Source organism: Diplotaxodon limnothrissa, linkage group LG10, assembly GCF_057381915.1.
Source record: "Diplotaxodon limnothrissa isolate DT_005_m linkage group LG10, D_limnothrissa_male_GT1.1, whole genome shotgun sequence".
Lineage (NCBI taxonomy): Eukaryota > Metazoa > Chordata > Actinopteri > Cichliformes > Cichlidae > Diplotaxodon > Diplotaxodon limnothrissa.
Window position 1 is genome coordinate 28,976,470 of NC_140605.1, and position 485,007 is coordinate 29,461,476.

Sequence of the window (485,007 nt, forward strand, 5' to 3'; positions counted from 1 at the left end):
CTGCAGGGTATTGAATCATGGCCCGCACTTTGTTTTTCTTGCAAATAAAATGGTTACATTTTTAACAGTTCCATCCACTTTGTGGAATGTCCAAGGACGGTGAATTTAGGTGTGGCAAATATGGAAATTAGTATTAGGGGGGGGGGGTTATATTATGTGTCTATGACAGTGATAAGGAAAGCAGCTACCATCTGATATTTGCATTCAGATAAGCTGTATGACCCTTTACATTGTGCTCAAACTGAATTCCTTTTTTTCCTTTTGAGATATCCTAAGCTGCCCTCATTCCCGGACCCTCCATGCTAGTATTCAAATATGCAATAAACAATGCTCTGTTTCTCTATTTATTACACATTTCTTTACCATGTTGACCTGAAGCCAACATTAGGACCCACTATTAGGAAATAATGATAAAACCTGCTCAACTAAATAGGTTTTAACAAAGAAAAAGGCACTTTAATAGAGGATATTATATTAAAAAGATATGTATTAGAGAGTACATTAATGGGTTTTTGCTCAAAATTGATTAAAAAAAATACCAGAGTTAGAAGAAAACACCAATTATATCCCCTTATTCATATACAGACGAGCTCATTGTCAAAATAAAAGCAAAAATATATATAGAAAAAAACACATACAGGAAAAGCTTACTGTTCTGTGCTCAGTAACACAGAAAAGCACATCTTTAAATCGCTTTTTCACAGGACTGAATAACAAATTTAAAAAGAAAAAGCGCCACCACTGTTTGCACTAGTTAAACACACAGAAATAAAGGATTAGATAAAATCTCAATGCCAGACACTCTACAAGCAGCTATCAGACACTACCTGACAGAGCTGAGCGAAGTCAGGTTAACTGACTTTAAAGAGAGTGTTTACTTGACAGCTGATAGCAGTATCTGAGACTGATGACCTCAGATGAGAGGTGGACAGATACAGAGACAGAGTCACCGGTGTTAATTCATTGGCGGAAGGTTTTCTCTCTATCTCTCTTTCTAAGCCCCATGGCTCTTTAACCTCTTTTAATTTGCTGTTGAAGGATTTTCATCATTTACATAACCCCTTATTTCCAATGGCAGAAGGCTGCTTTCAGCAGCAACAAATTACTGACGAGCTGCTGAGCACAGAGGACAATTTAAATGCCACACATGGCTTTACTCAGTCGCTCAGCCGAGGGCGAATACTACACCCGTCTCTTACTTATCTGATAATTTAGCTCTATCTGCTGACAAGTGCTCCATAACACATCCGTCACACAAACTTGGTGATGATATAACACTTGCACTGCCCCCAAGTGGAGAAACAAAAAATTGAATGCCTGCTTACGCAACTACTGATTTTGTTGTATGACTACTTTCGCTAAAGGAGGTAGTTCGTCTATGTGCTATAACACATACACAACAGCTGCAAAGGCATTAATATCTATATTTAAGTTAAGCTGAAAACACAAGCCGCAATTTTAATAAAACACTGTTAAATTCCAAGTTGTTAAATTTACCGTAAATGCTGCGAAAAGAATGACCTTCAAAATAAAAGCCTAGTGGGGTTTGTGTTGCGATATTACCGCTTCCGCTAGGGGAAACACGCAGGTCACGCCTTTTATTTTGAAAGTCTCCACGGGTAGTTGACGTCTGTTTGCCGTTAGCTCAACACTGGTGCTGCTACTGGTGCTGCTGCTGCTGAGCCTTGGCGGAGTATGTGTGAGTGTGTGAGTATGTGCGAGTGTGTGCTGATGGTGGACTGTTCCCGGTGAAAGACGCCGAACCCGGCCGCGTGAAAAATGCCTCACAGCCGCGTGTAAACGGTCGAAGCTCGCGGAGGGGAGAGAGAGAGTCAGGTGTCCCGGCGGCTAGAGAGGAAAATATGAGCAGGATGTTGCAAGTTTTAGCGTGTGGCGCCGTAGTTTTCCCCGGTCTCTTCTTCGCCTTCAGGAAGATCTTACCGTGTGTGTTCAAACACTGGAGCGATGCCGACGTGGTACTGGTCAGCGAGAGGTAACCCAGCTTAAACTCACCACTTTACACAACACAAACTCACTAACTAGCGCCCGGTGCTAGCTTACTCCCCGCTCTGTAGCTACGGACATTTTCCCTCATCCCGTTAGCTCCTTGGTGTGCTGTATTTTTTTCCATACATGACGGAAACTTATTTATGTTGAGTAGCCAGTGTGGTCATTTTAAGCGAAATATATTTTTCTATTTATTTCTACATTTTTGTTGTGCTCCTTTTTCTGCAAATTGGGCTCAATAATCACGAAGAGTATTTGTAACGGTGATTTGCAGATACAGCAAATCCAAACTATGGGTCCCCTGTAGGAAAATACCACAGCAGGCTTTAAAAAGAGTCTTTGTAAGCATGATGCGCCAAGTGCTTTGTTATTTGTTTGCATGATTGCGAAATCGATGATATGTGCTTAAAAAGGTGCACTAACATGCATTCAATTGTGGTCCGAAGTTTACATGTACTTATCATGGCATGATTGTCATGGGGCTTTTAACGAGTTTTTTGAATAGTTCTTTTTCCAACGTGGAATGGTTTTACAGCATACATCTTTAAGGACTTTAAAAAACAAGAATTGGTTGCACAACTTTGAATCTATTTTGGATTTTCTCCAATACACACACACACACACACACACACACACACACAAAAGTATCCATACAGGTTTAAATATTATATACATACATTTACTTACACCTTTTAATAAGTGAAGGTTTACAGTGTTAAATTGACAAGATCATGGTCTGTTTACTTGTTAATGATCACTATTCACTACAGCTAGCAGTTTCCCTTTGCAAAGGAAAAAAAAGATTTGTTTGACAGTACTTATTGGACTGACCAATACTCAGAATAGTGAGAAAGGCCAAACTATCACCCTCAGCTGATAGGAAATTGGCTAGGATGTTCAGGGACAACCCAGGAACCACCAGGGCTCAAGGCTGCCGTGAACTGGAAACTTCTGGAACAGCAGTGTCCTATACTGAAATGAGTTTTACATCGCTGTTAAGTGACCGGGTACTGAGCAAAAATGAAGCCCCTGCCGCAAAATCGACGCCTTCAAGCTTGACTAAAGTTTGCAGCTACTCACATGGACAAGCCAAATGTCATCCATCCAGTCTCTTTGGCATATTCGTATTGGGGTCACGGGCAAGTGAAATGGCTTCTGGAGAAAAACTTTATCCATCCATCCATCCATTCACTTCCGCTTATCCTTTTCAGGGGGGCGCTGGAGCCTATCCCAGCTGTCATAGGGCGAGAGGCAGGGTACACCCTGGACAGGTCGCCAGTCTGTCGCAGGGCCAACACACAGGGACAGACAACCATTCACACTCACATTCATTTGCACATTCACACCTAGTGACAATTTTTTGGGTTATCCAATTAACCTATCCCACAAGCTGCATGTCTTTGGACGGTGGGAGGAAGCCAGAGTACCCGGAGGGAACCCACGCAGAAACGGGGAGAACATGCAAACTCCACACAGAAAGACCCCGGCCTGATGGTGGAATTGAACTCAGGACCTTCTTGCTGTGCGGCAACAGTGCTAACCACCGTGCCACCGTGCTTCGAAAAAAAAACAAAAAACTTTATGATCAAATGAAATAAAGATTTAGCTACAATGACAGCAAGTATGTTTAGAGGAGTAATGGGCCATTATGCTTGCTCTGTCCTGTGTGTCACTCACCAGATTTGACATCACATCCTGTGGCGCTATGGCTGGTCATGCACATCTCAATTTTTTTAACATGGTGCGTTGTGCTGTGGGTGCCACAACTGTGGAGTTGACGTCACGCCGCAATGTATTGTGGGAGTGCGGCGCCATTTTCCGGCTCCACAAATCAAAACAAACACACTGTGTTGGAACAACGACGACAAGAAACATGCTTAAAAGCAGCTCAAAAGAAAACAGACGGTATAGAGACCAATTGCGTCCAGAGGTGAAGCAGCGGTACTTGAAAAAAATAGAGTGCACCGCAAATGTGGACCTATATGAAATACGGCAGTGGAGTAAAGACCCAGACAACTTACCGCCACTGTCCTACCCCGATATCTTCACTTATCTTGTTAACCCTAACCCTAACCCTCACGTTCGGATTTCGGAGTGCCCCCTGTGTAACGTTGGTACCCAGTCTGGATTTGTTTGATCCATTTCATAGGCAGGCTTCCCTACAGTTGTGCGAAATAATTAGCGAATCGTTACATAGCACGTATGTCTGCACAGTCACTCAATTCTATGTTTGTTCGCAATTTCTATAACCTCCGAGAGCCCCAACAATAATATTATTAAGCTATAAAGAGTGATATGTACATATATAGAACTTACCGGAGTGAAAATGTCTGGAGCACACCAACAGATATCTGGAGATGGAAGCGAACTGGATAACAGCTCGTCTCACGGCTGCTATCCAGGCTAGATGCCTTCGTTTTGTAAGGTCCACCATATAAGCTCCCTCATGTTGCTTCCAGGTTGGGAAAGAATAAAAAGACAAACCCTTTTTAAGCTTATTCCAGCGATCGAACATTGCAGCCGACCACACAGCAAGTACGAATCCTGGCTGTTGTGTGTGCCTTCGGTCCTTTTTCGCTTGTGCTTTGTTTGGACCCGGAAAATGGCGGATCAGGCCAAAATCCTGTCCACGCCCACCCCCGTGACATCACGCTCCAAAGCCCTGTACTGGGGCCTTAAAGGTGACGCATTCCAGCCTAGGAACACTAACATCTGTCAATCACGGTAGCGGTGGTAGCATCATGCTTTGGGGCTGTTTTGCTGCCAGTGGTACTGGTAATAATGTAATAATAATGACGGAGGTTTATCTACAAATTCTTCAATGTCACCTCAAACCAACTGCTAGACAGTTGAAACTTGGACACAGTTGGGTTTTCCAATAGGACAATGATCCCAAACACGTATCAAAAATGGTTTGGGATAGATAAAGGAGGTGAACATGAAGCTGCTAGAATAGCCTTCCCAAAGATAAACCTCAGCCCTAATGAAAATCTGTGGACTATGCCTAAAAGCCGGGTCAGTGCCAGGAAACCAATCAATTTAAATCAACTCCCAATTCTTCCAAAAAGAGGGATCAAATATTTAGCCAGAATTATACCAGAATCTTGTTGATGCCTACCAAAAACATCTGGTTGATGTGCACCTTCCTAAGGTGACATTTAACCATGTGGGGATGTATGTATACTTTTGACCCTGTGTGGATTAGAGAAAATCCAAAATTAATTCAGACTTGTTCACCCAGCTTTTGTTTTCTAAAGTCCCTAAAGATGTATGCTGTGCAGTCATTGCACCCTGGAAAAAGTAGCGTTCAAGGAAATCATTAAAAGCTCAAATTTATCATGAATTTCATCCCCATAATGATTGCATGTTAGCTTTTGACCAGAGCATATATAAAATGGTCCTAACTACAGTGTGACTGTAATATCCGCTGATCGATGAGATGAGTTTCTTTTTGCTCAATACAGAAAGCTGTCCACTATGCAGCAATTAGAAAAAAGGTTTCTCCATACATAATACATCTCTCTGAAGAAAATAATTTGTTATACTATTTGTTACATTACTTTTGCCTTACAAGGATTTATGCTTCTGTCTCAAGTCACTGGTGTAGATACGCAAACCCATGGAAACCCTACGACATAACCTACACTATGCACTTCGCTGGAGATGTAACTACATGTAGCTTGGCAGCCCACAACTAGCGCTGTCAAGTCCTCCTAAACATTTGTCTACTTTTTTTGCTGCAGTTTGCTAATTTATCAGTGAAAGAATAATTATTTTTACCTCAATGTAAGGAATAATAATCATAGATGTCAAAATGATTGTATCTTGTCCTATTTAATCTCAACAAGTCCTAAAAACAGTCAGTGATCACGGTCTTCCTCTCTTGGTTTTTATTACCGCTATTCGTTTTAAAGCTCCGTTTTTAAAACCATACGTAGTAACTACAGCCCAGCTCATGCAGCAGTAAATTAATGACTAACCTCGTATTGTGGATCGATTATCTCAGTTGTTCTCCTGACTGAAGTTTGGTCTGTTTATAACATCCTGCCATGCGATTTCTTTTGTCCCTAACCATCTGGAACCCTCAACTTAACTTTTGAGTGGAAAAACGTTAGTGTTCATCCTCTAGCTTCACTGTGTTTATGTTATGCTAACATTGCTGTGTCGCTAGCGATCATGTACCACATCATTATATACCAGCTAGCCCAACTTCAGTAACCCTACAAACGTCACTGCTGTTTACTTCCCTGACTTCATTTATATATCGGAAGTAGAGCAGGGCGATATGGCCAAAAATATTTATCACGATATATATTTGAAAATTTGCGATAACGATATAACCGACGATATAATTGATGCGAGACAAAATACAACTCCACAACATTACTAGCGCAAAAAGACAACCTTCCATTTATTTTCATTTAAACAAGAAGCTGGTTTTTATGTACATTAAAGCTTTATAAAAATGTAACAGTGCAAATGCAAATTCCTTGCTGAAAGTTTAACCAAAAGGCATTTCCAGTAGAAATGGGCTGACATATCCTGAGCATAACCATGTATAATATCCACTGAAGTTAAAAAGAGGTGCTTTGCAACATTAAACTGCAGTGTGCATTACGCATTTTTCGGACCATAAGGTGCACGGGATTATAAGGCACATTAAGCGAAACAAAGCAGTCAGATAAATCAAACTTTATTAAACTCATTCTTCTTGCTTCCTCCACTTCTGTACCATTGATTCATTAATGTTGAATTCTCTGGCAGCTGCTCTATTCCCATGTTGCTGCAGTATATTAATGACTAACCTCGTATTGTGGATGGATTATCTCAGTTGTTCTCCTGACTGAAGTTTGGTCCGTTTACAGCATCCTGCCATGCGATTGCATTTGTCTCTAACCATGAAGAACCTTCACGTTAACTTTTATAAGTGGAAAAGTGTTAGTGTTCGTCCTCCAGCTTCACTGTTTATGTTATGCTAACATAGCTGTGTCGCTAGCGATCACGTAGCACATCATTATATACCAGCTAGCCCAACTTCAGTAACCCTGCAAACGTCGCTGCTGTTTAGTTTCCTGTCTTCATTTATGTTGGAAGTGATAGCAGAGGTGTACGTTTGATTTTTTTCAGAAATCTCTCAGTCAGAACATGCAATATCATGCTTAGGTAACTAGCGAAACTAGCGAGCTAACTTCCGCTAGCTTCCTGCTAACTTCTAACTCCGTTAAATGTAATAACTTTTGTTTTCATGGATGCCTGGAAGTTAAACTTTATAGTTACACCTGGTAAAGCAGCAATGCTGATCGTTTTATTAAAGATGAAAGAATTTAGACAGTTTTTAACTCTAAGTGATGCTGCAGTGTTGTTTGACCTGAAGAATACGGAGTTTAGGACCCAGATTACTCCCAGATTTAAGAGCATCTTAGTCCGACAAATATGACAATAACAACGGCTGCTTACATGTTCTGCAAAAAAATGTGCTTTGTTGTGTATCTGATGGACAAACACCAAACCAGTTCCACATCACTGAAGTTGCACCATTTTTACAAACCAATTCTGGTTCATCTGTTTCACTCAACAATCGGCCATGTGCGTATGAAAACAAAGGCACTGCGCATGCGCGTTTTACTCCCATTCTATCGCGATATTTCATTTTCCTATCGTTGCCTAACATTATACCGGTATTACCGTGAACGGTATAATATGGCCCAGCCCTAATCGGAAGTGTTAGCAGGGCTGTACGTCTTAATTTTTTTTCAGGAATCTCTGTCATGGTATATTATATTGAGATGGAAACTAGCGAGCTAACTCCCTGCTAACTTCTAACTCTGTTAAATTTAATAAATTCTGTTTTCATGGATGCCTGGTAACTTAATTTTTACACCTGGTAAAGCAGCCAACATATTATTACAGATTGAAGAATTTAGACGGTTTTTCAACTCTCAGTGATGCCGCATTGTTCGTTTGACTTTGGGACCTGCAGCAGAGTTTGGGTCCAAACATGACTAATAACATCAGACTTTAAGACCGGATAGTGCTATTTTATGCAGCATATGCAACAGAATAGGTTAGACCAGTGGTCCCAAACCCCCAGGCCACGGACTGTTACCATAGCGACCAGAGAACATTAAGTGGCAGAGCGGAGAATGTTACTCTCAATTTTGTTGGCGCATTTCAGGAGGACGCCACTAAAAAAGTTACACAGTGAATTTGCATTTATTATTATATTTACAAAATACAACCGTTTTTGTCTCGGTCGTATCATTTTATTTTGTTGTATCCACTCTGCCATAGCTCGGCTACAGACTCAGCACCCGAGTGCCTTTATTGTGATCTCGGGTGACTTCAACCATGTATCACTGGACAATACACTACCAACATTCAAACAATATGTGGACTGTCCCACCAGGGGAGAGAAAACTTTAGACTTACTGTATGCTAACGTCAAGGATGCATACAGCTCCTCCTCCCTCCCCCCACTTGGTAGGTCAGATCATAACCTGATTCACCTCACCCCCCGCTATGTGCCAATTGTGAGGAGGGAACCTGTGACCACCAGGACTGTTAGGAGGTGGTCAGAGGAGGCAATAGCGGAACTACAGGGCTGTTTCGAGGTGACCGACTGGGAAACACTCTGTGAGCCTCACGCCGAGGACATCAATGGGCTTACTGAGTGTATCACAGACTACATAACTTTCTGCACCGACTCCATTGTTCCAGCTCAGACTGTTCATTGTTACCCAAATAACAAGCCGTGGGTGACTAAGGACATCAAAGCCCTCCTCAACAACAAGAAGAGGGCTTTCAGAAGGGGCAACAAAGAGGAGGTGAGGAAGATCCAGGTGTTACTAAAGGACAAGATCAGAGAGGCTAAGGACAATTACAGGAGGAAGCTGGAGTGGAAACTCCAGCAGAACAGCATGAGAGAGGTGTGGAGGGGCATGAAGACCATCACTGGATTCAGGCCAACCAACAGCAGGGGAGCTGAGGGAGGTGAGAATAGAGCCGACGAGTTGAATCTGTTTTTCAATAGATTCGACACCACAGTGTCTGCTCCCACCCCCACAACCTCACCTGCAGTCAGCCTGGAATCCAGAGCCACACCACTGTGCCAGCCTCTCTCTTCACATGTTGCCTCCTGTGAGATTCCTGACACCCCTCCCCCACCCATCACCTTCACTCAATACCAGGTTGAGATGCAAATGAGGAGACTTCACTCAGGCAAGTCTGCTGGACCAGACGGAGTGAGTCCCCTTGTCCTCAAGGCCTGTGCCCCCCAGCTGTGTGGAGTCTTTCATAAACTGTTTATGCTGAGTCTGAGTCTGCAGAGGGTCCCGGTGATGTGGAAGACATCATGCCTCGTCCCTGTACCAAAGACGCCTCGTCCCAGTGGCCCCCAGGATTACAGGCCCGTGGCACTGACCTCCCACATCATGAAGACCTTGGAAAGGCTCATCCTGGACCAGCTGCGACCCATAGTAAGACCACATCTGGATCCCCTTCAGTTCGCTTATCAGCCTCGTCTCGGAACAGAGGACGCCATCATCTACCTGCTCAATCGTGTCTACACCCATCTGGACCAGCCGGCGAGCACTGTGAGGGTCATGTTTTTTGACTTTTCCAGTGCTTTCAACACCATCAGGCCGACCCTCCTGGGTGATAAGTTAGCAGCGATGCAGGTGGATGCTTCTCTGGTGTCCTGGATTGTTGATTACCTGACAGGAAGACCACAATATGTACGTCTCCCACAGTGTGTGTCTGACAAGGTGATTAGCAACACAGGGGCACCACAGGGAACTGTCCTCTCCCCCTTCCTCTTCACCCTCTACACCACAGACTTCAGCCACTGCACAGAGACCTGCCATCTTCAGAAGTTTTCTGATGACTCTGCGGTGGTTGGATGCATCAGCAGGGATGATGAGACAGAGTACCGGGCTGTGGTCGACTCCTTTGTCACGTGGTGTGAGCAGAATCATCTGCAGCTCAACGTGGCAAAGACCAAGGAACTGATCGTGGACTTCAGGAAGACCAGGAAACACTTGACCCCTGTTTCAATCCAGGGGGTCAGTGTTGACATTGTGGAGGACTATAAATACCTTGGAGTACACATTGACAATAAACTGGACTGGGCTAAAAACACCACAGCACTTTACAGGAAGGGCCAGAGTCGTCTCTATTTTTTGAGGCGACTGAGGTCCTTCAACATCTGCCAGAAAATGCTGAGGATTTTCTATGAGTCTGTTGTGGCCAGTGCGATCCTCTATGCTGTTGCATGCTGGGGGAGCAGGCTGAGGGTCGCAGATGCCAACAGACTTAATAAACTGATCCGTAAGGCCAGCAATGTTGTGGGGATGGAGCTGGACTCCCTCAAGGTGGTGTCGGAGAGGCGGATGCTGTCCAAGATAAAGACAATGTTGGATAACACCTCCCACCCACTCCATGACATGCTGGTCAGTCACAGGAGCTCGTTCAGTGAGAGACTGAGATTACCGAAAAGCACCACTGAACGACACAGGAAATCATTCCTGCCTGTGGCCATCTCCCTGTACAACGCATCCACTTAACACACTGTTTGCTGCTACAGCTACACATGTTTCTTTTCCAAATATTTATTTATAAGTGACTTATGTATGTATGTATGTATGTATATATATGTATATATTGTACTATTCTTAGTTAGCATATTGTCTGTCTTGTCTTAATGTTGGTTTATAATGGAGCACTGTAACAAAAAATAATTTCCCCCAGGGATCAATAAAGTATTCTGATTCTGATTCTGATTATCTGTGACACCTTAAAGACCGGTCCGTGGTGCAAAAAAGGTTGAGGACCACTGTGTTAGACAGTATTCATAGACTGTTTATAAATACTAGATTTAGCTTCTGGGTCTAAAAAGTGACTTTAGTTTTTACCTCTATTTAATTAAATTAAAATGCTTTTTCACTTCTTTTTGGTTTAGTTTTTATAATAACTCTGGTTTAAAATGCTTAGCTTGAGTCTTCAAAAACATTTCAGTTGCCACATCCATCTTTCATATACAGTCTAGCTTTTAAATGGCATCTAGTTTCTTAAAAACAATAGCGCAGTTTTCAAATTAAAAAATAAAAAATTGGGGGGAGTAGAAAACAATCCTTAATTACATCAGTTTCCCATTCATTACACCTTAGAATAATGCTTATCTACTGATATCAGCCAACCACAACTATGCAGCGTCAGTTCAGTTCTAGTACTTTCACTCCAATAAGTAGTCACAGAGAAATCCCAGGAAGTTACATTTTTTATTAGAGTTGAACAAGCCACGTGAATGAACGATAAAATCATTACATTAGAAACGTTTTTAACTTTGGATCTCATTAGTATTAATTATAAATGTGTTTGGGGGGGGGGGCATCAGTGTGACTTGCTCACATTTGCACAGTTCAGTTCAGCGCTCATTTGTAAGCTGTCACTCTAGCTAATCCTCTTCTGAGCTCTGGTCAGGGCCGACTGCTGAGTTAGCTATGCACTGAAATACACCGAAGCCTACTGCCGAATAACGCTTCTGCTAATTTACAAATGCTCAGCTATCGGAAAACATCGTTCTTACAAGCCACAGTGCCTGCAGGCTGTCAGACTGCTCGCCCTCAACCACTAAACTGGCCTTTAATGTCTACATCTTCTGCCTGTACCATGCTTTGTATCACAGGCTTCCAAGTAGCATAAATTGGACACCTGAAGGATTTGTGTGTGTTAACACAAAACAGTTAGCTTTATTTTAACTGTAAATACAAGTTAATGGAATAAGTGTGGAAGATATGATCATCTCGGCATCGGGGTGATTTTAGAGCTCAGCGGGGACTCCAGTTCCTTCTGTTGTTTACCTCCAGCTTCTCGCTTTCCCTCTCATCTCTGTTAGCTGATTTAACACATGCGGGGCTGAACTTTTCGTGACATTACTGGACAAAGAGATGGATCAAACATTTGCTGACTATGACCTACAATCAGACATGAGCTTTAATATGCCACTTTTCCCATATGTCCTGTGCAAAAAGGTGCAGGTAAAACTCCTGTTGTGTGCTGCAAGGCACATGCCCATGGGGTGTATATACACATGGACATGTTCCCGTAGGATGTAACTTTTTTTCTCTAGTTGAAGCATTTTAACTCACCTAAGTCTCAGTCACACTAGAGAAAAAATGGCAAATAATGAAACCTCAAGACTAGAAGAAAATCAGCGGTTGCCTGGTTATTGAATTGAATTTTTGCTCTCAGCAACTGATTGCAGCACCATCAACCTCTCGGTGGCAACTTTTGGTTACACATGTTGCCTGTTTCTGCACAACTGGGGTCTTACCTGTCTAGACTGGAGTCACTCTTGGATAGATTTGTGAAGGTTTGCAAATGTATGAATTCAGACAGATAGGCAGCACATTACAGTTGGAGTCAGTCTGCGCCAATCAACACAACCCATATGCGCCCCCATTTATTTCTCCAAGGGAGGATACAATATAATTAAGCACACAAACTTGAGTTACTAAGGCTTGTGGCAAGCTGTTTACTGGAATTTAATGCCAAACAACAAGTCTTATTTTGCCCCTGCAATATGTGTGATAGTTGTCACTAGGAGTTTATTTGGAAAGAGAGGGGGAGATGTTATCAGAACAAGTGCATACCTGTAATGTCTAGATTTGGCACAGTGCTTAAATGTTTGCATATCAAGTGGCTGACCAAAATGACCGTCAAGCCACCAGGAAATGTGCTGCTCTCCTGGCTCAAACTCAAGATTTCCCATATACGCAGCCAGTGACATTCCAGCATCCATTTATACAATCAAGGGGTTCTGATGGAAGAGTGGGAGAGTTCCTTCTTGCCATGAAATGCACTTTACCCTGTTTGCTTTTTTTGGTTCTGCTGTCACTTTCTTTTGCTCTGCTGCAGTGCCCATGGACCTACACATTACGTAGCCCATTTACTAGAGGAACAAAAACACCACTTCTTGCTGTCAGACACTGTGTGTGTGTGGGGGAGAGAGAGAGAGAGAGCACGAGACGGAACACGAAAGAGCAAGTAGTCCATGTGTAACAAAACAGTCAGTGCGAAGACCTGGTAACACTGAAAGGGAAGCTGAGGTGGTTCGCTGGCCTGACACAGTAGGGAAGAAAAGACAACATTACCGAACAAGGCAACAAAGAATTCTTCCCCTTTTTCCCCACTGCACGCTCCTCACCCCGTCGAACTCAACTTTTCAGCTGCAGGGGGGAGAGAGGGGGTTATTGGCGGACACACAATGAATTGGCTGTATGAACTGAGTCTTGTGACAGAGTATGAGACCATACAGCCTTAGAAGGCCGTAAAGCCGGTGTGAGGGGATTGAGTTTGTGGGGGAAAGAGAGAAGGCGGCCTGTTAAGTTTTCCTAGCTCAGACCTGTGGTTTTTGTACTTGCGTGTCACATGGCTATTGTTCACTTGCTGATGCCGGTATCATTGCTGTGGTCCCCCGCCGTAAACCTTGGTTTGAGCTGACTACAGGTTCAAGCAGGAAACCACAAATACTCTTTGTTTCTCAGCACTGCCATTTGTGAGTGCACTGTTTAAAAAAAAAAAAAGAAAAAAAAAAGGAAAGAAAGCAGTCTTTTGACCTTTGAAACTAGCCTGAGTATGTCTGAGTGCAAACTGTAATCACTTACTCACTCAGACTAAGAGAGTTTGGTGCTTTGTGGCCAGTGTTGGGAAGGTTACTTTTAAAATGTATTCCAATACAGAATACATGCCCCAAAATGTATTCTGTAACGTATTCCATTACGTTACTCAATGACAGTAACGTATTCTGAATACTTTGGATTACTTAATATATTATCATGCTTTTTACAACAACATGAATGTACTATTGCTGTGATTTATTACTATTACTGAAGGTCTGCGACTCCGAACTGTAGTAAAGGGACCTCTGACTAATACGTCCCTGTCGGCTCGTAGCCGAAAAATAGCTTTACTTTGTTGTGTGGGTCAACTTTTCTTGCGAGAGACAGAGAGAGGCGTTGAAAGACTGCTCCAACGGAACTTATTGTTTTCGGAGGAAAACACGAACACGGTGTACAGTCGAGTCTTAATAGCTTACTTACAACTGGGCTCGTCAGGCACTCTTCTTGGCTGAAGTGGTTATTATTATATTTACATGCTTCCAGCTCCCGTTTTTCCTCGATGACAACTCGTACCTTTCCACTCCCCTTTTTCTCCCTCCTCGCGCTCACAGACCCATAACGTGTATGGCAGTCCATTCTCCCTGCAACACGGACTACACTGCCCATGATGCTACATTCTTTAGAGCTATGCTTGTAGCATTCTGCCTGTTAGCTTAGCACAACAACAACGAAAAGGCGCTCTCTCACCCAGGAAACACACAGTCGCAGAGAGAGAGAGAGAGAGAGAGAGAGAGAGAGAGAGAGACCGTCGCCCTGTAACCATGGCAACCATAACGCTGCCGCCTGGAACAACAGAACGTAGCTGTCAAACAAAACCCAAACAGTCCTCACCCGCGACAATATGAAACAGGAAAGTACCGCAGTGTAATCCATTTATTTCAACAAAGTAACTGTATTCTGAATACCACCTTTTTAAACGGTAACTGTAACGGAATACAGTTACTCATATTTTGTATTTTAAATAGGTAACGGCGGTACATGTATTCCCTTACTCCCCAACACTGTTTGTGGCTGTATGTGTAATACCTTGGTGGATCTATGGGAACTCGCTATCAATTCACGTTAAAAGGTGTGCTATCATCATAATCATGACCCCAAAAAAATGCACGAATGGCATTTTTTGCTTCCCTTTTCAACTTCATCCACTTAACACAAATGACGTAGCTTCTGAAAAGTACTCTTTTTAAAGGCAACCAGAGATGATACTTGTGGATGCAGAAAAGTCCTGTAGAAGTCTATGGATAAAAAGGCCCTTGACTTTGACCTCTGTTAACACTTTTCTGATGATGTGACTCATTCTGAGGAACTGTTTCTGATCCTATACATTACTAAGTCGACTAGCATAAGGTTGCTATTGCACAAATGTTCAAATGGGAGTAGAAGGTTCTGTGGATGGCTTACTGGCAAAGAGCTAATTAATAAACCAAGACTCAGCCAGTTCATTTCAGTACTAACAAATCTTATCTACCCAAAGCATCAGGTTTAGAAATTAGTAGTAAACTAATGGAACAGTGTAAGTGCAGGTTTCAGCGTTTCTCTCCAGAAATAGCAAAGTGTTTTTGAGAGGAAAAGGAGAATCGATATATTTCTGATATAAGGGCGAACTCTTCTGTTTGAAGTTGCTGGGGAGCTGTCTGGATAAATCTGACAGTTCTGGTGAGGTTCAGGATTCATGCAGCAACATATTAATAACTAGCCTTATGTTATTACTGAGCTCATCTCAGACTTTCTGTTGGCCCATTATGAAAGCGTTAGCAGGGACTTTTATAGAGTAACAACAGTTTGTCCCTCATCTTACAGTTTGTATTAACCTAAGCTTAATTCTGTAGCTGGACACAATGCAGAAGATATTTTTGTCAACTACTCCACCTTAAACCATTCGAGTATTATTGTCAGTAACTGCTTTTTTCCCCTCACAGAAATACTTTGGACAGAACCAGTATATCATCTTAAGATGTCAACTTGTTAGCCTTAAACTACTAACTTCTAAATCAGATAGACTTTGTAAATCCCATTTTTCATGCATGCCTTTATGTTAAACTTTATTGTAACACCTGGGAGAACAGCCATGGCTTGATGGTTTTAGTGTTTGTTTGCCTTTGGAAACTGAAGGAGTTTATGAGAAACCAATAAGCTTGGTTAAACAGTCAGCTGACTTATATCTTAACGGATAAATAATTAAATTAGTCAATAAATCTTAGTAAACTCTATAACACTGCATTAGTAAAGACTAGATCTTTGCCATACCTCAATATAATTACTGTTAATATATGTACATGTGATTAATCTTTGCTGGAAAATTGAAAATGAAAAGTCCATAGCCAAGAATTTGTGCAGTGTTAAGTACCCCAGTTCTCAAGAAATATGTAATCATTTTCCTTGGTAGTTCGCTCAAGCCTCTCATCTATTATTTACAAGGGCTAAGTAATTATCCCACTTGTAGCTTCACAAGATATTCAATTTAAGGAGGTCCAGTTAGAGACGATTTCAACAACTGGGTGTCAAATAAAAGTGCAGTTCAACAGTATTTCAGTGTTATTAATTTTCGCAATGATGTGAAGGATACTTTAATAATATTAAAACCATAAATAAAAAAAAATAAAAAAAATAATAGTAAAATGTTCTTTTTCCTTAAGTACATTTCACATGCACATAGGGGTGGGCAATAGAAACGATATAAATTTGGCCAACGATAGAGATTTTGACTATACCGCTCTATCGCGATAGCGCATGTTGATGATTAGGGCTGCCACAAACGATTATTTTGATAGTCGACTAGTCACCGATTATTTTTGCGATTAGTCGACTAATCAGATCATCATCCATTGGACATACAGCTTATTGCACCAGCAGCATCTGCTCTTATATAACTATCATTAGCTTACAGCTTTAAGTGTTTAAGGTATGTGCTAACTAAAAATAAAGACAAGATGATAGTTTATTAAATTTTAATGAAATCTGCAGATTGTTGTGGTTTAATAAACTCCTTGCTATCTAAAATATAACAGGACACCGGAGTAAATTCTTGAGCATCTCACACTTCTGATAATCAGCTGTCTGCTTGACGTTTATTCAGCTGTGTAAAAACTTTAATCTCAGCCAAACCGATTTACTCAGGAACAAATAAAATACTAAAAAAAGCCAAACAATAACATTTTGAAGTTAGCTAAGTGACTTATATATATATTTAACCTGAGTAGCGAAAGACGGCGGTCGGTTTGAAAATGATTTGCCGGGAGTCCGGTGTTCTCACGGCTCTAGTTAGCCTAGCCTAGCCTCCGGCTAGCTATCGAGCTAGTGGGTAACAGACGTCTCTGAAAACGTCGGAGCACTTTTGAAAATATGTGGTGTCTTGATAAACTGAGCAGATATTTGAGGTTTACACAGCTACATTCTCGCCTGAAAATATGTTAAACATTTATTTTGTGACCCAGAAAGAATAATAAGAGTAAAACCAACTAGCTGCCACCATTGTTGGAAACTGAGCTGGGCCGCGCTATGAATTCTGGGACACAGCTTCTTCTTCTTCGGGGTTTAACGGCAGTTGGCATCCTTGTACATGCAGTGCTGCCATCTTCTGTTTCAGTCTGTTATTACACTCTTAAATCCTGCTACTTATTCCTGCGTCTTTCAGGATCTTACAAAGCTTCAAACGACACGTCGACTATTAAATCAGTCGTCGACGATTTTGATAGTCGACGTAATCGTGACTAGTCGACTAATCGTGGCAGCCCTATTGATGATGTCATCAAGCTGCGCCTGTTTTGGTCGAAAGCATCGCAGCGGCTACAACCATTATCATCTGCAAATTATGCCAGGCGACAGTCATAGCAAAGAGATGAAGCACTTTTGAAATATGGGGAAAGCCAAAAACTGCGCTTCCTCCACTTCCGTAACGTTGATTCATTAATGTTGAATTCTCTCGCAGCTAGGGCTGCTTGATTATGGCAAAAATGATAATCACAATTATTTTCACTGAAATAGAGATCTCGATTATTTGACGATATTTATTTAACCCTTTAAGACCTACCATAGAACCAAGTCCGCCAGAGCTTATATTATTTTTTTTACATGCTGTAGTGCCATTTTTGGGAGCATTTCAAGTTGCTATACATCAATACAACTGTTATAGCCCATATTTTAATAATATGTATGCATTAAGTCCATAGTAACTACATCAATTGCAAAAAAGTGCAATAAACTACAAAAAAATTAAAAATCGTTTTTGTTTTTTTTACATATATTTCTACTTGGAAAAATTTAAGAGGTTTATCCCTCAAAACTTTAAATACCAAAAAAATTGCAAAAAATTGTTTACAACAACAGGAAATTTATTTTGAGTGTCTTCATAGTTTTATTTTGGAGATACAGCAATTTTTATATACACTGCAGGAAAAACGAAAAACAATCCTGTGATGCAAATTTGCAAAGAAAACAGCATGTGCATCAAAATAAACTACTTCCAGCAGTGCAATTCGAGTTCTAAGCATCACAGAAACTATTCAGAAAAGTCAAACATGACTTATAAAAACACCAGTATAGGCTTTTAAGGCCTACAAGTAAAACTATATTTTCCGCGAAAATGACGTCACTTCCGGTTTCGGGCAGGAAATGGCGGACATGCGATAGTTCGTGTTGAAGTTTTTTTTCAATGTGGGAAGTGTTATGAACAGCTGGTCAGATCGGCAAAGCGTGTTTCTGGAATATTATGTTTTTGTTCCTGAAAGCCCTTTTATGCAATTTTTGCAAAGCTTTATGTGGAAGGAAACCGTGACCTAGGACAAGCTGATGGCATAAGATGTAAGTACAACTCCTCCGGTTTCATATGCAAAACAAATTATTGCGCTAGCTTACACGGTTCCGGTTCTACAGGGATTTAAAAATAGTTACGCAAAACGGAGCGTGCTGCTCTGTCCGGCTTTAAAGGGTTAACAATAACAATGTATTGAATAATGACTTTAAAAAAAAAAAAAAAATAGTGTGCAAATACTGATAACAGTGCAAATGTTTGCGATATAAGAAATAAATGAAAAATGTAAACATCTATGTTTAGTGAACTTTGCAGTGTTGCTCTGTGGTGCAGCTACGACACCATAGCAAAGTTTACACACTGTCTACTTGATCCACGTCTGACTCCGGCGAACCCATAATGTTTCCACACCACTGAAGTTTTTTTTTACCTCTCTTTTCAACCAATAGCAGTCACTCTCCTCTCCAAATAACTTCTGCTTAGCTTTCCGAGCTTCCCTCGGGTCCTCTTAATTGTTGTGACGGGTGTTCGAAATGCAGAGAGGTGCGCTCGATTTGCCACACGGAGCAGCGCGAGAGTAAAGCACGAGGGAGGTGCTAATAATCGGCTCAGTCATTTTTGATGATCGTTGAAAGCCCAGATCATAATCGTGATTAAAATGAGATTAATTGAGCAGCCCTTCTCGCAGCTGTTCTATTCCCATATTGTTGCAGTATATTAATAACTAACCTTGTATTGTGGATGAATAATCTCAGTTGTTCTCCTGACTGAAGTTTGCCCCGTGTATAGCATCCTGCTATGCGATTGCATTTGTCCCTAACCACCAGAATCCCTCACATTAACTTTTATCGAGTGGAAAAAAAGTTGGCATTCATCCTCCAGCTTCACTGTGCTAATGTTATGCTAACATAGCTGTGTCGCTAGCAATCACGTAGCACAACATTACATACCAGGTAGTCCAACTTCAGTAACCCTGCAAACGCCACTGCTGTTTAGTTTCCTGTCTTCATTTATGTTGGAAGTGGTAGCAGAGCTGTACGTTTTACTTGGTTTCAAAAATCTCTCTGTCAGAACATGGTATGTCATGTTTAGGTGTAAACTAGCGAGCTAACCTCCTGTTAACTTCTAACTCCGTTAAATTTAATAAATTCTGTTTTCATGGATGCATGGATGTTAAACTTAATTGTTACACCTGGTAAAGCAGCAACGCTGATCATTTTATTAAAGAAAGAATTTAGACCGTTTTTAACTCTTTGTGTTCATTTGACTTTGACCTGAAGCAGACTGAGTTTTGGACCCAGATTACTCCGCGAAGCTCCTCACTATGGCAGCCGTAATGCTCTGACAATCCATCAAAACATTTTTTAACAGATTTCTGCACGCCAAAATCGGTTCGAGGTCAGTAAGCACAACCAGAATTCATACATAAGGCGCACTCTCGATTTTTGAGAAAATTAAAGGATTTTAAGTGTGCCTTATAGTGTGGAAAATATGTTATACAGAAGAAAACAATATATCGCGATATATATCGTTACCGCACGTGCTTCAAATTATACCGCGATATGAATTTTAGGCCATATCGCTCAGCCCTACATGCACACCATCTCAGCTTCTTTTTTCCCTTATTTAGCTGCTTTATTATTTATTTATTTGGACTTTTGCGTCTCGTATTGTTTGCACCTGCTGTAAATACATGATTTGATCAGCTGGAAAACTCATAACATGGGTTATGTAACTGTAACAAGTTACAGTTCATGTGTTTCCTGTGTACATACTGTCTGTTGGGTGGTGGGGGGAAAACATAGGCAGACAAAACACACATAGCCTGGTAGTATGTGTTTGTCTCCTGATGAGTAGGTGGAGATGAAAAACAGACCCATTGGGAAAATCAGTCAACAATACGCTGTGTTAGATGGGCGGCTGTCTGTCATGGCCGCAGTGACTGCTGGGGAATAAAGGACATGTTTTGTCATTTCAAAGCAGCTTAGTGTCAGTGCTGCCAAGTTGGAGAGCATCCAGGGAACGAGCTTCTCTGAGCAAAAGTCATTCATAGTTTGAAAAAAAAACAAAAAAACAACCCACACACAAAAATTTAATTGGTGAAATAATCCAGCTTTCTGTTTAAATTAGACAAAATAAATCTGTTGAACCAAGAGAAAAAAATCTATTTCTCTGTGATTGTTCACTCATCAAGGTCACAACATCACAGCCACTATTTATTAAAAATAATTTTGTAATGAAGTTGCTATAAACGTAAGCAAATAATTATAAAACACAAGTCAGATCTCAGTGTAGGAGTTACTTGTTTCATAGGTGCGAGGCCGGTGAATGTTGTGCATGCCTTTCTCCACTCCACTCCAAGTGACACTTCAAATAAAGATGTACCAAGTTCTCCTATGTCACAGGTCTGTTTATAGATGAGGAAAGTTGAAGCCAAGTACTGCTAATCCCATCACGGTACACTGATCTTAAGCGGCTCACCTGAAGCAGCACTTGTGTAAAACTGACCTGTATTTGTTGGGCTTTGCCCTGTCCTAGAGCTATTAATCACATTGAAAACACGCATAATTTGACTTGGCTTGGATTGAAGTAATTTGTTAAATTTTCTTGTAGCATTCAGTTTTACCAGCTCAGATCTGAGTGAATTTTATTTGACCCAATAATTTCCCACATGGCATCACAAAAAACTAAGCCAACGCCTGCCTTTTTTATTTTGAGTTTATTCATAATTGTAGCAAAGATCAAACTTTAAAACTAGATGATGATAATAACAGGGAGTGTAGTAACACAAATGTTAACTTTTGTATTACACTGGTGTAATCTTCTAAGCAAAGTGCGTATAGAAACAAGTCTTGGCACTAGGCAGTCATCTTGGCAGCACCTCTGGGCAGTTCTTTAGGTAATTAGTGTTGAGCCCCGGGAGAGACATAACTTCATTTTCAGTGGTAACCAATTAAATCTCAAAACCATTTCACAAGTATGCTGAAATTTCCCCAGAATAAGTTTTTGAAACTTTTTATCCATGTAGGTTTTACTTAATGACACTGCTGCTTTTTGGCTTCATTAGTGGCTCAATCCAGACGGCTGACGCAATCAAGCTCTGTAGCCAACAGGACTGAACAGTTGCTATAGTAATACACCTTATCCAATAGTTGGTGAAGAAATTCCATAAGCATACTTCCATGTATCTTTGCTATGATAACATATAGATATGTCTGCTGCCACACATGTGAAACTGTCACCTGTTGATTGGCTGTTTAAGATCAGAATTATCACCATATCTGCTGTTATGAAACTGTTATTAGACATATCAGGCAGTATCTTTGGCATTGTGTCTGTACAAGGGTTTTGTTTGAAAAACTATGGCTGTGTCTGACTTCCTGACCTCCTTACCTGCTCTGCAGCTTGACTTGGGTTTTGTTAAAGACAAACACAGTGCCAATTTAAGTGTCATGAATGCCCTTCTGAAACACACCGCCGTGTGAAGTTGCAAGCATTGGCTTGGCTTGAGTGGATGTGATGATCTCTGGCTTTGATGCAGGCCTGGTGTATTTCTGGGGTCAAGGAGGGTCCACTAAGTAAGCAGTTCACAGCAAGTTGGGGTTACAGGGTTACACAGAAAACTGGAGCCTGGAAGGTCCGCCAGCAACTAACCGTCAGCTAGAAAGCTTCCTGTGTGTACACAATTGTTCTGGTGGTCCTCCTTCTGGGCAAGGGATGAAACCTCACCAAAAATGTAATAAAAATATTTTGGCTAGCACCAACAGGATAATGCATAACCCTCGTAATGTAGTCATGCATAAACTATATGCAGACCTCACTTGTGCTTCATCAACCCCAAAGGCCCCTGGTGACTCACAAAAACCCCTGGGCTCAGCTGTGTGTTAATATATTGGCAGGTTAACAATTGCCTATTAGTGCTAAAAACAAAGTGCAGCTGAACTGATGGCTATGTTGATCATAAACCAAGGAATTAAAGTTTTGGACTAACAGGGCCAGCAGAACAACATTAAGATACTTCAAAGAAGTTTTGTTTTCCTTCTGGGGTGCTGGCCATATTGAGATTAAACAGATTTCTAAAGGCACAATCGGGACAATAAATATCTGAACATATATTACTTTTATCAGCTTCACTGAAGTTTCTATTACATGTTATAGCCATCCAGTGCATAAGTAACGATGTTCTCCCTTTTTGCAGGCTGGTGTCCTCTATCCATGCTGCCATGGCAACCACAGCAGGAGCTGTTGTCGTGTCATCGTGCTGCGGCAACGTCATTAATGACAGGTGAGACTTCATGTAAATAACCCCTTTAGTGAAACATTGGTTATCACTGGTAACACATGAAAGCAGCAGCTATGCTTCCTGGGCCTCCCTTTGGTGGGATCTGTTATTCCAAAGACTCGGGCCTCAATTTTGATTCACTGACTCAAACATAAATGTTAGTCACAGCCTGCTAACAGTGAACAAAGTTGCTTAATCTGTCTTAGAAGCTACACAATCTCGGCGTGCTTGTGAGGTGAAAATGCGAATAATCACTCGGCCCTAACACAGTTCGCTGAAGTCTTTGACATAACATTCGTGCTGTTAATTCTTCACGTTCTTCACACACACAAACAGTCTAAAGTGTGAACTTGCATACTCCACTATTAAAATAAATTGATCGACACGCTCCTCCTCGCTTTATTCAGAGACCTGTTTGTCTCCTCTTCTCCTGCGGTTACTGTTCCTTGTCCTGTCAATTCTAGATTGTATTAGGTAGTATTTTTCCTTTTGGCCCACTTAACTTATAGGTGCTTTTAAGTTTTTGTTTTTTTTTCGCAGCCGTTTTTAGTTAATCTGTGGCTGCCTGCTCACTTGACTGTTAGCGATACAACATCCTATCATTAACATAACCTTAGCTGCTGAGATTTCTTCTTCCTGTTTTTAGGTCAAAGATATAAAGTCCATTATTTGGGTGTTTTAGTGTAACTGGGAAACTGCAAGCTTGTCATCCAGGAAATAGAAGCAGCATTGCTGTCCTGAGGGTTAAGCAGAAATGTTAAGAGGACTTTTTGTTGCATCCCATCTGAGTGATAGCTCTTACCTTTAACGGCTCTGCTCATTCAGCAAAGCGTCTGAAGACTAAATGCGCTAATCTGTGATGTCGGAGGGGTTGTTGCACCAGAGCCTCATCAGCACATATTTAAATGGTTTTATTTTATTGGGAATTGGTTATAAATCAGAAGATCTGGTACCTACGCTGCGATTATAGCATGAAACACTCCCCCTGCTGCTGAATATGATGCAAGCAGTCATGTAATGTTAAAGATTTTCAGACTAACTTCCTTTGTGATTGATAGGTCAGTATCTTTCCTTGGGCAGCAGTCTGCCCGTTTCTCTTATTGAACCAGCTGCTTTCATGCTGCCTCCACATCAGCCAGCTGGCAATGAGTTACTGTTAGCGTTAGCACTGGCCACTCTGTGCAGCTGAGGAAAGTGTGACGCTAGGTTAATGCCAGCCTATTAATCCTTCACTGAGTCAGCGACCAGACCCTGGCAGTCCCAGTTTCAGACTGCTAATCTCTTGCGCCCCCCCACTCCAAATCACCCACAGAGCTTAATTCCTCCACAACGCTGCTCAGTTCTGCTGTCCTGTGACGTGCGCTCAACCCGGGGGCTTATACTCCAGAGTTAGACCCACAAATACTCTAATTCTCCATCGCAACCTGTCCCTTCTTTTAGCCTTTAGTGGTTAAGTTGCAGAAATGGTGGTGTTCACTGTATAAACTGCAGTAGAACCACTAAAGTAGCTCAAACGCACCTGATTCGCCAGACTCTAACATTAGCTCCAAATAAAGTGGTTAATATGATCTGGCAAACACTGTGTATCTAATTACTTGTGCTTTTTCCCTCATTTAACAATATTTTCTATACTTTATATTTGAGAGACAAACAAAATTAGGAATGCACTGAGCTATAGGGCTGCCTTGAAAGCCATTTCTTTGTTGTAATCTATAATAAACAAAGCTTCATTTAGTGGTGCAAATGAGAAGGCCAGTGCTTTTCTTGTTGTTATTGCTGAAACAGTCTGAGCAGTCCTGCATACCGCCACCAAGGCTGGAGATGACCACCACTCTAAAAATGAGTAAAGACACAAAATGTTTAATTATGCCCTATCTTGGAATGGTAAAGATTCCTTCCAAGAATTCTTGGATCCAGGCCTGAATTCAGATCAGCTCACAAAGTTAATAATTTCTAAGCTCCGTCAAACCAGAGCCATTGTAGAAGTTTAACATGTATGTGTCCATATCTGTTTAAATAATCGTGCTAATAAGCAGGTAGGCAAACAGAGCATAAGAACAAAAATAACATAAGCACCTGAGGACGGTGAAATTCTTATTTATCTTCTATTATTATGCGAGTTACACCAATGAGAACCTATACAGCAAGAGACCAGGCAGTTCTGTTTTATGTATGTCTGGGGGACTAGTGCTTTCTTTTGTGTTATTTAATACAGAAAGTACATACATTACAGAATCAGCTCATGTAGCCTTCCTTCCTCCCTAAGCTGTTTGTTGTGCCTTACTGTTCTTAATCTCCATCCACTGACCTTAAAAGCTAGAGAAGCCAGTGAGAGGTCAGGGGTCAGTAGCTCAGCTTTACCCTGCAGCTTCACTCCTTTCTGTCCACATAATTAACCATCACAGTAATCAGTGCTCATTAGGCTACTGGAGCTATCCAAGCTGTTGATTTTACTGTACTTACACAAGCTTGTCTTAAAGCTTTCCGATGCTTTGCACAGGACAGAGGGTGGTTAAAAAAAGTGCAGGTTTTTATTTAAATCTACTGAAAGTAAATGTCTTGTTTTGTTTTTTTTACATGTTTTTTTCTAGGACTGTGCTGTGATAGTGCCTAGGCCTCCTTCTGTTCTATATTCACTGCCCACTGTAAAGGTTAAACCCAGCATTAGCAAGGTGTACCCAATAGAGCAGAAACGTTCCTCAAAGATGTTGGTCCATAATGAAATGATAACATCACACAGTTGCTGCAGATTTGTCAGATGCACTTCTAGGATGTGACTCTACTATTCCACCACACCCTAAAAGTGCTCTATTGGATTCAGATCTGGAAACTGTGGAGGCCATTTGATTACAATAAACTCAATGGCATGTTCAAGACACCAGTTTGAGATCATTTGAGCTTTGTGACACAGCATCTGATTTTGCTGGAAGCAGCTGGATTTCCTGGATTTTGCTGGAAAATTAGTGTGTTGTGGTTGTAAATGGATGGGACATGGTCAGCAGCAATACTCAGCTGGGCTGTGGTGTTAAAACAGTGCACAATTGGTACTAAGGGGCCCAAAGTCTTCCAAGTAAATATCCCCCGCACCATTGCACCAATAACTACACCACAAAGTCAGTTAAATCACCTTTCGTTCCTACTCCATTTGGATCAACTAGGATTTTCCTTTAGGTAGTAGTATCTGTTACTGGGCACTTTTTTTTTTTTTTTGGTACCTACTCGACTGGGATTCCAAGCTCCCTGAGTTAACGCCGCATTTCTATAACAACCCCACCCACATTGAGGTGGCACTCAATTGTAATTACTGAAACTGAGCTGAGTCGAATCTGGTCTTTAAGTCTGACGTCATTAGCCGTTTCCGGGTCCAAACTCCACTTCAGGTCCCAAAGTCAAACGAACACTGACATCACTGAAAGTTAAAAACGGTCTAAATTCTTTCATCTTTAATAAAATGATCAGTGTGGCTGCTCAACTGGGTAATTACGTTTAACATCCAGGCATCCATGAAAACAGAATTTATGAAATTTAATGGGGTTAGAAGTTAGCAGGAAGTTAGCTTGCTAGTTTCCACCCAAACATAATATACTACGTTCTGACTTGGGGATTTCTGAAAAAATTGAAATATACAGCTCTGCTATCACTTCCAACATAAATGAAGACAGGAAACTAAACAGCAGTGACATTTGTAGGGTTGCTACGTGGTGGCTAGCTACATAGCTATGGTTAGCATAATGCAGTATAAACACACTTGAGGATGAACTCTGACTTTATTCCACTTGATAAAAGTTAATGCGAGGGTTCCCGAAGGTTAGGGACAAAAGCAATCGCATGGCAGGATGCTGTAAACGGACCAAACTTCAGTCAGGAGAACAACTGAGATAATCCATCCATAATACGAGGTTAGTCATTAATATACTGCTGCATGGGCTGGGCTGTACTTACATTGTAAGGTTTTAAAACTTGAGCTTTAAAATGAACAGTGATAATAAAAACCAAGAGAGGCCGACAGTGATCACTGCCCTTTTTAGGACTTGTTGAGATTAAATAGGACAAGATACAAAGCATTAAAACATGTTAAAAACACAACAGCCTTAATAAACATAGAGTAGTTTGGTCCCAGAAACAGGGTTCATATGTCATCACTTAAATATCGGATAGAGTCAAGTTGAATTGGTGTGAGTGGAAAAGAGCCATAAATGTGCTGAACTGCAGCCATGATATTTGTGTAAATGAGCAGCTAAATGGGTGCTCCTAACAAAGTGACCTGTGAATGTAAGACTGGTAAATGATTAATATGGTTTTATAGTTCTGGTAAAGATTTTTTCATGATTTTTATATAAATAAATCAAACATACACGGGTCATTCCATAAAAAACATTTAAAGCCTTCCACCTGACTCCCTTAGGATCAGGCAAGATTTTTTTTGTTGAATTTTATAAAGCCAAGCAAAGTTTTACTTTTATATTCTGAATATTTTCCACATTACAGACTCTCAGACTGCAAAGGCACGAGTCTGTATTTGACTTTTTTTTTTTTTTTTAATATACCTCAGTTTCTATAGCTTCTTAAGCAAACTGTGCAGTCATATAACATTTTCAGGTCTGAAAAACACACTTAAGATTTAAACTTTAAAATCTAGCCATATCAGTTTAATACCCGTTACAAACAAAAGTAAAATTAATGTACTTGTTCAGCACTTTTTTTTTTATTTCACTAGCCTGTGTCATGTAAAATTATAGTTTCAGTGGCAAAACTTCCTCAGTTTTGTGTCTATGTTGTAGAGAAATGGAGACAGACACTGATACCCTGGATGTTTAATGTGTTTTCAGATCATTCACTGGAGAAAATGTCAAAAAACTCACTCTGTGTAAACTTTCAGGTATCATATCACCATGTAAAATAGGCAATTGGTCAAAACGAGTTGCATCTCATGAAAGGTCTTTTTTTTTTTTTTTTTTTTTTTTTTTTTTTTTAACCCGCATTGTGATAGCAGGCTCAACTTCTTAATAATGAGTATTCAATTATTTGAACATCATGGTCATCCATTTTCGATAGAGGCATTCCTGTGGGTGATTCTGCTGTTAGTTGTAGACACTGATAACAATTTTATTTTGTCTTCCTCAGGCACTGGCTGGCCACCTACTTTGTCATCTGGTACGGTGTCCCCTACATGACGTACGACATCTTTGCCATGTACCTCAGTCACTACTACCGCTTCCACATCAAAGGGCATGAGGACTACAAGCGGCATTCACTGAGGACCATAAACTCCTTTGTCCGTAAGGAGTTCCTGCTGGTCCTGCATCACATCGCTCTGCTCACCATCCTGCTGCCTGTCACACTGGTGAGGAGGGCTGATGGGGAAAAATTAGGGAGGGGCTGAGATGGCATTTAGTACCACAGATAAATAATTAAGATAACTAATACATGCAAGTACTATTAGTGATAGACTGCTATATTTGTATATGTGATAATTTAAGGAATATACAATTAGCTTAGGAATATATATAATTAGCTCTTTTCCAACACAATGCTACCTCAAAGAGAAGCCAAACTTACAAGACACACCTGGATTCATATCTGTGAGAAATAGCCCCTCAGTATCATCTGTTAACACTTCTTTTGCTTGTAGACCCATTTGATAGCATATCACAGCACCTGAACCTAGCATGGGGTCTGTAGTTTTTGTGTTTTGCAGAAAGCCCCACTTGTATGTAGCTTGCCTCTATCAACAAAGAGTCTCACTGCCTCTGGTTCAGATTGAACGTTTGGTAGGCCATGTATCTGTCAGAATGGGTGTGTATTCTTTTTTTTTTTTTTTTTAAACAAGAGCCTCTTTAGCTTCCTCATCACCATGTTAAGTCACTGCATTGGTTAGTGACACCGTGGGCATTTATATTTGGCGCTTGAGGTGTGCTGCACGAGCTTGCAACTTTTCCAGAGCACACTACTCAGAAAAACCTCTACATTGGTGCTGTGATTGTGATGGTGTTCCTTTTCAGACAGTGACAATGGCTAGCATAACCAGGTCAGTAGCATTGTGCAGTGGACTTTTGACATCCCTGGTCCAGCTGAAGCCATAAAACTATTAGCTTTTCCATAAATTACACTGATAGTTCTTTAAGTGCTGGGCATCTGCACTGGTGTCTTCTTCACCCTGAGTCAGGGCCTCTGCTGTGTGCTAATATAGTAAGTTCAAATTTCACTCATTAACTTCTGTGCAGGTGCACTAATAATGAATGTTTGACACAACATCCTGATCCACCTGAAATGTGCGCCAGTTTGCACCTCAATTGCAAACTGAAGCACAAACCACCTGGGAGGGAAACATGAGAAGGGCATGAAAGGCTGGAACTCACCATTTAGCAGACTGACCTTTCAAAGTAAGAGCGAGGACATTGTTCAGTAGTAAAGTCTCAGAGGGGTTAAACAAGTACAATTAAAACATGCAAAAAATGAGTGGTCAGAGATACGTTGCCTGTGAGTGGACTTTTTAAAGGAAAAATGGCATTTAACATATAATGACTTTATTCTTTTCCTGGTATTTTCCATAATAGAACATTTAATTCCTTATTGATGTAGGGAAATGGGCCATATTCAGTGATTTGAGGAATCCAGCTCTAAATTATTAATAAATCACAGAACTCATGTTATGTTTCTGTGAATTTAATGATGTTAAATGTGTTGTACTTTCAGTCAGGCATTAGTTTATTTCAGTGTAGCACTAGATTCATCTTAAAGGGGGTTAGTATTCTCTTTCAGTCTTCTTTAATAAGTGTTCACTGCCAGTAATACTTTATTACTGAGTACTCTAATGTTGTGCAGTGGTTTCAAATCAATTCTTGCCTTAAGCTGCATTATCTCCTAATGATTACTTAAGTGGTGGCAAAAAATAGATTTCATTCTGCATGTCCTTTTTTTTTTTTTTTCAAACCTCAGTTGAAATAAATGGACAATAAATGGACTTCTGCTTGGAATTAAGAGGAAAAATGCACTTCATAATTACAAAAAATTGCTTTGGAAAGTGGTTTGCAGTTATATCAAAGACGTGCGTCATCATGCTAATCCACCTCCACATAACATCTGTTATCTCACTGCTTTGTTAATGTACAGTAAACACTAGCTCAGAACTGCTGCACATGCTTTTAAGGCTGTTTGTTGCTTATGGAGTCAAGCAGACGTATAAACAAATTTTCAACACAACATTTTCATACTTAACCAAACATCTGTGTCTTTTTGAATTCCCCGTAGTGGCGTCTGAAAGCATCATTATCAGTAAAGCTGTGATGCAGAGTGCTTTACTTCCTCTTTAGAAGGACCAAGGAAACCACAGAAACAATGATGGTGTCAGTTCTGTTACAAATAGGTGGCTTAAACTAATTAAGAGTCCTTTCACAGGCCGTACTGAGTCAGTACTGAACAGCTTTTTATGTGACACAACAAAATGGAAATAATTGTAAAGAGTTACTGAAGCTGTTCCTAGATGCCTTTTGGGGAGTAAAAGATGTTGCTAATATTGAAGTTGGTAATGTTGAAGTTAAAGTTAAGTATAGTGGTGACTGTTGTGAGTGAATAGTATGTAAACCCAAATCTACAAAGCTAAGTCTGGGTGCAATATAGTCTGGTGAAAGGGTGGAGTGCCAAGTTATAAGTTAACACAAGCAAATATTGTTAGCCGGCTGCACCCATAAACTAATTTGTATTGCTATATTATACTGTGTGCAACTTCTTACATCTTACAGTTGGATAACTACCACCCATGTCACCACAACAAAAACTAAAACTAAAGACCTTTGCACACCGGACATGTAAAATCTGTGAAAAAGTTTCTCACTTTAAAAGTAATTTTTGAGACTCCCCTAATCTTAATACATTTTTGTGACATTTTTCTAATCCACATCTGACCAATCAGACTGCATTTGGGAACAAGTCCGCTATAGCTCAAAACCTGCACCAGTAGGGACTATACAATGAGATGGAAATGGTAGAATAATGCTGTTTTACCTCAGACACACAGCTAGATGCTGCTCCGGGTCGATCAACTCTATGAAATGAGTTCTCTCCCTACTCACATGTGTTCTCACCTCTGCCAACAAGAGCTCAAACTGCCCCACTGACATCCTTCACCTTAAAACGCAATAAAAAGCATAAATAAGTAAGAAATACAAAACTAAATCAACTCTATTCATGAGCATTCTTTCCTAAACTCTACTACTTGAATAAACTCTTTGATCCATTCAGAGGATGCAGACCAGTTTCAATGTAGAACAAGTGCTTTTCCAGTGGGAATATGTAGCTGGGAAAGAAAGAACACCCAGCTAGTGATTATTGATTACTTTCTTTGAACAAATGCAAGCAATGTATTATTTGTCCTTTGCATCCTTGAATTGTGAGCGTTTCAAAGTGGTGACGTGGAATAGGAACGAAGGGTCTATTTTCTGTTGAAATATGAGTGTAAGGAGAACAATGGCAGCCAGGCAAAAATCTCTGTGCCATTTAAAAATACCGAGGCCTGTAAGACATATATAAACTGAATATATAGTGAATTATGGGTTATTGGAGGAAGCTGGCAGCTGACCAGAGGCTTTCAATGCAGTTGTGACTGGCAAACTTCTGAACTTTTAAACTTGAGTCCACTTTTCAACAGCCTGAATTGGTCAAAAGATAAGATAATATAAGACGTTATGAGCCCACGGCAGGAAAATTTGTGATCACTATACAAGTAGTCTTCGGGAATACGTCCTGGCTTCCTGAAGGATTATTTGGATGTTTCTGCCTTTTTCTCCATTGTCCGTCAACATGATCCCACACTGCTGCAGTAATTTTGAGGTCTGGGCTCTGGGGGAACCAATCCATGACGGGTAGTGTTCCACTGCGTGTTTGTCTATTTGCTTTTACTCCATTTGCAGTGTGTTGTCAGACTGAGAAATGAAGCAGCTGCCACTGTTTTGTAATTTCCAGGTAGTGCTGCATGGTGCATCAGATTTTGCCAGTACTTTTCCTTTTTCATAAATCCGTCCATTTTGAGAAAATCCTCAACACCACTGGCTCAAATGCAACCACAAACCATGGTAGAACCTCCTGTTTTACAGATGGCTGTAGACACTAACGTCTCTCCTGACGTCCTCCAAAAATTTCACATTTAGATCCTTCACTCCACAAGACCTGTTGTCATGGCTGCAGTTTTTTCCGCCTGACACTTCTTCTTTTTAGCTCTTTGGGAATCACCTTGATGCTTTAAAAATGCTTTTTATATCTGTGAAACTGTTTAATCGCATTTTTTCAAACTATGAAACTAGTTAGTTCATTGCTTAGTTGACTGTTATGTGTGGACATATCACTGATTCAGTCCTTGAATTAGGTGCTTTTTTTGTGATCAAATGATTTGGATGTCAGTGTTCAATGGCGTGATAAACAAAATAAAAAATAAACACATTGCTCTGTTACTCGGTCTTTTATAAGGACTGAGTGGGGAAAAAAGCAGCCAATGTCCAAAGAAAATAACTATTCTTTAAGACCACTTTAAAAATGACAAGATAGCCTGACTACTACAAAATATAATGAAATGATGAATGAGATTCGACCCCACTCTGTCACTGGAAGTTTAAAAATTATTTGCAAAGTATAAGGAAACATTCCTGTTATTTCTGACCATTTAATAAACAAAATTAGGAATTTTGTTGGAATAAATGTCAAGGATTGTTTTTTTGTTTTCTTTTTCTGTATAAACATTTGAATTATGTTGCGCAGGCTCTTTCTCCAGACTCCAGAGTTTACAGAACATGTAACATTGCCACTCTCTTTTCCAAGTAGTATCCCAGGTTAGCAGGCCAGGTGCAGTGGAAACCCAAGCCTTTGTTTACAGTGGCTACATGAGATCACATTACCTTACATTATTCAGCTCCAGCTGCAGTCATCCTCCCGCTTCTCTAAACTCTACTCACCTCCCTTTTTGTTTCTCCGGTTCCCTCACTCATCAGCACCATGCTACTTGGGCCTGCACATGTAATACGTGAGCTGGTAGAGTTTTCTCAGCAGGCTGAGTGCAGGAGGAAGAAGAGCATTTCATTTAGGTGTACCAGTTTAAGTGTCTAGTTTTTGTGTGTTATGGCTACTGGCCTGGCATGGTTAGCCTGTACTGTTCTTGTTTTGACAGGTTATGACATGTCATGCATGAAAGCTATTGCATCAGCAAAAATGGCAGTGTGATAATATCGGTGTGTAAAGACTTTACTAGGGTGGCCATGGAGGTATATCACAATTAGTAGTTTTTTCATCTGTTTAACATAATAATGCCATCTGCATTTTATTTACTAATGAGCAGTTTCCTTGCTTCTGTTCCGAAGGGACAACCACCTCTAACCAGCAAGCCCTGGCCCTTCCTGTCTAGTTTCTTTATCAACAGGCAGACAGATGGTGGTGGTAGTTCCTCTTCTTCTCTGGATATTCGCTGTGAGCTTCACGAGTAGTGTAAAGTGTGTCAAATTTATTATGGAAAGCCTGTTGTGAACCTTAGTGCTTGGTACATGTTTGGTTGTTACAGAGCTCTCCCATAAGGTTCTGCCCAGAATCTAGTGAGTGATAAAGTCTCAGGTACCACTTAACAAGCAGCCTGCTTTGTGCTGTCCTCCAGATAAGAACACTATTGTCAAGCAGCCCGATGGTACTCGGGAGTCATGGAGACAAAGAAATTTGTGTCAAACTTTTTGAACTCTAAAATAGTGGAGATGAAAATGGAAAGGCTAAAAAAAATCTTCAATGCTTTGCAGCTACATGCTAGTCACTGTTAACCAGAAAATTCTGTTTGTTGTTACTGGAAACTAAACTCTTTCTCTTCTTATTCACACTATAACCAGGGTTTGCCTCTTATTTGTATTTAATTTTATTTAACTTAATAACAGTACAGTACTCTGTTTTTGGTAACCATTGTCCCTGATGTAAATATGTAAAAATTGTGTACGTTTCTGTTTTGTGTCTTGTGTACTGTTTGTTTGTATTTGTCTTTCTTGCTGCTGTTACACCCAAATTTCCCCTTGTGGGACAATGAAAGGATTATTCTATTCTATTCTATTCTATTCTATTCTATTCTTTTCTTTTCTGTTTGTACTGCACTTCCTGGAAACATTTGTAGAACCAGGAAACTTATCAGGTTACAGACAAGCTAACTCGCTGTAACGTAAAGGTTTACCTCCTACTTCTGAAACAGCTGGACTCAGTTTCTTAGACGTTCTCATCAAAATTAACATTATAGGAAGCCTACGTTCAGATGCAATTTTGGTTTTGAATCCAGTCCATCCCTGATTTATCTACTGAGATCAGGACAACTGTTTGGCAGTTATTAAATGTCTCTATTACATTTCGGAATAAGGATGTGAGTACCAAGAAGCACTTCTAGACTGTCGTAGTTTGCCATCATTATACTGTAGCCCTATATTTAAGCATGTAGGTTGATGTTGATGATGGTGCATTGTGTTGCAGGTGTAGTCATACAGCTTCTCTTGTTTCAAGTGCATTCACACACTCAGGCGCTTGTATGTTGTATGAAATTGTAGCAGGCACAATTATATCCTTTATAGCCAGTAGCTGTGTGAAAACTAGAGGCAGTGGATTTAGCAAGATGACGTTTTCAAAATGTTATCTACCAGTTAACTCCATACAAAGTGCAGTAAATAAGAGTTTCTCATCCTTGGCAGGAAGATTGTTCCAGGCATGTCTGAGAACTTTCACAAAGAAAGTCTCACTATCTCACTGTCTTTGTAACGCTAGAATCAAAGTCAATGTATCAGATTTGACTAGTGATTCCATACATGCAAATTTTGTCTCTCTTGGCATTAATATTAAAGTTATTTTAAATGATGCTGCCCGGATGAGTGCCTGGAGGTTTTACTGAGATGGTTGACACATGGAAAGATTTTTGTTCTAGAAGGACTTTGCCCCGAACTGATGGTGTAATTTTGAAATCCGGACTATGGGAGCCAGACCACCTGTTGGAGGGCTTTTTGTCTTATTTCTGGTTGAATACAGTTTCTCATTTGTGACTAGTTCGAGTAATACTGTGTAACCTATAAGAATCTACACATCAAAAGGATATAGCACTTTAGGCAAAAAAGTTTTTTTTTTTAGCATTACAGGCCTGGTGTTTGAGGGGGAAATACAGGCACAGTAATGTTGAAAGTGGCATGTTGCATAAAGTTAACACACTTATGTCCACAGCCGCTGGGGTGGGATGAGGTAGCCAGGTAGTTTGGTAGGTGTGGTGTAAGGTTCCCCTCTGTGGTCTCTGTCATTGTTTTGTGGCCAGATGGCAAAGCCACTTCTGGAGCTGCTCATGCTTTATTTATTAACGGCACACAGAAAGCTGGGCTACCAGAGAGTGCTTGTCTTTTGTCTGGAGTCTCTTTATCCATCTAAACTGACTCATCTACTCTAGGGTGGCAGCCCCAACCACACGGGACTGTGCTGGTGGTCAGTATTTGAAAGCTTTGTTCATTTGTTATGTACAGAACATTACTTCCTCCCCTCCCTTTTTGGCCATCTTGAAATTGTGGTAGAGTAACATATGAACCGCTGGGGTTGTGGGATTGTACTAAAAAAATGGAGGAGGGTGCGATAATATTATCAGTTAAAAGGGTTTTCCTTTAGCCTCTTTAGTATGTAAGCTTTGAATTTTAACCTTAGACAGTTTAACCGGTTCAAAGTCACTTGCCGGGCTGGCTGCCCTCTCTTTGTTAATGAAAGCCCTAAATGAGGAAGGGGGAAAGTAAACTGATGACTACCGTGCCAGCCAGCATTGTTCTGCAGGTGTAAAAAATAAATAAATAAATAAATAAAACTGCATGACTGTTCTGGATATTCTTCAGCTACCTCTCTAGAAAGTACTAACGCGCCACCATCTCAAACCACACTACTGTGGTAGTCTTTGCTTGCCTTGGACATGTAGTTTGTTATATAATATTACTTGATAAATAATTTTTAAAAAGTGTGGTTTTACCTTCTCTCACTAATGGGTCTAATTGTTTAGGAAACACTTAAAGCACATGCTGCACCTCATAGTGGGACACGCTGTTATTATTAACAACCAAACCCAATATCTGTTATTGTAGGATCTTTACTGTACAGTATAAGGTGACTTGTTGTGATTTAGTGCTATATAAATTCAACTGAATTGAACTGAATTGAACAAGGGTCTTCCCATTAGACCCATTAGACCTGTTGCTGCACCTGCACCGTCACTCTACAGTCTAGTTTTAGTTTTATTATTGTTTTTCAGGGATCATGCACAAAAACATTCACCTGATTTAGCTTTTAGCTTATGTACTTCTGCACTTCCTGGACAGGTACACACAGGGTTAAATAGGCTATAAAACAGAAGTATATATCCAAGATATAAGATAAAAGTCAAGTGATATAATCAAATACACATACACAACCTAAAACCTCTCAACCTTACCTACACCCACAAAAAACATACACATTGTAAAACCTTGCTATGTTAAAGCATCCTCCCATTTAATACTATGGAAGAAGTTCAGGATTGTCATTATATTATTATTTTGTAATTATGCAGCTTTCCAGTAGCTACAGAATTTCAGGCACCTATGATAAACCTGGGTTTAAATTCAAACTCATTTTTGGCACATGCTGACTTTTAGCACTTTACACACAACAGCCCAAATCACAAAGTGCTTTTGCACCATGAACTGTGAGGAATTAGGTGAAGAAATAATGAATCCAGTCAGTTTTCTCTTCCTGGAGCTTTTGGCTGTTTATCTAACAGCAGCACTTGAAGGCTAGGGTGATTACAGTGAGCCATTTGGGGATTTAGGTCTGTCTCAGGTGCACCAAGCCTTTAAAGAGCTGCTGCTGAGCGATAACTAAAGAAAGATTGTTTAAATCTGGTCAGAGCCTTCCTGCTATAACAGATCCATGCTGATCTAGCGTCCTTCCGTAACGGACTGAAAAATACTAAAAACACTAAATAAAGAGAATATAAAATGAAAAATGTATAAAAATTATTATAGAAAGATACAGAAGCAGTGCTAAGACTATTTTTAGTAAAATAACAGAGGAAAAATTATTACTTATAAACAAATATTTTATGGTAATTAAGAGGAACATGAGGGTGGCTGAAAGCAGCTCCAGTCCAGCTGTATGAGTCAGTGTAAACACATGATTAAAGTCTGATATTTTCCTTGTCTTTTCAAGCATTTTTCCGCTGAGACTGTTCGAGAAGGTGTGTGTGTGTGTGTGTGTGTGTGTGTGTTTTCCATGCTTGCGCTTGTTTGCTCAGTCTGTGTGTGCTCTGTCTGCTCCTCAGTTCTTCAGAAAGGACCAGGGGGATTTCTTCATCGGCTGCTTGTTTCTAACAGAACTCAGCACGCCCTTCGTGTCCCTGGGGAAGATACTTATTCAGGTGAGATGGCACATGCACATGAGCATTCACCTGAAACAAACTCTGAAGTCCTTTTCGTGGTAAATACGTATGTCTGTAGATATCATAGAGATGCAGATCTTTTGCTGTGTAGTAGCGGAGCAAACAAAGTTGTAAAATTATTTGCCAAACTTCTACTTCTGAGCAGGTTAGCAGCTGCAAATAGGCTCGGGCCTGCCCAGCTTTGCATTGCTGCAAGGAGTGCATTAATCCAGGGGCCAAACACAGCGCAGTTTTAAATAAAGTGAGCCAGACCAGTGAAGCTATTACTTTTTCTTTTTTTTTCTCTTTTTGAAGACACCCTGGGATGTCTTAAGAGAAATAAGTATAATTTTTAAGTACACATCTCAGTTTTTCTATGTTATAAACAAATATTACTGTAGAAATTTAAGAAACCCACAAGCACAGCTGATTAGGCTCATATTGTAAGAAATAAAGTACTATTTTATATTATATTAATAACAGAAATTCTGAGTAAAAAAGAGAACAGTGAAAAAGAAACGTTTCTGTTATGAAATTAAATACTAAGAACTCTTTTTTTTTTTTTCTATCTTACTTGGTTGCTTTGGCATAAGGCACAGGCCACAGATGATGTCTTTGTAGGTAAAAATACAGTTAAAGACTTTATGCCCTCCTTCTTTGACATATGGCAATAATTTGACAACTATCAAGTGGTAAAACAAACACCAGTTTACTGGTTAGTATAAACCTTTAAAAGTGGTTGCTAACACATAGACTAACATTATTATCTTTGGAGACGTGTGATTATTTGGCACTAAACTCCCTTTGACAAAAACCCCAAACTCTTCAACGGGAAAATCCATCCTCTGACAACAAAAAGAAGAACGCTTTGAATTTGCTGTGCAGTTTGAAGTAATGTTAAAATTCACACACAAAACTCACCAGTTACAAAAATATAAAAAAACATGAATGAACTCCATTGTTCACAGTAATTTAGAGAAGTAGACCAAAAGCAAGGTTTGTTGTTTGTCTTCTATTGTCTGGTTCACACAGGCCTAAAGACCAGTCAGGGACCCTCTCGATGCTCATAATCACCAGACACTTTGGTCATAGTTTGCATGAAGTATGCTAACTTGTCTGCAAACACTTGCCAACCTCCTAAGTGCCCGCACCTTTTGAAATGTGTTTATTTTGAAGGCCAGCAATCTGTTTCCAGTTTGCAGTTTGAACTTTTTCAACTTGCCCTATAGCTCGGTGGTTAGTTCACAAGTGTTTGTAGGCAAGTTATGGCTATACATATCATGCTTACTACGGGTCACCGTGAGAGTCTAATTTGACCTCGCAACAGCCAGCAACCACTTATGGAACATAAATTTCCCTCAGCAAGTGGAGGTTATATTTTATTTTATTTTTTATTGCAGTTTTTTAATTGTGATTTGTCTTCGATATTATTATAATTGTTTTTCTTCTGAATATAACCAAGCAGAAAGACTTTTGTGTGTAGTGGAATTTGTTTGAAGAGAATCTTTCACAGGTCACTCTAACATCTTCCCAGAATGTTTTAATCATTGTACCAAACACAGTCAACAGTGCTGAACAAAAATATGCATATTTAATAAGTATAAGGAGGAGAAAAGTGGAAGAATTCAAACACAGACAGTGGGCCATCGGATTCAGGCTTGAATAAAAACAAATGAAAACATGGTTTAACTAATAATTAGCTGCGGTTGAAGACAAAGGTCAGTGGTGATGGAGGAGACAGCCAGTCTGTCCCCGCTGGCCACTCATAACCGAATGAGTAAGGTTAATAATCAAAAGAAATAATGACCAGAAGGCACACAGTTGTAACATGCCACTCTTGAGTGAGTGATTTGTACTTGTGTACTTTTACAAAACGCAATCCTGTGGAGAAACCGTTTTTTTTTTAGTTTTTTTTTTAACTCAACTCATTCTTCTTGCTTCCTCCACGTCCGTAACATTGATTCATTAATGTTGAATTCTCTCGCAGCTGCTCTATTCCCATGTTGTTCCAGTATATTAATGACTAACCTGTATCGTGAATGGATTATCTCAGTTGTTCTCCTGACTGAAGTTTGGTCCGTTTACAGCATCCTGCCATGTGATAGCATTTGTCCCTAACCATCAGAAACCCCCTGTTAACTTTTATCGAGTGGAAAAACGTTAGCGTTCATCCTCCAGCTTCACTGTGTTTATGTTATGCTAACATAGCTGTGTAGCTAGCGATCACGTAGCACATCATTATATACCAGCTAGTACAACTTCAGTAACCCTACAAACGTCACTGCTGTTTAGTTTTCTGTCTTCATTTATGTTGAAAGTGATAGCAGAGTTGTACGTTTAATTTTTTAATTTTTTCAGAAATCTCTCAGTCAGAACATGCTATATCATGTTTAGGTGTGAACTAGCGAGCTAACTTCCTGTTAACTTCTAACTCTGTTAAATTGAATAAATTCTGTTTTCATGGATGCCTGGATGTTAAACTAATTGTTACACCTGGTAAAGCAGCAAAACTGATCATTTTATTACAGATGAAAGAGTTTAGACAGTTTTTAAACTCTCAGTGATGTCGCAGTGTTCCTTTGACTTTGGGACCTGAAGCGGACGGAGTTTTGGACCCAGATTACTCCGTGAGGCTCCTGACTACGGTAGCCGTAATGCTCAGACACCATCAAGAGGTGCGGCTTCGTAGCCTACCAAAGTCTGATAGATTTTTGAGCGCCGTGTACCACATAAAATCGGTTCGAGGTCTGTAAGCACAACCAGAATTCATACATAAGGCGCACCGGATTATAAAGCGCACTGTCGATTTTGAGGAAATTAAAGGATTTTAAGTGGCTTAAAAACAGAATAGCAAATATTAGATGACACTAGATCCCTAATTCAGTGTGCATAACAACCTCAAACATACACAGAAAAGGTTCCCCAACATTTTCAGATCGCTGTTATTCTGAAGAAATCTCTGTGTGCAACAGACAAAGTCACAAGTCAGCATTGGGTACCTGTGATCTTCAGGCTTTCAGGCAGAAATGCATTAAATGCAAACATGATTCTGTCATGGAAATCACTACATGGGCTCAGAAATCATTGACCATGAACACAATCTGCTATAAAATCCACAAATGGTACGTTTTCCCAGCTGAAATATTTCAAATTTTTTCTATGTTGTATTGTAAATAAAATCTGAGTGAATGATATTTGCATCCGAATTTAAACAGCATCCAGCTGTCCATGAATTAGCGTTGTTTTTCAGATAAATATTTATTCATCACTGTATTTTTTATACACTTAGACACACATAAATGTACGGTATATACAGTTTGATATGAACTTAAGCAAAACAGCCTTAGCTCTCTTAACCAAAACAAAGCCATTCATCTTTTCTCCAAACTGTTCCTGCACAGGTGATCTGCAGAGCACTGCAGCAGCAAAAACCCAAGTATCTCCATTTCATTTGGGATGTTGCTTGTCACTGTTCTATCAATAATTAAGCTGCATGGCTCACCAAAAAAACCCACATCAGTCAGCAGCATTCAGGCACCGCTTGCTCTCCCTGCCCCTGAATTGATCTGTTTCAGCTAATGTTCATTAGTTTCGCCATGCAAAGAGCTCTATAGCCTACACTTTAGTAAAAGGGCCCAGTGTCTTACAAACCATCCTTTCTAAGAATAGAAGAGCCTTACTGTGTAGCTCAGTGAAACCAGTGGACCGTGGACTCTCAGGTCTTTGCTGACATCTGGTGTCGGTGAGCAAAAAGAGCAGAGCAATTCTTCACTGCTGACCACTTTTAGACTTAGTCAGCACTAACAGAAACCGCACCAGACAGTTTTACTGCTCTCATCAGCAGTGCTGACTGCTGTTGTGTGGAAAAGGGAACATCCAGTCTTTCAAATTAAAGATGAGAAGATCCCAGATCATATGATTTTTGTTGTTGGATGTTATGGCCCTGTTTTCCTGTCTCAGTTTTCCTATCCCTTTGACTGAGAAAAATAATTATGGGATTTGGTGGGGTTTTGTTTTTTTTGTTTTTTTTTGACAAAATGTAGTAACCTTCTCAACTACAAGTTAAGCTTTAACTTAACTTTAAGCAAGCAGCAGAAATGGAAAATATACAATAATAAAGTTTTCCTTATTTTATTTGCTTACTTCAATAATGGATGAAATGTATCAAAAGAATTAAGCAGCAGAATAATAAATTAAAACTACTAAGTAGATACTGTGGCTTAATTAAAAGTATAGTATATAATGTCTATAAAGCAAGCTCAGTCATTAGCATGGCTGAAGAGTGATAGGTTTAAGCTACAAACCTATTTGCTGGAACGTTCAAGATAATTTAATTACACAGCAAAGCAAGACACGAGTAGGCAAAGTTCTTTATGTTTCTCGTGCACGGGAGAGAACTGGGCAAACGCCGTTCCTTCGCTCGACCCCAGTTGCTCTCATCTGCTCCCCCATAACACTGCTCTTTTATTGTATTTATTTTACATGAATATGCATAGGTTCATTAACATACGACGTCTACATACAAACAAAGAGTACCTTGCCTGTGTGTTGTGTGTGTGTGAGTGTGGGGTCAGAGTGTGACCCCATAAACAACTTCGCTAACCCTGCTGGTTTGGAAGTCCAACAGTTCATCTAAACAAAAGGCACTTAGACTAAAACTGACATAGCTACGTTTATCCTACCATAAAACAATAAGAGAAGGTAGACCTCTCCCATGCTCCCAGGATGTGGGCGTGAATGCCAGAGCACTCTGGAATGCACACCAAGCCTTTGCAGACTATTAAGGATCACACATATCACTACACAATCGATTATACACCTCTAAGCATATATGGTTAAATATTTCTAAGCATAAATGACAATAAGCAATACAAATCGAACAAAGAGTTTTTAAGTTCTCTGCTTTCAGGTCCTCTGCCAGACTGTTAACACCGTTTCAGTGTATTAGGGTACAAAAGTGAAGCATGAAATCCCACAAATAATTAATATGCATCACACCAAAATGCTGTTAATGTTACTGAGTAAAAAGTGTTGCATTGTTCAACTACAGTAACCTACTTGTGCACAGTTTGAAGCAACTTTTCTGGAGTCTCTCCCAGCTGTCCAAGGGCGAGAGGCATTTGCAGATGTAAGACATATTTTAATAGACTGTTAACATGACCCCTACTCTACACCCCTACAAAGATTTATCAGAATCCATTCAAAGCTACCACTTTTACAGGCAGAGTACCGAACATCCACCTGAAACCTAACCTCCTTGGGGGAGGCCATAAAAGCCACTGATATAGTCAGTTAAGTAGCTCCAAGCTGCTGTCGCTTTGCTGTTACCTTCCTCCATGTTACGTTAGCCCTCCCTGCTAATGACTGCTGCTGATGTGTGATAATAATAATAATGGATTGGATTTATATAGCACTTTTCAAGGCACCCAAAGCGCTTTACAATTCCACTGTTCATTCACACACTGGTGGAGGCAGCTACCCTGGGATAGACTGACAGAAGTGAGGCTGCCATATCGCGCCATCGGCCCCTCTGGCCAACACCAGCAGGTGGCCGCCTGCGAAGTCATAAAGCGACTGAAATGAACGGATCAGGTGTGGATCAGCTCGTTGTCACTAAGCTTTGTGAGTCAGGATCAGACCGCCACATCAGATCAGTGCGTCTCCAGTTAGAAATGCCTGTTAACCTGACATGCATGTCTTTGGACTGTGGGAGGAAGTTGGGGTAATCTCTAATAGATCTCTGGCCTCACATTGGAGTACAGGTCTGCTTTTTACAGACCCAAATGTATATGTGTGGATGAGTCATCAAAAACAGTTGTAGTTTGGTAAATGTGTTTTCGCTGTGCTCTCTGAACGCATCTCTTCATCTGCAATTCCCTTTTTTCTCTTTTCTCTCCTCCAGCTCAGCCTCCAGGACTCCTGGCTGCACAAGCTCAATGGCGGGATGGTCCTCTTCACCTTCTTCATGTGCCGCATCGCCCTCTTCCCGTTCATGTACTGGATGTACGGCCGTCACTACAGCATCCCTCTCTACAGCGTGCCCTTCCACCTGCCGCTGTCTGCCAACCTGGGCAACTCGTGCATCTTGGCGCCGCAGGTCTACTGGTTCGTCCTGCTGTGCCGAAAGGGCTACCGTCTTTACCAGCGCAGCCGCAGCCCAGCCTCGTCTCCCACGGCCGACACCGCCGCTGTCACTGACAGTTCAAAAGATGATTGATACACGGACCACGACCGCTTGCTCTAGCCACACACTCAGCTACTAACACTCAGCCCAACCATCGTACTGTAGTACACCAGGACTGCCTGCTCTCGTTCCACAACTCCCGGGCATTTTCCGCACACTTCAACCAACTCCTCTGCCTACGTGGACCTCTCCACCTCCAATCTAACTCTACTACTGAAGTTTAGTGATTTTAATTTTTTTGGGATGTGACTCTGACCTGGATCTCGCTGAAGTGCTTCACTGTGTCTGAATACATTTACAGCACTGAAAAAAGAAGGAAAAAAAAAAGATCATGTTTGCTGCACTGCAAGTGAAATGTGGAGCAAACGTACCAGAAACTAAAGAGGAGATACGATCCTTACTCCTACTGTTTACAGCTGCTGATTGGAAAGTCCTGTTACAGTGTATGTTTGTGGGTGTTATGGCTGGTTTTCATTTAAGAGTAACATGTCAGATAGTTGGATTTCTTTTCAGATCATTTTATTTGTCACGCTGGTGACAAGGATTGGGGCCTGTGGTGGGCGGCATGGAAGTTCAGGCAGTATTAGCAGAGATAGGAAATGAGGAATACGCGTCACCAAGCAGTTACATCGTTACCTGGTTAATGTGATAGCCTCTGACTTTTCACCAGTTTCTCATAGTGCACGCAATTACCTACACTCTTATTTTCATCAGTGTTTCCACCCTTAATTTTCAGGTTTATAGTTTTCCATTATCTGTAGGGAACTATTTTTGACACCATGATTGATTAAGAAATGGCCTCTCTCACACAGGGTTTTTTTTTTTATAAAGAAAACAGTAATATTGTAATGTCTTGCCCTGAAATAATTTTTTCTTAGGTGTGAAGTTCAGCTCCTAGGCAGATAAAATTTTAAAAAAAAATCATACCTGGTTTAAATTTGGTCGAGGTCATCTTCTCATGGAGTTTTTCCTAAATTTAAATTCTGGATACTTCTACTTGTTCCTCCTCGATGTGTGGTGGCTCTCCTGCAGTGGATCCAAACTGTAACTGCTTAACTTTTGTTTTGTATTCTCAGTTAAAATGGGGAGCATCGACCACATAAGTGACGCCAGCACTAAAGTACCACACCGTCTTTAATTGGCCACCAGGAGACGACTTTTCTGGGTGCAGAAAGACTTGGAGGGAGGGATTAGCCCTCACCTCACTTTCTCTTCGACCGCAATGCTTTCCTGACGACTTTATGGGCTCAAGCGCTAGTTTCAGGGTCAAATTTTATAGTCAATCTAAGGGCCTGAAAGAAGGATTATCCAGGATGTGATCACTTGCTCCGCCGCTCTCTCATCACATCTGGTTTTAAAATACCAAGATTGCGACAGCAGGAGCTCTCAGCTTGTAGCTTGATAATTTTGTGACGCGAGGGTTGGCTGTGGGGGGTGAAAAGGGGTAGACGGGAGAGGAAGTAAAACAGGAAATAACCAAATGAGAGGTAAACAAGAACTTTAAAAAAAATGGGTTCAAACTAAGGATCCTTTTGGGACATTTTTCCCTTGTTGCTACACATCCTGCTCTTCTCACCAGTTATGATTCTTGACACAAAAGTTGGATCAATTCAAAAGAAAACCTGACGTTTGTTCACCTTGAGGTTGACGGTAAGGTGTGAGTGGACAGGAAAGGACTTCCAGTGAGTGATTAAAAAAAAAAAAAAAAAATAGAAACAAGCCCCAACCGAGGTGAACAGTAAGATTAGACCAGTGAACTTTATGCCAGGTATGGTTTCTTTGGGGGGTGGGGGCTTCTGTTCAATGCTTCTGTTTTTTGCCTCTAAACGTCACTCAGTCCAGTCTGATGGCGTGATGTGGAAGGTACCATGAGGCCCGGTGAAGGTCAAGCGGCTCCCAGCTGAACTCAGGGGCAAGGTCAGAGTGATAAATGGAGGGGTGTGGCTCATGGGGCCAAACAAACCACAAATAATCAAACAAATACTTCAGATTATTTATATGCACTTGTGTATCAGGGGTTGCACTCATCACATAGGGGTTTTTAGAGTTACATTAACTATCACTTAAATTAAATATATATCTTGACTAGAATAGAGAGGATCATTTTATTGTGCAAAATTCCAGTTATTATGAAAGAAATGAAACTTCTTACGAATTAATCAAATCAGAAAACAAAGAATTCTGCGTATTATGCATTAAATGTCCTTTTTTTGTTTCCTGTAAATTCAGTCTATGCAAAACAAATGTTGGTGCATGTATAACTGAACTAACATCAGGTCATATCAAGCTCACCCATCCCTCATATGATGTGCTCTTTGCACAGTTTTCTAGGAATCTGTGTTTATCTCTGCTCTACATTTCAGTCTTATTACTGAGTCTTAGTTTTAATTTTTTTATTTATTTATAATTGCGTAACGATTAAAAATAACTTCATATTCATTGTTAGTTTGTTTTAGTGCACATGGACACATTAGAGCTGAATCAAAACTCACTAAAAATCCATTTAAATGGAACGTCGCGCAGCTTACAGCTAACAGGCATGAAGCAAACCGCCTTATGTTAATCCAGAGTTTTTGTGTCTTTGCTTAAAAATCTAGATTGTTGTCTCCCTCTTTTTGGCAGCTTCCGCCAAGCTGTTGTATAAATGATAAAACATAATGTAACAGTAGTACAAGTTGGAGCACAGAAAGCTTCTGAACTCTTTTGCCCAGATTATTGATGGGATCAAAGTGACTGCTCGTGTTAGAAACACATTCTGCATGACAGCTCAAATATTTTCCCTCCGTGAGTCTGATCATCACAACTTGTTGTGAAGGGGGGAGTTAAAGAAGAAGCCTGTTAGCTGAGCAGCAGTTTGGGTAAGAGGAGGCGAGCCGGGCAGCTGAATGATGGGCTTGTTTGTCGAGGTTGGCTGGAGTGCGTCAGGGTGCTTTTGTTACTGCAAACATTCCTCGCTCTTTGTGTTGCTTTTCTGCATCTTTCAGCTGAATTTCTCCCACTTTCTCTTTTGATGATTCTAATAGTATTAAAGGAATTACGATATCAGTTTATCAGCTGTTTTTTTTTTTTTTTTTTGTACATACATGTAGAGGGTTTAAACATTCTCCAAATCCCAAAAAAATCAGATCCATCCCCAGTTAAGGCAGTGAGTCTGGGCTACCTTAACTCTATGCAAGTAAAACCGCGCTTCTCAGCATGTATTTACACACAAGGTGTTTATATTCATGCTAAAGACAGAACTACAGTTCAGAATTGTGAATGTTTTTATCCCAGATTCAGGTTTCAGAACTTTACAACTCTCACGCACAAAAAAATGGAGTGCATCTAGTCTCTTACACTGCAAGGAGGTGTTAATAATAGGATGTTGTTGTTTCAGCACCCTACGCTGAAGAAGACGCGTCTCAGTGGACTATCTTCTTCCCCACTTAAATGTCCTCAGTGTCTGGTCTGCTTCTGGGATGACCTCTGAGATTGAGATTAATAAACTGGGCTTGAGTCTAACAGCTGGTTTAAAGTCTCCACTTTCACTGCAGTTATAATCAATAAGTTCCACTCTACTTAAAGTTACTGTCCCACTGTTTCTGCTCCTTTCATTTATTTTAACTCAGCCCCATCTCTTGGTTTTCTGTGAAGCTAGCGGAGCAGAATGAGCCCTCACCTCTTCTCTGCCGCCCTCTGCTGTCAGGCCCATCCATTGCTTGTCCACTCTGAAGGCTGTGCAGTTGAGATTAAATATCTCAAGTCTTCAGCCAGCGTGACCTCACCCTCCGCGAAATGTAGCGGAAAAAACTGACAGGTACATTTGTTTTCTTGTGTTTGGAGGAGGGGACGGAACAGAAAGAATTTGCTGTGGGAAAGTGTGTGCTTTTTTTTGTTTGTTTGGGGTTTTTGTGTGATACCCTAAAGTTGAGCCTGTCTTCATAGCTTGCATAAATGCCATCTTGTTGACTTTTTCCTAAGAGGACTTTTAGAAGATTGTTCTGAAGCTTTTTTTTTTGGCCTGGATTTGGCCTCTCTGCTAACAGGATGTTGAAGTTTAGTGGCTTCACTAATAAAATTCAGTCTTAGTTTTGAAAGCGTGGGAAAGATGTTTTAAAATGTTAAAAAATTAAAATATATAAACATTCCAGTATCCTTATATAAAACTGACCCCAATTTCAAAACCTCAAATCCTTTAACCGTTTTTCATCCCCTATTGGCTCATTTATTTTTGTTTTTTCATAGCCAGGTGACAACAAGCCACATTACTTTCATTGCTTGAGAGCATCACTGCCACATGAAATCATGAGTAGTTTAAATGCATATCTTTCTACATCTATCACTAAGTACGCTCTGATTATAGAAGACCATGAATTCATCCTCTTTGCTCAGGGTTTGATGAACTTGTTAGGAAACCGTGTGTGTAATGTCGAGGTTTACTGTAAGATGACGAAGCTATGAGACTGATTCTGAAGAGGATCACAGTGTGCTGTTTATTTCTATGTGATATTTTTCAAAGCATCAGTTTTCCTTTCAGATTTTTCTCATATTTATGCCTCCTGACATGGCTTGTGATAGTTCAGCTTCTAAGGGTTGGTAAACCAAAGACTGATTGCAGTAACTATAGTCAGATTCTTTTCAGTCTTGTCTTAATGGCTTAAAGTTACCCACATGTCACCCCAACTAAAAACCTAACTAACCTCCCATTTTGTCGTCCTCTCTATAAGCTCACCAACACTGGGTTGTACTGGAGGAAAGCCTCTGCGTTCACACAAAGTGGACAGAAGTTTGGGATCAGTTTGTTAATTAAGGGAAAAGCTAATTTTTAGCTCCATAGTTTTATTCATGGGCTCCACCATAGTAGCTTTGCATGATTCACGGTTCAAAATCATCCTTGTTCTGTAACATTCAAGGGTAAATTTAAAAAAAAAAAATGTCTGAACGACATTTAACATGAGCACCATTGTTATGACAGAAAATCAGGAAAAGCACAATTGACCCCCATTAGTCATAAATTATTAATTATGTTTAATAGATGCCTCCCACCAGGTGCAATCTGCTTGAAATCAAAGTGGTTATCCCCGAGTTAAGGGTATTGCATGCCTAACCTCTGGGCAAAATTCAGTGCAATCACCAGGCATTGCTTTAATAATTCTACTTCAGTGTAACTGCAAGGTTTTTATCATTTTAATCTCCTTAATAATTACATAAGCAAGACGTTTCTGTTCATCAAACTAGACACTGATGTACTTGTCCTCTTGCTTTCCCACAACTTTTTCACTGTTTCTGTTCTGTTCAAGGCAGCTTTTTTCAGCTTTTCTGTTTTATACAAACTGTGAATCAATTGACTCTTGAGGTGTTTCAGAAGAAAGCTATTTCTCTTTGGCTGTTTTGCGACTGCAGCCTAAAGATTCTCAACAAAGGTACTTTGTTTCAAAGACAAAAGCATTTTGAAGTGACCCTAGACCTTTTGGGAGCAATGTGCTTTATCTTTTTAGCACAGTGGCTGAAAAGTCATTGCTAATGTTATGTTTGGACGCATTAATACGAAAATCATATTAACTTCTTATATGTAAGGTTGTATTTTAACCTTGGAACACCTGTTCTATGGTTAAACTGGGAATATGGTCATTTAATCCACCTTTGAACAACACTGGATCCATTGGACCAGGCTAATGCTAGCATAGGCTAACACTCGTCTAAGCTAGTGGTAGCATAGGCTAATACCAGTATAGTGCGTTCTATTGTCTTGGAAGTCTGAGCTGGGAGTGATGTCATTTCCAGTAGTAAAGTCATAACAGCAAGAAAAAAAAAGGATTTGTGTTGCTCCTTGGTAAGGTAGAATCATGCTTCAATAGCAATACAGGGAAATGTACCACTGCTGTACTTGCATGCATACAGTTTGAGCAGTGCTCTGCATATGATTTATTTAGTGGCAGTGCACATTAAAAGTTTAATAGTTTTATCACTTTTTACATTCCCCTGGATAAAGTCAGCCCTGTTGGGGCTGCTCAGACTTTTCAAGTTGATAATGTGATGTCAGGGTGCTGTGGCCAGCTGAAAATTCTGACTTCTAATTTTAAAGTACAATGGAATGCACTATAAGCTGGTGGCAGCAGATGGTAAGCATGATTTCAAGTTAATATACACAAACACTGCTATAAAATAATGCTAGCATAAGCCGTTGTATGCTAGGGGTAGCATAGCTTAACACTAGCATAGGCTAATGCTTTTTTAAAGTAATGCTAGCATAAACCACTATAAGCTAGTAATAGCATAGGCAAATACTGGCTTAGGCTAATGTTCTTATGCTAGCATAAGCCAGTGTTGATAAAAGCTAACAAAGTCCTACATAATGCTGAGTAATAGCTGCCTTTTTCTTTTTTTTTTTTTAAATGTTGTTGTTAGAGACAGAATACTCCATGTTAATCATTTAACATACACAACAGTGCTATAATATTGAGTGGCTGTAGACTGTGAGTGATTGAAGCTTCAAGTTAGCCCTTAAATGTCTTTTCGCAAACTGTTAAGTTTCCATGCTAATAATTTAGCTTTGGCTACTAATTTGTTATTTAAAGAGATAATTTAGCGGCCAATTTCTATGTTACTGTCATGTTTATGTTATTTAAAGGTCAAAGTTGTGGATTCTTGAAATACAAATGAGGACAGTGGGGTCTCTTCAGGTCTTGTGACAGAGGATGTGGTAGTTTGCTGCTTTCTTTAGTCTCACATATCCATATATCAGGTTTAAACCTTCTGTTTCTGACTGGAGCTGGAGGAGGTTTAAAATAAACTGTTGGTTTAAAAGCTACGATGGGTTTTTAAATTCTAACCAAATATTCTCGTCAATTTAGATGAAGATTATGTGTGCTGGATTTGGGAGTAAATTTAACATTAGAAAACAATATTTTGCTGTTTCTTCTGATGAGATGTCAATAAAATATATTTAACCATAAAGATACTGAACGGGTTAGAATATTGAGCACTGCAAAAAGGAAAACTGTGTTGCTGGTACTGATTTTGATCTGTGGACAGTGAACCAAACCTGGTCTCCAGTGCCTTGTGAAAAATCTATTTGTGACACCCATAAAAACTCAGTTAAAAAAAGAGCTAAGATGGCAGGCAGTGTTTACAGGTTGTGGCTGTATTTGTCATGTTTGTTGTTGTCATCCTCAAAGAGAAATTATATTTCAGTTTTTTTTGGTCTTCACAGCAATCATTAAGACATATCTAATAGAAGCAAGATTTCAGAAGGTATAAAGTTGGCCTGTGATGCTCGTCTGTATTTCTATTCTTATGTTTTTCTCAAGTTACTTTGCATGATTCAGGGTTCAAAATAATTAGTATATGCTGTATACTTGGCTCTTGAGCAGTGATACTTCCTGCCCCTTAAAATGAACTTTTCCCCTCCCACAAGTGGGTGGGGCTTCTTTACTTACCATATTAGGGATGTCCACCAATGAGATCATACACAGCCAGGTGTGGAAAAAAAACATTTTAAAACCAAATGTTTAAAGCAAAACTGATCCTGTTATACATAATTATTCAAACTTTGATCATGTTAAGAGCAAAGAAAATAGATGACAGAAAATATGGAAGAGCATACTTTAAACAATCTGAAACAAACCACCACACGTATATAGACATGTCTTCAGTACACTTTATTTGATCCTGCTGAAATTATGGCATTTATGTAATAAATATTCTAATATTTTGCATTTTATAGTATTTCATTAGTACTTGAACCATTCAAATGTCTCTCATAGGCTTAAGTTTGTTTGCAGTGTTTTCATCGATTTAGCGAGATGTGTCTGTTTTAGAAGTTTGGATTGAAATCTTTCTGTCCATATCACTGGCCCTTCCTGATTGACTTAAATGCAGCACTTTCACAACCTTTAACACTTCCTGCCCTGCATTATTTTTGATAACATTCTAATTTTTCATACATGTATATCAGGATTGATGTATCTGTCCTTTCTTTTTTGTAGTGTGACCGTTCGTTTTTTTGTTTTTTGGGGGGGGGGGGGGTTGAGGACATTTCCTATCTGAAAATGAGACTGGAGTGTTTTATGAGATAATATGAGGAGTCATGTATTGTTGCAGCTTGTGAATTCAGAGCACCCCTTTAAAATTCAATAAATTTGATTTGGTAGACTGTTTTGAACAAGTCTCTGCTTTATTTTTTTATTTATTGGACATTACTTCTGCCCATTCTTGGTTATGTTGTTGTAGTGTAAAATTATGGCCACCCAGAGGTGCTGCTGGCTCAAGCTGAGCTGCTGGAGTTGCACTGTAGAGGCTACATTAAGGCATTAAAGCTGGACTTCTTTAAAATAAAGCATATTTTATATGCTTCTTTACATGTGGGGGCTATGGAGATTAAGTTACATTTAAAGTCATTTACCACTGTTAAGAAATCAAAGATATTTTAACAGAATACCATAAGAAATTGCCCTTTTTTATATAAGTAATTTTAAATGATTTTGGGACATTTTCTAAAATGAGTTTAATTTGAAGTTTACTGTGACATAAAATCTGCATCTATGGAACTGTGGGTAAAATATGATTTATTTATTTTTTATTTTAGTTGTTGAGTTTGAACTTAAATTAGGCTTAAAAAAAATTACGTATTTTTTTTTGGTTAGAAATTGATCGCACTTACTGTTTCTGTCACAGATTTTGATTCAGGAGTCTTTTAGTTCTTTTTCGTATACTGTTTCTGATATCTGAAGGGATGGCAAACAAAAAGATGAAGTTTGAGGTAGTATGAGGTTGTATTTGTACAGGCTGGATCAGCCCATAAATTCCACCGATGAAGACAAATAAAAACAAAAACAGTCAATTACATACAATATAATAATAATAATAAAAAAAAAAAAAAAAACACAGTTCAAAGTGCAGTAATGTGCATATTTATTTCTCTTCTTTCTAAAAACAACTGATATTACACCACCAGAAAATGTCATTTACACTAATGAAGCTATCAGTGGAAGGACAGTGTGACAGTTATATTTGATATTTTTTGCCAACATAGCATAAAAACTGCAGAACGCTCAAATGTCAGAAAGACAGGTTTAGTCTGAGCAAGTTGTTTACACAGAAAAAGTCACAAAATTCAAAAAGCTATTTTAGCGTAGGCAAAAAAACCCTGATGAGTTTCTAGCTGTAAGCTCATGCTGTTTAAGGGATATTGCTTATTGTGACTAAACATTTTAAAAAAATGTTGCATTTATCTCATATCAGCTACATTATACAATATATAAGCATAAATTATAAAATTACTTGTGACTTATCCTTTCATTTTTCATTTACTGTAAAGTAACTATGATTTCATAAAGCTTAAAAATGTACCAATGAGGACCGTGATCACCCCCACCAGCACCGCCAACCCCCCCAGAGACAAAACACTTGAACAATTCTGGCCCCTCCTCCTGTTTCATGTTTTCCCGTCCCCTTTATGTCCCAAAATAAACACACAAACCTGTTGCTCCCAATCTGAAGAGGCACATTTTAGCTCATACACCACGCTGGGCAGCAGGGCCAGCGGGGAGGGTAAAACGTCCAGGAAAATTCAGTAGTAGATGCCCTGCCACGGAGGAGGGTGGCAGAAAATCATTTGCCACTTCAACTGAATTCCTTTGAAAGGTTAATTTGATCATCTCCTACGCGCACTGAGAAAACGATCTGCCCGTGCAGCACATAATCTCTTTTTCCAAGATGTCATTGTGCACGAGTTTTCCATGACTTATAAATAACAACTCTCTGCTCTTGCTTTGGCCAGATGAGAGGGAAGAGTAAGAGAACACGCATGTTGAGAGAAATCCTCCATGGAGCTTGATGGGACTTCAGTGAGTTGCGGTCAAAGGAGTCTGTCTGCGACCTCCTTTTGAAACGTCCTGTGACTTTACTGGAAAAACTTTAATGGAAAACGTCGGATGTCCTTGAAACACTTTTAGAAGGAGTGAGAAGAGAGTGCAGACTTATTTGATTGGTTTAATTTGAGGGGATAGGGTAGAAGTTGAAGGTTTGCTTTAGAGATTTTTGCTGAGGCCCCGTTTCTGGATTGAAACTAAGGGGCGTTGAGGGTTGCTGAAGAAACCATGGATGAAGCTACAGAGCGGGGTCAGGAGGCAGTGATGAACGAGGCTCTCGTTCACTTCGAGGCCACGCTAGAAGCCGCTGTAAGGGAGGTGCACGTGGACGTTAGTGCTTTCAAGCATCGCATTGAGCAGAGGATTGAGGAAATGTGCATTTCCAATGGACCTTTGGCTGAGGCAGTTACCAGACTCCAGGAGGAGAACCTGCAGCTCAGGGCCAAGCTGGAGGCCCTCAGCCACCTGGTGGAGGGTCTCTCAGGGGTGAAGACTGAGGCGAAAGGGAAGAGCAAGGAGCAAAGACTAGAGAACGGCCATATACAAATTCAATCCAAGAGCCAGGAGGAGCAGAAGGGTCTGTTTAACTCTGAAAACAACCAGCCGGGTCAGGCCACGTCCTACGAAGCGTCTGGGCTCAGTGGAGGATCGAGCCAAGCTGCTACCCCAGCCCCTCCTCCATGGAGAGCAAAGAGAAATGCTGAGATTAATGTGAGTATTCAGCCTGTATTTCCACTGAATAAAGAAATACGTAGTAGAATATGTCCAACCCTGTAAGATCAGTAATTAGCAGTGGCAGTGGTCTCAGATGATTAAAAAGAACAACATGAGGGAACCACAGAAGACTTTAGGGGTACGTTTGTGAGTGTGAAGACTTCAAAAACATAAAATCAAAAAGCCTGATGCTTTTTTCTTTAATCTACTTATTGTTTACACATCCAGATAAACTTTGTCATATAGCGTAGCCAGGATTTCAAGGATAGTTCTCTTTTCTCTCTCTCCACATAGACTGTTTACCTGCATGCTACAGCCTGCATCACTTGTCACCCTGCTGACAGGTGATTAGGTGACTCCAGTCGCAAATTAAGACGCTTCTAGAACCAAGAAATGTGTCCCTAGCCTAAAGGTTCTTCACATTCATACAGGTTATAGAGCAGCAACAATTGTAGTATCTCCACCAACAAGGTTGGGTGATGGGTTCTGTTATCTGTTTGTTAGCTGGACAACTCATCTCCATGTGTGTGGAAATTCACCAGAGGTGGAGTGTGACCCTTTGGGGTTGACCTCCAAAGTTAATTTTTTTTTTTTTTTTCAGGAATATTAACCTTGACACACAAACACACATACATCAAATTAAAATAAGAAAAACTGGCAAAGACAAACTGAAAAACCCCCAATCTGCTTTTGTATTTTAAGGCTGTAGTAAAATAACCATCTGAAATGCGATTATATGCCACCTGCCTTCACAAATGACAGCTTTTAGTGTTGGAGGGCACCGACGAACTCAACGACAGGCACGCCTGACCCCGTCCAGCATCGCTGTTAAGCAAACTCTCTCCACATGAATGCTCTGAGCTCCTTCCAAAATTCTTTTTGCATTGCTGCAACATCCCTCTTAACTGGATGCTTCTTAACAGAAATCACATTTGTGTACAATCATTTTATGCAGCCATGACTGCATCATGAAAACTGCTCCTTTCCAGGTGTTGAAAACAAATAACCCTTAAAAGAACAGATGAAGTAAGCCTACCTGATCTCTGTTCATGAAGAGGACACAGCTGAGGGATCTATAGTAAGCCCTCTACACTGTAAAGAGGACAGAGGTCTAGTGGTTATCACTGATTATATACTAAGGTGTCTTTAAGGGGGAAAGAGTTCAATTAATCCTGGTTTATCTTATACAGGGCTTTGGTGTAGCCATTGAATTGATCCTGTTGAATTAAGCTTTCTTCTGATTGGCTGTCCCTCACAAACAAAAGATTAGAAAAGCTGGAGCCAGAGTTGTGTATCTGGGATGACCATATTAGGACATCCATCGTCACTGATATCACAGAGAGCCAAGAGTAGAAAAAAACAGCCTGAAATTGAGTATTTGGAGCAGATTGAAGCCTGAGCTTTTCACTCACAGGGGTTACATTTACATTCACTGATCTCAGTATTTAAAACTTTATTACTATATGTATAAACACATATGACAGAAGTTTAGAAAAAGCATAATAAGTTCATGTTAATAGTCCAGTAATAACAGAGTAATACCATTCAGTTTAATTTAAGCACTAATGAGATTCTGTGTAATCATCCTTTTTGAAACTAACCCCACCACAAACACACACACTTACCCTCTCCCCCACCCCCCATTCTCAGCCTTCTCATCCTCATGACCCGCTTTTATAAGAGCAGGTCCTCCAAAGGGCAAGTGTATTTTTGGCTTTGCGATTCAAAAGAGAGCTGCAGCTCTTCTGAGCTTCTGCATGCTCACCAACAACTGCAACTTTCTAGCACACATAAGCACCAGCAAACATGCAAGCAAGAGAATCACGCTGAAGTGATCGCTTGATGCACAATCAAGGGCGAAGCGGATTTAATGAAAAGGGCACAAATAAGAACGGCACGCTGCACGACACGCTTCCAACGGCGGCCTCGGTGCACGTACGAGGGGGGATTGTTCGATATAACTCACATGCACACTCTGATGACAGGTGTATAAATAAATCCACATCCTCTAACCACTCAGGAACCTTGTTTCCCCGCCAGTCCAAGTCTCAGATCTCCTAATGGAAAGTTGAATTGCATCTATATCCCTGTCGGATAAACTCTCCCCCAGCACAAACCCTGAGAGAGACAACCAGCTGTCCCGCCAAAGTGCTCGCCCTGCCAGCATTTCTGTTTGCTGAGGTCACCTGGTCTTTTCCCAAACATTGATCCCCCACTAGTCTAACACACAGCAGTTCACCCCCCCCCCCCCCCCCCCCCAAGTTTTTAAATGATCTCACATGATTCTTTACTCCATCATTTTCAACTTTAACAAAGAGACTGTATATAAAAGATGGAAGTAACTAACGGTAAATCACTCACTGTGTTCTGGATATGGATATGCAGACTTACCGCATTTTTGGGGGGCTGTTATGTGGAATTTTTTTACCAGAAGTGGCAGCAGTCAATAACAAAGTGTCAGTGTCAATAAAGGTGGCCACGCCCCTAATGTTAAGCCTCATTATTCAAAGAAAATCCCCCCCAGTAAAGTTAGCTAAAATTAGCTATAAACATCAAACCCTTCTTTTGCACCAGACTATTTATTTCTGATGTAAAGAGATTGATGGGGTTTCACTTCCTTTTGGAGGCAACCCCAAGTGGCCACTAGAGGACCTGCAGTTTTCAGCCTCTTTCAACTTAGTCTTCTTTTTTCAGCCTCAGAGATGGCTTCTTAACTTGCTTGATCTGCCGTCACTCTTCATATTATCCAGGATAAACAGTTAGTAGGACTGGATAAAATAAATCTGGCTCCATGGACGCTCGGATGAGAGACTGTACTCGAAAACAGTGGCTGTCATTCAAGTAGTTATTGTTTATTGCCAGAGCCACATGCCTTAAGATGTAGTGTCTTTAGTGACCAGCAGGAAATCTCTGCTGTCAACACCAGATGTTCATACTCAACTTCAACTTCTTAAATAATACCTATAAACACCCGGCAGACTGGAAACAACACGACTGGAAGATATCTGAAGAATCTAAACACACACTTAATAAATACTTTTTAAAATGCTTTGCATGAGTTTTCTATGAATCAGCTTGTTAGTAACTCTCACTGCACGTTGAAAATGAAGTGACTGATACATGGAACTAAAGAGAACATCAAAAGGTTATTAAACCAAAACAATGAGGTTAAAGAAGTTAAAATGCTATATAGAGCTGAGTGGAACTCCAGAAGGGAGTTATAATCTATCGTTAAGAAAAGTGCATTAGCTTGATTGCTTGCATCCATTCATCCATCTTGTTAATTTTTCTAGAGCTAGGTTTTCAGGGGGCTGGAGCCCATCCCACTTGAGACTGTTTGAGAGGTGTAGTGCACTCTGGACAGGTCACCAGTCCATCACAGGGCTAACACAGAGACAGACAGATATTCATGCTCACATCCACACCTTCAGCTAATTCAGGTAAATCACTGGGCTCGGGGAGGAAGCCAGAGCACCCCCTGCAAACTTGAGCCCAAGCTGACCAGGAGGTTTGAACCTATAATTTTATTTTCTTTGTTGTAAGGGATAGCCACCACTGTGTTTGTGTGTTGGTATCTAACCAAAGCATGTTTCTAAGAAGGAGGTTGTTGGGTGTAAACCCATTTAGAGGTTGCAGATACTATCGAGGGTCAGATGGAGTCAGACATCAGCTACTGTGGAGCCTTCAGATGATCATGGTGCTAATCTCCCTCTCGATGACAGACTGGATATATACGCTGTGCTATGAGCACTGCTCGTCTCTGGAAAGCAAAAGGCTCCGGGGTGGGAGGTGGACTGAATACAGGCCAAAGCTTTGTGCTGATATACTTAGGTGCTGTTGAAGCTGCTCAACCTAACTCTCGTTTCCAAAGCATCCATTTGGGGCTATATTGGGACGTAAGAAGAGTGCAGCGGAAACTCTTGCAAAGGGGCTGATTGCAAAATCTAAAATAGCCTCTCAGTGGGAACACGGGTTTGTTGGCCACAGCTGTCATTAAAGGAGAAGCTGTCAGCCGTTAACAGCTGAAGATCACACATCCAGAGAAGTGAGCACAGACACGCACACACACAAACAAGTTTGCGATGAGTCATAAAGGTCTAAAATTAATTTTAGCTGTGCACAACAAAAGCAAACTGTGAGAGGTCCAGTGAATAAAGTTACCAACGCAAATGTATAAACACAATATAAACACTGTATATGTTGCATAACTTGTTTAACATGCAAATGATCGACTCATTTGCTCCTCATCCCACCCCCTCATGCTTTCCAAAATGCTAATGTCCAATATCTCCACTCTTACAAACACAGCCACATGAAGCAACGATGATTTTATTGGACGTTCCCTCAAAGTGATCATTGAACCCTGAAAATGCTTTAATCATCAAAAAATCCTCAGTAATGATAATGTTAGTTTATAATTGTTCATCGAAATAAAAGAAGTGGGTGTTTTGACTTCTTTGCCTCACCTAAACAGGGAACTGAAGCAAGAGGGGAGAAGAATATCGCTCATGTAGCCACCACCGCGCAAGAGAAACAGGAAGGTAGGCAGCTTCACCTGCACATCCAGACATTTTACTCTTCAAGCTGGTTTCATTGTTGGGTTCGTGTTCTCTGCAGACCCTGATGTAACCCAGACTGCAGAAGCTGCTCCTCAGTCCCACCGAGCTCTGACCGCCATCACCAAACCGACCTCAGAGTCTTCATCTGTGGAAACGCCCAGCAGGCCCGGTCAGTTCATGTCCTTTATGGTTGGATTTACAGAAAGACATTTAAAGTGATCTTCAGCTCAAACTTGAGCTTTTATGTTTCATCTGCTACACTGACGTTGAATAATACCAGGGAACAAAGTAAATGCATGCAAGTCTAAAAAACCCGAAATGATATCCACAAAACCAAATATTTTTCTGTATTTTGCTTGCAGTGTTTTGTATATACCTCACAGAATCCAAAATATCCCATTTTAAAATGCATTTCCTCTCACTGGTTATACTTATTCCATCTTATTTCATGCCATAAAACCCAGATGTTGTTTGCGCTTGCAGATATTTATATTGGCATTAAAATTGAGCTGTAAAACTGTGCACTGCAGTGGATTGTATTTACAGTTGTGATCAGAAGTTTATGTACACTAATCTTGGGGAAGAAAGTCATGGTAATTTGTGTTTTTTAGTGCTGTTTCTTTTTTATCTGTTCTTTTATTTATACATACATGCTCACTAATATTTGGTTAAATGCACGTTGCTTTTGATATCCATCAAGCTTCTTTACATTCACGACTGAATATTTGACCCCTCTTTTTGGTAAAATTCATTTAAATTGGTTGATTTCCCACGATCGACTTTGTCTTTAAGCATAGTCCACAAATGTTCAATAGGTTGAGGTTGATCTTTGGCGAGGCCATTCAAGGAACTCAATCTTAGCTAACCAGCTCTAATGTGTGCTTGGGATCATTGTCTTGTTGGAACACTCAGTTTCAACTATACAGCTGTTTATTTGAGGTGAAGTTGAATTATTTTGAGGTAGTTTTGCTTTTTTCTTATTCCATCCACTGTTTATAATGTACCAGTGCCTCTGGCAGCAAAATAGCCCCAGAGCATGATGCTACCACCACCATGCTTGAAAGTTGGTACGGTATTCTTAGGTTTGTAAACTTCACCCTTTCTTTGTCATTGTGGCCAGATAGCTTAATCTTTGCCTCATCTGACCATAAAACGTTTCTTCAGAAGTCAGTTGGCTTTTTGACGTGGGCAGCTGCAGATTTGGGTCAAGCTTGAAGGAATCGTTTTTGGAGCAGAGGCTTCTTTCTCTGCACCGTTTCACTGTGGACAGAGGTGCTGGTATTCCAACAGTTTCATGTTCATGGCAGGCTTGAGCCTTGGTGGTTCCTGGCTTGTTCATGAACATCCTAACCAATTTCCTCTCTCTCGGCACATTGGTGGGACATCCATATAATTTATATAGAATTTTTGAACTAATAACCTTGGAATCTGCAGTTGTTTAGAAATTAATCAAAGAGACCTTCCCAGCTTGTGTAAATCTACAATTCTCCTTCTTCGATCTTCACTGAGTTTCTTGGATTTTCGTCTTGTTTTGAGTATGAGATGAGTGCTATCAAACAAATCCTTAGCATGGCATGGCAACTGTAAATGCACAATTTTTGTTTTTTTTTCAGTGTCAAAAGCCAACTCTGAAGTTCCATGTGGGGAACCTGTCTAATATTGTAGACTAGACAATTTACCTTACAGTAAAAAGCACCTTGAGACGACTGCTGTTGTGAACCGAACACTACTGACAACAACAACAAACTACAACAAAAGCCATCACTTCCATTTGGACTTTGGATTATTTCTTTTTCAGATGCTGATGAACCCCAGCCTCATCTTCCGGTGACGGCCATGACAACTAGAGCCAGTTCAGAGGCAGCTAAACCCACTCAGTCTGCAGCACCTAAAGCAGCAGGCGAAGCCGGAGAATATCCTTTTATAAGAGGTCAGTTAGTTTCTCTTTATGATTATTTGTTAGGATGCTAACCTTCAGGACATGGACACACCTTATAATACAAAAAGTATCAGGTCAGGGCGCCTGGAGGAATTTAGTCCTCAATTAAATATGAAAATGTCTATGCATAAGTGGCCTTGATTTTAAATACAGAGAGCAGAAGTTCACCTGTCATTCAAGATATACAATTTAGCTGATACCATGAAATATATGAAGTGCAAAATAAACACATGAAGTCATTTTTAGTTCTTTAGTTTTAATTCATTGACGAGGTGGCGTCTTTTTTCACGGTCCGTAGGTATTCAGCAAACTCCTGGATCAATTTAACTTTCTGTTGGTTACAAAATCCACCTTTTTTTTTAGCTTAGTTATGATTTCATCAGCGAAAACAAACTCACCTACGACAAAGTGAGGAAAACAGAGTGAGGCAGCATCCGTGTCAGCAGTATCAGACGATCTTTGCACCCCTATACTGTGACAGAGAGGTGCAGTACTTTCAACAAATCCATTCTTTTTTTTCTTGGCTCGACAAAACCTAAAGTCACACTAAGAGACAACGGGTACGCTTTCTGTTCCAGGCTCTGAGCGCTCTATGTGTAATTTCATCGTTCATGTGCTCAAAATTGGCCTGCTGAGTGTTGCCTACTTCAGTCAGACACATCATCAGAGGAGCAGGGGATAAAGATACCCAAAAAAGATTTTAAAAATAAGAATGAGACAGCAAAGGGTGATGGAGAGAGAAGAACAGCAAGAGAGCAGCACTGCAGAATACCTTTAATCTTTTGATCTATTTATTCTACTCTCACTGCTGCCATTTATTTCTAACAGGACAGCTGTTTAGAGGTAATCATTCAATTTAACACTGAAAGCTACTCAGTGTGTATTGCTCTAGCTGCTAGAGCAATACACGCTGCTAGCTATTACCTTTGGATACTTCATGCTAGAGTCTAGCATGAAGTATCCAAAGGTAATAGCTAGCATTAGCACAAAACTTAATTAAATAATTGACAAAAAATAGTTTCCCCCTTTTTATGATGGTATGCCAACAAACATGCTGATGTTTCCACCTTGTTACGTTCGTTAGAGCTTGAAGCGAAATATAAGCGAAATAACATCAGTGCCAGTTTGCGCTGCTGTAGCTTAACCACACGACTTCCTTTTATTTAGATAGTAAATTATAGATCATCAGGTAAATCCAATCCAATGCAATCCAATCCAATTTTATTTATAAAGCACTTTAAAATACCCAGCACAGGACCAAAGTGCTGTACAGAAAATAAGTTAAAAACAATAGAATAACAGAAAACAGCAAAAATAAATAAATAAAACACCTAATACATGAAAAATTAAAACAGCCCTATATTAAAAAACAAGATAGAGCAACATAGATTCAACTAAAATAAAACTAAAACTAAAACCAACATCTCACACGGTGTCAGGGGTCAGGGTAAAGAGGTGGGTTCTCAGGAGTGATTTAAAAACAGGCAGAGAGGAGGCCTGTCTAATCTCTAAAGGGAGATTGTTCCACAGTTTTGGAGCTGCTACAGCAAAAGCAGGATCTCCTCTAAGTTTACGCTCAGTCCTGGGTACATTCAGGAACAGCTGTAGTAAAAAATGTTCCTGCAGCAGAGAATCTGTATCACACTTACAGCATGCAAAATATGAAAAGGATCATCAAAAATGTGGTGCTTACAGATGATTTCACACAGAAACTCTGAACATATTTTAACACAGCCAGCTCCGACACTGTAAAAAAAAGTTTGTTAAAAAACTTTAAAATGGCAGCAGAAATAAACTGTAAAATCCAAAACAGTAGATCTCCGTAGTAGAAACAGTTAGTGGCTGTAAATTAAGAAACAAGACATCATTTTAATTTTTACCGTCATAATATGTAGACATATTTTTACTGTGAACATATTTTTTTCGCTAACATTTTCCTGCATATGCTACAATGTCACAAGTAAGAGTTAGTTTTTGTCTGAATTACATATTTTACAATTATGTCTAAAACATTTCTACAGAAAGAAGATGTCATGTTTGTTAAATCATTTTGATTTCAAGGTAACATATTTGTATTAAAACTTTAGCAATTAGTTTATTAATTAGCTGATTGACAAACATTTATTCAGCAACTATTTTGATTAACAGTTTCAGTTGCTTTCAGAGGGAAAAATGCAAAACACTGCTTTTAAGATTAGAATGAAAACTTTCCTCTTTAAAGCTTGTGGTCAGGCCTGGATCAGGGCTCTGTGTGGGTTCAGGAAAACCTAGTCTTGACTTTTTTTTCCATTGTGAACCCAACAGTGGAGAAGTGTCTTTAAGTGTTTTACACTTTAGGTTTTTTAGTGATTTAGGTTCTTTCCTGTTTTAATGCTGTATCATCTCCATCTGTGCAGGTGGAGCGAAGGAACAAAGGCCCCAGGCATCCCAGGATCAGTCAGCCTCTGTGTCTCAGACTCTCCCCCATCTTCCTCTCACAGTGTTAACCAAAAGCAGCTCTGACACTCCTGCTTCATCTAAATCTGATCCCAAAGCGGTTTCAGCGCCAAACCCTTCGATGCCAGAGTCACCGACGATAAAGCGCTGCGAATATCCATTTAGACGTGGTGCGTGCACTGCCGAAGTATCAGCAACGGTGTTTTGTTTGGCCCCCTATTTTTAAAACACGCTTTATTTCATCTCCTCTTTAGACACCAGTGAAGCCAAGCCCCACTCGCCTCTCTCTGCCATGACCAAACCCAACACGGAGTCTTCTTCGTCTGCTTTAACGGTTCAGTCTTCAAGCCTTTCAGCTTCACAGGACGCTGCAGTGAAACCTGGAGAGTATCCCTTTAAACGTGGTGAGTCTGACCGAGGCCGTCTGCTTCTCATCTGTTCCTATTTCCATTATTTTTACAGTTATTATTACCTGTTATTTATTTTTATGTTGTATCTTCCTTTAACTCTTGACTCTTGTTTTCAATTTAGTGCCAGTACTTAAGACACCCAGCCCCAGTTTAAAGAGAAGTGTGAGCTTCCCTCAGTCTGCAGGTAAAGCTTCTTCAGGCCTATTAAAACAGATAAAAGAAGCTTGTGAGTTCTCTCTGGTTATGCCTACTCATCACTTGTTGCCACCCCCCCCCCCCCCTTTTTTTTTTACAGAAAAATTACTTCCCTCCAAATCAATCATAAAATCTGGCTTCTCACCTAATTTGGAGAAGTAAGTTTTGATCAACAGCCCTGATTAATCTGAATGGCTGCTTCAGTCAAACTTCATCCAACTCCATCCTGATGTTTCGTGTTGTTGTCCGCTGTTTCTCCACAGGAGAGCGAACAAGCCAGTGGGGGGCGACTTTAAGCAGGACGTGATGAAGTCCCAAACGCTTCCACGCTCCAATGGCGCTCAAGCAAAGCGATCCTTGTTTGAGAGGATGAACTCAGAGCCTATAAAGTAACAGAATACAAAATAAGTTCTGCTTTTTCACCTTTTGTCACTCTTTATTCTGCCATAAAATAAGCTGTGTTTGTCTCCAACAGGCCAAAAGACTCGAAGCCTAAACTGAAGCGGTCTCAGAGCTTTGGCGTGTCCAGTGCCAGTGGTATAAAACAGATCCTCTTGGAGTGGTGTCGCTCCAAAACCATTGGCTATCAGGTATGACAAGCTGGATATACATTTCTGTTCTCTTCCAGTTAGTAGCTCTAAAACTAATTTTTCTATCATTATTTTTAAAACTTGAACATTTGAATAGCTTCATTGTTTGTGACAGCTGGGGGGAAAAATAAAGGTATAAAACTACCATTCTGCTCCAGTACTGTATCTGATGGTTATTTCCACAGACTGTATATAAAGGATGGGTGTAGTCACCATGATGTCACCCACTGGTTTCTGGACGACAGACATCTAAAAGATAGATGGAAAAGATGGATCTGTGGAAATGCCTTGAACCTGCATTCTTTTTAACAGCCACCAGGGGGAGATAAGTTTTAGTCTCACTGAGGTTGTTCCAGAGTTGCCCGCCATATCCTCCTGAGAACCAGCCGATTCATTTATGTCCTCTGTAATGGACATTTGTTTTTGGTCTATATCTTTTGACTTATTTGAGCTATCCTAATAAGTCCTGATCGAATAAATAGAAGACATCCTGGTCTTTCCATTGATATCTCTTGTGTTTGGGTGGACTCTTAGCTCCAAAGAGGAAGGAAATCACAAAGTTCAATGGGAAGCCCTTTTTTTTTTTTTAGATGTGATACAATCACTGGTGCTGTGGAAAAATGTGTATATTCCCTGATAGGTTGACAATATTTCCTGGAGGTTTCTGGCTCTCACTGGGTGAAACTAGGTTCAAAGAAGGTCTTTCACAAAAATCTTCCTAGTGGTTGTATTAATTGCGACCAGATTGCCCCTGATGTCTTTAGTTTTTTTGTGTTTGTCTGCAAATACTTACTAACAAGTAGCTGAGCAATAGTAAAACTTGAAATAGTGCAATGCAAACCGTAAATCAAGAAGGTTCACCTTCAAAATAAAAGTTTCACTTTAGTGCTGCGACCAACATGTTTCAAAAGGTGGAGCTTTTACTTGGAAGGCAAATTGTCTGCGTTTTTGGTCTGTGTTGCACTTTTTCAAGTTTCACTACAGCTTGGAGTGTAGCTAGACGGTGTTTTAGAGACGTCCATCACTTCCATTGAAACTATGACTGCAGTCATTTTTGCCAGCCAGTTGGAGAATACATACCTTTCGCTAGCAACAGGAGTTTCCAGATGGTTGGGGGCTAATCTATAGATCTGTGTGACAGAGGCTTTGGCAATCATTTTTGCATCAACCTCCGCCTATCACTTAGTTGGTTGGCAATTTTTCTTGTCACTTGGTCTTACACTGTCACTGTGAGTTTTACAATGGTGGACAAGTTAACGTCACATGGTTAGTGGTCACATATCTGCAAAACATCAGTTAAAGACAGTAAAGACACTGCTTTCAGCACTGATCTGAAAACACCAATCTCAAGGCGTCAGAATGGGATCTGGCAAACCAGTGGTTGACCTCTGGCTGCTGCACTCTGGACTCATTCGATTTGCCAACATGAAGTCTTTTTCAGGTTGCGTGCTAAGTTATCAGCTACCGCTAGAAAGCTTGGTTAATAAGCTGTATCCATAAAGAGGTTCATAGCAAAGCAAAGATTGAACTTTATGGACGGGCGGTCTTCACCTCTTGAGCTTTCTGGCTGGTAATTTCATCAGGAAGAGATACTGTGTATTAGTGAATATTGCCAGCTTTGCTCTGAGTGAATAAATAAATGAAAAAGAAACACATGACTGTTTTTCTCTCAGAACATAGACATTCAGAACTTCTCGTCCAGCTGGAGCGATGGGATGGCCTTCTGCGCCCTGGTCCATTCCTTCTTCCCTCTGGAGTTTGACTACAACTCTCTGGACTCTTCAAACCGCAAACACAACTTGGAGCTGGCCTTCACCACCGCAGAGTAAGCTGGCTCGAAGAGCCACTGAGTGACTGTGCAGTGTGATAAAAGGTCTGTTTTAGGTGGAATAATAAATTGCTGAAGCCAGGAGAGGTGACACTCTTGCAACAAAAAACTAAATTTACCAGGTTTAACCCTGTAACGTCAAGTGTATCGTGTTTGATGCATGAATTTATGAGAACGTTACATCATCAGTGTAATTTTTAACTCTAACCTACTTTGGTTTGTTTAAGATTTAAAAACTGTGAGGAATAAATTGCCCAAGTGGTTGGCTATAGCAATTATTACAAAAATTAAAACTAATATATGCATTCTGATACTTACAGAAGGCTTGATAAACAAAATTACAATTTTCTGCCAATTCAGTTCAGGTTTTACTGGATTAAAATAATTAAGGGAAAAAAGTTTGATATATTTGGAAATATAAAGTCATAAATTTGTGAGAAAACACAAGGGAGATTGGAATTTTAAAGCCTTACATGTGAGAAGTAAATTCAAAGAGTCTCAGTGAATATTGGACTTTCCCCCCCATAAATGTATAACCTTATTCTCAATGAATATCACTCTAAAAATGATTTCTGGATTACAGTTTTTCCATCCATCCATCCATCCATTCGCTTCCGCTTATCCTTTTCAGGGTCGCGGGAGCCAATCCCAGCTGTCATAGGGCGAGAGGCGGGGTACACCCTGGACAGGTCGCCAGTCTGTCGCAGGGCCAACACACAGGGACAGACAACCATTCACACTCACATTCACTCGCACATTCACACCTAGTGGCAATTTGGATTATCCAATTAACCTATCCCCACAAGCTGCATGTCTTTGGACGGTGGGAGGAAGCCGGAGTACCCGGAGAGAACCCACGCAGACACGGGGAGAACATGCAAACTCCACACAGAAAGACCCCGGCCTGATGGTGGAATTGAACTCAGGACCTTCCTGCTGTGCGGCAACAGTGCTAACCACCGTGCCACCGTGCTGCCATTACAGTTTTTATCATCTAAAAATCCTCCAGGATATAGTTCTTAAATTAATCATGTTAAACCCAGAGATTACACGTTTTAATTTTTCACAAAAATGCTTTTTAAAAAAAATTTATATGTATTTTTTTTTTAAATTTGACTTATTTCATTTACGTAGCATGGCTCCAATAGGAAATCATAGCGGTGATTGCTTTGTTTTGCTAATGTTTTCAAACACAGTGCTAATTGCTAAGTGTCTAATTTGTCAGTTAATAATGATTCAAACACAGGCAGGTTCATACTGAGCACCAGTGACAGGAAAGAGTCTGGAGACAGACGGCGGGGTCAGTGGGACAAGTTGGGATGGAGGCAGATGATGTAGCGAGCCCTAAAAGAGAGCAGCTGAAAGAAGAAGATAAATGTATCAGTTTAAGCACTAAAAGGACATTCATGGTTTTGGTTAAAATGTAACCTTTTCCACTTATTTTGTGGGCTTGTTTCCTTGGTTACCATAGTGAAGCATCCTCTCTCAAGAATCCCACTAGTACTTCCTGTTTCAACATCACTTTCAGCATTAGCATGACTGTTACAAGAAAAAGAAGGGAAAATTTAATACCCAAACAAATAGATTAATCTTTCATCACTAATTGATAGTTTAGTCATGAAATTAATAATAATTGATAAATCATTAACTTTGTTTGTGTAGTGAAGATCACCCTTTGAATAACAGCACTGTCAAAGGTGTGGCCACTGGAGATTTATTCATTACATTTATTAACTCTTTAAAAAAATTACATGAGAGGGTTCTTTTGTTTGCTTACATCCTAAACAACTTTGAACTATGTAAACATGACACTGGCAACAACAGCCACTAGTTTACTCCTATTTTACGTTGCATTGATTTGCTCATAAAACATAATAATCTACAGTCGTACACATTTGGATGTGCTTTAAAAAAAAGAGCGGCTGTTTTAGTTTTTGTTCATATGCAAATACATTTATTGCTTATTGAACTGCTTTCTGTTTTATTCACCTTTATTTCTGTTTCAGAGAGCAGGCTGACTGTCTGCGTCTGATCGAGGTGGACGACATGCTGGAGATGGGGGACAAGCCAGACCCCATGTGTGTGTTTACATACGTCCAGTCTCTCTACAACCACCTGAAGAAGTTTGAATAACTCTTGAATCAGAGCACGTCCCGAAGCCTACATGGCGCTGACCACGGTGTGCTGTGAACACTTTGAGCCTAAAGTGAAGCAAGCTAACAGGAAATCTCAGTTGTCTGTGGCCAATCACAAATATGTTCATCAGTTTTATACTGTGTGTGTGTACCTGTACTCACCTGCTTCCCACAGTTTCTTCAGCATTTATAGTGGATTTCTTAAAATATAGTTTCCTGTGGCTGTTTCACATCAAATAAGGACACAAACATCACATGTAATAAAAGGAAGCGTTGTCTGCAAATGAGCAATGTCGTTTTCTTATTATTATTCTTACTTTAGACCCGGAAGTAGGATTCGTCGCGTCATCACTGAACAACCGGATAGGCTGCACACTGGCTAATGTGCATGTGGGGTGTAACTTACTGTAAATATACTGTAAATATTGCGATTATCAAGAATCCCCCCCCCCCCCCCCCCCTTTTTGGCACACTAACATGTTTCAGATCATCAAAGAAATTTTATTGATAGACAAAGATAACTTGAATTAATCCAAAAAAAAGCTATGGAAACCTACCTGTCCCTATGTGAAAAAGTAATTTCCCCTAAACCTAATAACTGGTTGTGCCACCCTTCACTAAGAACTGCTTTTGTAACCTCCTGGATGAGTCATTGATTATGTTGGCTACTCCTTGGAAGATTCACCACTGTTCCAAGTTTTCTCCATTTGTATATAATGGCTCTCAATTTGTTTCGCTGGAGTCTCAAAGCCTTGGAAATGGATTTGTAACCCTTTCTAAATTGGTGATGTCCCTAACTTTGCCAGACAGGTTCTGTTTAAGTCAAGTCTTGATTCAATAGATGTGGCAGTAATCAGGCCTGGGTGTAGGTGGTAAAACTGACGGAGGTTAATTCATTATTTAATTTGTGATTTAAAATACGGGAAGAAATTAAGCATCAGACTAACTAACCTGAGAAAAAGGCTAATGAGATTTAAGATCTTTATTAATATTTTGTTTTCCTTCTTATAGAGGCATACTTATTTGGTGCAAGTCCATTCAAGGACGGTATTAATATATAAACAAAAGTTTATATTAAGTTTATTTTGATCTCTTAAAGAATGCTAAAAACAAACAAACAAACCAACAACTAACAAACCCAAAAGATGTATTTTACGATTTTCACAATGTTAACGCTTTTTAATTTCTGTGGTGCCTTTGTTGTTTCAACATAAACTTACGGTCGGTGAGCGATGCTTGGCTTCCAGTCATGTCAAGGATTTAAAATTTGTACATTTGTGAGCTAAGACAAAGACGACATAATCAGTAAAAAAAAACACATGCAAACTAATATAAACAGAAGGCATCCGCATTAAATGTAGCCGTAATTTAAACGGAGATGAAAGCTCGTTTGGTAGATTTCCAATCTTTTAATGGGCTTGAACGCACCGCTTCCCATTGACCGGGCATCCCTTCCGGTAGATGAGGTCAACTTTTCCCTAGATCCGCCATTTCAGCCTTGGAGTTTCTTGTTGCACGATAGTTATGATTTTTTTTAGTTATTTTAAACAACAAAAAGTAGATCATTTGGATTTGTGGTGCAGAATTCGTTCCGCCGAAATAAACCCCTTGATATTACGCTTAGACGTTACGAAAATCGTGCCGTTGTGACGTTTTTCCAGCGGGAGTGTTAGTCAACCAAAGTTTTTGTATGAGTTGCGGATAGGGAGAGGCGAAGGGGAAAGGCCTCAAGCCTTGGAAGGGATTTCACAGCCATGGCCGGTAATTTTGATGCCGAAGACCGTGCAAGCTGGTATTGGGGGAGACTGAGCCGCCAGGAGGCGGTTTCTCTTTTACAGGGACAGAGACATGGTGTTTTCCTCGTGAGGGACTCGATAACCATCCCCGGAGACTACGTGCTCTCCGTGTCGGAGAACTCCAGAGTGTCCCATTATATCGTCAACAGTATCAGCAACAACAGACAATCTGGATCAGGTAACGTTGGTCTACTTCTCACTTTAACTGAACTTGACCCTCTTCGTGTTCCCTTGGCTCTAACATAAGGAGTACTTTCATTTTAAACCTGCTTTGCTAGGATTTAGCTCACTCGCTCTTCAAGCAGCGCCAGACTCCCTTTCGGAATTGTCTAATTGATCAAGATTGTAGTAGATCCACAAATATATCCTGGTTTTACCAAATAAATTTACAACCTTTTCGCGTTTTGGAGGCTTCTTTTTTAAGTCGGCGTATATGTAATAACAAAAATCACCACTCTGTTCAACAAAACGTTATACATGTGGTTTACACACCTCTCTACCGCCCACTCGATCCCCAAGCCACGCCAGACTCCCCTTAGGAATTGTCCAATTTTAAAAAAATCAGAGTAACTCCACAAGCACTCAAATCTTACCATTAGAGATTTACACATTTATTTATTTTAGTGTTTTTGAAGCTCAGTTTTAAAATCATTATTCATATAATAATGAAATCTTGGATGCAAAACAAAACTTTGTAGGTATGCTGTACACATCTCTTTCCGCAAACCAGCCAGACTACCTTTAGGAATTGTCCTATTTAACAGATTTGACTAAATCCAAAATGTTTTCCCCCTATTTACCCTATAAATCTACATCTTTCTGGGTTTTTAAAACTATTTTAAAAAGTCGGCATGTATGTAATAAATCTCCACTATCCGCCCACAAACTCCTCAGGCAACATTGAACTCCTTTCTGGAATTGTCTAATTAACATTACTTCCCTAAAGCCACTAACATATATGTACAGTAACATGCAGGTTTATAACTTTCCGTGATTATTAAAGCTGTCTTTTAAAACTGGTATATAGTTTTACTAAGTTCTGTGAGTCAGTGTTGCTTTTAACTGAAAAATGAAGGTGAGTAGTATTATTGAATCTAATCCCCATGTGTGGTTGATGGAGGTTTCTTTAAAGGATAGTAGAGCTGGGCGATAAACATAACGATATGTATCGCGATATAACTTTTACTCGATAGAGAAATTAAACTATCGCGATAGACTTCGCCGCTCTTGTCCTCTTTAAAAAAAAAAAAAAAAAAAAAAAAAAAGGTCAGCCAAGCCAATCCAAATTAAGTAGCGCAGAGCCGAACCAATCACAGCCGCAGCGTCACGTCGCGTGACTTGTTACGTACAGCACAAGTGCCAAGCCGCACGTGTGTTTGTTTGGGAAGCAGCCAGCGGGTAATGGAGCCAGCGCGTAATGGAGGAAATGAGTGTGCCGACTAGAAAAATCAACCGAGCGTGACCGAAGAGAAAACAGATGATGGTTCCAACGCCGGAGAGATTGTCGAACGGAAGAGCCATAGAAGTTCCGTAGTGTGAAGGTATTTCGGCTATTTCAAGTCTGACAAAAAACAGAGTAGCGTGCACTGTAAATTGTGCCGAAAGCAAGTCTGGAAATACAATAAACTGGTGCATGCGTCACACTGTGCGCCACGTTATTTCTACAATACTGTTACTGTTAATTCTACTCTCTGCAGTGTTTAAATGCTTACATATACACACAGTTACTGTCCCTCCACACATACGACTCGGTTCTGCTTCTATGCCCCAGCTTTGTTTACTTTTTCCCACCGAGGCTTCTAGACTTCTGATTGGCCAACATTTCTGCACGGTTAGGAATCTAGCGCCACCTGCTGCTTTGGCATGTTCATAGCAGCGTTTTCCTTCATTTCTGCCTTTATGTGTGGACGGGATTATTTTTTAAAACGAAAACGGAAAATCTCAGTTTTCAAAAATACCCGTGTACGCGTGGACGTAGCCTCAGTCTCTGACTGGAAGCGCTAATTCGTCATTCGGCTTTTGTCAGACTAAAGTAACTGTTAAAACTGTTTGAAAAGCTAAACTATACAACAAGGAGAGATTGAGAATTTCCTTTTAGTTCTCAGTTTATTTGATATTGACAAAAGTTAGTCAGTTTTGTCTGTTCTTCTGTAAAACAAACTAAGATTTATTTTTAGAATTAATATTTTGTTTCTAAGTGGAATTGACAATTTAGTCTGTTTTGTTTGTTCTATTTTGAAACTTAAACGCTTTAGCGGCTGCCTTTTGTGTAGTTTGTAATATTTGCCTTTATTTATCTGAAAAAGTCTCATGTTCCTTAAGTACATCTACCCTGTTGAACTTATTATGGGAAATAAATATTTAAATAAAAACAAGCTGCTGATTATTTCACATTTTACTTGTAAGCAACGGCACATTTAAATCTTACAAATATAGTTATTTGGCTTATATCGTGATATATCATTATCGCCTGAAATGAAAAAAACATATCGTGATATGAAAAAATCTCATATCGCCCAGCTCTAAAGGATAGTAAACAACCGCATTTTAGTCATTCAGCCGCTGTTTTTGTTAAGGGTAATATATTTTTTTGGCGGTGTTTTGTCCCTGTTTAGCAGCAGGACTACCCTTCAGCAGGTAAAGAGGTAAGGTGAGCTGGTGTGAGCAACTGTTATTACTGCTGTTGCTGCTGCTGCTGCTGCAGAGGTTGAATGAACTGGGGAAGTTCCGCTGTCACAACGGGGGGGATGACTGGTCAGATTGGTGCTTCAGGAATGTCTGTGATCAGGCCCTATTGCGCACACACACACCCGTACTTGCAGGTTTTGCCGTTGTGCTTGAGGCTCTTAATGGCTGTTGCACAATCCTCGTCCTTTCTGAACTTCCCTGTGTCTTGTTTCCCAGTAGTAAATCAGGGGATGGCCTCATAGATGGTAAAAGAGACTGTACGCAAAATGATTCTCCTCATAGTTGTCACATTTATTTTGAAATGACAAACAAGTGCTTAATTCAGCTGTGGTGCTGTTTGAGTCAGGACAGTTGAACTCAAAGTGACACAGTGTCATAATTTAGTCATTCCTGAATCCACGCCCTGCAGAAACTTGCTCTGCTGCTCTTCTCTTCTGTCGTTTATCTGGCTGTACCAAGCCCTCGTGGAAGTTAGTAAATCAGTGAGAAGTAGGCTAGATACTGTTTGCCTTTATTGATGCATTATCAATTTTATTATCCCTCAAAAATCAATCTGCTCAGGTCTAATGTGTCAGTTAGTTACATGACAAATTTTCCCACAGGCACCAACAGCACAAACACAGTGGGCAGCTCCACTTCAGTGGGTGTTTCTCTAACACCACCAAGTTTGTACTTGTGTGCTTGCTCAGTACACTATTTGGCAAATGTTCTTGAGAATTCAGACTACTGAGGATGGGAGGGAAGACAGTCATTCTGCAGTTACGATCACAATACAGTATCATCTGTTACGTTCCCCTGGGGGGGGGTCTAGGCGGTGAGGGGGAAGTAACAAAAGTGACCGGGTCAGAAAAAGGAGTCAAGGAGGCGAAACAGTTTAAATAAAACAGTTTTATTGAAGTAAGTCAACTAAAAGAGACGGACAAGCCGTTATCACCATAAAACACCAACAAAACACAAACAAAACTCAGGCGTTGGTCAAATAAAGCAAAAAGTCAAAAGGAAAGCGCAGCTCACTAGCTGGAAACCACACTACACAGCTCACTAGCTGGACAACACACTACACAGCTCACTAGCTGGACAACACACTACACAGCTCACTAGCTGGACAACACACTACACAGCTCACTAGCTGGACAACACACTACACAGCTCACTAGCTGGACAACACACTACACAGCTCACTAGCTGGACAACACACTACACAGCTCACTAGCTGGAAACTACCGCAAACACTCAGCTCACTAGCTGTACCCACACAAAATGGCACTCTGGCCCAGAGCTCACCCTGCTCTGGGCTTAAATACCCTTAATTGCTGATGGGAGTCAGCTGTACAGGAGGGAAAGGTGGCACCTCAGGCAGGAGGTAGTGGGACACGCCCACACAGGCACCCTCAGGAGAGAGAGAGGCCCTGCTAGGGCCGTAACACATCACTGTTAATGTTGCATGTCGATCTAAAGGAACCTACCTGCCTTTGGTCTTATTCATATCTGTTATTAGTTGTCTTCTAATATCAAGAGATTTATATAACTGCTTATTAAGTTATATTAGGTAACATTGATCACATGACTTTTTGCACACTTTCATTTTCTCTTTCACTAAAATGGTTATGTGTGCACAGCTTAACGTGTTTATTAAAGAAAAAACAAACAGGCTAGGTGGCAAAATTATTATTATTTTATTATGAAATAGGGGTTTGTCCTAATTTTTTTTTATTTTTCAGCAAGCTAATAAAGTCTCATTTCTTCCACCAGGATTGGCTCCTTCTCGGTTTCGGATTGGGGATCAGGAGTTTGATGGGCTGCCGGCTCTGCTGGAGTTCTACAAGATCCACTACCTGGACACCACAACGCTCATAGAGCCTGTGAACAGAGGCAGGCAGTCAGGCCTCATCAGCCCCCCCGCTGTCGGACCTCCCCAGCAGACCGAGGAAGGCGAGTATGTCCGGGCACTGTTTGACTTCCCTGGCAACGACTATGAGGACCTCCCCTTCCGCAGGGGGGACATCTTGCGCGTGCTGGAGAAACCAGAGGAGCAGTGGTGGCACGCCAAGAACCAGGAGGGCCGAGTCGGGATGATCCCTGTGCCTTATGTGGAAAGGTTCCGACCCTCTTCGCCCACTGCAGCCAGTCTTAGTCCGGTACCCGCAGGGACCGGACAAGGCGGCCATGTTGGCGGGGTAATGGGCAGCACAGATGGAACAGGTTCTCCTCAGGCCACCGCTCTGGGGGAACCGGGCCCGTATGCTCAGCCTGTGGTCAACACTCAGCTCCCAAACCTACAGAACGGGCCGGTCTATGCCCGGGCAATTCAGAAGCGGGTGCCCAACGCTTACGACAAGACGGCGCTGGCTCTGGAGGTACTAATCTTATCACCAGTTACTTTCCTCTTGTTTATTGTGAATCACTCTTCCCCCCTTTATTTTCCACTTTCAAAAGGGTCCGAGCCGAGGCGGCGTAGATTGTCCCGATTGTTATAATGGCTTACTCATGCATGTGAGCACGCACACTGTGTCTTTATAAATGCAGGCTGACAGCGAGCATGAGGACATTCAGAGTGGAGACATAGATCCTTTACAGTGGCCTCTCTTCATGCACACACTGCAGCCCAATGGGTTAATGTGAAAGTTGCATTGAACATTCATTACCACTGAGGTCCAGTGGAGCACAACGCTTTTAAGTTGCTTTGTGGTGATGTACTGAATAGTACATTCTACAGTAATCTGGACTCAGTGTCTCCACATTGCACACGTTTGCCGTTTGGCCAACTAAACTTTTAGCTTTTCCATTTATTATTTTTTCAGCTCTGATATCAGGGTTGGGTGATTTGCTCCATAGTCCAGTCATCCTGTTACCTGTGTTGGATTGCTAATTGTCAACAGCATCCGTGCTAGGCGGCAGAGGTTATCCACCCTCCATAATGCGCAGTGTTTGGCCCAAACATGCTTATCTACCTTCCTCGTATAGGTGTACTGTATGGCCAGTTTGGGTTGTTTTCTTATGTGTAGATCTCACCTGTCTCTCACACACAGCTCAGTTTTTCACTGACAAGTATACCTGGTGGGGAAGAGTCAAGGAGAAGATATGAGAGCATCTCCAGCTTAAACGAGTCCAACAGTCAGAAATATCCTGCTGTTTTCTCTCCTTTGACTATGATGGATGGTGTTTCTGCAGGTGTGAACCTGTGTGTGCACGCCCAGACACGTCTGTGTTGGAAATGGTCGTTGTATATGGAGATGCAATGTGAAACTGTAGTGAAGCACATCGCCGTGCATGTTGACCATAATCGGCGTTGTCCATCGATGGAACTATAGTTGATGTGCTCCATTGAGCTGTAGCAGTGGGTTACAATCTGATTACATTAGTCTGTGATTCGGAATATGAACAGTTTAATGAAATTGCAGCTAGTTAAACAGCAATACTGCAACCGCCGGACAGTAAAAGTATTTCCAGGATTTCTTTTTATATGCAGGAGAAAAGATGTGAAGCTTCTGAGGAGTGATTCTGATTTATAGCACGAAGCTGCAAGAATGTGACAGTAAGGCTACGTTCACACTGCAGGCGAAAGCGCATCAAATCCGATTTTTTTTGACCCTATGCAACCCATATCCGATCATGGTATGACAGTGTGAACAGCACAAATCCGATATTTTCACATTCGATCTGGGTCACTTTCGTATGTGGTGCTGAATCCGATACATATCCGATGTTTTAGAAAGCGACTGCTGTTTGAACGGTCAAGTCGCATTAAATCCGTCTTTTACGTCACTGACACAAGACAGACGCCAATTATCCAGAAGACCGAGAAGACATCGCGAACGCTTCCTGGCCATCAAGTGTAGATGTTAGTGAAACTGTTGGGAAGACAACGTGAACATTTTATTTGTACTGTATAATCTGCAGATTCTGACAGAAATCTGCAGCTATCCTTTGAAGCACCGCTCCTCTAAAACAGCAATAAGGATCATTATTAGGTTATCTACATTATTATGTAAATGACAAAATAACTTAAAGCAAAAATTGGGAAACGTAAAGTCCAAAGTCTTTATATTAAGGGCCATCAGTCAAACAGTACTGTTTGGTCTGGGTCTAAACAGAGCGCGCTGTGTGTGACGTCTTCTTTTGCGCATGCGGGCTGCTTTTAACGTTCACACTAGAGCGCGTTTGCTGTCGCATTTTTTTTTTGTAGTGTGAACAAGCAGACAAAAAAATCGGATTTGATCAAAAAATCGGAATTGAGCATCAAGACCTGCAGTGTGAACGTAGCCTTAAGTGCAAACTGCTCTGGCCAGAAACAACAACCCACCACAGCGAGCATGATGGCAGGTCTGCAAAGCCAAATGCTGTGACGACCTGATAACGTCCTTTAATCTAAGGCAGGGCCGGTAACTGGATTTTAATTTCATTACGATTGTTTCCAGCAATTATGGAACTAAAAAACAAACAAACAAACAGGGATTTAAAAATATGAATCTTTTTGCATTTATTTTCCTTACAATGCTTCTGATTTCTTGTTTGCGTGTGGTATTAACGCCTTTTGGCTTTGCAGCGCTGCGTTTTCAGTCGTTTGTAAATGCTGAGTGCGAGCCAAGACCATACAGACCTACTATATATAGGAGGTAACACTCACAGGTTTTCTGTAAGTAAAATCTGAGGAAGGTTTATTAAGAGCCGCCTCTGTTTCCAGATCACTGAGGATCTCTCCCTCTGTCTGTGTTTGGCGGCTTGTGGCCGTTGGTAGTTTGCTTTGATTTGCTGTGCAAGCTCATTCCCACCCAGGCCTCTGTTCTCTGGCGGTTTCCCTTGAGACTCTGGCTTTATGGTGAAAAACACTCATTAGTCTGGACCCAAAACTCCTCAGTGGGTGACTTTGTGTCCCTCACCACCCAAACGAAAGATCTTCTGCGTGTCCTCATTACTCTGACAGCAGTATGAAAGGTTTAGTGTTACACTGTAAACTGGGAAGTTCACAGGATGGAATAAGCAGTGTAAGAATTTACTTTCTACAAGGAGTAAATAAGTAATTTGTGAGTGTTTAAAAGGTAAAAACTTACATGTTTGGTAACAGCCCCAACACTGGCTGGAACTGATTTAACAGGAAAAAATAATTAACAGTAATGATGCGTAGTTCCAAAAGAAAGAAAAAAGACAGCTAAAGTAAATTTAATCTGCTTGGCGCATCCAGTCTTTGGATGAACTGCTGTCAGCAGAGCCCCCTGCTTAAAATCCACTGTTTATTTGACTCTCATCGGTAAGGACAGAAGCCACTGCAGTGTTTGAATTATCACAAGTGGAAGATGGTGTGAGGTAAAGCAGACGAGATGGCATTGCACTGTTTTATAAATGTCTGCTGTTATTAAAGTGGTTGGCAGAAATTTTGCAGCCAGTATCCAAATATAGACTATTTGTGCATTTAATAAAGACTGAGGCTGGATTATTGGGGTGATACTAATTTCTAAGGAGTAAAAAGAAAACCTTTTATTAATGTATTAGCTGATATTGAATTAACTTTCATAGTATTTTGAAGGCCAATATACCCAAATCTATATCTAATTTATGAAAAATGTGAATTGCATCTGGTGTCCATTTCCAGCTTCTGTGTCCACTAAAATGACCTTCATGGGATAAATATGTCACTCACACTAGGAAGGAAAAATTCAGCCAAACACGAACACAGCATCTCGTTGAGTAAATGAAGCGGATCAAACCGGCCGGATCTGATTATCAGATGAAAGCTGACGAATGTGGAAGTCCTGTAATTTGGCCTGTATGGTTTCTCTGCTCTACAGCTGTAAAATGAAGATGGGTCAATCAATGTCACATCAATGCATTTCTTTCTGCGGGCTTTGATAGAAATCAGACGCTGAGCTTGTATTGATAACTTTGACTTGCATGTGTCAGAGTTTATTTAGAGCGTGAAGAGGACGTGTAAGGATTGCAGAATATGCCTGACTTTTCTTTTTATTATTTAACAGGTGGGGGACACCGTAAAAGTGACCAAGATCAACGTGAACGGCCAATGGGAGGGTGAATGCAAAGGCAAACGAGGCCACTTTCCTTTCACCCACGTTCGGTTGTTGGAACAGTACTATCCAGACGACGAGAGCTGAGAAGCGCAGGCTCCCGTCACCTCCAGCACATCCCCTCGCTTTCAGTTTCGTCATGCTGGAATAGAAGAAGATTTCTGCAAGCACACACTATATGAAACTCTGAGCTAAACTGGTCAGTGTTTCCTGCCCACCCCAACATGTGATGTGTTGGCTGATCTTGTCTAATGTCTTTTTGATGAACCCCAGTCATATTAAGAATTCACCCTGTGGTCGGACTGATATCGGTTTGCCTGCATTGTGAAACATCACTGCAGACACACTGAAGTACATGGCAGCATGTATTGGTTCACCCAGGATGACACTGGAAGGTCCGTTAACGGTTTGACGAGAAAGGCCTTTATTTAACCCTTTTGAGGCAACCAAGAAACAAACAAGTCAAGAACTTGCTAAACTTTTTTGTATAATCATAGTTTAAAAGATATAAGAACAATAGGATTTTGCTTTAGCGTGCTTACACACCTAAAGTTTTCACTCAGGTTGGGGGAAACATGGGGTTTTTATCTTAACCAAAATCTGCAGTCGTACTCAGGTGCAGGTTTTCCAATTTAAAGTAACTAATATTTAATTTTAATACAAATCCAAAAGTTAAACCACTGTTTAAATACATGTGATCAGATAAACTGTCACAGTAATGTCCTGATCAATCTTTGTATCCAATCTCTATAATTATGCAAGAATGGAGTAGCCAAAGTAGTTGGTATGAGTGAGTTTGTTGTGCTTATGCAACAGTTTTTCCTTAAAACGTAAACTTTTTAATCGTTTTTAATCTTATTTTCACCCGTTGGGCACAGTTTATATAATATCAGGCCCAGCCAATAACCTTAACACATTTCTTTATTAGACTAGCTAATGATGACGTCTGCCTGTAACCACAGCTGTTACTGTCCAGTCTTTTTAACACAGAGCCCCCAAAGTCCACTAATGTGAGGTTTGTCTTTTTGAGCAAGGACGTATCTTCACTCTGGTGGACTTCAGCTCTGTGTACTTGTAGTAAATTTGTGTAAACTGGAAATGTCAGAGCCAAAATACAGGTATCAAAGGCCCCCCCCCCCCGCTCAGAGGGCGTTGATGCTACACAAGTGTACTGATTCTGAGCATGTTGATCAAACACAGCTAAACCTGTTAATACCTCCTATTTAACAGAGGTATTGAATAGAAAACGTATTAAAGACGGCACAGGTGACCGATATCAGTCAAACCCCGGTTTACATGCTTCCATCCCAGTATTGAAATCATCACATCACACAGCAGAGTCATCCTCCTCCTCTCCGTTGTATCCGTGCATCTCCAGCCACTACCTTTCACTGACACCTGCAGGAGGGAAATGGAGATAAAACGGGAGATAAAACACTGCGGCTCTCACAGATGTGTGTGTCTGTGAGAGATTTTTTTGTTTGCTTGTGCTAGACTGTGAACCTCAGAGTGAAACCAACAAAGACTTTACCTGATGACTGTCCTGTGGAGACAGCGTCACCACTTTACCACACCCTACACTACAAACCAAGTCCTCTTTTTTTGTTGTTGATGTACAAAAAGTGGAAAATAATATTATAGAATTAACTCTATATACATGCACACCTTACATGCTAAATACTGTAAACGTTTCCCCTCTTTATGCTGATTTTCTCTTACTTTGTATGGCCAGAGAGTGTACACCTTTTTTATTTTTCTCTTTTAAGACGCAGAAATGCGAAAGAACAAAACGAGCACCCTGTCACAGAGGAAGGAACAATCCCGTGAGGCTGCTTTATTAAAGGATGCAAGGAGAAAGGTTGAGGGATTTTATTTTTGTCATCCTGGTGGGCTGATACGACAGTCATTCGGAGACGCTTTTAAGATAAAATCCACCACCTAAAAAAAGTATTACTGCTAAAACGGACATGTTTTTTCATGTTGTTTCTCGTGCCATAAGGGTGCCATGGATGGCATTTGCTGTAACTTTGTTTGTCATCTTGAGCACACAAAGCTTTTATAAACATTCACAGTCCTGCTGGCACCGTGGCATTATAAATAGAAAGCTGAAACTCATCTGTTACTAAGGACATGTTTGTTCTCAGAAACGAGGAGAGGAATCAGCAACTTGGGATTTTTTTTTTTTTTTTTTTTTTTTTGTAAATTTTGTCGTTAGTACAGACTTGACAATGGTTGTGAAATGTGGTGAGTGGCATTGAAACTGATAAAACACTGTGTGTGTGTGTGTGTGAGTGTGTGAGGGAGGGAGGGGGGGAAGAGTCTTAAATTGGGGGTGTGATTGGTTGCACCCTGTATTTTTACCAGGTCAGAAACTCATTTATCATCTTTGTCAGGATGCATTCAAAGATTGAGTTGCTGGCAGTGCTTACTGAAACAGGAACCCCTGCTGCACATAGATTTTTTTGTTTTGTTTTGTTTTTCTTGGTCACGAGGGAGGGTCCGCATCCTCCGCGGACCTGCCTTATATTTGTTCTTGGAAAAGATGAGAAGTTAAATTGGGAAGTGACTGGCTTGAAGTTGAAGTCTCGAGGACACACCCAGAATTGCATGTTATTTTTCTGGTTCTCCAAAATTAAGAAGTTCAGACCTGCCCTGGAGCTAAAGCGATAAATGATGCCTACGTGTCCCTCCTATGGTTATTAGGGGACGGAGGATGAGAAGATGTTCACCTCACACCTCGCAGTACAGATCTGGGGTTCTCAAACTCTGTGGGAGGGGAAAAGTTAACACCCCACAGTTTGAATTTGTCAGTAATGTGGAAGAGTGGTCCAAAAAAGAATTTTTATCTCAATGGAGATGGTCCAGTGCAACTAACAGATTCCCTAAAATACACACAGAACTATTTTTCATCTTGTTGCCCACACCTGTGCAGTTTGAGAACCACTTATGTCGACCCCAGTGTTAGCGACACCTGCCTTCTCTCAGATATTATGGAACTAAACTCGCCACGTCGCTCTCAGAGCATCCAAAAACAGACACGTGCAGATGTTCCAGTGTCAGGGTAGTGTGCTCGATGTGGAAACGGTAACTGTTACACTTTCACCTGTGAATAAACCTCTTCCTACATAAATGCATTCCCCCAGGAGGTAACTGCCCCCTACCGTCCAAATGTGTGCAGTAAGGGGGGGGCAAAAGAAATGCTTAAAAAAATAAAGAAACGCTGACCTTAAATTTGGGGAAATGAGGGGACAGATCAGTTGAGTAATTGGAGGTAAACATTTGTCTGCTTTTTTTCCCCCGCTTTTCCCTTTCACTCTTTTTTTTGTGTGTAACTGTATGACAGCAGTATCTGTAAGCTAGTTACTTGCATACCTATCTTAAAGGTTGTAACTTGTCAGATTTTTAATATTTTTTTTTGTTAGTTTAGTAGCTAGTAGCCAGAAAGGGTTTGTTTATTTCACTTTAGTTTTGAAAGTATTTAGTTAGTTTGGTTTTTATTGGTTTCACGGGTAGTTTTAGTCATTAGTCTTTAACTGGCTGTCTTAATCTTTAATTTATTATTATACAGGGGTGTGGTTAATGTTGAGAAATATGACCAAATAGAGCAAAAATGAAATCTTCTCTATGTTAGTTATTGTTTGCTTTATTTTTTCTTATTGTATTTCACACACTTTTTTTTTTTTTTTTTTTTTTTAAATAAGAAACCAAAAAAGAAAAAAAACTTTCACCACCTCCTTCTGCACAGGCTTGTGTGGTTGGGCAGAAAGGAAAAAGTAGTGCCCTACATGAAGCTTCTCACAACAATTTGTTGGGGATTTATTTGTTTTATTTTATTTTCTCTGTGTGTGTGGTTAACAAATGATTATGATTCTTGGAAGGAGATGTCGCTATGTGCTTTTCATATGAATTTCTGTGCGCTTGGAGCTTCACAGGGCGAGTCCAGTTTAGTTTCTATTCAAGAGAAGGCAGACGTCTCCAAAACATGATGCAAGAAGGTGAATCAGAACTTTAAAAATACCGGTAATAAATCTATAATAATGATGCCATCACAGGCACGTTTAGTGATAAAACCTACGGGGGTCCTTAAAGTGCTTTAAATGATCGCAGCTGTGTGTTGGTGGGGAGGTTGGACACAATTTTCAAACACATTTAAGAGCGCAGAAGCTGTGTTGAGTTTACGTTGTGTGTAATTTTCCTTCATATTTCTTTTGTTGAGATTCAGATTTATGGAAAATATTTTTGTACACCATTAATGTCATGTTTTATAACCGTATACAGTATGTACAGCCCCGTTTGTGCTGCATTAATAAATCCATGCAATATTTCCACGTCCCAAAGGAGACATTTTTGAGTGCTTTGTGTGGAACGTGACACAAATGAAACCTGCTGCTGCTGTCTTGGTGATTGTGGGGTGAAATGGAAAGCTTCTTTTAAAAACAAATATAAAATCTGGTGTGAAATGGTGATTTTTATTTTTCAAACGGTCGTTTGTGATTCCTTTTCTGGTTTACTGCTGATTTTTGGGATGTTCACCTCACTGTTACTCAGTTCTGCCACATTAGTTAAAGACCGATCACCTACAAACATGCACCTTATCTAGTGGTGATTTCAGAACAAGCAAAAATTGTATTTCTTTTCAGGAGATTGTACAATGAGTCAAAATCTTTTATTTTGAAGTCAAAATTAGCTTTTTATCTTCTGTAGTGTGTAATCTATCAATGTATCCTAGTCAATAAATATACACCTAATTGTCAGGGTGCACTTTATCGGTGTGTGAAATTATTCCCTTTATCTACATTCAGGGTTTATAAATGCTAAGTTTACTGTATGCACATTCTACAGAAAAGGTTTGGCTTTAGCTTTAGTTTTCATTACACAACAATACAAACAGACTTGGACAAGTGGAAGAGGATGGATGGTGGGAATAATACAAACATTTGGGACTCAGTCACAAAGACATCCCAGTATCAATAAATACTGGGACTCAAGCCTCCTGTTGCTGGTTATGAAGACAAAAATTTAACATTAAAACAGTAATTTCTAGTGTATATCAGTTTATCTTTGGTTTAGTACATTGTATTATTTAAGGTTAGGCTTCATTTAAAAAAAAAAAAAAAAATCCTTTCACATTCTTTCAGATAACTAAAATATGTCTCGACATTTAGCTTTAGTTCAGTTTTACTAACTTATGATCCTCTTGGTAAAGTAATTATTAATATAGTTATTTGGAAAATAATAAAAAAAATAAAGTGCTTCTTTGTGCTTTCTTAACATGTTAGATTGCAAATTCAACTGCACTCTTCAATGAAGAGTGTAAGTGAATTATTAAGGCGTTAACATTAAGGTGTTGGAGGGTTTTGAATTTACTTAATTTACTTAGAGGACAGTTTATTTTGAGACTTGGTTCTTTTTGTATTTTTCAGTTTTTTTATTTTTTTATTTTTCTATTTTATTTCTAAATGTATTTCATAAGTTTTTTATCTTATGTTTTAAATTATTTTTAACTGTATTTCATTACTTTTTCATTTATTTTTTTTTTTTCTTTAGCTTATTTTTAATTTTATTTATATTCCGGACCTTTTTAACTTATTCGTGTATATTCTTTGTTTTTTTTTTAGTGACCTTAATTTTTTATATAACGTGAAGTTTTTTAATTTCAGTTTTATTTAAATTTATTTACGTGACTTTTTTATTCATTCACGCACTTCTTTTTTTTTTTTTTTTTAAATCACTACCTTTATTATTGATTTTATTTGAATATATTTTATTGACTTGGCTGGAGGCTGTAGGCGTGGATGAGTCCGCTGCGTGGATTTCCCGGATGGAGCAGCGGCGCCATCTTTACGCCAGTGCTACCGGTGGCTCTTCGGTTCAGCGAAGCGACAGTGCTGTTGCTGATCCACCACCAGGAATCGCAGAGCAGCCGATAATCCTCCCTTTCCACTGGGACGCCACGAAAAGCCCCAGTATCCGAGCACCATGGCGGACAGAGAGAACTTAGTATACCAGGCTAAACTCGCCGAACAAGCGGAGAGATATGACGGTAAGGCTGCGGACAGATATCGGTGGTTGCAGACCGCCTGGCCCCTCTTTCCCCCTCTGTCTCCCTGCGCAGGGGGTTTGGAGACGCAGGTGAAGCAGTTCACATGGATTTGTTGGGTGAGACGAGACAAAATGGCGGAGGTTTCCCCAGCCGAATGAAACAATATACGTTTAAATGTAGTTTTCAGCTCATGAGGAAGGCGCAGCCAGCGTGCTGGAAAGCGTGTCCCGCGGTGTGCACTGCTGCCAGCGAACATTTGTGTTAGTTACGCGGTGCTAAGCGGTTCTTCTTAGTTAGCGAGCTATTAAACGGCTAACTAGCTGGCTAGCCTTTCTTCAGCCCCGTCACGCCGAACTCCATTCAGAAAAACCACGACGAATGCCCATACCCCTACAAACACGACCTGCAGCTCCGCTGACGCTGATCTTTCTGATCAATAACGAGTGGAAAAATCCCCAGAAAACGGCTCCAGTTATTGCTTACAAATCGGCCCCACAAAGGGTTTCAAGAGAAGCCCGTGTGGCAGTGAGTCTAATGGAAAACGTGCACGTAATTAAGCTCTTAAAATCACGTTTGAGGAATTTCTGTGCGGATCAACTTTTTTCTTCTTCTCTGAGGGGCTTCTCAATTTGCGCCGTAGCTGGCAAACTACAAGGTGTTTTTCAGCCTGGTCATTATAAGATGTTAGTCTTGTACCTAAACTGTAATCTTGATCAGAAGTCCAGATGAGCCAGTACCTGAAGAGTTTTAGTTTGCCTTTAGTGCCTTTCAGTAATCTCAAATAAAAAAAATATATTAGTAAATGTACACAGTCATGAGGCAAGGAAATCTTATTAGTATTGCCTGCCTTGCAGTTCCTTAGTTAAATTCCTCTTTCTAGAAACTGCATATTGCCATGCAACAAGTAAAATAAGCCAAAGCAGCCACCACAAACATGACACATTTCATTCTTCAATTAGAACAGTAATTTACTCAAAGTTGTTTAAATAGAACTAATATTAAGCACAGAGGCGGTCTGTTTGTGCTGTTTTTGCCACCGTTTATAAATAAAGCTAACATTTGGTCTGTTGCTGCTAGTGTATAAACTCCATGTTGTGGCACAAATGAGTCAAGTTTTCAAGTGAAAACAGCTGTTAGCATTGAGTTATCCTCACCTGATTCCCTGCATAGACTGCATCAAAAAGATGTAAATATAGTGACATCACCCATTGGCATCTGAGGTCCTATTTTGAAGGCTTTCGCCATCGCGGTTTAAAAACGAATCGGATGTAACGAGGGGGGGGGGGGGGTGCTTCTTTACTGGCAAAGTAGCTCGCTAATTGTTAGCCTTAACAATGAGCATAATGATCTTTACAAGCCCTTGAGCCCATAAACTGAGCAGGAACGTATTTGCGGCGAATTTCTCATGAACATCAATAGTACCGGAAGTCTTTTTGTAGCTCAGCTGTCGCTGTCTGGTGGTGCAGATTTACTGCAGCAGACATTGCCTTTGTTTCCAATGTGGAAGCTACGTCCATGTTTAAAACCATCTGTTTCCTTGTTACTGTGTTTTGGCAGAGCTGCAAAGCAAGTCTCCTTTTAAATAAACTGACGGCAGGGCTCCTCAATTAGTTATTGTGGAGTCTTTCCACACTTTTGACGGAGCCGCTTCCAACAGGCTGTAAGTTAGCATTACCCAGCATGCCCTAGTTTACTCTTCAGATTATAGTGCCATGATGTTTGCCCTTTTTAAGAGTGCTAGCAGAGGATGTTTAATTCTTGCGTCATATGACTAAAACCGTGTGGAAGACAGATGCTCAGTTTGTCGATCTGCATCGCTCCCGGTGGTCAGTATAGAAACCACAGCTGGCTCCTTGGCTGTTCTCCAGTTTATCAGTATTTGAAAGATTCGTGTCATGCGTGGAATTATGACCAGCATACCGCCCAGCCCTGGTGTAAAATGGCCTACCTCCTGCTGTGTGCAGGAGTTTATGCGTGAAAGCATCGCTGATGTGTTAAACTGTGCACTTTCCACACTCTCTGATCTCCGTGTCTGGTTCAGAGTGTGAAAACGAACCTCTTTCTCAACAAAAAGTCACATTTCCCAAGTTTGTCTGCAGCTGCTGGTATTAATTGCAGCCATTTGGTTCAGAGTGTCTGCCTCTTTTTTTGTAGATGGGGCACAGAAATTTCCCTGCCGTCAATATAGCTTTGCATTTAATCATGCATTTTATGGGTTAATCATTGTGCAAACAAACACGCCAGTGTCTGTGTTTGTGCTATTTTTAGGCTGGTCTTTCTTTCTGGGGTGCTGCTGCTTATAAAAAGCTTCCAGCTGAAGTAATTGAGGAAGAGAAACAAAGGCAAAAAGGAATAAAACATCACAGAAACAGGTTGCTGCAGTACAGGCAAAAGCAAGCTTTTCCTGCATGTAGCTGGAAAGTAACAATTTCAAACAAGCAGAAATACGATAATGGCTAATGCATATTGGATTTGGCACTTACGCAGTGCTTTTCTACTATAATTAATGCTTCATAGAAGTATTTCTCCTATGCCTAAGTGCTTTTAACCTAACATTTCCACACACTCACCCTCTGATGGTTGTATCAAGGGCAACTCGGGGTTCAATATATTGCCACAAGAATACTTCAACATGCAGACTGGAAGAGTCACTCACCCAGTGCTGTTGAAATGTCGACAGCACCCCCTGCGCCCGGTGTTTGGAAATCAATGATTGGACAAGAGCCTTCCTCTCTTCTGATCCACTTTTCGGCTACTGTGGAGATCTCCAGGCCTCTCGTTGAACATGTTGGTACCTGCAGAATTCCTTTGGTAGAGGTCGTGGACGTAGCTTCTGGGTCACAAAGCCGAAGCAGAAATCTGCGTTCGTTTTGTGCTCAGTCACTCATTTGACAGCATACTGAATAAAAAAATTAAATCAATTTTGTATATTTTGTAAATTTAGCACTATGGTAGAAACGGCTGAGAGCGGACCAGCGGGCATCCTTACGTGATGGACTTAATGGGCTGTGTCGAGCCCATGTAGTTTTGGTTCACAACCAAAATCCTAGTTGGCGGTGGAGTTTCTCTTTTCTAGTCAGTTTGAAAATTGGGTGTAGAAGAAGTAGTAGCCAGAAATGCACTAGAGGAAACGACAATACTGAACTGCCGGGTTAATGCGAGCTGTGGTTTCTAAGGAGGTGCACAGCACGATGTGGCTTACACTTTCAGAAAGTTTGTGGTTATGATGTACCCACGGTGTAGATTCAAAGCAGATGTAGAACAGCCCTCACGTTAAATACATCTCCTATAAATTTCATTTTTTCCAAAGTTGAATACCTGAGCATTTAAGTAAATGAATAACAGTGTTACATAATTGAGATCACTGATAAAAAAAATGAGTTTTTTAGTATTCAAACAGAGATGCATGTCACTTTTACTTACCTACATCTTTACTATGATAGGGAGTAGCTTTGTCTGCCACTGCACAGCTAAAAAAGGTCGTGAACGTCTATTGTGCTTGTGCAGATTCCTTTTAATGACTTGGTGTCCAAATACAGCCTGTGGAGGCTTCACTTGAAAAATGCTTTAAAAGCACGAGGGGCTCACTGATTTGCTCTGAGAGCAGGCCGAGGTGGAGCAGCATGTTGAGTCCTCCTGGTTTGTAAACCAGCTCATTGCTCCTGCTGACTGTATATGATCATACGTCACAAACTGGATGATTGGCACTTGTATTTTCCCTCCAGCGCTGGGCTGGGTGACAAGGCAAGAAATTACATCCAAATTAGATGTTTTAATGTGGTGTGTGGCTTGTTTTAACCACTTTTTGTCTTTCATCCTGCCATCTTTGATGCTTCTTATGTAAGTTATTACATGCTAGAATAAAGGTATTTCTTTTTAAGTTGAAACAGATCCAGTTAATTTTCGGTGTTTGTGTTCTTGATTAAAGAGGCTCCCCGTTGCCTCGGGGAAGAAGCTCGTTGTGCTGACGAATTACTCCTGAGATAAGTGCCAATCGTTTTGTTTTGCTGCCATGAATCAAACATGAGATGTTTTAACGTACTGAAGATGATTTGGCTCAGCCCTCTGGTTTAATGTTCTGGCTCAGTTTCCATCGCCTCCCCGAAGGTGTCCACGATGGTAAATGTCTACATTAGAGGAGTTTATAATTGGTCAGCATCCCGGGCGCTCCATTAATAAATCACTGAAGATGACAGAAACCTTTCAGGACTGAGCTAATGGCATGAAGATGTGTTTGCTTTTAATTTAAAAACAATGAATGTTAATAACGGTAATGAAGACTCAGTGCTGAATATTAAAGCAGAAATATTTTCACATTTACCTTTTCTGTTGTTTAACCCAGCAGAAAATTTCTCTTTAGAATTCCAATCAGATGTAATGAAATTTATGCAAATTTCCTATTTTTGATCTTGAAATCTGCAATCAGTAAATTTAATACTTCAGCTCAAATATTGGAGTATTAGCTCCTTCAGCAACCCCTCCTTTAAACCTCCTTAATTCTCCTAGAGTGGCTTTGCATGATTCACATTTCAAAATAATCTTTATTTGTGTTAAATTAGGCCTCAGTGGAGCCTCTTGACTGTCTAAAAGAGGGGTGGGGGAACTTCAGACCTCAAGGGCCGGTGTCCTGCAGGTTTTAGATCTTGTCCTGGGTCAACACACCTGAATCAAATGATTAGTTCATTACCAGGCCTCTGGAGAACTTCGAGACATGTTGAGGAGGTAATTTAGCCATTTAAATCAGCTGTGATTGGATCAAGGTCACATCTAAAACCTGCAGGACACCGGCCCTTGAGGCCTGGAGTTCCCCACCCCGGGTCTAAAACAAGAGGGCTCCCCTATCCCCACCCTTCAGAAAGCATTTTTCTGATTGGATCCCCTCTCCTATGTGGGTGAAGCTTCAAACAGCCTGAAACTGAGTTTAAAGTTTTAAAAGAAAAATCATGGTAGTTCCAACATTGCTCCCCTCGTCCTGTGGATAATTCACCCGACATTCAGCCGTTTGTTTCTATTTTGCTTCTTTCAGAAATGGTGGAGTCGATGAAGAACGTGGCGAGTATGGACGTGGAGCTGACGGTGGAGGAGAGGAACCTTCTCTCTGTAGCGTACAAGAACGTAATCGGAGCCAGGAGAGCCTCCTGGAGGATAATCAGCAGCCTCGAACAGAAAGAAGAAAACAAAGGAGGCGAAGACAAACTAAAGATGATCCGAGAATACAGGAAAACGGTCAGACGCAGTTTAAACCCACATCTGATGCTGTCCTTGTTTTTCATTCTGATTCTGCTCTTACCACACGTGAAGTGATTGTATTTTTTTCTTCTTGCCACTACTTCACAGAGTGATTTAAAAAAACAAACCCTCAGGACTGAGGTAGCACTGGTTAGACATTAGTACCTGCACAGTTATTTCATGGAGATGAGAGCTCTCCTCCAGGAAATGGTTTCACAGCCCAAAATGATGAGGCTGGTGGCAGCCACGAAATAACTCTAAATTGCATTTTTTCCCAATTATGCTCCAGAGAAACTCCCAGTAACAGCAGAATTCAGAGAACGCCCACTGTGGGACTAACTGCATGCTGACTCTGGAGTTAAATCCCCTAAGCTCTATGCTACAGCTGCAAAACTTGATTATTTTATTAATAAAGTATTCTGTCGTATCCATCCAGTAATCCTATGAGAAATACTTTTCTTAATAATCATAATAAATATTCAAGAGATAAAAAAACAAACAAACAGGTCTTTCAAAATGAACTGCAATGTTTTAAATATCAGTCAAATAAAAAGCTCAGCTCATTCCTTTTAAATAATCACCAGCACAGTAAAGTCAAATAGACCTACAACCTACACTAAGACATAAAGTTAACCAGCCTTTACTCTTCTTTCTTACATTAGCATGAGGCAAAAAAAAAAGAGTTCAGTTTCATCTCCTGGATGAGGTCAATTTGGGATGTGGGGTGTGTGTGCTTAAATGTACTAGTGAGTAAGAATATGGGCCTGTAAGCCTGTAGAAAATAAAGAGCGACGTATAGAAAAGTGAGCATATCAGCACTCTCAGAACTGAAGTTTCCTGCTGCAGACGTTCTGATGGTGTAGATGTTAATAGTAATTCAGTGTCCATGTTAACGGCTACAGGTCAGCGGCTCAGTTTTACTGCCGTGCAAAAAAAAAAAAAAAAAGACTTAGAAAAGTACTTTCAAATATTAATACAGTTTATTTAATTAATATATTTTGTGTTGATTCGAATCTAACTCTGAAGCCTTGAATTGCAGGTCTATTTTTAGTTGCAAATGTGGGTGAAGCGCTTGCGCTTACATGGTGACAGCTGAGCGCTACAGAGTTGTGGATTAAACGAAGCATCGAAGCAAATGCATTATATTTAGGTTTTTTAGAATTATGTTATTCAACTTTCTCTGGTCTCCACTATATTTATCATTATTTTATACAAAAAGCTTTTTTCACCTTTTTGTTTTGTTTGCTGTTTTGTTAATGGACCTCAAAATGAGCTTCATAGATGTCAAATATTCATTTGTTAAAATGTGTCTCATAACCTAAAAATAAAAAAGATAAAGGAGAGAGGTCTGTTGTAAGTAGCCTTCATATACTATATAATGAAGGCTTTTATTGTGAAAAGCCAGGAAGAAGCCCTGTTTGCTTAAGTGGAGACCAGACCAGGTCCCTGGTCCAGGTAATAAGTTAACCATCAATGGGAAGCATTTCTTTATTTCTTTGTGGCATTGTTTACTGCTTATTTGTTACTATGGAAAAGGCACAACAAGTTGGAAAAAGTTTTTATAGCATTAGCTAGCACAAGAGTGGCTGTCAAACACTGTCAGGTTAGTGCTGTCTAATTGAACACGCCAATATCTGCAAAGGTCTCAAAGCACACAGAGTGAGTAGGAACATGGTGTACTAACAGAATCATCTGTGTTTTGTTCTGCAGGTTGAGAAAGAGCTGAAATCAATCTGCAATGACATTCTGGATGTACTGGACAAGCATCTCATCTTAGCTGCTACCACGGGAGAATCTAAGGTTTTCTACTATAAAATGTAGGTATCCAGTTCATATCTGAAATTGTACTAACAAAATGAGGAAAGTGGTGTGGTCGCCCAGATTATTACAAATTATGGGACATTCTGAGTTTTTTTAATGTATGTTTGTTGTGGGTTGTGATGCCTTGCATAACTAGACTAAAATTTTAATCACAAATGACAGTCTGATATTTATTATTTAGTATTTTTCTCCGTTTCTGTGGCCTTATTTAGAGGAGCACAGCCCTGTCCCATTTAGAATAAACCATTAAAGGTTGAGGTGAAGCTGAAGTCTGGAGGCTGTGGGGTAAAAATCATGCACTGTGCAGAAACTGGCCTGTCAGAAAAATTGGATGCATTTTTAAGCTCCATCTCCCGCGATGAAATGGTACACGGTACCTCTCTTAAATTTAAAAAGTAGATGATTGAAGGAAAATCACAAACTTGGGAGTAAACGAAGCTTGTTTCAGGAGTGTTTTGCTTACTCTGTTTAGTTGCCCTCTAAAAGATGCTTCTCTGATTAGAATTGTGCCCTAGTTAAGGGGATTAGGCGCCGGTCTAACTGTACTTATATGATCCTAATGTGGTCTTTGTTCATTTTTATTAAAAAAAAACTTTTTCCATGATAAGTATTAACCAATACCCCTGATTTATTTTGAACAGTTAAAAGTGGCTTTACCCTTCAGACTGCCCATATGTTCTTCATGGCCTTTGTGTTTGCCCCACTCAGGAAGGGAGATTACCACAGGTACCTGGCAGAGTTTGCCACAGGCAACGACAGGAAGGAGGCAGCCGAGAACAGTTTGGTAGCGTACAAAGCTGCGAGCGACATCGCCATGATCGAACTCCCATCAACGCACCCCATCCGTCTGGGACTGGCCCTTAACTTTTCTGTTTTCTATTATGAAATCCTCAACTCGCCGGACCGTGCTTGCAGGTGAGTGCACGAGATAGTTGTTTTTGATGTGTGTGGGGGGGGTGCACGAAAACAACAAAACAAGTTTGACGTCTACAAGCAGGACTTCCTGTGGCGTCTTTGATGGGGCTACGGGGGTTTTACATCACGTGAGGCTTCAAGATTGTTAGTGAACTGAAAGGAAACTACAAACTAAAAAAAAAAGGTGTGAAAGTAAAAGCAGTTTGTGGATGTCATCTTATGCTTTTTAATGGAATGATTTATTGAAAGAAATTTAAAATTTAAGTCAATTTTGTGCTGTTCAGTAGTTTATTTATTTCTTACTTTTGTGGTAGGCTGAAAAAAGAAGACTTGGATAATATAAGCAGCTTGGACTCTCGGTCTCTCATTACTGCCTTTCATTACTCATTACAAAGAGGAGCATCGTTTAGGAGTTGAGCCATCCAGGGTGCCAGATGAAATGATTCATGAACTGGCTATTCAACCACATTGACTTTATTTTGACTCGTCTCACAGCGTAGCTTATTGGCAAAGGACTACAGTTTTCCAGTTTGAAAAAAAGATCACACTGGCACCAGCCGGTCATTTGTTTGGGTATCTCACCAGGCTGCTTCCTGGATATCTTCCAGGTTGGCCATGGGAAGAGCCTCCAGGGAACATTTGGGAGTATATCTAGATAAGTTGGAGAAGGTGAGCAGGGTTTAGCTTGCTGCACTTGCAACCTGGACCCAGATAAGGAGCAGAAAATGAATAATGGCACACATAAATATTCAGAATGGTCCATGGATTAAGAAAAATAATTAGATTTTGGACACCAGATGTGATGGATGAATGGTGGATCCGACTGTCACACTTCCACATTTGCTTCACTTTTGATATGTCTGTGCTTCCACTGTGTGAAGTGAATCCTCAGCTCCTCTGTGTTGGTTCGTATCTTCTCTGCTGACAGGTTGGCGAAGGAAGCATTTGACAATGCCATTGCAGAACTGGATACCCTGAGTGAGGAAAGCTATAAGGACTCTACGCTTATCATGCAGTTGCTACGTGACAACTTGACACTATGGACCTCAGATGTGCAGGGAGATGGTGAGAGAACCATGACTTTACTGTTCAGGCTTAGTATTTCTGCTTTCTTTGTTTGCCCCTTTTTTATTTCTGCCTCTTTTATGGTCAAAAATCTAGCAAACAGGTTTCGTCCGGCCTTTCCTCTGAGTTCTGTGGTTTCTACACTGCTCCAAAAAATTACTGGATAACTATATTGATATGGGCATGGTAATGTGTTAGGATGCTACATCATTTGACAGAAATGAAAGCCTTTAACATACAGAGAGCTAAATTCAAAGATGGCAGGCTAGTGCATTCTGCCAGAATTTCACTGCAGCAATGCAAAAATGGTACTATGGTAGTTTTTATTGCACCCACGTGCTTGCATGCCTGCCTGACAACCTCGGGGCATTCTCCTTAAGAGATGGTGTCCACCGGGATCTCCCAGATCTGGACCAGGGCATCACTGAGTTCCTGGGCGGTCTGAGGTCTGGCAGCATTGGAAGGACCAAAACAAAATGTTGTTCTATTGGCGGATGCTGGGGCCAATCAGTGGTGTAAAGAGCCTGCGTGCATACTCTCACTACATGAGGCCGGGCATCATCATGCACCAGGAGGAACCAGGACCCACTGCACCAGCGTAGGGTCTGACAAACCTTCAGGCAATAGCACGTATTGATGTACCATCCTGGAGGAGTTGGACTACCTGTGCAACCTCTGTAAGATCTAGGTATCGGTTCATGCTACCAGTAGTGACAGTGACCCTATCCAAACATAAAACTAGAGAAAAATCAGCCAGAGAAGATGAGAATTTTAAAGGTGGAGGCGTCTGGCATTTTTTTCCCTTAACCACCCCCTCTGCTTCTTAACTGACTAGATCAGTATCCCCCAAGTTTAGCTGACTTGGTGCTAAACTCTGATTAAAAAGTGTTTAATTTTTTGAGCAGTGTATAAAATCACTCCCTCCTTTCAGGGTCGATACTCACGAACTCTTTTAACTTCTCTCCCCTGTAGATTCTTAAGGACAGCCCTCCTCCTTCTCTCTTCTCTGTTTTTAAAGGTCTATTTTGTAAGTCATTCCTCTTGTCTTGGGCTTTTTTCCACCTCAAGCCGTTAGTCTTGCCTCACCACCCTAACATCCCTCACTAACTTACTCACAGCACCAAGTCCAGTGTTTTTAGGGGTACAGAGCGGTAATTTGTCGCATTGTGTTGCTAACCTCTTCCACTTTTTTCATCACTATGTTTGATTGTCTATGTTTGATTTGTCTTCCGCAAGTCAAAAAAAAACTTAGATAAAAGGCTGAAATACCTCCCAGTAAACGGCCGACGTCCCGAATCTGCTTCTTGGCCTAGTCAGATTTTCAGTATAACTATTCATCAAATGAAGTAAAACACATTCACATCGGAGTTGTAACAATTTAAACTACTTTAAATGGCAGTTTTGTGTTTTTAACCTTTCATAAAGTAATATTTAGGTGCTTAATAATATTACAAAAGTATATCCAGACTGTCTTTGAGACCAGTTTGACACATCAGGGGTGGCTCTAGCTCAGGAGGTAGCTGGTCAACTACTAAAACGCTTTGAATAGCACTGTATAAGAACCAGACCATTTACTTTAAATGTCTTAATGAGAAAGATGAAGCGTCACTATGCCAAGGCTTTTAAGTATCATAGTGAGGTGCAGTTACACAAAGTAACCAAATCTAGCTATAAAATGTAGCTTATTTGTCCCTTTGCTCAATATTTTAATTCTTATCCTCTACAAGAATGGCTTTGCATGGTTACACAACCTTGTGGTTTCAAACAAGCCACCTTTATTCTGATTGGTTGCCCCTCTCAAACTCTCAATGGCATCATGCAGAGCCAAGAGTAGAAAAAACTGCGGGAAACAGTGTTTAGAGCAGTCTGAAACCTGAGCCTTGTGCATGTGCTCCTCTCATCATGTGAGCCATGTTTAATATGAGCCTCCACCACTGTGACTTTGCATAATTGATAGAAAATATTGGAAAAGTGTAACAGGTCCCCTTCAAAATTATTGTTATTGGACGATTATCTCCATGATCAGTTATTCTAAGTGAACCAGGCGACTTCAGTTTTTATAATGTTAATTTTCCAGCTTTTAAGCTTTGCACCCTAAATGCTGGTGTCAGTCTCACAGTTGTGGGCTTGTGAATCTGAAATGTAGAAACACAACCCACCTTCCTCCTGTGACCATACAAATGACTCCATCTTCTAATTTAACCATAAGGATTTGCGGACACTCTGCTTCTTCACAAATGCACGTCGGTGTGACTGAATCCTGCACACTGGGGCATCACAGCAGATCACATGTGTGTGGGTCGGTGTTTGGAAACCTGTGAACGCAGCCTCGCGGAAGTGTGACATAACGGAGGAACTGCAGTGGCAGCATGTGAGGCTGCTGCTCCGTGTCCTGCAGTGCTCTCACATCACAGTTAGCCGCGGTGCTAATGAGCACCGTTACGCTTTCTATTTTAATCATGACAGATTCTCAGGCCTTTGTTATTTGTGCCTCTCAATGCTTCATTACACGGATGGCTGTGCGGTCTCTATGGTAACCTTTCTAAGCAACCAGTTGCACAGGTTCACAAAGCATTTCGCCCTTGTTAGTAAGTCTGCACACAGCTCCTCCTTACTGGCCTGCACGTTGACGGTCACTGGTGAAAGTTGCAGTTTGTATGTAAATGTTTGGGTTATTTTTAGCATCTGAGCGTCTCCCGCTTATTACAATGATGGTCGTTTAAACTTAAATCAGTTTAATCAGGGACATAAGTATTTAAAATTAGATAAATTTATCACATTACAGCTGCAGACAGATTACACATGTTGCCTTATTTAAATGCATGGCTGGCTTTGTTGGACTGTATCTAAAAGATGTCTGTAGTCTCTGGGTCTATGCATAAGTGCCTCAAAGCTGCATTCTTTCTAATAGCCACCAGAGGGGGCAGTGGCAAACTACTTCACCATTAGAAACTGACCTTTACAATGTTTAGAACACAGGCGTCGAACTCCAGGCCTCGAGGGCTGGTGTCCTGCAGGTTTTAGATGTGTCCTTGATCCAACACAGCTGATCTAAATGGCTAAATCACCTCCTCAACATATCTTGAAGTTCTCCAGAGGCCTGGTAATGAACTAATCATTGGATTCACATGTGTTGACCCAGGGTGTTATCTAAAACCTGCAGGACACCGGCCCTCAAGGCCTGGAGTTCGACACCGCTGGTTTAGAAGAACACAAACATTATGTCAGAAAAATACGTTTGTGTGATTCTTTAAAATATACTCCTCCTAAAGAGGAAAACTCCTGTAAAGGCATATGCACAAAGTTCAGCCACAGATATTCCTGTTTCCAGCTTTCAGTCAGAAAACGACAAATAGCAGCTGGTTATAAACTAACATTATACCGACTAATGTTTGGCTTAAGTATCCTAAAAATCACACTTTCAAACTGATAAATAATTAAAGGAAATCCTCAGGTTTTACGAGAGTTTAATCACGTACTGGTCGAGTTTGACAAGATTAAAAAAAAACAAAAACAAAAAACCTTTAGAAACAGCTGCAGCTCTTACCAAGAGGAATAATTCATCACCTCAGATTTAGCTTCACTGACTCATCGACTCGTTTCGGACTCGTTACACAAAGATTGATGGCATCCTCCACAGCAAATGTACGTGGATAATTCACACTGGGCATGTTGACAGCTGAGGTAAACAGCAGGCTGACAGCTTACACTCACTGCGGATGACCAGGGGATATATTGGAAAATATTACACAAAACACCCGTGGGAGCGTTTTTTTTGTTTATCCCCATTCCTGGTTTGCTGATATTATTTAAATATTTTAAAGTGTGTACAAAAATGTTTTCATACACAAACATGCCAGCCACCTGCAGGTGTTTTTATTCTACGAAGCTCGAGCTGTTGGGTCTTGAAGCCCTGCTGTTTTCAACACCTCTTAATTTCATTAACCTCAAACGCTTCATTCAATGTGACAGTAGGCTACTGACAGCAAAGAGCGGTAAAAATGGGTTACTTCACAGGTGAGATCATACCTGTGTGCTGTTGAAACACTGTCACAGAACAGCAGCTGGCCAGTCTGCTTGCCCCACAGGACACAGGTTATGTCAAACCCTGTTTAATCTTCTTAATTTCACTCCATTTGGACCATAAAGGGCTTTTAAATTAGTGCCGTCATCGTACTTACTGCTCTTTATACAGCTGTTACGTACTTTTATGTGAGTATTTGATCATTTTCTGATTTACAGGCAGTTTTCCAACCATGGATGAAGCCTAAAAATTCAATATTTTAAGGTCCAGGCTAAATCCGTGACTGGCAAACCGTCCTGTAGTTTAGATATCCATGCTTCACTTCACGCTGCTCGTCACCGGTGATGCTTTTGAAATGTCTTTAAGTGTATAGCAGCAGCCCAGTGACTGTTGGTGCTTTTTGTCTCCATCTCAGGTGAAGAACAGAACAAAGAAGCACTGCAAGATGCGGAGGACGAGGCCCAGTGAGACCGAACAACACAAGACAAGCTCTCCTCCTCTTCCTCCCCCTCCTTCTCTCTTAACTCCCTCCTCCCAGCACTGTCTCCTGTCCCCAGCCACAGTGTTCAGCTGGGTTTACTCTGCAGCCCACTCCTACTCTACAATCCCCTCCATTTCCACCCTCCTGCCCCACCTTTTTCTCCTCGTATGCACGCCATCTCCCTCGTTTTTCCCACCCTGGGGGTTTTCACTTCGTTTTATTACTTTTTCTTTTTTTTGCACGCCTGTACCCCCTTTAAGGTTCACGTCCTCTTGCACAGTTTTTATTTTGCTTTATTTTGCTGTTATCATCTGTTGCCAAGTACGCTTGCCTGTATTTGTAACACGTGCAAGAGTTTATTTAAAGACGATACTTTGCTGTTTTCCGGTGTATGTGCGCGCGTGTGTTGATGATCAGTATCTTGTCCGTGCTTCGTCAGTTGTCACATTGAGGAAACACAGCAGTGATGGGAGGTTTAAAAGGGATGTGTTAAAGCTTTTTGGAAGAACTAAGTGCCCTCGTTACATTTTCTTTTTTGTGGTTACTACACCTGCTTCTTCAACACATGTTCATTTTCTTTCTTTCTTTTTTTGTTAAATTACGAAACGTCCCCCACCTCCGAGCATCGCTCTGACCTCTCTCCTTGTCCACTCTTTGGACCAAGTTTTGTGCTGCGAGGCTGTAGCGCTTTCGCTAATGGCAGATAGTTAGGTAATGGCTTTTTAACAGACAAAATGTGCATCAGTGTGAGCGTGGGAGGGGATTGCTCAACACTCTTTGATTGTAACGTAATGCAGTTTTGCATTGGCACTATATAAAAACAGTTTGGGAAATAGAGGCCTGCTGTATCTTTACTCCCCTGACTCTTTCAGGTTTTCTTCTGTCCCTTCCCTCTCCTCATCCTCCTCTTCTTCCTACTCCTTCTGTTCAGTATGTGTAAAGTGAATCTGATTTGTACTACTGGATATTCTCACCGGAGCCACAAGTACCATCTGTATTCTTACTGAAACACAGCATGGAATTAACATTAAACTTCAAATTGAAAATCATGTCTCTTTCTTTTTTATTTATTTCAATTTAAAATCCATGAAATTAGGAAAAGAAATTGTCGTTGTGTTGATCAGAGGGTATCTGACCTGCAGAGTGAGAGGATATCCTTGGATCACAGTCATGGGGGCGCTGTAGGACCGGCACTTAGCTTTAACCTACAGTTAGGACTGTAAGCTTTCAGACAATGACACACTTATTTGTAGTTTTGTGTCTGTGCATCACAGTGGATTTAAACAGCGAGTGATTACAGTTCAGACTTTCATCAGGAATTAAAGGCCATGTTTATACACACAATTCTTGAGATATTGTATTAAAGTGCAATTTCAACAGCAAGTCTCAGTTTGCTCAGTTCTAGCCAATAAAGAATCTAAGAAACAGTTCAGGTAGCTCGTTACCCAGACGGTCCTGGAACTATAGAGCAGATGGTTTTTAATTCACAAAGTTTTTTTTGTTTTTTTTTTTTTCAAATCTTTTTTTTTTTTTAAAGGTTTTGTCCAAAAATTATAGTTGGTCATGAAAAGTCAGTAACTTTTGTCATTTGTTTATTTGATGGTTAATTTGGTGTAGCATGAATGGCTGTGAGTGAGGAAAGCTGTAAAACCTGCAGTTAAAGGGTCAAATCCAGCCCACAGAGTCTGTGCCGGGCCAGTTCTGGGTCCCCCGGCCTTGTGTTTAACACCAATGTAATAGACCATCAGCCGACAGCCAGTTAAATAGCCAGCTGGGTCTCGTTTCATTATTTCATGGCAAATTAAGCATGCATTATTGTTTCCTGGCAACACATGCCTAAACATGTCAGCCTCCAACAAAGCACAGCACTGAAACTGTTGCTGCTGTGGAAACGACAAACGTGTTTCACCGATTCAGGAACAAGTGGAACGTAGATGCTTTTCATAAAGGTTTCAATTTTTTGGTCATTTGTCATCACATAATTCCTGTAATATTACATTTTAAATTCCTAATGTTCCTAATATTTCAAAAGTTCATACTGAGAAAATCAGAGACAATATTTTATCCCAAATTTATGATGGTTTTTACAGAAACTCTCCACTCAATGGGAGTTGGATGAAAATGTGTTCTTTGTCATATTCAAGTTTTAATATCTGTGAATCCAGTCCACCTAATTTGGACAGTTTTAAAGAATATTATGAATATTGTATATATTATGTATGTGTTATGGAAGAAAAGCTAGGAAAATATCCAAAAACCACAAAGGACCTGGAATTTTGCCCAGTTTCTTTTAAGTGTATATTATTCCTGGTGTTTTCCGCCCCATAAATCTGAGGTGGCGTGAAACTGACATGGAACGACGCCTCAGTCCTGGTGATGTTACTTTGCTGGGCATCTATACTCACACTTATTTTGATGGGCTAATGAGTGTCAGCTGATAGCAACATTGTACATTTTGATTACAGAGATATTAATTGCAGGTAAGTAAGGATTTCCCACACTGGCTTCAGCTGTCATACATGGAGTGAAATAACATTTTTAATCAGCAGAGGGCAGTGATGGGAATCTCTAACATCTCACTTTGATTCAGCATCTGTATCCTCACTTTTTTACCTTCACCTTTAATAAAAAGTGGATTTTGTCAGGTCAAAACAAGCATAAAGCAAAAGACATCTTTGTTTGGACCTACAACAGACACCAGGCTCATGTGCGGTGTGGTTTCAACCTTTCCCTGATGTAATGCCTGGTCTTTATAGTCATGCTGTATTAAAATATGAGGCTTACATATGAGTTAAGTTACAGAACACGCATTTAAGAAAAGGTCTTCTACAGTGAATCATAAAACAGATCAAACATCCAGCGTTACCCGTGGATTTTTCGGCTGTTGTTTTGTTGTTGAAATGATGAATTATTTCATGTTACTAATGCTCAAAAGTTATACAAAAAAAGCTGTACAAAAACTAGATTTTGGCTTAAGATCAGTATCCAGTCAATATCTCCCTGTGACAGTTAACCTTAACACCGTGATTCAATTCAGCTTATATATTTAGTATTAATGTTGACTTTTTTTTTTAATGTACTTTAAACAAAATCGAGATGTAGGCATGTGTTATTGCGCTCATAGCAGCTGTTATTTTGTTGTTGTTTTCAGAAATATGTGGACCTCACAGGATGGCAATTACAAATATGATTTATTAGAATATGTAGATACTTTAGATTCAACGTAGTATCAAATGTTTGAAATCAGCTCAGTATTACTCTGATGGGGAATATTTTTCTGCACAATAATTATTTTCAGTGTTTCTAATCTATGCACAATTTTTTAATAATACAGCTTTTTTGTGCAGTGAGCCGCTTTCATAGTTTTTTATTCCTTTTTTTGCTAAAAGAATGGTTCTAAAAAACATACTCCATCATACCTTATTGGCCGAGAATAGTAAATCGTTTTTGGTAATACAGTAGATATTAATTAACCCTTTAAAACGGTTGGAGCAGGCACGCTCTGTTTTGCGTAACTATTTTTAAATCCCGGTAGCTCTGCAACCACTTAAGCTAGCGCAAAAAATTGTTTTGCATATGAAACCGGAGGAGTTGTACTTACATCTTATGCCATCAGCTTGTCCTCGGTCACGGTTTCCTTCCACATAAAGCTTTGCAAAAACTGCATAAAAAGCACTTGCAGCAACAAAAACATAATATTCCAGAAACACGCTTTGCCGACCCGATCAGCTGTTCGTAACACTTCCTATGGCGAACTTTCGCACATCCGCCATTAGTTGGCTGAAACCGGACGTGACGTCATTTTCGCGGAAATGTAGGTTTTGTTTTTTTTTTACCATCAGGTAAAAAAACCTAGACTAGACTGGTGTTTTTAAAAGTTATCTTTGACTTTATGACTTTCTGTGTCGTTTCTGGGATGCTTAGGACTCAGTCCTGGAAATAATTTATTTTGATGCACATGCTGCTTTTTTGCAAATTTGCACTATAATATTTATTTTTGTTTTTCCTGCAGTATATAAAAATTGGTGTATTTCAAAAATAAAAGACACTCAAAATAAATTTCCTGTGGTGGGAAACTATTTTGTGCAACTTTTTTTGTATTTACAGTTTTGAGGGATAAGCCTCTTAAATTTCTCTAACTAGAAACATACGTTAAAAAAAACAAACGATTTTCAATTTTTTTTGTAGTTTATGTAATTACTATGCACTTAATGCATACATATTATTCAAATTTGGGCTATAATGGTTGTATTGATGTATAGCAACTTGAAATGCTCCCAAAAATGGCACCACAGCATGTAAAAATATAATATACGCTCTGGCGGACTCGGTTCTATGGTAGGTCTTAAAGGGTTAACTATACAAGTAATATTTTAATCTAAATGTGGCTGGGCTCGTTCAAATATTGATAGTAATGATACCAACGGTGGTGTTGGTGTTGGGTTGATAGTAGCACGATAGTATTAATACTTTCTTTCTGTCCTCTAAGACTGTTTTAAATAAATAAATTTTGGGGAAATATATATTTTTTTTATATATTTAGCTCAAAGCACTTGAGAGACAGACACATTTACATTCCAGGTCTCCTAAAAACTTCGTTTCAAAATACATGAAAAGCTGAAACGTGGTGTGGTCATTAAAATGCATTCAGGATTTGCAGACTGATGATGATTCATCTCAGAAAACCCTCTTCGACATAAGCTGCCTTTATAGGTTAATAGTATCTGTGCAATTTTTGGCCCTGTATTTACTTTGTATTGGGTCGACACCAAAATTTGCACTACCGCACACCACTGTAACAACTGAGAGCACAAAAAAGCAAATATATTCCCCAATATTCTAACGTTTCCTTAAACGTTTCCTTAAAGGACCTTGCGCCTTACGCCGCGGCGTAAGGCATCAGCAAGAAACCCAATAATGTCTTTATACAAAGCAGCTGTAACCTCCTGAGACCCTGTGTCCTCGCATAGTGGACATTTCTCTGCCTTATAATTTGATCTGATCGATAAAGCTGTTTGAACCATTTTTGTTAGCTCTATAAAACCCAAGTCCCCGTGTAAGGACAAACTTGAAAAAAACTAGCTTCTGTTTAAAGATGAAGGTTTGTTTTTGAGCGCTCCCTTCCATCCTCTTCTGTCACACCAACCTTTGCATGTCGTCCTTCACAATATCCACGAAGGGTCTTCCTCTTTTCCTCCCGCTTGGCATCTCCATCTTTATCCTCCTTTCTTTGATATTTCCACTCCTCGGCTTGGATCTCTAACTTATCAGGACCAACTGAGGTCAGACATCTAGGAGAAATTAAATGGGTGTCCCAGACAGATTCCAAACAGATTAAAAATGCTGGACCAGAAGCCAATAAAATGGCACCACTGTGAAATTGAGAAAAAGTCTAACTTGTTAAAACCTGCATGAACCACCCAATACCCAGATGTGGTCAGTTGAATGGTTTTTAAAACACAGGGGAACAACATCTGGTCAACACAAACATCTGATTCCACAGTTAAAGGTGCATGGATCTGAGAAAAAACACAAATCACATCACACTTTGTAATTTCTTTTTCTTTGTTTTTTTTTTACTTAAAAAAGATCAAAATAAAGATGTACAGCTGGAACCAAAATAAGACGCCGTACTACACTTCAGCTCTAAAGACAGATGGCAGAACAAGAAGGCATGGCGGCCTGGACTGCGTCAGCTGGTTTGTCCGCTCCACACAGGGCTACAGCAGATGAGCGAACCAGGAATCGGCGAAAACCAGCCCAGCCGTCGCTGATGGGGAGGGAGGGAGGGAGGGACAAGGTGGCTGGTGCTGCTGAAGATGTGGCGTCTTTCATATCCAATCGCAGATTGTCCACTTCCGGGAGAGACTAGGACACTTTGAGACCGAAGCAAATACATTTCTGCTACAGGGTGTCCAGCCTCCCCCGGAGGATCCACAGTGATTCAAATAAGGAAGGGCTCTAATCACTGCTCGACATACAAACGGCGGCTTCGTAAGCTGGGGTTTGACGTCTTACTGGCGATAAACACTTCAAATAACATACAGCGAGAGTAATGGCATCGTCCGATTTTTGTCACGTCTCCGCAAACATAATGGTCTAGAAAGGACTACCCAGATAGCACTTGACTGTCGACATTTAAAACCGGGAGACAGACGTTTAATTCTTTTACGTTTCTGAGTACAAAAAATAGACCAAAGAATGAAAAAAATAGTTATATTCTGAGTGCAGAGGCTTGATTTATGAAGCTCTACTCATGAGCGACTCTCTGGGTCTATGCCTGCACAGTGAGGGTTGTGGTTTAAGGATTGGGGGTGGCACTAGTTAACATTCATCATTGAATATATTTATTAATTTCCAACAGGTATCAGAATATTTGGGCAGTCGATACCCCTTCACATTAAAAGTTTGAATAGTCCTATATAATGAAGTTAAGTATTCAACACATTTTGCCTTCCATACATCTCATTTTTCACTTTTTCATCTTTTTTTCATTATTGCGATGAATAAAATCTTTTTAAAGATGATTTACCAAAAAAAAGTTCTGTTCACTACAATATCTGCTATATACATCTGTTTAAAAAGCAAGCACAGTCATCCCTATGTACAGCTAAAGATTTCATTGTGTTGTTGTTCACGGAATATACATATTTATTATTTTCACAGTTTTCTATGTTTGCTCTTATATTCAGTATCAACAGACTTCATTTGTTCTTATGAATACAAATGTTTTTCAGCGCACTGAGCTGTCAACCCTCCCGTGTTGATATCCGGTGATGTCTCTTGAACGCTGCTCGTGTCTATGTAGCAAATACGGTTCAGAAACAATCTTGATTGTGGTTCAGTTTTGTTTTCTTCTCTTTTTTTTGACGATTCACAGCAATCCAAAAAAGTTCTGAGTTTCAAGTTTACAGTTTTCTGGTCTTCCTCTTCATCACGTATCATGATATTTTTCATTTCCTCTCTTCTTCCTCTTCTGTCACTGGAGCTATAAAACACAGTGGATTTTCCACAAGCGTACGCTTCCCAGTTTAAAAGAAAAAAAAAAAGAGACAGTTCTGCCTCAAGTTTCCACAGATTTCGGAGAGAAGTCATCGAGCCACTAGCCTCTAACCAGCGGGGGTTTGTTGTCGGTCCAGTCACGCCCACTGGAGGAGACTCGTCAGCTGTGTGAATGCGTTGTGGTTACTTTGTGTTTGTGGGCGGTGTGATTGTTGGTCTTTATTGGTTGGTGGTGGTGTTATTGGAATAAGGCACTTGAGAGGTTTTTGGTTTTCACGGGAGCTCAGAGGAGACCAGGGCGAGGCCGGAGCTCTGGCGGATGGGAGGCCCAGCGTGGACCGCCTTGGGACAGTCAGGCGTCAGCACCCGTCCGTTCTCCCCAACGCTGCCGGTGATGGACAGACGGGCCTTGTTCCTCATAGCTTCTGTAAATGTTAGCTGGGGAGACAAGAGATGAAGAGAGAGGTTTGTGTGTGGAGCAGGTGGAGATGAGAAAAAAATGGAGCATTGCAAATTGGAGTTTTAGGCTGTTGGAGTTTTAAATAAAACCTGAAATTGCTTATTATCATCGTACCTTCTTAGAGGTAGTCTAGAAACCATTCACTTCCCTCAAAAAGTTTTGATTAAGTCTTTAAAATGAAAAGAAAAACATCTTGTATATTCTGCTTATTGCAGAATATACAGTATAATAAACACGCAGTCAGAATAAATTTTTTTAAGTTTTTTTGCCAAACTTATCGAGTGAGCTTTGTATGGAAGCCCGTTTCCGCCACTAAATAAAAACAAAAAAGCTAGTATCCATAACTCAAAATTTCGAGTTACTTTTCTCAAAATTTCGAGTTAGCTCTGCCAATCAAAAATATACGTGAATGAGGTCGCTTTCTTGTTACCTGGAAGCATATGGCGCAGAGGAACGTGCACTCAAAAACGTATCCCAACAAATTGGCGCTTTCGCGAGTATGTTTGCTGATAGTAACACCATGTGATTCAGTTAATAACACAGGGATTTCATCATTTGTGAAGCCAGGCTGAAAACACTCAGCAATCTGTGCATTCACGACTGGATGTAATACCGGTAGCTTAGCTGTAGCATTTGTAGCTGAGGGCTTCAGCTTCCGGGTAACAAGGAAATGACGTCATTCACGTAGATTACTGATTGGCAGCGCTAACTCGAAATTTCGAGTTGCTTTTCTCAAAATTTTGAGTTAATAAATCGAAATTTCAAGTTAATAACTCGGAATTTTGAGAAAATAACTCGAAATTTTGAGTTATGGATCCATTTTTTTTTTTTTAGTGGCGGAAATGGGCTTCCATAGCTTTGAACCAAACAGTACTTTGATGTGTCTTTAAACAACACTGCAGCCCCCCGGTGGCCAGTGATGGTACTCCAGGTGGGCAAAGAGAAGTAAGGTAAAATATACAGTTTGCTGTCAGAAGTGCTGGGCCACCTACGAAACCGGCTCAGCCATGGAAACCTGTGCTATGAAGCTCCTGGTGCACACTCTCTGTGCTGATGTTAATGCCGGATAAAGGATGAACTCTCTTTTTAATAAAAAATGTTTCTAGGTGTTTATTTTTTAACATTAAAAAATAAATGTATTTGAATAACTTTATGTGACCCCGCTCTGTAATTTTACATGGTCTGCCAATCCAGTGGCTGAGTCACTGTGGTCCTTGAACACTTCCTATTTTTAGTAATTACACTTAAGGAGTAGACCATGGAATATCTAGGTGGAAGGAAAACTCAGTGACGTTTAGAAAATTTTACAAATGTTTGGAAGGGCAATACAATACTATACAATACAATAACTTAATAAGGTAATAAACAAGAATTTTAAAATCACAATAGAATAAAGTGAAATAAGTATAAACTGGGATGAGATCCATGGGGTCATCTACAATAAATAAATAAAAACCAGTTAACTGAAATTTGTAATTCTCATTTTAAAATGTAAATAGAAATTTTACTTTTAATCTTTTATTTTTACAGATGTTAATAAATTTAGACCACCTGTCATAGATCTGACAGATGGTGGTCTAATAAATATGTACGGTGTACTGTATTGTATAATTATAGTATAAGGTAACATAGTAAACACCGTTTGGCGTGGTTCTAGTAATTTAGTTGTAAAATGCTAGGAAATACTTATATTTCAAATAGATATTATAAAAAGAAACAATTTTAAAGTTAATTACTTAGTAATATTTCTCTTATGACCAATATTTGTTAATGAACTTTTAAAAGTAAAGTAATAATTTGTAAATTTGTGATGAAAGGTGTGAGTGGACCACAGAGGTGGAATACAGCAGTTATAGGAGTGGCTACATTAATTCTTCTCCACCAACAAACCTCTCACTTATAACAAATACCAAACACTAAAACTCCAACATGCAAAAAACTTCTAGAACGGGCCCACTGTATACCATAACTATACACTTAAATATATGTATATATATATATAAATGTATGTAAACACAGTAATGTAGCAACCACCTTTCACAGCCATTCAGAACAGTAGCAGCCCCATACTACATGTAAATCCATTAGCACCAGCAGTGTTACACAGTGAGTGATAGTTGCAGCCAGTGGGACAGGGAAGCTGACTAAGCAACAGTCAAGCTAATGAAGAGTTTGTGCTGAAGTGCTGATGGGGGACACATAACCACGTAGGACAGATATACATCGAGCGAGGAGAGCTATCTGAAAGTCTAATGGTCAGGGACCTGGGGGAAATATCCAGAGTTCACATCAATAAAGTCCAGCTTGAGAGGTGGTGTCACTTGTGTTAACCTCAGCTTAAATATGGCTTTAGTAGATACACTTCCTACATGCTCTGAGATGATTTTTTTTTGTTATGTAGTGGCTTCATATTCATCAGAGGATCAGAGTGGACGTCTGATGCACGAATGCTCTGCAGTTTAGATGAAATCCCCTCACAAGTGTAGACATGTGTGTACAAGTAAGACATTGGTCCTCATTTATCATGACTTTCCTCCCTGTTATAATTGTGATAGGCTGAGCGTAGACTGTGTATAAAAGATGCACATAGCTGCCATTACTCATAAATTATTGAGGGTTTGGTTGAGAAGCCTCCACATGAGTGTTTTCAGAGAAACTGAGGGAGTCTCATACAGCAGCCTGCTTTTTCCTCCTTCTTGATGCTAATGGTAGCATAATTTTCCAAATAAGCATCATGTTGGGTTCAGTAAGGCTTAAAACTAGCAACTGGGATAGTAAATTCATCAGGACAGTGTAAACAAAGGAAACGAAGGGAAATTTCTCAGACTTCCATACAGTGGTGTTCCTGAGAGTCGCCCCCTGCTGGACATAATAAGAAAGTTTTACTTTAACCAGAAAGGTACTCCATCATTTATACACAGTCTAAGGAGCTGTGCGTAAAAGCACTATGACCACAGCTGCTGCAGACCTTCACAGTAAGGCTCGGATTTTAAAAGCTGTTCAGCTTTTTACTCTAAAAAACATTAGAAATATCTTCTACACATCTGTATCTAGATTTCTATTCCAATGAAACTACCCAAGCTTACATTATATAATATTATAACATTATAATATTAGTTTCTAGTGATATATTTAGAAAAAGGTTGTCATTAATGACATTTATCATGTACTTTGAGCATTATCGATGAATATCTTGTTCAGTATAAGCAGTGTTTGTTGGATTTTGGCAGGAAAACAGCTCAATAAATTAGGACCAACATCTGCAGCCACACAAGCTGCGAAGCAGCGCAGTCGACGTCATGTCTGAAGATGACTCATGGCTTCCTGTCACACTGAGAAAAAAGCTTGAACGCAGACCAGGACGTCACATGACCACATAGTGAGCGGATAGGACAGAAATGTGGGAAGCAGTTTGCCACTGGTCACGACAGTCACTCAGCATGTTGAAGCTAGCAGCGGGGGTGTGATTGGTTTCACTTACAGTCTCTGTGCAGGGAGCTAGTGAGGGGGGGAGAAAAGGCCTGGGAGGACCTTCTACGAAAACCCCATCTACATCTTATCAGCTTCCCCATCGCTGCCATAACCATTGAAAACCTCACTAAACTCGGCTAAGTTGTGGATGGTGGGGCTGGGCCGGGGACTCTGGCTTTGGCTAGGCTCGGGGCTATTGCGGGGGCTGCCTGTCTGGCAGGGGTAGCAGTGACGGTGAGATTGGTGGTATTGGGGGTGTTGGGACTGGGATTGGGACTGGGCCTCCACCTTCATTCTTTTGGCCTCGTTGCGTGACTTGTAGCAGAATTCGATGAGGGCCACCAGCATGGCCAGGCCCAGGCCCCCGACGAGGATGTAGAAGACCCCCGCCACGTTGCTCAGGCTGAGGGCCTGGGAGGACTTGTCCTGTAGCCGGCGGGGAGAGGAACACAAGGGTTAGAGATCGTTTTGGCAGATCAGTCAACACTTAAACACATAAAACAGCGTAAAAGGAAAAAAAAAACGTACAAATTTACACACAAAACTGATCAAACATAATTTTTTCACTACACTACCTCTAACCTTCGTCTGTAGCCATGTTATCAAATATCTCCAACTTTCTCCATATCAGTTAGCGTGCTTTTGTCACATATCCCCTTTGCTGTGTAGTGCTGTAAATACAGTCCATATAAATTTGGGTAATGACAGCCTTTTTTGTAGCTTTGCCACTGTGCATCACTACATCCATTTGAAATGAAACATCAATCATGATGTGATTAATGACTGAAGTGTAGACTTTCAGTTTATATTCCAGGGTTTTAAAAAAAACTTTGCATTAACCGTTTAGGAATTACAGACATTTTTACACACACGTCCCTCATATGGACCGACTAACATAATTCTAAATGAACATTTTTTGAAGGACATCACCGAATGCTGTGTTTCCTGATAGGTTTTTAGTGCAGCTACTTCTTCTGTCCGGTCTTCCTCCCCTCACCTACAATCGGTGATGGCAGACGGCCGCCCCTCCCTGCGTCTGGTTCTGCCGGAGGTTTCTTCCTGTTACAAGGTAGTTTTTCCTTCCCACTGTCGCCAAGTCCTTGGTCATGGGGGGTTAATTTCATTGTAGCAGCTTTTTCTGTATTATTGTTGGGTCTTTATATAAAGTGCCTTTAGGTGACTGCTGTTGTGATTTGAAGCTTTATAAATAAATTTTTAAGAATAAGATTTTCTTTTAAAGCTGTGCAGGCCGTTTTAGAGGTTTTCCTTGTATCATTCAGGTTTGCGATAAATAATTCGTTTTACTAAATTAACAAATGCTAAACCTGAGATTTCCTCCATTTTTGTTTCGCTTTAGTTTGTTTTCCAAGTTCATAAAATCTTTTCAACAATTTAATTTTCTTATTTAACTATATCACGTAGTTTTAGTTTTTCAGTTTAACTATAATTACCCTGGATAATTTACTTCAGTTGTTTGTTGTGGTTTTTCAGGCCTTTTATGAGTTTATTACTCTGTGAATTAAGAATGAACGAGGTAAAGGATCTTGAGTAGATTCCAGCAAAGATTCCATTAGTCCAGGCAAGTCAACAAAGGAACGGGCCTCACCGGGCCAACTGTCTGTCAATCAACAGTACATTATGAGCCTGTTAAAATGAGAAACTGAGTATTTTTTTAAAAATGGCTTTAACTCCTAAAAAGTTAATCCAATACTTTTGTTTAATCCCTTGAATTAAAGCTGAAAGTCTGCACTTCAGTCACATTCTGATTATTTGAGGTAGGAGACAAAGTTACAAAAAGTGTGTCATTGTCCAAATACTCACGGGCCCGTGGTTTTCTTTGCAGCTACGCTAATGTGAGCTTTCGGGTTTCTTCCAACCGTTTAACCCCTCGTTTATTCAAATGTATGCAGCTGATCGCTCATGCTCCCAACCTGCCATTTATCTCCTCTTAATAAATCACCTACATCCTTAAGGTGCGTTGGCTCAACACGAACGAATGGCTGTCATGCTCGGTCTCATTTGCAGGTGATAGCGTGTGTCCTGCACTGCAATTTTCTGATTAAGACTGATGTGGATCGTACATGCTGATTTGTTACAACGTGGCCACTCTCTCCATGCTCCAGTGCATCAGCAACATGGATCACTGTCAAAGTGTGCGGCTACAGCTGAGGCATACAGTACCACTGACAACTAGTGTGACATACAGTAAAGTCTCAAGATGCCCTCAACCATCTCAGGTGACAGTCAACTGTGTGTGTGAGCCTTCATCTGCAGTTGCATCACATCGCTTAGCTGCTGTAAAAACGCCGAGCCATGCCTCGTGTCTGTCATGCTGTATCCTCCAGGCTACACCTTGAGTCTCTACCTGCGTGTCTGTTATGTGTCTTATCGGCCAGCCTGCTGTAATAACAGAACTGCCAGCGCTATAAAAGTGTGCATAGAGACAAAGAGAGGAGGGGAGGCTCCCAGGCTGGTGGAGACTGACCTTACTTCCAGAGTCCTTGGGTCCACACTCCCCTTTATCGTACCACCATTTGTTTTTCAGTTTGTCTAAGACTCCTGCTTCACTCAGTTTCAATACGGCAAGGTTTACGGGCGTTCTTCATATCACGGGGGGCAGGGAAGGGTGGGGTGGGGAAAATAACATAAATAACATCATAGGACATGTTATTTTATGTTATTCAATCAGAAGAAGCCCAACAAGAGCAGCTCAGTACTCTTCAGTACAAAGTGACGAAGCCAGTAAGGGGCCCCACTTATGCTACGTGTCTCTTTGCTCATTTATGTGTTTTAAAGGGTCGGGTTTATCGGGGGATGTTAAAGGGGGAAGGGGCAGAGCTAACAGACACATATACGTGGAGCCCCGGCTGCATCGCTTTTCTGGAACGGGCACATACTGCCGGGACCTTTGTCAGAATAACCCTGGAGGCTAGTACTGTCAAACCAAAACTATTGGCTCTTTTACCCTCACTAAAACATCCCAAACCGGGCTACAATCATATTCCAAAATACTTATTTTGGTGTTAATTTATAATTATAATAGACCGCTACATAAACAGTACGGCAAATATTTCTGCTTCCACAGTACTCGCTCTCCACTCTAGATTAGAAGTCGCAGTTTCCAAATCTTCTGCGTAACTGTAGAGATCGACCCGGCAGATGCTCCTGTTACCAACAAAAACACATCTCTCTTTTTTTTTTTTACCCACATCAAGGTCACATGGGCATAGCGTCATAGCGGCTAACCTTCTCGCCACCGCCTCCGCTGCCACACTCTCCTTTGTCGTACCACCACTTGTTTTTCAATTTGTCCAACAGGCCTTGTTCATTGAGTTTTAACACTGCCAGGTTTACTGCACTTCTTGAAAACGATAAAACATATTTGGTGAGAGGGCGTGAGTATGCTGTCCAATTTGGGAGGGAAGGAAGAGAGGGGGGAGAGGAAAGGGAGGAGTAGCAGTAAGAGAGGGACAAGGGTGGAAAAGTGCATTAATCCCATTCGAGAACCCAAACACACCCTGAGTCAAAATCTCTCTCCCTCAAAGTGAAATGATATCAATAAATAAGCTCCTTATGTTACAGTAATGTAGTCTATTTGTTTTTAGCCAAGCCATTTTAATTAATTAGCATGAGCTAGCAAGCTAGAGCTCATAAAACCTCTAGATGTGTAAGATTGCACTTTAATCAGACACTCATGTTTCCCAGAGAATAATTTGGTACTCATGTGAGTATTGGCCCCACTTTTACCTTTACCACCATAATCTAGAAAAAAGTTCAATTAGCAATTCCCAGACAACTCTTTGTTGTAGCATTAGCATTAGCATACCCTAGCCAGCTAGAGCTAAAAATATATATATTTTTTAAAAACTTTCTATAAAGTTTAATTTTTTTTTAATATTGCAAACAGATGCCACATGTGAGTAAAAGTTCCAGTATAATACAAATCTAAAAGGGTACAAGATGATTAATTATATAATTAATTATATAAATGAGAAAAAAAGAAAAAATATCCAGAACACAAGTTGTGGGCTACACTAGCAACATGCTGCTAAGCAAAAATATTTAACCTATCCTAGCTCTGAAAATTTCAGTCTATTTTGAATTTTAACATGAATTTCTCTAGTGTTGTCAACTGAGACCACTGCTAATCTAGATCTGATTAATATGATACATTTTATATGTTCTACATCTTAAAGACATTTTATAATTATTCAGATAAATGGGATTTAAATTAACAGGATTTGCAATCTCAGTTTAATGGTAAAAAGTATTTTCCTTTGTTTTAAACAGGCATAATACCTTTAATTAATTTTAATCAGACATGGTGACTGAATTATACGTATGGTAGATAATCCTTTTGTACACTGTTTCTTAATACAAAAATGAAAAAATATATAAAACAAGTAATCACTGGTACAAAAGCGTGCTACATTTTGGCACTTAAATTGTTGGCCATCAGCATTGCCAGCAAAATAAAAAATAAAAATCTGGCACCAGTTAGTTAGTTAGTTAGCTCTAGACCTATAAATAATTTAGACCTGATTACACATGCATATAGTATAGGTATGGCTGCCAATTCAAAGCTCACAGGATTGCTGAGCATTAAGCTGCTCTGGAAAATCATGATTGGCATGAAAAAAATGTCCATGAAAAGCTTTCTTTAAATAAGTGCGTGTAGCAATTTCATGGCTTCTTTTTAAGGCTGCTATAGTGATATCTGATGACAGGGCAGCAAAATTGTGAAGGAGAGAGAGATTTGCTCCAGCATGCATTTTGATCCTTTTAATTTATTTGTAATATTTCGAACAAAAATAAATAGAAGCAGTCAGAAACAAAAGGCAACAGAGCTCATATCCCAGTTTGGAGCCATATGAAATCACAGCCTTGACCAGCAATGTTGCCAGCTCTTGATGTCGCTGGTGTGTTTCCTCGCTGATATCCGGAAAAGTGACTGACAGAAGATGATAATCCTCAAAACAACAAAACAGAGGCCTGGGAGGGAGGACTACCCTGATCTGTTAGGCACTCTTCCTGGTCAAAGCAGTGGCTGAAAACTGGCACCAGCCTGGCTGCAAACAAATGATAGAAACCCTACTTTAGGTTTTGTGACCAGAGGAATTTACAGAAAACAACTACGGGAACAAAAGATATTTTAGATCATCAAAGGCAGAGCTTTTAAAAACTCAATTTCTGCATTTACGTGTGGACAAGGTCACCTTTTTCATATCAGACTGGGTGCTGTGCCACTGTTTGGAGGCTTTCGATTGGCCAAAATCTCTCTATAGTTGGGGTTATATTGCCATCTGTTGCTTTGGCATGCCCTTGACATTAATCTTTTTTGTCAAATTCAAATGGAAAAAAGTCCAGTTTTCAGTAATATCCATATATTTGCGGACATAGACTTAAACTATGTTGACGAAAAAGCCCCAGAGCAGGCGGTCTGGAGTTCAAATCGCTAACAGGGCACAAAGCTTTGTTTGATATTCTTACTGTTCTCTCTCAGTTCTGCTCTAATATGTAAGAGGACAAGATTAAACAGTTACTGAATGCAAACAATAGTTTGCTAGAAAGTCAAATCTTGCATATAAACCAAACATGAAGCAAATTTTTTCTGCTGCATGCATATACGAGATGAACTGATGTCAAATTATCCTGAGTGAATAGAAGTTAAACAATTTTAATTTAGGTATAAAATACACCTCATAAAAAAACAAATAAAGGACCCCCCCCCCCCCTCAAAAAAAAAAAAAAGACATCAGCTGGATTTTACCCACAGGACACATGACATGAATTAAGAATAAGTAGAAAGATCTAAAAATGTGAGGGAGGTGAGGTATAGGAGAATTAAACTTTCACAATATTGGAGTCTATGTATACGAATTGGCAAAAATTTTAACTCTTTTGTGGGTTCAAACAGCAGTTATCTACTGCTAATAATTGATAGCAAAGCTCTAAAACGGGTTATTTCAGTACTATTGCTTAAAGTGCTCTCCCTGGTTTTCAAATATGTGTTCTTATACCTCCACAGGAATAAATTAAAGTGAATGCAATTTCATTCACACCCCTGTGCAGTTTTGCCTTTAGTATATTTATCCTTTCCCCTCAGTGAGACCTTGCTGGAGGGCTTTGATCGATGAGTGTGTGGATTGAAATTGCAACTCCCCACTGTAATGCCACTGTATTCTGTGGCAGGTCTGTAAATTCCACTATGAGCGGGAGGCTGTGACAGAGTCTGGCAGAGTTACCCAGAGCTGAGCTTTCAAATGGCTCCCAAAGCACTATTTCAGTCACTTAGTTGAAAATAAAGAACCAGTCAACCGTGAAGGAACACTGAAGTAGCATTAGCTAAATATCTCAGAGCAATTACATTTTGTATATAAAATGCAGATTATCTTCTAAATGAGACATTTTCAGATGAGAGCTTCCAGAGCATGCCATTCCAACATGTCTTTGCCCAAACAGCAAGCACAAGCACATACATTTACCTGTTGTGGAGAGCTGTAAAGACAAAAAAAGTGAATAAAAACCACCCACAATGAAGCCCCACATGCATGCAACAAACACAGATGTCACTAAGCGGCTACTTGTGCCCTCAAACAAACACATAAAACGCCCCACCCACCAACACTAAGCAGTATGTGGAGGCAGATAGAGATAGAAAAGGCGGCACACCAGGGAAGGTGGAATACCATAACAACACGTAGAACATATTGTTACACTATTCCACCCACCTTAACTGTGAACCCTTGGGTGTGGCTACTCCATAGCCCTTGGAGTCCAAGTTGCCCCCGACTTTCATTGTGTCGCAGGGCTTGCGCTGCTCTGTGTACTCATTCATAGTGGACTCCAACAGGAAGGCGTATTTTCCTTTGGACTTGCGGACCCGCGCCACACCCTCGGCCGTGGTCTTGGTGAAGACTGTGGGCTCAGCAGACTTCATGTATCCCCACATCTTCTCATAAACAGCAATTTTGGACCGCTGTGGGGTTTGGAAGGGTTTGGAGGTTCAAAGGTAGATGATGTGTGAGTGACAGAGAAAGCATGTCCACATACAATACAAAATAGAGAAAACATGGAGCATCAGTTCAACAATTTACATTTTGTTTATCAGCTTTGAAACATTTTACTGCAAAAAAGTCAAATAACAATACCGGCAGTTGTATAGACCAATGGTTCCCAACCCTTTTCAACTGGTATACTCTAAAGCCCTGTCAGATGGAACCAGCCACCAACACTTCTCATATTCAAGCGTGTTCATATAAACTCATTTTAAACTGAATTCTTGACTACTTTCAGTGGCAGTTTAGCCTTGTTATCATCTTTCCCAGCCCCCAGTGTCTTTGGTACTCTTTTGTATCCTGTTGGGTCTGAAGTCTTTACTATAAATAAATAAGATGGTTCAAGGCAATCCTTCCTGAATACCACACTCACAGATAAAGAAACAGTAGTTCCAGCTATACCAACAACAAATAATTAGGTGCCGTTATTCCCATGATCTACGTCTCTGAGGGGAGTACGATTTTAAAATGAAATATTATTACTCTTAATGCAAAATTCTAACTGTTAAAAAACTTTTAGCTAAATAATTTTAACTGCTAGCCACACTCTTAACTAATGATTTACAGTTTTAGTACAGCGTGATAAACAGCTAGCAGCCCATTTCATATCTTTAATCATATTCTTAAGAACAAACAGAACTGTTAGCTAACTTTTATAACTGCTTCTAGTGAACATTATCACTGATGATCAATGATGATGATGATCTATTGTTTATATTTTCGCAAACTGTTCTCAAAGCTAGGTAATAATTAGCTAACATAATTAGCTAACAAATTTCCAACTTTTTACTCTCATTTCTAAGTAAATTTTTTTAGCTGCGTTTATTATGCTTATATTTTTGTCTACATACGTTATTAAAACCCAAACTAATAGCCACCATTTTAATTTATTTAATATTTACTATTTATAATTTACCTTGTTATTTTATCTGTTTATCTAGTATATCTAGTAAACCATTTCAATTGCTAGCCATGCTTTTAGCTAGCTATTTCAACTTATAATAATAATAGTAATATAAAAATAATTTCCAGCTTTTATTTAGGTGCCCATTTTAAAAATGTTTTTGTGACTTTTTTGTTTATCTACAATGGTGGCTAACAAACACTACAAATTTCAGTTAATGTTCTACTCGTTTAGCTTTTAGCTTGCTATTTCAACCGTTAATCAAAACTTTTATCAACAGTCTAATTGGTAACTTGGTATTCCCCCGGATAAGCTGGAGGAGGTGGCTGGGGAGAGGGAGGGAGGTCTGGGCCTCTTTGCTTAGGCTGCTGCCCCCGCGACCCGGCCCCGGACAAAGTGGATGAGGATGGATGGATGGATGGATGGATAATTGGTAACTATACTATCCAGCTCTTTAGTTATAATTTTAACCAGCTAGGTCTTTAATTTTCTTTGCAATCTAATTGAAATTCTAACAGCACCTTTATTTAATGATTTATTAGACAATACATATTTATATTTTAGTTTACCATCTCAAATATTAATCTAATATAGTTATGGGTGTGAATACTTTTTTACAGAATTTTAGCTATAAATTTCAAGTACAAGCCACATAGTCAATTATTTACAATTTTTAGCCACAATTCTAGTTTATTATTTCATCCGTTCATCCAAAATTGGAAAACTAAAAAAGCTTGTTTACTTTCAGCCAACATTTTGAACTGCTCGCTGAGCAGCTGAAAGGCAACTAATACCTTTAAATGCTGTCATACTTTTTTTCATTTATGAAAACTTAATTTTAAATGTCTTTATTTTATTTCCAATTTCAGTCTTATTTCTAATGCTTTAACCAACTTATGGGGTGGCTGCAGCTCAGGAGGTGGAGCAGGTCATCTGCTAATCGGAAGGTTGGTGGTTCCCTGGCTCCCCCTAGTCTGCATGGGCAAGATATTAACCCCAATTTGCTCTCCGATGCATCCATCGGAGTGTGAATGTATGTGAATGTTAGTGTGCACTTAAAAGCATAGAAGACAGTACTTGTGTGAATGTGTTTTATAGAGCGCTTTGAGTACTCTGGGAGAGTAGAAAAGTCCATTTACTTTCAACTTTTCTACTCAAACAAGTTTGGGTCTACTCAGTCATTACATTGACTGTAATTTCAGTTCCCAAGCTTGTCTTCCTAGCAGAAATACCTCCTGGTTGGGAATCACTGGAGTAACATACCTTGACAAGGTATAATAGGGACTAGAAGAAAACAATATTTTGATGAGTCTTTGCTTTTGAGCGTGTGTGAGTGTCAAAGATTGTAGGCCTTCACAGGGTCCCATACCTGTCTGAAAGTAGGTCACTAACTCTGGTAACACCAACTCACCCTGAAGAACTCTTTGGTTGAGCCAGAGTCTAATGTGCCATAGGCAATGTCGGTCTGTTTGGCCAGATCCTCTGCACTCTCAATGGGAGAAACCATCCTCTCCACAGTGAGAAAGGCGGCCAGGTTGGCCGTGTAGGACGAGATGATGATGAGAGTGAAGAACCACCACACTCCTCCTACGATTCGTCCCGATAACGATCTTAAAGATAGAAAGGAGGGAGGACGAAGAATAGCGCAGGAACAGATTGGATGGATTATGGCGAGGACGGGCAGGATGAAAATAAGAGGGAAGGAAAGTTGCAAGAAAGTAGAGCAGGAGAATGATAATTGGAGGTCAAATTAGGATAAAAAAAGGGAAAAGAGTGAGATAAAAAGACAGAAGACAGTCAGTGGTATAACAATAGTGAAAGATTAGACAGAATGAGATATGAGTAAAGCATGGAACCAACAATGCTAATGTAATACCACAAGGTGGAGCTCTGACAACACTCAAAGCTGCCAGAGCTTTATTTACCTCTCATTAATGCCTCACAAAAAATACAAAATAAAAAATCCCACATGCTTCTGTTGACCAGCTTTGATAAAGAGAAAGGTACAGGCTACTTTTGTCCCTTCTTACCCAACCCCTCTTTTTGTTTACTGGCAGGATGAGAAGAGCTGCAGGTCCCCCGGCCGGCATAGCGGCGGCAGCACTGCTCTTTTCTTGTTTTTTCACTCGGGGCAGACAGATAGCTCGCTGCTCAGGAGCAGCGGAAGGTCGTGAGGAGAATCTTAAACCATAAATGCTGCATTGAGGAGAACAAACAAGATCTCCCCTCGGTGCAAATCAAACAGCAGCGGATACAAAACCCTCAGGCCTCCGTGTCAGATGGAGAGAGAGAGAGATGGGGATATGAGGAAGGGAGGAGACAGGCATCTGCAACAGTCAGTGTGTTCTTGGCTGGTATTTCACTGTGTCTTATTGCGATCTGGCTATATTCCATTGCTCCCAATACACAAAAGCCACAGTATACAAATAGATAGCATCCTTTCCCTCGACTGACTCCACATACTGTAGGCACCTAATGAGAAACCCTCTTCTAATGTTCCCTTATGGCCCGTCTGAAAGAAGCGTGACTATCAGCACTGCTAAGAAACCTTCTGAACAAACACTTTGTGCTTCTACTCGACGAGTTCTGCAGAGCCGTCACCCCGACCAAAGAATCACTGAGGAAACCTCCATTTTCTCAGTCTGAACGGATGAAAGTGCCTGTAGCAGCTAAGGCAGCTTCCAATTGAGAAGTGCTGCAGTGGAGCATGTCTCCTCCACACACACACACATACACACAGAGGAGTCTTTGCCCATGAAATAGACTTATTGACGTATTAGCTCTGGATTTGAATACAAATGACTTCCGTCTCTTCGTCTCCTCTCTCCTTGGGAGTATATTTGAGCACGGAGTATTTAACTGTAAAATAACGCCTTAAGAGGTGGAGGGCGTGCATGAAGATGCATCGGTGAGTCCTATCCTCTCATGTCTATCGTCTCCTTTTATTTTCTTTCCCCAGCCGCTAAAATCCCTTCGTTCCCTGTGTCAGAGCCTCTCCATTTTCCCCGTCCTTGCTTTATTTATATAGAATCAGCAGTGGATTGTGGGAGAGTAATAATGGGAGCAGAGGAGAGTCTCTTTGCCATCCCTTCCGACTGTCTGTGCTGTGTGTTTGCTGGCTGATACCGCTGACTTTGATCCACTGTGACACACTGCTGTGTCTTGATGGGCCTGCAGTAAACAGAGGGAGTGGGGGAGTGGGGTGAGAAAAGCCCTGCGCTGGGAGTCTGGGTAATTTTCAGGTCACGTTAGCGCTTCCGGTGGTTTCTTTTTTGCTCTATTGTCCTTTAAGCGATGCTAGAATCCAGGTGACACATTAAAAATTATATAGAAGCGTTTCAAAATAAGCACTCTCACCTTCCCATCACCTCTAATAAGATGCGTGATGCAGTTTACACAAGTGTTCATTTTTACTCCATATTTTGATTTGTGGGCTCCACGTAATTCATAGATCAAAATAATTCGGATTAACTGTGTAAAACATCAGTTGTAACTCCTCCTCTTTTATGATAACTGCCTTCTGATTGGTTCACCCTAGTAAACCACAAGTGGGCGGGTATATCCTCTTTCTCTGACATCATGCAGATTCAAGAGTTGAAAATCATGCATTTTTTTTCATATGGATTTCTCTAACCTCATTTTTCACTGCTTACCACACTATATGGACAGAATTACTGTGGGGCATCTCACAGGTATATCAAATCAGACACTAGCCATGCCTTAACAAACCTTTCTGAAAGAATGAGTCCTAAATAGATCAAGAAGTCGAGCGTGGTGCTGTAATAAATTGCTCCCCTCGTGACAGACCACGTAACATCATAGAGCGGGGTCTCGGAGTCCTGAAAAAGTGTCTAAAAGTCACCAACACTGCTCACTCACTAACTCCACCCTTCCAAATCTCCACTGTCATTAACATCAGCATAAATACTGTGCACCGAGAGCTTCATGGCATGAATTTCCACATGTGAATTTCCAGATTTTTAGGTGGACACCAGATGAAAAGTCACTACTAACCACTCTATTTCTTGCGTGCATTGTTTTTGTTTTAGTTAATACTAATTCATTTATTCGTAGCAGCCTTATTTACATGGCATTTATTGCAGCACATCCCAGTTTCCGATATAAATCAAAATATCATGTTTGTAGTATTTGTCAACAACTAACCTCAGTAATTTACTCCAGCAGCTGAGCAATGTTGATGTTAAACACCACACAAACAATATTAAATAGTGCTGCTGTTTGGGACCATTTCCTGCAGTGGATTAATATTAAATTTGGTGCCCTGAGTGTTTACAGTAACAGGACAGCGTATGTGAGAAAATGAACTGTAATGTCCGTGTTTATCATCATAATGAAGGAACCTAGTGCGATGGTGTGGCTCATTGATTTGTTTTTAATAGTTATTGGACACCAGCGCCTGCTTTACTCGGTTGGTTGAGTGTCCCAGTCCAATTTATAATGGTTTACAGACCTTTGCACCATCTGCATGTGAATTAGTTTGTGTATACAGGAGCTTCTGTACATACAAGGCAAATAAAAAGCCAGAAAACTGAAACCTTGTCAAATTAACTTCCTCAGGAATTGAGATTAATGAAAAAGGCCAAAAGCGCTATACTGTTTGCAGTTAGTGAAAGAAGAGTGTGTTCATTACAAGGGAAGGTTGCAAAGAAGGAAAAGTGCTTGAAAAACCTTGGAGAGAACTTGACTGTAATGATGTATGAGTTCGGTGGAGGAAACAAGATAGCTAGATGAGGGAAGTATTAGAAAAAGAAAGCGGAGACAAAAAAGAAATTGGCTCCAGTGTTGAAACAAAGAGTGTCTGGCAAGCCCTGGATATAAAGAATACTAAAAGAGAACAATCTCAACAATTTTAGATTAAGTTTTAGTTTTTACAATTTATGTAACGAATCTTCATATTGATGAACATCGAAAATCTAAGATCAAGTTACAAATTTACCCCAGAAAGCACTCCTCTTTCATATTCACCCCGAAAATCGAGTACTGTGTGTTTTTCTCAATCCCACTGACTGTAATTTCAAATAATCTAAATCTCACGAAGCATGCGAATGCTTCAAGACATCAAGAATACATCTGATGAAATCCTGTGGTTGTAAAAAGAAGAAGAAGAAGAAGGTGACTTGAGTTTAAATATTTTAGACACTGTAGCTTCAAAGGGCCGTTGGAACAAGCAGCATATAGAATAAACTGTACTGAGTCTGTCACTCTCCGTGGAACAACTTTCATTTTCTCAATCTAAAGCCACAGAATGAGACGTTTGAAGGGGAAAATGAGATCGTGGCGCTTAAGTAAAAAAAATGCAAAGATAATAAAAGCAACATGAAAGCAAAGCAAATCTCTTATCAGGATTAGATATGGTACGTTCTCTGTTACTATCACTGACCATCTGATGCATTCCCCACTTTGCTCTTTTACCTCCTTTGATGTGGGGAAAAATAAGATGAAAAACTTCTGTCAGATTTGATGTGTGATTTGAGGATTTCTGCAGCATGTGTGGTTAAGAGGAAGAAACAGAAGAGGAGGTGAAGTAAAAGCTGTGGAGGGATGGGGACAGTTGTGACCTTGAGCAAAGCCTAAATAAATGGGGAGGTGCTAGTTTGCTCCCAGGGTGACACCTGGAGGTGAGATCATGGTACTTGACTTATTCGTAGCAGACAAATTGTCACTCTTGTGCTCTGTCTCTGCTCCCATGTTCTGTCCTCGGCTAAATCTCTAACATAATTTTGCAAAATAAAATCTCGTCACTAATTAACGCCAGGTCATATTACCTGTACTGCAGAGGCTCACAGCCCTATTGCTCATCCTTTGCAGGTGACGAATGTACTGAAGGCTATGCTCCTAACTAATACAGGCCTGAAATGCTCCAAAAATACATCTGGGCCAGCTGTGGCTCAGGGGATAGAGAGGGTCATGTAGTAGCTACTGGATCGATCCCGAGCTCCTCTAGTCTGCATGTCAAAGTGACCTCAGGTAAGATATTCAACTCCAAACGATGCCCACCATGCATGCATCACAGTATGCAACAACAGCTGCGGCAGGGTTTCTATCTCTACAAGTAGCTAGAAATGAACCACTACTGCTACTTGAATGCAACATGTAGTTAGATATCTAGGAAGGAGCATGTCAGGTTACGGCTTAAGTTACAGCACAGGGTTCTTAAAGGTTAGTGGTTACACCTGCAGTGTAGTAGAGCTCATACTTTAGCCTCTGGGAACTGTGGAATATCTCGGCTTCCAGTATAACCAGGATATCTTACTATCTGGGTTTAGGCTTTACCAGTCATTGTTTATGAATGTTAATTATTTTTAAAACCTAAATTGTCATAACAGCCAGTGAACCTCAGTGAAAACAACCGTTCTTTTGCTCTCCAAATGGACTGTTTATGCGAACAAAGCCTGCTCAGATAGGCAACAAATCAACTTTAGATGAAACCGGTACATCTCTCTTGCAGACACCTTAATATTCAGGTGCAAGACTCTGTTTCTAGACACTAACAATTAATTAACACTGATAGCATAAGCATAACAATTCCAACACATTTTTCTAATTAAAAGCCTCCCTGAGAGTGGGTATCATGTTTGAATCACTCCAAGCCAACTGCTAGACTAAAATATATAAATTATTTATACTAGTATAAAGTGGAAAAAAGAGCGCATCATTACACACACACACACACACACACACACACACACACACACACACACACACACACACACACACACACACACACACACGCACGCACACGCATCCATAATAAGGCTATAAAATGCTTTACTACTCAGTTTCAGCACTGTTATATTTGAGCGCTTTCTTACTACAAGCCTCATTTACCCACATGTCAGGCGAAAACCTGGAGTTCAGTATCACCCCCAAGCAAACTTCAACATGCAGTTTGGAAGAGCCAGGTATGGAGCCACTAAACAGTAGACTTAGTAGATGATTAGCAGATGACCCACTCTACCTAACTGAGCCACAGCTAGTCTAAAAGTGAAAGATATTTGAAGAAATATGACCAAAACAAGCAGCTGCAGATAATTAGCAGATAAAACCAGATGTAAAATATCAGAATAGTAAAGGAAAGATTAAAAACAGTTGAACTCGTCACTAAAATATAAAATGAAATATATAAAAATAACAGAAATTTGTAGGAAATGCAAACCTAACAAACTGTTTACATTAACTAAACTATCACGTAGTACAGATAACAAAGGGTCCATGTTTTAATTGTAAATTAATCCTCTGGCATTTCTGATCTGCTCTCATTAAGATGGTGATGTGCTGCCACACGTAACTAAGATATTACAAACCTTCAGCATTATCTCCTGGGGAAATATAATCTGTGGGATTTTAAATACCCGACACTGGATCGCTCTGTGATGTCAACCTTGAAGAAAGCCTGGTCGTATCGCAGGTGGATGTTTTGTTTTCTGTTTGTCATTTTAAATGCCATATATGAAATCTTACACCTGTCTAGCTGTAAAAAAGAATACATATATTGTGGTTTATATCACCTACTTAGTTGTATAGACTCTATGGATATTAGGAGCTATTAAATCATTTTAATGATGCCTTTACAACCTTCTTAAATCGCTGTCTTTTCTCAAATATTTGCTTTTGTCCTGAGACACTTTTTAATCTCATGAGGCTTTTAAAATGTATTGAACTACAACCATCTGAAGAGGATTAAAATTCCACTTTAGCTGAATTTTAGTACCAGAAAGGTCATGAGGAAAAGAAATTGAAGCATTTGGTGAAAAAAATGATCTCAAAAGGAAACCATTAAGCTCCAAATCTGTATCCAAAGTTCAAAACATACTTTAATTGTGCGGGGGTTAGCATAGTCGACTCACACCTAACCTTGTCAGTTTGATCTGTGATTATTAAACTGGCTACAGGTGTGGCTGTCTGTGTCTATGTAAACTGGTGACCAATCTAGGTGCACTTCCAGTCTGACACAGGCTGCTTTAGCTCACCTCCCTTTAAAGCCACAGTCTCTTTAATGGAAAACAGTGGATGGAGACCACAACACGATTACAATTATGTGAAATAATGTGTGAAATGAACTTTCACTCTGGCTGCTTCAAAGAAGGCGACCAGGTCTGCAGCCAGGCGCCGCCTTCAAAAACAACAATAAGATGGACTCAGATGGGGATTGAATGGGGTCAAGTTGTTTCAATTACATGCAATTTGTTTGTGATAATACAGGTATTAACTGTGATAAGTTGCATCTACATGCACAGAAATTCCCATTAAACAGGAATTGACATTAAGTATTTACATTCAGAGTCCAGCTTATCTCAGACATTCCTCCACAAATAGAAACATTGTTGCTGCATTGTTGCTTTTGCTGCATTTAACCTAAAATGACAAAGTCACACAGCAACCTTTTATATAGAAATGGAAGCATAACACAACCAAGTTGTCAACCAGTTGAGTCATCTATTTTAAAGAGTGTGCCGCAGACAAGTTGAGCTCATTAGCACAGACTGACTCTGATTTATTGCAAACTGTCTGTTTATAGATGAGATTGCAGTTACCGTATTTCCCGGACTACAAAGCGCACCTGAATATTAGCCGCACAAGCTAAAATCAGGGGAAAATCCTGTTTTGTACATACATTAGCCGCACCTGACTAAAAGCCGCAGGTGTTTCAATGTTGACTTATCATATGTAAGAGAATATGCACAAAGGGAATTGTCAGGAAAGAGATGGCTGTTTGGAGACATCACTTGTATTAATATTTTGAAAAACAAGTTATGGGTACATATTTGCACATGTAGTACATAACAGTAGCCTACAGCACACCAGAAAAATAGATTCGGACTACCTTTTAGGCTCAGGTGCAGTGACACGGCTTTAACAAGAAGAAAAGTCAGTCATTCACCACCATCTTTCTCTTCTTCCTGCGCACTAAAACCACCAAAGTCCTCTCCTCCAGTGTCGGATACAAATAGGCTCAGGATGGCTTCGTCATCCACTCTTAGCTCCTTTCCTTCGTTGTCACTTTCAAAACCAAAGAAATCCTCGTTGTCAGTGTCAGAGTCGAACACCCTCTGAAGGGCCGTGGCGGTGTCCTCCTCTCCATCATGCAGCAGTCCAGCCCTTCAAAATCCGTTGGTGATCGTGGATGCTTTCACACTTTTCCACGCTGTCAGAATCCACCGGTGGAGTTGAGCATAACTTGCTTTTCGCAAGTTTATCGCCGCTCATCATCCACGCCTCCCGCTGAACGCGTACCGCTACTTTGAAGTTTGTTTTTCGCGCTACTTCGTACGGCACTACGTTGCCTGGCGGACGGACATGTGACTAACATACCACTCTTGAACCCCGATCCTTCCGCCAGGCAACGTAGTGCCGTACAACAGCGGAACACACAAAACAAATCGTCTTACGATATGACAAAAATCATGGACAATCCATAGAAAAGCCGCACCTGACTAAAAGCCGCTGGGTTCAAAGCTTGTGCAAAAAGTAGCGGCTTATAGCCCGACAATTACGGTATTTGCCTGTCTGTCTGAGAGTGATTGCAGTCTGTAAAAGCTGGATTGCAATTGTTTGGAGACAGGCTGCCTCCCACAAGGCAAACTTTGCAATCACCTTTCAATCAAAACTTTGTTCTGACAGCAAAATAATAAATAAAAATCAGTGCAATCACCTAGTTACCAATATTATTTCCTAGTGAGGAGGTTGCCGTCCTATTCTTACTTGACTTCCTTCTGATTGGCTGCCCCTCAAAAGTCAGGTAAATGAGGCTTCTGTGGTCACATCCAGAGCTCTGTGTGTGGAATAACCACATTAGGATATCAGCTTCCCCCCCAAAGTATTTCAGTCTGAAGCCTGAACTTTCGGCTCACAGATGATGTCTAATTATTTAAAACTTGAGCAATATTTAATATAAACTCCCACCATTGTAACAGTATATACATTACAGAATGTAAGAAAGAGCACAATAGCCCCCCTTTAAGGAAACAAATGCACATTTTAATTGTAACTGGACAGGTTTTTACCAAAATATCAAAGCGGGAAACATTAATACCATTTTACCTTGAAGCTAAAGATGACGACTACACAGATGCACATGCAGCATCCAGCATAGCCCAAAATTGGCTAAATTAGTGCAACAAATCAACCTCATAGACGGATAAGCACTGCTGACAGGAGCAATAAGCAATGCAGCAAAACAGCACTGTGTTAGCTAGATAACAAAGCTAATTGGTATTGAACTAATAGAATAATGAAAATCTTGGATATAGACCACTTGAAAGTCAGATTTTTCCCCTTTTTCAAACGCAGCTTCTGCTTCTGGCCTAAATTCACAACTCAAATTAAAAGTTACGCCTCATCTATAGCCATCAGGAAATCTGCCATCAGTATGCACGCAGTCTGAGCTAATCAGGACTAATCAAGCCAATCACAGCATTCTCATTAGCTCGCCGGTGATTCAGCAATGATGACTCAGCAGAAGAGATAGAGATAATCCATCTGAAGCAATGAGACAGAAGTGACTGCAAACACCTGGAACAATTACACCGGAGATGCAGACGGCTGCCTGGATGTTTATATTGACATTTTATGAGTTGCGATGTGACATCCTGCATTCTCAAGAGGAAGCACCAAAATAACTGCAGTTCTATCCAAGTGGGATTTGCAGTCAATTAAAACCACTATCATGTCGCCATTTCGTTTAAGCTCCCTTCTTCTCCTGTTTCCACAGAGACATTACCATTGGAGACCAGGATATTAATCACTGAATTAATTATTACGGGCTGCCTCGAGGGAGCAGAAGGGGGTATTAACCCTTATTAAGAGAGGAAGAGCGAGAAAGAGGAAGACATTCAGTGCCATTTCAACTTCTGCCTTTCGTGGAGGAGCTGCGCCATGAATCAAACTGTCGACACTAACAGTAGGTGGATTACATCCAAGAGTCACAGCTAAAAATACCACATGTAAGGTAAAAGCCAAGACCACCACGCTGGATGGACACATACAAGTCATGGGCTTTGGGTGTAGTCGTTAATCTGTTAGCCATTCAAGCATAAAATAAAAGGCACCTAACTCGAGGGGTGAACCAAAGTTGTGACTACACATAACAGACAATTTGACAAGGCACTATCTTTAAGCACTTTGTCTACAGCCTGTGGCAAAAAAACACATATTTCGTTCCCATTTGTTTAGCTGAATCTATACAAAATGTCAAAAGTAAAAGTTTGAATGGCATAAAGCTATGAGCAGAAAATATGGCATATCTCAGCACTGTGTGCTGTGTGTCCTTTAAAAAAAATTGAGGAAACTGGACAAGTGGAGGAAGGAAAAATTAGATGAACAGTATGTGAAGGTCTTTAAGAAGTAGCTCAAACAGCCACCTCCTCCAGTTCCTCTGGTGGGATACCACTGAATTCCCAACAGCTGACCTCGTAGGTGCCCAAAAGGTATCTTGGTCTGGTGCCCAAACCCCCTGAACAGGCAGCTCTACTCTGAATCCCTCCCAGCCTCTTTTTCTCCTTCTCCTTTTATGTCATCTTTACCTCTTAAGGAAAGTAAAAAAAAAAAACCAACCCCAAAAACAAGCAGAACTTTGTAAAGGGTTAAACATGGGGATGCTTCCCTTGCAAGTTATCTAGCTTATCTAATTGGCTTGAAAGGTTATGGTAAGACGACTTGGAGAAATGATGGCTCCTAAATCGGCACATTACTTTGTGATAACCATTAGTCTGAGTGCTTTTAGCAAGTCTTGCTACTAATTGAGTGGACGTTGTAACTTTAATATAAGGATTTATTAGTAAGTATCCATCAGTTTTTGTCAATTAATTAAGCAAAATTACATGTTTTAAATTTCCTGTTCTTTCTCAGTGGGTTTTATTAGTTGATGGCTATTTGTGCTGGTAAAATATCCAACTTTAAATGAGAAATAAACATGCTGAGAGCCTAATGCAGTTTTGGTCTCTGCTTTGCATTAGATGTGAATGTGGTAGTTTTTGTAGGGTGTTTTTTTTATTAGTCAAGAATATATGTAAATATATGAGTTATTAGAACTAAATAAAGAAATAATATGAGTTATTAATGTTTCTTCACAAGAAGTCTGTGTCCTAAGTGAAATTCTAGCCTGTGATGTGCCCAATCTGTCTCGGGTGACTTTTAAGCTAGCAAACGTGACATTTGGCAGTGCCCTCATTGTTTTGACACACTAAACAAAGCAAATGACTAGACTACATGCTTGGCTGCCACACTACACAAGACAGCACACCAAACACGCTAAATGTCAGGATTCTCTCACATCTCAAAACTTGCTATCGCTCACTCGCTCTTTTGACGTGTCACTCCCAAAGCTTTCCCCTCTTCCTAAACAACCAAATGCCACGTGCTGGGATATCTTTTTTTGATTGGTCGACATGTTACATTTTTCCACCAACAAGAATGTCATGTTTTTTTTCTTGTTTTTTGGGAGGTTGTTTTCCTCGCAAGCACCACTGTCATCCCAGGTTGGCTAAGTAATCGCTAACCTTGATCCTGCTGCTGGGGTTCCTTCAGGTCTTTATCTTTGTAACAGATGAGTCCACCATTGGCAGCATCAGCTTTGTTTTTACTGTTTGGTTCTGCACTAAACGGGGTGATAGTATTCAGGAAAGAGCATCTTGTATATTTTTGAAAATCCAAACTCTGGTTTTACATGGCCTATCAACACAATTGGAAAAACTAGTATATAGTTTTTCTTGTTGCTATGTCATCCTAAATTGGTCATGTGATTTGGACACACCGGTGCATCGGTTGCCCCTCAAATGGTTAAAATCAGTCTATATAGATGTCTACAACACAAGGCACAAAATTATATTACACGAACAAGTAGGCGATATACATCCATCTTTTATATACAGTCTGTTGTCTAGCTTATTTATTTGCTCAACAAATAGGCGAATATAGTGATTTGGGACATTACTTGAGCTAATTAAGCCTTATGAATGTGAACAATGTCACAGCTGGGTTCACCAGGTTCAAATGACCCATTTATGGCAATTGCATTCATTTGTATGTGTGAAAATCATTTTCCAGTGGGGGGCCCAGTATCTGTCTCCCGTGTTGCTTGTATTGCTTTGGACAGAGCTGTGGGGTTTTCTCTAATGAAAACCGACACAATGTGACCCCCAGTCAATCAACGCGGATGTGACCAAAATTAACCTTTGCAAAACTTGCGCTGAACCGGCTACCCCAAACAGTTTGAAGCAACAAACACTGCAGATTAGGTCTACAGTTTATGGGGTTCTTATGTAATCTGGTCTGCAGTGAATGAACGTTTAGACTCTGCATGCAGACTGGATTTCCACCGCTCGGCCAGCTCCTGACTGCACGGCCCTCACTCGAAATTCATCCCACTTTCACCTTTGGCCTTGTCACTTCCTGTATGCCATATAATATCTTCTGTGTGACGGGATTTGCATGTCAGGAAAGGCTCCCGGGGTTTGGGATTCTGCGCTGATGGACTGGGAGAAACCCCCGTGGGACTGGCAGTGATGGGTGGAAATGCAACGAGAACACAGAGGGTTGAAATGCAGACTTTTCATTCTGATGTCAACATTGTTATGCAGCTCTAAAGTCCTTATCTGCAGTATGCAGGCGGAGATGTGGCAGACTGGAGTGGCTATGGCGGTGAGTGCGGGGTGGTCTGCACACATGTGAACAAAGCAATCGTACTCTTTAAATGAAGGTGCTTAATCAGAGTCACAGGCCCACTATAGCCTCCTCTATAGGTTGCTTACGTGACTGGGCCGGGCTATAATGTACCTCAGGATCCTCCATCTTGTTCTCCTCTGCTGTGGGGGAGGCTGAAAGATACAGGCTGGTTTGGTCCTCCTTCCATCTCCTAAAATCTTACTAACTCTATTACACTATAAGATCCATAAGGGCTTAAAAGAGATAAAAGAAGTGTTAACTGAAGAACTTAAAATAACTATAGGAGCAGTAGCTTAAAATAACCAATCTGCTGGAACTTTAAGCATGACAAAGCCTTTCAAACTGCAAAGAAAGGCTTTACAGAAAATGAGAAACCACTAAGAATTATGGGCCTTGGCAGCATATAAGCTTAAGAATGCCAGGGTGTGCTGACAGAGAGGAAGCCTGATCTTTGATTGGGGAAAAAACAAAGATCTCCAGTTCTCTACCCTTCCAAAGTACACCATGCATACTGGACACCAATTGGCTGGTAGAAAGCCTCAGGGAGGCTGGGTTTCGGGGGTCTCGTAATTTGGACAAAGGGAAGAGAAGACACAGACACGTAATGAAACACGCAGGCTTTCGGACAGCTGCTTCAAAAACAGAAACGCGGTCGCTAATGTAACCGGAGCTCAAATGCACAAACACAAGTGCAAAGTCACAACTGTCGGCGCTTGACAGACACCAAGACAGCCTAATTCCCGTACAAGCAGACAACACAGCGTATGCGAGTCAGGCAGTGAAGAACAATAAGGCTGGGGAAGAGAGAGAGACGGAGGAAATCAATACTCGCTGAGACTTTCTCTGTCCCACACAAACACACCACAAACAAAGACACACAAACAAGCAAGAGTGATTTCACTGTGCACACACAGCATGAGGAGCACATACTGCATACAGTGCAATTAACACAGTTCATCCTTAACCCCTCTATATTATTCTTACCAACTATATCGCCATGCAAACTACCTCCGATATACAGGATATTCTGTGCAGTTACTTACATAATGAAAATACGCTACAGTTATTTAATAGGGTACAACTTATTGTGAGCGGCAGATGAAAACCTCAAAATTATAACTTTTGTAGAAACCACAGAAAAAGTTTTCCTTTAAAGAAAATAGTTCATTATTTTGGGAAGCTTGCTTTTCTTTTTTTTGCCAGCTCGAGAGACGCGTGTCAACCTGACATCTTGTGAGGTAAGTAAGCAGCTTATCTTCTTTTTCTCCAAACAAAAAGACTGGAAACAAATGGAACAATTAACATTGTCTGAGGCATAATGGCCAAATAAATGGATGCCAACAAAATGTACTTAAGTCAGTCTAATTGTTTTCTAAATCTTGCTAATTAAAATATATACCTTTTTTAGCCAAGCTCTGTGAATGGAATGAAATCCATCCACATGTGTTGGCCTGGACAGATTATAATTTAAGAGGCCCCTCAGGCACTCATCCCATAGAGGACCAAAATACCCAGACTGAAAGAAAAAAAAGATGTTGACTTTTTTCATCATTTTGTGCCTCTTTTCTTTGTGTGTTTAATTTGAGTCATATTGCAAATTCTTGTCATTTTTGCTCCTTGTGGCCATTATTTTGCTCTAAATTTTGGTCTCTTTTGTATTTCTTTGTTGCCATTTTTCATTTCCATCTCCACTTCTTTTCATTTCATTTTGTGTGTTCTTCCGGGAAATGGATAGTGTTTCTGGGATGAGATCAGAAGCCCCTGGGCTCGTGCCCAGCAGGCACATTAATCTGTCTATAACTATTGGATAAAATTTTGTGCAGACTTTCATATATCCAAAGTCATAAGAGAGCCAAGGACGTGATCTCCAGTCTTCCACTAGTTTCAGGAACTTTTATTGGTGTTTCTGAGAAAGTGAATACTGCTCCTGGAGTCTGCTCTCCACTGTTATAGTTTTCCTAAGAAAAGACTTATGTTATCTAAACTTTGTTCATATTAATAAACTCACCTCAACACGATTTTGATTTTGTGTTTTTCTTCGTATACAGTGGGGGCAATAATTATATGATATATTATTGTCGTAGTTCCATTTTAACAGAGACACACAGACTATAAAACAAAACCCCAACACCCTCATGGGAAGAAAGGTAGTGGAGCAGCCCAATCACAGGAATTAATATTAATCTTGTTAATGATCTGAAGGCAGTGAGGACCACAGTCGCTAATAAGTTATAAGCAGCAGAAGGCACACAAACAAGCCCGTCTTAAGTTAGAATCTACGTGATTCTGAGACGGGCTGGTGAAAGTACTGTGATCAGATGAAACCAAACTCAGGCTCTTTAGTATCAACTTGAGTTGCCGTGATCGGAGGAAGAGAAATGCTGAGTATGACCCAAAGAACACCATCCCCACAGTCAAGCACAGAGGAGGAGACATTTAGCTTTGGGGCTGTTTTTCTATTAATGGGAAAGGACAACTTTAGTTATTATGATTTGGCACTGTATAAATAAAACTGAACTGAATTGGACGGGGCCATGCACTGTAAAATCTTGGACAATAACCTCCTTTTCTCTGCCATAACACTGAAGATGACCTAAAAACCTAAAAACCTACCACCAAGGCAATAAATGAGTGTCTAAAGAAGAAGTGGCCTAGCTGTTCTCCAGACCTCAATCCTATAGAAAATCTGTGGAGGGAGCTGAAACTTCAAGTTGCCAAGCAGCAGCCAAGAAACCGGAAGGATTTAGAAAGCTTCCGTAAAAGAGGAGTAGGCCATGAATCCCTCCTGAAATGTGTGCAAACCTGGTGACCAACTACACGAAATTTCTTACCGCCAACAAAAGCTTCTCCGTGAAAAGTCTTTTTTCTGGATTTTTGTTTGAAATTGTCTCTCTCCAGTAAAATGAAACTACCTTAAAAAATCAGCAGAGGACCAAATAATTATTTGCCCCATTGTAGCTATAACCTCTGAAGTCCAACAGTTTCTGTGGTAGCGTCTCTGTTAGGCTGTTCGAGGCATCTGCAACAAATCCATCCTTCAGAAAATTAGTCATGCTATTGTGTTTGGTCCTCCCTCTGGGTCTTATAGGAAACTGTGTCTTTTAAAGGCTGCAAAACCAGACGCACCGTTTCCCCACATACTACCGTCCTGTGTGAGGCAGACAGCCTACTCTGTCCCTACTCTGTATATTTATCACATTTGTTTGTGTAGTTGCACATGTCAGATGGTTTCAGACATTTTTCTCTTACTTCTGGGCATTTATGTTTTCAATCAAATGTCTTAACAACTTAAATTTAGTCTAGACATCTATCACTCCCTCAGGATGAACTGTAATAAGTTTTCTGAATTACTTTTGCCCAATATTTTGGTTTATGACCAAAAGCCACTGAAACTAATGATATTCCCCATAAGCTGCACACGCTCACAGAGCTGCTGGCCCGACAGACTCTTGTTCTTGTTTAAACCTTATACAAACAAAGACATAAACACAACTGCTATTGTTTATGCCGCTAGGCACAGTCACTGTGTGCCGTTTCGTTAAGTACTTAGTGGACAAACAAACTGCTTTTCATCAAGACAGAGTTACAAACCCCACAAAGGACGATAATTCATGAACTTTATGGATGTTGGTAGGTGTTAATTTGAACTCTTAGACTAGAAGTTAACAGTGGTTTACACTCACCAGCAACTTCATTGGGTATATCTGTTTAACTGCTCGTTATCATAAATATATAATTCCTGCGTTCCTTTCTTGTAAGGAACGCAGGAAAGAATCTCTGAATGCACAGCGCATTAAAACTGGAAGCAGATGGGCTACAGCAGCAGAAGGTCGCAGCTGCCATCTAAGAACAAGAAACTGAGGCTAGAATTTGCATTTAGTTTCAGATGCTACCGAACACAACATTATGTTCATTTGGTCAATTACCGTTCTAGTTAGAGTAAAATAGACAATCAAACCAGGTATATTTTATATTTTGGCATAAACAACATGAAAGCACATATCCCTCCTGCCTAGTTCGGGCTGCTGGTGGTGTAATGGTGTGGCCAATATATTCTTGGCACACTTCGGGGCCGTCAGTACCAACTGAGCATTGTTTAAACACCACAGCCTACCTGAGTATTGTTGTTGACCATGCCTACTGCTTTATGACCACAGTGTACCATTCTTCTGATGGCTGTTTCCAGCCAAATAATGTGCCAGTGTCAGTGAACTCATTGTACTGAAACGGCCTCCACAGTCAACAGATCTCAATTCACTAAGGCACCTTTGGGATTCTCATCATGTGTTGTAGAGCTCAAAAATCTGCAGTAACTTTGTGATGCTACTACGTCAACATGGACCAAAATATTTGGGGAATGTTTCCGGCACCTTGCTGAATCTGTGCTACGAAGACTTAAAGCTGAAGGCAAACTGGGATCCAGGATGTGCCTAATAAAATGGGCAGTGAGTGTGTATCAAGAAAAGGAGGCAAAAATAAATTCTTCCCAAAAGGTTGAACTATTTCCTTAAGATCATTTTTATGTTCCTTAGTAACACAAAACAACATTATTTAATCATTTGTGCTGACAAACTGTCTGGACTTGTTTTTTAAAAGTACTAAATGATGAGGTTTTCATATCCATGACATAAATATTTACATAGTATAGAAGTAAATAAAGATTTTATTTAAAAAAAAAGAAAAAATCACGCTCATGCCAACTATCATTTCCAAATCATGTTCCATCCTGTTTAATACACACGCCCACACTTTTAAAATGAGCTACATTTGAAAAAGACTGACTGCTGTTCTTCAGCGGCAGCGATGTGTTAAACGTGATTAAAAACACGAGGCCCGAACAACATATTAATGTGTTCTTTCCCCCCCCTTCGTCTGTCACAGACTACTGCTCGTCACGGCAGGGTGTCGAGACTCGTTCGGTTTTCATTTGTGTCAATCAAACATGTTTGAATTAATGATGACGGTCCTAACTGGATTGACAGGCGAGGGATTTAAGTACGCTACGCTCACACAGAGTCATCTGTACAGTACGATCATCCACGCTCACACAGACCCAATCCAATCTGACGTGAAGGCACATTGTGATTATAATTGGCCTAGAGGTCGTGTAATGTGCCTGTATCCTGAGTAAAAAAAAATAATGTACTGTAGAGTTTGGAGCAAACAAAATACTTGTAAAAATTGACGAGATGCTGTCTTACCTGGGGGAGATGTCACAGCCCTGCTGCATGAAGGCGCCCAGGGAGAACCAGAGGGAGTTGAAGATGCCAAACTCATTGGGGGGCTGGTCGCTTGGCGGACCGTCGGTGCCCTCTTCGGGCTCCTCGGTGTGCCATTCGTACGGGCTGAAGCGGCTGACCAGGAAGAGCACCACGCTCACGCCGATATAGGCAAACACGATGCACATCCAGATCTCGTAGGCCAACGGGTCCAGGAAGGAGAACACCCCTGGTTTCGATTTTTGGGGCTTTTTGATCATGATGGAAATGCCCAGCGACATGAAGGGCTTGGAGAAATCAATCACCTCCTCCCGGACCAACGTGATGGTCAAAGGGGCCACAGCGATTTCCGCTTTCTGTAGGAGGCGAGATAAAGCGGAATTTGATTAGCCTCCCTGAACCCAAATGATGACAGATAAGCAAATGCAAATGATGGATCATCTTTCTGAGCCCGGCCATGCAACAATCAAACACCACTTAGTCACAGATGCATCCCAAAGGGCAATAGCTAGCCAACCCTCAGACAACAAAAAACAGTTTCTTCTTCCTACTCAGATGGTGTCATTCTTATTCATGACATTGTTCACGTAATGAATTTCTCCCTTGGCTGAACAAATCTCTGAGCGATCAAGTTGAAGATGGCAGCCGAACACATCTCGGAGTGATCAAGTTAAGACAGAGAGAGAAGGGAAAGAAATTGAAAAGGAAATTCTGAAATCCTCTCTAATGCTCAAAGGCTTAGCTCAAACTCCAGGGGAATGAGTAGGGAGGATAAAATAATATGTCAGAGAAATATGCTTACAGCACAGCAAGGCAAAAAAAGGGGAAACGGCCACCTCGGAGGTCTGCAGCTGTGGAAAAAGTGCATACCGACTTGCTGAAAATCCACAAACCAGATTACAGTTAGTGACTTAGCAACACTTGTGACCTTGTCTGCCCAGCAGGGAAGCAAAGGGCTTAATATCAGCAAGAATTTAAAGTTTTATTATGACCATCGCGCACTTAAGGAGGTAGGAAAGGAGAAAAGAGGGAGGGCGGAAAGAAAATGAAAGAGATTTAAGTTCTTTCATCCTCAGCAAAATGCACTAAGATGACAGCCTCAGGGCATTTAGTGTGCACTAAAATACAAGGCAGGGTTAAAAGGAGGCAGGGGCTTTTGTGGTAGAACGGATCTTTTCTGTTCAGAGCAGAGGGAGAAATGAATGGCCTCTAACCAATGCCTTAGAGGGAAGAAGTGCTGACACTTGGCATGTCCTCAGAAGTCACATGATAACAGTAGAATAAGCTGCCAGCTTTGCAAACACACATGATAGCTACAAAAAACCCAGTTTGTTTAGAAATCTATTAGAAAATAGTCTCACTTCCAGCTTAATTTATGACTTCACTAAAAACTTTACTAATGAATTCTGTGAACTTGTTGGCTCAAAGGCTACTGAATACATCACCATGTTCATTTGGTGGATTATGCTTCTAGTTAAGAGTAAAACAAAAAATAAAACCAGTTATATTTTAGGGTTTTTGATTAAGTTGCAGCTCTTGTCGGCAGAGATGGGAACGAAAGAAATCATTTCACAGAGTCAACTGATCAGAAGCAGCATCTTGTTGTGTATCTGAGGTAAAATAGTATTTTACCATTTCCATATCAGTACTGGTGTGTGTTTTGAGCTACGAGCGCAGTTGGTGCCAAATGCATTGACCCATTTATTCTCATGGGAAATATCTGAAAAACCCAACTTGATCTGAAAAAAATAAAAGCCACAAATTCATTCAGCGAAATTACGCAATTAGTGTGAATGGTTGCATTAAGAATCGGTGAGTCTAAAGAATTTACTGAATGCAAAAAATATTTGCATGAATTTTATACGTCCAGTGTGTAAAGTCCATAAGGCATAAACGAGTAACAATGAGGCATTAAGGTCTTAAGGTCAGCCGCTTCAGGGGGACAAGGAACTGCCTTCTGCTCACAGGTATAACAACCAGGAACAAAAAAGTTAAAGACAAAAGATTCATCGGAGTGAAAAGAAGGAACACAATGTTTGCTGACAAGTTGGTTATTTAGGATCCGTCCATCCAGTTTTCTCCCACTTATCCTTTTCAGGGTTGCAGGTGTGCTGGACACAATCCCGGCTGTCACAGGGTGAGGGATGGGGTAGGACAGAAACAACCAATCGCAATCCGTAGCTAGTTTAGAATCACCAGCTAGCCTAACATGCATGTCTTTGGACTGTGGGAGAAAGCCAGAGTATCTGGAGTGAGCCCACACAGGCACAGGGAGAAGCCACATCACTGTGCCACAAGGTATAAGCTTCCTGATTTAAACCTCCTGGTTCGTAGGGGGCTTTCTGTGGGGAGTTTGCACATTAAGCCTTTGCTTGGATGGGTTCTCTTTACCTACTCTGGCTTTCTCACACATGTATCTCTGTACTTGTTAGATGAATTGGTTACTCTAAACTGGCCACAAGTTTGGTTGTGAGTGTGTGTTGTTGTCTGTCTCTCTGTGTTGGCCCAAAGGACTGGCAACCTCTCCATGGTGTATCATCACCTCTCAAGCCACGTGGGAGAAGCTCCAGCCTCCTTTGCAACCCCGAACTGGATAAGCGGTTAAGTAAATGAATGGATGGATAGTTAACAATGGCTGGTGGACAAAAGAGGAAGTCTTGGCCTGGATATCTGTTATCCACTATTCCAGATGTCCTAGCTACAACAGAAGCCCTGAAATGTTGGCCACCAGACCAGCGATAGGTTTCCAGATTGCTTTGTGAATGACAAGTCCTCAGTGTGCTCGATTCTCAGCCAGCTTTGCTCCTCACTTATGACAGCTGGTTCAAAAAAAAAAATACAAGATGCTTCAAATTCTTCAGTCAAAGCCTCAAAATGCAAACATATGGATGAATGACATCACATTGGCTGAAATTCTTTGTTGCAGTCTCACTGCAACAACTTTGACCTTAAAGTCATACTGCGATGCTAAAAATGCAGCTTTTACTTCTGGTTATGTTTCCACTGACGTAGTACACGAACACAATTTCTGTTGTGGGATTAAAAGGGTCCAAATGGCTCAAAATTGTGTGATGCCAGCTGTACTTGGCCAAAGCAGCACGTCGGCACTTAAATCTTCCTGTTAAGGGATTTACATTAAAGTAATGTCGCTCAGCATGTCTTCCCATCAAAGCAATTCTACTGGGCAGGCTGCGTTTCTGCTCTCAGTTAGTTAAAGAGATGAAAATAGCAGAGAACAGAGCTGCACTTTTTGTTCCTGCACTTTTGACCAACCTGGTTAGTCTTTACACCAAAAGTGCACTGTACTGCTTGATCAGTCCTGACACATCCCGAACTGTGCCTCTGCTTACGCTCGCCGCAGTCGACTTCACAGTGAGTCACTGCAGCACCAAAGAGGCGCAGGCGAGAAAAATGCCACTTTGTGAAAATGCCACTTAACTCATCACAAAAAAAAAAAAAGATTTGGTTTTTGACTGTACATTTTAAACAAAATGCTTTTGCTGCTCGTGAAAGTATCAAAAGGATCTTTTTTTGTTCTGGGAAAAATGAATTTTATAGCTTTTTCTCAGCAGATGAAGGGAAAATAATCATAGTGTCAGACAGAAAGTACAATATCACACATTTATTGAATAGAAAAGCATGAGTGAGACCTCAGCTGTACTTATGTCCTTTTTATCTTCACTTGTTATTGGTTTCTATATGTTTCCTCCTAGTGAAATGTGTTTTTCGCCTTAAAAACATTCAAGTAAAAAACCACAAGCAGGCCCTGAAATTGCTCTATCACTCCTCATGCACATCCTTGCATCTTTTTTGATCCCACATCAAGGTGAGAAGCAGAAAGACACCTCGTTCTCAAATCAAATGTCCTCAGAGATTCTTTAACAAGCTCCACACCTGTGTTTCTCCTCCAAAAGCTCTGCTCTAATGCTCCCCTAATTCCCCTCATCCTGCTAGCATTAACCAGAGACTGTTCGCGATTTCATTTCATATGGGCTTAATTATGGCCACAACAAACAGAAACAGTGCTTCAGACGGAGCTCTCTGCAGGTCAAGAAAAACCGCTCCTGTAGGAAAAGCTTCTGCAAAGGCAAAATTCTGCATGAAAAAGACATATAGAGCGTTTTATGATTTAAGGAATCTATTTAACCCTACGATAGACAGGTCTGTTATTTATCTTAGCTGGGCAGAAAATAAGCTTTTACATATAATCTCTCTGTTCCGTGTTTGCTAATCTGCTGTTAATTTACCCTTTGTTGATGCCGTTTGATGTTAACCCTTTATCACACAAGTATCATACAGGCTGCCTGGACTTATTTTATACGTTCGTCTGTAAAATTGTCTTCTCTTGTTTCTAGAACAAACGGTAATGGAACTAGAGTAATTTAAAGAGCCCGTGTAAAATGGCCAGGCAGTTAAAAAGGGACTTAATATAAAAGCACTTTCTGGATTGTGTACTACTATTTTAAAGCTTTATGTTTGGGATTTGGTCATTTCAATATTAAAATTTTTGGAGCCAGAAGATTCAATATTTGGTGGAGAAGGTAAAATGGTCCAATATGGTGCTAATGTTAGCAAGCTGGGTTAGCAAGTTGCTTCCATAGACTGTACAGAAGCAGGTAGCTGCTAATTAGCACTAACATGTAAATATAGCAATGATAATAATGGCCTTTGACTGCTGTGGTCACAGACCTGGTTTCCATCCTCAGAGCGACCATTTCAAAGGCAACAAGATCGCAAATTCATGTGGCACAGCTGTTTTGGTTTCCGTGGTCTCCAACTACAGTTTTCCCTACTGTGACTGTAGCGTAAGGCGATACCTAGCAAACAGCTAACAGTAAGTAGAAGCTGACACACCCATTATTAATTGGGTAAGTTAAAAGAAAAAAATTTCTATTTGCTTAGTTGTAGCTCTAGAGATTTTTTTTAAAAATCAAATTAAAAAAATGCTTTTTAATGTACTAATATTAGCCATTTTAATATAGGAGTCTGCATGTATTGACGGTGTTGAATGCAGCCTCAAGGAGCTCCAGCCCTGGCAGTTACTGCATAATATGAACTTAATACATACTAGTAATACTAATATGAGCTTACAAAATTTAAATAGTTTAATTTATCAATATAATTTTTTTTTATCATTCAGCCTTTAAAATATAGACTTTTTTCATGTCATACTCATCAAAGATTTACAACAGCAGCTTTAGTTTGTTTTATGTATCTTTTCTTTCATCGACTTTTGGTTTGAGGTTTAATGATGTAGATTTTGATCAATAATTTCAGTTTTCAGCTTTCAAGATCAGAGTCTTTTTCTCTCTCTCAGAAACCAAGCTTTTGTACAAATGTATTGTTAGTACAAAAAGATCTGGAGGAGGCACCATATTCTCTGTAAATACCATCTTGACTTCTATTGACAGCATAAAATTGAAGCTTCAGTGAAATGAGTCATAAAAAAACTTAAAAAAACAACAAAGATAATTTCCGTCAAAAAAGATTGAAAACAAAAGTTCTTACCCCGTACACCAGCTCCCCGACCATGCCGTTCCAGATCTTCGTCTCTGGGTCCCTGGCGCCGTACTTTCCGTCGGGGACGATGGAGATCTTGTACTTGATGCCGATGTGTTTGGCGATCTCTGAAGCCAGATCCACGCAGTAACCCTCGTACTGGTCGTTGCCCTCATACATCTCCCAGTTCTTCTTAAGCATCACGTAGGGTCCCTCCTACACAAGGGACCATAACCAGTGAACCAAACCATCAGACAGACAGACACGCAGACATGAGGGTTTGTGCAGTGACACACAAATAGAGAGCACTGAACTGTAGCTCATCAATACCATGATGGATTAAGGTACTTGTGGAGCAACGGCTTGATGAGGTGCCTGTTTGGTTTGCATATAGGGCATGCAGATGATAAAACGCACAATTCTTACTGATTAAATTTTGGAGGTAGTAACAAATCCTAGAAACACTGAAATGGCAGAGACAGACTGCTGAATGTTAACAATGCATTCTTATAAGTATTGACAGAAGAATCTGATTTTCAGGCCTGACGACAAATGAAACAAACAAACAAGAGGAGCCTACGACTAGATACTTCCACAAACGTGGATCATTTCCTCCACACCATGCATGAATTGAATCCTGGATCCAGAAGGATCTGAATCCGGATTACTCTCATGATCTCTCCTAATTTTCTCAATTTCAGCTTAATACACTTATTATACACAAGATGGACTGTGAAATGTTTTACTTTTTGCTTTCTCTTGCAATGGTAAAGAATCTGTTCTACTAGATCAAGTCCAAATCTTGGGCCAAGCTCCACTGCTGGTAAAGTGTTCATGCAAAGCAATCCAAAATAAGCCTGCTAACAAACAAACAAAGCAGCGAAATCTCATAACCCCGTCACTGTTTGTAATTGTTGCCTGGGGCAAGAAGAACGAGAAGACCTGAATGAGTCGTGTCTTTCAGGCAAAAAAGCGACCCCTGTTGGTCAATTTTGGGCACTGCACTTAGAGCTCAGATTATGTGGAAAGAGGGAGAATACACACAGTGTAAGCTTTCATCTTGAATATTTTTGACCTCATGAAGGTTGTAAATTTCTAAAATGCTCAAACAACACAATGTATTTGAATTTTCTGGGGTGGCGCACCAAAGTCTGGAAGCAGCTTACTAAGTATTTGTTTACAGAAAAGAAACCCTTTAAATAAAAAGGACTCTTAGTACATAAATTAAATTTTCTTCAGTCTTAAACACTGAAACCATTAAATTTGTTTTAAATGTATACATGCAGTTATTTATTTAGACTAAAGCACATTTTCAGACCTAACCGAGCGATCAGCATTCTTGAGCTGTAATGAGAAACGGTAAATAGCTGCATTTATGTAGCACTTTAACCTGAATCGATCTCATGGACCCACTCACCAACACACTCAGCTGCCATGGGAGGTGCTTCTCTGACTACTGGGAGCAATTTGGGGTTCAGTGCCTTACTCAAGGACACTTCAGCATGCGGTTAGGAAGCGTCGGGGATCAAACCGCCAACCCTGTGATTAGTCAACGACCTGAGCTACTTCCCGAGGCACAGAAGGTGAAACGAGGCTAAATTAGTGCATTATCCCTGGTGCTCACAGCATTTCTGCTTCAAGTTTTAAAAACAGGAAAAGCTGCGTATTTCCTGTTTAAAGTTTAACATTCAGTTCTTCAACAATGAGCAAGGTTAGTTTAAGACTACAAGCTCATGTTATGACTATTAATCAATCAGATGATGAGATAACAACAACCATGAACCTCTGCAGTCGTAAGAAAGTTTAACTGTCTTTTTTAGTTGTTTGTGATTTGAGCAGAGCATACACAGCATATAAGATTTACGTTGTCACAGTAAAAATCACACATTAATGGGAAGTCCAGGTAAGAAGCCTCACCATCTTTGAAACTGGGAGAAACAAAGAGTATAGTCATCCTTTTTAACAGCTGGAATGACTTAAATTCACAAAAAGGACTCAATGTTTTTATTCAAGATGAGCAGGAAAATATTTACAGAGATCACGGCACAGAAACATTTTCCCATAGACTTCTATATGACTGGAAATCTTTTTGCAACCCCCTGGTGGCCATCAAAAGGAATGCAGGTTTAAGGCCCTTTTTAGACCTGAAAGCCATGTACATTTTTTTTAATCATCCATGTGATAGAATCCTGATCGGCTTTCACAACACAACATCAATGACTTTCATTACAATGTAAAAAAAGAAATATTACATCACAATTAAAGATAATAATCTATAAATGGAACAAAGATTTATATAATTTCTCTATTTTTGTGAGCAGTTTTCATACGTCAGCTACAGGAGAGAAAGATCAGGTCTGAACAACTTTCTACTTTTATAAACTACGGCATCTAAACAGAATCTCCTTAAACTAAAGGACAGCTCACTGACACGTGGGTGACGTCGAACTGGATACTTTTGACTTTTTAGTCACGTGAAATCACCAGAAAATCAGTGCGAAGGAGGTGGGAGGAGAAAGACCATAACTTGTGTTCACACAGACAGCACTGACATGCTATAGCTAAAAAGTCTGAGTCTAAAGAATTACAGAGAATTTGTAAAAACAGCTATAGTCACTGCACTCCTTGCTTTGCCTAGTGCCTTAAGCCTGCATTCTTTTCAGTGGTCAGCAGGGGGCGACTAGTCTGGCTGTAAAAAGAGTTACAGTTGTATAGAAATCTATTGGAGAAAAATTCCTCGGTTCCCTTGGCCTACGACTTCAGTAATCGCTTTCTTGGTGGGTTTATGGTCTTAGTCTCTAGTCTTAAGTCCTGGTGAATACAACGTGATGTTATTTTCATAAATTAAACATTCGGTGTCCCTCAGTTTCACAGTCAGATGCACCTTGAGATGTCTCAGTTCAAAAAGCCGTCACAGTAGCTATGATATTCATAGACTATCTGTTCTTAATATGTGGCACACACCATCATTTAGGCAGGCAAAGCATTTGTATAGATGCATGTCACAGAGACAGAAAACATGACTAAGCAAAAAAAAGGTAGAGGAGGGGTACAGACATGGAACAGAAAGGAGCAGAGAAATTAGATGCAGTCAGACTGAATAACTTAATGCCACCACTTAAATAATCGGGGTGGCTACATCAGTCTACACTGTGACCAGAGGAAGGTTGTATATCATTAGATTTCTTGTTCCTCGGAAAGTGATCTAAATGTCAGCCGTGCATGCTTTCTGAACTCATATTTCCAAACAAATTACTTTTGTCATGGATGGCAGCATATTGCATATTGAGAATGGGAGCAATTTATTCTTGAGATGTGTTTGCTTGACATTGCCGCCGGCCAAAGCAAGGTAAACCAAAGACTCGATGGCAGGGAGAGAATGCAAATGCCCGGCTGAGCCTACGGCACAGCAAAGATGTTACTGTACAACATAATGATGGCACGATGTACTAAAATACAGTGAAGGACGCTTGTAGTGGGTTACAAGGTTCCATAACTCATTAATAATATTAACATGAATCATTTGCCAAGCCTTTTAACAAATTATCAATAACTAATTATTAACATTTTCCCACAACTATAAAGCATCAATCATACTCTGTATCTGCATATCAAATTCCCTTGTCCGTCTTTATGTTTGTGCATTATTTATGTAACATGTCAAAGAAAAAGATTACACATAACACTAGCCTCACATTATGCTGACTGCCTCAGAAAATAATCAGCATCCTACCCTGGGTTTGCTGTGTGTGACAGACCTCATAATAACTGCATTAAATGCAAAATTGATAAGCACAAAATGAAGCAAAACTGTAGTTTTACAGCCTGGAGATCAATTTGTGTATGAAGGACTTAAATAAATACCTTCTGCTACTACCCGAAAGCTACACTAGCTGATGCCAGCTGAAAAAAATGGAGCTCAATAATCACTAATATCGACAAATAACCAGCTCCCCGAAGTTCAAACACAAGCCCTAACAGTCTTCATTTAAAGGTAAAAAAACAAACTGTAGCTTTGGAAAGTATTTTGATATTGACATCATTAGCAAAGAAGCAAGCTAAAGTTAGTCAAACTGTCACTTTCATTGTGGTTCAGATCAGTGAAAGCGCCACTTCCTGCCAGTGTAAATGAGTTTAACTGCTCATTTAATCCCTCAGGTGTCCTAATGTAGGAAAAGAAAGGTAGCTCACTGAGCTAAAAACGTTGCTGTGGATTCTTATTACTTAATTACTTAATGTATGAATGTCCATGGGAGAGGTCTTTGTCAGGAGGAAAAGCTGCAAAGCTAATAAAAACATAGTTAAAAGTCACATTTATGTCCTCTTCATCACAAAGTAATCTAGATATCCTGATATCCTTCAGTATCCAGGGACTCGGTTCGTGCATGTATAGAGAGAATTATTAGACAGGAATTAGGCAGGAATTCAGGTAAAAAGAGAGAACACACTTTGAATGCTCTTGAAAACACCTTTTCCCCACATTCATCTCTGTGCAGCAGTACAGTGGGTGCCAGTACAGCTAGTAAGAAATAGCTCTTGTTGCAGTTTTAATTAGATTTTTTTTATTATGGTAAATTCCTGTTTTTTATTTTATTTTGCAACTTCCAGCTTGTCAGGACATGGAGTCCAAAGGACATCTGAATAATGTCAGATTTATGCATTATATACAGGTTTTACTAGCTCAGGGTACAACTAATCGACAGAGTAACAGTTCATTCAAACAGGCTTTCATGCTTTTTCCTTTACCACGCGACAGGAGACTGAATATTTGCTGTGATAACACTATAGTACTGTACCACAGACAGTTTGTGAAATCCCGAGGATGAGTGCTTTCGCCACCACCATCCTAGTGTTTTGAAAGTTGTCAGCTAACTCCTCTATCTATTTAGACCTGCAGGTCTGTCTTTTGTACTGTCTGAGAGGTAGAACAGTATTTAGCAAATGACACAAAATCCCCAAGAACTACACAAAGATTAACACTGATAATCATTTTATTACCAGTTTTAACAACATTGTCAAAAAAGTTTAACTGAGCTTAGCGTTTGGTCTGGCCGGTCAGCTAGCAATCAAATTACCTCAACAGCCAACCCCAGCAGCTGATAGCTCACATAAAGTTTAGTCTTTAAGCTTATTCGGCCTGCATGGTGCTTCTGCAAGCCACTTTGCAACCCACCTCCATCCCAGGGTTTCTGGTGTTGTTGGAAAACATCCCTGTTGTGGTCCGGATGGACATCTCTACTTTAAATGTCCTCTTTGAGGACCTTGGTAGTCTTGATGACCTACAGGAATCAGGAATTCTTGTGCTGGCTCTTAAATGGAACTCATGTCACACTTTTAATGAATCGCAAGCGTTTTATTGATGATGACTTAATCTGCGAGTTGATCTCTGCCAGTGTTTTTGGATTTATATCAGAGGGAAATCGGCTCTAATCCATATGATTTATGATAGCGGGGTGTATGACAGTGCTGGCAGCCAGAGGAGCAGAGGGAGTCAGTGTTTCTGGCACAAGAACAGAGCAGTACTTCAGAGGTCTTCACAGTAAAGGCCAGCATGGCTGACAGGCTGGTCAATAATCACAACCGCACGGCTTCACTCACTGCCTAATGAGACTAATTACACATGCCATTAGAACACACACACACTCTCACACACACACATACCACAGGGCCAACTGCATGTCACAAATCCATACGTACACCCACACACACACACACACACAGTCTACATTAGTAAAATCTGGCCATTTGGCTTTGTGTGTGAGTGTTTTGTACGTTACGCAGGACAAACAATCTGCTGCACATTCTGTTTGATTATGAGCAATAACAGAATGATGGCCCATTGTCCAAAAACCTGACCGCAAAAACCAAACTGTGTGACGCTCTCACACACATTATTACTTCTCCATGAGTGACTCATGTCGGGGTTTAGTCATCAGCAGCCATTAGACGCTCTAATCACACTTTATTTGACTGAGTGTACGACACTGAAAAGAGGAGCACATTTGAAGCGCACACAGAGAATATACTGTGAATCTCCATTTTGCTTTTGTTCACAGCAGAGGCGTTTGGGTGCTACAGTCAAGGGTTTTGGATCTGAAAGCTTCAGCCACTCTAAGCCAAAGTTTGCGATTCCCAACAGTAAAGCAAAAATATAATTAGAAATGTAAAACGTGGTTGAAAAGACAACATTCGTCTATAAATCACAAATTTACTATTTATAAGGTTTAAGAAACGTGCCCTTCATTCCCACAATCACACAGAGTGACTCACTCAAGAACATTTTTGCATTCTTATCCTCAACCTCTCATTTATTTTCATCTAGTTTACTTTAGTCAGATCTAGAAAAAAACTTTTTAACTGATAAAATAGTTTGCAAATTGTTTGCTTCAGCTTGATGAATGTTGTAATTTGAATACAGGCAGAATTCATTTCCCCTAATTGTCGTATAAGGCTACGTGCTCTGATCCATTTCTGGGTAATTTTCATCAGCATAAATGTTGACAATGAAGAACCTGCAGCTTAAAGTATGCCTGTCAGAAATTTTCTCCACTGTCAACATCTTTGTCTAATGTACCCACTCTCCCTCCTGTGCACATGTCCAAATCAGCCTTGCTTCTCTAACTTTGTCTCCAAACTGGTCAGCCTGAGCTGCTCATTTCTAATCTTGTGCATTTTGGTCACTGCCAATGAAAATGTGAGCATCTTCAGCTCGACCTCCAGTCTTTTTGTCAGTGCCACCATCTCCAAACCATACTCACTACCATCCGTTTCACTTTTGCTGCTATCCTTCCATCACAAATCACCCCTGACACTCATCTCCACCGGCTCCATCCTGCCTGCCTTCTTCTTTACCTCTCTTGTCCACTATCTGTTGATTTGAATTGTTGAGCCCAGATATCTGCTTTCTAAATACTCTGGCTGCCCCCCACAATTGTCCACAGGTGACTGGCCGAAGGTTCCCTCAATGCCTGGAAAAAAATCAGCATAAAGAGCTTGAAGATGTTCAAATGACAACAGAATTGAATTAAATTTCAGACCAAAATACTCAGAGAAACTCTGATGTTAGAGACCTATGAAATTCATTTAATTGAACATTTATTAGCATTATTTCCAGTCTTATTTGGTCCACTAGAAATTCTTTTAATGCTCAGAAGTACTCAATTCTTTTAAAAAGAACAGACCAAAGTACATGACAGCAATTAATGCATCAGTTAACAGAACAATAAATAATCAGAATAAGGGAGGATTTAAAGGCAGAAATAATTTAAAGACGAAGGTGATTCCAGAGTTTTAGAGCTGCAACTGTAAGAGCCATTCAGGAATTTGGTATTACTAAATGTTACTGATTAATTCACCTAAGATTATGACATGTGACGATAAAAAAGATCTGACTCATAACCTGAAACAAACCAAATGAAGCTATACACTGAATGATGATGATGTTTCTGCAGCAGCATTTTGAACCTACTGCAGTCTTTTACTCAGTCCAGCATATACAAAGTTGGAGTAATCCAGTCTGGAAATTAATCTGCTAAATTTGGGGTTGACACCCCGAAATTTGAATGAGACCGGGTTGTAGGTGCGTTATCAACAGGGATTTTAAGCACCACAGTGAAGCCTAACAGCAAAACCATTTCCGAAACATTTCACCGCTGTTGCAGGACTTCTATGTAGTTCCTGCCCTTTGGCAGGTTGATACTGTGCCAAGATGTGTAATGAGGGAGTTTTAAGCCAAGGCACACAACATCAAATCTCACAGCCTTTTTACTGCCCATATAATCACAATCAAACGTCGTCCTTGTCCACGGGAGCTTTTCTGAATATGCATCAAACTCTGGGCAGCTGAAGCCAAAGACTTCACAGGGTTTTTAGCTATCTCTTAAAGCTTTAGGCTCACGACAAAGAGAACTAAACACCACTTTGAAAACAGTATGACCTTGTGTTGTGACAAGACATAAAAACTCTCCACAGCTTCTATACTTTAAAGGGCACGGTCTGGATTATAACAGATTAGACTGTAGCCATGCTAATCTGGGAGCTCAGCTTTGATGTACTAAAAAAATCTGAAAGTTGTTTTCTCTTTTTAAGATGCTACAGCACCACAAGTGGACTGCAGCGAGTATCTGGCATTAAATATGTGGATTACTGGCAAGTGAAGGTGAAGTATTTTTTGCACTTGTTGACTGTCATGTCATTTTTATTTATGAGAAAGCCTTTCTTATAAAATCATATAACTTTGTGGAGAAGAAACAACAGAAATATGGCCTCAGGATAGGTTCAGGTCTGAAGAATGGGGGCACCTGGTGGACCCGCTTGAATTATGTGAAAGCAAGGGCAGAGTTAAGCCCTCAGCTTTGGGCCAAAAGCAGCCGTCAAATCTGACAAACAAGAAGGAACACAACACACAGCTAAACTGTGCACAGAAAAAAATTAAGAAGACAAAACAAGCGGCAAAAAAAAAGGTAAAAACCAATCAATATCATGGATTCTCCAACTGTGGTTTGGTTTAGTGTGTGCTTGTCATTTTTTGTGTTGTTTAAATACAGACAACTCTTAAAGGTTTAAGATAAGAGAAGAGCCATTAAACGGTTTCTGGGATTTTATTTTATTTAAATGTGGTGGCATGGCTGTTTCCAGACCAAACCAACAATGACTTTGTGAGAAAGATGGCTGCCCTGTAACATGTGGCCACCACATGAAAGAACATGATTCAACCATTTAAGGAACAGAATCCAGTCTGGGTAGGATCTTAAAGATTTTTTATTCTGCTGATGGGTCAAACAATGTCTCACACATTCTTGATTTTAAGATAAAAAGTTAAATTTCATTGTTTCACATCTAGAATTAGCACAAGAGCTTTGAATGCAAGTTAATTTATTGAAAATTGAATAGTTTTATTTACAATGATGCATTAAGGAAGACTACACCAAACCCTCTTGTCCCTCCCTAAATTTTTCATATTTTTTTCCATGAGGGGACTGGTGCCACCCCATGCCCCCCCTTTTGCCATGCCCCAGTCTCCAGGTTTCTGGGGTAGAGGAGCTATCCGCCTTTAAATATAAGTGAGATCATAAAACTTATTTCAGGCTTAGGCCAGGGAGCAGCTAGTGTAGGCCTGATAATCAGCAAGCATATTCCACGACATGTTAAACTGCTACTTTGCAAAGGGTTCTTAAAACGCATTAAGACACAGATGGATGTAATATAAAACTTGGACGCTTCATTAAGTTTATGCTAAGCAAACATTACTCTCACAAACACGCAGAACAAACATTAAAAGCGGGAATGAAAGGCAGCCGTCACAATGTAACTATATTATCATGCTGCACAAAAGCATGATGGATATGAACTGGGATGATTATGAGAGCATTAGTCTTTCTAAGCTGTTTTAAGGCTTACAGGAAGCCCTCGGAGTGTGTAATGTACTGTACGGTAGAGCAGGTAGTAGGAGAAGGTGACAGGTTTAGACAACATGTATATTTATACACTGCCACTTCCTTACTTTACGCTTCAGGCTCTGGAGATCTTTGCAAAACACTACAATCGCAAACTGGGGTGATTCTCGAGCTGTGATTGGCCACACAGACACACCAAGCATGACAATGCGTGACACTACCACACACACACATTAGCAGGTGTAGTTGGAGCTTGTTTATGCTAGAAATCAGATGCTGTGATGGTAGGAGTGGGGGGATCCATTTAGGCCTCAATGGGTGTCCATCCATGAGGGCGTCCGTAAAAAACAGAAAAGAAAAGAGGACTGTCTTTTCCCCCTCCATTTGCATTTTATTATCCTCTCGAGGGACTCCATTATGGCTCTGAGCGGCTCCATTTCTTGTTCAGATTTCTGAAACAGGGTATCCATTAACACAGCTGCTGTGTCTCTCCTCTCGCCCAGTGTCTTTAGGGCTTCATTTTGGCTCAGGCTGCTGTGTCCATCACTCTGCCATTAAGGGCTTTCATATCCTGCTTGCGTCCAACTGGGGATCAGTTTCTTAAAATGGGGTTCCTCATCAGGGGCTGAAAAGAGGGAGGATTTTGCTGAGCTGTGACTCTCCATTCCCACTTCCTTACCTTCCTTCCTTCCTCCCCTCAGATGCTACATTTACATCTGGCTGCTTTACTCTATTCAGCCACCGCAGAGTCGCTGCTACAGCTTGAGATTCGCATGCCATGCAAAGGCAATTCAGTGTGTGTGAAATGCTTTTGTAGATGTATGGCACTGCTTTATAAAATGCAATAAAAATAAAAAACCCTCAATAACGGCAGCTGTTTATGATGTTTATTGGTGCAATAAAGGAAAATCTAACTGACGGCAGTTAGTCCTGCAGCTGTGTTATGTTTTATTGAAATTTCTGTTGAAGTAATAAAAATAAATCCCCTTTCCTTAAGAGTTTTTTTAAAAATAGAAAATTATGTAACTAAGCAGACTTATCTCTGAAATCTGGTCACTCGTAGCGCAGAATTTAAAGGTTTTTAGGGTTATAAAAGTGCCAAATTGTGAGCACTGAACTTGAATATGTGCCCTTGCCAATTTCATCTGGCTGCTGCTTAAAATTTTACCACTAAAGATGCCCTTTAATATATTAAAACATGTAACAAAAAAAGTACATCAGAAAAACAAACCAGAAACACTTTGCAAGCAAAAAGTGCAGCCGACCGTCATGTTTTTCGTATCAGTGTCGGAGATTTGTGATGTATGATGTGTATCCACTAAATCTGACACTCCTGGCTCTGCATATGAATCAGTGTAATCTGCAGAGGCACTTGTTAATAACACTTCCTGGCATTACAAATTACTTTGAATATTACTGCATGCATGAGTGTGCACGTTGGTTGAGGACATGCTGGTCTCTTACCATGATTGTAGTGACTACAACGGTTCGATTTTCCATGCCAGAAGTGTCATTTGGAAGCAGCGGAGAGTCCTGGATCAGCACCAGTTTGTCTGCGTCGTTCCAGTAGCCAATCTGTAGTGAAAACAAAAACATGAGATCAAGCTCCGAAGCGTGCGTAGATTCATAATAATATGCTATATAATCCACATGGTCGGGTGGGTGTATGTATTATGTATTATGATGATGCAATCCCTAATACCGTGGGAGCTATTTTACTTGATGCAAGTGGATGTAACTGGAGAGGAAAGCTTTGTTTTTACTGCAGCGTGAAGCTTAATTTATGCAGCTCAGTGTTGGCGTTACAAGTAATTTGTTCAAATAGTGGACACTTTTCTATCATACTGTAGGCACCCTGATAGTGATCATATTATATTATTTCCCATTTATTAATTATCACTTTTATACTGTTAAATTGTTGGATACTGTTGGATGTTTCAAACAATGGGATCAGGATTTAAGTAAAAATAATCCAGATGAGCCAAAAACTCTAACAGCTCGCTTTGCATGTTTCCTGGCATGTGTATGGTTTCCCTTATATGGTTTCAGACATGAGCCAAAGCTGAGATCAGGAGGTGTGGTTTACAAGCACTACTTGGGGAAGCCCAGCAAAGGGCAACCAATCAGAATAAAGTGTGCTTTTAGGGAGGTGTGGCTTAAAGAACGGCATGTATCATTGGGCTAATATAACAGTCAAACGTAGTACACACATATTGTGATATAAAACAAGAAGCAACATACACTGTGTGACATATAAAGGAAAAATCATTATTATTTTTTGGAGTAATTCATAATGTGCATGGGCTCTATAGAGAGAAAAATGTAGAGTAATATTAACTTAATGAATGATTTTTATAAATGTTGACTTTTATAAATGTTTTAACACTTCAGTTTTTTATAAAATAGAGGATGAAAAGGCACCATTAAATACAAAAATACAAGGATAAAGTTAAAAGTGACAAAATCGCAACTCCGTGATTCCTTTACTTTCTGTTGATGCTTTGAAATGTATCTCTTGCTGTTGTGCAGACTGTGACGGCTCATGTTTCACATACGGTGTAAGTGACCTACATATGTCTCTGTGCACACGAGGCAAGAGGCTCAAGATGATGAAAGCTGATGAATCCAGAGCTTGGAAAACACTTTTAAGAATACCTTGGGTTGAGATTCCCAGGACCGGGTACCTTTATACTAAAGTTGGCAAGAGTAAGGCTGCAACTATTTGAGCTATTAATACAAGAGTACAACAGTATTTTTAAGTATTTTTCCCCAGGCACAGCTGTGAAACTTGGTACAATGTCTATTACTAATTGCTAATGACATCTTCTCCTGACAGGAGGTGCTGTTTAAAAAAAGCACATTAAACTTTTTTTCAATTAACTTCCAGGTTTTAGTTATTTAGTCCAACTATACGTCACAAATACATAAAGTATCATCATATCACGCTGAGGAAAGCCAGTTAAAGACAGTAAGCAGTACCATTTGGCCTTAGATTAATATACTTCACACAAGATGCCAGTTTCAAGATCAATGTGGTGTAATATCATGCTCAGCTGACTTTACTGTCTTCATCCTTCATCCAGAAGTCCTTCAGGGGCAAACTGACTGAGCAAAATTGACAGATAGGTTTGCTGTGGCTGTAATATCATAAAATTCTTTCAGTGGAGCATTTTCAGCGGGGCGAAGGCATTTAATTTGCTGCAATCCTGATCTTTGTGCACATATTTATTTCAATTTATGGTAAAAAAAAAAAAGGCCTTTATTACTTAAAGGAAACCACAAACAGCAGGCACCAGGTAATAATTCAACATGTAGATAGCCGTCGATTGCTCTGAAGTAATCATTCTCGACTTTTAAAAAAATTGCAATAACTGCTAATTCAGCACAGAAATAGACACATGGTTCGCTCTTTTGTTCTCTAGATGAGAGTGGCATTTCTGTACTTTGAGACACGTCTCACATAGCTATGTTTAGTCATGATTTTTATTTTAATCTGATCTAAGCTACTGATGGTGGTATGGACTCACAATTCATAATCATATTTGCAGGTGGGAGTAAAAATGACCTGCTGCTGATGAAAAAGGACCCTCCCCTGTCAGAGGCATGGTTGGTTCCCTGTAGACATGAATTCTTCTGGTGCTTTTATGTTTTTATTGGGGCAGGGACAAATTTTGGACAAATTTTTTCCACGCCCTGAAGTCGACCCTTATGAGCAGCTACAAGTGAGTCATAGTGTAGGTGCTGGGAATAAGCTGTGATTGGCTGATCCCTCCAGTGTGCTGAGGCATCAGGATGATTGAGGGCCACGGAAAATGTAGGAGAGAGGCTGTGACCCACACATGCACACACACACATATATAGACCGTGTCCTGACGGGACCCTCGCCACGGCGAAGGAAGACAGGCCAAAGCAGCTTTTGATTGATGGGGACTCCTCTCTGCCTCTCCTCCCCCTCCCCTCCACCTTGATTGCTTTCTATTTCATTTCATCCTTTTGGCATCACTCTCACAAGTGCCCTCTCTCTCTCTTTCCCCCCATTTCCCTTGAATTTCATCTACAGACATCCATCCATCCTCTCAAACCAGCAAGCAAAAGATGCTGCAGCTTCCCCGCCACCACAATTTACTTATGATAATAGAGAGCAGCACACTACATGTCGTATCATCCCACTCGCCCAGATACTTCACATGAAGGCAGTCTGCACGAATCTACAATGATTTATGGATGAATGAAGAAGGTTTCCGATTTAGTTATAATTAAGCATGCACGCCCACCAGAGCACGGGTCTTTGAAAATTATACGACATCATGTTTAGGAATAAAGTTGCTCGCTGGAAACCTGCAAAATCTGTAACCTGTTGAGCTACATACAAGACCTGTTATGACATGCTGTCAGGCACATCATTCAGAGAGCCAGATAAATAACACGCATGGCAGAGTAAACTGTCTAACCTTAAAACAAATTCTTAACGTCACAGTGCAGTTTTAATCTAAAAGAATCCCCTGCCTTTATAAAATCCTGACCACATTGTGGTTAAGCAGCTGATTACACACGCTGGGCTGTCAGGCAGGGTTCCCTCATGGGATCATAAACATTTTCCAACCACTAATTTGGTGAATCCTGCAGCGTTGGATGAAAAGACTGATTTTTACGTCTCCTCAGAAGGTAGCAACAGATCACGTGTCACTGGGATAACACTGTCAGATTACTAAAAAGGAAATGTATATCGTATAGATACATATGTGACAACTTTAAAAATACTAATCAATAAATCAAACGGGACTATTTTTTTTTTCATGATAACCAGTGATATGAACTACAGTACTGTCTTTATTTTGCTACTAATTGTAAATGCTAAATATGCATACCTGTATTTAATTTGCATTAAATTCAAATATATAATTTCAAATTTCAAATAAAGTTGCTTTCACACAGGACGTGGCTGCAAATTATTTATTTCTGTTTTTGGCTTTCTGCTGTTATTTATTACAGCAAAGTGGGAGTCTGGAGGGGACTTTAGCCTTTGCTATTTGGGTCGCCAGCTTAAAAAGGTGAGCCATAGCTGCTCCCCCATCCTGTGCTGTGTCCACACAATAGCCAAAGCACAGGATGCTGCTCGGGAGATCTTTCAGACACTGCAGGAGTGACATTTGTTGAACTTTGACAGCTCTGTGCTGTGAAGACTGCCAGCGTGACCAATAGAAAAGAGGCATGTAGCTGACAGCACTCAAGGAAGGAAAATGGAGCAAAAGTTAATGTTGTGTGCCTTCCTTCCCTGAATTATTCAAAACAAGTTTGTGTGAGCGAGGCTTTCGGTTTACCGGGTGATCTATGCTCCCATAGATTCATGGCCACAAGCTGTGGGTAGCAAAATGAGATCATGGAAAAAAGGGGTGGAAATGAGCTTCCTTCCAAAGGGTGGCTGGGCTCATCTGTACTAGGGAATTATACTTCAGTGGGAAACCTCAATGAAACCCTACAGCGTAACCTCCCTAGAAACGCAACAAGACATTGTAATTTCTGTGCAATTTCTCGCTACTTTGTTGCTTTGATGTTTTAATTATAACCATCATCTCAATAAAAGAAAAGACAATCATAGCATCAATATAAGGACTCAGATGACAGCAAATACCTGGATGGCGACTGATGAAACTATTGGAAATGACATTAGGGAATGTCAAAAGAAGTGGAAAAATGTGAAGGACTAAAGTGTTTGACCCTGAAAAAAAACCTCATCACAAGAAAGAGCCAAAAAAGTTTCTGTTGGACGGCGCTGGCTATAAAACGCATGGACACAACCACAGGGTAACTAACATGTAATGCACCAGAAGAAGCATAAATGCTGGCCTCAGTGTCGGCAACTTATGTAGGTTACATCATATCTTCTACAAAGGTCCCCACAGAAGTCTAAATCAGGCCTTAGAGACAGTATGAGAAGCTTGGTCATCTGGGAGGTGCTCAGAGTGGAGCTGTTACTCCTCCACATGGAAAGGCGCCAGCTGAGGTGGTTCGAGGGTGCTTCTTAGGAGCCTCATAGATGAGGATTTTCAGGCATTTCCAACCCAGAGACAGAGCTAGAACACAGTGGAGAGATTGTGTCTCTCAGCTGGATTGGGAACGTCCCATCAGAAGAGCTGGAGCTGCTTAGATTGCAGCAACTAGGTCTAGGACCTGTATTAGCAGCACAAAATGGATTGAAGTTTGAGTTTATATTGGGACCACATGGGGTGTATGATGATTTCATAGTCGTGTAGCTTGTTGTAGGTCTGCAAACAAACTGGATTTCATAAGTCAAATGTGTGATCATCACCGTTAGCCAAATATTTATCCACAGCACAAATGAAAGCAGTGTGGTGTGATGCTTTACCCGTCTGGGTCCATTATTCTTCAGTTCAAACACGTCCATAGTGTAGTTGACCCTGCGGCCATAGTGGTCAAACTGGACATTACCTGTTAGTCCCTGCAGCCGGACCTGCACACAGAGGGGGACGAAGACATGTACACACCAGGACATGATATAGTTCCACATAAGCAAATATTGTTTTAGTACACAAAACTGTTGGAAGAAAAGTGCAGCAGGCTGTATCAAGGGATGACACTGCATGCTGCATGATTTGAAGAGTCTGGGAGATTTTATTTAATAAGCAGATGTTCACTACTCCTTTGAGCTTATTGTTGATTTAACCAAGCCAGCCAGCTCTGTCTTCTGAGCATCAGCTGAAACACACTTTCAACTGGTTTGAGGGCGTTTAAAGAATAGTTCAATATTTTGGGAAATACGCTTTTCAGAGAGTGAAGCTTTTCTTAATATACTTCTTTGTGCTCTAAGGGGCTCCGCTGTATCTAAAAGTGCAACTGCATGTTGAGGCAACGATCGTGAAGATCAGAGAGCGTCTCCTTTTCAATAACAGACATTCGAGCAGAGGCTCACAGCCACCCGGGCTCTCCATTAAAGGTTTGAACAAAGAGGAAGTAGTGAAAAACCTTTGCCGATTACCTCCACTTATGCTGCGTCTCACCTGTTTTAGAGTGCGCTCCATATCGATGCCCTGGTTCCACGGGGCGGCAGGGTTAGCGAGGCAGTCGCCGGCGTTCCCCCGTCTTGAAATGTCCACCTTTTGCCTGCGCAGGTTCCTGAAGGCCTCGGCCATCACCATCACACCATCGTATGTCAGCGCCGAGGTGTACTGCGAGACGAGAAGGGGCGATCAGAGATGTTATCCTGCGTTCAGGGGTAGGATGACTCCAGGCCTCAAGGGCCGGTGTCCTGCAGATTTTAGATGTGTCCTCAACACATCTGGTAATGAACAAATCATTTGAGTGAGGTGTGTTGACCCAGGGTGATGCCTCAAACTTGCAGGGCACGGGCCCTTGAGGCCTGGAGTTCCCCACCCCTGCTGTATGTGGTCAATGATGGAAAATGTGTCTATAAAAGAACAACTTAACATCGAATAAAAGCTCTTCAGGATGAAGCAGACTGTATTGAAAGGAAATAAAACCCAGCAGGGACAGATGCCGTGGTTTGTAAATTACAGTCTTTGTAGCCCGAGGCGACCCCGCTGCTCTGCCCGTTTTGGGTAGTGCTGGGGGACGCACACCAGGAAAAGGTATGAGGCCAATTAAATACTGATTTAGCTAGACAGGCAAAATGTTCTGCAATATTTGCTGGTCAGATGTTTTTAAAAACAATCTGCGTAAGGTCGCCTCCGAGAGCGTGCTGACTTTCTGCAGGGCCAAGCAGCACGCGGTAACAGCCTGGCTGTTAGAGCGAGGCAGCAGTTTTACTCTGCTCATTATTTTCTAGATATAGAAAAGGAGGAGAGCACATTCCCCACAGTATAAACCTCCCAATTTCCCCTAATCTGTCTTTGACCTGAAGACTCTGCCTCTGCTTCTGATTATTTGGGTCTACAAAAAAAAAAAAAAGAAAAGCACTCGCCTCTCTCTCTCATGAGCAATACATTTCCCTAAAACTCACCTCTGGCAGGGCAGAAAAGTAATTGAGTGAATGAGGAATAGGCAGGAAGACGCAGAGTGGGTGGGTGGGTGAGTGAGGGGGGATAGAAAGGGGAAAAGGAGAGCGTTTTGTCCAGCCGGGAAGCAGTCTGGCATTAATTATCCCGAGTAGCAGGAGTTCATTAACTTTGCCTCCGGCAGGGGGTGAATCCTATTCATTAGCCCACTGCTCACGGTGACATTATGGCTCTCTGCAGAGAGTCTGCTGCACTCCATCCCCCTGTTACTCTTTGACAAGCTGCCCCAAGTAACACACACAAACAATCACGGAGTGGGATAAACTCACTAACAGTCACCGCAGCTATCGGCTTCTTCTCATCTTCATCCTCACTGCGAATGCTGCCAGGAACTTCGTTATTTATTTTTTTTGCAGCTGTGTGCTCACAACCAGACAGACACCAGAACAAATTGAATTCCTTAAGAAATGTTGGTAAGTCAGAGGTCTTTAACCAGGCCAGATGAAGAAAAGTCTACATAATGTTTGCAATCTGAGGTTAGACACTCTTTCTTGGTTTAGAGAAAGAAAATCCTCTGGCCTTACTGAAGATTTAAAGATAATCTGTCTCGGGCATAAAAGACGAGATGTCAGGTTATTCGAGTCCTGACTCGAGTATTTCAATGATTGCCTTTTTAGTTTTTGGAAAACTGTGCATCACAAACAAAGGGTGTAACTCACCAAGAAACCAAAAGCACTGCACGTGTAAACTCAATGACTTACACCTTTTATTACTGTGTATTTTAATCTACACAGGGCCATAATTTACAAAATTAAGATCCTGCTGTATTAATTAAGAAGCCACTGAAACCAGGGGTAGCTCTGACCGAGAAAACATACGTAAACAGCAGAAACATGTGAAACAGAAGCTTTTTGTCTCCAGCTGAAATTATACCCTGCATAGTAAATCTTTCCAACTCTGATTATTTACAAAATGAACATATTGTTTTATTCAACAAGACCTGAAACTGGTGTTTGGGAACATAAAATCATGAGGAAATGGTTTAATGTCGTTATTATGCTAACAGTAATGTCACTTTCTCATAGATTTCTATGCAATCGCACTTCTTTCTGTCACTGGAGAAGTCGCCCCCTACTGGCAATAACAAAATAAAATTGCAGGTTTTCGCTTGAAGTTTTTACAGGACCCTCTGCAGACTGCAGTCCCATAAAAACTAAACACATCCCATGACTCAGCAGGTTGTAGTAACTTAATAACTTAAAGTCATTATTTTCTTGATGACTCTATTTCTGATAGATGGTCTTACATTTGAATCTAGAATACTAGAGGAGTTCATGTTGCAGTGCAAGGTGCCCCAGTCCTGTGACTGCAAAACAAAATCAAGACATCAGCCCTCTACCAACATGTGATGGTATGAGGTGTTGTCCTGTGTACTGTGATTAAATATCTCCATTTTGGTCTCACGTGTCCATTGTTCTGGACTTCTCGTGGTTTGTCAGATGCAACTTTGAAAACCTTTGCTGCCGTTGTCTTTTTAGAGAAAAGAAACTTTCTCCTGATATCCCTTCCAAACTAGCCACACTTGTTCAGTCTTGGCTCTAATTGTGCTTTCATGAACTTGAACATTTGATATGCTAACTGAGGTCTGCAGAGTCTGAGATGTAGCTCTTTTTCCCCTCCTTTCTTTTATTGAGCATTGCACAGTCTGACCTTGGGCTGAATTTGATGGAATCACCACTCTTGGGAAGATTTTGGCATCTGAATGCTTCATACCAGCAAAGTGGCAAAATGTCTGCTTTTATAGATCCGGTCATATTTGCTGATGATCAGTTCATCAAGAGACTTTCATTAAGAGCATTTGCTACTTACACTTTTAATTGCTATGGAAGCAGTAAGCCTGTACTTAGTTTTTCACTGGGCTGTATAAAATCCTATCTGGATCTTTTTGCCTATAAATCTGCAATTTCAAGCTCTGGAGTTATCATTTTGATATCCAATCACAATGCAGGAAGACCTGAGAAAATCACATGGGTTAAAAACAGAAGAAACAAATACTATCATCTAGCAATGATATCTGTTTCTGGCATTATCATTTTATGAAAAAGAAGCAACATCATGTCTTTTGTCCTGCCTCCTCCCCCAACCGGTTACAGTAGATTGCTGCTCCTCCCCCAGTCTGGTTCTGCCGGAGGTTTCTTCCTGTTAAAAGGGAGTTTTTCCTTGCCACTGTCACCGAGTGGTTGCTCATAGGGGATTTCCTGTGTTTTATTGTAGGGTCTTTACCTTACAATATAAAGAATATAAATGAACTGAACTGAAATTGAACTAGTGACTATGATTTAATGCATTTATAAAAAAGCATACCATCAGATTTATATTCAGATTCCTCCTAATAAACCAAAACAGCAGCTTCACTGAGAGATACGGAGTAAGTTAATGCACTGAAAGGCTGTTTGTGTTTGCCGCTGCAGGTTAAAATAAGACTGTGTATTAATGCCAGGCGTAAATGAGGTATAACATCTCCAGTGTTGTCCTTGTCATGCCAAGCTCACTGTAATACACTGAATAAGAATATCCCATTTACTACCTGACGACTCCTGGAACTTTTAAACGCCAAGTCTTACATCTGTCTTTGCAAAGTGAGTAAACATGCCAGGAGGAGGCCTAACTCACTGTCCTGTTAATATATTAGCAGAAAGAAGGGCTAGCTATGACTCAGGCTGTGGACAACTTAGTGGGGAGCAGAGTAATTTAGGCTGAGTGGATTTCCAGGAGAGAGAGCAATTTATCAAGAAACTGAGTGGGGGAAAACACAAAGACACACACACACTCACACAGATATCACAAACACACACACATTTTGTCATGTGAGATCGCCCTGTGGTGTAAACTTTTAATTTGAACCACCCCAATCCATCAGATACGCACACGCTACACGCACACTAGCGTCTTGACTCACACCACTTCCACTCCACTGCATCTGGTTTTTAAAATAGAAATCTTTGTTGGACACTCGGATCTGCTCGAGGGGGGAGGTTCGCTAACCGTCATGGCGTGATGCCTTCTTGCCCCAGTGCTATTCGCAATCTGTGTGACTGAAAAGGATTTAAAGTGGGTCAGTCTGTCACGTCGCTGCTCGGCAGCAGTGGAAGAGGCAGGAGGAGCGTTATCGATATTTTTTGTGGGTTTTTTTGATGCCAAACATGATAACACACATTCATATTTTTCATCTTACATGGCAGCATCCTTAAATACATTCTCTTTATTTTGTTTTTCGGCTTTCAACTACCCCAGCAGGATTCTTTAAGGAAAATGGTTTTGCATGTTTCAGTCCATTACCTACAAATAGCACGCACACTATTGTTCATATACAGGACATCTGTTTTTAGATACATTTCCCACCCTCCAGGGCCCAAATGCATAAAACTCTCTCTCAGATTTATCACCACAGTTCTCACAAAGGCAGAAATGTGCACAAAGCTTTTCCATCATATTTGTAAACTTTTAGAAGCTCATTCTAAGATTTAACCACAGATGGAATTAAACAGCCCCTTATTTGCACCACAAATTATGAAATGCCAGTGACAAGAACTGAAAAAGAAGAAGCGCATCATTTTGTCATCATTTAAAAGGTATGTCCTTAAAGGCATTCTCTGGGGGAGTGGACATTGGTTGAGATCTCAGTTCAGAAATCAGACACACACACAAAAAAACTGAAGTAAAAAGGAGAACTAACGCTATCAGCACAAGCAGCGGGACCCATACAGTTACAGATAATGATAATAACAATAACAAGACAAAGTAGAGAAGACGAGGACAAAATTAAGTACACACTAAGTCATTTGTAGTAACATTTGTGAATGGGTGTTATGTAACACCTTTCCACTTAACCGAGCACTCAGGGTGCTTTCTACCACACACATTCACACGTACAGTGCTTCCTTATCGCTGCTTAAGCACTTTCTAACATTCATGCACGCACTCGGGAGCAAGTCCGGGTTTATATCTTTCCCAAGGATATGACTGGAGGAGTCCAGGGGTAAAAATTGATATGGCATAGTATTAAAATATTATGAAAGGGACACCAGCACTTAACATCTAACTTTATTATAGAAGAATGAAGTGAATGGTTTCAAATAACCCTTAAATACACAAGCAGTCTTTTTTTGGAGCATTTTCTTATTTATCTTTTGACCTGGAAATTAGTGGATTTATCAAATTTCACTAATCCACTGGATAAGCTGAGACTGTTTACTTGAATTTATTGGCATTGATGTTTGCAACTAAACACTTAATTATAATAATAACAAGCTGACCATATTAAAAAAAAGAGCAGTATGCTATGTACAGCCCGCTGTCCATCTCATAATATGCTACACAAGCAGTGCTGATGTTGCTAAACGCTTTGCTTTAATATCAAAGGATCTCTACATCTTCTGTACTTTGCAGTGAAATTTTCACTTCACAAATTATGGGGACAGCAGATTGTACAGGATTTGGATCAAATCACTAGAGGTCTGCAGGTAAAACTAGTTGTGCTGTGGGGCTTAAGACAAAGGCTTGTGTTGTACTTCTGCTCTGATTCTGACATGACTCACCTTGGGCGGGGCGTCCGAGCCCGGGTACTCCCTCTGATCCAGTTTATTCCAGCGCTGCATCAGTTTGATGACCATTGGGTTGCTGAAGTCGACCAGCTGGAAGCCCGTCACGTTTGCGCCGCCATGCATGAAGCGTTCCAGGTTGATGTCTTTAAAACCCTTGAGGGACAAGAAGGGGAAAGAGCGGTCACGTCCAGTCACAGATCCATCAGTGGCAGACAGAAACAAGCATGTGGCAGGAAGGACGATGAGGGCAGAGGTATTGCACTTAACAAGTGGAATATCAAAGCCGGTAACTACCAACTGACTGCCACTCGTAAACATCAGATTGAATTTATTTACTGCACTCTTCAGCGTCTATAAGAGAGTGCCACATATCACAGCAGCAGCACTGGAGGCAGTGAGTGAGGAAGACGTGGTGAGCTGTGCTGAATCTCACAAGACTGTGATCACAGTCATTATAAATGTCTCTTAAAGCAGGGAGTGGATAAAGTCTTTGATCCTGTAGTATACTGCCATCATACAAAATATCTTCAGGTTCTTCTGGTTCACATCGTGTAACAAATGAGGAAAAGTGTAACTAATAAAGTTGATGTTTGAACAGTTTTCCAAAGCTAAAAGTGATATTTTCTTGTTGAAAGATTCTCCCAGGCGATAGTCACATCCCACATGTGATTTTTTAAAGTAGTTTCTTATAAATGTAATCGGCCCTCATGCATCTTTTCTCATCTGCAGACTTTCAGTCTACAAGACTGGGAAACCTTAGTCGTTCATACATACTGGATTAAAGTCATGAAGCCCAACTGAATATGCCATAATGCTCCATATTAAAAACAGTCTAGTTTCACAGATTAATGCCCAAAGGGGAGGTTTTGTGTTATTTGCTTTGTGTGACTTTTATTGAAGCCACTTATGTTTCGTGGGGTTTGGCCATTTGCAAAACAAAAAAAGATATATTTTAGTAAAAAATGAGTAAAAAAGATCACAGATTATTTTAATGATTTTCTTTTGGAGGTTTTTGCCAAATCTGTATGGGAGGGTTAGCAGGGAAAACCCTGTTATTGCCACAATTAGTCTCACATTTGTAAATATATTTTAACAGCGGGAGCGGTCTAGCACTACAGAAGCAAAAAATCCTACTGTTATCAGTTTTAACATCTGCTCCTTGAGCAAGGTCTTCAAATTTAACCACACACAGTCTTGAGATCAGCACCACACGGACTTAAATTACAACGAGCTGGCAGTCAGCAGCATGAGAAAGCAAGCCACAGATGGAGTGAAACAAATACGAAGGACAAAGAGAGACGCAAACAAACAAGGACCCTGACAGGAAGTGTCCGTCCCTCACCAGATTGGCCATGATGTAATGGTAGCCTTTGATGTGTTTCCCGACGCTGACAATCTGCAAGAAGGCAGAGCAGAGCTCATCGTTAATCTGACTGGATTACAGCATAACAAAGCTTAATTACATTAAATGAGCATGTGACAGGTGAGTGCATGGGCGTTGACACCGTGGGTCCATCGGGTTTGACACTCAGACGATTGAACATCTAAACGAATGAACGGGCGGTCACGTCAGTATGTAAACACTCCACACTTCGAGGGACGTGACAGATCTTCTCAACGCTCTCACTCAACATGCAAACAACCACACAGCTGCATCGTGGTGATAAAAACTCATCTTGAAAGCTGACATCTGCTGGGAAATCCCACTGGACATCCAGGTAATAAGGGCGTGAATCAAGGAGAAAAAAGTGCTTTGAATCCCGGAGAAAAACCGGGATCAGTATCAGGTCCCCGGCAGCTTAACTGCTGTCAAGACCCGAGCATCAGTTTGAACGCTCTCAGCTCCAATATTCAAGATTACTCTTAAAAAAGCCATGATTACATCACAACAAAGACCTGTCCATATATTTATAAATGGCTTTCCCACAAATTATTTTCTCAGAAGAAAGAAGTTTCAATTAAAAAAATTCACCAAGGATTAGCAATAAAGACGGTTTTCTTCATCCTCCTTCACTTCTTGAGTCTCTAAGTGGAAACACAAGTCTTTAAAAGAGAAATAAAGAGAGTAAATTTACCTCAAAGGAAAACAGTTAAACAGTTTCACAAGTAGGGATGCATTAAACTGATGTCCAGGTCAGATATCAGTCATCGGTGATTCATAAAGCTGGCTCATGTGACGGCAGGATGATTTATGGGGCTCACGTCTGTGTAGGTTCACAGTCATCCAGGACACGGTCGTCCTAGGAGCTTGAAAAGAAGGTGACTTTGACGAGAAGTGAAACCTCTTCAACAAACTTAAAGAAGTCCACTCGCCTTCTGTGCAAGCTCCAAAGACTTTGGGGCTGATCTATGTAATTTAGTATACTGGTTGCTAATGGTGGAGCTAACATACCATGGAGAAAGCCGACAGCATAGGATGAGTAATGGGGTAGTAGGTATGAGGTATTTCACACCTGCTAGACTGAGAGCAGGTGTGAAATTATTTATATCTTTGCAGCTAGTTTTTAGCCACAAACTGTGGTCTGGTAAGCTGGAGCAAGAGGTTTCTTATTTTTATCCCTTCATCTTCTACTTCTTATGTGGCTGTAGTTGGGAAGGGGGAGGAGCCTAGCCTGAGATGGCCATATCCCCCTCTCCCCAAACACCCCTGTAGGTCCGCTGAGAGGACACAGACATGCCTAAAACGTGTAACCTAGATTTTGTTCAATATCTGGCATCTTGTCAGTTGTTGCGGCTCCTTTCAATATGCCACTAAAGTTGAGCCCAGGCGCTCTTCAGAGGAAGCACATTTGTGCCATGACATGTGACTATAGGTGAGAGTATTCTATATTTTATATAGAATATATTTTCATTTCTTATATTTTGAAGAAAGGCAGGGTTACATCACCCCCACAACCCTGAACATGGATGGACGGATGGACAAGTTATTTAAATCTTAGACTTAAATACTAAGTCTTACAGTAATGTTAATTAACTCCTGATGTCAGATCTATACTTCTATCAGCAGACAGCAAAGCAAAGGTACTGCATCAGTGCACCCCCATTTACAAGCACAAACCTAATGCAGGTTGGCTAATTTAACAATCACATACATCTAAACTCAATCACATCTGCTCTTTTACACAGTGTTATAAATTGCTGTTATCATATAGTACATGTTTATGCAGATGCTACAAGAGTTACAGAATAAACTCTGACTGTTGTTGTTAGAGGGACTCGCTGCTGGAGAATTGGAAGCAAACTGGACAGTAATGATATGAAGGAAGACGAGTGTTTGCTGTTCCCTCACACTCTGCATCACTGATGGCTTTTAAAGCCTCTTCTGGCACTGAGGCCGTCACTAATGACACCACGAGAGCGACCGATGTTTGGCTCATGTCTCACAGAGTAGACTTTCGTATAATTTTCATCATTTATCGAATAAAGGCTGCTGCTGCCACACACTGAAGAAACGCTGAATATTGAAGTTATTTCCTTTTTGCCCACATCTGTATATGAAATGTTCTGCTGGACATTTATTGCTGACTGAGGATCCAAGAAGTCAGTGCAGGACTGTCTTTACAAATTTTAATTTAGTTATATTTTTCTCATTTTCCCTAACACTCCACACGAGGGGAAAAAATTCATGTAATTGACTCAAATTGAACTTTTAATGGCTTATTTAATGCTTAAAAAAGTTCACTGACTGCCTTCTTAGCAGAATTAGCTGTATTGACACTCTCCATGTACATAACAGAACAGACAACAGACACAAACAACATGTATAACATATTTATGTTTTGTAATTAATTAACCTCCTAAGACCCAAACTCTTCCATGGCATGCATTTTTAATTTCTCTTTGATATTTGGGCTGTTTGGGACCTGATGAATGTAAAAACAAAGAATCACCAGATTTTTTTTTTTTACCCTCGTAAGTGGATATCAGGCCCTTGTGGAGCTAAATTTGGTATTTTGGTCTAGACAACCCAAAATGTGATGTCCACATATGTAGACGCAAGGTCCTAGGAGGTGTTGGGATAAATTATGGAATAAAAACTAGTTAATATATATACATGAAGAGTGACTATAAATCCATATATAAATGTTATATAGATAGATATGCAATAAAACAAAACTGTATATCAACATGGTTTAATGCTAAAAGTAACAAAATTCAGGACAAAGGTGCACCCTGTTGGCTATGTTATAGTGTTAAAGTGCCTGACTGTTTACTCAAACGACAGACCAGCATTTTTTCAAATGGCCAGCAGGGGGCGACTCCAGCTGGTTGAAAAAGGAAACCTGACTGCACAATCGTTTCTCGCTTAATTGGTGCTCTCAGGAAATATTTTCTTGATGTTATTGTTGCTTCACATTGTTTCACATCTCCTTTAATACAGCAGGATGTTCATTTTGGAAACTGTGGTCCCATTTAGAGGGAAACTGAGACGAAAGCAGGATAAGCTTAATGTATGGCTACCTTGAGGTGGACAAATCCGCACAATATATTTAGGCTTTATTTTTACCTATAAAAACAAAAGACGACTAAATGTGTTTTACTTTCTAAAAAATCAAAACACAGCGTTTATAAATTCTGACCAATCACAACAGCCCAATTCAGATTGGCCAATGCCTGTTAGGAGGAAGTCACTCAATGCAACCAATGCATTTTTTACTGAAAGAAGAAAACTCCAAAAGAACAATGGACAAAATTCTGCTTGTTTTATTTTTCGTTATTACTTTTTAAAACACTTTAAGCTAACTGTAGCTGTATTCCTCTGTTTATTTTCCAGCTATTGCACAAGCTGTACAGCTCATCTTGCAAATCAGCAACACCCCCGTCTGCAAATGAAGCAGGTTTGTGTTCCTAGATTTCATGTTCTGATAGTCAAAGTAACATCTGAAAGCTGTGATACACCGAGAACTGACCGTGCTGGCGATAAGCAGCTAATGAGGTCTAATTATGTATTCAAGTCCTCATTCTGGATCTGGATATTTTAGTAAGCTATAAATGGGAGGACAGCTGGAATGAACACAGGCTAAAATAGATGTTAATGTCTCTGTCAGTAATTCTGACCACTTCTACACAAAAACAGTGCATCATTCCAAAAGCTCTCAATCTGACAGAACATATCACGTCTGCTCTGGGAGACGACCTGTGCGCTGACATCAAGCAAAGATGGAGCGGGATGTCTGCCTCTCTGTGGGGGCAAAGAGGCACACAAACACTCGTGCATCTGCAGAGTAAATTGTTAGAACTATGACAGATGTCAGGAGTGGAGAGCTCCTGAATAATTGAACAATTACACAGACACCAGTTGCCCCTGGGAAAGATGGAGGGATGAAGGTATGAAGATGAGCAGAAGGAGGAGGAGGAAGAGGAAGGTGCACATCATATTCTGAGTGTGCTTTTGCCAACTAACACCACTGGAGATCAGGACAGACTGTTCTTACATTCAAAACTTTCTAATTAGCACATCCGCACTCAAAAACAAAACGAGCAAATACTGAAGGCTTGCTTGTTTTCTTTGTTTCTGACCTCCAGTTTTGACCGACTTCATTGTGTGACTACAAAAAGCTTTGGATTTTAAGCTGCATAGAAAATGCATCAAAAGGTATGTTGATGCATGCTCAATCATCCAGGTAAGTAAATTCAAAAGTTTGTTTCTTATCTTTTGGACGTAGCGTTTTCATTGGGAGGAACGCTGGTTTGCGTGGGGAGTCAAGAAATCCATTTATGTGAAAAGGGAAAGACCATCTCTGAATCGAGGAGGGGGCCTGAGGGTACATCTTTCACCATCTTACAATCCTGTGATTGCAGCCATTCCCCAACTCTGTGAATGGTACTCATGGCCATTGATCAGTGGGCTTTGATCAGTGGTTGTTGATCAGTGGTCATGAGAATTTGCATATTAATGATCAAGGAACTGACCTGACACCCCATTGTTCCTTCAGTGGGCTGATTTCAGTCATTATGCAAATGTACTGTTTATAAGATTGGGGAAACCTGCAGTCAGCTGAGACTGAAGAAGTCACCTGGATGAGTGACGAAATGTCCAGATGAACAGAAGTTGTAGATGGATTAATGGTATAGGTAAAAATACAGTTTTTTTTCAGTGGTCTGGCAGTACATTGGAAAAAATGCTCTAAGTGAAACATACACTTAAACCAATATAGTTTCTATGCCTGTCTGCAAACCAAAGAGCCTAAGACCACCAAAATTTAAAGGAACCTGCAAAGTACCTGCAAAAAACAGATATGAATGCTTGTTTTGATTGTATCAGACGTGTTCAGCCTTAGGTAGTGCAACACAAACTCCGTGCAGCGGCATATGAGAGAGAGAGAGAGATATCTCTAAAACATGTCGGGACTCATCAAAGCTGCAAACAAGATCAAGTATAACTAACTGCATTGTTCATTTTTAAACCGCGCCAATGTAATATTGCTAAAACTTAAACAAGGCCTAGTGCCATCTTTCATCAGTGTGAAGTCTGTGAGACGGGCTGGTGAGCTCAGGCTGCAAAACACAGAATCAGATGAGAAAGAGAGAAAACATTTTTTTCCCCTTATATGCCCCGAGGGAAAACTTTCATATAATTCATGAATGTGTTTTGGAGGCTAGGACCCAGTTCTTGCTTTACATCCATGGGAAACTGTGATTGATGTTTTAAAAGCCTGGGTTAGAATTTTACCATTTGCCTTCATTTCTCTTCCAAATAAGTCTGGCTAACTTGGGGGTTTGTTGACAATCTGTCTGTGAGTCTGACTGTTTGCATTTCTTGCCTCATTGGACTTTATTTTGTCAGGACGTTGAATGTGCCGATATTTGCAATGATTCATAACAGGATCCTGTAAAAACCACAATCAGACCAAGGTATTATCACTTAAAAAGGACATCTTGGGAAAACATCCAGCTCCACAACTTAATTTTTGGCCTCTGGAGCAGTTCTGCATAATTGAAGGTTCAAAAATAATCTGCATTTATCTGACATGAGCCGTTTTAGCTCCTCCCCCTGTTAGAGGCAATCACCTTTCTTCTGATTGGCTGCACCTTGCATATAGAAAATTTGGACATCATGTGGGTGGAGCTTCTGTGCTTAGATAGATGTATATCCCTGAGATGACCAACAGTGTGGAACAATGTTTATAGCAGTCAGAAGCCCGAGCTTTTGTTTTACAGTGATTACTAGAACATAAAATGGCCTTATTATTTGCAGTTGTTGCTGTGTTTAGGATGAACATACCCGGTTGTAACAGGATGTATATAATGGAAAATGAGGAAAAGCATAATAGGTCAACTATTTTTATTATTTCTTAAAGTACTATTAGAGGAAATGACTACAAAAACACATAACTTCAGTGCAATCCATGTTTAGAAGATGACATATTGAAGCAATTGTAAATTTCCCTGTTTAGAAAACCCCCCATATGTTTCATTTAAGGGTTAGATTTGTTAAGCGGGCACGTGAGCATGATTTAAATACAAATACGCAGCCAGTTAATTTCAGTAATAACTGGAAAATCCACCAACGAGCAGCACAAATTAGTAGCTCAAAAATGAGAAGCTGTGATGAAGGAGCAAGTAATGTATGAATAAAAATAATACAGAGTAAACAGAGGTTGATGTGTGGGTTTCTCTCTGAAAAAAGTGTGGCAGCTAAGCTGAACTGTGGCTGAGGTCCTGAGGACTGAGACTCAGGTGGAGCGCAGAGTTATTCCAGAGGACAGCTGCATCTGTGAATACCATCAGACCCCAAGCTGTGCACACGTTAATAAAGATGCTATTATTGAGCTACACTAACACAGTCCTGCTAAAACCCTTTATCTTGAGAGACATTTCAATTAATTTGTAAAGGATCTGATACCAAAAAGAAGTAAAACATTGCTTGATGTTCGTACACTGCTGGAAATAGCTGTGCACAAACCATGCATGAGGTTTCATTGATTCAACTTCAACATTTGCTGATTCTCCACAGGTAAAAAGGACAAAGATGACCGATAAATTGTGGTCTGCTAAAACAAAGAACAACCAAATGCTGATGCCAAAAGCTTACATCACCTGTTCCATCATGTTCTGCAGTCTCTCAGCTTCCACGTCGATGACAAACTTCTTCTCCTGTCGCCGGTCCAGGTCCTCCAGCAGTCTCCGGTAGTTGGCATCGTTGAAGTTTTCCACGCAGATGGCGCTGACTTGCCAGTTGTTTTGTCCTGCTTTCTCCATGATGGCCTGCAGGATGGCGTACCCTGATGTAGTCAGACACACAGGACAAAAATCATCAAACATGGAAGGAAGACGTTCAGGTAAACTCTGTTCATGAATTTCACAAACCCATTACTCTAGTTTTGTTAAAGACACTGTTAAAACAAGCAGCCAACATGCAGTTTTTCAAATAAATTCAGTGAGTAATTAGTTAGTGTGTAGTTTTTGTCTGTTAAAGATTACCCACTAAAAATCATCCTTATCATACATGGTCATCGTACCAATTCTATCTTTCATGTGGTTTTTTTGTAACCAGAATAACTCAACTCAGCTGAAATCATTACATAGTGCAGAGAGAAAGAAAGAGACATTTTTTTCTGGATGGGAGCGGAGATGCATTTTGTCCTGTTTATCTCAAACACAAGCTGAGTGATATCAATAAAGTTTTGTGTTCATAAAGTTCAGCCACAGGCCAGATAACATTTATGTGTTTGTGTGAATTTGGATAAAAGGCTTAAAGCTGCCGTGGATTTTCCTCACAATCAGACACATTATGTTGTTATTCAGTATTTATCACCCAAACACACTGTGTGTCTCCTAGAGGCCTCACAATGTGTTGAATGCATTTTCTTCCCCATGAAGCGTTTGTAAAACTAGATTTTAAATATTTAAGAACCTGCATTTGAAAAGCGAGAGCTCTCCTCTGCCTTTTCTGGGTCTATGTTATTTTTTATTGCCTGTTGGTTTTAAAAGCACAAAACTTAGTGACAAAGGAACTCGGTCAAAAACACTTTCCTTATCTGCTCGGGAGCTACTACAGTTGGTTGACTAAGCAAGAAAACACTTGCTTACACTTGCGTGAGGCTGCAAAAGCATTGTGTCAAATCCACAATAAGACAAACTGTCTACAAGTGGAAGAAATTCAAAGCTGCCTCTTCTTTCTTTAAGCGTGAGTATCCTGCAGAGATCATACCGAGGGCACAACATGTAATTTTGAAAGACACGAGAAAGAATCCACACCTAACAGGAAAGTTTGTCCAGAAATCGCATATAACACATGTGCTCATGTGTAAAAGCACGAAAGACTCTAAAGACAAAAAAAACAAAACAGCTGGATAAACGGACTGGAAAAATCCACAGGATGGTGAAGAAAATTCATTTGTTTAAAACAATCATGTCAACATCCTGACCCTGAGGCCAGCTGAGATGCTAAGGTGTTCAGTCAAGACATCCTCAAAACACTGAACTGAAACAGCTCTGCAGGAGAACTTTTCCAAGATTCCTCCTCACAGCTGTGAACATCGGAGCGTTTACACAGGAAAATGTCTCGTGTTGTTGCTGCTGCTGAAACAGATTTGACAAGTTGCTTAGCTCACCGTTTTCAGCCTGTACTGTGATTGATTGCTCAGCATGTTCAATAAAGACACGACAAGTATTCATATTTGTTTAGTGAAATGCAGTGTTTTTTCGGCCCAGGCATATTAATGGGTGCCCATGTTTGTCTGGTGGCTCAGATTAAATTTTTTATTAGTTGAAGACAGACAAACACAGTTTGGGTAAGGGACCACATGTAGTCCAGTTTGATCTCAATTTGATCTAAAATTACTGCAAAACGTATTTAAAAAACATTGCTCAGTATCTTTTTCTTTTTTTTTGAAAGTTTGAAAAAGTAAACTTTATTGCAGGGCTAACACAGTGAGACAGACAACCATTCTCACTCACACAGATACAAATTAACCTAAAGTGTGTCTTTGGACTCTGGCAGGAAGCTGGAGAACCAGCAGAAGCCATGCAGGCACAGAGAACACTCACAGAAAGGCCCGAGCCAGCCCGTGGATTCAAATGCAGACTGCGAGGCGATGGTGTTAACCAACCATACAGTAGTCCTTCTCCTGCAGCACGTCACACGAGGCTGCAGAGCCGTCACCAGCCACAGTACAAGAAGGTGGAGTTGGAGCGCATCCGCAGGATGACAGAGCAACAGGAGAGCACCTCTATTATTTCATTTCAGACATAATTCCATTGGGGTTTACAACCTTTTTCTTGCAGAGTTTAATAACTCTGTATTGCTACAGTAACAGTCAGTGCTCCCTGAATGTGTTTTAATTATAGTCCTGAGTATGTTTTCTGAATAAACTGAAGTGGATTTCTTCCAATCCACAATATGGTATGTTGAAGCACATGATGCGATAAAACATATTGTCCATAATTGCTGGTTTGAAACACAAACCGGCTTTTTGCTGGCTCGACGTCGCTGGCAAGACAACCGCTTTCCCATGGAAAAGAAACTCTTGTGAAGCTTTTATCCTTTTCCAGCCAGATCCTGGCTTTTGGTCCCGTCAGTCTCTCTGAGTTGGATGCAACACGAGACTCTGGAGGAGGAGACCATCGTTGTCACGTTTGTGTATGGAGAAGATGAGTGTCAGAGAGGAAACTAGGGAGCTGTGAGGGCGGCTGTTCTCCAGCAGGAACAGATGTCCCCCTTAAACGGACCCTCCTGGTGGCCATCACAATCTGGCAACCCGTCTCCCTTTGCTCCCAATTAGTGGATTAACCTGTGCTCTGGCAACCCAGCTCCCTCTCCACCTTCTCCATCCCCTCCCCAGCCCCTTGCTCCCCATTAGAGGGTTGCCTGTGCCAGGAGGGACTGCTGGTTGAGGCAACACACAGTCACACACACACAGACACATCGTGTCAGTATTTCCCCAGTAATTCCTACGGGAAGAACTGGTTCATGACAATTTGGCTGTTGGTGAGTCCGACCCCACACTGAAGTGACTTTGTTCTCAATTTTAACAGGACAAAATTGGAACCAGGAAACTCAGAACGTGGTTCGATTCCTGGCTCAGCCCATCAAAGTGTCGATCGTGGAATATCTGGGAGGGAAGAAGTTTCATGATGTGAATCGATTCGATGCTGTGGTGTCGTCCTGTTGCAGCACCACACTTGAATTCAGTGAGCTCTTTAAAACGTATAGGGCAGGTGCTGGAGTTTATACAACTGTGGCAATACACCTGAAAAGGTGTGGCCCAATAATTTTGTCCATATAAGTAGTATAGACAGTAGCTCTTGACTGACTTACATACTTTGAACTACCCTTGAGGTGGAATAACCAACTGTATTTTTAGTGTCAATATTCTGAGGAAGTTTCCTTAACATTTCCTTTGTGGTAAACGTGCCTACCTGCAGACAGAGAGCAGCTGACAAATACACATAATAGAAAGGACAGAGTGCGGAGGGCGGGAAGCCACAGAGGAGGCCAAAATCATTCCCTGTGGTAGCTGCAGCTACTACACAGCTATTGACCGAAGCTGTTTGAGCTAAGCTCTCCGCCAATGTGTTCCTGTCAGTGTGTTTGTCGGGTTCTGAAACAATAGTTTGTCATCGCAGTGGTGTGCTCCTATCAGGAGAAATCCTTTTCGTCAGGATTACCATCATATTTTTTCTTTCGAATCCTGCAGTTTGCTGTCTCCAATTACAGTTATCGCTGCTAGATATGTCAAGGTTTTCCCAGCAAATACACAGTTTAGAAAAAAGGCAGTTTGTACCTGCAAATTTGCACTCACAGAGTGCTGCAGGAGTCATTGCTAAAGCCTTTAAATGAGTTATCATTTTTGCAATTCCATCCTGAAATACGGATAAGGGTAACAAGCTTTAGACCTTCTCATATTTTGTTCGACAACGTTTTTCTCCAACTCACACATTTTTTTAAGTGTACGTGCTAATAACTGACAGTCACAGACAGTGGTTCAGTTCATTTATAATTATAAAAGCTGTAGATTTTTGTGGAACACTCCACCTCCTCGTCCAAATGTGGTCTCTTCTTGCTCTAAAGAAAACAGCATGGCTGTATCCAAGATGCTAATATTGAAGTACAAAATTCAGAGTCTGGAAAGACTGAAATAACTGTCTAGACTGATTATTTCACAGTCTCTGGTCACAGCCTAATACAGGTGAGCACCTACGCTTGCTTTTATGAGCAGATGTTTTTGTACAATTAGTCTGAATAATGCAAAAGTGAAACGTTAGAGCTCAGTTCACTGTAACTGACAGAATGTCAGTTGATAAACTCTTTTAAAATTCAGTTAATTTTCCTTCCCTAGCAGGTGGATGTAAAGATAGGTATGTGTGGATATTTATTTTCCATGTTTCATACATGGAAGGATATCGATGTTGGAAACAAAGATAAGATAGCTTGAGTGTGCTCCATCTAGTGGCCAAAATGCAGGTGATGCTACCTGGAAGGTGACGCTGGAGCAGGAAGACACAGACTTTGACCTCACATCCTGTGGTCTAGGCCTCTACAGGCACTGCTTTTGACTTTAGATAATCCTTAGTTAATCTACCCAATCCTTAATTTCAGTTTAGTTTGAATTCCTGGAAACTCTATGTGTTTATTTTTTAGAATGCATGCTGGTCATCCCAGCAACGTCTTCTGCTCTGTGGACCTTGGATTAGATGTGAAGCATCAGATGTTTGCTGTTAAGGGCATTAACCACTGTAATTTATACTGGACTAATCCATTATTGAATATTGGTCCAGTATCAGTGGATATGCAAATCAAGGGAAGACGTTCATTAGATGTCAGCAGATTCTAAATCTACACATTATAAAGACTGCTTTGACAATATGAACTCTTTTCATGTCATTATGGACATTGGTTGTGACTTTGTTCTAACTCCATGTTTTTGTCAACTAACCCCAACAAGTTGAGCTGTTCTCCAGCCTTGCGAACACTCGCTATGTTGAAGGTTTCAAAATGAAGATGACATCAGACTGGATTTGGTGACACTCATCTCAGTATTTAGAAAGCAAGCATGTTAAAGAAGCATACTTCAATGCCTAATATCTCAGAGAAAACAGGTTCAAACTTTCTAAAAACTAGCAGTAATCTGTCTTTTAGTGGCTCTGAAACCTTTAAACTACATCATAACTCTCAGACTCCGGAAACACAGCCACCCCGAACCCACCAGATACAATTTAGCAGGGCAGCTGAGTGTGCAAGAACATGATATCCCATTGTGTCCTGTTGTGCCACATGCTATATACAGCGCTGGGACAGGAAGCTGCAGCAGTGGCAGCCGAGGCAAGTAAAGTGTGCAAAGGGCCAGCTGATTACCAGCTGATAAATGAGTGGCCCCAGGGTCGTAGTTGGAGCAGCAGACAGCTGCAATCAGCATCAGCATCGAAGACATAGCCGCTGGCTGATGCGTACGTTTGTTGTGCTGATTGGAGCAGAGCCGGACACTAGATGGAAGCAGCTGCAGCCTGTGGAGAGGAAAGTGAGCGCACATCTGGATTTATGTACAGCATGCAATTTCTTCCTCTCTTCCTTTCATTCCGCTGAGTGTCAGCGCATGTGTACTGAGCCTCCATCCTTCCACTTCCTCCCTCATTGAATCAGAGCTTTGCTTTCGCCTTTTCTTCCTCTTCAGAGTGTACACAAAGAGGCTCGGAGCTATTCGTGGCCAGTACACACTGCTGATACCAGTCCATCTGCTGGAGAACTATCCTTCTCCTCAAGGGCGTAGATTTGGTTCTCTTATATACATTAGCACTAAGGGAACGCTGGATGACCTGGTGGGTTTTGTCTATAAAACTACTCATCTAAGATTACCACAAAGTAAAAGATCTCTCAGCAAAATTATGCAACATTTTAAGCAGATTATACAAACATTACTAATGAGGCACTCATATGGATATTGGTGGGGACATGTCCCTTGCGTCCATGCCAAATCTACGCCCTCGTTTCTCCTCCTTCTTCTGTCTCACCTCATTTATCACATTAATTCCTTTCTTAGTCTCTGGTTTCCTCTGATTTTATTCCCTTTCCTCGTTTCCTCCTTTGTCGTTTTCTCACCTCTCATCTTGCCTGTCATCCCCTCTCATTTCCTTTCCGCTCCCTTCCCTTTTGTGACCTCTTCCCTCTCCTTCTCTCCGCTCTCGTCTCCTCTGCTCTTATTTCCTTTCCTCTCTGCTTGTCTTCCATCTCCATTTGTTTCCTCTCCTTTCGCTTCATTTCCTTTGCTTTATATGTCTCCTTTTATTTAGTTTTCACCTTTTTCGTTCCTCTCTGTATGTCGCTCCCTTTAATTTAGTCTCCTAATCTCTAGTTTCCTCTCCTCGGTTTTTGTTTGTCACTTCTTGTTTCCTTTTGTTCCTTCTCCTTTCCTCTGCTCTTGTACTCATGTTTCCTCCCTTTATCTCTTCTTTCCTTCTCTCCAGTCTCTCCTACTCTTGTTTCCTCCTCTCCATCACCGTTTCCTCTCTTCTCCTGTCCTTTTTATCGTCCTTTTGTTTCCTTTCCTCTTATGTCTGTCCTCGATACCCTTATTTATTCTCCTCTCATTCCCTCTTCCTTTTATACTCTCCCTGAACCATTTCCTGGTTTCTTTTCCTATGTTATTCCATTCTTTTTGTATTAACCTTCTTATCATCTTTGTCTGTGGTGTGTGTGTGTATTTATGGTGCACTGGAAAGCTCACAGGGACAGCATTCACTATAATCACACACACACTGTTACAGTATCCAGCCCCTTGTATCTCTGTTGCTTTGATGCAGGGAATCAGACTGGCGCTCATTGACTCAGCTCAGCCATGCGTGGGCTGATTCTACATTATAGTCAATATGGGATGAATGCCTGCTCCTGTGTGTGAGAAAAATCCTCGGGCCAGTGTGCTGCAGCCTGCACCCAAAAGCCTTCTGAAGAGCAAACACAGGCATACAGAGAGAACACTAATGCGTACGTAAAGACTTGAGCGGTGCTGACGTATCTGCACACACATTCATTCCCTCTAACAAAGATGTAAGACCTTGTGACATATTTAAGGTTTAGAAATATGCAAGTCTGCTTCATCAGAACGCATTGCTTACTCACAGTGGGACTTGGATTAATTGTGTGTATTATAATACATATGGCTGAAATTTAGAAAAAGAAATACTCTGAGGGATGGTTCCTGAGCTTCTGGTGATTCTGCATTTCTGCCTTTGAAGTCCAATGCAGAAATAAGGACTCGTGATTTTTAGGTCTGTGAAAAGTGCTTGTGCAGAAATTTGCTTTCATGCTGTACAAGGCAGGAAAACAGATTTTATATAATCAGCTGAAGGTGGTCAGGGAAATGAAGGCACAAGGAAAGCTGAAGTAAAGAAATGAAAAACACCTAAATTAAAGCAAAAAAGCTGTTTATTTGTCAATAAACAGATATTTAGACATTTAAAGTGGACGTATTAGTTTTCCAAAATTTTCTGTAATAAATATGCTGATGAAAGAATAGATTTCAAGTAACGAAGTCAGTGTCTGTACAAGTAATCCTGAAATTATATACGTTAGTAATGAGATTGTATATCACTAAATATTGCTCATCGCAGGCACATTCGCTGCTCAAATCTTCAGTTTACACTGCAGTCACACGCATCTAGAGACCGGTTGGTGACTTCCTGGCAACCCCTGGTTGCTAAGGAAGAATGAGTATTCCTTGACAGGTTGGCGAGCGTTTGCTAGCTATCACTGACTAAAAGTGGTCACAAAGAGGGTGTTGCACCAGAAACCTTGGTGTGATTGATTTTTGTGATTGTTTGCAAACACTCGTCAAGTAACTAGCAAGCGGTAGTGAAACAGAGACTGTTTGCTTTCAGGGTAAAAGTTGCTGAAACCAACATGTTTAAAAATGTGCAACATTTACTCTGAAGGTAAGAAGCTTCTGTTTCACAGTTTCACTACCACTTAGCAAGTAGTTGGCGAGGATTTGCAGAAAAGTTGGCATCTTTCATGCAAACTACTGGTGACCATGGCAATTACAAGGAGGTTTTTGGTACAGCATTGTGTACCTATTTTTGATCACTTTCACATAAGCAACCTCTGGATTATATCACTTTCCATGGCAACCAGTTGGGATAATTGACGAGTTTCTACATCTGCATGATAATTCTTTAATCACTGATTTCACAGTGACTGCCAGGAACCTCCTAGAACCACTCACAACACATTCAGGGCATACTCACTTTTCACTAGCAAGCAACGGTTACCAGGTAGTCACCAACTGATCTGTGTAATTTTTTGGTTTTTTTGGGGGGGAGTAGCCACCGAAAAGAAAAAACAGTGTCTTAAAGCCTAAAGATGAGATTAAGACAGAAGCCTGTCTGAATCTCTGTCTGAAAAAAAAAAGAAGAAGCAAAAAGGCCAAGTGTAAGAAAACAGAGATTTAAAGAAAAAAAAAAAACCCAAACAAACTGTGAATCATGCTAAACTATTCTAGTGGTGGTCCCAAAATAAAACCACGAAGCTGGGAATAACAGCATGTAGAAGCAATAAAAACATAGTAGGTATTCTTTAAATGACAACAACATCTCAAATTGATATTACGTAGTTTGCTTCATCGACGTGTCAAAGTGATGATGTTCTGTCATTCAGACACAGGTTATATTTATCTTAATATTCCTAAAGGATTTACTCACACAACTCCAAGTCTGCACCATATAAGATCAGGAGACAGGAGTCAAAAAAGTTTGGCGTCTTCTTTAAGCTTTGGTCTCGTCTTTAGGTGAGCTGAGGTCACCAAACGAACATGAACATGATGCAGGAGTGTTGTGATTTGGCGCTATATAAATAAAATTGAATTGAATTGAATTGAATTAATAATGTCCCTCTCCACTAATGTGACAGCGTGCGTTCAGACTTGTGCTTTGTTACAAGTGAAAAAACTTTCACATTCAACACATTCTGAAGCCATCACACTGATGGAAAGCAGCTTGTGTCTGCAAACCGATTAAATTGCTGGCTGAAGCCTGATTTCAGCACCATGGACAGAGCTCAGAGCAGCGCAACTAAATCAGAAAACACATCTGACCTCCTCTCATTCAGTTTACATAACCCATAAAGTCTATAAAAAGAAAGAGTGACTAATAATTAATTGAAACATTTGGAATGCATTGCTTAGGAAGCCGTTTTGATTGATGTTTCCAATGTGTGTTTTCAAAGGCCGATGGTTTATGTTGGTCCTTTTTTTTCTTTGTTTCATTACCGAGCTGGGCATTAGAATTCTTTTACTCCAGCTGTTAGGACATTTTTATTGTCTATGATGGTTAAAACAGGACAGTTTAAACTGAAGAGAAATGCTCCCTTGGTCTGGTTTTTTGCCGCTTTATCGTAGTTTGACACAAACCAGGGATGAATGAAACGTGCAGTTGTGGATTTTACCATGCCTCGGTGTGTCTTGGTGTTTGTTATTATTGTTATTATGATCGCTGCTTTCTGATGTAACATAGGTAGGTTTTGCGATTGTCCAAATGTTCCTGGACCTTTCGCTTTCTGTGTTTCTGTCGTCTATGTTGTTCTTTTCCTTTCTTTCAGTTTTCTTTTATTTTTCTTTTAAAGGTTAGTTAAAGCTTGAAGGCTCCTCGTATGTCTTTCTTTGTTAGTTTCTTCCCTCCCCTGTTGCCTTGATTGAGTTTACCTGTGCCTTATTATCCCACTATAAAGCCTATGTGTTCTCCCTCGGGCTTTGAAAGGTCTCTCTCCGATTCCCAAGTCTGTCTTTGTGGTCTTGTTTTCACTGCTATGAAAGAAGTTATGTGATTGATCATTTTAAATGCCTGTGTATTTTTTTGTTTTATCAGGGTTACTTAAAAAATAGAGACAGATTATATGAAAAGCTTTAGCAGCGCTGCAGCTTGACAAAATTTAAAACTGAATCACTTTGAGTCAATTCAGATTTGGTCATTTTGCTGAGGGCAGAGGTTTTGCATTCTTTTGTCTAACTTAATCATTTTTCACAAATCACTGTGCACACATTATTGCTACTTTCACAGTTATTTCATTTCATTTTTATTGGCCTGCATTCATTCAACTTCATGAACATGATGAATGTTACCAAAGGCCACACTTTGAATTCATATGGTAATCTTGAATGTCTTTATATATTTCAATTACATGAGAACAAAAAGCAAATAAGGAAAGAAATTTTTTTTGAATGTATCCGGGATGATTTTACAGTCGCAACACACAAAATAAAACTGTGGCTTTCCTTAGCTGAGGCTAAATATCAGTGGGGTTTATTTCAGGGAGAAACGGGGTGACTTTGTGAGAGAGGCTGGATTTTGTTTGTTCACAATATTTATATATAACTGCAGGAGGGACACTGTTTGCACAGAAAGCAAGGACATTTACAATAAAGTGTCATTTTCTACTTTGTGGACTGCTGCTTCCCCACCCATGCTGTTCATCTGTCCCACCTGCTTTTTGCTTCAGTGGGCATGCAAATTTTAACCTTGCAAAGTGTGATCGTGTTTCCGCTAATGTGTCTCTGCTGAACTGTGTGAGCAGCTTCACAAAGCCGACACGCATCTTTACGTTTATCTATAAAAGGAAGGCTGTGAAAGTGGCTTTGGATTCTTTCAAGCATTAGTTCACGATTATCTACTTATTGTAGCATGCTGGGTTTTCTCCATTTTGTAACATAAATGTGAAAAATATCTCAGGTCTTGGAATTAAATTGCTCTTTGGAAAAGATATTGTCCTGTGCAAAAGTCTTGTCCTACCCATTATTTTTTAAAGCTTCTAGCTAGAAACACCTTTGTGGAACTTGTTAAAGTGCTCTTGAGCTGTAGTTCTCTTGCCTTACTGAAGGTTTCTCAAGGTTCTTATTTTGATATTGGCTGTTTTTCACTACGTTTTTGTTCAGTCCTTACTCCTGACCACTTTAAGAGTAAGTTAAGCCACTTAACACTGATCTACGAGTCAATGATTAGTTGAGCCAAGGAAATGTCAAAGATAGCACAGTTTGACAGGCATAAAATTATATCTTTGCACCAGTGTGGTGATTCCCAGAGACTTGTTAACCACAAACTTTGCATATTTCACATATGGTGTGCAGTGTGTCCTTAGAAATTTGAAGAAACTGGACAAAAGAATGAGAAACAGGCCTAAAAATAATATAGAGGATATGAATAGTAAGGAAAAGTTGTGTCCAGCAAATCCAGTACCTGAGAGTTCGCACTTCAGTTAAACCATTAACTGTTCACCAAAGTTTTAATTTGGTTAATTAAAAGGTCTGTCAGGTCTGTGCAGTGGTTGCAGTTATTGCACTTACAGGACCCCTTAAGTTTTAGGTCTAACCTTGCTTGCTGTGTGGCTGGAAATGGCTGTATACGTAGAAAAAACCCTCCTGTTTTACTGAGAGGACAGCAGGGTCAGCTGAACTGTGCATTTTATGAAGTGCACCTGCTGAAATACAAGGCACATCCTGCTGCACTCACACCGGCAACATAAAAAAACCATATCCACAACATCATTTTAGCAGCAGTTCAAATTTCAAAGAAAATTTCCAAAAAAAGCCGACAGCCCTAACTTTCAGTAACAGGAACACAATGCAGACTAAAGGGCAACACGTACTGAGCAATGTTTTCCAAGTGTGTCTGCAGAGTTTTAGACATCCGTCAGTCATCTGTCACCCGGAACAGATACGCTTGTGTTTCTGCAAACACAAACAATCCACATCAACTCTGACAGGCGTGCATGTGTCACATGCTAATATGATACCCTCTCTAATCATCTTATTCCATAGTCTTTTGTGTTGTGAAGCATGTATCCAGCATTTTTCACAAAGGCATCCAGTATGGCTGTGTTAAATCTCTACAGGAAGACAAATTCTCAGCCTTGTTTGGCATTGATCTGGGATCACCTGTATTAATTATCTGAATACCGATGGGTACTTTAAAAACCACCTGCTTTTTAATGTTATCAGCACAGTGAAAGGCTGTTTTCGATTTTCATATTTGTAGGAAGGGTAGGCAAATTGATCCAAATATCAACAGTACCATTTCTTGTATTGCATCGATACTTTAGGTTTAGTTGCTCCCCTCTATGTCCAGGACGTTGCTCCAATCAAATCAAAAAGTAGACATCTGTACACACTTTGCTCCTCCCCCTTCTCATTTGTCACTCCTGCAGTGAGTTAGGGAAAAAGAGCATCCTGTCGAGATATTTTATAATGAAAACACTGGAAAAAGGAAGGAAATTCTCTACTGTGAGAACAACGATTTCTAAAAACACATGGAAAAAAAAAACAAAACACAGAAAATAACTTTTTCTCCCAAAACGAGAATGTGAGCTGTGGATTGGTTGCTGCCAGGTTGCCTTGTGATTACTCTGGAAGACACTGACTTCTTCGCAAAGACTCGCTTATTATTCGCCTGATGTGAAATGGAGAACATTTACCTTCAAAGTAAAAATTGGGCCCCACTGAGCCACACTTTTCAAAAGGCACAACTTTTACGTCGACCTCTTCCATGGAAAACTAAAGGAAACTTTTGCAACGTGCCACCAGAGCAATTGCCAGGAGATATTTGGTGCAGCATATGTGTCTTTGCAACCACTAACCAACTGACTGGGGAAAATTCAGTTTTCCCTAAGGACTCATGGTTGCCAGGCTTGAGAGACCTACTACATCTCTCAGTGCTCGATGGATAAACATGAATTGGTGAATTCGATGCTGAAAAATGACTGACCAACCAGGAAACAGAACGTCCATAGACATCAGGTGCTTCAAACCAAAAAACATTGTAACGCAAGAAAAGTCTGGACCTCACACATCACAGCCCATCAACCCTGCAGGATTCAAATGGAATTTTTTGTTGCTGTTTTAACACTGCTCATTAGTATTCATTTTCACAGTAGCAAAGAACTGCTTTCACTCAATAATAATGGATTGGATTTATATAGCGCTTTTCAAGGCACCCAAAGTGCTTTACAATACCACTATTCATTCACTCTCACATTCACACACTGGTGGAGGCAGCTACAGTTGTAGCCACAGCTGCCCTGGGGCAGACTGACAGAAGCGAGGCTGCCATATCGCGCCATCGGCCCCTCTGGCCAACACCAGTAGGCAAGTAGGGTAAAGTGTCTTGCCCAAGGACACAACGACCAGGACAGAGAGCCCAGGGATCGAACCGGCAACCTTCCGGTTACAGATGCGATTCCCAACCCCCTGAGCCACGGTCGCCCCATGAGGTTATAACAACATCCTAACCTTCTAGTAGGTGATTGTCTTCACCTCTTGGTGATTTTTATGCCACTGATACTGAAATTGCATGTTATCTTAATTCTGGTCTCAATGATCCTGAGCTTGAAGCCAGACCGAAGCTCCAGAAAACACAGAAAAGCCACGTTTTGTGTCCTCAGCCAGTCTATAGGGCAGCAAAGTCGTACAGCTGGGAACCTTTGTGGTTTTGGAGGATACTTGATCAGATACATGCCGGTTTTGTTGAGAGGAGTGGAGGCTTTTTATCCAGTCAAGCATGTATGACTTCAGATAAGAAAAAGAAGGAGGGAATGAGTTGTTCTGAAAGGACGCCATTCCCATATCATCCTCACTCTGCAGCCCCTGTATAGCCAATCTGCTCAAACAATCACTGCAGCAGAGAGAAAGAATGAAGTCCTCTGACTACCTTCTGGAAAATGTATGAAAGCGAGATGTGGAGATGTGATCCAAGCAGCAGTCCATATCCATTCTGTCTTGTAATGGAAATGCGACACGGTGGGGTGAAAAAGTAGAAACTTATTGACTCTGTCGGTGTGTATGTGGTGACTGAGAGGCAAAGATCGGGTGGGTGAAAGAAAAAAAAGGAGGAATATGGGAAAAAAGAGAGAGACACGGAAGAGTGAGAAACATATACATGAGCTCGCTTCCTCAGGTGGGGAACTGAGCCAGAGGGAGAGAGGTCCAACAATGTCCACAACACTTCCAACAGCAGCTGCGCTGCAATATTGATCGCTCGAGGGCCACAAGACATACTGAGGACAAAAAACAGCCATTATTTCAGAAGCACATCCATTCATACCTTACTGTTCGCCACGCAGGGGGCATGAGGAGAAAACATAGGAGATATGATTGAGACCTCAGAGATTTCTTTCTGATAAATGTTACTGCCTCACAAAACAACACTTTGTGCACATCTCTGTGTACACAGAGCATGTTTGCATGTTTATTTTTATTTACCTTTCCAAATTTTATTTAAATGTAAGAAATATTTTTTGTTTTAATTATGCATTACTTTATTTTCTTATTTTTCTGGCTGCTGCAGCTGACCATCTGCCTTTGTCTCCCCCCCGTAGTATTCCCCTCTGTAACATGCTCTGCATTTCCTTCTTCACTACATCCATGAATCTTCTGTGTGGTCTCCCTCTTAGTCTTTCCATCCTGCCTAGGCAGCTCCAGCCTCAAAACCTTTTTCTAATATATCCAATCTCTCTCCTCTGCACATGTCCAAACCATCTGAGCCTTGCATCTCTAACTTTATCTGTAAACTGCTCGATCTGAGCTGTCTGTCTGATGTACTCATTCCTAATCTTGTCCATTCTGATTGCTCTTCAGCTCTGCCACCTCCAGCTTGGCCTATCATCTGTTTGTCAGTGCCACCATCTCCAAACCATACACCATAGTCACCTTCTGTCCTTCTGTCACAAATCACCCCTGACACTCACCTTCACTGCACTCTCTTCTTGTGCACTATCTGTCCCTTTGGCTGGTTCATCGCGGATGTTTAAATCTTTCCATCTTCTTAACATGCTGGCTTCCTCATTAATACGTTTCAGCTCTATTCATAATCATCCCAACCAGCTGCACATCCTTTCCAACTCAATCTCTCTGTAACCAGTCGATACAAGTACTTTTCTTCTTCAAGTCCAGAATCAGATATGACTAATCACAAGCTTTTTTTGGTCTTTGCCTCCTCTCTCCCTGCTGTAGACCTAACCTCCCAGTAATCCTGTCTACCTTCTTAATCCACCTGACTATCCCACTTTTTCTTTGCTAACCTCTTCCTCTGGATATTTCTTGAACTTTCACATTCTACCGCCAAGTCTGTTTGTCCTATTTCCTCTGTAATAGGACAAACAATCTCTTGGCGTATCATTCTTCCTTCTTCAACTTCCACCATTTAATCTTTGCCTCCATCTTCACTCATTTCCTCTTCTTGATGTCCAAAGTCATCCTGCAGACAATCAAGTCTCTCCAATTGCACCTTCAGAATCAGAATCAGAATCAGAATCAGAAAGGGGTTTATTGCCAAATGTTGAGCAGGTTTACAACATTAGGAAATTGCTGCGGTGCTTCAGTGCAAACATAGTGTCATAAATAGCACTTAAATAGACATGAAAAAATAAAAGTAGGGATAAGAATTAAAAGTGCTACGTAGAAAGATATGTGCATGAGCTATACATGAGATATATACATGAGAATAAGAATTAAGAGTGCTACGTTGAAAGATATATACATGAGTGCAGGTGGTGATCAGTGCCAATCATGGAATGATGCAGTGAACACAGCGTAGGGTCATGTGTTAGTGGTGGGAACAGTCATATGGTTATTGTTCATGTGTCCAACAGCAGAGGGGAAGAAACTGTTCTTATGGCGAGAGGTTCTGGTGCGAATGGACCGGAGCCTCCTGCCTGAGGGGAGCAGGTCAAACAGACTGTGTCCAGGGTGAGAAGGGTCAGCTGAGATCCGGGCTGCACGCCGCAATGTCCTGGAGGTGTACAGGTCCTGCAAAGATGGGAGTCTGCAGCCAATCACCTTCTCAGCAGAGCGCACAACACGCTGCAGTCTCTGTTTGTCCCTGATAGTGGCTCCAGCGTACCACACGGTGATGGAGGAGGTGAGGATGGACTCGATGATTGCAGTGTAGAACTGCATCATCGTCCGTGTTGGCAGGTTGAATTTCTTCAGCTGCCTCAGGAAGTACATCCTCTGCTGGGCTTTCTTAATGACGGAGGTGATGGTGGGCTCCCACTTCAGGTCCTGGGTGATGGTGGTACCCAGGAAGCGGAATGAGTCCACAGAGGTGATGGGGGTGTCAGTCAGGATGATGGGGGGGAGTGGAGCTGTGTGCTTCCTGAAGTCCACAATAATCTCCACTGTCTTCTGGGCATTCAGCACCAGGTTGTTGTGGCTGCACCAAGACACCAGACGTTCAACCTCCCTCCTGTAGGCAGACTCATCCCCGTCCGAGATGAGTCCAATAACGGTGGTGTCATCTGCAAACTTGATTAGCTTGACAGACTGGTGGGTGGAGGTGCAGCAGTTGGTGTACAGGGAGAAGAGCAGAGGAGAAAGAACACAGCCCTGAGGGGAGCCGGTGCTGATGGTCCGGGAGTCCGAGACATTCTTTCCCAGCCTCACGTGCTGCTTCCTGTCCGTCAGGAAGTCAGTGATCCACCGGCAGATGGGGTCAGGCACATTCATCTGGGAAAGCTTGTCTCGGAGATGGTCTGGAAGGATGGTGTTGAAGGCAGAGCTGAAGTCCACAAACAGGATCCTGGCGTAGGTTCCTGGGGAGTCCAGATGCTGCAGGATGAAGTGTAGGGCCATGTTGATGGCGTCGTCTACAGACCTGTTGGCTCTATATGCAAACTGCAGGGGGTCCAGGAGGGGGGCCGTGAGGGTCCTGAGATGGGAGAGAACTAGGCGCTCAAAAGACTTCATGACCACAGATGTCAGAGCCACGGGTCTGTAGTCATTTAGTCCAGTGATCCTAGGTTTCTTGGGGACAGGGATTATGGTGGAGGACTTGAAGCAGGCAGGCACATGACATGCCTGCAGTGAGGAGTTGAAAATGCCAGAAAACACTGGGGCCAGCTCGTTTGCACAGTGTCTGAGGGTGGCAGGAGACACACCGTCTGGGCCGGGAGCTTTCTGAGCATTCAGGTTCTTAAACTGCTTCCTCACATCTGCTTCATGAGTATGAAGAGTTGTGGTGGGAGGAGGTGGTGTGAAATCCTCTTTTGTGTGGGGTGAGGAGGGGGGTGTTGTAGGTGAACAGTTTGAAGGTGGTGATGGCTCTATGGAGGGGGGAGAGGTGGGGGAATTAGTGTCCAAAGTGCCTCTATTGTTGGGGCCGTTGGAGGTGTGAAGGCTGCCTGATGGCTCGTCAAAACGGCAGTAGAAGTCGTTAAGGGTGTTGGCTAAGAGCAAGTCATCAGTGGAGTGGGGGGTTTTAGGCTTGTAGTTTGTGATATTCCTAAAACCTTTCCACACAGAGGCCGAGTCATTCTCTGAGATCTGCTGCTGCATCTTCTCAGAGTGCTGATGTTTGGCAATGTCCACTTCTTTAGTGAACTTGTACTTGGCCTCTCTGTAGCAGTCCCTGTCTCCGCTTCTGAACGCCTTACTCTTTTCCAGCCACAGCTTTTTGAGTTTAGGAGTAAACCAGGGTTTGTCATTGTTATAACTCACCCTGGTGCGTGATGGCACAATGCTGTCCTCACAGAAGTGGATATAGGAGGTGACAGTGTCCGTAAACTCGTCCAAGCTGTTAGAAGCAGCCTTCAATGTGTCCCAGTCTGTGGTCTCCAAACACGTGCGAAGCTCCTCCACAGCCTCGTTGCTCCACAGTTTTTTAGTCCTCACGACAGGTTTGGAGAGCTTCAGCCTCTGTCTTTACGCGGGGATTAGGTGGATCATGACGTGGTCAGAAAGTCCGAGTGAAGCGCGGGGCACCGCGCGATAGGCCCCGCTGATCGTGCTGTAACAGTGGTCCAATGTCCTCTCCTCTCTGGTCGGGCATTTAATATACTGCTTATATTTCGGAAGCTCATGGCTCAGATTGGCTTTGTTAAAGTCCCCAAGAGCAATGATGAGAGAGTCCGGGAATGTCCGCTCCGTGTGGAGAATCTGCTCCGCGAGTGCGCACTGAGCTGCCTGCGCATCTGCGTCTGGCAGGATGTAAACAGCGGCCAGGATGAATGAAGCAAACTCCCGCGGAGAATAAAACGGTTTGCAGTGGATAAAAAGATATTCCAGAGAAGAGCAGTGCTGAGCAATCACTGTCACATCTGTGCACCAGCCACTATTGATGTAGAAGCAGAGACCTCCACCTTTGGACTTACCGGAGAGAGCGGCCTGCCGGTCCGCGCGCAGCAGATGAAAGCCCTCCAGCTTGAGCGCGCAGTCTGGGATGTCCTCACTGAGCCACGACTCCGTAAAACATAAGACACAGGAGGAGGCAAAGTCTCTGTTCATGCTTCTCATCAGGGCCAGTTCGTCTATCTTATTCCCGAGTGAGCGTACATTGGAAAGGAAGATCCCAGGAAGAGCAGTTCGCAGTCCGCGTCTCCTCAAACGCACGAGTGCGCCGGCTCGCTTCCCTCTCTTTCGGCGTCTCGCTTTCCTGGTCAGAGTCAGCAGTAAATCTGCCGCAGATGCGACAAATATTGGAAATAAATCCACAGGCGTTGTAGTCCTGTAGTTAAGGAGCTCTTCTCTGGTGTACGAGTATCCAGAGGAGTGCCCAGACACAGAAGAAATGCACAAAAACAAAACAAAAGTAACGCACTGAAGCACCAGGCCTACCATACGCGGCGCCATCTTGTGCATGTATTCACCTTCATCGACCTTTCTACATCACCCTATGTTGCTCCCTCTTCTTGAAGCATGTGTTCACCGCAGCCATTTCCATCTTTTGAAAAATCCACTACCATCTGTCCTTTCATATTGTCCTCCATTGCACCGACACAAGACCTCCTCATCACCTCTGTCCCCTTCCCCCACATGTCCATTAAAGTCTGCTCCAATCACCACTCTCTCTTACTCCAGAAATCCTCTTTCTCTTCTAACTAACATCCATGAGTGAAAAATGCTGTGGTAAGAACAAGGTTTATTGGCATATCTAAGAGAACAAAGAGCCACTTTCACGCTGCAGGAACTTCTATATTGTTCTAATAACTGCAGGAGATAGTCCCCCGTCTTTTTTATGTGTCTGAACTGCAGCAACTGGGGACCAGTGTAGTTCTTAGAAACTGTCTCTTTTAGCTTCTACTACAGAGGTAGATTTCCAAGATAAGAGAAACCTCGAGTGACACAGATGTACTGCATTTGGTCATAAGCAGACTCCTGAAATGAACACTGCCCCCCTTCCACGCCATTACTCCATTCACACTCTAATTATTATTATCATCTGCTACTACAGCATCTAATTTGTAAAGATCTACCTGCAATATTTACACAAAGAACTTCAACTCATTTTATTTCATTTTCTTCTTTGCAGCTTATTTATTGCATCTTTTCATTCTTGCACTTTTATTTTATTAAAATTGAATTATTTGATTTTATTTCTCGTTTCGTGTGGAAGACTGGAAAAAGAGGCTGAACAAATCATCACGACAGTAGGTGATGTTGCATCACAGGCCACTGCTCAGCTATTGTAACACCTCCATTATTACAAAGCCTGCAATTCCAGTATTTCAGAAGCTTCTCATTATTTTGGTGCGAAGGACAGAACAGCGCAAACACTAAACAGAAAACAAGCTTAGAAGATGTTTAGCTCTCAGCAGATCTCTCCTGTGGGTGGATCTGTAGTTTATTGTGAAAGTAGCTAATGTGGTTGTAAACCGAAAGTAACTTTGTATCTGTAATTACCTGAATTTGGAAAGAGTAATGGTTTAATGAGTTATAGATAAATGTAATGCAATTATAGTAATGTGTTGCATTGTAATAAATTACCCTCCAACACTCATCCTGTTTTTTAATCGCTGTAGCTCCAATGAGATCCCTTAGGTTTGCACATCCAGCCACAAATCTAATGCAGGTCATATTCAAAGCTTACCTCCTTCGTGAAGACAATACTTCTTCAATTCTCTGGGGGTTAAAATCATTTAGATATGGTTGCAGTACTTAAAAACTCTGTCTGCTTTATTAAATGTTGATGCATTTGGTGATGAAATAGGTTCATGGCTTTTCCTCTCTGTGTTTGCACAGTTGTCTGAGATGATCTGTATATCATCAGCTTTCAGGACTGTCTTGCTTTTACTTTGAAGCAGCACTTGTTGCTTCATATTTCTACCCAACCTCTCATTTTTTTTCCCTCAAGGACTCACTTATGTTTGATTGCAAGTTGTTTCTGTAGTCCGATAACTTGTAACGCTGTCAAGCAAAGCACCTTTGTGCAGTATATCTAAGATTTTCATTTACTGGAAAGAACTCATTTTCAGTGTATGTGAATGTAATGATTTTCTGGTGAGGGGAGCAGATTCACCGATTTCAAAGGAAAGTTCGCTGAGATCAACTGATGATGCATTTAAAAAGGTTTTCTGTTAGATGAGAAACACATTATTGTACAGCATGCTCACAAGCTGGCACAGAATCCACGAAAACATCTCCAATGTGTGATTAAGCTGTCAGAGTGAGAGGTGTTTATTTTCATCACCCACCTCGGTCTGTGTCGTACAGGAAGACGAACTTGTTCCAGTCGTAGTGGTCGAGGAGGGACAGGAGGGCCCCACGGATCGACGGCCGGAGCTGCAGGGTGAACTGGCTCTCGCCCTCGGTGGGGAAACTCGGCGTGATGAGGGAGATGTGCAGCGCGCTGCAGAAGGACGTCAACGTGTGGACCGAACGCTTGTCGTACAGGCCGAAGATGGCGAAGACACCGCGGGAGTACTGGGAGCAGACTGCGGAAGGAAACAAGAACATAAAAATTAATTGGTACCATAAATTTGAAGTAGCTTGAGGTAATGGGAATTGAGAGAAAAAAAAATAACATGTCAAGGTTTTATATAGTGAAAAAAGAAGTGAAATGAAGTTTAAGTTCTTTTCAGGCCTTTAGTTATACTGAATATTGTCAAGAAGTCGCCAACTAATGATTTATTTTTATATTGTTATGATAACATATACACAAGTAGTGACAGTTTTCTTTTTCTTCTGGAAATACCAAGTGCACAGTTGGTAATTCTCTTTGGGTTTGGGACCCTTTTCACATTGTTTACAGCCATAGACTGTATATAAAAGATAGCTGCAGCCACTTGACATCACCATTTTGGTTACTTGTGTGTTTGCCGTGAGCCAGAAGTATCCAACTATGGTTTTTCAAATGCTAAGTTAGCAAAATGCATCCATAAACAGTCCGGGTACACACACAGATAAATCCTAATTTATTGGTAACATAATAAAAGACTTTCAGTCACAAAACTGGAACAGAAACTGCTTAGACCCTTAAAAATGCTTTACCAATGCAAAGGGAGTGAAGGGACTTTTATAAGCATTCAAAGTAGAAAGCATTAAATTCAAGCCTTAACAAAGCTTAATCAGACGAGCAGGGGCGGGGTTATTATTTAAAAAAAAAGGAAAGGCATTTAGTATTACTGGGGTCGGCCTGCATTCAGCTTCATCATCCCTCTGGGTTCCCTGTTAGCTTTGTGTTAGCATGCTGTCTGTGCAGATTTTCGCAAAGAGCCGAAGTTGTGTTGCTTTTGTTTTACCCTGGATGCAGTTTGAACTTTACCATCACATTCTTGACCTTTTGTGCAATAAAAGGAATCTTTTATTCTCCACTCCTAAACAGCTGTAGGACCACTCCACCACTTTCCTCCTCCCAGATACAAACTGAAATCAGCTGATTATACCACACGTGCGTTTTTCTTTCCATCTACCTGGAGCGCAGGTAACTGATGAACCTTTGGAACGTGAGTAACAATATAATTGTAACTGCTGAATTTAGCACTGTAAAGTGTGGTTACACTGAAAGGAGTTTCACCCAAAACTGCAGGTGAGTTTAAAAAAGATTCACCCATGAAGTGGAAAATGAGCCACAGAGACTAAAACCAGCATTTGTGACAATCTGTAAAGATGATTATTTCTGATCTAAGGAACATTATAACACAGGAGTCTATAATAACTTTATTAATAATAACTTTTTTATACAGCACACACACTTACAAAAGGCCAACAGCTGTTATATGGTCTCAGTGGCTCTGCTATATATGCAGGAGCTCGGTCATGTGGGGCTTTATATGTATAAAAGTTTTAAATGTCTTGTCTTTCTCCCTCACCCCCAATCAGTAACAGGAGGTGGCTGCTGGTTTTGCCCGTTTCTTCTCTGTAAAAGGGAGTTTTTCCTTCCCACTTTTGCCAGGTGCCTACTCATAGGTTGTGGGGTTGTAGGGTCTTTATTTTATGATACTAAGCACCCAGAGGTGACTGCTGCATCCTGGACGAGTTACAGATGGGCTAAGGAAGACTAATAAATGTAAAAAGTGAGTTACAAACATCAATATGGAGGAAAATAAAGTGTGTCTACAGGGACTGACTTTCTTTTGTACTGAGCATCAAGTGCTCACAAAAGGAACTTTAGTTTTTGATACTTTTTCACTGGCTTTTGTTTTTAACCCAGAGCCCAGAGCTTCCTCAGACCCTGGATCTGTTTCACACGAGGGGAGAAAACTAGGGCAACTCAAACACAATGCATTGATGAACTAGTTTTTTGAAATATATTTTTCTCACAACAAATATCAAGTGTACAACAAAGGATTTTGTCACGCTGTGTATCAGTTCATTTTTCCTTTATTCGGCACATTCGTCACTATGATAACTTCATTATTTAGCAGCATAAAAACAACATGCAATGAGGGCTCATCTCCAGAGAAACACATCTTAAATCATTCAAGTCCCACGCTCACAGGAAGCGATATTTTACAAGAACCGAGCGCTTAATATGAGCAGTGATAGCCATCGCATTTAACTAAGACCTCGCTGCTTTGAATGACAATTGATCGGTGGGAAATGTGGTGCAAAAATCACCACGGCAATAAGCGCTTAGCACCATGACTGGCGACAAAATAACAAACCATTATCCCGCTGATTACCACTTTAAATCCTTTCAAGAGAGCCACTGAATGCAGCAAACAGAGATCAAAACCAAACACGTCCGTTTCCTCTGATGCTTTCATCTAAAAAGGCTGTTCCCGTCTCCCATTTAAACAGCAAAACAACAGTACCAACAACTAAATCACTCCCCTTGCTGTTGTTTAGATATATTCTAGAGGACATATTCCCCATTAACAAAACACATCATGCTCATGCTGCTCTGCTTTCATGGCATAAAAGCAGCACCAACTGAACCTGCGTCTGTTGTGTTTATTGGTCAGACTTTGAATTAAATGGAACGCCTGCATTTGCATACACAAGCTGTGCTATACACACATATACACAATGTGTCCTGCTTGAGGAAATCTTCTCATTATAGAAAGGTTTGGCTGTCTACTAGAGCTGTACTATAATTGCCCACTTTCTGCACACACGGAACAACAACAGAGAGTAAAGATAATGAGCGTCCTCTGCCAGTTTCCGGGTGCGAGGAGAATCAGAGTGAGTGGCGAACTGAAGGAAGAGCTCAAGATGTTCCCGTTGTTAAAGGAAAACTGGGGGTGGGGAAGTAAACAAGAGAGCTGCTTTACTGACTAACTCATTGTTTCTATGCAGAGAGTGCAGTGCGCTGCTGTTGAGACAGAGGGGGAGAGAGAGTGTGCATATTTCTAATCTTCCTCCCTCAGTGAAACAAACAAGGCGGCAGTAAAAAAACTAAAAGGAAAGTCACTCTTCTTCTACACACAATTATAGTCCACAGAGGTGCTGGGAACTATACTACCAGGGGGAAAAACAGTCAAGACTGTACAGTAGTTCGCCTTCAGGGATTTCAGCCAGAATGACTTTAGGAAATAGTCAGGTGAGGCCATATTCAGAGTGACAGTTTACACTGGAAGCAGCTTGTGGGATAACTGGGCCGTTCACTCAGGAAACTGGAGTTTGTAGCGTTTCTCAGTCTTTTCAAACTTAGCTGACTCGTTTCCAGAGGGAATTTGTTAGATTTAGGCAGCTAAAACCACTACTTAGCCCTAGTCATGAAAGCCTCGGCCTAGGAAAAATGTTCCTCGACCGTTTGGTGGCGTTAAATGGTTGGAACTACCACAGCTGCAAACACAGGCCAAACTGCTCAAAGAGTGGAACTGTGAGGAGTGCCATGCAGGCTTTTAAGTTTCACTACTACTCGATGGTTAGTTGGCCATTGTTTGCAGACGAATCGGGAACTTCCATGCAAACTATAGATGACTGCGACAATCTGCTAGCAATCAATGTTTTGCAACCAACTTGACCCTGCGATAGCCAGCAACCTGTCAGGAAATACACATTTATCCCTAGTGACTGGAGATTGGAGCCACGTTGGAAGGTCTTGAAGGCAAAATGTATTTTTGTGTGAGCACGTAGAGGGATGCATTAAGACAAACGGTGGGTGAGTTAGGGTTAGTGTTTTCCATGTAATTTTGAGAATCAGACACTTAATTTCCTGCATTCTGGAGAGCTTTAAATAATTATTCTCAACTTTTCTAAATGAAAATGATCATTGTTGTGTCAACATCCAAGTGATTTCCAGCATTTAGTGTGGCATGTTGATACAGTCACTCCAATCACCTCATACAGTGGGGCAAAAAAGTATTTAGTCAGCCACCGATTGTGCAAGTTCCCCCACTTAAAATGATGACAGAGGTCAGTAATTTGCACCAGAGGTACACTTCAACTGTGAGAGACAGAATGTGAAAAAAAAATCCATGAATCCACATGGTAGGATTTGTAAAGAATTTATTCGTAAATCAGGGTGGAAAATAAGTATTTGGTCAATAACAAAAATACAACTCAATACTTTGTAACATAACCTTTGTTGGCGATAACAGAGGTCAAACGTTTACTATAGGTCTTTACCAGGTTTGCACACACAGTAGCTGGTATTTTGGCCCATTCCTCCATGCAGATCTTCTCGAGAGCAGTGATGTTTTGGGGCTGTCGCCGAGCAACATGGACTTTCAACTCCCGCCACAGATTTTCTATGGGGTTGAGGTCTGGAGACTGGCTAGGCCACTCCAGGACTTTCAAATGCTTCTTACGGAGCCACTCCTTTGTTGCCCGGGCGGTGTGTTTTGGATCATTGTCATGTTGGAAGACCCAGCCTCGTTTCATCTTCAAAGTTCTCACTGATGGAAGGAGGTTTTGGCTCAAAATCTCACGATACATGGCCCCATTCATTCTGTCCTTAACACGGATCAGTCGTCCTGTCCCCTTGGCAGAAAAACAGCCCCATAGCATGATGTTTCCACCCCCATGCTTCACAGTAGGTATGGTGTTCTTGGGATGCAACTCAGTATTCTTCTTCCTCCAAACACGACGAGTTGAGTTTATACCAAAAAGTTCTACTTTGGTTTCATCTGACCACATGACATTCTCCCAATCCTCTGCTGTATCATCCATGTGCTCTCTGGCAAACTTCAGACGGGCCTGGACATGCACTGGCTTCAGCAGCGGAACACGTCTGGCACTGCGGGATTTGATTCCCTGCCGTTGTAGTGTGTTACTGATGGTGACCTTTGTTACTTTGGTCCCAGCTCTCTGCAGGTCATTCACCAGGTCCCCCCGTGTGGTTCTGGGATCTTTGCTCACCGTTCTCATGATCATTTTGACCCCACAGGATGAGATCTTGCGTGGAGCCCCAGATCGAGGGAGATTATCAGTGGTCTTGTATGTCTTCCATTTTCTGATGATTGCTCCCACAGTTGATTTTTTCACACCAAGCTGCTTGCCTATTGTAGATTCACTCTTCCCAGTCTGGTGCAGGTCTACAATACTTTTCCTGGTGTCCTTCGAAAGCTCTTTGGTCTTGGCCATGGCGGAGTTTGGAGTCTGACTGTTTGAGGCTGTGGACAGGCGTCTTTTATACAGATGATGAGTTCAAACAGGTGCCATTCATACAGGTAACGAGTGGGGGACAGAAAAGCTTCTTACAGAAGACGTTACAGGTCTGTGAGAGCCAGAGATTTTCCTTGTTTGAGGTGACCAAATACTTATTTTCCACCCTAATTTACGAAGAAATTATTTACAAATCCTACCATGTGAATTCATGGATTTTTTTTCACATTCTGTCTCTCACAGTTGAAGTGTACCTCTGGTGCAAATTACTGACCTCTGTCATCATTTTAGGTGGGGGAACTTGCACAATCGGTGGCTGACTAAATACTTTTTTGCCCCACTGTAGGTGCAGCCAGCCTCACTAGGTTTGAACCTTGGACTTACAAACGCACTGACAAGATTGCATGTTCCTTTCTCAAGGCATAAAACAAAGGGGGGAGTTGATATTTACATAGTAAAAAAAAATCTCTTATATCTTTGAAATGAACTGACTGTGCCTTTGTTTAGAAAACAACACAACTTCTGTTTTTCACTCTTAAAAGTAACCACACCTGTGAACACTGCTGGGGCTTGCGTACACATAGCTTTTGCTCTGTTTAGTAAATGTGGATATATATGATCAGCCTGAGTCTGCAGTGGTTTCCTCCCTCAGCCTAAAGACTGCACGTTAGGTTCTCTGGTGATTCTAAACAACCGTAGGCCTGAATGTGAGTGTCCCTGTGTTTGGTCTGTGATGGACTGGAGGCCTGTCGCCCCGTGTCAGCTGGGATAGGGCTTGGCCTCGCTGTGACCCTCGGTTGGATAAGACTTTTAAAAAATTGACGAATGGATAGCTGGAGACATCAGAGTGTAGCTCATTCAGTTGTTCCCGCCTGGCGTCAGGGTACTTTTGTATCTTTTCTTTGTGGAGGTAACCCCTCGCTTCACTTTATGATAAATATACGTTAAGGCCCTTTGGACTTTGGTAAGTTTCAACAAGATTTATGCTTACTGTGCACAGTCCTCTAAGAGAAAGAGTGAGTGGGCAAATTCATGTTTTCTAAATATTAGAGAGGACATGTCCCCTGTGTCCTGTCCTGCCCCCACCCCCAAATCCATGTCTATGCCTTAAGGCACCCCACATGATGTAACTTCACTGTTAAAGTTTGCTTTTCCCTGAGTCATGACTGACTCATTTAAAATCAGTTTCGGTGTTGGGCGGGAGGGCTAAATTATTTTATCTCCACAGATTCAGAGAACTGCACTTGGCCAAATGAAACCCAAGCCTTTCAGTGTTTTTGCAGTAAAATATTCTCTTAAAGTAACTTCAATTTTGCACTGTTAATGAAAAGAAGGAAGGGGCTTTCAGCATATGCAACAGTAATGCTACTTTACAGGCCGTCTGAAGTTCTAGTTGAATGTGCAGACAGGTTCGGGAATGCAGCTTTCCGTCGTTAGATTAGGAGGCCTGTGTCCGACCAATTTAGCCTCCAAGCCTATGAGCGGGCAGAATGGTGTATGTTTTTGATTGACAGCTGAGCCAGCAGGAGCGCTGACATCAAAACAAACCTGTACTGCAAAGTAAGCACTCAAGCCAAGAACAGATGGCTCATTTTTAGAGATGGTGCAAAAGAAAAAAGACCACAGAGCTGAAATTATGGATGCTTCTATTTTTCGTTTTTTTTTTTTTTTTAGCTGATCAGCTTTACTGACACTCAGCTCAGTTTGACCTCTGAGGATATTTATTTAATGTTTAACCAACCAAAAAGCCAAAACAAAAATGAACCATAGATTAAATATGTAGAAAGAGAGGTAAGAGCTGCGGGGGGAGGGTTGTCTTCTTTTAATTTGAGGGTTGTTTTGTGTTTGTTTGTTTGCCTTAACCTGAAATCTTCCTAAGCTATCTTCCAGGTTTGCTTTTCAAAGCTATTAGCATTTCCTTCAGCCAACAAAAGCTCAGGTTTCGGATCATTTTTATGTATTTAGAGAAGATCTAAACATTGGAGGGGAAAAGAAAGAATAATTACATTTTACATAGCCTGATTGCAGCAATGTATCACAGTGCCAAATATCTCCACTTATGGCCACAAATGGTCCTTTAAGACCACACAGTTATTAACACCTACTGTGTGTCTCCACATTGAAGGATGGGGGCAAACAGGGAGAGAGGGAGAGAGTCCACTCAACCAAGAAAGGAGTGCAGAGGTTGGAAAATCCACACAGCCCACTGATGTCCCCTCCAGGGATAGGATGACATCAGCGCACGCAGAGATACACAAGCACACACACACGCACACACTTCACTGAATCCTGAATATATGTCAGCCCGCACCCACGCTGTGCATGGCGAGCTGCTGTTACGCAGAAACACCAGATTGAATAACAACACATTAGTATGTATGTAAGTAAAGCTGCTGAAATTAAAACCGTCTCTGTCTCCAATTACTGCCTGTTTTCATTAGAGTTCAAACAAAACTAACAGTATTACCACTGAAATGCTACTATCACATACAGTACATGGACTACGTAAATACTGAACTCAAATCCTTTTGTTTTATGTTTAACACATTTGTGGGCAAAGATTTGTGTCCCTGTTGACTGAATATTAAAGCTACAGGACAAAAAGACAGAATTCAATTCAATTTGATTTTGTTTACATGTCACCAAATCACAATAACGGCTGCCTTAAGGCACTTTATGTTGTAAGGTAAAGACTGCAATAAAACAGAGAAAACCTGAACAATCAGATGACGCACTATAAGAAAGCATTTGCATTAACAGGACCATGCTCAGGAAGGAGCAGCCATCTTCCACGACTTCAGCATTAAGACTGTTTTAAATGCTTGTTTTCTACTCTTGGTTCTGTATAAGATCAGTGAAGGTTGATTTCCTTCATATAGTTATCTCAGGCACAGGCCTAGCAACAATGGTTGCTAGGGAAAACTGTATATTATAAAGGCTGGGGAGTTGTTGATCCCTATGTGAAACCAATCGGCCAAACGATGTATAGCATTCGCCTCCTCCCTGCAATTAGCACATTTTAAAAGTTGCAACTTTTATTTTGAAGGTCAACAGTCTAAGTCTCCCTATTTGCACCTAGCTCTTTGATTGTTGGAAACCAATTATCAACCACTCAGGGAATTCACTTTTCCCTAGCATTTTTTGTTGCCAGGGTGTTGCTGACCAGTCTGTAGGTTTCTGTGTCTAAGGCCTAAGATACACAGCACCACCCCTCTGCTATTTAAAACTTCTGTTTACACTCAGGAGCCAATAATAAGAAAGTTAGCTTGTTTTCTTAGGGTTAGGGGTTAGGGTTAGGGGTTAGATATCATCATTTATTTGTTAATTTATTGATTGTCTTTTGTACTATTAACCTAAACCTATTTCCCTGTTTTAGTGGAGTAGAAGTAAAACCAGAAATAATGTCCTCTCTACCCTATTAAAGGAAAACTCTTCCAGGCACAAATCATTTTTAAAATCATCATCAAAAACATCAACGGAAGGCTCAAAAATCCCAAAGCAGCTGCCCGTTTGGCAGTCTTTCAGACGTGCTACCTCTGATGCTGAAATATTCCACACGGTTTCTCACTATACATCCTGGCCAACTGTGAGAATAACAAAGCACTTCCTTTTATTATTTTTTCCCTTTATTATTCCCATTCACTTAGAATCTGCCAACGGGATCACCGTGTCCAGGGAAGCTCTGGCAGAGTGGAGGGCACAATATGGGTGTATGCCACATGCCACATGGCAAATAATGAGAATCATTCATTTCATTAAAGAAGATTGCCTCCACACTGAACATGGAATCAATCAAAACCACAAACAGATAGAAGCCTGGCCTACGCCTGCTCATCCACTGGGATCTCTACTATCTGTAGTGTGAGGATTCTGGATTTCTGGCAAAAAAAAAAAAAAAAAAAAAGCCTGTATGATAACAAACATTCAGATAGTTTGTGCATTACCATGGAAGTGTCTCATTGGCCTGAAAGTCAACCAAAGTTGAAGAACTACTGCTGGCCAGACAAAGAGCAAGCAGTCCTGCTGGAGTCACTCTGGGATCGCATTAAGAGATAAAGCTGAGAGAGCATAAACCCACAAAAGAACTGAGGCAAGTTTTCTGAGTTGCTTGGAAGAAACTACATGCATCACCATGAAAAACTGTAGGAACCTATAACAGAGTTGGTTTTATTTTAAAAGTAAAGATATAGCAACTTTACTGCACTCTGACGTTAACCTATAAATAACACTGCCTCAGTTTTCTTTTCGTCTTTCTTTTAGTACTCCCGCAACGTACTCTGCAGAAGCACATCCTCTGAAGAATGAGATACTCGTGTTTTATGTGTTTAACTAGCACAGCCTGGAACAGACCACCATGCTTCATTTACAACCTTTAATACTGTTACTGATTTTCTAAACAATGTTAAAGTCTGAAGTAATTGAGATTATGAGCCCGAAAAACAATAAAAATCTCAGGCTCCATCTGCACTAAATGACTTCTGAATGCTTGCTTTCTGACAGGTTTTTCTAAACCTGGCTCTGTATGATGTCAGTCTCAGATGTTGCCCTCTCAAGCATACAACTCTGTCTAAAATGACCTCTCAGGCACACACATGAGGCAACAAATAAAACATACGGAGCTGGAAACGAGTGTTATGTAGAGCCATTATGTAGAGCTCAGTATTTTTATATCATAAATAGATTAAATAACTTCTTCGAACTGCAACTCAAGGAACTGTACCATGTCTTTAGGATTCTTTAGCCCACTGGTTTCATTTTAAGGCTTTTGGGTGCTCTCCTCAAAGTCCAAACTCCACCCTCACAGACATATGTATCGCATCAAAACAAAGCCAACAAGAGGGTGTAGACTGGACTTACATTCATTGTCAGATTGGGATACATATAAAAAACATAACAATTGGGAGATAGACACCTTTATATTTAATATTCTGGTTAAACGTTTGCTTTTTCATAAAGCTTATAGTTAAACTTGGATCAGGTGACTCTGAACCATCCTGTGCTTTAGGCTCAGGCTGCTGAGGGACTTCCCATGATGAACAGAGCACTTGTTCTAATGCTGCATACCATTTAATTTTGTCTTCTTCCTCTGTGTCCCCATACTGTCCTTTCATTTCTTCTCCTTCCTCTTACACCCCAGCAAGTTGCAACAGATGGCTGCCCCTCCTCCCCAAGCCTGGTTCTGCTGGACGTCTCTTCCTGTTCAAAGTGAGTTCTTCCTCCTCACTGTCGCCAAGTGATCCTTTTGTGTGTGTTTATTGGGTTTTTCTCTCTAATATTGGTCTTCACTTTACCATATAAAGCCCCCTCAGACAACTGTAGTTCTGAAATATTCCCATAGAGATAAAACTCAATTGAACTGAGCTGCCTGCTAATACAAACTCTATAAACTAATAAAAATCAGCAGTGTGTTTACAGGATGTTCAGCTGCCCCCAGGTGGCCAAAAAGATTCATTATTAAATTGTTTTTAATATCAGCATGCTCATGCATGCAGTTTGCACATTTGGTCAATCATTAGGGCACTGATTGTGTCCTGATGATTGATGATATTCCCAGGCCACAGTAGGTAGCCAAATACTCCTTACACAATGAGATGATAATGACAGATCCACCAGACCCCTGGCTGAATCTACAGGTCTGATCATCCTTGGACTTTAGACTGATGACCTGACCTGATTTTTCCATTTGGCAAGTCCCTGGGTGGGCTAATGGGTACATTAATCTTTAATTTCTACGGCATATAGGAGGTATAATGCCAAGTGAATCTGCTCACACAGGATCAAAGTAAGCAAGTTAATGGAGTTACACACTGCCATCTTGTACTTCGTGCTCCTTAAGTCCAATTAAGCATTTCCAGCTTCTCTCTAATTTATTATTACATCATACAAAACAAGTAAATTAAGGGGCAGTTATACCATTTGGCTCCCTTTTTGTGGCATTCCTAACTTCTGAAAAGCTGCAACAAAATGTGACTATTTTAAAGCACCTGAAACACACACAGAAAAAAGAATTTAATTTCACAAAAATGTCAAAAGGACTTGTACTCTGTCTGCGATGTGACAATTCTCGTGTGTTTTTGAGACACTCAGAGCAGGCTTGCTGCAGCGCAAAGACACCACAGAGGCCAATAGTAGCAATCCATCAGAGTCAGGCTGCATCAAACTGATTGCTCTATATGACCCAGTAGTGATGTGACAGCAGTAGTACTGACAGTGAGGGGGCAGCCGCTAGTGACAGGCCGGCCTCCTGGACTGGTCCATTTAGTCCCACACCAGCAGTGACCCTGAAACAGCATCCGCTGGCCTCACACTCCACTGCACAAACAGGTCAGAGTACACCCACACACACATATATACACACACATTCAGTGCAGCTCAGTCTGATCAATGGGCCAGACCTTCTGCGTGTGACACACTGAGTGATGCACCAGAAGCTCTCCCGTCATTTTACATAACACTCATCTGAATTTAACTTATATCATCGCTTCTAGCTGAAGTGCATCCTCTGTAGGAATCATCTCAAACTAACCTCATCCAGCAGAGATGAGCAAAAGGCCTACTCACTACCGCTTTCCCAGTCTGCTCCTATCGACTGGCAGGACGCCGGGACGGTAAAACTGCTTTGTCATCAGTGCTCTGTGTAAATCAGTGGACGGCTGAATATGGTCTACTGCCATGGACACACTTTCCCCTCGGTCCCGCAGGTGTCAGGCCCCACTCGCAGCACAGGGCCGTTTGATGATGACTGCCTCCGACCTCTGGCCCATCAATATATCGATCGCAGCTCCACAGAACAAACCTCCATTATTTACCACTTGTGCCAGAGCAAAAACATCCGAGGCTTGGGAGTCAATTTACTGAATATTAATGAAAAGGTGCATTTTTCCCCACATTTCTGACCAATGAGTCACAATTCTGCATGTATTTTTACATACAGCGTCAATGACATTCGTAGGTAACAATTTGTTTTAATGTTATTTTAATATGCATTAGTTAATAAGTAGTAAGGTGCTTGTAAATGTGTGACTAAATCATTGTTAAATCTATACTAACCTTTCTTTAGTTGCAATCTATATCCTTAACACTGGGGTACAGATGCAGTTTTTACCAAACATTACTTCATCCTTTTTTTAAACCAGCAGTGGACCCATTTTACAGGCGCTCTTTAAATGACCGTAGCTCAGTTACCATTTGTGCTAGGGACAAAATTCAAACAGTCTCGGAAAGAAGAGAAGAAAAGCTTTATGGGGATACTTAGTGTATAACAATGCCACAAAGCAATCACAAGGTACTGCTGTCTGAACCATGTCTGCTTCACATTCCCGTAACCCCTGAACCATTTTGGGCCAGAAAGAGGATTCAAATGGTTCCTGGAAGGTGAGAATTCTGTAATTTTACAGCCAAAATTACTAAATAAGTCCAGGGGGCTGAATGATACTTTGGTGATAAAGGGGTAAAAAGGGGGAAATAGTGCATTTTTAGGCTGTGGATTGATACAGATTTTATTCTCATATGAATACTGACAGAAGAAGCACGGTGCATGAGAGGTTTTGTCTAAACTGAGTAAAGTTTTAGGAGGAAGATGTCAAATTCTCTATGCTCATTGTCTTCTCATAGGATTGATTGTTTTAATTTATTTCAATTGAATTGTATTTAACACCAAACAGGAACCGCTCGTAAACAAGACCCCGAGATATTTAAACTCCTCCACTTGGGGCAGGGTCTCGTCCCTGACCCGGAGTGGGCACTCCAACCTTTTCTGGCTGGTTGATGCGGACGCTGTACCGGTCTGTTGTGGTAAAGAGAGAGCTGAGCGTAAAAGCGAAGCGAAGCTACCGGTCGATCTACGCCCCTACCCTCACCTATGGTCATGAGCTGTGGGTAGTGACCGAAAGAACAAGATCGCGAATACAAGCGGCGGAAATGAGCTTCCTCCGAAGGGTGGCTGGCTTCTCCCTTAGAGATAGGGTGAGAAGTTCGGCCATTCGGGAGGGGCTCAGAGTAGAGCTGCTCCTCCACATCGAAAGGAGCCAGCTGAGGTGGTTCGGGCATCTGACAAGGATGCCTCCGGGGCGCCTCTTGGGCGAGGTTTTCTGGGCATATCCCACCGGGAGGAGGCCCCGGGGCAAACCCAGGACACGCTGGAGAGATTGGCCTGGGAACGCCTTGGTGTTCCCCTGGATAAGCTGGAGGAGGTGGCTGGGGAGAGGGAGGTCTGGGCTTCTCTGCTTGGGCTGCTGCCCCCGCGACCTGGCCCCGGATAAGCGAAGAAAATGGAAGGATGGAGGGACCAAACAGGAGCTTTGTGTTGTAAGATAAAGAATATAATACAGAGAAAACATAAAAAAAAAAATCACTTGACGACAGTGGAAAGGGGAAAACTTAAACCTCCAGAAGAACAAGGCTCAGCGAGCAGCACTCTTTCCTGTGGAGGAGCGCCAGAGAAAAATAATAACTTATTATCAAAGGCAGCGTAGTCACTGAGGTGACAAACAGTGAGTGGAAAAAATTTAATTACTGTGATTATGCTACAGTTTCGTGTGCATTTAGTGTCATTTTAGACACATTTACAACACTTTCCCCTGATTTTTCTCCCACTTTTCTGATTTTTCACCATCAGGAGTTGACCAAAGTGACACTGACACCAACTTTCCAAAGTTACAAGTAATCAAAACATTATTTTGCAACAGCAGCGTTTCAAGTAATTCTCCAAGGGATCATCATCTCTTAAAGATGTTCGATTGTAGGAAGACATCTTCATCATCTCACCAAGAAGCCAGCAGCACCATGAGCGGAGGTCTTTTATGAAAGAGGACAGAAAGAAACGCCTTTGTGTCTGTAATAGTTTCAACGAGGTAAAAAAAAAAAAAAAAATCAATACAGGCTATGTCTGAGCGGTCCAGATGAAAAGAAACCATCACTATCTGAACGACCGTACACAGCGCTCACGCTGGGCAGGCAGCCATTTTGAAAGGAATCACAGCAGCGCGCAATCCGGCAATCCGTCTCACACAGTTCAATACCTCTCCTAACACAAATACTGTCAGACACAATACAGTGACTTCATTAAAGCCCGCATTACATTTATTTAAGGGTTCAATGGCATGGCGGAACAAGTAACTTTTATGCCAGCTAACAAGTCAAAGTGAATACTACTGCAGCTGACCCTCAAGAGTTAAACCCTTAATTAGACATGAATTACTGCAGTTATATTAAGTCTCCCCTCCACTTAGCACGTGGTGAGTAATTCAGATTTTAGATCATGCTGAACTTAAATGCCCACACCATGACCAGCATGGTGGCTTTGTTTTTGCCCTGATTACCATTACACAATGTTGTATGCTGCAGATAAATACAGGATAGTCTTTCAGCACTTTATAGCAAAGCACTAAAGATGACATAACACAGCGTCAGAGGGAAACTTTCACAGGGTTTTTCTTGCATAAATGTGAATAAACCCTACATTTACATTCTTAGCATTTCTCAAAAACACAGCAACTCTCGCATGTAACAGAGAATGATAAAAATGCAGTACAGTTGAACTTGCCACCTCAAAAGCACACTGCTGCCTCCTTTCATTGCCTGTGTGTGCGCACGTGTGTCAGCTTTAATAAGGTGCGCCTGCGTGCATTCAACTGCACATTGCATGCGTGTATGTATGCATGCGTGCACGACTTTCCTTTGACATCATACACAATCATGCGCAGAGAGACCCACTAGACAGCAGCGCTGTGCATCCCACTGACAGACCACGTCTCATGGCACACTCACATGCTTAAATGTACGCAGGAACACATGCATGCACGCACTCTCTGCTTGACTTTGTCTCCCACCATGCCCTGGGTTAAAGAGTGGTGGTGGTGGTTGTGGTGCTGGGTAGGAGGGGAGATGAAGCTCTGCACATCATTTACACACTCCTCTTCCTTCTACCCCCTCGGTGCACTCTCTCATTTTCCTTTCACCCTGTCATAAAACCAGGCAGCCTGGGATTGAATGCTAAGAGAATTAAAGGAAGCAACTATGGTGCGTGTCAACCAGAGCTTTTTTAATATGAAATACCTTCAAACCTTCTCATTATCCTGTGAAAAAAACAACTTCTGTTTTTTTGGCCCTATCAAAAAGGACAAACCGCTGAAATTCAAACAAAACAAACCCAGAGAACAGCAAGTCAACAACCAGCTAAACATATTTATGGATGTCTGTGTGGAATTTATTCAGAGAGCATCATTACAACCTTGCAGGAAACAAACGTAATCGAATAAACTGCATCCAATCCATCAGATCTGAAGCTGTAAGCTCTACATACTGGCAAAGAGTTAGCGTGTATTGGTGACATGCAGAAAAATGCACAATCACAATCTGAACTGCAGCTAAACAATTACATTAAACGTATACTCCTGCCAGTGGACTCCTACGTCCTATGTTGTTGCCCCTGTGGGAAAACAGATGGGTAAAATACAACTACAGTGGTGAGTCAGCCATATAAAGTGCATCAGCACAGCAACTGCATACACTATATATCAGCATGTTAAATTTCTACATTAATTTAAAAAAAAAAAAACAACAACAAATATAACAGTTAGTAATGAAGCAGAGATCCTCGGAGGGATTGCCAAGAGGCACAAAACGCTCCAAAGTGTGAATAATGCAAGCACCGAGGGATGAGTGAACTAAACTCCTCGTAAATCCTTTACCACTTAGCATCAATAAAACATGAGCTAACTGGGGGGGAAAGAGAGGCAGAGATGGAGAGCAAGAGAGGGAGAGTTACAGGAAGATGATGGATAATAGCCAATCAAGGTGCTCCTATGGAAGAATGTCAGTGAAATAAAAACATTTGCAGGAATTTCACCAAAGGCATTTTTTATTCTCCACATATAAGACCTGACCTGAAATATTTGTTTGATTCATTACTTTCATGAGTAAATCACAGTATCAGACACATACGTCTTAAGATGCACAGAAAATTGCCGCATCTGATTCCAGGTAACTGGGTTCCTGGAATCAGACGGATTCCTTAAATTGTTTCTGGGATTTTTCTCTTTTTAAAAATGACAGAGATTCCTTCCAAAAATTCTTGGACTGAGTAGAAACGATCACATGTTCTCTGGACAAAGTAGTCTGGGAGGAATGGGAGTAGAGCACGGCCAAACCATCCATCCTTGTCCTTAACCATTGATCCAACTTGATTGGGATGAAGACTTTAACAGCTGCAGGGTAAATCTGGGACAGGTCAGGTATAATTATAGGGCTAACATAGAGAGACAGACCACCTCACTCTCTCAGATAGACAACCTCCTGCCAATTTAAAATCTGATCCACCTGATCCAACAAGTGAGTGTTTAGAAAGCCAGAAGAAACCAACAGAGTCACAAGGAGAACTCCTCAAAGAAGGACCACAGACCAGGAGGTTCGAACACGGTACTTCCTGTGAGGCATTAGTATTAACCACTTCACCACCGATGGTGAGTGGTGAAAAACATTTAATGTAGCAAAGTTAAAGAAAATTAAGTTTTACAGCTACTGATTTCACTCATCCTCCCACACACAAAAATAATGTTATTTATGCTATGAAACATAGAACAAACCGTTTAAGCATTTTAGTTTAAATTCTTATTCATTACACAATACCACTTAAGGCTTGCATCTGTTCAGTCCTAAATTTACTCTGTGGCATGCCAACGACCCCATCACATAATGCCTGAGTCATAAAGTAATATCTTGAGCCACAAGAACAACAAGGAGTCGTGCAACAGATGGTGAAGCTCCCACAGCGCCCTGACCTCAGCATCATGAAGGCAGTCTGGGATTATAGGGAGGGAAAAAAAGACAGATGAAGTTTAAAACAAAGAAGAAATATGACAAGTTCTCCAAGACAGTTGGAACAACCAACCTGTAAAGTACTTTGAGAAACTGTGAGAAGTGGATATGTTTAAAGGCAAAGTTGCTCAAACCAAGAAAAGATGTGATTCCACTTTTACTTTTTAGCTGCAATTTAGCTCCCATGTAAGTTTAATCTCCCTTTGGTTTGTTTATGATCCTCTCAGATCATCATAGCCCAAATAATTCAAGCAGCACGCCCTTTTATCACTCCCTTTGAAATCAAGACAGCACTCATGCACAGTTAGAAGGCAGTCTGGCAGTACTCAGTATTTATATGGTAGGATTTTTCTTCTGAACAGTTTTTAACCGAAGCTTCGGATTGGTCTGATTGATTCTAATTAAGGATTTTAAACCCTTCAGACTGCGGCTGACGCTATTTTGCTTTTAGCTACAAGTTTGTCAGCCTCCAGTTTTCCTCCATTTGCTTCCACTTTTAAAAACATTAAACATAAGTAATCATGGATAAGAGAAAGGATGGTGTTGAACACTGTGAATCTTTAATTTCCTGCAGATGTAAATTAATTAGGTATTTAGGTAGGTAGGTAGGTCCAGGTATTTAAAAAACAACAACTCCTCATCAGAGGACAGTTTGAGAGACAGATGGCTGTCAAATATTGACAAAGTGTGAAAAACTGACTATTATATACTGAGCCCTGAGCTGGTGTCACTCTAAGACACGAATGAATATCTTAAGTTGGACTCTCCCTCATGAATACACACTGTACTGCAACCTTCAGCTGCAGCAAATCTGTTTCTTAAAGCTCGATTAAAAACAAACTCTATGAACTAAATGAACTTTATGTGCACAATTAGCGTTTTCCCACTCCTCTCCATTGGCGCTAACCTGGTGGAAAAAAAAAAATCACCAAGTGGCTGCCTCACATTAAAAGCCACCCTCTGTTTCCCTGGTTCAGTGACTTTAATGGGAATTAGAAGCAGTAGGAAATGTTGGATTTACATTTGCAATAACTTAATACATCTCTGACTCAGCTGTACGAGTGGAAAGTGGATAACGTTAATGAAATAAAATGACGAGCAGTGATGCTAAATTGTAGCCTGCGTCGTTTCCTGCAAAGGCAATCTAAAGCCTACAGTACCACATGTAATCAAAATTATATAACTATAGATTCAAAATGCACCCATTTTCATTCCAACCTAGAAACTGGAGCTGAACTTTCCGGGTCCAAATTGTAAGGGCAGCCCTTCCTATGTCCTGGCCACCTTCAAGGAGCTGCCAATAACAACTCAGATGTATTGGAAGCAAAACATTTACCACATTTAAGGTTGAGAAAGGGTTTATTTCATCATTTATTTCTATCGTTTAAGTTCTGAACTCATCTCTGACTTAAAATGTGAATTTAAATTTTTTTTAAAATGTAAACACAGTGAAGTCTAAAAATAACAGGATTGAGAAAGTATAAGAACCCCAGTTTAACTGGTGAAATTCTTATGAATTTCCTGCACATTTTATTTGTCTTTGAAACTGAGAAAACACTGATATGTGTCCCCTTAAAATTGAAAGAAAGTCTGGTTTTGTTGTGTGGAAACAACTTTTTATGAAATAGGGTTGAGAGCTGCCCTTCTCCCTTTCTGTTTGAGGTACACTGCTACTGGAGGTTTCTTCTCATTAACTCTTTACAAACTACAAAAAAAGTATTTCTAGTTCCAACATAATGTGAAAGTGTCCCTTTTATCAGAGTACGAGAGGCTTTTGTTTAAAAGTGAGAAATCGATTTTTTTTTCTTCCTGCACAGTCTAACACTTTCAACTTGAAAGCTGACCTAATAATATTCATGTGTGAGATTTTTTTTCCACACTAACTTTTACAGTTTTCACAATAAAACAATTTCCAGACATTTTTGCATCCCAGCTCTCCTTTCTCTGATCAGTTTGTCCCCCCCCCAAAAATGGAGCTTCCGCAATTGGTCAACTACGGAAGAGGATTAGGGCCACTGGAAAAAAAACAAAACAATTCTGACTTTAATCTCAGAATTCTGAGATTAAAGTCAGAATTCTGACTTATTTCTCAGAATTCTGAGATTCTGAGATTCTGAATCCTTTCAGAATTCTGACTTTAATCTCAGAATTCTGACTTTTTTTTTTAATGAGAAAAAAGTCAGAATTCTGACTTTTTTCTCAGAATTCTGACTTTTTTCTCAGAATTCTGACTTTAAAGTCAGAATTCTGACTTTAATCTCAGAATTCTGACTTTTTTTTTTAATGAGAAAAAAGTCAGAATTCTGACTTTTTTCTCAGAATTCTGACTTTAAAGTCAGAATTCTTTCCTTTTTTTTTTCCAGTGGCCCTAATCCTCTTCCGTAGTCAACTGTATGAAATTACCATAATAAACCAAACATCACTGCCAAGAACTGTTTACCTGATTTCATTTGAACCACTAGCACAAACAGTGGAAGAATTAATAATAATGGATTACATTTATATAGCGCCTTTCGAGACCCTCAAAGCGCTTTACAATTCCACTATTCATTCACTCTCACATTCACACACTGGTGGAGGCAATCTACAGTTGTAGCCACAGCTGCCCTGGGACAGACCCTCTGACCAACACCAGTAGGTGGTAGGTGAAGTCTCTTCCCCAAGCCGACCAAGACAGACAGAGCAGGGGATCGAACCGGCAACCTTCCAAGATGAGCTTCCCAACCCCCTGAGCCACGGTCGCCTTACGCTAATGTATAGATAGATTGGCTGGACTGGTGATGGCATGTCTGGCCTTGTATCGTAGCACTTACCTACTTAATCTCAAGCAGTCAATGTCTTGTTAAATATTTAATGAAAGACAACATATATCACACGTTGGTTAAGCAGAATAGACGAATTTACAATCACATTCATGTAAGAAAAAGAGGCCTCATGACAGTTTTTGGTCTCTTTTCCTCTCTAACTTGTTACCATGCCATCTGATTTCACAGTAAAAAGAGAAACCTTATTGAAAGGTTCAACACTTTATCTACTCTACCGCTGTAATTTGCCTAGAGTTATTAGCCCTAATGGTATGGGGAAAAAGAGAAAAAGGGGGGGAAAAAAAAGTCATTTTTTAAATTATTAAGATATCTGTCACTAAAAATATTTATCCGTGTTGAAGATGAATGTAGTGAGGCTGGACGTTCCCAGGTGACTTTAAAGAGTAATTGTTTCTGGCTCAGCCGCAGACAGCCCTGGACCAATTTAACCCCTCTTGATTTATACATTTCATTAGTTCTTCTTTTCCTGTCTCATAACCTCCTACAGAGAAAATGACTGCACGAGGCAAGGTGTTCCTTATTTACAGCCTTCTTGCCCGAAGACGTCCACCCTACCTTCTTGTTTCTTCACAAGCTTCAAAATGATTGTGGTTTTAAATATAACGCCTATCAGCCTAAATAGGTCCAACGCTCACGTGAAGCTGGAAGCCACACAGTCCAGTGAACACTCAGTGAGACATGCATAACTGCCCACATGGGAGCGTGTCAGCGAGAAGACCAATAAGCTGCAGTATGGCTCCTCTCTTGATCAGCGGTGCTGCTGCTGTATAATTGTACCGACTGAGTTACAGCAGCTGTCAGACATTTCTTCGCTCCACGGGAAATTTGGCCATTATACTCAAGCGGTTCGTCTAGTACAGACATCACCTGTGTCACCACACAGCTGCTGTACAGTCCAGTGCACGGGAGGGGGGACTCTGTATACGCAGTGGTATCACAAACATACGATCAAAGATGAAGAACAGGTTGGGATTACCATGTAATTCGATCATTATTGTCGTGTTTCTTTGATAATCAATTCTAGCACCACTGTGCAATACCAATTCTATGTGCAATAGTTCAACTGTATATACATAACACTATTTATACCAATTCCATGTGCAATAACTTAAATGTATATACATAACACTATTTATTACATATTACTTACGGCTTGTATATTGTACATTTTATATATATGTGTGTTTTTCCCTATGTTAATACTGTTCATATGTACATAGCGCTGCAGAACTGTACCCCCCACCAGCATGTTTACACTGAGTAGGAGATGCTCTGTATCTCATAGTACAACTGTATAGTGACAATAAAGGCATTCTATTCTATTCTAATAAGTTTGGTAATGCATGACCTTTTGTTCAGTTACTGACAGCTGACCTTATTCATTTAACACGTGCATGCTGTCATAATGTAGTATGTAATATAACTATTCATGTGCTAAGTATGTTCCAAACACATTTATCTTTACTTCAGTGCTTCTGTGTCACTAATGTAAAAGTAAAGCAAGCCTACACCAGTGATTCCCACAGATTCAGATTATGCTGGTGGTGTTGTGCACGCTCATATGTCTGCATGTGTACAATGTGCACAAACTTTGTCTTTAATTTTTAAAATATTACATCGATAAGTTTCTACTTTTGAAGGAAATATAAAAACATGCCTTCCCCGGTACTCGTGATATCAAGCCGCTGTTTATTAGTGTGCGTCTCTCATGACTTGTCTCCAGTGTTGGGCAAGTTACTTTGAAAAAGTAATTAATTATAGTTACTAGTTACTTCTTCAAAAAAGTAACTGAGTTAGTAACTGAGTTACAAGATTCTAAAAGTAATTAATTACTTGAAAAGTAACTATGGTGTTACTTTAAAAAAAATGTTTAACCCTCTGGGGTCCAGGGTATAATTGGCCATTTTAACCACTTTTGATGTTTCCTCTACATTTCACCTTTAAAAACTATTTACTTTGCCTTGTTTAGTATCATCCTGTTCAGCACAACCTCACGTGTCTGAATTTACAGTTATGTTTTCATTTTGACATACTGTACTAACACAATTGATCTAAAATCAGACAAAAAACTTAAAATTAGAGTAGAAAAAGTTATATTTTTTACTGTAACAACCACAAACATGTTTAATGAATCATATTTCATAACTTTAAATGCAAATATAAATTGTCAATTTTAAAATTATATGCACAAGTTTTGCAAACAACAAAGTTATGTGCAGCCATTTACCTTTTACCCCTTTTTTAAATAACCATTTCAAACTATTTACAGAACAATCAGCTGTTCTGCATTCAATAAGATGCCACACAAATTATTTGTGCCACTCCAAAAAAGTAATTTCTGTCCACTATAAAGGAGAACATCACAGCCTGATACCTGGTCAGGTATGACTCTGGTTTGGCCTATCAACACAATTTAAAAACTGGTATATATCACCTTGTTGCTTTGTCATCTTAAAGTGGTCGTGTGATTGGCTTACCACGACTACTTTATTATTCCTCAGTCAAACAGCAGCACTCATGCGATTGTTTTGCCCCCTTAGCTCCATGTGGTGTGCCAAAAAGTGATCATCTACCAGAAAGTGATCGTCGGGCAGAAAGTGATTGCAGTCTGCTTCTTGTGTATTGCATTTTGGATCCTAATCCTACAAAAATCTAACAAAACAATATAAGCAACATAATCAGCTGCTTCTCCAGTGTATTTAGTATTTTAGTATTTATTTATTTATTGTCATTGTCAAGAACAATGAAATTGCGTTTGGGGCTTCCATACAACCCCAAAAAAAAGAAGAAAATAATAAATACCCCTTAAAACCCAAGTGTACATATTTAACCCAGTGTGACTCCAATGCAATAAGACAATCCTTAGCAATAATGTTCGTAGAAATTCAGACAAAGACCTGAGAAACATGACAAAATACAACAATGCAACCCATTCAATATTATTGTACTGTGAGATATGATATCAGATATGATAGTTATCTATTTAAGAAAGAGGGGGGGGGGGGGCAGGAGGGGGAAGAGAATAAAGATATGATGCACCAATGCAGACCAGTTCATTGCTATTAAGAAGTTGGATATGGTTATTGTCCGTGAGAGGGGGGCAGAGAGTTCAGGAGCCTCACAGCCTGTGGATACAGGCTGTTGGCCAGTCTGGATGTTCTGGCCTGTATAGACCTGTACCTTCTCCCCGAGGGCAGCAGATGGAAAAGGTGGCGCGCAGGGTGATGTTGGTCCCGCAGGATACTGTGAGTCTTTCATCCTGCAGATGAACTCCATCACCTTAGACAGAAGCATGAACCAGTTCTCCACCAGGATCTGGATAGAGTGGCCCTCCACTCCATCCACCTCACAAAGATCCTGTCTACAGAATCAGCGGATTGATGTCAAGGCGTCTGTGAAGGTTCTCAGTCATCCAGGTCATCGTAGTCTAAGGAGCTTGGAAAGCTGATAGTGACCTACACCCGTTTTCAAACCTTGGCTTGTGTGATTAGGTAGAGGATCGTGTGATTAGGGGGTGAATTGTCCCTCTTGGGGGGAAACTCCCACAGGGCTTAAATCTGGGACTCTCCACCATTTGACTTTAGAACTGAAGAAGCTTCTTGGATGAGAGGTGAAATGTCTTCAAGCAACTTAAAGAAGTCCAGATGTCAATGAGGCTGCCTGTTTAGCAGTGACTGAATTTTCAGAATAAGAGCAAGGGAACCGTTACATAGCAAACTGATAATAGACACCTTTATTTAACCAGGAAGTAAATCAGCACGCTTGTGGAGAGGATGTCCACGCAACCACGGAGGAACATGCAAACTCAATAAAGGAGCACTCCCTGTGTTCAAAAACCCAGAACATTTGGCTTTATAGCAACAGCCAGGTCATTAGACAGCAAATGGACACAAAAAATCTTTCAGTGTTCAACATTTGCCACAACCCTTGAATGCAGCAGGGGCTACGTCACAGATGAACACCTGCACATGCAGAAATGTCACCATATGTGCTGACATAGACATAGAGCTGACAAGAGGAAAAGTAGCTGAGTGTGATACACAACACTTCTCAAACACAGCTAGACACAACAAATGACACCATGTGGTATGTGTGTGTGTTTTTGTGTACATGTGTGAATAACTGTGCCAGCCCGTTAATGTATGACCATGTGCATTAGCAGCAGGGACTGTCTGCTTCTATGTAATATTTCTGCTGCCAATTCTCACTGGAGAGTCTTTTATATGATACTTATTTCATCTTCTATTATATAGAAATATTAAATATTTCGTATAATAGCACACAATGGTAAGAAAATGTCTGTGTGTGGGGTTTAGAGTGCAAATCTATATTATTGCTAATATATATTGTAATATATCTATATCACTAAAGCACTTCTGGATGGATGCAAACTGCATTTCGTTGCCCTGTACCTGTGCATGTGCAATGACAATAAAGTTGAATTCTATTCTATTCTATTCTAATTCTATTAAATATAATGTGAACTTGAGCCACGCAGGGTCTTTGTGGGTTCGTGAGACCGTGTTAGCATGTTAGCTAATAGTTTATGACTCACTGGATTGACAGAAAGCACTGCATGGGCCTGGGGGCAGAGCTGCACCACGAGGCCTCCCTCTGCTGAGTTTAGTCAGGTGGCCGCTGGTTTGCTGTGAGCCTGAGGCCCAGCTCAGAGCTGCGCCGTGGGCTCCGACCGGCTACCCACAGATGAATATTATCGCTAACAGGATCTGTTTTAGGTCACAGAAGTGCACACATGTGCGCACACACACTGAGACATCATGGGAAAGGGCATTAAAAAAGAGGAAGCACACTGCTTCACTGATTTCTGGGACGACGTGTCCACCCACACTCATACACACATAAACACAGGAAGACAACCGTGCCCGCACACGCACGCGTGCACATGTACACTCGCAGAGCGCGGAGATTCTCGGTCTGAGGACAGCGGTTCTTTTTCGGCCGATGCTGTCAGATCCGCTCATCCTCAGAGATGCATGGGACACACTGGGAACACGCATGCGTACACGTGCACGCACACACATCCAAATACTGGGGCTTCCTCGAGCTCTGTCTCCAGAGCATCAAAGTAAACAGTGCAAGAACAGGATTTGGGCAAACAAATGAATATTCATGACTCAGTGAGTGTGTGTGTGTGTGTGTCTGTATCAGAGGAGAGGCAAATCAAAGCTACGAGTCAGGAAAAGGAGAAACAAGAGGATTACAAGGTTTAGGGCAGAGAGAGGACAGGATATAAGAAGAGGGCAGGAAGTAGAGTGATATCGCAGTAGCCACAACAGCCTAGGATCAAGATGCACTTGTTACCTCCTTCCACCACTGCAGCTATACACTCCTCCTCCCTACATGATTCAACCTTCCTCCTCACTCATTTCAATTACATCACGTATTACACTTCCATTCATGACAATCTCACTCATGTGGATCCACTCAGGTGGCTCCTTTTTGTGAAGAATCATAGCGATGAGTTGGGTTTTTATCACCAAATAATCCAATGTCCTACCTTCTAGCCTGTTGTGATGAGGCAGATCTCAAGGACTCCTACAAACTAAAGATGCTTTTTTCCCTCCATTGATTAAAACTTTGCTTTCATGAAACATGCCTGAAGAACTAATTCAGGATAGCCCTGAAATCTCCTCCCCTTTTCATAGTTCATGACCTCCACCATTGGGATGACGGACCATTATATTCTTATCCCAGAGGGGGTGAAACTCTTTTGTTTGTTGTGACTCAATCTTCTTTTTTTAAAAAGCTTTTTTACTTTAAGGCCACTGCAGTGGTAAAGCAGTGAAAACATAAATGGACAGAATGTTATGGGCTCTCTAGATGTATTGTAGAGTCCCTGCAGAGATTTTGTTAACATATTCCGGGGATTTTTTGTGAGATTAAAATCACATATCTTTATTTTAACATTTGGAGTGCTGACGTTACAGAAAACCATCACCAACTTGCAGCTTGCTAACCCCTTTGAGCTCATTGTAGCGCTCGGATAATTGCTTTAAAATGTACAAAAGAAGCTAACACCAGACACATAGTGCAGATGTCAGTGAGTCAGATTAGTGGAGCTGACGTCTATCAGTCAGGTGGGGGCTAGAGCTGACTGTGTGTCTCACCTGTCAAGGAAAGCTGCCACATCCCCCAAAAATCCAAACTTTGCACTTAATGTGTTTCCCCTAGTACAGCTGTCACGGGTAAAGACCACAGAAACCAAAACAGGACTTGAACTGGGATCTCCTGGTTGACAAACTTGTGACTAGCAGTCACTTACTACTTCCACACCTTGTTATCTCTTAGCATCCAAAAATAAGTAGTGGTGCATGGATCAGCAAATTGCATGCTCAGCTTAAGTGCATGTTGACAAAGCCAGGCATCTTTCTGAGGAATTAATGGATACTGAACTAGAACTGACTTATACTGTAAGTCTGTCTAATATTCAGTTTTGGCTTCTCTTCATTGGTTGCTAATTTTAGGGTTCATTTTAAAATTTGATTTGTAACTTTTAGAGCCCTTCTTGGTGAAGCTCCCCAGTATATCTCTGACCTGTTGAAACCTCATGCCTCGATTCCAGACACTTCTTTAAGAAGCAGCTGAAGACATTTTTATACAAATGAGCCTTTAATTAAGTTTTTCATTGTTTTTTATATTATGATTTCATTAATATTTCTGGTTTTATTGTGAAGCACTTTGTGATTTTTATCTGTGAAAAGTGTTATATAAATACATTTTACTTACTTGCTTACTTACTATTGCCAAAGTCATTCATTCGTCTTCCTTCACATGGATATTTTAATTTATGTGACATCCCTTCCTGAATTAATGGTGTTTAATATGATGCCCACCCACCCTTTGCAGCTATAACAGCTTCAACTCTTCTGGAACGGGTTTCCACAAGTTTTATGAGTGTGTTCATGGGAATTTTTGACCATTTTTCCAGAACCACATTTGTGAAGTTGGACAAGAAGGCCTGGAGTCTCTAATTCATCTCAAAGGTGTTCTATCGTGTTGGGTTCACTCCAGAGACCACTGACAACACTCTGTGATTTTATATGGCCTTCAACTTTATGAGTCATTCCCAGTTCCACTACTGGAGGTGTTGCACAGGTAGCATCCAATCACGGAGCTGCTTGGAGCGCCTCCTTCTTTCACAAACATTTGTAGAAGCAGTATGTATTCAGAGGTGCTTGATTTTATACACCTGTGGCCATGGAAGTGATTGGAAGACTTGATTTTAATGATCTGGATGGGTGAGTGAAGACTTGTGGAAATAAAGTGTACTTTCATAAAGCAGTGAAAAATGTGGCTCTCTAGTCTCCTGTATGTGAAAGGAGGCAGATGTTATGTAACGCATTCAACGACTTTAGAAGGTGATAAAATGTCAAATTTTGAGTTTCCATCCTGCTCTGCTGCCCCTAAGCAGTCAAAAATAATTAAAATTAATTAATGCACCTTTAAAAATATACCACTTTATTATTAACACAGATGCCCTGCAGCTCTAAAAGGGTCAGAATATAACCTTTCAATACAAGAGCATCGCTAACTTCAGCCTCGGAGAATTACCAAAGAAATGAACTGATCTGACAGTTTGTCACCAACGAGTGAACTTTGAAAACTTAACAAAGGTCAGATTTATTGCACGGTTGTTTGACTTGATTATTGCACAAGCGTGCTTAATATTTAGACAGCTGACAGTGTTATTATGAGGATTATTTGGGAAATTGTCTAAAAAATAATGTGATATATTAGGAGAAAAAAAACATTTCATGTACATTGCTATGCGATCCGGTCCCACCACTGCTGGCGCACAGCTGACACGTTTTGTCCTGCCGCTACCTTGCACTAACCACTGTAGAGATTTGTCCTATTTTTAGAAAGCGCTGAAAGCAGCTCAGACATGCAGAAAATATCAAAAAGCACACAATATACTTGCAGAGTTATCCAGCAAAGGCGCGGGAGAGGGGGGAAGTAGGAGGGCAGGCAGTTATTTACAACTTAAAGGTAAGCGTCAGTTTGGATTACCAGGGAATGCCAGGAGGAGCTTCTGCTTCTCTGCTGCATTTTATCTACGCGAGGGGGGAAAGCGGAGAAAATGCAGGGCGCCTCTGTAAATTCTGTATATGCCGCTGATGATAAATCTACAGAGGGTGCCTATGGACTCAGAGCTAATAACAAGCTATGCAATAAAACGAGAAATCCAATACATTCCAGTAACAAGGTCATCATTCAGTGGCAACAATAATGGCCCAGAAGACTCACATTGCAGCCCATTAAATGTATGCTTGTAGTACACAATGCAATCTATTCTTTTCACATTTGTTATTTTTGTATTAGCTTATGTCAAACAAACTGTCAGAACTGGTATCAAATGTTCACTCAGTGCCTCTGAGAGAGAGCGGACTTTGGACAATGATCCCAAAAAAAAAAAAAAAGACTAAAACAGAGAAATACTAAATATCTCAGAGAGCAGCGCTGCAGAAACGACACATCTGTGCAGACTTACTAACACAAGAAAACTAAAACAAAACACATTTTTAAAGGTGAACGTGCACAAAAGCGATTAATGTATTAATGAGATGCTTTCTCCCTTCGGTGGTGGTGAACACTAAGGTCAAAAGACATCAAGCAGCAATGACCTTCAGGCTTGCCAGCAATTCTCTCTCTCTCTCTCTCTCTCTCTCTCTCTCACACACACACACACACACACACACACACACACGTGACATACAGCCTAAATGCCTGTGATAGTGTATGAGAGATTAGATGTGAGCAAATGCAGGAAAATGCAGGAAATACAAAAGGCATCTTCATTCAAAATGTTAGGTGCAAATTAGCACTAGGCAGCTATATCACCATCACTCTTGGGTACCTATTATGCTAATTTCTAGCTCGATATTATTATTCCTGCACTTTACTCGAGCAGCGCAATTGGTGGCCTTGGTGCAGCTGTCAGTTCATCCACTGTCAGAAAAAAATCTGAATTAGCTTGTTGTCCTCTTCCTTTCTTTAAGCCATCCTTCATCTGATTGGATGTCCCTCCTAAACAGAAGGTTTGAACAGCAGGTGGGAAGGGTCGCTGCGCTCATACCCAGTACTGTGTGCCTGGGGTGGCCATTTTTGGGATATCTGCTGCCAATGACATCATGAAGAGTGAAAGACTCTGAGCTAGTAGAAAGAGTAGTAAAAGGCAAAACCAAAAAAAAAAAGACTTTGACCTCAATATTTGTAACTTTGGCCATGTTTAATATGAGTATCTGAATCCTGTTTATCCTGTTTAGGAGCTTTTGTTTTAATTGTTATTTTGTTTTCGCTCACTGATTAATTTTAGTTTCTGCTGAGCTTAATATATCAGTTTAAGTCTAAATATGCCCTTTCATAACATTAAAACTGCATGTTTAAAACCCTTACATTATATGTGAGATGACTATAGCTTTGGAAAAATGTCAGTATTTGATGTATTGGGAGTTGGGAAATGTACCGGAATACTCATGGGAATATTATCAATAAGCCATCATCAGCTTCACCCAATACAGGTGAAGCTGATGAGAAGGTCATTAGCTTCACCAAACCAAAATTTATCTAAAACCATCATCATCGATCCAAGTCATTTACTGACCAACGAAGTCCAACCTCTACAAGACTAAAGGGCAACACACAGCAGCAGCATCTGCTACATGTCAGAACACTTGCACCCATTGTTTTCTCTGTAACCCAGCACCTGCAGTGTCTCCATGTATATCAAACTGACAGCTTATTCACTCACATCCGGGGTCCCTAGATGGCACCTTTAACTACCATACTTTACCTTTCAGAACTGCTTTGCATGTGTAGGTTTTGTGCATGAAAACTGACATCTATGTGTACTGCACAAGTCTGTGGTCCACCTAGCAACTATATGAGCCTTTGCTTAAACATAGTGCCCCAATTCTGGAAAAGTTAAAAACCCACATTTTATTTACCTTCTTTTGCAGAGTAAAACACAAAAAACATATCAAATGTTTAAGCTGAGAAAATGTACAATTTAGTACAGTTCTGAAAAGCTGGTATATGGCTGTGTTTACCACTGCATAGAATCCCCTCTTCTTTTAACAACAGTCTGTAGACGTCTGGGAACGTATGTTGTCCAATTCTAGTCTGACAGAACATTGTAGCTGCTCAACTGTGACAGGTCTGGATTGCAGGCAGCTCAGTTCAGAACCTGGACTCTTCTACAACGAAGCCATGCTGTTGCAAAAGGTCCAGATATGCAAGCTGCCAGTTCCATAGGCACTAATACATCTTCATACTATCAGACACGTAGGCTTTTCAACTGAGCGCTGATAGCAAGCCGGATTGTCTCCACGGAACAGTTTTCTGATTTTCCACAGTCCAATTTAAATGAGCTTTGGGGCAGATGCGACAGCAGCATTCTTGGATCATGTTCACATCACTTGACCCCTGTTTCAATCCAGGGGGTCAGTGTTGACATTGTGGAGGACTATAAATACCTTGGAGTACACATTGACAATAAACTGGACTGGGCTAAAAACACCACAGCACTTTACAGGAAGGGCCAGAGTCGTCTCTATTTTTTGAGGCGACTGAGGTCCTTCAACATCTGCCAGAAAATGCTGAGGATTTTCTATGAGTCTGTGGTGGCCAGTGCGATCCTCTATGCTGTTGCATGCTGGGGGAGCAGGCTGAGGGTCGCAGATGCCAACAGACTTAATAAACTGATCCGTAAGGCCAGCAATGTTGTGGGGATGGAGCTGGACTCCCTCAAGGTGGTGTCGGAGAGGCGGATGCTGTCCAAGATAAAGACAATGTTGGATAACACCTCCCACCCACTCCATGACATGCTGGTCAGTCACAGGAGCACGTTCAGTGAGAGACTGAGATTACCGAAAAGCACCACTGAACGACACAGGAAATCATTCCTGCCTGTGGCCATCTCCCTGTACAACGCATCCACTTAACACACTGTTTGCTGCTACAACTACACATGTTTCTTTTCCAACTATTTATTTATGAGTGACTTATGTATGTATGTATGTATATATATGTATATATTGTACTATTCTTAGTTAGCGTATTGTCTGTCTTGTCTTAATGTTGGTTTAAAATGGAGCACTGTAACAAAAAATAATTTCCCCCAGGGATCAATAAAGTATTCTGATTCTGATTCTGATTCTGACATCTGATTTCTTCTTTGCATGACAGAGCTTCAACCTGCATTTGTGGATGGCACGATGAACTGTGTTCACAAACAGTGTTTTCTGACCCTATGTACTAATTTGAATAACAGAATCATGTTTGTTCTTAATGCAGTGTCACCTGAGCAGCTAACTATCACAGGCCAGTACTGATTCATGACCTTGTCCCGTTGCGCCTGTTTCTCCAGATTCGCTGAATCTTGCAATGATATTATGAACCGTACATGATAAAATCTTCAGTCTTTGCAATATTACATTGAGGAACATTTTTCTGAAACTTTTCCACAATTTATAGAAAAAATGTTCTCTTTTTATTCCCAAGCATGTTATTGACCTGCTGCCTATTAACATAATTAGTAGCAAAATGTTCCTCCAGCTGTTTCTTTTTTAGCTCTGCTGCCATCAAATTTAAAATATTTTTACTGAAATATTAAATGTCTCAGTTTGAACACTTGATATGTGTTTTTATGTTCACTTGCGAATAAAATGACTCTATGATCCTTTTGTGTTGCACATTTCGATGTTTTTTTCCTCACTACCTGGCCTGACCTGTCTCCCCAATGTGATGTTTGTATTGTATGTACGGTCTCGGTTGTGGGCAAAAGACCTGCAACTGACAAATAAACTCTATCTCATCTCATCATCTCATCATCAAACCATTGCACTGTTTTTTTTAATTTACATTTTAGAATTTGCCGCAACTTTTTTGACTGAACGGCTGTAATTGCCACACTTGTGGCAGAAGAAAAAAACTCCTATAGCATATTTTAACCAGCATTGTTAACTGGGGTTTCATTTAATCAAGCATGATGTACCTTTTCTTTAAATAATAGGAAATAAAAGGAAAATAAATGGATTTCTATCAAAGATGGAACAAACTCACTGCCTTTACTGTAACCAGTAAAAATGTTCAGTGCCATGCAGACTCAACCCCTCTAAAAGGCCATCTTAAGCCTGTAACATGCTGCGATTTAGCAATTGATTTGTTTGTCATTGGTCGCTGCCTTAGTTCAGTGTTAGTATGCTAACACTGCTAATGTACACAATTATAAAACTGTGTTACTGCCGAGGCTGATGGGAATTTTTTTAAAGACTGTTGGCACTACACAGAGAGATGGAGGGATAACAACAGCAACCTTGCATTTAACTTTATTTACTTATGCCAGTGACAATGTCAGCAGTGTAACAGGGGACTGGACCATGGTCAGATTAACAATGACCCTGAATAATCTGTCTGTACCTTTGAGATGAGAATACTTCGGAGGTTATGGGAGATGCTTAGAGAGTGAGAGCAAGCGACTGTGACGTCACACCACAGGAGAGAGAAAGCAAGAAAACGGCATGAATGAGGGGAGAGAGACTGAGGAGAGGAAGTGGTGATTGAGTGACTGAGCTTGAAAAGCATGCCTCCATTTAAACACCGCCACAACTTGTAACCAGATGGGAGGGTTAATGAGAAAAGAGTCATGCCTGAACATGATGCCTCAGTGTTGGGTTGCACCACTGGGGAGCAGTGAAAGACCCAACGGGGAGCGTGCATATGTGCACATGTGCGTGTCGTGTGTTTACTGTACGCGGATGTGTGCGATGAAGGATTGAAGGTTAAAGCTAAAAACTGCATCACTGGCAAACAACCATCTGGGCACTCACAGGAGCGTGGACACACAATCTATCACATACACACAGAAGCACGGTGCTGTTACCAGGTTCTTATGAGTAATTGTTGAGAGAGAGAGACATTCCCCTTTTTCCCAATCCTTCCTGGGGCTTAAACTGGCAACTGCCAAGTGCTCTCACGCGCAGCTCCCTCACACTTTCTCCGTTACTGTTTTGAAATATGCAGCGACTGTAAAGTTAAACACCATGCAATATTAAATCTGTGATCGTGAATAATACAGAGCTCGTGTTGCTTTTACACGCCTCACCACGCGACATGAATTGTATTCACGCTGCACAATCAAACGCTCTCACCTTGAAAATGCTGGCCTGTGTTGTAACATGGTAATGTTTTTTTGCACAGTGTTAAAGCGAGGATGCTACTTGTGCACTTTTAATTCACTATATTCCCCTAACACCCACAGACATCCACAGTGTTCAAAGGAATTAAAATGTTTGATCCCTGAGCTTGATAATCTTCTTCTCACTTTGTTTACAGGCTTACGGCTGAGTTAGCTCACAGCAGCACGCAGCATTTTTAGAGCAGTCAGAAAAATAATTTAGGATGTCAGCACAGTGTGAATGTTCCAGCACTGTTACCTGAAAGTTACCTTCTTAAATACACAGGAAAGACTAAGTGGCCCAGGGGCGGAAAATAAAGAGGACATGGAGTGGCTGCTCATTAGCATTTCCTTAACCCTTAGCCGCCCTCAATATTCACATGAGAGCTACACCCATGGCAGGGATATTACAGCTCTAGCTTACACCTGGACACAAGAAGTCTTTCACCACAAACTGTCAAATTTCAAATATGAAAATTAAATGCTAAAGAGACGGTAGCCCATTGATTAAGTATTTTCATGGCAGTTAAAGGGGAGTTGAGTCAGTTTGAAGTTTGGGATGTCAGAACACTGAATGTTTAAGTCTTTAACACACGGGGTTGAACTGTGTCCTCGGTGAAGACAAGTTACAAAATGATACATAAAAATTCACCATCCAGGAGGTAGAGCAGGTCATCTATAATCGGAAGGTTGGTGCTTTGAACGAATCCCATTATAAACGTGTTTGATTGTTAGAGAGAAAACACTTACATAGAAATAGATAGATACCATAGAAGGACTTTGAGAGATCCAGCAGAGGAGAAAAGCACCATTCGTGTGTCTCCTCAAATCCCCAAATGAAGCTTTTAACCATAACAGGTTGGATAGTAGAGATTTAGTTTACACCTGAACACAAGAACACGTTTCCCTATATGAATAACAACTGCTAAAGAGACTGTACTCATTTGGTCCAAGATTCCCTAATACCATAGCTTGTGGCTGCAGTGTCTAATACAACATTAGTGGGTTTCAACTGGCCTAGATTTAAAAGTTTTGGAAAAAATGCTATTGCTTTGATCTGCTGCAGAGGCGTTTATAACTGTGCACGGCAGCACTGCAGACAAACAGGCTAAAGGATGTTGTTGGGCTCACCATACTGCACCATAATAAAGTTGGCAGTGTACTGTAGATATGCACTTTCAACTGCCCTGTCTTGCAGAACGGTTTACTTGATGCCTGTGGAAGGGGCACCAAGTGAAATGTCACCTTCAATCCTCATGGGAAAAGTGGGCTGAGTTCCAAACCAGATATTGTACCTCCATCTGTTATCCCCTGTGTTTTCTGCCCTTTGTCTACTTCTTTTTCTCCATACTTTTCTGCTGCCAGATGAATGTGAAAACTTGTTTTCCCAGCAGCCCGGTCCTTTCTCCGCTCTGTATTTGTCCTGCTACTAATGTAGTTCCTTTCTCGCTGTGGAGAAGAGATGACATGGTGGTGCTTTGGTGTCTCTCCTCCTTCTGCTACTGTTACACTTCAGCAAAGCCACAGTGAATTGGTTCAGCCTGTGTGTTTAACTGCTTTCCGCTTTAAAGAAGTTTCCCCGCTGGTCCAAACAGAGAAATTCATACAACTGGGGCGAGACTCATAAAGTACTACTGGGGTATTTTGTTTGAGAAAGAACCCAGACTCCACAAAATAATCTGCTTCCACAGAATTGGAAGTTGGTGATCATGAAGTCGCTTGTCTTGTTAATAAGCATAGGAACAATAGCTGTTTATGCAAAAGTGACCGACCTAGGGTTTGCCACCCCTGGTGGTGCAAATTAATGCAACAAAAAAAGGACAGAAATCAGAGAAAGAGGATGAAAATGGTAGAATAATCAAAGTTTTTGGATGATTCCTATTTGTGGCACCATCACTGCAATCACTTTAAAGCAACACATGAACCTCCTTTGCATGCCACCTGCGTTTTGCAGCTGCACAGAAAAGGCTGAAAAAATGACTGAAAGGCTGGCTGTTATGCACTTGGGTGGGCAGCAGAACAAAAACCCCTCTGCCTTTCGCTTATCTTAGTGCCTAACATTTGACATTTCATCCCCTCTGAAAAAGGCTCTATTGTATGAAAAACAAATTAAAGGTTGTTTTATTTGGTTCCTATTGTTGGCTGTAATGGAAAGTTCTACCTTTACAAGTTTAATTTATACTATTATCAACATCTGCTAGTGAAAACTGTCAGCGTTAGAGGTAAAATAAAGCATTTTTATGTTTTTAAAAAGTCATTTTGCTTCTGTCATCGTGACATTTTGTTCTTTTATTTATTTATTTTTATGTTTTTGCCATCAGAATTATTGTCTAAAGGCAAAGAAAGATGCCCAGCGGATTTACTTTACCAAACACTTGCTAAATATGGGAGAGACTTGACTGGGGAAAAGAAAAAAGGCGAGAAAGAAAGAGGGAAAGAAAAACAGCGGGGAAGAGGGACGGGGATAAAGGGCAAAAAACAAAAACCAACAAAATAAGCAGACAAAAAATACATATATCAATCACCTGGATCACCTGTTGAGAAAGAAAAAAGAGAAAACAAGCAGAAGAAAAAAAAAGAGCAACATAAACAACATCACGATGATCTATGGGAATATAACAATAAATACTAAATATTAAACATTATTGTGCAGCACATAAGATCAACAGCACACAGTGTGCTTTGAGGTAGGAGCCAAAAAGGGTGTAGTTTGTGTGTGTGTGAACACCCGTGTGTACACCTGTGAGCATGAGCGTGCTTGTATTTAAAAGGTTCCTTCATGTAATGATCTGCTAGACCAACAGAGGGGCAGCCGCGCCACTATCCCAGAACGAGCCAGCTGTGGAGGAGTGACCGAGCCCCAGGCCGAGAGGCTGAGGGCACCCCACCCCCGAAGTGGCCCGAGCGAGCCCCAGGCTCCAGGCCCCGACAAGCAGCCACCAAGGAGTGAGCCGGTGTGTACCCGGACGCCCATCCCCGGACACAAAGAACCACCAACGCACCGATGTCTGACTGTGTCTGCCACTGGCAGGGGGAGTGGTGGGGGGAGATAGGCCTCCATACCTTGGAGGGCCTGAGATGTCCCCAGAGAGGTGGTGTCTGATACTAGACCTGACATATAGACACAGACATACAGGCACACACAGATACAAACATCCATTCCCACCCTCATGCTCTCATATGCAATTACTCAACACTCACCCAACGTGGAGACAGACATAAAGAGACACTGTACACACAATCACACTCCCCAAGCGTACTCTAAGCCCCAGGTCTAGGTACCCTTGCCCCTGGAGGGGGAAACTGCACCCAGACCCAGGTAGTGTTACCCTTTTCCCTGGGGTGGAGAGAAGCAGACTGCCCCAACTCAGCAGCAGCAGCAGGGAGGCCCCACATTCCAGACCCCAATTGGACGGCCAACTCCTCCTCCCAGACCCCCCGCTCCAGAAGGCTGCAGAGAACGGGGGTGTGTGAAGACTCCAAACCTCCCTCCGCCCGCTCATATGTAGTGTACTATGGATTTAATTTGTTGATATTGTAAAAATCTTTTCTTGTTGATCCCATATTGTGTAACTAGTCTGTCAAATGGAATAAATTCTGTTCCTTCTAATATATGTTCTAAGTATTTGATTCCTTTACCACTCCAATCTGAAAAGTTTATCATATTATTGTTTTTAATATGTCAGGGTTGTTCCAGATAGGTGTACGTTTGCATGGGATTAATGAAGACTCCGTCAATTTTAGAAACTCCCACCATGCTGTCAGAGAAGAGCTGATGCTGATGCTTTTAAAGCATTCGTGTCGTTGGATGTTTGAGCTGATAAATGGTAGGTCTGAGATCTCTAGATTATTGCAAAGTGCTTGTTCTACATCTAGCCAAGGTTCATCTAAGAGGGTATGTTTTAACCATCTGAGATAAATTGAAGCCTGTTTGCTAAGAAGTAGTGCTGAAAGTTAGGTAGTTCTAATCCTCCTTTATCCTTGGTCTTTTGTAGTGTTTTTAAGCTTATACGTGGGGGTTTATTTTTCCAAAGGAATTTGGACAAATATGAATCTAGAGATCTGAACCAATCTTGTGGCGGTTTAGTTGGGATCATTGAGAATAAATAAATTTTTTTTGGTAAGACCATCATTTTTATAGCGGCAACCCTTCCCATGAGTGATATGGGTAGACATTTCCACCTAGCCAGATCGCCTTCTACCTTCTTTAAAAGTGGGATATGGTTTAATTTAGTCAGATCTGCAAGCTTGGGAGAAACATTAATACCTAAATATTTTATATTTCCCAATTGCAGTGGTGTGGAAGAAGAATTATGGAGGGAGCAATTAATCGGGAGGACTGTAGATTTTGACCAGTTAATTGAGTAATCTGATATGCTTGCAAAAGAGTTTATCAATTCAATCACCCCAGAGATATTGGTTTGTGAGTTTTGGAGAAAAAGTAACACATCATCCGCATAAAGGCTGATTTTATGTTCCACGTTCTTGCATTTTATGCCCTTAATTACTGAATTCTGTCTAATTGCTGCTGCTAGTGGTTCAATAAAAATTGCAAACAGTGAAGGGGAGAGTGGGCATCCCTGCCTGGTGCCCATCAGGAGACAGAAGCTGGAGGATGTTTGGTCATTTGTTTTGACACAAGTTGTTGGGAAATTGTATAATATTTTTAACCAGTTAATGAAAGAGGTTCCAAAACCAAATTTGTGTAAAGTTGCAAACAGAAATTTCCAGTTAACTCTGTGAAATGCTTTTTCTGCATCTAAAGAAAATATTGTAGTTTCAAGGTTTTTACTGTATGAGTAGTCTATCAAATTAAGTAATCTACGTGTATTTGTTGATGAGTGCCTACCTTTTATGAAACCAGTTTGGTCAGGATGAATTAAGAGGGGGGTTATTTTCTCTAGTCTCTTTGAGAGAACTTTGCAGATTATTTTAAGGTCTACATTTATAAGGGATATTGGACGATAGCTTGAGGGATATACAGGGTCTTTGCCTGGTTTTAGCAGGAGATTAATGTTTGCAGAATTCATATTTGATGGAAGTCTGCCCTTTTCTTTGATTTCCAACAACGTTCTGTAGAAAACTGGTGCTAGAATCGTCCAGAATTCTTTGTAGAATTCTGCAGGAAACCCGTCTGGACCTGGAGCCTTATTATTGAGCATGTTTATCAGGGCTTCCTGGAGTTCCCCTGGTGTCAGTGGTGAATCCAGTGCCATTGCTTGAGTGTCTAATAATTTTGGAAGAGTAATGTTGTCCAAAAGCCGATTAATTTCCTTTTAGACGGGTTTATTTGTGGTGAATACGTTTTATAGAAATCCCTGAAAATGTTGTTTATTTGTTTTGGGTCATATATTGTGTTCCCAGATGAATCTCGAACAGCACATATAGTTGTTTTTTCTTTATTTATTTTTAGCTGGTTTGCTAGAAATTGACCGGATTTATTACCATGTTCATAATTTTGTAAGCGTAGTCTTTGTACTAAGAATTCTGTTTTTTTTTCTCATCAATTATCTCATTTAATTCTAGTTTTGTTTTGCGTATTTTGTTCAATGTTTCCTGATCTTGGTGGGACACGTAGGCTTCTTCTAGGGATTTGATGTTTTTTTTAAATTCCTGAATATTTTTGTTTTCTTCTTTCTTTTTATGTGATGAGAAAAAAATTATTTTACCTCTCATCAAAGCTTTCCCTGCTTCCCAGGTGACATTTTGTTCAACGACAGCCCCTTTAGGTATTTCTAAATCCATCTTTCCTCAAAGTGTGGATTACCTTCTGCCTTCTAGCAGCCTGCATAGGAAGCTATTTATTTAAAATGTGCATTATTTATTACCACTTACTTCACTTGGCTCCAGGTGTGGCCCTCGGGTTCACCTTCAGATGATCAAAATATTAATGAATAATGCAAATTTGCTCACACTTCATTCTTTCCCTGAGTAATAGCTGCGTAACATCAGACACAGCAGTCTATGAGTCTATGAGACAAGAGCACTAACGATGTGTCTAAGTTACTTAAACTATGTTTCTACAATTTGATTTGCCTGGAAAAAAATGAGTTTCAAACATTTGCTATTAGTTTAACTCGTGAACAACCAGCAAACATCTGACTGGTTTTATTTATTTATTTTTTAGTTATTCAGCGACAAATATTTTGTCAAAACTACCGTGGATGGTTCTTCACACTCAGTTAAGAAATGAAAAAGACTGACAAAAGACCATCCTATCATCAATTCAATATGCTTCAGCATACCCAGCCTTTTCATTAGGTACACCTCCTCAACTATTCGTTAATGCAAATACCCAACAAGTTAATGACATGGCAGCAGCTCGGGGCATTCAGTCATGTAGACATGGCCAAGAAAGCCTGCTGAAGTTCAAACTGAGCATTAAAATTAGGTGAAAAAAAGATGATTTGAGTGACTTTGAACGTGGTGTGGTTTGGTGCCATAAAGGCCCACACAAACATCTCTAGAGTTTACAAAGAATCACGCTCTGATATGGTATCGGGATATTTTCTTGGCACACTTTGGGCTACTTAGTACTAACTCAGAATCATTTAAACCCCACAGCCTACCTGAGTATTGCTGCTGACCGTGTCTATCTCCTTATGACAACAGCGTACCCATCGGTTGCTTCCAACAAGATAATGCACCATCTCACAAAGCTCAAACCAGTCCTGATGGGTCTGTCTAGCACAAACCCCTCGCTGGAACAATCAGAGACAATTCTACTACAATGGCAAAGAGCATTGGACACCAGGCAGAACTCTTTGTGTGATCTTGTACACGATGGAGATGCCTGAGACGAGCGTTGTTCCTGCCGCTCGAACCCCAGTCACTCTCAATTAGCTCCCTCGAAGCACTGCTCTTTATTGTGGCTACATGAACATACATAGGTTCATTAACACATGACGTCTTACTCAGGCATATGTGTGAACAAAGAGTACCAGTCTGTGCATACGTGTGTGTGTCAAGATATGACCCAGTGAAGACTCCCCAAAGCTGGTGCCAGGAGTCCAGCGGTTCACCTATACAAAGGGATCTTATATTTAAACAGATACAGAGTAGGTGTCCTCCTATACCATAAATCAGTAAGAGAAGGTACGACCTCTCTCATGACCTTAGGATGTGTATGTATGCCAGAGTGCTCTGGAAGGCACACAGAGTCTTTGCAGACTGCTAAGGATCAGACATCCTATCGATATGCAATCGATTATATAACTCTAAGCATATATGAGTATATATTTCTAAGCATAAATGACAATCCAACAATATAAACCTAACAAGTCCAAACTGGTTTCCTGAACACACCCCTTAATTATGCGAGGTGTCATTTCCTGTCTGTCGGTAAAAAAAACAAACAGAGAAAGAATAATAACCTTGCATTTAAACAATCTCTTGCATAACACAAGTCAGTTTCTTTAAACTCCGTAAAAACTTGGACTTATGGATGAACTTACTGGAATTTGGTGATGAAGGATCAAAGTAACCGATACTCTTACACTCTCTAAATGTGGTGAACTTCATTGCATCTGGTATAAAGCTTGGAAGTGATTAGAATTTGGTGCTTAAAGGTCAATGTAAAGTAAAAAAAAAGACAATCTTGGGCCATATTTTTAAGAATTAATACATGAGAACAAAGTTGCACACAAATGTCTAATAGGAGAACTGCGATGAAATGATTGACATTTTATATCTAAAAGGTCAACATTGAACATAATAATGATTGTTAAACATTCAATTTTTAGCCATTATTAAATGTTAAAACTCTTGTAGACCATCTACACACTTTTTCTTGGATACTGGACTTAATGACACTTAGATTATTTGTCCATCCATGAAATTTTAGCATCACTCATTACCCATCTCTAGGATGTAAATGGAAACTTGACTGGTTGGTCAACACCAAGTTGGCAAATCTACATTAATCTGACCAAAATCTACAGTTTGGTCAACTCATAAAAATCTCCCATGAAGAGAAATACCAAAGCAATAAAAAGTGTGTGATTCTCCTGTGTATCTGCAGACTCCAACATGGATGCAATCATGCATGTCCTACCACCCACAGTTGGGCGGACGAGATTGACACATTACTTAAATGGTTCACAATGTGAAAGCAGAGTTAGGCATTAGTTGTCCAATCATCAAAACAGTAGGTGCCGAGTGCAAGTATGGTCATTGTACCTCATTTAACGGTCCAAAGAGTCACTTTTCTCCACAATGTGAAATTACCCCAAATGTTTGCTGCAGTCTGCATTAGCATCACAGGAATTCTTTATCATGGCTGTCACCATTTAAGCTCCCAGCTTCTCGAGCAGATCTGCCTTTATTGCCAGGCTATGAGCTTTGGAAGACAGCTGGACCTCTTCATTTCTGTATAAATCTCCATCTGAGCCAGACAGTGGTGACTCTGACCTCATTATGGCTGGTAACAAGTGTTATCACCACCATCACCGCTAGGATTTATCTTTTCATTCGATTGCTGCTCCCGTGCTCTTTTTGCAGACCACGAGTGCGTTCAGCCTTGTGCACTACAACACACCACTTGTTTAGAAAAAATAACACAGTAAAAAATTAGATAATTAAAAGAAATGGTAAACCAAGATGGTAAATACATTACATCTAAAGCCAGCTGAAGTCTCAGTATCTTGACGCCTCCTTGTTAGATTGCAAGATTTGGTGCACAGATTGACTATCACTGATTTAGATTGGAACATCTCAACTACTAGAAGAATTTCTTACATATTTCTAGCATTTCTAAACACTAAAATAATATCATTAGCACTATCATTGCAAACCCCTTTACATGCTGACCTATTGGAGAGTTTAGGCAAGGTTGTGCCCTGTACGTTAAGTGCAACCTCGAATTGCTCCAAATTGACTGCCTTATTGATCTCGTTGGCTTTATTGCATCAATATAAATGTTGTCTTTCCAATAAATGACAAACATAGTTATTATGTTCCTCTACATTTTGTTTATGAAGATAAATTTACATCCTGACTGAAAGAGTTTGACTTGAGCAAAAACACATGCATGCAGCCTGTCTTCCAACAAATCCATGTTGTAGTGCAACACCATGTATCGCCCAAATGAGTAAAAAAAAAAAAAAAAAAAAAAAGAGTAATATTCAGTGATTCAGAAAAATGTTGACATCTGATTCAATGGAAGCCTTGCTTCACCTTGTGTGTGGCTTTATTGTACACAATAAAAGACACAAAGTACAAAGTGATATACAGACGAGCAGGAGCCCAGGTCAGAACAGAAAACCTGGACTAACCTACAGTAATAATTAATGTGTGATATATCTGCAGCTGTGCTATGACCCTCTGAGGCGTCACACTGCGTTCATTTGTCACTACAGTTTAGCTAAGTCTAATTTCTCTTTCTGACCTCCTACAGTTGGACACAGATATTTCAAAATCAGTGATCAGAGGCTCACGTGACAAGATTTCCTTGCACATTTTTCCAGTTCTCTCATTTCTTCAGTGACTATGTCAACATTTATGAGAAAGTGGATCAAGAGGAAGGCCCCACTTTTTAACAATAGAAATGTTTCATAAAAAAATGTTTCAGCGCTGCTGTTTCCAATTTTTCTCAAAGTCAAAAGTATTACTTTAAAACTATTTGACTTGATGTTCTTCTCTTATTGGCTGCAGTGTGAGTTTGCTAAAGTATCCGAAAATTGAGATCAAAGCTTTGTGTAGTTTGGAGAAAACCTCCCAGCTTCCCTTCACAGCGGAGCTGCACAGCAGGGATAAAAATGAACACGGAAGAGATCATAATGGAGCTTCATAAAAGTTTGTTTTATTCTCATGCCCCTCAATATTGTTTGAAGTAACAATAAATGTCTGAAAGAATTAATCTCATGAAAGGACAGAGGCGGAAGGACATCCTGACGGCACTACCAAATGAGGCGAACCCGGCTAGTGAGAACAATAAAGCATGTTCATGTCGCATAGATTAAAATACGCTTTCCTTTGGTGGCTCCCTGGACTCCCTGTCTACTGCACTGCAGCTCTGTCCAATAATTTGAGAGGGATGCAGGGTTTTATATTTCTTCTTTTTTTGCAGAATAGCATTTTTTCATCTCCAGCACGAACAAATGACCTCAGTAGAGGTGCCATTTTCAACCAGGAGTTGGGACGCATCTGCAAAATGTCACTGAAATTAAGACAAAGAGTGCTGTGAGCGTCGGCAGGCGAGCTCACTGTCAGTGTGGATGTCATTAATTAAACTGCTGGCTGCTGTTTATTTAGTTATTCAGCTCTTTTGTTCACTTACTTGCTGTGCACCTAAACTGTCTTAGCTCAATGCTTTTCTGACAGTTTGTGTACCTGAGTCAACCAACCCCGGTTGCAAGACGGTCAGGATGGTTGGCAAAAGCATTGAATTAGCTCCAGAAGTTTACTTTTGTTTTTTAGTTTAATTCATACAAACTGTACTGTGTCCTGCTTTTTCTTTGCTACTGCAACAACAATTTTCCCTGTAGAGATCATTAAAGTTTCATCATTTTTCTTGAGGGGTTGGAGTAAACACAAACTGAAAGAAAAGAGTAGGACACAGGATTGGATTTGGACCAAGACAGAGTCTGTAGGTTTGAGCAGGAGCAACACAGCTCTATCCCCAGTGCTCCGTATCCAAGTCAATAAGACGGACTGAGTGTGCAGGTGTGCGTGTTTACATTTAATATTAGGCTGATGTCAGATCTCATCAGAAAATCTCTCGTCCCTATCTCGTCTAATCCCCGAGCACACATCTTAAGCACAAACTCTCCCTCCCACTCCACCCTAGCTCTGTTTTTGTGCCTATTATCTTTTAGTCCCATCAGTCACCATTTCTGTTAGATATGAGTCCTTGTGTAATGCAGGTTTAAGAAACTTTGGATCTTCTTCACATGGAGGAGCATCATCTGGCCCGTCTGCCTCATTACCCCACCCTCAGCTCCCCATGGAGACAATAAATAATGCTGGGAGGAGGTCTGGATTCATAGAGTGACATGGGTGATGTGTGTGTGTGTGTGTGTGTGTGTGTGTGTGTGTGTGTGTGTGTGTGTGTGTGTGTGTGTGTGTGTGTGTGTGTGTGGTTAGAGAGAAAAATGGGGCAAAGGAACTCAGGGAAAAAATGTGAAGCTCATGACGTACTGAAGGAGTAAACATGCTGGGCAATGAATATAAGCAGCCGCATAAAAACCCAGTAAATAAATAAATCTGAGAGCTGAACAGGTGGAAAAATGGAAAGTACATGCTAACACATATTAAAGAATCAGAACAGATTTAGCCATCAAAATATTATATTTGCATCCTCTATTACCGCTTTGTTCTCTTTTAGTTTTTAATTGCTTTGAGTGCCAGCTGGATTAAGTAATCTTAACAGGAACTACTGGAATCTACAGGCGTGTTTTGGTGGGACGGCACCATGGAACATCTGTTTGTTTGGAAACGTCAATGACTGCTCCGAAAGAGGCTTTCGTAGGTGATTTTATGTGAAAACCTCAACATGTTTATTGAATCCTGACATTAATCTGTACACAAACTTCCCTTCAAGGTTTTAGGTAGAACAGGTTTTCTGGTTTCTGCATGTGAGAGGAACACATTGAAATGCAAGCAAGGAAGTGATGTCGTTTGACTACAAATTAGGTTTTTAAAATTGGCGTTTGAAACTGGAGAGATTGGCTCACTTATCAAGTGACTTAACTTGTACAGCGGCTGGCAGGTTCCCAGACTGGCACATGATAGACTGTGAAAGATACAGATGGTTCATCCAATCACTTGTCTGCCCTTTTCCAATCAGTTTTCATGGATGAATTCTCATGTCATTCTTTTTAACAAACCATCTGGTGTGTCAGGCTAGATGATACCTGCCCAGTACAGGAACCACATTTCATACCTGCAGTTAATTGTTTTTATTTTCCCAGAAACAGAATATCAGTGACATATTAGCTCTTCCTGCTCATAATTTACACGTTACTGTAACATGTGGTGCACAAAAAGTTAAAAGTTTTCTTCTCACTGGTTGGATGTGATGCACAAACTAATGAGAATTAAAATTCACTGACAATGACAAATGTGAGATTTATCTTTTTAATTATATTTAGTATATTTAGTGTATTTGGCCTGTGATGGACTCTCAGCGTGCCTGGGGTGCACTCTGTGCCAGCTAGGATAGACTCCAACCCTTAATGACCTTGAATTGGATAACCCTGTAATGGAAAGTCTATCATATTTGACACCTGAGACGTATACATCATCAGTGTGATTTGTTTTCCTCCAAATAAATTGCACAAAATGCCAGATTTAGCAAATATTATAAACTAAATATGACACTACATAACTTTAAACATTTCCAGCTCCATATATTTATTCTTGGATTCTAATAGAGTAGCTTTGTGTGATTCATAAGTGGACACAAACCTCTGCCAAGGCATCTAAATCTTTGGGCAGTATTTACTTTTAGGGGAATAGGATAATATTTTCTATATATTCATTTTGATTTTTGTTCTTATAATGTAGTTTGTAGTGCAGTAAAAATAGATAAGGCTAGCATGACAGATGTACTTTGATTACACAAACATTATGTAGGAGTGGGTAATGCATAATAGGTATTGATTTATAAATAAATGGCCGTGAATAACCTGAGCTCATTATATAACATTATGCTACAGTGTATATATTATTTACTCAGTCTCCTGACAATTATTTCTTTAAAGATATAACATATGTTCAACTTGAAAGAAATGCAGATGTGAAATGTAAAAGTGAGGTCAGAGGTCAAATGTGAAATAATATTTGGTTGCAAACTATATTGTGAGGTTCAGAATCCTCATGTTACTAATGTTGCAAATACAAACAAAGGCGATACAATTTCTACACAGTTTCAAAGATCAAAGACAAGCCATGACCTTATTTGACCTTGAAAAAGAGGTCGGAGGCTCTCGGTACAAACAACAACAGTTAGAGCTATTTAAAACTGTGTTTCTATGTAGTATTATTATCACTTTGATCTTCTGATCAATCTAACGACCCGACACGTTCTCACTCACCAAGGTGTAATATTTTACGCTAGGTGACAAATCTTCCGTATGTTACGCTTTCGGCCACCCAACACGTCCCTATATTACGAGGTCGGAAAAACGAGGAAACATGGGAACCGTTTGGAATCAATCTACACATGTATGTTTATTTTACTTTAATCCCTTTGGAAAACACTATCTAATAATAATAATAATAATGGGTTGGATTTATATAGCGCTTTTCAAGGCACCCAAAGCGCTTTACAATACCACTATTCATTCACTCTCACATTCATACACTGGTGGAGGCAAGCTACAGTTGTAGCCTCAGCTGCCCTGGGGCAGACTGACAGAAGCGAGGCTGCCATATCGCGCCATCGGCCCCTCTGGCCAACAACAGTAGGCAAGTAGGGTAAAGTGTCTTGCCCAAGGACACAACGACCAGGACAGAGAGCCCAAGGATCGAACCGGCGACCTTCCGGTTACAGATGCGATTCCCAACCCCCTGAGCCACGGTCGCCATTTCTAACACCATTAAGGTGGTGGTTAACGTTAGGGATAAGGTAATGGTTAGGGTTAGGATTAAGGTTAGAGTTAGGGCTGTAATACACGGCTGGAACGTGTATTACCACTGGGAGCGTCAATCTATTGGATTCCATCCACAACCCGGCGCATATCATAGGAACGCGGAAGGTTACCTTTCACGTTCCTGAGGGACGCCTCGGGACGTGACAAAACGTCGGTATATTACGCTGTCAGAATGACAACGGGCTCAATGACCTTGACAAATCAGTCAGATTCTTTATACATATACAGCTTTTATACAGTACTTTCAATATTGACAACGAAAACCACACTTGTAAGAGTCATAGTTTCTAAGTTATAGGCTTTTTGTCAATTTTCGTACAATAAAGTTGACCTTGAAGGCCTTGGCAGACTCTACACCCCTATGATGTTTTATCAGTGTTGCGTTTACAGACAGAATAACAAGAACACACTACCAAAAACATATCTGCATTGGGAGAGGTAATAATTTGTCTTTGTAATAAGTACAAATCAAAAAACTGTTTCAAAAGCCACAGTTATTACTGTATGTCTGTGCTATTTAAGATGTATTGGCATGCTTGGTGAATTGCAGCTGTCACATATATATGTAAGAATATATAATATTAGCAATGACGGGTTATTTCTCATTTAAAAAGAAGAAGAAGAATTTCAGGGTTTTTTTTTTCCAATTTACCACCCACCTTCACTCTGAAAGTGGGAGACTCAGCCTGTTAAAGTGCTCATAAAAGAAATCCAAATTCATACGTCTACACTGCAGTGGCATCGTTTGACACAGGCTTCTTGAAATTTTAAGAACTCTGTTGCATAATAAAATTATTTCTCGCCTTGTTCCTCCTGACAGCTGACAATAAAGGAAGATTCAAACAGCAACTGCTGGGAATATTATATAGTTTAGTACTATAGGGAACCGATATCTTCGCATGTAAATGTCTTTTTTTTAACTCATCTGACCCACATGTCATGTAAACCCTCAGTGCAGAAAATATTTGCCTCCACTCGGTTCTTAAAGGATCCTCTTTCCCTCTTTCCCATCTGCAGTCATTTGCATTTTCCTTCTTATCTCTGATAATGACAAATCGAAGTCAAACATGCTTTTGCTTTCTCCGCCCACTCCTTCTCCTTCCTCGTCTCTCACTCCCTCCCTCCACCCTTCCCTTTAACCTTCCTCTTTCTTTCTCCTTCTTTGATTCTGCCACAGAACCAAACATATCATTGGTCTGACTTATACAGCATCTGAGGGGAATGTCTTTTCTCTCTGGACCATTAATGTGCATCATCGAGAAGTCTGTTCCCACCGGAGCGGGCAAGTCAGCGGATTTGCTCTTAAAAGAGAAGAAGAGGTTTAAGTCAGGAGTCAGGATTCAAGGACAATTCATTATCAGGGCCAGGGTGCAGCAGGCCACTGAATGTAGTGGGAGGCTGTTAGGAAAACGGTTCAATAATATGAGTTTTGATTCTCTGACCGTGCTGATGTGAGAAGCCAGGAAATGTCAAGGGCATCGCATAAACAAACCTCCTCGCTCTCCAAATCCAGTGCAAGCTGTCTCCGAAAATAACCCCTTATGTCCGCCGTCTGAATGCGAGCATATGTGTTGTGAGAAAAAAGCCTGCAAGAAAATCTAATTAATGCTGCAGGAATTTATCAATGTAGGATCCTGGCAGTAAACCGTAAACTGAAAAAAACCCACAGCTTTCTATACAGATCCTGATAATGCTGCAAATGATAGAGATACACACCTTATTCTGTTCCCTATAATATATGCTTATACAGTTAAAGGTACATTTTCTTCAGCCTAATTTCTCCATGTAGTACTCAAAAATGTGTTATGACGCTTAAAAAGTCAACTTGACAGATTAAAACAAGAAAAGCATACAAAGTTTATAGTTTTCAATAATTGTATAGAACAAAGTGAGTAAAAGCTTACTGTTGAGCATTGAAAAAGCAAGCAAACACCCTCCACAGAGGAATGACCAGTTTTCAAGGATCTGGAAAAAAAAAAGGACAGCTACTGGCAAAATCTGGCCGCCTTTAGACAGCCTGGTTGGTGCAAGCCAAGAGGCATGAAGCTGGAGGACAAAAATATATTTTTAAACACCAAGGTGCTCAAAACAAGACATCTGATAATTAATTCACTTATTTTCACTTACTTTACTTTCTCTAGCCCTGAGAGCCACTGTATATCCTCAATAAAAAAAATGTATACAGTTATAAGAGTTTAGTGTGTTAATTCTGGGTTTGACTACAGACGAAAATCAGACCATATTTGTTGATTAATCAGTTTGGAAATGCTTATAATTACATATGGTTCACAAACTTTATCTCATAAATGATAGTAATTATTTCCTTCACCGAATGTGTGTTTGAGGAAGCGTGACTTCCTCACCCTGCACAGAAGGAGACCAGGGTTTGTGGCTCTGGTCTATAATATAATATATTTCCACCTGTGCTGCTACATTTTGAATTAGTTTGGTAAAACGTTGGGCCAGACTCTCCTGTAGTGGTTAGTAATGGAAAAAGTCAATACATTTAATCACATGACTTAAGCCTGAATTTAGCTTTTTAGTATTAAATCGGGAACACCGACATTCCTCAACCCTCGACATCCCCTGCATTTGAATCCACTACATAATGGTTTAAGTACTTTCTCACCACAGGTATAGCTTAGAGAAAAACTTACCAGCTATTGTTAAAGTTCCAGCGTATGTTTTCCACCCATTGATGCCATTTTACCCCGCCCAAAGCCAGACACTAGACACATTAGACACAGGTGCTTTAGTTAATGTGTTTTCAAACAATGTTTTTATTCAAGTTGTATTTGTAAAAATCTGTAAAGTGTACACCATGTAAACGATGGATGTGGTCTTTGTGTCTGAAATGTGAAGCCAGTGCAGAGCTGCTGCTGTAAGGAGGGAGCGGTCCTATTTTTACTCCTATATGACTGAGTCATAATACATCATGTTCATTTTATGAGTCATTGTCGCACATTTTGTAAAACACGGTACGTTTTATCATGTCTACGTTGTGATTGACACATTTCTACCATATGAGCATGCAATCTTCTCTGTTTTGTTTCCAGTTTCGAAACACAATGACCCCAAATGTTCAAAGGACACTTCACAAAACAACAGGTGATGCCACTATGGCATTAAGTGACATTTGGCATTAAGTCTGTTGTGCAGATTTGGTTGTTGGCTCCTTGTGTACTGTCTTTACAACCACATAGTATCTATGTAGAAGTACATATACTTCTTATTTATCCATAACAACTTTTTCGGTAAAAGCAGCCTCCTTTTTTCCCTCGCCAACAGAACTGTGGCCATTCTGAACTCGATCACACCCATCAACGATGTCATTCGAGTGATTTTGTGCAGTATTATTGAGCTGCCTTACAAAGCAGTAAAAATGTCCAGCTTCTCCTAATTAGCTCATCCACTCCCTCCCTCTGTCCGCTGACCAATGGGGGGCTGTATCTGGTGTGATAAAAGGGCAGTAATTGGCCGGTCATGTTGCAATCAGGGGCTCTTTTTTGCTAGCCTGCTGGAGAGAGTTCAAATGGTGAAGCCATCCAATAGCAGCTTTGTCGAGGACACACAACTCGTCACTCTCTCGCACAACACAAACACAGTGACCCAGAGAGGGTGAACAGCTCTCAGACAATTGATAACTGCTAATCATGTGCTCTAAAAATAGCGTCATCATTAGGCAGAGCAGTACTAACACAAGGTGAAAGGTCATCATGCATGTGTGTTCTGTGTATTGAGTGTGAGAGTGACAGATAAAAACAGATTGAGTGTGAATGAGGTAACTACAGAAGCGGGACCCAGTGTCTCATCACTGACAATAAGTCTGCCTATGGAGATGTCAGTGGTGAATCAGAACAAACTAAAGTAACGTGGAAAGTGTTAAACCATGACTGCAGATTATACTCATGTCAGACTGAGTCGAATGAACTGGTTAAAATGAAGCAGCAGTCTCTTGGGGTTAAAATGGAGCCAAGATAGAAATCTTAAAACTGCAGTTCCTTTGGTGGCCACTTGAGTCTGGATCCCAAAGTGAGTCAGTCAGTCCACACACTTCACCATGACAGGATAAAAACCATGTTGTGGGCCTGGTCTGGGTTTCTATGGATAGTTTCCCCCTGTTGTAACATCTGCACAGAACAGGAGGTTTTTGTCTAATTGATCCATGGACACTGAATTAGGGGTGCCATGACCTCGAATGACTCAACACAGTTTACTGTAGTGCAAAACTAGACCTTTCCATTGTGTTTAAGGTATCGGTCTTTTATGGAGCTTTTTCATTAAAATGATCTCACTAAAAAGAAGCACTCCAAGAGCAAAAACCCTCTGCCAAGCTCCCTCTCTGGGTAGTATTGAGTTTTTCTGTACAATTTATGAATTCAGCTTCCAAACCAAGCTTGACAGTGTTACCTCACTTTCTCATCCAAATATGGTAATGTTTAGCTAAAAAAAAAAAAAAAGACATCAAACTGAAGTTTCAAAATGGTATCAGTTTACTACTCTCACATTATGAAATAAGTGGAGACTGCTAAGGTACATTAACAGTCATCTAAGTACAGATGATGAGTTATTTTAGTTTAATTTCATTTATTTATTGTTTAACCATCAGAGATGGAGAGACTCAATCTAGCCCCAGCCCTTCACGCCCTACACAGTGGAAGTCCCTGATATCATTGTGGTTCTTCCCCAAAAAGAACCTCCACCGACTGCATTTCACAACAGGACTATCACTGCAAGCTGGAAGGGCAACAGTGCAACTACACCAAGCTTGCCAAGCATGCAGAAGAGAAGAAAGACTACGAGAGTCAGCTGCAGTTCAAGTTCAAGATGACAGAGCTACAGTTAATCTGCAAGATGGGAGACTCGTTGTGTTTATTTCTCACTACTTGTTAATGAGTACTTGTAAATGGTAAAAAATATCTCCTTTCACACATGCACACACACACATATACATATTCATAGATATGCATATGTATATATATGTGTGTGTGTGTGTGTGTGTGTGTGTGTGTGTGTGTGTGTGTGTGTGTGTGTGTGTGTGTGTGTGTGTAAAATGACTTTTAGTTATATTTTAATAACAAAAAGAGAATGTTGAAATAAAAATAAACATCCTTAGCTTATTTCACGAAATCCAGATGGGCATGTTTAATTATCTTATTATGAAAACAGCTGATTAATTGAAATGAACTGCATTTATTTCTGAGAAGCAGTGTCTGCTTTTTCAGCAGGGTTACGTTCAAAAAGGAAGAATCTGAGTGTCACTCTCCCTTTGCAGTGATTATATACAAACACTGACCGGCAGTAAAGTGAATGTGTGAACAGAGAGCTACAAGCTCGATAGGAATGTGTGACAGCTGACTGCAAAGGTGCAAATATTTGAGTAGAATAATTTAACACCGCTATGGAAACATGTTGACTTACTGCAGCTGTTCAACACAACCAAAAAAAGCAGAACACAAATGAACAGACAGCACATTTATTTTAAAGTTTGATCTGACTTCAATATAACACATGTGCACGTGTTTGACCTCCAACTAATGAAAACAGCAGCTAATGAGCAGCGTCCTTGATCGGTTTCTCCACCTCTATTCACACCGGACATCTAATAACCATTAAACCAGCCCTGCTAATTGTTTGGACACGCCCACTCATTTAACTACTGGACATGTTATTAATTTCTCATTGCTGTGTCCACAGCAGAACAGAGGCTGTGAATCCATTCAACTCTGTTAATGAAGATTGTCAAATCATATGAACTGCTGCTGTACCCCTGGATTTAGCTGCAGGATAATATCAGTCGGTGCTGGGAAAGTCGTTGCTAGGAAAGTTGCTAATCGATTACACTTTACAGATTACTAGATGAAAAGCTAATTACATTCCTGTACTTTAATTACTCATGACAAACTCAAAAGCCTCCATACTCACATATCACATCTTACTACAGTATAATGATCATAGCATATATATATATATATATATATATACACACACACACACACTCTGTCTCGGCCTTAACTCTCTTCCCAATTAAAATGACATTTGACGACCTCCCCATATCCTTAGTGACAAGATTTGACTGTCTTGATTGTGTATATCAATAAAAATGTGGTTTGACTAAACTATGAATTATGACTAAAGAAGGACAATTTAGAAAAGAGCTTCAGTGGTTGAAGTAAACACACACCATATAAGCAATTTCATTAAAAAAAATTGTCTTTACAGAAACGCAAATGAAAAAAATTCAGTTTACAAACAATATTTACTTTCATTAATCATGACCAACTCAGTACCCTCTATAGCCACATCTCACATACTTTCAAATATAGAAGCCAAAAAAATGGGCTATACTTACAGCACCTTTTTGGTTCTCATTGATTTTACTTTTATGAGATTTTATCCCTTTATGTCGCCCAAACAGACTGAAAGATTTCTGTAATCTTATAAACTTATTACAACATTACTCATCAGAGCTAATTACATGTCTATATTGTAGCTTCTTTGTTTTTTGGGGTTCTCACTGATTTACTTCTATTTATTTACTTTGGGTCATTGTTTTTTATTATTATTATTATTATTAAAAAAAAAAAAGTAAAAATGACCAAAAATATAAATGATATCATTGTGCGAATGATGATTCATTGTGTGGTGAAAGCCTCAGATCCTCTTAGGTTGATGTTTGATTCCAGAGCCATGATTTTCTTTCCTGTTTATTTGAACCACTCTGGTTTTTACTATAAAAACATGCCTTATCCTTTATATTCCGTCTGCATGATCTACATACCATAAGGAATCTCTGGCAAGTTGAAGTGCTGCAGTTACTTCCTGTCATTTTTTAAAATGTGTAGTACGTATAATTGTGTGTGTGTGAGCTGTAACAGCATCCTCCGGCATGTGAGAACAACTCCCCTGGCCAGAGTGTGTTCCTGTTAAAACCCATCTGTGAAATCACACGACTTATTCACTGCGATCTGACAGCAGACCTGCTGCTATTTCCCTCCCACACCCCTCTCTGTCTCTGTCGCTCTCTTAAAATATTCTGGGCGTCTCTGTCTCGCAAAGAAATTCACTTCAATCCGTTAGGCTTTCATTAGCGTTAATGTTGCATGAACAATGTTGATATTAGCACTTGACTGATACGGTTCTGTGAAGGTCGACATGGACTGAACGAGTTCTGCACGGAGGCCTTTGAGCCGTATTATGCGAATTTATTCTTCTGTGCTTTTTTACACTTTTGTGACAAGTGTCTAAATTGTTCAACGTTTACCTCAGACTTTTATTTAAGGTAGAAAAAACTTCCCTTAGCAACAGTATATGTGGAATTAATGTAATACTGACCAAAAAACTGCCATAATATGTAATTAAACGGCACTACACAGAGTTTATTACAGAGAATACACATTTGGTCTTGTGTTAAATGTGGTCAGTTAATCCATCTTTGCTACTGTTGTGAAACTGAGTACATCACCTTTATGAGATAACTACAGATTGAAAGATTTCAATTTTATTTATATAGCAGCAAATCACAACGATGGTGGCCTCCAGTTTGTTTTATTTTTATATTTTTTTATGTACAATATAATACAGAGAAAACTCAACAACAATCATACGACCCCCTATGAGCAAGCACATGGCGACTGTGGGAAGGAGAAACACCCTTTAAACAGGAAGAAACCTCTAGCAGAACCAGACTCAAGGAAGGGCAGCCATGTACTACAACTGGTTGTGCGGGGAGGGAAACAGGACAGACAGGACATTAATTAGTCGATAATCTTAAGCACTTATTACAAGATTTCCTACGTGAGCTAAATGTATGCAGACTAAAAGGGGGTTATGCTCTGACAATTTTTTCTGTAATAATTTTATTTGTTTGTTTTCTTAAGTGGACAGATGCATTGATTACGACACACGTGTAGGCATGTGCATGCATGGAGGTGGGAAAAAAAAAGGAGTTACATGGACATGTTCTTAAAAGCATTAATAAATTGCTCCATATAAAAAACACTCTTCTGCATATATAAGTAGTCCTGCTTTGTAATGCTAACGACCGAGCACCAATCAGCATCCTCCGTGAAGTCAGACTCAAACTCCAACACTTTGGAGAGCAGTTAGATATGTACTGATAGACAGTATAATGGTCCTTGTTTGGCTCTGCAGCCTCAGTGGCTCGGTGCAGCATTGTGGATCTCCACAACAGAAAACGTCTACCATTGCCAGCTGGAGTCCAAGATGCTGCGGTCTGTCTAATGATGGGCTGAGAGACTGACTGCAGAGCAAAAAACAGCGACTGGTCAGGGAGGGCCAGGATAACTGGTTAGCAGTGACTGGAATTTTAACATGAAGAGCCAGATATTTTCCATTATTAAACCTGTTTCATAAATCTGGCTAACCCCTGCACCACCATGCCATACCCCACACAATATCAATATTTCATTTTTTTAAAAAGCCACACTTATTGTTAAAAGAAAGTCATTGTGGAATATTACAAGGGTATTATCAACAAATTTAAATATACGCAGTATATCCAACCGGGTCATCTGTCTGTGCTATGTGAGGAACCTATTGAGCTCTCTGCTATGAATTGTTGAGTTACTCTGTTACTAATTAAATCCATTTTCCATTGCATCAATTAACATGTTTTTTTATGCTTTGCTTCATAAAATCTGGTGTTAATTTGTTGTATTACAGTAATCACTGTTCCATTATTAATATGTAACCGTACGTATCAAATGCTCTAAATCTAATCAGATTATCTGCTTTCACATGGGCTGCTCACAAAAAGCTGTAGCTCATTAAGTAGAAAAGTTTTTGTAATATTTTAGTTCTGCTTCTAAGATAGCATCGTTAGTGGGTCGGTTCATCTATTGCTTTGTACTAAACTGTTAGAGAAATAACAGAATGGATTATTTTTACTAGCTCTACAGAAATTGTTTGTTTGTGCTGGTGTTTTGTTCCTGATACTTCTTTTTTTTCTACACACACATGTAATGCATATGAAGCCTAAGTGCTAACCCATGAAAGAAACTTTATCCTCCCAAGGTGAACAAACAGAAGCTTGTTGACTTTGTAAACCCAGTGCATTTCTCTTTTTGTTACTTGTGTGATAAAGTTTACCAACTTGTGTTTACTGTGGCATTGCTTCTCCTTGTTGCAATGCATTAAAAATCAAATGAGATCTCAAAGATGCAAAAGATTTGAGCCGAAATCTTGAAATGATTAACACAAAGCAACTGGCATGACTTCCTGTCCTAATTTGGAGAAAATCCATCAGAGCATCCTCACATCCCAAAATAGCTTTCTAATTGAGAACAAAGGTGATGAGGCTGCTTCACAACCCCCGATGGCTTCTAAATGTTCAATAATGCCCATCAGATGATATAGGCCATCATAACTAATTAAACTCAGGTAGCTCTCTGCATTGCATTAGCTAAGTTTTCACTGTCCGGTGTGAACCGATGACACACTTTAGTTGTTTTTCACTGAGCAAATAGCAGAGCAATTCATCTGACACATTTCAAACACAGAGGGCCTGACACAAATTATTATCTTCAGCCTCTTTCATAGACATTATCCTCCGATAACAGCTAAATAACAACTAAGTGAACATTAAAGTGACACGAAGTAATCCTTTAAAGAGGGAATAATAAAATGTTTCTCTATCAAAATAAAACTTCAGATCATAAGCAGTAAGATACACCTTTGTTCAATTCTCTGCCCTCTGGGGTTTTTGCGGCTACAGCTGTATTTGTTCTGATATGATCAGTACTGTTGCTTATATTAGTTGATGTGAGCTCACCTTAGGGGTGTTCTCTTGAGAAAAAAGGCACAGCATCAGCAGCTTTTTCCGAAATCATAAAACAGGTTGTCATTACCTTCAAAAGCAGCAAACTTTAGCATTTTCTCATCTCTGCATTTGCAACAGAATCACTGGCTCTCGCTTGCATGCGTTCACCAACAACTCGCATCCAACCTCTTTAGACTGGAGTCTTTAACGAATTTCTTAAAAGCTATTAAGAGCGAATGTGTTTACTCAATAAAGCTGATTTTAATTTAACACAAAGCTGTTTCAGATTTCGATGTTGCTGGAAAGAAGCCACAAATTGTAAAATGTGGATCCTTCATTTACGTTTTAAACACAGCAGCACAGACAGAGTTTCACAGTGTGCAGCAAACATCAGTGTGACCTAGTCAGTACATGACCTAATATGAGATATAGCCACAATGAGGAGTGCCGTCCTCATTTTCATTTCGAGATGTTTTTGGTGCTTTTAAGATGACCTATTGTGCTCATTTTCATCTTTATATTTTTATTATTGGATTGTATTTGAGCAGCTTTGCTTGATTCACAGTTAACTGGGCCTAAGTTATGATAATAGAGAGAGAGTTGAAGGCACCACAGACAACTAGTCATACCTTTTATAATTCTTTGAAAACTGCCTGAAGGGTGAATATGTTGTTGATGCATGATAATATGAAGTTGTCATAAAAAATTGAATGTCTGCTCAGAGCCTCACAGCCACTGTCTGATAACAATTTTTTTATCCCTAGGATATGAGAGGATATAATATTGTAGAAACTGTAACACCTGATTACTTGCACATATGCTCCTCCCCCTTTATACTAACATTCTTCTGATTGGTTGCCCCTCTCAAGCTGAAAGTTTGAACAGCACATGAGGCAGGGCTTGGTGTGCCTGAGATGAGCATATTTAAGGATATATTTAAGGATAAGAAATAGAGGAAATGTTCAGAGCAGTCTGCATGAATAACTTGCACACTGTTGTGCAGCTCATTATTTGAAACTTTGGCCTTGTTTAACATTAGTGTCCATCACTGTAAAAGCATACATCTTCTAGAAAACAAGAATAAAAGGATGCTTTTTGGTCTTCCCAAGGCTGATAATGTTCAACATCATGCCGGATTCGTTCATTTGCTAACTAATGCCACAAAAAGTACAGTGTCAAGCTGAAGCTCCTTCCGGGATGCTAGCGTTTACATTCTTCATTTCTGAAATGTCTCATGTGTCTGCTCTAGTATATCTGTGCAATGTGTCTACACACTAAATGCAGTAAACCCTGACGATGGGCGTGCTTGTTTGATGGTTCAGATAGACTGTGATGTCTGTTTGTGCGACTGATGGGACTGAAAGATAATAGGCATGAAAACAGAGAACGAGAGGGAGGAGGAGGGAGCGCTTGTGCTTAAGAAGTGTGCTCAGGGAGTGGACGAGGTGAGGCGAGAGATTTTTGGATGTGATTTAACATCAGTCTAATATAAAATGGCAGAAATAAAGGGAAAGCGTAATAGGTCAATTTCGAAGAGTTGATAAAGATTTCTTTAGCTGTCTACAGACCAACTTTATGAAGAAAAATAAGAAACACATTTCTTTTTGCACTCAGATGATTAAATTTTAAAAGCTAGAAGGATAATAGTGTAGTAAAGGCTAATGCCCTTGCACTTTGAAAGAAAGGAATTCAGTTCAGATCAGCAGTACAATTTCATGGATTTTGTTTCCTTTGCTCCTCCAAGTTTTATAAAATTCTGCTTGTCCTGCATAATCACACACACACCCCATGACTCAACTCAGGTTGTTGAATGCATGAAATATGAGCTGTTACAAGCTTCAACATTTTAAGTGTCTGAAAACTCATTTTAGACCTTTGTACTAATGCTAATTTGCCTGTAAAGACACATTTGTGAAATCTTTTTGTTTTGTGGAAACCCTAAAAACAGTTCCTTCCTTTTCCCCAGTTGGCCCGTTTATGCTCGCTCTGCGGTTTCTTTCCTCAATGTTTAAAACACTTCAGGCCAACTATCGATTTCTTGAATCAAACAGCATCTGAAGGATCACATTAACCGTTAACTGTTGTTCAGTGCACGTTGTCTCCTCAGAGTTCTAACTCAACCTGTGCGACCTCGGCTAACAAACGAGCGCACAGACTCAAAAACACACCTCAGGGGGGCGCTTATATAACTAGCACACAGATTTGGAGGGAGGGTGCGGGGAGGTGGAGTAAATAAGATGGGGGCAGAACAAAACTGAATGAGGAGAAACCTGCAGAGAAATTACATTTTAAACTGTGTGAATAAAAGTTGGCACTTTAAGCTGGTTTCATTTAAAGACACCAGGGTTTTGATGTAATCACTGCATTATCTTAACTAGGTAAGCAAGAATGTTGATTGTGTTTGTCTGCATTCGTGTGTTCATCTAGAGAGATTAACAATTTCACGTGATTAAATCAGCTGTTGTATGAAATTCATTCACATGCGCCCATAGCATTACACAAAGTTGTTGTGTCTTAAAAAAGCTTTTGCAAAATGTAAATTGCAGTATGTTGACGGGTTGATGGGGTTACACAGGTTGTGCAGTTTCTCCAGTTGCAATCTTGGGTTGGGTACCTGGATGAATATCACCGGCTGTGTTAACATTTTTGATTTTAATTAACTTATTTAATGATATGTCTCTTTGAGAATCCAACTAGGTAAATAATTAACTTTAATTCTTCCTTTTTGTATTGTTTTGCTACAGTAGAATAGAATAGAATAGAATAGAATAGCCCTGTATTGTCATTGTACATGTACAATGAAATTAAGAAGAGTCCTCTACAGACATTTATCGAGATTCCCACCGACTAGCAAATGTAGTTCCATTGAAAACTGTGCAGTGCTATGCTGTGGTTTCTGGGCTTTAAGGTGTATCAGTTCCTGTTTGGTAGGCATGTCAGAAGTGTAACCCAATCAGGAGTGACTTGTATTAAAGAAAGAACACACACATTGAATGTGCAGCCACATAAACACACTTCGTCAATCAAAAACGTTTCCCAACAAATTACTGGATTACTGTGCAGGCCAACCTACACATTACACCTCATGAAGCTCCCGGTGCACAGATGATGTGCTGATGTTAATGCCAGCACTTGGTGACCCTGCTCTATAACTATAATCACTGCCAGCCTGCAATAACATCATTTAAAGTTGATCGTGAAATATCAAGGATGGCAAAACTTTCATGAACTGGTGTGTTACAACTATGGGATTACAGCACTTGAATACACTTGGTGCTTTAGAAAGACCCATTCGTTCACAAATGTTTGCAAGGGTAGTAGTGTGACAATGGGACTGAAAGCACCTGAATTCAAATACTAACTCTTTACCCCTTGAAAGCCTATGAGGAGTAGCTCTTGAAGCTCAGACCAGTCAGCGACTCCTAAGTAACCACTGGTCTCTAGGAAAAATGTGTATTCAACAAGTAGTTTACAAGTGTTTGCAGACAAATCAGTGTCTTCAACGCAAACTACAGAGGACTGAAGCAACATGAGAGCAACCAAAGAATCCTCTTTGCAACAGGCAATATATATTTTTCCCTGGTGGCCACAGGTTGGCAGCGGGGACTGGTCTCTGTGACTAATGCCTGAATTATGCTTCCGTAGGAAATCTATGTTGTAACTTACGACATAGCCAGAAACCTGTCTTAACCCCACGCCGTAACCCTCCATGCCAGAGTCTTTGCAGGGTGTATCGACCCAATGTGTAGTTACATTTTCAGGAGGTACAGGTCAGGTTGAAAGGAAGGTGGCATCGTAGGGTTAAGAGGTTAAGAGGGTTAAAATCATAGGTTGTGGTGTAAGTTTCCCCCGAAGCATAATTCAAGCTCTAGGTCTAAGCTATTGTTTCACGCTGATAATTTACAAGCACATAATATCCCAACCTATTTGTTTATTTAACAAGTCCTTCACTCAACTCTTCCATCGGTTGTCCTTGCAAATTGCCACCAACAAGAACGGAGAGTGCAGGGGGGGAACTTTTCATCATAATGCCCATCGGCTAAATTTAGCAACACAAGGCTAACATTAAATGTTAACACAGCTCAATGAAGTCATTTTACTTTATAAAGACATGAAAATTGCTCACTTTCTGATCTACAGAAGCAGAGTTCTTGTGAAAATCCCTCCTCACTATCACCTCCTCCTTTTCTTAACCCCCCTACATTTCATCTCTTCAACCTCCATCTTCCTCCCTACTTCACCACATTAATCTCTCATTAGCAGCCTCCCTCCCCCCTTTTCCTCTACATCCTTTCTTTCTCCACCAGCCATAATACACACACATACACACAAGCGTTCACCGCTGAAAGGTCTGTATATTTTCACCCATGCGGAAGTATCCTCAGACAAATGAGGGGCACAGGCAGCCATTTAAAGGGCAGCACCACAGTGCAGAAGAGCCCCTCTGAACAGAGCCCATGGACGGAGAGATAACGGACTTAAATAGGACTAACATGCTGCACACTCAGATTGTGTACAGGCATGCCTAAAACACAAATGGGACAGCTTTTTCATGCTTAAAGACAGCCAAGGAAAGCAAGTGTTCAGGTGTTAGCAGCAGAGAAAATGTAGGTTCTACTGCGCAGCTTGAGCGCATATAAGAGGAAGAGGCTGCTTGCTATCTGGATCTGGAGTGACTCAGAGCACCATGCTGAATACAAATGACTCGATGCAGATTAGGATGTCACTGTTTCAATGAAGGCAAAGGCAGGGGCAGCATGTAGGAGGTCATATTAACCCCTTCCGCCCACACACACGCCTTTGAAAGCCTTTGTCTTGCTTGATGGTTAAGAGGTTACCACGGAACGCATAACAAAGATCGGCCGCACGAATGAAGTGCAGATGAAAAGGTAGCACACACCGCTGAAGACTCCGCAGCTGCTCAGAGGCATATTGATTCATTTTATTTTCTACATGAACTTGTGAGAGTCTGTCCAAATCTAGATTTAATTTGAAGCTGATAATGCACACGTAGGGATCTAATACTCACTTTCACGCTAACTGGGCACCTCAATTACATAGTGCCCTCCACTGCTGGGGGGTTAATTTATTCAATATCCTTTTTCCATCCAAACCCAATCACTCTGCTGTCTACTACATAAAAAAAATCTCACCTTTTCCCCTCAGTTCACCCAACTCTTCTATCCAACAATCTGCACGTGAAGTTATTAAAGGAATACATATGAGTGTTGGTAGGTTCATGTTTTAAACTAAAACACACTAAAGTAAGACACACAGCCACTTATGCAATATTTTGCTAATTCAATGAAGCAACTTCCAACAGGGCCCGAGCATTTAAATCTTTTTCTAATAATATTATACTCACAAATTTAAATATTTTAAAATCTATAAACTACTCAAAGTACTGTAGATCCAATCTGACAAAGCACAGAAATTCCTAATATCTCCCGTCTCACTCCAAATACTCAGTCAGGACTCCTTGGCATTACATTGACTTCTGTATTGTGAAGAGGTGTATTAACAGTTGAAAAGGCAGTGTGACCAAAACTAAACAGTTAATGGAAATATAATGAAACTAAATGCAAAACACAAAGCACCCAGCAGGACACAAACCGCTTTCTTTCAAGCTATTGTAAACATTGCCACAGTTACTGTATCAAGGCTCTGATAAACTGTCCTCGTTAGGCAAAAATGTATATTCTGCGGCCAGCTGTTAGTGGGTTTTTTTTGCGAAACTGCTTTGGTTGCCAGGGGATTGTCTATCAGTTCATCAACCCATCAGCAATGTCTTTACTGAGGTCACAGAGAGAGCTAGCTGAGGGGTAATTTCCTCGCAACTTCTTTATAGGCGTATTTTTGAAACACAGAGCCCCCTGCTGACCATAAGAAAGAATGCAGATTTGGGGCTGACACAATATGTTCATCTTTGTGTACAGTCTGTGTAACATAAATAATTGGCTCAGCTTAAACTGTGAGATTCCTTACTGGATGCTTTTAGTGAATTTGTGATATTAATAAATCATAAAAGATTCCAAACCTGAACTGTCACCTTACATAAAATCCCGGGTGTTCTTCCAGTGCAGTCTCAGCTTGTCAGCAACAAAAAAGACTTTTGCTTTCAAGTTCCTCATTTCATTCCCCCTTCCTTTTGGAAAATCTGTGCTTAATAAATAATCCCGCAAAGCACTTCTGATGCTAAATCTCCTCGGTGACGTATTTCTCTAACCTACTCTGTTGTGCTGGAAGCAGATGGACTATCCCGACCTCTTAAGAACTGCATTTGTCACATTGCCTTTGTTTTCTACCTATTCTCAGTAATGATGTGCAGAGACTGCTGTCAGAAACACCTGGACGTTCTTACTGACTTTCAGTGTGAGAGGGACAAATGGCTTAGACGCCACGCCATTCAGGTTCAAGGACTCGGGACACTAACGGAGCAACTGACTGTCCTGAACTTTAACACATGACCAGGGGTGGCACTGTGACAGCAAGGCAGGGAGCCATGAAATGATCATGCTGGCTCAGTGCTTTATAATAAATCAGGCATGTACTTCCACCCTTCCCACACATTTAACAACAGGATTTTTCACACTTAAAGGTGGTTTACCAAAAACACACCAGGTTATAGGCAGCTCATTGAGGCTCAGGCCCATCCAGAAAGGTCGCTATAGTTTTTTTTTATAGATAGATAGACAGAGATATTTTTTCAGTGTTTGTACAGATTACCATAGAAAAGATGCCCTTCATAGAAAAGTGGCAAACCTTGAAGCAGATGGGTTACAGCAGCAGAAGACCACAATGGCTTCCAGTCTTTTCAGCTAAGAACAAGAAACTGAGGCTATAATTCATACGGGCTCAAAACTGGACAATAAGAGAATGGTCTGATCAGAGATGGGCAGTAAAGTGTTACAAGTAACGTATTACTGTAATCTGATTACTTTTTCAAGTAACAATTAAAGTAAGGGATTTCTGTTGCAAAAAAATATATTACTGTTACTCTCCTGTAGGTACACTGCGTTACTGCGTTATTAAACCGTGATTTTGCTTGTGAGAGTGTCTCATGACAATGACGTACGAGTGTGCAACATCTGTGGCAGCAACAGATGTGTGCAGATCAACAATGGATAATATGGAGTGTGGAAGAGAATACGACCGTGCAGCGTTTAAAGCGTGGAAGCACTGACATCACTTTGAGTTTGATTCTGTAAAAAGTGACAAAAACATTAGCGTCTTCTGTACACTCTCCGTGGGAAGAAAACGTCTTTCTAAAGCGAAAACTTAAACTTCAAATCTGAGCAAGCGCCCAGCACGCTGCCACGGGAAATGTAAAATTCACAGAGAAACCCCCGGATCCTCCCACTGACATGGCCGCTGCAGCATCAGGCAAACCTCCACCTGCTCCACTCCTGCTAAACAGGTAAAAATAGATTAAAGAGCGACAGGACTTAGTGCCGCTGAATCTTTGATTTTATTTATTTTTTGCTGTGTTTTACTTGCATCTATTTGAAAGAGTAAGTGTAAACACCAAAAATTATTTTATTCTATATACTGGAATATACAGAAAATAGGTTTAAATGTTAAACACACTTATTCAAGTCAAAGACTGTTGGATATAATTAAATTTTCGCTTAATGCAATGTTCATAAAGTTAAACGTTTAAAACAAGTTTTAAAAAGAGACTTTTTTCATTTGATTACATTTTATATGATTGATTATGCAGAAAAAATAGAATTGGGCTGAAAGGTCTATTGCTTTATTATTCAGGTTGTGTATCGTGTTTTTAAAAAGTAATAAAGTAACTAATTACTTTGGAAAGTAATCAGTAAAGTAACAGGATTACTGAGAAGTAATCAGTAATTAGTAACTATTAGTAACTTTTGCTGTTTTCAAGCAACTTGACCAACACTGAGTGTGATGAGTCTTGGTTTCTGTTGCAACACTCAGATAGTAGGATCAGAATTTTTGTGGAAACAACATGAAAGCAGTGTTTTAGGTTGGTCGTTGTGGTGGAGGATATTGTCTTGGAACACGTTGGGCACCTTGGTGTCAGTTGAGCATCGTTTAAACACCACAGCCTACTACAGAACATTGTTGTTGACCACGCCCATCCCTTCATGACATCATCTGATAGTGTATCCTGCCGGAAGCAGCTATGTCACAAATCTAAAACCAACCCAATTCTTGAACATTACAATGAACTCAAATGGATTCCAAAGTCATCAGATCTCAGTCTAACAGAGCACCTTTGGGATGAGTTGCATTATGGATGTGCAGCTGACAAATCTGAAGCAACTGTGTGAAGCTAGAAAGTCAATATGGACCTAAACATCTGAGCAATGTGGCCAGTGAGTGTATGTGTAAGGAGCTAGTTATTGTTTCATGAAGAAACGTATTAGTAAATTTCCTGGAATGTATTTGACAAGTAATCTACAAAGGCTCATTTGCTGGCAGAGGTCCAGCTTTCCTCCACAGAGTTGAGCTCTGCAAATAAATCCTCATGCTGCTGGAGACTGTGGATACCACTGCCACAACACAGAGTCTAACAAATGTCTTGACCATTTGTTTCATTTGTTAAAGATAATTATACGGCAGTGATGCAATTAACTTGATATTGATACATTACCGGTTTTTTTGCTGTATAAATGATTAAAAGATATATTTTTTAGTGGCTGTCACTAACACTAGTAACCCCACTGTGAATAATAAGGAGGTTAAACTGTAAATCAAACAAATGCAGGAGAATTTATCAGAGCGTCTGGGTCTACCGAATGATCATCAATGACAATGGGAACATACAACAATATTTGTCCTCGGCTTCCCACCAATTATCCCCATCAGCCTTCCTGACAGCAGCACAGCGAGCCACTGAATGGACTAATCTCTCTTCACAAATTAGCTCAGTCTCTCATCTCCTCTTCCCAAACGTACGCTATGCCCTTAAACGCCACATGGTCACACTGCCTATTCATAACCATTATCTCGGGGCCTTTGGTAATGGAGAAAAAAAAAGGGGGCCGAGAAGAAAAACGGAATAAAGACACTGAGAAATGTAAAACGGGAGGTGAAAACTGGCAATGTGGTTCGATCTCAGATTCCCCGCTGCCCCTGAGCTATCAGAGCCATTGATTGGTTCATGTAATTCTGCTCTGATTCGGCTTGGCCAATCAATGGACTGCAGACCGACTTCCTGTGACTGTGCAGCCATTAAAGTGAAGGTGAAAATCCCATAGTTTCATACACTTTACTCCCGTCCGTGCCTTTTTTTATACGTCCAAGAATCTTCTCTTTCTGCATTCTCATTCAAAGAGATGCTTCTCTTCACACTGCAGTCATTGACTGAGTGGATACAAAAGATGGTGTAAAATAATACAAGAAACTGTGGATGAATTTCTAAAATGAAGATGTCACATTCTACAAATATTGGTCTCTTTTATCTCAGAGCAGCTTCTTTTGTCCAAATACTGACATTTTTCACACATCCACAAGGTTCCTTCACTTATTGAATGTATTATTTCATAAAATTACTCACTTTAGATCCTGAACTTAAACAGTGTATATATTTAAGTATTTTTAAAGTATTTTTAAACCAAACCCACAACATTATTAAAGTATTTATGTATCCCTACAAACTGCTTTAAAATATTACAGTATTGTCTGCTGCAAACCTCCATTCGCTTATTTTGCTTATTCAGTTCTTGTGCCTACTTCTCTTCATTTTCACTTGCAGTATTCTGTCTGCTGCTCGCATAGCTCGTTTCCCCACAGAGATCAATACAGCTTCATCTTCTGTAATTTCAGCTCATTAATAGGCAAAATCTTGTGGATGCATTGGTTTTAGTTTTAAACGTATTTGAGCTTAATGCTTCTGTCAGCATGGCTTCAGTGATCCTCCACAGAGAGCTGAAAAATATACTGTTACAGAAGGAAAGCAGAGCTTCTCGTTTATTTGTGGAGCAGGACGAGTGAAGTACAGAACAGATAAACCTACAGATGTTTTCAGGTTCTCAGGACATTGTATGAAGATCACCTTTGCACATGTCACGCACAGCAGGTGCAGGTAACTCACCTTGTTTGTCTTCTAACTGTTGGAAGCGCTTTGTACTTTGTACAAGGGAACCAGCAGGTTAAAGACCAGCTTTCATGGGGTCAGGCTGGAATTCTATTTAAGATTCTGGCACTTTTACAGTATAACACAGCAATATTATTAAAATTATTTCTTGCACCACCCAGGATGCTGTTCAGGAGTGTTATTTTATAGACGTGCAATTAAGAGTGTTACAAGTAGTTTATCTTTATTTGGTTTATTGATGTCTATGCTGTTGAAAACAGTTAACAGTTGTCTTGTATAAAGTTTGCATTTTACAGTTAATGTGCGTCCTCTCTCAGTCCCTCTACTGGCAAATTATATAATACATAAAAACTCGAAATGTCACTCTGGGTAAATATTGTCTTTTCTCAGGCATAAAATTAAGAGTGGCTTAATGTTTAGCACTAATACGAGTCTGTCAAGATTCCTTTTTAATACATTACTATTGTTGTTGTTATTATTAGGGGGTTTCCACTTTAATTAGATGCCACACAGAGAAGAGGGGGATTGATTGTGGAGGAAGATGCACAGCAAAGAACATCTGGTCCGACTCAAACCTGAGCACTTAGCCCTGTGGCTTATGGTTACCGCCGCAACCCAGTGAGCTAAAATAATACCATGTAGCAAAATGTCTACACTTTTTTTTGCTTTAGTACAGTCCAATTCTACTTCTACTGTTTCTTCTTTCACAGCAGGAGATTATCCAACTCCATCTCACTCATCCTTAGCATCCTCTTCTGTTGCACCAACCCTCTGCATGTCCTCCTTCACTACATCCACGAATCTTCTTTGTGGTCTTCCTCTTTTCCCCCAACATACCTTCAATCCCACCTCTTTACTTTGTCTCCAGACCATTCAACCTGAGCTGTCCCTCTGGTGTACTCATTTCTAATCTCGTCCCAGTGAAAATCTGGACATCTTTAGCACAGCCTCCTGCCTTTTTGTCAACGTCACCATCTCCAAACCACACATCACAGCAGCTCTCACTACCATCTTGTAAACCTTCACTTTCACTCCTGCTGCTATCCTTCTGTCACAAATGACCCCAGATACTTGTCTCCACCCGCTCCACACTGCCTGCACTCTCTTCTTCACCTCTGATGTGAAGAAGCAATGGATCACTGTCCATTGCTTTGGATTGTTGACACCGGATTTTTAACTAATACACCATCATTATGCATGCATCTTCACACAGGTCTCCCTCTCATTCACACACATGTATTCTGTCTCACTTCTACTGACTTTCATTCCTTTTTATTCCAGAGCATGCTCCAGACTGCTCCCTACTCTCACTGCAGATGTCATCTGTGAACATCATAGTGCAGACACTCCTGCCTGACCTCATCTGTCAATCTGTCCATCCCCACTTCTAAAAGTACATTGTATTACTGCTATTTTGTCATAATGTTATCTAATCCCATTGCAAAAAAACAAAAACATCCATAATTGTCTCAGAAACCTGTGCCTCTGACGGTTTTGTAAATGATATTTAGTGAGAACAGACTATGTATCAGTGCGTATATCGAAAACAGAGACCACTTTTAACTGATTTGGAGTCATTTTCAGGGGCCAGTTCACCCAAATGTGAAAATTAAAATCCGTGGAATTTAGAAGCTTAGAGGAAACGGGAGCTTGAAATTATCATGCAAAATTAAAATGTAAGACAAAATACCTCAGGGTGTTTCAAAACATTTAACTCTCTTTATCTGATCACAGAATTTCTGAGCCTTCTCTGGTCATCACACTCACACACAGACGTGTACGATTCACCCCCTCCATTACCAAAACAAACATAAAAGCACTTCATTGTCTGCTTAATTTAGTCATTGATTTTTTTTAACACCAGATCACACCATGGATAGTAGGAGACGTCAGGCTGAAGTGTTTTATGGTCTTTGCGGGAACCCCCACCATCCCTGCAGACACACACACACACACACACACACACACACACACACACACACACACACACACTCGGGCTGAGGAGAGAGTGAGAAAAAGGGAAAAAAGAAGATGCTTCCCCAGGGATCATCACTAAAAATCACTGCCTACTACTGTTAGGAGATCTAACCATGGGAGTGTGTGAGTGATTGTTGTTTGTGTGTAAAGCTTCTGTCCCCTTTGGCATGTGTGGCTTTGCTTAGATCAGATGTGAACCAGCAGACACTCACAGACAGCTGTGCCGCCACATCCTCACACGCACGCACTGAGCTGTTTGGAGAGACACACGCAACCCAAAAATGTGTCATTTTGGGGATGACACTCTTTATATTACTATAATTTAACCTCGTTACTATTTATAGAACCTCTACCAGCACAAGCAAACACAGAGGGTTTATCAAGTAAATACCCATCTTTAAAAGGATAATTTCACTATATTGCACTATATCTCTATCCATAAAGATAGCACAGTACTCGCCATGTAAAACAAAAGCTAAGTCCAGCTAAAATATAAATAAATACCCTCTTACTTCAGATGAAATCTGTGTGTACCCAACTGTGCTATACTTAAATTTGAACTCCGAAGCTGGTCTGAAAACTGTTTTTATTTATTTCACCATTCACTTTGTTTTCTGAGCATTTAATTACCCTTGTTATTAACGTAAAACATGCATTTCTACCCACATAAACAGGTCACGGCAATGAAAAGTAACACTTCTAAAAATGCTGTGAACCTACTGCTTTAACTTGGTGAGTACAGTTCCAGGATCACTGGGAACTTAAAACTCCAGTTGAAATAAAACATCATTAAACACTATTTACAATATACCTAATACCATACTGTTGTTCACTTGTTGCCATTTTCCAGAGAAACCCCCCCCCCCCAAAAATGCAAAATCTGGAGCCATGTGACGAACTTACAGGCGTTGGTGACGGCGAAGCTGTTGGCCGTCTCGATGTTGTCCACGTGAGGCACCAGGTTGAACGGGGCTTCCGAGGCGTTCGGGCTGGTGTTGTGCAGGAAGATTGCCAAACGAAAGGCGGTGTACTCCTGATCAGTGTTTCTGATGAACAGACCGCCTGAAGAGAGGGAGGAGACATCAGGGCTCGATGAAGAGCGTGTCCACTGTATCTCGCCGTCAGGTTTAAACCTATTCTAGACAGATTAGTTATTGCTGACTGCAGCACAGAAACACCAAAGACAATATATTTAATCCAAGTCAGTACCCAGGCATATTGCCCATATGGGGTACAACTTGTTGCTATCTCAGCCCCATCTCCACTGTAGTTAATAAGATTTCAAAGAAACCACAAAACTGTTGGGAGAGTTTTCAATCTTTAGATCACAGTTTAATAAAACCTCTCCTGCTGAGCTGAGGGCTACCTGCAAGATTCTCATGGGCTCAGGGGCTTTTGGAAACAACCCATACAGTGGTTACCGTTTCTGACACTCAACAGGATGATGATACTGAAAAAGGCTCTGAGATACAGAGATAAAGAGTCTGCATACTAGCATGCTCAGGACAGCTATGTTTGGACACAAGGTCCATCTGCAGGTATATTGATATGCAGCAGGTGGAGAACTTCTCCATGTGCTGCTACGCCAAGCTCACCAATGACGGAGAGCACCGCAAGAACTATCGCTGCCAAATGAAGCACAAGTCTGTGCCGGAGTCTGCCTGCAGGAAGAGAAACTCACTGCCGAGGCAGCTGAACGTGTTGATCAGTGATTTATTTTATATGCTGAATATTTGCAGATGAGAATATTATAAAAAGTAACTAGTTTGTAATTTTTTAAGCAAGCATGCACACATCACATTGAAACATCCACAAGTCCAAGAGACCTTGAGCCAAACCTTGATTGGAGGTAAAGGAAATCTCTAGAACAGGGGTGGGGGAACTCCAGGCCTCAAGGACCGGTGTCCTGCAGGTTTTAGATGTGTCCTTGATCCAACACAGCTGATTGAAATGGCTAAATTACTTCCTCAACATGTCTTAAAGTTCTCCAGAGGACTGGCAATGAACTAATCATGTGATTCAGGTGTGTTGACCCAGATGTATATCTAAAACCTGCAGGACACTGGCCCTTGTGTCCTGGAGTTCCCCACCCCTGGTCTAGAAAGACGGATTTATCCTCTGCAAACCACAAATGTATACCCATGACTGTGCCAGCCTGTCACGTAGGTGCTGAGCTTTCAAAACTAATCCTGAGGTCTTTCCAGTCTACACATAAGTAGCTGACCAGCTTTACAATTAGACCTATACTAGCTTGTTTAGGGTTTAAAACAGGTGATATAACGCACCAGAACAAACAGATAATAACGTTTTTTCTCGTGATAACAACCTCACATCAAAGGTTCAAAAGATTTAAGGCAAATTTTATTAGCTCTTCACAGATGTTTGTTTCAAAGAGAAATCTCTATCATAAAAGAGGTTCCCACAACTGACTCCACAATGTGTAAAATGTAATAAAAGGGCAGTATCGCTCTGGTAAATAATGTCTTCAACTTCCTGCAAAGGCTAAAAAAATTTAGATCCTCTGAGGTACCACTAGGCTTTGTGGCAAGGATTCAGTGTGTTTAACATGCAAGGTCGTCTTTGTCTCGTATTAATGCAAGCAGAGAAGGTGATAATATTCACAAAATATCCTTTTGTATCAACTCGGATTTTCATTCAGTTTTCTATGCAAGAGTGGCGCCAGTGTCATAAATCAGTTTGGCATCAGAGATAAGATTTTTGTTTCGTGTCCTCTTGTATTACAGCCTCATTCATATACAAAGATCTCCACTAAGCCGTTCGCGGCTGTGCAAATGTCAGTAGTGTTTTTAGGTTAGAAGCAGTTTGTTTCACATTTCAAAATCTGACTCAAGGCTATATTTCTTAGGATGAGACAGTGTAAATGTCATTTAGAGCAAAATGCCAGTGTGTTCTTTTTATGGCTGGCCTCTTTAAAAGGTAAACTTTAGAATATTTTACCACTCTGTGGAGACCAGTCATCTAAGCCCCCTTTTGATTTTAATCTGATTTCCATTGTGATGGGTTTTATGTTTATTCCTAACTTGAAATTTATCCCTTTTCCAGCCGTTGCTGAATCGAAAAGAATAAAATTAAGCACTGACCTAATCCAGCTTATTTAGACTTCTGACATTCCCTTCATCTGGATTCAACACAAAATGAGATCCAAACACTTCGGGGGCCTCAGACTTTGAAGTTTCCTGACATATGGTTCGCTGAAAACAAGACCCAAATGGCTGCAACGTGCCTGTTTGTTTGTGACCCCATTACCACCTGGATGACTTCTGATCACGTCTTTGAATTTAATCCAAGCTACGTAGTGTGCTCGTGTAAGTATTCCATGTTATCTTTTTCTAAATTTCTATGTAGAATAGTATCAAAAAGGAAACAGCTTCTCCTCTTCCTATAGTCTTGCTAATTAGGCTTACATTCCTTATTGTGAATAATCAATAACAGGAGTAATAGCTTGGCAACCCCACTGATCAGCTTTAAGCTTTAAGTGGGCTTTAATCTGAAAAGATTATTCAACCTTTACAGTTTGCATTCATACTTGGCGTAGACCTGTCAGGGAGCAGATCCTGATATATATATATGTTCCTGTATAGTTCAGTTTACAGGGGTGATTCATGTTAACACTGCTCCATTCAAGTAAAACACCATGAGTGCAATACATACTTGACTTTTAGCCACAGCTAGTGTGCAGTCCATGTCCCTGGTTAGGCTTTTAAAGTGTTGTGGTTTGGCTGACCTGGTTACAGCACGTTCTGTGTGCATTCACACCGGCATTAATGTGTGCTACTCCTTACCCAAAAGACATCCAGATACACATGAAATGTTCCAGTAGCAGGTGCAGCTGGAGCCTTAATGTGAGATAGTAACTTCTATTATTGCATGGAGAATTATTTCTCAAAATCATGGCTCGCTTTTGTAGCGGATTTAAATTTGCATGCTTCGAATGCACAGAATCTAAATTTTGTCATCCATTCATCCACTTTATTAACCATCTATCCCAGCTGCCACAGGGCAACAGGCTGGGAACACTTTGGAAAGGACTGCAGTCTATCGCAGGACTAATGCAGAGAGACAGACAAGCATTCACACCTACAGTCAATTTAGAATCACCAGTTAACCTAACACACATGTCTTCGGACTGTGGGAGGAAACCGGAGCACAAGCGGGAACATGGAGAAAACGCAAAGTTTACACAGAAGGACACCAGCCAGGTTCAAACCCAGAAGCTTAATCATCATAAAGATTAGTTTGGAGTAAGATCTATAAGGTTCAGATTTCTTCCTATCAAAGATGCTCCGCTGCCATGCAGTGTATGATAAGACAGGATGCTGACAGACCTCGAAAAACTAATACAGGTCAGAAAATGAAGGATGAATGGGATTTATAATTCTGAGGACATCTCTGCATCTGTTGGCAACTGTGGAGCATGTTGGCCGTGACTCTATTTGTCCACTTGTTTCAGTGTCGCTTGCGTGTGTACAAAGCAAATTTCCTGCTGCTAATAAGTGTTGATTCGTCGGTGACGATTATTTGAAACTGACAAGTGTTGATCGGGGGAGATGTTTGCCCTCTCTGAAGGCTGATGCGATTCAGAAATTGCTAAATGTAGTCTGGCGGGTGTGGATTTTTACACTCCCAGAGGACAACTAGGCCTGAAACTGAGAAATATGATGACACAGGGATTACATCAACAGTTTTTTAAATAACTGGCAGCAATGATGTTTGTCAAGCGATAATGAGAATAAGTTAATTTAAAGAAATACCAAGAGCCCGATTATCATAGCTGGGAAATTATGAGTAAAATAACCCCCCCACACACGCCAGTTTCGCTTACGTCAGCAACAAATTAAATGTTTCACACGACGGCACAGCAGTTCCACAGACGCAGGTTTAAACCCCAAACAACGCAGCTCGAGAGCCCTCAGTTCCAGGGGAGCCTGCTCTGTAACTGACCCTGACCTCTGCCCTCTCTGGGTGGCCCGGGGATTGGAGTATCACATTGATATAAAAGGACAAGGAGAATCATTTGAACAGCTTGTCATTTTTCATCAGCCTGACTTGTATCTGATGTGCCTCAACTCCATCTACAAGCTGGGGTGCAGCTGAGGGTAAAACCCAGCAAAAAAGAAAGAAAGTCAGTGTAAGCAAATATTAGATTTCAGAATGAAGCTTGAAACAGTTGGAATATAAACCTGGATACCAGATTTTTTGATTCTCTGATGACTGTTTGTTGAGGATGTGATGATTAACCAATGATTAACAAATGGAGGTCACAGTTGGGCTCCTTTTTCTCCCCCCCCCCAGCACCCTGCTTTTAAATCTAACCAGTAAATCTGCCAGCGAGTGTAATGAAAACCGTGAATCCGTCAGTGAGAAACGTAAATTTAAAACACAGAGACGCTGAAAAAGAGAGAGTGAAACTGATGGAAAAAGATTTGGGGGGAACGGTGCAGCTGCAAGGCATTTGGGACCTGTGGCAGCGGTTTGTTATAGGAGCGGGATCTGCGAGAGTGTTAACAGCAGTCAATGCACAGGCAGCCCGCATGGGGAATACACACAGACTTTGCTGCTCTGATCTGCTGCAGTGGCGGAGTGCACCGGGATACACACACATGCAAAGCGCATTAGGTGTGTGAGTCTGTGTGTGTGTGTGTGCGTTTGTGTGTGTGAAGCATGCACAGCATCGACAGAGCACAGGACCCAGTCTTTATGGTCATGTTTTAAAGACAATTAAAAGAATAAAAATAAGGCTATGGGGGGGAAATCCGCAATCCCCACTTTGACCAGTGCCGGGGTGCTAAACGGCAGGTCAGAGGCAGCAGGTAGGACGTCCACAGATTCATTGACTGGTTTTATTTTGTGCTTGGATCTACCATAAAACGCTCACACTTACCGATCTGAACGCTGCTCGGGAAAGCACCCATTGCCAGTCCCCAAAAACCCGAGAACATCAACAGAATCAAATCGCGAGAAGAAATCCTCATTTTGTTCAGGTTATAAACTGATTAAAGACATCGAGCAGGTTTAATTAACACCCCCGGTGCAAAGCCAACATCACAAGGGAAAACAAAAAACAAAAAACAAAGAGATTAAAAAAGGGAGATGAAATCAAATGCCGGTTAAATATCCATGTCTGCTTTGGGTGGCTTTTTTTTCTTGGATATTCCCCCCGCAGTGCCGCTGGTTTGTGCCGTCAAACTGCGTCCGTCCGTCCGGCGCTGGAGATTTTGCGCACACCACCAAGAAGAGGAGGGAGGGAGGACGAGGGGTGGAGGTGGTGGTGGTGTTGTTGAGGGGGGTGGGCATCAGCCAGCGGCGGTCAGTGCGTCTGGATGCGGCTCAACTCACATCACAGCAAGAACACACATGCGCCTTTTTAGCCGACCCGGGCAGACAGGCAGGAGGGGCGTCAGTCAGTCAGTCAGTCAGCCCGCTCAGCAGCACCGAGCGGCGGAGAAAGTCCCCGCAGCTCCTTTAACACCAAAACTTCCAGAACCGCTGCGAGTGGCTGCGAAGATGGATGTCTGACAGCGTTTTTCTCTCCCGCTCCTCGCTGTCGGATATCATCCCGGATAGATCGTCTCGCACGGGCAGATCAACTTAATCAAAACCCCGGTGTGTCCTCTCAGTCACTCTGCACACAGCCTTTAGGGCGCAATTTAAGATAAGCTGCGCCAATTTCGGCAATTAATAACATTCTAATGAGCAAGCTCAAATTCATTTGCGGGGTTTGTTTTCTGTGAACTGCCTCTTAACTTAAAAAAACAAAAAACAAAAACTCATGCTGGGTCGCTTAAGGTAGTCAGACTGTCCCTTTAACGGTTGCTACCATGTGACATTACTTATGCACATGTACAAAACCGCTACAGCAACAGATTAACAAATAAATTATTGTTTTTTAAAGCTTAAGAAATACATTAAAATAAATGTAAATGAGGGAAACGTTTGAACACCGCCAGCCTGTCTCACTAAAGTTTGCACTATTCCTTCAAGCTGCAGGAGCGAGGAGCTAAAAGTTTTGTCACTTTGACCAAATAACACAGACTTTCAGTAGCACCGCTGGCGGTGGAGTCCCCGGGTGTGCAGTTTAAGCAAACTAATTTGGAAGTTTTGTCGCCATCCTCCAAGATTAAATAAAATCCAGTGATAGTGAGACTTTAAGGAAGTGTAGCCATTAGTCTCCTCGGGGTGGTTCGGCTAAAGCAGGAACTTTAGGAGACACTGGGCTACTTTCAGTTCAGGTTCTGCTGATTTTGAGGTTTGTAGTTGCCGCAGGTAAAGACCCGACTGAAAAATGAGTAATTATGTGCAAGGCTCCCTTTGGAGGCAGTGCCTGGAAGTTGATTTTGCTTTTGTAAATGTGAGAAAGACTGAGCGCTTTCCAGCAAATCTAAACCCCCCCCCCCACACACACACAACAACAAAACACAACATCTTTTCTTATCCTTTTCTTTTTTACATTCATCATCGACAGAAATGTATGATTAAAAAAAAAGACTATCTTTACAGGATGAGCCTATTATTGCGTGTCATCACAAGATAATGCTGTAATACTGGAGCCAAATAAAGCCAACCTTGCCACAAAAAACCAAACCAGTATTTAAGACATTTTAAAAGATTATACATCTGACTCACAAGCAACAGATAGCTGAGCCAGGTCCCGATGAAGAACAGCGAGTTTAAAAGCAGACCATTAAGCCTCAATAGATAATTCAACTAAACTAATATATTTAATCATGATTAAATAATCATCCCAGTCATTTTCTTGAATCTGATTCAACCTCTCAAATCAAAATAATTGATGTTTTGTTACATTGAACTGAACATTTGTGCCACTGTTTGGATAAAACAAGATGTATGACGGCATCTATCGCTAATGAAAATCTATGAGTAATGGGTTTTGCAGGCATTTTCCTTTATTAACTGCTTTGACATTTTATACACAACATGGTTTATTGATTAATCAAAAAATGATTTGCAGACTGATCGAGTAAATACTGCCTGTCTGTTTTTCCTCAAGGTCAAGAATGAATGTCTGCTCAAAGAACAGGAAGAGGAGGACAATGTGAGGTCTGGGATGACTTTTTAAAAAGGCAATGTAATCCTAGAGCTTGGAATACAACCCAGATGTAAAAGCACAGATTTTCATTTTTAGCCAATGCAGTAGATGTAAATGCTGTTATCTCACTGTTTTCAGGCAATAGACTTCACAATTTCTAGATAAAAGTCTTTTATTGTTTTGTGTACTCTAGTTTTTTTTTTGTAGGAAATATTTTACAGTGAACACAGAGGAGGATTGCAAAGTGATGACATTTTCAAAGCCGAGGTAACTTTGCTGTGTATACCTTTAAGAAAAATGGATTCGTATGTGATTATGGTTATTTTTAAAGAGATTTTGGTGTGTCCATTTATGTTCTCGTCTTCCTCATTGCTCTCTTTCCTTCTCCGGAATGCTTGCATTAATGTCGTTTTACATGTAAACTCAATGTGCTTACCCTAAAAGATAAAATCACAAAAACTACATACCTCTACATTACATGCACACACAAGAGTTATGAACTGTATTAACTATGAGAATAAAATGGTTTCAAGTGTGTTTTTGCATGTTGACACAGTTGTAACTGATCTCAGGACCTCAGTAACTGAACACACCCTCAGAAAACGTAGCTGTGATCCTGGGTACAGTTAAAAGATCTGCACCTGATGACCCTTTATGAACTGACAGGATTTTAAGGGTAGTTTAAAGGTAACGAAGTGATTTCAGTACTTCTGTAATATGCTAAAATTTCCATGCATGTGTACGGACTTTGGCTAAGTTATTAAAAATTAATAAACAAATTGAAACAAGAGCAGCCCCAGAATGGACTGAAAATTCCCTCTGCGCCATGCATAGTTTCAGTCCATGCATTCAGCAGGATATCCACATCCAGATATTTTCTTAAGAACATGGAAATGTCTCCAAGTAATTTTTTTATTTCAGTTTTGCATGCATGTTTGGAAACATGATGTAAAATGTCTAACTGTGCTCTATCCTGCAACGGGAAAGAACATTTTCAGACTTCAGATTTAAGACTCCTGAATCCATATTGACACCTATAAGTTTCCAAAAGGTACTTTTAAGCTACCCTAAACCCTCCTCTGTCCTAACTTTCATAAACACGAAAACAAACTGAACTAATCAAATTCAAAAATAAAGTATAAACATCCATGCTGCAGTTCTTTTCCATATCCTATTATATGTGCAGCTGCAGAGGTCTGATTTCTCCCCGGGGATCAATAAAGACTCATTTCTATTTAGACGTCTGGAGAAACAGATCTGATTCCAGTCGATTCACCAGTGAGTTTGTCTTTCATTTATCATATTATTAATGCAATTCTCTGCATCATTATAGGGGGGAAATAATCCTGGATTTGTTTCTTTGACAGTCGGAGCAAAGTTTTCTTTATCCTCATCCAAAAAGGCACAAGGCTTCTACTGACTGTTAAACAGATCAGTGGCTTTCCTTTTGCAGTTTTTGTTAGCTGCATCACAATAACGTGTAAAAGTTTTAGGTTCTTTGCATTTTTTAAAGACTCTTGTCGTTAAATTATCCAAAGTTTATTCTACAGTATGATAACAATCTCAAAAAGCATCCTCAACAACATTTCATAGCAATGCTATTGCTTTAGAAATACAGTGTTTGCCTTGGGAGCCCTTAAGCATGATGAGTTAAAAGCACACAGCTGTTTGTCGCCCAGTTTGAGCAAGATAGTGTAACAGATGTAGTCAGTCAGCTCATTTTAAATGTCTGCACACACATATTGCACATTTTACTGTACTGAGGTTTCCTGAGTACAGTAAAATATATAATCGGTCAATCTGGATATAATAAGGACAACAAGTCTCAATGAGCCAAAAGCAGCAGATGTAACCATGTTGACATATCCAAACAAATGCACGTTACTGGCTTTTTATTTTAGTTAAAGCAGAGTTATCAGAAGTAACAATATTTCAATGGATGTTAGTGGTGTTTGAAGAACCGCTGTGTTAGTGTTGGTAGAGTTTGTGCCAGCAGAAAAACTTGAATGTTGAATGGTTGGGAGAGTGGAGCTGTCCATGGTGCTGAACCCTTTCCCCCAACTCTCAAAAGGGTTCTCGGCATCCTTTCAGTTTCAGAAACACATAACACCCTTAAATTAACCATTTACTACGGTGCAGACTTTGCTTATTTGCTTTCTTCTTCAGAGCTGGGTGAAAAGACCGATCCCAGTGTCATATCTGCGTGTGATGCACTGAGCTGAAGTCAGTTTAATATGGCATAATGACTGTAAGCAAAGGAAAGACAGATAGCCTTGCTCTGTTCGAAACAGCTAATGATACCTCTAAAGCTTACTAATGAACAGATCGCATCTATTTGTTTGATCCTATACACAAACACTGATTTAAAATGGGAATCCATCCTTCCAGCACTGCTACAGCAGTAATAGATACAACGTATGTGTTCAGAAAGCACAGTAAGTACACAGAAAAGATGGATGTAGCTCACAGGTTTGAAAAATCAAGCCTATGCAGTAAGTGCCTTAAACCTACAGTCATTCTAAAGGGCAATCTTCTTCATCTGTGACCTTATTAAAAACTTTTCGGATGAATTTATGACCTAAGATGCTTGTTTTTACATCTTATTTGCATCTATATGATACTAATTTCAAAAATAAAGTCAATTTTAAAGGTCTAAAAGGAGGATGGTGCAGTATCTACTGGGATTTTCCTATAGAACCACCTCTAGGGTTTAAAAGAATCTTCCCAAAAAGAAAAAGAGAGAAAAAATATTCAGTTCTCTGGGAGAAAATGTCTTTTTGATGTCAGAGAAGAATGATTAGACTGTTTGAGACAGTAAGGAAGGCAATAGTAGCTAAAATTACAACCAAGGTATGCAGAAGAGCTCTCTGAATGCACAGCATGGCCAACCTTGAAGAAGATGGGTTACAGCAACAGCAGAAGACCAAATTAGGTTCCACTCCTATCAGGTAAAAACAGAAAACTAAGGCTACAATTCACACGGGTTCACGAAAATTGGACAAAAGACGACTCATTGGGTCAGATTTAAGTGTTACAGCCTACCTGAGTATTGTTGCTGATCATGTCCATCCCTTTATGATCACAGTTATGATCTTTTCAATGCTGCTTCCAGCAGGATACCGTGGCATGTCAAAAAGCTCCAATGATCTCAAACTGGTTGAATAAACATGAATCTGAGTTCACTATATTTAATCAATACAATAGAGCACCTTTGGGATCTGGTATAATGAGTTTCAGCCTACAAATCTGCAGCCATTGTGTGATGCTAGAATGTCAATATGGATCACAATCTAAGAGGAATGTTTCCAGCACCTTGCTGAATCTCTGTGACCAAGAATGAAAGAACCAGATATAAACGCCTTTGTTGTTTTTGATATTATATTTCTATAATCATATAAACAGTGGTTTCTAAGGAGAAAGAGGGCTTTGTCATGATCTCTTAAACATTTAGAAATAGTCTTAGACCCTGGTCACCAGCAGCACCTTCTTGAATCTGTGACACAAAGAATTAAGACAGTAATACAGATTAAAGGGGGTTCAACCACGGCACCAGCAAGGTGTAACTAATAAAGTGGCCCGTGAGTGCAAAATATAACACATTAGGTTGTGTTTTCCTATGAAAGTCAGCACACAATTCAAAGCAGAAGACAAAGAAAACTTAGTGAGCACCACAGGAGGAAAACTGCTAAACATGTACATGTGCACAAAGACAGCGAGGATGGAGCCTCCAGCTCACCGCACTGGTGGTGTTGGTTTCTAAAGATTTCCATTTCTATCAAAAACTGTCACACGTAACTTGACTGAAGCAAAACAATACAAATGGTGTTTCTCTCTTATATTTCACTTCCTGCTGCTCCCTCAAAGGATGAAAACAAATAACACACTGTTCCCTTTGTGAGGACATGGTGGAGGTGTTTGAATCGTGGCTTCTTTTATGACACAGTAACAGAACGATGTGGCCGTCATAAATACGTCAAACATCCAAACTGGACAGTCCAACGTCAATGGGAATGGGACGTGATTGTAAACTGCCTCTCTGCATGTTAAATGTGTTTTTAACATATTAGATGTTATCTTTCTCCAGTGCAGCAAAGTACTAGGAGTACCTGTTCTGAAACTGAGGAGTTTGTTTGTTTTCATTGTTCTGAAGAAACTTTTAAAGATGAATACTTTATTTCCAGGTGTGAAATTTGCATGTGTTAAAGGAAACATCCAGTCTGCCAAATTTCTGTTACGTCCTAGTGCAGATGTCAGTACAGATATGACTAAACAGCAGGAAGAAAATAAGCTTAACAAAAAAATGGATGCTGACATCATGATTAGTAAGGTTCAGCTATCCAGGATGTCGATTTTTATGTACAGGAATGACTTAAATGTTGTAAAGTCCAAAACATATGCTTTGAATAAGCAGTAATGTGCTGTATATGTGAAATTCGTGTGCAGCACTGCAATAAGCGCTCCACTATCTCAACCACAGCCACGTGCTATTAAATGTGCCTCACGCTTTTTCTTCTCAGCATTATATATCACACAGCTTCTTTTCTATCATCTCTTTAATTGCGATGCAATTTTTCTAACACATCCGCCACATAGAGGCGTCTGCGTGATGGATGTCAGGCATTTGCATCAGTCTCTGAGGCAGTTAGCCCAATAAATTCAGTTCATTGCTTTTTTCCCCCTTTTAAACAATAAAGTATGCCTTCTACCTGTACCCGGTGAGACATTGGCTGTATTATACACAAAGCATTGTTAGCATTTCTTACTGGAAATCAGGATTTTTATTCAGAAATGTTACAGGAACAATAGTCCGAAATTGTTTGACAACTTGTAGATGCTATTTTTTGCACATTGTTGAACCTCTGCCCAGCTTTGTTTCTGAGAAACTCCAAGATGATCTTTTTATAACCAGTCGTGTTACTGACCTGCTGCCAGTTTTCCTAATTAGTTGTAAAATGTTCCTTCAACTGTCCTGGAAAAACACAGAAACTATAGAGCTACTGTTTTTCATGAAAATGGTCAAATGCCTCAGTTTAAATATTTCTGTCCTTTTTGTGATATAATGAATAAAATACGGGATCATGAGATCTGCAAATCATTGCATTCTGTATTTATTTACACAGCGTCCTAACTTTTTTGGAATCGGGATGATAAGGTTCCTGAATGCATCGTATTACTTAACCTGCTGGACTGTGTCAAACAAACCTCAGCTACTTGAATTCTTTGATCTTTAGTGAGCAGTGCATGTAATTTAATAATATACGTGACATTATTGACAAGTTAAACATATCTGCTCTTCCATACAGTAAGTTGAGTGGTGATGTCCAGCAATATGGTGTCCTCATAAATGTGAAACTGCACTTTCCAACTTTTATTTATATATGAGCAGATCAGGAAGCAACTCCTGATGTGTTTCTGTATTATGTAAGAGTGAAGAAGTTAAAAAACAAAAGGTCAGCAGAGAGGGCAAGTTACTGTGTTGCTTTGAGGCTATTAACTCTAAACCCATCTTCCTTCTTTGGCATCTCATTATTTTAGTAATAGCTTGTATAAAGTGAATGGATGCATACCTTATAAAGATGACTCACTTCTCTCTCCCTTGACAACACAGACAGAGTTAATGCGGTGTATTGTTGCAGTGTAGGTAAAGCAGGAACCCGGTTCAGAAAGAGAAGAAGAAGATTATGTGTTCAATAAAGAGAAGTCTTCCTCGATTTTTCCTTTTAAGGCCTAGAGATCAGCCAGTGACCCCCTGGCATGCATAGGCTGGTAGGGCAAAATGTGGATTCCTTAACCAGATGGCAAGTGGTTCTTGGTATGGTATATAGTGCTGCGCCACAATTCATTGGGCCATTCGTATTTTGCATGGAAGACACTTGACAGATGTTTCAGAAGGTGCAGCTTCAGTGCTTTTTAACTCTGCAAAGCTCTTCAAAGGGCATTTTAACATAGAAATCTATGGGTACTGACTGACTCTTGGAGCCAGCCTAAAGTGGCCACTACAGGAACTGCAGTCTCTCTTTTTTCCATCTTTTCAGTCCTCTTGGGTGGCCATACAAAAGTGCCCAGATTTATAGCAATAACAAATCAACAGCACAGAGAGCGCAACTCCACCGAAAAGCAAGGACTACACTCAAACTTTGATGTTTTATGTTATTTTCACAACATACTGACGTCAGCCTGTTATTATTACTATATGATATTACCAGCCTGTAATGGCATCATTGTGATGTCGGTGGGCATCGTTTTTAAAAAATGAAAAGTGTGTTGTAGCGATCTCTTTTTGTCCATTCATCTGATATATTACTCGATATGACTTCTTGAAATTCTTTCCAAGGTCAACTATGACTTTGAGTGCTAACAATAAAGATCAAGGTCAAATGCTCAGCCAACCTACGGTACTCAATGTCCCCAAAGGCCTAGTATGTTATATGAAGTTTGAAGGCTGTCCATTAAAAAAAAATGTGGGTAATCGATTTTCACATTTGGCGTGACTTTGACTTTGACCTGATTTGCACAAAAATTAAATCACCTTGAGCTGTTGTTGGTGTCTTTCATCCCACGAAATATGAAAAATATATCTTAAAAACTGTGGATGCTAACCGACAAAAAGAGAAATTAAAAAAAATCTTCTGAGGAGATTTTCACTGATTAATGATGATTTATCTGTGAATACTCATTGACCACCAAGCTGTAGCAAAACTTGAAAAAAATATGAAACAGGAACTGTACACAGAGGCTGTTTGCCTTCAGAGTAAAAGCTCTGTCTTTTACTTTACACTCTTTACACTTTCACTACTGCTCAGCAAGTAACTGATGAGTGTTTACAGACATGATGGCATCTTCCATGCAAGCTATGGTTGACCATGGCAATACACTAGCAACCAAATTAATCACAAGGAAGTTTTTGGGGTTGCTACCAATTTCATTTGGAAACAGCAAACAACCTCTAGCAACACCTCATCTGAAAACATGATAAATGTATGCCGCCTAAAAATGTCTCTTTCATTTTCTTTGTTGCATGTCATTAATATTTTAATAGTGTACATTCTAAGAGAAGGGGGAGAAGGAGGAGAATTTTTTTCCAAAGGTGTTTTGGTGCCTTAACTTAACAAAAGAGCAGCTGAAAAAGAATATAATAACCACCTGCCAAAACCCAATCAAAGAGCAAAACATGTAATAAGAACGAAAAAATGAATAAATAGTACACTCTACCTAAAATCTGCTTGATCACACATGATATAAACTCCACCGGATAAAGCCATGTGCCTGATTCACGACACCAGCAAACCTTTTACTTCCAAACGCAGATTTTACGAGTCTTTAAACTGCATCACTGAAGAGATGTGGACGCATTTCTGCAAACATATCCTGGAGTCATTGAAAAATGACCTATTCTCTCTCATGCCAAAAAGTTCCTAAAACATCATGGTGATCATTTCGGACATTGGGAAATTTGTTCATTTAAAGCTACATTAGATGGCTTTAAAGTTTATATTTAGACAGACAGGAAAACACTGAAGACCGCGGAGGCACGGCTGGGTAATGGCTCTAAATGACACAGCATGTAAAAACTAGACTTCAGAGGAGCTTCGCTAACACTACGACTCCTTCATGTTCGGCTCCTGGGGGACGAGGGTCTGAATCTGACCGACTTTGTGGATGAGGTCTGTGTGTGTGTGTGTGTGTGTGTGTGTGTGTGTGTGTGTGTGTGTGTGTGTGTATGTGAGAGAGAGATGGATCTCTGCCATTACACTGGAGCTGAACAGATGGGAAGCCTGCAGTAGGTTTTTCCTGCTCACATCAGGGGTGATGGAGAGTGTTGTTCAACCGCTGTTAGGGAATCCCGTACACTCACTGACAGCCTCTACATGCATGCATGTGCAATTGCCAAGTTGCACTTCAACATCCAGCATCCTTTCAGCAGACTTGAGAATTCGATTTCCAGCTCTTGAAACCCATTTTTCTAAGATGTTTTGTAATGTTTAAAAATGCCTTTGACAATTTTTTTCCATGACTGAAGAGTCATGATAAAAAAGAAAACAGAGAAAGAGGTTTTTTTTTAAAGAAAAAGGCTTATAAAAATCATTTTACTACCAGTTCTCTCCTCCATTGTGAAGTATCCTTTCAGTAGAACAGTGAAGTGTGAATGGAGCTACAGACACTTATGTGTATCACAAACCTCATTTCATCCAAGGACAATATTGTTCTGTTACATGTGGATATAAAATGCTAAATGTCTCTATTATCTATGACTAGACACTCATAAAGTCACTGAAAATTCCTTTACAGAAACTTGAAATTTACTTTTCGTAAAATCTTTTATCAAACAGTTAAAATTTTGGTATTTGTAGTAGAGTAGCACAAGACGACAGAAATATGTTTATATCTACTTGAGATGTGACAATTCAGTTTTATAGACAGGCCTAGAGACTGGCGATTAATAACCCCCTGGCAACCACAGGTCGCTAGGGAAAAGTGTTTATTATCCAACTGGTTGACGGTTGAATGGGGAGTAAAACTGTGAAGAGTGTGACTCAAACTGGAAGTTGTGCCTCTTGAAAGGCAGTAGGTTTCACTGCCATGCAGCAAGTAGCTGGGGAATACCTGCAGACATGTCAGCGTCTTCCATGCAAACTTTGGATGGGCGTGGCATTTTCCTAGCAACCAAAGCAATCCAAGGGAGGTTTTTGATGCAGCTTGTTTGGGACCAATTTCCCCTAGCAACAGTAAGTAACCGCTAACTCCTACTTGCCTGCCGATCAGGGAAGAAGCATGTGTGACCGAGGCTTCAGACTTTAGTAGAGTTGAAAGAGAACCCTAAGAAACCCTCTCTTACTTGGTTTAAATCACTAGACTCCAACCTTCCAAAATGTTTATGGAAAACAAACCATCACAGAAAAGTTTAAAAACTACAAAAAGCAAAACACAATGGTGGTCTAGAACCACCAAATTTTTATCACTGGTTGTTATCCAATAGATTAATCTATTTAGAAAAATATAGCAAACCAATTTTATTGGACAGCCCTTGAACAAACTTAGAACAAACATTCTGTGAAAAGTAAAAGTCTCTAATTTGCCTTTCATAAGCTTCAGTATTAAGCATCATAACTGCTTTAAAAGCCTTAACATTAACACCTCTCTGACATCCTGGTAGAAATTCTTAAAAATAATTAAGTCTTCACTTATCCCATTTAAACTAACAGATATTTGTCAGGAAAAAAAATACAACATTTTCATTGTGACATGAAAAAGGGATAAAAATCTGGAATGTGTACTACAAGATGGAAAGTTCATTTTGTTTGCAGAACTTGTATCACAATATAGAATCAGCAACAATAATTCTTGAATCAGCAAACAAAATTAATCATGCAGGAAAAATTAAATCCCAACCAACAGAATCTAAAAAGACCTACTTGGATTACAACATTTTTAAATATCTGTACCCTCAAATGGCTATCAAAAATGTATAAGCTATTATTTAAAACTGATGAATTGATTTCCTTCACAACTGTAAAGTGGGAGCGAGATCTTTCCATCAAGCCAGATCAAAACTTCTTGGCAAGAGCTTGCAGGCGACTGCAGCAATCTGCTAGCTGCTCATTAACTATTTGAGGGAATATGGATTTTTTCCAGTGATTACCTGAAGGTTACACGACTGGTCTCTAGGCATGCGTGACTACTCAGGCTTTAGCAATTAATTTCACATCAACTGATGATCATCAGTATGATGTATGGCAAAAGGAATAATCTCTTTCTCCCCAGAATTCACTGTTCTTTGTGTATATGATTATAAAAATGTATCATTTCACATTTTTTAAAGTGACCAAGCATGGCACGTTGGCAGAAGAGACCACATACGACTATTAGCATTGGAGCTAACATAGAATTTGTTTTACTTAATCAGTCGAGAATTTTTAGAACAGGTTCAATAACGTCACTGACTTGTTGTTTTATATTCTCTCTCTTTTTTATGGTTTAAATTAGATGGAAAACTGTCAAAATGCACTTTTTCAAATCACTTTCAAGGCTGAAAAAAAAACAAAAAGGAGATTTCTTGCGTTTCTCTCGAGTGTCTTTCGTCCCTACAGTCCAAGGTTGTTAATTTTGCCCTTACATATTTGCAGCTGTTACAGACTGGCACTGACTTCCTGTGTGGAAAGATGGTTTTAATATTGTTCTTTACAAAGGACTGAATGTTTACAGCCAAAATGTTTTTTGGTTGTTTTGGTACACTTTGTTAGTTAGATGCTCTTTTTTCCTTCAGTACTGCCTTAATTATTCATCACATAGATTCAGCAAGTTGCTGGAAACTGAGTATATATTTATCATCCACTGCTCTGCTAAAAACTGTCCAGAACTCTATTGTCCCCAGGTTTTTTTTTTTTAACTTAATATATGTATGTTATTTGTTCCTCATATATTGTTGCTCTCTTAAAATTGGATTTCATCCTTTTAAAAGAAAATTTATATGTGTTTTCATCTGTTATTTTCACGTTTTCTTACATTTCTGTTTATATCTTCTCTTGCTGCCTGTGATTTGTGGTAATAAAAACTACAGATGGTTTTTGTGAGGTAAAATAACATTGTTGTCATTAACCATTCTCAAAATATTTCCCCCCTCAATGGTAGTTCAGGACCAATGTTCCCTCTAAGCTGCGCGCGTGCGCAATTGCGCACTGCTGGCACGGTCTCCGCGCAGAAAAAATCTGCGTTGCGCACAGAAAAAAAAAAAATCTAACCTGAATTGAAATTAAAGTAAATATGTTAACAATTCTGTTTTGCAGTGTTAGTCAGTAAGTGACTGGCTGCTCCCGTATGAGATTAGAACTATGTCACCTTATCCCATAGTCCAGCCAATGATGCGATTCACATTCGTATATACGCAGCTAATCAACGTCGTTGACAGGCTATGACAGCGTCCATATGTGCCGACACCGGTGTTTTAGCGAGCAAAGCGGCGTGGCTGATGTGGAGTGAAGCCACGTCAATGACAACATGTACAACCATTGGAGATGTGAGCAGGACAGACGGAACAATTGACGGAAAAAGTGTGGACTTTATACCAGTTTTTAAATTGTGTTGATAGGCCACGTAAAACCAGAGATATGATAAAAAAAATATTTGCAATGTTTGGTTTTCTTCCTGAATACTATCGTTGTTTATATTTACTGCGGGAAGAAACGGTAAAAACGGCGTTTTATAAGGAAAACGCTCGAACGCACTCTCCGCCTGTGAGCAAAACCAAAACTCCCCACCCTTTCCTATTGGTGGAAAAATGTACCATGTTGACCAATCAAAACATGGCATTTGTTGTTTAGGGAGGGGGGACGTTTTAGGAGTGACAAAAAAAAGTTATAGGAGTGACGGCGGTTTTGAGATGTGAGAGATTTGCCACGTTTAGCGCAAATCTTGTGTAGTTAGTGTGTAGTGTAGTCAATAGTTTTGTTGTGTGTGTCAGAACAATGAGGCGACTGCTGAATGTTACAGGTGTTACAGCAGTGATACATCTCCTGTTGTCAGGCCTGCAGGTATCAGGCTGTTGTTCTCCTTTATCTCATAGTGGACAGAAATTATTTTTTGGAGTGGCACAAATAATTTGCGTGGCATCAAATTTGATGCAGAACAGCTGATTGTTCTGTAAATTGTTTGAAATGTTTATTTATAAAAACACCTTGGCTACATTTTTAGGTAAACAGCTGCAAAAAACTTTGTTTGCAAAACTCAGTTACTTTTTTGAAGAAGTAACTATATAATTAATTGCCCAACATTGGTCATTATATACTATATTTTGCAGAGAGAGAGTTACAGGACTCTCTCCCAGACCACAGACTCACAATACAAGTCAGAGCTTTATAAAAAAAAAAAAAAAAAAGAAAGAAAGAAAGAAAGTTGTGTTTTCAAAATTGGAGTTCAAGTTATTTTTACTTCCAATAGTGTTAACATACTACACAGGTCATGAACAAGATTTTTTTTAATTTTCATTGTAAGTGGGCTAAAGCAGTTAATTAAAAGTATTCTAACATAAATGTAAATGCTGTAATTTGATTATTTTAATAAACCATGTAACTTGGATGGATTCGATGCTGGCGTGACCACAGTGCACACGTCTGCTGTCGCTCACAGTGGTCCAAGGGATCGCTCAGGGAGTTTGTGTGTTCGCTCAGACACATGAAAAATTAGAGGGAACATTGCTCAGGACACTACAGGAGGTGGCGTTACGTGTACAAACAGAGCAAACTGGAGAATATTAAGCATTATCATAAGATTACTGCCATCCTTCATGACCTTCGGCATCTGTTTTAAAAGCACAAAACCTCATTTTGGACCCTTTGCATCTTCAAAAGTTTGAGGGTAAATGTTCAGTCTCCACAAAAGTAACACAGATCACAGATACAGATTGTAATTTTCTCCTCGTTGACTCATGGACAACAACAAGTCAAAAGGCCCACATGGACATTACAGTCTTACTGTTGCATTTTTTGTAATGACAGCACAAGTGTTTGTCAGTCTGATACTCTCTGATCAGGAACTGTAACGGTCATGTCGGGCCTGAGCTCCTGAAACTTTGTTCACTCTCAGCTCTATTAATTTGGACTGCCTTCTTATCTCATAGCATGAAAATCTCTCCAATAAGCAAGGAAAATAACCTTAGCCTCAACCTCCCTGTAACCTGAATTTTTGTGATGTAACAAAACAGACGGAAAATGCCTTTGTCAAATTTGCACATACTGTATATCATACACCAATCAGCCATAACATTATTACCACTGTCAGGCGAAGTGACAGTGCTCATCTCTCTTCATCATGGCAAAAATGGGAAACTGTGAACCTTATCATATGTTTATCACTGTGTTGTCACTAACACATCCTTGGTCCCCTTCTCTGTGAAAGAGTAAGAATCACAAATCCAGGTTTACATATTCTGACACCATTGTAACCCTAGTTGAGTCAGCCAGATTACAAAATGGTGGTGGCTTAATCTTAGCTAACAGGGACACTGTAACTGGATCTAGCCCTGTGCAAATTTCCCATTGCATCCATATCTAAAGAGGGACACACATGACTAATCATGCAAGATATTATTCTTATGACCTGAAATGGGCATCCAGACTGCAGTTCAAGAAATCACTTGACAGAATCACCAGTTGCTGTAAATGTGGTCCTGTGGGCTTTACTATATGATGCAGACAGGCTTACGTAAGCTCACTTCTCATGTAGATGGCTCGACTTCCAGAGAAAAGAGGGGGGACACAGCAGAACAGAAGGTGGGGAGCGGGAGCGTGAAAGAATTCATTTATATCCCCTCTGCAAATAACCCACGACTGTATCAAATGTCAAATTAAATGGGTGAGGTCTGAAAAAGGTGTGTTATTGATTTTCACACCCATGCAGTAAATGGAGGAGAGTGGGGGGGGGGGAGTTAGGATAGAGCTTGATTTGACTCCACGGGTCTGAGATAATAAGCAGCCCCAGCACAAAAGCAGGCAAGGCGGAGGGAGGGAGGAAAGGAGCGAGACGCAGAGTGAAGACAATGAAGGAAATAGAAAGCGACAAGAAAAGACAGAGGGGATACGAGGCCCTGCAGCAACCCCTGAAAAAAAGACTTGGTGAGGGAAGGACTGACTCATGCTCCACAGGATAATAGCAATTTCTACCTTCATATCACACAGCCAGTGTTTCCTCCTTCATCTGGTCCGTTCCAGACTTCTAAATGAGGATCAGTGTCACAGGTGCAACAAGTGCTGTCGCTCTTCATTCTTCTACCTGTCCAAGCACTGCAGATGGAAATTAGCTCATGGTTAAATTTTGTACAATGCATCTCATCTGTGTGATTAATTGTCTTGTGCATAGTCACTGATAATTAAACTAAACTTCTTGTGAGATGCTCTCCACAGGTGGCTATAGCAGCTAAAGCAGACCTAGTTCAATCCTTTTTCCAGTTCTGCAAAGTGAAGTCCACACAAAGCCGACCTAAACCTGAGTTCTTTCTAATGGCCAGCAGGGGGTGTCTCCCTGGGTTGCAAAAGGTAGCTCGATTGTATAGAAATGACCATTCTGCTCTTTTGATGCATCACCTCAGACCTCCCCTTTCCTGATGAGTTTATGGACTCAAGTAGTCCATAAACTATACATTCATAATGCTCTTTATTCTATACACTTAATCTATTTATTTGCCTCATCCGATTAGTATCGCCAAGGGGACAATATCCAAACTTCACACAGAAACCAGGAGATTAAAACCAAGAAGTATAGTTATAGTTTGTTGTTTCGGTGTCTGCTTGTTAATATGATTTATGGATGAGTTATATTTTACATAATATAACAGATGTCTGACATACACTCATGTTTAAGGCCTCACTTAGGTAGCTGGTGACACCCTGGCAACCTCCGGGCATTAGGAAAAAACATGTACTCCCCAACTCGTAGTCAAGTGGATGCCGGAGGTTGCTTGCTGTTGCTACGTGATCTAAGTTGCAAAGAGGATGCTACACCAAAAACCTCTGCGTGATTGCTCTGTTTCATGGAAGACATGCAAAGTAGTCAAACAGAGGTTTTGGTGCAGTATCAGGAACCTTTTTAGGACCAAACTGATTGCCAACAACCTCCGGCAACCAATTGCCAATCGATCAGGGAATAGCCATTTTTCCCTACTAAGCGCTGGTTGAAAGGATCTTGCAGACTGGTCTCTAGGCGTGTCCAAGAGGAAAAAAACAAGTGAATATATTTGGATCACATAAACACATATCATCTCTGTGATAAGGATGTTCAGCACCAGGGTTGCAAATTGCGCGACTAAAAGAATATGCCAGCGTACAAGTTTCATATGTACACAATAGGCATCAAAAAGCTTAGATTCATGATGTAGTTCCAGCACATTTGTTTTGCAGTTATAGGAAAGCAAAAATAAAGAAGCTTCAAGTGTCACTCAGAGAAATCACTTGAGCCTCCAATATGGAGTCCAAGTCAAATGTTTGTGACTAGCAATGTTTCTGCCTTGAATTTGGGTTTTAAGTAGAACTTTATGTCAGTTAATTGTGATAGCCCTTTTCTTCAAACACAACAAACGGCAATATCTTTATAATGTTGTCTTTGTGTTGTTTTACATATTTTCCTCTCTGAATCGAGAGGGACTTGTGTATGCAAAATAAAGTGATGCAAAAGAAAAAAGAAATCTAACTTCACCCAAGCAATGCATTCTTTTACTACCTAGCAGATCTGGACCAACAATGAAGTGACTGTTAATATGCAACATGCAGCCGTTCAACGTGTGCGGACATGAAAATACTAATTAACCTTCAGCTGGTAAAGGTTTTTTGAAATCACAGTTTGCCCAAGCTTTTGGTTGTGGTCTTCACAGATGACCCAGCTGAGTCACAGTTACCCTGAATCATCACCAAGGACACACCTCTAGGCGAGCGTAGCGAACGCTTCGTTCATCTAACATAAATTCAACCGAATGTTTTTCATCACAAAAATTATTTCTTGACCACTTGTGAAACCCTTCAAGGCAACACATTATTTCTGTATCTACAGGGGGGGAAAAAACTCCCCTGCTTATTTAATGCCTTTATGATCTGAGACACTAAGCCTGCGACGGTTTCCAAACAAACCTCTTTATGACCTGGACTTTTTTTATATATATTTCCGCACAGATTATTTTTCTTGTGGTCCAGGAGCTGATTTGTCAGCTCAACACTTCTGACTGCAGGAGATTTAGATTGTGTTTATTAAAATGTTAGTATAACAGTGGTTCCCAGCCAGGGCTACATACCCCACAGAGTACTCACAGTTACCTGGGGCTACTATTGTAGAGCAAATTCACATTACTTTGTGGGGAAAATAAATATATACATGAGATAAAAGGTAATATATTATTACATTTATTTCTGCACTAACTAATAAAATTCCAATTCCAATTAAATGAGAACTGGCAACTGAAGTTTATTTACCACGTTACAGTACCAACCAAGTACCACACATCTACCTCATGTTCTGGGGTTAATGTGGGCAGCTAGTTGTGATGTTTAAAAAGGTTTTTAAAAAATGAAAAATTCTGGATGAAGGTATCACAAAAGCATGACTTCAACCAAATTTCAGCAAGAAAAATTGATTTTCTGTTGACTAGATGTCATAAGATACCTAAATGATACACAGCTTAAAGATAAAATATTTATTTTTCCTCTATTTTTTTTATACCACATTTGATTAGTTGATCCCCAACTGACCTTTTTACCATATTATGAAAACATGTTTATGTCATGTCATGTATTTATGTCGTTAATATTTATTAGGATGTATATTATGTTTCTCATAGTGTTATCTTGATTTCTGCGTTGCAAGAAAAGTTAATTTGTACAAAGCTCTGAACAGTGAAAGTTTACTGTTCTAACGTGTTAGGGTGGTGAAGATGCTTTGGTAAGTAATATTTCACCTTTTGCTCATTAAGTCCTTTGTAGGTTATGTGTCCTGTCCTCCATGTATTTTACAGTGATGTTAGTATTATATTTCCCTACCCACACTCCCGTTTGCAGTGTGTCAGCCCATCTATGAAGCAGATTCTTTATAACTTTCGGTCACAATACAGCACCCCTTTTATTTTGAGGTAAGCTGATTTTGGATGCATTTTGCTTACTCATGTGCAGCTTATTACTGTGAGCTAATATGGAAATTTCACTTTTATACTTTGCTCCTGGTGTTTCATCAATGCCTTCCAGCTCATGGTTGCATTTATCCAACCTGGCCATTACACTTGTGGCCTTTCCTCTCTGAAGACCTGTTGTCTTGCCTGACACTCTCTTGCATGGTGCTTTGCATGCACAGCTTCATCTGCCCACAGTCAGTGCTGTTCAGCCATTCCTCCAGTAGGGGTTTTTGTAAGAGAAGTGTTGGCTTAGCCTTCATCATCTGTAGTGTTGACTCAGGGGGTAGATCAAATTGAACTCTTTAGCGTGGCTATTTATTTTGTGTGATTTTCCATTATTTTGATTTAGAGACTGTGTATATATGGCGCTTCCTCTTCTTAATGCAGAGTTGTGAACCTTTATTTGTTTATTTATAATGCCTTAAATTAACTTGTAATACTTACGTGTAATGTTTTGCTATTGTTACTGTTACTCATCTGGATTCTTGGGCCAAGCTGCCATTAAACCACTGAAACCAGCTTATTGTGATTTGACTGATTACTGATTGTGTTCTTCTCTTCCCAGTTGGTTGGTTGGAGTGGGTGTTAAATTTGGTGGGCAGTCTGGCCGTGTTCCCTGCACTTATAGTAAGTCCTATTGTTGTTCCCTTTCAGTCTTTAATCCCCATTTGTTCTAATGGCAGTGTTTAGATCGTGTGTACCACAGATATGTGTTTTTGTTCAAGGCAACCTTTTGCACAAACTTCATTTGCTGTTTTTGGCATAGAAATTATCAAAAATTTTCAATTTATATATAATATAATATAATATAATATAATATAATATAATATAATATAATATAATATAATATAATATTGAAATAAAACTGCTGGTATCCCCCCTTTGTTTTACTGTTGTTTCCCCTGTGGGATAAAAAGATGACAGATATTAAATGCAATGCAGGGCCAAGACTAAGACAGCCAATATTGTCAACATTCAGTGGACGTCCTTCATCCTCCACAATCCTAAAGCACATCTTAAGCATCCACATGCATGAAGCTTCTGATATGCTGAGCCTTCAGCACTCACAGTGGACACGCTGACAGCAGATCTATCATCAGGATGGCTTCAAATCATCTTAAACGTAGATTCTCTTTCAAGGTTTTGTCTCTTACTATGAACTCACTCAGGAGCTTATTCACATTATATGATGTTGAACCCACTGTAATTAATTTGTACACATATAACAATACTGTAAGCATGAAGTAGGCTCTACCAGTAAATCCACTGTTAAAGGGCCTATAAAGAAACACACCTTTATAATTCTATAGTGTAAAAGCAAACATGTTTAATGAACCATCCTCTTTTAAATCCAATAAGCTGGGCTGGAGATGTCTTATGCAATTACAATAATATGTCACACTATATCACACAGACTGAAGACTGAAGAAGTCACAAACGCTACGTCCAGATGAACAGAGTCAACCTTTTGGGACTATATCACACAGTGCCCGTTGTACAAGATACAGTGAGAAGACCAAAATGCCTGCCCGTCTTCCATGTAATTTATTTTATTTTAACCACTGTCCTCTGGCTCAGAAGTGTCCAAACAAACAAACTTTGTTTCAACAAGAAAATTTTAAATAAATAAATAAAAGAAAATTTTTTTTTATTTGTGTGTACAGGTGATTTGTTTATTCCCTCAGTTGAAGGTGAATAAGTTGGCACTAAAGGCTTAGGGATAAACGGTCTCTGAGGAATCTCTACAAAGATATTAAGATAAGATAAGATAAGATAACCTTTATTAGTCCCACACGTGGGAAATTTGTTACAATAAACATAACATTAAATAGATTTATAAATACAACCTTCTACAAATATTCTTCATGTATTCTAGTTCATTACAAAAAAGAAGAAACCATTTCAACTCTTTTGGCTGATCCAGGAAAGGAAACCACATTATTTCCATATTACTCTTGGAGTAAAGTAGCTTTGCATGACTTTCAGTCCAAAATAACCAATGAACTCCACCAGTTCATCCTCTGTTTCCACTCCTCTCCCTTTATGGCTCAGTAACACATGAGTAACATTAGCGCAGCAACCTCCTGTCTAGGAAAAAAGATGCTCCCCAGTGATTGCATTAAGTCTTTTTTGCATTGAGTAGTTGTGGTGAAGTAGTTCCCCAGAGGCTAAGCGCACTACACCTTCTACACCTCTGAGCAACCACTTTAGATTGCAAGCCAGTTGCACAGGTTGTCTGCTGGGAGGCAGCCTGTCTCCAAACAATTGCAGTCAGGTTTTATTGACTGCAGTCACTCTCAGACAAACAGGCAAGGGAAAGGTTTTTCCAATAACTGCCATGTAACTGAAACAGGGACAGATTGGCTACATGCTGCAATCAGTCTGAATCGGTCTACGCCGATAAGCCCAGCTCATCTTCGAACTGCCTCTGTAATACTGGATTCAACTCAGTCAGCTATATAGAAGCACAGTTGCTGAGCGCCCATGTCATTTTGCACTTAAAACGCCATCTTGCAACACTGTTTATGGAGGAATTTGTCTACCGGTATATTCTAAATTTAAGCAATTAATCAGAACTTCAGTTTAATATGAATTTCATATTAAACTGTACGAGTTCACTGTGCACAACTGCACTAACTTTGGTCTTACCATGATCTCCAACCTACTGTAACTATAGCATTATGCAAACTTAGGCAAACAGAAGGTTTAAGCTGCATGTGGGCGGGGCTTCTGTTGCTTAATCACAGCCTGACCATATTAGCATTAACATAAGCTTTTCACCCACTGTGATAACTTCCCTAGAAGACACAACAGAATGCCCTCAGTGATGAACTTTAAAGGATTTTAACCGCAGTGATAAACGTTTTTGTGGCAAATGGTTCTTCCCTCTTCATTGATGATTTAATAAACACATCTACATCTCACTTCTTCTATTAAACCTTTGGCTAATGCTCAGGCACTGCCAGTGGAGGTGGGTTGGGTTCAGAGGCTCCTGCAGGAAGACGGTGAGTAATACAGTATTCCTAATAATAATTAAAAAAAAATAGCTTGTAGATAACAAGACTCTTATTGATCTGAGCCTTTCTAATGCACCCACAGGCACAGTGAATTCAAAGGAATAAACCTGTTTACCCCTGCAGGCCACACAGCAAGAAATGAAATTAATTAGTACACAGAAGAGAAGATATGTTATAGTTGCACTGAAACAGTGCAGCTGCATTTGCTACATTTATGTTTCTTTAGTGTCAAGCGGACAGTTTGCTAAAGTGACCAGCCATCTCTCACTGTGCAGACCAATGGAAGCCATTGCAACAGCATTTGCCTCTCATAGCCTCGGGATGATGAAAACATGTTGTGTTTGTGTGTGTGTGTGTGAAAGAGTGAAGCAGTACATGACTCTGTGTGTTCTGCTGCGTGTTGTTTGTCAGTTGCAGCTCGGGGCAGGATTATTCTCTGCCACAAGAAGGAAACAGTCCTGGCGTTTTATGATAAATACCATTTTCTTTCCACCAACCTCCACCCCATAATAAACACACATATATTTAGCTTTCAACCTGGTTGGCCCCCTCTCTGATCTCACACACATGACATTTGCTGGGGCGAAATTCATTTACTTTGCACAGCGCTGGAGCCTGTTTTCTCATCAACCTGCAGATTCTCATCTAAAGGCTCTAGGGCAACACCACCCGTGGAATCTAAGGCTGTCCTTCAAGGAGGGGCAGTTATTTAACTTTTACCAGGCATTTAGAGAAAAAAAATATGCAGAAGGCTGTGTTGGTGTTGATGTAGGAGAAAGATAACTTTTTAAAGATGAGATAAGGAAGCATGAAGAGGAAATTGAAGCCCAGTAGTAATTTTTATCTGTGGGTTAGCAGGTTGACAAACCAAGCAAAACAGTGTAACTGCTGCAGGAAACAAAGAGGGGCAAAAAAAAAAAACTGCAAGGAAACTGTGTAGGGTTTTTTAAAGTCATACATAGGGTGACCATATGTAAAGAGGACACTCGGCCCAGTCATGAAGAACTTTAATAATACTGTTTGTTTAAAGTGTTCTCTGTGCGGTTAATGAATGGTGAAATAAAAAAATGTCTTTTTTTAGGCTTTTACAAGTCAGCAAGTACAAAAAAAAGAGGGCGGTTGGTTACCCTAGTCATACAGTACTTATGATCAAAACTGACAGTGTTACATATGAGACCCGTGGTTTAAGTATTTGAAATGGAGGTTTATCAGAATATAAAACAGTGGTCGGTGGTTTACTACAAAAAAAGACTTTACATTTCTAGAAAGCTAATACACAACTATGCTACATGATAATAGTCACACTAACTCAGTCATGGTGCAAAATACACTGGCAGAGGCTTTTGAGTACTCACATTTATTTGGTCAGTGCTGCTCCATGTGAAGGGTCCTCTGCTGGTTGCCATTGGTTGTGTAATGTGGGGATTGTTTTTTTTACTGGATCTCTGTTAGCAAGAAAAAAAAACACAGCAAGTTTGGGACTTTCTCAGCCTCACCACACAACTTCCTTGTTCTGGTTCACATGTGACTAAATTAACCAATCAGAAACCGGAAGGTTTATTGTCATTTTACATGTACAATGTAATTATTTTCTTGTTTTTGTTTGTTTTGTTTTTTTGTCAAATTAGAACAAGGTAACTGCTTCAAAGATGAGCATGCTAACATTTAAATATAAATAATTATGTAAACACACACACATGCACATACACAAAATGCAAATAGCTAAGTAAACATAGTGAACTTTTTTTTAGTGAATTTACATAAATCAATATGTGACAACATGAATTTACTTCTAAATCTTACACTTGTTTGTAGTTTGTTGAGAGTGTTTTGTTTTGTTTGCTTTGTTTTCTGTTGTAAGAAGGGATTTTTGCTGGTGCATTTTTTTGTTTGTTGATGATTGTTTGTGGTTCAGTGCTCATTGTCCTTTGTGATTGTGGGCGGTTGAAATTTGTTTGTTTGGAGGGGTGATGGCAAATATTGGTAGGTAGTTACATTTGTTGTTTCTTCTTTCATCCTTGTTGTTGGAAGGTGGTCATTTGTAGGTGGTTGTCTTTGGTGGCAGTTTTTATTTCTTTTGGTTATTGTGGTCTGTAGGTGGTTGCCGTTAGTTGTTGGTGAATATTTTTTGTTAATTAATTTTTTGCTGGAGATTGTTGATTGATTGCAGATGATTCACAAAGCATGACTTATTTAGACGACACAGATGGTTTTTATAGGAAACTGCAGATAAAATGTATTTATCAGTATCATCATTATGTGATGCAAATTGACTGAAGGGATACTCACCACTTGCATGTGTAATGTCTTTGCTCACCTTATGTTGAGTTATTTGCATCTGACATTGCTCTGACCAGGAAAAACATCTGTTGTGACTTTCCTCCATTATATGTAGATGCTGTTTAAACTGTATTTCACTGGCTGATGTTGGTGCTTTAAGTGTCAAATAAGCTAAGACATGTACCTAGTCAGTTAAATAATAACTTGTTAAATCCAACTTTAAGTACAGGAGTATCAAAAACTTTCAAATGAGTTGCCTCCCAAAGATTCTTGGAGCCCATCTTGTGCCTCACGTTTCTCTCTTTACCAAATTTTTCCATTTAATGTGAACTTACCTCCTCCGCAACAACAACTTTTATTGCTAGAATTAATTCTGCCAGTCATGCTCAAATGCTTCCCCTACCTCAGTGTAAATAACCTGAAGCAATCAAAGCCGACAGGAAAACTTAAATTCAAATGACTTTAAAGTCAAGCGCAAGTATGTTTGATTTAAGTCATCATTTCCCAAACATAAATGCAGCTTTTGTTTAGAGACTATTGATTGGCACAAAGCCCCAAGCTGTACTTTCACTTACACCCTACCGTTTCTTATAAATAAGATTCGACAGCTCTTCACTGATCTACTGGTTCATTGATCTGCGCACCGCACCCAAGGCTGATAGCTTCACTTTCTATGACAATTGGAAGCTCTTTGAAGCATGAATTGGGGGCGGTGAGTCCTTCCTGCTCAGTCTTCTCGCTTTTTTCCCTCTCTCATTCTTACCCTCATACGTTCTATTCTGTGTTTTGCTCATCTCATGAATACAAAATGCAGAGTCCCTGCAATGCGCTTGGCTGCTGCCACTGCAGAAGGTCTTAACCATTAGTGAGAATAATCCATAGCTATGAAGTCCTGGCTTTTGCACTCCTCTGTAAGCTCCTTCCCCGTACCCTGCGACTGACAGAGGTGGGCTGGAAAGAATGAAAGCCGCCATTATCGGCTGTTGGTCTGTATGTGACTCAGAGAGCATGAGTCATTATGTGCTGTAGAGAATATGACCTATAAAAAAAAAAAGCTGTGACTTTCATAATTAGGTTAACCTATTTGTATGCTACTACCTTTCCTTGTGTCCCCGAGTCATATGTCTGACAATGGAATGGCAAGGCTTCTGTGCTGCTCAAGGTTACATGTGTTGTTGATGCAAATCCTCTTTGAATATGGCCAATTTTAGCCATGCTGGCGGTGGCACTCTGGGGATGGAAGGGTTAGTTCACATCCAGGTCCACTGTTAGTTCAGCTACTGCATGGAGTGTTACGAAATTTGGTTCACACTGAGAAATTATATGGCCTCACCAGGCATTTATTTACTGCTTAAGTTAATCTTTATAGCTGCATCAAAGCCAGCCACAGTTATTTAAACCTTACAGATGTATTACTAAAGAAGATAAGACTCCACTCTCTCTGTTTTCTCTTTCCCTGTGTGTGAGATCACCAGGGAGCCCAAAAGGTCAACCTACATCCATCAGTATGTTCCATCGGGTGTGAATGATTGCCACCAATTGTGCCAAAATTGCTATAAGCAAGAGGAGGAGGAGGAAAATGGGAGGATTTGGAGGGAGGTGAAGAGGAGAGATTAGATTCACCCTCTGTGGCCTCATGTGCTGAGACAACAACCCACCCCACATCCAGGTACTATAGCAGTGTTTCTCACCTTCATGCACATTCAAATTCACGTCCGCAGAGGCAGGAGCCGTCATATAAGCCTCATTTTGAAAACACACTTCCCCCGCTGAAGCTTTCTTTTCTGCTGATAAAACAAATTCCTGCGCTCTTGTGATTACAGCTGTTGTCACTGGGTTTTCATCAGGGGGCCTCTCCAGTTCGCTTGCTTTTACTGCTCTTTTTTTCTAAATTCTCAGCTCATCGTGCAGCTTCATCACTAGAGGCTCGATAGTGCTTCAGAACGTGGAGGACCTGAAGGGGACAGAGACAGGTGTGTGTGTGTGTGTGTGTGTGTGTGTGTGTGTGTCTGTGTGTCTGTGTGTGTGTGTGTATTAATATTTCTGTCCCAGTACATTTCTGTACTGGAAAATCAGTACTAGAGTAGGGAACCTGCATTGTTAAAGAAATGAAATTATAGTAGCACCTCTAATCACATGTGAAAAACTGTTTCAGACACAGGAGTAGTAAACTAGCTAGCTAGATAACTAGTGTTTAAGCTAGTTAGTTGATTAAACAGAAAACAGAAAATGATAAACTGAGATGTGGAAATAATTTTGTTGAACTTTTATTTTGCCAAGTTTGAGGCTTAATATTTGCCAGTTAAACAAATCTAAGCACACTTACTACACCACCATATGAGAGATATTTGTCAAAACAACAACGGGTGGTGCTTCCATCAGATCTTAAAAATCAAGAATTTAATCACTTATGAATGTGACAGACTGGAGAAAAAGATGTTTGCTACAGCAAAATTAGTGGCAGGGGAAGCAGGTTTGAAGCAAACAGCCTGACGTTTAGCAGTAAATGTGGTTCAAAACACACTTTGTAGCTGATAACTCCACCTGGTCAAAGGCAATAACTGATGCCTAAAGCAGCTTTATTTTCAAGGCTTTTTCTATCTAATATCGCTCCATGGAGGTAAAACTAAAACTGTACATGCCTCCAATGTTGCATGCAGGTAAAAGCCAGTGATGCTGAATATGTGCCCGCTTTAAGACTGGGGAACAGCTAGAGCATTAATAAAGTTTATATATAGTATCTATAAAAAATAGATACTAAATATAAAAACTAAATATAAAAACAATGTGCTTTTTTATGTAATGTCAACAATTGTCCTATTTTAGGATCACATAGTATACCATAGTTGTGCACTAATTATTTTTTCTTAATTGTTTGCAGCCAACAGGAGAAAAAGGCAGTAATAATGTTCCTTCTGTGTCTGTGCTTCTTTTTGATGCTTATCAAGAAAAGATTTTTCAACCCTCTTACTATCAATATGCTCAGATCTGGGGGATCGTCCAGGAGTAGTGAGGCTATTTTCCAAAGACCTGATTGATCAAGTGGTTTCATATCAGCTGATCTCTTTATTGCCAGCATAAGCATGCAACATAAGTTAATATGGCAGTATACCATGGTAAAAAGTGAACCACTTAAAACTTAAAGTTAACCCTGGAGTTAACACACCAAGCCCCAAATCCTGCTTCATAGTAAAGGCTTTAGTTTGCTTGAGGTCTGTATGATCAGAATCTGTAATATTTATTCTAAAGGCTTTGGAAATGTGGATAAAAATTCAATAGTTTCTCCACGTTAGAAACCTCAGATGGCTTATCTTTTTGACTTGAATGTCAATGCATCAATGCAGAACACAGCTTTTACATTTCCAGCAGTGACGAGAATATAAGATGGTTAAAACTATTTGGCTTAAACAAATCTTAAAACTGCATCATCTATATGTCCACTTTATCAGAAGACTTTCACTCTCACCATCTCTGAGAAGGATTTCCTTGCTAGAATGCTAAACGAGTTAATAAAAGCCATTTCACGCTACACTCTGACAGCTCTACGTAACACATGCAGCCAAAATGAGCTGCAAAAGACATTATCTGTTAAGATGACAAATCACAGCGTGCTTGTTTGCTCATTTATGCTCTGCTGCTGCCTCCATTTCCACATGCATCTGTGTGTATCTGAAAATACAGAGTACGTGACTGATTTAAAGCTGAGCAAAGAGTAGCTGGTCCAGCATGCTGGTCTCCCATCAGTCTGCCGCCAAAGACCACAGGTCTAGACACAAGTGGTAGGCAAAGAAATGCTACTCCTTCTCAGACTGCAAAGATCCTGCATTTAGTAATAGAACACGCCCACAAAAATGACAGATTCACAAGGTTGTAGTTAAGCTTCCAAAGAGAACATCCAAGTGTAATCGCAAGACAGAAGTAATTTAAAGGACAGATGGTATTGGTCTGGTTCTTCTATCAAAAGGCAATACCAATGTGCAGGTTCAATTACTAATTTCTGATTGTACCGAATACTATATTAAGTCCATTTCGAAGAGGAGGAAAGCAGGATTATCCTACTTATGCTTATTGGCTAACAGTTTGTGATGGATAAGATATTATCTAGTGACTCAGGCTACATCTACACTAATCCGGATAAATTTGAAAAACAGCGTTTTCGTCTAAAAACGCTACGCATCCACACTATCGTTTTCAAGTGTTTCCGAACAGTTGTTCATCCACACTGAAAAGATCGAAAATGCTACATTCCTGTATTGTGCATGGGTGAAACATAAGACGATTTCTGCCTGCCATTTATTTACTTTTAATAGGCCTGTCAAAATTGAGAGCAAACAAAACAACTGCCGTATGATGCCCTCCGTAACCTTAGTTTAATTGGTCACATGACTGCAACACATGACTAAAATATGCCATCTTTTTTGAAAAGGCTCTGGGTTCGTTGGGCCACACTGCGATGCGAAAACGGCATTTTCAAATTTATCCACTTTAGAGAGCGCTTTCAAAAAGCTCAGTTTTCTTTGACCAAAAACGCCGTCTCATAGTGGACGGAAGGCCAAAAAGATGCGTTTTCAAACAAAAACGTATTAGTGTGGACATGGCGTCACATATGGTCAAAAGACATGTGCTATCAAAATACCAAGATGGTTATGGGAAAATGCTCAGTAGGTGGCGTGGTCGCCCCATGGTCGGAAGGTCTGGGGTTCGAATCCACTGAACGGCTACCCTGAGGTACCCCTGAGCAAGGTACCATCCCTACACACTGCTCCCCGGGTGCCCACTTAGTGGCTGCCCACTGCTTCACAGAGTGAATGTCTCAAATGCAGAGAGAGTAATTCCCCACGGGATCAATAAAGTATACATTATTATTAAATCATCAGACATATTTTAATATTAGACAAAGATGACAAAAATAGGCAAATGAGGCCCGCAGATCTTGCTGTTCTGAGTTTTGTGACCTCCTGTAATTTTAGCAAGACGACCACTACTGAGAAGGTTCATCATGTTCCAAGTTTCCTCTGTTTGTGGATAATGGCTGTCATTGTGGTTTAGTGGAGTCCCAAAGCCTTATAAATGGCTCTGTAACCCTTTCCAGACTGATAGCTGTCAATAGTCGTGTTTCTCATCTGTTTCTTTAGATCGTGGCATGTGTTGCTTTTAGCCTACCTCACTTTGTCAGACAGGTCTATTTAAGTGATTTCTTGATTCAGAAAGTCTTGCAATAATCAGGCCTGCTTGTGCTCGTGAAACTGAACTCAGCTTTCCAATAATATTGTGCTTTTTTCACACAGGGGCAGGTAGGTTTGGATAGATTTTTTCCATTAATAAATGAAATCGTAAATTAAAAACCACATTTTGGGTTATCTTTCTCAAGTTATCTCTGTCTAACATTAAAATGTGTTTGATGATCTGAAACATGTAAGAGTGACAATTAAGTTTGGTCTTTCTTGATTTGATTTATGGACAAAAACCTTAAGAGGTAAGGAGAAGGATTCCATTCGCTATGGTATGTTTTAAGTAATGTTTTTTACATTTCACTGGCCTTGCTCAAACTGACTGCACATCCACACTTGAATGTCTATGCGAGATTTAATTGGAAAACCATCCAATAACTGTGGGATACTTCAGTCTCACCTAAAGTGGTAGACCAACTCATCGACCAACAGTATCACTCAGATTCTCACATATAGGAAGAAAACTGGATAACTAACCTCTGAAGCCAGCCTTTTATGATAGAATGACAAGAACGTTTTTTTTAATAACAATCAAAATGAGCTTACTCACAGCATGTTTTCCATGGCTAAGATAAATAAGATATGGGTTGTTCAGCACAGAAGGACGGGGTGCTTTTCTGATGAGAAGATGAATGGCAGCACATTGAAAGCACACTGGGAAATTATCAGCAGTAATTTTAACACAGCTGTTTTCAATTAGAAAAGAATAAGACAATCAGTCCTAGGGTAATCAAGGCAATAAAAAAAAGTATTGCTTATATTGTATGATTCTTGCTGTGGACAATATTGTGAGATGCCAATTATTTTGTCCAAGTCCTGCACATATAGTGATGCAAATGAACAAAAACACAATCACGATGGCTCTGCCCTCTTGAAATATTCCTGCCACTTCACTGAGTAGCACTATACGTTTGACACCATAAATATTTTTGCTGGCTCAGGCAGACTATTCAATGAGTCTAATTTCCACCACAATACATTACTGAATACATTTACTTCACAACAAAAAACACCATGAGGCCTATCTGCCAGTTTCACAGAAAAGGGAAGCAGGTATCATTATTCTTACAAGGCAAGCAATATGTTTCCTAAAAGAATCAGATACAACACCGCTGTGGTCAATAAATTACCTTTTGTGACAGGCCAGCTGTATTGCATGATGAATTGTTTCTCATTAAATTTCCAGTTTAGGTTTATAGGAGTTGTTAGTCCAATTACACAGAGCTGAGCAGCACAGAGCTGAGCAACAAACACCGTCAGACAGGCATAGAGTTCAAAATGTAAAGAAAAATGATGTTGCTTTATTTAATTATTCAAATGTAGTTTTAATAAATTTGTTTGCCTATTTTGACTAATGTTGACTAATGGCACTTTTCTAAGAATCTGTGATTATAGTTGTGTGTGTTTCTAAGTAAACAAGTAAATAAGCCCATGGTTTGGGACTGCATATACAAGATGGATGTTACAGGTTTGAAAAGTGAAACCAGTGTGGAAAAGCATTAAAAATGCATTCTTCCTAAGGTATTGCTACTCTTTTGGTGTCAAAAAGAGCTCTGTAGGGGTCCACAGGAAAACAACTATTGTGCTCTTTTGAATTATGATCTCAATAAACATTTTACTAATCGGTTTAGTTTCTCAGCCACTCGTGCACACATCATGTTCATTGTAGAGGATAAGCCTACACTTGAAGCCACTGAGGTGTTCGTTGACGGGGGTGATGCGATGTCACTGGTATGCATGAATTTATTAAACGTGATACAGTCCAATAACTCCAGTCTTACCCATCTTGTCTTTTAGATTCTTTATTTCCACAATTTAACATAACAGCGCAGCAGTCGCAAACTGTTTGCCTTCTTCCAATCAACAACACACCTGTTGCTGATTACATGTGCCTATCTTTATACACATTCACCATACCAGAAAACTCAGAAAGTGACTTCTAGCGGCATACATAAGGTATCAACCCAAAAATGGCTCCTACACTCATTCTGTAAATTACCTCAGCATCAAAAAGGGGGCTAAAGCAGAATTAGCTTTAGTGTGCCTACCTTGACAAGTCAGTACTGTAAATGATCGAGCCCTTGGTTTCTCAGTCAGATCTCTCTCTCGACACAAGAACAGTTTTGTGACAATGAAACTTTTATCACACAGATGGAGTCTGCCATGAGGGAACTGCTCTATTGTAACATCAGTGTAATCTGATAAGGTAAATGGTGTTTTATTGCATTTCTACACTCATCAATTTCAGTTCTTTTCAGTTTTATTTATACACCCACCAAATCACAACAACAGTCGTCTCGATATAAAGACCCTAAAATAATTTTGAAAAAGCCCCAACGATCAGATGACCATTATAAGCAAGCACTGGGCAACAGCGGGAAAAAAGAACTGCATTTTAACAGGAAGTTAGCACCCCAAACGTGTCAAGGTTGATGCCTGCCCCTCCCATCTGCCTAAGTGGTTGGGGGCAAGTGTGGGCAAAAGACACCAAGTGGAAGAGATCCTGAGATTAATGATAACAAAAATAAAATATCTCCCTCTGCTGCAGCTTCCTGCAACTTCTGCATATCATATGAATATATAAATAAACAAAAACAAAGTTGCAGCAACTTTCTGACGGTCACACACACTAAAACTCTAGCTGATGCATCAGGGGCAATGTGGAGTTCAATGTCTTGTCCAAGGACTCTCTGACATGTGGACTAGGGGAGACAGGGATTGGCCCACCAACTCTGTTTGGTCAGTGACCCTGAACCACAGCCAATAAGTGACCTCATAGGAGCTACAACCATCCTTTTTATGGTCTATTAGATCCACATATGATGCATAAAGTACATTAGGGAAGCACAGCCTCTCATGAAATAATGCTAATTATACCACTTTTGAAGCAAACACTTTATATGGTTGAAGTTATTCCCTGAAGCAGCGTGTGCAGCTGACAGGAAATAAACCAAGATCCTTCTGGCGTATATAAGAGCAGCTTTTCTAATCACAGGTCTCCTTTTTAGCACTACCATCTCACCACCTACACTGGAGACACTTATATGAACTATCAGCAGTAATATTTACAAACAACAGTAACAGTAAATACTACACCTTGGTTCTGTAATCACTAGTGGGATGCACCCACCTTTAAAGGAGACTCAGCTCTTGACGTCTCCAGTTGCTTTCATGTAGCAGGCGCCATTGATCACAGTGAACTGAATAAAGTGGAGACTCTTCCTTGAGAATGTAATTTTAATTAGCCAGTCAGGTTTATTTGTAAAATCCAAACATGTGTTGCCTCTCACTGGGTTTAAAAGCAGTTTACAACATAGATCGAGCTTGCTAAAAAATGTAGGAAAACCTGCCCACAGAAGCCAGGACATTTAAAGGCAATCCTCAGTCCACAATAGGACTTGTTCATGTTGGGAGAAAATAACTATAACCGCAGATGTGACAACATAGCCTTAGGCTGTTACTCTGTTACCCAAGACTGACTGCAGGCCACAGCTCAAAAGATCATCTAGATACTATGACACTTGCCCATCTACCTTCCATCCTTCTCTCGCCCTTGCTCTCGTCCGTTCAATAGAATCATTGGGCTTAAATTCTCAAATTTTTCACGTGGAGTGAATTACTACTGAATTTCCACACTCACTGGGAGGTGATTTTATCTGGTAAAGTGGAGCACAGGCCAGTCATAAACATTCAGTTGAGAAGCGTAAAAGTAAATACTGAAATAACTAAATACTCTAAAAGAAAACACTGAAATAATGCTGAAATGCAAATACTGTGATAACTTGTTGTCAAAAATTACAAAAAATAAGTAGAAGATGTAGTAACTATCTGCAAATTCCATATAATATAGACTTAGTAGAACTATTGCAGTTCACCCTGCATTCTTTCACATGACCAGCAGGAGGCGACTCCTTTAGTTGCAAAAAGAATTCCAGTGACAATAAAGTCCGAGGAAACGGTGCTACTGCTGAGCTGATTTATTGCCTCACTAAACATTTATGTTCTAATTCACCTTCCTGCAGTATTGCCAACAAAACTATAATGTAAATATACTTTTGTTGGCAACACAGCATCACAGAGCAATGAGACCAACATACTTAGCAGCATCCTGGTCATAATTCATGTAATAAAATACATTTTAAAAAGATCCAGAATTCATCGGCTCAGCACTAAAAACCAATTCAAATAATGAAAACAAAGCGGTTGTAAATTATTGCACAATATACAAAAGTATAAAGACTGAATATCTGAATCATATTTCATTGCCTCCCTGGTACCCTCAGCAACACGCTCCCATCAAAGCTCGCTGCATTGTTTTAATGCAAGGCTGATCTGAGCCAGCACTTCCCTGCTGTCATCACACCAATCCCAAGGAGAAAACAGCAGTGATGTGAGGAGATCTGGGGGAGAAAAACATCCAGTTCTTCCAACACAATCGCTCCAGCTGGTCCTGGCACATAAACACTGCCTCACAGGTCGTCCTGATTTGGAAAGATGATTGGATGAGGCTTTAGCACTGTGCTAAAGGACAGAGTGTCTAAAATAAAATTAAACCTGCAACAGCAAAAATGTGGCAGTGAGCCAAAATGCCGTGCGTCATCTCGTCATTTCCAGTACTGTTCTCGAGCTCAGGGGCAAACACTTGACCGATCAGTGATTTTCTAAATTATTACACCACGAGTGAAGGGGAGGACACTCATCAGGTCTGTTGCCAACACACTCTCCATGCCAGCAGACTGAAAGCCCCTCCACTCTCCACTCCACAATTGTAAAATACTAAGTTGCTGAAGGGTCAAGATGCCCTTCAGAACTGATCCGATTTTCCTACTTATACTGACTTTTAGTTGAGCCATTTATCACTCTGACATTGCAGATTAAAGCAATGGAAAAACACTTCTAAGCTTTAACACTCTTGTCCACAGAAGCCTTCAATTTAGACACAAAAATGAAGTCTGGGTTTGTCTTATAGTCCGGTCCTGGTCCTGACAGAGCTGATCTAAATATACAATATATACATATAGTGTTATAGTTCACTATGGATATATACACTCACTGTTGACTTCATTAGATACATCTGTTCAACTGCTCATTAAAACGAATATCTAATCAGCCAGTCACATCACAGCAACTCAGTGCATTCAGGCATGCAGATGTAACCGGTGTGTTCTTGTGTTGTGTCTGGCAATGGAAGGTAAAAAGAAAGACCTCCAAGTTAATAACTTGCCCGCTCCAGCTCCTATAACCAAATATAAACAGTTGGGACAAGATTTAGCTTAACCCACTACAACTTCCAAGCTAGCAAGACTAATCTGTTCATGCTGGCATTAACAGTGCCTATACACATGCGCAGCACACACATACATGTAAAGACAGGTGTAATTATGACAATAATGAACTAAAACACACAATAAGAAACATCAGGGTGGATAAAGATATAATTAATGTTGGAAAGGAAATAACACCGACCTCTCCCACCGGGGAATTGTAGAAAAGGGGAGAAGCCAAAGGGGTACCCCAAATTCATAGGGTTGCACCAAAGAAGAAGAAAAGAATGAGGAGGGGCTCTAACTGATAATGAAGATAATTACAGGTCTAGAGGTCCTAAAAGTGGCAAGGTGGCAAGGTGTGAGCTAACCACCTTGCCACCGTGCCGCCCGGTTTAGAATAGCTAGTAAAACACATGTGTTTAGAACATATTTTGTGTTATTATAAAAAATATGTGATTTATGACTCAGTTACACAGATATGGTGAAGACATCTTCAGCTAAGAACATGCAACTGATACTACAATTTACAAAACTGTCCAAATGTTTGGAGAAATACTGTCCAATGAGCCTCGTTTTCTGTCGCAGCATTTGGATGGTAGGGTTGGAATTTGGTATAAACAACATGAAATCATGGATCCATCCAGCTTTGCACTAAAAGTTCAGGCTGATGGTGTTTTAATCATGTGCAGGAAATATTTTCGTGGGACACTCTGAAACCCTTAGTGCCAATTTAGCATCATTTAAACACAGCCTACCTGGGTATAGTTGCTGATCATGTCCATACTCTTATGATGACAGGCTGCTTCCAAGAAGAAAACACACCATGTCCCAGAGCTCAAATTACTTACAAACTGGTGTCTTGTCCTTGACAACGAGTTCATTGTATTCAATTGGCCTCCACAGTACCCAGATCTCGATACAATAGAGCAGCTTTGGGATGTGGTGGAACACGAGATTTATATCACGGATGTTGAGCCTACAAATCTGCAGCAACTGTGTGATCCTGCCAAACATGCTAAAGCAGAACAGGAATTGGTTCGCTGATGTAGTTAGGTGAGGCTATGTAATAGAGGGTCGTTATCATAAACAGCGCTCATCTACTTTTGTCTGTTTGTATCTTTTCCCTGGAAGTTGCTGTTTACTCCTTTTTCTGATAACATCAGCACATCCTGATCAATGGCAAAAATGAGTGACTGGTGGGCTTTTTATGAGTTAATCTCCCAGTCTAAAACAGCGATCACTGAAACAGATAAAAGTAAAAATTTATAGGTCTAAACGGTTTAATGGAATCTGTCCTGAATATACATTGTTAGAAACCACAAAACCTCACAATTCATTGTAATTCATCCATTTTAAGATCCAAATAACACAGCAATAAAATTTCCTGACCTTATATTTAGAATCGTAACAGGAAATAGTAGTTTCTTACCTTTTCTGCCATCTATACACTGCACATAGCTGTTAAATCAGTAGCCAAAGTGTTTTATTTTGTATTTATTTTAGCAAACACCCCATCTTTTTTGCACATTTTCTAGATGGCAGATCTCTACAGTCAATTCCTTGCTAAGGACAACACGACATAAAATACAAATTAAAAAAAATTAAATCTAAAACAGATGCTTTTGATGTTCAGTTGAAGCAATGAAGCAGGAAACACTTCACCAGGGAGAGCTGAAAATGCAGAAAGGCAGGTAGAGAGATACAGTACACTGCTGCGAAAGAGGAGTCAGACAAATCCTCTGCAATATGTCGGCTATTCATCTGCAGACAGATGAGACTGCGTGGGTTCCCTTATTTATGCCAACTGATTAACCCTTACATTACAGTTGGATTTGAAATTAATTAGTAGCTTTATATCCAGAGTAATTATGCTTATTTAAGGCTGCATCACAACAAGGATAATTATGTGTTTAAAGATGCAAATATTAAAGACTGGCATGGAATTAATTTTACATTATTCATTATCATCGCTCTTTAAAATCATTTATAATGACTACACTGCCTTCCTGCCCCCATTTTCGGGTCTTTTTCTGTTTTTGTAAACGTTCGCCTGTCTGTTACTGCTGCTATGTGAGCCACTTATAAGCCAGGTTAAGACCACGATATGAACACACATGGAGATATTGCTGCTAAATCAACACACTTTATTAGGAAAATCACCAAGAATGGCCTAAATGTTTCACTGTGTTTTAATAATGCACAATGAGTCAATTAAATATTAAGCAGCATTTTGTTAAGCATTTATTTATTGAGTGCAGAATAAGCAACTGCATAATTGCAGGACTTAGTTGTAGTTATGTAACCAAAGAGTGAAACCACATTAGAGGCAGCAGAGACGGTCAGAAAACAACTACAGCAAGACAGTTCTTTAGAAAACAGAACCAGCTTTACCCCACTCAGATTTGCACACTGTTCGACCTCTGCCTTAACACCACATATTCTAAATGCAACGAGGATTTCTACAGAAAAAAAAAACATGGATGTACCATGGGTTGCCCAGTCTCAACCACTAGCCAGGCTTTACATGGAGGAAGTGGAAAGAAAGGCTCTTTGATCTTTTAAAGGGCCAGTACCTAACCACTGGTACAGATACGTTGATGACACCTGGATCAAAATCAAAACCCAAGAAGTTCACCAGGGAAAGTACAAAGGATAATAGCTAACCATTGTTGGACTGTGCCGTGCACATTGAGGAGCAGGGAAACCTTTCCACTGAAGTTTACCAGAAGCCCACACACAGACCAGTACTTACTGTCTGACTCCTGCCACCTTCTGGAACACAAACTTTGAGTAACCAGGACCCTGCAACACCGAGCAAAAACATTCTCTCTAAGGCAGAAGGCAAAGAAAAGGAATGCACACATTTAAAAAAAAAGCTCTTAAAAGATGTGGTTACCCTAATTGGACTAACATGGACTAAGAAGAGTGAAAGAAGCCATCTATTGAACAGAGGGGGTGGCTTACGACACCGTCTGCCACCTATAATCCATTTTCGAGATCTCTTCCCAGATGCCTTTACACCCACTCACTCTTGTGTCAGTTGATCTCAGTGAGCGACATTATAGGGTGAGGCAAGGGTTCAGAATAGTTTCACCTCAAACCTCTGCTGATAGTGACCCAAACCCTTTTTCACACCTTGGCTCATGTGATGAGGCACACGATAAATTGTGGGTCAACAACCCTCTTCACGGGCAACTCGCACTAGAGTTTTTTTGACTTGACTTGAAAAATCCTTAGATTACCGTGACCTGTTTGACCGGGAACCTACACAAACAGACCGGAAGAAATATTATTTCAGAGTATATTTACCTGGTAATGACGGACACACATTTCCTCTGATGCATGTTGAACAAATACAGAGGGAGTAAAAAACAATATAATAAACAGAATAAAATGTGTTTGATTTTCCTGCAGCTGCTATCTGAGTGACAGCCAAGCAGACCTGGTGTGCTGTCATTGATTTCTCTAAGACTCAAGTTGGTTATTTGCATGCTTCACTAGAGGTAAGACTTGAATATAAATGGAAGTGTACTACTGAGCAATGCCCTAAAAGCAACATGTTGCAGGACAGGCAGGTGTCTATGGCGCCACTTCTTCTTCGGTTTTGACACATTTCTGGCATCTCTTCCATACCTTTGATCTGAATAAGTACTCAGTTTGTGGCCCTCGTGTCAGCTGTCTTGTTGACAAGCTCTCTTGGGGAACACAACACAGAAAAACAGCAGCAGTGCTGATACTATTGGACCAGAGATCCCAGCAGATAATATCTAATGCTTTTATTCCACATCCTTCAGGTTAGTTGACAATGACTTCAACTTCAAATCCTTTCAAGGCTAGTTACAAATATCATAATGAAATACTGTTAAATTCTCCCTCAAAAGTGTGCACTTAACATGATGCCATATATTTGTTATTATTTATTATGATTCCACATCAGTCTGTTTCAATTATGCCTCATAACTACTACTAATAACATTTTTAAATTTAGTGTATAGAGATTATTGCAGTTTTGGAAAAATTGCAGAAATTCTTCAGTAGAATAAAAGATTGTTCAAAAGAAGTTGAAGAGTCAACTTCTGGTGTGAAATCCTAACAAAGTTGGCTAATGTAAAGTACCAGGATGAAACTATGTGAAAATTGAGCAACATTGTTCTCAAGCACACAAAATATGGCCTTTGGAGATGGAGCCATGTCTGTGGACAATCTCAGCCTGACCTGCAACATCCTAAGCTCAGGTGTGAACAACCACACAGTTAAGATCAAGATATGGAAGGTCAATAAAGGCAGGAACTAACTCATTTGGCTGGACCATGAACTCCTAGAAGAAGCAAACTTCTTAACGGTGGGGTGACAGACAAGCAAGATGGGGCAGACTCTGTTCTGAAGATATTTGAGATGAAATCAGAGCTTCTATAGCTCCAAGGAGATCCACCAACGCAACAAGTTGCTCAATTCGAGCATCAAGGCGATCATGGCTCAAGAGTTGGGAGTTCGCCTTGTAATCGGAAGGTTGCCGGGTCGAGCCCAGGCTTGGACAGTCTCGGTCGTTGTGTCCTTGGGCAAGACACTTCACTTGCTGCCTACTGGTGGTGGTCAGAGGGCCCGGTGGCGCCAGTGTCCGGCAGCCTCGCCTCTGTCAGTGCGCCCCAGGGTGGCTGTGGCTACAATGTAGCTTGCCATCACCAGTGTGTGAATGTGTGTGTGAATGGGTGGATGACTGGTTGTGTAAAGCGCTTTGGGGTCCTTAGGGACTAGTAAAGCGCTATACAAATACAGGCCATTTACCATTTCCCATCTGGGTCGGAATTTTCTCCAGGACCCAGGTCAGATTGACTACTTTTTCTCCTTTACATCTTCTTCTGTTTTACTGGCAGTTGGCAACCCATTTAACTAGAGCAGGTAGTTGTACTGCCCTCTAGAATGTATTTGTTGCCCGTTACTCACGCCGATCGCTTAGAGTACCAATCAGGTGGAACAAGATAATCTTCCACAGCACACCCGATCATTTCTCACGGTACACCTATGTGCCGCGGCCCAGTGGTTGGGAAACACTGCTCTAAAGGTAAGTTGAGGTTGAATCACTGCTTGAGTTAAAATACCTTTTTTCTGTCATGAAAATAACATGTTTAAAGCATTCTCCAAAAAGCAGTTTAGGTATCTATGTTAACTTTGTTGGGTATTATTAAGGTTTAAATTTAGGTGTGTGACCTTATTCACTGACAGTCTAATGCTGACACAGGAGGAGCTATCTGCTGCGTTTCATCTCCACTAATGCAACTAAAAAGGACCTCTTGACTGTGTTTGTGGTGCTTTTGGAGCATTTTCAATGAAAACAAAAAATAACGTGGCTTGCTGTGTGCTAGAGCTTTCATAATTAGTCAGTGCTCTGGTTTAGGAGAGTGTAATTCTAGTATGGACTCGAACAGTCCATGGATGCAACTTTCTAATCAAGCTTGTTAGCATAACTATTTTACTTAGCACTCCATTATCTAATCCGAATATGTGAGGCAGCACAGGAAGATTCAGCCAAATACACATACTAAAAATCCTGGCGGCTGACAAAAGCAACCAAACAATGATGCAAACAAGAACTACACTTTTCGGCCTTTGCAATGTTAGTTACTTTAACTTTAATGTCTGCAAATATCTCTCAATACTGTGTCTGAAAAATGTAGTTCACTGCACAGCTTCTGATGTATGAATTACAAATACAAAAACGCAGTGTTTTGCCCCAGTACTTGGTCCAGCAAACCTCTGGGTTGTGAGGGGAAAAAACATAACTGTAAAGCCACACAGGTAAATTTGCCACCGAACTGATGATGGAGATTTTCTGTCTTTGGCCTGTGAGAATAACACTGTCTGGATTGTGACTGATAAGTCCAATCGGTTACATTTCTTGTAGACCTCGTGGGATTTTTAGTCCAACATTTAATCATTTTACAAACTTTCTGCAAGGGAGGATTATTAAATCACAATAATTCACAAAGAGGCCACAGTTCAATCCCTCATGAAGATGTGAGTATATGGAAGTGGAGGACCCAAATGTGAACTTGGCAGAATAAAAGAGTAGTCTTTTTTCAAGGCAAAAATCCAGAACAGTGTTTTTTGATTTGATGGATTTGAACATATTGTTTCGCCTCCACAAGCAACTAAGAATTCTAGGAGCAAACTAAAGACACCACACAGGGAATACAAAGGGAGCACCAGAGGGAAACTAAACACAGCTGATTAAGGTAAACAAGAGACAAGTAAAACTAGAATGGGAAAAAAATGAAACATTAAAATAAAAAGAAATGCCAAACTTAACACGTGACAAAGTAATGAAAGGAGACACTGAGTGCTGAAACTAGTACAAATAAAAGTTGGAACCAAGAACTAAAGACTAAAAAACCTAAGGGAATATATGTCAATAAATAATAATAAGTGAACTAAGAATCTAACAGAATACTTAACGATCTTAAGTCAGACATTCACAACATCGTTGTGCTGCAGCAATGCAAGACACAGCGAGAATCTCGGCAATATTGAACATGGTGCACCACTGAAAACATTTCCACCACTATTTTTTCTTCTGCCAGGTTATTCCTTGACAGCTTTTGAGGTTACAGCAATAAGAACTATACTTAGATAGATATATAGATGGGTTCTCATCCATATCAGACTACTCCTTTAACTGTAGTAAATCAACAGTTCTGAGGTTCAGAACACCTCCACCTCCACTGCAATAAATAAATAAAACATAAACAATAACAAGAGGAGCTACAACTGCTGGACAGGATAGGTTTAACATTGGCCATAATACTAAAATTGAGTGGTGAACTGACAATGATTATTCCCATCTTTAACATACAGCTTGTAGGTTTAATGTTATCAGAGAATATTAAAAATTACAGTGCACTCTTACTCAGGTTTCCCATGAAAAAGACTTTTACCTAAACTGATTAAAGCAAGGTTCAGATTTCATTCAAATAAGTATGTTTATTATCAATATTAATATTAGAGATAGGAAAATATATAAATAGTTTTACTGGAGAACATTTATGTCATTTAAATACTGCTTCATGACATGAATAAAGATTTTTTTCATCATAGACTGATAATCGCGACTGTGAAAGATGGACTATTAGTTGCTTAACTACATTTTTTTCAGCTATCATTTGAAAATGTGCAATCCTGTCAAAACTGACATGTTCAGATTCTCTTTTCCCCCCTCATCTATAACCTCTTTTACTCCACCCCTCCCCTCCCTGACCCCGTGTGCTCAGTTGGTGTGTAATTGGTCGATCTGCGTTTAGCTGATCGACCAATTGGAGAATATGATTGGAGGATATGATGCCAGGACCTGAGCCCTGATGATCTCAACGACACCTGCTTCTCTCTCACAACATGACAGTTAAGACTGAAACACAGCATGGCTCCTATTAATTATAGAGGGTAAAGAATGGATACGCCTGGAAATGAAACATCTTCTCTTATTAGTTCTCACAGAGCTAAAAATAGTTTGGGGAACCTCACAGGAAAAATGCTTTGCATGTGAAAAGCACATTTATCAGTATTCTCTAGATTTTTTTTCCAATCATAATGCTGAAATCATGAAACAAACACATGCCGTGGAAGTAAAAAAATATAACTGCAGTATAATTAGACATAATTATACTGCAGTATTTCTTTCAAAACAGGGCCAAGAAGCCAGTGAATGCCTGGAAGACACCAAGCTCGAGTTTATGCAGTTCATGCCATAAATAGAAACATGCCACCCCCTGTAGGCTAAAATTCACCCCCACCCCTTTAAAGTCAAAGCTGGACTAATCCCTTAGCTGAGCTGAGAGTTGCACGGCACTGAAATCTCACTGGAAATGCGCAATGGCGAATGCTTTGATCCTCTACGACAACAGCTACTAAACAGAGTCGATGAAGCGTGGCATATGGCTCGTGCTTTAGTTAGAAAAGCACACAGAAAGGTTGAACTGTGGTTAATAGAGCTTCTATACACAGATGGCATATTTATTTTTCATCTGCAAAGAGGCAAAAACAATGTCAGATTAATGTTGTGCTACTATAAGACAGATTATAGTGAATTATTTACACTGACTGGTGAGCACTGCTGCAAGATAGCTTACCCTGAAAAGTTCACTTTCTCTTGAATGACTGAAACATACAAAATAACTATTAATAAGAAACTAAGTGCAAATAATCTTTTTTTCTTTAAAACACTTCAAATGAAAAAATGAAATGAATAATACTATATGTGATCCACCAGTGAAATCCTCTCATTCATTTTGTCTTGTTTCTTTTAAACTCGTCTACAGTTATTCTTTCACCTTAACAAGTTGATGCAAACTATGGTTTTTCAAACGTTTTTCATTCCATTCTCTTTGTATTTAATTATTAGTAGTTAGTCATCTCTGGCTCTCTTCCACGGTGTGTCTTTTGTTGTGTCTTCTTCCCATCACTCCCAATCAGTTACAGAAAATGGTTCATCCTGTCTGAGCCTGGTTCTCCTGGAGGTTAATTCCTGTTAAAAGGGAGTTTTTCCTTCCCACTGTTGCCAAGTGCTTGCTTATGTGGTGCAGTTTGAGGGTTGGGATTTTCTCTGTATAATTGTAAAGGCAATATAGAGCACTTTAAGGCAACTGTTGTTATTATTCTGCGCTATATAAATAAAATTGAATTGAACTGAAAATGTATGGCCCTCAATTGTATAACAGTCTTAGTTTTAAAATGTCAGAGTGTCACTAGAACTGGACTATTTTGTTGTTGCGTTCCACTTTTTCTTTAGCCATGTAGTGTGAAAGGTGCTCTACATAATTTATAAGAAACCTGCTGGTGAATTCAGTTAAGTCTGTAGTCACCAAGCCTAAACTCAGATGAAATTAAATCATCTTGAAGTCTTCTGTAAATAGTCTTCTCTGGAATAGGCTTCTAGAAATCCAGAAACTTGCCCAGTTCGATTTTTCACATTACTTATACATGATCATAATTCTAGATTTCTGCATTTTGGCCTTTTTTTTTTTTTTACATGTAGAAAATGTTCTGGGTCACTGAAAACTAAGTTTTTGAAAAAACTCTTTCTAGGGTAAAGGTTTTCAGAAACAAAATTTGTATGTTTCACTTTTTTTTTTCCATTGTCAGCATCCCATTATTGTTGTAACAGGACTGGCCAACATTTCTATGCAGTTACATCACCTCCCATTGCTTTGGCATGCTCTTGACAGCTTTTTTGTGCTTTCATGTGGATGGAGATATTTTTCAAGATGAAAGGGGAAACTGTTTTTAAAAAATCCCCACGCACATGTGGACATAGACTTAGATGGCCATCTTCTGACCATTCACTTTGCGAGCATCGCAGTGTGACTGCAGACCTCAAACTTGTGCACAGAGAAAAACAAGCAACTTTTATTTCAAGCTGATTTTTGTGTTGGAGGATCTTCACTGGTGACACTAAGCTACATGAGATCAGAATCATGCTCTTAATTCTAGCAGCATTCATGGGGTTGGGCACCACGAATTCAACCAGTGAGTGGATCAAACTGTCAACATGGACACCCACAGTAATGTTGTGAGTCATATGACAGAGAACATTCAGTTCATTTTCTGCCAGCACAGCTTTTTTGGCCACACAAAAGTAATCTTTGATCGCCAGGTGCTGTATTTGCCCATGAAAGTGAAGTTAAAACGAAGTATAAGGACCCCTGTTTGACACACTTAAGAGGAATTAGCATACCTAGCAATAAAGCAATAGAGAGGTGCGCAAATGTTTTAACTTTTAGATCACATATCATTTGGCAAGTCTTATTTTTACATACTTGTGGTAACAACAAAGAATAAAAGTGCTGTTGCTTGTGTTCTTGATCTTCCTTAAATCCATGTCTACTTTTTTAAATCCACTGTCGCTCTATTTCTTCACATTTTAATTTCACAAGACATGCTTTGTCCACGCTTGGTGAATTCTGGAAGACCCAACATCGAAGGATCAAAAAGCAACATCACTATGAAAATGTGACCACCACAAACTCTTTAGCCTGGTGGGGAATTTTCCAAAAGCTTCTGCTTAAAACCTGAAGTCATAAAGATTGAAAGGCTACACCGTTCATACTCTGTATTCATACTGAAAATCAAGTCAAATCAAGCAAGCTTTTGTCTTTCTGCTCCAAGGGAGGTTTATGCCCTCCCTGTGCTCCCTGTACACCTGTGCTACAGTTTGACAGGTGTACCACCCTCCCAGTCAAACTCCCCATCTGCCACTGTCCCCAGAGCAGGTCACGCTTGACACCAGAAGCAAGAGCCTATTCAGGCCTCACCTCACCACCCCAGCAGGTAAGCACTGTTATAACACACAGCAGGATGGTACTGAATTTGAAGCCACCAGCAGGCCGGGGCCTCTTAGGCTACGTTCACACTGCAGGCGAAAGCGCATCAAATCCGACTTTTTGGACCCTATGCAACCCATATTCTATCATGGTATGACAGTGTGAACGGCACAAATCCAATATTTTCAAATTCGATCTGGGTCACTTTCGTATGTGGTACTGAATCCGATACATATCTGATGTTTTAGAAAGCGACTGCTGTTTGAACGGTCAAGTCGCATTAAATCCGTCTTTTACGTCACTGACACAAGAGAGACGCCAATTATCAGCACCGGAGAAGCGCCCGAGAAGACCATCCAGTGTAAATGTTAGTGAATGTTAGGAAGACAACGTTGGAGAAACGTGAACATTTTATTTGTACTGTATAACCTGCAGATTCTGACAGAAATCTGCAGCTATCCTTTGAAGCACCGCTCCTCTCTAAAACTGCAATAAGGATCATTATTAGGCCATATGTAAATAACAAAATAACTTTATAACTTAAAGCAAAATTGGGAAATGAAAAGTCTGAGACAGTCAAATAATATTGTTTGGTCTGAGTCTAAACAGAGCGCGTTGTGTGTGACGTCTTCTTTTGCGCATGTGGGCCGCTTTGAGGGTTCACACTAGAGCGCGTTTACTGTCACATTTTATTTGTAGTGTGAACGAGCAGACAAAAAAATCAGATTTGATCAAAAAAATCAGAATTGAGCATTAAGACCTGCAGTGTGAACGTAGCCTTCGTGTGGAGTTTGAATTTGAGAATGGGATCTCTGAGTACTCCGGCTTAATCCCAAAGGGCAAAGACATATACGTCAGGTTAATTGGTGATTTGAGAATGGGCATACATGTGAATGTGAGAGTGAAGAATAGTCTGTCTCTCTGCGTTAACCCTGCGACAGACGCTGAACTTGGTGTCCCTAAGACAGCTGGGATAGGCTCCTGTGACCTTGAATAGGGTAAGGAGAAGAAAATGCATGTACGGTATGCATATTTTGGTCCACTCTGATGTTCAGAAACAGATGTGTCCCATGTTACACTTCTTAAGTCTTCTACTTTGAGAAATGCTGCTTATCTGAATCTGTTCTTTTCATTCGCATTCGCGGTGTTTAGGGACTAAGAATGAGGTAATCTGTCCACAGTATAAAGCCCTTTAGAGTAGTTATTAATTTATCATTCAGGCCTGTGTGTGTGTGTACTCTATATAAGTGCAGCCAGACACATTGCATTTTAATTGCCACAGAAAAAAAGAATAGGACAATGCAGTGTACAATAACAGCTGTCATTTAAGCCCAATTTGATAACAGTCAGACAGGAAACAAATGTTTCCTTCTTTGTTTTAGACAAAAAATATGCTGATTTGAGAATTACTAAGCACCTCAGTCACATAAATGAGACCATTATTAGGAGATTATTAATTGAATGCAGTCTATTTAATAGTGTTAAAAAAGGAAAAAACAATTACAACCAAGCAAAATTATGTGCATATGTGGAAGCTTTATGAGTCATTGTGAGTTAGAGCTAATCAGTACACAATGATGTCTTTAATTATCACGAAAGCTGTGAATGCTTTCCTTTGACATACATATTCAGACGTTAAATGCCTCATATGTGCTCTTGGTGACTCCACAAAACAGTAAGAAGCCAGTTTGGACAGTCCTCTCCAACCTGACACCATCAGTGTGCCGATTCACCGTGACAGTAAATATTTATCCTTTAAAATGTGTATATTATCTGTGTATGTGACTCACATATTAGGATTAGCAGTAATAATACTAATAAAACTACTGGCAGGCCAGTTTGGTTTAACGCTCGCATTAAAGAGGAAATCTATCAAAGTTGCACATAAAGGTCAGTTTAGTTATCATGGGACAGGCTGGTCTCGTGGCACAACAGTCATGAAATGCCAAGTGTTAAACATAAACAAAAACTGTCCTTTTTCATGACAGTCAGCTTGGCATCTCTGAGACAACGCATTACCCACGAGGCATAGAAAACCCAGCTTGTTTTAGTTGTTGTAGGCTGCATCCAGCACATAAGTTGTATTACATGCGTGACACTTATTTGGAAATAGCAATGTAATGTAAGTGTAGATGTTGACTTAGCATCTCAATTACTGATTTTTGCTATAACCTTTTTATTTTCAATCTCTCTCCAGTTTTATGTTGCTGGATTTCCTCTTTAATGCCTTAGAAAGTGTGTTTCCATCTGGCTGTTTTTATTCACATTTTCAGTTTAAAACTCGGAGCACTAACACAAACAAAAACACTCTGAAACAGACTTGGCAAATGAATCATGATGTCAATGAGACATGGCCTTCTGCTTCCCTTAAGAGACTGAATAAGGCAGCAGAATAAAACATTCAAACCGTGTGGGATGACAGAACATCAGCAAGGATAAATCAAAGAGTTTTCTTTAACAAATAGAAAATAAACGTGTCTAAACGTCCCAGTAGACAGAAATCTTAAATTCCATACATTATTAGTGGCAAAGAAGAACTAGATCTGCTGTTCACATCACTCGCTTCTCATTTCTGCCCATCTGTCTATCTCATACATGTTGTTCTCTCTTATTAAATATTGCAAACATTATTACTGATCATCTCATCAAAGCACACGTTCCCTCCACCACCAAGGGCACCACCGCCACCTGCTCAAGTTTGAGAACAAGAATCAGTGTCTTACTGAAAAGAAGTTACATTTTTAAAAACCGTAATCATTTTTTTGTTTTGTTTTATTCTACCAAAGATAGCAGTGCCTCAAAATGGCCTTCAAACCTGCAGAGAAAAAAACACGACTACTTAAACAGAAATGACAAGAAAGCTGCCGAAGAGAGTTGGTGGTCATACCAAATATTGACTTTAAAGCTTGTTAGATTGTATGAACCCGATGTTTGCCTTTCGTACCATATTTCCATTTATGTTTTCACTTTTCAATAAAACTGCACCAATTTCCTGTTTTCATAACATACTCTAAAGAAAAGAATGGTGTCTTTTGCACAGTGTTCTATATGATTATTACCTGTGGGAATGTAACTATAGTTTAAATGGACTTCAGAGTTTACAATAACTGACCCACAACTGTGACACCGCCTGTTATGAGGTTAAATTATGGATTAATTTCCACAAATAAGCCTTCATCTGACCTGCTGTATGTTAGCTCTGCCATCATTCAAGTACAGTTACAAAACACAAAACTGGCCACTGTAACAACAGGGGTGACACAGTCTTGAGCATTAAGGGTTTTTCATTGCTCTACTGTCACACACTATACCATAAAAACTTCATGCCATCCTTACTCGTTCCTGAGCACAGTGAAGGGAGACAGAGAGACAAATATAGTCACGGTGCCAAGTGGTCCTCTGCTCCTTATCCAGCCAAACGTCTTGTGTTCAACAGAGCAGCTCCACCGTTTCGCTCTGGTCCTTACTGCGTGTTTGTTCATATATATTGCAGTTTGAGTTCACAGATCGCCAGGCTGTGTTACATATGAAATATTAAGCATTCAGCTATCAGGCGAGATGTGTTTGACACAGGCACAAATACTCTGAGCCTTCAAACTCAATTTGAATCAACATATACTCAGTTTAATCGTGTGCACACTGCAGCAAGCATGAATCTCTATGCCTGTGCTGAATGCATTAGCAGGCAGATGGAGAGTTATAAATGTACAATTTCTAACTGTAATTTATATCATGTTCACAGCATCCACATACCAAGTACCACATTGGAAAGCTGAACATCGTCGCCCCTCAGCTCTATTTATAATGATCAGCTGGCTCTTCGGTAAAAGCTTTGCAGATATTTTGGCCTCAGCGGATGAAAGCCGGCACCACTCACAAAATGTTGATTAATTTTTGGATGAGCCACATTGGCACTGTGCTGTTGCATTCAGAAGCATTACACTGATTGGCTCGATACAGGCGTTATCATTACAGTTCTATTTTAAAACTGTGAAAGGCCGCAACAGCTGCACAGTATGTTGGTTCTGATGACACTTGTGGGAGGATGAGGACTCCAAAAATGATGAGTCAAGAAGTGGATAACTTGAAAGTGATAAGATGTTACAAAAAAAAGAGCTCCGGAAACTGCTTTTTGTTGTGGTTGTTTTTTTGGGGGGGTGGACTTTGTTGTCTTTTGGGAACAAATTTTTTTTATTTTTTCTTGTTATGTATGAACTGATCTTCTTGTGTTCTTTCTTTTTTCTTTTTTTTGGGGGGGGGGGGGGGGGGGGGGGGGGTTCACCTTACCACTAATTTTTATTGTCCATCGCTCATGCAGTCTCTATGTGGCTTGAAAGAAAAAGAGCTTCCCAGACCTCCCACTCCCTGGCCGCCTCCTCTAGCACTGCTGGAGGGACACCGAGTTGATCCCAAGCCAGAGATTGGTCATCTACCAATCGAAAGCTTGGTGGTTCGATTGCTGGCTGCTCCAGTCTGCATGCCAAATATCCTTGGGCAAGATACTGGACACCAACTTGTTCTCTGATGCATTCATTGGAATGTGAAGGTTAGATTTAGCATCTCTTCAGCATATCCTGGGCCTGCCCTGGGATCTCCTTCTGGTTGGACATGCCTAACCAAGGATGCATGCACGAGGCCATCTAGTTTTAGATGTAGAGCAGCAGCTGCTCTACTCTGTGCTTCTGCTAATTGACTGAGCTCTTTGGCTTATCACTAAGGCTGAGCTCAGGCACCCTTTGATCAAATTCTTTTGGTCACTACCCAGAGCTTAGGACTATATGTGAGGCTATGACCACGGAAAGACCAATAAATTAACATCTCCATCTCAGCTTAGTCTCGATCACAACAGATGGTTAAAGCACTACCAAAATCCTGTTTATAATGATAGTGAAGATTTAAATGAGGGGGATCAGCTTCAGTATTCATCAGCACTGAATTTGTATTTTGGAGTTTTTGTAGAAAAAAACAACATAGATCTATAATCTATACCTTAAGTATTAATGGACATTTCAAGTGATTACGTGTAAAACTTTCAAAATAAACTTCTATCAAAGTAATTTGACTTTGAGGTTGGATTATTACTTTACAGTATTCCCTCAGAAACTGAAGTAAATTTGATTATAATACCATAACAAAGTCACATGCCAAGGTTTTTTATTTTGCAGAATGATGCCAAATTAAAAACTGGCTTTGAGACTGCAGTGCACTCTGGAGAATTTATTTGACTTTTCTGTTTTAATAAATGCTTCAGCTGTGTGTTAAAGATGATGATTTTATAATTGTATAATTGTCATTGTGAGTGAACATTATCAACGTATATCAAATGTCCTCCAAACAACTGTTTGTGTGAAGTGCTGCAAGGCTTTAAGTGCAGGACAGGTGACTTTTTTTACTTTATGACTGCAAGCATGTGGTTGTGATACAACTAAAGCCTCAATTACACAACCAAGGTGAGAGAACGAGACGGGCTCATCCATCACAGGAGAGAGGCGAGGCACTCGAAATTGGCAGCTGTCTCCTCTGGTGTGCCGAAGACTCAAGAGGCTCAGTGAAATTACAATGCAAAGCTGGCCTTGCTGCCAAGCGTTCAATGACACCCTCATCTGCTGAGGGCATTTATGCAGAGGTCTTTTTTTACTTTACTTCTCACAAGCATACCAAGTTATCAGCAAACCTCATCTTTTTCTAAAGGGATTATGTTTGGGTGTTTTTTCTTTGGTCACCTGAAGATCAACTACTATGAACTATGACCAGTAGGGCTGGGCTATGTCATACCGTTCACGGTAATACCGGTGTAATTTTGGGCAACGATAGGAAAATGAAATATCGCGATAGAATATGGATAAAACGCGCATGCGCAGTGCCTATGTTTACATACGCACATGCCGGAAAAAGCATGGCGGCGACGCAGAAGGAGAAGAGCGAAAGTGGATCGTTAACTGAAACGGATGAACCAGAATTGGTTTGTAAAAATGCTGCAACTTCAGGGGTGTGGAACTGGTTTGGCTTTCATCCGTCAGATACTATTTTTGGTAGAGCATGCTAGCGGGCCGTCGTTATTACCGTGTTGTTTGGAAAATACGGCACACTTAAAATCAATCCTTTGATTTTTCTGAAAATCGACAGTGCCTCTTATAATTCCGTGTGCCTTATGTATGAATTCTGGTTGTGTTTACTGACCTTAAAACGATTTTATGTCGTACACGGCGCTCGAAAATCTGTCAAATGTTTTAGTATGACTTTGCTAAGTTACGAACCCGCACCGCTTCATGGATTGTTGGAGCATTACGGCTATCGTAGGCAGGAGCCTCACGGAGTGATACGTACTGTGCTTCAACATAATATTACCGTATTGTGTGTGTATAACCTCTTTTTAAGTTTTGTGGATATTATACATGGTTAGGCTGAGGATATGTCGGCCAATTTCCACTGGAAATGCCTTTTGGTTAAACTGTCAGCAAGGAATTTGCACTGTTACGTTTTTATATAACTTTAATGCACATAAAAAACAGCTGCTTGTTTAAGTGAAAATACATTATTAGTGCAAAAAAACCCATCAAAGTTGTGGAGTTGTAAAGCATTTTGTCTAGTGTCAATTATGTCGTCAGTTATATCGTTATCGCAAATTTTTAAATGTATATCGTGATAAATATTTTTGGTCATATCGCCCTGCTCTAATGACCAGTTACAGTTATACCATGACTTTAATGATTTTGGTCCCAATTCAAGCTACATTTGTTGATTTTTGGCCACTCAGAGGAGAGAAATTTGCACTGAAGTTGGTTTATCCTGCATTCAACACAAAGAAAAATGAACCAGAATACAAATCAAATCAAGTCGACTTGGTTTTAAAGGGCAGCATGCAAATAAGGCCAGTGGAAGTGTGTCTAAAACGGCTTGCAGCAAAAAACAAAAAGTGATTTAGCTGTTTAGTTCCAGCTAAGAAGTTGGTTAAGGTATCCATGAACACACAATAAGTTGAACTTCCAGTGGGAATTTCTTTCTAATAATCTTCATGAGGTCTGAGGATGATGTGTCATCATCTCAAAGAGCTCTGAGTTACACCACTACCTCTCCCAAACAGCTCTTTTGGTGATTGTGCTAATTAGTGTTCACATTATTGCTACATCAGAACATTACATTCTTTCTGACTGTAGGAGTTCAGATTGCGAAAGGTGCCTTCCCTAGTTGTTTTAAGGCTACAGAGAAAATAAAATTGTCTAAATTTTGTCTTAAAGCTCTTTTAAAGGAAAAGAATGGAATTTGAATGAAAAGAATGTAATTTGAATGAAAACAAAAGCATTAGAATGAAAGCACCGGAATTTGAATGAAAACAACGGAATTTGAATGAAAAGAAGAGAATTAGAATGAGAAGAATCGAATTTGAATGAAAACAAAAGAATTTGAATGAAAAGAACAGTATTTGAATGAAAACAAAAGCATTAGAATGAAAGCATGGGAATTTGAATGAAAACAAAAGAATTAGAATCAAAAGAACAGAATTTGAATGAAAAGAATGCAATTTGAATGAAAACAAAAGCATTAGAATGAAAGCACGGGAATTTGAATGAAAACAACGGAATTAGAATGAAAAAAAAACAGAATTTGAATGAAAACAACGGAATTTGAATGAAAAGAAGAGAATTTGAATGAAAACAACGGAATTAGAATGAAAAAAAAACGGAATTAGAATGAAAAAAACAGAATTTGAATGAAAAGAACGTAATTTGAATGAAAACAAAAAAAAAAAATAGAATGAAAGCACCGGAATTTGAATGACAACAACGGAATGTGAATGAAAAGAACAGATTTTGAATGAAAACAAAAGAATTTGAATGAAAAGAACAGTATTTGAATGAAAACAAAAGAATTTGAATGAAAAGAACAGTATTTGAATGAAAGCAACGGAATTTAAAAGGAGCTACATGAGGTTTTTTTTATTTTTGATTGCATGCATCCTTGGCCTTTATCTTTTCTAGTAACTGTGTATTGACCCTGTAAATGGAAATCCAGTGTGTGTTCTGGTGTCCTCTAGCTAAATCTGTCATAGCTCACTGTTCAAAGTCACACATACTAGTTGCCCAGCTGTTCAGGCATCAGCAGCCTTCTTCATGTGGAATTGGTATGCCTATTTAAAAGGAGGGATGATATATTTTCTGTACAGTTCATTAAAATGTCACATATAGGTTTCACAACAACACAAAAGAACCAGAAAGTTGCACATATACAGTGATGAAGAATTCTGAGATCTATCTTAACTTACCTATGAGCTGTCACTTGATTTGCAGGTTATGTCAGATCATAACTCTGCAGCTGGTCTGCAATCCAGCCTTAACGTTAATCCAACCAGTAAAAATCATAGATACATCCAAAATTACATCTGTGCATGCTGGTGTTTTCAGGGGAGGATGCCAGCTAGTTGGCTTCATTTTAAATTTATTACTGGTAAATCAAGAAAAACAAACCTTTACCTGGCTCAGATCTTTCTGCTTTTTCTTTACATTGTTTCAAAAGTGAAGAGTTCCCAAGTTAGAACAATCCTTTCCCAGCTGAATGCTTCCTGATTGTGCTTGCCTTATGACTCTACAAATATTTTTACTCTGGTTGTTAAGGTTTGTAAAAAAGAAAAAATCTGATCACAAATGTTAGACGCAGGAAAAAATGTTTAACAGGTTCATTGCAATTAACACAGAAAACAGTCGATTGCACAAGAGTGGGGATTTTTTCTCTAAGAGTTCCAGAGAGCGGGCAGGTAGGTCTAGATTTTTCTCCACAGGGTTTCCCTCTACAGATGCAAGCATGAGAGAATCATTTGCACAAAAGGAGACAATGGTGAGTCCATAAACAATGAACCAAAACAAAAAGCACAAGCAGGGGTCCGTTCTTCGTACCTCGCTAAGTAAGTTAGCTGGATTTGATTGTTGACGATTTCGCGTGATCTTGGATCGTTCGGTTCTCCAAAGCTCATCCGGGACTTGCTGTCATAGCAACAGATCCGTAAACCTGCTCGGGAGCAGGCTTACTTTATGTAAACAAGATTAGATCGCGGCCACTCAGGTATGTCCGCTTCATTTATACGAAAGCAACAGCGATATTTTACCACTGTTTTACCATAAATAAATATTATCAATGTAACTAAAGATAATGCAGTATTTGATTCTTTTATTGATTCCATACAGATACATACAGGTCATTTCCTAAAAAAAGGGAAATGTACTATTAATCATTCTATTTCATGTATTTGATTATTTCAGATGTAATTCATATTTTAGAGTTGTAATACTAAATTACTTCGTGTAATCAAGATGAGAGACCACGGCTATAAAAGCGAAGGTGGATTTGCGAAGTCTGTAGCAGCCATGTCCTGTCCGTATACGCGAGCCACCCATTGCGGAAGGTGCAAGATTGATAAGGAGAGTTTTCAGAATTCAGCGTATATTGCGGGACAGACAGGATCCTTTAGCTCAGCGCGACAGTGTGCTCATAGAGAGATATCGATTTTCCCGTGAGGGTATTATTTACTTAACCAACTTGTTGACGAGGGGGTGCAGGACCACCACCTGTCTTTTTTTGCTCTGCCCTTTTCTTGGTTGCTGTTATAAACAAACAGATTATTTCAGGGTCTCTTTTCAAGAGACTAAAAGCAATATAAGTGATAAATATTACCATTCTGTAGAACATTCTTATATTTCACTTTTACTTGTTCCCATGTTCAAGTGGGTCCTGTTGTGGCTCTAATGTGAAAGAGGATATAATGTAATATAATATAATAAATTTACCCTACCACCTACTGGTGTTGGCCAGAGGGGCCGATGGCGCGATATGGCAGCCTCGCTTCTGTCAGTCTGCCCCAGGGCAGCTGTGGCTACAACTGTAGCTGCCTCCACCAGTGTGTGAATGTGAGAGTGAATGAATAGTGGCATTGTAAAGTGCTTTGGGTGCCTTGAAAAGCGCTATATAAATCCAATCCATTATTATTATTATTATTATTAAATTACTTACGAGTTTAATTTGTCAGCAACTTTCTGCCAGCCCTCTCTCCTTGCTTTTGCAGCCTTTGCAGTGTTCCCTTGCGTTTTAATTAAACTCTGAAACTCCTGAAATCCCTCAATCAAGAGTTCTTGCTCTGCTGCCGAAAAATACTGAGCGCGCTCCTTCGACATTTTCGCCGACCAATCAAAGGGTTGCCGATCAATGTTTCTACTATGCCACCAAGTGATCTCACATTACTTCATCCACCTATACTAATCGTCAACAACAGGTGTGTTCGGAGGACCGGAATAGCGAGCTCAAAGTTGGCGCGATGATTTGATCTTGGATGTAGTAAGCGAGGTACGAAGAACGGACCCCAGCACTGCAAGTAGACACTGCAACAACTGAGTGAAAACTCCAGGTGCAGGTGAGTGATTGCAGGATTGCTTACAGGTGTGTAGTCACTGTCTCTAACACACATAACTTTTTATTCACTTTTATCCTCTTGAATTTATAAATGATATCATAACAAGATAACAAGACAAATAACCTAAATCAACCCAGTTAAAACTAGACTTAAGTTTGGTTGATGCAACCAAACTTAAGTCTTATGATTAATGTTAACAAACATCGACTGAACAGGTAAGACCAGACTTGGTAAAGACTAGTATGTGAGCTAGCCCCGGTGTTGTTAGGCAGTTAGTCTCTGTTATCACTACGAGCTCTGACATTTCATTTCTTGTTAAATGTAGATTAAACGTGTGGGATAAACTTCACACAGACAAGTTCTTGAAATTCAGCGGTTGATTAAAAGTAAAAAAAGAAAACTTTCTTCCCTTAAACTTTGTTTTTACAACAAGGACATTTTAACGGATTAAAACGATTAATTAAAAAGTCTAATTTCTCCATTAGGATGTTCAACTACCATTCATTGAGTCTAATGGTTTGGTTCTAATTTAGATTGAAAAACAGAGCACAGACTTTAAGTTTACAGGTTTCTCCATGACCAGAGAAAAATTAATATTAATGTGCCCTGGGATGTGAGAGCAGTTTCTAAATTAGGAACTGATCTGAGAAGTCGCTGTTGATCTGTTCAGGTCACATAATGTCCTCAGCCAGTTTCAGTCATTAGATCCGTCCTTAGAGTTTTGGCTGCAGGTTTCTTCAAAACCAGATTAATTTTTAAAAATCTTTTTCACTTTAAGAAGTGTGTTTAAAATTCATTTCTTTGACATGGATAAAGGAGAATGAAGAAGAAATGTACCTGCGTGGGTTCTTCGGCTTCCTCAAACAGTCCAAAAACCTGCAGTTCGGTGGGTTAGGTTGAATGGTGTTTCTAAATTGCCTATAGGTGTGAATATGAGCGCAAATTGTTGTCTGTCTCTGTGTTAGCCCTGCAACAGACTGGCAACCTGTCTGGGGTCTGTTCTGTGAATGTGGTGGTGCAAAAAAAACATGAAGTTTCAGACAGCCTGTAAACAAAACCTACAATTAGTCTAATTTAAAATAAATAAAATCAAAGTGTGTGTGTGTGTGTGTGTGTGTGTGTGTGTGTGTGTGTGTGTGTGTGTGTGTGTGTGTGTGTGTTTTCTCTTCCAGATGAGTTTAGAAAACTGACTGGTTGAATTTGGCATTTGTAGTATTATTACCATTTTCTGTCTGGGTATTTTGATCTGATATAATTGTGTCTTTATTTCAAATACTTTTTGACATTGTGAGTGCATTCTTTTTTATGTGGGAAATCATGGTTAGTACTTCAAAATAAGAGTCAAGCTGTAGAAACAATAACAAAAACACTGCAACAACCGTGCAGACTGGCTCTTTAATACGTTACAGTTATTTTGATTATTTGCACTGTATATTTGATGAAGCGCTACAAGAGCAAACGCTGTCAGTAATCACTCTTCTCATCCTCTGACGACTGAATTAGCAGTGCTTACATGACGGAGAAAGAGGGGGCTCAGCGCAGCATATGGCTTTGTTTAGATAATGCCTTTTTTGTTTGAAATGTCCAGACGGAGAGAAGCAACCCTGAAAACAATGCCAAGTCCTCCCAGGCAAACCAACAGGAAATGTAGGTCAGCACAAAGTACAAGGTTGAAGAAAACGGCACAGATAACAGATTCATCCTGGCCGATATTTTTGTTCTAATGTCTTCAGTATTTTTTCTTCTACATTTTTTCCCTCCTCAGTCCTACAAATCTTTCCAGCTCCGTCATTAGTTCCTTCATTTTAAAATTCCAGCCTCATTTTCTGTCTATGATTGGGGAAAGTTTTCATGTGAAATCATCGTATCTGTGGCATTAATTGCCCTGGCAGCCAGCTGACGTGCTTTAAAGTGCTAATGCAGGAGCGGAGAGAGCTAGGTTGTTACATGAAGGATGTGAGCTGAAGTCAGCACATCCAGGCTGATAACAAGCCAAGTGCAAAGTCAGTTAAAAGTCAATCAATGTTGTTTAGGGAAACTTGGACAACTTCAAATGTGTGGCAAGAGCGGCTCATTTTGCACAGAGAAGCGAGGCATCTCCTGGTAATGATGTGTTGGCTCTGTGACTGATCTGAAGTCTGGTCCAGTTCGCTTTAAAGGAAAGCAAAAGAAGAAAGGGAAGGAGGGGAACATTTTGGCAGCTACTGAAGGCATGTAAAAGAATGGACCTTCTGGTCAGAGCGCCTACCTTTCCAGAACACTCCCAAGAGTTCACGTTTTTTATCTGTTATACTGCTTCACTATCAAAACATGCAATTCCCTCCACCGTCCATAATCCCACACATTCCTGGACTGAACCTCAAACCAGGTTCTTTATATGCCATCCAGCTGAAGTCCCACATGCAAATAAACCTGTGTTGATCAGCAGCAAGAGAAACAAGCTCCCAAATTCATGATCAGACCATGAAAAGCCCCCTATTTGTGTGTTGTGTGCACATTCTAGTTTGTTTTAGAGAGGTCATTATTTTACAAGTTCACAAAATATTCATATCCAAAATATCAGAAATTTTCTTGCAGAGATGTACCTTTTTTTCCTCCTGTCTATTCACAGAATCTCATTCAGAAATCAGAAGATCGATGGAAAGCATGCTGAGAGATCTTGGTGAGCAGTGGCGGAGATCACTGATGGTGTAAAATAATAGATGTAGCTGCAATGGCATCATAGCAAGCTGCATTCATAACTGTCTGTTTCAACGCACAGATCCAAGTAACAGACAGGGACACTAAAACTAAACAGTCTGCACTGCAATCCAAGCCAAATTTATCAAATTGCATCATTTTAAAAATTCTCCAGCAGCACAAACAAGCATTCAGGTGTGTTTTCACACACCTGAATGCTCCAGACCAGCAAACTGCCAAAGCTTCTGCTTTTACAGAGCTGCTCAGACTTGCTGATGACCAGTTAATCAAGCCCATTTGATTTGAAGCAGCTGGCTGTTAAATAGTGTAATTTTTACACCTGCTAAGTACCTCCTCTTAAATTTTGGTAAAGTTGAAAAGATAGTTACACTTCAATTGGGTGGTTGTGGTGTCTAAATGTGTCTGTAAAGGAAGGTTCATAACTCTCCTTTGCAGGTGAGTTATGTAGAAAATGCTTTTCAATGACAGAGAGACTAATAGATCAGCTTGAGTGAGTTTAGAATATATGTTATAAAATCAAGCATGATGTAGGTTGGATGTAATCGGCCTCATTATCTGAATGACAGGATCTGCTTTTTGCCATCTTCTGCCTTGTAGGTCTGGTGTTTGTATGATGAGCAGAGTCTTTACACTGAGAATGATATCTTGAGAGATTTTTAAAAAGATGGAGCCAAGAAACAAGATTTCAGCAATGAGAGAAAACTGTGTTAATAAAAAGCCAGGGTCTCAGAAGGGTAGTTTTTGTGCACCTCGAGAGTCTAGACTTGCACTAATTCGTTTTGAATAAACTGGAGCCTGACCAAATGAGCAAACTATTTAAAACCTTCCACAGATTTAAAGATTCCCCAAACCACCAAAACGCAACCAAATTAACTGGCCATAATAATAATAAACCACTCATCTTAATCGGGCTGCAGACTTTCCCAATTTGTTGGTTGGGAAGCCGGGACTCCCCTGAAGAGGTCATATGATCAGGCAGGTAATTTTGCATCTTATGAGAAAATCTTCAGAAAGTGATAACTGCTCCTTCGGGTCGATTTTTAATAGCTGGTACTGCAGGCTCTTTCCCCAAGGTTTTTGGAGGGCTTAGGTGTTCCACATAGGGTGGGTCAGCATTTTCAGACAGTCTTTCTGAGCTCATCACCAGTAACAGTCAATTTCCTCCCTGCTTCTCATGAATTAATTTCCTCTGTGGCAGTAAAATGCATTACTGGAGCTGTCTCAATCTCCTGCAGGTTAAATAAAGTGCAGTACCAGTGGTGATTGGAATTGTTTACAGTATAAGCCAGTTTGTAGATATTTCCTACATACAGGTATCCTACTGGCTAACATGTGATAGGACAAAGTGTCCTTGAGCCAGATACTGAACCTAGAATTTCTGCCAGTGCTTCCTTTAGAGTGTTCTTTACCCCTCAAAAACCTAGCTTTTTACCAAAGATACTTTACTACTCATTCACACAGTGCTTTATTCTGTGCCCTTTTCTATTGTACACACTCACACTCTGAGTGCTGAGAAAAGTGAAGTGCTGTCAAAGTGCTGGTCCATATATTCTACGCTTTAAATCATGATTTGGCATTATTCTTGTGACGAAGAGTCAAACTTTTTCTCTTTCCCACAGAAAGTAAATGTTTTCCAGAGCAAGTTCTTAAGGTGTGTTTGTATCCTAAATGTCAAAACAGGGCACTGTCGGATAAATGACCAAATAGGCAGTGGCCATGGGACAGCATTTTGTTGTTTTCTTCTCCTTCTATGAATCGAATCAAATCAAATGTCTTTAATCAGTTAGGTGAATAAAAGCTTTTTTATCAAACCCAAGTTACGATACAAGTCGCAGAGCTCATTTACTCTAAAAACTCATTGAAACACCTTTGGACCATTTATAGCATGAATGTTACTGGGTTGGACTCCCTTCAGCCTCCCAAGGTGCCCTAATGCTTTGTGGCATAGATTCAACAAGGTGCTGGAAACACTCCTCAAAGATTTTGGTTTAGCTTGATATGATTGTATCATAGTTGCTGCAGATTTATCTGCAGCACATCCATGATATGAATATCTCATTCTGCCAGTTGGATTGAGATTCGCTGACCAACAATACCCAGAAAGGCTGTGGGATTTAAGCAATGCTGAATTAAAAGAGGCTTAAAATGTGCCAAGAAAATATCCCTCCATACCATCACATTATGAGCAGCATCCTGAACTGCTGATGAGAGGCAGAATGGATGAATGCGTCCATGTTGTTTACACCTTACAAATTCTGCCCTATCATCTGAATGTTGCAGCAGAAATTGAAACTCATCAGATCAGGCAATGTTTTAATCTTCTTTTGTCCAGTTTTGGTTAGCCAGTGTGAACTGTAGCCTCCGTTTCCTGTTCATAACCGACAGGAACGTCACCTAGTGTGGTCTTCTACTGCTGAAGCTCATCTGCTTCAAGGTTGTAGTAGTTGGGGGGAGTCTCCTAGTGGGTGTGTATAGTGGCAGCCATTACATGCTGCTCATGTGTCTGTTCAGAGAGACCTCACAATTGTGACGGGCTGATGCCAGCGACTACTGATCTCCGTACATGTATGTACGGACCGAGTAGACCTGGCTTGTATGGTCTTATGTTGCTAATGTCAAATAAAGGTCTGTTGTTCGATTGACTGACTGGCTTCAAGTTATCCAGCTAACCTCCACACCACACGCCTGCTGAATCTGCTCCTTCCTTGCCAGACTGCTGTTACACTAGCATCGACATCCAACAACTTCAAAAGCGATCAAGTCGCATTTCTTTCCCATTCTGATTCAGTTCACCTGTGTTAATGAGCAGGTAAACAGGTGTGCCTAATAAAGTGGTTGGTGAGTTCACATACTACAGATATTTCCTCATTCTTTTATTTTTTCACTACATTACTAAAACCTTTAAGCCTAAGTCTTGGTGTCTCTCTTGGTGAATGTTGTGTTTTCCCTTTTTGATGAAGTGTGTAAAGATTGCACAGTAGTGTTTTTGAGCACAAATAAAAGTATTTTGATAATATTGTTTGTTTTTCCCAGAGGAATCAAAGGTTTTGAGGATATTAGGTTGTGTTTATGCTTCTTAGAAAAGGGTGAAAGGTTTTGAGAAATGCATTTAAGCGACTCAGAAAACTGTGGCAGTCTCTGAGGATGAGACTATTAAACAATGCCTTAGTGAAAATCAAGTTGTTTAACCTTGTTAATATGTGATGTGTTTTTATGCTGTGTCTGCTATATGAGTAAAATAAATAAATAAATTTTAAAAAAAAGCAGTCTGTGCCATGTTTGAGCATCCTTGCTTTGAATACTAAGTGGCTGAGAGGCCTTGAAAGGACGATACAAACCATTCCTAATACTCCAGAGTCAATGACTCAGGCTCACTTTGCTCATTTTAATCTGAATTTTTTCCTTGGAAATAAATTTTCCTTTAGACCAAAAACTGTCAATAATTTCTCATCAACATTCCCATTCAAGCAAGTTTAGCAGCACAAAAGACAAATGATTTCTGATTTTTATTAAAGACTACATGCTTAGTGATGGTAACATAACATTCAATACCAGCATAACTCTGTACAGCATGTCATAAAAATACAGCACAAGCCTTACATTTTAGTCTGAATGGAGCTTTGGTTTTGCTGAACGTAGCTGTTGGTTTGAAGTCGTAAGCTACCATGCCCTGACGTCAACAATCGGGCACGTTCACACTGTAAACAGCGTCCAGCCTTTATGGTCGTGTGGTAGTGATTTATGAATCACAAGGCAGTCGCACCGTATAACATACTCTGCTTTATCATCTAGTTTACCCTACATGGGGTAAATAATTTACCAAATGAACGTCATGCTGTATTGAAGACGACTTCAAAGTAGCTCATTAGGGAAATTTCTTCTGAGCTCAATAATGAAGTGAGAAGGCCCAGAGTAGTATCACATCTGTGAGTACTGAAGGGTCTCTTAATTAAGAGGTACGGTAGAAATATGGTTACAAGCTACACCCTCACCTTTCTCTGACGCAAACAGGAACGTCCAATCAGTGTCTTCTTCACTTTATAGGACTATGAATGAAGGTCATGTCTATCACTTACTGGAAAGTATCTCTGTTTTCTTAAGTCTCATTCTATGATTTTCAACATTACCAAAATGCTTCTATTTATCTGGAAATAAAATATGGTATTTTCAGTAAATTTAATGTATGCATCTCTATATAAATACAAAGAATAAGAATATATACCAACTACCTACATATAATAGAATGGAAATACCTCTATATAAAGGTTATGTATAGAGGAGAGAATGCAAAATGTCTGTAGTAGTTGTACTGAATCCAATGTACAAAGTTATTGTGAGTATGTAAGTGTGTTACTGTAGCGCAATAATTGAGCATTTCTTCTTTCTTGCTCTTTAATATTGGCATTATTAACTAAAATAAATATTTCAGAAACACGTGTAAAGCCATGTATAAATATAGGAAAACTGTGTGGAGTATCCCTCATATAGGACACAAAACAGTTGCTGTACCTTCACTGAGTGTGATTAATAAGCTAGTAATTGTGCAGACTTGGGTGGGTTGGTGGGTGGGCAATGTAACCTGCTTCCATTTAAGGCTTTTTGATCTGGGGTAGCATGTAATGTTGCAGACCGTCCATGCAAAAGAATAGATTCAGTATTCACTATTAATTAGGTGTTTAACTTTTCTTTAGGCTGCTTTGTTTTTCCAACCAGAGATTTCGCCCCCTGGTGGCAATAAGAAATAACGTAGCTTTAAGGAACCCTCCTATAGGCTTCACTTTTTCAGACCCAAAAGCTTCAGAATCTCTTAAAAGTGATATTTTCATTATACTTTCGAGCTGAACAGTGTTTGCAGTACAGTAACAAGCCAATCAGTGTGCATTAGCATAGTGCAAGCATTTCATGGGCAGTGATTTTTTTAAAAGAAAAATAAAAGGACACAATTTCAATTTGGACAAAATCCTACTCGTAGGCCTACTGTATTTGGAGGTGCGTTTGTTCACTCATTTCAAGAGTGCCACCTCCCCATGGCCCAGTGGACCCCTTTGTGCAAACTGTTCAGTAAAACCTCTATTATCCTTTCCACATCTGCGAGTCGCATAACGTAAATTTCGTCATTAAATGGAGACAGTCCATGAGAAATCCACGTGTCTCCCTGTTTATTGTTTGTTTGTTTGTTTGTTTCTTACAATGCAGACTTGTCCGTGGAGAATTTACATTACAATCCACCAACTGCACATGGTTCAATGTTCTACTGCATCTAAAGAAGATTAGGAAAAAGCTTTGTGAGTTCATAAATGAACTGAGGTGTAGGCTCATGTTCATAACCAGAGGAGCTGGCCCCCTGCTGGTCATTAGAAGGAGTACACTTTTAAGGCACTCCCACATTGACATTTCCAGCGCTATAAAAAAGGATGTGCATGACAGTGCAGGATGATAGTTTATATAAAAAAGAATCCAGTAATATGACACAACTCCTTGCTTGTGCATTGCACAGAAATCACTAAGAATAGCTGTGTAATCGAACTCTCAGCCCGAGACGGGGCATGTTTCTTGCACTCATTAGCCAGGAAAATCAATCTCCTTATATTTCTGCCAGCAGCCTTTTATACCTCTGATCAGCTGCATTCTGAAGCCTCTTTTTCTGGAAAAACCATAGAGACGTGTCCCTCAGAGGACAACACAGATGTAAGCTAATTAGCAGCTAATTAGTTCAAACCGCTGGACTGAAAATGTCAACAGCATGTTTAACCACCACGCTACACTACTTTGCCAAAAACAACAAAACAACAAAAGTGGGTAAGTCTGAACTGAAGAAGGGACAGTAGGATATCTTTTTCCTGTCCCTCAAGTCTGCATTTGCCACAGCCTGAAAATCCTCCTCTTCTTTAGCTCCCCTGTCGACCTGTGTGGCGGTTGGCAGAATTAATAACCAGCTAAATTATTGAGGGAAAGCTATGAATAATGTTTACGTATTAATCATTCATGGTGGCCAGCCAAGCACAGGGACTACTACTCCCCCTGGAAATTACCTCACCTCGATAATATAAATTATCCATCAGTTTTCAATCAGCCTTCTCCGCTCAGCAAGCCAAACTATCACTACAAAGTACAGATGTATGCAGTCATTGCCCACCATGGAGCCTGATGGTGATGATTCACCAGTTCAAATAATATGTTATTAGGATCCGTGTTACCCAACATTAAGACACACTTCCTATGAATCCTTTCTCTTCCATGTCCTCTCCTCTTAGCTGTTTGTAGGGATAAACATGTAGGAAGTGATTTTTCCAGCCTTGAGTTATCTGCACTTTCCAGAGACTCAGTAAGCTTTTGTTGTGTTTAGTGTGGAAGAGCAGCTGTCTCCCAGCTCTGAGCTTCTACCCTTCTCATTCTGAGGTAAACAAACACTTTTTCAACTTCAAATACATACCATTGCACGTTTTCCTCACCTGCTTTATTATCCAGTAAAAGATCACACCTGTAAAGTATTGAAGTATGTTGGTATTAAACAGGAAGCCAGGACTCAGGTAGATTCCATTACTTTTTAATTGATAATATAGAAAAACAGGCATGCAAATTGTTGCATGAGTGTGGTGTGCATTTGCAAAGAAAGATTGTGAAATTCTCAAGATAAGTGTTTCATACACTCAACAGACGCTTTATTAGGTACGCCTTGCCAGTACTGGGTTGAATCCCTGGCAGCCTTCACAGCTGTCTTAATTCTTTGTGTAGATTCAACAAGGTGCTCAGAGATTTTGGTCATATTTACACAACAGCATCACACAGCTGGTGCGGATTTGTTGTTTGCTCATCCATGTTGCAAGTCACTGTGACATGGTATGTTATCATACTGGAAGATGGGTAGACTCTCATCATAAAGGGATGGCCATGGGTGGGAACCCCAACCATCAGCCTGAGCTATTCAAACAAGGCAGGATGGATCCATGCTTTCATGTTACTTATGCCAAGTTCTTACCCTACCATCTGAATGTAGCAGCAGACAGTAGGATGAGCACATGTGAATTGCAGCTTCAGTTTCCTGTTCTTAGCTGATAGGAACAGCACTTTCTGCAGTCTTCTACTGCTGTGGCTCTTCTACTTCAAGGTTTGGAGTGTTGTAGTTACTGTTGACTTACTATCAGGTCCAAGCACTCTGAACAGTCTCCTTTGACCTCTGGTGAATGGCAGTATTTTCTTATTTTCAGTAGATCAGATCAGCATGTCTTGCACCACCACCAAAAGTCACTTAAATCAGCTTTCTTTCATCAGAAAGCTGATGCTCAGTTTGAACTTCAACAGGTCTTACAGTTTTATTGAATGACCTTTCATCTAATCTACATGCCTAAATGCATTGCTGTCGTGTGACTGGCTGTTTAGATATTTGCTTTAACACACAGCTGGGCAGGTATACCTAACAAAGTGGCAGGTGAGGGTAAACAAACAGAAATTAAGCACCATCTTATAGAAATATGGAAAGAAATAAATTAATACATTTAGAAACACACAAAAAAAGTCATTCTAAAGTGAGATACTGTCAAAGCTGTACATTTGCATCCACTTTTCATTTTTAAAAAATAGTTTAAACTTCTCATTAGCATTTTTTTCATCATTCTTCTTTTCCGTGGCAGAAATGTAATATTTAGATGTAGATACAATTCAGTACCTTTCCACTTACTCACATGAATTGTATCAAAATGTTGTGACGTCTTGAAATAAACTCATGAACTGTTCCTGCATGTGCACACTATAATGAAAATATCGAAGTTAGTCAGGTCTCCTACAGATACTTCATATAAATGAACTTGCAGTCCTTTGATAATATCCATCTGCAAACAGTCGTCAGACTGCAAAGTGTTTAAAATGAAAATAAAAGTGAAGTATGTTGAAATTGTGGCTGGATTAATGATTTAACTCTGCAAAACTAATTGTAGCTAATGCCACAAACACACATTAACTAGATTTAACTGACAAATAATGGGTGCACTTGTGCAGCAAGAAAAATAATTACACTCAGTTTATTCAGAAACTGAATGTAAACCCTTTGATTAGCTAAAAGGTTATTGACAAATTTGATCAATCTACAAAAACTTTAAAAGTTAAACTTGGCTAAAGCCAAAATAGGCTCCAAATGGAGAGGAGGAGTAATTGGCCTCTCAATAAAAGCGACTGGCTCAATTTGAAGGAATATTTACATTTATCTGGAACTTTCTGGATGAGCTTACAGTCAAGTAGATGCACACAAACACACTGTAGATAACAACAATTTAAATCAGAAGCAACAGAGCGGCACAGTGATCAGTCACAGGCTCTGTCTGTGAACTGTATGGCTTCAAATCACTGCAGCTCTCCAGATCTCAGAATAAATCAAATTAGTGTTAACTAATAATAATGGCAGTATATTACACACTTCAGCCCAACTTCCACATTGTTTCTGGTCCAAAAACAGCACCACTTTGCATCATAGCAGTTTAAAGTGGAAAATAAAATAACTAGTGAACAAGGACAGAGAAAGACACAAAATGCAGACACATATGCAATCATTCCTCTTTTCTTTTTTTAAGTTTATAAACTTTATTTGTTTGGCTTATTGAATTCATACTTTAATCAGAGTACTACAGAGGTTTGGTTGAGGGCCTTCAGATAATATTCACACCAAATGGCGATGTGGAGATAAAAATATGTGATTTCAATGACTGTTAGTGTGAAAACAGGCTGTTTGTGGTATCTGCCAATCTCCTTCTAGGGTTTGTTTACATGTTGTTCTGTGACACGTAAAATAAATTGAGCAAACAGCAACTCTGTGGATGAAAATGGCTTAGTAATGACAGATATCAGACTGGTGGAGGTGCGAATGGGAAGCTTCGGTAACTTTGGTAAACATTTAAAACTGTACTGAGCCAAACCAGAAAACACAACGGAGTCGTGTGAAAAACGAGTCTATGCAGTGCTTTACAAAGCTAAGTGCACCCTTACTGCTTCCATTGGAATTAAGAGGGAAACCAGCAGCTTATAAGTAGATACACTTGATTAAGTGATCATCAACAAAAGCTGGATGTCCCACACCTTTGAAAATTATTTCACCTCAAGGTCAGGCTGTGTAACGCTCAGAGAAAATGCAAAAAACCAAAGAGCTACATCTCAGACCTCAGTTAGCATGTTAAATGTTAAAAATCATAACAGTAGACATAGAAAAACACTGAACAAGTATGGCGTGTTTGGAAGGGTTTCCTGGAGAAAGCCTCTTCCCTCTGAAAAGAACATGACAGCATGGTGTAGCTTTGCAAGGTTGCATCTGAACAAACCACGAGACTTTTGGAGCATTAGCCTTTGGACAGATGAGACCAAAATGGAGATGTTTCTCCATAATACACAGTGCCACATTTAGCATAAACACCCCATACTAACACAAAGACTCCACATGGTGGAGGAGGGGTGATGATTTGGGCATGTTTTTGCAGCACAGGACCTGGACACCTTGGAGTCACTGAGTTGAACATGAACATAGTATTATTCCAGAGTCAGATGTGAAGCCATCTGTTCATCGGGTAAAGCTAACCCTAACCCTAACAGGAGGGTGGGTGGGGGTCTAGTGAAATTCCAGATGTTATTGTCCAACAGCAGCCAAATGTCAGCAACAAATCAATGAATAATAAGCAGGTTGCTGCACATATTGATGAGGTATGGTGTTCCCAGCTGATTGTACTGTATACTGATGATCACAGGTATGTGAAGCTCTGTGCATTCAACTGGAAAGAAGCTGGAGGACCACACAGTTCATCGGCACACACTGCAGCAAGGGGCCGACTGGTCAAGGAGATCTAACAACAAATATTTTACAGTAAGGACTGATTTTTTTATTTTTTAAATTATTTCATTTTATTTGAAATATTATTACAAACATACGACCAACGGCAAGAAAAAGTGTCCGTTTCTCTCTCGTAGTGTGTTGCAAGGTGTGTCACTTTGGGCTCGGTTTCTGTAACAGCAGAGAAACACTTGGAAGATTTTCCTCCAACCCACAAAAGGTAATTACTTGTGCATGTGATCCGTTTTTATGGGACTCTGACTCTTTGACACAGTGATTTGATCATCATAAAATGTGAATTGTCACCTGTGTGGGACTCAGAGACAAGTCAAAAGGACAAGAGAGAAGAGAACAGCCCAGGCTGAAAATACTGTCACTGGACCACGCTACCGGTCCAGTGACACAGCGGCAGAAAGCCGCAACAATAATTAGTTTCACAGGAGCAGTGTGTTTAAGCACGATAAGCGTTGCTTTGGGTGAAGGAAAGTCAGCAGATGAGTGTAGCTGCTCGTTATCTGTGCAGACCAGGGAGCACACTGCCTTTATAACTTTGAGAGACAGAGGTGAGAGGGAGGGTGGAATGCTGCAAGTAGCAAATGACAAAGCTCAGATCAGAATCTACAGCACATTCCTCCAAAAAGTTCTTTTAGCATGCATTAGTACATTAGAAACGACTCTGAGGCTGTTTATGTAAATGATTGGAGACCGTGTGTGCATTGGCCTTTTAAAGTCATTGAGAAGCTACAGACAGAAGCTTTTATTCTAAACCGCATTCCCACAAGAATACACACACGAACAGGGGCTGCAAGGGGGGGGAAGCAATTGTCAGTAGGCGACTGTTCTGGTGCTCACGCAAGTTAGCATCATCAATACATGCCACAATCATTATTCATGGTGTGTCGCAGTTAGAGAGCTGTCAGGATGCGCCTGTCAGCTAATCCTGACCACCGTATGATGTGGGGAAGAGGAGGAAGAGAGAGACAGCTGAAGTGGCTTCTGGGAAATTGGTCTGAGCTGCATGTTGAGATGATTTTCAAAGAAGTCATTCAGAAACAATGCCAGGCTGGTACAGTTGATTGGGCAGATGTTTACAGCTCGTTAACGTCTACTCTTCAACATAAAATCAAACATTTTAGGTTTTTGTTGAATGTGTGCTGAGAGTAGAAAAGAGATCACCTCACATAATGTTTATTTTAACCGTATTATCCACATTAACCATATATTTACTATATTAATTGAGACTTGGTCTTTCATTAGCTGCAGAGTTTACTGGGGGAGCATTACATGTTTTGTGCTTCATTAGAGGTGCTGAACGCTGAAAACTACAGTGATCAACAGAAACACAAACATCTGTCATTCATCTCTTTACACTGAAGGCTGTAACCAGCAGCTAAATGTGTCACGATCTGAGGGGACAGCCCGTGCGGTGGTGTGTGTGGTGGACCCAGGTGCGAACACAAGAGAGTAGACCGGAGTAAACTTAAACTGAAAGTGAGCCTTTATTGTGGCTGATGACAGGTCTCAACACAAAGCAGAAACACCGTGACTAAACTGAACCTAAACTAAACTGGGAAACAGATACTGATAAACTAAGGAGACTCAGAAAACCATGACGATGATTGTACAGACTGGCCGTGAGGACATGGAGGGTGGGAACACAGACGACGCGACACAGACTGTATGAAACAAAGAGACTAAATACACATGAGGGATGATCAGGGGAAGTGGCCACACATGGGAGCACAGCTGACACACATGAACCTAACAACAGGACAGGATAAGTGAAACAAAATACACTGACATTGAGTACAGACTTTCAAAGTAAAACAGGAAACATGGAGATTAGACATGACATGACCTAAACATAACCACGCAGACATGACGCATGAACCAGGGAGACTTAGTACAGGGGGAGATGACATAAACAACTAAGGAACAAAACTAAACTGCAATCTAGAAATTAACTAGGTGAACTAAGCTAGGCACAAATGAATACAAAAGATACATAAAACTCAAACACTGGGTCGCTCGACCCAGGACCATGACAAAATGTGGTGCAAAGTAACTAACAATATAATTGATTTATTATTTAAATTGTCATTTAGTCTTGGTTGCTGGGATAGGTCCGCCAGGACCTCCGCTCCTGGCTGCTGCCCGGTTCACAGTGCACCCGACCCCTACAGTGCCTCCTGCAGGTGGTGGGCCTGCAGGAAGATGGGCCCATGTCCCTTTTTCAGGCTGTGCCCCCACAGGCCCCATGGACTAAGGTCCGGCCACCAGACGCTCGCCCTCGGGCACCCTCCCCTGGCCTGGCTCCAGGGCGGGGTCCTGGTAACCCTAACCCGGGCAGGGTAATCTGTTCCCTCGATGGTCTTCTCATAGGGGCTCTTTGTCTGGTCCCTCACCCAGGACCAGTTTGCCATGCGAGACACTACCAGGGAGCAAAAGCCCCCAGATAACATAGCCCCTGGGATCCCTGGGACACACAAACCCCTCCACGATAAGGTAGCGATTTGGAGAGGGGAGGAGGCCCCAGGGTAGACCCAGGACACGCTGGAGAGATTATATCTCTCGGCTGGCCTGGTAACGCCTTGGTGTTCCCCTGGACAAGCTGGAGGAGGTGGCTGGGGAGAGGGAGGTCTGGGCTTCTCTGTTTGGACTGCTGCCCCCACAACCAGGCCCCGGATAAGGAGAAGAAGATGGATGGATGGTTGTCATTTAGTGTTCTGTGCATAAGTCTTGAGCTACCCCTCATATTTCACTAGGAAAATGGGAAATAGGTGCAGTGACTTATTGAAAGGTGCAAATGGAAATACAGAAAACAGAGCTTGCACAGTTATAACAAGCTTGAAAATCAGTTTTTGGCAGGACTACCTTTATTCAGCCTGAATCCTCTCCCACAAGTTTTTTTGTCTTTTCTTTAAGTAGTCTTTGGGAATAGTTCTCCAGGCTTCTTGAATACATTCAAAGGTCTTCTTTGGATGTTGGCTGCCCACAGTGTTTTTGTAATGTTGATGTTCGGCCTCTGGATAGTCCACTCTATAACAGATAGTGTTCCAGTTTGTTTGGATCGTTGTCATGCTGAAAAATAAAGCAAATCAAAGGCTTTCCAATACACGGTGGATCAAAAACTAATGGTTATTTGCAGTCATACGTCCATAAATTTTGACAAGATCTCCAACACCACAGCCTCAAACCATGACAGAGCCTCCACCGTGTTTCACAAATGTAGTAAACACTCACTGCTGTACCTCTCTCCCGATCTCCTCTGTACACGTTCAAGATTTCAAGTAAATTCGAATCTGTATTAATTGCACCATAAAAACTGTTGCCACTGACATTAAGTTCTTGTGTCATTTGGCAAATTGCAGCCTTTTCCCTCAGATTTGTTTGCTTTCTCTGTCTTTGCTAATTTGTATGCTCCATCTGTGGCTGTGTTACCAAGTCAAACTAGATTGTTGTTGCTGTTATTTTGATTGTTAAAGCTCTTAGTCTGCAATGTTTGATTTATCAATAAAATGCACAAAGTAGGCTGCATAACTTTATAGATACTAGGGCTCAAAGGCCTTAACAGGCTTATAGAAATTTTAACCTCCTCTTTAAAATTACTCTATCAAATAGCAACATAATATGATGTTAGTACTATAATTTCATAAAACAAAATATGGTATTATTGTAATGGAAATACAAATACCAGGTGATTATAAATGCCCCAGTGCAGAATAGTCAAATGTGGTTCAAGTTTTTCATATCTACACATATTAGTAATGTTAACTTAAATTGAGGTATATGGTTGGCAAGATGGCGTCGTAGCGCGAACACCCGTCTCGCTGTGCTCCGGTGAGGTCCCCCGATTATCCGTCTAAAATACGTGTTCACCTGGTGAAACGTTACAAATGTGCGTGGGAGTAACTCTATAATGAGTCTGGACGACTATTTTTCTAAAATGCCTAACGTCAGGTCTAAGAAAAAGACAGCTCCGGTTGTGCAAGCTAGCGACATTGTGGGTCCTATGGCGGCTGAGCCTGAAGAAGCTAACGCCAGCGACACAGAAATCTCCGCTGACGCTGAGGAAACTGGGAGTGATATCGACCCGAATATCCTTGCGGCTCTGAGTAAGATAACTGACAGCATTACAACTTTATTGGATGTTAAAGTTGATACTGTGCTGGCCGCAATCCGTGAACAGACGTCTTGGATCCAGGCTCTGGCGACACGGGTGGGAGACGCCGAGATACGGATTTCAGGCGTGGAAGACACGGCAGGTGTATTGCAGGCGAAAGTGGCTCGACTCGAAAAACAAGTAACTGACATGGCAGACCACATGGACGATTTAGAGAACCGCAGCCGCAGATGTAACCTTCGCCTGGTCGGGCTTCCCGAGGGCACGGAGGGAAATGATGTTGTCGCCTTCATGGAGTCATGGCTCCCCTCCTATCTCGAGCTCACAACTAAAAATGGGAAGATCAAACTAGACCGCGCTCACCGCTCTCTAGCACCGAGGCCGGGCCCCAGCCAGCGCGCCAGACCCATCATTATGAAGCTTCACAACTTTGCTGATAAACAACGTGTGATGGCCGCAGCTCGGCGCCTGGCTACGCAGCCGAACCAACCAACAAGTCGGATCAAAGTCTCCTTCTTTAATGATTATTCAGCGGCGGTAGCCAAGAAACGCAAGGCTTTCGACGAGGTGAAAAGCTGCCTGAGGAAGAAGAATGTGGATTATGCGCTTCTCTACCCCGCCACACTGAGGCTGTTTGCCAACGGCAAGGAGAAGAGATTTAACACACCGGAGGCAGCTGCGTCCTACGCGGACTCGCTGCCCTGAATCCCCGTAACCACCGGAGTACTCCTTTTCTTCACACTATGCCTTAATTAACCGGTGTGAGTACTTGCCGAATCTAGGCGTATATGACTCTTTTTTTTTCGTCCTCGCTGCTTATAAGCGACCAGGTGAAATCTTCCACCCCATCGGGCACCGGACGGACTGTGTTTTCGTCTATGGGTAGGCGTGAGTTACGCGCGTGCAATGCCCTTCGGCTTTCCCGACGGGCAGGAGGAGATTGGTTTTTCCCTACATGTTTAGTAGGGCTGTTGCCAAATCACTGTTCTTTGAATGTTCCGTCACACAGCTCTTTCATGCCTTTTTTATTTTTATTTTATTTATTTATTTTTTCAACCAGGGTGTGGTGAACCCTTTGGCTCAATATGCTTTGTGTGATACATGAATAAGTCTAATAATGAGTAGGCTGCGAATATGCACCTGGAATGTACGAGGGGTTCACAGCCCTATTAAGAGGAGGAAGATATTTACTTGTCTAAGAAAGGACGGTGTAGATGTTGCTATGTTACAAGAGACACATCTTGATAATAATGAACACTTGAAGTTGCAACAAGGATTATATGGACAAGTGTTTTTTTCATCCTTCACTACAAGAAGTAGAGGAGTGGCAGTGTTGATTAGGAAAAATGTACCTTTTGTAGTAACTGATTGCGTTAAGGATCTGAAGGGCCGCTACGTGATAGTCAAAGGGATTTTGCAAGGCCAAAATATCTTATTACTGAATGTTTATTTTCCACCTGCCCACCCAACTACCTTTCTTACCAAAATGTTTCTGGAATTAGCCCCATTTCTTCCTAACTCTACCGTTATTATTGGTGGTGATTTCAACTTAATGTTAAATCCGCCTATGGACAGATTTCCACACAGCATTGCAACTCCTTCTCCTCAGGCCAAAGCGCTTCATGCTCTATGCGACGAGTTTGGACTTGTGGATGCTTGGAGATATACTCACCCCTCCGATAAGCAATACACATTTTTTTCGGCTCCGCATAGGTCCCAAACTAGAATTGATTACTTTTTTCTCCCGAAAACTGACTTAGGTTCAGTAGTATCGTGCGACATAACAAGTATAATCATCTCAGATCACGCTAGGGTAATCATGGATCTCGATCTTAAAGCTGCGCTTCATAGGTCCCGCCACTGGAGGCTTAATACCATTATTCTTAAGGATGAGGAATTTACCTCTCACTTCTCTGCAGAATTTAAAGCGTTTTTGGATATCAACACCCCCTCAGCTACTACTGCCTCTGTTTTGTGGGAAACATGCAAAGCTTATGCGAGGGGCCTAATTATTTCGTATTCTGCGACAAAGAAGCGACAACGGATGGAGGAACAAAAATCTTTAGAGAGCGAATTGATGGATAAGGAGAAAACATATATTGCCTCCCCATCACCACCATTATGGCAAGAAATAACCGCACTCAGGTCAGCGCTGAATTGCCTTCTTACCAGAGATGCAGAGAAGAAACTTAAATACACCAGACAGAGGTTCTACGAGCATGGAGATAAGGCCGGTAAATGTCTGGCGTACTATGTTAAGAAGCGCGCAGAATCGAATACCATTGCAGCGATATCTGATGAAGGTGGCCACAAGATATATGAAAACAAACTGATAAATGACTGTGTTAAGAAGTTCTACGAAGCCTTGTACTCTTCTCAACAAGTCCCGGAGGGGGTGCAGCTGATGCATAATTTCTTCACCCAATTCGACTTACCAAATTTGTCAGAGGAACAGAAGACTGCCCTTAACAGCCCTATAACTAAGACCGAAGTGTTTAAGGCTATTAAATCACTGCGAAGTGGAAAGTCGCCAGGGCCTGATGGCTTCTGTTGTGAATTTTATAAACAGTTTCGGGATATTATTGTGGAACCGCTTCTTGATATGTTCAACCACTCCTTCATTACGGGTGAATTCCCGCAGACACTGAAGGAAGCCAACATTTCCCTAATTCTAAAGAAAGGGAAGTGTCCTGATTTGTGCGGATCCTATAGACCTATAGCCCTCTTGAATGTAGATAGGAAACTGCTTTCTAAAATTCTGGCCACCCGCTTAGAAAATTTTTTACCTGTGCTGATAAGGGAGGACCAGACAGGCTTTATAAAGGGTCGAAACTCAGCCACCAATGTTAGACGCTTACTGAACGCTATTGTAGCTTTCAAGCAAAAATCTATTGACGGCCTGGTGCTTTCTCTCGATGCGGAGAAAGCATTTGACAGAATTGAGTGGTCTTATTTGTTGTATACTCTGGGCAAATTCGGCTTAGGGGAGAATTTTATAAAATGGGTCAAAGTTATCTACAATAATCCACAGGCAGCAGTCCTGACTAATGGACTTAGGTCTGATTACTTCAACACTCATAGGGGAGTTATGCAGGGCTGCCCCTTATCGCCCCTTCTATTCGCTCTGGCCATAGAGCCTCTTGCTGAGGCCATAAGGGCGACGCCCACAATACGTAGTTTAGAGATTGGACAGCTGTGTCATAAAATAACCTTATACGCGGACGACATCTTGATTCTTTTGACTAACCCTGTAACATCCGTACCCAGTCTCATTGAGGTGATTGACAGGTTTAGCCATTTCTCTGGCTATAGAATCAATTTGGCTAAGTCAGAGGCCATGCCTCTCGGTACTCTTTTCACAATGCCGGCTACTGTTCCTTCCTTTCCTTTTAAATGGTCTCCTAATGGATTTGTGTATTTGGGGATCTTTATTACCCCGTCTCTCGACCAATTGTACAAAGCCAACTTCACACCCTTATTTGGCAAACTCAAACAGGACCTAGAGCGGTGGGCGTCACTTCCTGTCTCCTGGCTAGGACGCATTGCCCTGATCAAAATGAATGTGCTGCCCAGGCTATTGTATCCTATCCAAATGATCCCCGTCTTGTTCTCTAAGAGAGTACTGAGGGACATAAATGGTTGGCTCACCTCTTTCATCTGGAACAAGCGCAGACCCAGACTCAAGATGGCAGTGTTGCATCTGCCAAGCTCCAGGGGCGGCTTGGATCTACCTAATATTAGATTGTATCAGCTTTCTGCCCATTTAAGATTTGTGAGCGACTGGGTTAGGGGTAAAACCTCAATCTGGTCGGATATTGAGACAGCTCTGTCACAATGCAAACTGAGCGATCTATTATTTTGTAATGATTTTAACGGAATTAAGGCCCTTTGTACAAATCCTGTAACAATCAACACCCTAAAAGCGTGGCGAATTGTCCGCCGTCTTGAGGGAAGATCGAGAATAACATCAACCTTTACCCCTATAATGAATAACCCTGCTTTCCCTCCGGGTTCTTTGGACCCCGGCTTTCAACGATGGTCTGATAAGAATATTAAGTCTCTTGGTGACCTTTTCTCGGGTGGTGAACTCATGTCGTTTGAACAGCTTACCAACAGTTACGGCTTGCCTAGACAGGATTTCTTTCGTTTTTTGCAAATACGACACTATATCACTCACAATACAACCCTTGCTGAGCACCCTGAAGTATCTGATGTTGAGAGGGTTTTGTTTGGGCAACAGCTGATGGTGTCTCTGAGTTCATTTTACCATGTGCTTAATGCTTTGACTACCACTGATGCGCAGGGGATTAGAGGTGTGTGGGAGAGGGAACTGTCGGTAACCATAGATGAAGATAAGTGGGATACCGTTTGGTCTCTCGCAAAAAGGATTTCAATTTGTACTCGGACAAGAGCAATCCAATTTAAGATTTTACACAGATTACACGTATCCCCTCACCACAGACACCTCTTCAGCCGCTCTCTTTCCCCTGTGTGTCTTAAGTGCAAAACTGATGTAGGGACTTTAACTCACTGTTTTTGGTCCTGTTATAAGCTTCAAGAATACTGGGCTGACATTACAGGTGAACTGGGGAAAATCTTCCACGTTGATATAGAGATGGACCCTTTGTCCCTGATTCTAGGTCTTCCAAGTGACCGCCTAAAAGCGGCGGCCAACAAAAGATTGTATAACACTCTAACATTTGCAGCCAGGAAAAATATCCTCTTACAATGGATCAACGATAGGACTCCCACTGTCTGTGGCTGGTGCAAAATAGTTTTTGAACTGATTCCTCTGGAATACCTCACACACGTTATACACCACAGTGTGGGTCAGTTCTATGGGATGTGGCACCCCTTTTTGGACCATATTGGACCGGACCTTTCCGCTATCTTATTCAAAGGACTACTACACACGTGATCACCACCCGGGCGCTGTAAGACTGACTCACCACCTCTTGTATGTTATATTTTGTATTTTGTATCTTGTATTATGCCTTATTTAAGAGCTGTTGTGTACGTTTTGTGTTTGTACTGTTTTGTTGTTCTGTGTCTACTGTCGAGACACTGTCGTGTTAAAGGAAAATCTGCAATAAAAACAATGATGAAAAAAAAAAATTGAGGTATATGATTTATACTTTGTATGCTACGTTATTTATTATAAGGCCCAAATATGGTCTGCAGCTCCGTACAGATTTGTTTGATCAAAATTGCTCAAAAATGTCTTGCTGTATTAAAAGTCACTCACCCATGTACTAACATGACATGTTATGTCAATGTTGATTTTAGCCAACAACAGTACACAGCAGCCAGTAACTACTCTCTGAAGTACTAGCCAAAGCAGAGTTATTCTAGACTTTATGATAATACTCACATATATACATACTGGTGTCATATAGACATTTAGTAAATACAGTAGCATATATCCCATCACTATTAGGTCTTACGTGGAGTGCATGCACATGCATGAGCAACAGGATGCTTTTAACCATCATTAAGCTGGCACGCTGCTTATTAAATGTAACTCTTGCGCTGGTGTAAAAAGTTCAGTGTGTATATCAAGTTCATTTGGGATGCTTATGGCTATGTTTGATCACGACAGATTCACTGAGAGCCTTGAACGGCAAACAGGCTGTCAGTAAGAGCCAGTTTAAAGACTGGCTCTTACTGTTGAGCGGTGTGCTTGGGGAGGTTGAAAGCTAGACAAGTAAGCACCATTTAACAGCTGTTTTAAAAGCCTCAAAACCAGCATTAGCACCATCTTGGGAGTCTACAGTTGTTTACTGCTGGGCCAGATTGCCCGTTTTAAGGTGGAAGTGTGTCGACTGTAATCCTTCCACATCAACAATTAATAACATTTGCTAAAAATCAAATATTAACGGTAGAATTAAATCATAATATACGTGGCTGTTAAAATTTTGTCATGTGTCTTTAACAACATTTCACGGTCAGCTACAGATGCTTTTAAAAATGCCAGTAAAACATACATTTAAAAATAAAATGCAGAATACGTCATCATACTGCCACAAAGATTTCTTCAGACCTATCCTAATCTGAGCATCTCTAACACTGGACTGAATAAATCTCTGGGAAATAAAATAAATAAATGATAAAAGATGGCAATACTGACAATGTGGAACTCCTCTATGAAAAGCCTGCCATTTGGTCCTTTGTCATGTGGACGGGCCTGTCGAGCAGGGCTCAAGAGGTTTGATTTGAATTCTTTTCTGTGGAGCAGTCACCTTGTCAGAGCTATTCTTCTCACTGGCACAGGGCTAAAGAGCACTCAGCAGGTGTTACCGTGCTGTACGTTCACTGAGAACAAAGGGAGTAAAAAGGTTGGCTTTTTAAGAATTTAGGAATGCATAGTTGCTGCACACTGTACTGATTATGAATCGATCTGTTTTTGTGCAGAAACGTGTTTTAGATTTGACTTCGGACCGTTCGTTCTCTTCACGTGGCCTTCCTGTTATGTTGCCAGTGCAATAGCTAGAAATCCCCCAAAATTAAAGCAACTCAAAAAAATTGATATTTTCTGAGTTTAGGTTTTTTAATGTGTTCTGTTAATTGTAGTTTAGATTCTCAAATTTAAAGGGTTTGACTTTTGTTTTTTGCTGCCTAGATTTTAGTATTCTGCTAATGCCTTTCATTTCTGTGATCACTCTATCAGCCACACAGTCACTTTTACCATACAGCGAGTAAATTGTATTTGCGCTTTAACCAGTGGTTGCTGCTTCATGAAAGTCCAGTGAGAGGCTTTTTTACAGTTATGTGTCTTGGGAAGTTTGTGTGTTTGTATGTGGGGGTTGGACCCTGGAGAAATGCTCTTTAATTTTGTATGCACTACGGTTCTATGCGCAGCAAACTGACAATAAAGCTTAATTTGATTTGATTTGATTTTAGTCCTTGACTGGGTTTTTATCTCCCCAATGACTCCTTTAATATTTTGTTTGCAAGTTCTAATTTAGTGTTATTTGCAGTTCATGTTTGGTTCTTTGTGCTTTCTTTGTATTTTGAGTTTATTATTTTGTCTAAGTTTTCTTGTCTGTGTTTAACTTGGTTCTCTTATATCCTGTTTTACTGTTTTACAAGTTTCTCTTGTACCTTGTTAAGAGTTTGAATTCCTGTCTGTGATTAATCTGATTATGTTCGGGTGTTTCTTGTTCTGATCCTGATTTGTTGTTCTGGTTTTGATGGAAGATTGTTTCTGCCATAGGGAAAAAAACAAAAAACATCCATAAGTCAAAATTTGTTGTTAGGCATCTCAGAATGACTGAAACGTCAAAGAAAATAACTAGAATTTTTTTTTTTTGAGATTGCAACCCAAATATTCAACTTATGATATCAAAACATATTTTATATTTGTTTTTATTCTCAGTAGCAGAAACAAGGTTACATGGGTTTTGGCCTCTGTTTCATCCTGAACAAAGGTTTGCTTTCGGGTTAGTTCAGCCTGCTTCAGAGTCCTACATTTGGGGCTTGTTCACAGTCATCATAGTAAACACAGACATTAGGCTCTCTTTAATTTAATTCGACATCAAGATTGCTTAGGTTTTTTTATGCTTTGGTTTAATTATTAACTTATATACTTGTTTTATTATTTAAGTAAATTAAACACATTAAGCAGTTGCGTGTTATCAGCAAACATGGATACATTACTCCATCCATTTTCTTAACCACTTATCCAGTTGAGGTTTGTGGGTAGTTTGGAGTCTGTCCAAGTTTACTTAGGGCAAAGGTCAAGGAACACACTGTACAGAGAGAGACAGAAAACCATGCACACTTAGGGCCAATTTAATGACACAATTTTATCTTACATCCATGTTAGTAAGTACCTGGAGAGAACATTAGAGAACATGCAAACACACACAGACTAGATGAATATTCTGCAAAAAATGAAAACATAAAAAAATACATAAATATACTGATTATTAAATATTAAAAGACATATGTGATGTGTTTTTTTGGGGGGGGGGGATGCTCCCTCAACAACTTCAGTGTAAAGTAATTAGCACTTCAATTTTATTCATATAGCACCTAATTTACAACAATAGTCACCTGGAGGCAGAAAATATTTTCTCAGTGAAACTAAAGAGCAAACACTATTATGAGGTAAGCAAAACTGTCACGGAACAAAAATGTTTCAGTTCCTCGGTGTGGCTACTGTTTACCCCATTAAAAGCTTTGCACACTACTTTCTTACTGTAATTTTAGCAACTTCATGAAGTAGTAATCTTGCCAACAGTGAAGGAACTCATTGCCCTGCTAATGTGTCTGAGACCATTAGATATGTTGTGCTGAGGTTGCTTTGGTACATAGCAAATAGCCCTGATAAACAACTGTACTAATCCATAGTATGGCAAGAAGAACCTGCACTGTACAGGCACAAAAATAACAGAAAACGAGCTCAGATATGTATTTGAGCACAGCAGTGCTTTAAGGTTGCTCACAAAGTCAGTTTCAACTCACATAAGGTCAAGTGTTATCATCTGCTAATTGCTACTAAGCACTAATCAGGTTAATGCTGGATGTAAAGGAACAAAATGTTCATATAATCTACAATTTATATTTGTACTTCAAATATTGTTGAGATGCAAACTGGACTGAATTACCAGCTGATCAACTAAAGCGTTCTCCAACTGAAACTGCAAGTGCAAATGAATCTATAGACCCGGTCTCAATCATTTCATTTACTAAACAACAGAGAAAAGTATCACAAACAATAACAAAATGTTTCAGCTACAAAGGTCACATAATAGTTTGCTTCCTTCTGAGGTGGCATGGAGAAATATTACACTTTAAGCGAGTGTTTCTGTTCGAGCTCCATTCTGCAGGTCTGATTTATGCACATGTAATTTTCTCTCTGCTGTTTTATTAAATTTAAATCTGTGTGCCATTAGTTTTGGATTTCACAAGCAGCAGCTTGTTATCCAGGCAGGGAGTAGCATAGAGAGGAAAGCTGGCTGAAGGTGCAGGTGTACATGTTTCTGGTGGCACATTACCTACTTCTAAGTGGGTGGAGAAGAGGACCAAATCTTTAGAGATTATAGAATAAATATATTATTTGACCAACACATTTTGGCTTGTGTGTCAGTTGGCGACCATAGATGGACAACACAAATGGCCATGGTGCTTAAAGCCAATAATGTCCCTGACAAATGGGAGCATTAAATAGAAAATCTGTGCTTAATAAAAGATACAGCAGCTATTGTAGGAATCATTTTACAACCATAATAAAAGAAAAAAATATTTTTGAAAAATATTAAAAACTGTGAGCCTTCTTCATACCCCATGGAAATAAACCTTTAAAATATCCATTTCTTTTCTTATTTTTATCAAATTTAGGGTTGATGTCATAGGCGGGGTATATCCCTACAAGCCAAAATGAGACCAAAGAGAGACATTCACCAGCAGTTCTGAGTCACTTTCAGCAAATGTTTCAGTTCATGGGGTTGAATGTTAAATAACATTGCTATTCTAGTGGTAGTCATGGAGACTAAGATAAGTGCAGAAACAAGTATATCTAAAATAAAGAAGTACATGGATGTGGAAAAGAATGTGTCACTTATATGTTAAAGAGGCCAACATCTGGAGGACCTTTTGGTTGTGAGCTGACTCAAAAGTCCTGCTCGTACAGTGTTCTGGCTAATGTTAGCCCACATTAGCTTGCCTGCTAACCCAGACAAATTGCTACTGCAAAACCCTGTCTGACTACATCAGCCAATTGATCCATCGGGCTAGTAAAGTGTCCTGCCTTTGTGCTTAGCTTTCTTGCTGTATAATATGCAGCTAAAATACTGTTTATAATTGTTTCTGTGCAGTTTTGATAAACATTTATATTTTTTAATTAATAAATTCAGACATGTTAGTCAGTTTGCTCTTTTCACTCAGCAAGACTCTTCCAGCAGATGCTAACGCTGTGGCAGGTGGTGGGAGGATGTCTGAACCCAAGGTAATTTCAGTGCCACTCATGTAAATGACTCATCAAGAGCACTCTTTATTGTGTTCATCTATCACTGACTCCGGAGCCGTTTTTCTTTCTCGGAAACCTTTATCTATTTAATTTAATGTAATTTTAGCCAGTCCACTTAAGCTCTCTCTTGCAAACTTCGCTGCAGTGCACTCCTGCCACTAACTTCATTTCAGATTACTCGTTTCTTCTGGTGCTGCATTGCAGAAGTTGCTGCTCATGGGTCAAAGAGCACAGAAAGAATATTTTAATGCCATTTCCGTGCTATCTCAAATAACTTTAATAACTTATAAGTGGAAAATATCTTTAGAGTGGAAACCCATTTGAGACTTTAAAAAGTATAATAATCTTTCTGGACTTTTTTGATGCTGGAGTCACTACCACAGTCCTCTGAAACATGCAAATATGTCTTTAGTGAAGAAATCTTTTTTCATCATTTTATTAGCCAAGTAATGACCTTTTAAAGCTTTCATTTTTTACTCATGCTTTGTTCCTTTTCCCTTGGTGTACTAACATCTTTGTGTAAGATCTGAAAGTTTTTCCAACTTCTACAGCTGAACAGGTGAAAAGTGCATGCAAACCCCTGAAAGCAACTCCAAGGCTTATAAAACTCGGGATTTCCTTGTTTTTACTGCAAAGATTAACTTGTGGGTTGTGGGTAAGCTGGGCAGTATTAGGGTGAGAAGAAGGGAACACCCTGAAGAGTTTACCAGCCTGCTGCAAGGCTAAAGCTCACGGCACTGGTGTTTCCCAAGCGGCCTCCCATTCAAGAGTTAACCAGGCCCAATCCTGCTTAGTGTCTGGGATCAGGCATGTCCAGGGTGGTATGGGCATAAGCCTAAACTTAAGCAATCATTTGCAATCATTTAAAGCACTAGAGTCACTTTAGGGTCTTAATAGTGACTTTATATAATTCCGGATGTGACGTTAAGCACAGAGTTGTTACGCATGTGCTTAACTGGGTTAGTTGTGCTTTTTGGGCCCTTACTGACACATTGTACTGGAACAAAAACATCATCTCACACACATCACTCTCTCTCTCTCACACACACACACACACACACACACACACACACACACACACACACACACACACACACACACACACACACTCTATGAGCCCACTGACTGAGATGAGGTGGAGCTGCAGTTCCAGTGGTGCAGAGACAAGAAACCTGCTCCTGAACACATCTGAGAAAAAAGAACTGATTATAAACTTCAGGAAGACAAAATGTCCTTTAAATATCAGCGGGGATTGTGTGGAGAGGGTCGGAGACTTCTGATCTCTGGGAGTTTACATCAAGGAGGACCTGACCTGCGGTGTAAACACCGCAGAGTTGGTTAAAAAAGCACAACAGAGACTTTACTTCCTGAGGGTCCTTGGGAAGAACATCATCTCAGAGAGACCATTGGGGTCCTTGTACACTGCTCCATAAAGAACATTGTAACATATTGCATCTGTGTGTGGTCTTTGTGTTGCACAGTGGCACAGAAAAAGGAGCTCCAGGGGATTATCAACACAGCCCAGAAAATTATTGGATGCTCCCCCTGTACTCTGGAGGACCTACATAGTTCCCGCTGCCTTGAAAAGCAAATAACATCATAAAGGATCCGTCTCAGTCTGGCCACTCACTGTTGTATGTTTGAACTGTTACCGTCAGGCAGGCAGTACAGAGCAATTAAAACAAGGACAAACAGACTGACAACCAGTTTCTATCCCACACATTAAATGCTGCAATAACAATATCCAGATGAATGTGCTCTGTGTAGAATTGCATTTAATTTCATCGTGCATGTTACATGTTAAATGACAAAGATTCTGTTTTACAGTACATATCACCAAGGCTATCATGAATAACTAAAACTAAAGTAAACAATAAAAATAGGTGTTTATTGAGACTCTGGATGTTTACAAGCGTGTGAGTCAGCTGCTTTCAAAGTTTTGTGTTGTTGAAATACATGTACAGATTTTCCTAAATCTTGCCTCTGACATGTGCCCTCCATACAAAAAAGCACAAAACTAACTCAAACTAAATTGAATTCAACTAATTAGAAAACGCAAAACTATTTTAACTTTATAATACACAGCCATTACAGTATAAATGCATATTTGAACATAACTCCTTTACAAAAATACCAACTAGTCACTCATCAGAGACCATTTTAAGTATATTTCAGGCCATGCACTTAGCAAAGTGATCAGTAGTATACTCAGCCTGCTTTCTTCTCTCCTTCTTTTCAGCACCACCTTTTTGCTTTGCTTGCTCGACATAATTTAAAATGCTACTAACTACAGACTACCGCCCTGTCTCCCTGATGTGCAGTGGCACTAAGTGTAATTTTCCCTATGTAACAAAGTATTTTATTCTATTTCTATAGTACTTATTCTTTGTATAGTATGTTATTTTGTTTATCCCATTCGATTCTAATTTTTTTCTCTTTTTTCTCTTAATGTTTTTTTACTGCTTTATCTTTATTCGTATCTTTATCTTATCTTATCTTACAAAACATTTGCCGAAAAACAAATTGTTGCATAGCTGACATCAGCAGGTTCAAGAGCATTTTGCACAAATGACAGGAAACAAGGTCAGGAAGTGCAAGTAATACATTTCCCAGCATGCCCCTGTGCCATAAAAACTTTTCACAAAAGGTCCCCATTTTAATAGTGGAGTATAAAAATGACTGATATTAGCTGCTGGAAGTCAATACATAAAGAAAATGTATACTGCATGAATAAAATTAAGCTTTGGGTCACAAGAGAGAACCATAACTTAAACATAAAGTGGAACCTTTATAAAGTTTCAATTTTTCAATAACACTGTAAATGTGGGAATCCAGGATAATTCAGAGAAAGGGATTTTAGTCATTTTGACTGGGCCTCTCTTACCTTCTGGGCCCTGGGGTGAGGTCCTGGATAGGGATGGGTATCGTTTAGGTTTTATCCGATACCGGTGCCAAACCGGTACTTTTGAAACGGTGCCGGTGCTTAAACGGTGCTTAAACCGGTGCTTAAAGAATGGAGAACACAAAATTGGTCCAAAAACCTCTCATGTTCAGCTGTTTTTTTTGTAAAAAGATAACAATGTTAGCCTTTTCTGCAGCTATGGGGCATATATGGCATCACTCTTGGCTGGAAGCAGTGCTTAAACAATGGAAAAAACACAAACTTTGTCCAAAAACCTCTCATGTTTAGCTGTTTTCCACTTTTTCTTTGGTCATTTTAGCCTTTTTGGCCAGGGTGAAGGGAGTATCTGCCATCAAACAAGAAGACAGCGGCATGTAGCTATGATGATGTTTGCTAGTTCACTTTACATGCATTAATGTAATAACGTGGTTAGCCTACTCAACGTAAATTACACACGAACAACATTAAGCTACTCACGCAGAGAAGAACGGCTGCTGCTGCCATCATCATCCGTCATCATTTCTGCTACACTGCCAGGGCTAGGGGCCAGGACTCTATTCTTCGGGTTTTTGGGGGATGTTGCTACCTCCGGGTCCGATAACAGGCACCACACCCGCAGTAGATGATCTCGGTGTGAGGTCTCACAGCAAGCTATCAAATACGGCGCATTTTTCGGCTTTTAAAAAAAAACGCTATGCGTCGCCAGGTGTTTCATCGGATTTGAGGTGTTACCTCTTTTGACAGTATCACAGTATCAGCTTAAAGCACTTGTGGCAGGCTGCTGAGTTTGCATATTTTGCTGTGAAGTACAGCCAGACTTTTTAATCTGTAGCTCTGCTCTAAAAGAAAGTACGTACCTGGACCCGCCTACTATCCTCGGAAACATAAAATGATTGGCAAGAATCTAAAGTGTATCACAGCTCAGGAAAAAAAAGCACCGAAATAAAGCACCGAAATGTGCACTGCTTTTCGGTCTGGTTACTACCGTTTATGTCGATACCGGTACCCATCCCTAGTCCTGGACTAGTTGCTGTTTCTAAAAGTATTTAAAGTTGCTCTTGAGAAATGGTACAGTCTTAGTAAAGATTGTGACAGGTGGTGTGCACTGTCAAAGAGCTTTAGGCCCCCAAGGCCTCAGCCTCACCAGTCACATCTGGGACTGCCTAAATAAATGACTATTTAGCTCCAGGATAGTTGATAAAGTACAGGATTCAGAAATATATTCTGTTGTAACACACTGTGTGAGGCAAGCGGGATAGGACCCAAATGCAGGAGTCTAAGGTGGAACTTAAACTCAATAACAGCTTTTAGGATATTTTTAATGCTTCTAAGAGGTTGTTCTAATCTAGCCAATAAAATTTACAGATCCTGCGGGCCTATTGTCCAGTCCACCAAAAGTTCACCAAGCACGCAGATTGCTGATAGACCACCAGATTAAATTAGATTCTACCAGTTAAGGTACTACTTTTCAGAAACAGAAACTCTGACCCTTTAGAGCAGGGGTAGGTAACTCCAGGCCTCGAGTGCCGGTGTCCTGGAGGTTTTAGATGTGTCCATGATCCATCACAGCTGATTTAAAGGGCTAAATGACTCCTCAGCATTTCTTGAAGTTCTCCAGAGGCCTGGTAATGAACTAATCATTTGATTCAGGTGTGTTAACCCAGGATGCGATCTAAAACCTGCAGGACACCAGCACTCGAGGCCTGGAGTTGCCTACCCCTGCTTTAGAGGAAGAGCTGGTCCAGACTTCCTGTACAGGGGTAACTGGGGATTGAACGGCTTTTGTTATAACAATCTAAAGCATTTTTCTGCAAGGAAAACCTGGAAAGGCTTTTAACTTCTCATGTTTGGTAGAGTGCAAAAATAAATTCTCATCACCTCTCCCTCTGCATGAACGAAATTAGCATTTGAATGAAAATACAAAGTAATACTGCTTCATATTCATGCTCACACATGCAGCATGCATACATTATGTATGACAGTATTTGTCTTTGTGTAGTCTAAGTAGCACATGCAGACTCTGTTCTCGCCTCCTTTAAGCAGCAGCGTGATTGAAGCTCCTTCAGGACATGACGCAGAGGGAAAGCGTGATTGGTGTAAGTGTTCTGCAGTGTTGCAAGGACAGAGCTTTTGCTCATGTCCATGTTATCACTGAACGCCATCAACAGGCAGCAGAGTGGCAGCTGATGTCATCTTTTCTGTCACTCATCAGCCAGTCTGTCAGCTTCATGCCTTCAAAACCACATCAGGTGATTTTCAACACTGTTGCCGCTTATTTTCTTGCTATCTGACTTGTCAGGCGAAGTTGGACCTACAGTAAGCAGGAAGGATTGGGTGTTTTCTGGTAAAGTATTTTTAAACTCAGTGCTTTTTGAAAAATAAAATTAAACTAGGAGCATTGTAATATGGATCACTCAGACATGCATTGTCTCCACAAAATGAATCCTACCAATTCTGTTTAATATAAATGGTTGAATATAAATAAACTACTTCCAAGCACTTTGCAACTTGTTCTCTAATGTGTGCTTTTCTCTTATTTTTGTATTGATTGTATATATTTCTCCTGTTTGCTATTTATTCCTGCTGTCTACAATTTATATTTTATTCGGCACAGTTAGTTTGGGGCCATTTAGTTGAGCATGTACTATGGCAATAATATAATCGATTGAGGTGAATAGTGTTAAAAATCAATACTTCACCGAGTTACAGTATATTCCTACTAAACAGGAAGCATTCTGTTTTGATGATAACTACCTTTCTTCTGCTTTCCTGTCATGGGATCAGATCAAATCTTTAAAAGTTCAAATAATATACAATTCTGTACAGTTAGGCTGTGGTGATCCTGTCCACTCTCCCTGCTTTGTCTGTTCTCCTTCTGGCTTTGTGGTGGGTAAGGTGTGAGGGGTGGGTTCTGAGACTCACCAGTAACCTAATCGTTTAAATAGGGATTGATGGCTAATGCTCTCTCTCTTAAAAGCAGGCAGATGTGGTTTGTTTGGGTTTGTCTAGTCCACATTTCTTTTGTATTTAGCTTAATATATTTTTTGGTTGCATTTAACAGAAATGTGGTTCTGTGTGAACTTCCTGTTTTGTCTGAACTTTGAGCCTGCTTGTGACTAAATAAGAGCTCATCCAATAAAGTGGCCTAGTTTGTACTGACATTAATTATTTTTGTATTTGCCTGGTTAGTGATGTTGGAGAAAGTTTTTCAGCCTCCTCTATCATTTTCACTGGAACCTTCAATATGAGGTTTAAAGAATTGTCAGTGTAGGTTAAGCTAAAAATAAATAAACCTATCAGATTGCCAAAACTCTTGGAATGGCCAAACAATGTGGTACATTTAGCAACATCAAATTGCATGAAAGACCACAGAAGCACTGAAGTGGAATTCTTTGCTGAGTTAAGGAAATTAAGACATCTTCAAGAATGGGTTTACATCAAGGTGCAAACCTGGTGACATTCAAGAACAGGAAGTCCAGATTAGAGCCTGAACAGCTCTATTAAGATTAAACCAAGATGAACCAAAATGATGTGAAGAAAGAAGTATGAACAAGTACACTAACCCTAACTCATTATCTGAAGTATACTACATCATCTGCCAAACATGGTGGAGGCAACGTTATTGTAGAACCGGGTCACTAGTGATTATTAATATTGTGACTGCTGATAGAAGTGAATGTGTGTCTGCTCAGATTCAGACAAATGCAGCAAAACTGAGTGAACAGAGCTTCACAGTGAAAATGAATAATGACCCAAAGCGGAACAAAGCCAATGGCCAAGTCAGTCACCTGATCGCAGCCAAATAGAGCATACTTTTCAGTTACTGAACACAAACTGAAGGCAGAGAGACCCACAAACAAGAAGCAATTGAACACAACTGCAGTGAAAATAAAACGATAGAAAATTTATTTTTTAGGCTTTAACTTTGCTATATTTGTCTGTTATTCATTCACCAATAAACACAAGTTTTGCTATAAGATCATCAGACATGCATTATTGAACATACAGTTACAGTGTGTTGTAACAGATTCAGGTTGAAAGTGGCTTAGTTTGGCCACATGCTCAGGAACGGTTATATTTAGGCACTCATTCAGAGCTTTGTCTGAGAGGCTGGAGCTCACAGCAAGAGTCTGTTAGGAAGATTAACCACTAATGTTCTGTTTTCTATCTTTAGTCAAATCTCTGCTGGCTTCTCAGCTCTCCCTTTGTTGCTTCTTCGTTTTCTCTGAAAAGAGATATACAGTACTTCTGCTCTTCTTTATGCTTTCCAGTTACACTAAAAGCTCTAGCTGTGCTGGAAGAAAGTGCTCAGAGTAAGCCGCGTGAGCCTGGCAAGCGTAATGATAGTTAAGGTGGTATTTGTTTTCGCTGTTTATATTCCTATAATCAAGATTTTATTTGGAATCTAATTAAAATGAAACATATGGCTCTAATTAAAACATATATAATTGTATGTACCATGAGTTTTCTTGTTTGTTTGGGGGTTTTTTTGCAGTAACTGTAAAGTCTTGCCAGCTGTTGGCTCTTCTTTCAGACTGCCTTGCCATCTGTCAGCCTTGAGTTTGTGATCGTGTCCAGAGCTGCCAAATGTCAGGCTCATAAACGTAGCCAAGCCAAACACCACCAAGGCCTCTGATATGAGGTACCAAGAGTTGATACAAACAAAGGATGAGAGCCGTCTCAAGGGCCATCACCGCTAAATGTTTCCATTCATTGTACGGTCCTCCAGGTGTGAGGACTGATTGAAGGACACTCGTGGATACATCAGGCGCTATTCAAGGTTTACTGTTTGCTTCCAACTCTTTGTTTTGCTGCTTCACTGCCTAAAGCGGTGCAGAATATAAAGGCACATTTTAGCCCTCTTCTCTCAGCACACAATCTGATTATGAAAAGTTTCAGGAAATGAGCTTTGGAGAGCCTGCTCTGAGTTCGCTCTTAAGCTTGTTTACTATGTGTTACTATGTTTAAAATAATGACATTAAATCATGCAGCAGTAGAAGATTTTTAAATGTGACACTAATGATTAAAAATATAACCTAACCATGAGGTAGACTTCACTCTCATCTGTTTGATCTACATTTTCAACTTCAGGCTGCTATTTTGTCCTTGTCAAATTGAATAAATATATCCAAATGTATGATGGGAAATATTCTGTCCAGTCAGATTCCAACATTTAAATGACCCATTAAGGAAATTCAAGTCTGCTAAATGATGAATGAGTGGGCTATAATGTAATTGTGGTAAGTCTTTCCCCCAACTCAGAGTCTTTTACTCATGCAAAGATGAATGTTCATTGTCACACAGTATTTCTACGGTGGATTAAAATGGCAGCTCTGGTCTTTATTTACCCTTTGACATTGTGACTCAAAATCTCAGAGATCCATTAATTAACGCCTTCCCCCATTCACCACACAATCAGCACCTCTGAGACTGAGGAAATGTAAGGCAAACCATCAGCATTTCCTAAACCTAAATGAAAAAAATGACAGAAGTCAAACTCCACTTTCTTCAGCTAAAGCTAGGTGTGTGTCTTCCTTCTAAAATATAATTTCTGTTGGTGGAAACACATGAGTCCTGCGACAGACTGGCGACCTGTCCAGGGTGTACCCCGCCTCTCGCCCTATGACAGCTGGGATTGGCTCCAGCACCCCCCGCGACCCTGAAAAGGATAAGCGGTAGCGGATGGATGGATGGAAACACATGATCAGTATGACAAAAATAAGATTTTGCATGTAAACATGCTCCGCCTTCTTGTTTTTCAGTCCAGCTCAGAGTTTGTTAAACCTAATTTCTGGACACGGCACCAGAGATCTCAGCCCAGCTTCATACCAGCAGTTCTAAAATTATTTAATAATGTATAATGATTATGCAGAAAACAAAGAGTTTCCTTTGAGAATAATATCTGTAAATGACTGCTCCTTAGAGGAGCCAGCACTGCACTAGGTACAGGGAAACATCTGATTGTTATGAGTTATCATAATGAGGACCCAACTGCAAATTTAAATCTCCAGGAAAGCACAAAGAACAGAAGGCTGGAACAAACAAAACGGGAGGAGAACCGGAGGGTAAATAGTAGGGTGAAAAAACATCAGCTTTTCCCCATTTTACTAATTTGTACCTACTCATCTGAAGGATTTCCTAAAATGCATTTGGAGGACAGAAGGAGGGAGAGAGGAGGCTGGCTTTATAGAGAGAGCTACAATCAAAGATGCACAGGTGGATCCTTTATGGGAATGTTTACCAAAGACACATGAATTATACACCCAGCTGGAATATAGAAACCAAAGTAGGAGGCGGCCTCATGCATGCATTTAAGTATTTTTTTTTTATCATGTTCTTGTTTTCTGTTGGTTTTGTTTTGCTTCTTTGATTCAGGGTTCTACAGTCTCACCTATGCACAGGTGACCACAGGAAGTCAGTCTCCATCTGCTGGACGAAAGAACAGCCAATAACAAGAAGTGATGGGCAATGAGTGAATCCCTTCTTGTCCTTTGGATACTTTGTTTTTTCTTCCCCCTTTGTGATAGTCTGCTCTCACCTGTGTTGTATTGTTTCCACCTGTGTCTCATCACCAATGGCCACTGTTTGTGCACCTCCTCCTCTTTTGTCAGATGATCTGTTTGCTTTCCATTTGTTTGACTTGAAACAGGTGCCAGTTTGCTGTGTAATTTTCCTGCATCTGTTCAACTGTTAATGAACTCAATTACTGAATTAGCCAGTTGCACGGCATCACTTCAAGGCATTTAGGCAAGGTGAAGAAGACCTGCTGAAGTTAAAGAGAATGGGGAAGAACTGTGATTTAAGTAGCTTTGTATATGGCGTGGTTGTTGGATGGTTGCTGCCCAAGCAACCACCTCTAGGGTTGTGTGGGACTGAAAAAGACAATATCCAATGAGCAGCAGTTCTCTGGAGAAAATGCCTTGTGGGTGCCAGAGATTAGATGAAAATGGCCAGACTGTTTTGAGGTAACAGGAAGGCAACCGTGACTCAAATAATCACTAATTACAACCAGGGTATGCAGACGAGCATCTCTGAACACACAGCCTCATCTAACCTCAAAGCTGATGGGTAGAAAACCATACAATGTGCCACAGCTAGGAACAAAAAACTGATGCTACAGTTTACCAAAACTGACAACAGAAGACTTGAAACATATTGCCTGGTCTCAAAGTGTTCCAGCATTCTGATGGTGAGGTCAGAATTTGGAGTAAACAACATGAAAGCATGGATCCATCCTGCCTTATATCAGTGTTTCAGGCTGGTGGTGGTGTAATGGTGTGGGGGATGTTTTCTTGGCTCACTATGGGCCTCACAGTATCAACGGAGCATCATTTAAACCCCACAGGCTGCCTGAGCATTGTTGCTGACCACGTCCATCCCTGATGGCTGCTTCCAGCAGGATAACCATGTCACAAAACTCAAATCACCAGAAACTGGTTTCTTTAACATAACAACGAGTTCACTGCACTCAAATTTCCTCCACAGTCACCAGATCTCAATCCAATAGAACACCTTTGGGATGTGGCAGAATGAAGCATCCACATCATGGATGTGCAGCCAATATCCAGCAGCTGTGTGATGATATCGTATCAATATGGACCAAAATCTCTGAGGGATTTTTCCAGCAGCTTATTGAATTTATGCCTCAAAGATTTAAGTGAGCTCTGGAGGTGTACCTAATAAAGGGGCCGGTGATTGTAAATATAATAGTTGACACAGCTGCATCATAAATTGTTTTGTTATAACCAGATAGAGCTGTATTTTACTTCACGTGTAACAGTGTGCGTGGCATGTTTTATTGCTGTGGACACTTAATTAAATTCACAGGATGACTCAGTGGGAAAAAAGCGTTGCGCCAGTTTTCAATCACACACAGAAGAAATGGGGGGAAAAGTATCGAAAGTCATTACCTAAACATAACAGAAGGTGGCCACAAAGAAGCTAACACACAGACAAACAGGGGCGACAAATGGAGAAGCACAGGAAACGCTGAGAAAAGGTCAAAATAAGGAACCAAAGAACAAACTCAACAACATGATGCTGTGAACGTATTAATTCAGGCAACAGTCATTTAAGGTTTAAGACAAAAACAAAAACAATCTTGCATCCAGGTGTTTGAAGACCCTACAGTGTAGGTACACTACCCCCCTGCATGCACCCCTGTACAGAGCAGATGAGTTTCCACTTAAAGAACCATGAAGTGTTAAAGAAAAAGCTTCACCGCCGCCCAGTTCACTTTCATGTTTAATTCAGAGAGAAATCCAGTTCCCAGGCTCTTTAGTTCACCAGTCTTAATTAACAGAGAGGAGATAACAAGGAGTTAGTTGCACATGCAGCCTCAGAGTGGTGATTTATCCATAATTCTTATTAGAATAATTCTCTTTTCATAAAAATTACACATTTTAGCCGATTGCCTTTTGCACTGCCAGCCCTTCATTAGCACTGCCATACAAATGAAAATGCAGCTCCGCAGTGACAAGAGTGGACAAAAAAAATTTAATGGATGGGTTACATACTCAAATATATTCAACTGGTCTCATGAGTTCTCTTTTATTTGCCCACTTTCCACTTTGCCTCGGACTTTCACCCCACCCTCAACCCCATGTACTTGCCGAAGTTCATCCTATTAACCACGTTACATTTGACCTTTTTTTAGACTAATACCTGCATATTCAGTCCGAGACCGAGAACACAGACAAAGCCCCTACTACCATTTCTACAGCTTAATAAAAAAAGGTACAGAAGAGTGACAACTCCCAAGAGGAAAGAGGCTTTTCCACTGTATTAAATATCCACTCACTATGAAAATCAGAGAACCATAATACAGCCATGTGTAACTGTCTGAATTTTTACATGTTGAAGTAGGAGGCAAACCGAGGCATTAACGGTTTACGTGCCAGTTTTGGGATAGTAACATTCATGGTAATTACTACAGAACGACATCATTTAATGTGTTATTTATTCCAGTGCTATGAGGGTGCTTACAGTTAAAAAGAAGTTAATCTATGAACCCTTCATCTATGTTCAGGACTAAAATGTGGGGATTAGTAAGCTTTAGGTCATGCAAGGTAATTGTGATTAAGAAGTTTTCATGTCCAGTTTTAAAACTGCAAAATGGTGAAGGCATAAATGCTTAATGCAATGTAATTATGTCATTACTTGTCTTCAGTTATCTGCATGCCAGGAAATAGACTTGCTTTCAGTTTGTTTGCACAAGAAGAAAAATGGTAGAACGGTCTACAGTGGAAAGATGTACATTGTTTTTATTGCAACAAAGGACAAGAGCGTGATGGTAAAATGCACAGTGGTCCAGGACAGAAACAACTCCATTATACTGCTAATAGAACGTTGTCACTTTACAACCATTTGTACAGACAGCATGCTAACACAAAGCTAGCCAAGAGCCCAGAGTGACGATAAAGCTGAATGTATGCCGACCCAAGCCTAGCAGTCGGAGCCTGAACTTCAGCAGGTAACAAAGCAGTGATGAGCAGTCAAACCTCTGTTTCTACCTGTTCATATTTCTACAGTAGAAGCAATGTGGCGATCACTTTAAAGTGTCTTTGAGTTGGTTTTCAACTTTAATCAGAACTGTTCACAACTTGTGTTTATTTGCCTTGGAATTTCAATTATGTGATGCATAGTTTATTAAAAGAATTAGCATTAATATACAGAGGATAGCAGTACTCTCCTTGTCCTCATTTTCTTCATCACAAAAGAGTGAAAGATGATCACTCACCAGGAAGCCGGGCAAACCAAAATTACATGATAGGGAAGTTTAGTCAAAGTATATCTAATATATGCTTAATCATAGTCAGTGGACGAGTTCCTCGTGTCTTTTTGTTTGACAGAGCAAATCCACTTAAACTATTAACTATTAACCTGACTGTAAAATCAGCTAAATGACATAAAATGAAGTTTATCCCCTCTACACTGACCCCAACACCCCACACCATCACTTCCTGCGTGTGCCATTCTTAAATTTTGGTGGAGTGTCAAACAGTCAAACAGTATGTTGTGATCTATGACTTTTAGCCCAATCTGTGTCTGTGAGAAAAACAATTATTGAGACTTCTGCAGGAAATTTCAGTAACATCATATTTACTCTGTAATAATTAATGACTTATTAGTACGAATTTAGGCTCACGTGCACTTTCTCAGAAATGTAACTAAACGAAGCACCAACACAGACCTCAATAATTGTGAAGGATATGTTTGGTAGGACTATGTAGTGTTGCTTTAGAATATTGATTAGGACAAGAACAGTACCTCCTGTAATCAAATCTAGGTTGTTCATTATGCTAATGCAATAGCCAGTATCTCTTTTTCATAGCAGTGAGAACCTGTTTATAGACTAATCGGGTTCTGAAGTTTTTCCTCTTTTGCACGCGTGTGTTTCAGGAAAAGTAGTTCAAGATTTATCGGCTCCAAATCAGCGCAGTGTTTCCTTTATATGGGAGTTCAGCACTGTAGTGTAAGTTAAGCTCAAATGGTTAACATCAAAAAAAGAATTTCAGCAATTCCAGATATGAATTCTCCTCCACTGTAAGGCTTTCTAAGGACTATAGCTACTGAACAACCACTAAATTGCACAAATCCAATGTTCTTTGCTCATCGTCTTGACAGGCTGCCAAACAAAAATCCTACATGTATTATGTACAAACACACACACAGCTCTCTGGGGAAAGGTGGGCTCATGCCAAGTCTTTCCATGATATTTATTTTGATTTTCTGGTGTGTGACAACTACTCCCAAATCAAAATTAATCTTGAGGTAGGAATCTAAATATTTTAAACAACCTAAAGGCAGCAAATCACTTTGTTCCACCCCTAAGGCTCACAAAAGTGTGGAGATAACCATTGAAAGGCTGTTGAGAAAGAAAGTTGATTGTTTATATTTAGAACATGTCCTATAAGAAAAATGCAAAGTAGGTTGACCATATGTCAGTCCACAATATCCACGTGCTATTGACTTCATGAACAGTATTGATCACCACACACACTCACCAACAGAGCAGAGACAGATTGCAAAGATGTCAAACAGTTTCACAAAGGTGTGCATGCGTCACAACATCCACAATGCATCACAGTCAAAAGGCTCTTCTCATATCGTTTGTACAGCTCACCACAAGCTGGAATTGCCAACCAAGGCAGCGAAAAAGCTAACATGAAAAATCACCAGGCACATTCAGTAGTGAATGACTCATCGAGAGCTGAAACCTATCACACGAGTGGATAGGTGGAGGGGCACGAGTGGAGGGGCACAGAGACGCCATGCTTATATCCTCCAGCGGCACTTCTCCGAGCAGAGCTGTCGAGGATGACAAGCCCCTCGTAGATTGGGCTCGCATGTCAGCGGGGGGTTCTGTCTTGACCAAACACAGGCTGGTGGAAAGAGCTGCACTCAGTCAGTGAGACAGACGCTGTTTTTATGTGGGTGGCCCTTTTGAACATGAACACTTTGGGGGGTTTTCTGAAGCCTTTTTCATGTATGCAGCATAGCATGACAACACACACAGACAGACTGTAATATGCCAGCGCTGGTGAGGAATAATCTGGAGGAGGTGTTGCACAGCCATGGGCAAACGAGGAGAAGTGGAACACCGTCTGATTTCAGCCCCTCTCCGGTGAGAAATGGGAGAGAAGAGAAATCCAGGAAGAGAGCTCTGGGTGAGAATGCAACCTTCTTCATGGCCTGAGGAACAAAAGTATAGACAACAACAACACACACAAAAAAAAGCTTTGAATAGGAATAAAAATGCAACTCCTCACATATTGTGTTGTTGAAATGCAGACAAAAGAAGTGTAATCAAATGCTGTGTAAAGTACAAAAGAATAAATTCTATTGCATAAAGCTGGAAGTGGCTAAAGCTCAAGCAACATGTATAATATATAACAACTCTTTTTTTCAATTGGGAAATTTAGTTTGTGGCCATTATGACGATGGTCAGACGATAAATTTCATCTAGATACTATAGAGACCAGAGGAGAAGTGCTGAGAATTTGCATTGCCGTAGAGGAACATTTAAATATGTTTTATAATCTGAAAAGGGGTCGCCTTCACCCAGGAAGGGAAATGCTTAATAAATGTCTATTCCTCCTCACCTCAAGCTGAACTGAAGTTTGGGGTCTAACACACAAAAATTTGCAAAAAAAAAAAAAATGCTTTTTTTATTTCAGATATTATCACAATTACTCATCAGCAGATTAGATATGCGATCCTCCTGCCCTTGGATAGCTGACAAAGAGTTGGCTAATCAACAAGAGTTGGTTATAAGTTAACCAACTGTTGTTGATTAACTGGTGGTGGTCAGAGGGCCCGGTGGCACCAGTGTCCGGCAGCCTCGCCTCTGTCAGTCTGCCCCAGGGCAGCTGTGGCTACAATGTAGCTTGCCATCGCCAGTGTGTGAATGTGTGCTTGAATGGGTGAATGACTGAATGTAGTGTGAAGCACTTTGGGGTCCTTAGGGACTAGAAAAGCGCTATACAAATGCAGGCCATTTACCATTTACCATTATGCCAGCTAATGTTAGGTTTGAATGTCGTAAAATAAAAACAAAAAAAAAATATTACATCTCATACACTGATGAACACTTTGACTGCATTCTCACAGTGTATGAGACTTTATTCACTAAATGTTGAACACAGCTGCATCCACTTAAAAAACAGTTTCACTAACCCCGGCTAACAGCAGCTAACAGAGGCAAAAAGAGCAGGACTTACCAACAGGAACATTCAGGATATCCTCAACAGCTCACCTCAGTATCAGTGACATCACACACAAGTGAAATTCACTGACTCATCGACCTGTTTCGGACTTCTTTTACAAAGTTTTATAGCCTCCTCCAGAATAAAATAGAGGCGGACGATTCTCACCCAGCATTGACAGCTGAGGTAAACAGTGGACTAACAGCCTTTCACTCATATGGAAAAATCTACTGAATCTACTGAAGAAAAGATGAAAATTTTAAGTGACTCAAGGTTAAAAACAAGATACCACAAAACATTTAAATGACTGTTAACTGAGTTGTTTGGTGTACGCGTGTCTTATTTTCTGATGTTCTGATAATTTTTGACAATATTCAGATAAAATATAGTGTGTACAAAAATGTTTTTTTAGCACACATAGTAATAGAAACACATACAGTCTAAATTACATATTTTTGATCTTTCTAGGCAAACTAAAACATGATTGCCCTATAGAAGCTACCATAGCTGGGTTTATGCATTGGAATTGGGTGGGATAAGAAAACAGACCTTGGTTGACTGCAATCTGCAATTTACTGACATCTAGTGGTAAAAATTTTAGTGTAACCTTAATGCCTTTGGATTTTATCCTCTATGCGCCTTACCTTGACAGGTGACTTGAAGGACACCGACTGTTGCCCATGGCAACAGCCTCCAGTAAAATAATAGTGACCCAGTGTAACAGAAGACTTCAGGTACACAACAGGAGCCCAGTATGACGACCTCTCATTCAAACTTCCCAGATCCAAATCTGATTCAGTGTTCAGAGGTGGCACAGGAAAAGCCCAATCTGTGCAACAAGAAGGCTCTGCTGCCAGTGGGATACCACAGGATGGCCAAAGAGTTCCTGTCAGAAAAATTTCTACCAACAAAACGAGAACCTATAAAATTTGTGGTTTGTGGTTTTAATGTTTTAGCTACTCTGGAGGACCCTTTATCCTTTAACCTATGAAGCACAGTCTTTTTTCATAACGATAACTTATGGGGAAATGTTTGCATACGTGCATTCTCTTATAGAATATAGGTTATATTACCAGTCGTGACAAATGTGCTTTTCTTATTGCTTTCCTGTCCTCCTGAAGTTTTGTCCTTCTCCAGAGCAAGCTGCGTGTGGTCAAAAGCGTCTTCAGCACGAATGTTTATAATTCAGCATTTGGCCTGGATCCCAAAAATATTTGAAGCAGAACTTGAGGAGCTCATTGGGAGCTGCCAAAGAAATTGCAAAAGTTGTTGCAAATGACTTATGATCGCACACCCTCTCAGTGTTTGCTGTGTATGTGCTACAGTCTGTATTATGTGGTTTATTTCAAATTGCTAAGATATTACTTTCAAGCTGACAACACAGATAAGTCTTTGGCAGAGAAATACGACAGGATGAAATTGTGCCTGCTTTTAGTCTCACAGCACTAAATATACTATGAAGAGGGTATAATGATGTAAGATAGAGGTCTCATTGGAAGACCACTTCCAGCTCGATCTCAGAGTCACCATTTAAAGATCATAAATCTGAACAGTAGTGTCCACTGTGTATGAGCACATTTCACAATGGTTGGGATGAATATAAACAAACAGATGAGCTTTATTTATATTTTATAAAAATCTGCATTGATGCAAAAGTCCTGTTTTAAAAAAAAATAATGCATACTATCTCCATATGTCTGTATCTTTGGGTTTCCCCCCTTAGAGGTCACTGTTTGTAAAGTGCAAGCAAAGGCAACTGCTTTTGTTTCTTTAATGGCCCCAAAACAAGGAAATCAGACAAACTTCCATGTTTTAACATCTAGATAACAGAAATGACGTCCATGCTGCAGTCAGAAAAACTGAGGTATAGTAGAACTACTTCTCTGGAACAGCTTATCATTGAATATATTATAAACCTTGTTTGTCTCGTTATCACAGGCAATCGTGAGTTAAGGAGAAAGAAACTTTGTTCCTCTCATATAAATGCACTGTGCTTATCCTTATTATATACACTGGTGTGTTACACCATGTTTTTCATTTTTTGTCTATTTTTATTATGTATTTGTAATCTCAGGGGGGTTTCTTGCCTTGTGTGTTTGTTTGTTTGTTTTTTCACCATTAATTGAAGGTTACCAAGGCAACCAGAACCTGGATTCAAAGTCATGTGGGACGAGCGAGTTGCTTCCAGTTTGTACGCAGCTTAACAGACTGACAAAACAATACAAGTGCGAGTTATTGTTTTCTAAATGCTTGAAGAGACTCCAACACAGACACAATGGATGAGTCCAGTTTAATATCTGGAAATAGTAAATAAGTCCTAGCAGATTGAACTATTAAGAAACTATTTATTTCTGCTTTAAATATGCTACTTAATGCTATAGATGACTGCTATGTTAAAATGGACCAATGGGACTGATTTTCTTTAGTTTCTTTATGAGGTTGCTGCAAGTGGCTCCTAAAGAAACTGCAGTTTTTTTGCCACTTTGGTTTTCACATTGATTGCAGGCTAACACCATCATTATGCTGCACTTCTAGTGGTTGTGTGAATAACTGATTTTTCACATGGGTCCCAGTTTTTGTCCCATCTTAGCAAGCTGAATCTCCCAATGCTTTTCATTTATTTTAAATCAGAAACATTCACATTGGCAAAACACATGAGGGTAGGTTATCAGACACTGAAAAACACAAGAGGATAAGACAGAAAATACTGACGGGACAAATTAAGTAACACAAACTAAAGACTCAGAAATACTCAAGATAACATGAAGATCAACAAACTAAACTTAAACACAAAACAACAAACTCAATTTAGTTAAAAAAAAAAAAAAAAAAAAAAGATAGTCAGACCCAGGATAGTGTAATGTTGTTTCAGGATGTCCCATCGTTTCAATAAATATGACTACTACATCGAGAGAAATCTTCAAGCAAGCCTTTGTTTAATTCCATTAAAAGAGTTAAACAAGCGTTCTTTGATAAATACTTAATGTTTTTGCACTTTCTCCATCAAATATTCGCAGAAAGATGAACAAACTTCTTAGATTTCAACCCAAGATTCAGTCGTCTTCTGTTTGTTTTAAATATACATTTCATCAAATGGAAAAACATCTTGTGTATGATTTTGTCACCATACAGGCTTGTCAAATGGAATCTTGTAGATCTGTACTAAAGTTTAAAACCTTTTTAAAATTCAGTTTTATGAGCAGGGAGTGGATGAACAGGATTTGTTTGTTATGGGGTAAACAAGCACCAAATAAATTCGCAAGTGGTAATTCTGCACTCTGATGTCAATGCACCTCATTAGCAGAACTCTGCAGGGCATCGAAACAGTACGCAGCCACTCATACCAATCGACTGCCAAGACTTTACATAACAGTGCTGGCTTGCATAGATTTAAATGTATTTATTGTCAGATTCTTGACAGCTGGGGAAACATGTCAAGAGTCAGAGGCCTAATCTCTTCTTGTCAAATGACATTTGTGTTTTTCTGTAGGATTATAAAGTAATTTATTTTAAAAAAAAATCTTTGCAGAAAAAAAAATTGACAAGGAATTACACAATTACCCTTCAAAGGCTGTAGCACAAGTAAGGAAACTTATTAATACTGGAGTTAGGCAATTAGAGTGGAATAAATCATGCGGACTGCATGCAGACTGATTCAGTGTGTGTGCATGTTGGTTGGAAAAAAGTGTGTCTGTCTGTTTGGAGCGGGGTCATGGGGCTGACTTTGTAAGGAGCACAAGATAATTGTTTGTGTGTACAGCACATTTGATTGTGTGTGTGTGCACGTGTTCAGGGAGGGCGGCATGACTAAGCAAATGTGAACGCCTCTAATCCAGTTTTCCACTTAGTAAGTTATTATCCTTCACCTTGGAACGGGAACAGACACATTTTTCACTGCCTGATCCAGCTTGAAGAAGCAACACAGTGACCATGGCAGCCAGAGACCGCAAGACTCCCTCCATCAAATGAAAAATAAATAAAAATAACATTGAAGCTCTCACTGGGGAAATGTCTAAAACAATGAGTGCCTTTTTAATATAAAAAATTGTAACGTCGTCCACTTCAGCGTCTTGCTAGAATCGACATTCAATCTGAACTCCTCTTTAAAATGACCACGCAGACAAGAGGGGTCAACTTCACGGACTTTACTTAGGCTGCTGAGAAAATAACATAAAATGCCTTTAGAAGCAATGAACAAAAATTAATGCTAATCATGAAACAAGAATACACAAATTAGTTTAAAAAGTCGAGTGTTGATTCTGGGAATCTGGGACTAAATCTGGGACTCTCTGCCATTTCACCTTAGAACTGAAGAAGCTTCTCGGATGAGAGGTGAAATGTCTTCAAGCAACTTAAAGAAGTCCAGACGCTTTTCTTTGAAAGCTCCTTTGACAATGAACAAAAAGGAAAAAATACACAATACCAGTGCAAAATAACTTGGCTAGTTTGGCTCAAATACTTGTTTGTTCATTACCAGGAAGAAACCAGAATTACAAAACGACAATGCCTTTAAAGACCATCTTAAGTCAAACAATGGCAATTACAGCAGAGAGCAGGAGATGCTTTTCCCCAAACAATGACAGACTCTTTTTGATGACATCATGGAACAGAGACAGATTTGCAAACATGTTATCCCAAGTCATGTCAGAAGATGGTACTAAAGAGCAAATCCTCTCAGGGGGAACGTTTATCTAGCGATAAGGTGCAACAGAACAAAAATCTTAAGTAAATAGGTAAAATAAAGGATCTAAACTGATTCAGCAGAAACAGATTAGTCCACACATCCTTCTTCCTTCTCAAATTCTACATCAGGGATGCCAAATGGTATCCAGGCATGCCTTAGAATTTTGTGTCAAGTAAACATTATTCAAAGAAAATATACGAATACAGGAAACTGATAGAGAAACAATCCTTTAAAGGCAAAGAAGCAGCAAAGAAACACTGGACTTTTTTAACTAATTTGTGTATTCTTGTTTCATGATTAGCATTAATTTTCTTCAGCAGTAGTGCTAAGTTTGACTTAGTCATATTTGATCTCTGATCATCATTTTAATTTTTCTTATATAGTGCCAAATACCAACAAAGACCCCACAGTAACACAGACAAAAACCCCAACCATCAAATGGCCCACTGTGAGCAAGCATTTGCAAGAGTGGGAAGAGAAAACTCCCTTTTAACAGGAAGAAACTTTGGCAGACCCAGGCTCAGGGAGGGGCAACCATCTGCCGCTATCACTTGGGGATGAGGGGAGGAAGACAGAACACACTGACGTCTTTTACTTTGGGCGTCGTCCAGCAAATCTCAAATCTCTTCTGCATCCTTACAAACAAAATTTCGATATGGGTCAAACTTGTTTGCCTTATATTATCATGAAAGGGGCTACTCCACACACTGTCATCATGGCTCTGTTTGTGTCATTGAGCATACCTGTTCACTAATTATTGATGTAGACCTGGAAAACTCCACACAGAAGGGCCCCCAGACAGATGATGTATTCGAACCCAAGACCTATAACTATGCTGGATTTTGCAGGAATGTTGGTGTACTGGTCAAACTGCGATACTACATTCATCAAATTGCAAAGTGCATTACTATATACGATGTGGCTGTAGCTCAGGAGATAGAGTAGGCCATCCATTAACTGGAAGCTTTCACATTGAGAACGGGATCGAAACACAAAGTATCCTTCAGCGACCCTAACCCCAAGTTTCTCTCCATTGGAGTTGGTGTGATGGCTAAGGAGAGAGGCTGAGAAGCGGGCAGGTGATCCACTATAATGTGTGTGATATTGAAAGTCCTAAATAAGCAAGCATTTCAGTTAGTTTCTGTGAATTTTTAAATGAAGTAAAGTAGGCCTGTCTCAATTTTCACAGCCTCGGAGGGGCTGGTAGAGTTTTTAGTGTTATGTATTGAAAACTATTATCTCTCTGTGTGTATTATTTCTCGTATTTTACCAAACATTTTATTTTTATTTTTGCAAAAACATCAATTTAACCATCACCAAAGTGATGGCTACATGTAAAATAAGGTTAGATAAACTATAAAGTTAAATAAAGTAACTGTGTGTGTGTGTGTGTGTGTGTGTGTGTGTGTGTGTGTGTGTGTGTGTGTGTGTGTGTGTGTGTAGAGCTCACCCAAGATAGATAAAACTTAAAAAAAAAAAAAAAAGATTTACTACTGCTCACATTATTTATGCAAGATTTCAAATATTTTATTTGAAAATCCAAAGACACTCCGGCTCCTACGGCATGCTAAAATGGCCACTCATTGTAGCTTATTTCAAATTCGTCAAACAAGTCAAGAGATGCGGGCTTGCTTTCATCAAGAATTTCTTGAAGTGGATCAACGTTGTCAGACTCCACATGCTGAATTAATGAACCTGTAGGTTCTGATTCGATTTCTCTTCCACTGGTGGCTGCATTGTCTTCTTGGATCGAGTGTTTTAATTCAGACGACGTAGTCGCATGGCCAAGCATTTCTCTGTTCTTTCGAATCTCTGAGATCAACTTTGTCACTTCTTCGGCCTCAGTTTCTTTATCCTTTAACTCCTTCAGCAGCTTTTTGTAGTTGGTCAATTTTCTCTTACACCCACATGTGAATGGGTGCTGAAATGCTGTCAAGGGCATTTCTGTTGAAGCAGATGGATAAATGTAGCCCCTATAACGCAGGGTTTCCCTTCCAGTCCTCTTTGTATAGACCCCAATACTGCCAGGTGCCGGAGGTCCGTGATATGAAGGCAGGTCAGCCCAAGCTTTTGGCATTTGACATAGCAAATATTTTTTCAACGAAGCTGTGGAGCAATAGCACAGAAATATGGTCAATATTTCTCCTCAGGTAAATGATAGAAAGTTTGGTTTACTTTTGGGGGGGTTTCTTTGTTATTTTTTTTTAAAAGCATCACCAGGTTCATATTTTTATTTCATACTAAAATCCAGTAACAAATGCTTAATGTTAAAGTTAAGTTTTTCAAGAATTTCTTCTAAACAAGACTTAAGTCAGTTGGCTGAAACCCAGCTAAAACAAACACACACGTGTATGTGTACAGATACACCAGTTTGGCTGTTTGTTTGTTTTTTCAGTAAAAATGTTTAAGAATATGGGGTGAAAATTAGTCTTTATTTTTATCTCTACAAATTCAAAGTGCTGCAATCAATAAATAAAATGTGAGAATGACTTCATGAGTGTTCACCAGTACTAACATTTTGAAAGCTCTGTGTTGGTGATCTCCACAGAGAGGCTTAACAGTGTGTCATCGACACAGAATGCAACAAACACTGTGCTACAGCAAAGTTACCGCTTACCTGGAGCATCTTGGCCAGAAGTTGCTTCCATGAGAGCTGATTTTCCCCCAAAGATGCCCTGCAAAGTGTTAGTTGTGTTTAACAGAAGAGCAGAAGTCACCCAACATTAAAAAATGCGCAATCTGCAATCAGATGTAAACAAACCAGTTGCCTAGCAACAATAGAAACTAATTTATCAACTACAGTCTGAACACTTTTTAGGGAAGTTATTAAGGACTTGGACTAAGTTTGTTATTAAACAATCACAGTGCTCTTGGTCAATATAAAATGTTATTAAAGTCAAGCTGAGTATTTAACCTGCCGACGTCATGTGCGCCAACCCTAACCTTAATCCTGGCCTTACCTACTTTGGGAGAGCAAGACCTTACAGGATCTTACAATACCTAAATCTGAAATATCTATAGAGATGATTCACAATATAAAATTAAAATTAAATTAAATTAATTTTTGTCTTTTTATGGATTTCCCCCCCCCCCATACTTTAACAGTACGATTATCATACCTATCAAAAAATGTTTTTGTGCCACTTACAAGAAGATGTATCCACAACATAGACCACATAATGGCCATTTGGTTGGTTTCAGTCGGTTGTCGTAGTGTAGGACTTACACTGGGTAAAACAAGAATTGAACATGTCACCAATTTTCTAAGTAAATATATTTCTAAAAGTGCCATTGACATCAAATTCTTACCAGATGTGGGTAAAAACCCATCAAATCCACAAATGCAAAAAGGTCAGACCATAGATGTCCATAAATTGAGTTATGCGTAATAATGAGAAATGTCAGGTAAACTGTATCGAAGCTATAAACAGGTGCAAAAAAGACATAGAAAGTCATTGCACCACTTAAGATATATCAGTAATTAGAAAGCATTTCTGGCATTTAGTGTAAACTGATTTCAGTTGGTTCAGTCCCAAATGATGGACAATCCAAGGACCACTTGTAGAGAGCTACAGAAAGACCTGGAATCAACAGGTACAATTGTTTCAAAGAAAACACACAATGCACTCAACCAACATGGCCTCTATGCACGCTCTACTGGTCGGATGAGACCAAAACTGAACTCTTTTGATGTCCTCATACACACTATATTTGGAGGTGAAAAGGTACTGCATATGACCTGAATAACACCAGACCAACAGGTCAGTTTGAAGGTGGGATCGTGCTGTTTTTCATTATATAACACTGGCACGCTTCATATAAAGGAGGGAAGGATGACTGGAAAAATGTATCACGACATTCTTGATTTAAAAAAAAAAAAAAAAAAAAATTCTGCCATGTACCCAGATGGTGAAGATGAAACAAGAGTGGACTTTTCAGCAAGACAATGATCCCAAGCACACAGCCAAGGAAACTCTCAACTGGTTTCAGAGAAAGAAAATAAAGTTGCTACAAAAGAAAATATGTCTTCAGATATTTGTTGGCCTAGTCATGACACATCCGTGGTGTTTGCATTTCAGTATTCTTTAGCTCGGACATGTCTCTGAGCGCTTGCACTTCTGGGAACTCAGGGTAAGACAACGTTTAAGGATAATGGGTTCCTGGGAGCGTCACGTTTGAGTCTTCTCAAATCTTCAGCAGCTATTTTGCATCTTTTTTCTTGTGATCCTGTTGACTTCTTGGAACAAAACACCTGATGATCATGCCCTAATATCTTAGTAATTTCAAGAGTGCTGCATCCGCCTGAAAGTCTTTTTTAATTTTCTTGTCTTTTAGAGTCCGTCAGATCTCTTTTCTTAAGCTCATTTCACCAAATGTACTCATATGTTATACCAGCCCTCTGCATGTGCTCCTACACTACATCCATGAATCTTTTCTGCAATCTTCTAACTTTAACTTCTTCTAGCTCCTCTCTAACTTTATCATCTAAACTGCTCAGCCCAAGCTGTCATCAGATACAATAATCTCTAATCTCCTCCATCCTGGTCACCACCAATGAAAATCGTAGAAAATCGGCCTGTTGTCTTTTAGTCGGGTACCACCATTTCCAAACCATGCATCATAGCAGGTCATCACCACAAATCACCCCTGACACCTGTCTCCACCCATCCACCCTGCCTGTACCCTCTTCTTGTCCTCTCTTCTGCACTGTCTGTTTCTTTGGATGTTTAACCCCAGGTATTTTGACTTCATGCACGTTCACTGTCTATGGTCCTTGCATCTTCAGTGTTACACTTGCCTCTCTCATTGACACACGTATATTCTGTCATACCACAACCGGCACAGAGGCGGGGCTGAACAGGTGTTTGGAACGAGTGGCCGATTGTGACTCTTCTTATGTTTCAGTGACAGTTGAGGAAGGGAGCAGAGTGACTACTGAGCGGGAGTGTCTGTGTCCCGTGCGTTTAAGCCGAAACCACGGCTATAATAAAATAAGTGTGTGTCACTATACCCACGGGGTGGGTGGGTGTGTGTGTGTGTGTGTGTGTGTGTGTGTGTGTGTGTGTGTGTGTGTGTGTGTGTGTGTGTGTGTGTTGGGGTCCGACGTCACAGTCTGGTCTCAAAAGTGAAGCCAAAATTTTACCAAACCAAAAGGTTTTTTTGGTGGTCCCAAAATTCATGAACCGAAGCTTGATGATGAGTTCAAAATGAAACAGAAGACGAGGACCCAAACGCAGACTCAGACAATGAGCTTAAACTGAACAATTTATTATGAGACTGCTGGCAGTAGTTCAAAGGTAATGTTAGGGGAACACTGGAAAGTATACAGTATGAGCCACTATACTGAGAAGGGCAATCAGGGAAGTGAAGACAAACAGGAGTAGAATGAAAAACAGGTGAAATAAGTCACAGAAGACAAGCCAAGGGAAACAAAACTAAAAACAAAGTACAAGAAATATTAACTCTCAAAATAAGCAGGAAGGGAGATAAGTGAAAACAAAGATACAAGAAGGAACTAAACACAGGAGGATTCATACAAGAGGATCAAGCACAGAAGGAGAACTCAATTTTAAAGGTATTAGGATCAGCAGGACTAAATACATTAAAGGAGACAAAATGCATGAAAAAAAAATAATAATACTAGGTAAAGAAACACAAAAAATATTTGAATTAATAACACTGGCAATCCAAAACAACTCCAATACTTGGTAAACCAACCCGGGACCATAAGAAAATGAAAAATTTAATCTGAGCATGATGGGTAACTACTGTTGGTCCTTGCAAAGACAGACAGAAACTTGTACAAGTGCAAAAACAAAGTGCCTCAAACCTTTTTTAGCACGCCAGCCTCGACCTTTTATTTTGAACCAAACTGACAGAAATATCTTTTAATGGATCTTCTGGTTTGTTTTCAAAGTAAAACACATTAAAACAATTTTGGTTGGAAATGGTTATAATTGCAGACATTGTGTTGATAGATTATATTATTATTTTAAAAAGACAAAGACTGATGTGTATCAAAAAAAAAGATGAGCAAGGTTAAACAAGATTTCATATCTGAAATAAGTGTGAAAAACGAAAAAAAAAAAAACCCTGTTTGTTATCATACGATGTATCATTTCCTTTGAGAAACAGGCTGCAGAACCTGAACATTTTACCTTATGCAAATATATATTTAGCCATATTTATGATAATTTGGTAATAATAGTGCAAAACTTGTGTCTTTGCCCTCACCTCATCTGTCTTGTTGTCAGTCTCTTGTCTGTGATGTGGTCCTAAAAGTCTCCTTCTCAGACCCAGTGTAAATGGTGTATCCTCGGCTCCTTATCAACTAAGTCCACCCACTTAGAACAATTACTACAGCCTTACTACACAATGTTAATCGAATCACAAGGGTTTTAGTCCTTTTACAGCAAATCTGTGTCCCAGGTCTCTTATTACCTGCTATCAGCCTCAGAAGTGGTCCATTTAGCACTAATTATACATTTAATATACATTTAATATACATTTAATTATTATTATCATTATTATCATCATTATCATCATTATTATCATTATTATTATTATTAATAATAATAATATGCCAAATATAGAAAAAACAGAACATAAACATAGAAAAAAGCATATTTGCTAAATGTCAGTATACTATCAATGCCTTTTGATCACGTTGAGCTTCACAGAGCTGCTAGCTTGGCTGTAGACTCTTGAGCTTTCAGTTTTATAACATATTAAACAGACATTGCATCTCGGATGACAGACACCCGAGAAGTCGTCGTAATCAGTGACACAATGAATGCATTTCAAGGATCACAACAAACAAAATAAATAAAACAAAATACAATAAAAAGGCATTTGGATAATCAAATGTCAGAACTAAATCTCAGGCCTGTTTGTCGCACGTCTCATTACTGTTCCTGGCACTAGTCCTCTCGTTTTCCATTTGCTCTGGACATATGGTCTTCTATATTTAAAAGCAGTGGATAGAGGGTATGACTTCAGTGGCAAACTGCCAACCTCAGCAGCCATCTATCCTGTGTGTCAGTCAGGGTGCGCTTTTACTCAATTTGCACAACCTTGGCAGAGGTTTTCATCTAAGCGGCAGGGCCCACACATTGCTGCCTCTCCCCAGAGGAATGATAACAACTCTGAATTCCACCTAAAGTTATATTTCATGCTAATGAATTAATGTGCCCATTTCCATTTTCAGCCTGAAAATGTGCTCCTCTCCAATGCCAAAATGAAAAATCAAATCAGTCTTGTCATTTGCAGCTGATTTGTTAGGGTCCCGACTCGCTTTCCTTCTTTTCCCCTCAGCATAGCTGATGAGACAGCACAGCTGTGTTCCTGTTAGTGATTCTGATAACACCAAATTAAATGCCTTCTGAGAGAGTTGCGACGTTAATATGGAAACACAAACGTCAAGCTGACTCAGATCAATAAATTAAACACTGTATAAATTTACCATGCACCTCCATCTCCCTGCCACGTTACAGATAAAGATCGTTGATAGATTCTAAAAAGGAGGTCTGGAAATGTTACTGTGGGCCTCAGTTTGTTGCCTGAAAAAAAGACACATCTCCTTTAAATTATATTTAAAATTAGAAAAATGTTTTGCAGAGGTTTTGAAACTGTTACAGTGTTGTGTGGAGTGAGACGTTAGCTAACACTTGCAGGCTTTTGATTAAAAACAGCAACATACGGCCAATCGATTTGGCCCCATCGCTGCTGTCAACAGGCTGTGGCACAAATCTCGTGGGGGGCAATTAAGAACTTTTAAAACTTACTGCCCAGTTGCTGCATTTTCCTGGCAGCACTTCTGAACACGGATACGAGGGTACCATTATCTTCCATTATGAATGATTACAAGCTTTACCCAGAAATCATACAAAAGGACCCTCCTTTTAACCCCAGAGCATGCCTGAAAATTATCTCATTTTCTTCAGCATCATAATGAAGCAGTGATGGCTGTACACTGCAGCAGGAACCGATAATAACTAGCTCATCATACTTTCAGAAAAACAAGAGTGCAGAGGCAGTTCACTAAAACATATGTCCTGTTCACATAACAGCCCCTGTATTATGGGAACCTTTGTTTAATAGGGTTGTGACACAATAAGCCAGTGTTTTTAAAATGTTTAAAACCATTGTTAGTGCCGGAGGATAGATTTAATCATCTTGTCATCTTGACTTGACGTCGTAACTTTTACCTTTATTGCATAGGAAAGTGAAAGGGAATAAGTGATGTGCAGGAAATGCTCTTGGACCAACCCCTGCAGAAGAACTATTGCCAACACCATTACTGCGCATCCAACAATAATTTTCAATGGTAGTCTTGCAGTAAAACAGACACAGTGAGACCACTGGAAAACGTGCTCTGCTGGTGTTGTCACTGGCAGGACACCAACTGTGGACAATAGGGAAATGTTGCAGATCAGAGTCTACCTTTTAACACGTTTAGGAATGTGAAGGTGGGTATTTTAAAAGTCAGCTCAACTTTTATTTGAGCAGCGCTGCATGAGCCCTTATATTGTAGTAAGTCTCATTTCATCAGTTCCCTGAAACAAGTCATTCTACCTTCTCCCTCTTAACTCTTTTCCCCATAAAGACATCATTTGACAGCCTCCCTATTTATGAGGCTTTTTTTAAGGGTAGCTGCATAGGCAGAGACCTCCCTTACTTCTGGTGCACACCCATTTGTCATTTCCTTCTATAAACAGGCCTGAAATATGACAGTAAACAGCTCAGTTCAGGAAACAGCTTCAAGGGTTCCTCCTACTTAAAAGGTTAAGAGGAACTGTCCCTTTAAGAGAACTATTTTCTGATTGGCTGCACCTTGCAAATAAAATGCTTGAAGAGCAGGGACTGGCACTTCGGGGATTAATTATGCGAACTGTACAGTGACCTTATTATATGATACCCCGGCCATGGTTAACATGATAACACGTCTGCCAGTCTAACTATAAATAGTGGGAAACAGATGAGATGATACAAGACAGAAGCTTCTAACACGTCAGTATGAAAGGGAATTTTTAAATATTAATGACAATAACAAAAAATATTAAATACAATCCAGAAAGCCCAGTTTGAGTAGCAGATCCATGACTTTTAAGCCTTGTCAGAACACCACAAAGCACTTTTAATGCTGAGGAACTAGTTTACATCAGGCATGTGTGCTCATTTATTTGACTGACTCCTGCAGAGACTCGGCAGATGATATTGCATTCTGACAAAAACTGAGCCAAGTTCTATTCTTTCATAGACAACCCTGTGTTATTTTGGCAGAGCTCTTTGCATCAGCTCCTTTTCATCAGCCTTAGCGACTCAAATGAATGAGCGGGTTTGTGAAGGCTGAAGCTACAGTGAACCTATTTAAAATTGTAGTTTACCATATTGTCTGCTACAGTATATGACCAATTTGAAATCTCATTAGATTCTCTCACCGGGATCTTTTGGCTGTAGAGGCTGGAGGTCACCAGGAAATGTTGGACTTAATCTCAAACTGAATACTTGAAATACCCACCTAAAGCAGACACGCTAATTGTAAAGAGTTCCAACCAGTTATAACAGACCCCAAGGTAGAGGAGCATAAACACTGGAAGCAGCATGATGCATGATCAATTAACAAGCAGCTGCAGCAGGATTAGGAATACTAATAATGCTCTAAGAGCTAATCTATTCTACCAGCAGCTGATGTGCTAGCAGGTTTCACCTTCTTTTAATCCTTTTACTTTAACGTGTCTCACACTTTAAAAAAAAAACAAAAAACAGTCCTATTCTTCATCTATCCTCGAAATACACTGATCTCTCTTTGTGAGACTGTAACATACAGACAGAACAAATCAGATTTTGGTTTTTCCAAATGAAGTGGACCTCTGAAGATAACTGACTGTCTGCAAGTTTACTCCCACACTTTAAACTTCAGTAAGATGGCAGAGCTCAAAAACACTGAAACCACATTTCCAGTGTCCAGAGAAGGGAAAACAGAGGAGACTAATAATATAACAAAGACAGAAACCAAAAGCACACAAAACCTAACAGTAACCAAAACCCAAAGCCTAAAGCACACAAAACCCCAGAACCATGGCAGGACAAGAGGATGCATTCGTAACAATGCAGGCTGGTGCTAAGTAACAAATTAAAGGCACACAGATTAATTTCACTCACTCACTGACACTAAAGCACACATTTCTGGGATGGTGTGTAGCACACAGCAGGTAATGCTATTTATCATAATTCTGTTAAAAATGGCCTATAACATCAGCACAACCAACTAATTTTGCCTTAACAGTATCAAAATGGATGAGTTAAGTTAACTATGGAAACCAAATAAGTCTAGGGGAATTAACTCAGTTTTGGATGAAGTCTCAAGGAACTGCTTTTTTTTTTTTTTTATTTTAAAGTTAATGTCATTTTCTTTAGCACTTAATGTAAACATCACGTCCATTTTAAAGTTAGAAACTGTCTGAGCTAACACAGCAGACATCCTCACTGATGGTGTCGTAGCTTCAGCTGTGTGCACAGTTCAACAGAAATACAATCCAATATTTTGTAAACCCACAGCTTTCCTGAAACAAGTACAGTTATACTGGGTTTTTTTAAATATACAAACTTAATCAGCAAGTTTGTCCAAGTGAAATAAAAATAAGTAGCTTGTGAAAAAAAAATGTCACATGAACTTAAAAGATTTAAGTAATCCCATTTTTAAATTAATTTAAGCTTACCCAACTTATGCAGTTTACTGTGCACAAATTCAAAGCACCTTCTTTGACATAGAACAACATTGAAACATTGAAACTACATTAGGTATACCTGTTCTTTACTGCTAATGTATTGTCAGCCAATCACATGGCAAAAGCCTAAAGGGGCCCAATGCAGTGCAAGCAAAGTGTACCCTAATGCAGTAGCAAGTCTGTTTTTGGAATATTTAAATAATTTTTAAAAGCTATGAGGGCTGATTATTTTTGCCCTATACCACAACGACAGTGAGGACATGCAGCAGATTTATCAGCTCGTGGCCGAAGTCAAAAAGATCACAGGTGCTGTTAAATTTTGGTGTCTGCAAACAGGTGTCTCACATTCCCGAGAGCTGGTCTGCATCACTAACACTATGCCATAGCAACTGAGTGTGTTCCTGTGGCTATGTGGAGTTGCCTTTTGCAAATTTGTCAGTGTGATCTTCTTTTTTCCTCCCCAGCCAGAGCTAATCGATTCTCCACAGGCTGGTGGGCCGAGAACTGCTGCTTTCTGTCAAAGCCTTGAATGAGCTGGTGGGTGGATGGATTACTCCATTGTAGCGAAGGGCACGCAGCTAGAGATTTCACATTATATTGAATTAAAACCTGTAATTACAAAAACAATAGCCTGAAAATTGGGCAACCCTATTTTATTTTAATGAATGATTTGATTTTCATTTAAGACAGAAAATAGAGCCGTGCAATTCTTCCAGGAGTGAAGGAGGTTTTTCACAAGGATCTTAGGAATTAAACCCCGGCCTTATCGCAAGCATTTTGAGTTTAATAATTAAGTGATGGCAACACAGCGCTCAGGAGATCTGTGTGCAGCATTGAGGTTTTTTACTCTGATTTCTCCAAAGTCGAGTGTCTCAACTCAAGCAGGTCATATTCTTTGTTATTTTAGAGCTGGAAACATGAACACCAATTAAAAGAATCAGACATTGTCCCTTCAACAGCCATCAATTCTTGGATTCCCTTTAGAGCACTGAAGAGTAGAAGAATCTCATTAAAATTGTTGGGATTACAGTTAATAGATTTCATTTTTTCTCACTTAGAAGTGGATAGTGCACACACTGTGTTTTGGAAATGGAATTGGGATGAGCATCAAACTCAGAGAAACCAGAGGACTTGTTCTCCCCAGAATCGGCACAAAGTCATGACGCAGACACCCGTGAAGCCGTTAATGCCTGTTTAAAAATCCTTCTGGTAACGAGTGAACTAGAGATACGGAATTCAAAATAACGGACTCCCTTTTGTGATCCAATTGAGATCAAATGAACAGACCTGTGATGAAAATAGTTTCATTAATTCTCTCTACAGAACAAGAGACTGCTACAGGTGACACTCATAGCATTTCTTTTAAACACAACTTGGGCCCCACTAAATCAGACCCTGCTTTATTTTCTTACCAACAGGCAACACGATTTACAAAATAAATATGTTGTATTCAGTAAGTTGTAAAACATCCATTTACAGACCCAGCAAATATCAAAGTCATCTAATATGCGCACAATTATCCCTAATAATCCTTTAGTAATTTTCACCTCAACCAGATGCTTTTGGTAGCCATCAGCAGTCTTCTGGCATAATATTTGCCTCAATATTTGACCAGTCTTACTGTCACCAAAGTGCTTGTTTATAGGTGGTCATGTGATTGCTGGGAGTTTCTCTGCATTATTGTGGGGTCATATATGCCTTACAGTATAAAACGTCTTGAGGCAACTGTTTTTCTGATTTGACGCCATATAAATGAAAATGAACTGGACTGAAATCAAAGTGGTACCCATACCACTGGCAGCAAAACAGCCACCATACTTGCAGTTGGTAAAGTGTTCTTAGGTTTTAAAGCCTCACATTTTCTCCTCTAAATGTACCTTTTGTCTTTGTGGCCAACTAGATCAATATGCATGTCCTGGTAGTTTAATGTCAGGCTTGAGCCTTGGTGGTCCCTGGATTGTTCCTGAACAGTGTTGGTCAAGTTACTTGAAAAAAGTAATCAGTAACTAATTACTGATTACTTCCCCCAAAAAGTAATCCCATTACTTTACTGATTACTTGTTTTCAAAAGTAATTAATTACTTAGTTACTTAGTTACTTTTTAAAAACACGATTTACAACCTGAATAGGTGATAAAGCGATAGATCTTTCAGCCCAATTCTACTATAATCCATCATACAAAATATAATCAAATGGAAAAGTCTCTTTTTAAAACTTTTATAGTTTTATTAATTTTAATCTTTTAACTTTATGCATCAAGCAAAAATTTAATTATATGCAACATTCTCTGACTGGAAGAAATTTGTTTAATATTTAAACCTATTTTCTGCACATTCCAGCACATAAAATATTTTTTTTGTGTGTTTACACTCAGTCTTTCAAATAGATGCAAGTAAAACACAGCAGAAAATAAATCAAATCAAAGACTAGCAGTCCTTTTGCTCTATTTTCACCTGTAAAGCAGGAGTTAGGTAGGCGGAGGTTTACCCTGGTGCAGGTGTGCCGCAGCGGTCAGTGGAAGGATACAGCAGTTTCTCTGTGAATTTCCCATTACGTGGTAGCGCACTCGGTGCTTGCTTGGAAGTTTAGGGGGTTTTTTCGCTGTAAAAAGATGTTTTCTTTCCACGCACGATGGACGCTAATGTTTTTGTCACTTTTTATGGAATCAAACTCAAAGTAAGGTCACTACTTCCACACTTTAAACGCTGCACGCTCATACTCTCTCCCGTATATATATGATCCACTGTTGATCTGCACACAGCTGTTGTCACAATGTCGCACTTGCTTACGTCACTGTCATGAGACACTCTCGCAAAAAAAAAAAAAAAAAAAAAAAAAAATCACGGTTTTAGTAACGCAGTAATGCAGCGTTCCTACGGAAAAGTAAAGGTAATCTAATTACCGTTTTTGCAATAGTAATCCCTTACTTTACTCGTTACTTGAAAAAAGTAATCGGTAACGCGTTACAAGTAATGCGTTACAGTAACGCGTTACCCATCTCTGTTCCTGAACATCCTAACCAATGTCAAACAAATCCTTTTTATGCTGGCAAAGAGAAACTGCCAGTTGTAGTCAATCTTTCTTGTCGTTTTCACTTAGTGGCTGAAAAAAGAAAAAATGTGTTGTAGATGTTGTAATAGCCCAGTCAAAGTCCAGACCTCAAAAGGACTGAAATGATGTAGCAGGACCTTAAGAAAGCTTGTGCATAAACAATGCCTGCAAACCTCAACAGGCTGAGGAAATGTAAAGAAGAATGGGCCAAAACTCAATAAAGTGAGAGACTGAATCACTGGGTGTATTTAGTTTTTCACCGGACTGCATAGACTCCTGTGTTCTCTTTCACACACGGGTGGAACCACTAAAAGAACTGGACCCGTGTTGCATATATTAGTCTGTATTTCAAACTTTTGGCATTGTACTTGAATGGTTGCAGATAATGTGGTGTTCAAACTTGAGTCATCCTGTAAACATTAGTCTATTCTGTCATGCATAAATGTGTCCAGCCACAAAAAGTGAGAATTCCTCACTGGGAGCCCAGCTGTGAGTTGGCTAAGTGTGAACAGAGAGAGGAGAGAGATGGGGGCATTAAGACTTGAGGATATGGGAATGCCAGATGGAGGAGAGAGCACGCAGCCGTCCCATTATCCGATTATACATCACAAGAGAGAAGCAAAAGTCAGCAAGTGACTCATCTTTTTTTCTTTCGTTGTAATGTTACATTCACATACAGCAGTGTACAAGCAACATATATCGCGTGGGATGCCAGTTATGATGGTTTTTTTCTTCCAACAAAAAGGTAACAATTACAGAGTAAACCCCTGACTGTTCTGTTGTCAGTGTCGTAGCATTAGGGAGACAGAACTTGAACTCGAAGTTTGACATTTGATTCGAGCGAAGCAGAAAAGCAAAACACTGAAAGTCTCGCAAGTAATTGATCCAAACGGAAACCACTTTCATGGTGTAATAGGGCAATTAAATGTTTAAATAAAAGAAAAACATGGGGTTCAGGGACATTACCAGAAAAATATTCTGCTTTTCTGAAATCATATAAGTACAAATTCCCAAGAAAAAAAAAATACATATTCCTCAAAATTATTTAATAACAAATTTTTTTAAGACTAAGTGTTGCAGTTGCAATTACCCAGACAGCAATATTAATTACCCTATGGATAGATACTGCCTGGACTTCTATGTTAGCAACCCAGCCAAACTCCAAGCCTTTGGAATTAACCGGATTCCTCTTTGCATATGAAGATGTGACAGACAACAGATTTAATCAAAGGAAAGCTTTTTAGATTCATAAATTGCATATCCTGATTGAAATGAAGGCTTAAACTTGAGTGCTTGCTTTACAAATGTTTCCTTCTGGTCCTTGTAGATGTTGTTGCTTATGGAATTATGAATTTCACAAATTCTCAGCAGCACTAATAAAGAGCTTTTGCCCCATAAAATCTGATAATACTCTGTTTCTTCATCACTCACGTTTCTAACTGTGTGTTTACACAAGACTCTGCATTTAATCATTAGTTATTACTCAGCTCTGGCTCTCTTCCACAGCTTGTTTTGGGGGGGGTTTTGTCCCATCTTGCTTGCAATACCTCTAACTGGTTGCAGCACATGTCCGCCCTCTCCTGAGCAGGGTTCTGCTGGAGGTTTCTTCCTGTTAAAAGGGAGCTTTTACTTCCCACTGTCGCCAAGTGCTTACTCAAAGGAGGGTTGTTTGATTTTTGGGGTTTCACTCTGTTATTGTAGGATTTTTACCTTGAGGTGTCTGCTGCTGTGAATTGAATTGAATATACTATCTAACATGGTATTCAGTGTCACTAGATAGTATGAATGGATTATTGTAACAGTCATTTCAGGAAATGTGCTTTTTTTTCGTTGAGTACAATTTTTGTATATTATTAGCATGTAATCTAGCACTGACTAGAAGACACGTTTCTTTCCATTGCACCCTTACAGTTTATGTGTGCAGCTTGCTACCTGTAAAACTACAGTGCTCGGACTTATAAAGTTATTTATTTCATATTCTGTATAGTTTTTCATATTTATATCCTGTCCATATCCTGTACATAGCTTGTACTCACTACAGCCTGTACATACTTATAGTTATAGAATATTCACAACATACTTCATACCGTGTACATTATAACATACCATAATAGACCCATTTCTGTAATATACTTACATATCTATATTATTGCTAATATATATTGTAATATATCTATATCACTAAGCACTTCTGGATGGATGCAAACTGCATTTCGTTGCCCTGTACCTGTGCATGTGCAATGACAATAAAGTTGAATTCTAATTCTAATTCTAATTCTAATATCCAACAATGATGAGACAAACTATAGGACAGAGGTGCAACAACTAGAGTCATGGTGCCACGACAATAACTTGGTCTTAAACACCAAAAAGACCAAGGAGATCATTGTAGATTTCCGGAAGAGGGGTCATAACAACCATCTGCCTCTCTTCATTGGCAGTGAGGCGGTGGAGAGGGGGAGCAGTTTTAAATTCTTGGGGGTAACTGTGACCGAGGACCTGTCCTGGGGCAACCATATCACCTCAGTTGTACGGAAGGCCCAACAGTGCCTCTACTACCTGAGGAGACTGCGGAGCGCACACATTCCCAGATCTCTGATGTTGAACTTCTACAACTGTGCCATCAGCAGCGTTCTGACGTATGGATTTCTAGTGTGGTTCCCCAGCTGCACCAAGGCCGATCAGCAAGCACTCCAGCGGGTGGTGAAAGAAGCTGGCAGAATTATTGGAACAAGTCTGCCAGAGATCAGTAATATCTTCCCCACTCGCTGTCTGAGGAGGGTGCACAGTATCCTGCGGGACCAACATCACCCTGCGCGCCACCTTTTCCATCTGCTGCCCTCAGGGAGAAGGTACAGGTCTATACAGGCCAGAACATCCAGACTGGCCAACAGCCTGTATCCACAGGCTGTGAGGCTCCTGAACTCTCTGCCCCCCTCTCACGGACAATAACCATATCCAACTTCTTAATAGCAATGAACTGGTCTGCATTGGTGCATCATATCTTTATTCTCTTCCCCCTCCTGCCCCCCCTCTTTCTTAAATAGATAACTATCATATCTGATATCATATCTCACAGTACAATAATATTGAATGGGTTGCATTGTTGTATTTTGTCATGTTTCTCAGGTCTTTGTCTGAATTTCTACGAACATTATTGCTAAGGATTGTCTTATTGCATTGGAGTCACACTGGGTTAAATATGTACACTTGGGTTTTAAGGGGTATTTATTATTTTCTTCTTTTTTTTTGGGTTGTATGGAAGCCCCAAACGCAATTTCATTGTTCTTGACAATGACAATAAATAAATAAATACTAAATACTAAAAGACTCCATGGTAGGAGGACCCAAATGCAGGATACACAAAATTCTTTAATGCGTGTGGCTTAAGGCACAGAAAAGCAATAACAAAGGGAAACAACGCGTGCAGGTTCAAAAATCAGGTAAAAAGTACAGCATAAACTAAGAATGTAGAAGGGACTGTAAAAACTAGAAAACACACAAAAGTGTAACCTGAAAGCTTTACAGCTGAGCTAAACCTTGACAGCCTGATAAGTGAGATGAGGTTTATGAAAGCTACTGAGGAGACTGATTACTAATTGAATGCAAGGTGTGCCACAACCTTGGCTGGAACAGGAAGTGGCTAATGCAGCACAGGTGAGACTAAACGGATCCATTTATCATGAGCAGCAAACTGCAAATGGAAGAAATGGAAAGTGACAGGAATACAAAAAGATCAACGAGACAAAAGAAAACAGAAAATGACTTGACAAGCTCAAGCATCCTAAACCATAGATGCACAGTTTGTGATGTTATGTCTCCATAATGATACATTTTTTTTGGGGGGGTGTCACTGAATTAGCACTGTACATTAGCATTGTATGCACCGTGAACATCTAAGTTTCATTTAACTTTGTGGAAAAGCTAGAATGGAGGTAGTTTAACTGAAAATAACTCCTGTCATAGCCTGCTGCTTGGGACAGAGACCACCACACAGAAACACACACTAACAAAGCTCCACTTCCATCCCTGTGAATCTTATTTACACACTTCAGATGACATCCTCTGAACTGAACCGACAGCTAAAATTGGAAACTTCACTGAAGCAGGGAGAAGTACCTATTTGAAAACATGAATGTCTTATTCCGATCAGTAATCTGCTATATGCTTCCCTCCGCTACTCCAAAATCCCCCCTGATCTCTCCACTCATTTAGTGCCAGTCCACTTCCACCTGTTCACGTCTCCCTTTGTGAAGGTGTAATTTTTCACTGCACATAAGAGCCTGGCATCAGACATAATGCAAGGTTTTGACCTGGTTTTTTGTGCCACTGGGGGAAGATTTTACTCTCTGAGAAATAGCTGCAATTTTTGCAGAAATTAAGATCTATTTTGCTACTTTAACTTGCTGTTTGATGCAGTTATAATGAGTCAAATGGCACTGAATTACTTGAAATGTGTTCTGATTCTAACACGGGGACAGAGAGAAGGAGGTGGTAATTTTAGAATCTGAAAATACATTTGATAAAATATTTATACAGAATGAAAACCAGCCACAGAAACAATCAGTGATGGTAAATTTTCTCTTTCCGTATGCAATAAAAGAAAGTCTTGACATGCAAGTCTCCTTTTGTGGCTCTTTTGAATTTTTGATGCTTGCACTGAATATTTACCCCAGAAGAATTTAGTTAACATTTTTATCCTTAAAATACAATGCAACTAGTATAATATATTGGAATTGGACTGTCTTTAAGTGTCTTAACTCTGTAACTGAGCTTTTATGTTCAATATGTCTTGTTTATAAAAGTCAACCTGCAACCTCCAGGGCTCAAAAATGAAGCCAGCATGTAAGTTCCTCTTGCGACCACTTGAGGTTGACAATCCTCAGATATTAAACTTTGCAACAATAAAATGGATGTTTACAATCCGCTACCAAAAACAGTTTTGACCTCTATAATTAGTTTGTCTATGATTCTGTGACTACAGATGCAGCTTGCTTGCATGCTTGCTACCATTTGCAAATGACTGAAAACTCCTACCTGTCATCCAAGTATGTTAACATCCATCTGGCTACAAACTAATATATGGCAGCAGCAGCCAAAATGCTGATGTAGATGCTTTAAAATGCAAAATGGGGAGGTTATGATGGCTTTTATGTTTGTTTTCATCTCAAATATATTAAAAGTTATATTATTGCTTTATATTTTTCTTTTTTCTTTTTTTTTTAAATGAGAATGTTTCTGTCCTTCACCAACATGAAGATTCTTACAATTCGAAAGGGAGAAATGTCTAAATTCCACACAGACTGTCCTTGTACAGGCTTGTGTTTGCTCTGTATGCTTTCAGGTGTTCCCATTTACAGATACCTGTGTTCGGGAGGGGTTGTTAGAGCATACAGACCATTGTACAATTAGAACATATCAAACCAATGATGATGACGACTCTGCTACTAAGAATAGAGCTTCTCATCGGTGAGGCCATGTCACTATTGGCTCATTGGCTTATATCAGTGTTCAGTTAGTTCAGCAAGTTCAATTATATTAAGGGGGCAAACAGCGCATGTAGTCTGAGAATGTAAAGTGAGAATGTCATAACTGTCCTTTCAGCAGCTTACGCTCCATTTTTCCTAATTTCATGGCATGCAGCAGCGGAAATTTAATTGCCCCCATATCTGACCCTGCTTTCAGATGTACACAAAATGATGACACGGTCATCACTGACATTACTTTATAAAGACAGCTTTCCCCTCTAGCCAGGAGCCGTCCTCTTTATCTGCTGTCTCTTTGTCCTTCATTCTTCATACTTCTTCACCTATCCTCCCTGTTTCCATTTTCCCCTGTAACCTTGTGAGTTTGCTTTAATATTCATGGTGATTGAACCTGCGGGGAATTCAGCATGTCTCTCTAATTTATGGGAGATTGGCTTCATTATTTACCCGGTGATTTAATATGCATCATAGGATTGGTGAGCGAACATATGAGACAGGAAATCTGAGAAACCTGCACTCGGGATCACAGTGGTGGTTGGAGTTAAATTTCTGAAGAGTTGACTGATATTTTCGCCCCAGGCGGTGACTCTAAGCCCCTCTTTTGTCAGTTCCTCTCCTTACACTGTCACTCTCCTTTTACCTCGTTGTTTTTAATGACATGGCTCCATGAATAGAAATAAAAGCTTGTGGTTTATTTTGGTATCGTGTTTGTTAAAGTAATTTTTTTGACATCTTTATGTCAGGTGAAATGTTTAATGTGCCCTGTCTTATTTTTATAGGAAGTAATGTAAAACTACTTCTCAGCAATGCCAGGAATACCTACAGTAGAATACCTGCAGACAAATTTCTTAAAGTGCCAATTTTATACCACCTAAGGACATACACTGTTGCCAAACGTATTTATTCTTCTGCTTTATAAATGTATATGAACATGTGTGACATCCCATTCTTAATCCATAGTGTTTAATATGATGTTGATCCACCCTTTGCAGCTGTAACAGCTTCAACTCATCTGACTTTTCACAAGGTTTAGAAGAGTGTTTATGGGATTTTTTTGATCATTCTTCCAGAAACATATTTGTGAGGTCAGACACTGATGTTGGAAGAGAAGGCCTCACAGAACACGCTGAGGTCAGAACTCCGTGCAGGCCAGTCAAGTTCTTCCACACTAAACTCGCTCATCCATCTTTTGTGGATCTTGCTGTGTGCACTGCTGCACAATCCTGTTGGAACAGGAAGTTGCCATCTCCAAACTGTGCTTGGACACAGTTAGTAGGTGTGTTTAAGCCACTGAGCCAATAGTGACGTGGCCTGGGAACATGAAATTGTCCAAAATGTTTTTGGTATGCTAAAGCATTAAAGCCCCCTTTTTCCATTAGTACCTAATTGGATCGACTTGCTACAACTCAACTCTGATCGACTGGTTTTCCATTACAATTTAGTGCCTTCTGATGTGTGTGGTCGTTGTCAAAGCAATGCGTCCAAGCATCCCGTGAGAGCAACCCATTCTTTCACAGATGTTTGTAGCAGCAGTCTGCATGCCTGGGTGCTTGAATTTATACACTTGTGGACATGGAAATGATTTGAACACCTGAATTGAAATGCTTGGCTGGGTGAGCCAATCACATAGCAGCAACTCCGTGAATTTAGGCATGCAAACATGGTAAGATGACCTGCTGAAGGTCAAACTAATCATCAGAATGAGGTAGAAAGATGATTTAAGTAATTCTGAACCTGGCAGACAGGCTGGTCTGAGTATTTTACAAACTGCTGATCTGTCTGCTGGATGCTCATCTCTGAGCACCCAGCAGCACAAGACAGTTCATAGTCAGACTAGTCCACAGACCACTGAAAACCCATCCAATAAATGTTATTCTGTAAGAGCCACTGGTGAGGATCAATCTTCCGACCAAAAAGGTTTCTTGTGGTGATGGAACGTGGGTAATAGCATGTTGTTTAACCCAAACCACCAACACCAACCAGTCAAAAGTGAAAAGTGACTGAAAAAGAAAAATCAGAAAGCTGAAAAAAAATGCAAAATAAAGGGTAAGATGCAAAAGGTCCCTACTTGATGTGTCAACAAGTTGTGCCACCACCACCTCTCCAAACTCCTTATGTAGACTTTGTAGTTTAAAAAAAAAAAAAACTGTTGTCTCTTGCCCAATATTGCCAAAGGACATCTTGTGGTTTGTGATGGCAAGTCACACATCGTAAGATCCACACATCACCATTAGTTATTTTCACTTTAGTTTACTTTGTAGTCACTACATTCAGTATATTTTGATTGTTGTCCAATATATTGTTTTATTATTAAATTAGTTTATTTTTCCATCACACCTTACAATGTTGACATGGAGTGCATATCAACACTGCAAGGTCACAATTTTGTTTTATGTTGTAGCCTCATTGGACTGAACCACATGCTTCATTGCCTGGATGGCAGCTGATAAAGAACACCCTGAGAATACAATGGAAACCCTTAAAATCCCCCCAAAGGCCAAGTCATCAAAAGATTTTGACTACAAGACTTTGACTCAGAGATATATATATTATAGACACACACACACACACACACACACACACACACACACACACACACACACACACACACACGGCAGGTCACCAGTCTATCATTGCACTAATACAGACCACACCTATGTCCAATTTAAAATCCACAGCTAACCTAACATGTATGCTTTTGAACCGAGACAAAGCTGGATAAGAGAATCCATGCAGACTCAGGGAAAACATGCAAACTCCATTTTAAAGGTAAGAAAAATGCATTGGGTTGTTTTTTTTTTTCATTAAAACTGCACACAACACTACCTAAAATATTCTATTTAACAAAATGCTGACTCTTTTCTCTTCCCTGTATTTCTCTTTGTTTGTCTGTCCACATCCATGCATACATAGCTATCTCCAGCAACCCGTCTTTCCTTAGCTGGCTTTCCCATAAGGGCCACATTCCTCCCAGCTCCACTCTCTGACACATTTACTCTGTGTTATCTTTATCCTTTCACCTCCCTATGCTAAAATGGGCATTTGTATTCCAGAGTCAGCCTGGCAGGGTATGCTTATCTCTTCAGAAGGCCTTTGAAAAGGCTCCGATTCTGCAGAGGCAACCTCTGTGACATTTCATGACACATTAACAGAGTTCAGTAGGCAGGTCACTAACTAGACAGCTATTGGTAGCAGATCCATCAAGGCTATGATGGGAGATGAAGTATTTGGTTCAGCATCAAACAAAGCACGTTATTCCCCAGTGCAGGTGAGCAGGATGGAGAATTCCTAACAAACCACGCCTGGCTTCCAGATGTGTACCATGATAGTGACAGACAGATGTGACCTGTGTAAGGTATTTGAAGCTGAGTGGGCTTTGTGATTCTCAAGTTGCTATGAGTACTGAGACAAACCAAAAGGAAAGTAGAGACTATGATACGGATTGAGATTACCTTAAACTCCTGTGGTTTTATACAGATTTCTCTGGATTTTATAATTCTCAAAAAGCCAATGAGAAGTGGAAAATGCAGACAGTGGCTTGGGTGTAGATCTAAGTGCACAGACAGTCATAATAATGGTCAGTGAAGTCTGGTGTTTGCTTCAGACCCATGTAAGTGCTGTGGATATGAAGACAGATATAAAGTGCTTAGAGTAAACTATAAAACTAATCATGTATTCACTTCATTCACAAGCTTTTATTTATTTTTATAGTTTTAACAAATATTCTATGAAAATTAGTTATGGGATTTATTATTTTCATCTAGTTTACTTAATAAAACTTCTATTAAAGTGGGAACTGTTATGCTAATTTATAGTTTCATCTTTCTAATTCTTAGGCTTTCTAGAAGAGCTTTGCAAAAAGCCTTCTTTATCTCATACTGGGCCTTGGTGCAGTTCCTCAGGTCCTTTTCCACTAACCATGATAAGTGTGTTGCTCACGTTATTGTTAATTTTTATCTGCCACCAGCCAGCAACACCAACCTCACTAGAACCTGCTGTGGGGCCTGAGCTACGGAGAACGTTCTTATCTGGTCTCACTTGCCTTAAAGTAATCGGTCAGACCAAGTAGTCCCAGAAAGTTATCAATCTAGCTATAAGCATGTTTATGTGAATAAAGCAGTGTTGTTAGCGATCACAGAAAAGCATGAACAAGTTATCTCACTGGGCCCAAAATCCTGCTTCGTAGAACTGGCCTCTGGTCCACTGCTAGCTCTAATCTTTCAGATCATCTAATCTAAATCTAATAACTAATGTTTATAAATCTTGTTTAACTCTTAAATGATCTGTTTCTGAGTCCAGTTTTGTGATTTCCAGAGACTCGACCAACTACAACAGCAAATCCTTGTTTTCAATCATTGAAAGAACAACAGCCATAGTGGCCTTTTTTATGCACTGACATACTTTTACTTAAGTAACATTCTAAGTGTTTTGCTTGTAATTGAGGTTACTTTAACAGCGTAGTATTACTAAATTGCATTTAAGTAACAGATCTGACTCCTGGTGGGAAAAAAAAAACACTGCTGCAGATGTCCTTGAAAGAGCTTTAGGAAAATATTTGAAAGAAAGAAAAAAAACAATGAAATGTATTTGGTATTAAATCCTCCACACATGCAGCAGTACATCATCTGTGTGCTAAATAGAAAAGTAATTTATTCTCTTGTAAATATGAGGGGGAAAAACTGTCTCCACTTAGAAAAAATATCAGATGCAGTTCTGTCTTTCCTCTTACAAAATACACTGCAAACATACTAAACTGTGTTACTATGCATGTCAGCTTCTTTTCCTGCTCATGTGGACTTGTGTTGTCAGCACAGCTGGCCCTCAGCTGACAGCAGTGTAATGTGTGGATGGTCTTCAGGTCCTGGCACATTTCTTCTTGCAGGCCCTCTTGGATAATGTTTTCTCAAAGCTGTGAAAGCTGTCAGGGCTTCACTGCTTACTGGGGCATGTATCATCTACAAGCTGCCTCAGCCTCTGTTCTTTTTTCATCTTTGTCCTGCTTCTTTTATCTTTTAAGGTGTGTAGTCACTCTTTCAGGCTGTATATACTGCATAATGTCTCAGAGAGGGAAATTACTTGAAGAATTCAGTTTACACATCCACTGATATCGTAGTTGGTAATTTACCGTAGATTAATATACACATTACAGCCTGTTCAAATACGGTTTAGTTTAAGATCTGATCTTGTATCGTCCTCGTTGGTGATAACTATGCATCTAAAAGCTACTCAGTAAAAGATGAACAGAAAACTCACCAGCTGCATCTCTACAGCCATTGAAATAGTGAGACACCTTGGGCTCTTTCCTCTTCCTGAAGCTTAGGCCATTGATAACTGCCTGGCTGCAGCCTCTTTACTACCTGTTCCCATCTCAGTCCTGCCACTCTGATGTCTACGACGATGTCGAGCTGCTAAATGTTTTCACAGACCTTCCTTCTTATTTCGCCTTGTTGGCTACAGCCATCTGATGCCAGTTTTCTCAGGGTGTGGCCGAGCCTTCCCTGTGCTGGTGCTCTGTCTGCCGCCATAAGTTGACTTTTTTTCTGGCCATGAGATCAAGAGAATTTGGTTTAGGCACTAGATCATAAAAGTCTGAACTTTCCACATGTTGGCTTTTTGTTCTCCATTTCTCTGCTCCATACAGCAGCAATGATTTGATGGTAAATGGCCTGTATTTGTATAGTGCTTTACTAGTCCCTAAGGACCCCAAAGCGCTTTAAACATCCAGTCATCCACACATTCACGCACACATTCACACACTGGTGATGGCAAGCTACATTGTAGCCACAGCCACCCTAGAGCGCACTGACAGAGGCGAGGCTGCCGGACACTGGCACCACCGGGCCCTCTGACCACCACCAGTAGGCAGCAAGTGAAGTGTCTTGCCCAAGGACATAACGACCGAGACTGTCCAAGCCTGGGCTCGACCCGGCAACCTTCCGATTACAAGGCGAACTCCCAACTCTTGAGCCATGATCGCCTTGATGCTCGAATTGAGCAACTTGTTGCGTTGGTGGATCTCCTTGGAGCTATAGAAGCTCTGATTTCATCTCAAATATCTTCAGAACAGAGTCTGCCCCATCTTGCTTGTCTGTCACCCCACCGTTAAGAAGTTTGCTTCTTCTAGGAGTTCATGGTCCAGCCAAATGAGTTAGTTCCTGCCTTTATTGACCTTCCATATCTTGATCTTAACTGTGTGGTTGTTCACACCTGAGCTTAGGATGTTGCAGGTCAGGCTGAGATTGTCCACAGACATGGCTCCATCTCCAAAGGCCATATTTTGTGTGCTTGAGAACAATGTTGCTCAATTTTCACATAGTTTCATCCTGGTACTTTACATTAGCCAACTTTGTTAGGATTTCACACCAGAAGTTGACTCTTCAACTTCTTTTGAACAATCTTTTATTCTACTGAAGAATTTCTGCAATTTTTCCAAAACTGCAATAATCTCTATACACTAAATTTAAAAATGTTATTAGTAGTAGTTATGAGGCATAATTGAAACAGACTGATGTGGAATCATAATAAATAATAACAAATATATGGCATCATGTTAAGTGCACACTTTTGAGGGAGAATTTAACAGTATTTCATTATGATATTTGTAACTAGCCTTGAAAGGATTTGAAGTTGAAGTCATTGTCAACTAACCTGAAGGATGTGGAATAAAAGCATTAGATATTATCTGCTGGGATCTCTGGTCCAATAGTATCAGCACTGCTGCTGTTTTTCTGTGTTGTGTTCCCCAAGAGAGCTTGTCAACAAGACAGCTGACACGAGGGCCACAAACTGAGTACTTATTCAGATCAAAGGTATGGAAGAGATGCCAGAAATGTGTCAAAACCGAAGAAGAAGTGGCGCCATAGACACCTGCCTGTCCTGCAACATGTTAATCACTGTCAGCTTCTTTACAATGATGTCAGGGTGTACAGAGTGCCATCAACGACCTGCTGTTATGGAGAGGGAATTTTGTGCTTACACTCGTGTGAAAAAGATAAACGTCTGTTGCAAGAAAAAAAAGAGTTCCCCTGTGGAGAAGAGGTTACATTTCTGCTGAAACATGGAAAAGTAGATACTCAAGTGATGCATTTTCTATTTCTCATTCTCTGCTTGGTAAAAATAACTATTTGCACAAAGCAGAATGCAATTTAAAAAGTCGTTGCAGAAACCTTTGGGCCCAAACTAAACCTTGGTTTTTGGTGGGCGGAAAGGGAAATATAAATTGTTTGTTCTTATTTCTCACAAAGAAAAAGAAAATTGAAATGGCAGCTGTGCATTTCAGAAGTTTTCCCTTTGCCACAGAAATGCCTCCGCTGTAAGGACAAGTAAAAACCCTGAGCCTGTGTGATGGCAAAACATCACAAAGGCTGGAAAGGAAAGGTTAAAACAAAATGAAAGCACGTCCGTGAATTTACCTTTAGACCACTGGGCAGTTGGAAATCTAGAGAAGCTCAGCTGATGAAAAACTGCAGAGAAAATCTGTTAGCATCGTCTCAGCCTCTGTCTTTGTCAGAGTGACTGGAAACAAGAGACAGGTGGGAACAATTAAGAAACTGAAGAGGTGGGATGATAAACACAGGAGGTAATACTACAGGAGACACACAAGCAAAGCTGGTAACCAAAATTGAGAAGGCCAAGAGAATCCAACAGAGAAAAGAATAGACAGAAAAATAAGAGAGAGCCAAGGAATCACAACGTAAAAACTAAGCAAGGTTGGCAGAGTCTCGTTTGAAGCCTGAAGTTGAGACCATTTTTTAACTGCATTATTTTCTTAACTACAGACGACTGCTTTTTGACTCCCGTAAGGACCATAATTTACCATAAATGACTCGCCAAACAAAAAAAGTAAGAGCCAATGACTTCCTTTAAACCAGTGGATTTGACTCTAGTGGGGAAAAATGGAAGTTTTAATTGTGTCTGCAGTGGCTTCAATGTTCAGACCGGAAAGCTGCGCCAATTTTTTTTAATGCAGTGATCGTGCAGTTTTTCTTGTTAGCTTGTTGGTGGCATGTTGATGCAGTAATTGGCATTGTTGACTCGCAGTAAAAACTACAAATTTTCATGCAAATTGTTTTGCCTGCTGCAAAAAATTAGCAAGTGCAACCACATGGATAAAGTGGAGTAATTTAAAATAAAACATTGAGTTGAAGGATGAGAATAACCAGTGATTGACGATATGCACAAATCATTTACAACGACCTCTAGCCAACAACTGTTTTTATAACTCTGAACAGAAGTATTTGGAAATGCTCTTAACAATATCCTTACCTAAATATATATTCAACTTAGTTTGTTGTACCTTTTCATAATCAGTAATGTCTGTGTAGGCATGTGATTGTGATTGGGGGATGTATGGAGAAGGTTCAGTTTAGGAATGAACAAATGAAAGTGAGCTGGTATATTTTTAATCTTAAGGACTATGACCTCTGGAATAACATTTAGATCATGTGAACATAGAAATTCTAGACTTAGTTATGGTTAATCTAGAAGGTCTTACAGACACTTTAAAAAAACAGAAGTACAGTGAATAATAATAACCATAAACAAAATTAACTTCTCATAACTATGAGGATTTAGGGGGGGTTTCAAAGCTAGCACATAACCATGAAATTCTTCCACAGCTAAACCTGAAGGAGACACAATTGCGGTATCTGTCTTCGGTTTGCTTCAAGGTTGGAAATATTTCCTGGATCGCTTCTGTCAGGGCCTCCATGCCTCCACTGTTGCCTGTCTTTGTCCTCTTTTTCCTGTTTTCTCCTTGCCCGTTTCTGTTTGGTGGTATTTGTGCAGTTCTCATTCTAAGAAAGGAGGATCCTACGATTTTTGTCAGTGCCACTGGTATCGGTAAGCACAGGATTACCTCCTGAAGGAGAATGTCTGGCCATCAGTTGATGTCCTGAAGCTCAAGCTCATTTGGGTTATGCAGCAGGACAACAATAATATAAAAAGTGAATTTTGTTTTTGTTTGGGTTATCTTTGTCAAATATTACAATTGTTTCATGATCTGAAGTGTGGCAAATACTTAAAAGGCAGAAAGAAATCAGGAAGGGGGCAAATACTTTTTCACGGCACGGTTTGTTGTGCAAGTAACAACATGATTGTTTAATTAGTAACTGCAATGTAATGTAGTACTATAACCATATCCATTACATCATTGCATTATAGACAAATGTAATGTATACAGGCCATGATGTACCAATGTATTAGTGAGACAGTGCTGTTATTTCCTTCTTGTCATTTTCAGAAGTGTGGTGTCACTATTGGGAAGCAGTTTTTAATGCCTTACTTGCACTTCCTGCTAGGATTGAAAGAAATTAAAGCACAAACCATGGTCTCCTGCCTGATGAACCAGCAACTTAAGTTCAAGCTTTTTCACAACAGGGTGTATCGAGGTTTGGGGAGATTTGTGATCTTGGTTAATGTGGACTCCTGGGTGTTGCTGGTCTCAGTCATCTAATCATCAAGCCACAGTACTTGGGGCGACCGTGGCTCAGGGGGGTTGGGAATCGCATCTGTAACCGGAAGGTCGCCGGTTCGATCCCTGGGCTCTCTGTCCTGGTCGTTGTGTCCTTGGGCAAGACACTTTACCCTACTGGTGTTGGCCAGAGGGGCCGATGGCGCGATATGGCAGCCTCGCTTCTGTCAGTCTGCCCCAGGGCAGCTGTGGCTACAACTGTAGCTGCCTCCACCAGTGTGTGAATGTGAGAGTGAATGAATAGTGGTATTGTAAAGCGCTTTGGGTGCCTTGAAAAGCGCTATATAAATCCAATCCATTATTACTTATACCCCAGTACTGTAACACTGAGGCCATCTCCAGGTGTTTTATAAAGATTTCCTCTGTGCGCTTGATCCTCTTGTGTACCATCCTGCTCTGTTTGCTCCAGTCTGATTCACCAGCTCAAGGCCTGAACATCATTCACACGACTAAATATTTTGACAGCTAGACAGCTTCTGGTCACAAACCTGTTTTCTTTTTTTTAAGTAACAGGCACCTCCATCGTCTTCAGCCAGAAGACTTCCTTTTGTTCCGACTTCCCTCTCTCTCACCACCTGCCTGACAGTTAAAGTGCAGCCTGGAGACAATCAAACGCTAATTACTTCAGACTCAACTCCCTTCAAACCTTACACAATGAGCACTTACCTCTTTCCCTGCATTACCAGTAATTTGTGTCCCGTTTAAGGAGGGAAGGATGGTTTTTTTTTTTTTTTTTTTTCCAGTTTCATCAGTCAGAAGGGTGGGGAGCTTTGTGAGACCTGGACATGATGTCAGGATGCTGACAGCTCCTCCTCGCAGCTGAGTTATTACTTTGAGAGCTTGACTGCAGGTACAGCACTTTTTTTACACTACACCACTGAGCTACACAAATGTGTGTTTGATCAAAGGATTAAGCAGAAAAAAGATCCTCTTGTTTCATTTATTCAGTCAATATGGGGCCTGTCAGTTATTCTCTTCCTTTTTGCATGTCAAAAGTTTTAGTCAGGTTGCTGCAACAAATTAAAATTCATTTATAGGCACTTAGTGTTAACAGCAAAACAAAAGATTTTGATCGCTTTTATTTTTCCCTCCTTTACCTCCCTCAGGCGGTGTTAATTTGGAGTTGCATTTTTCCTTACTCGCAGGATAGGTGCAGTCCTGTTCATTAATATTCATTGTAACAGAATAAGTTAAACACACACTTTTTTAAAGTAGGACTGCTCAATGTTTTGCCAATTTCTTTAAAAAGAAAAGAAGTTGAGCTACATCAGCACCTAAGTGTCGAAATTTGTGACAGAATTATTGAATTTCAGTGAAATCCCTGCATAACACAAGGGTGAATCACATTAATGTATATTTAATATCGCAGGATCAGTGCTGTAAGTGTGTCTGTAACTGTAGGTCAGTTGAACCACATTACAAACACCTGCCTAAATCAGTAATACCGCCAGTTCAGATATTTCATGAATAAATACCAGGTGTATTGTATAAAAGAGAAAGTTACATGATGATCTGCACCAACTTGCTCAACATCTGATCCAGCTGTGCAGCACATCTCACACACCTAACCCTTAAGTACTAAATTGCTGTTGTGTTCAATTTATTTCGATCATGTAAACAATATACAGAAGTTAGGAAAGGCACGAGGAAAGTCACACAGCTTGACGGAGGACCCGACGAGGAACTGAGGGAGACGCAGACAAAAATACTCAGAAGGATAACGAGGGATGTGGGAACACACGGGGAACACAGCTGACACTGATAATCATAACGAGACAGGGCAGGAGCAAACACAACATGGCGTATGCTGACGGAACACGGGGAGAGCAAAGATATAACGGGCTGGGGAAAACATGGAATAAAACACGAGGAGAAACGAGGCTTGGGAACTCACAGATACATGGAGGGGGACACGTGGGTTAAAGACACGAGGGGAAATCTAAGAAACTAAACCGAACAACCTAGGAACCATGGAATAAATAAAGACCAAAATACAAAAACACAAGAAAACTATGACCCAGGATCATGACAATAATACAAGAAATGATATACAAAATAAAGCAAAATGCATAAGTGCAGCCTTCTGGACAGCTTTGCAAATCGTGCAAGTTGCAGTTTCTCAGTAAATGCAGGGGAAGATTAATTATTTTCAAACACTTTAACTCCTCTGTCTTATGACGTGCATTTTAGATCACAAACTGTTAAAAGCTCACTTTTATTTATTTATCTTAGACTGGTTACCTGTAAATGGATGGATCCTGGCAGCCTCCAGTTCCCAGGGAAAATCTATTCCTTGACTGGTTGGCAAGTGGACTGGTCATGGACTGGTCATGCAACACAGAGCACCTGTACAAAAAAGCCCAAAGCCGACTGTACTTCCTCAGGAGGCTGAGGTCTTTTAACATCTGCAGGAAGCTCCTGAGGATGTTTTACCAGTCGGTGGTTGCTGGAGTACTTTTCTATGCTGTGGTGTGCTGGGGGAGCAGCACAGCAAAGAAGGACTCATCCAGGCTGGAGAAACTGATCAGGAAGGCTAGCTCTGTGGTCGGCATGAAGCTGGACACTCTGGTGACAGTGGCAGAGAAAAGGACATTAAAGAAACTGCTGGACATTATGGACAATGCCAGGCATCCTCTGCACACGGCCATTAACAACCAGAAGAGTCTGTTCAGTGACAGGTTGCTTCTCCCCAAGACAAGAACTAACAGACTTAAAAACTCCTTTGTCCCACACGCCATCAGACTGTTTAACTCCTCTCTGGAGGGGAGAGGGAGGGGAAACAGGAGGACAAAGGAGGGGGGAACAACTAAGCTGTAGTGCCTCTTCACCTCACTGTGCAATACCTTTTGTGCAATACTTTTGTAAATAGTCAACAGTGCAATAGACCTCAATACTTGAAATGTGCAATTCATTCACTTGTATTTTTATTTTTTATTCCTATTTATTCTATTTATCCCCTTCGTATATTTTATTTATATTGTCTCTGTATTTATATGTGTGTGTGTGTGTGTGTGTGTGTGTGTGTGTGTGTGTGTGTGTGTATGTATGTATGTATGTATGTGTGTATATATATATATATATATATATATATATATATATATATATATATATATATATATATATAAAATATTCTGTAACTCTGTAACTTCTGTCGGTGCTGTGCTTTTTTGGAAATCGAATTTCCCAGAGGAACCCACCCGAGGGATTAATAAAGTTCTATCTAATCTAAAGTGGTTGCTGGAGGTTTCAGTCGCAAAGAGGGTGACACACCAAAAGCCTTCTTACAATTTCTTTGATCAACAGCAGATTACCCCAGTCATCAAGATGCTAACTTGTCTGGAAGCACTTGCCACCTACTAGCAGGAAAGTAGTGAAATGTGAAAGTGTGACGCAAACTAGAAATGGGCTTGCACAGCTGAAAAAACATCCCAAAAGAGAAGAGAACAGAGGAAACAAGCATATGGCTGTGGCGGTCTGAGCCTCAGCGTGTGTTTCTCTGTTTCCTGTTTTATTGTGATAGTCTCTTTTTCTCTGTGAGTTATGTTATGTTCTGCTTCCCCTGTCTCCTCAGTCAGACTATGCTCAGTTGTGTTCCCCAGGTGTTTCCTCTCTGCTCTCCTTCCCTCTTGTGTGTATATTGTCTGTGTCTCCCCTTGTCTGTTGTTGCGATCTCCCTCAATGTGTGGGCCTCCTGTTCAGTGGTTCCAGTCAATATGCTGTGATATCTGCCAGTTTAGGTTCTGTGTTTTCTTGGAACTTTAATAATAAAGCTCCAGTGAGTGCAGCCCTACATCTGTGTTCTGCACATATAAGGTCAACATAAAAGATTTCGGCTCTTCGGTTCTGAGGATCTTGTCTCAGAACAGAGAGCAAGTTCCCGATACTTAAGCTGGGCTTATACTGTGCGATTTTTGGCCCATTTTGAGCCAATTTTTCAGTCGTGCGACCGTTTTGGTGATCGGCCCGATTTTGGCCTTCATCGTGTGTCGTGCATCGACCAGCTCCCCATCAATCACTTGGTCATGAGGGTGTCACTGCAGCTTCTCACACTGCACACGCGCAAACACATAAATGTCAGTGAAAAAGACGGAGTAGCACGGCAGTGCAGCGTGTGATCTGGAGACAAGCGATGGAGGTACAACTTGTACAACTTTGGCAAGCTCATCCGAGCCTTTTCGATGTGGCCTCACAAAATTATCACAACCACAATGTGGTGGATTTTTGTATGATATGTATAACTATGTAACTATATACTCTATATATCTACGTGCACTGAACATATATATTTTAACTTTCATGTAGAGTCTTGAGCACAAGACATTTTGCTTCACCATGGTTTATTAGGGTGGTACAGTAACAGGGTAGTTAATGCTGCTGAGAGTTCTCCTGCACACACTCTCAACATCTTTCATGTAGCACAACCAAAACAGTAACATTGTAACAGAGATCCTGAACACATCACAATAAAATATCATACGATATAATCACACACACACACACACGCACACACACACACACACACACACACACACACACACACACACACACACACACACACTTTGAACCCACACTGAAGAGTTTTTATATATGAAAAAGCATGTAACCTATGTAGTTATAAGATTGTGCCACTTGCTGTATAAGATTTAATAATTAGGATTAATGTGTGATGTTTGACCGTGTCATGACTAGGGATGGGTATCGTTTAGGTTTTATCCGATACCGGTGCCAAATCGGTACTTTTGAAACGGTGCTGGTGCTTAAACGGTGCTCAAACCAGTGCTTAAAGAATGGAGAACACAAAATTGGTCCAAAAACCTCTCATGTTCAGCTGTTTTTTTTTGTAAAAAGATAACAATGTGTGCCTTTTCTGCAGCTATGTGGCATATATGGTATCACTCTTGGCTGGAAGCAGTGCTTAAACAATGGAAAAAAACACAAACTTTGTCCAAAAACCTCTCATGTTTAACTGTTTTCCACTTTTTCTTTGGTCATTTTAGCCTTTTTGGCCAGGGTGAAGTGAGTATCTGCCATCAAACAAGAAGACAGCGGCATGTAGCTATGATGATGTTTGCTAGTTCACCTTACATGCATTAATGTAATAACGTGGTTAGCCTACTCAACGTAAATTACACACGAACAATATTAAGCTACTCACTCAGAGAAGAACGGCTGCTGCTGCCATCATCATCCATCATCATTTCTGCTACACTGCCAGGGCTAGGGGCCAGGACTCTCCTCTTCGGGTTTTTGGGGGATGTTGCTAACTCCGGGTCCGATAACAGGCAACCCACCCGCAGTAGATGTGCACGGTGTGAGGTCTCACAGCAAGCTATCAAATACGGCGCATTTTTCGGCTTTTAAAAAAAACGCTATGCGTCGCCAGGTGTTTCATCAGATTCGAGGTGTTACCTCCTTTGCACAGTATCAGCTTAAAGCACTTGTTGCAGGCTGCTGAGTTTGCATCTTTTGCTGTGAAGTACAGCCAGACTTTTGACCGCTTCGTCTTGGGCATTTTTAATCTGTAGCTCTGCTCTAAAAGAACGTACGTTCCTGGGCCCGCCTACTATCCTCGGAAACATAAAATGATTGGCTACTAGAATCTAAAGTGTATCACAGCTCAGGAAAAAAAAGCACCGAAATAAAGCACCAAAATGTGCGCTGCTTTTCGGTCTGGTTACTACCGTTTATGTCAGAACTGGTGCCATCATGGCACCGGATACCGGTACCCATCCCTAGTCATGACCTATTGTGATAAGCCAGAGCAAGGGGTAGTCAGAGTCCTGACTGGCCTTTGGCCAAGACCTTGGCCGCTACCTGACCCCTGCAGCTGCGTTTGGGCACGTTGGAAAGTTACCCAGCAGCAGGGGGCGGGGATACTGGTCCCTAAATTAGGGGACCAGAGGACACCCCCAGCACTTTTTTCCTCCTGCTGCTGCTTCCTGTCCGTCTCTGTGTTGCTCTGCTGTCTGTGCTTAAGGCTGTACGCCCCGGGGTTTTGCTTTGCTTGCTTTCTGCTATGTAATTCTCTTGCTAAATGTCTGTATGTATTTTTCCTGCTGTTCATATGATTCAGTGTATTAAACTCTGTTCTAAGAATTTTACTCTTTTCCAGAGCATCTATTTGAGTGTCTTGGTTTTAATTGGATCTAAAAGGGTTGGATTTCCACATCATTGGTGGGAGAAGGTTATCATGATGGCTTCAAAATTTGCCACCACAACAACAACCGTAGTTGGATTTACAGTGCTGCTTAATCACAGCTGCCTGATCAATGTTTTTCATTAGCAATTTAGCAAAGCTGATGGTGGCGGTGTGCGTGTCTGTGTGAGTGAAAGACAGAAAGAGAGAGCGAGCGACAGAATTTCTGTTATAACCTTCATGTTATGGACGCACAGTGTGAGCACTCGGGTCGCATCAGAGCATCGGGCCGTATAGTGTGAGACCCTGCATCGTGACCTACGAACTTACAACCCCTGCGAGTCAATCGTGCAGTTTGAGCAGAAGCTGAATAATGCGACTGAAAGAAATCGCACAGTGTATGCCCAGCTTTAGTTTACAGTTCTCATTTAGCATTTGTCCTCTAATGATGATTCTTGGCTGCTTTACAGTTTTTATGCCAGTAATTAAAACAACTTTTCTGTAGCATACTTTATATATAAACACCAATCTGCTAATTTCACTCTGTTTATATCAGCAATTAACTTTTCATTTCACTCATTTCTGTTACCTTTACCTGCCTCTTCTTGCATCTTTACTTGAGTTCCTTCTCCGTGTCCTGAATGTTAATGCGGCCTGACCAGCCAACTGCTCCCTGTTTTATTTAAAGCTCTTTTGTCAAAGTCCAAATTAAAATCTACCGCATCAATTACATTTTCCAGCATGGAAAAGTGTCTGCCGAGGTTGCCTCGAGAGGGTCTGAAAAGCTTTTGATTTTGAAATTATAGCATTAGCTTTGGACCTCATCATCCCTTTGCCCCTTATCTCATTATTGTGATGTCCCTCGGTTTCAAGCTTTATATTCTGCAAGCCCTCTGATCAGAGCCCTCTATAGGTATTTTACCTAATGTTCTAATAGACTTGATGGATTTTTAAACGGGGGGAAAAAGTTTTTAAAAGTCTCACTATCCTGTCAAGTACTTGAAGCACATAGAGATTGAGAGTACATTCAGAGCAGTTTGAAGCCTGACATTTTAGGGTTTATAATCGACCCTTCTTTAATTATAAGTTAGTAAAAGTTCATATTTAATGAACTGTGCACCTACCCAACTAGTAATGAAAAGGTTGAGATATATTTTAAAAATAACAGAAATTCCAAAAGTGTCAAATTCTGTGCATTATAAATCACAGAAGCTCCACAAAAGCACAAAAACTTCAGATGCAGAGTTTTTCAAACTAAATAACTATATTATTTTATTCTATGTCATGAGTTTTAGAATGAGAACTCAAATGCAGACATTCAGGCAGATGGGATAACAGAACGCAAGGCTTTTACTATGGCAGCTAGAAGGTCCATCGAAACAAGTGCCTACATGTGAAAGTAAAACTTGAGCAGGCAGGGAGGTAAACAAGGAAGTTCAAGGGACATTAAGACGAAAGACAGAGGGAGACTGGACTATTTATGCACATGAGATCCAATAATGCGATCCAAAAAAACATATCTAAACAAGTTGCTGCTGTCGAATTTTTCCCTTATCTTTCTATGCATTATAACTTCACAGTTGAACGCGAGGAGCATTTTTCTGTGAGAAGATTTAAAACCTGGCAACTACACAAGTCTCATGAATATACATTAATAATGCCATCAGAGCATGAAGTAGTCTGTTCAACGTGTATTGGGTTTTAGCTGGTATAGACTATATTTCCTCAAAGAAATCCTCCAAAGTTAGCTTTCAACTCTAATGATGGTCATGATTTATGAAATGCACTTCATGTTTTATTCAATATGTCCTAAATCTAGGGACTGAGCCCATAAAGTCTTCAAAAAAACTGTTTCCAGAGACCACAGAGCAAAGGAGCCAATGGCTGTTTCCTCATAGACTTCTATACAGCTGCAAGTAGTTTTTGCAGCCAGGGGATATGCCCCCTAGTGTCTATTAAAAAGAATGCAGGTTTAAGGTGCTTCCATGGTGGCTACACTTTCAGACTTGAATGCTGTGTCTATTTATGATGAGAAACACACTAAATTAACCACAAAAAACAGGGTCATGGGCACTAAAGTCTCACTGATGCACATGGAGAGTGAAAGCCGGCCTTTCTGTAGCTCAAATTCTTGAAAAAGTTTGGAGCGGGGTTGTTTTGTATGGGGTTACACAACTGCAGACCAGTCAGGGTGCCCATGGATAGTCAAACACCTGGCAACGGGATGCATTATGGGAAGAATATGTCTGTGAAATGTCTTGGCTGGTGTGATCAGGTAGAGGATCAATAGGGTGTCCATGACCCTCTTGGGGACACTCCCATATGGGTTTTAAATCTGGGACTCTCCACCAATTGCTCTTAGAACTGAAGAAGTTTCTCAAATGAGAGGTGAAATGTCTTGAAGGAAACATAAAGAAGTCCAGATGGTTTTCTTTCCAAGCTCCTTAGATTATAGGACGAAGTTAAACCAGCAGAGGTAGTGCAATGCTTTTGGCAATGTTCTGCTGGGTAACGTTGGGTCCTGCAGACCATGTTCACCCTTTTGTAGAAACTGATGACTGTGACCTGTTTCAGGAGGATAACATGCCTTGCCACAAACTAGGTTCAAGAATGGTTTGACGAGCACAACAACGAGTTTGAAGTGTTCACTTGGCCTCAGCTCTCAATCCAGTTGAGCATCTCTGGGATGTGATTGACAAACACGGAGGCCCCACCCCTAACTTACCACAGCACACCTTCAGGGATGTAGTGGAATGCATGCCTCTATGGGTCCGGGCTATTTTGACAGCAAAAGAGGGACCACCACAATCTTGGGCAGGGGATCATAATGTTATGCCTCATCTGTGTATGTGATATATTATTTGTTGTCTGTTAGAATCAGAAGAAGGTGCTGATTCGCTTGGTAATTTGGTAGCAGTCACTTTTTTCCACAGACCATCCGCTTCACTTGTTTTAAAAAAAATCACATCAGTTAAGAATAGTCTCATGTGAGGAGGACTTTAGTGACCATATGCTGCGTATGAAAAACTAATAGGATATGCTTGGTGTCCCGAAGTTTCCGTCATGGGTTCAGACCAGTAGTTGCTGACTCATGGATTACATCGAGGCAATCGCCTTTTATGAAACCACAGTGTTTTCATTTCCTCCCGTTTCATCTTTCTTCTCACAGGGAGGCTTCCTGGGATCATTATTGGGACATTTACAGCGGCTCTGTTTTCACACATCAGTTCTGCTGTGTTGTGTGAGAGCACACAGGCGCTTTGCACTGTGCTGCTTGAGCAGATAATGCAACACAAATACAATCAGCTGCTGCTGCCAGTGAGCAAAAATTAGCATTTGTGCATGCTAATTACTTATTATGATAAGGACTGCAGAATTAACCAAGAGTGATGAGGAAGATGAGCTGTAACAATGATGACATCATAATGGCGATAACGACAGCGATCCATTTATTCCTGATGGTCCTAGTGATGAAGAACGCCGGGCTACTAGAAACGACTGGATTATTATAATGCCGATGTGCAGCTCCATCCAGCATATTAGCTCATCCTCCACTCTGATAAGCATGTACGAGTGCAGTGGTGGGATTATGCAAATGGACAATTGAAGGAGCTGCCAGTTTCCCTGGCAGTCGACTTCAAAGCGGCCAGGACCGGAGATGGAATTAGTGCTCTGCCTAATCCCACTGGAGGAGGGCGGGAGGGGGAGCTGCACTTTATTAATGCACCAGCAAGCTTAATCAGAGAGGGAGAGGAGGGAGTGGGGGGCAAAAATTTATAAAAAGCTATAAAATAGTGGCAGAATGAGAAAAGATGGGTGTACAGGAGGTGAAGGAGGACGATGAGAACAAGAGATACAGAGTGGAGTGTGCATGATGTGTTTGTGAACAGGGAGAAAGAGAAGTGCAACATAACGAGGAGATGATCAAAGAGAATTTTTATGGCAGACCTGGAACGTTGTGATTTCCACAGTTTCCAAAACAGAGATCCTTTTCCTGCCAAACTACCACACCTGAAATTCACTCTAACAGCAGGGTGCAAACCGACCCTTAAGGGCAGATCAATACAAACACTGGAGATACTTGCATGTACACTTTCATGTGGGGAAGTTGTTCTCGGTGTACCAGCACTGACTCCCTAACACAGACTCGCAGAAACAATGTGCTGGTTCTGCCCACGAGTTTCCTGTTAAATTATGCAGCATGACTTTTATTTTTGGTGGGATAATTAGAGATTATTGTTCAGCATCTCCATGTGTCTAAGAGAATGTAGAGCGCCATTCTGTACTGAGATTTCCAAAATCTCACTGTGACCTTTACAGTCCAAATGATAAACTATAGTTAAATTTCTACTGTTCATGAGACTGCAGTCACGCAGGAGGAGTTATTTTTTCCATTTCGTATTGCTCCACACGTTATCTTTTGCGCTGCTAAAGGCATAGCAGAAAGGATCACTAAGTCAGATATATCTCAAGAACTACAGGCTAGATCATAATGAGCTATAGACTGGATATACATGGCCCTGGGAAGATGTATCCTCATGAATTTGGTGAAAGTGTCAGTTTTGCTTAAAACGGTTCTTAACTCACAGTTGTTTTACCTGGCCCTACATGAAAAGTAACTGCCTCTATTTGTTAAATCATAAGTTACCTGTGATTAAGCACTTATTTTGGAGTTTACTTATACTAGCCTCACCTGGGCGATTTTTGGGAGATTTGAGTTCCGTTACATCTAGTGTCACACTGGGTGGAGGCCAGCAACTTGAACAGAACCCAAGCACAGAAACCCAGAGCGGGGGCAAGGAAGCGTTATAATACAATTTATTGGTGAATGTACAATACATGTGATGAAGGTAAATATACAGGGATGTTGCTAACTGTGGCGTGGGAACGTGGCCGTGAAACTATCAAAGTGGCAGGACCATAAGGACAACTGGATCTGGCAGGTAAGTAATAGTCACACTAGGGAGAGAGGAGAGCAGAGTTAGAGCTGGATTTAAGTGGGCTACTAGAGAAGGTGAGCATAACAGTCTTTCCAGCTTACTTGCAGGAGGTGGAGGTGAGGTGTTGAGGGGGAGGTGATGTACTTCTTTGGGGTTTGAGAAGGTGAAATGTTGGATCTAAAGTGGTGAGCGGGCAGGAAGGCAGTCAGGCAGGTGAGGTCTGGAGATATTTCCCAGTGAGCGGGAACCGAGATCCAAGAGGTGATTGGCAGTCGGCACTGGAGAAAGTCCTGGAGCACAAGAAACAACACAAGTCAACCTATTTGAGAGGAGAAACATGAACATGAGAGCCGGTTACCAACATCAGGTAGATGACAAACTGGCGGGGAAGAGATGACAGCGTAGAGCTTAAATCCCCTTTGCCCTGATTGCGTGAAGCTGTGGTGGCCCTGCCCATGGGCAGATCCAAGGATCCAAGGACGCTCAGGAAATGATGGAAATTTCCAGCTGCTCACTCAGACAATGACATCTAGAGAAAAGCTAACACAGGATTTCATAAAAAGAACTTTACAGCAACAGTCAAACATGGTGGTGGAAATGGTCGTGTGATGGTCTGGGTCTGCTTCGCTGCTTCAGGACCTGGATAAATTCTGTACTCTACCAGAAAATCCTGAAGGAGAATGACCAGCCAGTTTGTGTCCTAATGCTCAAGCACACGACGCAGCAAGACAATGATCTAAAACACATCAGCAACTCCACCTCTGAATGGTTATAAAAAACAAAATGAGGGTTTTAGAGTGGCGTAGTTAAAATCCAGACTTGCATCTGATTGAGATGCTTTGACGTGACCTCAAACAGGCCATTCATGCTCGAAAACCCTCCAGTGTGTGGACCAAAATTCTTCCACAGTGATGTGAAAGACTCCTTGATATTTATCACAAATTGTAGTTCCTGCTGCCAAAGGTGGCACAACCACTTATTAGGTTTAGGGAATTTAGGCTATTATGTTTTTAAAATAGGAGCAAGTAGGTTCGGGTAGCTTTCTTCCATTAAGAAATGAAATCTTTTAAATACTGCAATTTGTATTTAGTCTTATCGTATCTTTGTCTAATATTAATATTTGTCTGATATGAAATGTGTAAGTGTGATGAATATGCAAAGAACTAAGAACTCAGGAAGGGGGCAAATACTTTTCCATTGCACTATATATCCTTTTTTTGTATTCCAGTGATTCAGATTTAAATAGCGTGCTTAAGAGGAAGACAACTGGGGAAAACACAAGAATTACTGCCTGCTGTACCACTTCACCTTGTTTTAATGATGAATCGGGCAGATGTGAAAGTAATGGACCCCTCCGAGGACCTCTCTTATAATTCAGCATCCACCATGTTGTCCTTGGAGTGTTGTGGCCTCGCTGATAAGTCACAAAAAATTAGTAGGCACATGGAGTTTGCAAGCACCCTCTGCTGATATAATTTAAGTAAGTGTGAGGAAAGTGTGCTTCAGCCTTTCTTGATTTCTTTACGATAAACCAGGCTCTTCTTTACAAACAGACAAGATATGACCCGACCGTTAATATTAGAGGATAAACAGTCCTATTTAAAGTAGGGCAGGCAGGAGAGTGCTGCAGTGGCTTAAATTAGTGGACTGTGAACCAGCACATTGATGTTTGTGTCCGATAGGTACATTAGTTTTTGTGTTTTGGTTTGACTTCAGTTTATACACTAAAACTTCTTGGTAAGGTTTAAAAATTTGTCATGTGAGATAACCCTGGATGCTGAAAAAAAGACTTAATTTTATTTTAATGCACCGTGTACCCTCATTTTGAGAGCACAGGGTTAACTATTCCCCTTGGCAGCAGCATTCAAAGCAACACACAATCCACAGCCCACGTCAGCCATGACAACATTCAAAGCACAGTCAAGTGAATATTTCAAGGTGTTTACTGAGGTCAGTGCTGGCTCTAAAGCTATTTTATGTGTAGCAGTAATAACAAAGAAGTCTGTCTTTCAATAAAATAAGGCATTCTTTTTATTTTAAGAATATTTTTATTCAAATATTATTACTATAAATGAAATGTCCTGTGGTAGCGCTAAAACAATTGTTTTCAGACCAACCAGCTAAGTCTGATTCATGTTGATAAATATGATTGAACAGGAAGGAGACACTGAGCAGCCATGCTCAATGTGACAGCCAATTATCTGGTTACATATTTTCATACCACCATTGGTAATAACATAAATTGTGGAATAAATATTTTTATTACTGAATAATTTGTGTCATGATTCAGTTTAAAGTTTGGTCATGTTCCTTAAGGCTATGACGTCAGCATACCCAGGATCTCTTTCTGTTATCCTCACATACCCTAACATGGGCAATAAGGATAAAACATTAAGCTAACTTACTAAGGTAACCCAGGGTTTCACCTGCACATGTACATTAAAGCAGCATCTGACCAATCACCATTATGGACAATTAAGTGTGGGGCTGATTTTCCAAAGGAAGATAAAAGCTATATTGTGGGAAAAGTGAATGTGTATGTGTGAAATAATAAATTAATAGTAAAATCTAACCTACTTGAAGCAAAGAGGGAAACCAGCAGAAGTACCAGCTGTGTAAATTAACAGACTTATCAATATATAACAACTCTGTCATTAAGACATGGGGGGATCTGATGGAATATCATTTGTGTTTCATTAAATAAATGCTTAAAAGACAGCTTTAGTTTTTTTCTTTCAGCTTCAGCCTCACGTAGGCTATAAATATGTGCTTTAATCTCTTTTAGGATCATTTATTATTGTTTATAGAACAACAAAATAGCTGCAGCTGGGATAGACTCAAGTCAGACACAGCACTGAACTGGATAAGTGAAAGATGGATGGAATAAAGTTGTGTCTAAGAATTTGTATTTCTTACTGATACATACATTAGAGTCGACTGAAAAAGACTTTCGACCCACCTTGTGCTTGTTCAGCACACGGCGGACAATTAGATCTTTCAGGAATGGTGACATTTTTTTCCGGAAAAACTGGTCAGCAAGTGTTGAATTCTAATCTAGAGATGATTAGGTTCACAGCACAAGTTACCATGACAAAGCACCCCGGTAAGATGTGAAACACCTCTATAGTTCAGAAAATGCATATATATTTGTGGTATCCACAATGTCATAAAATCCTTCCAAAAGTTCTTTGACTCCAAAAGTTGATCACTTCTAATTTGTGCTAAGCCAAGCAAATTTTATATGAATCTGTCCAAACCAAAATAAATGCATAATTTCCTTATTGAAGGTAATAATAATAATGTATACTTTATTTATCCCCGTAGGGAAATTACTCTCTGCGTTTAACCCATTCACTCTAATGAAGCAGTGGGCAGCCAATCCAGCGCCCGGGGAGCAGGAGGGTATCATTCAGTGGATTCGAACCCCCGTCCTTCCACAGGGGGACCACTCTACCTACTGAGCTATCCCTGCCCTTGTAACAAATCCCTGTAACAAAGAGGGATACGAAACAGCTAGCAAATAATATAGTTAGTATTGTTTTATTGATATTATAAATGACTTTAATGTAACTATATTTGTTATAAAAGTGTAGCTTTCAGGGGATTTTTTTTTTTTTAATCCTTAAAATTTAGGATTATCTCAGCAAATGTCCGTCATTTCATCCTTTCAGTTTCTGTACAGCTTAAGTTTTCAGAACCACCTTTAAATAAACAGCAGCTCACATGTATCAAATAATCATAGACAGATCAGCAAATTTTCAAACTTATGTTTAATGAACCCACCGTGCTGCTGAGTCTGACACACACACACACACACACACACACACATATATGTGGGTGAATATTTGTCTGTTCAAATCAAGAGAATATAGAAAAAAACAGTGTGTCAAACTGTCAGACTGTAATCTTTTACATTTGGCTTTACACGTTGTTTTATATGAATGTGGTGGAGGTTGGGCAGACTGTTGCTGGCTGAAATTGAAGCAATGAATTGTTGCCCGCTAGCACCTTCACATGGACGTTTGAAGCTACTGTGGAAATAACTGTAGCCTGACATCATGCTAATGTTAAGCTGCTAAACTCAACGACGCCTGTGGACACAGAAGGAAGAACGTATTGACGTGCCATCCTGGAGGAGTTGGTCTACCTGTACAACCTCTGCAGGGTCCAGGTGTCGCCTCATGCTACCAGTAGTGACACTGAGCCTCGCCAAATGCAAAACTAGTGAAAAAAAACTGTCAGATTATGAGGGGGGGAATATCAGTGTCCTCCACCTGTAAAACCTGTTTTGGGGATTGCACCTGTTGTTAATTTCATTAACACCAAAGCAGTTGAAACTGATTAACAACCCCCTCTGCCTCTTAACTGATCAGATCAATAACCCAGAGGTTTAACTGATGTGATGAAAAGTGTTCCTTTCATTTTTTTGAGCAGTGTACAAAGCATGGTAGGGGCTTTCAGTGTCACATTTCACTATGTTGTGATTTTAATTCAAAGTAGCCCCAAATATATTTTTTTATGTCACAAGCACTGTTAAAGCTGTGATCATAAAGCCCAGCTGTATTTGGGCTATCACAAAACAGCTGATATTGCAGCTGTCTCAGTCATCATTTTCAAAATAAGACATGACTCCTCTCTTTCCTCGTGTCGTTTCCTCACCTCCTCTGCTTCCGTCTCTGGTGGGAGGGACTAGGACATGAGTGGAGGTGTCAAGGATGTGGCAAATGGAAACAGGGGAGTATTTACAGTGGAGAGAGTGGTTAACTAAACAAGCAGTAAATTGATGAGGAATGAAGCAAGGACTACAAAATTAAAAATCATTCTGATGTTTTGTTTCTGTGGCTTCCTGAGTTTATTTTGTGTTAGTGTGTGATTCCTTTTTTCATCATTCAACCCCTCTAAAGAAAACCAAAATGTTTCAGAAATCACTCACTGTATCAGGAATTAAGATAAGATAAGCATCGCACAATACCCTGTGATTAGTAATACACAGTAATACACAGCTGATGTAAACTGTATCACATTGTATACAATTATAAACTGTGAAATTGTAAACTGGAAAAGTGAAAAAGTGTTTTTTTATGTAGTATTTTGAGAAAATATGCCATTAGTGATGAATATTTATCAGAAATTATGCGTGTTGGTTTTAATTTATTTAGCCACTGTTTTGTCATTTATCACTTCTCTGATTAATGGTTCTGAGAAAAATGTCTGAGTAGTGTCGAAAAGTGCTGTCTAGTTTTGCCAATCAACTCTCCTCTGCATATAAACTACCCAGGAAACACAGAGTGATGAATGAATGGGTGATTATGGATGCGACCAATGACAGCATCAAGTAAGGAAGGCATTAATGTTGTTGCGATAAACATTTCCTCCATCCACTGCCTTTGCAACCGTTTTAATTAAGAGCATTACCAAAAGCCGTTTTTTAAACTCTAGATTGTGCTCATCATCTTACTTCATATGTGAGAGATGTAACAACACCTTAATTCATAAATAACATTTATTGGTTTCTTTTTGTCAGGGTCCTGGGACTGGGTGACCCAGGATCCCTGGGCAGTCATGGACCTGTGTATTATTATTATGTATTTTTGGTGTCGTTTCCCCTTCTCTGTGCGTGTACATATGTGTGTTTCTCTGTGCTGTGTTAGTCTGTGTCCCACTCATATGTTTAGGCGAGGTATGGGTGTGTATGTCTGCGGGTGTGCCTGGAGGATGGAGCTCGGCCACCTGCAGGCCTGAGGGGTGTGGCCCTGCGGAGGGACTGGCCACACCCGAAGCCACACACCTGCCGCTGATCAGGGCTCGTCGGGGGAGCTACTTAGGAGAGTCTTGGAGCTCCCACCGACGCGGGATCATTGAGTTATCGTACCAAGTTAGTGTGTCAGCATATGTCTGTGTTGTTCGTATATGCCCGCCGAGGGTTAGTGTTGACGGCTGCCTCTATGGTTTCCCTGCAGGAGGAAGAGTGGTCCAGAAAGGCAGCACGCACGGGGTGTGCGGAAACACAACAGCGGGGAGCACGAGCACGAGCACAGACGTCGGAGGGAAGCACGCACACGGGGTTCAAGGGAGCAACGGGGAGTCATTGTGTTTACAGTTTTTTACTGTGAATAAAGAGCACTGTTTGCATCGCAGAGTCTGCGTTTTGGGTCCTCCTTTCCCCACATCCCCACGGTCTGCCAGCCAGACCGTGACACTTTTAGATTTAGCAGGGAGAGTAACTGATCCAACTAAAGAGAACAATTTCTAGGTTGGATCATATTGTATTGAAATCAGTTTTAGTAAATTCTCCTTTCTTGCGACTGTAAAGTCAATTACATCACAAAGATGTCAGTCATAATGCCAAAGAAAGCTTGTATGTGTTGCAGGCTGTAATTATTTTCTACTTTTCTCTCTTTTACCCAAAAAAATAATAATTTGAGATCTTCTCTGGTATGCATCACACCACGGACTAAAGCTGCTATTGAATAAAACTACTGTTAAGAAACTATCAATGTGTTTAATAGACTCCATTTTCACAAGAAGAAGGCCTACCATTAATTAATGCGTCAATCTTAAATATGATGAATCTGTCTCTATTGATGGGCTAAACACCATAGGCCTTCAAGTTGGTGTTAATTAAACCATTAGTTAAAAAGACCCAGACTTCTTAGCTAATTATAGACCAACCTTCCTTTTATCTCAAAAATTCTTGACAGACTTGTAAAGCAGCTAACTTCATCAGATTTCAGAGCTCATCACAGTACAGATGCAGCTTTAATGAAGGCTACAAATGATCTTCTTATGGCCTGTGACAGTTGATTTATCTCTGTGCTTGTCCTGCTAGGCCTCAGTGCAGCGTTTGATACTGTTGACCATAATATTTATTAGAGTAATTAGAGAGTGTATTAGAGGATTAGAACATTAAAGGTACTGCGCTGCTTTGAGTCACATCTATCTAAAAGACTGTAATTGATTCATTTAAATGGAGAGTCCTCTTCATAGATAAAGATTGAATATGGAGTTCCACTGGGTTCCATGCTAGGGCCAATTCTGATTATGTAATACATGTATCTGTCTATATGCATCAGCAGTGTGATTTGAGCGCATAGCATACATTTTCACTCCTATGCAGATGACACCCAGCTTTCTATCAGAATCAGAATGAATCCAGATGACACACAGTAATTAGTTAAACTACAGACAGTGCTTAAAGACATAAAATACTTTGATGACATCAAAAGATAAGGATTTGTCCTTCAATGTGTATAGTAAACAAATGTGTAGGAGGGTTTTTTGTATCAAACACACATTGATTATTTCTAGGCGGTGTTTGAATAACAGGGTAAGGAGCAGCTATATGCTAATAGTCTCGTGCATTTGATTAACTAAACATCAGCAAATGTGACCACCTACATAGCAGAGGTTTTTTCAGATCTGGAGCATTCAGGTGTCTTTTAACACACAGCAAAGGAGGAAAGGCATCAGGAGTGTACTTAGATCTTAGTTAGAGGGAATGATTGTAAGGCAATTTTCCAACAAAACTGTTTGAAAAGTCCATCATTCTAAGTCAGGGCTGCCCAATCCCAGTCCTCAAGAGCTACTATCCTGCAGCTTTTAGATGCATCCCTACTCCAACACAGCTGAATCAAATGGTTTGATTACCTCTTCAGCATGCCATCATGTTTGGCAAAGGCCTGATAACAAGCCATTCATTTGATTCGGGTGTGTGGGAACAAGGATGCATCTAAAAGCTGCAGGACGGTAGCTCTCGAGGACCGGGATTGGGCACCCCTGTTCTAAGTGATAAAGATTGTTCACACCTAGATAAAACCAAAGTGGAATTACCAAAGTAAAAACTGGCAATAATGCTCGACCCAAACACAAAACATCAGCCAGGGACCACACCTCTGCCCCAGAGGTCAGCTGTTTGATATTCGAAGAGACTGTTGTTTTTCTTGTCCATGTGACATTTTTATTTTGATATAGATTTTGCTGATTTAAGTCTGTTATTAGCAAAAAGGTAATATAAAACAGTTCTTGAACACAACTGGAATCATTAACAAGGTTGTCCATAAAACATTGTGGAATAACATTGAGCTGACAAGTTGTGTTGACGTGGCTAAAACTATAACTTTAACTTTGGAGCTTTTTTTTTTTCAGTCGTGCATAAAAAGCAATCAAGTGCTTATTCAGTGTTAAAATACTGGCGCTGTATGCTTTCAAGTTCAGCTACCGAGGAGTGGATAAATCTTTAGCACTTTAGGATCTTCCCATAAAGTTCTATCCAGGGTGTGTGAAATGCTGTGTCTCCTTTTTTTCTTTCTGCCAGTTGGACCTGAGCTGGAAGTGTGGCTGGATCCAGAGATCAAATCATGTTCCAAGTTAATTTAATGTCCGACCTTTTCAACTATTTCCTTGACTTTGCCAAAACTCAGCGACCACCGGTGTACGACTGCTGCCTGGAGTTAAAGTTTGACTCTTTGGATTTACCCTGCCTCCCGGTGTCTTATGTTTGGGCCTCTCCTCCTGTGGCTCATTTCACAGACCTCTCAGCTGGACTCCAATCAAGTCCCAAACACATCTCAAGGACAATTAAAGCAAAGAGGATGCACTTGACCAAATTAATTTCATTACAGATAACATTATCTACAATCACGTCTGCTCTGCATCCTCAGTACAAATGTAGTAAGGCTCTTAAAAGAACAGAAGCATTTTGTCTTGTACTTAACATTAACTAAGTGCCTGATCGACAAAGCTGAGACTTTCATTCTTTTATCAGAGCAACTAAAACACATTTAAGCACTCTAGCAAACTTTCCTAACAGCTTGTCAGTGAGTGTTGGCAAATTTAGAAGTGTTTCTAGTTTGTTTCCTAACATTAGAGAGACAGACAGACAGAGAGAAAGAGAGAAGAGGTTACAGTGTGTAATGATAATGCAAGTGGAGCTACATGTACATCACATCAAAGCGGTGGATTAGTGCGGATCAGCTCCAGACAAACTCTGATGTAATGAGAGCTAAGTCAAAACTGCAGTGCTGTGTTAGACACATTAAAAATGTGGATTGCCGACACAAATCTTAGTCAGCACTTATTAGGCTTATTAGGCAAACATATTTTACTGATTCAGCCGACAAAATCATGAGAGATGAAGCTGGGAGACCATCTGTTCTATTCTTATTTAAGCCATTTTATTATAAGTTGTATTTAACTGCAGTAACAACAGAGTTTCAACACTTCTTGGACAAAGTATCTTAAACACATGGTTTTTTAGGCTTTTCTAACAAACCAAAGGATTTCTGTTAAAAATTCTGACCCTCTGCCTCAATAGACTTTTCAGCACTGGGAGACGCAGCATTTAATGTGGAGGTCAGGTGCACCTAAAGGGTAGCCAACACTACAAAAGAAATTCAACATAGTCAAGCTTCCTTTGTGTTAGCAAGTGTGACAAAACCTAAAACCCCATTCTGAGTATCACAGTTATACTTAGCATCTTTCTCATCTTCAGGCTCCATCCACGTGCACATAAAAATATGATTCATATGACTCTGCAAAAATTATCCATGTGAGTGCCGCCCACACCAGAAAAGTCGAGATGATGATGAAAAAATGCTAAAAGTCTATGAAGAACATGTTAAAAAATACGTAACAGTGCAACACCGATGCAATTGATAAAGCAGATTAATGCTGCAGAACATTATTATCACAGATATTTAGTTAGTTTAATGAGACAGAAAACTCTTACTTTAAGCTTGACATAGCTCACTAGCAAATAACTCCACAGTGACTATAGCAGGGATGCTGACAAGCTTTGAAACGTTAGTCAGCAGCCTGCCACACGCTCTAAAATAATTTAAATGTTTCTTCACAGCTTTTTAAACTGCTCTAAAGTTCTACAAAAAAACTCACTAAGCGGAAAGACAGATACCTGTGACAGAAGGACATGGGCATAGTCAGTGACAATAAACATAAATTGGATGCCATTTAAAGGACATCTTTCATCGTTCATGCTCGCCAAACTTAAAATTTAGCTTTGGCTTAAACCTTTTAATTTATTTGATCGTTGTGTAAGTCTTGCCTCCTGTGCTTCAGACCAACTCTTTGTTAGTGGGCCTCCAAGCCTTTTTTTTTTCCAGAGATTTGTGCCAGCTCCAACCTTCACTCCTCATCATTTCCTACCCTACCAGCAGCTCTTGATTATCTGCTTCCACGGCCTCATCTTCATTCAAGCAACTTTTAATGATTCTCTGCTTTCAATAAAAAAGAGACTCAAATATTACACTGTTTCCTGTTTCTGGGTCAGCTCCTGCTCATTCAAGACTGTGACTGTGGTGAGTCATTACTTGCGAGGCATGCTTTTATCATAGAGGGGTAAATATACAAAAACAACACAAGGCCACGTCTGCAGACTTTCTGCGTTTGTTTGGAGATTGTGTAACACACACTGTACATCATAGTGTCGGTGTTAATCTTCTCTGCACACTCAGAGCAGGAGTGTTTGTTTTCCGTGTGTCATAAGTTACTGATAGGAGACGGCTGCTTGTTCATGAGAGTGAACTGAAGAGATCAGCTAATCTTAATTACTGTTTCTAGCAATACAAACTCCATATATTGTGATTTTAGTCTACAGATTTACCTTCTTTAAAGCTTTTTTTAGTGCTGCGAGCTGCTCTTTTACACAAAAAGGTGTAGCAAATAAAAGAAAAATCTGAAGATAAAGAAACATAATCATTTTGCTTCCGAGCAGGGCGTTAGGGATGTGCTCATGAGTTTTAAAACTATTTATAATCAACACATAGTACTTGAAAGCCTTTTAAAGCAATGTTGCTTTATTCAATTTTATTTTATTTCTATTATCCACCATCAACCAGCAACTGCAAATAGCCACATGTGGAACAAAAAGTTCTCAAACAGTACTGAGCTTCAAGTTGGTAACAAGATATTTTCACTGAGAGTCACACCAAAAAATGCAAGAGTCCCACATGTATACATCCAGTGTATAATTTATTCATATGCTTTAATTTTACGTGAGATAAACCGCATATCTTATAAAGTGTTTTCATGTTCATTCGGGTACAGTTTGGTCCACATGAGACCCTCAGCCAGTCAACCAGTTTGAGTTTAGTGTAACATTTAGTCAAGCAAAATATTCAGATTACAGCTCACATTGCAGAAATGCCTTTATTCACCATTTGATACCTCATTATAGTTTGGGACAAAGTTCTAAAACAAAATGCATCCTTATATGAAAAAAAAATAATGAATGAATGTGTGAATGAGCGATGCTGCACATCAGCCTATTAGTCATAACCGGTGATGGGAATAACGGTGTTACAAGTAACGGCGTTGCTAACGGCGTTACTTTTTTCAGTAACGAGTAATCTAACTAATAGCTATTTCTATCGTTACAACGCCGTTACCGTTACTAACAAGAAAATGCGGTGCGGTCGCGTGACTATTTTTCAACAAACAGGCGGTTGAAGCTGTCTTCAGCTTACTGCGTGGTATATCAGTAGGAAGTAGCTGTCTACGTAAGTAATCTGGGCGCTACGGCTTTAAGCAGCTGTGCGCGCTCCCGCGGACGGCAATCACTTTTTGGCACAACACCTGGAGCTAGGGGGCAAAACAATCGCATGAGTGCTGCTGTTTGACTGAGGAAGCATAAAGTAGTCGAGTCGTGGTAACCCAAACACATGTCCACTTCAAGATGACAAAGCAACAAGGTGATATATACCAGTTTTTAATTGTGTTGATAGGCTACGTAAAACCCAGAGTCATGATAAACAATTCATACGCTGTGTTTTTTCCTCAATAGTTTTGCCACATTTAACGTCTAAGGACAGCGCTAGCAAACACTCATGACCAAAAAATAAAAACAAACAAATTTAAAAAAATAATAATAATAACATCCCTTTTGTGTTGGTGGAAGAATGTACCATGTCGACCAATCAAAAAATGATATGGCAACATGACATTTGGTTATTTAGGAAGAGGGGGAAGTTTTAGGAGTGACAGCGAGAGAGAGAGAGAGAGAGAGAGTTTTGAGATGTGAGAGATTTGTGACGTTTAGCGTGTGTGCCGTTAATGTGTTGTCTTGTGTAGTGTTGTGGATAATTTTGTGTTGTGTGTGTCAGAACAATGAGGCAGCTGCTGAATAAAAACAGGAGTGATACACCTGCTGCTGTCAGGCCTGCAGGCGTCAGGCTGTGATGTTCTCCTTTATAGTGGACATAAATTATTTTTTCGAGTGGCACAAATAATTTGTGTGGCATCTTATTGAATGCAGAACACCTGACTGTTACGTAAATAGTTTGGAATGGTTATACAAAAGGGTAAAAGGTAAATCGGTGCAAATAACATTGTTGTTTGCAAAACTTGTGCATATAATTTTAAAATTGACATTTTATATTTGCATTTGAAGTTATGAAATATGATTCAATAAACATGTTTATTGAATCTTTTCTACTTTTTTCTACTCAGGTTTTATGTTTTTTCTCTGATTTTAGATCAATTGTGTTAGTACAGTATGTCAAAATGAAAACATAACTGTAAATTCAGACATGTGAGGTTGTGCTGAAAAGGATGATACCAAACAAGGCAAAGTAAATAGTTTTTAACCCTTTAAGACCTACCATAGAACCAAGTCCGCCAGAGCTTATATTATATTTTTACATGCTGTGGTGCCATTTTTGGGAGCATTCCAAGTTGCTATGCATCAATACAACCATTATAGCCCAAATTTTAATAATATGTATGCATTAAGTGCATAGTAATTACATAATTTGCAAAAATAATTGCAAGAAACTACAAAAAAATTGAAAATCGTTTTTGTTTTTTTTTAAATATATTTCTAGTTAGAGAAATTTAAGAGGCTTATGCCTCAAAACTGTAAATACAAAAAAGTTGCACAACATAGTTTCCCACCACAGGAAATTTATTTTGAGTGTCTTCATAGTTTTATTTTTGAAATACACCAATTTTTATTTACTACAGGAAAAACGAAAATAAATATTATAATGCAAATTTGCAAAAAAACAGCATATGCATCAAAATAAACTATTTCCAGCAGTGCAATATAACTTTTAAGCATCCCAGAAACAATACAGAAAGTCATAAAGTCAAACATAACCTTTAAAAACACCACTACAGGCTGATGGGGCCCTGAAGGTAAAAAAAAACTACATTTCCGAGAAAATGACGTCACTTCTAGAAGCAGAGGATGGAGGGAGGAGTGAGGGAGGAAGATGTAGCATCTTTCAACTTCTGTTTTGTTCAGCTTCACTTCTGTTGTGTTTTGTGTGCTGTGCTAGCATTTTCTTAGGTTGCAGTGTGTTTGACTTCTCAGGGCCAACCTCAGAGGCTGTGGCTCCGATTTCTGATCTAGTTTTCAGGTCGTTAATTTCAATCAGAAGCGTGTTTAGGGGAAACAACCATCGGTAATCTTGTTTAGCAAATGCTTTGCAAATAGTGCAAATAGTGACCCTGCAGTATCATCTGTTCTAGTCTACACCTTCTGCATTTTTTTCCCCTTGTTCTCATTTCAAAGCAGCTCATTCTGCCTTCTCTTATGTTGCCTCACTGCCCTCTGCTGTTCATTGAAATTAAATGCATGAGCAGCAGAAATTCAGCACATATTTGTCATAATTTTGACTCCATTGCACATTAGAAAAGAATCCAGGTTGGAGCGATGTTTTGTTCCCAGCTTAGAAAGCAGAAGTCGGGTTATGAGCTCGTGGATGTGCAGGCGGGTCATTCATCTTCACATTCTACACTGGCCGCAGATATGGGTGTTTGTGTTAGACCTGGGCTACATGCCCGTTATTTGTCCTGCCTCATGTCCATATTCAGCTAAACAGCTAGAATAATTATTTACACCACCTTCAAAACAAAAGCTCCACAGGGTTGCATTTATTCTGGCTAATCTCGTGAGTGCTCTCTATGAAACAGTAAGTCCATAGGGAGTGGCATTTCTCCACTTTATTAAAAGCTCTTTGTTTTTACTGTATCCAATCAAAAAAAAGTCAACTACACGTTTAACTCTCCTTTGATCTTTATTGTGATCTCAAAAAGTACAGCACAAACAAATGAAGCACACTACAATATTCAGAAGTACTTTACTGAGGAATACACAATGTCGAAGCAGCGACCGTATCATGCAGATCGAGGTCTCTTAGGCAGTTTCAAAGCAGAATATACAGCAGCATGTACCTAACTTCATCTACAGTATCGTTGGACACGTCGGCCCTCACACCACAAATTACTGATTTATTAACATAAAGAAAACTGCATTTATATTTTTACAGTAGTGCAAAGCTGACCACAGTAAAGCAAAGCAAATGCAAGCAGGAGATAAAATCGGCGCTGACATTCACTAAATAAATCAGCTGCGTAATACTGACAAAAAGCTTTGACATTCACTTCAAAAGGAACAAAGGTATTCAGTACTGTTCAACACAATCAACAGTGCAAGCATGGATGTAAAATTAATGCTTGTGTTGTATTTCTTTCAGTAATGTGATGAGTACATTTGTCAAAGCATGTTAAATACAGTGGTTGTGTGTCCAAGAAAAGACGTGGGCTTTAACCAAAAAAAATCAAAATGCTGCTCCAGAGACAATGAACTGGATATTACCCAAGTCTGTCTCTACAAAAGGACCTCAGGTAACAGCTGTGTGACAAATAAGACAGCTGCAGTGGTTCTAGTGGGTCCACATGCTGAATATCAAGAGGGGAAAATATTTCCTGTACAAAGTTTTGTTCATGTTGTTTAGACCGTGTATTTTTCCCTATTTGTGAATTAGAAAACAGTTTAATAAAAAAGAAATCGTAATGAAGAATTATAGAGCAAGAATTGAAGAACAAGAGTTCCGGGTCATCAAATTTAAAATAAAGATCCCTCTATCAATTAAATTCCCTGCTGATGCTGACCCTAGGTTTGCCCTAACATCGGCCATGTCTTCTTTTGGCTAGCAGGACTTTACTAGATTAACCTGGGTGTCTTCAGGCTTAATGTTAACATCAAACAGAAAAAAGCCAGTAACTGCTAAATATCATTGTTACATAACATTAGCCAGAAGAACGACACTTATGTTATTTTATCTACTAAACCCAGAAACATTGTAAGAAAAAAAGAACATTTTATTGAACTCTATCAGAAAAAATCTACAACAGCAGTAATGGAGAAGTGTAACTTTCAGGGGAAACAGCTTTTAAAACCCTTGTTTTGGTTTAGTTTAGATTTGACTGGTGATTTTAGCCATGTAGGTTTTTATGTCCCAGTGACAATTATTTAGGATAGATTAGGATAATTGAAGTACTCCTTCAGAATAATAGCATAACCACGGTTGCCTAGATCGCTGCTAGCTACCTAATGTAACTGCTAGCTGGCTAACCGTTATTAGCTTAATCGCTAAAGTTGTACCTAAGTACTGTCTGAATCCACATGAGTTTTGGATTTTTGTACTGTGTGTTGGAGCCTTTGTTGGTGTACAGGATTAGTAGACTCTATTTAAGTTAGCATTGATTAGTTCTTGTATTTGGGAGTGAACGAGAGGTGGCAAGGGAAGGCACTCTGGAGCTAGCATAAAGGTCATGCTTTGGATTTTCAAGGACAAATCCCATTCAGTGTTTTACACAGGAATTATTTTCTAAGTTATGTTACAATCTGTTCTCACATCAGTAATAAAATAGCAGTCAATTAAAAATGTTAATTAGGGTTCTCATTGAGAATGTAATCCAAATATTTAACTGCATTTTTCCTGAATGCTAATTTGTGATCCACTCACTGGCCACCTCATACCAGTAACACCTGGCTAGTACCACCACATCCCAAAGGGGCTCTACTGGATTGAGCTCTGGTGACTCTGGAGTCAACATTTATGTAGAGTGAACTCGTTTTGATGCTCAAGAAACCAGTTTGAGATGATTTGAGCTTTGCAACATGACACGTTAACCTAATGGAAGCAATGCTCAGCTGGCCCTACCATCTGAATGTTGGAGCAGAAATTCACAGTCGTCAAATATAATTCTCAGTCTTCTTTTTCCAATTCAATTAGTAATTTTGAGCAGGTCATCTTGACCATGTCTGTATTCCTAATTACACCGAGCTGCTTCCATGTGTTTGATTTAACATTTGCATCAGCAAGGAGTTGAACTGTGTACATAATGAACTAGCCAGTGAGTGTATTTCTCATAGTTTTCTTGTTCAGGTCATTCTTGCACATCTTAAACATGTTCTTTTAATAAAAAAATAGGAGTTAACTTTAAACAAAAAATATGAAAAATCTGCACCATCAGCATCCTATTGCTCTCACTAGGAGGCTGATGCCTCCATCAGTCAGACTGCTGATGGTAGCACAAAGGAAAGAAAAACATTTTGGTCAGTGTGACAGTGAGAGCTCTGCAGGTGGTGTATTGACTGGCAGGTCAACACCTCCATCGTGTTGCATTTTAAACTTTCACTGTCAGCTCTCCTCTGTTTTAGCAGCAGTCACTTAATAAACTCCCTATCGAGCAACTCTGCATTTAAATGTCTTGCCAAATTCCAGCATTGTTAAACGCAGCGCAATTGCTGCCACAGTCGAGGAAACCTTCGTCTATGGTAATTATACTAATGTTTCAAAGTTAATGTGGTGACATTTCACCTGTATTCAGCTCTGCATGTGGCTTGTGTAAACTGATTAGTATTCCAGCTCTGAGTCAGAAAGTTAAACAAAACACTCAGGCACGCATGGTGCAAATAAACACATTTTAAAGAAATGTGCAGTGAAATGAGTGTAAATTATTGCTTTGGCTGATACAACAGTGGACACAGTGTCACATTCAATGAATACAAAAAGAATCAAACAATCGTGGATGTGAGAAACATTCATAACAGAATCTCTGCATGGAGTCAAATCAAAGGCAAAAAGCTTTTGCAAACCTGTAGAAAATGTTCACAACATACATATTTAGATTTCTACTATCCAAGCTGGGAGCAGGGCTGCCAAATGCCACACATCGAGTAAGGTTCATAAAATATTTATAAACATAATTTAGCAGGTTTGCAAAAATGAAATTTAAGCAAAGCTGCTGCTCCACATTCGATATTTTGGCAAGGAGAAATCTTAGGTGTTGATGTCATTTAGACACCATCTGTGGCAGTTCGTAAAACAGAGTTTCGAGGTGAAGTGGCCCTTCATGGTTTGACTGAAACAGCACCAGCAAAAGTTCTCTCAAACTTTGATTTGATGAGGGGAATTTTTCTCCTCTGGTCTACATCTCATCTCTGCTGAATTATGTTTAGTCCCAATTGGGGCAGAATTTATCTACTCTGCTAGGTAATTTTCTGAATGCAACTTCAAAACAGTCAGAAATAGACACAGCACCACTGTGACAGAAGATCTTGTGGGAGTCCCGCTCCAATTTAACTGGATATAAAATATTTAAGTGTGGCCAAATGACATATAAAACTGGGATACACTTTTATATTATGTTTGATTGCATCCTGCTGTGTCCACAAGATGAAAACATGAGACTGAGATGCAAATTGAAATTTAAATTGAGATTCAGAGGGGTTTTTCTGGAAATTCAGCAGCTCCTGAACTTAGTTGGAATTCATCCCCTCCCAAAAAGGATCAAAAACACCCCCCTGCCCCATAAATCACACCTTTTCATATATCTATACGTCTTCGTCTCTGATAGTCAGTGCGCTAACCGTCAAAATATTCCAAACTGCTGATCAATACATCGCAATCTATCTAATAGCTGTTTTTGGCTGATAAAGTAAATTTGGTTTGTTATTAAATTAAACAAAAAGGGTTCATAACTGAGGTGTAACAGCTGTGATACAATCGTTATGAGTCCTTAAAGCAACAACAATGAGTGTAGTGATGGAGTGGTGCCAGCCTCCTCATGCACAGCTACAATCGCTATGGTCATCTCTGATGCTGGTGGTCTAACGCTGCAGTGAGGGCAGATAGGCAGTGTGTATGTGTGTGCACTTCTTTTTTTAATTTTTTTTTTTGGGGTCAAACATCTGTTTACAATGTGGGAAGTCTGAGGGAAAAGTCCCCATTTTAAATTATTAAGATCCTGTCTAAGGTTAGATTCTGTTTGTGTGTGTGTGTGTGTGTGTGTGTGTGTGTGTGTGAGTGTGTGTGTGGTTGAGTTAAGCTGTTGGCAGTGATGCGACATGACGTTAGCTGGGACGTGTTGGGCTGAGCGGACATGGAACAGAGCCTTCCCAGATATGTCCAGCAGATGGAGGAACCATCTCTGCGAGTGTGAGGCTGGTTCTGATGTATTGATGGCCTACCAGACATCTAAGGGAGACCTCTGTGGGGGTTCATGAAGACGGGAGACCTCTGTAGGGGTATGAAGGGCTCAGTGAGGGTGTTTAGAGGTTGACAAGGTGGAGATCGGAGGCAGAGAAGTGGGGGCACAGAGCCATGTCTGGGTTCTTCAGCTGTCGCAGGATCCTTCGGTGAAACTTGGAGCGGACTCGGTTAAACTCCATGATGTCGCTGGGATCCTCCTCAATCCAGAAGCGGTGGAACTCCTGCATCAGGTAACCTGCCAAGAAAGAAAGTAAATAGACACATATGTGCAGCTAATCCACAAGTAATTATCCTCGTACTGCATTTTAGCATCTTTTTTATTTTCCACCATACAGTTTAACTGATTTGTTTCTTTCTCACACCTCTTTTTTTACCATAGCAGGTGGAAAAAAGAGAAAAAGCTTCCAATTACAAATCTGCACACACAGTTAAACAAACAGCTGAAAGTTAATGACATATTTTTAACAATGTATGTGGTTTATGTGGTTTAATTTTTTGCCACTTTGGGACATTAGAAATTTTTTTCTATGACTGTATACAGTTAAGGCTCTCACAGTTTAAAAGATGAACGTAGTTCTGGCTCAGAAAAGTGGATGCAATGCAGAAACAGCCACCAGGGGCGCTACCTGTGGTGGACCCCATAGACTTCTGCTGCTATAGAAGTCCATTAACCCATTTTTGGCCAAACTGATTAATTCAAATAATAATAAAATAATAGTAATCCAAAATACATTTTGTACATTTTGGATATTTTAAGTTTCAGAAGGATTATGCTCGTTGGTTAAAACTATAAGCCTTAACAGTCTGCAGAAACATTAGTTATAAAAAGAGTTCCCAGATATACAGTTGGAATAAAGGTTGAAACTACCCAAACAGAATAAAACAGTTTTTTGTCCCAGGCTTTAAACTTGTATTATTGATATGTTCGGCTTGGGGTATTTGGAGAAGGACCTGCTTTGGAAGATGCCACTTGGTTAAAATACAATTTTATGCAAGTTCTGTATACCAACATCTCCCCAACCTTAAACTTTAAAAGAAAACTTTTTTTTAATTCTGATGCAAAAACGTTCAAAATTCTAAGCAAAATGAAAAATACATAAATCAATATACGGGAAAAATAAAGATAAAATACTGTTCATCCCAATCCAATGTACTCACAGAAGGTCTGCTGGAAGTGCAGCAGGCTGGGCATCTCTGGAGCCACATTGTACAGATGGGTCTTCAGAGCTCCACTCACCAACAGAGAGTAGGCCAGATCTGTGATGTTGATGCCCACAATGGCAAAGGAATACCTGGGGGACAAAATATTTACTAAGTCAGTAGGTGGGACCCTGTTTTTTGTTAGACTGCTGTGACAGGAGAGGAGAAACAGACTGCAGGTTTTCCATTTCACAAAAGATTTTATGTTTTGTAGAGAACGGAGATTACACTCAAACAGATGGAAAGAGAGCCTCTGTAAGCAAATAACCATAGACATTAAACACAAGGACTTAAAATTCTAAAGGCATAAAATATAGATTAACAGGATTACTGTCCCAACATCACTCGGCCATAATGGTGTGCTCAACATCTTTAACCATTTCACTTCATGAGAAAGTCCACACTCAGTGCAAATCACAAACTGTCTATTTATTAAAGACACTGCTGCGATGTCGCACTTGTTTTTTCACAACAATCCTCGGCTCTATTCGGCGCTAATGCAGACTGACAACAGAAGCCAGCGTAGCAGTACAGCAGGCCACACAGTAGTAAAATACTTCCTGCCCATTAGCACATAAACACAGTGTCTCCTGCTTACAGATCCACACACTTCTACAACGCACTCACATGCATATGCTGGCTTGTTGTGAGCGTCACATGCTGAAGCTGCTCTGTTTTGAGGCCAAACCTCACACAGCTCCAGCAGCAGCAGCCCAGATTTCCCTGCTCCACACACACGTGCATGTCTGCATATATTGCATGTGCATGTGAGACTTACCCAATCGCTTTGTCAAGGTTCTTCTGTTCCCATTCAGGCTTGTTTACCTCGCTGTGAAGGACACACACTTGAGTCACGGATAGTTTACATGTGAAGCAGCAACCACAGTGCACCATAATGCGCATAAAAGCTAAATCTTCTGAGAACAATTTAGAAACTGTCTGTTAATGCTGATTTATGGCTCTCTTTTTTTCTGCCTTTAGGCTGACAAGATGATGCTTCAGTTTGTATAAATTATCATGCTTAGTGCAGCTTTAGGTGCATGAAAAATCAACCTAAATGAGTAAGCAATGAACGCAGCAAACGGCAAGTGAATGAAAGTGAAGTAGAGTACCTTGGCTTTCTGTGTGTGCTCCTACAGTGCATGAGACAGACAGAGAAGGAGGCATGGGCAGAAATGGAGGTGGAGGAGAAATAAAAGAAAAAGAAGAAGAATCTTCATTTTGGAAATGAGACCGCTCACTGGGATGCCGATGAGAAACAATACAAGCAGCAGTAGTCAATAAAAGATGAGGCAGTGAATGGCATCAAGCTGTAAAAATGAATATAATCAAGCAGAGTATGATGGATGCAGAGTTATGCATGATTAAGTACAGATTAATGTAGAAGGAATACACCAAGTAGTTGTAAGTAGACGCTTTGATTTATTTTTATGTTATATCTGTTTTTAAAAATGAAGCCAGTGCTGAATTGCCTTCACTCTTCTGAATGGCCAGCAGGGGGCGACTCCTCTGGCTGCAAAAAGACTTCCATTTGTACTGAAACGTATGGGAAAAAACGTCCTCAGTTCCCTAACTGTGTGACCTCAATTAACACTTTTCTGGTGTCTTTATGAAGTCAGTCGCCAGAGTCCCGTCACATTTAGTAAAACTTAAAGTTCATTTTTCAAATTGTGGTCAGTGTTAGAGACAGAAAGTACAATTGCCCAAGCTATGTACATTGGCTAAGGGTTCAATCAAATCAATCTTAAGTTGTTAGTCAATGACAGAAAGCTGTCCTGGTTTTACCATTAGGTCCACCGTTGATCACTTTTGGTTTCAATAGAGTTTGTTTGGCATACATATGACCTTTTAGCGAACAGATGTGATATTTCTTTGATTATATTTTATACAAAACCAACCTCACATCCATGCTTTGTTTGAATCTGAAGGATATTATTTCCAGCACTGTGGTTACATCTAATATAATGTGTTATATTGTGATTCTGCTGTATAATTTACACACTTTTCATTGACTAATACTTGAACTTTGTGCTATTATAGCTCAATGTGCACTTTCCTCTGTTATTGCAAGGTTACATTTTTCTGTACTTTTCTTTTTCTATGAACTATAAACTCCATAAATTCATATACAGTCTACATCTGTAATTATTGGCAGAGATGTTCTACCAATCCACTTGGTGTATTCCTTTCATATGCCCGTGAAAGGCAAAATGAACATACTTGTGCTTTGGTTGGAGGGAATCATGGAGCATCTGCAGGGCAGTAGCCTTGTCGTGTTCAGCAAAATACCTGTAGAAAGACAACATAAGGGAAAAGGCATGTCTGAACTTCCCGTTCATGGATATGCATATGTAGCCTATGAATTATAATTATTTATTTATAGTTTTGGCTTTGATTTAAAGTCTTTAAATGACATGCTGAACATGTATATCTCCATATGTAAGTGTTGCACTGCTTGGCTGGTTTTTAATCTGTGTTCCAGGCCGACAGCTTACAGCAGGTTGTGCAGGCCCAGCAGTCCCATGCCCCTGAAATCAGTCTTTGGATCGCTGCCCTGGAAACCAATCTCACACCACTGTTTGGATATGCGACCCGTGAGAGGTGTGTCAGGGCGCAGCTCTTTCCATAGCTACAACACACACACAAGCACACAACCACAGCTCAGTAGAGTAAAATTATTATTCTATAACAAAGCATAGTATTCATTACAGTGTAATATCATGCCTGACAAGTGTAAGTACGAGACTGTAACATAGTGGTACAGGGGGAACTTTTTCTATAGTAAAAAATGTATTTAATTTAGTAGTGGGAGAACATCCATTTAATGAAATGAACTACGGGATAACCGATTTAACTCAAGCAAATGTAAAGAGTAATGATTCAAATAAGTGACCCCGGTCATGAAGTTTATCTGACACTACATGAAGACAGATACAATATTTTGTTCTCTTTAACCAACCAGAGAGAGACTGCATACCTTCATCAGCATTTCCTCATGCTCAGGATTTTCGCAGTCATAAGGCTCCCTGCGTAGCTTCTCCACCTCTGCCACCAGGCTCCTGTAGCCCACAACCTGCAGCAGGCTGGCCTGCAGAGAGATGCCGAGCCTGGAGAGACAAAGGGACAGGTAGTCCGTTTGTCTCTGAGGGGTGCATTGTATAAACTCTCCGCTGTCCTTCACAGCTACTCTAGGGATTAGCTTCCTTTGTTAACCTCTAATTAACCACAACACAAGAACAGAAATGTGATATGCAGCGCAGAGTCTCACTGTGGGTTGGTGTCAGGGTTAATTTTCTTCAAGGCCATGATGTCATCGATGGTTTTCTCCACTTTATCAGGATGGACGCTGAGGGCAGACTGCAGCAGCTGGAGTGGATAAGAGCAGAGAAGATGGCAGGAATATAAAGAGAGAGGCAAGGACAGAGTGGGAACACATGTTAAGGACTGAGGCAAGAAGACTGAGCAATAAACCCGGATTATGTTGCACGTGCATAACGACAGATTGAAAGAGCCCCATACCTCATTCTTGGAGTACCTCAGAGATGACTCTGCAAGGAAATGTTGCAAAGAGTAAGACAAATGTGTACAGTAACAGTGAACAATGCTCTGTCCAATGCCTCAGACTGCTGATATGGTACACTGAATGTAAATCATGAATCTCTGAGCTAACATAATACTGAATAAGTAAGAGGCAGAAGAAAATTGGATGAATGAATTCTTGTGTTGGTTTGATTATATTCTGATTCTTCTCTGTGTTCTCGTCTGTGCCTCGCTCTGTTCAATTACTGTGTTTAAGCTTTGAATCTTTTGTGTTTCCTCCTCTTGCACATCCTGGTGTTAGTATTCGTGTATGTTTTCGTGTAGGCTTTCAGGAGCAAAGTGAAGGAGGAGATGAAAGCAGCACAGCGGGAGGTGAAACACTGCCTGAGGGAAGCAAAGGACACCTACAGGAGGAAGGTGGAGCAGAAGTTGGAGAGGAACAATATGAGGGAGGTCTGGAATGGTGTGAAAACCATCACAGGCCACAACACCAAGAAAAGCACAGTGGGGGGGACTGTGGAGAAGGCAAACGAACTCAACAACTTCTTCAACAGGTTTGACCAGCCCACAACCCCCCCACCCTCACCCTCACCTTCACTACAGAGTCCTCTCCCCACTCTCCTGCCTCCCTCGCTTCCCCCCCTTCCTGACACCATGACACCCCCCTCCTCCAATCCCTCTCTCAGCAGCAAGACATCTCCCCCCCTCCCCTCCTCCCAAACATCTGAGGAAGCTTCGCCCCAGAAAGGCAGCAGGCCCAGACAAGGTGTGTCCTAGGATGCTTAAGGCGTGTGCTGCTGAACTTGGGGAGCCGCTACAACGAGTCTTCAACCTCAGTCTGCGACTGGGGAGAGTGCCCGCCCTCTGGAAGACATCCTGCATCGTCCCGGTCCCCAAAAAGAACCGGCCCAATGAGCTGAATGACTTCCGACCGGTGGCACTGACGTCACATCTTATGAAGACTCTAGAGCGGCTCTTCCTCAACCTCCTCCGACCACAGGTACAACATGCCCAGGACCCACTACAGTTTGCATACAAGGTGGGTGTCGGAGTGGAGGATGCCATCCTGTACCTCCTACACAGAGCCCACTCACACCTGGATGGGGGAAAAGGCACAGTCAGGATCCTGTTTCTTGACTTTTCCAGTGCCTTTAATACCATCTGGCCCTGTATGCTTCAGGAAAAACTGAACAGGATGGAGGTGGACCCCTGCCTGGTGGCCTGGATCTCCGACTACCTCACCGACAGACCACAGTACGTCAGGCTGAAGGACATCACGTCTGACACTGTGGTCAGCAGCACAGGAGCACCACAGGGAACTGTGCTGTCCCCTCTTCTCTTCACCCTGTACACCTCTGACTTCTGCTACAACTCTGAATTATGCCACATTCAGAAGTTTGCAGACGACACAGCCATCATGGGGTGTATCTGGGATGATCAGGAAGAGGAGTACAGAAGTCTGGTGAGGAACTTTGTCGCATGGAGTCACACAAACCACCTGCAACTCAACACCTCAAAGACTAAGGAACTGGTTGTGGACTTCGGGAGGTCCAGAGAAGGTCCACTGCCGGTTCAGATAGAGGGGGAGGAGGTGGAGGTGGTCAACAAGTACAAGTACCTCGGGCTGTGGGTGGACAATAAACTGGACTGGTCATGCAACACAGAGCACCTGTATAAAAAAGCCCAAAGCCGACTGTACTTCCTCAGGAGGCTGAGGTCTTTTAACATCTGCAGGAAGCTCCTGAGGATGTTTTACCAGTCGGTGGTTGCTGGAGTACTTTTCTATGCTGTGGTGTGCTGGGGGAGCAGCACAGCAAAGAAGGACTCATCCAGGCTGGAGAAACTGATCAGGAGGGCTGGCTCTGTGGTCGGCATGAAGCTGGACACTCTGGTGACAGTGGCAGAGAAAAGGACATTAAAGAAACTGCTGGACATTATGAACAATGCTGGGCATCCTCTGCACACGGCCATAAACAATCAGAAGAGTCTGTTCAGTGACAGGTTGCTTCTCCCAAAGACAAGAACTAACAGACTTAAAAACTCCTTTGTCCCACACGCCATCAGACTGTTTAACTCCTCTCTGGAGGGGAGAGGGAGGGGAAACAGGAGGACAAAGGAGGGGGGAACAACTAAGCTGTAGTGCCTCTTCACCTCACTGTACAATACCTTGTGCAATACTTTTTGTAAATAGTCAACAGTGCAATAGACTCAATACTTGAAATGTGCAATTCACTTGTATTTTTATTTATTTTTTATTCCTATTTATTCTATTTATCCCCTTTGTATATTTTATTTATATTTGTCTCTGTATTTATATATGTGTGTGTGTGTGTGTGTGTGTGTGTGTGTGTGTGTGTGTGTGTGTGTGTGTGTGTGTGTGTGTGTGTGTATATATATATAACAATTCTGTAACTGTAACTTCGGTCGTTGCTGTGCTTTTTTTGGAAGTCGAATTTCCCAGAGGAACCCACCTGAGGGATTAATAAAGTTCTATCTTATCTTATCTTATGTATTGGTTATTTCCTGTTTTACTTAAAGCGTTTTTTTCTTTTGGTTTCTACATGTGTTCTGTTCCCTGAGTCCTCCTCATCACTATAAAACCCAGAATTAGATCTATCCTCATATTGTAGCAACTTGACAACCACAAGGTATTATTTAGGCTCTTTATTTTACAATATAAAGTGCATGCTGATTTGGCACTATATAAAACTGAATTGAAGGTAGCCATGCCCCAAAGAAAACTCTTATTTATCATCTGTTTTGCTCAAAATGTGACCAAAATTTACAAAATGAACACAATCCTGTATCAATGAAGACTCAAAACTAGAAATTTATACCACAAACACAGGCAGAACGGTGTTTACTGGGGTCATAAATCAAGTGAAAAACATTATTCAGATAGACTCCTATACATGAAATCTAATTGGCCCCCCACTGGCCATTACACAAAATGCAGACTTAAGTCATTTCCACACTGGCGTCACAACTGGAGTCTACGTCTATTTCAAAATGCAACTAGAATCAATGAATGATAAATATGACCAAATCATATACAAATATGAACATTGATGCATGTGTGCGAAACATTTTTACAAATAAGATGAAAGTCATACCTATCTTGAGGGTCCTGCGGGCTCCATGTTTGTTGTTGTAGCAGATTCGCTGCAGCTCGCAGCGTCCTGTAAACTTCCTGGCAACAAACTTTAGGCCCCGCCAAAGACACTTGCAGTAGAGGAACACAAAGAACTGGGTCACGACTCTGCAGGGGAGAAAACAAGGGGATTATACTCCTAAAAATTTACACAGATATTATATACAGTGGGTAAAATAAGTATTGAATACATAACCAATTTTCTAAGTAATATATTTCTAAAGGTGCTATTGCCATGAACTTCTCACCTTCATTTCTCAGTATTACACATAATTTATGGGCATCTGTGGTTTGATTTCTTTGCCTGTGTGGATTGGATTTGTTGTTACCGACATCAGGTGAGTAATGAAATAATAAATAACTGTAGGTATGATTTTTTTTTTCTGTTTGCTTTTTTACAGTTCAGCATATTACACAAATATGCCTACACAAATTTATTTTTGACCAATTTTGTTTCACATTAAGTTTGAGACAAAGACACTGAAGTGAAAATGCAGAAGCAGAGAGGAAGACACAAAGTGTCAGAAGAGTGTGCTTCACATCTTGTCTACTAGGGGAGACTTGCAGCAGATCAAAGCGTGCTATTTTTGCAGGGGATGCTGAGAATGAAAATGGAAATGTCCTGGGAAATGCATAGTGACCCATTAAGAGAATAAATGATTTCCGGCCTTCGTCCGCCTCGGTCTGCAGAGAATGCTGAACATCACCCTGAACACAATCCTTTTTTTCTTCTCAATGTTTTCGCCATCGGTTGTCTCACTAAAGATTGAAAATTGTATTTTCCACTGCTACACTCAAAAAAATGAAATTGGGTGGTTGTTACATTTGCAAAATTCAAACTTGTAATGTGAACAAAATAATTTCATGTTTCTGTGGTGAACGTAATTAAATCATGTAGGATCTGCATGAAATCCGGCAACTTCATTTATTCTTGTTGAGATGACATAATACAATCTAGTAAGAGTGGTTAGTTGCCTGGACTCACAGAATTCACAAGATCACACAAGAGTTCAAACCACAGGAAAATCACTGCGGTTAGAAGAGATAGACAACCATACACACACTATATGCCTTAGCTATTTATTGCGGTTTAACCTGTAAAGGACAAAAACATACAGAAAATTCTATATCAAGCCTTGTAATCATAGCTTCCCTATTTTTTTGAAGTCTAGATTGACAGGTCGGTGGCACAGTGGTTAGCACTGTTGCCTCGCACCCTATCACATCTGGGATAGGCCCCAGCCTCACTGCAACCCTGGTAAAGATAAGAGGATGGATGGAGTTATTATTATTATTATTATTGGGGCAGGGATAGCTCAGTAGGTAAAGTGGTCGCCCCATGATCGGAAGGTCGGCGGTTCGAATCCACTTAACGGCTACCCTGAGGTACCCCTGAGCAAGGTACCGTCCCTACACACTGCTCCCCGGGCGCCTGCTTAGTGGGCTGCCCACTGCTTCACTGAGTGAATGGGTCAAATGCAGAGAAAAACAAGTAATTTCCCCATGGGGATCAATAAAGTATCCATTATTATTATAAATCCATTAACATCTTATGTTAACCAGACTCTAGACTTTGTTGAACACTCCAAAAAATAACTCTTTAAATGAACTTAAAATAATCATGGAAAGGATTTCCACATTAATAAATAGCTTTCTATTACGATTAAGCATTTTTGTCGCACTAACGTAATTTGCATGGGTAGGATCAACTTAATTAAATTAAGTTGGACTCAACCTTAGTAAAACAGTTGATTCATCATTAATTAATCACGTTACTCTAACTCAAGTACATTAAGTTGGAATAACAGAATTGCATAATGCTAAAATAAAGCAATTTATTTACGTGGAAATTCTTTCAATGATTTTTTTATGTTCATTCAAAGAGTTATTTTTTTGAGTCTACTACTTTTTTTTAAATTTCCAATGTATAAATGGATTGAAAGCATTAGTAGGTAAGCTAATGGTAGCAAGAAAGCAGATTTTGTGTAGCGATTGGGAGGACTCACAGTACTTTAAGTACACTTGAAAACTTTTCTTTTCTATCCAGCTGCAAATCCTCTATCTTTGTTCAGCATTTACAATTTTTCCAGACAGAAATCAAGCCAGCTTGTGCACAAAGATCACAGTAGGACATGATCTTCAGTATCAACAACAACAAATAGAAGGTAAGAAAGGTCCGTGGGGATTAATCTTTCATTCTCAGCTCGTGGATGAGACTGGCATGTTGAACAGCTCGTACTGACACTCAGCTTTTTAACCTTCAAGGAAGCAAACACCAAGCAAAGGGAGAGTGAAGGAGGCGTTTAAGGTTATATAGCAACCCACAATTACAGGCTTAATACACAGAACTGTCTAATAAAATGTCCTTGAACAACACACTTGCCACCTGCTAATCTATTTTAAAGGGTTACCCCACTGAGTCATACACATAAAGGTCAGTTTGCTGGTTATTGCGAGACCTGCTCATCCTGTGAAAACGGTCAAAACAATGGAGACAACCTCCCACCATCATTTTATTAAACTTCACTTTGATTTAATTACACACAAGAAAAAACCCTAACTGATGTCCCCAGCTGCTAGAATGATTAAAGTGTTGCCGTTAATTCCTTCAAAATACTCTGATCAGCCAAAAGCATGAATCATATTTCCATCTCTAAACTATTGGTAGAGTCATCGTGGCACATTAGAATAATTACTGTAAGCAAACACAGCCATCAGTGAAAAACATTGGCAGCCTCTACTGGCTTCTACTGTTCATTAAAAGTTAATGAAGCTAAATTTTCTCCAACAAATTTATTCATTCACTTGGGAAATCAGTTGGGATTTATGGGAAATTTGGTATGAACTGGGGCAAAGGGGGGGGGGAGCACTGGTGGGTAAAGCCAATTTAAAGATTGATGACTACAGATGTGGAAAAAGCACAGTTATGAATACTGCTGGCTTTGCTAAATGCAAAACATTTAAGAATCTATCTCCAAAATACTGCCAAGTTCTTTTTTTCTCCGTCATTTGGTGTTTTACATTAAAGGTGTTTTATTTCACCTGTGTTTTGTTCCCCCCTCGTGTTTTGTCTTTCTCTTTGTCGAGACGTTTACTACGCCAACACAGTTTCACAGCAGCTTGTGAAATGTTCACAGCTTCTAATCGTATTCATGGACATTAACCTCCCCTCCTTATTTTCACGTCCCTGAATACATTTATACATGTCAAGCCTTATATGTACAGATTCCTATGGATGCTTGTTTCCACTAAAGAACAAAATGTCTGTCTGCCTAAGAACTTCAGTTCAAGACAAACAAAATCTGATCTGCTGCTAAGCTGTCAATCATCTAGACCAATTTAGAACCACCAGTTAGAGTGGTAGACATAGTCTTTGGACTATGGAAATAAGCCAGAGAATCAGGACAAAACACACAACAAACTTAACACAGAAAACTAACCAGGCCATTTAAACCTCTTGCTACAAAGTGACAGTGCTAACCACTTCTGCATCAAACTATCAGAAAGCTCTTCCTCAGTGACCTCATTAAACACTTTCCTGAAGACTTTATAGGCTCAGGTGTTAATTTCACCCACATTGATTAAACTTTTGCTTTTTAATATTATACTCTCCCAGTTTTGGTCAATATTGAGCCCAAAATAGGGGGAAAAAAACCCATTTAAAAAAAACACACATTAAAAAGCCAAGGCAGAAAGAGAGAACTATTAATAGAAACACCTCTGGAGTGCTCCATTATTAAGAGGCCTCCTTACAAAGGGACTCATTCAAAGCCATTCACACCATAACAGCCACTTACTGCTACACAATGTCATAATGGACTGGAAAGAGCTTAAATGGGAGGACTGGGAATAAAGGGACCGCGGTGCTTGTTATTAATAATTAATTATAGCAGGTAGAAGGCAAACATGGATAAACAAGCTGAGAAGAGAAGGAGGAGAGTGACGATGAATTCCTTCACGTTTCCATGCAAAATGCAAATCCACAGCACAGCTTCCATCTTAATCATGGAGACTCGCCTTACCTCAGGAAATGCTTCATCTCGGCCGCTGTTACCCCTCAGGTGTCTCCGGTGCTAGTGCAGTTGAGTGATAACCTGGAAACGGAGGAGATGATGAGTGTTTGAGGCTTGCGGACACGGAGCCGCCAGACAGGCCCGAGCTCCGGAGCTGTCCGCGGTGCTGAGGAATTAACGCGCATGCAAATCTGCGGCTCTCCGCCGCAACAGCGCTTGATTCCTGCGAGCCGCAGAGCTTCTGTTTGGGTTAAATTTGGCGCTGTAAAAACCACAGCCACCCACAGAAGCTCTTCTGGAGGATTGAGGGCGGTTATTTAAGGTTTTCAGAGCAGAAAAAGGCAGATAAATTCAATTTTCATTCCTCGTTCGTCTCCGGTGTGATTGGCAAACCAAGGCGCAAACACTGAGTAATCTGTAGCTGAAGACGCTACAGGAAATCAAACAGCGGCTGTAAAAGGTTTACCTGTAATATAACCGGTAAAACCAAAAGAAAAAGACCCTTTTCTTACCGATTTGGGATAATAAGGAGGCAAAACGGAAGGCGGGAGGCGGCAGGGTGCAGCGTTTTTGTCCTCTTCTCTGGGCTACAGTCGCCTGCTTTCCTCCATGTTGACTGACACTCAGTCTAAAAGCTACAGCAACAGCAACGCAGTGCAGAATAACAGCACTCATAAAGTCCCAGGAACATTTTCTACCAGTATCATGTATTGATAAAACTGGACACGTTCTTGTTTTTGTACCTTAAAAAGTGTAGTTGCACGTTTCCATCTCCTTGTTTTCATTGTTCAATTCTCAACCAAAACAGCTTTGCATGATTTATAGTTTAAAACCATCCTTATTTGGTTTATACTTGCCCTTAGGGCCTCAGTTTGTCCCTTAGAACAAACCAGTTTAGCTCCTTTCCTTTCTTCTTTAATACGCTTTCTTCTGATTGGCTGCCCCTCAAAAACAGACGGTTTGAATAGCAGGTGGGTGGGGCTTCTGGACCTGAGATAGCCGTATTAGAAATAGCTCCCTAATGCCATATAGATCCAAAAGTAGACAAAGAATAAACTGAAGCCTTACGTTTTGGTTCACAGAATTTTGGTTCTTCATTATTTGAAACGTATCACTATGAACACCAATAAATGTTCTAATATAGATATTAAAGGGAACGTGTAATAGGACCACTTTAATATCTTGTAGTGTAGAGATTCATTAACCTTCTGTGGTCTGAGTCATCATTGGTCATTATCCTATGTTTTGGATAAAAGCAAAAAAGGCTTTTTTTAAAGACTTGTATGAACAATAAAAAAAATACATATTAGGATAACACAGGGTTATTGCCAATGGTGGCTTCACAGGATTCATTTCATCTCTAAGCTGCATGATCTTGTGATGATTCAGCTTGGCATTTGCCATGAGTTTGCCTTTCCCACTGATCCACTGCCAGACCAATCACACTGGATGAAACTGCATGCAGCATGATGTTCACCACGGTGTTTCCAGACTCTTCTGTCTGCCACATGTGCTCAGTGTGAACCTGCTCTCATCGGTGAAGGGAATGGGACATCGGTGGTGGACCTGAAGGTTCTGGTGCTCTCTGGATTATGCCAGTCAAGCTCTTCAGTGGTGGGCTATGAACACTAAGTCCAACTAATGATGTCAGGCCATCATTTCACCCTAATAGAGTGACAATCTGATCAGATACATACACATGAGCATATCACTGGAAGTCATTTTGTAGGGCTCCAGTACCCTTCTTCCTCCTTGCACAAAGCAGCAGATTGATTGATAGTTGATGTCCTTCTGCAGCCCTTTTGTCTCCTTGTGTGACAGCCTATCTCCTGCTGCAGGTACCATCTCATTCTATAACCAGTGATGAGCAAAACAGGAAAAAGCTAAATTATAGATAAACAAGTTTTTTTTAATTATGTACTTTTTTCAAATAAATTAATTAACAATAACATCTCAATACATTTGCTGTTTTTATTCAAATAGAATACATACACACCAAAATATTTTTGATTGTTTGCTGTGCTCTGTATCTTTACATCTGTATTTGTCTTGGACTGAGAACCACCACAGTACAATATCATTTGGGTTTCGTATTGCTAAGTCTTCTTTACGTCCTGTAAGTTGTGAGGTGGGGCTTCCATGGGTTGGACTTCTATCCCTTATTGGATTTTGATCTGGGGAATTTGGAGGCCAAGTCAACACCTCAAACTGGATACTGCCGTTGCCTTCAAACTATTCCTGAACCATTTCACTTTGTGGCAGGGTGCATTATCCTCCTGAAAGAGGCCACAGCCATCAGGGAGTGCAGGTTCCATGAAGAGGTGTACGTGGTCTGGAACAATGCTTAGGTAGGAGGTACATGTCAAAGTAACATCCACATATAGGTGCAATGGTGACAAGATAATCAGTGCTGTTCACGTCACCTGTCAGTGGTCATAATGTTATGCCTGATCAGTATGCTTCCGTGTTACTGTTTACTAATTAAGGTCATGACATAGTTAAGGACTCTTGTTCTGGTTAAACTGAATACATAACCAGATCAACTTTCCTATATCATGTGCAAAATTATAGCACGTGCCATATTTCCACATCATATTTCACACACACACATTCTTGTTAAATTACATTCACCAGCCACTTTATTAGGTGCACTTTGCTAGAACCCAACTGAACTCCCCTTTGCTTTCAGAATTCAAGGCAGAAACATTCCTTTAAGACTTTGGGTCATATTAACATGATTAGCATCACATAATTGCTGAAAATATTTTGGCTGCACATCCCTGATGCAAATCTCCTGTTCCACCACATCCCAAAGGTACAGTACTTTATCAATTGAGATTTGATGACTGAATTCTGACCCTACCAGTCTTCTATTCTCCCATTTTTGTGAGCCTATATGAACTCTAGCCTCCAGTGGCACAGTGCTGTCTTCTACTGCTGTACCCCATCTGCTTCAAGGTCTGATGTGCTTTGCTCTTCTGTATACCTTGGTTGTAACAAGAGGTTATTTGAGTAACTGTTCTTATCATCTGGAAGCAGATATCTGATATCAGTGGGGCATTTTCTCCCACTAAGGTTCCACTCACTTAATATTTGTTTTTTGGACTCTGTAAACCTTTTGCTGGTTGTGTGGAAAACAAATCTCAGGAAATCAGCATTTCCTGAAATACTCAGATCAGCCCACGAGAGACCAGCAACCATGTGGTGTTTAACATCCCTTAAATCACCCTTCTTCCCTACTCTGATGCTGGGTTTGAACTTGGTTGTCCTGACCCTGTCTACATCCCTAAATGGGTTGAGTTGCTGTCATGTGCTTGGCTGATTGGATACTTCCGCAGATGGGAACAAATATACCTAAACAAGAGGACAGTGAGTGCATAATCAAGAGATAGAATATCCACACATCATTTGTCTAATGCAGGACTGAGATAGACTTACATGTTTTCATTTCTGTAAAATCATTTTAAAGTAAAGTAACTGAGAAAAGACAAGAACAAAGAAAATTTCAAAAAATATTTTAATAGTAAAAAAGTAAAACTCTGGGTGCAAGAAAGCCATGATGCAGTTTGTAGATTGCCAAATGACATGAGTATAAAAACTGTAACAGCACCAGAGGAGACAACTAAATGAGCTAAGTCATTTGTCTGCATGCAGCCATGTAACTCAGAGGAATGTAAAACTGTAGACTGTAGAGGTGAAGAAACAACAAAAACAAAACATGAAATATGGTGACATTTTATGAAACAAAAAAGAAAACAAACAAAAATCAATAATCAAACAATAAACAGCAGCGGGAGTGAAAGTTGACATCAACTGACCCACCCTCTTTAACCCCTTTTCTCTGTTTATTAAATAAAGGAGAAAACCGCAAAAATAAATCTTACAGGGGACTTATTATGCTTTCCTTTTGTCTGTGATGATATTCTGTTAATATGCTCAAATTAAAAATAACTAAAGTCTAAATTAAGGCTCTGTTTATCAGAGGAGGTACTCCTAACATGGTCATCCCAGGTACACTACAAAGACTCTGAATACAGAAGCTCCGCCTACCAGTTGTTAGAACTTTGTTTCTGAGGGGCAGCCAATCAGAAGAAAATTGGCTTAAATGGGGAGGAGCCTAAACACTTTGTTTTAGACAGTGGATGAAGTGAAGGGCTGTGCTATTCAGTTCAATCCAATTTCATTTATACAGCATTGTGCTAACGCCCACAATAAGATTTTAAAAAAGGATGATTCTGAACTGTGGATCACACCAAGCTAAAGAATAAAAATATGGAACTGAAAATAGACACAATAGGTCCTTTTTGTAAAACTCTGACAACTTCAAGGGAAGCAACAGGCAATATTCTATAAAAATGCTACAGCATTAATGAAAATGTGGCAATACAACTGTAGGACCCTAGATGCAGTCTGATTTCTTGTGCTTAAAATGTATACTTTTATTCTGATAGTCTGGTGCAGACAGGAAGTTTGGCAAGAAGAGAGTGGAGCCACACGGTTTTTTGACCTCTCAATCTCTCTTCATCTATTTTGAACTGAGCACACACAGGTAGTCTCTGGCTTAGTGCATAAAAGCTCAACTTCTGTAACAATATTGAAGTAAAAAGAGTAAAACTGGCCTTTATCCACTGACCTACAGTAGGGGAAAAAAGATGTCATTCTTCAGTCATGGTGTATCGTTGGCTGTGAGTGTCTCGGTTCTCTGAGTGTCATTGTCTGCAGACAGCAGCAGCTGGTCTGAGGAGCTTTGAGCCTCGGGGTCATCAGATGCTTCAGTAGGCTCTTCGGGTAAAACTGAGTATGTTGGGACAGCGTTGAACATGATAAAACCCACGGTGATGACGACAAATGAGACGATGTACAGGGCTGAAAACTGAGACACACAACAGGGACACAGATTAACGCTAGAGGATTTTGTTCATGTGTGAGGCCTTTTTTGCTTATACCTCCACTGTCATTAATCAAATGGAGTTGTTGTGGGCAGTGTAGTATTTCAGGTGTACGTCCTCTCCTGTTGTAATCCACCTGCTACAGTTAAACAACTATGATCTACCTTGTGTACTTTGTGGTTGGGTTTTGACTTCAGACCGTTTCTGCATTGTTCTGAACTAAAAACAGTTCTAGGAGGTCAAAACTTTCCAAAAGAAAAAAACCCATTTAAAAACCAAGCAACAGTAACAAGAACACAAAATTCTTCTTCTGTCAAATCCTAGCCAACCTTCACATATCCATTAACCCTCCCCGGGTTGACTGGCAGCCTATTGTCATGTGAAAAAGTCAATTTTTGCTGTTTATTGGTTTTTATGCAAGTTGAAATGCCTTCTTTTTTGCAAGTCTTGTCAAGTCAACTTTAGAATAAATCTTACAGAAAATCTTCATCAGCTGATCACACTTCTACTACCCTGTGTAACGTATCGAATCCTTAAGGAGCTATGGGGATGACAGGGTTTGCTGATGCATAATGGATGATACAGGGATCTTGACCATCCTCTGCATCATTTACTGGGCATGCTGCTTGAACATTTTCTCTAACGTCAGCCTTAGACTTACTGCCACAAGGTCAGATACAGGAAATCATTACCCCCTTATTTAAATGCACTCCTAGCATTTATTTTACTGAACAATATACCTATTTGATTTTCTAAATATTTCTCACTGGTCATGTGCCTGTCATCTTGTTTTTCATGCTCTAGTAGGAACCAACTGGTTCAGCACAAAATAAATATTTTAACTAACCAAATAAATCATTTGCATTTCCTGCTGCTGCGAGACAAGGCAGAGCTATCGCTCATTTCTCTCATTAAGGACTGACATGCATACATACAGACATCACAAACTCACCTTGTACATGAAGAGAAAGAGGCCACAGAAGAGGCTGAAGAGGTCAGCAGTGAGCAGAGAGAGGTTCACTGCTGTGGCGCTCGTCATCTTCACCACTACAGGCATGAAGCTGTATAAAGCGTACATGCACAAGGTGTAGACTACAAACAGCATGGCTGCAGAACACAATAAACAGATTTGAGTGAGAGGCAGTGGAGTGATATTAAAATCAGAGACGCTTCTATAAATGTGATTATGTTGCAGTTTAATATGACAGTACAGAAAGTGAACTCACAGATGTGAACGTCCCACTTGATTTCTCCTACTGCACGTGTTTCCAGCACAACTCTGCAACAATAAGCAACAAGTTAAAATGATGAGGGAACATCATTAATAAAGGGTATTGCATCACAATTAGGTACTATTAGGTATTATATGATTAAAAAAATATTTGTTTGCATTTGAACTCATTATACATGAGTAAAGGTTGAGCAACCAAAACTGGCTCCTGAAGGTCCTTATATGTAAGATATCATATCATCATGTTGCCTAGCAACCACTTACCAGCGGCCTAAAATGACCTGTTTGTAGCTTCATGTATTAAGAAGAGGATGATTTTGATTTCTGTTTAACTTTCAAAACACTTAATATATATCCACAAAATCTTCAGTATGTGTAGTATATTGTGACATCATTGTGTTACCTAGCAACCACCTATCGACTGACTAAAACCACCAAAAACCCACATTTTTCCTGTTTCTTTGTTTGTTTTATTAATTTGTTTTATTCACGTTAACACTGGTGCTAGCCTTGGTCATCCTCAAATCCTCCATATTCATACATATACCCACAACCTAAATTTAAATAAAGCTCAACAAGCAAGGTCTTCTCACACAGATATCACTGAAATTCATAGAAAGTATAAGAAAAAAAGATGCTAAAATCACAATCATAATCTCAAAATTTTCCATTTTCCAACTATTCTTGTTAACATCTTCTATAGTGTCTATCATGGTCTCATCTATGTGTTTTTGCTCTCGCCTTCTTATTGTTCTGAAACCAGATTAAAATTTTAAAACACAAGTTGCTAGCAAATAAGCAAACTGTGGGTAATTCTCATTTCTGACTCTTGGAATGACTTAAATTCATAAAATGGATTTAATGTTTTAAATGAGCGACCCAGTCCAAAAATAATCAAAGTGTTTGTGAAGGTCAGGTCCTTTGCTTGTCTAAGATCTGAGGAAAGACCCAAAGGATTTTGAAACACAGCTATCGCCCCCTGCTGGCTGTTAAAAGGAATTCAGGTTTAAGACACATCTGGTTCATCTATTAAACAATGTGGGCTGGCAGAGAGCTGTGATGTATATTATCTGATGGCAAAAAAGTGACATTATTCACATTATATTAATGATATTAGCACATTAATAGTGGCTCAACAATAGTCATTACTCTGTAACAACAGTACAGAACAATACTACCTGCTGTGTCAGTGGTGCAGAAAAACACAATATCTTACAGTTGTACACCGCTGATGAGAGTCCCAAACAGGCCCATCATGCCCAGGAATTCAACTCTGCTCAAGTTCTTCACTGTGTGCTCCTGGCACATGTTGGATATGGCGTAGAGGACGGCACTGAGCAGGACCAACCCATCGCCCAACAGTACATCACTGGCTGCACAGAGAGAAAGAGACAGTTAGTATAAGACACAGGCACAATTCCAATTTAATTCAGTTCAATTCATACCAACATCTGCCTCTCAGACACTGAGGAATTATTTAATATGAACCTACACTGACTGCGTTACGAATCTTTTACAGTGATAAATGTATTTTTGCCTGTTTGTTTGTTTTTAGTCAGATGAGGATACTGGCTGTCTGAATGCCTTCATGCATCAAGAGGATAAACAAAAAAGTCTGACATTAACTTTGACTGGGGAAAATGTTCTTACTGGATCCCTGGTCTCTTCCAGCCAGAATGTCAGCTCCTACCATGGCCCCCACCCCCAACAAACACACTGCTACAGCTACAAAGTGGATCACCCGATATCGAGTCTTCAGGAAAAACCAAGAAAGTAACATCAGCACCGGGATCACAAAGCAGTCCAGCAGCTGAAACACACACAGTGACAAACAGGCGTTAACATGAGGGCAAAAGACATGTTGCACTTCATGCAAGCCAGCTTGTTCCTCACAAACAGACCTCTTTAGTATAACCTCCTACCATGTGAAGTCAGCCAAACTTGACTAAAAAATAGTCAAGTTCGGCTGTAAACCCAGAGTGTTTTTTACACCAAGATGGGAGAATTTTACTGAGAAAGTGAGAAACACCATACGTTCACATAGTAGCACCTGTTTTATGTCCCTCTTTGAGTCTATAGAGTATCATTACATACAAAATAAACATTGCACTTATTTCAACAAGACTTCAAACTAGCAGCTAAGACAATAAGCTCATCAGGAGAGCAGCATCAGGCTCGCCCCCTGCTGCCCAGTGAAGTCTTTTGGTTAACCAAACTATACATGTGTTCAAAGCAAAGTCAGGAGAAGAGTCTTTACTGACAACACTCTTTTGTTACCTGTATACTTGTCAGCGTGGTAAACTGGTACGCCTTCACTACTGTGTAGTTCGCCTCAACGTCTGCTATAGCCATCCCCAAATACTTCCACCAGTTGGTTTTTAAAATCTGTAGGATGTTCCTGTCACCTGAAGAAACACATCAGACTGAATTCAAATGGTCCATAAGACCCTTTAAACATCTAAACACTGCTTTACACATACATTTGGTGATCTGAACAAACTGTGAATCATTAACTCCTTTGTGCTATTTTCTGCTCCTTTGATCTTATTTTACTCACTGTTCAAAGGATATTATAAACAAAGGGAATTAAATTAAGCTTCCTTTTAGAGGAGTTGATGCTGTGCTGTGTTATAACCTGGATAATGTTCATTTATTTGCATTCAAATAGTGGTTACGTGATACGATTATGACATCAACGTGATTCTGCTCCATTGCTAAATATTTTGTATCCATTTGTAATTAATTAATGTGTATATGTAAACAGTTTATGTTTACGATAAAAGATGGATTTTCAGAATAAGAGCTCTAGTACTAATATTTGTTTCTGTCCGCTAATATGCTTATAGTGAGCAACATGAGGACAATTAATCATCACATAACACTGCAGCTTCTGTGAACTCTGCACAGAATTTTAGTTTATTGCCTATTGTCCTTTTACCTTGTTTTGTGCTATATTACAAGGATGGAAGCTCGGATGACACAAGTCTTAAATAATGAGGCGATCTCTGTGAGCCAGACGCTCAGACTTAACCTTGTTTTTTCTGCTCTTTATGAGATCAGTGAGAGCAGATAATATGATACTATAGATTTTCAGGCACAGAAGTCACAATCATCTGTGGTTCAAACCTTCTGCTTGCGATAGGCAGACAATCAGAAGAAAGTTGTGTTGAAGGGGGAGGAGCTTAAACAGCTTGTTTCAGACAGAGGATGATCTAAGAGGCGGCACCAAGTACCTTATAAAATCCTTTTGGCTGCTCCCTTTAGGGGTCATCACAGTGGATCATCTGCCTCCATCTCATCCTATCCTAAACGCCTCCTCTGTCACATCAACCCTCTGTACGCAAAAAGGAGGAGGACATGAGGGGCTGATGTGACAGAGAAGGATTATTTTTTAACAGTGAATCAGGCAAAGCTACTCCAAAAATAAAAGCATGGAGCTGGAAATGAGGTTAATACTGTACATCTCCTTTAAAGTTCACTCTTGTGGTCTCACCACTATTCCTTTTCCCGCTAAATCAGCTTACTTTACCATAAATTTGCAGGTTCATCAGTATGATTGATGCTACAGAGAAACATTTACTTATTGTGACTCACTGAGAGCAGCCAGAATGTCAAATATCCTGAGAGCATGACAGTCTGACCTGTGCGGGTGCTGAGGTGTGTTGTGTAGGTGAACAGCAGGAGGGCGTAGTTGAGGAAGCTCTGCAGCATGGGTGTCTCCACTTTGGCATGAGTCAGGTACTCACAGCTGACTGCTGTCCCACATATCAGCAGTGACAGGACCTGACCCATGAGTATAGTCTTCAGCAGACTCCTGGTAAGTGAAGAACACGAATCATGCATCAAAAGAAAAACACTGTCGTGAATGTCATGATGATATTCCAACTTGCAATTTGCTTAGGGACATCTAACCGAATATTGGTAGGGGTGGATGCATATATTTGTATATTCAGCTGTATGTGCACTCTTGACACTGTGTGGTTTAGAGAAAATCCCAAATAAATAAACACTTGTGCACCTGATTTTTTGTTTTTACAGTCATTAAATATGTATGCTGTTCAACCATTCAACTCATTCAACCATTCGACTCTTGAAAAAATGTGGATGTAAGTTCTCTAGTTCTTTTACAACCCTGGTGATTCCACGCCTGTTACATTCACTGATACAACATACATTACAGTAGCTAAAAACGAGATTTACACATCTAGATTTGTGCTCACCACGTGAAAACATCTCTCAGGTTGTATCTGTGCAAACCACAGCCAATCTTCATTTTCCCACACAATCTCTCCTCCACGGGCCCCTCCATCTCTCTAAGAGCTAAACATAAAGACATAAAGACATGGACACCGAGCAAGATTAAAAGCTGGAAGAAAAATAATTGGGAATTAGTGTCTTTCGCTTTCAGTATCTTCATCAGACTGCCCAAGCAGAGCATGACACCTAATCTCCAAAGGACTGAGGTTAATGTACAAACACATTGCATGAAGTGATTAAAACCGGTTATATATATATATATATATTTCGTTACGAGCTTTGTGTACACTGGAGGCGTCGACGCTGATAGGTTTACTATTACATGCTTTAGTTAGAAAATAAATATCCCGAATTGTAGTGTAGCTCGTAATGATTCGTAATACGTACTTAGTTACGTTAAAGCAGGTATAAATAATTAGTAGCAAGTACAGAAATATTAAACTTAAACTTTTCAAATGGAGTTTGGTGAACCTTGCGTCATTTATTACACTCCATTAGCTAAACAGCTAACAAAACAGCGAATTAATCCATGAATGTAAATGAATATGAATAAAACATACATTTTGACGTTCAATTATGTGGTGACATCCTCCAGCTGTGATGATTTCATGTTTATTCAGGAAGAAAAAAATCTTCGTCCACGGGGAAACACCTCTCAACCAGGATGAACAGGACTAACCTCGTGTTCGCGTAGGACCGCCCCTTACGCTCTGATTGGTTGCAACGAATTCTAGGTGACGTGTGCACAGTGCAGTCAAACTTATTAAGCTGATAAAGAGGATAATTACAGTTAGTTTAGTCAGAAAAAAATAACACAAAACGTATTTTATTAGGGATGAATTATTGTTATTAGTATATTTGTACAAATTGCTCATTGATGCTTTGGCAGTGTTGTTTACGGAAACTTTCATGCTTATAAAGTCCTACTTGCTGATCGCGTACTTGTGGCATGCGGTGTGGAGATCTGCCTTTCTGATTTTTCTGATGGGCTAGCACTGCATCTCTATGCCTTGTTCCCGAGTTCCACATAATGTTCCACATTTTTTGCAGAAGTCAGCATGTGAGTCTAACAACACACACTTTATGTTTTTAAAAAGTTGCTGATCCGAAAAAACCAAAGAGGAAATAACCAGACAGACGAGCAGACAAAAGTAGGCTACTAGCAGAGGCTAGAAACAGAGATTATATTTCTTCCGTATTAGCCTCTCTTCATTTGCTTCCTCTTAAAACCCTTTTAAGATAAGATAAGATAAGATAACCTTTATTACAGGTTCCCACACGTGTGGGAAATTTGTTTTGTTACAGCAGTGGACAGTGCAAAGTTGCATAGAAAAATTAGAGAAAAAACACTGGAATAATATATCTATGAGATACTGTACACAATAGAATAGAATAAAATAAAATACAATATACAATGGAATAAAATAGAATACAAATGCTATATACAATTGAGTATAATACAACAATGCGAGAAAAAAGTATTGCACTTAGTGTTATTGCTATTACACATGTGTGGATGTGTGTGTTTGATCAGTTGAAGTCTTTGTTGTGAGTCCGACAGCAGTAGGGAGGAAAGACCTGCGAAATCTCTCCAATCCTTCTCCTCACATAAAAGCCCCGAATTGGTCCATATACCCTAAAGTATATATAGTACTTTAGTATAGTATCATTTTATCCCAATAGAGCACTTTACTCTCAGCCTGAAGGCTTACTTGTGGTTCCTAGCATTTGTAAAAGTAGAATGGGAGGCAGAGTCTTCAGCTGTCAGGCTCCTCTGGTGTGGAAGGAGATCCTAATTTGGATTCTGGAGACAGACACTCTTCCCATGGCTTCCTATGTCCCCTGGCCATTCCGCTGCTGCGTGGCATTATCCCTCATCCTGAAAGACTTGGGGTATTGTTATCAGAAGAAAAGTCTGTGAATGCAAGACATGTTTAACTAGACCATTGACAAGTAGCAAGGTCCTGCAAGATATGTCTTCTGGCAAGACAGGAAAGGAAAGGAAAGCAAAGGAAGGGAAAGGAAAGGAGAGGAAGGGAGCTCTTCTACTCCACTGTCACCAAATGCTGCTGAAAAGTTCAAGTTCAGGTTTCAGGTTTTATTGTTATGTCCAGATAAACAGTGTAGCTACATTTACCCATAATGAAATACTTTGACTCGTGCTCCTCAGTTTTGCATGACCATATAGAAAGTGTGCAGTTATATTAAGAAGAAAATAACATGAAAATAGCAGTAATAATAATAATAATAATAATAATAATAATAATAATAATACAAGAGAGAAAAAGTATTAATATTTAGAGTATTTAAGACAAGTTGGTATTTAAAGTTTGTGCAAAAGTATTTACCGGTTGTGCAAAAACTTGTGCAATGAGCATTTAAGTGGCATTTTTTGAAGTGACAGTGTGTAGAGCCCTGTAATTGTAGTGAGTGTGTAATGGTGTGTAAAGAGTGTCAGCAGTTCAAAAGCCTGATGGCTTGTGGGTAAAAACTGTTTCTGTGTCTGCTAGTGCAGGTCTGGATGCTCCTGAACTGCCTGCCAGACGGCAGAAGTGTGAAAAGTCTGTGGCTGGGATCAGAGAGGATCCGCTGTGTCTTCCTCATGCAGCACTGTCTATAGAGATCCTGCATGGCTGGCAGTTCAGTCCTGGTGATGCGCTGTGCTAATCTCACCACCCTCTGCAGAGCTTTGCTGTACAGGGCATTACAGTTGCCATACCAGGTGGTGATGCAGCCAGTCAGAATAATTTCAATGGTAATGGTTTCGATAGAAGTTTGTTAGTATTCTGGAGTTCATCTGAATCTTCTCAGGCGCCGAAGGAAGAAGAGCTGCTGTCTTGCTGCTTTTGTGATCACAGCAACATTGTGTGACCAACTCAGATCCAAATCAAGGGATTGATTTTAGGGTTCTCACTTTGTAATATAAAGTAACTCCAGGCAGTTGTTGCAAATTGGAATTTTGGAATTGAAATACATTTGAGGTGAACAGAAATACACTAACCCAAAAGTTTCTACCTCCAGTATATGCAGCAATGTGTTTATTAGAGTGGTGAACATTTCGCCTGTGATTCTTCCTGTTTTCTCATTATTTTCCCGCTTCATTTGTAGGCTATAATTAATATAAAACATTTGTAGACAACACAGAAGTTTGTATAAAAAGTAATGTTTTATCGCTATTAGCGGGTTTGTTTATTCATGAGGTATGCAGCAAATGTTTAATTGGTCATATTTCCTATATGGTCACCAGAGTGGAGAAAGTATTATACAGTAACAGTATAATGTGTCTAAGTACAGGATAGGAAATGTCCCCAGCACTTCACTTTATAAATCAAACCTACATTCTTACTCAAAGAATGTAGGTTTGATTTCTCCAAGCTTTTCTTTTTTCCTCAGGATGATCTTGTCATGGAAAAATCCCAGCAGTGACTGAGCAAAATTCCTTTTTTTATTAATGTTGTTGTACTTCTCTCCTCTCTCCCTCATGTCATGCAGGGAAGGAATGATAATAAAGACCATGCTGACAGTGAAACAATAACTGGCCCTGAGACTGTACAAACATTTTCCTATCTCCAGTTCTGCACTCAGTGTGATATGTGGCAAATGTTTCCTTTTACTTTTCCTACATATCATTTACAAGGCAGTGAAAGTGAAGTAAAACAGCAGAGGTAGTGCTATGTGGTTCAGTATGGCAGAAAATACCTTCTAATGTCTCTGATTAGATGTATTTGTTATACATTATTGTACAGGAACCTTTTTTTTTTTTGTGGTTTATTAGTCCTAAATGCATAAATTCTGTAAATCCTATAAGGTTTAGAGAACTAAAAAGAAACTTCAGTTAGTTGCAGATGATAAACTTCAAAAAAAGTTTTCACAAACGTGATTATACATCGTACCTGATTTTTTGATTGAAGTTACCGTAAAGTAATTATTAACCAAACTAAAAGATTTTTATTTACTTTGACTTTGTTTTTTAGACTCTTTATTTATTTTTTATGAACTTGCAAAAGGAATGTTTTGTGGAGGTATGGTAAAGATGACACAGGAGATCTAGGGCCGCCACATTTTCACTATAATCCCTTACGGTTGGCAAAAGTAGTGCAGTATACCTGCTCAAATTACACTTTGCTCATGTTGTTTGTGAACATAAATAAATAATATTCAGCCTGAGAATATTTTAGCTAATGTCTATAATCTGTTTATTCTACAATGTTGTAATATGATTAATTTTTAAAAATCATTTTATGTTAAAACAAAACAAAACAAACAAAACACACAAATCATTTAAAATAATTCAAATATTTTGGTCAGGTACAAACTATGATTAAATCTCATAGTGCCTTTTTTCGTTCGATGTGACCTTACAAATTTGGGAACACACAATAACACTCCAAAAATTGATTGTTAAAATGAGACTTCCACTGTGGATTAATTCCCAACAATTTACGAATGACAATAAAATCAAAGCCTCCGTTACACTTACTACACTAATGTTGCTGTAAGAAGAAGAAACACACACACACACACACACACACACACACACACACACACACACACACACACAAATCAAAAACATAAAAATAAACAAAAAAGTTTTAGGAGAAGGAGAGTGCAGGAAACATGAAAACCATAACATATACTTTAACAAGTAATACTTCTTAATGGCTACATTATAAACTAACTGTAACTAAAAATAAACCTTTTATGTGATACTATAAACGTTCCACTACAGAGCGTTGTTAAATACTGTTATTAATGAAGGTGAGAATAAATTATACAACAAACGTAAAATGAGCACCACAAAAAGACATTCTGACATAGGCTGAGCTTTAAGGAACAACAAAAAACGTAAATAAATGCACGTAAATATTAATAAACAAAAATAATTTTACTTTATTAATACATATTAATAAAGTACATCTATATGTAAAAGAAAGTGGTTAAAATGATACTTTTGTCCTTAAAACATTTCTATTTAAAAAACAAAAGCTTCCCTAACAACAGCGATATTTCGATAAGGTTAATCTTCGTAGGTCTTGTTGTTCGCGCGAGATTTTACGAGAGGATAAGTTGAGGGAACATGGCGACGTCTAATTTGCTAAAGGTAGGATCCACTTCGATTCAATTATTTGTACTCAGCGTCCGTGGAATTGCTTGTCATGTGTGCAGTGTGCTGTGGGCGTTTAGCTCCGGTGTTAACGAACAGCACGCTGCACCCGTTTACGGCCGTCCCGTCGGTGTTTACTTCAGCGTGGAGCAGTTAAGTTGCATCTGGCTAACATTAGCCACTTATCAGTGATTTAGCTGGCTACACAGAAAAGCTACAACACTGCTAAATGTGAAGGGAAACGGCAGATACGGGGGAGCTGCAGAGTCACAGGGATGTATTCTCTAATGAACCTGCGTTAAAATACAACCACAGTCTGTGTGTGTGTGCGCGCTGGGTGCAGGTCTCATATCCTCTACCTGTCAGTGGCTCAGGAATCTGCAGCCAAGCTAAAGGCTGCCTGGAGCTGCTGTTTGCTCTGGTGGCTCCTGTAATCTTCAGCTGCTGTTTCGCTAACAAAGCTTCGCTTGTCAGACACCTATGGATGTGAGCAGACACAGGCTAGAGCTGAAGGCTAGGTATAGTTAAGTGACAGCAGCAGTCTATGCAACAACTGTCTATTCAGTAGGGAAATAACTCAGTGATTCTCAACAGTTACTGTCAGATGAACATTCTTTGACCAAAACAGAATCTGTGTGGATCTTTATTATGAAGGCCTTCACACGCAAGGTTAATGATAGGTGTAAATAATTAAATCTGCTACATGTGACCACTCTGCAGTGAGCTGTTTATGATTATCTGGTCCTTTAGCTTTTTACTTCTTTACCATAGTGCCATGTTTTCTTGCATTTATGAAATGATCTAGTAAAAAGTAAGAAAATTCGTTGTTTTCCTCTTATTTTATTGCCAACAAAAGGTCATCCAAATACAAAATGTGAAAGGTAAAAGGAGAAATGGGACACCAGAGGGTGAAAAAAGCTATGCAGACTATTTTGAGATCAACCTGTGTTTGTGCATATTAATCAAATTAAAAGCAAGAAATAGGCCACATACAGTTGTGTGATAAAGTATTTGTCAAACATGGTGATGTCAGCCTGATGGTCTGGGGCTGCTTTGCTGCTTCAGGAAGTTGTACAGGTAGAACCATGAATCCTGCTCTCTACCAGAAAATCAGAAAATTGTTCAAAGAAGTGTGGGAGGAATTCCTCCACAGTAATGTGAAAGACTCATTGCCAGGTATCACAAATGCTTGATTACAGTTTTTGCTGCCAAGCATGGAACAACCAGTTATTAGCTTTAAGAGGCAGTTACTGTTTCATATAGGGCCAGGTAGGTTTTGATCTTATATCAAATATCTTTCTCTAATATTAAAATGTGTTTGATAATTTGAAACATTGAAGTGTGACAAATGTGCAAAAAAGTAAGAAACTGGAATAGCCTGTATGTACCTACGGTGGTTGGTCCAGCTGTAGGGAAGGCCAAAACTCTTTTGATGATTGCCAGAGAAACCGTGATATACTGGTGATTGATGTCTGCTAATGTCAGAGGCAGATATTTATTTCTTGTCACATCAGTTATTTTTCTTGGTTTCCTTGGCACAAGAGGTTAAAAAAAAAACAGTAAAACACAAGCATAGTTGATCAGCCGCATTATTTTAAATATTAGGGTTGTTATGATCCCAGGATTTGTGACCAACTACACTAAAATCATAAAGGTATTTAAACTAGTTTGATGCAGAGAACCCGCACAAGGTAATCAACAAGTAATAAAATGTTATATAGCCACAAATTAAACTGTGCAACTAGATGGTAGTTTTGGTAGTCTAACCTTAGTCTATTTCATTTGCACTATTATCAAGTCATTGTGCAATAATTACCACTCTAAAAACTTGTCTTTTTTTATGTATTTTTTTTTTTAATGATATATAACAAAAAAGAAACAAAAAAGCTAACACACTGCAGACTGAATCAATATCAGCACTGGCATTAATAATATCAGACATATCGAAAGTCCATCAGCACCGCAGCGTGTCTTGAATGAGTCACTATATGACCCATCAAAATGGAAAAACAGCTGAGATTAAATTAAAATCCAAATGCTTTTATTTTGACTTTTTGTACAAATCTTAACACTGTGAATTGAACAAGCATCCAGTCCTTTAAGCTTCCTGGGGTTTCCACTGCAAAACAAGTTCAACACATCTGAGATATCTTTCCTTATCTGGCTTCACTTCACCTAACATCATCAATCAGGCTGAGTGGTCACACAAATCTGCTTCACAACTCGATAAGTACAGAGTTTATCACTCTAGTTATGAGGTGAAGTTGGCAGCATCTGACCAATCAGAAGAGAGGGGAAGAGCACTGAATGAAAGTCAGTAAAACTGAAAAGCAATATAAGAATAAAGCCGATTTAAGTCAGAGTGTGTAAGTTAACAGACTTCACAGTTTTGTTGTTAAGAAACAGGGAGGATCTGATATGCAGATTTAGCCTACTTGCAGATTTTATATGTGGTACAGAAGTACAAGGTTCAGACTTCCTGTTGTTGGATCATCTATATTAAGGCTTTTTCTGCTTACCAGGGAAAGACAAAGACTCTGTCACTGAAAACGTATTGTCAGGACACTGAGGTCAGAGCAGTTTTCCAGGAATGGTGATGGTGTTTTGCAATTCCTAAATCAGGCTTTATGGTCGGCCCGTGAAGTCATGTTTTAGTCTGTGGCTGAGGAGGGGCAGCTTTGTCCATTTTGATAAGTCATCACAAGTGATTGTTCTCTGTGGGGAAGATTCTGCATTTCTGCTTCTCCTCTCACTGCCTCCCATTCCCTTTCATCTGTGTTGTCAAAAAGAAACCTCCATCTCAAAATTTTGTCATTGTACAGAGAAAAACAGAAAGCTGAGAAAGTTTCACAGAGAAAAACAGAAAGCTGAGAAAGTGAAACTTATATATACATATAAATAATCTTAAATTGCCAGGTGTTTGAAAGCAGATTAATGTTGAGTTGTAGCTCACCCTAAAGTTTTGTTTTAGTGAGTCATATAATTTGACTCTTCTCCTCTCCTGCTTGTTTCCAGAACAAAGGCTCCCTTCAGTTTGAAGATAAATGGGACCTGATGCGCCCCATAGTACTGAAGCTCCTGCGGCAAGAGTCCGTCACCAAACAACAGTGGTTTGACCTGTTCTCGTAAGTTTTCGGTGACTCTACCTCTGCGCTTTCACCTTAGGCTTTGGTTTTTAGATGTGATGATGTGACTCCTTTTTTTGCTTCTACAGAGATGTCCATGCTGTGTGCCTGTGGGACGACAAAGGTCCAGCTAAGATCCACCAGGCCCTCAAAGAGGACATATTAGATTTCATCAAACAAGCACAAGCAGTAAGCTTTTTGTCTTCCAGTTCATTTAAGTTCAGTGTTTCCTACACATACATGTTGCTTGGACAGCATATACAAGCATCTTACCCAACACTCAAGTATATTTTGTGACTTATTTTAGCGTTTTGTAAATGTTTTTGTATCTATCTGAGTAGATGAGAAAGCCTTCCTGTTTAACATCTTTGCATTTTTCTAATATTGTAGTTTTATCTTCCTTTACTGTGGCTATGTGACTAGGAAGAATGGGCAGTTTCCTAGTGATTACACTGAACTTTTCTAGACAGAGGTTGAACGAGCAAATATCCTCGATCCCAGACAATTACTTTTGATCGCAAGGTGATTGCACAGGTTGCCTAGGGGAGGCAACATGTCTTTAAACAGTCACAGTTTGACTTATATTGACTGCAGTCACTCTCACACAGATTGGGAAAGGTTTGCTGTCTAATTTGTAAATGCAGACAGATGCCTTCACATTACCATCAATCTGAGTCTGCAACAGGTCTCTTTGCAGTCGTGGACTCCACTCAGCTTGTTGTATTCTGGGTATATTCCTGTATAAAAGCAACATTATAGTTTCACAATAAATTGCCGTATTGTAGAAACTGCTTCATTATTTGTTGAGCAATTTTTGATTTGTATCTACGGGGTTCTGGCTGGACACTGAATGTAAGTAGTTGACATGAATTTCTGTGGATGCAGACAGCAACAAATTTGCACTTTTTGTCAATTTGTTACAGTTAATCACTTTATCTTCGTAGACAGATTGCATATAATTGCAAACGTAACCTCATTCAGTCACAGATGAGTAGCAGACCGACTGCATCTTATTGGTGTTTTAACTCCGTTGTGACACACCTAAGATGCTTTGAAGAAGACAACTGACAGCAAATGATCCTTTCTTCAAAGCAACCATTGCAAACCTCTCATCTCAGACCACTGTTTTGTGTGACTGTGACTCTGCGGCCACTACACCTGTCCATGGTTGTGATTGTTGACATGCTGCCACTGTTGCATCTTTCACGTCCGTCTGCTTGTAGCTAGTCTGATTGCTGTTGTTGGAATAAATGAAGCTAGATATGGAAAAAAATATATTTTATAATTTAAGCTTTCTTTGTTGTACAGCCCCTGTTTCAATGAACAAAATAGATTCATGTCATGAGTTCCTCTTTTGATCATTTTTGCAGCACACATAGACTTTCAGTTATTTGTGAGGTTGCTTCTACTTTACAGTAGCAGAAAAACCTGGTCCCACTGCCTTAGCTGACACTTTCACACAGTCCTCTGAAGATCAACTGCTCCTTTCTTCTCTCAGAAGGGACATTTGGGTTTTGAGAGTCCCCTTTATGCTTAATTGGCAGCATCATCGTCCAACATTAGCCAACTTCCCCTGACAGATGACCCGGTCAGGCCGGACGGCATTCTGCTCTCTAGTACTCAGAGCTTTAAAGTCACGCTGAAATGAGTTCCTCCATCCAGCGTTTAAAGAGTAGGTTTCCCTTTAACAGATTTTTTTGTCTCTAATATGGAGTGGCATTTGTAATAAAAATATTTAAAAGATATAAGTATTACAGAACTTTAGTAAAATCTAGCCTAGTCTCAATTTCAAACTGAGATTTATCAACTTGTTCCCCAAAGTTTTGTGTAAGTTCTCCTTTTTTTTACCTGTTAGCTGACCGTTTTTGGGAACTGCTCCATTAATTGTTGGATGAATGTTATGACAGAGATTTCAAATTATCTGTGTCTGTTTGAATGATAGATACAGGCTATGTTTTTTTTCCTCCAGACATTTAAAAAATACTTTCTGTTCTGACATCAGTTTAAATTTCTCATCAGTGTTCGTGCTGATTCTTTAAGGTGTATCTTAATTTTAAATATCGGCTACCAATTTATTTCTGCAGGTGCAAACTGACCCTAACTTGTGTCTCTCTCCTTTTCTTAGCGGGTGCTTAGTCACCAAGATGACACGGCGTTGCTGAAGGCGTACATTGTGGAGTGGAGGAAGTTCTTCACACAGTGTGACATTCTGCCCAAACCTTTCTGCCAGCTGGAGATCACTTTGATGGGTAAGCAAGGAAGCAACAAGAAGTCCAACATGGAGGACAGCATCGTCCGCAAGGTGAGTGGGTTTGTTTGTTTCTGTCTTTTTACTGTGATCCAAAGAAACATTCGTCAGTGTGCATGTTTGTGTTTAACACTTTTTCTCTATGCTCACTGCAGCTCATGCTTGACACATGGAACGAGTCCATTTTCTCCAACATTAAAAACAGGCTACAAGACAGTGCCATGAAGCTCGTCCACGCCGAGAGGCTGGGGGAGGCCTTTGACTCACAGCTGGTCATCGGAGTGCGGGAGTCATACGGTGAGAAAAACTGAGACACACCTGTTTCAAGCCTTTGTTTGGATCCTGCAGGCGACGTCTGAAGGTTCTGTTTGTCCAGTCATAGATCAGAAAGGGTAGAAAATATGACTGCTCGTGAATGACAGCGTAGTAGCTTTTGGTTTCAGCAGCTTGGTATTGAGGCTGAGGCCTCCTGTTCTACATGACAGACATTGTTTATGAATGCACAACAACTGGAGATGGTCTGCTTCACACCTTTTGGACTACCGGAAATACTCTTTGTGTTATACATACTAAAGTCTTGAGTCACCCCTCATTTCTTCGTATTTCTTCGCTTTTGCAATCAGAACAATGATCTGAATGCACCAAACATACTAACTCTTTACGGCGATGTCCACACCTACTCGGGTATTTTTGAAAACGCAGCTTTTTCTATGCGTTTGGGCCTTTGGGCCTTTCGTCCAGACGTAAACAATGTTTTTGCTCACTGAAAACAGATTTTTTTAAAACTCCTGCCGGGGTGGAGATTTTCGAAAACTCAGTTTTCAGTTTCTTTCTTTCTTTCTTTATTGAATAAACTCCGGCCAAGAGGCCAAGTGAGACAAAATCCAAAATACTGTCTTTAGTTATTAACATTTGAAATGATGAAAACACTTGAAAAGTAACACAAAATTAGCTGCCTTTCCAGAAAAACACAAAAACTTTTCAGAAGTACTTAAGGATTTCTGAGTACTAGCCCTACGTCCCGGGGCTAGCGATATCTCTGGTCGGGCGACCAAAATCTATCTCAGCCCTGCCCATCGGGCTAGCAATTTTGCGAGCCCTGAAAATGGAGCGCAGTAGAAAATGTAATTCATCACCATCTGTTAAAAAAACACAGGACCAGGAAGAGAAAAATATGAAAAACCACAGATATGCAAATCAACAGTCTTGCTATGTCTAGCCTTTGTACTACTTTTTTTTAACCACTTAACACTAACATTTGAGTCACTCAAGCTCAAAAAATTGTATTGTATCTCACTGTGTGATGATTTTTATTGTCCTGAGCAGTAAACCTGTGCTCCAACCCCGACGACAAGCTGCAGATCTACAGGGATAACTTTGAAAAAGCGTATATGGATTCTACTGAGAGGTTTTACAGAACACAAGCACCGGCCTACCTCCAGCAGAACGGCGTCCAAAACTACATGAAATATGTGAGTAACACTCCTGGGCCAGAAAACAGATTTCCCAGTTTCTCTGTTTATTTTAATGGAACTGCTGCTCACTGTTTACTTGCTGGTATAACTACCTTTATTTATCCCATATTTGTGAAATACCAACTATAAACATTTAAAACTTACAGGCTTTTCATCTTTATATGTTTGCTTTTAGCTTTTTCTAACATGCATAAATATTGCATATATATGTTTTATTTTCATCAGGCTGATTCGAAGCTGAGGGAAGAGGAGAAACGTGCCCTGCGTTACCTAGAGACGAGACGTGACTGCAACTCTGTACAAGCAGTTAGTATAAGCTCCATTGTTTTAGTTTGAAATTGTGTAAACATAAACATCAATTTCTGTGGTCTCTAAATGTTTATATTCTATTTAATTTTTAAGCTTTTTCTTCTTTTTCAAGTTACAGTAAAAAATATTGTGCCACTTCCAAAAAAAAAAAAAAAAAAAAAAAAAATATTGTGCCAGTTTTTGCCATATTTCACGATTTTCACCCAGAAATCAAAGACAAAAAGCATATTTTTAAAATATCCTTGTTTACTTTGTGTGATTAAAAGATTGCAAATAAATATTTAGAGTATGTAGCAGTTCAAGTTCCCTTGAACTGCAGTTTTTACTGTTTTTACAAACTGCTGTTTGTAGTATAGTGAATAATACAGATGTGGCCAGGCGTTCCTTTCACATATTTCCTTTTACTTTAATCTTTGGGTTATTTCACGCAAAGCCTATTTCACGTTTCCTCTTATTATTATTCCTTGATGGGCTTATTCCAAGTTTGGTCTTCTCCTCTTACTCTTGGAAAGACAGTGCTGAAGGATCGTCCCAAAAATGCTGATTTCTGATATCTGCACGTGTGTTGTCTCTGAGTGTTTTTGCCTCTGCTTATCTTTGCAGTTAATGGAGTGTTGCGTCAATGCGCTAGTAACATCGTTCAAGGAGACCATCTTAGCCGAATGTCCGGGCATGATCAAACGAAATGAGACAGAGAGTGAGTACGGCAGGACTGTTCCCACCAAAGGCTCAGCCAGCTCAGGTTTGCACTAGAAAATAGCCTGAACAAATCTCTCTGCATCTGTACAACATCCCTGTGTGATAGTATGACCAGCCTCGTTAATCTAAAACGAAGTCGGAGGTTTACACAGAAGGCGACGTGTGAGGTGGAAGGTCGTCACGATAGATCCGTCTGTCACAGCACTCGATGTTCTAACTGAGTGTCCTGTGGGATCCAAAGCTTTTACTTGGGGGAGGGGGGGGGACTGGTTAAATAGTATACACTAAATTTCATAACGTTAATAAAAACAGGTATTCAGTGGATCATAACTGATTCTCGCGCTGGTTTGAAAACACACAGACTGAGTGCAGGAAGTGCAGAAGTTGTTCAGGTTAAAGTAAAACAAAAATAAGGATTTGAAACTCGTTACTCAGACATGAATTTGTTGTTTGTTTGTTTTTTAATAATAAAAGGCTTTCAAGTCTTGTATCTGTGCCCGAGCTTTGAGACTTATTCATGAGGTTTTATATCACAATAATAATTTTATACATTAAAGGTAGTCTGTGCTCGTTGCCACAGATGCATTTAGTTTTCAATTTGATATTTTAGCTGCTGGTATCACATCTTGTTCTTTTCTTTTGCTCACATTGCTGTTCACTGTAGATGAACACATCCTGGTGCATTAAACCTACCCAGAGATTATGTAGCATTTTTCTTCCAGACATTTTGCACGATTTCAATGTAAATGTCCAATATGGAAAATATTAAGAATACATAAAAGTTTGTATTGGAGAATTGTTTCGTGATTAAGACCTCTGTCAAGTTTCTGGGCTGCATTAACCACCCATCCGTATTATTAATGCATCTGTGTGTGTGTGTGGTTTAATTCATGAAATTGACAAAGGCCTTCCACAATAATGGATTTTAAAGTAGCTCGTCTTCTGCTCGTGTTATAATGTAGCTACAAAATGAACATTAGAGACATGTCACTAGTACAGAAATGCACATTTAGGGATTTAGTTCAGTCTTAATTTTTCAAGTTGTATTGATTCTGGTAAAGACTGGGGCATCACAGAGTTATTTCTTGCAGTATATCATCTGTTTTAGGGTCTGCCCACCTCCTTGCTGTTGACTGCTCCATAACTCTGAGTCATAGTCTTTCTAAAAAGCAAGGATGATGCCTTTGCTTTCACCACAGAGTTGCACCTGATGTTTTCTCTCATGGACAAAGTGCCCAACGGCATCGAGCCCATGCTGAAGGACCTGGAGGAGCACATCATGAGTGCTGGGCTGGCCGATATGGTAGCGTCGGCGGAGACGATCACCTCTGTGAGTGTCGCACAGACAAACATGCCACACTGGTGATGGTGGGAGGTTAGCCAGAATAGACTGCAGGTTATTACAGTTTGTATTAACATCGAGATGCGTTTCAATGACAGCAGTAAATGCTGAGATGCCGTCATTCTTATTAATCAAAACGCCAGCTTGATAATGATCCAGAGAGAGATCGTTGGGGTTGGGAAAAGAAATGGGTGTGCAGCAGATGAGTTAATCTTATGCATGAAGACTAAACATCCATCCATCAATTTTCTTCCGCTTATCCTTGTCAGGGTTGCTGGGGGGGCAGCCTATCCCAGCTACCATAGGGCGAGAGGCAGGGTACACCCTGGACAGGTTGCCAGTCTGTCGCAGCGCTAACAGAGAACATGTTAGATTTTTATTTTTTGGTTGTTTTTTTTTTAATATTGCAAAACATTTTCCTCACTTTACACCTCCACACTTCTGTTTAAGCTGAAAAATTCTCGTCTCACACTCAGTCCTTTTTATGCTAATAAATTAATTTAGAAATTTAGATGTGGTACACCAAATCTACACAAATCCTTGGACTCCTTAGATACCCCATCGGAGGGTATTGTTGTCACCCTGCCAGGAGGCCAAGTGGGCACCATGGACACCGAAGTTTGTGAATGCGATAACTCGAGACTGAAGCGATGTAGGAATTTAAAACTGATACCATAGGTGTATCTACTAAAAACTTCAGACGAGTTTGAACTTGACCTCAAGTCCAGAGGTAAAGTTTCTAAAAATCTTGTGGATGCAATATTCACCTGGAATTTTGAAAGAAAAAAATCTCGAAGGCTGAGGGGTACCACTGGCCTCAAAGTGTATGTCCCTTCTCTTTTAAGAAACACTATAAGGGTGTTGTCAGGGAGTAAGTTTATTGCTTTCTACATAATTTGTGCAGTGTGAAAATGAACCAGATGGGGGGGCTTTTATAAATGTTTTTAATTTTAAGAATAGTGCATTTGTACCTGTTTGTAACTGGTATTACAGGTTGTCCTTGTGGTCCTTATGGTCCCTTTTTTAACGGTTTAGATTTTTAATGCTTAAATTATAAAATTTAAGGCCTGTAGATAAAATTTCAACGTACTGTAAGTTTGTGGACCTTGAGCTTGGTTAATGTAAATCTGAACTTTTATCCTGATCTCAGTGAGTGGTTGCACCATCGGGTCTTTGTTGCAGGACTCAGAGAAATACGTGGAGCAGCTGCTCACCCTGTTTAACCGCTTCAGTCGACTGGTGAAAGAGGCCTTTCAGGATGATCCACGCTTCCTGACTGCTAGAGACAAAGTGAGTCACACTTTGTTCCATTGTAACTGTAGGGTGCCTGTCTTAGAATATCCTCAGAACTTTTTTTCAATCCTCTTTGCAGGCCTATAAAGCGGTTGTGAATGATGCCACGATATTTAAATTAGAGCTTCCCATGAAACAGAAAGGGTAAGAGAGCTGCCTGCATGAACTTCAGCTCCGAATGACAGCTTGATTACACTCGTCTCTCCTCACCTGCGTTTACAGGGTAGGGTTGAAAACTCAGCCTGAGTCCAAGTGTCCAGAGCTGCTAGCCAACTACTGTGACATGCTCCTGAGGAAGACTCCACTCAGCAAGAAGCTCACCTCTGAAGAGATCGAGGCCAAGCTCAAGGAAGTGGTAAGTTTAGTGTTCTTGTAAGTTTTTAAAATGGCGTTCCTGCATCTGACATTGATCTACTGTTAGTTATTGCTCTGGAAGTCTTGAGAGAACATGCAGGAAGAACATGAAACAGGCAAGCTCTGACTTTATTGGAACGTTAAGAAGTAAAGAGCAATAACCTCAACAAATTTGTGCCAACTCAGAAAAATATTCTTACGTGTTTGAATTCTCAAGAAACTGCAACAAACACCGAAAGTCGCTGCTGAGTCCTTTCCAACCGGTGTTTATTTAAATTTATTTATCGGTTTTCCTGCAGCTTTTAGTCCTGAAGTATGTCCAGAACAAAGATGTTTTCATGCGCTACCACAAAGCCCACCTGACCCGTCGGCTCATCCTGGACATCTCAGCCGACAGCGAGATAGAGGAGAACATGGTGGAGTGGCTCAGGGTAGGAGCTAACGGGGAACATTTACTTTCTATTTTTCCTTCTATGAAGCTCACCTTACTCTGTTTACTAAATGTTTTCATCAGTGAGACATCTGGGGCTGTCTCCTTTTCATTTATCATCACAAGTATCACCGACAGAACATCATAATGAGAAACTGCTCGCAAATTAACACAGACACAATTAGTAACACGATTAATTGATTAATCTTTACTGTGATGTCATTTGTCCAAACAGGAAGTAGGAATGCCAGCTGACTATGTCAACAAGCTAGCGAGGATGTTTCAAGACATCAAGGTGTCGGAGGACCTCAACCAGTCCTTCAAAGAAATGCATAAACATAACAAGCTTGCTTTACCAGGTAAAGTCAGAAAATGTTTTATTTAATAAAATGATGACAGAGTTTGATAGTTTGGGGAAGCAAGTACATTTTACTTTCTTGCTTTTCTCCACTGAGATGAGCAGATTGATGTCACTCATGTATAATCTAAACACAAAGACTAATGAGCAGTAGATTAGCTTAGCATAGAGGCTGGAAATGGGGGAAACGGCTAACCCCTACGACTTTGTCTTCTGGGTAGAATAAAAAAGTAACATAACATGTAAATTACTGGGAGGAGACACAACCCCAAAGGGGATTTCCCTTACAGTTCAATACACTGCAATCTACATCCTCCACGAGAACAGTGAGCACAGTGTTCAAAATAGACAGACATCAAATACTGTTTTAACATTAGATAACACAAAAGCCTAAAGACTTTCTTTATGCTAAGCTAACTAGTAGCTGGTTTCAGCCAGCAAGGTGCAGTAATGTGTACTTTTGACTGGGATGTGCTATAACTGTAAACTGTTGGTTTACATGTTGGTGCGCTCCCTTGCAGCTGACTCGGTCAACATAAAGATCCTGAATGCTGGAGCGTGGTCGAGGAGCAGCGAGAAGGTTTTTGTGTCTCTCCCTACGGAGCTGGAGGATTTGATACCTGAGGTAGAAGACTTCTATAAGAAGAACCACAGTGGCAGGAAGCTTCACTGGCATCACCTCATGTCCAACGGCATCGTGAGTCTAACGTGTCTGCACAGGAACTCACAAAAGCAACTTAACTGTGAAATTGCACCATTCCAGTTACTGTAATGGCCAAAGCAGTTTACTCGAAAACTTTCACTGGTGCAGCTTTGCATATTTCACAGATTAGAATAATCCTTTTTTATCTAATACTGAGCTCAGCAGCTTCTCCACTTCTCCACTGTCTGAAATAAGCTAATCAGCTCCTGTCCCTTCAAACCAGCATCATTCTGATTATTTGCCCAAGGTTAGAAAAGCATGTGTGTGTCTGAGGTGACCACATTAGCATATTAATTCTGTATTGAACATTTTCCAGGCAGTTCCTTCAAACTTTTTACAAAGGAGAGTTTCGACCGTGCACATGTACTCCTCCCGCGATCTATTATTTCTTTATTGTTTGAACTTAGTAATCTAAATAAAATGTACTTCTCCAGATAACGTTTAAGAACGAGGTGGGCCAGTATGACCTGGAGGTGACCACATTCCAGCTGGCGGTGCTGTTTGCCTGGAACCAGCGACCGAGGGAGCGGATCAGCTTTGAAAACCTCAAATTAGCCACTGAGCTGCCCGATGCAGAGCTGCGGCGCACTCTCTGGGTAAACAACGAGGACAAAAGTGCCTGTGAACTGTAGATGACTGTCTCTACCACGTCTTAGACAAACAAGTTTGTTCTTTTGTTTGATTAATACAAGATTTTCTGTTTCCCTCCTTAAACCTCTCTGTTCGCCCAGTCTCTGGTAGCGTTTCCCAAACTCAAGAGGCAGGTGTTGCTCTATGACCCGGCAGTGTCTTCGCCAAAAGACTTTGCAGAAGGAACGTTATTCTATGTCAACCAGGAATTTTCTCTCATGTAAGTGATCACGTTCACCCTGTTCCTCTCTTCTTCTTCTTCTTCTTCTTATTCACAACTTTGCCTCTTTAGTTCTTTCTGTGAAGTTTTAATACACAGTCTGGTCTTAGTGAGGAAGAAATATAATTTTGCACACTCTGTTGTTTCCAAATGACTCATAAAATCCATTACATAACTTTTGAGTGGTTGGAAGTTTAGCTCTGTGCATGTGTTTCAGCTTTTACCACATTTATAGCATCAGATGTACTTGAGGGACACTAGAGATGCTGAGAGGTTATTGAATGAAATTATCATATTCCAAAAATAGGAACATTTCAGATTCAAAATCACTTCATTCTCTTTTTAATTTGAAAACACTTTTGTTTTTAAGAACAGGATCTTAGATGTGCTTTAAATGTGCAGCCCTATGCAAAAATCTTGAGGCTCCCTTAATTTTTTATGAAGTTTTTCTACGAACGCAAGAAATTGTTGCAGTGATAAATGAGAATGCATTATATAAATGAGAAAAAAGAGTTTTTGTCTAATAACATTTTTGTGATTTGAAACTAGTAATAATAAGTAATATAAAAATATATGCAAATGTAATACAAATAATATTATTATAAATAAAAACCTATTAAATAAATAATAGCTTAGGTAAGCAGGGTTAGACAACTAGCAGCTTCTTCCGGGCCTCTCTGCGTCACTGCTGTTAGTGCGAACAGACCAGTGATGATGGTGTTAATAGTTGGTCACACTGCAGACCAGATATCTTAGTTGAGACCACAGGTCCATACGCTGACCCGGGGCATTTATTTTTCAAATTCAACTTTACAGAAAAAATTCCAAGGTTCAGAAAAGGGGGAAGATCAACCTGATCGGTCGGCTGCAGCTCACCACGGAGCGAATGAGAGAGGAGGAGAACGAGGGCATCGTCCAGCTCAGGATACTAAGAACACAGGTACAGAGATGAGCTCGCAGCATGCAGGTGGAGAGGCTGGTGTATCTTCAATTGTTTTGAACTTCACCTACTGTGAATAAAGAGCCTCACAGTGCAGTTTCTTGACCTGCTTTGTTATTTTTCCACCCTCTTCTTTTCCTTTTCTCACGTCCAGGAGGCCATCATCCAAATAATGAAGATGAGGAAGCGCATCAACAACGCTCAGCTGCAGACGGAGCTGGTGGAAATCCTAAAGAACATGTTTTTACCACAGAAGAAGATGATCAAGGAGCAGATTGAGTGGCTGATAGACCATAAGTACATAAAGCGGGATGAGACGGATATAAACACCTTCATCTACATGGCATAGCAGAGCACATTAGGACGACTTGTTCTGACTTTGGTTTCAGTGGATCAGGCCTGATGGACACTAGAATACTTCCAGGCTCCCCGTCCTTTATTTAAAAAAACAAAAAATCCTGTGCAGGGAGGCATGAATTTTAAGACTGACTCCTATTTAAAAAAATTCAACTTCCTGCCTTAAAGTTGTACAGACATAAAAAAACAAAAACAAAGACCAGTTGCAGTGGGAGTCTGCACCAAGTGATCATAAGTATTTTTAGTTACGGCGGGGTTCCTCTGCCGTCCAGATGAGGCTGTTAATCTTTAATGGTCTGCTTGTGATGCAGTGGTGCATCATCGGGGCAGCCACTATAACACTCCTGCTCAGTGCTTGCACACTTCTGAAGGCATGCTGACAGGAAACGGCCGAGGAACTCAAAATACCTGCAGTCCACTTTTAATCCATGCCAAATCCACATCATCTGAACGTTGAATAAAGCGCCGCCCGCGTCCCTCAAAGGCTGCTATAACCTGTTTATGGTGGCGGCTCTCTGCAGTTAAAGTGATCAAACACGTAATCTGGACTTTGTGTGAATAAATAAACAAAACAAGATAAGCACTTCACAGTTTGCAGGACTGAACCAGACAACAATCTAGAGCCAGCTCCAGACTCCCTCAAGCCTCTGGCCCTGGGTAAAAAGTTAGAATCCGAGTCCCTGCGACCAAATGTACCCAGGAACAGAGGTGGGAGTGACGCCAGGAAGCCTGGGAGAGGAGGCTGAGGTCAGTATTACACATGGTTAAAAACTACAATTCAAAGCTATAAGAAAGTGTACTGTGAGATGTGAATAATGAAATGATGAAATAAACAGCACCTTATTATAAAACAACATGTAGGCTTGTCTTTCATCACATGAACAGTTTAGGTGATTTCTTTTTTTTAAAAGGAAGCCCTAACAATCCTCTTAATTGCCCTCAATTGAGGTATATTTGGAGTCATTTACAAGCCTGTTTCCAGGCAGAGCTAAGAGCAGCGTACGCTTCCTTCACTCAAATATTTTGTTCATAGAAGCTTTAAAGAGGTTGAAGCTCCAGCAACTCTAAACTAGGATAAAAAAAAACAGCTTTATTACTTGATCAGCACCACAAGCCAAAACGCGTTAGTCAAGTAATAAAGCTGCTGTTTATACTGCAAGTGTTGCTAGAGCCTCGACCTCTTCAGACCCTTGGTTCTTCTAAACGAACCTAGGAAGTAGGTGAAGTTATGCTAGAAACCTCCATTCTGTGTCAAGAGGCTATCAATGAATCATTTTTCCCAAAGCTACACCTTGTAACCAAGCAGGAAGAGACTGTGGAGAATGCAGTGTAGGTTTATAATAGACTGCCAGTTGTTTTGTTTTCACACAAAGTGTCTCTTATAATTTGGCACTACAGCAAGTTTACTTTAGCCCAGAGGTACCCAGACTTTCCTGGGATCAGTTGCTAGTTTGGAATAAAACAAGAAGCCCACTGTTTAAAAATGTGCTCATTGGAAGCATCACAAAGAAGGACGATGAGCCAGTCGCCGTGCCGTGCTCCTCGGTTTCTCCGTCAGATTCTCTCCTCACTCGTCACCACCGGTTTTCAGTCATACATGTACTCCTTTTCGAATTTTAGCCATGTACAAGTAATCCCTGTGAGCTGAAAGCTCAAGATTCAGACTCCTTGAAACACCCATGGTATGATCATCTCAGGTATACGGCTCTGGATGTGAGCACAAAAACCCCACCTACCCCCTGTGTCAGACAGAGTGGAACTGATGGATGGATCAAGCATGAACCAAGTAAAACTTATTTTGAACCATTAATCATGAAAGGCTTCCTTCAGCCTCCATTTATAGGCCAGGAGGGCTGTTGCAGTTTCTTGTGTTAATAAACACGCAAGGTTCACCTATCGGATAACACTCTGGTATGGTAGTTAATTTAATAGTGAGTAAATCTAACATGTTACAGCTAAGTGCTGCTATAATGAGTACAACTTCGAGCTCATCTAAAATGTTCTTTTTTTTATTATTATTATTATTATTAATTTGCAGGATCGTGGTCCAAAACCAACAATAAATACTGATGCAAGGTGAAAAGTTATTAAGCGACCAAAATACATCATCTTTATGAACTTTAGTAATAATTATATCAGTTGTGTTGTAAAAGTACCCTCTTGTAGTCCAGGGCCAATCAGAGGTCACCAATAATTCTGGCATAGATTCTCTTGGGACAACAGCTGTCCCAGGTTTTTGTGCCTATACATCACGCTGATTTTAACATACACTATTTAGACAAAAGTATTTATCTCTTTGAATTGCTGCAGGTGCACCTTGCCATGCAGTCTCCCTTTACAAACATTTGTGAATGAACAGGTTGTTCCAAAGAGCTCATAGAATTCGAGTGTGGTGCTGTAATAGGATGCAATCATTGCAACAAGTCCTCCCTCTGAGATATTACAGTATTTAAGTAGACTTATTGCAAAGTGGAAGCAACAGCAACTAGTCTCCAGCCACGTAGTTGGAGAGCAGAGTCACCAGTGCTAAGGTGCATAGTGCCTAACAGTCGCCAATGTGTCTGCAGAGCTCCAGACTCCCTCCTATCATTAACATCGGCAGAAAAACGGTGCAATGAGAGCTCCTATGTGGGTGGCCCGGTGCTTTTGTCCATATAGTGTACTTCATTGGATCAGTGAAAACTTTGACCAACTAGTGATGCTGGAGGAAAGGCCACTTGGTTCTCTTAAAATAAGTGGCACTCATCCTCTGGGGACCATGAAATTTTCTTTTCATTAAACATGGAGATATTTTGAGCACTTAGAATTAGATTTTGTTTAACAAAATTGTGTTGTTTTTTTTCTTCCCATCATTAAATCTGAGGCTCACGTTAAAGGCAGCTTGTTCACCTGTAGATAAATGATATTCCCAGCAGCATTATAAAGGTGGTCACTGAACAGCAGATGGTGCCAGAGCCTCAGCAAAAAAATCTGGAATCTACACAGCAGTGAGTGTGCATATGAAAATCCATCACCTTAAAAAAAAACCCTCCTTTACACGCACTTGTGGAGGTATAATTCACCTCAGTTTCTCACTGGTAAGGTAAGCTTGCACGGGCTTGATGTAACTAAGTACTGTACTCTCAGGAAAACTTAAGGAAAAATAAAACAACTATTAAGCTCCAACGTTTTTGCTCATATGTTAATTCATCAAGAGCGAAATATTTTAAGTTTTTTTTTTTGTTTGTTTGTTTTTTGAAATCCAGTGATGCTTTTGTCACGCAAAAAGCTCCAAAACCCCTGAAACGTGAGGCGGTTCCGTTTTATTTTTAAATAGTTATTACTTATAATTTTTAAGATTTGGTTTTAAAACACAAATGATGCACAATGATGTCACTTTTGACTCTGGGTCACGTATCACTATTTTTCTGTTTTTCAAAAATCAGTCAGTTAATAAGGAAATTAAATGAGCAATGGCAGAGTTCGTGAAGACTATTAATATCTCATCATCATCTTCTTTTTAATACTTGGTAATTGTTATATTAAGTTTCCTCGCCAATACTTTTGCTTTACATTTGAAATTGAGGGCTTACTGCGTGAATTTGTTGCTTTTTTGATGAAACGACTGCACGATTGCACTTTGCAAAGCACAGATCTTGTGTTTTAATTTGTAAAGAGAAATATTAAATAAACCTAGCTTTGTTTATTTATTTATTTTTGACCTTAACTGTTACATAAGTGGAAACCTGTAATTGGGCGGATAGGTTTCCTTAATTACAGCAGATTGCGTCCTCTTGTTATTTGTGACAAAGGGGATTACAGCAGGCCCGTTAACTGAGCGCATGCGCACTGTGTACAGCCCAATATTGAGGATTCCCGTTACGAGGAAGCAAAGGAGATACACAATTTCCCATTTGTACCTTCAAAATAAAACGCACTGAAGCGCGGTGTTAACAAACCCTCTGGTAGAACTAACAAATCAGGTGCTATTTCTTCCCGAGAAAAAGTCGGCTAAATGTGGAAAATGAGGTAGAAAAGGAAATTCAGCTAAAAATTTGGTGTTTTACAGAAGTGAGTACGGAGTGTAACCAAAGTTGTCAGTTCAAGATAAACACTTTAAAAGATCCCAAAAGCGCAATATATACAGACAATAATTCAAAGTTAAAATATCAATAACTAAGCCGACGAATAGGGAAGTAAAAATACCTGTCTCTATGGACGTCACAGTATCTGCCATTTTGATTTCAGGCATGAAGCTGGCACCTGTCCAGGATATTTTTACCATCTTGATAACAGTCGCCTTCGACCACGGTAATCAGCTTCTACTCAGTTAGTAGTTAATGTTATGGTTTAACTGCTCTTTGAGTCGAGTTATGGCTTGGAAATGGCACAATGTACCAATTAGCATGCACTTGCTAGCGACTTATGGGCAAAATTTGCTTTGGTGAAAGAAAGACTAAAGGACAAGGAACTAAAGACTAAGTGTCCTTTTATTTAAATCAAACACAATATAATACACAATATAATGTGCGAAAAATTACATATTTTTATTTTGTAATTAATTCATTTTTTAGAAGTAAACGTTAAGCTCCTGGTCATCTTAATTAGGGGCTGGGGGTTGTTTTATGGCGCCCCCTGCTGTTTCGCTGGCTATATTACAGGTCATGTGTGTACATTTTTTTAAAAAAAATTTTTTATTTTGAAATCAAGAGAGCGGAACTTCTCGTTTTCCATCCGCAGCTTGACGCTGCTTGGGTAAGGAGAGGAGAGGAGGAGAGAGGAGCTCCGTCGGCGGACCAGGGAGCGCGTGGAGAGGAATCCCAGCAGCCCCCACCCCCCCTAGCCCCGGAGAGCGAGAGCCGGACCGGCTGGATCCCCCTCCTCCCTCGCCCGCTCCCCCCCTGCGGAGGAGGACCCGAGAGAGACCCACGTTGCCACGGGAGAGGCCTCGGTTCAGGTGAGGGTGCTGTTTTAAGCCGCTTCAGGCTGCTCTCCCCCTTGGCAGGCAGGCGCTGTGTGAAGGGCTGCCGGAGATGGAGAGTCGGCGATCAGCGAGTTAAATCTCGGTAGATTCGATATCCTGTTACTTACTTGTCGTATGATTTACACGGCCTCTGTGTCCAGGGCTGCCGAGCCGATAACAAGAGGTAAGGATGGGGGGTGGGAGTGAACTCGTATTGCACCGGTGTGAAAGCAGCTTTTACTTTGCGCAAAAAGAGCGCTATATACTGTGCATCTTGGACGGGAGAGCCGCTCTTCCAGGCTTTACTGGTCTTGCCTGTGCATTTCAGGGCTTGCAGCATATCCACTGTTTCAAAGGTGCTTAGTCTTTTACCTTCTCGTTTCATATTTACAATGCACAGCCACAGTTGCAGTAAATCTGTGTGGGAGCCATATCTGAGCGAGCTGCTGTTACCCTCACCAAATATCACTCACATCAGTAGTAATGGCTCCTGCTGGAAAATTAAAGCCTTTCTCAGTAAGTTTACCTCTCAAACAGGGACTTTCTGCGTGACTCTGTGCTGCCTGTTTTTCTCCCCCACTCCACTCGGAGTAATAAATTAGTAATTGCACAACTATATTGTTCTGCAGAGAACCCAGAGGGGAGTGGATGCACATTAATAGTCTATGTTTGGACCACTTGCCAGCTTTCAGGGTCTAAAAGTGGACACTCTCAGCATGTTTTTACTGGCATTCAACCTTAATCCGATTCATGCCAGGTAAACTGTGTAAACCCAATAATCGCTACTTCATATGTGCCATTATTGTTCATTAAAGAGAAGATAATGGTCAAAATGTCAGCTTTTTGTCGGGTTTAACTAACACCTTATAATAATTAAAAACCACATAATGTAACATTTATCTATCTCATCATATAAGTGTCATATGAGTGAAACAGTCTGGCCTGGGTAGACTTTGGGCATAAGTGTTGTGTGTTACGGCCAAGCCCACAGAAGCACAAGGAGATACTGCAGAGGGGAGATCACGATGCTGGGAGGATGGGGGAAGCTGGGATAGCCCTCCTCCGTGATGCAGGAGAGAGGTGGGGGCGGTGGATGAAGGATGGTCTGGCACACCCTTCCCTCTCCTCTCTCTCCCTCTCTTTCCGTGGTGTTCTGGTGCATTACTCCTCCCTGTTCACTTCAGAGCGTAATCAGTCTGTCAGCAGAAGCAGACTCAATCAGTCACTTCCTGACCACCACCACCACATCCAGATCCACCTGAACACACTCTGATATCTGACCACACATTCACCACATCCTTCCTGTGGGGTGCCTCGGCCTTAAGCTCAAATCGGTTCAATAATCTTTATTTTCCGTTGTTGTTGTTTTTGTTTTTGTGACTCAAAGTGTTGTCTATCCATACAAAACCAGATGGAAACGTGCAATATTCACATCACTCTTTAAGTTAACTACGCTACAGCCCACCTACACTGCATTTCTGCTCTACATACACCCTTATCATCTCTAGTGTGTGAATTTCCTGCATGCGTCGTGAGCAACAGCTAAAAGAACAGAAGAACAGCCTCTTACTGTGATTCCAGGGTGTGTGTGGACTCATTTGCACATCATTATTCAGTGATGCCTTCTCCCCCCAGATCTGATTAGATACGTGTTTTTCTGACTAGCTTAGAAGACTCGTTGCCATTCAGTGCTGTGTCCCAGGAGCTGTCCGTGGTCCTTAGATTGCTGTGCGTAAATGCTAGCACTTGGGTGTGAATGGGGGAATGAGACATTTTGCGGAAAGCGCTTTCAGTGTTTAAGTAGAGTAGAAAAGCTTTATATAAAAACCAGTCTATTTAACATTAACCATTAATGCTCTTAAAGGAACTCTCTGTCTCTTTGCTGGTATAATATGGAGGTAATTTCATTGGTTCCTCTATCAAGAATCCACAGAAGAAGGCAGGCGTGCCCCAAGCTCCTAATTTGCTAACAGATTAAATGGAAATATGCCTACAGACTTAACAGCTTACCTAAAAGTAAGAAGAACCTGAGTGTGGGTAAGGTTAAGCAAAACGTACAGTAGAGTCATTGTTTGTGAATTTACTCTGACACACAGGAAAACTTCTCATTTGGAAGTTGTAGGAGTGCAAAGACTGCATTTCGAGATCTACACATGACTTCATTTGAATTGTTTTAGTACAGACTTGTAGCAAAGCATGAAGTGGTGATAAAAACAAACATTTTTTTTATCATTTAGCATGAATGTGTAAGTATTTTTTGCTTTATAAGACCTGATAACTACTTTATAACCGTGTTATAAGCCAAACCTTTATCTTTTCCTAAACCTGACTGTGTAGTTTTTCATCCCTCACTGTGTCACTGATACTTGAATTTGGTCCAGCTCTTCCATTTCTCTCAGTCTCCGTCTTATCAGACTGATCAGAGTCAGTCGCTCCAAAACAAATATTTCACTCACTGTTTTCAGCCATTCATCTTGCCTTGGTGGATCTGGCTTGTGGCATCGCTTTGTGATTGCTTTCTTACAGGCTACTACTACTAACAAGATTTTAAAGCTGTCTTCTCTTCTACTGACACAATATTTCCTTCCATATTACCTAAATATGGTACCTTGGTATATGAAAGCCCAGTATTTGGCAATCACCAAAATTTCAAAAAATTGTACTGAATTCTCGAAAACCGCGTTCTCTTGAAGTATGTGATGATGTAGTGGATTGTTGTGTCTCCGTATTTGCAACCGTTCATCCTCAGAAATACTCACGCGTTACTTTTCCCATTTCTGTTTAACATATAGTGCTGTAGTTCCTGTTCTCCTCATTGTTGGTATAATTTAGATATTATTCTATAATTGAAAATATCTGAAGTGGTCCTTTTTGTACATTGTAAAGCTTTGTTTTATGTCCTGAAACCAAATGAAATCCTTTTATTAATAAGCTATCAAAAAAAGTAAACTTTTGTCTCTGGCATGAGCGTCAAAGCGATTCACTCCATCACCAACCCACCAAACCTCCAAATGCAGATTTTTTTTTTCCTATGCAAGTGGAAAATGTGCATTCTGTAGATATGAGGGCGTACTGCTGAAGAAAACGTGTTCAAGGACTCAAAAATCATGTAGAACCTGACTTGACTTCACTTTATTTTCCCAAGTAGGGAAACTTGTTGCGCAGCAGCTTGTGTGATTAAAACCAACAATGCACAAAAATGTTAATTTATTTCATTCCAATGAAATGAATTTACTTATAGCAGATGGCACAAATGAGTTTTATATCTCTTAGTTTTAAATCTTTGGAAGTTTTGACTTTCTTCCTAAGCAGAAGTCCTGAAATTCTTCTGGTGAAGGATATTTCTGTCTGGCTTAATGCATCTGCCACAAAACTGAAATTAGTAAATTAAAAAATATGAGTCTGCATTGATTATTTTTAATATGTTATTAACTTAAAATAGGTTGCTGTGATTATTAAAAATTTAGGTTAGGTTTATGGATTAAAACACTAACGGGTTAGTGTTTAGAAATGTCATGATTTGAAAGCTCAGATTTCTTGGTTGACATGGTGACACAGCCCCCGAATTTATCTGGACAAGCTGCAGAAAGAAAATATGCCAGACTTTTTGCTAAAAATACATTACCCACAAATCCCTGTCGACTATCAAGAAAAACACGTGACATTTTGTGTCCAGGAACGCGAACAAAGATTGACTCTTTTGTGATTGATTCACAGCACTGGTCCCACCCAGTGCTGTGTAACAGGAGCTCTCCGTGGTCCTTAGACGAATACTCTTCGTGGTGCTGCAGAAGAGGCTCGACAGAAGGAGGCTCGAGTCAGAAAACAAAATAATGCGATACTCTTTGCATTCATTTTTCACTAGAGGGCTGTCAGTGTTTTCTCATTATAAATCCAGTGCCCCTGCTTCTTTAACAGCGGTGCTCTTTCACCCCCTCCTTAAAGTTCAAACTTGCTTAATGTTTTGGTTCATGTAAGCAGAAGAGAGCATTCCTACAGTAAGATCAATCTGGGGGAAGCCTAACAGTGTTTCTTATAAATGAAGTTTAAGAAAATTACTGCAAAAAAAAAAACCATGTTGTTGAATTCAGTTATCTGCATGATGTTGGTAACTTAATGAATAATCAATAAGTGTGGATTACAATAATAACCCAACCGCAGATTTATTTTTTCAATTAGTTTGGCATTCACATATGTCAAAATCTTGCCATTTTGCCATCATCGATACTCTGCGATGCCTCAGCCTGCACTGGGCAGCACCAGTCGAATGACATCAATGTTGACATCTGCTGACCAGCAGCTCTTCCTGCTCAGTAATGCAGGCATAGCACAATGAAGCAAGGGCAGCTGGCAGTCTGCACCTTTGCTCGAATTCAGCCATTTGCTCATGTGTGTTGTTCACTCACAGCGAAGATCATAGATCATTCTGGGACTGCAATCAGTTTATTATCACTGCCGCGGCCTCTCCACCAAAATCTGTAACCTCACAAGATGTCAGGCTTCTAACACTGTTGTGTAAACAAACAGGGGAACAAGCCCAGTGTCAGAAATGAGGAAAAAGCGAGCATTGTGAATAATTTGTTTTCCGAGATCAACAGTTTAGAGCGCAGTTGAAGATTAATATTTGCTGCTGGAAGCAATGCATTAAACAACATGTTGTTATTACATCAGCGTTGCTCACATTTGTCAGAAAGGGCCCTTTGTTTCCTCATTCTTATTGATCGCTGATTGGCTGACTTTTCCCTCCAGCGTTTCACCTCTCTCCAGTGCATGAGCCGTCGTTTTCTTAATCATGTCTCCATTGTTTTGGGGGAGAGATTTGTGCTTTGTGTCAGCTGGGAATTCTTTAACTGTCATTTTGTCCTTTCAAAAGTCTTCCTCCTCCTCCACACTCCTCCTCAGCTGCATCAGGATTTACCTCATTTATTCATTCTGACTGCTTTCACTTCCAAACAAAATCTGCCATGGTCACTTCTAATGGTTAAATTTTGATAATTCTATTGAATGATGGAAATGCCATCTTCCTAATATTCACAGTTTCTTGGTTGTGTTGTCTTTGTAATTTCTGAAGAGGCAGAGAAACCAAATGGGCTGCTTTTAGCCTCTTGATGACTACCAGAGTCTGCCCTGCCTCCACTTGCTTGCTTCACCCTTTGTTCCCATAGCGTAGGCAGTTCTTACTGAGTTTCCATTGGAGAAACCTCCCATCTGCTTTCTTTCCGCACTCGTAGGAGGGCTGAAGTCTTAAATCATCATAAAGCACGTCTTCCCAAACATCTGCCTGCAGTCCAACAGCATTTCTTCCACATCAGAGCTCCTGTGGCCACCAGTAGACCTTTTTCAAAGCAGACGTTTTCAAATGTCATTACGGGAAAATCACATGTGCATTAATGGTGGTTGCGCTCCACTTAGGGAGGGCCCTGCTATTGTGTACACTGATTCGCTGTCATTGCTCAGGGGGACACTTAATGGAACAGAACCACTGTTAAAGAGAGGCCTATTAATCTCATTTTTAGGTTCATATTGTTATTCTTCTGCTAGAGAGCTCTGCAAGATTGACAGTACTAAATAATCCTGATTTACTTTTACAGTGGGGCTACAGTGGCCCATTAGCTCATCCTCTATCTGTGCCAGAACTGGAGTTCAGCTCAGTTCAGCTCCATGTCAGATTGATGTGTGTATAGGTAACAGTCCAAAAAACAAACAAAGAAGATGAGTTTTAATTTTAGACTGATCAGGAAGACACAGCAACACAGGATTGTTCCAAGGATGTAAATTAAAATATATATTTAGCAATTGATGAAAACCACAAGTGTCATTTACAAGAAAGGATCCCGAGGCTTATACTTCAAGTAAAAGCTGTGGAAGCTTGAAAAGAACCAGACCTGCATTGATAAATGATGATCTTCATCATTTATCAATCAGAGAGAAAGAGGCGATTCCAATAAACCAGTCAGAGTGATCCTTTTGAAATAAATCTTAAGTCCTCACCTTTCAGTTCCTGCTACCTGTGTCAGTTAAACAGCAGTTAGAAGCCTAGACCTCCCTCTCCCCAGCCACCTCCTCCAGCTTATCCAGGGGAACACCAGGGCGTTCCCTGGCCAGCCGAGAGATATAATTTCTCCAGCGGGTCCTGGGTCTGCCCCGGGGCCTCCTCCCGGTGGGACATGCCCGGAAAACCTCACCCAGGAGGCGCCCAGGAGGCATCCTTGTCAGATGCCCAAACCACCTCAACTGGCTCCTTTCGATGTGGAGGAGCAGCAAGACAACAACACAGAGATCCCTCTATGCAACTATGTTAGTCCAGAGTGGTGGGAAAGGGGGTGAGCCACCCTAAGTGATGGTGATGTACTGCCATCAGGACGGAGATTTTTGCAGCTTTAGAGTGTATTTATCAAATGGGTTGGGTATTTGTGAGTGTATATGTGCATATAGTTATATTGGAAAGTGATTTTGTGATAGGGGCATTAGATACGGCCCATTATGGTGAAGAGGGAGCTGAATGTAGCTGAGGTGGTTTGGGCATCTGACGAGGATGGCTTAGTGTTCTGGGCACGTCTTACCAGGAGAAGAAGTGGCTGAGCTCAGTCATTCGACAGGGACTTGGAGTAGAGCCGCTGCTCCTCCACATCGAAAGGAGTCAGTTGAGGTGGTTCGTGCATCTGACTAGGATTCCACCTGATAGCCTCCTGGGTGAGGTATTCTGGGCATGTCCTACTGGGAGGAGGCCAAGGGTCAGACCCAGGACTCACTGGAGAGATTATGTCTGAGCTGGCTTGCGAACGTCTTGGTGTCCCCCAATGACCCGAACCCAGATAAGCGGCAGAAAATGTATGGATGGATTATCCAGTAGCGGATTAAAGCAGTAGTTTTTCTCTCAGATGAATAAAAAGAAGCAAAAGTACTAAAATAGCAAATGTACCAGCATAGGAGACTGTATGGGAAGTGCAGGCGTCAAGTTTATGGATCATCCTGCTTCATGGAACAGAGAATTTGTTTGAAAATTAGATTTAAATGTGCCACATACTGACAGATAATCATAGTAGAAACCTTGCAGCTTTAATTTTCAGCAGTGATTGTTGCTGTTCTTGCCACAGTAGTGAAGAAATGCAGCCCAGCAGCTTCTCAGGATTCGTTCTCTGCAGGTGATCCTGTTGGCAGTCCACAGAGGCCAGATGACAGCATGGTTTTCCCCATTGCAGTCACGAGCCAAGTCACCAGGCCATCTGTCAGACTTTGCTTCCAACTGCGACCTCCTCATTCCCCCAGGAATTTACTTTATCACTCACTCAAGAGTGAGATAGCTTGTTAATTCCTGTAAAGTGAACTTACTGGCTATTTTCTTTAATTAAGGTTAGAGACTAATCAGATACAGGCTGTAGGTAATGTGACATATCTGAAAACCACACTTGCAGCAGGATGTTTAAAGTTTGCTTTGAACACATGAATGTCTGCTGAAAGCATGAGATTTCTCAAAGTGTCAGAAAAAGTTAGTCCTTAAATCCTTCAGGTTAATAATGTTTGAAAGGTACTGTGGTTAGATTTCATTTAGCTGCTGACGTACTTTCAGTGGGGCTGCTTTCAATTTTCTGTTCTCCTCATTTTCCCAAAGATATTAGATGTCATTGAGCACTGCTGGAAGGTGAACAGGTCATCTCAGCCCAATTAAAAAACACTTTATGTTAATAGCAGTGCTGCGTAGTAATCTGGCATAAAGAGACATAAGCAGGATTTGGTTTTATTACTATACTATACTGAGAAATACTGAGACATTTTACATTATACATTAATACCACCGGCACATGCACACATGTTTTGTTCTCCAGTCTTCAGTTGTTGTTGAATGTATTAGGTAATTTTACGGCAGAAAATGCTGATTTACTGCTTCAGAGTTGACCTTGTTCAGATGCAGATTGGTTCAGTACCAAGTTTAACAGGGATACATTTCCATTTCTCTGAGCAGGTTTTTCTCCGCACACTTCAGTTTGCAGTATGATCCAAACAACATCACAAGAGCATTTCATCTGTGAGTTTCAAGATGATTTAAGATGAGTTTGAAAAGCTGTAGCGGAATAAGCCCTCCCACTTAATCTGAACATCTCCCCCTTGACTCTGTGTTGGAGCACAGCGTCACTTAAAAGCTGAGCCCTACAAAGACTCGAGTGCCTCAAGCAGCCGGATTATACACTGGTGTCTTTTTAGCATTCAGAACGTGTTAGCTTTAAAACAGCAGGCTCTCATAATGCACCCGAGAGTGCATCTGACAGGTTATGTGTATTGTTTGATTTGCCAAGTATAAGCAACTAAAACATACAGGCTCAAATATGTGCACGCCCTCACTTAAATATTTTATAGAGTGATGCTTTAGGTTTACACTGTACCGACTGTCAAGCATAGTATTGGCAGCATCATGCTTTGGGGCTGTTTTGTAGCCGCTAGTATCAGTATATAAATGAAGGAGGACTACTACGGTTGGGTATCGTCACTGATTTCTAGATTGGATTCGATTCTGATTCACAAGGTCCCGATTTGATTCGATCGATTCGATTTGAATCGGGGAAATTTTGCCTCAGACAGTCAGAAATATTATAATTCTGATCATTTATTAGTACATATCCATATTTTTATATCTATAAAAAGAAAGCTGACACTTCTGAGACTTTATCAAAGGTGTAAGCATCACAGCAGATGCCGTTGCGTCAAAGTAACTGAGCATAAAACAGAAAAACATGAAGGAGATTTTCCTGGCCTGGCTTTTTATAGCAGAAACCCTTAAAAATATTCTGCAATACAACAAAAACTAAAGAAAACCATGAATCAACATATAAACATTACCAGATGCTGCTGAAGTGAAGCAGAGCAAAGTTACAGAGGTTTAAATAGAGACACGGCTAAGCGTTTTGCAATTTCGCATAATTTTAAAATTGTTAAATTTCTTCAGTATTGAACAGCAGACATGAGATTTTCTTGTCGGAAGTCAGTTAAATTAAAAGAAAAAAAAAAACAGTGGCCGACAGCGCTGTACATAATGGTAGACTGGCGGGTAATAAGCAAGCAAATAATGCAGAAAACAGAGATTATGTGAAGCTAAATGTGAAGCGTAGTTTGAATCTTCTTTTGCTGCTGGTTTGGTTGGATAGTGATGAAACCTGCAGCTTCAGAATCTAGCACAAAAAAGACGTAAACACAAAGACCGGACTGCCGACGTACCAGAAACAGTGGGATGTCGGCTCTCAGCCCCGATGGCGTGTCCGTGTATGTGCCATCGGGTGAGAAAGCCGACATCTCACTGATTCTGATGCGTCGGCGGGTCTGTGCTTTGTGTTAACCTCTTTGTGCAGAATCAGTGTACCGTGTATCCGTGTCTCATTTACTGTTTTAGCTGTTCGGTGGTTGTCAAAATTTAACCTGAGATTCTGGCGTTTCCGGCAAAATAAATTTCTATTTAAAATTTTAATAAATCGATATCACGTTATTCAAGCTAGAATCGATTTTAATCGGAAAATCGATCATCAAAACCCACTCATAAGGACTACCTCCAAATTCTTCACTTCAGCTTCCCCTCAGCTCATCAGCTCGATAAAATGTGAACAGATTTGGTTGTTCAGACAGGGTAATGATTCCAAACACGTATTAAAACTGGTTTTAGAATGGATACAACTGGCTAACATTAAGCTTGCAGAATAACACTTCCAAGGCCCCAAACCATGCTAGGCCACATCTATGCTAGGAAACAAACAAAATTCAATAAATTCTATTAATTCCGCCAAGAAGAGGTCAAAGGTCAGATAGCCACCCAGAAACTTGGTGATGGCTACCATAAGTGTCTGGTCTATGCACAGAGACATTTAACCAAATATGTGGAAGTTTATGCATATCTTTGAGTCTGTGTTCTTTTGATCCTGTGTGGATTATAGAAAATCCAAAATAAATTTGAACTTGTGCACCCAATTTTATTTTAAGTCACTAAAGATGTATGCTGTTCAATCATTGCACCCTTGAAAAAAAGAACAGTTCAAGGAATTAATCAAAATCAAATCAAAAGCCCCAAATTATCAGGACCTTCATGTCCATGATGAGTGCATATTATCTTCTGACCACAACCATAGTAACACTAATCCAGTGTTTATCAGCATCAACTGTAATTATTAATATTTGTGTTTTTCTCCTGGTGTTGATATTTCTTTGTTTACATTTCTTCCTGCCAGCAGTCATTTTATTAGTTGATAAGTGTTCAGGGTCTAATAATGGTTCATGGCACTGTACTAATTATATGTGCATCTTGGCAAATCAATCAAAATAAAGCAGGATGTCACATTAACCTTGAGTGCAACAAGACTTATTGATCTGCATGATCTGCATTTGTCTTCTCCTGACTTCTACCTGTCAATAAGACCTTTCCACACATGCAGTACTGTTCTTAATTAATATCAAGAACATTATAAGAACAAAATATTTAGAAAATTAATGTTTTTCATGGTTTACTAATTTGAGGTACAACCACAGCTAGATTCAACATTAAAACAGTCTTTAACCTGCAAGTTCCCGAGCACACAGAGTCTGTGTAATAGCAATGTAAGAGCAGTGCCAGTGTGCAGTCTTCTACTGCTCTTAGACTGGAACGTATAAAATGAATTGATCAGAGGTGTATGCCTCCAAGTTGCGGATTAGCTAAATGCCATCCCATCTCAAGTCAATGATTCCCAGTGTGGGGATTGAGAGTCTCTTCGTGGGTACGCAGGGTTAAGCTGCACCATTAAGACTTTGGATATTTATTTCCAAACTTTTCTTAATGTGTGAAATATTAGATTAGCTTATTATGATTAGACGTGACGTGAGACAATATAAGAACTTGGCAACGATAAGTGTTTTCAGGAAACATTAGAGGAACTACTTTGTGACACTGTAACTGGGTAAATAATAAGGTGAGTTAATCAATAATAATTTAAAAATTCTGCCGTCAGACAAAATAAGAAAATATATTTTTATCACCAGTCAATAAACTCAGTTTCTAATCAGCCAGTATGATTTTGCCTTAAATGCCTTACAGCGAGGCTCTGATTTCATAAGTTGTCAATAGTTCTGCTGGCAGAGGTATTGATTATGATGTGACACTGATAGAAAAGGACATATGCAAATTGCTGACCATGAAAAGTTCAGACATGAATAATTCTGTGCATCTGAAAAGCATATTGACTGTTTCTGAGGTTTTAATTAAATATAAAGAGTTGTCAGTTGTGTTGAGTCCAGTGCTAAGGGATAGCTACCTGTTTCTGACATTCTGACAGTAAAACTAATAAATATGATGAGTTATTTAAAAACAGTCGGTAAGATTAAAACCCTATTAGATATTGCTGATTTGTCCTAAAAGTCAGACTTTTAAAGTTGACCTTGTGTACTTTGTTGTTTTATTTTCTATCATGTACATATGTTACAGTGGCGGAGGCTCAAGTTACACATATGTACAATGTATGTGTAAGTAATCTCTGTGAGTCAAAAAGGCTCTGTTTCAGACAGTTCTTTTCTACTCTTGGCTCTTTATGATGTCATTAAGAAGCCATATCGCTAATATGACTATTTCAGGCACATAGTTGATGCAAAGCTACTCTAGTAAACTCCAAAAATAAGAATGTGGATACGATAATAATAGATCACATTTAATAAGTAATTTGCTAAGAAAACATGCACTTCTAGCTGTGACTGATGTCACCT

The 485,007-nt window shown here is 40.2% G+C and overlaps 8 protein-coding genes across 13 annotated transcripts; 5 read left to right on the plus strand and 3 right to left on the minus strand.

Annotated features, from left to right (window-relative positions):
- The first annotated feature begins 1,658 nt into the window (after positions 1–1,658).
- Positions 1,659–44,120, plus strand: tlcd3a (TLC domain containing 3A). The gene is made up of 5 exons (XM_085364690.1): positions 1,659–1,993; positions 22,634–22,720; positions 27,842–28,061; positions 37,035–37,130; positions 43,033–44,120. Exons 1-5 carry the CDS (start codon positions 1,863–1,865, stop codon positions 43,345–43,347), a joined length of 849 nt encoding a protein of 282 aa, XP_085220816.1. The 5' UTR covers positions 1,659–1,862; the 3' UTR covers positions 43,348–44,120.
- An 8,695-nt stretch (positions 44,121–52,815) lies between these two features.
- LOC146624685 (uncharacterized) lies at positions 52,816–68,256 on the plus strand. 2 transcript variants are annotated; one of them, XM_085364689.1, is made up of 12 exons: positions 52,816–53,876; positions 58,354–58,420; positions 58,497–58,607; positions 60,237–60,368; positions 62,774–62,983; positions 63,068–63,217; positions 63,345–63,407; positions 63,519–63,576; positions 63,682–63,807; positions 63,894–64,008; positions 65,682–65,833; positions 67,843–68,256. In XM_085364689.1, exons 1-12 carry the CDS (start codon positions 53,394–53,396, stop codon positions 67,967–67,969), a joined length of 1,794 nt encoding a protein of 597 aa, XP_085220815.1. In that variant the 5' UTR covers positions 52,816–53,393; the 3' UTR covers positions 67,970–68,256. The 2 variants fall into 2 exon arrangements, with proteins under 2 accessions (XP_085220815.1, XP_085220814.1); XM_085364688.1 differs by lacking the exon at positions 67,843–68,256 and adding an exon at positions 66,468–67,836.
- A 1,207-nt stretch (positions 68,257–69,463) lies between these two features.
- Positions 69,464–80,770, plus strand: LOC146624686 (adapter molecule crk-like). The gene is made up of 3 exons (XM_085364691.1): positions 69,464–69,945; positions 74,208–74,812; positions 78,428–80,770. The coding sequence occupies exons 1-3, from the start codon at positions 69,726–69,728 to the stop codon at positions 78,560–78,562; spliced, it is 960 nt and encodes a 319-aa protein (XP_085220817.1). The 5' UTR covers positions 69,464–69,725; the 3' UTR covers positions 78,563–80,770.
- A 3,527-nt stretch (positions 80,771–84,297) lies between these two features.
- Positions 84,298–99,080, plus strand: LOC146624687 (14-3-3 protein epsilon). 2 transcript variants are annotated; one of them, XM_085364692.1, is made up of 6 exons: positions 84,298–84,518; positions 89,545–89,744; positions 91,458–91,564; positions 92,277–92,483; positions 93,412–93,548; positions 97,988–99,080. In XM_085364692.1, exons 1-6 carry the CDS (start codon positions 84,455–84,457, stop codon positions 98,038–98,040), a joined length of 768 nt encoding a protein of 255 aa, XP_085220818.1. In that variant the 5' UTR covers positions 84,298–84,454; the 3' UTR covers positions 98,041–99,080. The 2 variants fall into 2 exon arrangements, with proteins under 2 accessions (XP_085220818.1, XP_085220819.1); XM_085364693.1 differs by lacking the exon at positions 97,988–99,080 and adding an exon at positions 94,521–94,577 and having other exon boundaries at positions 84,332–84,518.
- A 5,369-nt stretch (positions 99,081–104,449) lies between these two features.
- Positions 104,450–266,480, minus strand: LOC146624688 (glutamate receptor 4). 2 transcript variants are annotated; one of them, XM_085364695.1, is made up of 16 exons: positions 266,166–266,480; positions 261,167–261,325; positions 191,706–191,945; positions 171,362–171,546; positions 164,664–164,717; positions 163,316–163,474; positions 157,764–157,931; positions 157,112–157,216; positions 152,209–152,319; positions 141,359–141,565; positions 135,833–136,206; positions 118,360–118,558; positions 115,718–115,965; positions 111,472–111,586; positions 109,275–109,412; positions 104,450–105,493 (listed from the first exon to the last, which is right to left on the minus strand). In XM_085364695.1, the coding sequence occupies exons 1-16, from the start codon at positions 266,254–266,256 to the stop codon at positions 105,329–105,331; spliced, it is 2,718 nt and encodes a 905-aa protein (XP_085220821.1). In that variant the 5' UTR covers positions 266,257–266,480; the 3' UTR covers positions 104,450–105,328. The 2 variants fall into 2 exon arrangements, with proteins under 2 accessions (XP_085220821.1, XP_085220820.1); XM_085364694.1 differs by lacking the exon at positions 111,472–111,586 and adding an exon at positions 112,233–112,347.
- A 160,064-nt stretch (positions 266,481–426,544) lies between these two features.
- elmod1 (ELMO/CED-12 domain containing 1) lies at positions 426,545–438,415 on the minus strand. Of its 2 annotated transcripts, XM_085364068.1 has the most exons (11): positions 438,399–438,415; positions 434,339–434,484; positions 431,205–431,233; positions 430,954–431,051; positions 430,663–430,792; positions 430,181–430,314; positions 429,906–429,974; positions 428,798–428,818; positions 428,464–428,514; positions 427,644–427,777; positions 426,545–426,720 (listed from the first exon to the last, which is right to left on the minus strand). In XM_085364068.1, exons 1-11 carry the CDS (start codon positions 438,413–438,415, stop codon positions 426,545–426,547), a joined length of 1,005 nt encoding a protein of 334 aa, XP_085220194.1. The 2 variants fall into 2 exon arrangements, with proteins under 2 accessions (XP_085220194.1, XP_085220195.1); XM_085364069.1 differs by lacking the exon at positions 428,798–428,818.
- Positions 438,416–443,055: 4,640 nt separating this feature from the next.
- Positions 443,056–449,371, minus strand: slc35f2 (solute carrier family 35 member F2). The gene is made up of 9 exons (XM_085364070.1): positions 449,327–449,371; positions 448,730–448,829; positions 448,151–448,323; positions 446,787–446,914; positions 446,160–446,319; positions 445,726–445,882; positions 444,505–444,557; positions 444,231–444,385; positions 443,056–443,262 (listed from the first exon to the last, which is right to left on the minus strand). The coding sequence occupies exons 2-9, from the start codon at positions 448,816–448,818 to the stop codon at positions 443,056–443,058; spliced, it is 1,122 nt and encodes a 373-aa protein (XP_085220196.1). The 5' UTR covers positions 448,819–448,829; positions 449,327–449,371.
- Positions 449,372–453,838: 4,467 nt separating this feature from the next.
- LOC146624691 (cullin-5) lies at positions 453,839–469,184 on the plus strand. Of its 2 annotated transcripts, none has more exons than XM_085364072.1 (19): positions 453,839–453,867; positions 456,886–456,995; positions 457,085–457,184; positions 459,121–459,297; positions 459,399–459,540; positions 460,570–460,715; positions 460,944–461,024; positions 461,631–461,769; positions 462,926–463,056; positions 464,251–464,358; positions 464,441–464,505; positions 464,584–464,716; positions 465,015–465,146; positions 465,381–465,504; positions 466,025–466,200; positions 466,641–466,802; positions 466,938–467,056; positions 467,873–467,996; positions 468,151–469,184. In XM_085364072.1, the coding sequence occupies exons 1-19, from the start codon at positions 453,844–453,846 to the stop codon at positions 468,343–468,345; spliced, it is 2,388 nt and encodes a 795-aa protein (XP_085220198.1). In that variant the 5' UTR covers positions 453,839–453,843; the 3' UTR covers positions 468,346–469,184. The 2 variants fall into 2 exon arrangements, with proteins under 2 accessions (XP_085220198.1, XP_085220199.1); XM_085364073.1 differs by having other exon boundaries at positions 461,631–461,724.
- Positions 469,185–485,007: the final 15,823 nt, after the last annotated feature.

Coding starts and splice junctions, on each gene's coding strand:
- tlcd3a (XM_085364690.1), top strand. CDS start 1,863: ATGAGCAGGATGTTGCAAGTTTTAGCGTGTGGCGCCGTAGTTTTCCCC. Junction 1,994..22,633: donor GTGGTACTGGTCAGCGAGAG/GTAACCCAGCTT, acceptor CCCTTTTTGCAG/GCTGGTGTCCTCTATCCATG. Junction 28,062..37,034: donor TCCTGCTGCCTGTCACACTG/GTGAGGAGGGCT, acceptor TCTGCTCCTCAG/TTCTTCAGAAAGGACCAGGG.
- LOC146624685 (XM_085364688.1), top strand. CDS start 53,394: ATGGATGAAGCTACAGAGCGGGGTCAGGAGGCAGTGATGAACGAGGCT. Junction 62,984..63,067: donor CGAATATCCATTTAGACGTG/GTGCGTGCACTG, acceptor TCTCCTCTTTAG/ACACCAGTGAAGCCAAGCCC. Junction 64,009..65,681: donor CCAAAACCATTGGCTATCAG/GTATGACAAGCT, acceptor TTTTTCTCTCAG/AACATAGACATTCAGAACTT.
- LOC146624686 (XM_085364691.1), top strand. CDS start 69,726: ATGGCCGGTAATTTTGATGCCGAAGACCGTGCAAGCTGGTATTGGGGG. Junction 69,946..74,207: donor CAACAGACAATCTGGATCAG/GTAACGTTGGTC, acceptor TTCTTCCACCAG/GATTGGCTCCTTCTCGGTTT. Junction 74,813..78,427: donor AGACGGCGCTGGCTCTGGAG/GTACTAATCTTA, acceptor ATTATTTAACAG/GTGGGGGACACCGTAAAAGT.
- LOC146624687 (XM_085364692.1), top strand. CDS start 84,455: ATGGCGGACAGAGAGAACTTAGTATACCAGGCTAAACTCGCCGAACAA. Junction 89,745..91,457: donor TCCGAGAATACAGGAAAACG/GTCAGACGCAGT, acceptor TTTGTTCTGCAG/GTTGAGAAAGAGCTGAAATC. Junction 93,549..97,987: donor CTCAGATGTGCAGGGAGATG/GTGAGAGAACCA, acceptor TCTCCATCTCAG/GTGAAGAACAGAACAAAGAA.
- LOC146624688 (XM_085364695.1), bottom strand. CDS start 266,256: ATGAGGATTTCTTCTCGCGATTTGATTCTGTTGATGTTCTCGGGTTTT. Junction 191,946..261,166: donor CTTCGCCGTCACCAACGCCT/GTAAGTTCGTCA, acceptor TTCCTTCCGCAG/TCTGCTCCCAGTACTCCCGC. Junction 152,320..157,111: donor AGAATAATGGACCCAGACGG/GTAAAGCATCAC, acceptor TTTTCACTACAG/ATTGGCTACTGGAACGACGC.
- elmod1 (XM_085364068.1), bottom strand. Junction 430,793..430,953: donor AACCCTGACACCAACCCACA/GTGAGACTCTGC, acceptor TTGTCTCTCCAG/GCTCGGCATCTCTCTGCAGG. Junction 428,819..429,905: donor TCCCTCCAACCAAAGCACAA/GTATGTTCATTT, acceptor CATGCACTGTAG/GAGCACACACAGAAAGCCAA.
- slc35f2 (XM_085364070.1), bottom strand. CDS start 448,818: ATGGAGGGGCCCGTGGAGGAGAGATTGTGTGGGAAAATGAAGATTGGC. Junction 446,915..448,150: donor ACACCTCAGCACCCGCACAG/GTCAGACTGTCA, acceptor GTGTTTCTTCAG/GTGACAGGAACATCCTACAG. Junction 444,386..444,504: donor CAAGTGGGACGTTCACATCT/GTGAGTTCACTT, acceptor TGTGTTCTGCAG/CCATGCTGTTTGTAGTCTAC.
- LOC146624691 (XM_085364072.1), top strand. CDS start 453,844: ATGGCGACGTCTAATTTGCTAAAG. Junction 459,541..460,569: donor CGGAGTGCGGGAGTCATACG/GTGAGAAAAACT, acceptor TGTCCTGAGCAG/TAAACCTGTGCTCCAACCCC. Junction 464,717..465,014: donor AGGCCAAGCTCAAGGAAGTG/GTAAGTTTAGTG, acceptor GTTTTCCTGCAG/CTTTTAGTCCTGAAGTATGT.